We start from the raw sequence: 576,716 nt of genomic DNA, 5'->3' as shown, positions 1-576,716 counted from the left end.
TAACATAACATAACGTAGTACTAACATAACATAACATAACATAACATAACATAACGTAGTAGTAACATAACATAACATAACATAACATAACATAACATAACATAACATAACATAACATAACATAACATAACATAACATAACATAACATAACAACGTAGTACTAACATAACATAACATAACATAACATAACATAACATAACATATAACATAACATAACATAACGTAGTACTAACATAACATAACATAACATAACGTAGTAGTAACATAACATAACATACCATACCATAACATAACATAACATAACATAACATAACATAACGTAGTAGTAACATAACTTAACATAACATAACATAACATAACATAACATAACATATCGTAGTAGTAAGATAACATAACATAACATAACATAACATAGTAGTAACATAACATAACATAAGATAACATAACGTAGTTGTAACATAACATAACATAACATAACATAACATAACGTAGTAGTAACATAACATAACATAACATAACATAACAAAACATAACATAACATAACATAACGTAACATAACGTAGTAGTAACATAACATAACATAACATAACATAACGTAGTACTAACATAACATAACATAACATAATATAACATAACATAACATGACATAACGTAGTACTATCATAACGTAGTACTAACATAACATAACATAACATAACATAACATAGTAGTAACATAACATAACATAACATAACATATCATAACATAACATAACGTAGTAGTAACATAACATAACATAACATAACATAACGTAGTAGTAACATCACATAACATAACATAACGTAGTAGTAACATAACATAACATAACATAACGTAGTAGTAACATAACATAACATAACATAACGCAGTAGTAACATAACGTAACATAACATAACATAACATAACATAACGTAACGTAACATAACATAGATATCCTTTGACTTTTGCTGGTTTCCAAATTTTGTGGTGTAGTTCTCCAACCAAATAATCAATACAAAAATGCATATATTAGTGGTACGTATGCATAAAATTGCATATATTGCATTATGTTAGTGGAGGTTTCTTGCAAAAATGTGTATGTGGTTTAAAAAGTGCATACAAAAATGTGCATAAATTTGCAGTAAGATGCCCAAATAAAATTCATGAGGGCTTTTTAAAAAAGTCACAAACTGCTGCAGAAATGTGCTGTGCTGAACTTGAGACTGGAAAGATGAAAAACTGAGATAAACCAAAACTGATTGATTTGCCCACCTCTAGTGGCAGAGCATATGGTATGCATGCACAAGGTCCCAAGATTCATTCCTGAGCTGTCCAGGTACAGCTGAGAAAGACTTCTGTCTGAAACCCTGGAGAGCTGCTGCCAGTCAGCAGGGCTAGTGCCAGAGGGCAGCCAGGTTGGGTCCTGGCTGAGGGCCCCTGGCTCCCAAGGGGCCCCTGAAGGGCACCTCCTTAGGATGGGTGGTAGCGCTCTCTTCTGCAATCCATGGCAGCGTTGGCTCCTGACCCTGCCGTGGACTGCGAGAGGGAGATTCCAGATACCCCCACTGCTGCACAGGCCTGTGACTGCCACCTGCATGTCCCACCTACTTTTCCCTTGACGTAAATGCTGGTTGCACTGTGGGTGCAAGCCTGCCATCAACCAAGATGGTGGTGGCATCAGCCCCTTAGGGAAGCCTCGGCTGCCATCTTGGTTGATAGCAGCCATGTGCACATAGCGCGGGCAGCATTCACCAAGGGAAAGGTAGGTGGGGGGGCGTGCTTGTGGGTGCTGGGGCCCAGGGCAGGCTGGTGTCCAAGAGCCCCGGCATGCCTGGTGCCAGCCCTGCCAGTCAGCATTGGTCTTTGGTAAAAGGCACTTTTCAACCCTTCCTAGAACTAAAAATAAATACTCCTCGAAGAAGGTAAGCAGAAGACAGAAAATTAATATTTAATTGGGATAATAAAACAAACGGCTATGTTGCCCATTAACATCCTGGTATGCATGGATGCTAAGAGCTACAAGAAAAGCTAGCTGCTATCCTATATCTTCCTGTGGAGAATTCTTTTTTAAAATTCTACATGGATTTAAAAATAATTCTAAAATGGCTTTTCCTCCTAAAGGATTGTGACAGTTCAGTGCAATACTCTTCTTTTCCCACCCCCACCCCCATCTCCCTCCCCGTTGCGCTCTGTTTTGTAAGTGATAAGAATAGAACAATTAATGTGCTATTTGGTATAATTTTAACCTCCTACACGCAGATTGTTTGCCTCTTTTCACCTCGCATAAATTGTAGGTCTTGTTTCTAAAATTGTGAATCAATTGTTGAAGCACTCATGCTGGAGTCATTGACAACTTCCAACCTATATTCTGGTTTTATGTGGACTAGCGTGCCCTTCATGTGGGTCCACAGCCGCATGTCAGTCACTTTTCTGTAATGTGGGCTGCATACTGTACATTTAAAGCCCATTCCCCTGAAAGAATCCCAGGAACTTAGTTTACCCCTCATGGAACTACAGTTCCCAGAATTATTAACAAACTACAGTTCCCAGGATTTCGTGAGAGGGGGGGCAGAGGAAATACACTTTAAATTTATAGTGTGTATGCAGCTCTGGCACCATGCAGCCAGAGCCTGCATGAGAATTGCACAACCATGAGGATAGGATAAATCATGTAAGGCAGAGGTGGCCAATGTGGTGGCCTCCAGATGTTTTGGACTAAAATTCCCATCAGCCTAAGTAAAGCTAATTGTCAGGGATGATGGGAGTTTTAGTCTACAACATCTGCCGGGTGCCCGTTGGCTACCCGGGGTGTAAGTCTTTCTGCATCACTAGAAAGTGGATTGGCTGTAGCTGCATGGGAAGGGCTCCGGGGGTTTCAACTGATAGAAAGAGACATTGTGTGATTCACATCTCAAAAGTAATTTTGGAAGAAAAAATTGGTAGAAATTATTATTATTATTATTAAGACTTTTGTCTTTTGTTGATACATGGTTACTTAAGTATTACATTCCTGCCAATTATTCTCAATTGAGAAAATTTAGCTTTTCAAAGACATGAATGAAACAAGGAAGTCATTACCAGGGCTGTGTCTGTATGCTGCATGTCTGTAGAAGTTGCTCCACAATAGTAGAATCTGGTACTGTGTGCAAATGTGAAAACCTGATATTCATCTCAGGTTGTACATTTTAAAACCAGACAATGTTTCTAACCCTGATGAGAACACTTAGAACAAGTATTTCAAGTTTTCCAGTGGCTCAGTACAGGCTTTTAATGCTTCCTCTCTCTTTCCTATAGTTAACATTGTCTGTTTCTGTAAAATAAAGACTGCTTGCAGTCAGAAATACAGCATATTAGGGATATTATCCCTGATATGCTAGTTATCTACATGCAGTAAGTTGTGTTTTTTTTACACAGGGGAGCATTCAGTCATTCAGCTTTTCACCTGCAGCCTAAAGGCATGTAATCCAGTGAAAATGTTACTAGTTTTAAATAACAGACCTTCAGACATGACACTCTGAATCAGTCTGTGTGAGAACTGCTTGTCCTTCTCTCCTGACGCCTGTACTTCCTGCTGTGCGTCTTCAAGGTGTCCTACAAGCTGTGGGGAGAAATGGAAATGGAACACAATTAGAATGTCCAACCAATGAGGTATTGTAGTCAGAAGCAACTGATGATATGCATTATTTGGGTCAGGCCCAATAAATAGGCAGGTGCAATAGTTTTGCTTTGGCTGATGTCCTCTGGTCATGTTTTCACGTGTAATGCTGTGCACCCCACCACTTCTGGTTCATGTTGCTGCTGTACCCATGACAGAACCTAGTTAGTCCATTTGAGAGGTGTAATAACCCATCCTTCGAAAGACTATCCCCTCTCTGCACCAGCTTCTATTCTTCCTTCCTATACCCAATACTATTTAACACCTTCATCAATTCAAGATTATTTTGAAGCTCTAGGAACCAGAGAGACCAGCTTCTAATCCCAGCTCTTAGTAACGTAATTTCCACTTCCTAGACCTGAACTTAAAAGATCTGAACAGGGTGATTTATAACAGATGCTATTGGAGGTTGCTGATTCATAGGGTCACCATAAGTTGTAATCAACTCGAAGGCATATAACAACAACAAGCAAAGAGCTAAGATCAGAAAGTAAGAAATCAGTCTTGCTGACTAAGTAATTTGGCCCAGATGTGCGCCTAGGAAAGAGAAGGTTTATTTTATTTTGAAAGCATGATTGAGATGAAATTTATAGGCTAATCCTATGCCTGCTTACTCATAAGTACGTACCATTGTGTTCTGTGGGGGCCTGATCAGATGCCGGTATAATGTGGATCTGATGCTTTTTACAGATCCTTTTAATTTGGACCGTTTACATGACGTTTTTGCCAACGCGAGTACATTCAGCTGCTTTTGCCTTTAAATCCAGATTAAATGAATGAGACAAAACCCCGAAATTGCTTTTAAAATCCACATCTGCCTCGGTGCGCTTCTACCATGTATTACCTTTTAAGCGCCTTTTTTTGGCTGCGCAGTTTCTTCACCATTAGATCCTCCCTTTTCTCTGCCCCTTTAACTGTCTCTGGGCGTCATTTTGTTTCCTGCCATTGACGAACCAATTTCCAGTCGCTCTTGCCTTTCTTTCTCCCGCTTCCCCCAATACATTTCCTCCCCCGCTCCTTTAAACAAAATTACATTTATCCAAATTATTCACCTTAGAATATCTAATTCTGTGAAAGCTCTCTGCATGTGATGTGAGTGGTTTCCCCCCCACCCCTTCATTCTTTCTCTTCTGTAGCGATATCAGCAACTCCCAGAGGGTAGCAGGGAAGAGCTGGAGCTCGGGAAATTCCTTCCTGGGGAAAACCTGCTCACCCCGCCGCCAGAGAGGGAGACTCTGCTTCAGCCTTGGCTGGCTCTCTTGCTTGAGCTGCGCACCGCTTGCTGGAGCTACACCCAGGCTTGGAGCATGTGCAGCCACGGTGAGAGGAGGCTGGCGAAGGTGCCGTTGGGGTAATTTATAAGCGCCCAAAAGAGCAGGGGAAAGGGGAGCTGCCTTGGTGTCTCATCCCAGCATTTGCTTTGCTCATCCCACTCACAGAGAGCGATAATATTAAATGCTTCCTTTAGTAGCTGCTTTTAATGTCTCTCTAAAGATAATTGTTTGGGTTTTTTTTATGTTTCCCAGAATGCATGCTGAGGCTTGTCCCAGGGTGCCAAAGGCACACCGATCTCACATAGGGACAGCCTAACAGCCACTGGTGAGAGCAGGGGGGATGGGAGAAAGCCTGCACCACAGGGAAGGGGCAGCGGCTGTAGGCAATTCCCCTTCTTTCAAGCGCCCATTCCTCCCTTCATTTCGGGAAACATCACCCCTTCCCAGCCTCCGCAGTTAACATTCTAATGTGTGGGCGTGGCAACAAGGAAACACTGATAGTAACAAACGCACACACGTGTGAATGCTAAAAAGAAAAACAGCCAATTTATTTGTAGCGAGGGCGGAAGTATGTGAACTGTCAAAATCAATCGCGATGGAAAAAGCAGCATTTTTAATGTGGATCTTGGCTCATATGTGAACCAGCCCTGTTATTGCAGGCCAGTGTGCTTAACATTGTAGCCTTCGTTTAGTGGGTATTTAATAGTCAGAGCTTTTCCGTTTATTTGCATCCTCCATCCAAAGCCACTGTTTGGAAATCTGTTATTTTATTTATTTATTTATTTATTTAATGTAATAAATAATTATGCCATTGCTTAATAGGTATCACTGTGCCACCAATACCCATGAGAAGTGTAAGTGGGTGGGTATTTGGCAAACAACAAAATAGATTTAAGCATAGTTCACATTTTACCAAAAAAACCCCCTACCCTGTAGTTTCATTGAGAGTTGCCAAGTAGCTGAGGAAATAAATGGCATCACAAAGGATTGCTGCTGTGAGTGAGCCTGTAAGATATGATTGTATAGCTCACCAAGCTATACAGGGAACTAGGGAAATAACAGGCTGGTTTGCCGTGTTATATAAGCTTTTTGCACATAACACTAAGCCATTATTTGTTTTAAACCATGTCTTAATTGTCAATGTGACTCTGCTCCCTGCTCAGCTTCTCCCTGCCCCTATAGGAGCAACATGTACCATAAACAACCTATAGTGTGACTCGTGTTGTGTGAAATTGGATTGTGGTTGGTTTGTTTCAAAGAAACCACAAGCTGTACGCCAGGTTTGTTCTTGGCTTTCTTTCTTTCCAACCACAATCCAGGTTCACTTAACATCTCAAGCCCTACTAGGGCTTGTTGGTATCATGCACCGGGGGCAGGGGGAAGTTACATGAGGGGCGGGAGACACGATCACAATTAAGCCATAGTTTAAAACATACTATGGCTTAGTGAACCAGGGCACTGTGTGCTTTTAGTTTCATTGCCTCCCCAACTGAAATAGATAGCTTGTTAATTTTTATGATTGATTTTCTTTAACTTTGAAAATGGAAACGGACTGCCTTCAAGTCGATCCCAACTTATGGCGATCCTATGGATAGGGTGTTCATGGTAGGCCGGTATTCAGAGGGGGTTTACTATTGCCTCCCTCTGAGGCTAGTCCTCCCCAGCTGGCTAGGGCCTGCTCAGCTTGCCCCAGCTGCACAAGCCAGCCCCTTCCTTGTCCGCAACTGCCAGCTGGGGGGCAACAGGGATCCTTGGGACTATGCAGCTTGCCCACGGCTGCACAGGTGGCAGGGCACATAACCCCTGAGCCACTCACCGTGGGGTGATCTTTAGCTGGCCCTTGACACTCAGGAGACACAAGTGGGGATTTGAACTCACAGAGTTTGGACTCCCAGCCAGGCTCTCCTCCCCACTGTGCTATACCAGCTATTCCTCTTTAACTTTATTGAATTGATTTTATAGGACTGGTTTTATTTATTGTGAACCACCTTGGGAGCTGTTTGGTTGAAGGACAGTAAAAATAATTTTAAAATGGACAAAATAAATAAAACATTAAATAGTTGCTTGAAAAAGGAAGGGCCCATGCATGCATAGTCAACTCACAACACTATGTCATTGGCAAGTAGTACGTATGTCAGAAAACTGTAGGAACAACTTGGACCTATTTCTCACTGACTTGACAAACCTTTTTCCTAAACTGTACTCAGGACTGGCATCAACATCTGGATCTTTTGGCAGATGCCAAGGGCTCCAGCACTCTGGCAATACTTATGCCCTCCCCCCTCCTTTTTTTCCTGACCTGGCAGTGAGCTTTAATTTTTTAATTTCCCAGAATGCCACTGATGTAGCATTGCTCTGAGGCTTTGTTGTGAGAACTTAAAAGTGTGGCTAGAGCCAATCAGCCAGTGCTGCTTAGAGCACTGCCACTGTGGCCAGATAAACCCATCAAAGCCTACTGACAGAGGAGGGGGACCACCAGAGTATCCTTAAAGTTGGACCCTCCTGAAGCTGAGCCCCCCTGGTTGTACCACTACAGACTGCAGGTGAAAGTTCATATGATAAAATGTTTCTTCTATTAAAAAAAATCTGCCTGAACAAAAAATCTAAATGTGAAGGGAGAGGGTTCTAGCCTAGCCTTCACCCTGACATGCTAGATTCCTGTATGTGGATTGGGGGGGGGTGCAGGTGTTGTGAGGCAGCATTCCATCATATAGGATCTACCTGCAGATTGAATTGTTACTGTTGAGACACAGCTCTACCACTTCAATGAAAACAAGGTTGTGGAGCAGGGATGGGGATCCTGTGGCCTTCCAGGCTTCGATGAACTACAAATCCTATCATCCCTGACCATTGGACATGCTGGCTCGGGTTGATGGGAGTTGGGAGTCCAACAATGTTTCGAGGGCCATCCCTACCATAGAGAATCAATTGGAAGGGATCCCACAGGTAGTCTGTTATTCCAGAACTTTTGTTCTAGGGCAGGATCATTCCATCAGAGGTCTGACTGCCAAAAGCAGAGGGAGAAGAAGCATGCCACTCCAAAAGCCATCCTGCTGTGCCCCCTGGATTTTGCTGTCCTTCCGATATGCTCCACCTGGAATAGCTTCTGTTCTTACCTTTTATCCTTCATATCCCTTGAAAAGGTCAGGTTGAAGGCTGCTTGAGAAAGAACAGAGTGAGAAGACACTATAATATTCTTGTTTTTAAGAAGTGCAGTTGCAAATGACGATCTTTACGTTATTTATAAATTAAGCTTGCAATGGAGACAGTAAGGCCTAATCCAAATTCAGAATATTCTTTACTAAGCATTTTCCCCCTTTACTTACAGCTCTAGTGAATCCTGTCTCAGTTAACAGAGATTGGACTCAATGCCCTTTTGTTCCCATCTATTTTCTGTGATTCCAAAAACTGTGACAAGGAAACAATAACCTGTACAACTGGGTGGCAGTTAACTGTAGAGTATCCCTGCACTCTGGCTGACAGGGCACTTTGACTACAGTGTAATTTAAAATAATTATTGGCAGCTAAACGCTGTGAGAGGACAGAGGAGGGGCTGCCAAAAACCACAGCCCTGCCTTGCTCATTGCAAAGCTGGGTTAGATCCCCCCCCAACATCCTCTGTTTCTTCATATCAGAACTGTAATAATAAGGGATCAATTGAGACCTTTACTATGGAATCTGTCAGCAAATCTGTTCAATTCATTCTAAAGAGTAATGTTTGCCACTTAAACATAAAGGTATCTCTGAGATAATCTGTGACAAAATAAAAACACTCTGCTGTTCCTTTAAAAAAACCACCCAAAACATCAGTAAGAGAGAGAGAGACAGAGAGAGATGTACTATGCAGTACAGATATATTTCAGTGAATAATGATGCTGGGATATACCACCTATTTTGATTTAAACAGTTGCCTGCATGCTATTTCCTTGATAAATTTGATGTTCACTTTTTCTTCTCCCAAAGAAATAACAGGCCAAGATTTTCATTGAAGGTAGCATGTGCTGTGATAGGTCATAGCTGTTCTACAAGTATCTATGCAACACCTAGGCAGTACCCAAGGCATATTAGTCAGCCAGAAAGAAATGGTTATAGAGAGCTTGACTCTGTGAAAGGAGGCAAAAGTTGCTTGTTGGAATTCCAGTTTTGTCAGTCGTGAGCTGGCTGCCACTGCTGCAATTTTCTCTGTGCTTAATAAGCTGGAATTAGATGATAAGATACACACATAGCTGCCACCAAAAATGGTATCTCAGTGACATTCTCTCCCTTTTGTACAACTGACCCTGTATTCTGTCATGTTGGACATTTTCTGTCAATGGCAGGTCATGATGTGAAATGAGGGACAACAGAATGCACAGAGCTGAGGTGCTGGAACATGGGTAAGTTCTATTATATTATTATTGTTATTTTATTTATTAAATTTATATATTCCGCCCTGCCTCCCATATAAGCCTATTTTAGAAGTCACGAAAAATCATGGTTTATCATGATGGAAATAAACCTAGCCTGCCTTGAGGGTCACACACTCCCCCTTCCATCTCCTCCTCTGATGTGGCAGTGAGTTCAGAAGCTTTCATTTCTGCTTTTGATTAACCACTTGTTTTATTGTCCATACCCAAGAAACGATGGTTAATCTTAACTATGATTTATGGAATGTGATTGTTTCAACAGACCATAGAAAAGATTGACCACAGTTTAAGATTTGGACTGAACTCTGTTTTAACTGAATGGGAAGTGAAAGTTTCTGAACTCCTCCCTGCAGCTGTGCTAGAGGAGAAGGGAGACAGAGCATGCAATCTCAGAGGGAAGGTAGGTTTTTTCCTATAATGAACACAGCCTTTGGGAAGGATGGAAGAAGATTTACAACTGCTGTTTTTTGTTGACAAATCTATGCATATCATACCATTTCAGAATACAGAAAATCCCGAGAATTTGCAGCAGACGTTGCAATGGACACCTCATTGGGGACTACAGTAGATGTGTTTGGGGCATCAAGACTGCTACGGAGGCAAGCAACTTTATCCCCAAAGTGCCTTGCAAACAATTCACAGTGGGCCTCCAAAGGGTCTAAAACTCCATTTCCTGGAGTTGATGTCAACAGACCCCTGACAATACGGAAAAGCTCACTGGACAGCTACTAGAGGATGCAATGGTGGCGGGAAGTGGGCCTTCGCCACAGAGTAAGCACGGTTATGATGTTTTACTCATGCCTGATCAGCCTCACAGCATGTCTTTTGCCACTTGTACTCTAGCTGTTGTTCAGACTGTTTCATTGCCCTTAGCTCACTGGTGTACCAAGGTACAAACCGGGCTCCACAATGCCGGAGAGGGCGCTTGGGGGCAACCATGTCAACAGCGTGACACACCTCACTGTTCCACACCTTGACAAGGGCTTCAACAGTGACACACCTCACTGTTCCACACCTTGACAAGGGCTTCAACAGGGTCACCTGCTCTGTCTACTGGGAACTCCCGCAGGGCATTCAGGAATCCTGTGGATTCCATTAGGCTCCGGGGGCAGATCATCTTAACCTGTCCACCACTGCTGCAGGGGAGGATTGGAGCCACAGGTCTAAACTTATGACCATGACAATGGGGTGACATTACCCCCCTATCTCCAGACCACCCCTTCCTCCATCTGGAGCAAAAACCAAGCAGAAGGTGTGCCCTGCCCTATGTGTCAGGCCAGTGACAACTTGAGACAGCCCCATGGTCATCATGGAGGCCATGAAGTCCCGAGCTGGAACACTAGAGGCAGCCTCAGCATGGACATTGAAATCACCCAGGACTATTGTTCTGGGCTCCTCCAATACCACAGCCGAGGCGGCCTCCACCTTCTCAGTCAGAGAAGCTGCAGGGCAGCAGGGTGGATGGTACACCAGCAGCAACCCTAGTTTTCTTTCTCCTTGGCCCAACATCAGGTGCAAGCCCTCACAGCCAGCAGAGCTTGGAAGTAACTAGTTACAAGAAACAATTTACTTGTAATTCATTACATTTTTGAGTAACGAGTGGGTAATTCCTTTACATTTTGATTGTAATAGAACTAGGAGTAATTTTACTACTTTTGTGAAGTAATTGTAACGTTTCCAGAATTACTTTTGGGCATTACTTGGGGAGGGGAGCAGGGGAAGTCTTCTGCTCCTCTGATTTGTGGATGAAAATCATGTGCCTCAAACTGGGCTTCTGTACAGTGCCTCTCTTTCCTCATGCTCGGTGGATGGGTAGGAGGCGATGAGGGAGGAGACGCAGAGTGAGATGGGGTGGAGTGGAGAAAACAATTATTTTAAAAAATGGATAGTGGTGGTGAAGAATGGAGTGGAGGGGAAAAGGATCCGGAGGTCAAGAACATGGATAAAGGAGGAGAAGGAGGCAGCAGCAGAATGGAGATAAAGAACTGTGGAGGTGAAAGATGACAGTGTGTGTGTGTGTGTGTGTGTGTGTGTGTGTGTGTGTGTGTGTGTGTGTGAGAGAGAGAGAGAGAGAGAGAGAGAGAGAGAGAGAGAGAGAATACTGTGTTTGCACTTGGCACACAAACTGGCCTCCACCACCCTCTCTGGCTACTGTGCTGCATTTGCAGTATTTTAACTTTTTTGCATCTCAGGGGAAAATGTGTGCTTGGGTGTTCCTTAGTTGGTGGCAGGGCAGGGTCCGGGAGGTGGTTAAGTGAGAGATATTATGCTGGCTGGCTGAGTGGGGAGGTTGCACTTGGTTTGACGTGCAAAGATCTGAAGTGGCCTCAGCCTCCCTCCCCACCACCCTTACCAGTGGAGAGACCACCATTGTTATTCATTGTATTTTTATACTATTTTATGTTCACCGCCCAGAGAGCTATCGCTAGTCGGGCGGTATATAAATTTAATAAATAAAAAAAATAAATAATAATTGCTATCTTATGAATAAAAATATTTATTCTACTACCTCTGTATGTGTTTGTTTATTTTTAATGTTGTTTTAGGCTGCTTAGATGTGCAGCAGCCAAGGCCAGCACCTTGTAGGTGTTTTTTTCTAAGTAACTGAAATGTAATTGTAGTGATTACTTTGGAGGAAAAGTAAAGTAATCAGTTACTTTCAGAGCAATTGCCATTGTAACGGTAATTACTACTTTTGGGGCCATGTAACTGTAACTGTAATTTATTACTTTTTAAAAGTAATCTTCCAGAGATGGAAGTTCTGTAGACCACAGCAACTCCTCCCCCCCCCGCCCTGCAGCCTGTGCTGGTGTTGCACCGAGTATCCAGGTGGGCAAAGCTGGGTCAGATCAACTCCTCCCAGCTCACCCATCCAGGTCTTGGTAATGCACACCAAATCGGCATCTTCATCCACAGTCAGATCATGGATGACTGTGGTCTTATTATGTACTGATATTATTAAACAACAGCACACACAGGCCAGTGGACGCAGCAGGTAAGCAACGAGGAACCTGTCTATGAGAGGAGTGGGAGAGAGAAATAAGGCATAGATAGCCTTGCCCTCGTCTTCTATGGTAGTTCACCACCATAGTTTTATTTATTTATTTATATTTATATCCCACCCTTCCTCTCAAAGGACCCAAGCGTCGCTCTTCCCTCACATACACTCCTGGTACCATCACTGACTGTTTTACAGCACCAAGTAATAACATTTTTATTCCCCCCAGCCTTGGGAGTTTAATTTTCTGTTTGTTTTTAGGTATATGGGGCAGAGCTGGATCTTGTTTTTATGTATTTTGCAAGTATATTAGGATGTTTTTATTCTTGTTTTTAGATCTGTTTTTAATGTTGTAAGTCACTTTTGAGTTTCATTTTGGAAAAAAGTGATAATGATTACTACTACTACTACTACTACTACTACTACTACTACTATGCTTCCACTATTCATTAGGAATTTTTTAAAATTGTTTAAACCAGTTGTGGAGACCCTTGGGCCCTCCATATCTTGTTGAACTTCAATTCCCATCATTCTTGGCCATTGGCCATACTTGTTGGGTTGATGGGAGTTGTAGTTCAGCAACATCTGGAGAGCTAAAAGTTTCCCAAGCCTCGTTTAAAAGTACTCACATACAAACGCCTTGCACATGTACACCACTCACAATTTTTGTTTAAGTAATGGAGGGGGAAGTAATTCTTTTAAGAGAAAATACGTATAACTTCAGTCAGCACAAAGGTCAAATGTGTGTTCAGAGAGACAGGTTTAAAAAGCCATCAAAGAGAATCAGTCACAGGAAAGCCATCACACCAAGGGCAGCCACAAATCCTTTAAACCTATTTGCTGAAAAAAAGAATGCTGAGTATACAAATCAACTTTGGTATCCTATTTTCAAAGATGGCTGCAGTCATCACAGATATATACAAATATAGCTGTGAAGGTTTCAAGTGGTGACAGGCAAGAATTTGGCAAGGAGTCTTAACATTAATGTGCTCTGTCTGCATGACAATAGGCTTCCATTCTTTACATATGTCATTTATATGATACAAATGGAACCTATAATGAAATGTTGCAGTTTGGAGTGTTCCTGTTCAGTGTGCTCTTCCAGTATACTACATTCCATTTGCCCATCCAGTCGTTTTCTACTCCCATATCCATAGTCAAGTCAGCATTCTGTGACCACTGAGCATGCTCAGTCCCCACTGGGATGTTTTAGGCTTTGTTCCCCCTAAAGTTTTTGTTTTGTCCTTTCCAAAATGTGGGATCCTCCCAAACCGGCTGCAATCTCCCACTTGTGCTTTGGTGCACAATTTTGAGCAATGGCATATTCACATTTTACATGGCAAACGTGTACACTGGGGTTCTCTGCAGCAAACATAAGTGTGGATGATGTACAAGTAGGTATGGGAGAGAAATTTGATTCAGTTCACACTTAAAGGCCAACCTACCTAATTTGCACTTTCTGAAACAATATGCAAACCAAAGCACAGCCATCCTTCAAAATTCACACCTCTCTGAATTTTGCAATGCAGTTCTCTAACCAAGTAGTTTATACAATATACATATATTAGGATAAAATGTGCATAAACATGCTTATATTCTTGAAAATAACATACAAAAATGCATATTAGGGGAAACTGATTTGCAGAAATACGTATATTAGGCAAAATTGCATGCAGACATATGTATATTAGGAGAAATGCACATTAAAATGCTGGATGTATTTTCATGAGGACTTTTTTAAAAAATAAACTGATGTAGAAAACCAAAGACTGGAAAAATGAGAAACTGAGAAAAACCACAATTTATAGATTCAACCATCCTTACATACAAGGATCTTTCAATATCTGCTGTACGCATGACTGGAGACCAGCATGTCATCCAGATTTCATGGGCTTGCTCCATGAAACACCAGTGTACACGCAGCAAGAAAATTTGTCATATAAAGTGTGGAGCTGTCCAGATACCTTTTGCCCTGAATCTTAAGCTCATTTACACAAATTGGGGGGGGGGGCAGTGGCACAGACACATACATAAGGCTGTGTTTATCCTTATGATTCTGTACAAGCACAGGTAAATCAGGGATTTTTGTATTGTCTTCAGTATTCAGCACACTCAACCTCTCAGCTTTCATTTTTAAGAATCAAGCTTCTAGTTTCAAGCTTAAAGCTGCAAAGATGAGGGTTTAAGTGTGGGTAACACCTGCTCTGTCACAGACTCTGGGCTTGTACTTCATGAGGAGTCTGGGATTTAATCTGATTTGTTACCAGTGTCTGTTGTGTACTCAGAACTCTGTTCATGTACAGAAGAACATAGCAAAGTGCCGGTAGCAGGATGGGGCAAAGCCACCCACCTTACACCAGTGTCACTGCTGTTTGCCTGGGCAGGGGTAGGATGTGATGGCAGCAAGGTTGGGGCCATGTGGCCAGATTGGCAGCATCAGGCCCTCTGGTGCAACTGTGCAACATCACCCTTGCCACTACGCCACCGCAGCCACCTGTAGATAAGCAGCAGCAATGTTGGTGTCTAGGATGGTTCTGCCCCACCACACACATCACTAGTGAAAAGTGCAATGTTTATTTATTTGTTTGTTTGTTTGTTTACTATTTGATTTATATCCTGCCCTTCCTCCCAGCAGGACCCCAGGGTGGCCCTCTGATTGGCAGCCCTCTGATTGGCAGTCTGTCAGTATGAAGCCTATGGATTGGTCAGGACTGATATAAATACTAGGGGCCTGACCTTTAGCAGTTGATCTCAGGAACCTGGGCTGGAGAATATACACTCCTGGTTTGGATTCTGGTACAGTCCCAACCTGACCCTGACATATTTTGTGGAGGGGTTGACAGACAAAATTGACTGTTTTGGGGGTTAGCTACCTCATATGTTAAAAAGAAGCAGTGACACAAGATGGATGGGACTCTTACTCAATATTCAAAGTGACCTTTTGATGAGGGTGACTCCTTAAGGAAGTGCACCTCACACTTGGAGAACCATAGGCCTGTGGAATTATGCCGGTAGAGAAGAATACTTGCTACGCTGCTGGAAATACAGGTTCAAAGTTAAGCACAAGGACAGAAGCGAGAAAGTGCTTTCTAGAAAAGTAAAAAAAAAAGGAACAAAATGAGGCGGAGCTGATGTGAGTTGTCCAAGCGAAAAGAATGTTTGGATGATTAGTACTCAACTGGTGTTCATGACAATTTCATTTGTTCCAGCCACAGCTTACCCATAGCTTACCCTCAGCTGTTTTTTCACATTGCCCTGGGCACTTGGTTAAGTGGGAAGACAACTTAAAATTTTTGAAAATAAAGAAAAACCAATGCTCTGTTCTTGGGGTTAAATATAATCCCTAATTGCTGCCATTTTTCAATAGAACACAGAAAGCCTCAACTCTTTCTTCAGGGCTTTTGAACAGACACAATTTATTGTTCTTTGTTGTTCCAGAAAACAGGAGTGATCAAAATTCCCTTCTCCTGAGAGGCTAAACAAATAGAATTCATTGCTGTTTGGAATATGTCTGCAAACATATTTATAAAAACTGTTTTTCTTGGCAGAGTTGTTTAGCTGTGCCAGCCAATTGTGTGTGTGTGAGAGAGAGAGACCCATTAATATGCTCCAGACTGACTTCCAGGGAAACAAATAGTGTGTGTGTGAAGACATCCACTGACTTCCTGGGAAACAAATGGTAACCTGTTGCTTTTAAACTTGATCAATTCACCCTTTTGTTTTGGCAGAGTTGTTTAGCTTTACCAGCCAATTGTGTGTGTGTGAGAGAGAGAGACCCATTAATATGCTCCAGACTGACTTCCAGGGAAACAAATAGTAACCTGTTGCTTTTAAACTTGATCATTTTACCCTTTTCTTTTGAGAAACTTGGAACTTCTCAATGTGGTCAGTTATGTAGGTCTCTACATGAGGGGGGGAAATCATTATACAGCTACAAGAGTGGCTGTATACTATAGCCAGCATGGATTTTTCACATTCCACCATGCTAAATTAAAAATACCCCCCTTGCCATTCTGCTGCTTCCCATAAGCTCACTTCAATACAAAATCTTACAAAACTTATAGTTCTGAACTCAGAAATGCTTGCTTAACAACCCTTTAGGTTTTCATGGTGACACACAAAACAGTCAGAGAGAATCGAGAGTTCAAAGTCTAAAACAAGAGGGGGGAAATCCAGACCCCTTTTGGACTTTTTTCTGTCAGTGGTCTCATAATTTGTTGAAATTAATTAAAAATCAGCCATGTTCATAGAGTACCTGTAATTCTATCACTGACCTTGCCCCATACTCTGACCTTCATCTTCTACAGTTTAAAAGTTAACAGAATGCATGGCTGATTTTTAATTAATTTAAGAAATTTAATATTAAAGTCAATGATATGCCTGGGCATGCTCAGTAACAACCAAGTGTCAGTGTTTTAAAAGCCAGACTAACAGCTGCTTAGCTTGGCTGATTGGGGCCACACCCATGCCAGACATTGATTACACCAGCCTTTCCCAACCAGTGTGCCTCCAGATGTTGTTGGACCACAACTCCCATCAGCCTCAGCCAGCATTGCCAATGGTCAGGAAAGATGGGAATTGAGGTCTGTGACGCCCTTCCCTGGCTCTCCCTGTCAGGTTCCTACCTGCGCGTGGCTACTGCCTGTCACTAGGTACCACCAGGGACTCCACCAGTCCGGACTGTCCTTTATTTTATTTTTTCTCTCCCCGCTCTAGCACAGATCTCAACAGATCCCCCTGCTAGGCAACCACCAGTCACGTCCTAATACTAGTATTCCCAGAGACTCTGAATACTGGTATTGTTATTCTCTTCACCGCTGCCACCATTTGTTACAGTTCCCCTTCAGCCTTGGTCATTACCTTACCCTCCCTTCTGGTCTGTGAAACCCCAGCCAAGGATCAGGCCTTTGGTAAACCAAATTAAGTATTTATTAAAGATAACAAAGCTAACAAGATTAACAAGATTTCTTCTTAAGGCACATAAGCATATGGTTTTACTCAATACTAATCCGAACTCCACCCCTCTCCTTCTCCACGCTCTCGTGACAAACAACTCTCTCAAAAACCCACCAAAGCAACCCACTCACTTTCATCACCTCCCCAGATTCCACTCTCACTCTTCCTTTTATACATTCAGCCATTTTAAACACTCAGCCAATCATCTAGCATTCTACTGCCCATTCACTCCCCCTCCTCTTTCACTCCACTTACCATGTATCTTCTAAACAACCAACACTTACCATATATACATTAATATAGGAACATCACATTTCCCCCCCCTTAAAACAACAGCAGAGTATTATTCCTGTTCCAGGATTTATACGTCGCGTTAACAAATAAAAGTCTCTATGGGGAAAATGTCTTTCTTTGTTCCTCCGTCTGGTCACGTCACTGCAGTCCCAGCCACTTGCCTGGAAAGTCCATCGGCCAGTACATTGTCCTTGCCTTTTATGAACTGGAAGTCCACTTGATAGTCCTGTAGGGCCCAGGACCACCTCTGCAGTATAGTGTTATGGTTTTTCATAGTCTGCAACCATAACAAGTCCCGATGATCCGTAGTCACTGTGAATCTTCGTCCCTGCACGTATGGGCGCAACTTGTTCAGTCCCCACACGACCGCTAGGCACTCCTTCTGGACCGACGAATAGTTTTTCTCCCTCGGCGTCAGCTTGCGACTCAGGTATGCCACTGGATGTCTGGTGCCTTCTCTCTCCTGTAGCAAGATGACTCCCAGCGCCAGGTCCGACGCATCTGTAGCCACGATGAATGGTTTCTCATAGTCTAGTGCTATTAATATGGGTCCTTGACACAAGGCTTGCTTCAGTAGATCAAAAGCCTTCTGACATTCATCCGTCCATACCACACGCTCAGAACACTTCTTCTTTGTTAATGCAAGGGGGTTGCTATTTCCCCAAAATTTCTCACAAACTTCCTATAAAATCCAGCCACACCCAGAAATGCCCTTACTTGTTTTTTGGTTAAGGGGATCGGCCACGCTTGTATTGCCTCCACCTTGCTCCATAAGGGGGTGATTTTCCCACTCCCCACCTTATGTCCTAAATAGATTACTTCCTTTAGTCCAAACTGGCATTTCTTAGCTTTTATTGTGAGGCCTGCTTTTCTTAAGGCCTCCAATACTGTTGTCAGGTGTTGGACATGCTCAGGCACCGACTTGCTAAAAATGGCCACGTCATCGATATAGGCCACTGCAAAATCTGACATGCCTCGCAACACAGTATTGATTAGCCTCTGAAATGAACTTGGTGAGTTCCTTAGTCCCATGGGTAAGGTCACAAACTCATATAACCCATCTGGTGTACTGAAGGCAGTTTTGGCTCTGGATTGCTCATCTAGTTCCATTTGCCAAAATCCTTTACAGAGATCTAGTGTAGAGATAATGGTTGCTGCCCCCAATAACTCTAACATTGCGTCTACCCTAGGCATAGGATACGCATCTGGGACAGTAATTTTATTGATTAGCCGATAATCAATGCAAAACCTCGTCGTTCCATCTTTTTTTGGAACCAGGACAATACTTGAGGCCCAGGGACTGATGGATTCCCTGATCACTCCTAATTCCAGCATATCTTCCACCTCCTTTTTGATCTCATTCAAAACTTTCCCATTCACACGGTACGGAACAGATTTAATTGGGGCATGATCTCCAGTATCAATGGAATGTATAACTATACTGGTTCGGCCAGGTTTGTTGCTAAAGAGATTCCTATAGGTTTTCAAAATTCTCAGAATCTCTTCTTTTACTTCCTCCTTCACCTCCTCTGACCATTCCACTTGATCTACCCTCCTTTGTCTTTGCTTTCCTGTACCAAATCTGGAAGTTCAGGCCCACTTCCCTCAGGGAATAAGGTAACTTGCAACACCTGTATATCCCTGGTATGGTAAGGCTTCAACATATTTACATGAACCACTTTGCTTTTGTTTAATTGGTCTGTGGTGATTACATACGTCACTGTGTCAAGCCTTTCTCTTATGGTATATGGTCCTTCCCAGTTAGCCTGTAATTTGTCATGTTTCCTGGGTATGAACTCCATAACCATATCTCCCACATCATACACACGTTCCCTGGCTGTTCTGTCATACCAGTTGTCATGAACCTGTAATGGTCATGAGTTAGTAAAAATTTGATGACAACACTTTGGCTCCAGTAAGGGACTCTGGGAGATGGTTACAGTTAGAAAAGACAAGCCTTTGCCAATTTGTAAAGTTAAGTTTCATTTCCAGCTGAAGACGGTTAGAAGAAGCCTTAACAAGCTGCACCTGTTTATCTTTGCTGATTAGCAAGTGCCTGGCACCCAAGGTCATTCTTGGCCTATGCAGTTGGAAAACACCGTTGGGAGGGGGGCCTGAAGGCGCGAAAATGTGAGAAACATCGAGAAGAAAGTTACATCAGTCAATTCCTGATTGGTCAATTAATCTTGGACCGTTAGGATCCTTTTCCCTTAAGTATAGGGCTAAGGACCCATAGCCTTTGTTCTCTGTTCTCTGCCTATGCTGACTGGCACCAGAGTTCCAAACCTTTTCTGCCTTATGGTTCCTGGGGTTGCTTATGGGAAGGCAACCTGTCTGGTTCCATTGCTTTATGTTGAACATCCATCTCTCTTAGGAGAGGTGCCACGCAACCAACTACCTCGTATGTAAGTAGTTAGGTGAGTTAGTTTGTTATTTTCTTGTTGTGTGTATGAATTCTCTTGTAAGAACCTAAACCCCTGTTGGGTGAATGGTCTTAAAGGATTACTTGCTGCTATATGATATGTGCACTTATATATTTTAATAAAGCTACTTCTATTTAACCTGGTGTGTTCATTTGAGAGAAGGGGTGGTTCTGAATTCAGTGTTTTGACCCAATCTCAGTCACTCACTACCAAAGAGGGTTAAGAAGTTAAAAGCTTGGATTTTAAGTGTTAAACCAGAGGTGTCTGGCAAGGAGTGTAACTGTGACTCTTGCCTTTTAGGACCTTGGTTTTATATACCTTCTGGGCTCAGAGATCCCCTGGCTCTGAGTGGACCAGTATACAGGGGTGGTGGCAGCCTACCTTCTACCTTGCAGGGTTGTTGTGAGCGTACACAGCCTTGGCAAGGGTGAAGTAATAGTTTTTTGGTTCCAGTCTCATTTCCCTAAGGGTGGGGGTCTGAGCCTGATGCATGATCCCGGGACCCTGAGAGTCGGGCGGGCTTGACATGGCTGGCAGTGGTGAGGATCGAAACCATTCCTGCTCTTAAGTGAACACGCTGTGTGAGATAAGTGCATTGCAGCAAGTTGTAAATTTTAAAGAGACTTCTGACACAATTGTTTGTTACTTTGGGTAGTAAGGTTAGTGCAGAATGTCGCAAAAGATAAAAACTAGATCTCAAAAGAATGGAGCCGAGGATGTGCTCCTGGCAGACACTGCGTTGCCTAGTCAGCTTGTTCAGCTGGAAGAAGGCGCTGCTGCTCTGTCGTTTATACCTCAGCCTTCTGTGGATGACAAGGAGTTCGTGTCTAAGCAAACTGAGGATAGCGAAGATGAGGAGGAATCAGATTTGGATGAGGAAGAGCTGCCTAGGAGCATGCAGCGCTACCTGGCTAAGCAAATGAAGCTGTTGTCCCTGCAGTTCAAGGCTATGGAGGAAGATCGCCGGAGTAGGGAAAGCTTTGTTCGTGAGATGCAACAACCGCGAGGAGGAAGACCAGATCTCCATAAAAAATCTTTTCCGACCTTTCGTGAGACAGATGACATCTTTACCTTTTTCCAAGTTTTCACTCACTCTTGTAGAGATCAAGGTGTGCCTAAAAAGTACTGGATGAGTGCTTTACGCATTAATGCTGAAGGCGAGTTGAGAGAACTGTTGAACTCTTTGCTATTGGAGTATGCAGATGATTTTGACTACTTTTATGCTCTGGCCAAATCTCACTTTGCTTTAACATCAGAGGATTGTTTTCGGCGCTTAGAGGCAGATCAAAAGAAGCCTCGGGAAAGCTTCTCAGCTTTTTCTGCACGGATGGGCAGGAATGTGGAGCGCTGGGCAGACATGGCTGACGCCGTAACTCGAGAGGAGGTTTTAGACCTGTTTGCTAAAGAACTGTTTTACAGACGCCTCCCTCGAGATTTGATGGCTCTGGTTAGAGACCAGCAGCCCCGTTCGCTAGCTGAAGCAGGCGTGCTAGCAGACCGTATGTTTAAAAACAGAGCTGGAGAAAAGTTTACTTTGTTTAGGAAACCGGAGAATGTTCCTGGGAAACCGTCGGGGCGAGAGACTTCGGGTATGCAGAAACCATGGCAACCGGCGAGGGAAGAGAAAGGGGGGGCCTGCTGGCTACTTCAAAGTGCCTTCCGCCCGGCCCGAGGCTGCATTGCAAGAGAAGCCCCGTGGAGAAATAATTTGCTTTAAATGTGGGGGAATTGGTCATAAGGCTAATTCCTGTTCTAAAACCTTGCTTAAGTCCAATCACGCTGGAGGGAAGAATCCAAAAGTTGCTCCAGTTGCGCGTGTAAGAGACTTAGCGTCCCCTGGAGCGGAACCCCCTGAACTTTCTTCATGGTCGTCAGCCGAGGAGAATGAAGGAGCAGAATCGGATTTTGTATTTTCTGCCCCAAATTCACAAGACCGTCCTGAGACTCCTCATGGACCAGTTGTTAAAGCCCTGTCGGTGAGTGTTGCACAAAATATATCCGGGGGCAAAGAGGGAGAAGAAAAGGATGGTTTGCTGCCAGGGAGGGACTGTCCAGAACCTCTTTCATCGGAATGTAAGGAATGGGTTCAAACGCAGTTTTCAGAACCCATACATGTTAATTGTATTCAGGTCATGGGACGGGTAGATTCGGGCGCAGAGCTCTCCAGTGTTGCTGAACACTTGGTGAAGCCAGAGCAATATGTCCCTGACTTACAAGTGACTGTCACGGCGTATGGACCCAGGGCAGTGCAAGCTCGTGTGGCTGAGCTGGTGCTTTCATACAAGAATTGGACTGGGCGCCATAGAGTTCTAGTTCATTCAACCAATAGTTTGTGGGACGTTTTGATAGGAACAGACCTGCTTTTCCTGCACCATAAAGAGACTGAACGTAGGGCGGAGAGGGATGCTCTTGCTAAGTCTCAAGTTTTGTTAGACACCTGGAAATGTAGTGGGAGAGAAGCCAAGGCTTCAAAGGAACGGGCTGTGCGCTTGCCTGAGCCACAGGAAAAAAGTTCGCTTTTGCAGCCCAGAGGAAGGGGGCTGATGGAATGCAAAGTGCCGCCTGTTGGCTCTCAAGGAACTAAGACAGCTCTAATAAAGAAGGAAAGCCTTCAAAGTTGTAAAAGCAAAACAGAAGTTAACTCGGCTGTTTTATTACCAGCTGAGGAATCTGAGCCTCTTAATAGACATTTAATTATGGCTTGTACCAAGGCGTGTGAATTTGCAGAGGATTCTTTGGATTTGGTTACAGAGAGCCAACAAGCAGGGGGGATAACTGAAATTACCCTACCCGAAGGTTTGACTCAGGAGCAACGAAAGCAATTAGTTCAAATCCTGATGGACTTTAAACCTATGTTTTCCAGTAAGCCTGGAAGAACTGACTTGGCTATTCATTCCATTAACACCGGGAATCATCCCCCTATGCAAGCTTCTCCGTATCGAGTTACAGGGCGGAATGCAGAGGTGGTAGAGAGGGAAATCCAAGCTATGCTGGAAATGGGAGTTATTGAACCCTCTACCAGTCCCTGGTCCTCCCCTATTGTGCTAGTGGCTAAACGGGAAGCTAATGAAGTGCGTTTCTGTGTGGATTACAGGAAGCTGAACCAGATTTCCCAAGTGGATCCGTATCCTTTGCCTAGGATGGACCATTTAATAGAAAGGCTGGGAGCAGCAAAATACATCACTACACTGGATTTAACCAAGGGATATTGGCAAGTGCCTCTAGATGGGGACGCTGCTGTGAAATCTGCTTTTGTCACGCATATGGGCTTGTTTCAGTTCAAGGTTCTCCCATTTGGACTTCGAAATGCTCCAGCCACGTTCATGAGGCTTATTAATTCTGTGATTAATGGCCTAGGTGAATTTTCTTGTGCGTATCTGGACGATCTGGCCATCTTTAGCCCTGACTGGAAGTCGCATTTGAATCATTTGAGAATTGTTTTACAGCGACTGCAGGCCGCTGGACTAACCATCAAAGCGCAGAAATGTCAATTTGGACTGGGGGAAGTTGTGTATTTGGGCCACAGGGTGGGGCAGGATTGTGTCAAACCCCTGGAGGCTAAGATCGAAGCTATTCAAAATTGGCCTGTCCCTAAGACCAAGAAACAGGTTCAATCTTTTTTGGGGTTAGCCGGCTATTACAGAAAATTTGCCCCACATTTTAGCAGTGTTGCTACCCCCTAACTGAACTGTGCAAAAAGACTATGCCAATGCGTGTCATTTGGACTGATAAATGTCAAAGTGCTTTTGATGCTTTAAAGACGATGTTGGTAAACTATCCTGTTTTGAAAGCTCCTGATTTTTCAAGCCCTTTTGTAGTTCAGACGGATGCCTCTAACTTTGGGCTTGGAGCTGCCTTGCTCCAGGAAGATGCTGCTGGAGAATTGCACCCTATTGCATACATTAGTAAGAAATTGCTTCCAAGAGAGCGCAATTTGGCTACCATTGAAAAGGAGTGTCTTGCTTTGGTTTGGGCTCTTGATAAATTACGCCCGTACCTATGGGGACTGTCATGCCCGCCCGACCCTCAGGGTCCCGGGAACATGCATCAGGCTCAGACCCCACCCTTAGGGAAATGAGACTGGAACCGAAAAGCTATTACTTCACCCTTGCCAAGGCTGTGTACGCTCACAACAACCCTGCAAGGTAGAAGGTAGGCTGCCACCACCCCTGTATACTGGTCCACTCAGAGCCAGGGGATCTCTGAGCCCAGAAGGTATATAAAACCAAGGTCCTAAAAGGCAAGAGTCACAGTTACACTCCTTGCCAGGCACCTCTGGTTTAACACTTAAAATCCAAGCTTTTAACTTCTTAACCCTCTTTGGTAGTGAGTGACTGAGGTTGGGTCAAAACACTGAATTTAGAACCACCCCTTCTCTCAAATGAACACACCAGGTTAAATAGAAGTAGCTTTATTAAAATATATAAGTGCACATATCATATAGCAGCAAGTAATCCTTTAAGACCATTCACCCAACAGGGGTTTAGGTTCTTACAAGAGAATTCATACACACAACAAGAAAATAATAAACTAGCTCACCTAACTACTTACATACGAGGTAGTTGGTTGCGTGGCACCTCTCCTAAGAGAGATGGATGTTCAACATAAAGCAATGGAACCAGACATAGGTTGCCTTCCCATAAGCAACCCCAGGAACCATAAGGCAGAAAAGGTTTGGAACTCTGGTGCCAGTCAGCATAGGCAGAGAACAGAGAACAAAGGCTGTGGGTCCCTAGCCCTATACTTAAGGGAAAAAGATCCTAACGGTCCAAGATTAATTGACCAATCAGGAATTGACTGATGTAACTTTCTTCTCGATGTTTCTCACATTTTCGCGCCTTCAGGCCCCCCTCCCAACGGTGTTTTCCAACTGCATAGGCCAAGGATGACCTTGGGTGCCAGGCACTGGCTAATCAACAAAGATAAACAGGTGCAGCTCGTTAAGGCTTCTTCTAACCGTCTTCAGCTGGGAAAATGAAACTTAACTTTGCAAATTGGCAAGGCCTGTCCTTTCTGACTATAACCATCTCCCAGAGTCCCTTACTGGAACCAAAGTGTTGTCATCAGATTTCTAATAACTCATGACCATTACAGGTTCATGACACGCCCCTTTTTGGGAAGATGATGTCAGAACTCTGAATAGTTCTGCGTCATCGCCACAGCAACCAGGAATAAGGGAACAATCAGAAAAAAAAAAAGAAATTCCATCAACATTACAATACAGCATATAAAAAAAGAAAAGAAAAAACAATTTAATACATTTTAAGCAAGTGAGCTACTTCTTGTCTTATGCCTTCTAATTAAGTTCAAAGTTACAAAATAACAAACAATAAAGGAGAAAAAAAAAAGAAATAAGGGACCCCTAAAACACCCAAAAAAAAAAGAAAACTTTATTATCAAAAAAAAAAATAATAAAAAAAAATAGAATAAAAAATGGGGTGATCCAAAACTGGTCCAAGTTCAAAAAAAAAGGTCATAAGCCGTAAAATCTTTAAAAAGTCCATAAAACATGTTAAAAGCGTAAAAGAGTAAAACAAGGTCTAAAAACGGTCCAGAGGTCATCAGAGCCGGGAAATCAGTCAGTGGAATAGGCATGAATCAAATATTAATCAACTGGAACAGATAGGCGAGATAGAGCATCAGCTACTATATTATCACGCCCCTTTATGAACTGAATTGTAAAATCAAAATCTTGGAGGGCCAGACTCCAACGTAACAATTTTTGGTTGGAGTTTTTCATCCTGTGCAACCAACACAAAGGAGAATGGTCTGTCTGCAATTGAAAATGACGTCCCCATAGGTACGGGCGTAACTTATCAAGAGCCCAAACCAAAGCAAGACACTCCTTTTCAATGGTAGCCAAATTGCGCTCTCTTGGAAGCAATTTCTTACTAATGTATGCAATAGGGTGCAATTCTCCAGCAGCATCTTCCTGGAGCAAAGCAGCTCCAAGCCCAAAGTTAGAGGCATCCGTCTGAACTACAAAAGGGCTTGAAAAATCAGGAGCTTTCAAAACAGGATAGTTTATCAACATCGTCTTTAAAGCATCAAAAGCACTTTGACATTTATCAGTCCAAATGACACGCATTGGCATAGTCTTTTTGCACAGTTCAGTTAGAGGGGTAGCAACACTACTAAAATGTGGAGCAAATTTTCTGTAATAGCCGGCTAACCCCAAGAAAGATTGAACCTGTTTCTTGGTCTTAGGGACAGGCCAATTTTGAATAGCTTCGATCTTAGCCTCTAGGGGTTTGACGCAATCCTGCCCCACCCTGTGTCCCAAATACACAACTTCTCCCAGACCAAATTGACATTTCTGCGCTTTGATGGTTAGTCCAGCGGCCTGCAGTCGCTGTAAAACAATTCTCAAATGGTTCAAATGCGACTTCCAGTCAGGGCTAAAGATGGCCAGATCGTCCAGATACGCACAAGAAAATTCACCTAGGCCATTAATCACAGAATTAATAAGCCTCATGAACGTGGCTGGGGCATTTCGAAGTCCGAATGGGAGAACCTTGAACTGGAACAAGCCCATATGCGTGACAAAAGCAGATTTCACAGCAGCGTCCCCATCTAGAGGCACTTGCCAATATCCCTTAGTTAAATCCAGTGTAGTGATGTATTTTGCTGCTCCCAGTCTTTCTATTAAATGGTCCATCCTAGGCAAAGGATACGGATCCACTTGGGAAATCTGGTTCAGCTTCCTGTAATCCACACAGAAACGCACTTCATTAGCTTCCCGTTTAGCCACTAGCACAATAGGGGAGGACCAGGGACTAGTAGAGGGTTCAATAACTCCCATTTCCAGCATAGCTTGGATTTCCCTCTCTACCACTTCTGCATTTCGTCCTATAACTCTGTACGGAGAAGCTTGCATAGGGGGATGATCCCCGGTGTTAATGGAATGAATAGCCAAGTCAGTTCTTCCAGGCTTACTGGAAAACATAGGTTTAAAGTCCATCAGGATTTGAACTAATTGCCTTCGTTGCTCCTGAGTCAAACCTTCGGGCAGGGTAATTTCAGTTATCCCCCCTGCTTGTTGACTCTCTGTAATCAAATCCAAAGAATCCTCTGCAAATTCACACGCCTTGGTACAGGCCATAATTAAATGTCTATTAAGAGGCTCAGATTCCTCCGCTGGTAATAAACCAGCCGAGTTAACTTCTGTTTTGTTTTTACAACCTTGAAGGCTTTCCTTCCTTTTTAGAACGGTCTTAGTTCCTTGAGAGCCAACAGGCGGCACTTTACATTCCATCAGCCCCCCTCCCCTGGGCTGCAAAAGCGAACTTTCTTTCTGTGGCTTAGGCAAGCACACAGCCCGTTCCTTTAAAGCCTTAGCTTCTCTCCCACTACCTTTCCAGGTGTCTAACAAAACTTGAGACTTAGCAAGAGCATCCCTCTCCGCCCTACGTTCAGTCTCTTTATGGTGCAGGAAGAGCAGGTCTGTTCCTATCAAAACATCCCACAAACTGTTGGTTGAATGAACTAGAACTCTATGGCGCCCAGTCCAATTCTTGTATGAAAGCACTAGCTCGGCCACACGAGCTTGCACAGCCCTGGGTCCATAAGCCGTGACAGTCACTTGTAAGTCAGGGACATATTGCTCTGGTTTCACCAAGTGTTCAGCAACACTGGAGAGCTCTGCGCCCGAATCTACCCGTCCCATGACCTGAATACAGTTAACATATATGGGTTCTGAAAACTGCGTTTGAACCCATTCCTTGCATTCCGATGAAAGAGGTTCTGGACAGTCCCTCCCTTGCAGCAAACCATCCTTTTCTTCTCCCTCTTGGCCCCCGGATATATTTTGTACAACACTCACCGACAGGGCCTTAACAACTGGTCCACGAGGGGTCTCAGGACGGTCTTGTGAATTTGGGGCAGAAAATACAAAATCCGATTCTGCTCCTTCATTCTCCTCGGCTGACGACCATGAAGAAAGTTCAGGAGGTTCCGCTCCAGGGGACGTTAAGTCTCTCACGCGTGCAACTGGAGCAACCTTTGGGTTCTTCCTTCCAGCAGGATTGGGCTTAGACAAGGTTTTAGAACAGGAATTAGCTTTATGTCCAATTTGCCCACATTTAAAACAAATTATTTCTCCACGGGGCTTCTCTTGCAATGCAGCCTCGGGCCGGGCGGAAGGCACTTTAAAGTAGCCAGCAGGCCCCCCTTTCTCTTCCTTCGCCGGTTGCCCTGGTTTCTGCATACCTGCGGTCTCTCGCCTCAGCGGTTTCACAGGAACGTACTCCGGTCTCCGAAACAAAGTATACTTTTCTCCAGCTCTGTTTTTAAACATACGATCTGCTAGCATGCCTGCTTCAGTCAGAGAACGGGGCTGCTGGTCTCTGACCAGAGCCATCAAATCTCGAGGGAGGCGTCTGTAAAACAGTTCTTTTGCAAACAGATCTAAAACCTCCTCTCGGGTTACAGCCTCGGCTGTGTCAGCCCAACGTTCCACATTTCTGCCCATCCGTGCAGCAAAGGCTGAGAAGCTTTCCCGAGACTTCTTCTGGTCTGTTTCTAAATGCCGAAAACAATCCTCTGAAGTTAGCGCAAAATGAGACTTGGCTACAGCATAAAAGTAGTCAAAATCATCGGCATACTCCAGTGGCAAGGAGTTCAACAGTTCTCTCAACTCGCCTTCAGCATTAATGCGTAAAGCACTCATCCAGTACTTTTTAGGCACACCTTGATCCCTACAAGAGTGAGCAAAAACTTGGAAGAAGGTAAAAATGTCATCTGTCTCACGAAAAGTCGGAAAGGATTTTTTATGGAGGTCTGGTCTTCCTCCTCGCGGTTGTTGCATCTCACGAGCAAAGCTTTCCCTACTCCGGCGATCTTCCTCCATAGCCTTGAACTGCAGGGACAACAGCTTCATTTGCTTAGCCAGGTAGCGCTGCATGCTCCTAGGCAGCTCTTCCTCATCCAAATCTGATTCTTCCTCATCTTCGCTATCCTCAGTTTGCTTAGACACGAACTCCTTGTCATCCACAGAAGGCTGAGGTATAAACGACAGAGCAGCAGCGCCTTCTTCCAGCTGAACAAGCTGACTAGGCAACGCAGTGTCTGCCAGGAGCACATCCTCGGCTCCATTCTTTTGAGATCTGGTTTTTATCTTTTGCGACATTCTGCACTAACCTTACTACCCAAAGTAACAAACAATTGTGTCAGAAGTCTCTTTAAAATTTACAACTTGCTGCAATGCACTTATCTCACACAGCGTGTTCACTTAAGAGCAGGAATGGCTTCGATCCTCACCACTGCCAGCCATGTCATGCCCGCCCGACCCTCAGGGTCCCGGGAACATGCATCAGGCTCAGACCCCACCCTTAGGGAAATGAGACTGGAACCGAAAAGCTATTACTTCACCCTTGCCAAGGCTGTGTACGCTCACAACAACCCTGCAAGGTAGAAGGTAGGCTGCCACCACCCCTGTATACTGGTCCACTCAGAGCCAGGGGATCTCTGAGCCCAGAAGGTATATAAAACCAAGGTCCTAAAAGGCAAGAGTCACAGTTACACTCCTTGCCAGGCACCTCTGGTTTAACACTTAAAATCCAAGCTTTTAACTTCTTAACCCTCTTTGGTAGTGAGTGACTGAGGTTGGGTCAAAACACTGAATTTAGAACCACCCCTTCTCTCAAATGAACACACCAGGTTAAATAGAAGTAGCTTTATTAAAATATATAAGTGCACATATCATATAGCAGCAAGTAATCCTTTAAGACCATTCACCCAACAGGGGTTTAGGTTCTTACAAGAGAATTCATACACACAACAAGAAAATAATAAACTAGCTCACCTAACTACTTACATACGAGGTAGTTGGTTGCGTGGCACCTCTCCTAAGAGAGATGGATGTTCAACATAAAGCAATGGAACCAGACATAGGTTGCCTTCCCATAAGCAACCCCAGGAACCATAAGGCAGAAAAGGTTTGGAACTCTGGTGCCAGTCAGCATAGGCAGAGAACAGAGAACAAAGGCTGTGGGTCCCTAGCCCTATACTTAAGGGAAAAAGATCCTAACGGTCCAAGATTAATTGACCAATCAGGAATTGACTGATGTAACTTTCTTCTCGATGTTTCTCACATTTTCGCGCCTTCAGGCCCCCCTCCCAACGGTGTTTTCCAACTGCATAGGCCAAGGATGACCTTGGGTGCCAGGCACTGGCTAATCAACAAAGATAAACAGGTGCAGCTCGTTAAGGCTTCTTCTAACCGTCTTCAGCTGGGAAAATGAAACTTAACTTTGCAAATTGGCAAGGCCTGTCCTTTCTGACTATAACCATCTCCCAGAGTCCCTTACTGGAACCAAAGTGTTGTCATCAGATTTCTAATAACTCATGACCATTACAGGTTCATGACAGGGACGTCATTTTCAATTGCAGACAGACCATTCTCCTTTGTGTTGGTTGAACAGGATGAAAAACTCCAACCAAAAATTGTTACGTTGGAGTCTGGCCCTCCAAGATTTTGATTTTACAATCCAGTTCATAAAGGGGCGTGATAATATAGTAGCTGATGCTCTATCTCGCCTATCTGTTCCAGTTGATTGATATTTGATTCATGCCTATTTCACTGACTGATTTCCCGGCTCTGATGACCTCTGGACTGTTTTTAGACCTTGTTTTACTCTTTTACGCTTTTAACATGTTTTATGGACTTTTTAAAGATTTTATGGCTTATGACCTTTTTTGAACCCGGACCAGTTTTGGATCACCCCATTTTTTATTCTATTTCTTTATTTTTCTCTTTATATAATAAAGTCTTCTTTTCTTGGGTGTTTTAGGGGTCCCTTAATTTTTTTTTCTTTGTTATTTGATGTGTTGTTTTGTAACTTTGAACATAGTTAGAAGGCATAAGACAAGAAGTAGCTCACTTGCTTAAAATGTATCAATTTGTTTTTTTTTCTTTTTTTTATATATATATATGCTGTATATATAGTGATATGTTGATGGAATTTTTTGATTGTTCCCTTATCCCTGGTTGCTGTGGCGATGACGCAGAACTATCCAGAGTTCTGACATCATCTTCCCAAAAAGGGGCGTGTCATGAACCTGTAATCGTCATGAGTTAGTAAAAATTTGATGACAACACTTTGGCTCCAGTAAGGGACTCTGGGAGATGGTTACAGTTAGAAAAGACAACCCTTTGCCAATTTGTAAAGTTAAGTTTCATTTCCAGCTGAAGACGGTTAGAAGAAGCCTTAACAAGCTGCACCTGTTTATCTTTGCTGATTAGCAAGTGCCTGGCACCCAAGGTCATTCTTGGCCTATGCAGTTGGAAAACACCGTTGGGAGGGGGGCCTGAAGGCGCGAAAATGTGAGAAACATCGAGAAGAAAGTTACATCAGTCAATTCCTGATTGGTCAATTAATCTTGGACCGTTAGGATCCTTTTCCCTTAAGTATAGGGCTAGGGACCCATAGCCTTTGTTCTCTGTTCTCTGCCTATGCTGACTGGCACCAGAGTTCCAAACCTTTTCTGCCTTATGGTTCCTGGGGTTGCTTATGGGAAGGCAACCTATGTCTGGTTCCATTGCTTTATGTTGAACATCCATCTCTCTTAGGAGAGGTGCCACGCAACCAACTACCTCGTATGTAAGTAGTTAGGTGAGTTAGTTTGTTATTTTCTTGTTGTGTGTATGAATTCTCTTGTAAGAACCTAAACCCCTGTTGGGTGAATGGTCTTAAAGGATTACTTGCTGCTATATGATATGTGCACTTATATATTTTAATAAAGCTACTTCTATTTAACCTGGTGTGTTCATTTGAGAGAAGGGGTGGTTCTGAATTCAGTGTTTTGACCCAATCTCAGTCACTCACTACCAAAGAGGGTTAAGAAGTTAAAAGCTTGGATTTTAAGTGTTAAACCAGAGGTGTCTGGCAAGGAGTGTAACTGTGACTCTTGCCTTTTAGGACCTTGGTTTTATATACCTTCTGGGCTCAGAGATCCCCTGGCTCTGAGTGGACCAGTATACAGGGGTGGTGGCAGCCTACCTTCTACCTTGCAGGGTTGTTGTGAGCGTACACAGCCTTGGCAAGGGTGAAGTAATAGCTTTTTGGTTCCAGTCTCATTTCCCTAAGGGTGGGGGTCTGAGCCTGATGCATGATCCCGGGACCCTGAGAGTCGGGCGGGCTTGACACCAGTAACGTTGCTTCTCCTGTGCATGACTCAAATTCTTTTCCACCACCTCCATCATTGATGTTAATTTATTGCGGAATTCCAATACAAAATCTACTACAGATGTTTTGTACTCTCCCAGGGTTCCTTCCCATGAATTTTTTAATAGTTCCAAAGGTCCCCTCACTTTTCTAGTGAACATGAGTTCAAAGGGTGAGAAGCCTGTTGACTCCTGAGGGACTTCTCTGTATGCAAATAAGAAGCATCCCAACCGTTCATCCCAGTCTTGTGGGTGATCTTGAACATAGCTTCTGATCATGCCCTTCAAAACGCCATTGAATCTCTCTGTTAACCCATTAGTGGCGGGATGGTAAGTAGTGGTCTTTAGATGTTTTAGACCACAGCATTTCCACATACATTGCATCACTTCTCCCATGAATACACTGCCTTGATCCGTCAGCACTTCATGAGGGAAACCCAGCCTCATAAAGATTCCTAATAAAGCCTCTGCCACTACAGGGGCTTCTACAGATCTTAGTGCTTCTGTGTCTGGGTACCTGGTGGCAAAATCCACCACCACCAATAGATATTTCTTGCCATGCCTTGTGGGTTTGGAAAAAGGGCCCACCAAATCTATTCCCACTCTATAAAAGGGTTGTCCCATTATAGGAAGGGGCTTTAAGGGTGCCTTAGTCTTTACTCCACTTTTCCCCACCTTTTGGCATATTCCACAAGATGGACAATGTTGTTTTACATCTTTGGAGATGTTTGGCCAATAATAGTGTGTTGCCAATCTCCTCTTGGTCTTTTTTATTCCCAGATGTCCTGCACATGGGACATCGTGGACTACCTCTAGCAATCTGGTTCTGTATTTGCTAGGTACTATCAATTGCTTCACTGGTTCACATTCATACTTTCTCTCAGCGGGCATCCACAGTCTATATAAAATCCCATTCTCACACACAACTTGATTCCTCAGTTGGTCAGTGAAAGGAATCTGTTGGGTCAGAGCTTGTTCCTTTATCTGCTTCAAACTTATATCTTTATGCAGCTCTTCCCTGAATTGATCTGCTTCTTTATTATCAGAGACCACTTGATACAGTTTGTCTCCTTCAGCAGGCCTGCTAGTGGTTGTTATGGTGACCTGAGGCTGGTTAACAGATTCCACCCTGTTTGTTTCAGCCCCCCTTAATATGGCTTCTTTTTCTCTGCCAATTTGCTGTCTGGTCACTACATAGATCTTTCCTTGGGCTCCCATTACATCTCTTCCCAGTATTACTGGTTCTTGTTGCTGGGCATTAATGCCTACTTTATATCGGCCCTCTCGGCCTCTCCAAGTCATTTCCACCAGGGCCACAGGCAAACTTTCTGGTTGACCCCTCACTCCTTGGATAGTCACAGTTTCCTGAGGTAATATTACCTCAGATTTTATTAAATCTGGCCTCAGTAATGTCTGAGCGGCACCAGAATCAAGCAATGCCCAATAATTTGCCCCTTGTACACTCACTTCCTCTCTCAGACTTGAATCAAGGTCTGTTACTTCTGTCCAGTTTATCTGGCAGAACTGAACCTTTTTTGCTGTTTCTAAAGCCTTGGGCTCTATTTTCACTGCCCTTGTCTGAGCAGGATTACTAATGGGGTTGGCAACCTCACATTGAAAACATAGGTGCCCCGGTCTACCACATTTGTAGCATAATTTCTCCTCACTTTTAGGGTACACAGATCCACTCTGGGGTGTCCTGTGCCCTTCAGATTTTACTGGAGGACTCACTCGCTGTGGTCCCACATCCCTTCTGCCAGCATTATATGGTCTGGGTTTAAAATCTCTTGATGTTTTCCCCACCCAGCCAGTTCTGTTGGAGGCGAAGTGATCCGCCATCTCTGCGGCCTCCTGCACCGATGTAGGGGAACGGTCTTTGACCAGGAGCCTTATTTCTGGTGGTAACTGATGGTATAATTGATCCAATATCATGAGGTTTTTCACCTCCTCCACAGACTGAGCTTTTGCACTTGTCAGCTGTGATGTTCCTATATTAATGTATGTATGGTAAATGTTGGTTGTTTAGAAGATACATGGTAAGTGGAGTGAAAGAGGGGGAGTGAATGGGCAGTAGAATGCTAGATGATTGGCTGAGTGTTTAAAATGGCTGAATGTATAAAAGGAAGAGTGAGAGTGGAATCTGGGGGGGAGAAGAGAAAGAGTGGATTGCTTGGTGGGGTTTGAGAGAGTTGTTTGCCAGGAGAGAGTGGAGAAGGAGTGGGGTGGAGTTCGGATTAGTATTGAGTAAAACCATATGCTTATGTGCCTTAAGAAGAAATCTTGTTAATCTTGTTAGCTTTGTTATCTTTAATAAATACTTAATTTGGTTTACCAAAGGCCTGATCCTTGGCTGGGGTTTCACAGACCAGAAGGGAGGGTAAAGTAATGACCAAGGCTGAAGGGGAACTGTAACAAATGGTGGCAGCGGTGAAGAGAATAACAATACCAGTATTCAGAGTCTCTGGGAATACTAGTATTGGGACGTTACTGGTGGTTGCCTAGCAGGGGGATCTGTTGAGATCTGTGCTAGAGCGGGGAGAGAAACCATAAGAGAGAGCGGTCCGGACTGGTGGAGTCCCTGGTGGTGCCTAGTGACAGGCAGTAACCACGAGCAGGTAGGAACCTGACAGGGAGAGCCAGGGAAGGACGCCTCACATCAGCCATTTCCCAAATATGTCCATCAGTTTTGCCCCCAGCTCCACGAAAGACCTCCCTGTCTGTATCTGGCAGTTTCTGAAAAGCTTTCTAAAATAATCAGGCCCCAGTCTGAATCTTTTAAACACTGCTTCTTTGAATTCAGCATAGGTGACGGGCCTGTCTGAGGGGAAATATTGGTATACCTCAGCCAATTCCCCTTTAATCAGGTTTGATAAATACTGCATGTATTTATCTTCAGGTAGCCCCCACAACTGAGCTGCTTTTTCAAAGGTGCTGAGGTAAATTTGAGGATCTTGACCAGGCTCATAGACAGCAAAGTCCTTTGGAGTAATTTTTATTTTTGCTCTATCTCTGTCTTTCCTTGTCTCCTCAGAGTGAAATTTCTCTCTATCAGATTTTAACTTTTCTACTTGTAATTCAGCATCCAATGCTCGTTGCTTCTCCCTCTCCTCAAACCCCAATCTCATTCTCTCAATTTTCAACTCCCTCTGTTTTTCCTTCTCTGCACCTTCCATCCTCAATCTCTCAGTTTCCAACTCATGCTCCCATCTTAACTTCTCTCTCAAGTACTCTATATAAGCGGGATTGCTTGAGTATCCTTCTGGGGTCTCTTCTCTGACAGGTTGTTTTTGCTGGGCAGTAGCAAATCCTATAAGTGCTACCCTCAATTCATCTACCCCTTTACCCTCGTGAGGTAAATTGAATGTTATGCACTTCTCCACCAGCTCCTCTCTTTTTATTTTTATGTATTCAGCCATGGTGTTTGAGTTCACTCACTCTTTGCCACACACTCTTTGCCAGTCACTCTCACAAGAAATCTTGTTTTGTTATTTCTGTTTGCCACACCACTGTTCTGGATTCTCTAGTATTCGTATCTGGATTCTCTGTTGTTCGTATCCCACCGCTACTGACACCACCTGTGACGCCCTTCCCTGGCTCTCCCTGTCAGGTTCCTACCTGCGCGTGGCTACTGCCTGTCACTAGGCACCACCAGGGACTCCACCAGTCTGGACTGTCCTTTATTTTATTTTTTCTCTCCCCGCTCTAGCACAGATCTCAACAGATCCCCCTGCTAGGCAACCACCAGTCACGTCCTAATACTAGTATTCCCAGAGACTCTGAATACTGGTATTGTTATTCTCTTCACCGCTGCCACCATTTGTTACAGTTCCCCTTCAGCCTTGGTCATTACCTTACCCTCCCTTCTGGTCTGTGAAACCCCAGCCAAGGATCAGGCCTTTGGTAAACCAAATTAAGTATTTATTAAAGATAACAAAGCTAACAAGATTAACAAGATTTCTTCTTAAGGCACATAAGCATATGGTTTTACTCAATACTAATCCGAACTCCACCCCTCTCTTTCTCCACGCTCTCCTGACAAACAACTCTCTCAAAAACCCACCAAAGCAACCCACTCACTTTCATCACCTCCCAGATTCCACTCTCACTCTTCCTTTTATACGTTCAGCCATTTTAAACACTCAGCCAATCATCTAGCATTCTACTGCCCATTCACTCCCCCTCCTCTTTCACTCCACTTACCATGTATCTTCTAAACAACCAACACTTACCATATATACATTAATATAGGAACATCACAAGGTCCAACAACATCTGGAGGCACACTGGTTGGGAAAGGCTGGATTCCACTTTAAACAGTGATGGCTTCCCCCAAAGAATCCTGGGAAGTGTAGTTTGTGAAGGGTGCTGAGAGTTGTTAGGAGACTCCTATTCCCCTGACAGAGCTCCAGTGGCCAGAGGGGTTTAACAGTCAGCCCCTCTTCTGGGGACTGGGAAATTGGGCCCCACTGTTTAAAGCTCGGTGAGAGGAATATGGTGTCTCCTAGCAACTCTTAGAACTCTTCACAAACTACACTTCCCAGGACTGTTTGAGGGAAGCCATCACTGTTTAAAGTGGAATAAATGTCTGATGTGGATGTGGCCAGGGACAGCTTTGGTTTAAATTTGGGTGGGAGACTACATGTATCTTCTGTAGAATAAAAAGGTGGGGGAAACCCTGGGGGGGGAAGATACCTTTCACAATGTTTTCCTTTTGGAAAAGAAAGGGGCTTTCCCTCTGCCCAGTGCCCACCTCCCAATGTCTTTCCATCCCCTACACTTCCTGCCCTTCTCCTCCCCCTCCCGCACTTCTCCTCCTACCCTCATCCCCATTCCTGCCCCTCCTCCAGGCCAGTTTTACCTAAGCATGATTGCACAGGAGTAGGTCCCATTAATAAGCATGCAAATGATCAAATCTGCCCTCTTCCTCTTCCTCCTCCTGTCCGTTCCCTTCCTCCACCCTTCTCCACTCCAGCCTTCCTTTCCCTTCTCATCTTCCCTGGTGATTAGTTTCACCTATCCTATCCCCATTGAACTCAATAAGCATGCAAATGATCAAACGTGCCTCTCCCCTCCCCATATTTCCCCTCTCCTTACCCTCCCCCTCTCCTCTCCCCTCCCCCTCTTCATTTCTTCTCCCTTCCCCCTGTTCTGCCCATTCAGCCCTCCATCCCTCACCCGTGGTCAGTTTTGCCTATCATAAGCATGACTGCACTTGAGTAAATCCCATTGAATTCAACAAGCATGCAAATGTTCACACCTGCCTTTCACCTCCCCTCCTCTCTCCCCTCCCCAACCTTCCCCCTCCTTCCCCTTCCCCTCTGCTCTTCTCTCCTCCTCCTCCTCCCCTTTTCCCTCCCGCCTCAACCTTTCCCCACTCCAGTCCTCCCTTCTTCCTTCCTCCCTCCCTCCTCTTCCCCTGTGGTCAGTTTCACCTAACCTAAGCATGACTGCATGGGAGTAAATCCCACTGAATTCAGTACGCATGCAAATGATCAAACCTGCCCTCCCCCCTCTTTCCTGCTCCCATTCCCCCTCCACCCCTCTGCCCTCCCATCCTCCTCCTCCCCTATGATCAGTTTCACCTATCCTAAGTATGATTGCAGGAGAGTAAAACCCATTGAACGCAGTAAGTATGCAAATGATCAGTCCATTCTCAGCAAACTTGCACAGGATTCCATTTCTTACCTCCTGGATTAAAAAGCAGAGAAATTCACTAATAGGCAAAAGCCCTTGTGGTTTGAGAACGTACCTATAACCAACAGATATCTATCAAACTTTTAAAAGCAGGGAAATTGAGCAGCTACAGTGAATGCACCAGGGGAGCAGGAGCCCTGACCTCCTCTCTGAGATATTGTACTGCCCTACAGATTTGTAAAAATGCAAAGACAATTTGGGTTGGTGTTTCACAGTCCAATCCACTTTCTGTGTAGCTTGGAAGGATTTGGTAATTTGTGCCTCTGAGCATATGGTGAGTGGCGGCAACACCTCCAATCAGCCCAAATAACAGAAAGGCATATGCTGATCCTGTTTTAGCAGGGAGAAGGCAACAATATTAAGACAATTGATATTGTTCAGGTAGTCACTTTAAATATGTTTGATTTACTTTGCAATTTTAGTGAAGTTTTCTATGGTAAATTATTTTCTTTTGCTGCTTTTTCTGTGGATATGTGAAGTACATAATTTAGTGCATAATTTGAACTAAAAAAACTCAAAGAGCAATCTTTTTCCCCCCTTACCACTGCTATTGGTATTGGAATGACCTTTGAATTCTGGACATTTTCAATGTAGGTCAACCCTGAAAGGCACAGTTCCAAAAACTCATCTGTTTCTTTTGTGACTCTGTGCTACTCAGATACGATGTACTTGCTTTTCCATTATGGTACTCTTCTGTTATTGTTTTTCCTAGTTACTTCACTAGGATGCCATGTTTTTATTGCCTGGCTCTCATCGCAGTGCTGGTTTCAAAACAATTTTATTCCTCAGCTATTTCATAACAAGGTATTTAACAGATCTGTCCAATGCTATACCACAGTTGTTCACTCCCTGGCTTTACAAAGATAGTTATGGTTATATTCCAAATAAAATGGAAAATGTAGCATTTATTCTCTTTCTTTTGAATTTTTTTTAAATTTTGATTATTTTCCCTAGTTTTTTTCAGCTAGCTGTCCTTTACTTTTACCTTCCTTGCATTTTTTGAGAGCCTGGCAGGGCCTATTTTAATTTTTATACAGCACCTAGTAATAATTAATACATTCTTGAATAGACCTATCACGCTGAAGGCTGCAATCCTAACCCTGCTTGCCTGGGAGGAAGCCCTATTGAATTCAATAGGACAGATACAGAATCATAGAATAGTAGAACTGAAAGGGGCCTAACAAGGCCATTGAGTCCAACTCCCTGATCAATGCAGGAATCCAAGTTAAAGCACACCTGACATTTGGCTGTCCAGCTGCTTCATGAATGCTTCCAGTGTTGGAGAGCCCACCACGTCCCTACATAATTGGTTCCACTGCGTACCACTCTAACAGGAAGTTTTTCCTGATGCTCATTTGAAATCTGGCTTCCTGTAACTTGAGCCCATTATTCTGTGTCCTGCATTCTGGGATGATCAAGAAGAGATCCTGGCCCTCCTGTGTGTGACAACCTTACAAGTACTTGAAGAGTGCTATCATAACTCCCCTCAATCTTCTCTTCTCAAGGGTAAACATGCCCAGTTCTTTCAGTCTCTCCTCGTAGGTCTTTGATTCCACTCTCCTGATCATCCTTGTTGCCCTCTGAACTCATTCCAATTTGTTTGCATCCTTCTTCAAGGGCAGTGTCCAGCACTGGACACAGTACTCAAGATGAGGCCTGACCAGTGCTGAATAGAGGGGAACAAGTACTTCTCATGATTTGGAAACTATACTTCTCTTAATGCAGCCTAAAATAGCATTTGCCATTTTTCCAGCCACATCGCATTGTTGGCTCATATTCAGCTTGTGATCAACAACAATCCCAAGATCCTTCTTGCATGTAGTAGTGCTGAGCCAAATATCCCCCATCGTATAACTGGGCATTTGGTTTCTTTTTCTTAGATGTAGAACTTTTCACTTATCCCTGTTAAATTTAATTCTATTATTTTCAGCCCAGTGTTGCAGCCCATCAAGATCCCTTTGAATTTTGTTTCTGTCTTCCAGGGTATTAGCTATCCCTCCCAATTTTGCATCATCTGCAAATTTGATACGCATTCCATGTACCTCCTCATCCAAGTCATAAATACAAAGATTAAAGAGCACCACGCCCAGGGCTGAGCTCTGCAGTATCCTGCTCATTACCTTCTCCCAGTTTGAGAAGATAGGCTTGCACTGCAAAGCATGTTTTTCTTCTATTCATGCAAGGGTGACTTTTCTCTAGCCATGCACTGGAGCGCATGTATCAATAGATGACATTGTCTGCCAATATCACAGTGCCCCAAACCAATCTGTGGCAACGTTAGCACAGCACACGTTGATGTGTAAGGGCACACTTGACAGGGAATTAAGGGCAAAGGACACCCTCACAAAGAAATGCAGCATAGGCATGGTAAGCATATTCAGTATAAATTTTGAAATAGCAGTTTGGGGTGATCTAGAGAGAAACAGAAATTCCAGCTTCTTACTGATCTCAGCAATTACTAGTGTTTATATCCCATGATTCTGCATGCAGTTCTGGGTTTGTTCACACAGACCTGAACCTTCCCTGTGTGCATCTTTGCATGGAGAAAGTAATGTGTGAACTGCTTGACTGTGGTTATAAACAGCATCAATTCCTGTGATTGCTGCAGCTGGAAGAATTGCTGCCATATATATGCGAGTTACCAATGGATATAGCCTTTATCCGCTACTTCTTATATTACATATGCTTGCATGGGCAGAAAATATATTGTGTATGAATTAGTCCCAGCTCTCAGCTTCCTGGCAGATCTTTGGCCAAAAGAACAACATTTCAATCAATGCAAGTAGTTAAGATTTCCCTTTGTTTCTCCCACTGAAAATACTCCTGTCAAGTTTGAAAGAAGATGCCACAAAATGTTGGGTAGGCAGTGACAGACAACATGCAGAGGAGCTGTAGGAGATATCCTACATGTGGCAGCAGAAATGTGTCCAAAAATGATGGTGCACAACCGACTGAAATTAAACAAGTAACATCTGCAACAAAATAGGAAGGGGGAATGCTAAAGCAAAAATGGGCATGTCAATAGGTGGAACAACTGCTTATATTATTATTGTTGTTATTGTTGTTGTTATCATTATATTGGATTTATACCTTGCCCTTTGTCCCAGCAGGAGCCCAGGGTGGCAAATTAAAGCACTAAAAACATCATAAAAACAGACTTTAAAATATATTAAAACAGAACATCCTTAAAAGCATTTTAAAACAAAACATATTTAAAAACATCTTTAAAAAAAAAAGCTTTAAAAATGCATTAAAAAGCATTTCCAACACAGATGCAGATTGCTATAAGGTCTCTACTTAAAAGGCTTGTTGAAAGAGGAAGCCCTTCAGTAAGCACCGAAAAGATAAGAGATGGCACCTGTCTAATATTTAAGAGGAGGGAATTCCAAAGGGTTGGTGTCACTATGCTAAAGGTCTGCTTCCCATGTTGTGCAGAACAGACCTCCTGATAAGATGGTATCTGCAGGAGGCCCTCACCTGCAGAGCACAAAGATCCACTGGGTATATAAGGGTAAGACAGTCTTTCTGGTGTCTTGGTCCCAAGCTATATAGGGTTTTGTACCTTGAACTTAGCCCAGTAGCTGGTAGGCAGCCAGTGCAATTCATTCAGCAGTGGGTGACATGTTGGTGAATACCCTGCCCCAGTGAGGAATCTTGCAGGATACCTTTCTGGGCACTGACCAAATTTTATACTATATGCCTGAATAACCAAAATTGTTTACCATAAAATCCAACCCTTCATGCAGTCATTTCTCTGTTGCAAGTAGGAGTCGAAGGATCTGTCAGTTTTGGTTCTTACCATTTCTCATTTTTCCAGTCTGAAATTCAGTTCCGCAGCAATTCACTATTTTTTTTTAGTCCTCATAAAAATTCTTTAGCCTTTCAGTGTGAATTTCTCCTAAACTACATTTTTGTCTTCAGTTTTGTCTAATGCACATTTTCTCCCAATATCATGCATTTTGTGTTAGTTTCACTAATATATTCATTTTTATGCACACCTTCCCCTAATATATGCATTTTTGTAAACACTGGTTGGAGCATTGCATTGCAACATTCAGGTACGTATGGCCTTCAATGGATAGCTGTGTTTTGGTTCTTATATTGTTTTGGAAAGTGTGAATCTGATAGATTGAGCTTTATATGCAAACTGAATTGAATTTCTCTCCCATTCCTAGTTGCAAGAAATAAAACATATTGAGCTATAGCCAGTTAAAGCCTTAACTTGATACAAGAACAATGCAATGTGTTAAGCGTTCATAGATTGTACTAACGAGACATTAAATATGACAACTAATCAAAGACAAAAGCAGGAAAGTTGCAGATTTGGGTGGGGCAGAGAATGAATGAGAGAGATGAAGGTACCTAATCAGTGAGAACACTTATGGTGGCAGATGTAGAAATATGAACTGTAATACTGTTAATGTCCTGTGATCAATCCAGCTGATTCAGATATATGGTGCATGCAATGCCAGAAAATTACACCACATTAGTTTGGTAATCAGACAACATGCAAATAAAAGAAGCTTTATTATAACATCACACCCACAATATTCTGGGTGTTATTTATTAAATTTATATCCCACCCTTCCCCCCAGTAGGAGCCTAGGGTGGCTTTTCTTTAAGGGAAAGCACAGTTACAATATAGTAAATGAACTCAGTATTAGATTTTAAAAGTCTTGAAAATGAAGAGGCAGATGCTTTATTTTTATACACTCAAACAACAGCAGGAATTTGGCAGGTTTAAAATAAAAATATTATTTTATGATTCATATATGTCTTTATATCATGCTCATAATGGAGACCAGCCATCTAGTCCTGGGGCCACTTAGTACTTTTGGATACAGACAGAATAATTTCCAATGGCTTCTCTTGTAGTTTATATGGCAATCCTAAATTATCAGCAAATGCAACATCTAAAACCACCTGCAAAGATTTCCCCCTTCACATTTGCATCCCTTTGCATACACACAGCTACCCTCTTCATTGAGGTGAATGGGGTAGTCAACAAACCCAGGACTTCTGTACTGAAACTTAATACAGTAATACCTCAGTTAACAATAACAAAGTAGATGTGTTCTTGGACATTACTTCTTTAACAGAAACTTTAGTACCAGAGGTAGGAATAACATGGAAAGAATACGGATACGTCCCTACATCACAAAAAAGAAGAGTTCAATTTATTTCAGCAAACATATTTATTCAAAACTAACAATACACATTTCTGAAATGAAACAACCAGGTCAGGTGAGCTTTGCATACAGACCACTTGAAGGCTTCTTCCAAAATGCATTCAGGGATGCCTGCCTTGCCTTTTTTCTTTTATCATGTAGCATCTTGCTATAGCAATCTAAAGCTTTGAGTACAATTCTCAACTTAAAAGGCTTGTTGAAAGACAAAAGTCTTCAAAAGGTGCCGAAAAGCTAACAGAGATGGCGCCTGCCTAATATTTAAGGGGAGGGAAGTCCACAGGGTAGGTGCTGCCACACTAAAGGTCCGTTTCACTATGTTGTGCAGAACGGACCTCCTGATAAGATGTTATCTGCAGGAGGCCCTCACCTGCAAAGTGCAGTGATTGACTGGGTATATAAGGGGTAAGACGGTCTTTCAGGTATCCTGGTCCTGAGCTGTATAGGGCTTTGTACACCAAAACTAGAAGCTTGAACTTGGCCCGGTAGCAAATGCACAGCCAGTGCAATTCTTTCAGCAGCGGGGTGACATGTTGGCAATACCCTGCCCCAGTGAGCAGTCTTGCCACCGCATTTTGTACCAATTGCAGCTTCCTGACCAACCTCAAGGGCAGCACATTACAGTAATCTAGCCTGGAGGTTACCAGTGCATGGACAACAGTGGTCAGGCTATCCTGGTCCAGAAACAGCCACAGCTGTCTTACCAGTCAAACCAGGTAAAAGGCACTCCTAGCCATGGAGGTCACCTGGGCCTCTAGTGACAAAGATGGATCCAGGAGCACCCCCAGACTAAGGACCTGCTCTTTCAGAGGGAGTACAATCCCATCCAAAGCAGGCAACGGACCAATTATCCAACCTCGGGAACCACCAACCCACAGTGCCTCTGTCTTGCTAGGAGTCAGGCTCAGTTTATTAACCCTCATCCAGCCCACTGCCGAGTACAGGCAGCGGTCCAGGGCTTGCATGGCCTCTCCCGATTCAGATGTTACAGAGAAATAGAGCTGGGTATCATCAGTATACTGCTGACACCTCACCCCAAAGCTCCTGATGACCGCTCCCAAGGGCTTCATATAGATGTTAAACAGCATGGGGGACAAGATGGTACCCTGCAGCACCCCACAGCACAGGTTCCAGGGGGCTGAAAGACAGTCACCCTATGCTATTCTCTGAGAGCGACCCTGGAGATAGGATCGGAACCACTGTAAAACAGTGCCTCCAATACCCATCTCACCAAGTCGACCCAGAAGGATACCATGGTCAATGGTATCAAAAGCTGATGAGAGATCAAGTAAGAATAATAGGGTCGCACTCCCCCTGTCCTTCTCCTGTTAAAGGTCATCCATCAGGGCGACCAAGGCCAATTCAGTCCCATAACCAGGCCTGAACCCAGACTGGGATGGGTCAAGATAATCTGTTTCATCCAAGAGTACTTTCAACTGCTGCACCATAACCCTCTCAATCACCTTCCCTAAAAAAGGGGTATTTGCAACCAGTTGGTAGTTGTCACAAACCAATAGGTCCAGGCTGGGCTTTTTCAGGAGTGGTCAGATCACCGCCTCTTTCAAGGCAGCTGGAACCATTCCCTCCCGCAATGATGCATTGACCACACCCTGGATCCAATCAGTCAACCCCCCTCGGCAAGCTTTAATAAGCCAAGAAGGGCAAGGGTCAAGAGGACACAATGCTGGCTGCATCTTCACAAGCACCTTGTCTAAGTCATCAGGCCGCATCAACTGAAACCGTTCCCTAGAAGTTGTAGCAGACGTTGCAATGGACACCTCATTGGGGACTACAGTAGATGTGTTTGGGGCATCAAGACTGCTACGGAGGCAAGCAACTTTATCCCCAAAGTGCCTTGCAAACAATTCACAACGGGCCTCTGAAGGGTCTAAGACTCCATTTCCTGGAGTTGATGTCAACAGACCCCTGACAATACAGAAAAGCTCCACTGGAAGGCTACTTGAGGATGTGATGGAGGCAGAGAAGTGGGCCTTCACCGCCCTCACCACCACAGAGTAGGTACGGTTATGTTTTACTCATGCCCAATTAGCCTCATAGCATGTCTTTCGCCACTTGCGCTCTAGCCATCGTCCAGCCTGTTTCGTTGCCCTTAGCTCACTGGTGTACCAAGGTACAAACCGGGCTGCACAATGCCAGAGAGGGCGCTTGGGGGCAACTGTGTCAAGAGCCCGACGCACCTCGCTATTCCAAAGCGTGACAAGGGCTTCAACAGGGTCACCTGCTCTATCTACTGTGAACTCCCCCAGGGCATTCAGGAATCCTGTGGATTCCATTAGGCTCCGGGGGTGGACCATCTTAATCTGTCCACCACCCCTGCAGGGAAGGATCGGAGCCATAAGTCTAAACTTCACCAGGAAGTGATCTGCCCATGACAATGGGGTGACACCCACCCACCCCATCTCCAGACCACCCCTTCCTCCATCTGGAGCAAAAACCAAGACGAGGGTGTGCCCTGCCCTATGTGTCGGGCTGTTGACAACTTGAGACAGCCCCATGGTCATCATGGAGGCCATGAAGTCCTGAGCCAGACCACTAGAGGCAATGTCTGCATGGACATTGAAATCACCCAGCACTATCATTCTGGGCTCCTCCAACACCACAGCCGAGACGGCCTCTGCCAGTTCCATCAGAGAAGCTGCCTGGCAGCAGGGTGGACACCAGCAGCAACCCTAGTTTACTGTCTCCTCGGCCTGACACCAGGTACAGGCCTTCACAGCCAGCTCCAAGACAGAGTGGTTTCTTGGTGACAGAGATGCAAGTTCTGTAGACCACAGCAACTCCCCCTATTCCTGCACCCTGTGCTGGTGTTGCACCGAGTATCCAGATGGGCAAAGCTGGGTCAGATCAACTCCTCCCAGCTCACCCGCTGAGGTCTCAGTAACACACACCAAATCGGCACCTTCATCCACAATCAAATCATGGATGGCAGTGGTCTTACTGTGCACCAATCTGGCGTTAAACAACAGCACACACAGGCCAGTGGGCACAGCAGATGAGCAACGAGGAACCCATCCATGAGAGGAGTGGCAGCAAGGAACAAGGTGCAGATAGGCTTGCCCTCGTCTTCTGTGGTAATTCACCACATCCCCATGGCTATATTTTCCTCTACCCACGATCACTGAAATTGGGGTGGCATCACCCATGTTCCTTCCTACTAAGACTCCTCCTAAACATCTAATATGGACCCAACACGAGCCCACCAACAAAACCTGTTGGAGCCAATTATTCCAGTAGGCCTCTGCCAGAATTGGAAACAGTCATACCCATTCAAACTTTTTCACATAGGGCTCATCTACTTTTTGATAACATGATAGCTCCATAGAACACAATAGCCATACTATAATATTTTATGGAACTCAGAACATTGCCAGAGAAGAGAATTTTATGGTCAGTACATTCACTCACTTGGCCATTGATCCTCTTTGGTGGTGAAGGATCAGACATACAGATGGGTAAAATATACTGTCAAGGCTTTGTGCTTAGTGCAAACTGTGTTAATGTGCGCACATCACTACTCACAAAGCCCTCACGGTGCACAGAACAATTTACACAATCTCCCGTAACCCCCTTTTTACCAAAGGGGAGGAATTGCATCCATTAGGCATAAGACTTGCATATGCAAAGCCTCTGCATCATGTTTTTTTAGGTGCTTGGCAGAGAGAAGGATATTCATCTGCTCCTCCAAGATAGAAAGACAATAGGTGAGTGTATGATTTGGCCCATAAATTCAGTAGCATGATCTTATCTGTGTAGTTTTTGATCAAATGGGAACATCTCAAACCAGACTGAAGTTGATGGGAATTTTGGACATTCTGAGTATTTCTGAACTGAATGCTGAATCCACTGAAAATATAGCAATCTACTGTTTATATTAACCAAACCTAAATGTCAGCATACTTAAATTTATTAAGTTAATTGTAAAGGAAAGTTGAACTATAGACAGAGTAGCCTGAATCTGGCATTTCCATCTCTGGGATGATGTGTAAACAACCTAGCAAAAATACTTCATTACACTGGGGACCTATAGCCATGTAATATACTAGCAAAACAAAACCATCTAGAGAAAGAAAAGAAGGTTGTGGTTGCCATGTAGGCACAAGAATTAAAGAGATGTGACAAAGACATACATATTCTGGAGACCCAGATCTCCTTGGCTCTGCACGTCTCACCAGAATATAAGTGACATTTAACATTCAAAGTGAAACTTGCAGATGGCACAAAGTCCTTTGAGGATACATTTTTTAAAACCTAACTTATTCTGTCTTTAAAAAATAATATTTTAGAGACACGTCTTCTGCTCTTGTTGAACAATCCAGTGTTCTTCCTTCTCTTAACAGAACTAGATGCTTCTTGTCATGGTGAAAGAATAGTTGTCCTAAATATAAAGTAACAGCATTTTCTAGAAATTCAGCAGGCTTTCTATTAAAATACTGCTTTAAACACTGCAGGCTACAAACACTGTTTTAAAAAACATTCAAAATGCATTAAGAAAAGCTAATTTTTGAAACAGACCATTAGACTAAGATAAACACAGATTATTGAAAAAGTTACATAACGTGATGGTCTTCAAATGTTTTAACCTCAAGAATCCTTTAAATGACATAAAATTTGTAAAAAATTAAATCCTGCTAGATAGATGTATGGGAAAGAAAGCTCAACAGTGCCACCTTGTGAAATTTAGTTAACCAGTATTTATTCTTTCTTGTTCTCTAAAGAAACTGGTTATATTATTTTTGTGGAATGCATATCTTTAAACCGCTGACAATGAACATCTGGAAGAGGACAGCATCATTAATTAAGAACATGGCCCATCTAGTCCAGCACCCAGTTCTCACCGTGACCAACCGGTTGCCCATGGGAAACCCACCTGAATGCACTTTCCTCTCCTGTGGCTTCCAGTAACTGGTATTTGGAAGCATACTGCATATGGAACCAGAGCATGGCCACCATGGCTAGTAGCCATTGATAGTCTTTTACTCCGTGAATGTGTCTAATCCTCTTTTGAATCCTTCCAAGTTGGTGGTAATCACTGCCTCTTGTGAGAGCAAATTCCATAGTTTAACTATGTACTGTGTGAAGTACTTCCTTTTGTCTGTCCTGAAGCCTCCAATATTCAGCTTGCCTGGAAGTGCACGAGTTCTAGTGTGACAAGAGAGGGAGAAAGCTTTTCTCTCACCATTTCTCCATGCCATGCATAATTTTATACACTTCTATCCTGTCACCTCTTACTCTCCCTTACTCTAAACTAAAAAGCCCTGAATGCTGCAACTTTTCCTCGGGGGGGGGTCACTCCATCCTCTTGATCATTTTGGTTGGCCCTGTCTGAATCTTTTCCAGCTCTACAATATCCATTTTGAGGTGAGGCAACCAGAACTGTACACAGTATTCCAAAGACGACCGCCCCAGAGATTCATATAAAAGCACTCTGATATTGACAGTTTTATTTGCAATACTTTTCCTAATGATCCTTAGCATGGAATTTGCCTTTTTCACAGCTGCTGCACACTGGCATTTCATTTCATTTGTCAAGCATTTCATTTGTCAGCAGCCCTCAAAGGATCTAAAAATGTATGAGGTAAAGCAGCAAAAAGAAAAAGTCCAGCCCTTAGATATAGTGCCCACTCTTCTCATGGTGAACAATAAATGAAATGATTAGTTCTGAATAAAGATGTTTCCCCATTTTACAAAACAGACAAAACCTGAATACCTCAATTGATCCAGGGGAATTTCTTAACAAGGGGCTGTGCAATGGCAGTCCTAGCCCCAATTACTTTTGCATTAAATTTCCCTCATTTTGTGCTGTAATATTATTGCATCACACAAAGGTGGCAGTCCTTCATGCCAAAAGTGAGCAATGCTTTGTACTATTCTTATGTAGTCATGCCTACATTTCACAGTGCAATACAGTACAGCAGGGGCAGGACTGGCCACAAAAAGGAGACGGCAGTAGCCGGTGTGGCATAGCTTTTTGCCCAGTATCTTTGCCCAGAGTGCATGTTCGAGAGATGAGGCCCTGCTGGTTAAACCGCTGATTTGTGCCCATCTGCAGTTTGGCTTTGGACAAAAAAAGAAAAGAAAAGCAGACTTACATAGATGTGTTAGACATTATTCTAATCATTGTCCCCCAATCACATTTTCTAATTTAAAACTTATGTAAAGCAGCAGAGAACCTCATTGCAAAATGAATCTGTAGTTAGCATAAGATACTCCAACATGTCTTACTCTCTAACACGGCTCATTTGTATCTTCAGCAACTATATGTCAGGTAGAAAATCAATAGGTGCAGCTTTTAACTAGAATGCAGATGCAAGATGCAAAATGCTTCACCTCCTGGATATGTGCTTATCAAGCAGCTACTTAACAACACAGGAAGCTGCCCTAGACTATTATTTAGATTTGTATCCTATTTTCTTTTTAAGTCCAAAATAATAGTCCCAAAGTGACAAACACAATACTATCCATTCTGAATGGCAACAGCTCTCAAAGGTCTCTGATGGAAGTTCTTCCCCACCCTGCTACATGAGGACCCTTAACTGGAGGTGCCAGAGCATGAACCAGGAACTCCTTGCATGCAAAGCATGTGCTCTTGCACTGAGCTATGATCCTTTCCCAAAAACACATGATTTGCAATAGAAGGGAAAATGCCTCAATTCTCTAGGGTAGTTAGTGTTGTGCTAGACATTTTTAGATGAGTTCAACAGGATGTACTTTCCCAACCTTTGGGTCCTCAGATGTTGGACTACAACTCCCATCAGCCCCAGCCAGCATGACCAATGGTCAGGAATTATGGGAACTCAAAGGTTGGGAAATGTAGGCCTGGGAAAGGCCCCCTGCCTGAAATCCCAGAGAGTCGCTGCCGGTCAGTGTACGCATTACTGAGCTAGATGCACCAGCAGTCTGACTCAGCATAAGGCACCTTCCTGTGTTCCAATTTGGGGCAGGGCAGCTGCTTTTACTTGCAAAAGGCCCCAATTTCAATCCCTGGTATCTTCAGGTAGGGCTGAGGCATGTTAGCAGCAATACTTGAGGAACGATATGGTGTTGGAGGTAGGCACAGACGATCACTTCATATACATTCCTTTCAAGATCCTTCAAAATGAGTGAAATTGAAGTTGAGTCAGCGTGTGAAAGTTACCACACAGACAACTCTTGAAAGGGATTCCCCCAGGACCTGCAGCATCACCTCAGCGTTGCACTTCTGCAGTATGCAGAGATGCTCTGCACTAACACGGCATATTCCTGGTGGTGGTTGGAATGGGACTGAAGCGTCTCTGAGTGCTGCAGAAGAATAAATCAAAACTCCATAGAAACAGAAGTGGCAATTATACCAGCACACTGACAAACAGCACATTTAAAAGTTTCATGATAACGAGGAAGATGCCCATTTGGCGGTTTTTATAAGTTGCAAGTGTTGTTCAAGAATCCCTGTGAATTTCATTTATGATTAATAGAAATAATAAGCAGCACCAGCTATCACTACAATATTGCTTTTTGAGTTTCTGAACTCTTTTGTTTCCAAAAAGATCCTAATCAAATCCAGCAAGATTTCACAGACTCATCTCAAAAAGCAGATGAGTGCTATTAACCCTACCAAAAATCAGTAACAAACCGCTCATCGTTGTTTTGTTTGTTTCTCCAGTAGTCTTGATCAGGAAACTTCAACTGCATCTTCTTTTCGTTAAATCAGTAAACTGTGTGAAAGACACTCCTGTCTTTGTATTAATTCAAAATGTTCACACCTTGCATGGAAGAAAATGTTCATGTGAAAGCAACAAGGAAACTTTAGGTTGTATTTTGAAGCCCTGTACTCTGAACATTGGCTACTAAAGTTAATAGGATGTTTAAAATATATTTTTTAGTAATTTTAATTATGTAGTTCAATTCTGTATATTTAATTAGAAAGTTAATGGCATTGCATGGGAGTAGTCTGAAGATCAAACTCTTTCATTGCTAACATCTTTGTTTTTTCGCAAAAGTCTAAAGTACCTGCCTAGGGCCGATTTAACTATGACAAACAAGAATTCCATCCAAATGGCTTGGCAGACATATATACCCTGTTTTATCTTTAGGAGTGTGATGGGGAACCTGTGGTCCCCCAGATGTTTCCAGACTACAGCTCCCTTCATCCAAGACTATTGGCCATGCTGGCTAAGGCTGAAGGGAGTTGGAATCCAACATTTAGAGGACCACAGGTTTTCCACACCTGCTTTAGGGTCTTCCTGCCTTATGTTGGCTCTACTTTGCAGGAGCAGAACAGCACGAGTAATCAAACTGTGAACGTTAAGGCTTCCTTTCAGCCTGAAATACCAACATATCACAGGTACAAATAAGAGTGTACCAAAAGTAGGATATATTCTTACCTATAAGCCATTACCAGCAGTGGGGGAACTGCAGGAGAGAACCTTGTTACACTCAGGTTCTGCTTGCGGGCTTCCTATAGGCATCTGATTGGCCACTGTGAGAAAAGAGTGCTGGACCAGATGGGCCTTTGGCCTGATGCAGCAGGGCTCTTCTTACATTCTAAAACTGAAGTATTCACATCCCTGAACCAATCTGCTCATTGGAAACGGTAGGTGTTGGTCCAGAACCCAGTGGCCTCCCTAGTGTATGAGCAAAGATAGGCATGGGCCCTCCCTTGCTTCAGGAGGCAAGCCCTGCTGCACCCTTTTTCTTTCTTTTTTTTGGGGGGGTCAGACAGGAAAAGGGGCTGGGTACAGGGACTGTCTACTTTCTTTAAAAAAAAAAAAAGGAAAATGTGCTTCCAAGCTTCCTCAGACAAAGTAAAGATTTCCTTTAAAGCAGTGTAGGGGAAAGGGTAAGATGGAGAAATAAGAGCCAAAAAGAAGGACGTTGAGGCAGAGTCTAGTCTAAAGCACATCACTATCAGGCAGAGCAATCCAAATTCCAGGAAGCCAGCAGAGGGGGGGCTGGCGGAGGAGCTGATTGAAAGCTCCACGGGATCCTTCTCCAGCTCGGGAGCCATCAGCCCACCTGAACGCCAGCTCCATCAGGAGCCAGCCAGGAAGCACCGGCTCTGACACACAGGCCTCCCAGGGAATAAGCACTCCCTGTAGTCCATAATGGGTTCTGGGCTCCTGCTGGGAGGAAGGGCAGGATATAAATCTAATGATAATAATGGGGAATAATTAAAATTATTTTACTGCGCCAGCCTTTTGGCCGGCAGAGTTTGCGGGGGATCGGCACCCAGGAGAGGGCTCTGGATGCGAGGAGGATCTCGCATAAGTCCCCCTGTGAGTCCTCCCCCACCACGCCCCATTTTCAGGCTTCCACTGGGCTGACTATTCCTGGTGAATCCCTAGCAGCGCCAGCAGGCTCCTGGCAGCTCCATGGTTCAGCCACAGCGCAGGGCTGCTGCCAGCGGTGCCTGGGAGATGCATGCTACAAATGCACCCCAGTTGAACTCTCCTTCCACTCATCCTCTTTCTTAAATGTGAGAGATTCAGGCAGGGGGTAAACTTTTAAGTGGATGTACGGCTATTCCCTGAAGTCACCACATTTTCCACCTTTAAAAACAATCAAGGAATTGTTTTTAACACTTAGCACCAAAGCAAAACAAGAAAGAAAAAGGAAAGTATCCCAGCTTCCTGTTATATGAACTTCATGCAAAATAATTCCAGGTTGCCACTGAAACTTTTAAAAAGATTATACATACTGTAAGAAATAAGGGGGAAATCAGATCTTTTTCTTGGACTCACTATTCTACTCAGTGGCCTCGTTCAGATGTCACTTTAAAGCACTGTTAACTATGGTTTATAGGTCAATGCCCAGCATGCTCTTCCCCACTACTGGGAGCTAAGCTATGGTTTAGCTTAGCATTAGATCTGTGCCCAAGCTTGTGGATTGTCTCCCCTAGACATAACACAAATCTTAAGAACAAACCTTAGTTACAGATTGTGGTTTGTTTGGCAAGAGACAACCCACAGGCCTGACTTTGAACATAACGCTAAGCTGAACCATGGATCAACTAACTCCTGATAGCGCAGCAGGAGGAATAAAGTTGTGTGTTCACCTTTAAACCATGGTTATGCTTAACCATGGTTTAAAGTGATGTGTGAACTAAGCCAACACTAAAGACCCAGCTTTGGGACATAGAAAACATAATTTCCCAAAATACTGTCCTTTTTGATTTGGCATCAACTGTTGTAATGATGATATTAAGTTCTGTGTGAAAAAACTGCCCCTTTGTTTAACCAGTTGTATTATTCAGTAGATTTTTTAAATAATAGTTTTAAACTGTCATCCTCTAAAGTGAAGGTATATGGAAGCCATGTATGCTACACTAATTATATGTACATTATTTATAGTATTCCTGTGAAGCTTTTGTTGTCGGAATTCTGAGAATCTTAGGTTTTATTTAAGAAACCACACATTTTTAGCTGCCATAGTTAAGAAATGACACTGACAGCAAAAACGTTCACAGAAACAAAGAATATAATTCTACAACATTTGGGGAATTGGCATACATTGAAAATGAACAATGAATGTAGCCCTTAAATTCTTGGTTGTTCATTCTCAATCAATACGAATTCCCAAAATGTTGTAGAATACATGCAATGGATGCAATTGTGTGTATAATACATGCAGTGGATGCAATTGTGCAAATATTAGGCAAGGTATTGAAACAAGGCTTAATCACTCACTCTTAAAACTGTTTATGCTGGAACAATCCTACCGACTTCAATTGAACTTAATTTCTAATAAATATTCTTTGGAGTAAAGCCTTGCAGCACAATTTTATGCACACTTACTCAAATGTAAGACCCATTATGTTCAATGGGGCTTATTCTTAGGAATGTGCATAAAATGTAGCCTTAAATACTCAACTGTGTCTTAAATGTCATTGCTTTCAATGGAACTTCCTAACTTTCACTTAATGTCTTCAGTGTGCTAACCTGCTGTAGTCTGGCACCCAGCATGTTCTTTAGGTGTTGTGCAAATTAGGTTAATTGCATTTGACCATGATATGTGAACTAACTGCGGTCCTCCAGCTCACAATAGTGTTGCTCACTCTTGCTATTTCAACCTTGAGATCCCATTTTCAGGGTCATATTGATTGCAGTAAAATCATCATCATGTGACTTTCACTGGTTATTTTCCCCAAAGAGAGTTGTTCTTGCAAATGAGCCTTCATGTATTGATATCTGACACTTAACACATTTTGGAGAAGATATTCCTTCTAACAAGTAGTGAAATCTGGGGTCTTTATAGGTGCAGTAACAAGATATTCTCATCAAGCAAAAACTATGGGTAAGAGACATATTGCGGCAAACGGATCGTACCAAAAATTGCCTATTGGACCTAAGCTATATTACTGCTTTCAATCTCCTTCTTGCACACAACTAGGAACATATACAAATATACTGAAGATACCCCAGATTTATGACTCCTGCAACATAACTAGTATGATGTAAACAAATCCCTTCCTTCACATTAGTTTGGATATTGGGTAGAATTTCTTTGATCTTGTATTTATTAGTTCCCAGGATGCTAACCATATAAAAATGTCTGCTCAATATCTGCAAAAACGGTGCATCAGATTTCACATTCACTTCCAGTTACCAGTGTCCAGAATATTTAGTTTTCCTTGGTAGAGTTTCCAAATCTCCAGTCTCTTACTTGCTGCGGGAAAGGTCCTAGAATCTAGACTTCCTGGACGCTCAAAACTACCACATAAACCTCTGGATTTCCTCACTATTTTCCCACTGAAATGGTTTGTTCAAAAATAAATGGAATGTTACTGCATTCACCAAAATATAAAAAGTCAATTCCAGGAAGAGTTTCAAAAGTGATGGCATAGGAATATTCAGCCTATAAATGATATATGGCAAAATGAAGTAACGAAATTCTAGTAGCTTCTGGGAAACTGTAACTGTAAACAAACATAAAAAATATACCAAGTTCCAGAAAAGAGATTTTGACTTCAGTGCATCTGTGAAGCTCCAGCCGGCAAATATATAGACTGGAACTAATATGTACTTCACAAGCTCGTGTCTTTGAAATATTTTTCTCCACACATAAAATGTGTAATGTCTGTTATCTGCAAGCAAATACTTATGAGCAAATGTAAACTTCCAGACAAGGAACAAAGAGATGATGGTGAGGATGCTGTATTGCAACAAGTGCTTCCTCACAGAATGGAGAAAACTGATAATTTTGCTAGGGGTCACTAGATGAGGGAAGGAAAAAAAGAGAGTAAAAGAAAAAAAGTAGAAGAGCTGAGGGAAATGCAGACAGGCTTCGTGGCTGCTCCTGTCACCAACAACAATTCCACCATTGAGGACCACAAATATAAAGAACACCATCACCATACTGATGTATGACCATATCAGAAGAAAAAGAGTGGCTAAGTTTTTAAGGGACATGAGGTACTCAAGGAAAAATCTGAAGATTCTGATTAGTTCAGAAAAGGATCCCTTTGCAGGTGAGCTCTTCTGGTCTTTGTTTTTCAACAATTCTGCCTTCCAGGCTTCATTTAGCTTTTGTGCAACAACACTTCCACCACAGAACACAGTCCATACAATGTTTGTCTGACGAAACATGAAGCCACAAAATCCAAGCAGGGCTGAAGTTTTATGATTGCCATAAAGACACATTAAATATGCAAAGAGAGTAAAAAATACTGAACCGGTATCAGTATAGTAAAGGAATGTAAAAAAATGAAGAGTTGGAAATACTGCTAGCGTCAAGGTTGATAGGATTCTCTGGAATCCAGAGGCAGCCTAGAAAGGATGAGAAAAAAGAGGGTGGAATAATTAGGACAACTGCTTTCATAGAGAATGAAATGGGCAAACACCACCAGGAACTTCACCAATGCAAGGTGCACCGAAGTAGAGAGGAACTGAAGAGCAGGCATTTCCAGTGATTTGTAACAGACAGTTTTATTTTAAGGTAATCTTTAGAATTTCAACTACTAAAAAACTGAAATTCAATTAAAGAAAATTGTATTCAATTTAATAATATGCATTTCATCTAATTAAGCTATCAATTAAATGTATGCATTGGTAAAAACAGTATTTCTAAAGCAAGAAGCATAGGGCTTTGTTGTTGTTAGATGATGTACACGTATGTAACAGTAAGCATTGTCTTAAAAAGGCATTTTCCATTCTCTCACACGCAAGAAGAATGCTGCTTCTTGGGTGGTGCTTGTCATTTGCAGTTTTCATAAGTACTTCTGTTAAAAATCTAACACAGAGGCACGCTTAAGCCCATCAATTTAAATGGGCTTAAAATTCAGGAGATTTTTTCTTTTTTAAAAATATGTTGCCCAATTATTTTATTTTTAATTATTTATTACATTTATATCCCGCCTTTCTTTTCATGAAACCCAAGGCAGCTTACATATGGTTCCCAGGCGGTCTCCCATCCAGGCACTGACCAGACCTGACCCTGCTTAGCTTCAGCAGGGAGCTGGCCTTATGTGCCTTCAGACTTTTTTAGCTAATAAAAGGGTCTTTTTAATTGGCCTACCAAGTACTGCAGCCCTAGTAAAAACAACATTTCTGATCAAAAGAATAAAGCTGCAATCTTGTGTATACTTACCTGGGATTCAATGAGCTTACTTCTAAGGACTTGAATAGGATTGCACTACAAATGGATATTAGTCTTAAAATTTTCTTAGTACTATAGGAATGCTAAGATCATAAGCATAGAGTAGTGTAATCTCTCCAAGAATGCTAAAAAAACAAATCTCTTTATGACAGTAATACAAGTCTGTGAGCTTAATGTGACCAGTAGTCACAGATGTAATGTTAAGCACATCTATAAGTCTTTACTTGCCACATGTGCAAAAGGCTTCCCAGTAGTTTTAGCAAAAGAGGAAGGCAACATAATCTAGGGTGCTGGGAAGATTCAAATGTTATTGCAGAAACAATAAAACGCAACCACAACATAATCAAGAAGTTCCGAGTTTTGTCAAAACTTTGACACATTAGTGATTTGTAATGTACCTTTTTATGATGCATCCTGCAAAAAAGCAAATATAGTAAATAGAAGTTCCCAATGCTGAAAAGCAGATTAATGAATCTGAGCATTCCTGTAGAGCAGACTATGCTTCCAGACCATCCAAAGAGCCATGCTGCAGGTTTCACAATTCCAACTGACACCAAGTATAAACCAGGCAGTGTAGTGATCATAGGGTCCCACTACCAAAAAGAGAAAAGAAAGATAATAAAATTAAACAGCTAAGAAACATAGGTTTACAGTTAGAAAAATAGAATGCAAAATTAATGAATTTAATTAAGCTCCAACTTTCTCTTTTTAGGGTGCAATCCAACTTGCATTTACACCAGGCTGAGGGGAGTTGGATGCAATGGATTTCTAGCTGAGCTGGCTGCATCCCAGCTCAGCTGGGGCTATGCTGGCATAAGTGACTCAGTACGGCTGAGCCAGGACTCAGCCAGCTCAGCTGAGACTGGCACAAGTGGAGCCGGTGTAAGGCCCGAAAAAGGGGCATGTCGGGGTATGTCAGGGGAGGGGTCGAGGTGAGGGGACTTAGGCCACATCCAAGTTGTGTTTGAAGTGTTCCTGCAGGTCCCATTCCAGGCAAAAGTTACACCAGGGAAAAGGGCAGTCTAAAAAAACAACTGCAATAGAAGTCAATGGAGAGGGCTTACTCCAATGAAGGGGTATTTGGGAGAGCAGGCTTTTACTTTCTGATCCCTGCACACAGCTCCATGCAGAGCTGGCGTTCAGCCAACCCAGAGGCTCCTTAATGGCAACTGGATGTGGCAGGATTTAACGCCAGCTTTTTTTGCACCGGCACCATTTATACCGGCTTCCCAAGTTGGATTCCTCTGTTAGTTATTTCTGCGTATTATGAGAAATGGAGACTTGTACATCTCCTCTGTACAGAAATTAAAGTGTTCCAGGTATATGTAAAGCTTAATCATTTCAGAAGACATGTGAAGTCCCCGATTCACATGTTACATAGGCAGTTTCAAAAAGGAAGTACGCACCACTCACATTGCTTTTTTGCCAAAGACATGTTTTAACATTTTCACTTAGATAGAAGCAGCAGCTCAGTCTTATCGCCTTCATCACCATATACAGAATGAGGAAGGAAAACACATGTGCACATTACAAAGTTTCATGTCATGCTACTATTAATATACACCTTAAGATCAGGGCATAAAATCCCTAACTTTTGAGTGCTTCTTTATCAGTACAAATTAGGGATGGAATCCATGGGCTAGTGCCGCTTCAAAAGCATTCCGTCAACCTCACAGGCTGATATCAATTTGAGTTTGTTCTTTGAAAACCACTGCTTTCACTGATCCAGGTTTTTTCCCCCTCAAAAAAATATTGATATTAATATCTATATTTTAAGGAAATATCATTATTTTAAAAGAAACATCAATATTTTGAAAGGAAATGTCAATAAATTAAAGGAAATATTGATACAAATATCAATATTAATATCAGTATTTTAGATGTGGATTTTTTTTTTTAATCGGTTTCTGGAAATAGCTGTGGAAAATGTACAAATGTGATCCGCAATGATAGCAAATAAGCAAATTCCAGTACCAAATCCAAATTGGGTAGAATTCTACCACATCCCTAATCTTTTCTTTGGACATGGCTCGTATCAGTGAATCATCCTGAGGATCAATTTACTGTGTCTCTGGACTATTCATAGCAGTAAGCACACACCAATGTTTTCAAAACACTGGCCTACCTTAATTAGAGCAAAAGGTCACTACTGAGGCATTATTCAATATCGAGACAACTTCCTATTATAACAGAATTTTGTTTTATGACTAAAATTTACAAAAAAATTGCTGGGATCCAGAAATCCACTCTAGACCCACCCAAGAGCTTTGGCATGCCCAGTGGGACTTCTGGCTTTTCTCTTTTAAACAAATGGCCTTCTACCACCTTTTCTATACCACAAACTGTTTTGGAATTCCCTTTGGTTTCTAAAGATGACTGTCAGCTAGCAAACCATGATTATAATGATCTTCTGTCTGTTTCATTTTTGTGAATCTATTCTTGGTTTTAGCAACACTGATTTAAAAAAAAACTTAAAAGTTTTTAAGTGTTGTAGGCTACTTTGGACCTACTTTGCCCAGAAAAGAAGCATATAAATGGTTTAAAATGAGAATAAAAGAAGCTGGTATTTGAGACACACAAATCCAAAGCCTCTGTTAGCACACAAAGCTAAGTTGTGCAGTTCTTTGGAATCACACCAATGTTTTTAAATAATAGTTATTTTAAAAATTAGTAGCAGTAGTAGTAACTAAACCCTGCTACCTGCTCCTCTGACAATACTTACTTTCAGTTTCTAACAGCTATACCTGCAAATATCCTAACTCCTCTTCTGCGCATCAAGCTCTACTTACTTTTTTTAATGCTTACTTCCCCATGGTTTTGTTTAATGGCTCAATGTTATCTAAATCTGTTAGCCTACTCACACTATCTTAAACTCATATTTCAATTTGAATTGCCCATGACCCTTTTCATTCTGCTTTCCATCCTTTTCACTCTACTGGAAATACATCTTGCAAAAATCACCAACAGCCTGGGTGCTACATCAAAGGGTCTCTGTTTTATTCTGTTCTACTCGATCTTCCTCCCAGAAACTTTTGATACAACTGATTTAACTTCTACAACTGTTTAAGTATTTTGTTCTCAACTGGTTTTGTCCACATGTATCTCAACTTCCCTTTTTTCTTTCTGTTGGCCCTTGGCCACCTCCTTTATTTCCTGTTTGTATTGCAGCCAGGATCAGATCAGATTTTTCCGCGATCATCTTTCCTACCCGCTAGGCATACCCATCTTGTTACAAACATCCACACAAGGACATAGTGCTTGAATCAAATCTCAGCTAAACATTAGGAGAAATGTCCTAAGAGGCATTTGAGAGTGGAACAAAATGCCTCGAGAGATGGTGACATAACTAGAGACATTTAAGCAAGGGGTGGATGGCCATCTGTCAGGGATGTTGTAGTTGCATTCAATATTGCAGGTTCTGCACTGAGCAACGGGCTGGACTAGATGATCTCCAATGTATTATTTATTATTTATTTTATTACATTTTTAGACCGCCCTATAGCAACAAGCTCTCAGGGAGGTGTACAACAGGGTACCAATTATATGATACTATGAACAGAGCATGCTCATATCATACTAATGTGTTTAGTCCTGAACAGTGCCGTCAACATTCCACAGGAATCAATTGTGTGATTTGGCTTACATGCATTGGATTGTACATGTGTACCCTTTTAAAAACGTTATGAGTGAACCTCCAGAAGCCTCCAAGGCTGGACAGGCCAACTGGTGGGCAGGATGATGCAATCTTGCTCCCTAACTGTATGTAGTGAGAAGACATGAGACATTATTGACAAATCTGAGCCAGTCTCTAAGGGCAAAGTCACTGAATTCCATGGTTTTAGTTCTTACCTATATACTGACAATATTCAACTATGTGGGTCAGTTCACCCATAACACCAAATTGAGTTGGGTGCAAACCAGGAAATTAGAAATTAAGTGGACTGTGCAAGTGGAGGACAGAACATCCAAACGTAAGATTTGTTTCCAAACCATGATTTGGTGTTATGGGTGAACTGACCCATGCATCCTCTCCGCTGTTTCAAGGCCCATCTGCACTACCATACCATACCACTTTAAACAGTCATAGCTTTCCTGGGAACTGTAGTTAAGGGTGCTGAGAGCTGTTAGGAAATCCCTGATCCCTATTGTTGTTGTTGTTTTGATATTATTATTATTATTATTATTATTATTATTTAATTTGTATCCCGCCCTTCCTCCCAGCAGGAGCCCAGGGCAGCAAACAAAGCACTAAAAACACTTTAAAAATCATAAAAACAGATCTTAAAATACATTAAAACAAAACCGTTAAAAACAGTTAAAAAAAAACAACTTTACAAAAGGGTTAAAAACATTATTACAAAAACATATTAAACAATTCTAACACAGAGACAGACTGGGATAGGTCTCAACCTAAAAGGCTTGTTGAAAGAGGAAAGTCTTCAAAAGGCGCCGAAAAGATAGCAAAGATGGCACCTGCCTAATATTCAAAGGGAGGGAATTCCACAGGGTAGGTGCCACCACACTAAAGGTCCGTTTCCTATATTGTGCAGAACGGACCTCGTTATAAGATGGTATCTGCAGGAGGCCCTCACCTGCAGAGCACAGTGATCAACTGGGTATATAAGGGGTAAGACGGTCTTTCGGGTATCCTGGTCCAGAGCTGTATAGGGCTTTGTACACCAAAACTAGAAGCTTGAACTTGGCCTGCTAGCAGATGGGCAGCCAGTGCAATTCTTTCAACAGCGGGGTGACATGTTGGCGACACCCTGCCCCAGTGAGCAGTCTCAACCTCAAGGGCAGCCTCAAATAGAGCGCATTACAGTAATCTAGCCTGGAGGTTACCAGTGCATGGACAACAGTGATCATGCTATCCCGGTCCAGAAACAGCCGCAGCTGTCTCACGAGCCGAAGCTGGTAAAAGGCACTCCTAGCCACTGAGGTCACCTGGGCCTCTAGTGACAAAGATGGATCCAGGAGCACCCCCAGGCAACGGACCTGCTCTTTCAGAGGGAGTACGACCCCATCCAAAGCAGGCAACTAACCAATTATCCGAACTTGGGGACCACCAACCCACAGAGCCTCCGTCTTGCTAGGATTCAGACTCAGTTTATTGGCCCTCATCCAGCCCACCACCAAGTCCAGGCAGTGGTCCAGGGCTTGCATGGCCTCTCCCGATTCAGATGTTACAGAGAAATAGAGCTGGGTATCATCAGCATACTGCTGACACCTCACCCCAAAGCTCCTGATGACTGCTCCCAAGGGCTTCATATAGATGTTAAACAGCATGGGGGACAAGATGGTACCCTGCAGCACCCCACAGCACAGGTTCCAGGGGGCTGAAAGACAGTCACCCTATGCTATTCTCTGAGAGCGACCCTGGAGATAGGATCGGAACCACTGTAAAACAGTGCCTCCAATACCCATCTCACCAAGTCGACGCAGAAGGATACCATGGTCAATGGTATCAAAAGCCGCTGAGAGATCAAGTAAGAACAACAGGGTCGCACTCCCCCTGTCCTTCTCCTGATAAAGGTCATCCATCAGGGCGACCAAGACTGATTCAGTCCCATAACCAGGCCTGAACCCAGACTGGGATGGGTCAAGATAATCTGTTTCGTCCAAGAGTACTTGCAGTTGCTGCACCACAACCCTCTGTCTATCAGGGGGTATTTGCAACCGGTCAATAGTTGTCACAAACCGATGGGTCCAAGGTGGGCTTTTTCAGGAGTGGTCGGATCACCGCCTCTTTCAAGGTGGCTGGAACTACTTCCTCCCGCAATGATCCGTTGACCACACCTTGGATCCACTTGGTCAGACCCCCTCAGCAAGCTTTAATAAGCCAAGAAGGGCAAGGGTCCTATCACAGCTACAGTTCCCTGGGAAGAAAGATTGCTTATTAAACCATTTCTGGAAATTGTGGCTCTGTGAGGAAGCCACAACTGTTTACAGTGGTATCATATTGCTTTAAATGTATAGTGCAGACTGGGTCTTATATCGTCAACTGGGTTTCATCACTGATACTTCTCATACTGACACACTAGACAATAATCTTATTTACCCCAACATTATGAAAACTAGTCCCTTTCTAATTATCCCAACTGCTAAATCCATGCAACGCCAGCTTCTGCAACCCTGCATGCTTACCGCCAAACAGGTGGAAAGGGCTAGAATCCAAAACATTTCTTGCAAATGGACTTCAAGGGAGCTTACTGTAACCCCGATCAGTTGATTGGAGGTTACAGCAAGCCCCTTTGAAAGTACACTTCCAGTCCCAAACAACAGATTGGTTCACTTTCAGAGAAGGTCACTACAACTGCTGATCAGCTGATTGGTGGTTACAGCAAGCCCCTATGAACTAATCACACCTACGAAATCTATGAAAATGCCAGTACAAAGCTGTATATTGCAAAAATGGCTTTATAAGGGCTCAATATGGGACTATACGGTCCTGAAGTGAATGGCTTTTGTGCCATGGATGACAGATGTGAGTCTAAAAAAATGTGACTTTCCCATCTACCAGTAATAGAGCATTTCAGGGGGCACTTGCCTATTTCTACCCCCTCTTGTTCAGACTGCTCTTACTCTTTGTACCATCTTTTCTTTGATGGAAAGAGGTTTTACAGTCTGCCACTTTTTTGCCCAATTACAATTGCTACTTGTACCAAACAAGTGGCAAATTGTGTGGGAACAGTAACTGGATGTACACCGAGATTTGAATAAAATTACATATTTCTTTTAAAAGAAGTACATACCCACTTTCTTTTCAACCATTTGTGAGTGCATATACATCTTTACAAATTGTTACTGAAATTATGCAACTATTTCTTAATACTTGCAGATGGATCCTATGTGTAAGTTAAGTGGGATGTTTGAAGTGTAGACAGGATTTTTGCTTTAGACTACAATCTTATAACCACATACCTTGGAGTAAACCTGACTTAACTCATTGAGACTTACTTCTAAGTACACATAGGATTGTACTTTTAATGTGGTTTGCCTTGATGTGTGCCTATGAATGTAATAGCAGACTGCTGTATACCCACTGTGGTTAGTTTGGGTTGGGGGTAGGCAGGGAAGGATTTGGAGGGATTACTACAGTAATCCCTTGAGTTGCACTAATAAAAGCTCTATATTACAGGAAAAAGTGGAGTGTCTGAGGAACTGCAGTTGCAGCGCTGATACAGCTCCGCAATCTGTTTTCAGTGCCAGAGCTCAGACCTAGAACATGTAAGGCAAAAACAAAGGAAAGAAGAGTCTCTGGGCATGTGCAGATTGCATTGTATTCACCACAGATTAGCTGGAATTAGGGGTGGACTTTCCACATCACAGTTTTGGGGCAGTTTGAACCCCAGCATATGTCTTAGAAATCAAAACTCTGAAAACACAACTCAGTATGACTGCACATTATCAGGATCTACCTCACAGTGCCATCCAGACAGTGAAATGCATGAATAACTTTGCAGACTGAAAGCACTACCTTACACATAAGGTGTAGCTACACAGCTGTACGATTTAGCACAACTGCCCATATAACAAAAGTTCTCTCTTAGGGCTTATCCAAACGGAGCAGGATAATACACGGTTTCCATATTCGGTTTGTCATCTGATAGTCCTCACTTTGCCTTTTAGTTCACTCTTTCCCAATTTAAAAAAAAAATGTGCTTTTTTGCACCTGCACATGCAGCGGTAAGACCTACATTCTTTTTGCTTTTTCCAAGCTCCGCCTCTAAAACCTCCCCCTATCAACCAACTGGTCAGCAAAAAAATTACATATGCTCCTCTCCCCCTTTGCAACGAAGCACAATATGGCTGTAAAGGAGTTCTCACCTTGGAAGGAAAGGCTGCTGGTCGGTTCCACGCCTGCCTTGTTTGTATTTATTTATGATATTATGCTTAAACGAATGTATGCTTTTCCGCTGGCAATTGCACTTATTTCTCCAAAAAACCAAGAAACTGTCACACCCCTCCTTCTCCCTTTCCTTCCCACAGAGAATGAAATTGACAGAATTGACAAAGCTTTTGGAGCAGGCTTGAAACTGACCAGAAGCTTGTATTTGCCATATTACACTTAAACAATGTATGCTTTTCTGATTTGAAGCAAAAACCCCAGCAAGTAGAATGAAATTGACAAAGCTTTGGGAGGCAGGCTGAAACCGACCATCCCCCCTTTCTGCTTGCTGTGCATTGCAGATCTCACCCAGAGCGGCCGCCCAGTTTGCAGGCTGGCAAAAAATAAAATGCATCTGCGCAGTAGTTGCAGACCCCCTCCAACACCCCACCGTTGCGATGATTGGTTCAATTTTCCCGGGCTTATTCTCGCACATGCGCAAGAGTGCAGATACGTGATTAGCTGGAATGAGGAGAAGGGGCAAGGGGAAACGCCCAAGAACCACCCATCAGCTGTAAAGTCCCCGGTATTGCATCCTAACTCCTGAAGGCACAGCAGATGATTCCCGATTTTAAACAGCAAACCGGTATTGCAAGGAGCGGATTTAACCCGCAAAAATGCGTAACACCGCGCGCGAGACGTCGGTTGGACGACCGAAAAATAATGAACACACATAGCGGGCATGTCACGCATTTTGCAGTCGTCTGGATGAGCCCTTATAAAGACAGCGATGTTTCTATTCGGATTTACAGAGGCTGAATAGCAAAGATTACCAGTGTGTGTGGTAAACAAGTTTTAGACTGGGCTATAAGATCTATATGGGTAGGCGTGGAGGGGGGGCGATTACAATGAGGACGAGGCGAGCTGCTATTTGCTTTGGCTTTATGAATTTAAGATGGGTATCTTAAAGCACGGGAGGAGAACTTTTAGTCCATCAGATGTTGTTGGACTCCAACTCCCATCAGCCCCAGCCAGCATGGCCGATGGCGAGGAACGATGGGATTTGTAGTCCAGCTGCGTTTGGCAGGCCCCAGGCTACCTAGCCCTGCATAAACCCTTCTGCCCCTAAGGGGGGGGGGTTAAAAACGTAGGCGGAAGGTAATGACTGAGGAACTGCTGCGTTATCTCCTCAGACCAAGCGGACTCCTACAGCTTTGCGCCCGTCCGCCTGCCTACCTGCTTGAACCGGCTCTCACAATAGGCCTGCGCCTGAGGGACGTGGAAGGCCTCGTCCATGTACGGCGAGAGCTGCTGGCGGTTGAACGCCGAAAATAGCAGGCAGGAGATGAGGAAGGTGCAGCTGAGAGCTGCCGAGAAGTAGTAGGCTTCGGAGCGCTCCATACTCTCGCAGTGACGGCGCCGGCAAGGAACTCCTAACTGCTCTTGTCTTGCTCTGCGTAAACGCGGAACCACCCGCCGCGGCGGCGCAGCAGCAGGAGGACAGAGCGAGTTGGTAAGCGTAAGCCACTTTTTTGTTTCCGGGCGGGTGAGGAGAGGCTGTGGTCATTTAGCCGCAACATCGGAGGTATTTCGGGAGAGGAGGCTGTTCAGGGTGAAAGGTGAAGCCCTGGGGTGAGAGGAGGCGCCCTGAGCCCTCTTTCTCCCCCTCCCCTGTGAGAGTCACATACCGAATGTATTGCACGTATTCTTCAATAAGTTCATATTATAGTTTGCAATAGTTTGTGTGTGTATAGGCATGGAAATGGACTGTCTTCAAGTCGATCCCGACTTATGGCGATCCTATGAATCGGGTGTTCATGGTAGGCCTGTATTCAGAGGGGGTTTACCATTGCTTCCCTCTGAGGCTAGGCCTCCCCAGCTGGCTAGGGCCTGCTCAGCTTGCCACAGCTGCACAAGCCAGCTCCTTCCTTGTCCGCAACTGCCAGCTGGGGGGCAACTGGGCTCCTTGGGACTACGCAGCTTGTCCACGGCTGCACAGATGGCAGGGTAGTAACCCCTGAGCCACTCACTGTGGGGGTGATCTTTAGCTGGCCCTTGACACCCAGGAATGGACGCGAGCGGGGTTTGAACTCACAGACTGGACTCCCAGCCAGGCTCTCTTCCCCACTGTGCTATACCAGCTATTGTATAGGCATAGACAACATCAAATTGTACTTTTTGCCAAGCCCTAGGTTCTGTGTTGTACATGAATGGAACTCCCTGACCCAGATTACACCCTCACCCCAACAATAGAAAACAATAGGCTGAGCCTGCCATTATCCCTCACAACTGGGAAGGGACAGACAGAAGCCAGGTTGAGATTTAAGTGGGGGAGAGTGTTCCATTTAAAACCCTAAAAAGTTTCCTGTTACCATTGTAAGTTATGCATTTGGAACTCGGAGAAAGTAGTTATTTCAGGGCAACTAATTTAGAATACAGCAGGACAACCTCGGGGATGTGTTCCAACCGTTCTTGTATCACCAGCTGGCAAAGTTGCCAGTTGCTATAGACCCTGCATCTGGGCCTTTTACAGCAGCCTGAGGCAGACCCTTCATTTCCATGCCAGGAAAAGGGCAACCAAAATGATCAAGGGCATGGAGCACCTCCCCTGTGAGGAAAGGTTACAACATTGGGGGCTTTTTAGTTTACAGAAAGGCAAGTAGGGAACATGATAGAGGTTTATAAAACTATGCACAGTGTGGAGAAAGGTAACTAAGAAAAAAAATCTCTCATAATACTAGAACTCGGGGACATCCATAGCCATAATGTTGGAAGCAATATTTCTCTGAACACCAGTTTCTGGGAACTGCAGGTGAGGAGAGTGTTCTGCTCTGCTTGTAGGCTTCTCATGCACATCCGGTTGGCCACTGTGAGAACGGAGTACTGGACTAGGTGGGCCTTTGGCCTGATCCAAGAGGCTCTTCTTTGTGGTTGACACTGATACCCCGGCACATGGCAGACTCCATCAATCACACAGAGCTTTGCAGAAGGCAGCTCAAGTTTTACTGCTTTTTTCATTTCCAAGCCACAAATAATGGCTGGCTGCTAAACTAAGCCAGAATATGTGGAATACAACACTGAAATGCACCTTATTTTTAAAATTTGGTTTGTCCATCCTAGTCACATATGCATGCTCTTCTGAACAACAACAGGCCATGATACTTTTTTACCTTTTTGTTCGCAACAGGAATGTTCGGTGTAACCATAAGAATTGCTGTGAGAGATATTCCCAGAGTTGGTGCATGCTTTGCATGTTCACATTGTGTTTTGTCAAAAAAACTGCAGGTCGCATAAACCCTGTATAGTAATTCTTCAGTGAAGATCAGTCTGCTTAAACCAGAAATCTGGAGTATAAACCTATTAAGGCAGTTACGTTTTCTTTTTTCAGTGCTGACGTGGAGTACAATCACCAGGCCAAGTTCATACTCATCCAATGCACACTTGACCCCTTTTAAACTTCTCTAGGGAATGTAATCTTAAATTTTATAAAGTCTGCTACCCAAATAACAAAGATAAAGTATCTACAATACCCACTGGTAACTGTTTATAAATGTTCCAGGTTTGACTGATTCAAAAGCAGCTTACTGTTACTTTACAAGATGCAGTGTTTAACACATCAGCTGGAACTGTTTCCTGACTGTCGTGTTACTCTTATCCTGTTTAATGATGTGAAAAATGCTGCCATGCTAAGAAAAAAAGCAATGGAAGGAACTATTGATGGAGCATTAATTAATCCTGCAATGGTGAGTAACTCTATTTTTTGTGTATTCACTATTGTGGTAGCATAGGATTTGCAGTGCTGTTGTAACCTCACTTACCTAATATTCTGGATTTCAGGATCAGTATGACAAAAACATATGCCACAGTTAGTTTTATGCCTTTTGGAGGCAAGGGCAATAGCCTGCCGTTCAGATGGGAGCAGGACAATGAGTTTTTTAACTGTGCTCAGTTGAACAATGGTACATAATCCTCAGGAAAACTATGAAATGTCTGAAGGTTGTATGAAAGATATACCAGTGTAGGTGTGCATCTGTCTGGGACATCTTGGGGCTCTCATCCTTTTCTGTACCAATTTTCCTAGAGTCAAGAAACATTGAGTTTCCTTGAGTATCACTAAAAATTAAAGGGGACTTTAATGGGTGCATTCACTCTCTGCCCACCTTCGGTTCAAGTAGATCAGTGGATAGGAGCAGACCATGTTGGGTCTATGGAACATTTAAGGTCCTTTTTAAAAAAAAGGTATTTATTGAATTTTCAATAATAAGAATCAGTGGATAAGAAATAACCCTCCTCCTCTGCCCAACAAGGAAAATTTAAGGTCCTTGAAGATGAAAGGGATGGGGAAAGACAAGAGAAACAAAAACTAAAATAAAGACTTCATCTTTGGGATTGCAGCACTGTGTTAACGTAATATACTATGAGGACAGACGCTATGTCACATTGGTTGGGATATGTGGCACCTATAACCTAGCCCAGGGGTCACCAACCTTTTTGGACCAGAGGGCACATTTCAAATTTTGAGTGTGTGCTGGGTCACCAGTCACAAAATGGCTGCCATGGGGGATGTGACATACCATAAAATTAGAAAGTAGTCATGATGAAGCTTTTCCCATAATTGCATTTCCATACTGGAAAAGGCTTGACCTGTTGACCGTCTGTGTACTGTACAGCTCTTAAAGGCATAAGATCCCTATTTTCCCCAATGCCAACCCTAAATCAAAGCCTAGGCTACCAAACAACTCAGTTATCAATCACAGCTCTTACTTCACTCATTGGCTAATAACCCTGACAGGCAGAATCAGCCAGGCTGGCTCATTTCACAGAAATCATCTAAAAGGGAACATGCATATTTTGCTCCATAACTCTTTCTAGAAGGGCTAGAAACTTCCTTTAAAAAATGAAAGCTCAGATTCTGAGCAACCTGCTGGAAGCCTTTGTGTATGCTATAACAGTGACCCCTGTCTTGGCCCATTAAAGAGGTGTACGTAAACTAAACATCTTGGAGGAGCTTGCTTCGGTACAGAAATCCAGCTCCTTGAGAACCCTGGCCCTGGAAAATCTTTCCACTACATGTGCTGAGGATGGAAGCAGATAACTCTTGAGAGCTCTTCCAACTGTATGTGTGTATGTTTATATTTAAAATATTTTGTGTCACCATGCTGGACCTCTGTAGACAGCTTCAAAATTGCAACATGTAACACCATCTGCTTCATGTCCAGTTCGCATGTCATACTGCCTAACACCAAGCCATGATCTGGCCATCAGGAGCATCTCACAGACACCTCCTCCTTACTTCTGTCCATGCCCATGTGAATTTCTGATTCATCTGAAGTGATGAAATCATAGTTGGCACTAATCACAGTTGGCTTGTAAACTAAATTCAAATTTGAGTTTCAGACTCTAGTTTAGATCACTATGGCTAGTGGTAACATAGTTAGACCACAATATATATCGTGGAACCTCTGTGAACAGTAAAATGGAGGGGAAATGCATACTTAAGCTTGAGGAGGAGGAGGAAGGAAGAGCATGCAAGGCTACGAGGAGTAGTTTGGTAATCTTGCCATGGGACACCTGAAATGAACCATGGTTTCTGCTGAAGAAATTCTATTATAGGGGTTGTCAAACTTTCTACCCTGCACAGCTCACTTGAGGTGGCTGAAAATTCCTACCACTCATAAAATGGTGGTGCAGGGGAGCCAGTCACAAAATGGTGGCAAATGGAGGCACAATTTGGCATAATCAGGTGTCACTTTCTACTGATATCCCTAGATACTGCATTCTCATGGACTTTTCTTCTTTGTCTTTTCACCCTGCCCATGCTATACTTTGCAAAAGACATTTTACTACTGATTATTTAAAAGATAGTGAGAGCCATTTAAGGGTTGCTGTGGGGATTCCAGTGAACTGAATTTTAGTTTAAATATCTATTTGTACTGTATTACTGTTAGGTTTGTTTTATTAATAAAACCATATTATCTGCAATGTGCAGGATTTTTCTTCTCTTGCTCCTTGCTTCACCATCTAATAGATGGAAGCATTGGTTCATTTCCATTTCTAAAGTATACTTTTCTTTGTTGGGCTAAACAAAGCAGTGGGTATATTTTGAGGCCTCCCACTGGACACTAAACTTTCTTCTGTCCTTTCTGGCAGATTGTTGATCCATTTCAGTTACTTGTGGCAACAAATAAAGCTGTTCATCTCCACAAGACTCGTAAAATGAAGACAAGAACTCTTAATGCGGAAATAATATTCAACCTTTCTCCAAACAATAATGTAAGATGGCTGTATACAACATGCTCTAAATTTTTGCCATAAGAACACAAGAGCCAACCAAAGGCCCATCCAGTCCAGCATTCTGTTCGTAAAGTGGCCAACCAAATGCCTATGGGAAGGCCACAAGCAGGACCTGGGTCCAGCAGTGGAATAAGATGTGTATAAGATTTGCTTGCCCTTGAAGGAGATAACTAGTTGAAATATGTTGGATATATTATTTACCACAATAAATATTTTTTGAGCATCAATTTTAGGCTTTTCCTACACACTCCCTTACTAAGCTGCCCTCATCTCTTTAAGAGTAAAAATAGGTATTAACGGAACATTATCTTATGCCTAAGAGCTCCCACCCTTGCTCTGAGTACATGCTAATTTTTTAATTCTTGGGCTAGTACATTCATATATCCTGTGTGCCCATTCAGGAATTGGCTCTGATTGTCCAATTCACACTGTCCTACCCCAGAAAACAAGCATGGTAGGAAACACTATGCTGGATCCTCTGGCTGTTCTTTGGCTCCAAGATCATCACAGGAGTCTTGCCTGTGAGAAGTCATGCTTTCCTGTACAGGCGTGGACACTTTGTGATCCACCAACCATATACTATGCCCTGTTAGGTACTTGACAGCCCCTTTTCTAGTTCTTGCCGTCCCCAGCAGTTAACACAAAACACAGGAGAATTGAATCTTTGGTTGGTTGTTTTTGCTTGGTTACAAGCTGTGCAGGCCTGTTTTACAGACTACACATGCAATCTATCCCAGCCTTCCTCCAAAGCCCTCCTGTGATAATACTAGAACAAAAGCCAGGCAGAGGTTACTGTATGATACTGCCTTTCCTGTCTCCTTGCTTCATCTCCTGCACCAGTTAGAAAATGTACTCTGTTTATACCACCAGGATCTGCACGTGGTACATCTATGCTAAGGATCTTGGAAGTCTCATCTTTGTGCAGGAGACTTATATGTACCACTCAGTGAAACACCTGTCCATCCCTTGCTTTGGCACAGCTGTTTTTTAAAGATCAGTCTTTAAATCTGCATTAAAATCATCTGCTTATCCCTCATCTATTGACTTGAAAATACATAAATGAGTATTAAACTGCCTATGATAAAAGATGCCAATATTTATTTTGAGGGAGAAAATTTAATAATGTTTAGTTAATATTTTACATAGTTCAGTTCACTTATGTGAAAGTAATAGATCAATCCTCTGTTGTCAATTAGTTTAATTTTTTTCAGAGCATTGGAACAAATACATGGTAAAATATGTTTTGCAAAATGCTTCAGATTATTAGGATTTGACTGACACGATTTTGTATTCTTCTTGTATGTTAGATTTCAGATGCCTTCAGAAAGTTTGGCATTTCAGACAGTGACACTGCAATACTCATTGTTCTGGTTGAAGACCAAGAGAAAACAGTGAATCTGGAAGATATAGTATGTCAGGTGGAAGGCCGGCAAGTCTCCTTAGAAGATCTCCCCCAAATAACAGACATACAGAAAGTTAAAAAGGTTCGTACAAGGTTGCCAAGGATTAAGGGTGAGGTTTGTACAAGGTTGTCAGGGGTGGAGGTAAGACAAGATACAGTATTTTCTTTGCATTGTAACTACTTTTAATATAGAGCAGGGATGGGGAATTTGTAACCCTCTAGATTCAAACTCCCATCAGCCCCAACCAAAATGTCAAATGGTCATGAATGATGAGTTTGGAATCCAACTTCTAGAGGGCCACAGGTTCTTCATTCCTGATACAGATGGACTTACAGTGCAAACTTAAGCAAATTTACTCAGCAGTAAAGCCCACAAACAAGATGTGCTGATAATATTGGGGGATTGGAATGCAAAAGTAGGGAACAGAGAAGAATTAGGAATTGTGGGGAAATGGGGCCTAGGAGACAGAAATGAAGCAGGAGACTTATTGAATTCTGTGAAGCCAATAATTTGTTTCTTGCGAACACATTTTTTGAGCAACCGAAGAGACGACTGTACACATGGACATCACCAAAATATAGGAATCAAATTGATTATATAATTGGACGTAGAAGATGGAGAAGTTCCATACTTTCTGCGAGAACAAGACTAGGAGCAGACTGTGGTACAGATCATGAACTGGTCATATCGAAAATCAGAGTAAAGCTAAAGAAGAACAACAAAACAATCATAACGCCAAAATACAATTTAAATAACATCCCAGAAGCATATAAAGATCAAATAAGGAACCGGTTTGAGGCTTTAAACTTAGCTGACAGAGAACCAGAAGAACTATGGAATGAAGTCAGAGACGTTATCAGAGAAGAATGCAAAAAGACAATACCTCTAGTTCAAAAGAGGGAAAGACCCCAATGGATGACTGAAGAAACTCTTCAAATGGTTAAAGAGAGAAGGAAAGCAAAAGGAGATAGAAACACAGTCAGAACCCTAAATGCAACAATACAGCAACTAGTACGTAGGGACAAAGAGAACTATTACAATAGTTACTGTATAGAAATAGGACAACAAAAAGGGTAGAACGAGCCCTGTTCCAAAAGATTAGAGAAATGAAAGGGAAATTTAAACCAAGAGTAGGGATGTTGAATAATCAACAGGGGAACACACTGACTGACAGAGATAAAATAAAAGGAAGATGGAAGCAATACACTAAAGAACTCTGTAAAAGAGATGCCAGGATGGCAGATTCATTCACGGAGGAATCATATGATAAAGAATCAGAAATTTTAGAATACGAGGTGAAAGCTGCTCTTAAAATACTTGGAAGAAACAAATCACCAGGAATAGATGGCATACCAATAGAGTTGCTACAAGCTACTGAGACTGAATCTGTGCAGATTTTCACTTGAATCTGTGCAGATTTTCACTAAAATCTGTCAAGAAATATGGCAAATTAAACAATGGCCCACAGACTGGAAGCGTTCCATATACATCCCAATTGCAAAGAAGGGATCCCAGGGAATGCAGTAATTATCGAACTATTGCCTTAATATCCCATGCAAGTAAAGTAATGCTCAAGATTCTACAACAAAGGCTCTTACCATATATGGAGTGAGAAACGCCAGACGTCCAACCTGGATTTAGAAAGGGAAGAGGCAGCAGAGATCATATCGCAAACATACTTTGGATAATGGAACGGAGCAAGGAATTTCAGAAGAAAATCACCCTGTGCTTTATAGATTACAGCAAAGCCTTTGACTGTATAGATAATGAAAAACTATGGAATGCTTTAAAAGAAATGGGGGTGCCACAGCATCTGACTGTCCTGATGTGCAACCTATACTCTGGACAAGAGGCTACTGTAAGGACAGAATATGGAGAAACCGATTGGTTCCCCATTGGAAAAGGTGTGAGACGGGGTGTATTTTATCACCCTATTTAATTAAACTATACGCAGAACATATCATATGGAAAGCGGGATTGGACCAAGATGAAGGAGGTGTGAAAATTGGAGGGAGAAATATTGATAATTTAAGATATGCAGATGATACCATACTACTAGCGGAAACCAGTAATGATTTGAAACGAATGGTGATGAAAGTTAACAAGGAAAGCACAAAAGCAGGACTACAGCTGAACGTCAAAAAGACCAAAGTAATGACAACAGAAGATTTATGTAACTTTACAGTTGACAATGAGGACATTGAACTTGTCAAGGATTATCAATACCTTGGCACAGTCATTAACCAAAATGGAGACAATAGTCAAGAAATCAGAAGAAGGCTAGGACTGGGGAGGGCAGCTGTGAGAGAACTAGTAAAGGTCCTCAAATGCAAAGATGTATCACTGAACACTAAAGTCAGGATCATTCAGACCATAGTATTTCTGATTTCTATGTATGGATGTGAATGTTGGACAGTGAAAACGGATAAAACATCAACTCATTTGAAATGTGGTGTCGGAGGAGCGCTTTGCAGATACCATGGACTGCGAAAAAGACAAATAATTGGGTGTTAGAACAAATTAAACCAGAACTATCACTAGAAGCTAAAATGATGACACTGAGGTTATCATACTTTGGACACATCATGAGAAGACATGATTCATTAGAAAAGATAATAATGCTGGAAAAAAACAGAAGGAAGTAGAAAAAGAGGAAGGCCAAACAAGAGATGGATTGATTCCATAAAGGAAGCCACAGACCTGAACTTACAAGATATGAACAGGGTGGTTCATGACAGATGGTCTTGGAGGCACATAACAACAACAACAAAGCCCACTAAATTCACTGGAATTTACTCCCAGGTAAGTGTGCTTAACAATGCAACCATACCTCTACATGTTCTTAATCTTTTGTCATGTGCTTTTTCCAGTCTACGTTGAGTGTTTTAACTACCAAGTATATTAGGGTGCAATCTCATGGTCCCTGAGAGGGCATCCCAGGGGCCATAGGATTTTGCCCCTTTTTGTGAGTGGAGAGGGATGTCTGCAAGTGGAAGAGAGGGATCAGCCCTTGGAAGCCTCCTCAGTTCAGCCATGGAAACCTTTACAGGCATCCCTCTTCCATCATTGGTGCTCTGGCAGTGGAGGGAAGAAGTGGTATGCTGGGGCTGGATCAAGGGATCCAGAGTCATGTAATTCCCTTCACAAGAGGGGAAAATATGCCAACCTTAGAGGTGCCATACTTATTTTCCCTCCAGCTGCCCCTTCCCCACCTCTAGCTTTGGCCGAGCATAGGAGGTGGTAGTAGCTACGCTATGGATTCTCCTCTCTGCCTCCTATAGGATTGCTCTGCCCATGTTTCAACTCGACCTATAAAACTGGGCAATCTTTTGCTCTTCAGGAAAGTCACTGTTCCATTTTCTTTGCAGATGTTCAAGCTAACTCCACAGGAAGAAAAAATAGGCACACTGCTGGATGGCATCATTTGTAGAATGGCAACAAAAGATGTTTCATGAACAAATATAAGTACATTAGAAGAATTTTAGCCAGAAACACATCAGTTGAGCCAGTGTTATTCTGAATTCTGTATTTTGTTTTCTTTGGAAACAGAAGCTGACACAATTTTATTTTTCCATGGAAAAATGTTTGGATGTTGTGATTATTTTATAATTTAAGAAATACAGTTTTATTGTTTTGTATTTTGCATACTGCCTTGCTGGTAATGTGTTCACGGTGGTTTACAATTTAAATACTGAAAAATAAATAAAATATACAAAAAGTAAAACAATGAAACTACAGCATTTTCTCACACCATTGGGCTTTTCAGGTGCTGATGATATAGACTTCTGCTTCCCTCTTAGTTCACACAGGCCTTTCAAGTAACCCCTGGGAACATGGTAGAGCCAGTAGTACTATCAGGTAAGGACTTTGGGGAGATGTAAAAGGCCTACTCAACAAAAAGAGCAGGAGGGTTCCCAAATACAGCAAAGTTGGCTTACCACATTTTGAAGTAAGCACATTACCTTAAAAAAAGTTCTCCCACAATAAGACTTTTAAAAGTCTAAAATTATCTAACTGCACCACTAAATAGAAGGGCTGCCCTGGCTGTGCTCTCTCTTGAAACAGCTCCTGAATCTTCAGTAGAGAACCAGTATGAACCTGGAAATGAACTTGTAGGCATTGGGTGTTTTGAATATGTGCAATGTGATCTATATAGGTAGCCTCTGCTCTTGGCTGTAAAGTAGTCCATCTGTTGCCCTTCTGCCATATTAAGAGCATAAGAACTCTGCTAGATCAGGCCAAAGGCCATCTAGTTCAACATCCTTTCCTCCCAGCGGCCAACCAGATTCCTACAGTGCGCTTCCCACATATGATTCCCAGTATTCATGTTGCATCCTTAAAACATTTTCCCACCTACAATGTTTTGAGTCCCTGTGACCCTCCAGCTGGTAATGGCCTACATTTCCCATCGTCCCTGACTATTGGTCATACCAGCTGGGGCTCATGGGAGTTGTAGTCCAACATGGAGAGCCACAGGTTCCTCATCCCTATTTTAATGTATATTTTAAGGTTGAACTGAAAGCATTTAGCGCCTTTAACAAATACTCAGGATGAAGACTGTGGACTTGAACTTCCTTTACAATTGTATTCATGGCTATTATGAACAAAAAATCATCAATATTGCAAGAGAGGAGTTTGGTAAACTTTGTTACATTGTTTGCAGCTTCTAAATTCTAAAACTTGGACAGTGGGCTGATTTATTTTTTCGAGTGGTTATACAAGAAGCTGAGGACAAACAGGTTTACATATGCAACAGAATTTTGGTAGAGTGTCCTGCTTAACTGCTTCCTTGGCCTTATATCCAGTTTGCTTCTGAAACATAGTATTTGAACTGGATAGATTTGATGGACAGCTCTTTTACACTGACATCAACAAAACAGCCTAGAAATGACTTAACAATTGAATCTGACACTTTATGATGTATACAGTGCTTGTGTTTTGATTAACTAGGGAAAGTTAGATAACTTTTCTGTATTCCTGGGAAGTTTGGAAATCTGAAAAGCACCTGTATATGCAACAAAACCCACGTGCTCATACAAATCATAACTAAAACAAGGAGGTCTGCAGATGCTTTTTCTCAGAAACTGTTAGAAAGCTGGAAGGGACCAAAAGACTATGCTGCCAGTTAGGGCCCTGCTGTCTATCATCCACTGCCATACACACACACCCCAAATCAGATCTGTGCAAGGACACTGTGTCATAAGCAGCAAATAACTGCACTATACAACATTGCTTACAATGACTGCAGGAAAGGATAAAAAGCCCCAAGGACGCTGTCAGTCTGATCTTTTAAAAAATGCAATTTTGTTAGCCTGGAAGGGAATATTGGATTTTGAATGCAAGAAAACACTTCCACCAATCATCTCCTTTGCTTATTACAGTTTCTGATGCCCCATGAAAAATGGAGGGGAAGACATATTCTCATGGTGGTGTTTATTATTATTATTGGGATATTTTCCCATATAAGCCGTGGAGTAGGGGTCCAGCCTTGGTATGAGCACAGCAGCAGTTTGTGCATTTCCCTGTTGACGTGTGTGCGTTGTTGCGTGAAACAGCATACATTACGTTGGAGTTAAGTTGAGCAAGAAACTTCAGAGCATTAGAGCTTGTTAAGAGTCTTTATTAAGACATTACGGCCAAAGGCTTAAGAGTAAATACATGTAGAGTTTCTTCAGTCACCCCCCTTCTGGTACCTCTCTCTTCAAAGGTAAACACAGAAGACAACCTCTCAGTTCAGAGGCAATACACAGAAGACCAGCCTCACAGTTCAGAGGCAATATTCAGAAGACAACCTCTTAACACAGATAGCTGCTAGAACTTTTCCCAGTTTATCGCGATGGCTACCATAGCAACGGCCTTGGCAGTCTGTTTCCAGACTGGGCAAAGACATAACTCCCCCTAGTTACAGTTTTTCAGACTTGATGGAAAACAAACTCAGTGACAGTGCGGTTCAATGGTCAACAATCCCCCCTTTTTTCCCCATCATGTCTGTAACTCATTACAACAATAACAACAATACATTTCTCCAATACATCTTGCAATACAGTTCCAAATTACATCTCAGTACATTACAGTACATTTCAGAACATCTCTGTGCATTTAGCTAACACTTTATTCAATCAAACTTTGGCTGTACACATGTCAAATACAAAGTGTCAGAATCCATTTCCACCAGTTTATGCATTCCAGGACTGGATACTAACCCCACTGTGAATTTTTCAGGTGGTGTCCCTATGTTTGATCTTGTAGAACGTCTTAAAGGTACCAGAGTTTCTGCTCTCTCAACCCCCCCATCTGTGCTTGTGCTTGGCACAACCTGCGCAGGAGATTCCATTTCCTCAGCCTTACGTTTCTTCGATCTGCGTTTTGCACAAATGAGCTCATTCAAAGCATCTCTGAGAGGTATTTGTATGCCTTCCACTTTAATGTCAAGATCTGGCTTAAATGATTGTTCTTGTGTGTCATCTGACCCTGTAAGAACAACTGTTTCCCTTTGATCCCAAGGTTTTTCTGAGACTTTAATGCTTCTGCTCAGAATTAACTGCTGTGTTTCTGGACACCAAACTCTGAAATATGCATTCTGAAATCCCAAAACAAAACCTTGCTGTGCCCTCGGCACAAGCTTGCCCCTCCTTTTTCCCTGTGGAATGTGGATCCAGCACCTTGCCCCGAATGTGTTGTATTTTCGGTTTTCTGCCAGTGATTTTCTCATGAGACATTCCAAGTGCACTGTGTAACACCCTATTGTGAATGTAATTCGCATAAAGAATTGCTTCGGTCCAAAAAGAATTCCCTAAACTGCAATCCATCAGCATGGCTCTCATTGCTTCCTGAAGCACCCTATTTTTTCTCTCAGCAGACCCATTGGAAAACGGGCTAAAAGGAGCTGTGAAAGTCTGGTGTATTCCCTTACTCTCAAGGAAGTCACTTAACGCTTTGCTTGTGAATTCCCCCCCTTGATCTGAATGAATCGCTTTCACAGTGACGTCATGTTGAGTTTCGATTCTCTTAATGAACAGTTTCAGCTTCTGCTCAGCTTCACTTTTCTGCTTAAGCAAATAAACATGAGTGTATTTCGTAAAATCATCAACCAGTACCATAAAGAATTTCACACCTCCTCGTGAAGCATTTATTGGCCCTGATAAATCAACATGAACTAGCTGGTAGGGAGCTGTTGTGGTTCTTTCAGCCTCCCGGTTAATTGGTGCAATAGTCATTTTAGCTTTATGACAAGAATCACAATCCATTAACTGTCCACAATCCTTCAATTTCATGTTTTCACTATGCATGGGTGTTTTCTTAATCGTGTCAAGGTTTGCATGCCCCAGCCTTTGATGCCATTCATGGACGCAGCCCTGATGTACCTGTGTCTTAGCGTTTAACACAGCACACCCTGCTTGACTGCTCTTTATTACAAACTGTGAATCATTAAGGCTTCCCTGCAAACACACTTGATCTCCCCTCATTATATAACATTGGTCTTTGTGGAACAATATAGAAAAATCACAACTCACCAGTTTTCTGACTGACAATATGTTATGAGCCAATTCCGGAACAAACAAACATTCTGACATTATCCCAAGTTTATTAAATCTCACCAGTCCTCGGGCTTCCACCCTTTTGTGTGATCCATCTGCAAGTTGCACAAAATCTTGCACTTCTTCTGAAGCATAAAACAAACTTCTGTCTTTAATTAATATATGGCTTGCCCCGCTGTCAAGAAGCCAGTTAACAGGTCCTAAATCTTGAGACTTCTGTTTACAAACAAAGTTCACACTTCCCTGCTTCAAGCCTCCTTCCCTAGAGTTACGCTTGACTGCACAGTCTCTTTGAAGATGCCCACGAGCCCCACAGGCAAAACAAGACTTCAGCCGCTGCTGCTCCCGCTTGTTTTCCTGTCTGCAGCTGCTTTCTTCTTTCAGCTTGGTTCTTTGCTTTTCCTCAGCACTTTTCGCCTCTTGTCTCCGCTGCCATTCCTGGGTCAGATTTTCCTCAATAAACGCAACGTTCAGACCTCCGTCAGGCATGGCTTCGAAAGCCATGACCATATTATTCCAAGTCCCATCGAGCGAAGCCAGGATCAGATTGGTCTTCTGAAGTTCAGAGTGTTCAACGCCTCGGTCTGTCAGCTCAGCAAACAGGCATCTGAATTCCGTGAGATGCTCACTCATTTCGCACTCACCCGTGAAGCGCATCTGGTAAAGCTTCCATGCCAAACACAATCTAGATCCCGCAGTCTGTTGCACATGAAGAGCCTTCAACACGTCCCACATCTGTTTGGCGTTTGTAACATCTCTCATGTGTAGCAGTTGAGAGTCAGATAGAGCCAGAAGTATAAAAGCCTGCGCCTTCTGATCTCTACGCGTCCAGGCCGCAGTCAGTACCGCCGGAGTGGGTCCATCTATTGTGTCCCATAAATCCTCTTTTATCAGCAAAGCCCACATCCTCGGCTTCCAGCTGCCATAATTCTTTTCCGTCAATCTTTCCATTGGCAAGCCTCCCCCAGACAGGTTTACAGCCATGTTGCTCACCTCCATCTGGTACAATCAATCAAGCTGCCCTCTGGAACTCCATCTGCCGTTCAGACCAGCAACTTACTCCCGTGTAATGCGCTGTGGATCTGGGCCCATAACCCCTGTTGACGTGTGTGCATTGTTGCGTGAAACAGCAACAACATTACATTGGAGTTAAGTTGAGCAAGAAACTTCTTCAGAGCATTAGAGCATGTTAAGAGTCTTTATTAAGACATTACGGCCAAAGGCTTAAGAGTAAATACATGTAGAGTTTCTTCAGTCACCCCCCTTCTGGTACCTCTCTCTTCAAAGGTAAACACAGAAGACAACCTCTCAGTTCAGAGGCAATACACAGAAGACCAGCCTCACAGTTCAGAGGCAATATTCAGAAGACAACCTCTTAACACAGATAGCTGCTAGAACTTTTCCCAGTTTATCGCGATGGCTACCATAGCAACAGCCTTGGCAGTCCGTTCCCAGACTGGGCAAAGACATAACTCCCCCTAGTTACAGTTTTTCAGACTTGATGGAAAACAAACTCAGTGACAGTGCGGTTCAATGGCCAACAGTCCCCTGTTCCTAGTGCAGTTCAGCTGTTCCATTCAGGGGTACTTGTAAAACTCTGGTCAGAGAGAGGATAAGGTTTGCTGGTCTCTGTTTGGCATTCAGTGAGCCTTGGAATCATGAGGCATGTGATGACTGCCACAAACCAGCTGTGGTATTAGATGGAGAAGAAGAATTAGCTGACAAGTTGCAGCAGTGGTAGGAGTCACTATTTGAATGAATTCAGCAAAATCTTATAGCAGGGATGGAGCAGCTTAGATTTTTTCCCAAAATTAAAAGGTCTAGAAATTTTCTCAAATAAACCTCTGGTCCTCCCTATGTTTGGACTCTCAGCGTCCATCATCCCTGACCATTGGCCATACTGGCTGGGGCTGATGGGAGTGGATGTTGAACAAAATCTGGAAGACCATATGTTCCCCATCTCTGTCCTCTAAGATCCTGTACCCTCTTCTTTATTTGTAAAAGATTACTGGTTTAAACTTAGTACAATCATTTATTATATTGGGTCAATTTACGTTTAATGCTAAACCAGGATCTAATGCTCCATCTTCATGGGTGCGCAGCTTAATTAATTATTTCCTGGTTTGCAGCAAACTATAGTTTGCAGTTATGTCCAAACTAGCGGACTAAGGTTCATGAACTATAACTGCAAACCTGGGTTTAAGCATGGTATTCAAGGCAAATGCAATGTAACGGCAAACTAGATGTATCACTTTACATGTGAACTGACCCTAGTGTTTTGACTTTGTTTTGATCAAAAGAGTTGATGTGACTAACCTTTTCTTAAGTTCTGCTGAAAATTTGAGTTTGGATACTTTTCAAATGAAAAGCATATGCTTTGAAATAATATTTTGACCAGAAATGGGAATGCTATATATTTTGGTGCTCATGTTGCTCCTGTTCCAGATATAAGGCCACAACTTTGAAGAACAGAAGTGTAAATTTGACTTCAGAAGTGAGTGGCTCGGTACTTAAATGGAGACTTGATCTAGAAAAGACCTGCTTTTATAAGTCTTACTAATTAGGAATAATGTAATTAGTTCTTAAAATAAAACCTACTGACTTATTTGGCAAGTCTATTAGGCTTCCTCTAAGCTCATGTGTTTGCAAAACTTAGCCTTGGTAAGTAAGAAGAAAAATATGTAACATTAAGATAGAATTCTTGCAAATTAGGACTTTGCTAAAAATTATGTTAACTGCAAGATTTTCCTCTGAAAAAGATTAGAAGAAATGGTAGCACCAATAAGGGGGGGGGTTGCAGGTTGCTTTTCAAGACAATCTGTCTTTTCAAAAGCTGGGAGTGGAGTTGGGATACGTAGGATAAAATCTAGAGCTGGAAGAGGAAAGGATCTGAAGCTTCTGAAACAGAACACAGAACAACCTTAGCAGTATTATCATGGAAAATTAAAGGCTTGTTTTCATTGCCTGACAAAGCCAATGACACATGGAATATATCATCCAGCTTGTTGGCTGAAAAGTAGACACTATTTTTGGCAACTTGGACTTACGGTAAGCAGGTACATTTTAAGTCAGATCCTTTTTTGAACATATGTGAAAAATCACTCAAGTCCAGTTAACATAAACACAAGGGCTCTTAAAACCATCACCACCCAACAGCAATACGCACTGCTTGAACTTGCTGTGTTTTGTTTTCATCAACTGTGCCCCTAGAGGTAAAATGCATCAACAGTGCCTTTGGGTTTATGTGAATGTTTTTACTGCTGTTTAAATAATGCTCCAGCTATACTTTTTCATATCTCCTACATTAAAAATACACTGCCAAGAGAGTTGTGTGAAATGTTTTATTCTTTCTTTTTTTAAAGAGTTTTTATCGTTTTAAAGCTGAGATGCCATATCTAGGGCAGTGGTATCAAACTGTCCACTTGCAATGAATGCTTTCCGCATTGACGTATCTGCCGAGGAATGCTTGTGTTTTGGCAGGAAATCATGAAGCATGTTCTGGAGCGGCCTTCTAAACCTGGGGTCTTCCAGATGTTTTGGATACAGCTCCCATCTGCCTTAGCCAGCATGTCCACGTGGGCTGCAACTCCCAGTGATTATGGGAGTTGCAGCCCACAGCCTCTGGACTGTTTTTTAACACCAGTTTAGGAAAAGCTGTTCTCGAGCATAGTTTCTGGACATCATTTGGCCTATTAGTCCTCACCACTACCTCCTAATATGGAAAGGACCCAACACTCTCCTTTGGTTCTACATAGCAGAAGAAACCTAGTTGTAGACACGTTACTTGTCTCAAACGTTGGGCTGCCATTACTCATCTTTCCATCTATGTCAGGGGTGGAGAACCTCAGGCCAGAGAACCAAACATGACCCTCCAAGGCTTCCTATCCGGCCCTCAGGCCACACCCCTCACTGGCCCTGCTCTGCTTCAGGTTCTTTTCCTGGCTATAATTTGCCCTTGAACTCTGCTTCTTTCTTGCCTGGATAGAGGATAGAGAGGGCTGTGTGAGTGTGTGTGGAAACTAGCCTGCTGTACAAAGGTGAAATTTACATTTTCATTGCTCCTCCTGCTTTTACCTCTGGCTTGCCCACCATTGGCCCTGTGTTACCACTGTATGCTCCAGAAGGTTGCCCAGAAAGGAATATGGCCCTCGCGCTGAAAAACGTTTCCCACCCTAATCTACTTTATACTTGGGAGGGAGCAGAAGTACATATTCCTTTTTAGAGAGTCACAGGCTATCAGCACACTAGTAGCCTACAGCAAAGCGTTTCCATTGGCCACACTTGGAGGGATAACAGGTGGTTCTGCTGATCAGCTGCGAAATCTGTTTGAAGTTGAATTTTTTAAAAATGCACTCGAGCTGATCCCACCAGGTTCTACAGTAACTAGGGACGGGGTTTGATAAGCATCATGTGCCCCCCTTTTCAGAAGAGAGAGGTGGAGACACACTGGACCTGCAGAACAGTAAATGTGTCTCTACTAGGGTTGCCAGGTCAGAAGCATCCCAAACCCTGAGATTTCAGAGGCCGGCCCAGGTGATGTCACAGGAACTGGCCTGATTTCATGAAGCATGATACATTAAGCATCACCCACAGTTGCTTGGAGCATACAATTAAAATAAAAACATTTCTCTGATTGGAAATTAAAAAATCTTAGCTAAAAGATGGAGCCTGGGTAGGGAACATTTAATCTAGACTACTTGCTTCTGGCAAGAAGCGTTTAAGTGCCCTCAGGACAGGTGAGTCACCAGCAGGCCATTGTAGGAAGAAAGGAGGCTAGTGTCATGGAAATGTTATATGGGAGCACTCAAAGAGCAAAGATGGATGCCCCTGAAGGCTGCAATTCTAAATACACTTACTAAGCCCCATAGAACTCAATAGGACTTACTTCTGAGTAGATATGGTTTGGATTGTGCTGTTGGTAAAGCTTGACTAGGGATCCTTTGCAAAGATATCCATATCCAAGCAGGGTTGGCAACCCCCTGCCTGGAATGCCCTGCCCCTACCTTTTAATATGTCTGCTCCAAACTTCTTTACAGATTTGACCCTTCACTTCAGAGAGAGGTTTGAGAAATGAGTAAGAGTAAGAAAATTTTCTACCCTTTCCTGCCTACTCTGTGGGCTGCTATAAACTCACTTTGACAGCCAACCTAATTCCAGTGAGTAATAACTGACAGAGAGAAAACACAAATGGTTTGGTCTACCTTCACAGGCAGCAGCTTGGGAACAACAGTTACAGCCACACTTCCCAGTATGTGAATTCTTTTTATCACTGTTGAGCAAGAAACAAACCATCATGAAAACAACAAGGTGCATCTTCAGTGTGTTTAAGCTGACCACATGGAACCACTGTTGTTGCTTCTATGGATGTAAGGGAGTGAGGTTAAAGGTAAATGAAATGCAAATAGAAAAAGAAAAATCAGTGATGATATCCTAAATGCAATACCATAACAACCACAACAAAATTCCTATGAGTAAGGCAGAAAACTCAGCATCCCACAACCAGTCAGGATTCCTAACCAAAAACCAAAACTAAAAAAATCCTGGCAGCCAGTCAGCCAACGTCACAGAAATACCCATGCAGCACAACCTGACCCCGGGGCTGCAGTTTTTTCATCATCATCATCATCAAGTTTATTGTAGGGCCATAGGCCAACACAAGATACAATACCAAACATTTAATATATATTAATAATTTAAAACAGTATTAAAAGTATATGTATATATAAATCATATAAAATTTAAAAACGTTGAATTGTGCCAAATCTAGTAAGCTCTCACATGGTAACAATCCAATAAGAATTAAATATAGGCTGCTATCTTGTTTGTAATTCTAAAACAAATTTAGCTCTTAATTTTTGAACTGCTAGTGCAAAGAGAGATACGTCATGAGTAATCTCTGGATTTAAGTCAGAGAGTAAGAGGAATATTTTGTCTACTTCCGTGCTCGTCCCGCCAATGTCAAACCACTTCCATAGCAGTTTTGCTCTAGGGATCTGGTATATTGGGCAATTTAAAATTATGTGTGGAAGGTCCTCTGCCCCATTATAGCCGCAAATACATTTTCTTTGATCCTTAGGAATGTTTAATATTCTTCCCTCCCTTTCTGAGTTGGGGAGAGTAAAAAAACGGATTGCCGTAAATGCATGCCTAAGGTGCACAGGTAGTGTCTGAAGAAGATAAGAGGAGCATGTGTGGTCTTGCTTGAAACGCCAATACCAGGGGGCAGTTCTGCAATTGAGAAGGGACAAACGATCTAAGTATTCGGAGTGTTGAAACATCTTTGCTCTAAGGCTTTTCTGTGAATCTATTAAATTAAATTCTTGTATCGTTATATGGTATCTGTGTAATATGGCTTCAATTTTAACACCCCAAATAATTTGTGAATATGGGTGATTTAGGCATAAATTTAATAATTCCCTACCTTTCTGTAGCATAGAAGATCTTATAAATTTTAACAGCGTTAAATGAATACGAGCACCTAGTGATGGTAAACCTGTCTCCGCACGAAACATTGCCGCAGGAGTTCCTTGGGGCTGCGACAAAAGGCGCCTCAAGAAATTAGTTTGAATTGTCTCAAGGGCCAAAACTGCTTTATCATCCCATCCCCATATCGGTGCGCCATACAGAATCTGGGAAACTACTTTGGCCTCGAAGATTTTAAGAGCCGGAAGAATTAAATATCCACCGCTGGTGCGGAAAAATTTTAAAATTGCACCCACTGTTCTTATTGCTAGTTGCTTAGTCGATAGCCAGTGAGGTTTCCAGCAGAGGGTGTCCGAAAAAATCACCCCCAAATATTTAAAAGTATGGCACTGCTCTAGTTGGTGCTTACCCATCAGCCATCTATGGTTCACCGGTCTTTTCCCGAAGACTAAAACTGCAGTTAGTGTAGCATGCTCTGGCACGATTGCTGACAGGAGTGACACCTTGTCAACACATAATACCGCTGCTCTGAAATCAGCTCATTAGCAACCAGGCCAAGTTCAAGGTGTGCTTTCCTTGTTACAGGTGCCACACAGTACTAGCTCTGCTCTTACAAGAAATGTGTCCTTTAGTGTGGCAGCACCTACGCTTTGGAACTCCCTGCCTATTGACATTAGTCAGACACCTTCATTGTACCCTTTTCAGCACCTGCTAAAAACATTTTTGTTTAGGCAAGGCTACCAGGTATGTAGAAGCTATTGTGTTTTTTATCTATTTTTAACTCATTGTTGGTTTTACTATTTTGAATGTTTTTAAATACCTGTCTTTAACTGTTTTTGCCTATAATCTTATTTTTTTTATTCCTTCTTAAAACTGCTTTGAGATTTTTTACAATAAAGTGGTATATAAATGTTGTAAATAAAATACATAAATAAATTTTGGAGTCACTATGGCCGTTGGATCTCTTTCCACTTTTAGGGACAAGGAATCTGCCTTATATCGACTCAGGCCATTTGGCACCATCTAGTTCAGTACTGAGGACATGGACTAGCATTAGCTCTCCATGATTCCAGGCAATATTCTTTTCCAGAAATTGAATTTTGAACCTTTGCATGCAAGGCATATCCCCTACCACTGAGCTACAGCCCTTCCCCTGTTTTAAAAAAGTATCTTTTAAAATTGTTCTTTTCAATTCACTAATGAATGCACATCATACTTAGGGCAGATCCACACCATTCATGTAAAGCACATTCAACACACATTTGAAGCACATGAATTCCACCACAGATCCAGGGAACTGTAGTTTGTTAAGGGTGGTGGGAACTATAACTGTGAGGGGGAAACTACACTTGCCAGGATTCTTTAGGGGAAGTCATGTGCTTTAAATGAATAAATATTTATATAAGCATGACTGTCAAAGATGTTTACTATTTACACAACCTGTAAAGATATTTGTAGTGCAATCCTGTGTTTATTTACTCAGAAGCAAGTCCTAATGTCCTAATGGGGCTTACTCAAACAGGGAAGCATGCACAGAACTGCAATCTCAAGTGATAAGAAACTTCACTCACCCATCCCAAAATTCAGAATCATGCCACTGTACGTTGTTTTGCAACTGTTTATACTTGGTTTTTATGGTTATTGGATTTTAAATGGATTTATTTCTCATTGTGAGCTCCCTTGGTTTCCAATCACCAATTACCTCATAGGGTTGTTGGGAAGACTGAATACTACACACACACACACACACAAAATATGTGAAAATACATACACCCCATATAATAGTTTATTTTTAAAACCAGTTGGTGATTGCAGAACATTTTTAAAAAATAAAACCAGTATTAGTTTCCTACATAATAAAAGCAGTGATACCTATGTAAGCCCTGCCTAATTGCTTTAAAAATAGGATTGGAGAGGGAGAGACAGATTTACAACACAAAGACAATTTTTTGCTATGTTCATTCAAAAGTCCCATTAATTTACAGCACAATCCTAACCATGTCTACTCAAAAGTAAGTCCTATTGAATTCAATGGAGTTTACTTTGGGTATGTGGGATTAGCATTGCAACTTTATTCTCAGAAAAGCAAGTATTGGATTAAAACTTCATATTGGGAAGGTTTTCAAAACCCTGTCCTCTTCAACAGCCTAGGAAAATTTAAACTTGTTTGACTTCAGCACACAAGAGATAAAAAGTCTGAAAACCATATACTTATTCAATTTATGAAACAACAGTTTTCAGGCCTTGCAATGTGGTCTTGGTACTGCCTGGAGGTCAACACTTATTGGCTGCAAACCTGAATGGGTAGGGTTAGTGCAGCCTGCTACAAGCTCATTTAACAGACATTGCGGGGGCGGCAGCTGACACTTTGATGCATATCTCAAGAACCAGACCACCTAGAATTTTTTTTTTTTTAAATGAAAGCTGGGAGTCCGAAGGTTAAGGTGACTAACCTGGAGAGGTGGAGAGGACTCCAAAAATCCAGAGTCTCTTGGTGAAAACCAGACACCTGACAACCCTAGTCTCGACCCACATAGAATACATTCCCCACATTTGTGTCACAAGCAGCATGAGAAGCTAAAAAGCATTTTAAACATTTTGTGTGAAAAGGTAAACCTGCCAAACAACCCTTACAGGAGTAGTATCTTTGCCATTATTTGCCTTTGTTTATCGGAACAGCAGCCTTAACCAAACATTTACATATTTTCATGTTTAAAAATCTATTGAGTTTACAATTCCACAACATTTTTAAAAATCTCAATGTTACTCATAGTACTCATTGAAAATAAACACCCCCCTCCCCAGTATTTACATTTCAATTGAAACTAAGATTTTTGGAAGGACCCATCTCCCACACCTTGTAAAACAATTCTGAGAATATATTGTATAAATATAATTGGGTGTGGTGCTCTGGGGTGGAGCTTGCACTGCTACATTGGAAGCCTATTTTTTGTCATCATAAGGACATGGAATATGCAATTCCTTGTGGAAACAGCAGCCCAGGTGATATTTTTAACTGGTATATCCACAGGTTATATGCTAGTTCCTTCTGCTGTAAGGTTTTGTTTTCCTTCCGCAGTGAGCCATGCAGGATGAATGAACCATTATACTGAAAAATCCATGGGAATCATGAGAAGATACCCTGTTCCTGCCTGTTCATCTTTCATGCATTGTAGTATAATGTTTTAGGATGCTTTTGGATACAAACGTAGGGATGTGCCGCATGTTTTTAGACCGCTCCGGTGTCCTAAAAATAGCTGGTTTGGGGCACAGACACAGTTCAGGCTAGAGGTGGAATCTTGATTGACAGCCTGGTTTCAAAGCCCCACTCTTGGTTATATTCAGCATTAAATTTCACCCCTAAAATAATATTTCTTATAGTTACTGTTTGTATATTTGTTAAGTTCAAGAGGCATAGGTGCTTCTGACCAATAAATTGCATTTGGTCTGAAACATAGGAGGGGCAGGGTGGATACACCTTTCCCTAAATTATGCCCCTGAGATCATCAGAAATGTTGAATTTAGGAAAATAATTGCTTCTACAGGCCTAGTTCCACTGTCTCAAACTACATATATTTGTCTAAAGATTGCATGTGTTCTGAGATTATATTTTAAGACATTGGGGGGTGATTTACAGGATGCTCACGTATCCTAAAAGTTTAACATGAAAATTATTGCTAATTTGCATGGATGCAGGCATTTGAAATCCCACTTTATTTCACTGAGAGACCTGGTCTTCATCTTTCTGAAAATTAAATTATCTCAAACTGCACACAAAGAAGAAAGGTATCCTAAGTGACATCAAAAGTAGTATTTGCATTAATGTGACACTTTAGTATTAGCAGTAAAAAGTATTTATTTTTATTTCTAAGAAATTGGACATAGGAGGCTATTTTTTTATTGCCAAGAAATGTTAACACAGCAAGGAACATAACTCTAGTTATTGTGTGGCCCTACTGTGTATGTGGTATGTGCAGCAGGACACAGTAGCAAGCCTTGACCATGTGTATTGTCTTCCCACCACAGATGGAACCTTGAATGTGAACCATGCCCCCATGTATGTAAATGTCTACACAAGTAGGCCCAATTACATGATTTGTTTGCCACTTGTTTACCACAAGCAATCTGCAAGAACAACTCCTACTTCTTTAGGAATTTTTGCACATAGTTCAAAGTTCTAAGCATGCTGGAGGGGATGCTTGTGCATCCCCCATGTATATATATCCTATAAGTCAGCACAGGTCAGCTGGTCCATTTGCAGAAGTATATTATTGTTTCAGTGTTAGTGTCAGTGAAACTCACCCCCCATGCAATGTTTGACTATCACTGCTATCAGTTTGAAAATGAAACAGGACCACCTCAAAATACAGTGGTAGTGGCTTCTACATGCCCATGAGATTCCATAGGTACACCAAAACATATCACTTTGTTCATTAAAAGATAAATTACTTTTTACTCCTCAAAATGGTCTGATAAGGCCGTTTGAGGTTCTAGGATATACAGAATGTTGAGGTGTCACTTGAGAGTACTTTACTTTACTTTACTTTATTTGCAGTCAAAGACCCGTCCTATTACAGGCATTTCACTTGAGAGTAGAGATGGTGGAGAAATTCAGTCAGTTGGCATTTAAAGCTGAATTTATCAAATCCACATCTTTCAAACAATATGAGAATCAAAACACAGGCATCCTTTGAAATTCTCACTTATCCAGTTTTTTCAGTGCAGTTCTCCAACCAAGCAACATTTACAAAAAAAGCATGTATTAGGGAAAAGTGTACATAAAGTATAAGAGAAAATAACATACAAAGATGCATTATATTAGGAGACATTGCTTGCAAAAGTTAAAACCACATACAAAAATGTGTTTATTAGGAGACATTTTCACTAAAACGCTAAAGAATTTTCATGCTGCAGCAATGTGGAAAACCAAATTTAAGACTGGAAAAATGAGGACCTGAGAGAACCGAAACTGACAGATCCTTCCCTACTTGAGAGGAAAAAAACTGGAGGCAGAGATAGGAAGAGGAAGGAACTAGCTTGCTCAGGTTCCTAAAGGTTTATGGTAAGTATTAGAAGGAGGGAGATTGGATTTGGGGAAATGTGTGCCATTTAAAATAAAATAAAAACCTCCCCTTTCTGCATTGTTCAGATATACAGGGAGGTTTCAGGAGGAAGGAAAGAAAAAAAGAATCCCCACTCTCTAGACCCTCCTATTATATATAGCTATGAACTGCTCAGATTCAGGGCTGACAGCCCCTAACCTGAGCCCTGTAGCACTATAGGTGCATAGGCTTCTGCCTTATCTCAGGTCAGACAATTTGTCCATCTAGTCCAATATTGTCTACTCTGGCTGGCAGCAGCTTAATACCGCTGGAGAAATAAGCTACTTTCTCCTTCCCCACAACTGACACCCCCCCATTCCCCATCCACAAGGCTGGGGCAGCAGCTTAATACCGCTGGAGAAATAAGCTACTTTCTCCTTCCCCACAACTGACCCCCCCCCATTCCCCATCCACAAGGCTGGAGCAAAACTACAGGGCTCCTGTTCCAGGATGGCTGTATCTCTGAACAGCAACAACCCTCTTAGGAGCTGGTGATAAACCGCACTGTGTTGTTGTGGGTCCCAGGAACTAAGATTATCCTAAGGTTTATATTCCCTGAAATTGGTGACATAAGTCTATATGGTGCTGTCAACCCTCTCTAAATAAAACTATAGGCAATAAATGAAGCATGGACCGTCTAGGAAAAAAGTAACATTATAGTAATAGCATATTTAAACACAACCTTTACCACAGAAGCTCAGAGTGCTTTAATAATGTTAATTAATTCACCTTTCCCAAACCCCAACGATATGAGGCAGTATTACATTCGCATTAACAGATAAAACAGAGAGGTTAAGTTCTTTCTAAATGCCAGCTAGTGAGTCAAATGATATTTTGGAAGCATCTTTCCCTCTCCCACAATACCAGTCCAGACAGAAGACATTCATTGTAGAAGTTAGGGCATGGTCTGAATGCATATGGTGCAGCAACCTTGCTGGAGTGTCTTAACTTGAGCTTCTGTAAATTGATACCTGCTCATGTATCACTCACCTAAAATCTCTCATCACATGCTGACTCAGATTCTCCCCTTCACTGGTGTTCCTGCTCTCCCATATAACAGGAGCAACAATAATAGCAGTGATCTTCAGTAGCGGGGGTAGCCAACATGGTGCCCTCCAGATGTGATAGACTACATCAGCCCAAGCCAGCATTGCCAATAGTAAGGGAGGATGGGAGTTGTAGTTCACAACGGTGGAAGGGTACATTGTCGCCTACCCTTGTTCAATAGTGCTTGTGGAATTTGCTCACAGTTCTTTTGGAATGATGGGTGCTACACAGGGATATATTCTGTACTGTACCCCCCCCTACAGATGGGGCATATATAGTTGGGAGGGGCTGGGCATGATGTGCACCTGCTTGCACCATGCACTGTAGGCCTTGAACACGGTCGTTGCACTGGATATCTAATGAAATACCTTTTACCCAATACATGTGTGGTTGCTTGAGCATGATCAGTAAATTTCTGTGCAGTGATGGAAGGGTTCCACTAAGGCAGGGTCTCTCATGGTCTGTGTGATATGCCTAGTGAGCCTGTTTACGTCCACAACCTGCACCAAAAGCATCACACAATGAGTCAGAGGCCAGCAACATCAATTCCATTTCTCCATTACTATGTGTAGCAGGAAGATAGAAAGGTCACATTGCCATTTGCCTGTTTTGTGGATTGTTGTAAATGGTTCACTAGATATTACAGCAGTCTACTGAAATCCAACTGTATGATTAACTCCCACCATGTCCACTCTTTCTGACTGACTCTGTCCAAAACTTGGTACTATGAAACTGGGCAGCTGAAATACAAAGGTATTAAAGAAGAAATCAAGGGCAGCAAAAACACTGACACGGCCTTTTTTAAAAATATGTATATTTATTTTATCTTTATATTTTAAATACTTTACGTTTACAGTGCCGCATTATTATAACCTTTATCCAAAGTAGTATCAAAATAATCAATACTTCACATTCTTTTGTTGTTGCATTCTGTGCATCGCCAAAGAGAGAGAGAGATACTTTGCATCCATTGGCGAAAGTACTTCCATTCTTCAATTCAAGAGTTCCCGTATGTATACGCTGAGGGTTTTGTCCTTCTTGTTCTCAAAAGGTCTCTCTGAACTCTTGAGTTTTGATACTGAAAGTATTTCTTTTAGCATGCTTAGAAATCTTTCCTGGCCCATACCCCCCATATTGCAATTAGGATAACCATGGCAATAAGTGTATACAGCGTGTGGACCGTAGTTTGCTCATTTCCACACCATTGTTTGCATCCACAAGAATTCTGCATGTTGTCCCCAATGCTTACAGAAGGTTTCGGCCTGTGAGCACGAAGACAGTGTATTCTGCCAAAAGAAAAAAGGAAGACTGGGATTTATCCCTCCTAAGGTTTAAGGCATTGTTTTACAGGACTTGCCAAACTTTCTCAGCCCACATGGGCACATTTGCAAACCAGAGAAACTATAATGGGCACCATGCATAGACTGCAATTACATGCACGTGTGTGCACGCTCTCTCTCTCTTCTGCCAGCAATTAGGCTTGAAAAAAGTTTTAGCTTTTCTGTCAAGTTTAATTGGGGGAGGGGGTGATCTCCCTGCAGATTGTAGCTGGGGAAAGAACATTAACTCTTGCTTCTTTCAAGTCCAGTTTCAGTGGGGAATTGGGGGAAAGGAGAGAGGGACCCTTTAGGCTCCAGGGAAGGCTTGTGGGCACCATGCTGGTGATCCACCTTTTGGCAATCAGCTTCTCAAAGGGAACAGGGAAATCTCCATAACAAGAAATATGGAATGTTTGCCACATCCAATCAGGGAATGTACCTTTTTGGTTTGTTTCTAATTTGGCAAATGTTACTGATTTCTTTACATAGAAATCAACAGTCCTCATCCCCCACTCAACACTCCACTGTTATTTGAAGAAAGTGGCAAACAGGAAATGTGCCACCAAATCCTAAGCATGTCTGCTTGAAAGTCAACCCCACTGACTTCAATAGAACTTACAACTGAGATAAGTGTGCACAGGATTGTTGTTTAAGTCCTGTTTTCTATCCATAGGACAGAAAGAAAGAAAAAGACACTGGAAAAAGCTATAAATCTTAGTAAAGTATAACTACTATTTATCTAAGTTCATTACATGTTCCTGAAGGAATCTCATGACAGCATTATTTTATGTAAATACTCTTGCAAGTTATCCAGACATCTAATTAAACACATTTTGAATTCTCCCTCGCACCCTCCCAAGCTGCCAGTTCAAATAAATGCAGTTATATTGTCTCTTCAGTTGTGCTTTACTGTCTGTGATACAAATGAGCAATGCTGTAGTATATCACCTAAGTTCAAGGTGCTGGTGCTGGTGTACAAAGCCCTATACAGCTTGGGACCAGGATACCTGAGAGATCATCTTGCCCCTTATATACGCAGTCTATCGCTGCTCTCTGCAGGTGAAGGCCTCCTGCAGATACCACCTTATCAGCAGGTCTGTTCCGCACAACATGGAAAGCGGACCTTTAGGATTGTGGCACCTACCCTTTGGAACCTCCTCTAAAATATTAGACAGGCGCCGTGTCTGTTGTCTTTTTGGTGCCTATTGAAGACCTTCCTCTTTCAACAAGACTTTTATGTAGAAACCATATCCCAGTCTGCATCTGTGTTGGAATTGTTTTTAAGAAATATATGTATATATATCTGGGAGGAATGGCGGGATGTATATTTAATATATAAATAATAATAAATAACCTGTTGTGCCATATTAATACTTTTAAGTGGCATTCCACAACTCACTGGCCCAAATCCTGAGAAAGTTCTTCAAGAGCCACATTGAAAGCAAGATAATATTAGTTATGATTTATGTCCCATTAATGTCAATTGGACTTTAGTGTGATATAGACTGCCATTCTATCCCCATTTACCTGGGAGTAAGCCCCATTGCATTCAGTAGGATTTACCTCTGAGTAGACATGGTTAGGATTGCACTGTAACTTTCTTTGGATTTGGGCCATTGATTGAAGAACAGTTCTGTTTATTTGAATGGCTGTATTGGAGTCTTAGAAAGAGATTAATGGGCATTTACAACCCTGTCCTGGCAATGTTCATTTTGATCTCCAAATGTACTAGTTGGAAATCAGCTGGGTGAATGGTTAGTCACAACAATAGTTTTGCACATGCTCCCCACAGGCCTCTGTTTGCCATTGTGAGAAGCCAGATGCTGGACTAGATAGACCTTTGGTATGAACCAGCAAGGCTCTTCTGTTCTTAACTTCTCGGGTTCCCATTGGGGACTTGTAGTGCACAAACAGGACTGCAGGTAGTATCATAATGTCCACTGTATCACTGGAGGCTCAGGTGGCCTTGGTGGTTAGAAGTGCCTATTTCCAGCTACCAGCTACAGCTCCTTTTGGACAGAGATGGCTTGGCTGCTGCACTTCAAGCTCTGGTAACTTCCAGAATGAATTATAGCAACAGGCTGCATGTGGGGCTGTCTTTGCAGATGATTGGGAAACTTCAACTGGTCCAAATGCAGTAGCCCAGGTTCCACTTAGAACTCATATAACCAGTTTTCAAACAGCTGCATTGGTTGCCAGTTTGTTTCTGGGCTCAATTCAAGATGCTCACATTGGTGTTTAAAACCCTAAACAACTTAGGCCAAAAATATCTGAAAGCTCTATTTCTCTCGAGATCTTTTTGGGTGTTAAAATCAGTAGAGGGGGCTCTCTTGGTAGTTCCACCACCCTCAGAAGTTTGAGGAGTGGCAGCAGAGGACATTGTGTGGCAGCCCTGAAGCTGTGGAAGTCCCTCCCCATAGAGATGCAGCCAGCACCTTCATTATGTAGCATATGCTGGACTTTTTTATCCTGACCTTTGGCACCTGAGATAATGGTTTGGGGACTGCAATTGTTTTAACTGATTTTACTATTGTATTTTTAATATTCTAACCTGCCCTGGGACGTTATGGTGAAGCGCAGGCAAGAAATCAATAATAATAATAATAATAATAATAATAATAATAATAATAGTACCTTCTCTAACAACCTCACACTAATCACCTCACACTCAAGTGTGGCCTGTGCACAGCTTGTGCTTTGTGAACTGTCAGCAGATCTGTATGGGCTGAGTCCCTACTTATTTGGACTTACAGAAATTGGGAAATGATTGGATTGGAAAGGTATTCCCAAATTGCAATCCTAAACAGACTTCCCTGGGAGTAAGGCTCATTGGGCTCAATGAGACTTTCATCTGAGCAGACATTATATTGTCTCTGAAATAAGAGTCATCTGAATGGAATCCATATGGCATTTTCACAAGTGGTGATAAAATGGATTTGGGTATTTGTTTTATCAGTAATTTGAATACCTCAGTTGGCTAGAATGTACACTCAATTTTAAAATACTCTTTTTGACTTTGCATCCTGCATTATCAACATAGTGCAACAGAAGCTCAAGGCTGTTTACCTACATGTATGTTTCCACTAAAGAGACAAATACCAGCTTCGGGGCTGATTTCTTTCTGGAAAATGGTGCTGGGAGAAAGAGTTAACCCTCCTCCCCAGAGACATGCTTCTAATCTACCCTCCACAGTAATGCTACTTCCTAAAATTGAAAGAAAGAGAAGATCCAATTATGGAACTCGGAAACATAGGACACTACCTCATACTGAGTCAGACACTGGTACATCTAGTTTAATACTGTCGACACTGACTGGCAGTGGCTCGTGAGGATTTCAGGCAGGAAGTCTCCCCCAGTCATACCTGAAGATGCTGGGGATTTAACCTGGGACCTCCTGCATGCAAAGCAGATGCTCTGCCACAGTGAGCTACATCCCTTTCCTTAATTAATGCCCTTTTTAGTGTTGTGTGAAGACATTTTTAGTTTCTTCTGCTGCACTGTTCCAAAGCCCCCACTGTCAGCTAGGGATGGGCGAGAAATTTGATTCCGTTCACATTTCAAGCCAAATCAATCAAATCCACACTTTCCAAAACAAGTTGAGAACCAAAACATGGTCATCCTTTGAAATTCAGTTATTTGAACTTCGCAATGCAGTTTGCCAATCAAACAATGTTTACCAGAATGCATATGTTAGGGGAAAGCAAGCATATAAATAAATATATGAGTGAAAATAACATACAAAAATGCATTAGATGATATGAAATTGCTTGCAAAAATGTGTATATTAGTCAAATCTGCCTACAAAAATGTGTTTATTAGGAGAAATTCGCACTAAAATGCTGGAGAATTTTCATGAGGATTAAAAAACCCAAAAAATAATGAATTGCTGCAGAAATGTGGAGAACTGAAATTAAAATTGGAAAAATGAGAAACGGAGAGATCCGAAATGGACCGAACTTTCCATCTCTCTTGTCAGCAGCCTCATTATTTGGCCACCAATCCCCTAGTGGCTCTCTCTCAACACACTACTCCTGTAGTTGCAAATAAAATATAGCGCTATAATTCATAACATTTGTCCTTAAAGATGGCAAGCCCTGTATAACAACACACTCTCCTTCTGCTATCAGTTTTACCAACATGCTTCCCTTACCTTCTGGAGACATTCATTTTTTCTTGGTGGATTGCTCTTGCACCTCTTCCCTTAAAGCCAAAAGCCTGTCAGGAGCCCGTCAATCCGTGACCTGAAAGTCCTTGACTTGTGATGCTGAGATTGCACAGTGAAAGAGGAATAGACAACTGAGAACCCCAGGAAACGCTCCAGAGTTGCTGCAAGTAATATACTAAATCAATTGCATGTTCTCTCCTCTTGGTGACTGCTTGGACCTTTATAAACAGAAGCAGGGAAGCCTCTGCCAAGTGTGGAGCAGTAAAAGAAGCCCTCCCCATTTGCAGCTTGTGAGTGTACGGAAGGGAGGGGGGCAAAAAGTGGGAAATGCGCTCAGCTGAAGTGCAGCTGACAGAATACACCACTCTGTTTCAATCCAACCTTTAGGCAGAACATAAACATATTTGCATGACCCCTTTTTGCAATATGAGCATGGGAATTTCTTTATCTGGGATCTTCTTCTGAAGAATCAACCACTCATTCAGGTTTATCCCAAAGCTCACAATAATAACCACTGTGAGGAGATTACTGTAAGTCACTCCAAGTTAGCTTTCAAAGTTAACACCCAGTAGGAACACTAACACATTTTTCACCCACAGTTGGAGCCCCTTCACATTGTACATAATAGCTCATTTCTACTGGTGTTTTAAAGATCTGAAGAATGCAGGGCACATGTTGGCCCTAAATATAAACATCACAAAGCTGCCTCCTTACAAGGTATGGCCAAACAAAAATGTGTGTATACCACCATGTTCAGAATAGAAGGAGTGTGATTTCCTACATTACTTCTTCAGATCCTCAATAAATTGAGGTCTCTTAATTTAAATCAGGACTGTACATGTGACTTACCAAGCCGAATGATGCCCACCAATCATGTATGCCACCCTCCCTGATGCTTGATAATCTTGGAGGGAGAGGATGGAGGCTGAAGGTTTATTGAATTCCCATCCATGAGCCACCATAATGGCTGGTGGGTTGTGATACTAAGCATATTTATTTGGAAGTTTCATTCATTTCAGAGCAATTGTAATTGTAACAGTAATTACTACTTTTTTGGTCCATGTAATTGTAACTGCTTTTATTGCTTTTTAAAATTATTGCTTTTTAAAAGTAATGTTCCAAGCTCTGATTTTGGGTATAGCTAGGAGGCAGAGCATACAGAACCCAGCTGGTCAAGGAAGGGTCTGACCCTATTTGGTTGGAATATAAAAAATAAAAAGATGAGTCAAGAAAGGATTTTATGGGTTAGGAACAGAGTCAAGATAGGCTTTGATGTGTTATGTTTTAAGTCTATGAGAATCTGGCAGAAATTTCCTGGCTCTGGAATTTATGTGCTTTTCTGATCCCAATACTGAATACAGATTTACTTGCTGGAATAGTAATGTACTGGCTGGCAGACAATCCAGGAGAGTCTCAGATAACATTATGGGAATTTCTCCATGGAGATATTTAATGGGGATAAGATAAACATCTAATGCAGGACACATTTGCCCTTGTTTGTTTACATAAAAGCCATATAATCCCTGCGCAGGCCCTCAGTCCTTATCACAGACAGTGATAAATGCAGGATAAAGAACAACTGTGGCCCATACATGCTGCAGTCCTATACCCACATACCTGGGAGTACACCCCACTGAACGCAATGGGACCTTTGAACAGACATGTACAGCATTGTACTGGAAGACTTCGTGGAAGGAACTGCATGTTGAGCCTAGAAAGAGGTACATTTCTCGAGGCAGTGTTTCTGGTTGCATGTTTACTTTGCCCTGCTCCTATCACTTCCAGATTAGCACTCAATTACTGAAGTGGGAGCATGGAAAACAGGTGTATGGGCGCACCCTTTGTCAGCATGGGCTGCTATGGGTCTTTTCCTGAGTATGCTCTATCCCAGGATGGGGAACCTCAGACAGGTGAAATGCAGGCCCAAGCTTCTCTGTCTGGCCCATGGGGCTCTCCATAGGCCACATCCCTCAGCGGCCCTGTTTCATGCCCTCCTTGAATGTGTTTTGCCTGAGTGGTGTGAGTGAGTGTAGACACTAGCCTACTGTACAAAAGGTAAAATTCACATTGGTTGCCCTGCCTGCTGGCCCTGCCCACCACAGGCACGTGGTCCCAAAAGATCACTTAACAGGGAATATGGCCTTCAGGCTGAAAACGTTTCCCCATCCTTGCTCTGTTCTGCTTAGTTTTCCCCTGCCCCTACAAATCAACATGGTCTTTGCCAGTCAGCCTGGTCTTCCCCCACCCCTGTTGCTCTCCTTTCTCCTTCCTTCATCCTGTGCACAGGCCTGTTACCACCATTTTCTAAACTTTCAGTGTGAAATTTCAGCTCCAGGAGGATGAAAGAGAAAAGGAGAGCAACATCAGAGAAAGCACTTTCACTCAAATCTTCGGGAGGAAAAATGGACATCAAAAGCATTGCCTTTCCATAGTTAAAAGCCAAAATAGAAGTATGAATGTTCTTCCTCTCCAACAGAAGTTCAAAAGCCATTGTTATGCTCTTTGTCACAGATAGTTTTTCTTGGCTCGTACAAATGTGAACTGGCAGCTCTGACATATTTCAAAAAGCGCTGAGCAAAGTCAAATTACTGTTCACCCACATCTAATAATGTGAATAGGGAGCGGCCATCAGGGACTTTTTTAAAAAAGTAAACAAAAATACACTTTTCGTGCAAGGTATAAAAAGCATTATACTTTTAAACTCAAAGCGAGACTCGCCTGGAAAACTTTCATTAAAGCAGTTCATTATCTGCTGCTCTTTTCTGACGCTTGGGAGTGTAAAAGGCATCATTTTGATAGCAGCAAGAAACAGGAGAAAGTTACTGAAATGGAATCAAATTCCCAAGATGAAGGTGATATGGTACTTATGAAAGCATCTCTGTACACTTTATTCCTAATTGCAACATGCAAAACAGAACATAGTATGCAATGGCTTCAGTGACTCACGAGAAATGCTGTATTATTCTAGTCTATACTGAGAGCTGGAATAAGCATAGTGGCTGAAAATGGAGTTCAGCTCCAGCGTGAATGAGCCCTGAGTACTTGTTGTTTCTACATCGTCCACACCAATCTAGATCTACTGTATATGTTTGCCCCTGAAAAGTGCTTCTTGAGGAACTGGTGTCATTCTGAAAATAAAAACTCATTGCAGATTAATTGTCATAAGAACATAAGAAGAGCTCTGCTGGATAAGGCCATTGGCCCATCTAGTCCAGCATCCTGTTCTCACAGTAGTCAGCTAGATGCCTGTGGGAAACCTGCAAGCAGAACCTCGGCAAAGGAGCCCTCTCCCCTTCTGCAGTTTCCAGCAACTCGTATTCAGAAGCATACTACCTTCGACTGTACAGGCATTTGAAAACAGATTAAAATATTTCCAGCAATGGGGGGGGGGGTATGCATACCTGCCCAATGCTGTTGTGGGTGGGCATATACCAAGACTGCAATCTCCACTTCATTCATTTATCTGGGGCATGTGCAGGGGGGAAAAGGCATGGATAATCCTAATTAAGGGGAGGGTTTTCAAATGCGTATCAAGTAACCACACACACACCCCATTTGGACGGCAGGATCTAGAATCAATCTAGTTTTAAAGCAACATGCTGAAGATGAGCATAGACGATTCTGAACTGAGAAAAACTACATTTTTTGCCATAAATGGGTCAGTGTGTACACAGCCTAACACTTGGGAGACCAGTGTTCAAATCCCTACTCACCAGGAAGCTTACTGGGTTACCTTTGGCCAGTCAATGTCTCTCAGCTTAACCTACCACATAGGATTGTTGGGAGGATAAAACTGAGAGGAAGAGAACCACGTACAGTATGTCATTTTGTATTCCTTGGAGGAAAGGTAGGATATAAATGTAACAGATAAATAAGCAAAAAACATACAGTAGCGATATCCAAAATCAGATATTGAGGTGATAGAAACTGAAAGCTTTCTCCAATGGATTCCACACCGTTAAACCAACACTCCCGACTGTGAAATCATTATGTCGATTCTGGCATTAAATACATTTATCTGAAATCACTTCTCAGGATCTGTGAGTTGCTGAACAGTTCATCAAACTGCAGAGGAACTGTAGTCATTCTTTTTTGCTGAAGCTCTGTGTACAATTAAATTATTGTATATGATAATTTAATAAGAATTCTGGGTTTGATCAGACTCCTAGAGCCTGTGGGTCCTTGTGCACTGCACACCCTATATGTCCCCTACTGCTTTTTATGACTCATCTTTAAACTGGACTTGGAGCAAACAACCCTTGAAACAGAGGACTTCAAACACCTCTGATGTTCCTTCAAATGGAGGACTGTCCACTTTAAAATAGGGCCAATGGCCAGCCTACTAAAGCCGGGGTTTAATATTTCTATATGTCTGTGTGAATTGGATTTTCTGTTTTTATTTTTTTTAAATTACTTTTAACTGCCACTATCTGCTCTGTGCTCTTGGAAAGTAGTACACAGTAATCAAATGAAGGGTGCGATCTAAATCCTGGCTTAATGGAGTGTCAGAGCCACTGTGGCATTTGCAGCACTGCCTTGCACTGGCTGGAGCAGAAGGTGGGGGGCAGGCAAGTCGCTGCACTAGCATGGAACTAGCACAGCAATCAGGCCTGATGCCATCATATGAATGTGGTGGGGCTGGCTTGGGATCCAACATATCACAGGCGGCTCAGCACCTCCCCACCCACAGAATGCCCTGCTTCAGGGATTTCACTGGCTGCCGCCACCAGGGACCCTAGTAATGGCACTTCTGCCCACCTACCCATTCAGCAAGTGGAAGGGGGAGCTTCAGACCGGTGGAGTGATGCTGGCATAGATAGAGGCCGGCAGAGCTGGCTATAGGGACACTTCTGCCCAATCCATGCACATACACCTGCAGCCCCTCACAAAGGGGCTTTGGACTGTACTAGGGCCATTTTAAGGGGGGGCACAAAAGGCAATTGCTCCAGGCCTCACATATGAAGGGGGCGCATCAACACTGGCATTGCTGCATTGTTGCCAACTCTTTTCTTTCACAATCCCACTAACTTCAGCTCTATAAACCTAATGGGGAAAAAAACACAAAACCTTTTGTCATGACAACATGAGCATGATGGTTGTAGCCACAGCCAGTGCTAACAATAGCAGCCCAGCCATAGTGAGACTTTTTTATTATTATATTTACAGTAAGGACTTGGCTGAAGCTTTTCCAAATGCCACTATAGCTCTCCTTTATCTTACTCTGCCAATTTCGAATTGTGAAGGAGAAAGGGCATTTTCCAAATTAGCCTTTATTAAAAAAATAAAGTTACATTCCACAGTGCTGCATTCAAGAGTCGTCATTATCTGTTCTATCCATAGAATGGGATCTTCTGAGAGAAATATATTTTGATAATCTCATCTCTGAATTTGCTGACAAGAAAAGTAGGAGGGAAAAGATGATACAACTTTTAAAATACTCTGAATGTAGTTTGTCACTGTATGTAAATATTTTCTTTACTCATAAAATCTTCACATTCTGATATCAAATATAGCTTTTTAAAAAGTATCATATACATAGTTACTTTTTTTTCCAGCTGAGGGAAATGAGTGACACCAGCTGCTGTGAGGAGGAAGGAGAGGCCTCAAATGAACATTCTGTTTCCAGCCTTTCAATATCTCAAGGCTCTGGGTTGCACCCTTAGGCTCGCTGAAGTCCTATACACATTAATTACTAGGAGCAAGTCTCCCTGAATTCAACGGGACCGACTTCTTTTTTTCCCCCCAATTAATTTTTATTCAAATTTTCAAAACCAAAACAATACAAAAAGAAAAAATACAAATCAATAACTAATACAATAAAAAAATATAAAAAAAATAAAAATATTGACTTCCGATTTGTCGTAGTTCAGCTATAAATCTATAATATATAACAAGCCTGTCTCTTAATAGATTATAAAATCACCTTCCTCCAGCGGTTATCTTAATTGGTTTCAAATCTCATTAACATCATATCATTTTATTCTTCCACAAAAAGTCAAAGAGAAGTTTCCAATCCTTGAGATATATGTCCATCATTTTTTTTTCTAGATAAACATGTCAATTAATCCAACTCATCAAGTCTACTAAGTCCAGTAATTTCAAATTGCTCTTCTTCCATTATCCGTATTGGTTCCATCTTCCATCTTTACGCACCCAATAATCTTGCTGTCATAGTCATATAATAAGAGTCTGATAGGAATTTCCTTATCACAGATATTTTCTTGCCATCAATTCCGAACGTATCACTGAAGTATTGTTGCAAAGCCGCATCTCTGTTCCTCTTTTTTACATGATACACTAGCACATCTCTTGAAGATTTTTCCATTGACACAAAACAGGGATTAATTCTGTTAACTTTCTCCATTTCAAGTTCCATCAAATCCTTCCAGTCCAGGAATTTTTTTGAACCGATAATATCTTTATCTCCAATCTCTTCAATTCCTTCAGGGACAGCGCTGAGTTCCAAACCGTAATATTTATCTCCAGGATCCATCAGAGCCAGGAAATCCAAATCTTTTTCCATGTCCATATTTAATCCAATCTCCATAGTTTGAACCTTGCCTTTAATTTTTCTTTCATCCTTTTTTGGTTTTCCAGATCTATCTTTATTCTCCTTTCTCATAGAATCCTGAATTTCTTTCAGCTCCTGTCTCATTTCGTCAAATTCAATTCTCAACGCTTGACTATTATTTCTCAGTTCTTGTTTTATTGACTTAATCCCATTCATTATTTTCTGAAACATGTCTAAAGATAAAGTCCCTTCTTGTACATCCATGATCTTCTTAATTGTCATTCTTAAAGCCAAAGGAACAAAACTCCTTCAATTTTCAATGTCCCAAGCAAAGAGCAGTTTATTTCTTTATCCAGTTACAAAGGAGTTAATCTTTCAAACCAACTGGCGTCACACTCTAGACAGCCCTTATCTCTTATATGCCCAGAAGTGCAAAAACAGCTTTAGTTCACAGCATCCAATTAACTAGTAGCAGAAAGAATGAGCAGATTCGTCAAAAAAAAAGTAGATCAGAAAAAATAGTCCCAGACATATATTACACAAAAGTCTTATAAATCAAAAAGATTTTTCTTTTCTCTTCCAATCAGAAACCCCTCATCCGTTGTAATCTTTATAATGCTATTTTCCATGTCAGCTTTTTGCAATAAAAAAAAGATAGGCTATTTTTATTTTCTTCCCCCTTAGTTCCGTGAGTAAAAGAGAAGGAAAGTTTTGACTCACCCAGGTTTTCTTAATTGCTGGTTCTTTGACAAATCTCTTTAGCTGTATAGATAAGAAAGTAATAAGCGTAGACAGGAGAATGCTTGCCTGTTAGTCCGTTTTTCTTTAAAGAAAAAAAAACGGGTCACTTATTCAGCTGAGCTAGCTAGAAATCCTCGCTCCGTCCGAGCTGCTGGAAGACCTTCTTTCACAGACAATTCTGACAAATTCCAGTCTCCAACAATCACAACAAAGCTGTGTGGGAAATCTCACGTTTCTTCCTTATCCGGAAGAAATTATCCCCAGTCAAAAAAGACCCTTCTGACTGGATTTAAAACTGAAAAAGTTTCATCCAAGACGGGAGCCCGTCTCAGAGGCTGCACAGGCGGAGGGATCCTCCTGGGAAGTCAACGGGACCGACTTCTGAGTAAACATGCATAAGATTGAGCTGCAAGGCTGCAATCCAAAGCACCTTACTAGGAGTATGCCCCATTAAACACAATAGGACTTTCTCCCGAGTAAGCATGCATAGGCGCGTACATCTGTACTTTGATGCTAATCCAATTGATTTTAAAAAATCATTAAATACTAATCTAAAACCTTTCAAAAGAGTATGCAGTTATTTAAAAGGTTATTAAAATGCACAATTATTAAATTACGCATTGGCACCCATACTTCTTACAAAAGAAAAAATATTTCCCCCCGTATTTATTCTATTCGTTTTCTGGCAAAGTTTTGTAAAGGAAATTAATATTTTAAAATATCTATAGACAAAAAGGTGAGTTTCAGTTATTTGACCCACTGGGGAAGCATCCTGGTTACATTTCACAAGCAATTGGTTCAGAAGACCTAAATCGATTGCCCCTGGGTGACTAAGACGATCACGCGCTTTTGCTGAACTAAGGACAAAAGAGAACCTCTCGGGATTAGACAGCGAGTTTTCAACAGAACATTGGATAGGAAAGGGGGTAGAGTCGCTTTGTTCTTCCCAGAGCGGTCGGCAAGGCGCAATGGCTTTTTAAAAATCTCGATGGTTACCTCTATGGTGGCTTTCTTCTGAAAAGGAGAAGGACACGAGTCCCACAATGCCTCAGAATGGTATATATTTGGAATATTTGGACGGGGGGCTTTCTCTGTAGTTGGTTATAGAGTGTGAGCGTCGCTTAAATTCACCAATGAGAAGGAGATGTTTCGCTGAGGGGGCGGGGCTACTATTTCAAATGTGGTAGCGGGGAGAGGCATATTAAACTGGTATACTCTCCTATCTCTGGAGAACGCATTAGAAATGAGTGTTGATATTTGTGACGGCACTCGGGGAATACGGGAGACGGAGGCTTAACTGGCCACCGTTGGGGTGGGTATATGTCTGTGTTGTCAGGACTTAGAAGGGGAGAAACGGCCGCAGTTCGTCCTCCGCGGGGTGGCGATTTTTTTACCCGCTTGTGACTTATCCGCAAGGACTTCCCACGCTCAGAGGTACTTGGTCTGGCGATAAAATTTGGGTGTGAATATATTTAAATCCTAAAGGTGGTCTATGGGAGGTGACCGCACCGGGTGCAGGCAATAGGGGGGTGCATTGTCTGTTCTGCTACAGACCGTTGTCCTCTCGTCATTGCGCAGGGCCCGCCTGCGCTGCTGCCCCTCGCCTGGGTTTGTCTCCTGGCCGGAGACGGCTCATCTTCTGCGGGGGGCTCCCCACCGTCATCGCCAGGTAGTAGCGCTGCCTCCGCCGTGGCCAGACTCATCTTGCTTCTCGGCCCAGCGCTGCGCCCGCGGCTCCAGTGAGCTCAGCGGCCCGCTCCGCAAGGCCAACCGGAGCCCGATGGGCGTCTGGACAGGGCCGCGTGCCACCCCGGAACCCAGGTACAGCCGGAGCCCTAGCAGCGCCCGAGCCATGCCGAGCTTCCTCGGCTCCTGCGGAGGGAGGATGAGGAGGAAAGGGCCACTGCGAAGCCCCACATCCGGTTGTTGAAGGGTATGCAGTAGTGGGCCTCGAAGGAGGAAGCCGGCCCCGGGCGCGCAAGGCCGCATGACTCCCCACAGAGCGTATTACGGGGTGAGGCAAAGTGGAGTGGGCCGCTAACGGTGAGAGGGGCTCAGTTTTCTGCAACGCTACTCTATGCCAAGCACTGCGACTTCAGACTTGGAAGAGATCTGGGGGTGGGGGAGAAGTAATTTCCCCCTGCGAAGAACTCCATGAAGGTGGCATATGTATTGCAGGGGGGCAAAGGCCTTTGTTTTATTGCAAAGCAGAACAGGGCATAAAAATGTGGATTTGGGACTAAAAAGGGCAAAAGCAGTTCACCAATTCCATTGTTCTCTGGGATTGGGCTGCCTCTTGCAGCTTCTTTGTGACTTTGTTTAGACTCCCCTGGAGCAGGTCAGGGCAATCCTCTTGCCCCTGCCCAAGCCTGCACTCTCTTCTGCCTTCTCTGCTGCAGGTATTGTGCATGCCTTGTATATATGACAGGCACAAGCTTTAGGTCCAAGTAGTGTTGCTTTAAATTGTGCCCCTCCCAACATGCTTGATGTTTGGCTTGATCTGCAGGCAAAAGGAGTGAGAGAACTCAACCTGTAAACTTCTTAAGAATTCCCTTCCAGCCTGAGCAGCAACAGGCTGTCAGAAGCTGCACTTACAACTCCCATCCTGCTTTCTTTCCCTGAGGAACAGAGTTACCCTCATTTCTTCCTCAATTGGCATATGGCAACCTTACCCAGCCCATTCCTTAGGAGTCTGTGCTAGAACCAGGTGCTTCCTGGCAGCACCTTTCAAAGTTAATATGTTTTGTCTAGTAACTCCAGAAAATAACATAGCTGAAGCTGCACTAAAGTATTGCTCCACTGCTGGGGACTTCACTGTAGCTGCATCAGACTGGCAAGTACTCTGTGTAATTTTTTTGGGGGGGGCTTTGTGGGTAGGGGATTCTGACCAAAAGCAAAATCTTGCTCCTTTGCTGATGCAGCCAGTCTTCTGTCTTCCTAGCAGAGGAGAGGGGAGGGTCGTTTTAGTGCAAAGGTGACAAGTATGCAGGAATCTATAATCTTTGAGAGAGCATGCACATCTGACATGGTGCCATGAGTTGAAGTGGCTGCTATGCCCCGTGCCATGCTCATCTGGTCACTCTTGAAGCACAGTATTTTTAAATGGAAAGTATTACTTCAAATGTGGCCTCCTAGCAGAGGAGCAGAATTTGCCCAGATTCTTAAGCGCTGTGCTTGGGTGGCATTTGTTGGGCCAGGGAGCCACCTGGTGCTGCTTAGTAGCCTTCTCTCTCCAGGGCATATTAGAGGGCCATGTAAATGGAAATATGCTCCAAACACTGACTAGGTGGGCCCTGGTCTTTTTTCTCCCCCTGTTCCTCCCTCATCTGAAAACAAACCAACTCTGGAGATTGGGGTTTTTTGATTCTTAAAACTAAATTGCCAACATATTTGCATTTATTGCTGCAGCCTAGAGCAGTATGTTTTTTGTTGCTCTGGGGTTCCAAAGAGAATAAAACACTGAGGTGCTTGTGGCTGGCTTAGCCCCTGATGTGTGTGTCAAGTTTAGCCAATCTCTCAGAGCCAGGGGCAAAGCCAGATGTGAGATGCCTTTAGTGTGCTCTTTCCAGAGCGTACTGCACTTGCCAGAGATTGCCAGTGGGGGTGGGTAGGTCTTATTTGGCTTTTTAAAAAAATTATCCAGAATGAGACGGGAGCATCTTTAACTTCTTGCTTTTGTGTCTGTTGAGCTGGACAAGATCATGGACACAGGATACAAAAGCAGAAGTGCCAACAGCAGGCATCTCATTCTGATTTATTTTATTTTATTATTTTGACAAAGTCATTGACAGATTTGCGGAAGTTAAGGCTCAAAAACAGAAACGCTAATGTTATTATTCATTACTGCGACAGACCAATATGTAGGTATAAAAAGTATTAGTCCATTATGTTTTTCTTTTTTTGTACTGTAATTTTTATTTTTTTATTTTTTTTACTGGCATGATTATATATACGAAGCTCAATAAAAGAAAATTTTAACTGTCTGCGTTTCTTTTCTGGCCATTATTATTCGTTTCATTTCATGATTATTACTGAAAATAATTTTGTTGTGTAGAGGAGGGGTATGTTTTTTAATGATCCGCTCTGGGTGTCAAATACTCTAGGTACGCCACTGGGGTAGAGTTTACTTATTATAGTTTAATCAAGCTAAAATTTTAAGGGGATCTTTATGAGAAGAAAGGTCCTTGTCTAGAAGTTACGCTTTTGTGACCAGAGACGTTTGCCACCTTAAATCCCAGATACTTGAGAATAGGTTAAGTTTCCTTTAAAAGTGAGGGAAGTGCACTTTACGTATGTTCAGAGGGCCTTGTTATTTTTTTGACAGCTAAGTATTCACTGGTGAGGGATGGCTCAAACTCAAACTCTGAATGTTTCGTACAAAATTCTTGTTAGATCCTCACAGGATCCTGAGATGTATAATAACAGGAATCTGTGTAAGTTATTGGACAGAAAGAGAACTTTTCAGTTAAGATCTTTCCTTCAGATTTTAATTATGTTCCAAACTGTGATCTCTAAGGAGAAGCCAAGTTGCACAGTCTTGCATAATGTAATCACTATAAGACCACCTCAATTCAGAGACACTGAGTTTCATTTTGTTTGGTTACTCTATAAGAAGCTGAAGTCCCTGAAAAGGCCCATATTTGCTACAAAGGCTTGCTGAAGTGAGAAGATGCAGAGTGCCTCTCAATGTTTTAAACAGCAGAGACTGTTGAAGTATTAGTCTTAAAATAAATTCCAAGCTTCATGTATTTGCAGTGGAAGTGGGAGACCTTTTGGAGGCTGGGGGCCACATTGGCCTGGTGGAAAGTTCTGGAGGGCCACGTTCCAGTAGTGGGTAGAAGTAGATCATGCTTCTCTCACACACAGTTCTTATGGAAGCAGACATATATTTAATTCTCAGTATATGTTACTGTTTTATTATTTTTTGTTATTAGGCAATTGTTTTTGAGATGCATTTCTGTTCACCTTGTTGTAAGTTGCCGAGCCCATTTTTTTGTGGAAAGGTGGCATACAAATAAAATAATGAATGAATAACTCCACTTAAGTTTCACCTTTCATGTTTTCCTTATAGACTTTTAAAAACCTTGCTGTGTTGACTGGTCCATGTGTGTTTGAAGCTTACAATATATTGGCCAATTAGTTACCATTATGCTGGATAGAAAGATATACAATAATCTTGTATAGATGGTTATGGATGTGCAAGAATCATAACTGTAGTGGAGAATCTCTTTGAACTTGGGAAAATATAATTGGGTGCTGATTTTTTTGTAAAATGTTGGGCTGATTGCTTGAACTTAAAGCTGTCTTTACCAATTATGTGAGATGTGATATTGTTTTGCAGGCACATCATGGATGAAAAAACAACAACCTTGCATTCAGAATGTAAAATGATGGATGTCAAACCCAATGAATGTGTGAATAATGGTAGGTGATATGCATTGTTCAGAGAGATAAAGTTTCTTTGTAAAATACTCTGCATTGTTTGACATGGGATACATCTAAAATCAAGTTGAGTGAAGTAGTAGTCTCTGTAATACAAGCCAGGTCGGCGTGCTCATCCAGTATCAGATCCTGAATGGCTGTTGTTTTACCATTCACCGACCTGGCATCAGAATGGCATGGGGGTATTTGAATTTAACATTGCGGAATGCAAAAAATCCATGCTGACTCTAGTAGTGGCTGTATAATCAATTTGATTTAAATCAAATCAACCCTGCAATAATTAGAAAATCACAGTTTCAGATACAATACTTGTATCTATTGTATCTATCCTAGAATCCTAACAACTTGAAACTTTATAACTAGTGCATGTTGCACCCTTGGATAACTGAAATTTCTATCAAAAATTTGATTGTGTCATGTTTAAATAATAGTCAAAGACAGGGACACTACAGGAGTCTTAAACAATTACACAATCAATAGACTCAAATTTATCCTTTACCCTACAAATTTCCTCATTCTGGATTACTGATTCTATAATAATAGAAATAAAGGCTGCAGATTTTAACTCTGTAGTTATCATCTGTTGAAGATAGTGTCTTGGTATGAAGAGTTTGTCTTGAATTGTGTCTTGTGACCAATTCAGTAATGCATTAATTCAACTTAACTATAGATTAATATTGGGATTGGGCTCTGACCCAAAGGTTATTGAGGCAGTAGTAGGCTGCATATGTGCTGCTACTTGCAGCATCTGCCCAAGTGAAATTTGCCATACATACGATCATTGTGGTCAGCTTTGATAGTGCCATTTTTGGGAGAAGAAAGGAAAGCATGTGTTCAGTCCACCACCACCTTTTCCTTGATGTTGGATGTGGGATCTAGTATTTGTATACACACACCCATGAGTGCAAACAGCATCTGACTCAGAAGAATATCTATACACAAACTTTGACCCGTACATCAACCATCCGTTCTGGATTGGGGCATATGTTCTAGGTTATATTAGAAATGAATTCTCTTCTGTTTTGATATACTGGAATCATTCTTGATACAGAACATAGTAACAGAAGCTGACACTTCAACATGGCAAAGGGGAATATGGTAATATATTAACTATAAAAAGGTCAGCCATGATTATCATAATATTAAGTGATGTTCTGTTATAATTCCAGACTTTCACCTCCTGACTGATGAAAAATTTGACTTTGACCTTTCGCTTTCGCCTACAAGGTAAACTTGAGTATCTAAAACAGTGAATTATTGAAAGAGCATAGCACATGCAGGTGTCTGACTGATTTGTCTGTATTCTAGTGAAAATGAGGATGAAGTTTTTGTTGGTCCAGTGGGCCATAAAGAAAAATGTATTGCTGTGTCTCTTAAAGCCCAAGAAGGGACTGAAGATAAAATTCTCCCCCCACCACATGTGGATGAACTAACATGGAGCCCACTTGCTGGGGAAAAGTTTGTGGAGATTTTTAAAGAGGCTCACCTGGTTGCTCTCCAGCTACAAAGTGCCAGCAAAGCAAAAAGAAACAACAGTGGCGAACTGGAAGAACGAAAGACAGAGGTTGTAGAAAAATTCGTACAAGAATCAAAGTCAAAACTTAAAATTTTTGAGAAAGGAATAGAGATGGATAAAGACCCAAAGGCGATTAAGAGAGAGACTTACTGTGTGTGGGAAAGCCCAGTCTACCAACTGCCACCTTCATTTCAGAAGCATTCAAGGCAACCAATCACAGGAATGTACGACTCTCATTCTCTAGACTTGCCTCTAAACACATCTAGTCCTGGTAAAATGGGTAAATTGCCCCAAGCATCAGTTTTGCCTCTAGCACAAGAGAAGAGTGAAAAAACCAAGAAAAAACCAAGCGCATCCCAGACTATAAAAAATTCATCTGTGTTTGGAAATAGAAATCTCTTAGCAGCAGGAGAGGTAATAATTTTTCCTTCTCAATAGCTTAAAGTACTATATAAAGAGCAGTCATCTTATTACTCAAGAATTATAACTTTTTTTGCTTGTTGCCAATTGTTTGCAGATTTTCTTACAAAGAGAACAAACATCTATATGGTTTTGGTCTTATTTAAATTGATTGGCCTGAATTGCAGAACACTAACAATTCTGACTTTATAGCTGGAGAATTCATTTCATACTCTAATTAAAACTATTGTGGTGGTGGTGATGGTATATATATATAGGGTGTTCAGTATTAATTGGCTGGTATTGTTAAATATGACTTGAGGCTAATGTGAAATTTGGTGCTCACTTTAATGTCTATCAGTAGTACTGCAGAAATGTACCCAGCTAAAGGCACCTCATCAAATGGTGCGTCTCTTGCCTGGTCTGCATGTCACATTAAGCCATTAGCAGTAACCATGGCTAATTCTTGATTAAAGCCTCTTTGAAGCCCATTTGCAGGCATGGTATGGATTCAACCTATCCTTGCAAATGGACACTTCTCACTCTACAGACTGGGAGAGGAGAAACTAGTATTTGCAAGCATGGCTTAAATCCATACATGCCTGCAAACTGACTTCAGAGGAGGGATGCTCAGTGTCCACCAGCTCGTTGCTGCTGAGAGCAATTCCCATGGATTGCAACAGGGAGCTGCTCATCAGTGCAGTGCAGCCCATCCCAACCATGTATTTATCTGGCCCACACTCAATGTCACATATGATGTTGGGTGTTGGGCAGGTCAGTGTGGTTTGGGGAAAATGGCCTTGTAGGCTGTATTGGGACAAATTAGCCCTGTATATACTCTTGATAACCATCCTTGTCTGCCGACAAAATATTTTAGTTTAATGGACAAAGACAGGAATATTTTTATGTCTGACATCATTTGGTCTTACAAATGTTTCAAATCTGAATTGTACAGCCCAAACAAGGGAAACTGCCTAGTACTTCAAGCAGGAATAATTTGAACAGTATGGGGTCATCTGAAGATTTACTCTCTGATAAATCAAGTATTGCTTCAGATTCAGGAGACTTGTCATTCTCTAACAGTTCATCAGTGCAAGACAAGAGAGCTCTTCCAACTCCCAGCAAGGTGAGTGCATGACATAATTCTTGATGACATCTGATGCCAGCTGTTTTAGATTTATGATATTAGATCAGTGATCCTTGGGCCAGTGTGCTTTCTAAGAATCCAGTGGTGTACATAGTGATGTCTCAGAGTAACAGACTCTGATTTTATCCTTGCTGTTGAACTGAATAAAGAGGGTACTGTATGCTGCTTTGGAGTGGTATAGATGTGAAAGTATAAAGATTTTCATGAGTACACATAACGTAGTATTTTGGGTAAATATAGTTTGAAACCATTGATCTGCAGAGATACAGTACCTTAACCTGTACAGAAATATATCCAAAACATTATTGCATGAGCATTAGAGCTGGATATACTTCCCTGTAGTTAACATACTTGCAAACATAAGGAACATTAGTCTGTCAGAAGGGTGCAGGATGTCTGTCAGATGTTTTTAGGATACCTAAATAACCTCTACCACTGTTTTCACAGTTGGGGATCAAACCAACACAGCTGAAACCTCCTAGTAATATTCGTATGCGAAGGATCACATCATCATCATCATCATCATCCTCGCTTTCCAGCATGAACTCAAGTTTGAATTCAAGTCTGTCCATCTCTCCTAACAGAGGGAAAGGTAACAAATCAAATCTGGTGTGATCCTGGTTAGAACTGGGATGAACTACAGTTCCCCAATTTGTGGCTTAGTCAAAAGTGAAAGTGGAAATTTGCACTCCCCTCCTGTCATACATGGATAAGGAGGGATTGCCACAATTTATTTTCATGATGATCTAAACTATGGTTTAGATCATTTGAACAAGGCCTGTAAATGTCTTGAGTTGTTCATGAAGGGCAGAGCAGTATATGAAAGGAAGCACAACAATGACCCTGAAAAGGGAGGTAGGGAACAAAATATACATTCTGGAAAATGAAAGCACAATTGAAAAGAAACCATAGGATCATATTCAGTGTTGGACATACTCTGAGTAGATGCATGTAAATCAATGGATGTAAATAACTTAAGTCCATTGATTTCTACTGGGTCTGCTCAGAGTAAGACTTGGTTGGATACCACCCATGGTATCTAAGACCTTAGAATTCAAGTTTGGCCATTCCTGATATATGACTGTTATAGTGTAATTAGATCTCCGAATCAGAGTAGCTCTTCTAACTTGGTGATTTGTAGAAGCAAGTTGAGGGTGTTGTGCTACTTTAATTGACTAAAGTGCAAGCATGAGGAACCTCTGGCCCACAGATCTAATTAAGTCCGGCAGGGGTCCCAATTTCATCTGAGGTCATTCCCCCCTCAACCCACACCCACCTGAAGGATTAGGTGGAGATGCAGCTGTCAATATACAATCTAAAGCCTTAAACTGCACTTCCAATTATGCACTGGCAAGGAAGGCTTGCTGTAACTACCCATCAGCTGAATGGTGGTGAGAGGAAGCCAGCTGGAATCGGGGGAACTTGGTAGTACAATCAATCCCACAGAAAGAGCTTGAAGTCTGCACTGATCAGTGGTAACTTCAAGCCCTGCTTGGCTGGACTGATTGAGGTGGGCACCTGTCAGAATGGCTCACCAACAGAAGACGCTCATAATCCTCTTCTTTTCTCCTCCCTGCCCTGGGCTAAAGGCCTCTTGCATGTAAGAATATGTAATCCAAGCCCAAAATACTATCTGACACGACAGTGGCCAATATGCATAGTTGTGAGTTCTTTGGAAGTGTGAGTAACTGACTTAACAGAGTGGTCACTTATTTAAATAGACTTTTAATTATACAACTTGTCTATTGTCAATTGTTTTTTCATATAGAGTTCTAACTTAAGTAAAGACAGTTAATCTGAGATATCAAACATCTTAGCAATTATGTGCGCTCCTGGGTTTTCTAAATTGGTGGTAAGGTCGCCACTCTTCTGAATGTGGTCACCCTAGATCAAAATAAATAAATGACTTCACATTGTAATGGCTGTAACAGCACCTCTGAAATGGCTCAACCTCTTCCTTATTGGCCCTTGTGCTTCAAACCTGCCCCAAGAACCTGTGTGTCATTTCTCTGCCCTTCAAAATCCATATTTGTTTTAGTCCTTATCAAATAATAATATAATAATAAAATTTTATTCGTGAGTCGCCTATCTGCCCGACTGAACGGCCACTCTAGGCGACGTACATTGCCAGAATAAAATACAATATAAAATGAAACTAATATGTACATACATGTAACTGTCTCCACATTCATCCTGTTATCCTTGTGTATTTCTTCTCTTTCCCTTCCTGTCTGACAATATTTACATTATTGTAATGTAATTTACATTATTGTGCTTGAGTTCCTTGTCCTTGCTTTTCTGACACTGTAAAGTGTTAGGCACATTGATGGCATTTCTTTTATCAACAGATACAAGTTTCTTTTTTCTCTTCCAGGTAAAATAGGTGTAACTTCTGCAAATGGCTCTAGGCTCTCTGGTGCAAGTAAGATTTCTATAGCTAGACCTATGAAAGGGTTGTCTGTGCAGGCTTCCCATTCTGTTGCATCTGGAAAGCAACACAGATCTGCAAGCGCTACTAAAGGAAATCCTCCTGTGAATGTACCCAAATATAGAGCCATTATGTCTGAGACAGCCAGTGGGATTTGGAATATGGGTTCAGATTCTAGTCTTCAGAAGCTATTAAAGAAAAATACATTGGGAAACATAAGAGGAAGCTCAAGTCCCAAATCTAAAACAGTACCTCCAGTCTCAAAAGAAGGTAAGAACACTGATCTTACCAAATGGATAAATTACACTGGTATAACTAGTGTCTAGAGAGTGCCTACCCCTTATTTCTATTCTGAACACTACATTTGATGAGAAGTAAGGACTGGAATCATCTTACTATAAGATGATTAACTGCCAGAATTTTTCTTTTCTCCCTAGGTATATATTCTGAGAAAGTAGCTGCCAGAATATTGCAACCAGTTGGGTCACTATCTTGTGATAACGTTGGAGGGTAATATTCCATATTATATTCCATACTTGCTTTCCTCTGCAGTTCTCCATCTTCTCTTGAACTGCTTTGGAAGCACAGACAGTAGAAATATCAAGTGGTTTGGAAGTGGTTTGGGGGGCTGCAAATGAGGAGAAACCTGAAGATGCTTCATACTTCTATAAACTATAGTAAGGAAAGCCAATGGCAAGACTGTCCTGCAGGATTGACAGTCCCTGCTATATTCCCTGCCCCACCAATTGTAGCTGGTAGGAAATGGCTGAGCATCACTGCTGATTTAAATGCTTACTTGGCAATCCACTAGCTGCAATATAGTCTTACGTCGTAACAATGTCTGTGGAATTACGTATTTTGGTACTGCTTTGTACATCAACAGCAAACATGAGGTTGGGAATTTCATATTGCCAAATGAGTTCTACCCTTGTATCTCTTTGGTGAATGTATAACCCAAAATCTTGGTTCAGACAGCAAGCCAAACTATGGTTTAGGCTTCCAAACATACATGCAAACTATAGTTTAGAATTGCTAGCATTCATTTTTTCTCTGCTCGGCAATTCAGTCTTGAGGTACAGTGGCCTCTGGAGATGAAGCAACTGCCAGTTTGTCAGTTCAGACATCGCAGCAAACTATAGTTAGGCTTTCTTAACCATGGTTTGGTATAATGTCTGAATTAGACCAATGTGAATTTCAGCTGTTGGTGTTGGGTATTACATGTGGTACCTGAGCATTTCTGTAGCTTCTTTCTTAGAAGATGTTTTCTGTGCTGCTACAGCATTCCTCTTGGTTTGAAAGATCATAATCTGTTATCCCTAATATTGACTTGGGTTTCAGAAAAATCCTGAATTTGGGATAAAATTAAATGTTTCAGTAGACTACAAACAGCCTAGTAAAATAATAGAATAGGTTTAAAGTTTATCCCATTGCAGTTCTTTTGGATTTCTGGTTGCTCCTTGACTGCACTGCAGAAAAAATATTTGGGAACTCCTAAATTTTTGAAGATGCTTAAACTAAGAGGAATATTTCAGTTGTAATATATCATAAGCTTCTAACGCTTTATGCATGTATCCTTCTAGCAATGTTGCAGTCACCCCACCTGTCAAACAATCGGAAGATGGATTGGTATTAAATTCCTGTTCTACTGTCAAGTCTGCTTTACGGACTCCAGTCAATATAAAGTATTCCGGATTGCCTACACCCATTGGTCGGTGTATCTCAGGAATTCCAACAATGACCCCCAAAACTCTGCCCAAATTAATGTCTTCTCCCAATCTCTTGCCTCTTCGTCGAGTCTCCAGTGTATCGTCCAAAAAGACTTTAACAGCTAGGTAAATATAGACTTCATAGTACTGCTAGGCTAGATCTGGTGAGTATAGTCATTCCTCACTAGTGACGAGATCCATTCAAAACCATTTAGTCAACCTAATGGCCAGCATCGATTTGAGTTTGTTCTTTGTCCACTTTCAGCTGGTTTTACCAGTTCTGACTTTTCCCCTTTCCAAAAACATTGATATTAATATTGATCTTTTTTTTTTTGAAAGAGATCATTTTTTTGAAAGGAAATATTGATAAAGGAAAGGAAAGCAGTTACACTGTCTCCTCTGCTGTGACTGAGGCTGGTCAGTTTTCACATTAGCCAGCAAGCAGAGAGCAGCTGTCTTTTTATGGAAAAGAAAAGAGGAAAGCAACTTTCCGTGCCCCCCCCCACCTCCTAGAGTCAACATGGGTGAGATTTGGCCTTTTTCCTCCCACTTGGAGTTTGCCACCCCATACCACTCCAATAAACCAGAGAGAGAGAGAGAGCTGTACTGCTGTGCTCTGAGTAAAAACAGTGCAAGAACAATATATTCGAGGGGGGAGACATTGTCAGGGAACAGCCACTGAAGTTCGTAAAGCTCTGCAAAGATGGAGAATATGTGGACCACTGAAAAATCTGGTGCTAAATCTGAATTCAACAGAATTCTCGGCTATCTCCGTTCTTCACCCTCTATTCCTGCAGTCCCTACCTTAACATTCATATGCCAGTCTTCTTTGTGACTGGCCGATGTATGATTTAAAAAAAGGCCAATATACTGTTGATTGCTAAATGTATATCCTGCCCTTCCTCCCAAAGGAGCCAGGAGACTCAAGAGTGCCATTTGTTTAGCTGATGTAGAATAAAATAAGGACCTTTGTGATATAGGCAGACTTGGAAGACTTAAGACTATAATTCTGTGACTTGTGAGGTTTTTTTTTAAAAAAAATCAAACCCACAATGTGCATGAATGGTACCAATTCTTAAATGGCATCTTGCTGCTGTGTTTCTGAGTACGTCCAGAGCTGTTTAACGAAAGGGTGACTTTACATATTTCAGATGTACTCAAAACTAAAGGTGTGTAAGTCACACATGCCTGTGAGTCAGATTGGCTTGTCTCCCTGATCCATGTACAAGGGTTGGAAACACAGGGCTTCCACAAAATGTGTGAAGCCCCATGCTGGTCAGAAACGAGGGCAGCTTTTTACTGTACTTTTGACAGGGACGGGGTTTGCTGCCTAGTTCCGATCATCAGTTTGTATTCCAATAGTCTGTTTGATCCTGATCTGCCCTTTTTTTGTTCCTTGTTGCTTTGGCACTTGCCGATTCAATCCACTGTTTTTTGTTACAAAAAAATGTGTGTAATTTTTAATGTAAATGATCATGGTGTTCCATGTGGTTTATTTTTTCCTATTTATCACATCTACACACTTAAGAATGCATCAACTTAGAGGAAATTACAAAGATGAAAAATGAAAATTGGGGGGGAAATTAAAAAAAATCAGTGCAGATTATGGCCGCAGCCCACTGCAAGAAATCAATGCCAGTCCAAAAAGACAGCAGACTGTTCGATTCAGTCGAAATCCAGTACTAAGTCCGATTTAGCAGATATTCCCCCCATCTCTAACTTTTGTGCAGTAAATCTGTGTTTTCCTGCAGGGAGGAGGGGATCCTCAGTTGGGTTGTCCCACTCACTCCACTAGGCAGGACTATGCAAATTGTTGCTCTTAGCCCATGCGTGGAAGGGTGACCCCTCCAGTTCCTTCCTGCTTAGCTCCCTGTGCAAGTCGGTGCACATTCTATGATCTCATTGTTCTGGAGACCCTTGCATTGTTTCTTGTCAAAAGAGAAGGATGTCCCTTCACAGCAATGGCTCAGATTCCAAAGACTGGCCAGTCCTGCTTTTTTGGCCAGTTCCTGCAATGGGGAAGTTGGAGGAGAGTCTGCTTGAGGCGGTGGGCTTGTCTCCCTGGTAGTAGTCCATAGCCCTCATGTAGGGTACTGCCAGGCCCATTGGGGTATGGTCATTCAGGTCCCTGCACCCTGCAGAAAATGAACAGTCACAGTTGGTCTAATGTTACATTCTTCATTTTTATGGTCCAGCTTAATTACTTGAAGTTGAAGTGGCTAATGCTTGTGCAACCTCTGGCAGTACAGAGTACACATAGTACAAGTATGCTTACCTTGTGTTGAATTTTCAAGAAAATAAAACTGTTCATGTCTCTTCCTGTCTAGTTCTAAATGGGCAAAAGAGAGCAGGACATGGGGGACCTCCAGCTCATCTTCAACAGGAGATATATCTCCTCCACAGGTTGTTCCTGTTGCACTTAATTTTTCACCAGATGAGTCTTCTACAGAAATAGAAGACTTTTCTGCGCAAGAGAAACCAGCTGGAGAAACGCCAACTAAGGAGGTAGGTTGCAGCTTTACTCCTTTTTAGTGTCTAGATCAGCCTTAGGCAGCTTTAAAGTGTGAAGCATCTTCTACTGCAGAAATTACAGCTGCTGCAGACAGTACTTGTTTTCAAATGGAACTAAGAGATGCATGGTGCCCTCTAGTGTCCAGAATTTTCATGGTCATTCTTCCTCTACGCAGCTGCTTATTATAAAGTTTCTACTAAAGTAGGACTTTCTGGACTCATTTTAAGTTGGTGCTTTGCAGTAGACAATACCTACTGAAAACAACAAAGTAAATTAAAGTGCCAGTTGTTAATGTCTGCTTCCAAATAATATTGGAGATTTTAGGTTAGACAGCTTTGAGAAAGATATAGAGATTTCTGTACACATTTGAGCCATCCGGAGGCTAACCTGAATCTGCTCGGGTTGTGTGTATGTATTTTTAGGGTAAAAAAACAGTTTGGGATGTCATAATTAAAGAGCTTTGTTTTTATAGCAGTTCTTTTGTAATCGGCAAACTTTATTTTAGAAAGCATAATAAGCAAGCCAGCAATATTTTCAATATTATTGTTTCTAGAGCTTACTGATAGACATTGGAAAAGATAAAACACCCATTACCACCCAAGAATATGAAAACAAACCTCTTATTGACCTTTTTAACACTCCTGAAATTATTAAAGTTCCTCAATTGAAACCTACAGGACTGGTAAGAGACCCCCCACTTTATCTTTCCCTTTTTAATACTGTTATCTTGAAACCAATGTGTTTGTATGCTAAATGGTAGTCAAGCAGTATGCTTTCTATTACTTGTTATGTGACTTCAAGTCAATTACAACTTATGGCGACCCTGTGAATCAGCAACCTCCAATAGCATCTGTTATAAACTACCCTGTTCAGATTTTGTAAGCTCAGGTCTGTGGCCTCCTTTATGGAATCAGTGCATCTACAGATGCTAAAAAATGTTCAAAGCATGAACTGACAGTCATACCCCTATTCAGTAATAGGCAAGAAAACCCTTGCGGTTTAAGAACATACCTATAGCCAACAGATATTTCTATCAAATTTTAAAAAGAAGTGAAATTGTGCAGCTATAGTGAATGTACCAGGGGAGCAGGAGACATGACTTTCTCTCTGAGATACTGTACTGCCCTACAAATTTGTAAAAATGCAAACACAGTTTGGGTTGGTCTTTCACAGTCCAATCCACTTCCTGTGTAGCTTAGAATAATTTGGTAACACGTGCCTTTGAGCATATGGTGAGTTTTTAATCTGGGAGGTAAGAAATGGGATCCTGTGCAGGTTTGCTGAGAATGGATTGATCATTTGCATACTTATTGAGTTCAATGGGATTTAGTCTCCTGCAATCATGCTTAGGATAGGTGAAACTGACCACAGGGGATGGGAAGGGGGGGAGGAGGGGTAGGGGAGGAGGAGGGAGGGAAGGAAGGGCAGAGGGGAGGAGGGGGAGGGAAGAAGGGGGGCGGGGAAGGGGGGCAAGCTTGATAATTTGCATGCTTATTGAGTTCAGTGGGATTTACTCCCATGCAATCATGCTTAGCATATATAAAACTGACCATGGGGGGCAGAGGAGGAGAAGAGGGAAGGAAGGCTGGAATGGGGAGGGGAGGAGAGGAGGAAGGGAGGGGAAGGAAGAGAAAGGCAGGTCTGATCATTTGTATGCTTATTGAGTTTAATGGGATTTACTCCTGTAAAATCATGGTTAGTATAGGGGAAACTGATCATGGGGGAGGAGGAAAAGAGGGGAGGGGAAGGAGGGGATTGAAAGGGGAGTGGGCGAAGGAAGGGACAGGGAAGAGGCAAAAGGGAAGCCATGACCGTCAAAGTGAAATAAAGTTCTGGCATGAGTGTGGCCCCCTGATTAGCCTAGCCAAGCCAAGCAGCTGTGAGTCTGGCTTTTAGAACACTGACAGTTGGTTCTTACTGAGCATGCCCAGGCTTATCATTGATTGTAATGCTAAATTTCTTAAATTAATTAAAAATCAGCTAGGCATTTTTTTAAACTTTTAAACTGCAGAAGATGAAGGTCAGTATGGAGCAAGGTCAGTAATAGGATTACAGGTACTCTTTAGACATGGCTGATTTTTAATTAATTTCAACAAATTATACGACCACTGAAAGAAAAAAGTCCAAAAGGGGTCTTTTTTTTCCTGTTTATGCTTCGAACTCTCAATTCTCTGACGGTTTTGTGCATCATGTGATGATCCTGTATTAGTGTAAATAGGGTAAGTGCTGTTTGAATAGAAGATACATGGTAAGTGGAGTGAAAGAGGAGGGGGAGTGAATGGGCAGTAGAATGCTGGATGATTGGCTGAGTGGTTAAAATGGCTGAGCGTATAAAAGGAAGAGTGACAGTGGAATCTGGGTGGATGTGATGTGATGAAAGTGAGTGGGTTGTTTTGGTGGGTTTTAGAGAGTTGTTTGCCAGGAGAGCGTGGAGAAGGAGGGGGGTGGAGTTCGGATTAGTATTAAATAAAACCATATGCTTATGTGCCTTATGAAGAAATCTTGTTATCTTTGTTATATTTAATAAAAACTATATTTGGTTTACCGAAGGCCTTATCCTTGGCTGGGGTTTCACAGACCAGAAGGGAGGGTAAGGTAATGACCAAGGCTGAAGGGAAACTGTAACAAATGGTGGCAGCGGTGAAGAGAATAACAATACCAGTATTCAGAGTCTCTGGGAATACTGGTATTAGGACGTGACTGGTGGTGGCCTAGCAGGGGGATCTGTTGAGATCTGTGCTAGAGCGGGGAGAGAAACCATAAAAAAAGGACAGTCCGGACTGGTGGAGTCCCTGGTGGTGCCTAGTGACAGGCAGTAGCCACGAGCAGGTAGGAACCTGACAGGGAGAGCCAGGGAAGGGCGTCACACGTGCCAACTCATCAAGAAGCCCAGAGGACTGCTACTAGATCTAGGGCCTTTTCTGTTGTGGCCCCCAAATTGTGGAATAGCCTACCTGAAGAGATACACCTGGCGCCTACTGTACTTTCTTTTAGGCGCCAGGTTAAGACATGGTTATACTCCCAGGCATTCTAATTCTAATTTTAATTCTAATTCTAATCTTAATTTTAATTTTATTTAACTCTGTTTATATTTGTTGCATTTTGCTGATTGTGTTTATTCTGTTGTCTGATATTATTGTAATATTTGTATTTTAACTTTTTGTACACCGCCCAGAGAGCTGAATAGCTAAGGGCGGTTTATAAATGAAATAAATGAAATGAAATGAAATGAAATCACCATGAACATTTAGAGGGTTGTTAAGCAAGCATTTCTGAGTTCAGGACTATAGGTTTTGTAAGGTTTTGTTTTGAAATGAGCTTATGGGAAGCATCAGAATTCATGGGGGTATTTGCAATTTAACATTGCACAATGCAAAAGAGCATGCTGAGTATATATTGTGGCTATATAATATACATGCAACATGCTGCATGTGGCATTCAGGCACTTGTCAGATTCAAAACCCTCTTGCTTAGGGTCTGACATTAATTAGCTGTTGGAATGTTATACAGCCAATCAGCCATTTTCGCAGAGTACCTGTAATCCTATTACTGACCTTGCCCCAAACTCTGACCTTCATCTTCTGCACTTTAAAATTTTTAAAAATGCCTGGCTGATTTTTTAATTTAAGAAATTTAGCATTGAACTCAATGATAATGTCAGGAATGCTCAGTAAGAACCAACTGTCAGTGTTCTAAAAGCCAGACTCAAAGCTGCTGGGCTTGCCTAATCAGGGGGCCACACCTACAGCTGACCTTCATTTCACTTTAGACAGTCATGGCTTCCCCCCAAGAATCCTAGGAAGTGAAGTTTGTGAAGGATGCTGAGACTCCTATTCCCCTGACAGAGCTCCAGTGGCCAGAGGGATTTAACAGTCAGGTGGTCTGATGGAAGCTCTGTGAGGTGAACAGGACATCTCCTAGCAATTCTCAGCACCATTCATTAACTACACTTCCTAGGATTCTTTGGGGGAAACCATGACTGTCTGAAGTGGAGTAAAGGTTTGGTGTGGATGTGGCCAGGGACAGCTCTGGTTTAAATTTGGGTGGGAGGCTACATGTGCCTGCTGTAAAATAAAAAGTTGGGGGGAAATGCTGAAAACGCATGATACCGTTCACAGTGTTTTGCTTTGGAAAGGAAAGGGGCTTTCCCTCTGCCCAGTGCCTACCCACCCAATCTCCCCCTTCTCCCTCCCCTTTCTGGCCTCCCTCTCCCAGATCAGTTTCACCTATCCTAAGCATGATTGCACAGGAGTAAATATCACGGAATGCAAAAAGCATGCAAATGATCAAATCTGTCCTCTCGTCTTCCTCCTCCTTCCTCCAATCCCCTTCTTCTCCCTCCTCCTCCCCCATGGTTAGTTTTACCTATCTTAAGCATGGCTGAAAATGGAAATGGACTACCTTCATGTTGATTCTGAGTTATGGTGACCCTATGAGTAGGGTTTTCATGGTAAGCGGTATTTAGAAGGGGTTTACCATTGCCTTCCTCTGAGGCTGAGAGGCAGTAACTGGCCCAAGGTCACCCAGTGAGCTTCATGGCTGTGTGGGCTTGTATAAGCATACAAATGGTCAAACCTGCCTTCCCCTCCTCCTCCCTCCTGTCACCACCCTTTTACCCCTTCCCTCCCCCTTCCTTTGCTCCTCCTTCCCCACCCCGAAGGTCAGGTTTACCAAGGCATGATGGTAGGGGTATAAATCTCACTGAACTCAATAAGCATACAAATGATTAATTCATTCTCAGCAAACTTGCACAGGATCCCATTTCTTATCTCCTGGATTAAAAAGCAGAGAAATTCACTAATAGGCAAAAAACCCTTGTGGTTTAAAAACGTACATATAGCTAACAGATATTTCTATCAAACTTTAAAAAGCAGGGAAATCGGGCAACTATAGGGAATGCACCAGGGGAGTAGGAGACCTGACCTCCTCTGAGATATTGTACTGCCCTACAAATTTGTAAAAATGCAAAAACAATTTGGGTTGGTCTTTCATAGTACAATCCACTTCCCGTATAGCTTGGAAGAATTTGTTAACGTGTCTCTGAGCCAGCCTTTCCCAACCGGTGTGCCTCCAGATGTTGTTGGACCACAACCCCCACCAGCCTCAGCCACTGGCAATGCTGGCTGAGGCTGATGGGAGTTGTGGTCCAACAACATCTGGAGGCACACTGGTTGGGAAATGCTGCTCTGAGCATATGGTGAGTGGTGGCAACATCTGCAATCAGCCCAAATAACAGAAACAAGACATGTGCTGTGCTGATCTTGATATAGCAGGGAGGAAGAAACAATATTAAAACAGTTGATAGAGTTCAGATAGTCACTTTAAATATGTTTGATTTACTTTGCAATTTTGGTGAAGTCTCCTATAGTAAATCATTTTCTTTTGCTTCTGTTTCTGTGAATACGTGAAGTACAGCAACACTTGCAGCACTAGAAAAACTCCAGAAACAATTGTGGAATAATAGCGCAGACTATTCTACAGAATAGCTTCCAGTGGCCATGAGCAGTGTCTCAGTTTGCACAAGATAAAACAGGGGGAGGTGAAATATATTCTAGCAAAATTCTAGGTGCGCTCTGTTTTTAATTGACCGTGCCCACCTTTCCTTAAGTGGAGTGGTTTAAGCATAGCAGGCTGAAAACATGCATCTTGGGCAGGCCACGTTTGTTTTTTCCAACAGCTAGAGTCATTGCTTAAGTAGCAACATATTGTAATCAGTCTGATTTTACATCAGACTGCAGTTTCAGATTCAACTGCTAATGCATCCAAAATAGAAATAGAGCATAACCTCCCGTTTGAAACACAAAAGGCTGTCTTCACCATCATATGACATTGACCACTAAAAAGGCTTTGAAATTAATAAGAATAAACTTGACACAGATTTCTAGGATGAATAATGAGAGAAATATAACTGTCTAGGTTAGATTCTCTGCAGAAACAGTAGTAACCCAGGAAAGAAGCAAAGTAAAAAGAACACCAACAGACATACAAAAATGTAATTCTCCATCTTTGGAGTTGGCAGGTGTTGCCACCACTCCCCATATGCTCAGAGGCACGTTACCACATTCTTCCAAGCTATACAGTAAGTGGATTGGACTGTGAAAGACCAACCCAAATTGTGTTTGCATTTTTACATATGTGTAGGGCAGTACAATATCTCAGAGGAGTTCAGGTTTCCTGCTCCCCTGGTGCATTCACTATAGTTGCTCGATTTCCCTGCATTTTAAAGTTTGATAGAAATATCTGTTGGCTATAGGTACATTCTTAAACTGCAAGGTTTTTTGCCTATTAGTGAATAAATATTTAAGATTGTGCGGTGGTGTCCAAAAAAACAAGAATGCCATTATAAGACTTATTAGCAAATGAGGATCCTGCTTTTGTAAGGGTTCAAGGGTTGTTTTAGTCAATGTCTTAACAGTTTCTCTTTTCCCCCTTCTAGCCAATAGACCTGAGTTATCCTCTTATCATTCTTAGTCCAGAAGGAAATAAAGAGAACCTGGATTTTCCTCTTCTTTGAAGTTCTGATTCTTGAGCAATCTGTCAACCTGGAATAGTTTGTGTGCAACAATTGATGTTTCACTGAGCAGCAGTTGTTATAGACAAAAATAGACTTAAAATAATTGAATGAAACATTAAAACTCTGAACACTCGGCAGCTGAGATATTTATGTGCTGTTGCTAGTGACAATGGGGAAGATAGCCTTAAATATAGATTACTCAGTATTGATAACATACAGAGTGTGCTGTAAAAATATACCTATTACTAAATGAACTATGGAAGTAATTTGTTTTGCACATGTTAAGTCATAAACCTAAATAAAATGTATTTTACTTGATCAATATGTTGTTTTCATAAAAATATAGTGGAAGCTATTCTGAATGCTTCCACTGCCTCAAGCTTACAATTCAAACCACCTGCTACGATTTATGAGAACACAGTACACTTGCATATTTTGGACTGTAATTTATGGTGGGAAATCCTGGAGTAACTTGAACAATCTGGTAAATTATTAGTCTTTTACATTAAAAACTGCTTGAAGCACAACTCACTGGTTTATGATCTGCTTATCCTGTCCAATTTCCATAATGTGAATTTTATTTGTATTAAATCTTTATTACTCATAGTTCAGAAATCTGAACAAGCTGAAAGCTTTTAAAAAGAGCAAGGGCTTGCTGTTCCTGTGTACCATGCAATCAAATATAGAACTGGGAATGAAGCATCTGCCTCTGAAAACTATTTCAAACACTTGTATGAAAACTGAATTGCTCTGTTCTGGTAAATTCCTTAAGAGGAAGAAATGTGTGATTTCTGTAAATGGGGGGATTCATTTTTGTAGAATGCTTTTCTAAAGTAGGGTGTTTCTCACTGATATATTGGCTTATGAGGCTAATCCTCCCTTCCAACAAGATACACAGTTCAAAGAACAAGTGAGAGGTGGTAACTTGGAAAGTATATTAATAACTTCTGTTTTAGTAAGTAGGATGGCCACATCCAGCCACTGCATCCCTGGTTACTTTGGAAAGGGAGATCCTGTCCCAAGAGATCGTTTTCCACACTCCCTGTTGCTGATGTGAGCTTGCTGCCACCAAGTAAGAGATTAAACTCTTTAAGAAGGCTGTCGCTTATTAAATAGCTTCTAAATTTGCCTGGGGCCTCCCTGAAGCCTGTTAGATAGCACAATGTAACGTCTTCAGGTATGGGTGATGAAAAATAAAGATCACACCAGGTTTATGAAGACGTGAATACTAAGACAAAGAAAAATGTGGAGTTCAAGCTGAGCAAAGGCTTAGAGACAAAGAAATGCAATACCCCAAAATTATGAGGATCCAGAATAACCTTTTGGACCAAAAACAAAATAAAACTTGATAAATGCAGTCCAGTTCCCCTAGTGTAACAGTCCTTTGACTCAGCAGGCTCTCAGTAGGAATCTTTGCACATGAGTAGCTCCCTGTTCCTTGAGGCCTTCCTTCCAGGCTTAGCAAACGTCTGCTCATCTCTCAGGGACCTTATTACAATGAGAACCCGCCTTTTATTTTATGAAAAACCTCCAGAATGATAAAGGCCTTGATAAAGAGTCTCCTGTCAATCATATGTCCCAGCCCAGGAAGTCATGAATGGTCCAGATTGGGTGTGACTTTCCACACATAGGCAATGGCAGACAAACTGCCTTTACTTGTGCCACCAGGCCAGGTCATATGGTCAGCCAGACCAGGTGATTTGGGAAGATTAACCCAGTCCAGGAGAGCAAAGGCCAGTTCCTTAACAGTAAGTATAACAAAGCGCATATAGTTCTATTTCAGCCTTATCACTACATTCCCAAACATTACCAGCTTTTGTTTCTACAGCCAGTGGGGAAAAGAAGCCCCAGAGGACAGATGGAGGAAAGCTGTTCCTCATCTCCATGTTTCCATGGAATTCCTTGTTGCATTTGGCAGCCAGGATAGGCTAACTAAAACAAGTTTATTTCCTTCATCCCTACAGTCTAAGGGCACAATCCAACTGCTATTTACACTAGGCTGAGGGGAACTGGATATGACAGGATATGCTGGCAGAACCACTTAGCTGCGGTGGAGCCAGTGCCAGCAGGGTCCACTAGGAAAGCCCAGAGGAAGGGGAGCTGGTGGAAACTGGCAGAAGGCTTGAAAAAGGAGGAACATAGCCACATCCAACCTGTGTGGAGCGCTCCTGCAGATCCTGATGCTGTGAAAAGTTATGCTGACAAACAGGTTGTTTAAGAAAATAATTGCAATGGAAGTCAATGGAGAACACTTACTCCCCAGTAAGGGTAGTTTTGAGAGTGGGTGTTTTACTTTCTGGTTCTTGCATCTAGCTGAGCTGCCATTCAGCCGGCCCGCAGGCTTCCGAATGGCAAATGGATACCGTGAACCTTCCCGCCGGCTCTTGCACAGGCTTCCCGAGTTGGATTGCTCTGCCTGTTGATTTAAAATGGATGAAGTGTCTCATACACACTGAAACAAATATGTATTTTCCATAATTTAAGGAAGAATATACAATTTATTATGCTACATTTTTCCATTTTAAAGTAACTATTAGTTTTTTAATGCAAGTAATAATGCAAGTATTTTCATTTGGTTAAGCAAATGAAGAAAACACAGTTACAATGTCCAGCAGAATCCTATTACAGTAGGGCCCTGCTTTACAGCGCTTGCGTTACGGCGCTTTGCTAATGCAGTGGTCTCAATTAGATGCAATTAGACTAAAGCCTCACTCATACGGTGCTTGTTCCGCTTTTACAGCGGTTTTCCGGCGTCGCGTGCCATTCTATTCAATGAGTTCCGCTTTTCAGTGGGGGTCCGGAACGTACTCTACATGAGTGAAACTCAGAGGGCCTAGTCATTTCCCTATCCTGTTAGCCATACAGATGTTACTATTCTATAAAATGATTGACAGAAATTGCCACAAATATAAGCGGGGATCACTACAGAATGGTGCTCTCCCCTCTAGAAACAGTGAAAGCCTGCTCAAAGATACATATTTTAGAAACTGAGCAGGTTCATTTAATTCCTTGGAGTGGTTGCTGAAGGGAATTACGTGACACTTTGGTTCTGGGGCTTAGAAACAGAAAGATGTTTTTTGTTTCAAGACCAGTTCATATATTTACTTGCTCTATGGAAATTTTTGTGGTTTTAGAGCTGTTTGCTTGATTTTTCAGCTAGTTAAGCAATGAACATGCATGGGCAATCTAGCCTTCCCACCAGACTGACTAGGAGGAACACTCCATTTCCCCAGGGAAGGGGAGTCTTCCTTTTGAAAAACTTGCAGCTGGGAGAAAAACGACCCTTCTGAGTTGAAGGGAGAGTTCAGCCTTGGAATCTATTCTAGAGGTTAGAACAGCCATGCAAACTTGCCTGAGCATGTGCAGCGGGCACTTGCCTCAGGAAGGCACATGGGCTGGGCTGATTTGTAAGCAGTCTTTTCTACCAAGGCTGGGGAACCTGTGGCCCTCCAGCTGCTGTTGCACTCCAATCATCCTTGACTATTGTCCACTGGGGCTAACAGGAGAATCTGACAGCATCTGCAGGGCTACTTGTTTCTCAGGCCTGCTCTTTAGTCACTTTAGTCTTCTGCTCCCTCTCAAAAATTGAGCCCTGCACAAAATGATCCTCAGACTTCGGCTGTGTACACACCATACATTTAAACCACGTCTCCCTCCACCCCACCCCCAAGAATCCTGGGAACTGCACTTTGATAAGGGTGATGGAAATTGTAGGTCTGTCAGGGATAAATGACCTTTGCAAGAAAGTCTGCTGGAGGCTGGCAAAACATCGTGTCCGTCCACCCCCGCCGTTTGTGACCTCAGCTCCGCCCAGAGGCGGCCCCTGCCCCTCCCCTCGCCGCTCTCGGCAGTCTGAGGGCGGAAGGAAGTGTCGCCGGCTGGCTGAAAGAAAGGGAAGAAGGGAGATGTTGGGGGCTGTGCGCCGGCATGTGGTATGCGCTTTGTCAGGCGGGGTGGACAGCGCGGTGGCGGCTCTGCTGTTGCGGCGGAGAGGTGAGGTGCGATCTGTATAGCGCCGCCACAAGTCACCCCGCTCGCTTCCCTTCCCGAGCTCCTTTCCACACGAGCCGACAGGGCGCCCTTAGCACCTCGGCTCTATTTGCCCCCGTCCCGCCCTTTTCCTTCGCAGGAGCTCCGCTTCCTCACTGGCCCTTTCACTTGTATATCAAAAGGTGGCACGGCGGCCCCTATGGTGGCGCATGCGCAGCTCCGTATTACAAACGATTCCCCCGCCCCCTCCCGTTGTCATTTCAGGGCTGTCGTCTCCTTGTGCAATAGCAGCCCTTGTATACATTTGCTCCGCAGCCCGACTTTGTGCATATTTACTCAGAAGTAAGTGCCTCCGAGTTGCAAAGGGCATACTCCCAAGTATAAGTGCGTTTAAGTTTGCCGCCTTGATTCCGCCTTCCAACCGTAAATAGGGCTTTCCCCCGCGAAACCCTGGAAATCGTCGTTGTGTGAGATTTCTCACCTGATAAGGTCCTATGAGAAATTCGCTTATCTCACAGTGTGTCATCCTATGCATGCTTATTCAGAAGCGTGTCCTATTATCTTCAGTGAGGTTTACAGCCCAGACAGTGTGTGTGACGATTGCAGCCCCAGTTTCCCATTACAGTAATGGGCGACCCAGTAATTGGTGTTCATGCAGTAGATGTGTAGGTTAAATTGCACTCATGTTGAGCACTCTGTTGGGAGTCAGTTAACACAGTGGGAAGGAATTTATTTATTACATTTGTATCTCACCTTTCCTCCAAAGAGCCCAAGGTGGTGTACAAACATGGCTCCCTCCTTCCCTCCTGCGTTTATCCTCACAGCAAGCCTGTGAGGTAGTGACTGGCCCAAAGTCACCCAATGAGCTTCACGGCTGAGCAGGGATTTGAACCCTGGCCTTCCAGGTCCCAGTCTGATACTCGAAATTGCTACACCACACTGGGCTCTTGAGCTGGGCACAGATGGAAGTGGAATATGCCTGCCTGCTGCCCAAAAACTCAAAACAAAAGCAGAAGAAAAACATTTTTGGCTCTTAAAATTAGGGTCTTCAAAGTAGGCAAAAATGGTGACTCATAGTTCTGGGAGTCAGTCCCTTAAACTTTAATGGCAAGCAGTTTATTTTTTTTAATGGAGAACAAACAAGAAAGCCCTGTCGAAGAGCTGCTAAAGTGTGTACTTCACAAACAATTTTGTGGGTGTGATGGAAGAAACATGAACCCACTGTGTTGATTGTACCCTGATGTGAATCAACATATGGTGAACTGGGCATCGTGTGTAGTATAGGGCCCACACATGTATCTTCCACTCATGTGGTCTATTTGTGTGGTTTCACTGAAGATTGATTGTCTCGCTGGTGCAGCACAGACTCAACCACCCTCTTTCTGCATGAATTGTGTAAAGAGGGTATAGCACGGTTACCTGCCAGGAAGCACAGCAGCACTGCTGTCCCTGCTCTGAGACATCCATGTGTTGATGGGGACATCTGAAGTGAAGGCGACTTCATCTCCCCATCAACACATGGATATCCAGGCATGGGACCAGCAGCGTGCCTGGACTCCAGTAAATGTATGATGTGCCTTTCATGCATGAAGGGCACACATTATTCTGGAATGGAGAAAGAGACCTTAAAAGCCTTCCATAGCCTGCCCTCCCCCTTTGTCTTCCCACTCCTATTCTCCTAATACAGCCTTCACCAGCCTTTAGACTACAACTCCCGTAATCCCTGACTGTTGTTCATGCTGGCTAGGGCTGATGGAAGTTGTAGTCCAAAACAACTGGAGGGCGCCAGGTTGGGTTATCCTAATATATGGCTGCCTATGAGCTTCATTTGTCCAGCTCTATCATCCTTAGCCTTTAAAAGGTCTCCTGCTCTCCTAAACAACTCTGGCATTTCTCCCCCGGTTCCCTGTGTGCCTGGAACTGACTATTGGAACACCTGACTATTGGAACTTTCTTCTAATGCTTCCTCAGACCCCCCCTCCACCTGTAGCTGAAATAAATGCATATTCTTTCCCTCTTACCCCTGTCCCCATTTCCCTCTTTCTGGTGTCTCCTCTGTATGGAAGTTTAGACTGTAAGTTCCTCAGCTGTCTTAAACTTTGTAAAGTTTCATGTACATTGATAGTAGTATATTAATTAATTAATACAACAATGGGGCAAGATTACATGTCTTCGCTCTCACCCTGAGACCTGGAAGCCTATTGCTGCTTGTAAAGCTATCTTTTTCTGATGGGGACAGATTACATGGGTGGTGCCTATGTGTATATAGGCATGCATGTGTGGAGAACGCATCACACATTCTGGAATGGAGAAAGAAAGCACGAGCCTAAGTCCATTGCAGATTTTAACAATGGAGCTGAGTGTTTCAGCCTAGTGTTGCCCAGATAGTATTCTTTCTGTTAGTATCTGCATACTCTGAAATGCTGAACAGTGAAGGACTAAATAAAGATTGCTCCTAATTTGAGCATGTCTTTTTTTTAAAATTAGGCACAGCCTGTTTCTGTTAGGGATTGGGAATTCTCTAGAAAAAGGTACAGGTATGAAGATTTCTTGCTGAGGAAGACATGGCTATTTTCATAGTGAAAGATTAATAGCTCATTTAATTTGTAAAGTTAATCTAAATAGTTCTTCATGTAAAATAATTTATGCTTGTTTCTCTGCTTTCTTGTTCCCTCTAGGATACCAAGTGACTGGGGTGTTTATGAAGAACTGGGACAATGTGGATGAAAAAGGAATTTGTTCTGTAGACAGAGACTGTGAAGATGCTTATAGAGTTTGTCAGATACTAGACATTCCATTTCATCAGGTTTCCTACGTAAAAGAATACTGGAATGATGTGTTTAGGTAGGAGAGTTTTCATTAAAAATTTGCTAAGATAAAGCTTTCCATGACAGCAAACAGTAAGGAAGTAAGAGAGGCTGGTATCACCAAAATTAACTTGCGCTTGCAGAAGGCTTTCTGCATATGCACAGGGGCTCCAAGCGGTTGCCTGTTTCTTCCCCCATCTGTAGCTTCTAATTTTATGTTGAAATTGCAGCTCCCTCGTATTTTGGAAACAAGTTATTGAGTGGTGGTGCTGGGGAGAGTATCAACTTTAGAAGCCCTGCAAGACTATGGAAAGCACCCTTGCCATAGAGATAACTTACATTTGGACTTAGAAATACTGTATAGTACAGAGGTTCTTAGCCTTTTCCACTGCCAGCACCCCTTGGATTTCCAAAATATCCTCTCGCACTCCCTGAAAAAATACTGTTCATTTTTTATTTTATTTTAATTTAATTTTAATGTGTGTTTTAGCCTTACTTAGCTAAGATAAATGACAGTTTTCCAAAATCTTTGGTTGGGCCTCACAACCCTAGAAAAAGTGTCTCGCACTCCCAGGTTAAGAACCACTGTTCTGTGCAAGTGTCAGTGTTATTACATAGTAATAAAAGCTCATGTTTTTATTCTGTTTATCAGTTTATTACAACTGCATCTGACCTTACTTTCATCATGGAACTCAAGGTGACATACATTGGGTTCCCTGGTGGTTTTCTATCCAGATGCAGACCTGCTTAGCTTCAACCAGGCTGTTGCATCATGTGCCTTCAAGAGCATAGCTTGGAGCCTCTTTAGAGAAAAAGCTCACTAACATAATTTTAACCAATAATTCTAGAACAGAAAGTATCTGAGAGATTTTTTCTCCTTCTGATAGAGATTCCCCTTCTCACATTTCCAGTTTTCATATTTGACTTTGGGCAAAATAATCCCCCCCAATTTTCATTCCACCCCCCCCGAGTCTTTACATTTCTGCACTTTTGAAATTTTTATTGTTATAGCTCATTTTAACCCTACAGGATTCCCTTCTGCTGCTGTGGAAGATTCTGAGGCATTTTCCATTTCTTTCAGGGCAGTAGGGAGGTATAACAACTAGAGAATGCATGATTGATGCCATGATCTTACATCCTTGTAAAATTTCCTTCAGGGAGACTCTGTGAATGATTTTTTAATGTACTAAAGGGTCTGATGGATGAATGTGTCTGGGGTCAGAAAGGCAAATTGGCAGTCCTCACTAGATTGTTTGTGGGGAGGGGGGGCAAGGTTTCATTTTCTGTAGATGGCGGGCGCCCTCATTTGCTTAAGACATCTAGAGCCATATGTTACAGAGTACTGTATACTGCTAATGCTCTTTTTTCTTGTATAGAAATATGGTTTGTGATTGTGTTGGGTTCATTTTTTCATGGGGAGAGTGGGCTGATGTGTGCAGAATGCAAACAAGTGCCATTCTTCTCTATGTAAAAAGCTTGACTCAAGCTCTATTGAGGATTCACCCTTGTGGTATACATGTCTACATCCAGTATTCATAAGCTGTTGAGAAGATGTGGAATATTTTCTTGATGTTTTTAATGATTATTTGTAAACCACTTTGAGCAGCTCATTGATGGAATTGTGCTAAAAAATCTCCACTGATCCATATGTGTATTCATAAAACTAATTAACTTTAGAGATTGCATAGTTAATTATCTTACTGTATATGTGAGCATCTTTGAATTGTACAGTCATGGTGTACAAATCTACAGCTAGTATTGAAAAGTTGTTGAAAGCATGCTAGACATTTTAAGATTTTTGATCTTAAGAATATCTCTTAATCATGGTTGAATATAATAAGTACTGAACTTTGCAATGAGTGCTAAATACAAGAAGAACTGCTGTGTTATCCTCAGAGTTTTTGTAATGGGATGCCAGAGCATAAGCAGAAACAACTTTAGTAAAATCCAGCCAGCTTGGTCAGCTCTAATCACCTCACTATTGTTATTGTAAAAACTATTTGTTTTTACATAAAATATTTAGGATTGCTAGTAAACCCATGTGATTAGATCGGTTAAACTTCACCAAACATGGCCCTGAGTTTCCAAATGTTTGTTATCTTTCTAAACCTTTTTTGCAGCTACCTTTTAAATGAATATGAATTGGGAAGGACTCCTAATCCTGATATTATATGCAATAAATACATCAAATTCAATTGTTTCCTGCATTATGCTGTGAATAACCTTGGTAAGTTGTTTTCAAGTGTGTATTGTCTACAATCAAACCAAATGGCTATAGCTCAGTGGCAAAGCACATCCTTTGCATGCAGGTCTCAGGTTCAATTCCTGGCATCCTCACGGAGAGCTGGGAAAGACCCCTGTCTGAAACCCTGGAGAGCCAGTGCCAATAAGTATGGACAATTTTTATTTTATTTTACTTTACTATTTCCTTACATTTACATTCCACCTTTCTTCCATCATGGAACCCAAGGAGGCATAAATATAATTCCGAGAAGGATACCCATCCAGGCAGGCACTGACCTGGCTGCAGCTAGGTTGGGGTCTCACATGGCTTCAGACCAAAGGTCTGCCTCTGTATAAGATGACTTCTTGTGTTGCATTTCTAAAAACCAATAAATAAAGTGAAACTAAGATCAGGAGCAAATTCGTGAGAAAGTAATACAGATTTTCTATATACAGTATAGTCTCCCTTGAAGAACTTGCTCAGAATTTTAAGATTTTATTTTATTTATTTATTTATTATTTTATTTATATCCCACCCTTCCTCCCAGCAGGAGCCCAGGGCAGCAAACAGAAATGCTAAAAACACTTTTAAACATCATAAAAACAGGCCTTAAAATACATTAAAACAAAACAATGTTAAAAACATTAAAAAAGCTTTAAAAGCATCTTTAAAAAAAGTGTTAAAACATTATTTAAAAAAACACATTTACAAGCAATTCTAACACAGACACAGACTGGGATAGGTCTCTATCAATCTGTTGTCTTTCAGGAACTAGATGTGTCATAGAAACAAGCATTGTTTTGTAATATGTTGACTCTTGTTAAAATAATTCATTTTCTAAGTGTATCTCTGTAGAATCTGCTATAATGTGTGGATATTTTTAAAACATGCCAGGAGCAGATGCAATTGCAACTGGACATTATGCAAGGACCTCCCTGGAAGATAATGAAGTATTTCAGCAAAAATACATAAAGAGGTCACAAGGACTCTTCAGAAATAGATTTGAAGTAAGAAATAGTAAGTGATCCACTGCTTAAATCCAGATCTCATATTTAATATAATTCTGTATGCTGAGAACTGAGTCAGGTCTATGTAGCCTACACGTTTTCCCCCATAAAATGTACTTTGCAAAAGACCTCTTAGAATATATTAGAACTGGGAAGGAGAAGATGAACCGGGGTAGATAATTAATTAATTTAATGTTACTGCATTTGGTGAAGACATTTTGGGAAAGCTATTGTACTGTACTGCACATTGTAAACCCCATAATTGGGATGCTTGCTGATGAGTTTCACCTGAGCCAAAGTTGGATTACTTACTACTTTGGACTGTCTTGTATATACTTTAGGGCTGTTGACTGGCTGACTGGTTGTACATTATTGTTTCTGCTGTTTTGTAGAGGCCCATGGGCTGAAAGAGATGAACCAAACTTGACTTAATTGTGTATTGCATACAGAAAATATTACATTCTAAAGGAAAATCCATAATGAACTTTTAATTCAGGTGCACAATATCCACAATGTGTATTCCAAGCATCTTGAATGATTCACAGGAATTGCGTCTTGCTCGGATGGGCTAAAATCAAGTGAAATGTTTATTGCAGCTCTAGATGGAGTCTTCCTTTTGTTGGCTATGGAAGAGCTTGCGCACATGGAGCTCTGCCTTCTTAAACGTTGGACCAAATTGCACATATTTCCACAGTCTCTCATTGAGGAACTTATTCACTTCATTGAGGGAGAGCTGTGTAGAACTGCCCCTTCAACTGAAGTGTGTGGGAGGACTTCGTAGTTGGCAGAGCTCTGTATGTGCATCACAGCTTACTTGTCTGCAAACAATTGCTGTGTTGAGGGAAAACTGCTTTCTTAGGTTTGTTTTCTTAAAATACAAAACTCATTTTTTAAAAATGAGACTATTGGAAATTTTTTCTATAAAACCTCAGATTCTTAATCTTTAAAATTTAAACTTTAAGTAATAATCAGAAATACAGCAAAGTAATTGTGCAAGTAAGGCAAGCTGTATAGTGAGTGTAATATTATTTTATATCTCTTCCTTCACCTTTTTTGCAGGTATAAAACTTCTTCGGGGAGCAGATCACATGAAAGATCAGACATTCTTTCTCAGTCAGATTTCACAAGAAGCCTTGAGAAAAACTATTTTTCCTCTAGGAGAGTTAACAAAACACTTTGTAAAGAAGATTGCTGCGGAACATCACCTTCACCGTGTACTGCAGAGAAAAGAGGCATGGTAACCCTTACTGTCTTATTCTCAAAGCACATACAGGGCAATACTCACTGTGGTGATGGTGTTGTTGTGCCACTATCTTAACACTGAGTGACGCTGTAGAATTCTGTCATCCTTGAGCTGTATTTATCACTCCATTGTTCTCCTGAGAAGAGTTTGCTTGTGCCTTATGATTGTTAGCATAGACACCGTGTGTGGAGAAGGGAGCAGTGGGCCGGTACTGCTGAGACCACCTGCAATGTTGTGGCCTTGCCCCTGGGCATCCAGGCATTGATACTGATGTCTGTGCCAGGAAAGCCTACATCAAGGGAGTGGGGCCAGTGCCAGTCGTGATATTGGGGGCAGGACCAGCAGTTGTATTCTCCTTGTGTAGCTTCTCTGTGTAGACAACAGCTGAATAGGGATCTTCATTATCTCTAGAGAAACATTACTTATGAGAAGCATTTCATGGTCCAAACTTGTTTGTGTGAACCATTGATGGTAGTTACTGCTCAGTGAAAAGATCAGCTTCAGTAACATGTTTATGCTATAGTTAACCATGTATGTATTTACATGTCATAGTATCTAACCACACATGGTTCGCCCTCATTTAATCCTCACAACAGCCCTGTGGGGTAGGCTAGGCTGAGAGGCAGAGAGTGGCTCAAGGGCATCCAGTGAGCTCCATGGCTGTGTGGGGATCTGAACCCTGGTCTCTCAGGTCCTAGTCCAACACTCTAACCACTACACCACATTGGCTCTCTATGTAAGCAAGCCTTCCAAAACATTGATATGATTACTCTTCTCTGCTGCCGTTTTAATGCTACTAGGATGTGGCATTAATTCAGTAGTGTCTACAACCTGAAGATGAATCCAAAGGGGTTTTCCAAACAGTGCTTTCCCTTCTGGCTCATTTCCTACTCCTGGTCCAGTAGAACTATTGAGCCTGGGTAGTAGATAATATGCCACCAGAAGGTGTTGCGTGGATGACTCAAACATGAGATGACCATGGATGTATTATAGAGTTCTTGCCATAAGGTAAAATGGTGGCCAAAGAGTAATTCTTACCATGATGGCCTGTTGCCTGGAAGGATTGCTTGCAAGGAATGTGATTTTCCTCCCGTGGGGTGAGACCATAGTTTGTGGAGGAGGGAAGATGGTTTTGGGATCAATCTATTAATCTGGAGGAGATTGCCATGTGCAAGAGCTAGTTCATTTCTTTTCCATAGCAGGTATGGAGGGGAGTCTTCTGTTTAGTGGCTTGTTTTCACGTGAACCAGACAGCATTTCACTTTCATGTCCTTTTGAAACTAATTGTTAGTTTCTGAGCTTTTTTCTAAAAAAAACCTGGTATTCTTACAATATATGGAGCGAGAAATGCCAGATGTCCAAGCTGGATTAGAAAGGGAAGAGGCACCAGAGATCATATCGCAAACATATGTTGGATAGGAACAGACCAAGGCATTTCAGAAGGAAATCACCCTGTGCTTTATGGATTACAGCAAAGCCTTTGATTGAGATCATAAAAAATGATGGAATGCTTTAAAAGAAATGGGGGTGCCACAGCATCTGATTGTCCTGATGCGCAACTTATACTCTGGACAAGAGGCTACTGTAAGGACAGAATATGGAGAAACTGATTGGTTCCCAGTCGGAAAGGGTGTGAGACAGGGATGTATTTTATCACCCTATTTGTTTAATCTATATGCAGAACATATCATATGGAAAGCGGACCAAGATGAAGGAGATGTGAAAACTAGAGGGAGAAATATCAATAATTTAAGATATGCAGACAATACCATACTACTAGCAGAAACCAGTAATGATTTGAACCGAATGCTGATGAAAGTTAAAGAGGAAAGCACAAAAGCAGGACTACAGCTGAACGTCAAGAAGACTAAAGTAATGACAACAGAAGATTTATGTAACCTTAAAGTTGACAACGAGGACATTGAACTTGTCAATATTAATACCTCGGCACAGTCATTAACCAAAATGGAGACAATAGTAAAGAAACCAGAAGAAGGCTAGGACTGAGGAGGGCAGCTATGAGAGAACTGGAAAAGGTTCTCAAATGCAAAAATGTATCACAACACTAAAGTCAGGCTCATTCAGACCATGGTATTCCCGATCTCTATGTATGGATGTGAAAGTTGGACAGTGAAAAAAGGGGGTAAGAGAAAAATCAACTCATTTGAAATGTGATGTTGGAGGAGAGCTTTGCGCATACCATGGACTGCGAAAAAGACAAATAATTGGGTGTTAGAACAAATTAAACCAGAACTATCACTAGAAGCTACTACGATGAAATTGAGGTGATCATACTTTGGACACATCATGAAAAGACGTGATTCACTAGAAAAGGCCATAATGTTGGGAAAAACAGAAGGGAGTAGAAAAAGAGGAAGACCAAACATGAGATGGATTGATTCCATAAAGGAAGCCACAGACCTGAACTTACAAGAACTGAACAGGGTGGTTCATGACAGATGCTACTGGAGGTCGTTGATTCATAGGGTCGCCATAAGTCGTAATCAACTTAAAGGCACATAACAACAACAACAATGTATGTTTTAAGAAATAAATAGTAAACTTGTATTTTCAAACTTCTGGGAAGGATATTGTCTTTGATAGAAATGGACTTTTTCTCTTTTGCATGTTTCTGGATCAGGGGTTCCCAAACTGTGGTCCATGGACCACCAGTAGTCTGTGAGCTTTATTCAGGTGGTCCACGCTGTGTCTGTAAAAATGTAATTAAAAATCATACGGTACATTACAGTTGCTACAAAAGGAAGAAAATAATGAAGTGGTCCACGAAGACCACTAGCAATTTTCAAGTGATCCATGGAAAAAAAGGGTTTGGGAACCATTGTTCTAGATGTATGTGGGGAGAATAAGCATCTCTACTGTGCTGTTAACTGAGACTTTTAAAATATCCATACTCTTTTGTTTGTTGCTTTCCCGTGATGGTCAGAGTTTCCATTCACTTATTTTATTTTAGAGCATGGGAATCTGTTTCATTGGTGAAAGGAATTTTGAAAAGTTCATTCTTGAGGTGAGTAATTCCAGATTTACAACATTTTTAAGTGGCTTTTTTTTTAAAGCTTTTTATCTTTTGTTTGGGTTTCATTTTCAGATTGTAGCCAAGGAACATGTTTTTTACACACAGTTATTTTTCTTGTAGTATTTGGAGCCACATCCAGGCAACTTTGTTTCCATTGAAGATAACAAGGTCATTGGAATACACAAGGGTAAGCAGGTATATTGTTACTTGGCTGACATTAAATGTTCGTTGTGTCTGGAAAAATGGACATCTCTTTTGTTATTTGTTTACATTTCACAGCAAGATTTTTTTTAACGATGCATCTGTGTTTTCTGGCTCTCTGACCCCATATCTAATGAACAGGATGCAGGCATCATGAAATACAGCAGAATATTCTGCCTTTCTTGGGTTGTCCCACGTAACTGTGGATTAAACCCTGAGCCCCAGTGCTTGCAGAATGCCATCCCTGCCAAAAGCATCTAGCTGTAAAAGCTTCAGATTAGGTAGATAGCTATTATACTGCCGTATTCTGTTACTGTTTTATTCGCTGATAAGTTGTAGGGAAATGGGATTTTTTAAGGCTGACAAAATGTTGATCCTTTAATCCCTTTGAAGTAAATGATAAAGCAGTATAAGCGTAAACATGCTTATGGAAAGAATCTGTTAATGCTGGAAATTAGACAAGACATGTAAAGGGAGAATGATCATTTTCTGAAAGAAAGGGAATGTAATAATTGCTGGGCTTAGGCTTGGCCTTCATGAGTATGACGCTTTGCAGAGGCTTTTCAGCAGGATAGCTTTGCCATACAGTTCTCATTGATCCCAAGGAAGCGGTGGCCTTCATTCCCCATAGCTAAAGGTTTGGGAATGTGAGGGACCGTAACGCTCATTTGTGTGGAGGCGTCATGTCTGGAAATTTGTGTCTGGAGTCTTTTAGCTACAGAAGCTTCATTCCCTTAATGATGTGGTTCCTATGCTTCAGGCTGGTTCTCGGTAGATATCACGAAGGAATATATAGGTGCAAAAGATTTACAAGGAAACAGAGACCTCCTTGTTCAATGGCAAAATTATTAAGTATTTATATTCTTGTTTTAGTGTCTACCTAAAACTTAAAAAAAATTAAATTTGTAAGTTTAACATGAAACCATGGACTTTTATTGGTATTGCCACTATATATATATAGCTTTGTTTGTTTGTTTGAATGCAGTCCTGACCATGCATACATAGAAAAACTGGTGGGATACAACAGCTAAGAGTGTTAGTTATGAGTCAGAAATCTCACTTTCAGATCTCACCTCTGCCTTGAACTCACTAGGTGGCTTTAGGCAGGCCGTTAGACTTGATCCCTCCAATCTGTAACTCTGGGCTACAGGGCTGCTTGAGGATTGCTGAGTTAATAGTAAGTTAAATGCTTCAGACACTAGAAATGCACTATATAACCGTTTGCTAATACTATTTTTGACTTGGAAGTAGGTCCTCTTGAAAATCTATTTGATTTCTTGCTTTGGGAATGGGATATGACCTGCTTAAGAATGTAGATTCTAGAGTCTAGATTGTGTTTAACTTTGACCCCTCAGTGCAATTTTGTAAGCAAATGAAACAACAATTGCTGCTAAAATGCCGACAACTGGCTGGCTTAAATCTGTAATTTCTACAGGCCAGTGGTATTAATACTTGTATTGTAAGTCAAAATGTTGGTAGAATTCCTGTCTTGGTAAGTGTCAAATACTTGAAATTGCTTTTATAATAATAAGCACATTTTTCCGTTTCCTTGTTGAAGTATAGCAAAATCCTCAATTATAGCAGTTTCACAAAATATGCTTGGAGAATCCCTGACATCTCTTCTAATGTCTGGTTATTTACCAACTAATTATCTGCTCTTTTTTTAAAATACCGTACTATTCCAAAGGCCTGGGAAAGAGCTTCTGCCTTATCTTAGAAAATACAGTGTGTGAAAATGTAGCATTTTTGGTGTTTGAGGCTGGTGTGGCAGATAATTGTCAGCATACTCAGCATTGCTGAATTTTTAGAAAAGGGGTTTGACTTTATGGATACAGGCTAACTTTTCTTGTCAGTTTTTAAAAATGAAAATGCAGCAGTTGATGAGTGTCCCCTGAATTTTCATGAGTTATTCATGAAGAAATTTAGAACCTATTATTTGATCTGTAGGATTCTGTTCTCTGTTGAAAGCAAACAAATGGAAGATTGTGGTTTCTGGAGAAACAAAAGGCTTAAATGGTGTTAATGGTGTGACAATTTAAATTTAATTTTTAGGTTGGTTCTTGTATACGCTTGGCCAGAGAGCCAAGATAGGAGGCCTCAAAGATGCTTGGTTCGTGGTAGATAAAGATATTGCCTCTGGGGATCTCTTTGTGGTAAGTTTTCTTATGTTTGTGATTCCTGCCAAAAAGGATATAGTTATTACCAGCCTAAGATTCTTGATTTTTCAAAGAAAAGAAAAAGAAAAACTGTTAAGTGAGCTGATGTCAAGTTTTATTACATCCTATTAAGGCTAGCTTTTGATTAACAGTAGATTGAAAAGGAAGTTGGCATCAAGTACTGAATGGCAAGCACTGAAATAAATCAAATTGCAATTCAGTTTCATCTTAGAACAAATATTGATTAGTCTTACCTAAATATTTTATTATATCTTCGATTAACAACATTAGTCCAGTAAAGATAAAACACTTAGTTAGTGCTAATCATGATATGTTCCCTAAAACCTGCTTCAAACCCCAACGATGTAGTGAAGCCATGGTTTAGCTTGCAAAGCTAAGCCTTGCCTCCTCCCCCTGCCCCTAGCGCATGTATAGGGAGACACTTGATAGACTTTTTGTCATCTCACAAAATGAGGGGCTGGAAAGGTGAGGAAAACTGCCTGACAGAAGTTACATTAAACTATGGTAATTAACCATAACACAAACTACTTTAGATCATCATTCCGCATCCTTATATTTGCCTATGCTTTAGATCAAGGGTTACTAACCTGTGGCCTTCCAGATGTTGTTGGACCACAGCTCCCATCAACCCCAGCTGGGATGGTCAGTGGTCAGGAATTACGGGAGTTGCAGTCCAGCTACATCTGGAAGACTGCAGGTTAGCCATCCTTACTTGATATTCAGAGATAATGCTTAATTATAGTTAAGAAAAACAAACCATTTTTTATGTTGGTTGCCTTGTCTTTTATAGAAAATGCAACTAAAAATACTAAAAATTCCAAACAAGATAAAACCACTTTCTTCCTGATCCTGCAATATTCTGTATCGTTCTAAGGAAAACCCTGAATCTGTCAGGCCCAGGATGTGACTCAGGAACCAGACCAACGATTGTAGTTAATTCGTGTTTTATTAGGGTAATGTCCAAACAAAGACTGCGTTTTCTCATGAATCAATACAGGGATACAGGTCCTGCGGCATTGGGAGAAAGTTGACAGAGCAAGGGACTTCTTCCCGCCTGTTCTTTAAGAAGGGGCCAAACGGGCGCGCAATCTTTCGCTCCTCCTTAACTGCCCCTCAGGTACTGCCCGCCTTCCCCCCCTTCTCTCCTGTCTTTTCAGCTGTCTGCGTGTGCGCGGTGAGGGGGGAAGCATCACCCCCTCCTCTTCTGAAGTTTCCGATTCCAGGATGGGGGATAGGGGAGGGGCTGATGGTAAACTGCCTCCCCGCTTTTCGGCTGTGAGCAGCCCTCCCTCTTCCCCCTCTTGCTCTGAGCCTGAAAGAGGGGGAGGCGTGAGAATGTCCAGGGAGGGCTCAGGCTCCCCGTTGCTAAGCGACCTTATCACTGGCAGTTCCTCTGTTTCGTCTTCGCTCCAAAGGGGGGACGTTCCTCCCCCTTCCCTCTGCCATCCATCCGAATACTCTTCTCCCAACTCTCCAGGATCCAGCTCTCCGGGATTGGGACCCCAGGTCTGCCTTCCGACAGAATCCTGTAGAAAGTTTCATGGCTTCAGGGATATATTCTTCCTCCCCTGCCCCCCAGATGAGATGTCTTAAGCAGTGACATCATTAAACATTGAACATTTAAAACAAATTGAGATGTGATGATCCAAATCTAAAACAGCTTTGCAAATATGGATGTGAAGTTACTAATCCATAATAAAATATTTAGTAACCACAAAAACCTTTGTTATTCATTTGTGGTGGGTTTTTACCAGTCTGATGCTTTTTTTTAAAGCCAGAATGCATTAATAGGTAAAGGGAGTATTGGGGGCTTTAGACCTGTACTACTTAATCTCGGGTAAATCATGTTATCTCAAGGTTACACAGTCACCCATTTGTAAAATGGAAATAAGCATAAGCTACCTCACAAGTTGTAGATACTTAGCACATTATATAGATGTGATAGAATTATGTAAAGTAATATTGCCCTTCAGGGTTCGCTTCTGTATGTATCTGCCATTTTAAAACAGTTCTCCTTACCCAGTGCTGGTTTTATTAATTAACGATGTGCCGTACAGAGTTGTAATTTAAACCTTGTACCTACTTCAAGGCACCCTCCACAGATCACCCTGCACTTTACAGAGATCTCTTGCGAACAAACAGAGTGCACTGGATTGCAGAGGAACCTCCCACAGAGCTGGTTCGGGACAAAATGATGGAATGTAGTTTCCGTTTCCAACACCAGATGGCACTAGGTGACTAGACTTTATTCATTTAACAAATCTTTTACCTCACTGCTAAAGGCATTTCATGTTTATAGGAAAAGACCCAATATTATTGCATACTGACATTTATTCAGATTAAGATAAAGATAAGATAAATTTAATTTTTGTGTCGCCTATCTGGCCGATGGCCACTCTAGGTGACTTACAATTAAAATACAGTAAAATACAATAATCACAATAAAATCGTAATATAATAACAGCAGTCAACAAGACATTAACAGTACACTGTTTAACCCACCCCAGGGATCTCAAAGGCCTGTCTGAACAGCCAAGCTTTTAGGGCCTGGCGGAATATATCCAGGGAAGGGGCATTTCTACCAAGTTGGACCACTGGTCCGTCTGCCTCTGCCGTCTGCACTGCAATCCTTGCAGCTTTCCAGGGGTTTAGACAGGAGACTTTCCCTTACCTGGAGACTTCTGGGATTGAACCTAGGAGCTTAGGGATAGCATCCAAATTTGATGAGAATGCAAAAGCTAGCTGTTTAACTTCTGTTTTGTTTTATTTTTAGAGCCCTGCACATTAACTCTAAATCAGGATGGGACAGTATGGGTGACAATGGTCAAGCCAATAAGAGCTCTTACACCAGGGCAGGTATGTACTAAGGTTGCTTTGATTTTTTCCTCTGTGTTCAGTTTGCAATCTGTCAGCATACTGGGTCTTCCTTCCTGGTAAATACGCTTAAGATTGCAATTTTAAGCATATCACAATTTGAATACAATAGTCTTGAAGCAGGTAAAAAGCTGCAGGTGAGTTGTTTCTTTGTATTTGGAGCTAGTGGTGCCTGAGTCACCATCCTCCAAAACTGCAGGATGGCTTTCAAATCCTGCAAACTTTCAAAATACTTACAGATTTATGAAACCTGTTTAGCACATTAATTGAAGCTATGGACTGTGTATGTGGTCTATTGTGCTTCGAGTTGATGGGTTTGCTCGTTTACACTTAAGTCTCCTGTTGGAAGGTATATTTAAGAGCACCTTTTGAGTGATATCAAAGGAAATATTTAACATTCTTGCTGTGAAATACAACACTTGGCTTTGTATTTATTTAGAAGATTACTTTATTGTGTATTGTACATGTATATATCTATGTAATTTATTATTTTTATACTGAATTTCACATATAACAATCTTTGATTCATTCACCCATTTTTTAACACTGCCATGTTTGTACAGAGTTATCCAAACATGAATGCTTAGGTGTGACCTTGGTGTTGTATTCACTTGTCTGTTCCTTTCATACTCTCTATATGCTGTAAACATTGTTGCCATTTGTCTTTCAGTTTGCTGTTTTCTACAAGGGTGATGAATGTCTTGGCAGTGGAAAGATTTTGAGATTGGGTCCCTCGGTTTATACTTTGCAACAGGGCAAAAACAGAGAAAAGATGGAGAGGAATGTGCCTACTGATGAGGTCAAGGTAGAGCCAGTCACGTGACTGCTTGCTTTCTTAATCATGAAGACTTTTGTTAGTTAAAAGACATTGAATTAAAAAAGAAGATCAAATGGCCTTGAAGTTATGAGAAGACACATGGATGCATATATGGACATATTTGATTGGATATTTTTACAAGGTAAATTAAGAAATGCTTTGGAGTTTTTTTAAAAAGATAAACTGCTTTTGACATGGTTAGTGTCCTATGCTAGTGAGAAACAGGAAAAGGTTAACTGTTCCTTTACCTTAATTTCCTGAGCATAGACATTTTTGCAGTACTTTCATGTTTCAAAAGTGGGATTGGTTGAATACAAAACACATAATCTAAAAAAGCGATTTCTTCTAAAGATAGCTCCTTGAATCCAAAGAGCTGCTTATGCTCACACAAGGAGCTGTTAGTAGCCCAAAAGAGTTTTTTGTTTTTTTTCCCTTTGAACAGCTAATTCCCTCTGCCACATCACAAACTGCTTTTGAAATGCCCCTGGACTTCGAAAGCAGTGTGCCAGGAGACCATAACATAAATAGTTTCTTAGTTCTTTGGATCATGACCATAACAGAGTATGGCCTGTTATATATGCAGATGGGCTAGGGTGCACACAGCAGGTTTCTTCCCTCTTTTTCCCACATGCAGTTTGCTTTCTTTCCTATAGTATAACTTTATACTTTAGAGTGCTGTTAAAAGAAATCTGTGATCTGAGGAGTGGGGAAGGATAGAGAGCTACAGCTGAAAGAGGGGGGCATGAAGTATCTTCAGTTTTCTGTTTTGTTCTGTCAGTTTTTAAAAAATAACAGCATAGGGTTCCCCAAGAAATCAAAATGAAATTTCATACGCAGTATGATGGTAAATAATTGGTTGGAACTGTGTTTGGAAACGCCCCTAGGAAATGTAGAATAATGTTCCGGCTCTTTGCTGAATCTCCTTATAGATCTGTCTGACCTTGAAAGGGCTGCCTTTCCATACCCCCTTCGGTAGTAGTGTTCATTCCAATAAGAGAAAATACCATTATTGAATCATTTTGCATTATGACAATGTGGAACATAGAAAGTTGCCTTATACTGAAGTCAGACCATTGGTCTCTCTAGTTCAGTATTGTCCACATGGACTGGCAGTGGCTTTCCAGGGTTTCAGACCAGAATCTCTACCAGCCTGGTGATTGAACCTGATACCTTCTATATGCAAAGCAGATGCTCTGCCACTGTGCTACGTCCCTTTCACCAAATGTCCTGTGACTGATCTGTAACAACAACATAAAGAATTATAAGTAAAAGACAATGAATACAATCTACTGGTGACATCTTGGGAAAACCCATTTTTTTGTGCAACGTCTGTTTTAATAGGGCTTGCGCAGGTGAGATTCTGCATGGATTGCCCCCAAAGTCTGAAAGTCTAACTTTATAAAGCCTTTTCAGCAATACGCTGCTTCTATGAATTAAAATAGTTATCTCTGTGGAGAAAGGTGCTTTACCTCTTCAGGCTAATTCATAATTGTATATTACAGAATAATAATTTATTTTCTACATTTGTAAAATAAATTATTTGTGAGTTACTATACCAACACCGCCATGAACCTAAGAATGTGAGTAAATGATTAACTCATGTGTTCAAGTCTGGTTATTTGATACATTTAATATGTTGAAAACAAACCACCCCCCACCCCCTATGCAGTAAATATTCTTCAATCGTTTTCACTGCAGTTTTACACGTATCGCAGGTACAGATGTAAAATTTCCGGAAACTTTGAAGCCATGGAAAAAAAACTTTTTTTTTTTTTTGAAAAAATGGAAATGTTCAGAAAAATTGAAAAAATGCAATATTAGCACCTTTTACAGATTGAAAGTCACTTTGTTACTTCAGGAACATAAAATGCAATTATGTACAGGTTGGTTTGGCATAAAATTATCACATTTGGTATATTAAAAGTACATTTTATTCAAATAATTATTACAAATTGCGTTTACTTTTAAATTTTTTTACTTTTTTTGTAACAAATGGAGCTACAAGCTCCTGAACTCTAAGGAACACCTGAACTGTGTAAGGAACCTCTTTTGATTTGCCAGTTTATGAGGAGCAGGCAAAAAGCAATTTAAAAATAAACAGAAGAAACCATCAACTTTAATAACAAAGAAAATTATTTATGTCTCTGCTGGTCCTCCACAGTGTCAAGCAGACATAAAGCATCCATTCCCATAAAAAGAACTGAGAAAAAGGGGGGACCAAGATTCAATGAAACGTTGTATTCATGCTAAAATAAAACATTCCATAATCCATTTTTTCTTCATTTTTTTCAATTTTTCAGAAAAAAAACAAAAAAGGCTTCAGAAAAAAACAGGGAAAAACCAGGTTTTGTTGTTTTTAAAATCCCTCTTTTACTCTGGGCCTTCACGTCTCTAATCACAGGGCAGTTTTTTCTGAAGTGCTGAGCATCTTGTTATGGCTTACACAACAACATTTGAACAAGTATGTTTTGATCAATTTCTCACTGTATGGTACATACATATTTGGGGAGCGTTGGCTATCAGCAGTGTAGAGTATAGGAGTGTCAAGTTGGAACAAGCTGTCCTAAAAAGATCTAATATGAAGATTTTATAGACGCTGCTTCATAGCAACGGGTTTCTACATTAACAAAAGTTATTCAGTCAACATTTTCTGTATAAAGCACCTGTTATGAACATACAGATATGCCAGCACAAGATTTACCAGCAAATGCTTTTTTACTTTTCCTAGTTCAGAAGACATTTGAAAGCTTATAACAACAGTGGGTATATTCATGAATAAAGGCCTTAACTATGTATCTGGTGTGTGGTTGGGAACGGGCCTTGGGCATGCATTCTCTTTATCTTGGTCCCCAGGAGGGTGAGCAACTGAAATCGAAGGTTTCACATATATCTGGACATAGAATCTTGCTGACTGGGTGTGAGTAGCCCTAATAGAAAAAAGAGTATGTCAAGGCCAGAGAGTATGTCAAGGTCACTAGCCCCTCCCATGTGATAATCTAAAATAATACAGAGGCAAAGGAAATGGAAAATAAGCTGCTCCCATAACATAATAACCAGCCTGCAGTAACTTCGCCAAGGCTATCAGAGAGAGGGAGTTCAAATATTCAAAAGAAAAGGAAAAATAAAGAATTATGATTCCCCCTCCTACTTTTATGGTAATGACTGCTCTCATCTATGCTATTCTACTTCATATACTACAGGAGGAACAGGAAAAGCAAGCGATCTAGTCAACTTGCTCTTATACCTCCCCTGAGTGGTGGCTAATTGAGCAGCCTCACCAGCTGAACGGTTGTGGACTTAGGTCTTTGTGCTTCCAGTCTCAATGCTACCTCAGCCATGCTGAATTTTTGGAGTATAGTAAAGCCCTGCCTTGTCATAATCTGGAACTCTACAGAGCAGCGCTCTTCTGATGGCCTGGTTGACACTAGGGGCAATTAGCTGATTAAGAATCCCCTGTTGAAATATGCTTCAGAGGATTTCTCAAGTTTTAACTCTATTCATGGATTGTGTACCATTGCATTAAGGGTTTTGATGGCAAATATATTGTGGTTGATGTATTGCTTGTCACAATCAGCTTGGAGACTGAACTATTCTTATGGGCCACTTGGCCTCAGTTTAAGGCATTCCTTTTTGTTTGCTTCTCTGAGTCCATGTTCCCCCCCCTAAGCAAAACAACTCTGCTTTTAGTCACTTTTTGTATTTCATGGAGCTTTTGTCCCAGTTCAAAAATGAATACTTCAAAGCTTCACATAGGGTTTTAAGGTTTTACTTCACTTGTGAAGGTGGTTCTGACATGATATTCAGGGGACAGACAGCTGTGCTTATAACAAATTGCAATATGTTTACCTTTAGGAAGCCTGCGGCACTAACTATTATTTGGCTTTGCAATGTTGGTGTAAGGCTTAAGTGGAGTGGGTATATCAGTGTGTTTTAACATTTATTGTACGTCAGCCAAGTTTGTAGCCACCCACAGTTTTGGATTGTAATTCTACAGGAATTGACTTTTTAAACTAAGTCTACAAGAAAGCCTTTAAAAAAAGTGGATTTAAGCAGTGGTTTGAACCCTTGGGAAAATGTGAAATTGAAATAAAAATGTGAGTAAAGATAGCCTATGTGGCTACATGTGTTTACTGCTCAAATGGCAGTTTTATGGAATTTCCTCCCTCTTTCTCTGTAATAGTACAACTTGCCTCCTCTCCTGCTGCCATTTTGTTTGTCTTGCCCATCTCTTCCACATCATTGGCTATGCTTGAAGGAGTGGGGGGGGGGAATAATCAGTGCAGTGCTGTCCTAAGTTACAGAGCACTTTACCCACGGGGAGTGGGGAAAACTTAAGATGCAACTGCTGTGTTTGGTGGCAGCACATTGCTTTTTCAAACATTTGGCTCTATCCTAAGAGTAATCTGCATACAATCAATTAGAATGTTAGTACTCTGCTTGTTAAATTATTTGGATTTGTAAAAGACAATACTTGAAAATGTTTCCATAAGAGTGCATTCAAAGAGGTCAGCTGAAAAATGCTTTTCTATGCTTTGGAGCGCTGATACTGTGAATAACAAGGTTATTCAAGGCTGGTGGCCAAAGCACATTAAGATTTAACTAATGTATGTGAATTAAATGCGAGTTCATACAACGAGGTTTTCAATGTATATATATATATATTTTTGTTGTATAGCTAAATGGTGATTGTTCTGTCCAACAGCAAAATCAATTTTCTATGTATGGTATGAGGGCAGAACAAGTTATCCTTGGTTTTATATTTAAAATGACCTGTGAATTAACAAACGGAGAATGTTTATTGAATTAAATAAAATTGCAGATGTCAGAGCTACACTTACTTTGGTCATACAAGGCCTTTCACTTGCCCCCTATGTTGCACTGTTCATAGAAATTAATGTAATCCCCATGTTGAATGTAACAGTGTTATTTGCTGCTCCTGGTCTGAAGATCATCTTTTTTGTGTGAATAGAGCAGCTGTGACACCAGCATTGGCTTAATGATTTTTGGTTTCTCATTGAGCGCAGAACTTCTGTGAAGCTTATTATCCACCACGCTGGCCTCTTGGGTATACTTGAGTTGCCAACTGTTTTCATACCCTTCTTTTATTTTCTGCTGAGCCTTTATGTGCCTGCGGTTGAGAGTTAGTGTGGCTGTTGGCTACTTTTGTTTCATTCAGAAATGACCTGCTCGGATGTATTTCAATACCAATGTCCAAACAGCTTTTCTGGAATAATCACTTTCCCCCTGCCATGTGTTTACTAAACAAAGACGAAAAATGTTTTGTTTTATATTCAGTAGGACTAGTTGAATTTTACCAAAATTCTCAGGGCTGGATGGATTCTCATGCTGTGTTTTTTATTTTTGTTGAAATGCCCACTCTTGGTGATATAATATATTCTCAAAGCAGTAGGCAAATTTTATCTGGAAAATCATTTTTTATGTATTTAGGCTACTTGTGCCTCAAGTTCAGACACATTTAGTTCAAAGTCTTCTCTCAATCCTATTCTATTTCAAATATTTTAGAGTGTGCATTTGGGGGGAGTTGTTCCTTGCTGTGTCTTTTGGACTGATGTATAGCCAAAATTTATCTCAAATCTTTTACCCTCAGCAACTTTTGGAGGGAACGGTGGTAACTATAAACATTTATTCTGAAAACTGTGTTGCTGAACAGATAGATACATCCATGGGGATAATTTGGCCAAGACCACAACGTGGGTCCATGATTGAATAAGATTAAAATCTGTGTAGTTTTGTGGTCTGGAATAGACTTGTAGCAACTATCCTCAGCTATATTTGAGAACATAAAACTTTACTTCAGTGCTTTGAAAATAACTGTGTCTCCTTCCCCAGATGGCCTCCTGTTTGGCTCTACCCCTTAAACATTTCTGCTTATGTAGGTGTCAGGCTTATTGTGCAACTTCCACCTTCAGTTCGGAGCATCTTGTAGCTTCGACATAATGGTGTGGGTGCATGTGTTTACTTGTGCCAAGTATGAGTGCTATTGGCATATCTTGATTCTGAAAACCGTATACAAGAAGACACTTTATTTCTGGTTTGTTTATCATAGGGATGCAAAATTTGGCCAGGCAAATTGTGGACAGACCATCCATTTATCATCATCATTTATTTTATACCATTTTCCATGGTAAACCATGCTCAAAAGTGGCTCGGAACACGTGAAGTTTATATAAGATAATTCTTTGTTCTTATAATGGGTAAAGGGGGGGCATGGAGAGGTATCAGCCTCAGCTTGCTGTGCCCAACATCAAGGGACATATTTATTTAGTTATTTATTTAGTTATTTATTTATTAACTTTATTTATACCCCGCCATTTTTCCAAATTGGAACTCACGGCGGCTTCCAGATAAAAAACAGATACAATTAAAACCTACCAAAGTTAAAAGCGTATAATACATAATAAATATGGACAGATATAATTAAAAAATGAACTCTAATTTAAAATAGCATTAAACTTTCTGATATTAAAAACTATAATAAAATCAGAATAATTAAAAAATAAACAAGCAAGAGCAATATGACCTTTTGGGCCTATCCTTAGCCGCCTTCAGAATCAAAGGCTTGCTGAAATAAGAAAGTTTTTACCTGTCGACAAAAGGACTGCAGGGAAGAGGCCATTCTTATCTCCTTAGGGAGGGAATTCCAAAGCCTAGGGGCAGCCAGCGAGAAGGCCCTATCTCGTATCCTCACCAGTTGTACTTGTGCGGATGAAGGTATTGAAAGAAGGGCCTCTCCTGAAGATCTCAGGGCCCGGGCAGGCACATAGAGGGCGATGCGGTCTGACAAATAGCCTGGACCCAAGCCGTGTAGGGCTTTATAGGTCAACACCAGCACTTTGAATTGTGTCCGGAAACAAACTGGCATTTGTAACAATGTATAATCCTTGGTTATCTGGTAACATTTGTTTTAAGTATTAAAATAACAAAGTTGAAGAATGTCTCTAATATACAGTGGTCATTAATGTGCCTAATTATCCTGTTCAGCAACTTTGATTTCAGAGTTTAATGAGGTTTACTCCCCTGCAATCATGCTTAGGATAGGCGAAACTGACCTGGGGAAGGGATGGGGGGAGGGGAGGAATTGGGTGGGTGGGCACTGGGCAGAGGGAAAGCACCTTTCCAAAAGGAAAGCACTGTTAACAGTATCTTTACTGTATTTTGGGGGGTTTCCCCACCTTTTTATTCTACAGCAGACACATGTACTCTCCCACCCAAATTTAAACCAAAGCTGTCCCTGGCCACATCCACATAAGACATTTATTCCACTTGGCTTCCCCCAAAGAATCCTGGGAAATGTAGTTTGTGATGCATGCTGAGAGTTGTTAGGAGACTCCTATTCCCCTCACAGAGCTCCAGTTCCCAGAATTCTCTGGGAAGAGGAACTGACTGTTAAACCACTCTGGCCACTGGAGTTCTGTCAGAGGAATAGGAGTCTCCTAACAGCGCTCAGCACCCTTCACAAACTACACTGCCTATGATTCTTTGAGGAAAGCCATGACTGTTTAAAGTGGAATAAATGTCTGGTGTGGGTGTGGCCCCTAATTAACCAAGCCAAACAGCTATTAGTCTGGCTTTTAGAACACTGCTAGTTGGTTCTTACTGAGCGTGCCCGGCTTTATCATTGAGTTCAATGCTAATTTCTTAAATTAATTAAAAATCAGCCAGGCATTCTTTTAAACTTTTAAACTGCAGAAGATGAAGGTCAGAGTATGGGGCAAGGTCAGTAATAGGATTACATATACTCTGTGAACATGGCTGGTTTTTAATTAATTTCAACAAATTATGAAACCACTGACAGAAAAAAGTCCAACAGGGGTCTGGATTTTTTTACTCTTGTTTTGGACTTTACACTGAGCTGTCCCATGTCTGGTAAGACGGGAAACAAGCCTTTAAAATAGAGTTTGACTCACACCACCCTTTTTGTTGGTATATGTTCTTCTGGGTTGCCAGATCATGTGACTGAGCTGGAATAGGTTTGGAATAGGTATCTTCTTTTCCTATCCTGCCATACCCCCAGAATGCCCTTTTTTGAGGACTTACAGTGGCTTAAGTTAACACCAGTGGAGCCCTGGCTGTGGCCAGGATGAAGGATTTAGGCCAGCATATTGGCAAGCCCCAGGTGATCCAGGGGGGCCTGGATCAGGAGGTGGGGGACCCCCAGGGCCCCTTCCCAGCGCAGAGTGACTCTGGGGGGGCTCTTCGAGGGCGCACACCCAGCTCTGCAGATGGGAGAGTTGTCAGATGTGGAGGATGCTCCTCAAGATCTGGAGGGAGGAGACATGACCAAGCACTCTCTGATTCCTACGGAAATTTTCCTGCTCACGTGGAGACCTCCCCTTGCCAAGCAACCCAGGAGAGCCGTTGGAGCAAGACCTCGTGCGCGTGCTAACTCCACCCCAGGATTCCTTGTCTGGCCCTTCAAATGCCTCCCTGCCAGAAACATCTCCTCCCCCTTCAATGGAGCCGGCACCTGAGGAGTCTAGACTGTCCGATGAGTGGACATGTGCACGCCCTCTGTCACCTCGTGTGCGCCGCCGAAAAAAGAGGCTTGGCCAGAGGGAGGTCCCATGCAGGAGTCAGAGATTACGAGCGAAAACCTTTCCTACTTAAGCCCGCGCCCCCCTGATGAGGGTGCTGAGTCAATTCCCCTTACATGCTGCAGAGTAAGCCTGAGTAGTCTAGTTAGGGATTACAGTGAGCTAGTTAGCAAAATCTATGAGACGCCTTGCCTTCGATGGTACTCTAATAAAACAGGAATTAATTCCAGTCTCGCCTCCGTTTCATGATTCTCACTCTGGGCAGGACACATATGAACGTGAAGAAGACTAAAGTAATAACAGAAGATTTATGTAACTTTACAGTTGACAATGAGGGCACTGAACTTGTCAAGGATTATCAATACCTTGGCCTAGTCATTAATCAAAATGGAGACTAGTCAAGAAATCAGAAGAAGGCTAGGACTGGGGAGGGCAGCTGTGAGAGAACTAGAAAAGGTCCTCAAATGCAAAGATGTATCACTGAACACTAAAGTCAGGATCATTCAGACCATGTATTTCCAATCTCTATGTATGGATGTGAAAGTTGGACAGTGGAAAAAACGGATAAGAGAAAAATCAACTCCTTTGAAATGTGTTGGAGGAGAGGTTTGCGGATACCATGGACTGTGAAAAAGGCAAATAATTGGGTGTTAGAACAAATTAAACCAGAACTATCACTAGAAGCTAAAATTATGAAACTGAGGTTATCATACTTTGGACACATCATGAGAAGACATGATTCATTAGAAAAGATAATAATGCTGGGAAAAACAGAAGGGAGTAGAAAAAGAGGAAGGCCAAACAATGATTCCATAAAGGATGCCACAGACCTGAACAGGGTGGTTCATGACAGATGCTCTTGGAGGTCGCTGATTCATAGGGTCGCCATAAGTTGTAATCGACTTGGAGGCACATAACAACAATCTCTGGCTCAGCTGGGGTAGCCCCGGCTGTGGGGAAACCTATGATCCACCAAATCCAGACTCTCATTCTGGCGGGTCCTGGGTTTGGATCACACTGTTAGCCACTGATTTTTTTTAAAAAAAATTAAGAGCTGCTAAAAGGATTGGTATCAACACTTTGTATGTATCCCCCATGTTTGAGTGCCAAAGAAAGTTCTTGTACTGGAGCATAAAAAATAGTATTTAGGCAAAGTCTGCCTCATATTCAAGAAACGTTTTCTCTACAGAGTGTGAATTCTGTAAACACATTTTACATACACAACACACAACCACACACATACACAGTAGAGTGGTTGCTGTAACACAGAATACACTAGGAACTGAGGTGGGCAGGGGAGGAGCTGATATTGTTGGGTTAGAAATACAATCAAATCTTTTTGGCTTTTAACCTCACTGACTGAACAGTTGAAAAGCTCAGTTTCATTTGAACAGATGGATTTTGAAAGTCTTGGATGTACTTACAATTGGAACACTTTCACTGTAGGAGAAGGCAGAGAGAGCCAGGTCCCTGGCTGCTTAGCAAGTCTTCATTGGTTATTCAAAGAAGCTGAAATCTATTCCATACAGGAAGATTCAAGCTGTATGCATATAATTGAAATATACATTGGTAAGTCAATGGCTATTAGCCACAATGGCTATGCTCTGCCTCCCCTGTTAGAAGCGGTTTGTTTCTAAATACCAAATGCTGGGAATTGCAGGTGTGGTGAGCACTGTTGTGCTCAAGGTGCTGCTTCCCATGGGCATCTGCTTGGCCACTATGAGAACAGAGTGTTGGGCCAGTCCAGCCAGGCTCTTTTTTGTAAGTCCCGGGAGTGGAAATAAGCTTGGGAAGGAAAAAAAGCCAACTTCACTATGGTTGGTTTTGACCTATTAAAAGAAACCCAACTACCGTGTCCAGCATCAGATGTGAGCAGAGGGGATACTTTAGGAGGAAAAGGAGTGGTGCTTGTGGTTACTGTGAAAGGCTGTTTGGAAACTGCATCTAGTGGAAAATGAGGTACCCTGCCTTCTCTTGGCATGGGTTATCAAGAGCAGGAAAGGCCAATGAAAGATAAATTGTGATGGCTATCTGCTCTTTTCAAGAAGCCACTTAGGATTCCCAAAGTGCTATGAGATTAGTGTGCTGGAGGGAGCTCCTCCGTATGAGCTTCCTGCCCCATCACCCTTTGCAATTCATAGAAGATGATCTGCGCTACTAATCTAGTCATGACAGCAATGCTTTCTTGACATGGCACAAGAAAAATGGAACTTGCCCACTGGTTGCAAAGATGAAGGCACCAGAGTCCAGCAACCTCCTTTCAGAAGGTGGGCAAATTCTTCCTCCTTTAGACAGGCATTGCAACATATGTAATTACTGTTTTAATTTTACGGTGTCTGATTTGTTGTGGGTTTGTTATTTTGTCAGTATTATTTTAATCATACTTTAAAACTTGGAGTTTGGAGTTTTGGTTTCAGATAAGACAGGAAGGCAAGGTATCAATGTTAAAAATAAAAATATTAATGTTTGCCCCATACATCACCCTTTAATGGAAATAAATAGTTGAAGCATAAATACAAATTCAAAAAATTAATTTATTGTTAAGTTCTCCTCTCATCTGTGCTTCAATTCCAGTGTTCTGCACTTTAATAAATATACATTTGTTTTAAAAAATCCTCCAGTGTCTAGTCTGCAATAAATTGTAAAAAACAGGTTTTCATTTTTTCCCCCTGTGGTTAGCGCAGCTGACGCTCTTACTGTAACTGTTCTAATCAAAAATAACTAACTACATCTCATTGGGGCAAAATATACACATAGATGTGAAACAGCTGTAACATCATTTAGCACATACCCAAGTATGATAGGCAGATAGTTTCATATTCAAAAATTTTTACATCAAAGTTTCACACAGCATCAAAGCAATACTTTTTTTTACTCTTTCCAGACTCTTTCCCTATCTCTGAAAAGGTGTTGGTTAAAAAAAATTCAATTAAAGGATTTCTGATTTGTTCTTTTAAATCCAGTTATTAAGTATCCCTTAAATAAAGTAGTTTATAATATCTGAATGCCCTACAGACATTAAAAGGCTGCATTCATAATATCTGAAAACTCTATTTCTGACCTTAACAAAGTTCAGCACATATAAAACTCACTGATTTCAAAGAGAGAAAGATTTAAGCACATGCGTAACTCTTGCACTGAAATCAGCAGGGCTTCACCAGGCTGCATCAAGTCCAGTGACTTGTCTGCTTTTCCACGCAAATGAACAAAGGGCAACTATAGAAATTTTGAGATCAAGTATCATAAATATGACACGTGCATTTATTCTTGTACAAATTGGGGATATTTATAGTCTTATCGACACCGCCTCCCCCAAAAGGAGATATAAAAATGATTTCCTCATTATGGAAAAACACTTCAGCCCATAAATTATAAAGGCCTTTGCTTCTGGAAAGGCACTTCTGGGCATTCAGGTTAGCAATCCTACTTACAGTCCTTATCTGTGTGACACAAACATAGTTAATTTTACAACTTCTTCCCCAGGCAAGTATAAATTCTGTAGTGCAAATGGCATGGAGGCCTGCATGGCCAGAGGTTTTGAATGCTGCTGCTGCGTAATATAAAGGCTTCATTCAGTTAATTATTGCAGCACCCAATTAGTTTGTATTCTTTCCCAGTAATTATGTGAAATAGAAAATTGAACACTTGATTTAAGACAGTGATTTAAACTGGCTCTTTTTCTTAGTGAATTAAGTCATGATTTAAATCCCCTTGATTTAAATCTCTTTACCCTGCTTGAGAACATATTAAAACCTGTGTAAGCTTACTGTATATTTTATTTATTTGTTGTGCTTAGTAGTAGAATTCATGAATCATTAGGTCTGACTCTGCTTATTTTCTCACACTTATGCGCACAAACGAAGACAATGTTTCTGTAGCTAGGAGGACTAGCATTATGTACAAAATATATATCATTTAACTGACACTGGAAATGATTGATCATGAACAGAAAACACAATCTACTGGGAATTTCTCTTCGATACTGTAGTACTATAGGAAAAAGAAATCTGTCTGTCTGAATTGGATTTATTTAAACTTTAGTGTGCAAAGCTCCCTCACCCCAAAAGAACAGTAAACCCCTGTGGTTAGCACAGGAAAGGAAAATTCCCAAAAGGTTCTTTGGGCTTTCCAGCACCACCTCTGATAGAGACTCTCATCCTGGTAGGCTGAGAGACAGTGACTGGCCCAAGGTCACCCTGTGAACTTCTGTTCACCTTGTGGCCGCGCAGGGATTTGAACCCTGGTCTCCCAGGTCCCAGTCCAGCACTTTAACCACTACACCATGCTGGCTACCTCAGGAAGAACTCTGAAACCACATAACATGGTTCAGCTAGTGTGTCAAATCACTTTTATGCTTATTCTGAAAAGTTACTCCTTGCACTTAGTGGGAATGGAAAGAATGAAATGAGGGAAAGTTTCTCTGAAGCAAGTATTTCACATTCAATTAGCTCTTTTGATGAGTGTTGAAAGCACGTCACATATATTATCTGAAAAATCATTACAACAACATGGTAAGGTAGACCAGTATCATTCCCATATTTCAGCAATGAGAAGGGGCACTAGGATGAAGGGGGCACTCGTCTTGCCTGGTTTGCCTTACTTTTGCGCTCATTTAAGGGTGTGAGGCAACACCCTTTAGTGAGCTCATGATTAAGGCAAAATTTGGACGAGATACTGCCTAGCTTATATAATTCATGCTAGCCAGGTGTGCCCTAACATAATTTTGGTTAATTCCAGATACTTGTATAAGTGAAATTCCCAACGGATTGTGTCCAAAAGCTGAAAGGCTCATTTTGAGTCAAAGTCAAGGCATAAAGTATCCAATAGCAGAAGTATTCTCTAAGAGATTTACATTTCCCAAGTGTCCTCTGATGACACCAGAGAAGGCTGACACTGCCCCTTAAACCTTTTTGTTCACTTTACAATACTTGTTTCATGTTTTTTTTAAATAAGTGAATAGTTGTCAATTCACTGAGAATTTTCAACTGAAGCATCCTTTGGCTTTTTTTTTTTTTTTGGTTCTGATTTACCAAAGGGGTGGGGAGAGGAGGAGGACTGTCAATAGGAAATCCACGGCAGGAAAATAAATGTATAATTTTACTCATAAGAAAAATTTCAAACCCTAAGATGGAGACAGGATGTCAACTCCATAGGAAAGAAAATGTCCGTGTGTAGATGAATAGTGGGAAAAGGCCAAACTTCTTTAGAAATATTTTGTTATTGGATGGTTGGTTGGTGTCACTACTATAAAATACACACCGAGTCCTTTAAAATATTTCAGATTATTCTGACAAATTCTGTTCATGAATGTAAATGTCCAAAGATACATGACAACCTTTTTTAAAAAGACTGCATTACTCTTAGGCTTGATGTTGTCATTAGTTATACTTCTCCAACCTGAAATGCCAAATTCAAGTACACTTGTGCAATTCTTTTTAATATAAAAAATATCAAAGCTCTTCCACAATTACTCTCCTGCTATTAAATTTAAGAAAATCAGTATATATGTGAAATGTACAAAAGAATCTTTTAAAGAATCACCATACAAAATATAAAAAATATCTACAGCTATATATATATATATATTTATATCAAAATGATGGTATTTTAAGACAAAATGTCCATCACAAGCTGACATAGAAGCTGGCAAATGAACTGAAAGGGCACTTGGTGTGATAAGTTTTTGCTCCTGAGTTCAGAGATCCCATTGGAACAGAACAAAACCCCAACACGGATTAAGAGTAAGAGCAGGCAGGGCTTGGTTGACGGTATGTCTATTGTATTATTGACCATCTCAAGTCATTAATTAGTATGGACTGGCCTGCCTGGCAGCCCTTGCAGGATTTCTATGGCTCTGTTCACTTTTCCAAAAGGCATTGTTCTCCAGTAGTGAGTTCCGTTTATTGATCTCCACGTGTTTTGGCACATTTGATGCGGTTAGGCAGGCACTGAATGCACCATAAACAGCTTTACTGAGCACCTCTCAGGAAACTGGGAATGGTCACAAATGTGCCATAAAGGGGAATTTTTCCCAGATGCAACATCCTTGGCGAACACAGAATCAAAAGGTCCCGAGGAAGTGACATCACAGCAGAGTAGTCTCCCAAGTTGCAGCAGGTGTCACAATTTCCTGATGATTCAAATTGAAGTTTCATTACTGCCTCTGTTCATGAAAAGAAGTAACCATGCAACTTAGGGTTAAACAGAGAAAGGCTGACAATTCCAAGTGAAACTACCTAGGTCATTTTAGTATGTTATCGTGCAGGGGAACAGACATGCTTCAACAGCCAAAGCTTTCTATAGTAAGGCTCATCTATGATGCAGCACGAAAGACAAACATGGCTGAAAATTACTGACAGGTAATGAACAGAAAAGGACACTTTTGGACAAGGTAATTATTGGTAAAGAATAAGTATTTTGTTAGCTTGAGGAGGGAGGAAATTGTGATTAAGTTCCAGGATATGATTCCGGCTTAATATTCTATTAGTTACCTGAAATCAAACCAAAGTACCCCATTTCAAAAGCAACTTTGATTTCAAACAAACCAGGATTGAAGCACCAAAATCAGTGTATGAGAGGAGGAGGAGCAAACAGTCCTCATTTCATAAACCAAATTTTGTGAAACGGAGAATAACATCTGCAATATGGGGAAAGTATGAAGTGTTAAATCTATGGAAAAGAGCAAACATCAGAGATACAAGAGGGGGAGCACCATGAAGTAGGAAAAGCAATTCACAAATTGTCACTCACTCAGAATCGGAGGTTTCAGCAGTCACTGTTCCCACACAGACATTCATGGCTAAACCATTTATTTGTTCTGGAGGCTGATCTCTTCGTGGGTTTTTTATTGTTACTGCAGAATCTGAAGTGGTGCAAATACCATTGTTAGTCCCAATGGAAGTCATTTTGGATGAGATAGTCGTTTGATTATAATCTGACAGTTTTTCCCGTAGTCGATTCTTCATGTTTTTGTCCACTAATGGGGGTGGGTAGGTGACTTTATTCTTCAATATGCCTGCCATGGAAAGAAAAGGGAAGTGATGAGTGGCAGTAATTTGATATGATGACATGGAAACAAATTCAAAATCTGTAATTAGCAAGAGGCAATCTCCGTATATACCTATGTGTGAAATAAAGAAAAGTGCAACATATAATTTTTGTGGTTATGCTAATTGTGATGACAGATGCCCACCTGGACTTGGTTCATCTAGAAAAGCAGGCATAGTCTAAACAGGAACAGCAACAATATTAGTACCCAAGCCTGCACTTCAATTACTTTTTGGTACAAATTGTTGTGGTAGAGAATTAGGCTCAAGGCATGGAAGGAAAGCTCAGCAAGCCTCCCAATGCTTATAGGGATCTATCTCACAAAGTCTTTCAGCAAGGATCTCTGACAGCCATAGCACACACCAGTCATGTCAGGCAGATTATTCAGCCTACTCTTGCTGTCTAGGTATGTCACTTGACAGAGGGATGTAGTCATTCATGGCTTCCTGTCAATTATGATGCGTGCATGCTCATATGCATGTTTGCCACTTTCAAACTCTACATTTTTAAGACACGAAAACATCTTAAGTGTACACTCTAAAACTGTGTGACGTATCCTGAACTGTGTGTTTTCCTTATTTTTTTATCTTAAAACAATTTGTGTTAAGAACATATGAAGAGCCCTGTTAAATCAAACCAAAGACCTATTGAGTCCAGCATTCTTTTTCTGACAGTGGCTGACCAGTTGCCTATTGGAAGCCCACAAGCAGAACATGAGGGCAACAGCCTTCTCCCACTGCTGTTTCCCAATGACTTGCACTCAGAGGCATGCTGCCTATGATCCTGGAGGTAGTTTATAGCCAACATGACTAACAGCCATTGATAGCTTTATTCTTCATGCATTACTCTAATTTTTTGTAAATGGCTTAAAGGTCTTCATACAATCAAGCGGTATATAACTTTTGCTAAATAAATAAACAAACCCCCTTTTGAAAGCAGTCTCAGTTCACTTCCAGGAAGGGTTGCTTTGTCTGTGCTGCTTCTGAGTCAGCTCTCATCTCAGAAGAAGCTTTTTCAGCTTTAAAATCAGTCAGAACGCTCTTTTTGACTGATAAAGATCTTCTTCCGGTCAGGGAGAAACATAAGAGATTAACCACAAAGCCTGTTTTTGTGGGGAGGACTGGATTTCATTTATTTATGAGAGAAGGTTCAAACTGCAATGCCGGATGGACTTTCATCAAGCTCTAGCTGATTATAGCGACACGTTTTATCTTTTCTTCAAAGGAAAACGCACTTTAACAGGCAAATAAGCATCCTTCTTTCTATTTTCTTTTTTCATTTGGTTTTAATTGGTGCAGCTAAAAAGAGATTTGTCAATGAATCAGCTGTGAAGAACTCCTAGGAGAGGTATGGCTTTTCTCTTTCACTTACGAAATTAAGGTGGAAAGAAATCGAAAAAGCTTATCTTTGTTTTTATAGCAAAAAGCTGTCCTGGAGGTGCATTCTAAAGATATCAACGGAAGAGGGATTTCTATTTCGAGGAGGGGGGAAAAAAATTTTTTTTTTTTTTATTTCATTTTGACGAATCTGCTTGTTCACGACGCCACTAATTGTTTTGATGTTGGGAACTAAGTTTGTTTTGTATTCCTGAACTCATAGAGATAAGGCAGGCTGTACTGTCTACACTGATATTAGCAAGCCTCGAATATTAACCCAATTGTGGCTGAAATAATTTTTGTTTCTGTGGTTTTAAGAATGACAACCAGGAAAGTGATTGAGACCATGGAAGAAATTATGTTTCAGAAAATAATGGGTGAGATTGAGATAATGAAACAAACCCTGCGACAGGGAAGACAGGAGATGAAAATTGAATTTAACAAAATGACGCAGGAGCTTAAAGAAATAGGGGATTCTCTGAGAGAGGAGTTTGATGGGATTGGAGATGAGAAAAGAAAAATTAAAGGGAAGCTACAAGCCCTGGAGATTGGAACAAATGTGAAATTGGAAAAAGATTTGGAGTTTATGGATGTTAGAAATAAAGTTTACTGTTTGGAATTCAACGTTGTCTCTGAAGAAATTAATGAAGATTTTGGTGGTAAAGTTATCAATGTCTTGGATAACTTTCTGGACTGGAATGATGTGATAGAGTTTGATATAGAAAAAATCTATGGTGTTGGCTATAGATATGTGACAGTGGAGAAACTCTTAAGAGATGAGCCAGTGCATTTTGTAAAAAAGAAGAACAGAGATATGACTTTGCAGCAATATTTCAGCAACATATTCAGAATTCTTGACTGGAATGATGTGATGGAGCTTGACATAGAAAAAACTTATGGAATTAACTACAAATGTGTGATAGAGCAGAGATGCACCCAGAGCAGAGATGTGACTTTACAACAATATTTCAGCAACATATTCAGAAGTGATGGCAAGGACATATTTGTGATGGGGGAAATTCCCATCAGACTCTTGTTATATGACTATGGCTATGACAGCAAGATCATCATGGGATACGGATAATGGATGAATGGATACTGAAACCACTGGATTTAAAAGGACTATTGAAGATGGAAGATGGAATTAATATTGATAATGGAAGAATGGTTATAGAAATTATTGGACCTAACAGATTTGACGAGATGGATTAATCGATATGTTTATTTGGATTATGGCTATGACAATAAGATTATTATGGGATACTGATAATAGAAGAATGGCTACTGAAATTACTGGATTTAACAGGATTATTGAAGATGGAAGATGGAATTAATATAGATAATGGAAGAATGGCTATTGAAATTATTGGGCCTAACAGATTTGAATCAGATGGATTAAGCGACATGTCTATTTGGAGAAAAGTTGAAAGATATATCTCTCAAGGAATTGAAACCTCTCTTTGACTTTTTGTAGAAAGAATAAAGTAATGTTTATGAGATTTGATGATTAATTAAGATAACTTCTGGAGGAAAGTGATTTTATAATATAATTTTAGAGATAGGACTGTTATACATTGTAGACCTATAACTGATCTGCGACAAATCGGAAGTCAACATTTTATTTTATTGTTTAATTGTTTTTGTTTTGTTTTGTTTTTTGTCCTTGATTTTATTGTATAATTGTTTTTGTTTTGTTTTGTTTTTTGTCTTTGAAAATCTGAATAAATATTAATGAAAAAAAAGAAAAAGCAGTCTCAGTTGGTGGCCATCACAATATTTTATGGTATCAAATCCCATAGTTTAATGCAGGGGCTGCTAATGTTTTTGGATCAGTGGACACATCTGGATTTTTGAGAAAGTGCCATGGGCACCAGAAACAAAACAGCTGCTGTTGGGGCACAGCATAGCACAAAATGGCTGCCACATCTACTAAAGCAGAAAAAGAGACAGGACCACAAAATGGTACAGGCATGTTCTTCACCAATGGGAAAAGGCACCTACATCACCAACTGCTGTGTTTGTTCAAAAGCAAGCTCTTTGTACCTCTCCTGTGTTCAGAATAGAAGGAAAAGTGAATGTCCTGACATCCAATGAAACAATGGCATGTTTTGGAGGGGGAGGTGTTCCATGTAGGAGAGGCTGAACAAGTGCAAACAGGAACTGAGAGGGAAGAGCAAACATTCTCTCTCATGCATTGTGGATTGTTGAGGGGATATTTACTGAGACCTGTTGTGTGGGCAACCCCGGGTTTAACTGTTCTTCATTACCTTTCCTCTGTTCTGGCTGCTGGTGGTTCTGTTGCGTCAGTGGCTTGTTCTTTTGTTGCCATTCATTCTCTTTATCCTGAGGTACTTCGCTGCTGTAGTTTGCTTGATTTTCCTGGTGAAGTTCCACGTTCACCTTGGTTTCCACCTTCAGCTTTTGCTTTGCACTTGGCTCCTCACCATCACTTGCTGTTATGCCCTCAGAAGGCCAATAGGGTTTTACGTGATTGGGAACAGAATCCACTGCAGGGCACAACAAAATAAACCAAATACAATAAAAACCAATAGCAAAGTATACATTTAGTCAGTACAACTTGAAAGAGCCTCTCTCAGCAGCTTATGCTGTTCTTGAAAGCAGTTTTGGCAACTAAATTAATCGTCTCCAAATTTAGGGAAATGTCGTGGTTCCGGTGTAGCGTACAGGCTTTGCATGGAGAAGGTCCCAGGTTCAATCCCTGCCATCTCCTGGTAGGTGGGAAGGATTCCTGTCTGAAATCCTGCACAGCTGTTGCCAGTCACCGTTGACTGGCAACGAGACGGACCAATGGTCTGACTCGGTATAAGGCAGCTTCCTATCTTCCTAAGTAATCTTTTGGCTAAAACCTAGTTTGAACCTAAGTTCAGGCTTAGGCTCATGGTTGCGCCTTTTCTCCTGTTTGTAGCCACCTTTGCAGCAACCGCCACTCCACAAAGGAGCTGGAAGCCCAGCAGTGCAATTTGGGGTGGGGGGAGCATCTTTTCCTCACCACTGCAGATTTATTGTGCCACCACACTCTTTAGAAAAAAATACCCAAGATTCATTCTTCTACAGCAGAAGGTTTAGAAATTTCAGCACTGACAACATTCTCACTCGCAAATAAAACTAGCTGTGCAGCACAAGAGATTATGCAAATTCTTGATCACAGACAAAGGGCCAAGAGGTAACTGCCGAAGACCGGATTCTGAGTCCCCTTTACAGAAAAAGGCTTGGTGATATTTTGAGGTTTTAATTGCAATTGTGAATATGTTTTTATTATTGTTGTTATTTTTATTGTATTGTATGACATGTTGAGACCCCATTTTTGGCTGGATAAAGTGACATAGACATTTTGTAATTTTCTTTTAATAAATTAAATCGGTGGTTCTCCAACTTTTCCCCCTATGGACCACTTGTAAAGAGCTGAGGGTCTTGATGGGTCATTTAATGATTTTTTCCCGTTACAGCAATTGTACTGCAGTGTGCTAGATGCTTTGCGATTGTTACATTGTCTTTTTACATGCTGAGGACCACCTAAATGAAGCTTGTGGACCATAGTTTAGGAAAAACCTGAATCAAATCAAACCTCATTATATGATGCAGGGGGAGATCTCCTTGTTTATATTGCCTGCTTATCACTGCCTCTCTATCTCCTTTCCTGTTATTCAAAGGGCCACTACCAGCAACAGCAGCCTTGCACTTTAAAAAAAGGTAAAGGTGTCCCCGCACTTGTAGTGCAGACCGTATATATGGGGTGGGATTGCCAGTTCCTTCCCCGGTCTTTCTTTACCCCCCACCATATGCCGGGTACTCATTTTACCGACTACAGATGGATGGAAGGCCAAGTGGACCTCGACCCCTTTTACCGGAGATTCGACTTCCTCCTTTTGTTGGAATCGAACTCCGGCCGTGAGCAGAGCTTCGGCTGCGTTACTGCCGCTTACCACTCTGCTTGCACTTTAGTGCATTGCAAATGTTCCTTGCTCACTGCTACATTAGCAAACATCGCATTCTTGCACTTGTTCAGATATCACAGAAGACATAAGTCTGGAGAAAAGCCCTGCATTCCTGAGGAGAACAAACAGCTGTTTTCAGGTGGCTTAATGTGCCTTGTGATGCTCCTGACCTTTGCTTGAAATATACCTGTTGCCTGGATTGTGTCAGCTGATCGGTGGTGCACTATTGTGTGAATGAATCTGACTGCTAACTGGGAATTGTACTCTTTCTCGTCTTTCAGACCGTAACCTCTTCTGGATAACACCAACAAAGTACAGCCAGAGGTATTTTTTGCTCTCTCTGCAACTGCTGATGCTACAGCTTTGCAACCAACGAAGCAAGCAGTTTTTCAGCTCAACAGCAGAGCAGCAGAAGGAACTGTGGCAGCAAGAAAATCAATCCTTTTATGTGGAAATGCTCAGTTTGACTATGGCTCATTTTTGCAGCCTTTTAAACATTTACAATGCTGAACTGTCCTGTCCTCGTTTATCCTTAGGAGCAGCATGTGATGCAGCTTCTTACTATTCCGATAGTGACTGTGAAGTAACAAGTAAATTTGTATAGACCGGGGTGGTCAACGTGTGGCCTGAGATTCTTGGTCTCATTTCATGTGTGGGCGGGAACAGCAGGAAGGGAGTGAGTGGTAGAAAGACAAGAGAAAAGGGGATGGCAGAGAGCAAGAGAAGGGGTGGGAGAGAGAAAAAGGGGTGCCCCACCCACTTTGGACTGGTTCTGCTTATATCTAGCTGTAGCCCCATCCACTGTCAGTGTGTGGCCTTTGCCAGAGAAAAGATTTGCCAGCCCTGTCCTAAGCCAATCCCTGTTGGGCTGGCTGTGCAGCAATTTAGACCTCCACTTTCCAAGGCAAGATGATCATGATATCCTCTGAAGCACATCGGCACTTTCAAACTTATTTTTAAGCCTGCTCATATAGCAGCAGCCACAGCCCTGGCTGTTTCTCCTTTACCTTTGGGAGTGCTGTGGAGTGGACCCCGGTCATTGTTTTTCGAGGTTGCTGTGTTCCATTTTTTTTCTGCTTCCATCCCATCTTCCTCACTATCTGAAGAGTGAGAAGAGGCATACGAACTGCTGTGTTCATCAAGCGATAACTCACTGTCAGAGTCAGAATCGTTCTCTGTAGAAGTATGAATGAAATAGTTGAAACAATATGGCATAACTGTGATGAACAAAAACATAGCTGCACTGTATAATTTTAGACACTATACTGGGACATCCCATTATATACAACAATGGAAGCAAGTGAGTTTACTACAGGAAAATTGCAATATCAAAACTAACACTGATCTATAACTTCTTTCACACGCTCAAACATCCTTTGTTCACGGAAAGGTGTTTCATCTACCCAGCTGCCATCATTCCTCTCTCTTTGTGTAGACAAATGCATGGAGGCTAAGGCTATCAATGGCTACTAGTCACAATGGCTCTGTTCTGTCTCTGTTGTTAGAGGCTGTATGTCTCTGAATGCCCGTTGCTGGGAATCCCAAGTGGAGAGAGTGACGTTATGCTCAGGACCTGCTTTTGGGTTGGCCGTTGTAAGAACAGGATGTTGGACTAGATAGGCCACTGGCCTGATCCAGCAGACTCTTAATAATAATAATAATAATAAAATTTTATTTTTGAGTCTCCTATCTGGCCAAATTAACGGCCACTCTAGGCAACGTACAATTACAAGATAAAATACAATAAAACCAATAAAACCACAAACAAAATTTAATGTACCGGTATTAAAAACAACCCCCCCCCCCCAGAGAACCCATAGGCCTGCCTGAACAGCCAGGTCTTCAAGGCCCGGCGGAAACCTGTCAAGGAAGGGGCATGGCGAAGGTCAAAAGGAAGGGAGTTCCAGAGGGTGGGGGCCACAATCGAAAATGCCCTCTCTCTGGTCCGCACCAGCCTCGCTATCTTAACTGGTGGGACCGAGAGAAGGTCTTGTGTGGCTGATCTCGTCAGGCGGCATAATTGGTGATGCTGGAGGCGCTCCTTCAGATAAACTGGGCCAAAACCGTATAGGGCTTTGAAGGTCAACACCAACACCTTGAATTGGGCCCGGTAAACAACTGGTAGCCAGTGTAGATCTTCTAACACCGGAGTGATATGATCACGGCGACGGCTGTTCTTAATCAAGCGTGCCGCCGCGTTCCGTACCAGTTGCAATTTCCGGACCGTTTTCAAGGGTAACCCCACGTAGAGCGCATTACAGTAGTCTAAGCGGGAGGAGACCAGGGCATGTATCACCCGTGGGAGCAGATGGGCAGGAAGGTAGGGTTGCAGTCTCCTTATCAGATGTAATTGATACCAAGCTGCCCGGCTCACTGCCGAAACCTGAGCCTCCATGGACAGCTGGGAGTCAAGAATGACCCCGAGGCTGCGGACCTGGTCTTTTAGGGGCAATTTTACCCCATTGAACACCAGGTCTATATCCCCCAACCTGCCCCTGTCTCCCACGAGCAACACCTCGGTCTTGTCGGGATTTAGTTTCAGCCTATTCCTTCCCATCCATCCACTTATGGATTCCAGGCACTTGGAAATGGTGTCTACAGCCAACTCTGGTGAGGACTTAAACGAGAGATAGAGCTGAGTGTCATCCGCATATTGGTGGCACTGCAGCCCAAATCTCCTGATGATGGCTCCCAGCGGCTTTACATAGATGTTGAATAGCATGGGGGAGAGGATAGAACCCTGTGGCACTCCACAATTGAGAGGCCAAGGGTCTGAAACCTCATCCCCCAATGCCACCCTTTGGTGCCTGTCTGAGAGATAGGAACGGAGCCACCGTAAAACAGTGCCCCCTATTCCTAATCCCTCCAGGCGATCTAAAAGAATACCGTGGTCAACGGTATCGAAAGCCGCTGAGAGATCCAGGAGGACGAGGAAGGTGAATTCTCCCCTATCCAGCGCCCTCCTCATATCATCTACCAGGGCGACCAAGGCTGTTTCAGTTCCATGTCCAGTCCTGAATATGTTCTATTTGTAGTGGGGGAGTGAGTGTTCACATCAGGTGATGTGTGACACAAGAGCTCTTGTGTGCATAGGCCCAATCTGTATGACTTCACCTCCTTAATTGGTGGTGGTGATACATGAATGTGTGAATAAGCCTATGCATGATTAACTGTACAAGCAGGGCCTTTGTGATGTGCTACATTATGTGTTGGGGAGGGTCCTTTGTGTGCCCTTTTATATGTTTCCTTTGCAACACAGTGGTATATTTATGCCTCCTTCCCTTTCCCATCACTATGAACACTGATTTGATGTCATAGCTAAAATAGGCCCTGAAGCAAAACAGGCTCTGAGCTGCAGTGTAGACCTGCCCTCATCAATGGTACTTGACAATTAGAAAAATGTCCTATAATTTTCTATGTGCATGAGGCTGTTAAAACTGAGCTGAAAAAAACACTTACTGTATTTTCTTAGAAGAAAGACCTCTTACCATTGGATTTTGATGGCTTTCTGTGGAAGATGGAGGAATCACCTTCTGTCTGACCAGCTCTTGCTTGGCTTGATGACATGCTAAGCTTCTGGGTGGCTTCATCTCTAAAAACAAAGCAAAAAAGGCTAAGCAACACCACAGGAACGCCTAGTTTGTTCTTTCAAGTGCAACGGTTGCCTGGTGGCATTAGTCAGAGCCACTGCAATTAGCATTCAACCTACATTTTCTTTAAATGCCCCAATCAGATTGTATGGACAGAAGAAGTGCACAGATAAGATGCAGAGGCATGAGGAAAAGGCAATTTATGCAAAGTGGCAATGCATTTTTATTTTATTTTTTGCAAAAGCAAGACGAGAAAAGGAAAGGCCTGAAAGCCATGCGCCTCCACCAGATTACCTGAGAATATAAGCAAGGTAGCTATTGTGACTCTTGGCTGACCTGACGGTGCTTTCTAAGGAGACAGTTGATTCCCCAATAGTTGTGCGATACATATTTGATTCTTCTATATATGTGTCATTACAGTTCAGAGACCGCTGAGAGGAGAAACATGAGAGATGTTAACCAGTAAACAAAGTTCTTTCTTTTAGAAAGCATTCATTCAAACAATCTAAAAGCTCATTATTATTAAAGCTGAGTTATATGTACAGCCAGATCCTGTGCTGAACCTCTTGCTGGGCTATGCCATTTCATTCTGATAGTAGGGGGCAGCATATTTAACTGCTCCTCCAGTGTCCTTGAACACAGAAAAACTACATCTCATGGAGAACAATTTTTACTACCTTTCTCCCTGACATTTAACAGATGGTCCCCCACCTACATTCTGAAATGGTATATGCCATCAACAGCCATATCATGTGATTATCCTGATCAGGAGCTTTGGTAATCAAATGAGCCCTAAATAGTACATTTGATGGAACCTAAACTTTTCCGTTTTTTGTCCAAAGGATTGGCTTCATTAATCTTTTGCTTGGCCATTCATAAGAATATAAGAACGTAAGAAGAACCTGCTGGATCAAGCAGTGGCTCATCTAGTCCAGCATTCTGTTCACACAGTGGCCAACCAGATGGCCGAGGGAAGCCTGCAAGCATGATGCAAGAGCACTCTCCCCTCTTGTACTTTCCAGCAATTGGTATTCAGAAGCACACTGCTTTCGAATATGGAGGCAGAGCATAGCCACTGATAGCCTTGTCCTCCAAGAATTTGTCTAATCCCTTCAAAGCCATCCAAGTTAGCGGCCATCACTGCTCCTTGTGGGAGTGAATTCCATAGTTTTAACTATGCACTGTGTGACGAATTCAAAGTTTGACTTTTAGGAAACAGCTTCTAGCAGTAAAGAGAAACACTCTTCTCCTGAAAGTCAGAGTGACCAAAGGAAAAAGGTTAGGAATAATCCCTCATTTAATTCCTATTTCTAATGAAATCTCAGATAAGAAATTTGAGTCCCAGTATTTTTCCCCTGAACATTCCGTCCATACTGTAAAGGTAATAAAATGTTATAGACCACATTACACATTATGTTTTTAGCTGAACCCCTAAGATGTTTCAAGTATATACCCCAAACTGTAAAACTTGAATGAAATAAACACGCTTGTAAATCAGTGTTCAATATAGGCACACTCAAGAGCCGTGACTAGCAACAGCTCCCTGTTGAGTGTGTACTTGTTGGCAAGCATGACTTTGGCCATAATATTCAGAAGCTCCCTCTATGGGCCAGACAAAGGCAATTATAAGCAATACAAAACATCTGGGAAATCTCATTTTCCACAGGTAGCCTGCCATCAGATTGGGTAGTACTGCCATTTAGCGTCCGAAGGCAAGAATGCACTAGAGTTAAAACCTGGGGCTCGAGCCCCTCCCACTCCAGTCTTCATTCTTGCCTCCGTCCAAGGCAGATCGGAATTTAGACAGAGCGTAGCTAAGTCTTTATTTTCAACTCTTCTCCTTATCGCTTTACCTCTTTATTTCTTCGGGGTTTCCCCTGAGGCTCCACCAGCAGCAGCTGCTGCTTTCCTGTTTAGCGGGGGCTCCGTGGCTGCGGTCCCCCCCCTCCCTTTTTTCCGTTTGTTATTCAACCTTCTGAGCCTCCAACAGCAGCGGCTGCTGCTCTCTCTTTTTTGCGGGGGCTCCGCGGCTGCGGTCTCCCCCCTCCTTATTTCCGTCTGTAATTCAGCCTCTACATAGGGAAGCTTGCGGCGGTAGCTCCCTCGTAGACACCCCGCCCGTTTCCTCCCTCAGGGATTACTGAAGCCTCTTGTGGCGCTCCCGTTTTCCCGCCAACCCCGATATCGCGGCCACCATTGTTAATTATTTATTCAATTCTTTTACAGAGGCCCCTCAGCCCGGCTGTTCATTCAGCCCGGCTTGGGCTTAATTAGGCTTACTGATATCGCCTCTCTCGCCTGTTTTTTGGCACCCTCCGGTGGCATATCCTTCCAGCTGGCTCCTGGCCGTTTTCAAACCCTTCTAGGGCCTTAATGAGAGGCTCCGATATCGCGGCCGCCATTTTGTTTCATTTTTTGCCGCTTTTTTCTTTTCTAATACTTTTCTCACTTGTGGGACTTGTGTAGTCTCCTGTTAACAAACATATACTCACCTAATATATTCACCAAATCAGTATTTCCTTCAGATACTTCAAGTAGCCCTGTTATACCACACCTTCCCCATTGTGTGTGTGTATATTTGCAGGTGCACCTCCAGTAGACCCGTTATACCACACCTTCCCCATTGTGTGTGTGTATATTTGTAGGTGCACATCCAATTGACTTATGCTCCACCTTCGGCGGCGCATTATTAGTCTGTGCACCTTGGCGGTACCGCACCTTCCCCATTGAGTGTGTGTATCTAGCCCTGGCCACACTGCGATTGTTAAATAAGGCTTATCTTTTCTGGCAGTGTAACTAGCGGTCTCGCACCTTCCCCATTGTGTGCGTGTACTTAGCTCATGGCCAAGTTGGCAGTGTAACTAGCGGTCTCGCACCTTCCCCATTGTGTGTGTGGACTTTGCTCGTGGCCAAAGTGGCAGCGTAACTAGCAGTCTCGCACCTTCCCCATTGTGTGCGTGTACTTAGCTTGGTGCCAACCTTACCCGTGTCGTTATTTTCCTCGTACTGGGCGTACTTACTCCTGTCATACTGTCTCTAGTCTGTCCTATACTATTTCTACCTTAGCTCTGTTACCGCTCCTTCCCCATTGTGGGCGTTCATTCAGAGATTGACATGGCGGATTTGAACCCTGAGGTGACAATATCCCCTGAAGCAGGCCGTCCATCACCACGCCAGCCAGCTAAACAAAAACACGCCAAGGCAAAAGCAAAGACTAAACACCTGTCTGGTCGCCGGGCGCCCAAGAAGGCACGCTACGTATCACCCTCGCTTCCGGAGAAACCTCGCCATGCAGCCATTCCTGCACTTTTCCAGTCTCCTTCTGAGTCATCAGAGGAAGAGTTTGAAGGATTCCCCAGTCAAGCTCCTCAAACTCCGCCTGGGCAGCCTCAAATTCCTCCTCAGGAACAGGCGCTACCGTCTTCCACTCTCCCAGGGATACAGTTGACCCCTGTCTTCCTGCAACAACTACGAGAGCTGCTGGGGTGCCTATCCCAACCCCAGCCTTCTCTACATTTGTCTTCTCAGCCCGGAACCTCGCGACAGCCCAGCTCTGCGAGACACCCTGGTGACAATACTGATGCTCCGCTACCCTCCCCTAACCCATATGAGGCGGTCAGGGGTAGACTGGACATAGAGCAATCTCAGACTGATGACTACATGAACGTTTTTCAGACTGACCTGGATGAATGGAGTGGGGAATCTGACCAGGAGGAGGAGATCTCCTATCACCTATTTGACCCGGCGGATTTCTCTCATCTGTCACGTAGAGTCATGGACACTCTTGGCATTCAACCAGAACTTGTACAACCGGTTGTCCCTCCTGTCAAGGGTGCCAGAGTTCTCAAGTCCCCCAGATCAGTGCAGCACTTCATTCCCGTACCAGATCCCATTAAAAAACTGACCAGAGAAGAATGGGCCCGTCCCCTTCGTTCCTCATCCTTAGCCAACAAGCTCTATACCCTTGACCCGGAATTCATGTCCTTTCTGAACGTCCCGGGGGTGGACCAACCTATTTCCAATCTTGTATCCCGGTCTCTCCTCCCAAAGGAAGGCGAATCACTGTTCAAGGACCCCTATGAGAGGAGGCTTGACTTTGTCTTCCGTAAGATCCATGAGGCTTCCGCTCACTCCATCCGGGCCTCTTCTACCGCCTCTATCTTCTCACAGGCTTCCATGATGTGGTTAGAGGATCTCCTTGACTACCCCAACCCGGATCCCGCCAAACTAAGGAAATGTATCCTCAAGATACACAAGGCTGCTGCCTTTGTGGCCGACGCCACGTTAGACACTTCCCATCACGGTGCACGCGCCCTTGCGGCCGAAATTGTAGCTCGTCGTACCCTATGGCTCCAACATTGGGATGCCGATTCGACTGCCAGAACCAACTTATCCTTAGCTCCATACTCGGGATCTATGCTCTTCGGCGAGGACGCACTCAAAGCAGTCCTTGTCGACCCCAAGGACAATCGTAAACCTGCACTAGCTACGGCCAAAAGAGACGACTGCAGACCCATGCGACGGTTTACTTCTTACCGTTCCTTCCAACCCTTTCGGAGAGGACGACCTGGTGGACAAGGACGGGATACCAGGCCTACAAATTTCCGTCCCTCCAAGGCACCCTGGCCCAGACAACGCTCACAATACAGGGGCCAATACCAGAGCAGGCAGGCATATGGCAGAGGAACCCGTCAGCGCAGGCAGTTCTGACTCCATCCCCATTGGAGGCAGACTCTCCTTCTTCTCCAGCATCTGGCTAAACTTGACAAACATCTCCTGGGTCAGACTTCTCTTCACCCAGGGCTACAATATAGAATTTTGGTGGACACCACTGGACAAATTTTGCATCTCCCCCGTCTCCAGGGCACGCAAAAAGGTCATGCAGGACGCCCTATGACATCTACTAGAGATAGCCGCTATAGATCCTGTTCCTCCATCCGAACGGCTACAAGGCGTGTACTCTGTGCTCTTTACGGTTCCCAAGCAAGACTCCTCATGGAGGGCGGTCTTAGACCTCAAGGGCCTCAACCGCTTCGTCAAATACCACCACTTCAAGATGGAATCTCTGGCGTCTATTGTAGAGGCTCTACAACAAGGGGACTTTATCGCATCCATCGACCTGAAGGACGCTTACTTACACATCCCAATTTGCCTGGAACACAGACGGTTCCTGAGATTTGCACTAGGCCACCTCCATTTTCAATACCGGGCCTTTCCATTCGGCCTCTCCTCGGCCCCCCGAGTCTTCACCAAAGTGATGGCCACCATGCTGGCGTATCTCCGCCTCCAGGGGGTCCATATTTATGCTTATCTCGACGGCCTCCTCCTCCGAGCAGGCTCCCGGGACTTGGCCAACAGGCAGATCCAGTTCACCCTAGAGGCACTACATTCTCACGGCTGGCTGATCAATGCCGAAAAAAGTCATCTACAACCAACTCAGCGCCTCCAGCACTTAGGAGCAATACTGGACACATCCCTAGCCATGTTCTTTCTGTCCCCAGACCGTATTGCTTCCATCACAGCCATGGCAACCTTACTTCTACATCGCCCCACAGCAGATGTCATGTTTCTGGTCCAGTTTCTCGGGGCAATGATCTCCTCCATCCACATCGTTCCGTGGGCCCGACATCATTCCAGACCTTTACAATGGGCTCTCCTACCTTTTCAAGCGGACATTTCCAGGTCCAACCATCGCGTAATTCTGCTGGGCCAATCTCTGAAGCAATCATTCTGCTGGTGGGTATCCACAACTTCCCTCACCAAGGGGACACCGTTTCGGGACCCAACCAGAGTCCTAATCACCACGGATGCCAGTCTGTCCGGCTGGGGAGCCCATTGCAACTCCACCTTTGTCCAAGGCATGTGGTCAACCCAGGACCTAAGTCACAACATCAACTGGCTGGAGCTCAGAGCTGCTCATCTGGCTCTGAGATACTTCCAGCCACTATTCGCTCTACAACATGTCCTCATTCGGACGGACAATGTTTGCGTGAAATCTCACATCAACAGACGGGGGGCACAAGGTCCAGGGCTCTGCAGGAGGAAACGACACGAATCTTTGACTGGGCCGAGTTCCACCTCCTGTCATTACGAGCAGAACACCTCAGCGGAACTCTAAACGTTACGGCCGATTGGCTCAGCAGGCAAAAGGTCCATCCGGGAGAATGGAAGCTTCATCCGGCTGTGTTCTCCCTTCTCCAGCGGCGGTTCAGCCCCCTCTCGCTGGATCTCTTCACCTCCAGCCACAACTGCCAACTGCCTCGTTACTTCTCAAGGTACCTAGAGCCAACGGCGGAAGCAGTGGATGCTCTGACGACACCATGGCCAGATGGGCTCCTGTATGCCTTCCCGCCTATATCCCTTATAGGCAGGACATTGACAAAACTCCGACTCGAACGGACACGGATTTTACTCATAGCACCTTATTGGCCTCGCAGACCCTGGTTCTCGGACCTCCTCTCGATGTCAATGGCGGATCCTTGGACCCTCCCAATCAGGCCGGATCTTCTCTCCCAAGGTCCAGTCTGGCATCCGGACCCGAACTGGCTCAGCCTGACAGCCTGGCTTTTGAGCGGACACAGTTGAATACTGCTGGTCTTTCTCAAGGGGTCATAAACACTATTTTAGCGTCAAGGCGACCGTCAACTACTCAAATCTATCAGAGTACTTGGCGTGCTTTTTCCAGCTGGTGCACTTCCAAAGGTTTTTCAGCACCCCAAGCCACTGTACAGCACGTTCTACAGTTCCTATACAGAGGCATGACATTGGGACTCAGACCGAACACCCTGCGTAGACAGGCCTCCACCATCTCGTCAATTCTGTCTGTCTCTTCATCGGCAGCACCCCTAGGCACTCACCCGCTCATCAAACGCTTCTTAAGAGGAGCTACCCACCTCTCTCCAGCTGTACGTCACCATTTTCCATCCTGGAACCTCTCCAAAGTTTTGCAGGCATTACAGCGACCTCCATTTGAGCCTCTTGCCTCAGTGCCTCTAAGACTGTTGTCTTTTAAAGTCCTTTTCCTCGTGGCTATCACTTCCGCGAGGCGGATTTCGGAGTTACAGGCCTTGTCATCGGCCCGTCATCTCTGCGTATTCCATAAGGACTCTGTAGTCCTGAGGCTGGATCTATCGTTCTGTCCTAAGGTCAACTCAATCTTCCACAGTAGCCAGGACATTGTACTTCCATCCTTTTGTCCAAAGCCGGTCCATCCCCTCGAAAAGGCCTGGCATTCGCTGGATGTTAGGAGAGCGCTCAAAGTTTACCTCTCTCGCACCCAGGACATTCGACAGACAGACGCATTATTTGTATCCTTCCATCCGAGATCTTTGGGAAAAAAGGTGTCCAAATCCACTTTGTCCTGTTGGCTTCGAGCCTGTATTTCTCTTGCATATCAGTCACTTAATTTGCCAGTGCCGTCTAATATCACGGCTCATTCGACCAGGTCTGCTGCCACTACGGCGGCTTTCCTAACTAATGCTCCTCTTACAGACATATGCAGGGCGGCGGTATGGGCTACCCCTAACTCCTTTGTGAAGCATTATAAGATCAATCGCTATGCTTCAGCTGACGCCTCTTTCGGGAGACGTGTCCTGCAACACGTTATTTCTGATTTGTAACTCTCTAGGAATCCCTCCCTATTAGGGGGCTACGTTGGTACATCCCAATCTGATGGCAGGCTACCTGTGGAAAATGGTCCCTTGGACCCACCTGAAGGGTGATTTTCACAGGTACGCCTGCCATCACGTCCCTCCCTTGTGGAGGATTTCTGGGGAAATTTGTTCAGTATTTTGTATATAGTTCAACCTATATGTCTCGTGCTCTGTCTGATTTTCTTTAGTTAAAACCTATTCTCATGTTGCAAGTTCTATGATATTTGCTATGTATATTTTCTTTGCTGCTGGGGCTTTTGCCCTTTGGTTACTTTCAGATTTACCACTTCGGACTCATCATCATGAAGACTGGAGTGGGAGGGGCTCGAGCCCCAGGTTTTAACTCTAGTGCATTCTTGCCTTCGGACGCTAGATGGCAGTACTACCCAATCTGATGGCAGGCGTACCTGTGAAAATCACCCTTCAGGTGGGTCCAAGGGACCAATCTATGTGTTCTTTTTTAGAGGTCTTTGAAATGCAACCTGAAACTTATTCAGTTATTGGGGGAAAATGTTTGACTGATTCTGGAATAGGTGCATCTTTTCTATATAGCATTTACTGTCTTTATTCCTCCCTGTTTTCTTTTCTTGCTGTTGTTCTTCCCTGTTTTAGATATGGTTGGGTTGCTGGGAGAGGGTATGTATGGGGCAGATGGGGACAGAGGTTGTTGAGGTGTTGCTCTCTCTGTTGTAAAGCTATAAGCAACATTCAATAAAATCTAAGTAATGAAAAAGAAGAGTTAATTACAGAACAGGCCTGCTAAGTATGATCTGCATAGAAACTAATTTGGGATCCACAACTATCACAAACAGGATTACATAACTGTAAATGTTTCCTTTAAGAAGTGTTTCTACTGTAAAACACTAACAAGAACACTACTGAGATTCAGGGTTATATCCAACTCAGACATATTCAGAGGAGATCCATCTGAATCAATGGATTCAAGTTAATCAGGTCCATTGATTTCAAAAAGGCTACTCTGATTCAGTTACATAAAATTCATTGGTAATAATTCCAAATTATGTTTAAGAGTCACAAAGTGAATGGGTCTCTATTTTAAATAAGAGAGGATATATCCTAAAATCAACAATGTTTTGAGCTAATTGCTGATGGCAGAGAAACCAGACAAAATTTGGCATTTGCAAGTATGTCAAAATACAGAAGTATTGTAGGTATGCACCAGGAAATACTTTTGCAAAATAGCTCCTTACGGTTAATAGTGTAGCTCTCGTTGTTGTGGAATCATCTGGGAGTGGCTTCTTTCCAGTGAAAGTATTCTTCAAATGTTTCCTCACTTCCTTATTGAATATACAGTGGAAGAAAAAGATGAACAGGCCCTAGATGTGTTTTTAGAAGGATCAAGCCGGGGGGGGGGGAGAAGAATATGTGTTAAAATTTTATCAGGAAAAAACTTTTTTGGGGCGGGGTATTCTTCATTGAATAAAGAAAAATGAAAGCCACTAAGTTTGTCATTTTCAACTATGAACCCCACTCTTTAAAAAGGCAGGAACCCTGTCTCAGCATTATATCATCAAACCATTACACCATAAATCAGCAAGGAGCACAAGGTGGATGACATAAAGACAAAATGTTTTACAAAACTTACCTGTAAGCAGCTGAAGATAGCAAAGAGGTAGTGAAATGTCATTACATCACTGTTCACTGCCAACAGACCTAGCAACCAGGTAGCGCTGATCAAGAGCAGTAGTAGAAAGGCGGTCCGCAATACAGAGCTACATGAAAACAATGAAATCATTTGTACTGAGGCATGAAATATGGCAATCCCTGGCACGCGCACTCCCGTTCCCAATTCCACCCCAGGAAAGAAATAAAGAGTAGTATTCAATACTATTCCAACTCAGTAGATCTACTGAAGTTAATAGACATGACTAACTTAGCGTTCATTCATTTCAAAGTAGGACATAGTTGAATACAACCCAAATTCTAGAAGATCTGTGGTTAAAGTGTAGATGTTCAATACAAAGCACAATTAAGACCAAACACTAGTTTTGTCTTTTGTTTATTATGCGGCCTTATAAAAAAACCAAACACTTTTTATGATTCAGAGTTTACCCATCAATACACTGAAGGTAGAGATACCAACTACTGATTTGTGACTTCCAATTCAAGCCTCCTAAGCATTTACACCAGAAATGCTTAGTTTATGGCAGACGTCATGTAGTAATTGCTGATGAAGCAGGTGACAGGCAAAGATATTTACCCTCACCGTGTGCTAGCAGGTGTTTTCCTCACCAGCCTGTATAACTCCATGGCCACAAACACACAAGCTGTGTGTATTATATTGTGCACACTAGCACTGCTTCTCTCAAGAGATAAATTCAGGAAGCCACAACAATCTCCAGAAATGAAATGCTACGTCTCCTTTGTCTTACTCTTGCCTTCCCCTTCCTGCATCACCAGTATTTGTCTGTTAGCATACAGTTAGCGAATGGTCGGATAGCTAGTGACACCATATCACTTAACTACTACACCACCCATTGCAACAAACAGATATTATATATTTTTCCTCATTTCCTCACGCCGTTTCTGGCCTCTCAAATGGACTGCCATCTACATCTGCTCTTACATCAGCTGCAAGAAGATCTACATCAAGAGCTCCAACCTGAAGTCGCACCTCTGGACCCACACCAGTGGGGCTGCCCGCTGGGTTGCCCCATGGCCTTCCTGCATCCGTGGAGACCTCCTGCTTGGCACGTGGAGGCGCCCTGCCTCCATCTCCAATGCAGTAGAGTCCTGTTTGTTTCCGAGGTGGCTTCTGCCACCACACATACCTGAAGTGGGGCTTCCTGTAGCCTAAGCCGGGGGGGGGGGTTCTTGGCTACGATGGCTGAACTAGTAGGTTCTGAGTTTTGGGGACAGGAGGGGGTAGTAGAAAACCTGTATTTGAGTTGTATTGTGTATTGTGATTTTTATCGTATTGTTCTACTTATTGCACTGAGTTTTGCTTGGTATGCTTTTGTACTGTTATCTGTATATGTTTTTGAGATTTTTTTTTTGTAAGTCGCTTTGAGTTTCATTTTGGAAAAAAAGCGACTAATAAATATCACTAATAAATAAAATAAAATAAATAAATAAATTCATACATGTTTGAGATGGGGTTTTAACTGCCCTAACAAGACAGTGAGACAAACTCTTGGAATGGACAAGAACGGGAGATGGTGTTATCTGTGCCTTTCAACTGCCAAGCACTAGAGGAGCCTGCAGAGCAACAGAAGAGCTGCTTCTGGGCACTGACAACTTCATCATCAGCCAGGCCCTGATCCACCTGAAGTTCTTTCAAGGGAACCCCCCCCTCCAAGGGAATAGCCTGGAACCTGGACTGTGTCATCAATTACCAAGGACCTAAAGAGAATGCCATAGACCAGGAGCAGCCAACATGGCACCTTCCAGATGTTGCTGCACTACAATTCCCATCATCTCTGGCCATTGGTCACACTAACTGGGACTGATGGGAGTTGCAGTTTAACAACATCTGGAGGGCACCACACTGGCTACCCATGCCATAGATGTATCCATGTATACTTAATATATTGTACAAATGTGTTGGATTTTAATATGTTGTAAGCAGATTCGTGGGTCTATTTTGGCAATGTCTGATCTGGCCATGGTGACACATGCCTTAGTTACATCCCGCTTAGACTACTGTAACACGCTCTACGTGGGGCTGCCTCTGAAGACTGTTTGGAAACTTCAGTTGGTGCAACGAGCTGCAGCCAGAATGTTAACTGGGGCTGGTTACAGGGATCATACAACTCCCCTACTGCAACAGCTCCACTGGCTGCCAGTCTGTTTCCGGACACAATTCAAAGTGCTGGTTATGACCTATAAAGCCCTATACGGCTTAGGTCCAGGCTATTTGTCAGACCGTATCTCCCTATATGAACCTGCCCGGGCCCTGAGATCTTTAGGAGAGTCCCTTCTCACGATCCCAATACCTTCACAAGTGCAACTGGTGGGGACATGAGACAGGGCCTTTTTGGTGGTTGCCCCTAGGTTCTGGAACTCCCTCCCTAGGGAGGCAAGAATGGCCTCCTCTGTGCAGTCCTTCCGCTGACAGCTAAAGACTTTTTTTTCCCGGCAGGCCTTTGGAACTGAAAGCTTTAAGGGTAGTGATTGAAGATTGTTTTAATTGTATGCTCCTAAATTGGGTTGCAGTATTTTAATTGTATATCTGTTTGGTTTTAACATCATAGTAGTTTAATCCTGTTTTAATGCTGATTTTATATGTTTATATGTTCTTAATGATGTGTACTTATTTTTATCTGGAAGCCGCCTTGAGTTCCAGTTTGGAAAAAGGGCGGGGTATAAATAAAGATGATGATGATGATGATGATAATAATAATAATAATAATGTATAGATTTTTTAAAAGTAAACTTTTATTCTGCTTGCTTATATCTCAGAGGAATTATGCCGTCACAGGGAGTAGGCAACCCATGGCCTGAAGCAATTCTTATACATTTAAGTTGCTGCTTTGAGGGAGTACATCACTCTACGCTATGGGAGAAATTGTTTTATGATGGGGATCACAAGCCACAGTTAGGGGACAGGTGAGGGAGTGGCACGTACTAGACTGCATATGAGGTGACAAAAGGTTCAACAAATGGTGACACAGAAAAACATTTTGATCAAAATTGTGCCCCAGTTTCAGTTTTAGGGTAAAAACAACATGCTCTCCCTGTTTAACCATCCCTCAGGATTATTTTCTTTCAGCCATGGAGACAAACTTACATGACTCCAGTTTTTTCCAGTGAACGCTGCCTTCGTCTGCATGATGCTTTCACTGCTAGTATGAAGATTACGATGTTGATCTTGAGGAGAAAGTATGGATCAGAATAGTAATTTACATACGTTGTTCTTCCATGAATTCATCAAAACTTGTATGATTTTCTACCCAGCTATTTATTTATTATTTATTTATTAATTCAATTTATATACCGCCCCATAGCCGAAGCTCTCTGGGCAGTTCACAACAAGTAAAACATCTGATATACAATTAAAACCACATATCAAGCAATTTAAACATACATTAATAATATCAAAAAATTAAAACATATGTATACACATACAAATGCATATTAAATATTAAAAACACAACCATATGTTGCTGGACTCCCTGTCAGCCCTAGCCAATGGCCATATAATCAGGGATGAGAGTTGTAGCCTTCCATCAAGAGGGTCACAAGTTGCCCATCCCTTGTGGAGTGCATCCAGAGCCAACATGGGGGGTTCCTCTCTTTATATTATGCTTTGCTTTCCTAATTCAAGAAATTTTGGCTCAGTGACAACTATAAGTTGTCTTGAGATTCTGTTTTATGAAGTTTGCAGCAAATCAAAGCTTAGTAAAAACAAGAAACTTTGGACTTTGCAAGCAGTACCTAAAACAAGAAGTTACTGGGAATGCACAGTACCATCATCATGGACAATAATGCTTGAAAATGATGTAAAAACAGGAGGCTGAATAAACTAGTCTACGTTTATTCTACATATGAGGCAGCTTGGAGGCCAGGAAGGAATGGCATGGTACATGGGGGGAATAAACAGTCAGAAAACCCTCTGCAGCACAATAGTGTGAGACTGGTTACCTCTGGGGCTTAGTTAATATGTTACTGCATGCCTCGCACTAAACAGTTCAGTGCTGTAGTGCAATTGCCTTATAGCACTGACTACTGAGATTTTGGGGCCAGGTGAGCAGGAGACTGCTCATCTAGCCCTGAACATGATCAGTATTGTGCAAAAGGACGGTGTTTTTTCCTCCTATTCTGCAGGACTGGGTAGGATAGGGAGATGGTGGCCGAGGGCTGCACACATCATGATATACATCCTCCAACCCTACTTCTATCCTCCCAGTCCACGATACTTCAGGCCAGTGGTGCTTTGCCCACTTTGAAGCTGAAAGAGTCCCCAGGGGAGTAATTAGGATAAGAGGAAATGTTTTTTCTTTCCCTGTGTCTTTTTTTAAATTTTTAGTCTTCAAAGAGATCAGAGACCTTAACAGCTTATAGTAGTCCAGACTGAGAAAAGAAGGAAAGGAAATTCATGCACATCCCTGAACCCTATTCCCCTCTGCAGATGTTAGGAGCTGAAACAAGCTAATTCCTCCAAATCACAAATGGGTGCAAGCCATAGGCTTCATGATACTTAGAAGCACAATTGTCTAGATTTGACTACCGTCCAGTATGATACACAAAAATGTCCTAACTTTTTAGTAATGAATGAATGAATTGGACTGCCTTCAAGTTGATTCCGACTATTGGCGACCCTATGAATAGGGTTTTCATAGTAAGCGGTATCCAGAGGGGGTTTACCATTGCCTTCCTCTGAAGCTGGGAGGCAGTGACTGGCCCAAAGTCACCCAGTGAGCTTCATGGCTGTGTGGGGATTCGATCCCTGTTCTCCCAGGTTGTAAACAATGTCAAAAATGTTACCAAAGAGTTGCCTTGCTCGCAGTAAGGGATGCCAAGTTATGATTGAGATGTGTAACTACTGATGTCGCTATCAAGGCATTTTGATTTTAGGATTCGTTATCAGAGCTATGTTGTTGCATTTCTTTTGTACATTTGATTTGAATGTAGGGATGTATACTACATATGAACTTGAAGAGGGGCTTGTCAATAATACATTCACTTCAGCACATGTTATGCTGTTGGCAGGTTCTGTAATACTTACAACCACAACAATCACAATGGGCCCTGCAAAGCTCCAAATCAGGGTGTCATGAACAGAGAGCCAGCAGAAATCTGGGTTCCCATAGCCCTGTGGATCCAGACCTACTGCAAGTCCTGTATCACAACACAAAAGAGGAAAGAATCTCTGGTGTGGAGAGTCCATCAAAATAGTTAAGATTCACATTCAGAATCCATATAAAGAGTACTAGATAAACATTGCATGAGGGACATGGCATTTCCCCCTTAAAGTAGTCACCATCCAGAGATAATTAGCCATCAGGTAGTGTGGAGAAGTCCATTAAAGCATATCTGATACTAATTAATTTGGCAGATAGTCTACTTCTTAAGACTGAATATCCATTTGTGGCCAAACATCTGATTCCAATATTAGCTGGCAGAAAATGACCTTTTTTTGCTTACTACATATTGCATTGTTAATGTTTTACTAAATTAAAATGGACCCAATTTCTGCCCTTAGGAATGTAGTTCAACTACTATGAAAATTAACAGGTATTTCTCTGTGTTTTGGGATTGTTTTAGGGCTGCTCAGGCCCCCAGTGGGCTTTATCCACAGGAGGATTGCGTCTTTTTTGTAGTATCTGAAGACTGCTGGAGAGCAATCCTAAATTGTTTAGAACTCAGTGATGACACATGGTAAAACTGCTTGTTTAAAATAAAGACAAATTAAAAATAACATATGACCACAGTTAGGCATAGGTCCTGGGTACACTTTTGCCACGCGTTTTCTGACCCATGGGTGACTCTTTAAACCAGAATACACATGGTTGACTCACAATGGGAATATGGGTGTCTATCTTTTGCTGCAATAAGACTGATGGAATTGGGCAGAAATCTAGAACTCGTAGGCCTAGAAAAGAGTATTTTATATGATTTTTTTTTATACATGTTAGTAACCCACCTACCCAAATAGATGAGTCTGAGTGGCTTATAACAGTTCTTTTTTATCAAGGGGTGCAAGCTAACTATTACCTAACTATCAGGTAATGAGAACAAATATAGCAAATATAATTAGGAAAACGTGCAAGCATCTGAAAGATTTCCACAAGAGTTTTTGTGGCTATTCAAAATGGCTCCAGATCTGTAGACTGTAACTCATAACTCCAGGGTTATCTATTATGTTAGGCTTCAGTGATGATACTTTACACTATATGTTTCAACTTTAGCCACTGAGAAACACCAAGAGCTCTTGAATTCAGATTAAAGACCTCTCTAAACAAAGGGGAGAAGTAAAGAGATACAGAACATTTTGTTTTCTTTTTTTCGGTACATAGTATTCATTTTGGAGAATAAGGCACGGTGTAGGCAGCTGGATAGCTCACAAATAACTTGCTTTTTCTAGCATTTAGCTACTTATCTCAAGGAATGCATCTGCAGAGAAACAAGCTTGGTTGAAAATGTAGCTTTTCAGCATCTAAACAATTTAGGGATAGGCTAGGATCAGTAATTTATGCAAGCATTCCCACTTTTTGAAGCAGAAGGAAAACTCAAACACATTCTGGAGAATATATCAAAGAAAAGATTTGGAGTTTTCATGCTGTGAAAGTGAAGGTTTTCAAATATTTTCTCCTGTCATATATCTTTTTCTATAAGAACTAATAAATATTTTCTGAATATTTGTGGGGATATAATCCTCTTTATCTTTCAGCATCTTAATTTTTGCCAAGAGCCTCCATTTTCCTGAAAACCTCAAACTCGGATACAGAATATTAGAATACATAATTGCCAATAATTTAATTTGACTGCAGATTTTGAGGTTGTTTTTGATATATGCTTTTTTGTGTGCAAAAGTTCATAATTTTACTTGCATGTCAGCTACAAAAAGAAAACAATGGGTTGTTTTCTACGAAGCATACTTCTGAATTTTCCACTTCTGACTTCCTGGGAAATCATGCATGACTCACAATAAGCGGTCAGCACACCTTATCTTCTGTTTTGTTCTATTATTGCTGATTATTTGCAGCAAACATTCAGCTTTCCATTATTACTTATTGTACAAATATACATATAGAGTGAGACTGGAGACTAGTCAAGCTCTAATTTCAGCATGTGTTAGGAAAGCAGACAATTACATTTTTAACATGTAAAATAACACTGAAAAGTTGATTATCTTAGAAGTTATGTTAAACACATAATATACACTTTCTTTATGGCTGCTAGCAGTAAGATTTTAGTGACGAGTATCAATGGATATAACAAGCATAGTGAATGAAGGGACATGCCCCCACCCTCAACTTGGGCTTTGAATAGAGGTGGGTGAGAATTCTGCCCACTTCAGATTTTTAGCCAAATTTTATATACTTTGCATGCTTGCTACGAATGTAGTGGCTTTTTCGTGACATCCTTTCACAAAACTTCCAAAAAATAGCAACTAGCAGGCTGCAGCTTCTCTCTCTTTCTCTCTCACACACAACCCACCCCCTTGTATGTACATTCAATGCAGCTCTTTTTTTTCAAGAGCATGTAAACAGTTCCTCTCCCCCTCCATGAATAAGAGTTCACTTCACAGAATCACTCACATTGTTTTTATTCAAACAGCAAGGTCTCCACAGTAAGCTTTTTAAACACACACACACACAAAACAGTCTCCAAGTCTTCCGTTTCCCAAGCTGTTGGCAGGGAGGGTTTTTGGGTTCTGTCTGGGTGTGTTTTGCATGGGGGGGGAATCAAAGGAGGAAGAGGAGGAGGAGGAGGAGGAGACAGCGATTAGGTGGGTTAGAGGGAGAAAGGAGGAAGACAGAGGAAAAAAGAGAGAGAGTACAAATTGACAGCCGGAGCATTCAACAGTGCCATCCTATATGTGCCTACTCAGAAGTAAGCCCCACTGAGTTCAATGGGACTTAGTTCCAAGCAGGTATGTGTTCCTGGGGGATGCTGCCCTGTTACCTTTTTTGCAGCTGGCCCCCTTAATGAATGCTATTCCAAAGCAGAAAAAATATAAAACAAGTAGAGTCCCACATTTTTCATTTAAATGATTTTTATCTTCACACACTGTCTATTTAGTCTCACACACGCTGCTCTTCCCCCACACCCTGAAAAAAATCCCTACTAGGAACACATCTCACTGAGACATGGAAGCAAATTGATTTAATTTCTAACAAGGCCCCAGAGGCACAAGGGAATAGGTAGCTTTCATTCAGCTCAAAGCACCAGAAATCTCTGGAGGGTGAACATAAAGAAAAAGTAAGAGCCCTGCTAGGTCATGACAAAGGCCCATCCAATCTGGTACCCTGCTCACAGTGGCCAACCAGATGCTTTTGGGAAGCCTGCAAAGTTCATTTGGATTGTTGAGAAGCCCGCCACTAAAATATTTTAGGCTGGTGAGCACAAGAGACAGGCCTTTTTCTGCCATGCCCCCATCTCACCTATGGAACACAATTTTGGCAGAGGTTAGGCAGACTCTGTCATTCCTTCCTTTTAAATGAGCTTTAAAGACACTTCTCTTTTTTTTTAGAATGGCATTTGGAGACAGAAACGTGATGCTGGATGTTGGGCTTTCCATAATCGGGCTATTTGTCCAATGCTGGTTTTTGTTTTCTTTATTTGTTGAAAGTTAAGGGATTTTATTATTCTATGATATTTTACTGACTGTTTCATTTACTTATTCAACAGCTTTGTAAGGTAATTATTCTAAAAAGCAGTATATAAGCCTTCTAAATAAATAAATAATTTAAAATATGCATAATTAAAAAAAATACAAGGCAGGTGACTACCAAGCAGAGGACTTTGGGGAAAGTGACGCCTCAGGGAGGGATCAGCCTCACTGGAGCGGCTTGCTTGGTGCCTCTTCTGTGGCCTTTTTGGGTCCAGGCAGAGACCTTTTTAGTCATCCAGGCTCTTACATTGCGGTTTAAATTGGGGTTGTAAATGGTTTCTTGCTGTATCTATTGTACAGAAGTTAGTTTACATTATTATATATAGTATTTCTAATATAGTTTGGTTCTAAGACACCCAGGGAATATTTATTAATGGATGGCCATGCACATTTAATAAATAATAAATAAAATAATAAATTAATCTTCTGCCTGCTCACATTTTCTGTGTGCCTGAGATAGTACTTCTACATGTGCAAGTGAAACCTAGAGCATGTCTGCCTCTTCTGCTCAGAATATAAAAAACATGGCAAGCTACAAAGTAATTATAATAAAGTGAGTGAAGTTATTCCTGTGGCATGTGTACAATTCTTGTTCCAACTTGAATACAGTTAAGTCCTTTTATCTGCACAGAAGTTACTTTAAGTAGGGCAAGAGGCATCCAGTACAAAAGTCATATCTGCATTCATTTTGTTTAACTCGTGTGCCTTGAAGTGAGCCTAACATCTAAATGCATCGTTGGATTAATATAATCCTGAAGATGTAACTGCTTCTAGAACTAGGCCCAGCAAGTAGAAGGGGGAGGAATCATAGAGCATATATTTACATTACAGATTTAAACTGATTTAATAATCATTTTCTCTCCACAGGGAACTGAAAGTCCATAAGGAGTGCTAGGTATCTCTAGCAGAGACCTTTCAGCACCCTCACCAAATTCCCAGGATTCTTTGAGAGGAAGCCATGATGGTCATACTGATATAAAAGAACTCTAAGTTTGTAGTGTAGATATGCCTCCAATATTTTAGCTTTTTCTCCTTTATTGTGAATTTTTCCTTACCTGTTATAATGGCAGGAATCCCCCAGCCCATGACGTAGTAGAACCTCATGTGTCCAAAATTGATGTTTCTCACTTCAGTCAGCATCCGGTAGATATGAAGCTGTTCAACGAACATCCAAGCGAAGGTGCTCATGTAGAAGTAGTGCAAAAGAATGGCTATCACAGTGCACACAAACTAAAAAAGAGAGAGCCCGATTCAGTTAAAATTGCTTTTGCTGAACCACAAAATAATCTAGCACAACAGCTAGACTTTGGTTGTATTTAAGCAAATATAGGAGCTACTACCAAAAAGCCTAAGGCCGTGCCTCTTCTTCTGTTACATAAGGATATGTAACATAAGAATATGGCCTTGCTAGACCAGACCAAAGGTCTATATAGTCCAGCATCCTGTTTCCAACTATAGCCAACTAGATGTTTCCTGCCCACAAGCAGGACATAAGAGCAATAGCCCTCTCCCATCAGGGTTCTTTAATAACTGGATTTCACAAGCATACTGCCTCTAAACCTAGAGGTAGTATACAGCCATCACAACTTCCCCAAGTATAGAAAGTTTATCCTAACTTGGTGGTGCTTCCTTGAGCATACTTGCACAACTTGTGACTCACCAAGTTGAATGCAGCCTTCTAGCTATGTATGTAGCCAACCAAGAACTCAGTAAAATAAGTATTGTACTTTTGTTGCTTATCTGAAAAAATGAAGGCTGCAGGGGAGGGCAGGCTATGTCAAACATAAGAACATCCTGTTGGATCCTAGTAAAGACTCCACCTTGTCCTGTAACCTATCTCCAACAATGACTAGCCAGATGCTTCCAGAAAGCCTACAAGAAGGGCATGAAAACAACTGCCCTCTCCCACTGATTCTTCCTCCCTGCCCCCAACTGATATTCTGAGGCATGCTGCACTTGCCAGGCCACAGTACATGGCTGGTTCACCTTGGTGGGTCACACACTGCAAATCCCTACCCTTTTATCACAAATAGTAAAAGGCTGTGCCAGTGTGTTCTAGCTTTGATATACAATGGAAAGAAAACATGCTGCATTTGGATGTAGTAATAAACCATGGTTTACCATTATAGGAAAGAGACTAGGCGAGGCTCAGGCTTCTGTGCTCCCTCTCCCCTCTCTTCCTCCAGCATGGTTGCAAAGAAGAAGTGAGAAATGTTTACTTCTATTTTTGACTAACCACAGTTTAGCTTTTTGTCCGTGTCTTAGCTATGGTTTACTACAACAATGGGGAACTGCGACACTTCATATGCTGTTGGGCAACAACTTTTATCACCCCTGACCATTTGCCATGCTGGCTGGGGGTTTGATGGGTTGAACTCCAACTTCAGACCTTGGTTTATGAAACTGGCTTGTTTTAATAAATGATAGCCAAGTTCAGAGACAGAGAAGCTGCTGGACTCCAACTCCCACCAGCCTCACCTAGCATAGTTAGTGATGATGGGTCAAGGGAGTTGTAGTCCATCAACATCTGAAGGACCACAGGTCTCCCCCACCCCCAGTTAAGATCAATGACAGTTTAGGGTTTGGATATAGCACAAAACTGGTTAATTGAAAATGGAAGCTAAAGTTTCTGATCTTCTCCTTACAGCCATGCTAGAGGAGAAGAGGGGTGTATTCAAGATGAAGCCTCACCTAGGTTTGTTCTTGTAACAATACACCATAGTTTATAATTACATCTGAATGCAGCCATAGGCTCCTACACTTGACTACTCAGGAAGGGTGAGTAGAATGATACTTGGCCACCTCATATACAAAGAAGTCAAGGAGGCACTAAACGTCCCCTGACCACCATATAGGCCACACTTGCACTTTGAGTTGCTCTGGCTAGTTCTTTCAGCAAAACAAATACATACTCCTGAAAATAATAAAAGCTTTTACCACTCTAATGCAACTCAGTGTGTGTGTGATGGGCGTAGGGTTGGGCTTCTAAAAATATATATATATTGTACAGGTCACGATGAAAACTGCTTATTTCAGGTATGCAACAAAGAAAATACATCATTTTTATTTTCAATCAATCATCCATGGATGATTGAAAGTGAAACCTCTCTCTGCCATGTGACTGTTGCTTTACAGAGACTTGTAAAAGCTAGACTAAATGACAAGCAATGCCATGTCATATGTGCACCCACATTCTTTTGACTTTTCATGCTCATTAGTGTGTGACTCCTTGGACAATTCTCATTCCATAAGGAAAGATTAATAATTGCTTGAACACAGTCATCTTTACAGTTTCAAGGAGTGGCCCTTTACTGGGTAATATTCAGCTTGCTAAAGAAAATACCTTCACAAATTGTTTAAGGAACAGAACTGGGCAGTATATTGTTAACTGAGCAACTGAGGGGTGGAGATGAGGGAAGGCTGCTGTCGTCATGCTAATATAAAAAGAATTCATTTCTGAAAATCCTATCAAATGCAACTGTGGGTATTATAAAACATAAACAGGTCTTCTGACTTGTTGAAAATGAAGGAATGATGTAATTTTTTGAAAGAGCCATCCACTGAAGAGGATGCATTACCTACAGTATTCTATGGTGAATCTTGAAACCCTAAACACAAACTGATTTTCCTGAGTAAGACAGCGTTGAATTATTCAATAAATTCTAGAACTAAAAAAAAATTACTTTGAAAAACCCCTCACATCAAACTCTTCTTTACCGTTAAAGACATCAGAAAAAGCAGACTAACAGCCTTCTCGTTGATGTGCTACATTATGAATTACCCAAATACATTCTGAGGGGGATACACATAGTCCAATCTTGTAGCTGTTTATTCAGAAGTAATCCCCATGTGGCTGACACCAGGATCATTATTATTATTTATAAATTTAAAGACCCAGCATTGGAAGAAGCACAACCACCATCTTCCCCTCTCCAAATACCTCTGACTCTTGCTGCTGACAACATAGCAATGCTATGTCAGGGGTAGAGATGCGAAGGCCTAGGGAAAATAAACAGAAAAAATGGGAGGAGGGGATTGGGTCCCCCCCTATTTTTTTCAGTTTTTTCCCTGGAAAAACTGGGAAAAAACAGGGGAGAAACCCAGGGAGGAGGTTTTTTTCCTCCTGAAATGTTCTGCTTTTTTGGAGGGGAACCTTCACATCTCTTGTCAGGGGCCAGAGACATTGTGGAATAAGATGGCAGCTTCTGTAGTCATGGAGTCTGGCACTTCCTTCTTCAGTGCTGGGCCCTTACGAGAAGAAAAAAAATTATGCCAGCACCACTACCTCCCTATAGGGCAAGCATGGCTCCCCACCCCCTCTTTTCTTTTAAGGGCCTAGTGTTGCTGGCTTGCCACAGGCACCTGGTTGGCCACTCTGAGAACAGGATGATGGCCATTGGCCTGATCCAGCAGGGCCCTTATGTTTTTATGAGAGAAGCACCAAACTGGGCAGCTATAACAGCCTCTCATTGCTGCTTATTCTGGCAGTGCACAGACAGTCCCACACCCAGGTAAACTCACGGGGATCCTGTCAGGATGATTTGGGGGGGGGGGCTGGTGGGCACTTTGCCCAGAGGCCTCTCAAACCTGGCACTGGGCCTGGTAATTATCACTTTGAACAATGGGGCTTTCTTCCCAATAAGTGTGCATAGGACAGTAGCCACAATCAATGCAGTCTTCTTGCACCCTATTAAATGTGTGCATCAGTTCCGTGACTGTGATAAACAGTGTCTACATTGTCACAGGAACTGTGTCAATGTGGGGTTTCTGCTTAAAGCATGTTATGGGAAAGTCACTGAAATGAACTCTTACCGGATTTTCTGTCTGGTTGATTCCCATCAGGAAGACTAACTCTGAGAAGAAGAGGGCAGCCACCAGGTTTTTGTGGATGCTGTGCAGGTTGGAGCGCAGTGTTCGGATCAGGACAAGGAGGATAAAGGTGAGCAGCAAAGCCACCAGTGAGATGGAGACAGTTGTGTAAGTGATAATCTTGAGAGGAAGGGCCTCGCCATTCTGTGGAGTAAAAAAAAATACTTTTTTTTTGTACATGATCTTCCCAAGTAGACTTTTTAAAAAAAATAATTTCTTAGTCACTGAGTTTATTTGGCAAAAAAAGTAGAAGAAGAATTACATAATGTAAGGAAGTGGGAACTGTAGTGACTCACCTTCCAAAATGTGATAAAAATGCCTCAGAAATAAGCCTTTTTAAAATGTCAGGCACCATCATCTGATTTGGTGGATTAAAAAAAAGTAATAAAAAGAAAACCACAATTAAATGGATTTCAAACTGCCTAACTATTTTTCATTTTTCTCCAGATTTATAGCTTTCTGAAGCATATCCATACCAATAGAAAAGACCATTCTGTGCCAAGAGGACAACCCTCAAGGTTAGTAAACTCTAGTAATCCTTTTCTGAGCCTTTATGTAAGGATTGCACTACAGCCTTTTAAAAGAGAAAGGGTAAGATTACACTACTGACAAGTACACTCCACAGACTCACTCATCTAGCCTATAATCAGAATTCTATGCGGAATCTGGTGCCTGGCCCAGAAAAGGTACCCAGAGCAGATTTAAGAGACTTTTAGGTTTGTTTTAAATGTTTCTAGCCCTCATAGTTCTGGGAATAAAAGCACAATCTTGCTTTGCCAGAACATGATCAGCAATTGGCTCTAGGAGACATATTCACTTACTGAGATCTACAGAGTGGTGTGTGTGTGCATGCACACATGAGTGTATATAAACTGGCCTGCAGAGACCACAGTAACCATCATACCTACAATGGCAATAATGAGCAGGGCTCATTGCTAGGAATCCTGGGGACTGGCCTACATTCCCACCACCCTGCAGCTTCTGGTAAAACAGTGAAAAAGACTTTCCTGGCTTCTCTGTGGTTATGGTCAGTGACAGGGAAATGTTATTCTTCTCTGCATTTAGAAACATCTGGGTAACCTATAAAGCAGCTCTCAGTCCTGACAGAAGTTCATTATTTCACATAGGACTGAATCGGGCACAAGGTCTGTGACTTCCCTCTACCAAGCTATCTACCGATGCAAGGACTTAAAATGGCAAGTATGGACTGAAGTGTAGAATAATGGTTGCAAAGCCACAATTCCATTTATATTTTGGAAGACCAACCTGGCTTCATGTCCTGTTTTTATGCCTCAGTTTATTCACAAGACCATGTTTGTCCAGTGAGGAAGACATCACATCAGCTGCTGGAGGATTTACTGTGGACCTTGGATAACTCACCTTCTCTCACCCTATTCTCCCCATCTGTAAAATGGGAGCCAAGGTAATCCACCTTGCAGGTTTATGGTGAACCCAAACACAATTAAAACTGTAGAGCAACTTGCAAATTGTAAGGGTTACATAAATGATAAAGGATGCTCATCCCACTCTGGGTGCTCTTTCTCTATGTGTTTAATGTGGGATGTCAGGGAATACAATGGTGATAAACACTTCATAAGAATGTGGTGGTGATGAACTCGTTTCGCAGAGATTTCCAATGTAAGATGGTAGCAAGCAAAATAAGTAAAAACAAAATTCACTTTGTAGCTGAAGCAGGTATTGGTGTCACCCCCCCCTGATAAACTGATAGTTTGCCTTTCAAGGTAAATGCAAAACCCTGATGGCAGAGGTAGTCCTATTCACAAACTGCTTCCATTAAATCCTCTTAATTTCATTACTTTAGTAGGCAAAAAAAGAAAGTTTTAAAAAATCACCTACTTCACGTTTTGAAATATCCATTAGGACAGCAAAACTGGTCATATGGTTGCACTGGCAGACAATACGGCTCTGGCTTCTAGAAAACAGCTCACATCCCTTTGAGGACCAGCCTCCTGTTTGTCCAATTCTAGTCAATGAGAGAAGCAAAGAAATGAGATCCAATGGCATCTGTTGACTGGTCTGGCTGACAGACTGAACTGTTTCAACAATCAATTGCTATTTTCCTTAAATTGCAATCTCCTTCATTCTTCCCTTAATAAGTAGCAATGCAGTGGTTCTCCAATTCCAAACACAGAATTTTGTGAGGAAATATAAAAAGGAACAACATTCACAAAGCTTTTTTTTAAAGATGTTTTTAAAGATGTTTTGTCTTAATATATTTTAAAGTCTATTTTCAAGATGTTTTAGAATGTTTGTAGTGTAGCCCTGGGCTCCATTTGGGAGGAAGGGCGGGATATAAGTTTAATAAATAAATAAATAAAATCTGATGCTTTCCATATCTTCCCAAGAAGGGCAGCCATGTATTCTACCAGGCAGCTCCTTAAGGTGGTAATAGGTAGATTAGAATAGCAAGAGGTTGTTGCTTCTTAAACTTTGCCTCAACATGACAAATGACCAGATTATATGCAAGTAACTTGAGTAACCTAAGTAACCCATTCTTATTACTTTATTAGACTTAGCTGTCTCTTTGATCTTCAAAGCAGTATTGAATCTTCTGTTGATTAGAAAGCTGCAGTAAAACACTATTATTATGTCTTTCTCATTATTTGGTTTCATATATGTCATTTTGATGTACTGCATATTTTTCAGAGGTGGCAATAGCTGTAATTTTTGCATACAGAATTATAGGACAACATCCAGACAAAATTAAGCATTTTAGGCCTCATTGATTCAAATGGAGAACTAAGTATGTGCTCAAATTTCTCCCATTGAAATCATTAAGTTCCCACTCTACTTAATAGTTCTTGTTTGGATGTTCTCTTATCAAATGCGGTTGCTGTTGCTCTTGCATTTGCTCCCAGGCTGGTAAGAGCCCCAGGCGGAATATCATTGGCCCCCAAGTTGTCAATCAAATGACAAAGGAGGGCTGTGTGGGGAATTGTGTAACAGACTTGCCAGCAGACAACTGAGAGAGATGGGAGTTGATGCCTTATTTCCCATCCCTTATTTCATACTGACAGTGGCCTTTGGAGAAAACGAGTTGCTTACCAGGAGTCTAAAGTTTACCACCCATGTGAGCTGCTGTTACACGTAGGGGAAAAGGCTTAGTACATTCCCCAGCATCTCCAGGTAGGAGTGGAAATGTCCTGTCTGAAACCCTGAAGAGTTGCTGCCAGTCAGTGTAGACAATACTGAGCTAGATGGACCAACAGTCTGACTCAGTATAAGGCAGCTTCCTATGTTCCTATCAGTTTCCAAAGATGAAGCTGACATTGACACACACACACCTGATAAGTATAATGTAAAAACACATAGGCAGAAAACCTGAGGTATTCTCTTAGGGCAACATCACACATTACTTCTATTACCTAGCTTGTAGCCATATTAGGATATTGGGGAAAAACTGGGGTCACAGCACACAAGGAAGGAAGGTCCCTCTTTAGCTGTGATCTCAATGGAATTCACCCCCCAACTGCAATTATAAAGCAAAAAAAAAGGTTCCCATTGGTATCAATTGTATCACTAACTGGAGAGAGAGAGAGAGAGAGAGAGAGAGAGAGAGAGATTTTATTACCAGTTGTAGTGAGATGGGGGAATTTCCATCAGGATGGTGACTGGGGAGGGAAAGGTTAAATTTCTTCTCCCTGCATGTTGCAGTCCCCAAGAAAATCACACACACACACACACACACCAGGATTTTTTTTAAAAAAAAACACCCTCGTGAGGCCACAAGTCATGCAAATAAAATTACATGTGGGTAGGCCCTTATTGATATGGAAGTAACTATGGAAGGATCAGCTAGCTAAGCCTGTGCTGACCTGTATGAGCACAAGGCAGGAATTACAGCAGTCATCTGTACTTTATGCAAGCTCCCTTTTTTCTCGTAAACAAATCCTTAGATAAACTACAATTCTTCCCCCCCCCCAATATGGGTCTGGAAGATGAAATGAACAGAGGTCAGAGGTTTCACAGAAACCACTTCCTTTCCACCCACAGGCATGTACTTTCTGCTTTTCATTACAGCCAATGAAGATAACTAATGAGAGCGACAGCAAGTCACTGATAACGAACAGAACTGCCTTTGGGCCAACTTGCTGTTTCTTCAAAATGATAGCTTGACAGTGTGCATGTCTCTCTGTGTGTGCTCTTTAAACTCAGATGATCTCAGTAGATGAAGATATATACACTTATTTCTGCTAAACAGTCTAGCTTTGTTTTTGCTATGTGTTCTAGAACCTGAGCAGATATATAGTGTGTAGTGGGCATAAATAACCATTTCTCTTTTTTAGCACCAAGGACTTGTACTGGTCTACACTCAGGTTAAATATTTATTCTTCCTGATAGACAATGACAGCACATAAGATGTCACTGACTTCCTGTATGAAGAAGGCCAAATGGTTACCATTAACATTCAAATGCAATAGGTCCCTTCCAACATAGTACAGATTGTGAAACATACGCAATTGAGTGGTTCCAGAACACACAAACTGGCTTTGTTCTCTCCTCTGTTTCCAGCATTACATGCTCAAATGTAATGGGGCTCTCCAGAAGATTTGGTAAAGACTCCCCATCTCTATAAACTATTGCACTGATTATTGGGCTGTTAATGATGGGCCGATTGGGTAATCTGGCAAAACAAAACAAAATTACCATTGCAGATGCACAACCAAAGCTATCATATTAGTGGTTGCATACAACAGTCAGCATGGATTTTTCGCATTCCACAATGTTAAATTGAAAATACCCCCCATGCCATTCTGATCCTTCCCATAAGCACATTTCAAAACAAAACCTTACAACACTTATAGTCCTGAACTCAGAAATGCTTGCTTAACAACTCTCTAAATTTTCATGGCAATACACAAAACAGTCAGAGAGAATCGAGAGTTCAAAGTGTAAAGAGAGAGAGAGAGAGAAACTAGACCACGTTTGGACTTTTTTCTGTCAGAGTTCTCTTAATTTGTTGAAATTAATTAAAAATCAGCCATTTCCACAGAGTACCTGTAATCCTATTATTGAACTTGCCCCATACTCTGACCCTCATCTTCTGCAGTTTAAAAGTTTAAAAAATGCCTGGCTGATTTTTAATTAAGAAATTTAGCATTGAACTCAATGCTCAGTAAGAACTGTCAGTGTTCTAAAAGCCAGACTCATAGCTGCTGGGCTTGGCTAATCAGGGGGCCACACCCACACCAGACCTTTATTTCACTTTAGAGAGTCATGGCTTCCCCCAAAGGATTCTGGGAAATGTAGTTTGTGAAGGGTGCTGAGAGGAGACTCCTATTCCCCTGACAGAGTGTCAGTGGCCAGAGGGGTTTAACAGTCAGGTGCTCTGATTGAAGCTCTGTGAGGGGAACAGGGCATCTCCTAGCAACTCTCAGCACCCTTCACTAGCTACAATTTCCCAGGATTCTTTGGGAGACGCCAAGACTATCTAAAGTGAAATAAAGGTCTGGTGTGGATGTGGCCAGGGACAGCTTTGGTTTAAATTTGGGTGGGAGGCTACATATGCCTGCTGTAGAATAAAAAGGTGGGGGAAACCCTGAAAAAGAATGTTCACAATGTTCTCCTTTTGGAAAGGAAAGGGGCTTCCCCTCTGCCCAGTGTCCACTCATCTAATCTCCTCCCCTCCCCCTTCCTCCCTCTCCCTCCCATTCCTGCCCTCCTCCTCCCCCTCCCATTCCTGCTCTCCTCCTCCCCCTGTCAGGTCAGTTTTACCTATTCTAAGCATGATTGCACAGGAGTAAATCCCATGAACTCAAAAAGCATGCAAATGATCCAACCTCCCCTCCTCCTCCCTCCTACCCTTACCTCTTACACCTTCCCTCCCCCTTCCTTCCCCCCTCCCTTCTCCTCCCCCATCCCCTTCCAATCCCCTCCTTCCCCCTCCGCCTCCTTCCCCTCCCCTCTGCCCTCCCCCTCCCCCATGGTCAGTTTTACCTATCCTAAGCATGATTGCACAGGAGTAAATCCCATTGAACTCAATAAGCATGCAAATGATCAAACCTGCCCTCCTATCCTCCTCCCTCCAATCACCTCACTTTTGCCCCTTCCCTCCCCCTTCCTTCACCCCTCCCAATCCCATCCTTCCCCCTCCTTCTGCTCCCCTCTCCCCCCTTCCTCCTTCCCTCTACTCTCCCCTCCCCCTCAGAGGCACATGTTATCAAATTCAAGCTACACAGGAAGTGGACTGGATTGTGAAAGACCAACTCAAATTGTGTTTGCATTTTTACAAACTTGTAGAGCAGTCCAATATCTCAGAGTGGTCAGGTCTCCTACTCCCCTGCTGCATTCACTATAGCTGCCCAATTTCCCTGCTTTTTAAAGTTTGGTAGAAATATCTGTTGGTTATAGGTATGTTCTTAAACCGCAAAGTTTTTTGCCTATTATTGAATTTTGTCTAGTTTCACATGAGCACTCTCCATGGTGCTTAGGTGGGAATCAATGGTGGGCCCAGTGTAAAAATAAAAGGTTGAAGGGGCAGTTCAAATGTTCATTATGTAACGACTGCAAGACTCATGAGATGGCTTATGTGTACTACTGAGCCATCATAAATCAAAAACCACAGACAGAACAACCATAATAGCGTCACATAACTTTATACACAAAACATTTAAATGAGTTCATACATTCAACTGCGAGCCAACGAGTTATAAAAAATCAAGTGATGTACAGACGTGTATGAACTTGCCCTAAGAAATCTAACACTTCTTGCCAAACTGAACTCTCTTTCACCATAGATTAGATTCTAGTATATAATCTGGAACAACAGAGACAGCCTTGTGAAGAAATAATTTTTGAATACACCTAGTATTAAATTTGCAATATAATTTTGCTCTTAGGTAGCACAACCTTCCCATCTCAGAATACAATAAACAAGCATTACTCAAAACAAATTAAAGAAGGTCAGAGAGTTAAGTTTTACCTTAAGCTCCTTCGGTCTGGATCATAGCTCTCAGGTAGAAACTGCCCCAGGGTTCGGTATATAATCACTATAGCAACAGCATGTCGGTTAGACTCCTCTGGATGCCGACGCTTTCTTTTTGAAAGTACATTTTTACTCTTTAAAATCTCATCTTCCATCTTAGAAGACAATCTAAAGTTTGAAGGCTTCATTGTAGGAATTGCTAAAGACAAAATCAATGCCAAATTTTACTCGGTCGTCCAATGTTTGAACTACCATTTAAAGACATACTTTTGAGGTAGTTTTAAAAGGATACATTCATCTTTGCCTTGTGAACATTGTAACTTATCTAACAACAAAAGATGACTGGAAATATTTTTTTCTCTTCAATTGTGCATATCAAAAAAACAACCTTGTTCTGAGCTAAACAGTTCAACAACTGGGCAAACTTTGCTGCTTAACTTCCTGGATTGAACATTACCCGTTCTCTGCCAGATTGTCATTTTGTGCATGTATAACAATAACAACAACAAATTATATGATTTGTTTCACACTGTGAGGATCTACTTCTGCAAAATGTGAAAATATCCTTGCAATCCATACTCTCACCACCTGGCAGTGTAAGCCTACACAATTTGTATCCCCATTACTCTTAACTCTTAATTATCAATTTATTTTAGGTATCTCCCAAGGACATTTGGAAAAAGGTTGTAATGCAGATTTTTGCACCCCCCCAAACGGCTCCAGAGGGTCTTCCAGTCTCCCAAAGCTGATTTTAAAGGTGCACAGGAGGCTGGGAGGAGAAAGGAGAGGAAGTGCGTCATGTGCACAGATGTCCCTTGCACCAACAGACCTGCAGTGATCGATATGGCCGAAAATCTCCTTCCTGCCCGATATTCCCAGACATCACACTTGCCCCTATCTGCATATGACTATCCTGGGTTCTGTCTTTTTGTCACCCTGAAGTGTGAAAGCATATCTGTTGAGTGAGACAGTATGCTGGGAACAGTGTTTTATATAGATAATTAAGTGCAAGAGTATTACCCCTCTAAGGCTTACCTTCTCACTCCCTGGACAACATGCACTGGGTTGGATCTAGACTTTGTCATGCTTGAAGTAGATCCAATGACTAGCTTAAATCCAATTAATTTAAGTAGGTCTGCTCTATGTATGACTAAGTCTAGATCCAACTCCTTTTGTCTCATAGTTGATCTGAGAATTCCTCTTAGAAATTTCCAAAAGGCTGTAAATTAAGCATTCTACCTTTTCTATCAGAAGCTCTGAACAAAGTGTCAGGAAACAAAACAGATGATTCCAAATCTCTAGGATAATCTCCTTTAATCACACCAAACTGCGGTACTTTAGCTCCCGTAAAATTAGACTTTTCAAAGATGTCAACAGCAATAACTAAAAAGAAAAAAAGTTTGCCGTAATATATATGAGTTTATTTTTGCCACATACAATTCAAACATAAAGTGATGTTTTAATATATTTAAGGCTTTATTAGTTTTGTTACCTACGTGGATGTTGAAAAGAAATCTGGCTCTATGGTTGTAAAGCGTTCACTCAATATTAAGAATGTAAGTCATTCCATTAACATAAATGAAAAAGGCTGCAATCCTGTACCCACTTATCTGGGAGTAAGTAAGTCCCAATGAATTAAATGGGACTCAATTCTGAATAGCTATAGTAAAGTGCTGTAAATGTCTTGTCCCTACCTGGATGAATCTCTCTGACAATACAATTTCTATACTCATGTTTTGATGAGAATACAAAATTGGGAGGAAATTTACTGAAATGTCCCATCTGAAAAATTAGTCATATTGCATGGAGGCTCTAGAAGCAATGCTGAAAAATATTTGAGTCAGATACATATCTGAATATTGCACCTCAGTTTCTTATGTAATTTGTTACTTGTGCCTTAACACCCAAGTACAAATGACTGAAGACATTTTGGTGCTTAAGGTGGCAAATCTAAATGGTGCAAACCGCATATTGCAAGCTTGGTCCTCTCCAGAATGGATAAAGTGATAAAGTGCACTATTAAAGTAATTTCTTTTATGTTGTGGTCCTTCTCTACCACCTTAACACACCCAGAAAATGTTATGATGTATGTGATGTAGTTGTTGACTGCCTTCAAGTCGATTCTGACTTATGGAGACCCTATGAATAGGGTTTTCATGGTAAGTGGTATTCAGAGGTGGTTTTACCATTGCCTTCCTCTGAGGCTGAGAGGCAGTGACTGGCCCAAGGTCACCCAGTGAGCTTCATGGCTGTGTGGGGATTCGAACCCTGGTCTCCCAGGTCGTAGTCCAGCACTCTAGCCACTGGGGAGACCAGTCACTATCTTTTAGCCTAACCTAACCTGAATATAAAATGGGAGAGAGGAAGAATGATGTATGCTTTTAGATGATGCATCCAGGTGTTGTAGCAGGCATAATCTTAGGATAGAAATCCTCTCTTATGCAAGAGAAAAGAGGAAATGCCTCTTTTAACATGGTGCCTGCCATCTGCAATTTTTTAAATACTTGTATTTAAAGTTATGATGATGATGGTCAGTATCCAGCTAAGATATACTCAAGGAGACCCAATGAAATAAACAGACTAAAATTAGACATGACAAACTTACATCGAGTGATTTCAATAGGTCCCCTCTGAAAATTACTAAGCCTGATAACACCTAATAAGCTACCTAATTAATTGTATGCACATTCTAAGTTGTTTAAGGCTTTTAAAATCAATCTAACCAATGAATCAATGAAACATTGCAGGCCTAAGTCTGAGGTATTAGGAAGTGAAATCTGATTGCAAAATGACAGCTACTTACTCATATTTGTGGTAACAATTATGAATGGTTTCATGTACGTTTTTTTCATGTTCTTTGCCATATTATGGAAATATTCCTCGTAATGTTTCAGCAAGTGCACTGTGCCCCCCTCTGTCCTTTGGATGTGTTCCCAATGCTCTTTGGTACTAGGGTCCAGTAGAGCACTACCTGCTTTTATGATATTCTGGAAAAGAAAGGAAATTATGTTATGCACAAAATAGCAGAACAATATTCCCTGTCAAAAGAAAGTAATATTGTTGCTACAGTTAAACATGCAAATGAAACACTGCAGACACATCCTGCTATAATCTTACATAAAAGGTCATGCTGAGCTAAGTTTTATTTTCAGTATTTCACATGATTCAAGATAAGAACGGTAAGCCTACTGTAGGATCCCCATGGAAAGCTTGTAGGATTAAACTTGGTTGAGCATGAAACTTGGCTGAGCATTGGAAAACTTGGAATGGGAAGGGACTATCCCAACTTCCATCTCCTCACACTGCCACTGCTGCTGATGCCCTTACTCAGAATGAGAGAAGGGGGCTCTTCATGAAGCAAAAAGAAGCAAGGCTACAAGAAAAGGCTGCTTTCCCCTTCCTTCCTGGCAGCCTGCCTTTCTTGACTCCTGCTTTGCTGCCACCTCCTTTTAAAAATTATTCTTATTTGCGTGACCACCCAGATCTCACCTTTGGCCCAGACGGAGCCAAGGAGCAGTGAGGACGCTCAGGACTTGCTTGCCCCCCATCTCTGAGGCTGTGTGTGTGCCAGTCTCCCCCCTTTCTTCCACCTACATTCTGCTCCCCAACCTCTGTCTCCAAGATGCTGCAGCAGTTGAGGGTTTAACCCCCCCTCCCACATGCCTGAATGCATGCATGCCTGCAGATGCTTGTGGGGGGGCAGATGTGTTTGTGTGTGTCTGCATGCACTGATCTGGTTCGCTTTCATTCCCCAAGTGTACGCTAACCAAGTCATCAGTTCTGATAATCATCCCAACAGCTAAAACCACTAACCCCCCTCCTCAATCTATCCCCCCTTTTGTCTTCACAATCTAGCATCCCCACCACTATCACATTGCTGCTTCTTGATGATGATTTTTAAAAAGCTCAGCAGGTTGGCTAAGGTGGGGTCCACACACTGCAGCTGAAATGTATTTATTTATTTAATTATTATTGCATTTATATCCCACCTTTCCTCCAAGTTGCTCAACGCTCCCCCCCTTCCATTTTATCCTTACACAGACCCTGTGAGATAGGTCAGGCTGAGAGACTGTGCTGGGTCCAAGGTCACCCACTGGGCTTCATGGCTGGGTTGGGATCTGAACCTGTTTCTTAGTCCAGCACTGTAACCCACTGGAGTTGGGAGACAGGACTGTGCATCTTCAGACTATGGGCTGGTTCATATAGAAGTTGAACTCCATTTTAAAGGCAAAGCTCATCGTGATGGAGTTTAAAGGTTCACACTTCTTACCTTATATGAGCCAATCTGTTTTGCATTAATACTGAAGGGGAAGGGTTAATCTTGCAGCTTCCTAATGACTACGCCCTCTTAAGGTCAAACTATCTCTTCCTCTGGTTACCTTGGCAACCTAGCATGCTCAGTTTGTTCCAGAGTAAAAAAAAAAAACAAAGGAGGAGGAGGGAGTGGGTGTGGACTCACCAAAGCATCGGAGCTAGCCCCTAGAGATTCGAAGCACAGACAGTTTTTCCTTCCCTTTTTGGATTAAAATTGGATTGATTTGCTTCGGATTTAAGGGAGAAAGCAGCGACTTGCCTTCCCATGGGCTGAAACATCATGTAAACTCAGCAAATTTAACAGGCATGTGAGTAGCACCGATCTTGGAGTATGTCCCAATGTGAATGAGCCCTATGTGTGTGGGGGCAGGGATAGTTCTAAAGGACGGCCAGGTGGGGCACTGGCCCGAGGGCCCCTGGAGCTACAGGAGGCCCACTGCCCTCCTTCCACGATTCGCAGAAGCATCCGCGGACCACCATCCCCCTGCTATACCTACCTTTCCGTTGTTTTTTGCGGCGCGCAGATTTGCCATCAATTAAGATGGTGTCTGAAGTTTCCTTAAGGGGCTGAAGCCTTTGCCACCATCTTTGCTGATCCATGGATGCTTAAGTACCACGGATCGTGGAGGGGGAGCAGAGGGGCCCAGGGCAGGCGGGTACCCAAGGGCCCTGGCATGCCTGGGGCCGGCCCTGTGTGGGGGTGAGGGGGATACCAATTTGATGAACCTTTGCATTAAGAAAAGAAAGCAACACCTCCCTGCCTGCAGGGAGCTTTTAATGGAAAGGGATATTTGGAGATGTGATTTTGCCACGTACCATTTTTTCAATTAACACGAGACTAAAATTACAATTAGCATGGGGGGGGGTCATGAAATTTTTTGAGCTTACAAAGGGGGTCCCATATTCATAAAGGTTGGGAACCACTGCTCTAGAAAAAATGGGTAGAGCAATCAATACAGGCCACAGCCAACCAGTACAGCTACACAATAGGCCATTCACATCTGGGGAAATTGTGTGACTATTTTGTGTTTGTTTTTTAAAGCTGCACTTTCTGGGCTTTGGGGAGAAAAAGACATTGAACAGAGAAAAGATGAGATGCGGATGTTTGATTATGACATCATGGAGATGTCCCGTAAAATGTGAATAAACAAAATGTGGCTATTCCACAGTAAATGCCAGCATAGAAGCAGTCTTAGAAAGTGGCTATGGGTATTCAGAACTTGGCCATTTGGGGGAGGGGATCAATGAATTTAGCTCCTAGTGAGTCTGAATGGAACTTTATACATGTGTTGGCCATCTGCAATAGTGACTAAATCATTTAAATAGTCAGCTCTTCTCCGCCCAAACATGCAGAGCCTTATTTAATATTCTTTTATTCCACTCTTTCTGTGACAGAACTCTTACAATACTTTGTTATGCACTTTAACAAGAAGTCATGCATTCCAGGGTTTATCAAAAATTTCATTTTCTTTTTTGGTAATAACATATACTTTATCTTGTGCCACCACCATACATTCACAACTTTTAAAAAATGTATTTCACTGCTTCACATTTACACCTAAAGTCTATTCTTGCTGCTTTCTACTACTTTCCTGTCTATGAAACTATAACAAGGAATTATTTTTAGAAGCAATAAGAGAAAAAAATAAAATTAAAATCCAGTCTCTGTAAGATACAGAAACTGCTGTCTGTATTTGTTTTCAAGTGAACTAAATTCCAAGAGGTTTTTCTGTTCTGTGACTTTTGTACATGGCGGTTATTTTTTGGGATCAGACAATACATGCATTCAGCATATCCTGCCCCTACACTGCAAACACATCAAGGCCTGAGCACTGTCTCTCTCTTAAGGAACAGTTTCAGGATCAGCATATGCTATGCAGACTTCATGGCCAGCTCTGTGATGTCTTCCTGCAGGGAGGGGACAGGATCATGGGACAGAATACACGTGCATTCTTTCTGGAGCTGTCCTTGCACAAGTGGCACAAGCCAAATTTTCTTCATCTCAGTTCAACATTTCTTACCTCATTGAACTCCACATCTCTTGTTGCAGCCAGATCAAACCCTTGTTGTTCACTTTCATACTGCAGCACCCTGATCATCATCTGGTAGGCTGTCCGTATGTCATTGCCGTAGAAGGAACTTGTGTGGTTCGTGGCATTCTGAAGCACTTTGGCTATCTGCACTGACTTGTCACCATCCATATTGGTCTCATTACGGAGAAGCTTTTCATTCTGATGCAGACCCAAAACAACAAAGGCCCAAACTGAGCAAACAAACTCCACCTCTCTTCTAGGTCAAAGAGCTTAATAGAATGCTGGTTCCTGTCTTTGGATTCAAGTATGTCTTAGACTTGCTTCACATGATTCCCCAAGTGTATAGTTCTATATGCAGTGGGATGGGAACTGATGCCTGAATTTGGGCATATGCAAACACACTCTACTCACAGTGTATGAAGACTGCCATGTGATCGGGGGGGGTGCGCCCGCAAGAGAGAGAGCACATCTGTATATCTATAAAATTCTATACATGGGGGGAAGAGGACAATTATGAGCCCAGTCCTTATTCCTGCATTCCACCACGTGTAGTGCCTGCCTAAACAGTGAATGACAATGTGAACCAGCTCTCAGTGGTCTCTGCACAATCTCACATATGGAAACCGCCACCAATCAGGAACTCAAACGCCAAAAGGGGAAGAACTGGTGTCCCTTCCCAACCGGCCCAATTCATTCTCTGAGCATGTTCTGTGTGGCTCATTTCTGCTCAGTTCCAATTCGTACAAGAGCGTTAAAGGTCCCACAGCAGTGACAGTGGATGGGATATGTGAATACTTACAGCACCACTAAGGAGTAACAATTATAGGTAAGGAATTGTAGGGTGTGTGTTTTTCTTTGTGACGTGTGCAACCCCACATATGGGAGGTGAATGAGCAATTCCCACCCAGTGGGCACAGGATTGCAAGGCAATGACTTAATATCACTGCAACTTTTCCAGTAACATTAAATAATGACTGTGACACAATGCATGAGTTAGTAAACATTCTACTCTTCCCAAGCACCCTGTTCTTACCATGAGTTTAAGATCGACAAAGCTGTAGGTTGTACAGTTAAAAAGTTCTGCAGGAAGCCAGCCTTTCTCACTGTTACAGTGCCGAACAGCATTTCCTTAAAAAGAAATCAAGTGGTGAGAGACAATAGCTGACTGCCATATTTAATTGGTAAGAAAATTACAAATATATAGCTTTCTGTCATCTTAAATAAAAGTATTCCTTATGACTTAGAAAGGAATCTTAACTGCGATGGGGAGGGGGGGTGCAGATTGGCAGATTCCCTGCCACATCTGCAGCCCTGCCAGGCAGCCAAGGCAGAATTATTATTATTATATATCATTATTACCTGCCCTTCACCCAAAGGTCCCAGGGTGTGTTACAATAATTTTAAAGTACAGCATTAAACACATTTTTTTTAAAAAAACCCTAAAATCACAAAACTTGGGTGGGTCCTAAAATTATACATCTCAGTTGTCAAAGGCCAGGGTAAACAGGTACAGTAAAAGGTGTGGGGTAAGGCAGTTTTCTTACCTATTTTGCTCTGCCAGCACCCAGCTAGCATTGCACAGGGGCCCAAATTGGGCCCCTTACCAGGCACTATGCCAGCTTTGGATCTAGCAGATCCACTACCAACTCTGCCCTGTCCCCAAACACCTTCTTATAGAGCCTTACACTGGTTACTGCTGGTGGGAACTCCACCATCAGTAGCATGTGCTCCGTTGCACTTTTGGAGAGTGCAGTGGGTGGGTTTGTGGCATCCATCACCAACAGAGCCTAATGGAAGGAACACCACTGAATCAGAACCCCTGACAACAGTGCAGATTGAAGATGATGTATCAGGAACATTTTAAAATATTACAGGTGTTTTAAGACTGTATTAGCAGTCAGAGGTTTGTCAGTCTTTCACCACTTAATGTATATCACATATAGCTCTATATATCACATGGAAAACATGCAACAATATTGCAGAATAAAAAATAATATTGCAGCTATGTTTTCAGACAGGATTCTTTCTTTTCCCACATTACAACCATTTCATTATGTGGTGTATTTTTAACATTCTGCCTTTTGCTGTGTTATTTTTTTTAACTGTATTCTTAATCATTTAATCTAGATTGGGGTTCCCAAACTGTGGTCCGTGGACCACCAGTGGTCTGTGAGCGTCATTCAAGTGGTCTGCAGCATGTCTGCATTACATATTCATTTTAACTTTAACTGTATTTGTATTGCTTCTTTTTTTCTATGGAATGCAAATTGTAGTACAACAAAATACAATGTCAGAAATAAAAGCAGCAATAAAAATACAATTTAAAATCATACCACATCAAGCACATTACAATTGCTACAACAGGAAGAAAAATCATTAAGTGGTCTGTGAAGATCATCAGTAATTTTCAGGTGGTCCATGGGAAAATAAGTTTGGGAAACACTGATCTGGATTAAACTTTTTGTCCGTGGTATCCAGGATCTTGTCTTCTGGCTCTGGTAACACATTCCTTTCTGAGTATAAGCCAAACTTTCTGAATTTCACTTTTTTCATACTTAAGCTACGATAACACTTCTAACAGGTTATTACTATTACTTACCCATTGATCCCTTGGGACAGGGCACTGCAGCAGGTTGTCCAAATTTGGTCTGTGGCCACCAAATGCCAGCTTCAAATGCTTTGGGGCATCCATTGTAAACCACTATGTGAGGTGGCAGGGAAAGAAAACATTTTTTCTACCAATGTTGAAGTTATTAACAGAAGCAATACTGCTTTGCTTAGGACAACCGTTAATATATTATTATGCTAGAGAATGTGACAGAATAATCCTGTTTTAGATTTGTAAAGTAGCAAGAGACGGAATTCATATAAAGTATCAATAATCAGATTTCATTTTCAATAGAAACAAAGGATTAAAGCAGCTTCTCATAAGACGTTATAATGTTTGTATATTCTTAAATTAGTAAGCTCATCTAACAATTCAGAAGTTTCAAAAACGGATGTAACAAAGAGATGGAACAAAAAAGAGATGGAACAAAGGAGCAGTTTGTTCTGCAGAAAAGGGTTGCATTGGAAAGGTACCATAAATTGTAGCTAATCTTAATATTCTGTTTATAGTAAATTTGCCGAGTGCCACGATAGACAGGTTCTTTTTATTCTGAAATGCAATGTAACTATTTATTTTATTTATTACAGAAATGTTTCTTCTGCCCTTCAACAGAACTTTTTAGGGCACTTTACATAAAAGGAAAACATAGAAACACTTAAAATGCAAGTAAAACAAATCAGAATAATAAGATACAACGACAAAAAAGGCAGCAAGATTTTAAAAACCCAGATAAAACAATAGGCAGAGCTAAAATAAAGTCTAAACGTCATGGGAACATAAAATGGTCTGGTGCTGATTTTAGTATCTAAAACTAGAATCAAAGATGTATCTATAGGTACCTTCACAGCCATGAACAGTAACTTCAGCAAAGGGATTGTCGCAGCGATTGCATTGTCGCCCAATCACTCCTGGTTTACAGGGACACTGCCCTGTTTCCATGTCACAGGTGCGAGTATGGGAACCAGAAGGGAAACAGTCACATGGGTAACAGCTGTCACTGCTTTGTGGTCTGTAATGGTTTGCCTGGAAAAAGAGAGATTCAGAGACCTTTACAAATCAGGGACATAACCAGTGGATAGCACCTTTTGACAGATTTTGCTTTTGAATGATTAAAAAGTTCCCTCAGGGAAAGGAACACTCATCAGTAAAAGGATGCTTAAAGTAGAGTTGAAAACATTGGCCAAAGGATTTGGTCCTGAGAAGACTGGCTTTAAAATGTATCCTAATACAGAGAAGTACTATTCAGCCTCAGTTTTACTTCAAGCATGAATTACTATAGCTTACCTTATAGCTTTGAATAAATTAAGGACTGTCAAGTACTTTTGCACATTTCAGCCTATTTAAATGTACAAGATTTTCTTTCTCTCTTTCTGTGAATCATGTTTGAAGTGGACAACATTTCTGAGGTAGCTACACTTTTTTATTTCAACTTTTTTATTTCAACACATTATGTACACATGGCAGGAAGCTGTGACTGGTCCAAGAACATATGCATCAGAGCTTGATTATGGACACAACTGGAGATAATATTCAAAGACGACGGTTTAATTCATAAAATTTTAATGTATATCCCACCCTTCCTCCCAGGAGCCCAGGAGAGCAAACAAAACACTAAGAACACTCTTAACCACAGACATATCTTAACCACAGACTTTAAAATATATTAAAACAAAACAGCTTTAAAAACACCTTAAAAAGCAATTCCAACACAGATGCAGACTGGGATAAGGTCTCAACATAAAAGGCTTGTTGAAAGAGGAAGGTCTTCAGTAGGCACTGAAAAGATAAGAGGGGTGGCACCTATCTAATATTTAAGGGAAGGGAATTCCACAGGGTAGGTGCTGCCACACTAAAGGTCCGTTTCCTATGTTGTGCAAAATAGACCTCCTGATAAGATGGTATCTGCGGGAGGCCCTCACCTGCACACTGCAGTGATCGACTGGGTATATAAGGGATAAGACAAATTTTCAGGTATCCTGCTCCCAAGCTGTATAGAGTTTTGTACACCAAAACCAGAACCTTGAACTTGGCCTGGTAGCTAATGGGCAGCCAGTGCAATTCTTTCAACAGCAGGGTAACATGTTGGCGATACCTGCCCCAGTAAGCAATCATGCCGCTGCATTTTGCACCAGCTGCAGCTTCCAGACCAACCTCAAGGGCAGCCCCACATAAAGCACATTACCGTAATCCAACCTGGAGGTTACCAGTGCATGGACAACAGTGGTCAGGCTATCCTGGTCCAGAAACGCTGTCTTACCACCCAAAGCTGAGAAAAGGCACTCCCAGCCACTGAGGTCACCTGGGCCTCTAGCGACAAAAATGGATCCAGGAGCACCCCCAGGCTACAAACCTGCTCTTTCAGAGGGAGTACAGCCCCATCCAAAGCAAGCAACTGACCAATTCTAACTTGGGAACCACCAACCAACAGCATCTCCATCTTTAGGCTTCTAGGATTCAGGCTCAGTTTATTGGCTCTCATCCAGCCCACCATTGAGTCCAGGTACTGGTACAGGGCTTGCACGGCCTCTCCCGATTCACATGTTACAGAGAAATACAGCTGGGTATCATCAGCATACTGCTGACACCTTGCCCCAAATCTCCTGATGACCACTCCTAAGGGCTTCAAAGAGATGTTAAACAGCATGGAGGACAAGATGGTACCCTGTGGCACCCCACCCCACAACTGCCAGGTGGGCAAAAGACATTCACCCAATGCTATTCTCTGAAAACGAGCCTGGGGGAAGGATCGGAACCACTGTAAAACAGTGCCTCTGATATCCATCTCACTAAGTCAGATCAGAAGGATACCATAATCAATAGCATCAAAAGCTGCTGTGAGCAAGTAAGAATAATAGGGTCTCACTCCTCCTGTCCTTCTCCCGATAAAGGTCATCCATCAGGGCGACCAAAGCTGATTCATTTCCATAATCAGGCCTGAACCCAGATTCGAATGGGTCAAAGTAGTCTGTTTAATCCAAGAGTACTTGCAATTAATGTGCCACAACCCTCTCAATCACCTTCCCTAAAAGGGGGACATTTGCAATGGGTCCAAGGTGGCTTTTTGAGGAGTGGTCGGATCACTTTTTTTTTCAGGGTGGCTGGGAGCACTCCCTCCTGCAAAGACGCATTGACCACAGCCTGGTTCCATTAGATCATACCCCCTCGGCAAGCTTTAACATGCCAGAAGGACAAGAGTCGAGAAGACATGTTGCTGGTCACAATAGTCACAAACACCTTGTCTACGTCATCATACCATATCAACTGAAACTGATCCCAAGAAGCTGCAGCAGAGATTGCATTGGACACCTCACTGGGGACTAGAGTAAATGTGGATGGGGCATCAAGATTGCTAGGGAGGCAAACAACTTTACCCTCAAAGTGCCTTGCAAACAATTCACAGTGGGCCTCTGAAGGGTCTAAAACTCAATTTCCTGGAGTTGATGTCAACAGACCCCTGACAATATGGAACAACTCCACTGGATGGCTACTTGAGAATGCGATGGAGGCAGAGAAGTGGACCTTCTTCACCGCCCTCATCGCCACACAGTAGGCACGGTTATGTTTCACTTGTGCCTGATCAGCCTCACACCATGTCTTTTGCCACTTGTGCTCTAGCCGTCATCCAGCCTGTTTCATTGCCCTTAGTTCACTAGTGTACCAAGATGTAAACCAGGCTCCACAATGCCGAAGTGGGCACACAGGGGCAACTGTGTTAAGAGCCTGACACGTCTTGTTGTTCCACAGCATGGCAAGGGCTTTCAACAGAGTCACCTGTTCTACCTGAGATTCCCCCAGGGCATTCAGGAATCCAGTGGATTCCATTAGTCTCCAGGGGCAGACCATCTTAATCTGCCCACCACTTCCCCGCAGGCTTCAATTGGCCCAATTCTCAGGTTGGCCCAATGTTTTTTGTTTTTGGAATTTAACTGTTGATGCCAGGTTTATAGAAAGCAATACAGGATCTGAGGCTTGCAGAAATAATGATAGATACTGTAGTATCAACATTACTACTTTATTTTGAATTGTAGTTATTTGTTGTGCTTTAGTTTGAACTTTGGTACCACAAAAATTGAACAATCCTTTCCTTACCTTACACTGACATTCTCCATTAGTCTTATTGCAGTCAGGATCAAATCCCTTATTAATGTCACAATTACAGGGCCCGCAAATGGGATTTCCCCACCAACCTCTAGGACAAGGCAAATCAATTCTACAAAGAACAGGAAAAATATTTTTAAAGTTCAGTTCTGGGATTTTGAAAAAAATGTTTATTATTTTCCTACACTGAAATCACTGACTCATAGCTTCCCCAGTTATGGAAACAAGGATTGGGGTGAGGGAGAAAGGCTGTGGAAAAAAAATCAGAACTACTCAGACAATCCTGTCTTCCTCTTTTAGATTTTTTTCCTTTTTAGAGGGACATATTGACTGTGTATAAATGAGGGTTATTCATCTAGATTTATCAAAGATAAGTGGCACTTATACATGTTATTACACATGGGGTAGAATTTGTGTTACACATACACACCATTTGCCCATTTTTCTACATGATAAAAAAGAATTAAAAAAGAAAAGTTAGTTTTGGGCTATATGGACCATTGGTTTGAGTATAAGGGAGTTTCTTCTTATTTTCCTATACCAATGAAGGGGGTGGGCAGAGCTTGGAAAAGTTACTTTTTTGAACTACAACTCCCATCAGCCCCAGCCAGCATGGTGCTGGCTGGGGCTGATGGGAGATGTAGTTCAAAAAAGTAACTTTACCAAGCTCTGGGGGTGGGGTGGGGCTGCGGGAAGGGACCCAGGAAAGGCATAGCCTGCATCACTTGCTTACTTGCTCTCACAGTACTGTCCATAATAGCTTTGCCCACATTCACAGGTGTATCCATGAGAAGAGCTGGGCTTATGGACACAAGCAGAGACATGTTCACATGGGTTCAGGCTACACACATCAACACACTCTGTCCCAAAGTATCCTGAGGAGACAAGATTATAGACATATAGTGATAACTATATAATTTGTGATTTGTACATCTCAGGAAAGCAATCTATTTTAACCTTATACACTAATAACACCTCTTTGGTTATCAGTAAATTTTCCTCCTCCCACAAGACACTGTCTAGAAAAGTTACAGTTAACCATACTAAAAGGTTTTACTTTTCAATTTCAATTTGGGAGCTAATAAAACTGGTTGGTGTTTTTTTTTGCTTAAGGCACTAATTAAAAATCTATTTCTTTCCTTTTGCATTTTAAGGAGGTGATTGAAAACTATGACCAGTGAAATACACCCCCCCACACACAAAAACTGAATAACCAGTTCAAAGGCTGTAATCTTATGCACAGCTATTTCAGAGTAAATACCCAGACTACATTAATTGCACTTAGCTCCCATTGAAATTAATGGGAACTAAGTAAGCCATGGCTAACGTTTTCCACTGATTTCAGTGGGACCTAAATCCAACTTAGGCTGCAACCCAAACCCCTGTTCCATTGGGTGGTGGGTGGGAACAGGTTGATTGGGTAGAAGTGTTCCACCACTGAGACCTACCGGTCCTTGCAAAGTTTCTCACTCTGCCAAGTACTGCTTGTGGGATCCCTACTGGTGGTGGCCTACAGAAACTCTGAAAATGGGGCATTTTGGGTTGAGAAGAGACTAAGCAGGTTGAGCCAGACTGAATAACAAGGATGCAGATACAGCAGTGGCTCTGCCGTTCCATCACACCCTACCACTGTCCCAGAGGGTAAAACAGGGAGCTCTGCACTGACTGAGTGACACTGGCATTCCTTTGGAGAAAGAGGCCAGCAGGGCTAGGCAGAGGAGCACCCAGTGCAAAGAGGGTTTGGATTATAGTCTTATTCTGAAGTAAGCACATGTTAGCCCAGTGTTACTCTGTGGGTGGAGGACAAAGGAGCACTCTGTTCCATCTGTTCACTCCCACCCCAGTCCAGAACAAACAGGGCATGAATTTCATTCTTAGTTCTGAAGTCAATACACATTGATTCAGGTTCAAAGTGTCAGTTAAGTAGTTTGAATTTCAAAGCAAAAACCCAGTTTGAAAGAATCTGAAACCCTTTGGTAATAGAAACAAATACAAATTCTGTTTTGTGTTTCAATCATGTATTTAATTCTGTGATTATTTTCAAGCCCATGTAAATCTTTCATTCTTCTCCCTAAAATTTAGTTACGCAGCAAGAAGAAACTTCAAAATTCCACAAACTGAAAGACAAGAAAATTTAAGGGAATTAAATTTAATTAAAAATATATAAAAAAAACTATTTCAAAAAATAATTTTGCAGAAGAATTTGCCTTTCCTGTAAGCTTCTCTTTCCAAGAAAAGGCATTCAAAGTGAGGTCATGGGGATAATGCATAGCAACAGGGTACTATTCACAAAAATGATGGACGCTTGTTGTTCTTGATTTTTATGTGATTATGGGCAGGAATTTCTGCAACTGTTGCCAAGTTCTGTAAGAACTTTCATAACCATAGAATTCTATAATCCCTCAGGCCCTCATTATTGTGAATAGCTTGCTTGAAGCCATTATTACCTGGATCACAGACACATGTATAGCTGTCCCAGTCATCACTACAATAGCTGTGCTGGGGACAAGGGTTTGAATCACATGGATTGTCCACTTCACAGCCTTCCTTGACATTAATCTTGATTGCCTGCTTCATGTTCAAAGCAGCTACATTTGTAGACGTCTCTCCCATTCTCACTCCCTGAAAAAGGAGGGAAGGAGTATAAACAATGGTAACATCAAACAATGGTAACATCAAACAGTGGTAACATCAAACCAGCTTTAACACGTAGTGATAATACTGCAGAATAGTATATCTCATCCCCCCCTTAAAAAATCAGCCTTGGGAAGCTAATGGTCTGAAAGCCAAACTTCTTATGAGCTAGTGGTAAAAGTCCCCAAGCAATCAAAACAAAACAAAACAAACAAAAAATTGGATACAATCCTGACACAGTACATCAAATCAAAGGGATTTGGGCACACAGTTATGTGCTTAACATCTCATTAATTTAAATGTGGGTATGCCCACTGCCCATTGCTAGAATTACTAGTCAGTATTTCAAAAACAATTTAAAAGAAATGCAGAAAACAAACTAATACCACTGCTTTTGTGCCCTCTGCCCTAAATCAGCCCGTTCTCAGAAGAGACAAGAATGCTTCTTGTGGATAACATCCCACGGTTACTTAATTTCAGTTTTCACCTGGAGACAGCCATAGAAGCCCTGCTGCACAGAGACTTGATCTCCAGAGACACCTCCCACAATAATGTTTTTCATTTTTAATCCAGGCAACTGATTTCCAATCTGTACTGTACCCTGAAAAGAAGAACAGATTAAAGGAGATTGCCACTTTTTAAATACATCCTTTGTTACAATATTTCACTGATTAGAAAAAACACAATCAAGAATAAACCTAAAAAGGTAATGGAAGTTATTCATGTTCTGCGCCTTTTCTCTGCAATTCAATCCAACTACAGGACAGACAGATTCTCTCTCTCTCTCTCTCTGTCTCTGAATGATTACTTCTGTAGTCACGGAGGGATGGAAATCAAGTGGAGCTAAGATTTCCTATGGGATCTGACGTGTAATGTGTAGGCTTTTAAAAAGTTGTGAGTTCTAGCTTATCAGACCTACAAAAACCATGTCATTCATCATGCACTGTTAGAAAAAAACCAGATTCCTGAATCCATCCTAGAAGTAAGCCAGAAATAACTTGGCCTTGGTACAGTTCATAGTTTTGCTGCCATGTAGTGTTGCTCACAGTTGCTCATTCTGGTCTCATTTTTATGCTGAAAGATTATGGATGTCACCTCACCTGATACATCCCATAGTCCAAGGACACAACAGCCAGATACTTGATATCTTTGCCATCTTTCGCACTCTTCAGCTCTATTAGCAAGTGATGCCACTCACCATCACTGATTCGGGACTGAGTCATCCACAAACTAGCCACCTGATTCAGTCCATCATAGACTTCAAATACCACATATTTGTTCAGTATCTGTTGAAAACATAACTTTGGTTCATTGCTGAAAAAAATGAGTTATATTTCAATCCCTTGTCACATACTAATAACTATACTTATATCCTGTATAATTTGTACATACTCTTGGAATGTAAAACCTGCACAGAACCAAAAATGATACCTTCTGGACTATCCTACTATTTGTTCTTGAATATATACCGAAACCTATTTGTATCAATATCATGCTTCCATTTGAATTCATTCTGTTCTTTTCTATCAGAAACATTTTGTTGGCAAATTTATTGATTCAATTACCATTATTCTAACATGTATTTCTCCTGCCTTTTTGCCCTAGACTTATTTTTTTAAAAACTACTGTCTGGAGTAAACATACTAGGGAATAAGCTTCATTGGACACAGTTGGTGCTACTTCTGAGCAAACATGTATAGGATTGCGCTTTATGAATAAGCATACATATTTAGTACTGTGTTGAAACAATTTACCTGAATGTTGATCTTAGATGATACCCCTGCATTTGCTTGCATCAACATGCCATTAACCTTCCGCGTTCTAAACATGAGACCAATGTACCACGGCACAGAAATAGTGATATCGAGATCACTCCAGATGATGATGCTCTCCCCAGTGAAACGCTGAGGGAAAGGCATTACTGCAACATCGGATAAAGAGGAAACAAAACAAAAATGGCCTGTTTACCAAAAGCTTCAAAATAGAAAAAAACCCATAGAATTATTTTTCATGACATTCTCAGTTGCACTGGCATAAATCAAAGGCCACAAAAATAAATTCCTGTGAGCAGCATGGTACTCCTAAGTGTGGCAGTCTAAGAATGTGCTTAGGACATCTCACCCATATAAAATTGGATTTTGGGAGGCTTGTTAGTGGATTGCAGAAAATGCACAAAACCAGGCAGGGTTACAATATGCAACTAGGTTCTGACAACATTACTGAATCTCCAAAGAACCAGAAGCTACACTTTACAATGATACTAGATAGCCACAGAATGGCCTTCCCCTGTTGGCTTATTCCTTCCAAGAAATCAGTGGCTTATTATGGGGTTTTAATTATATGTGCCATGTTATACAACACTTTCTCCTGGTTGAGGAAGCGCACAGAAACAGAAACAGAAGATACAGCAGGCACTCTGGGCACTAAAGGCTTACTAGAGTATGGCCCTATATAGATTACAGCCCTTTCTGGTCAGGGACCATGATCTGTGTATCACCCATAAACTACTGATGCTATATACCTGTAAATGTTAAAAAGTAGCACTGGAAGTTTATACACCTGTTTGTTTTGAAGGTAATCCTCATAATGTGAAGTAAGTACCGATGACAAATCTCTCAGGCTTTTGCCAGTCTGAAGCAAAAAATCCTAGCTTGCCATGGAATAGATTTGTATACTGGATAACAGGCATGCTGGTCCCAGCTATAGGTGCAAAAATGCATTGTTTCTAATACTAAACCCTGTTAGAATTTTATGTTTAAGATTTTCAATAGCAGTATAGGCATTTCAAGCTCTAATATTTAGGCTGCAGTAGACATTCCGTGTAATTATTAAGACCTACCAGATACTTGATAAATGTCATTTTCATAGGCCCAGGTGAGCTGCAAAAAGAGGGGAGTTATAAAAGACCTAGTAGACCAAACCACATGGTTGGTGTGCCACGAACATCCAAGGGCTTATACATTTGACAGCCCTCTTATAAATTATAAATGTGCAAAGTTCTCCAAAGTGCTTGGCATTCAGCAGTTCCGACTTCAACATTTGGTTCACCGTTGTCATAAAGTGCTAAGAGTTCTCTTTTATTGACATTACTTATTTCCCTTTATGCATATTTTGTCCAACAGATGCTACGGGAAGTAAGTAATTTTTGGGGGGCCTCCTGACAATAAAAAGAATTTTAAAAAATTAATGAGAATTTTTGGCAGGAAAAGCTGTTACACTCTGCAGGAGTACAGAACTATGTGTCTGCTCCAAGTGAATTTATGGGAACAGACCACAAAAGGAGACGAATAACTTGCTACTTAACATGAGTTAAATAGATTCTGACTCAAATCATGATTAGATATTAACATGCCATTAAAAGATATGTTTGCGTTCATTAGTTTTACAAGAAGAAACCTATGGTTTAATGTTTTTTTTTAAAAAAATAACTCTAACAAAGCTCATGATCATTCTTCCTAAGCTTGAAAGAAAAGTGTGAAAAAGAATCAGTTTTCTAATGGCTGTACACAATATTTATGCTAGTAAGGACAGAACTATACACTGGTATTTCAAAAGAAATCCTGTCCTACACATTTCCAAGAATTTTAGTCAGTGCCAATATGTGTGGTGGAGTTGAAGCCACCTTCCTGACACTGGCCACTGCTGCTTACCTGGATGGAGCTGGGGCAGTGCATTGGCAAAGCTGTGTAGGAACATTGAACTGGCATTGGCAGCCTTGCGGGTGCACCAGCATGGGCCCAACCTTGCCACCGCCCTGCCCCTGGAGGGCAGCCCCACCACATCACACCACAGGTGCCGCTACTGAGTCTAGACTTATTTGGAGACCTTATCAGGACTTCCTCAGCAAATTAATAGTAGTGGCATACAAATTTCTTTGAAAGGCAGCTTGACATAATTGATCTTTTTTCTTGTAGGCAGGTGCCTTGCTATTTTTAAACATATATGCTACAGCACCTAGTGAGTTTGGCATTTAAGAAATGAGAACAACAGCACCAACAATAATCTCAATTTATTACCAGTCCTTCACTCTAAGATCCCAGAGAGTAACAACAATTTAAAATAAAACATTTAAAACAATTTGAAATAAATTACAATCACAAGGATAGAGTGGGTCCTAAAATATAGGGCGGTTTACAGCAATTAAAAACATTAAAAACAAATATACAAATTTTAAACACAAAAAACAATTTAAAAACACAATTTAAAAAGATTTAAAAACAATGTTAAAACACATGCTAAAATGCCTGGGAGAAGAGGAAAGTCTTGACCTGGCGCCAAAAAGATAACAGCAAAATATCTCTCTCTCAAGTGTCAAAGGTCAAGGTAAAGAGGTGCATCTTCAGCATATGACAAAAACTGTATAATGAAGGTGCCAGACACACCTCTGTGGGGAGAGAATTCCACAACTTAGGGGCTGCCACAGAGAATGTCTTCTCTTGGGCTGCCACCACCTTGAGCTTCTGAGAGTGGTGAAACCACCAAGAAGGCTCCCTCTGCTGGGTCTGTCGGGAAGGAGGCAATCTTATGAGTGTTGTTTTAATTCAGTGATCTTTTCCTGCAGCACCAGAGTGTTGGGTGTGTTATCTAGGAAACACTCTCACTTCAAGTGTGGCAATACTGAGGCCTAACAAGCTTAGACAGAGCTTCACATGAATTGAGAGTGCATGCTTTAGAATAGTAGTTTCCAAACTTTTGTTCCCCACTGACCACTTGAAAACTACTGAGGTTCTTAGCAGACTACTTAATTACTTTCCTGCCTGTTGTAGCAGTTGTAACGCGCAAGATGCTGTATGATTTTTAATTATACTTTATTCTTTCTTTTATTTCTTATATATTGTATTTTATTGTATTACAATTTGAATTCCATAGAATTCGGTCAAAAATCAATATGAATATTTAATGCGATGAATAGACCATCCCCTGTCTTTGACCACAAATCCACAGACATACCATGGACCCCCTGAATGAAGCTCATGAACCACTGATACCCCATGGCCTTTGGGAACCCCTGGTCTAGAACAAGGGTGGAGAACATGTTTCGGCCTGAGGGCCACATTCCCTTCTGGGGTGCCTACTGGAGGTTGCATTCCAGTGGTGGGCAGGGCCAAAAGCAAAAGTGGTGGGACAATGGATGTGACTCCTACCTTTTATCATTATGAATCCAAAATTAATTTACACAAAAGCCAGAGACAAACTCACTCACATACACACACAGTTTATCACAGTTTGCACGTTCCAGTCGGGCAAAAATACTTAAGGAGGACAGGGAGCAGGGCTAGTGAAGTATGTGGTCTTGAGAGATGAGATGGGCTAGGGAGAGTCCCAAGAGCCAGACTGTTGAGCCTCCGCTTCCCCACGAGGGCCAGGGAGGGGGGAGGCACAAGTTCCAAGTTTCCCAGCTGTCAGAGGGCGCAGAAGACCAAGGAATTGTTGAGTCTGAGCAAGACCTTGGGAGGGGAGGGGAGTGACTCTGGACCAGTTCCCACGGATGACGTGGCCTCGGAAGCGGAGAGCGCGCCGCCCCGACAGGTTGGAGGAGCCATTGGAAGATGTTCCAGAGGGGGCGGTGACTCCCCCTTTGCCAAGCGGTTCCCGGGATGCCTCGAGCGCGTCACTGCTCCCTGACCCCGGGCCGGTTGCTAAGAAGACGGTTCTTTTGGACGAGCCATTGGAGGCACACACCCTGTCACCCCGCTCTTGACGCCGCGAGAAGCGGACAGGACAGAGGCAGGACTTGCAGAGGAGCCAGAGATTACGATCTAAAACTTTCCCTACTTAAGATTGTCACGCTCTGGGTTAAGTTGCTGAGTCAACTTTCTTCACACGTTGCAGAGCATGTCTAGAGTGCAGTTAGGGATTTCTAGTGAGCTAGCTTAGAGGTTTCTATGAAGTGTACTGCTTTTGATGTATCCATTACTATAATAAAACAAGATTTGATTGCACCTGCGTCTCAGCCTCGTGAATCCCGCTCTGAACAGGACACAGAGGCCTGGAGAGCTATATTTGGCCCCTGGATCTGTGGTTCCCACTTCTGCTCCAGAATTCTCCACACTGTGTGAGGGATCCATGGACACTGCATAGGCATGGGATTCCTCAGCAAATGAGTCGGTAGAATGGGATCCCAAATGGCATACATTTTAAAGCTACTGGTCTACAAGATGGCATAAAAAAAGGCCACTGGATGGCAGACGTAACCTGTCATCAAGTAGGATAACTAATGAATCCCTTCAATTTGCCTCCTGCAAAGAACTGTATTTAAGAGCACTTAATGCATGGTCGTTACTTAATAGCACACTTTTACGACCTGTATGGGCACACAATTATTGATATGTGTGCAGTATTAATGACTATAAGCAGGGGTGAAAGGGGTAAGTTTAAAGGGGGCAAACTGCCCCAGGCCTCAACAAAGCTGAGGATCCTCACCATGTTTTATGTTATGTTATGTTTGTTTACACCCTGCCTTTCGGCCAAACAGCCCTCAAGGTGGCTTACAGAAAAAGTAAACACAAATATAACAATATATCAACAAGGCAATACATCAATAAAGCAATACATCAACATACCAGTTCAACCATCTGATATAGATAAAGAAACAATTGTGACCTGCGCTCAGTTGTTCAGTGGAAAATATCTAACAGACCCAGAGTACAGAGTATTGTGTGAAGAATATTAGGTTTGTGATAAAAGTAAAAAGGGCTCAGGACTATGTGATAACCATGGAAAAAGTGCACAATGCTTGCCTTGCACCAAATTCTTGATAAAGCTTGGAAAATATATTTCCACAAATATGTTTCCACAAACTGTGTTTAAGTATGATCCCAGTCTATGTCTCGTGTTGGAATTGCTTTTTAAGATGTTTTTAAAACTGTTTTTTAAAAGATGTTTTAAAGATCTTTTGTTTTAATATGTTATAAAGTCTTTTGTTTTTAAGATGCTTTAATGTGCTTTTAATGTTTTTGTTTTCTGTCCTTGGCTCCTTCTCGGAAGAAGGGCAGGACATAAATTTAATAATAAATGAATATTAGATGATTCATTAGTTATTGTAATAATAGAATATTGAATTATCTGAATGTTTGATAATTTCTGTTCTTAATTTTAGTAACTGTAAATAATATTTATGGATATTATGATTGATTGTAATTTCTGAAATTGTAAAACATGTTTTTTGAACTCCAGAAAAGTAGGTTAGATAAACTAAATACATTTATTACTATCCATGAATGCTAATTCACTAAACAAACAAACGGTTTCCCTATCTAGTGAATCCATAGTCAGTAGATGGCTGTTAATGAATTTATGTAATACATTACTATGCCAATATTCTATGTTCTTAAATAAACTATATTAGCTGCTGACAGCATTGCCGGGGGGGGCTGCAAAAGGAGGATCCAAAGGGTATGTGTTGCCCTAGGTTCTGGAGGGGTGTAGTTGTGCAGGGTCTTGTGGGGACTTGGGCCCTTTACTTTTTTGGCAGCAGGGTCCCAGTAGGGTCTCTATGTTTCCAGCATCCCACACGCCAATCAGCATGAAAGAGGTGTATATTAGCCACTGAGAAGAGTCTTCTAACGTGCTTCCTTGTCCTTTCCTGCTGATTAGAACCAATCAGAGTGAAAGGTGGTGAGTCAGCCACTGCGAAGACTCTTCTCAGTGCTAACACTCTCCTCTTTCATGCTTATTGGTTCCTAGGCATTAACAAGGATCTCATTCTCAACTGCGGGGAAGGGGCATGGCTGTGATTAACATGAAGAGACCCTGTACTTCTGAATTTGCCACTACACTACTGCCTCTCTGAGGCCCTGATTATGAATACAGAAGAAAAGACTGAACACTACTGACAATAAATTAATCCAGAGTAAGATAGCATGATATTGTGCACACACCATAATATTCCCTCTTTCAGTATGATTCCCATGTCAGTTGAACTAGTATTAGATTTTGGTTCAAATATTATCTATAGAAGTAAAAGGGAACAGGTCGACTTAAATTGGAGTGCGCTTGCACAATTTGATTTGAGGGTGTGAGGGGACAGCAGTGATTGTGTTGTGCCTCCATGCAGTGGCGTAGCTAGGGGAGGCAGGGGGGGGTCCGCCCCGGGCGGCACTTTTTTTGGGGTGGCACTTTTCACATGCACCTCCCCACCTGTATGTACCGGGTGCGGAAGATACACCAAAACCCTCAGGGCGGCTCCTCCTCTTCGCCACCTCACCAGGTAGGAATGAGGCGGCCAGGTTCGGGGCGGCTGGGTCGGGCACTCCTTCCCCGGCTGAAGTGGGAGGAGAGCAGCCTCCCTTATAACCACGCGGTTTGGCTCTAAGCCCAACTTGGCCGGGCCAAGGCGAGGCACTCTCATTTTAAGTGCTTTCGCTTTCCTATCGGCAGGGCGGTTTTCAGGCAGATTTTTCCTTCAAGCCCGGGCATAGCCTTACTGTTTGCTTTCGGGCTTTGAAGTTGGCAGACGTGGCGGCTGCAATACCCCTTTGTGTGAAGGTTCACATCCATGCTACACATGTAAAGCACATTTAAACTACATGGCTTCCCCTAAGGAATCCTGGGAACTGTAGTTTTTTTAGGGTGCTGGGAATGGTAGCTCTGTGAAGGGTAAACTACAGTTTGCAGGATTCTCTGGTCTTCAGTTTGCTTCCTGCTTTGAGTGGGGGGGGAGAGTTGAGGGGCTGGGCAAAACTAGCCTACCTAATCTGTTCTAAAGTAGGTGGTAGCCTCCATTCAGACTGGCTCCCCACCCTTTTTTGGTGGGTGTATTCTGCATCATGCTGTTGACACAGTAATAGTAAGTTTGTGGTGGATTTATACTGGACTAGCCTCGCAATGTTCTACTTTATTAGTTGTTTTGTGATGCTTCCCCAGTGTGACCTCGTTATTGCCTTTTGGTGCAACAAAAGTAGGACCTCTCCCCAATGTTATGAACGCCCAACATTATGAATGTATCAAAGGTTACAGGATTTTAATGGGAAATTGTGGGATATGCACCAATGGAAAATAAAGCATTATGTCTGTCCTGAAACTTTTGTAGGTGCAAACGGTATTGAAAGTGAGGTTGCTTATAATTGCCCCTATGCCATCATGAGAACAAATCATCATGAATGCACAATAAAAAAAGGATACCTGGAGAGGCCTCATTGTTAAAATTTAGGTGGAATGTAAAAAAAAATCTGTTCACCCAGGTATTTGAGTCTTGAAAGATATTGTTCCTGACAACTTTAAAATTATTTAGCTGAGAGAATATTTGATTGTTTAAAAAAAAAATTAAAATATTTGCATCACTTTGTTTACAACCTTGAGCTTCTTTGGGATGAAGGGCAGGATAAAAATCATAACAATAATAACTCCTCCTCTGTAGGAATTATTAACTGCCGTTTGAGAGGTTACAATGCTTGGGGCTTTTTAGTTTAGGAAGAAAGGTGAATAAATTATACACAATGTGGAGAAAGCGGCTACTGTGAAGTTGTTGTTATTAATTAAATCTATATCCCACCCTTCCTCCCAGTAGGAGCCTGGGGTGGCAAACTAAAACACTATAAAACAAAATATATTAAAATATATTGAAACAAAATATATTTAAAAACAAGCTTTAAAAACATCTTAAAAAGCAATTCCAACACAGACTGGGATAAGGTCTCTTTTTAAAAGGCTTGTTGAAAGAGGAAGGTTTTTCTCCCTCTTTCGTAATACCACAACCTGGGGGCATACAATTAAGCTGGGGGAGATTCAAGACAGACAAAAGGAAGGATTTGTAAACACAGTGCACAGTTAAACTGTGGAATTGACTACCACAAGTCATGGTCACCAAGTTAGACTGCTTTAGAATCATGGAAAAGTAGAGTTAGAAGAGTCCTGTAAGGCCATTAAGTTTAACCCGCTGCTCAATGCAGGAATCCAAGTTAAAACATATCCTACAGGTCACTGCCCAACTGGCTCTTGAATGCCTCCAGTGTTGGAGAGCTCTGTGTCGAGTCTGTTCTGGGCTCATGCGAGGGACGGGTGAGGGGTGGCAAACTCAGGGACCGCCCCGGGCGGCAAAAGCTCTAGCTACCCCACTGCCTCCATGAGTCCTTGCTGGCAGTCCACCAGCGGTGAACAAGGGCAGGCTGGTGGTGGGTATGCATGGTGATGAAACAAGGCTACAAGGTATGCTACTTGCCAGAGTGTGCAGGGATAAATCAGAAATACTGAGAGGCAGGCATGGGCTTGATCTGGAATCAGAAAGGGGAAAGCAGAAGAAATAGGAGAGAAGGAAGACGAAAGGAACTGCTGGGGTGCATTCCATCAAGCTTACAGAGTGAACAGCTTAGGTGAACAGAGATAAAAAGGTGGTGTCCTCTAAAGGCATTTGATAGCTGAAAAATTCTTGGCAGCCTTGAAATTATTAGTTGTGGGGGTATGTGATTGTTTTACAATGCTTTAGATGTTTTTAAATGTTTTTATTTAATTTTAGTTGCATTTTAAAAATGTTTTTGTATTTGTCATCCTGGGCTCCTTTGGAAAGAAGTACAAGATATAAATTTAATAAATAAATAAACAAATAAATAAACAAAACAGCATCCAAAGACTGGTGAGAGGAGAAAAGGGATTTGAAAGGTGGAGCCCTCACACTTAGAGGAAATAACAAGGGAACAAGAAGTAGATGTTTTTAAATGAAATAACAGTTGGGAGTCAGGGTCTGGGACAAACAGTCTCACTGGCTAGCTTGTAGCAAGAGATTGGAGAAACGTAAGGAAAGCAGAAGCAGGAAGCAGGATAAAGGACAAGCCCAGGGGAGGAGTCCAATGATGAGAAAGGTGCCCGAGCTCTTTTAGCAACAAACCCACAGAATATACTCTCAAATAAGAGTATGTTGGTGCTCTGAGGATCCTCTGGGGCAGCCTTTCCCAACCAGTGTGCCTCCAGATGTTGTTGGACCACAACTCCCATCTTTCCTGACCATTGGCAATGCTGGCTGAGGCTGATGGGAGTTGTGGTCCAACAACATCTGGAGGCACACTGGTTGAAAAAGGCTGCTCTGGGGAGTGAGAGCTGGTGGATAAACATAGTGTAAATATAACAGAGGATTTAATTGCCATGTTTGGAATGGATTACTCAATTACAGCAAAAGGTAGACAACTTGGTCCAGGTTATTAGACATGCCATCCATGATAAAGCCTGTTTTTCAGGCATCAAGAGAGCTGCAAAAAAGGTGCATATATGCAGGCCAAAATAAAAGGTTAGTGGCCCAGAAGCTGCCCTATAACAATTCATATTCCATTATGGAATGTTTTACATGCTAAATGGAAAATAGATCATTTGCTTACCTTGCTCGCAGTTTTTCCCACCGTACCGCAGGGGACACTCACAAGTATAGGTATTCCATTTGTTCACACAGGTGCCTCCATTCTGACACCAGTTGGTGGTGCAATAATTCTTCTGAGCTAAACAGCCTGGGATTTCAAAAGAATTAGTAAACAACCTCAGGTTGTTTAGTATTTTGCCTAATATCCACCTGCATCCCCATACTAAAAACAAGCTGTGGATTATAGCACTGTTAACATTCTGAATAGCTGCAACTATACTTTTTCAGATAGTAATCCAGGGGACTGCTCAGTGAGTTCTGCAGATTTAGTGGGATTTCTGCATCCCTAACAGTAACATTGCTGGACCATTTCAAAACTCTAAAGGTTTTTTAAAAAGCAGTTACTTGTACAGAACAAGGAAATGTAGTAAGAAGCTCCGGTGCATATACAACTGTCCTTGCATATGCCAAAAAGCCTGTTTGGACTGTGACTCTTAGAGTTAAGGCACTCACAGATGCAATATTCCTGTTAGAGTACATTAAATATTTCACAGCAGGACATGACAACCAGCACTGTGAATGTCTCTTTAGTACTCTGGGTCTGCACAGGATATAGACACTTCATATCAGATTACTGAAACGGCATAGCAACAAATGTTGCAGCCTTTGAAACCCAGTTGCTGTCACCCCTTAGATCAGGGATGGGATACCTGTCACCCTTCAGGTGTAGTTAGATGCCAACTCCCATGAGTACCAGCCAGCATGGTTAATGGTTAGGGATGATAGGAGTTATCATCCAACAACATCTGGAAAGCCACAGGTTCATCATTGTCTTAGATCAGCGTTTCCCAACTTGTGGGCCACCAGATGTTGTTGGACCACAATTCCCATCTTTTCTGACCATTGGCAATGCTGGCTGAGGCTGATGGGAGTTGTGGTCCAACAACATCTGGTGGCCCACTAGTTGGGAAAGGCTGTCTTAGATGAAGAAGGTCTTTGAAATTATGTGGTCAATGTATCCACCACTGGCTTAGCCTGCCAACTATTACTACCACAGAAACTCATCTAATTTTGGTAGAGCTTGTATAGGGCTCCCATGCAAATGAATTGAACTGAAAATGAAAGGAATCTATTTTTAAAAAATCTTGGAGAAGTTCACACTCTATATGCTTAGATGCAGTAAGCAAATATGTAAAAAAATGCATAAGAATATAGGTTCAGTTTGCATACCAACAAATGTTTTATACATAGATCTTGCAGCCATTTCATTTTTTTATTTACCTAGGAAAATAATATTTTTAGTTTGTATAATTCTCAATGAAACAAAACTACTTTTTGCTCTGTTTTCCTCCCTGTGATGTGGGGCTCATACCTGCAAGAGTGCCATTGTTGGCTATAAAACTGGCCATGTCGATTGGCTTGCTGTCAATGGAGAGGTTCCTCATACAGCCAACAAACTGTCTGTTGTGCACAGGAAAATCTTCAGGCAGGTTTGGAACTCCTCCAAGAAGCAAAGGACCAGTTAGATCCAAAGACCTAAAGAAATCAGAAATCAGGGATAATTGCCTCTAATATTTAGCTTATGTGATTCTTGCAGCACTAGCCATATAGTAGAAGTAGCATAAAGGAGATTAACTCTCTACTATGCATTCAGTCATCAATATATATCAAAAGAAATAGCAATGAATGTAACTATGTTCTATCCTAAAATCCTCTGTTATAATTTGCATTTTTTTGCAAAGACTTTTGCCAATGAACATTTCCATCACAAATGATAAAAACTCTTTCTCTCTTGGGGTATTTCTAACAGTCGAAGTTACTATTTATCTTGCTTATAATTAAAAGAGTAAGATACCATTTAGGCAACATAGTAATTCACTCTAACATTGGTATTCAGAGAGATAATATGGCTAGTTATCCAGAGCACTCTCACAATTGTATAGGTATATTATCTCCAATGTTTTGGGCCCATTTCACCATATATTCCTTTACTTCCTCAAATGTGCAGTTATCGACTAACAAAAGTTTATAAATTGTCAAAAAGACGTCTTTATCATTTCTTATAATGACTTTCTGAAAGGTTATGATTCTTCAGTGTACATTTGCTGCCCTGGCTCCTACTTGGGAGGAAGGACAGGATATATATTTAATAAATAAATAAGTTTATCCTAAGAAAGGTATTTAAAGAAGATACAACCTGAAAATACTGCAACTAAGGTGGATTAAAGCCATTTACTTTACACTTCACGTCATTAAAACCACCTCAAGATTACCTATTTGTATATGTGCTTTTTAATTAATGGAGTATTTTAATTGGATCTAGTATATTTCTTCCTCCATTGTCTTCCCTTAGTCCTTACACTTTCCTTTTCCTCATACAGATTGTCATTGATTGTCTCAATTCATTGAGATTGTCTGGACCAATGGAGGGATAGCTCAGTGGAAATAAGCATCTAAAATTATTATACTCTCCAATTCCAAATTAGCAAGTTATTTAGAAGAAAATCCCCAGTCAGTTCAACGTGTTTAGCGTTAACCCACAAACATAAACTCTTTAACAGTCACATTTTAAAGTGCATTGAAATGACAGTGACCTATGTTAAGCACAACGAAGACAGCAGGGGTGGGCCTCTCAGGGTAGGAGGTTCATATCATTGCTGAGCTCCTTGTACAGACTTTTTTTCTTTTTAAAAAAATGTGCCTCACTTTTTTGAGCCAGTCTGTGTTCCCTGAGCAGCGCATGAGTAGTTTCCAATGAGACTTCCAAAACGCACAGCCACTGCAGTATCACAGTCATCCACTGTTACGACTGCCACCTTCTCTCCTGAAGGTCCATGAGGAATGCCTAATCTTCCTATGTTGGGCTTCCAAATCAAACAAATAATAGTAACAATAATGTTAATAATAAAAATAAAAACCCTCAGCAAACCCATAAATATTTCATGCAGACAATATATTAATAACACATTTTCCGGAATACTTCCAAGAATGATAAAATCAACCTGCATAAGCAATTGGATACTTTTTCCAAAATAACTCTGCCAAGTCAAAAACAACCTTTAAGCCACTTAAAACCAACATGGATTTTTTTTTCTAATGAACATAATTCACAGCAAACTCCTAGTCAATGACCTAAAATTGTGTTTGGGAAAAGAGGCGGAGGATTGCCAAATAAACTCTTAATTATTGTTTTCTTGATTGTGGGCAGCATCCCAAACCAAAAAGCACAACTGGGTCTACAAACAAGTCATCGCTTGAGCTCTCCAAGGTTGTTATAAAACTGCTGAAGTCAGCACTACTGAGAAGTCAACTGGCGGCAAGGAGGGGCAGTTCAACAGAAAGAAAGTATCACCTCAGTGACCAGCTCTCCCATCCCAACACTGCTTAGTTGGGAGAAAAAGGTCAATGGGGCTCTAGGAAATAATAGGAACTGCAGAAAATATATTATTGCACCTTTATCAGAAATTATCAATTCCCTGTTAATAACAGGGAATCCTACACCTGGCCAACTTCCAGATCAGCAGAATATCTGGTGGTAGAACTGGGGAGAAGCGGACAGGTACAGGGTCCTGGGAAAGTATTCTGGATAAAAGTGCCAAAATATTTCACCCACATTTATCACAGAGATAATAATGTTAGAAAAGCCCTATGACAGTTCTAGCAAAACAGGGAGTTCACTCTCATTGCTTAGAATGCAAGAGAATCTTAAGTCTTCTAACACTGCAATCATATCCACATGTATCCAGAAGTAAGTTCCAATATATTAAGTGGGATATAGCACGTGTGTCAGAAATGCAGACTAAATATTGTTCATAATCTATCATGTAAATTCCTGCCTTAGTCTGCATACAAAGTAATAAATAACTATTCTCATATTCTTGGTATCTAATGTATTTAATCTAATTTTAATCCTGATAATCAGTAAACATATTCCACATATATGCCGTATATGATTTTGACAAAAGACTTAACTATCATATTTAGGTGTAAGGCACATGAACAGAGTTTCCATCACATTAAACTAAAACTGTACTTTTCAGAAATTTCTGAAAAGCTGTTTCCTGGTATTAGACCATCCCAGTGGGCCATGTTTTCCATTTCCTCCTAGCTGTGTTTACTGTGACCACATCATTTGGCAGCTGCTTCACATAAAGGGTTTGACATCTATCAGCTGATATTAAGGCCTGGTTCTCACAAACAGGAGATGAGGAGATAAATCTGTGACTGTGCAGTAGCAATTCATACTGCAGATGAGGGCCTCAAATGCTGGAATTTTCCTCCACACACAGAAAAACTGCTCACAGAAACTAGATGTCTGAGAGAAAATAATAATTCTCACTGAAATCTGTGTGCAGTGCTGGATATTAGATGGGGGGTATGACAGACCATTCAATCATGTGAGCCTCATGAGCTGTCTGAAGTGGTATAGGCAAGAAACAGGTTTACATCCTTATCTGCAGTTTATGACAACATTTTTCAGATTCCATGAACGGGATATTTAGTAATACGTACAACTACATCTCTAAAAATGTGAGGAAACTGATGTTTCACCTTAACATTTTTAAACAAATGCCAAACTAGCATCAAGTTCTACCTGATATTTAAAACATTTCTTTTGTCACAAGCATTGGGATTTACACATAAAGTTATGTCTTCGATGCTATTAATCCTAATGCACAGTTTTCAGTTTAGGAACACTTCAGAATAATCAATATGAGGGTGTCTTTTCAGTGAAAGATCTGGAACTCAATCCTGATAAGACAGAGGTGCTGTGCGTGGATGGTTCCCTAGTACAGGAGGTTGGGATTCAAGCTGTTTTGGATGGGGTTACCCTCTGACAGATTAGGTTCATGGTTTGGGAGTATTCCTTGATTTTGCAACGTCACTTGAGCTGCAGATGTCCCCAATAGCAATGGGAGCTCTCTACCAACTTAAGCTGTAATGGAAGGCAGCTGCTATCTTTCCTGGAAATAGACAGTCTGACAACAGTGATCCATGCTCTGGCAGTAACCTGTTTAAACTGCTGTAATGTGTTGTACACCGTGTGGCCCTTGAAGGCAATTTGAAAACTGAAACTGGTTCAAAATACAGAATCCAGGATTTTGACTGAGACAGCTCACTAGAAACATATTTCACTAATTTTGAGAGATTTACACAAGTTACCAGTTCGCTTCCGAGCTCAATTCAAAGTGCTTGTTTCAAACTTTTAAGCCCTTTCACAGCTTCAGACTCGGGTTCCTTAAGGACTGCTATATTCCATATTAACCTGCCTCAACATTGATTTCTCCCACTGAGGCCAGTGCCAACACTGCTGCTGCTCACCCACCCATGTTTGTACATCTAGCCCAGTGTCCCTCCCACTGGGCTCACCGGTTCTTATTGCTATGCTATATCTCTTGCTGTTTTCTGGCTCTTACTTGCCTTCTTTAGAGGACTGGAATGCCATATTTCTTCTGGCCGACCTTACCCCCAGAGTAGCAGCACAAAAACCTATGAAGTGTTGCTTTTGGTAGCTACCTATGGTAGATCCAACCCTGATTCAAACTGACAGCATATTACTTCTTATTTGGCTGACCCAACCTGGGAGACACTGCAGAATAAGAGAATTATGTTCCTATTGGGTATCCTACAATAGGCTTCTCCAGCACATTTCTTCTCATTTGTGCACTAATTTATAGAACCATTGGTCTGTCCCTGTGCTTACTAATTAATACCCTGAAAGTGAGTTCTCACACGCACTTGGCTACATATTCCTGAGTGGAGGGTTTGATCATCTCACTGCCCCACCCACATGCTACAGAGAATTACATGAGCTAAAAGCTTCCTGGACCTAAAGAGAAGAGAGGATGACCATCACTCCCTCTTCAGCCTCAATGTTCAGCTGAATCACAGGATTTGTCTTGGCTCTTCCGGCTGCACTTGTCAAGCACAAGTGCAGACACATAACAAACAGCACTGTAGCAATCCTTCCTTGTTAGGTAGACCAGCCACATTTCTAGGTGGGACTTTTTTATGCATTGGGGGGGGGGAGACGCATAGCTCCCAGCCAATCCCCACCACTTCTCACTGGTGGAGATGATGTGAGAACCTGGGGAAGGGGATGGCAGTGTCCCTCCCCCTCACTCCTCCTCCATGCAGAGCGTGCCAATTTACACAATGGGTTACATAAGGGTCAAGTTAATAAAAAATTTGAGTATGAACACCAGGAATGAAATGACCGGCATATTTTTGTTTCATAAGAAAAAAGGATGTTAAGGATACAATGAATAAGGGGATACCAAAAGATGTAAAGCAAGCAGAATAGTTTATGCTATAACTAAGAAGTTAAAAACTAGTGTGGAGCTTGTTTTCTCAAAAATTCAGTTTTAACCTCGTATCACCACAACACCAATACAAAACCAGCACATTATAATGCAACCATAGTCAAGCAGTTAGGAAGAGTGGTGCTAAGAACAATATGCATAACTTTCTCATTGAAGTCAGTGAGATGGAGTCCTTAACTTTATAAAATATTTACTGAATAATAGACTTCCTTTTGTAAACTTATAAATATGCTTGATAAACATGCACGAAAGCTTTCTGAATGGCAAGTTCATGATAGACCTTTTCAGACAGAGAAAGAGAAAATGCATAGCACTTAGAAGAGTTGCAGCTTTTACTTTTTCCTAGAATTAAAATAATGTACATTTTTAAAATCAAAATTAAGGTTAGCTGCCGTTTCTTTTTCCAAATGCAAGAAAAATCAAATTTGTTAAATGCTTTTGAGTAATTGAATTCTGAAAAGGCCTCATTTTGAGCTGCACACAAGGGGAAAAACAGAATTTTGGCCTGAATTATCAGGGCCGGCGCCAGACATGCCGGGGCCCTTGGGCACCAGCTTGCCCTGGGCCCTGGCATGCATGTGCGTGCCCAGGGCCAGCCCCAGACACACTGAAGCCCTTGAGCAAAAGCGTGCCCCAGGCCCCAGCACTCCCCTTCCACGATTCGCACACGTCGAGAGCTTCGGGACTCCGCCATTCCCTTGCTTAACTTACCTTGTTCTGCAGTTGTGCACACAGCGGTGCCCTTAAGAAAGATGATGGTTGAGGTTTCCCTAAGGAGCTGAAGCCTCTGCCGCCATCTTGGTTCATGGCAGGGATGCGAGCGTGCAGCACGCATGCGTGCCATCAGCCAAGATGGCAGCAGAGGCTTCAGCCCCTTAGGAAAACCTCAGCCGCCATCTTTCTTAAGGGCACCATTGCAAGAAACTGCAGAAAAAGGTAAGTTAAGCAACTGCAGAAAAAGGTAAGTTAAGCAAGGGAATGTCGGAGCCCCGAAGCTCTCGCCGTGTGATCTGCGGCAGCAACCCTGCCGCAAATCGCGGAAGGGGAGCAGAGAGGCCCCTCAGGGGCTCCTGTAGCCTCAGGGGCCCTCGGGCCAGTGCCCCACCTGGCTGCCCCTTGGAACTGGCCCTGTGAATTATACACCCTAGGTGGCCAGCCAGCCAGCTAACTGTAGTATGCACAGCAGTGTTTCTATTCCTCTAGGGCTGTTTTCATCCTTTACCAAGTACTCATGAAAAAGAAAAAAAATACCCACTACGATTTTGAGTACAGTGAGTGCTTTAAAAAAATAAAGGGCAACTTAGGATAGATGGTTCTTTCACATCACTTTAAAGTTATCTCTTTATTTCACCCTTTAGCAATAAGCAACCAATCCTGCAGTATTCATCATAATAACTGCAGAATAAATCAACCCTTACTTTTTAATGCAGGCAAACAAACATGTTTCTTTATTGCTGCCTGGGTAGAGAACACAACTGAAACTGAGAAGCAGAGCAAAGGAAAGTTCAAGGAATGGAGTCTAACTCTAGCCCATAATTCAAAGTTTTAATATTTAACTCTTCAAGGGTCATGTTACTATACCGGCTTTTTTTTTTTTTAGGATCGTTTAAGTAATTATAGAGGGATTGTGATCATGAAAAATCCACCCTCAGTCAGGAAAAATCTTGAGTGAGCAGGCTTTTGGGGGGGCTCTTCCAAATGAGGCTTTTGTTGTACATTTGCCCTGCCCGATTCACTGAATTTTTCAAAGGGTCCTATTCTTAAATTGCTCCTGTTCTTAAAACAAGCTGTCATTCTTTAAATGGAGATTGTCATTGTCTATCATGTCACAAATTAAAAAGACAATTTCCCCAAAACCTCCTGGGAGTGAGTGGACAAGGAACAGCTCTAGGGGTGGTGATGCCCCAATTTGCCCCCCCCCAAGCTACAGCGCTGGTAACAAGCCTATTCTTCCTTTCTGCAGCTCTGAGCTGGAAGATGGAAGTGGAATTGTTTTGGCTTGCTGTGCCCCCTTCCAGCTTGAGATGGCTGGAGATGGGAGGCAGAAGTTCCAGCTTTGGAGGAAGCCTTGGTCCCATCTTGCTTGCCAGTGTATGGCTCCCCTGTCACCCATCAGGTAGAGGCAGAGCGAACTACTGCTCCCCCGTCCAGCTCTGACCTGTTGGGGATGAGAGCTTGTTTTCCACCCCCAGCCTCACCCTCAGCACTATGTACAGAGCAGGACAGAAGAGCAGGACATTTTCCTCTGGATAGATGTTGCATTTCAGAGATGTTTTTTGGTTAGCCAGGAAAATAATGTTGACAGCTACCTGAGTGCAAAATATATGGATACTCTATCTGGTGAATGAATAGCTAAATTGTCACTTTTCCTTTTTTTAAAATAAATGGAGGTAGCAACTAGGAATGGATCATCTCCCCTTGGTTCCATGTATTTTAAAGTGGGAAACCAAACATCTATAAGAAGTTATCCTTAACTTTGAAGTGAGAGCGGTTTTAGTGAAAGGAACTTATATAGTTGCATGACATGGCCAGCAGCGGAAGTGAGGTACATCAACTGTATAATTTTACACTCACCCCCATTTCCAAGAGCCTGGATCTGATGGCTTTCAAATTCTTTTGCAAAAATGTGTGCACTCTACCAGGCTTATCCTATTAAGCCCCATGCTACCTGAAAGCCACCTTTCATTAGCTGGAAATTATGCAGTCCCTTTGCATTCCCTAGTAAACGTTCAGTTTTGTACAGCTGAATTTACCAGCATGACTACTATTATTGTTAATGGAAGCTATTTAACAAAGTCTGTGCTTGTGGCCCTGAAAATGTGCTTCTTGCTGCTTTCCTGCATACTGTTCCTATGAAAATAGATTGTGATTCTGTCTTCAAAGACCACATACTGCTGATGTAAAAGGAGAAAGAGGTGGGTAGGAATAACAAAAGGTTTAATTACTAATAATTGCCTTGAGATGGCTCGTTTTCATTTTTTATTTATTTCGTCCCATAACTTACAGCCACAGTAGCCAGCTGGCAGCCTGTGGACAGCATCTGGAGGAAGCAGACAAGGCTGTCTATAGTTTCTGTGAGTCCAGAGGTGCTTCAGCTGCTGTTGCTGCTGCTCTGCTAACCCCACTCTCCACTCCTCTCCATATCCAGTGGCTCATTTGTGTGCTCAATAATGCTCTCCTTCTATGGACGGTCTGCCTTCAAGTCGATCCGACTTATGGCGACCCTATGAATAGGGTTTTCATGGTAAGTGGTATTCAGAGGGGGTTTACCATTGTCTTTCTCTGAGGCTGAGAGGCAGTGACTGGCCCAAGGTCACCCAGTGAGCTTCATGGCTGTGTGGGGATTCAAACCCTGGTCTCCCAGGTCGTAGTCCAACCATATCTGAATACACATTATCAGCATCACCTGGCTCAGAGTAGAGTGAAGGATGATGGCAACTATCAGGGACAGTATGTCTCTGAATATCAGTTACTGGGAAATGCTCTTATTTGTTTGTTTGTTTAATATCCCACCCTTTTGCCCAGAAGGGGCCCAGGTTCAGTTTGCAGGCTTCTCATGGGCATTTAGTTGGCTATTTTGAAAACAGACTACTAGACTTGATGGACCTTTGGCAACAGCATTCTCAGGAATATTTCAGGGGGGAGAAGCCTATGAATTGTTACTACAGGTCACTGGCAACCCACTCCACCGGCCATTACAATTAATAAAATTATGTGCTGTACTTTTAACTATTTTATTTAAGTGAAATGGTATTCATATGATTTTATATGTACATTACTTCAGTTCACCTTGAGTGTGGGACAATATATACATATTTTAAATAAAATGCCGCCCTGGGCTCCTACTGGGAGGAAGGGCGGGATATAAATCTAATAAACAAGCAAACAAATAAAACACAGAGAGGGCTACAGGTTACCAGCCACTGTTCTGATCACTACACGTTGGCTCTCTGGATGACCACAATCGTACTTGCCCTGGCTACAGTAATAGCTATGATACTGACACAAGGATAGGAATGCTAGAATCCCAAATGCTCAAACCTACAGTTACGTGTAGGTTTCCACTCCAAGCAAACTGGGAGATGTTTTACTCACTCTCAGAATGACAAGGAATGTAATCTGGATATGCTGTCATTCTAAACCATGAGAAGTTACATATTATCTGATGACTTCTATGGCAGGTTTTTTTGGATGTGATCACCAACCTGTGCGGTGCCACAAGACTTAAATCGAGGGTCTTGTAGCTCTGACACAGGTTTCCTACTTCCTATGCTACCTGTATGGCTGATAAGAGGAAAGAATAGACTGTATGGATTCAAATACTAACCACATTCCCCCTGCTCCTTGGAACCAGGAGATTCCTTGACAGCAAATCCACACAGGGCCAGCCCTAAGATAAATAGTGCCCTGGGTGATGATTGTCTTTGGTGCTCCTCCCTCATAGTCAGCTTTGCAGGGCCACCCAGAGAGTTTATGGCCCTGGTGCAGGTGTGATGTTGGGGGACCTGCTGCTGCTCCCTACAAGGACTCATGCATGTGTGTACAAAGAAGGGGGCCACATGTGAGAATTATCGCATCCACGCACTACAAGTGAGAATTCTCACCTGCAGCTCCTCCTTGCCCTGGGATCAAGGTGAATTATAGATGTGCTTCATTTTTTCTCATATGGGGATAAGGGAATAGGGATCAGGTTGTGCTTCTCCTGAGTACCTCCTCCAAATTCCAAACCCCTTCCAGCAGAGCTTCTTTCTGCTTCTTGGGGCTCAATTTCACAGGTTTTCTGGTTCTGGCCTGCTACTGGCCTTCTCCACTAATCACTCAGGAAGAATTCCTCCCTTAAGGCCTGACCTCACACCACTCCTATGCCTTTCTCTGTGGTAACTGCCACAGAATATTATTCTCCAGTAGCACCTTGCCTGGAAATCTTAGGTGGCATTCACTCACTCACTACTTAATTTTTTCCTGCAGTAGGCCTGGAGTTCTTTCTGTGACAAGAAGAGGCCATCTACTCTGTCACAGAAAAGCCTTCCCTGTTCCTTCTCTTCTCACAACAGACTCTGTAACTGGGGCTACTTAGCCTGGGCCAATCATAAGCCTACCTGACCAATCTTATCTCTATTGCCCAGACATAAAGAAGGATTTCACCTTACTGTGATTGGTTTAAACTCTCTTACAGTTGGGCTGCAGGCCTAGCTAAGAAGCAGGCCCCTCCCTTCCAGCTTCCCAAGGATACATTTTACAGCCCACTTAAGCCTCAAATTAGCATTTATTGTTTTATACACAACTATGTAAAATGTTTACTTCATTGTGGCCAGGGAGAGGTCCCACTATGTCACAATTACATCTTGAGATTCAGTGTCATCTTACACCCAGATATACAATTTCCTCTTTTTATGAAAACTTTAAACACAAAATATTAAGAATTCTGGTGTACAATGTGGCGGGGGGGGGGCTTGCTTTCTTGAAGCCTGGGGCAAATGACCCCAGTTGTCCCCCTCTCGGCAGCCCTGCAGCTTTGCAGTTTTACCAAGTTGTATGGCTTGTGCAGAATTGCAAAACACCACAGTGGAACAGGCCCTGCTACTCCCAGGCTTTTCCTCAGGAATGTCTTTGAAAAGGACCCAGAGCGAGCTACCTCTTACTTGATGCTCTGCTTTCAGTGCACTCCTACTCCAGTTCTAGTATCCCAAAGAAGTCTCTGCCATGTGATGTGGATGGCTCTCAAAGGATGACTCTCACGGAGTTGCAGGCCCCATTGAACTGTAGGGCTATATTCTTTATTATGTTCAGCACACACACAAAATGGGTCCTGCTGCAAGCTCTCCCCCTTGAGCTCCAACACTCCCTCCTCAGCTATTACAGGCTTTACTTTTAATTTTTTTAAATCTTTTGGTAAGCATTATTTTAGAATATCCATTATTTTTATGTTTAAAAATGATAAAGAAAAGCTATAAATAAAAACAGTATCCAGATTACCTGTTACAGCTTATGGCTTTATTTTATCATTAGTTATATAGTGTTTATAGTATTTCAAGTGCTAAGTGCTTGGTAATTTTGCCTCAGAGTAAAGTTGTGTTCCACTAATTTTAGCCTAGCGCAAATTTATTTATTTATAAGCCACATTATTCATAAAAGTCTATCAAGGCAGCATTACAAAATACAAAAACATGATAGAATTAACAACCAATAATAACATAATTAAAAACAATAATAAAAACATCCATAACTACTGCATTGGGTAGAAAATAAAATTCATATTAAAAGGCCTGTTTTAAAAGTTCAGTTTTCAGGAGACGCCTGAAAAAAGGAGGGATGGTTCCTGCTGAACCTCTATTGGTAGGGAGTTCCACAGGCCTTCCACAGTAAATGCTGGGTCCCTGGTGGAGGCCAATCAAACCTCAGGGATGTGAGGAGCCACTAAGACTGCCCCATCAGAAGATCTCAGTGATCGAGACGGAACATAGCAGTCCTTTAGGTGCTTTGGGCCCAAGTTGTTTAGGTCTTTGTGAACCTTGAACCTGGCCCAGTAGCAAACTGATAACCAGTGCAGCTCTTCCAGCAGTGGGGTAACATGTTGCCAGTAATCTGTTCCTGTGAGCAGTCTGGCTACTGCATTCTGCGCTAGTTGCAGCTTCTGGACCAGAAACAATGGTAGCCCCACATAAAGAACGTTACAGTAATCAAGTTTTGAGGTTACAATGCGTGGACCACTGTGGTCTGGTTATCACAGTCCTAGGAACGATCTCCGTTGGTGTATCAGCTGAAGCTGGCAGAAAACACTCCTGACCACAGAGCTCATTTGAACCCAGAGCTTGGAAAATTTACTTTTTTGAACTATAACTCCCATCAGCCCAATCCAGTGGCCATGCTGCCTGCGGCTGTTGGGAGTTGTAGTTTAAAAAAGTAACTTTTCCAAGCTCTGTTCGAACCACTAGTGACAATGATGGATCAAGGAGTACCACCAAACACAATACCTGCTCCTTCAGAGGGAGTGCAACAACACTGAGGACAGGCAATTGACCTATCTCCCGGACATGGGAACCACCCACCCACAAAGGCCTCCGTCTTTCCAAGATTCAAACTCAGGTAATTGACATTAAAGTGGAAATTGAAAAAAGGAACATACTTTAAGGCTAATTGAAGGAAGATCATTTTTGTAGTTAGTACCCAAATTTTAGAACCTCGAAAAAAAGGTTACAGACACTTGCTTTGTGCCACCCTAGCTCACTGCAGACAGTACATTAAAAAACAGCCACTGAGCTCAACTTGGCGCCCCAACTCAGCCCAGTTCTGGCACCCCGCTCAGCTCGATGTCCCAAGCGATTGCCCAGCTCGCCCACCCCTAAGGCTGGCCCTGAATCCACATCATTCCCTGCTGTGTAGTTCTGCTGCAAACCCCCTCCCCCGATCAGTATCTTATTGTGGAGGGAAGCCACATTACCCCCTCTACTCAAAATACTGGTGGCTTTTCAGATGTTGGGGACGGATCTTGCCATTCACTGCTTCAGTGCACAGCAATCTCGGGTGACTTCTCTTATGAGCTAAGAGGGTAATGTGCCTGCCCATGGATCAGCTTTTCACACACCACCAGGAATGCTCAAAAAGCATACTCTTGTCAACCTGCACTGAATTGAGCATAAAGCATCAGCTTGTTCTTGTTACATTTATTTATTTATTAAATTTGTATCCCACCCTTCTTCCCAAAGGAGCCCAAGGCAGCAAACATTAAAATGTTAAAATAGTACAATTTAAAATCAAATAAAATGGGAACGTTTTTACATTTCTCCTGAAAATCAATAATGAAAGAGACAGGCACATTTCACCAATGGGGGCATTCCACAAATGGGGAACCACAACTGAGAAGGCCTTGTCATGGGTCACCACAACCAGGCAGCAGTCAAAGGCGGTACCACCAAGAGGGCCTCCCTGCCAATCGTAGGGCCCAAGTTGGTTGATACTGTGGGAGGACTTGAGTCCCAAGTAGGGTTGCCAGGACGGAACCATTCAAAAAACTGAGAAAATGGGGGCGGGCCCTAGTGACATCACGGGGCGGGCCCTAGTGACATCACGGGGCGGGCCCTAGTGACATCACGGGGCGGGCCCTAGTGACATCACGGGGCGGGCCCTAGTGACATCACGGGGCGGGCCCTAGTGACATCACGGGGCGGGCCCTAGTGACATCACGGGGCGGGCCCTAGTGACATCACGGGGCGGGCCCTAGTGACATCACGGGGCGGGCCCTAGTGACATCACGGGGCGGGCCCTAGTGACATCATTAAATGTGATACATTGTATCAACCACAGTTGCTTGGAGCATACCATTCAAAAAAAAATTCCCTGATTGGAGATTAAAATAGAAATCTTACGTAAAACAGGGTGTTCCTAGGTCCATCTGAAGTGACAAGGTCATTCTTTCTCACAAGCTTAGGGTGATGCAAAATGGAAATGGACTGCCTTCAAGTTGATCCCAGATAGGGTCTTCATGGTAAGCAGTATTCAGACAGAGATGGTTTACTATTGCCTTCCTCTGAGTCTGAGAGGCAGTGACTGGCCCAAGGTCACCCAGTGAGCTTCATGGATGTGTGGAGATTCGAACCCTGGTCTGCCAGGTCACAGTTCAATGCCTTTAGGGAACATTTAATCTCGCTTACTTGCTTCTGGCAAGAAGGGTTTACGTGCCCTCAGGCCAGGCCATTATTGGAAGAAAGGAGCCTAGTGTTGCAGAGATGTTAGATGGGAGCACAGATGGATGCCCCATAGAACTCAATAGGACTTACTTCTGAGTAGATATGGTTGCAGCCATGTTAAATTAAACCAGAACTATCACTAGAAGCTAAAATGATGAAACTGAGGTTATCGTACTTTGGACACATCATGAGAAGACGTGATTCACTAGAAAAGACAACAATGCTGGGAAAAACAGAAAGGAGTAGAAAAAGAGGAAGACCAAACAAGAGACGGATTGATTCCATAAAGGAAGCCATAGACCTGAACTTACAAGATCTGAACAGGGCGGTTCATGACAGATTCTTTTGGAGGTCGCTGATTCATAGGGTCACCATAAGTCATAATCAACTTGAAGGCACATAACAACAACAACTCCTCATCACATTTTGTATGAGGGGAAAAAAACAGTCCCAACTGCTTGCATGCTGAGCATGCAAAAGGGAGTTTATGAAAACTTTTCATGCTTTAGGCTGTAAGGCTGCTTTTGAAAACATGATCGCAGTGCACAGTTATGGACATTTAAGATTTCAGTTTCATTGAGATCCTGTGTGGTGTAGTGAGGATAGAGTGTTGAATTTGGAACAGAGAAACTCTGATTCAAAGCCCACTCAGCAATGAAGCTCACTGGGTTGGGTAAACTTGGGCCAATCACTCTGGCAGCCAAACCTACCACACAGGTTGTTGTGAGAATAAAAGGGGACAGGCAAAGAATCTTGTATGTCACCTTCAGCTCCTTGAAAGAAGACTGGAATAAACATTTAATAAATAAATAAAATGAATCAGCAATGTTTAAGTGTTCAAAATTCTATGGATTGTGTCAGCTCTCTTCCTTGTGTTATTTTCTGCATCCTGAAGTCAAAACAATTCCAAAATCCCCAATCTGTACTGCTTTTGAAGAATGCAGTTAATACTAATTGCTCACTTCTGAGTTGAAACTGCTTGTTGTATTAACACTAGATGTTATAGCAAGTCAGTTGTTTCACCACATTTCTTGGGGTGGATCAGTTGACATCCTTTCTCACTAGGCTACATATAGTTTTAGCAAGGGTACTTGTTCAATCACTTGTTCAATGTAGCAGATTTGGAAAATCTTGGATGGCAACATCCTTTATGTTAATCATGTTTTAATTTCTACAGTTAAAAAGCTGATCCATTTGCTAAAACATGGTTGTCGAAACTGGAATGAATAGGTGTTTCCAGTTTGTTTGTCATCAGTATAAATGCCTCCAGGTATTACAGAATATGTGAGCACAGTAAACAACCCCTTGGGTGCAGTAATTTCATAGCAGTATACTCAATACTTGCATGAACATATTTTTTCATTAGTGGGTTCTATTAAATACTTATACAGTCACTATGAGAGTTTAAAAAATTCTACTAGGTGGCTCAGATTTTTTAGAAAATTAAGGTGCCAGGATATTTCAAAGGCTTTGTCATACAATTCTCTTATGAACTTGTTGATACTGGCAACTAAAATTAAAGGTTACACATGGTAATGTCCATCATGTGTGTGATAATGCAGATAGGTTTTTTTTAATATCAGATTTATATTGAGATTTTTAAGAAATGGCGTGGTATAGCCTAAAAGAAGCTTTGAACCCTGAATAAAAACATAATAGAAAAATGTAATAGAACAGCAATGTGTCTGCCCATTTTATTTATCTCTGCAAAAGAAGCCACAATTTCAGTCTCCTCAGAAATACTTAAGACACAGTCCAGTTCCATTAAACTTAAGAACAGGCAATGCCATCCTCTTTATTGCAGTAATGAGAGGTGGTGAATGGCCTAGTGCCAATAATTTGATTATTTTATTCAGGGCCAACAGGTAAAAGTGGGATTGTGGCTGATGATGCCACGGAGAAGGTTTAGAGAAAAACGTGTTGCTGTCTCATTCCATACCAATGTGGTTCCAGTGGTTGCCCTACCTAATTGGTCACCCAGGACATAGTCCAACACTCTAACCACTGCACCACACTGACTCTCTGTGCACATGTACATTAGTATACTGGAATTTTATGCAAAACTCTTGTTGCCCAAGGGCAAGACAGCGCTCACTCCCATTCCATGTACTGAAACTGGCAGACTGGCAACTGAGTCTTACTTCAACATGGCTAAGAGGACAGCATCCTCCACTGCACCTCTCTCTCTCCAGCCTCTCTCTTTCTCTCTCTCTCCAGCCTCTCTCTTTCTCTCTCTCTCTCTCTCTCCAGCCTCTCTTTTTCTCTCTCTCCAGCCTCTCTTTCTCTCTCTCTCTCCAGCCTCTCTCTTTCTCTCTCTCTCTCCAGCCTCGCTCTCTTTCTCTCTCTCTCTCCAGCCTCGCTCTCTTTCTCTCTCCAGCCTCTCTCTTTCTCTCTCTCCAGCCTCTCTTTCTCTCTCTCTCTCCAGCCTCTCTCTCTTTCTCTCTCTCTCTCCAGCCTCTCTCTCTCTCTCTCTCCAGCCTCTCTCTCTCTCTCTCTCTCTCCAGCCTCTCTCTCTCTCTCTCTCTCTCTCCAGGCTCTCTCTCTTTCTCTCTCTCTCTCCAGCCTCTCTCTCTTTCTCTCTCTCTCTCCAGCCTCTCTCTCTTTCTCTCTCTCTCCAGCCTCTCTCTCTTTCTCTCTCTCCAGCCTGCCACCCACAGCAGCAGTGGACGCCGGACGGGGCCAGCTCCTTCTTAGCCCCGAGGACGCCCGGCCGCTTCACCCCTCCTGCTGTGGGCGCTGCTGGGTGGCAGCGGCCGCGATGGCCCCCCCCAGCCAGAGACTGCTGAGCCCAATCGCGGCCGCTCCCACCCAGCGGTGCCCACAGCATGAGGGGTGAAGCAGCCGGCCGTCCTTTCTGGAGCAGCGGAACTGGCTCCGGGCCGGGGCTAAGAAGGAGCCGGCCCAGCCTGGCCTCCACTGCCACCGCCTCTTCACGCCTCCTGCTCAGGCTGCCAGGCCGCGTGGGCCCCGTCTCGGCAGCGGTTGCTAAGAGATGGCGTCCGAGCAGCCTGCCAGCCTCAGCAGGAGTGGAGGCCGGCCACGGCCGCCTCCTTCTTAGGCCCGGAGCCGGTTCCCCTGCTCTGGAAAGGATGGCCGGCTGCTTCACCCCTCATGCTGTGGGCGCCGCTGGGCGGCAGTGGCTGCGATGGGTCCCCCCAGCCAGAGACTGCTGAGCCCAATCGCGGCCGCTCCCGCCCAGCGGTGCCCACAGCATGAGGGGTGAAGCAGCCGGCCATCCTTTCCGGAGCAGGGGAACTGGCTCCGGGCCTAAGAAGGAGCCGGTCCAGCCTCGCTGCCACCGCCTCTTCACAGCTCCTGCTGACGCTGCCAGGCCGAGGCCGCTCAGATGCCGTCTTCTAGCAACCGCTCCCGCGGGGGCTGCTGCTGGGGGGGTCCCTGAAGGGGCGGCGGCTGGACGGAGCCCACGTCGTGGCAGACGTGGACCAGGAGGCTGCCCTCACTCAGCCAGGCAGCTGCGGGCTCCACGTCCAGCACCCTCACCTGCAGTTGTGTGTGGGCACTGGGCGGTGGCTGCTGCTGCAGCTGCGGCTGTGTGCCGCTCGCTAGCGGGCAGGGGCTGCTGCTGGGGGGTCCCTGCAGGGGCGGCAGCTGCTCAAGTCCTCCTGTCTCTGCAGTCCCTGCGGCCTGCCTGACTGACAAAGGGCGGGAAGGCGGCCAGCCACAGCCCAACGTATGCGTGTGTCAATCACGCATGCGTGGCTGAGGAGGCCAATTAAAAGCCGGAGATCCACCTGTTTAATGAAACTACTGCCGGAGGCCGGAGACGGCCCCCTTTTGCCGGAGACCTGGCAACCCTAGTCCCAAGCCATTTAGAGCTATGTATGCTAGAACTAACACCTTGAATTGGGCTTGATAGCTCACTGGCAGTAAGTGCAAAGCTTTCAGGACCGGTGACACATGATCCCAGTTTCCAACCTGCACTAGCTGCAGCCTCTGGATCATCTTCAAGGGCAAAGTGCATTACAGTAGTCCAAGCAGGAGGTCAGTAGAGCATGAACAACTGAGGCCAGGCTATCCTGGTCCAGGAAGAGCTGTACCTGGTGAACCAGTCTAAGCTGGGCATAAGCAGTGCTAGCCACAGAAGCCAATTTTGACAAGTTGGAATCAAACAGTACCCCCAGACTACAAACCTGTTCCTTCAGGGGGAGTGCAACCCCTCCCAGGATAGGTTGTGCACCTAATTCCCAGACATGGGAACCAACCAACCACAGCACCTCCATCTTATTGAGATTCAGCCTCAGTTTATTAACCCCCATCCAGACCTTCACCACTTCCAGACACCAACACCTTCACAGCCTCTCCTGATTCAGATGGAATGGAGAAAGAGAGTTGTGTGTCATTATCATAGTGATGGCACTGTGCTCCAAATCCCCAGATGACAGCTCCTAATGATTTCATATAGACAGAATGGGTGCCTGTGTGACCCCATAGCTCAAAAGCCACTGGGCCAAGCAACAGTCTCCTAGTACTACTTCCTGGTGGCAGCCATGCAGCTTGGAGCAGAACCACTCTAATACAGTGCCTCTAACTCCAATCCCTCCATGTAATTCCAGAAAGACACCATGATCAATGGTGTCAAAAGCTAGTGAGAGAACAAGGAGAACCAATAGGATCACACTCTCCTTTGTCTTTCTTTCTCTCTTGATAGAGAGTCAGGGCCACCAAGGCTGTTTCATGCCAAAACAGGGCCTGAAACCAGATTGAAACATGGTGGCACAGGAGGAAGTAATTCAAAGTTGTGGCTGCCATGAGCTCAGAGGACCATGAGAATGGGGCCCGAATCACTTGCATCCCAAACTTTATTATATGGACTAGATCTAAAAAGGAAAGCACAGACTACCATGAGCCAAAGCCCTGGTGTTAATTAAAAGGAAAATACATGTATGCCCTGATAAACACAGACACTCATCTTATGTTGTGACCATTTTACAAATGTGAATATTTAACATCTGGGAAACACAACCACTGTGTACATTGTATTATCCTTTAACCTCCAGATCTCATCTATATGGTGTTTACCGCAATGCCATCTGTATCGTTCACAGTTACTTAACTGGATATTTGATTGGATCAGGTATCTGCTATAAGTGAATTGAGTATGTTATCCAGACTGGCATTGCTTGTTTTTTCATCTTGAACTGAAAACAGAAAAGGCAGGGAGCTTTCTTTTTATCTTTTTCAGGACGTTTTCGGTCACACACGTGTATTTATAAATCCTGCCTTTCACACTTGGGACATTTGCACATCATAAAATTCAACCCAGCACTGGCTCATGAAAAGGTTTAAGCAGCCAGTTTCTTGATGCTTGTAATATAGGGCAAGCTTGTGATTGAAGAACATATACAGTTGTCTAGCACCCTACCTAGATTTTTGCTGTTCTATCTATTCAGTTCCATAATGACTGTTGCTGCCACTATATGCCCATCAAGACTGGGCAGTCAATCACACTAGCATTTATTTATTTAGCATCTATTTATTGATTCATTCATTCATTATATTGGTATACCATCCATCAACTAAATCCTGTGGACAGTTTACAAATCTATAAAAAATACAATTTATAATTATCAAAAAATTAAAGCAATCAACTACATAAAACTCAGTGCAAAAACCCAACAACCTAAAGGCCAATATAAATACAAGCAGCATAAAATCAGTATTAAGCCAGCGTTAAAAACAGCGAGGGGGGAAATAGTGCAAGAATTTTAAAAAGCACAAAAAATATTAAGTTATGGATTAAAAGGCCCAGGAAAATAAAAAGGTTTTCACCTATAATATCTACAGCATAATATGCCTCAATCCAGCAGGAAGACCTGCCTTCAGCACATGTAGCCAATATGGATGCAGGTGAGCACTGCCATCCACATAGCAATACTAATTTGAGCCTCAATGAAGTGGCTAGCTGTGTTTTTATGCATATCAAAATGCACATCTGGAACCATCAGCTGATATGCACAACTAGTTGCCTATGACTAGTCCTGGGTCAGGACTATACCAAATAATTTAATTTTTTCTTCATAAATAAACATTTTAGCCTGCCCTTCATCACAGCTTACAACATAACTAAAAGCAATTCAAAACAGCTAACAGCAGATAAAAAACATGACTAAGTACACTGAAGTGTACATACACAAAAAGATAACAATCTATGCCCTGCTTAAATGTTGTGAGATCAGACACCCACTTTGCAATTTTATTTTAATTTAAATAAATGTCAGAGGACATGAAATCATGTCCGTAATAAAAATAAAATGAAAACTTAGCTATTATATTATTTACTCATTCATTACATCTTATATCTTACATTCATTGACTAAAGTCCAGAAGCTGCTGAAATGCTTGGAAATCATGGATTTCATGAGACAGCCAAGCAGGCAGACATCTTCAGGATTCTTCCTGTAACCAGCCTGGTTCTCTTTTTTGCGTGTATGTGTGTGTTTTTAACACAAAGATTACACCAAAAGTAGGTTACCTCCAAAAGTATACAAAAACAAAGATGTGAAAACCCAAGTGAATAACCTTGAAAATAAGACAAAACAAATGTCATATTTGGCAGAAGCCAGCCCAGCCTTCCAAGGAGATAGCTTATTATGAACATTTTATTATTTCACTGCACACAAATGCACACAGGCCTAGACATTCAGGCATAATAAACACATCTTGTGTAATATGAAGTTGCCAAGTTTGGCTGCTATCTTGTACACTATAAACGCTACTTAATTCTCATTGAGGTCAGTGTGATTAAGCAGCCAGCGGTCATGATTACAGTCTTTGGTCTAGTCCAGAGGAGCCAGCACAAGCCTCAGACTTGAATGGGTTTAAGACAAAGAAGGCCTGGGGTCTTTAAATCTCCTTCAATTGAGCACAAAGATGGAGGGGAGGAGTGGGAGACCCTGAATTCTGTGGCATCTCATGATCATGGTTTGGTGTTACATCTGAACTGGGATTTTTGTTGTTATTGTTATTTATATACCAAACATCCCTCAGTCAACCAGATACAATAGATAACGACAAACAACAAACATAACTTTTTTTAAAGTCTCACATTTTTGTAAGTCATGCCAAATTTTGGGGGTTCATTAATCAGTAGTAAATCATTCATTCACTGTTTTAATGGTTAAAGGTTAAAGGAAACCTGTTTCCTCCTGACTTTTAAAAAGCCAAATAAGTATTTTCTTTTCATACAGTTGTTCAGCTAGGGGAAAAAATATCAACAGTAGAAGTTGTGATTAAAAACCATCATGTTCACAGCAGTCCAGATTTTTTTCCTCCTTGCAGCAGTTAGGAGAAAACGGAGCAACTAGTACAGTAGTATAGTCTACAGGAGAGACTCTGGAAGCCGAAGGTGCAGTTTCAGTTCAAACATGTTCAGTCTCATTAGGCAGAGAGCCAGATTCAGAAAACCCTTTCATTAACCTATCAGTCTGAGCCTGAAAGACTAATGTATGAAATAGGGGGAAGGCTTCAGATTCCCAGGCAATGCTTCACTGGTTCAGTGGTCAGAAATCTCATTATCTGCGTTCCTACAGACACATTCTCAAGTGACTACAGCTATCAGAGTTAAGCCTGGGTGAAAATTAAACAAACTGGAAACAACAAATGAAACTGCAGAAACCGGAAAAGGTGTGACATTCGTAACCTAAGGGGAAGAAAGGGTGAATATCAGACAGGCTTTAATGCCTTTAAGTGTGGGTTGTAGGCCTTGCACATTGCAGGAGTCAATTAGAGGCAACTGAAAATTAGGGGTCATCAAGGGAACGTCAGTATGTTAAAATTCTTGGATTTGATAAGATGCCCTTGGTAAGATGTCAGGTGGGTGGAAAGAAGGGGAAAGACCTTAAGCATATTTAAGAGCAGACAGCCAAATGAATAGCGAACCCTTCACATATTTTGACATAAGGGCACATTCCAGCTAATCACCAAAGGTAAAAATGAATATTGAGTGCAAACACTTTGTTCCTTTGATCTGTCTCATTCACTCCCCTCCCCCTCCACACTCATTAAAGACACTGGTTTTTACACGTGCTTGTTTCCAAGTAGAAAGAATGCACACCCATAATGGCACTTTTCACTGAATGAGCCATGGTCTTCACAGGCCTAGAAAAGTACTTCACTATTTCCTTTTCCTAAGAAAACTCAGGGCTTTGATTTTCTAGATTCTTCAGTAAAACTAGCCCCGAGGTTAGTTCAAGGGAATTATGGCAAATTCTGAATAGCAAATTCTACACAATTTTGTGTATAGATGTGCACTCACATGCACACAAATACATTTCTGAAGATGCACCCTTTTACCCTGGTCTATGACTCTTGAGATTTAAACTCTTTTAGGACACACCCCATTCTTGTGATTTTAATTTGCTTTAAGCTGTTGTTAATATTGTATTTTAAATTTTTGTGACTCACCCTGGGCCCTTATGGTAAAGGGCAGGTTAATAATAATAATAATAATAATAATAATAATAATAATAATAATATAGTTGCTGCTGCTTTGATTTCATTCTCATCCTACTCAAAGGCTCAAGTAGGGTTGCCAATGTCTCATTTTATTTTAGCCTCACTACAACTCTGTGATATGTCTAAGGCCAATCATTAAGGTTTTTAGCTGAGCAGGGGGGTTACCTGGACCTCCCACATTCAAACACAATGTACGCTTCACACTGCAGCAGAATTGCTCGCTGAGGTTCATTCATCCTGACCCACTGGTACCTTATAAACTATTGCTGCTCATCAAGAAAAAAGTCAACATGATACCCATTTTAACTGGAGCTAATTTCTTCTAAACATTATTTTAAAAGTGGAATTTGAAGGCAGAAACTGCCGCCTGAAGTAATTGCTTCTCAATGCTTCATGGGGGAGGTGGGAGAACAGTCCTGGGCTTTTTCTACAAATTCAGTATTTTATCCAAACATTTCTAGACCAACATCATGCTTTACATATTGTGCAGTATAATCCTGTGTATGTATCCTGAGAAGTATGTCCTACCGTGTTCAATGAGACTTACTCCCAAGTAAGTATGTATAGGATTACAACCTTGGAAAGGTATCTACAAAGCAAAAGGCTAGTTGCCACAACCCCCTTAATATTAAAATTGATGATGGCCCACTTCACATTACTGATATTGATCCTGGTTCATTGTACTTTACAAGGAGAAATCCCTAATGACCCTGGCAGTGATGGGTTAAAAGTGTACAGTACAGCTCTCTAAGCAACTGGGTGGGGTGGATGGCATCTGATCACTCTATACATGATCAGATTTCAGCTCTGGATAAAGGATATGGAAAAAGTTACCTCAGCATCGCTAAAAGCCAACTGGTCATGTGACATGGCAATGACATGGCTGCTTGGGCATACAGCCCACTGAACTCACAGCTTGGCTAGGGTTGATTCTCAAGTCACCTCAGCTTCAGAGACGTTTTTGTCCCTGATCTTTAAAACCTTACAAGAGTCTTCTCTCTCATTAGAGATCCCTCCATACATCCAGGCATACTGTTGGGGTAAATAAAAATTAAATAGTAAGAAAGCGTTATTTTTCAGTTCTCTTTTTCTTTGTCCTCCACAGACAGATGTGAAATTCTTTAAGGAGCTTCTGAGTTCCTGAAGCTTACAATGTGATTAAATGCAGATAAGGCTGCACTTCAAAGTCCTTACAGTGAATTCCTAAGGTGCCAGCTGAATGACTATTTGTAACAGCATGCCATGCTAAATCCTTGCTTCCATTAAATGGATTATAGAAAAATGCCCATCATTACACAAAAAAAAAGTTTTGAAGTAAAAGAGATAGAAAACTAATGCTAAAAATCTGCAGCCAATGAATTGGTTGGCTTATTCAATGTGAAAATATGAAATTCACAGACATACACCTGTACCCCTTCTTATGGGTTCTCACTGCTCACTCAGGGTTGCCAGGTCACAATGCTGAAGTAAAAGTAGAAGCTGCATGTTGGCAGAATTTCCCTTCTATTCATCTCCTAAAGGTACAGCAGTTCTGGCAGGTAATACCCGGGACCGCTATACTTAACAATCCAATTATCCTTTGGCTTATTTGCTCACTTTCCCCACCCTTCCAAACTTCCCTTACTTGTCCACTTCCTGTCTTCTGGCAGCACGCACACAACCCTTCCTGTCCTTGGTCCTAAGTAATGTTTTGCTCAATCCTCTTTCATGCTTCGTTTCTTCAGCTTCTTGTCTTCACCATCTACTGTTTCAACTGGTCTCTGCTTTGCAGTGAACTGACTTCCTTGACTCACTCATTTCCCAATCTCCTGTCACCTTTTTCCAGTCCTCAGCCTGCCCACAAAGCAACTTTTGTCATTAGAACCTATGTGAGATTTTTAATCCCACCCAAACTGACCACTTTCTTTTCCCTCACAAAAGCTGTAGTATAAAAGATACCAGAATTTCCAAAGTACAGTCGGTCATGTTCTGCTTCTATGCTTTGACTAATAATTACCAGACTAGTAGGTAAAAAGGAATTAGCAAGGAAAGAAAATAATTGGATGTGTGTAATTTAGAGCCCTCTGCAGGAATTCAAAGTGTATGTTTCAGGAGTGGAGGCATACACTGTGACTACACCAGCTGGTCTTCACTTGTTAACATACCTAATTGGAGGTCATATGTGCCCTATGTGCGTAGGCCCCAACCATGCAATCTGTATATCCCTTTTTTCTAGAGAGCAGATCACATGACTGAAGTGATTGACACAGGCATTAAATATAAGTGCTAGTGTGTGGAACTCCAGTGTGTGAAGCTTGACTGAAGGACTGAGGCAGCCAGTACTCTCACAGGCTGCTTTCATGCTGCACTTTATTCCATTATTCTGACGATTTCTTACCTTGTAATCTACTCAGAAAGATCCTCCATGGTGCAGAGGGGTAAGCGGTGGTAATGCAGCCAAAGCTCTGCTCACGGCCGGAGTTCGATTCCGACAGAAGGAGGAAGTCGAATCTCCGGTAAAAGGGGCCGAGGTCCACTCAGCCTTCCATCCATCCGTGGTCGGTAAAATGAGTACCCAGCATATGCTGGGGGGTAAAGAAAGGCTGGGGAAGGAACTGGCAATCCCACCTCATATAGATGGTCTGCCTAGTAAACGTTGCAAGACATCACCCTAAGAGTCGGAAACGACTCGCACTATAAGTGCGGGGATACCTTTAAGTAAATCCTATTGCGTTCTATGGGGCTTAGTAAGTGTGTTTAGGGCTGCAGCCTTCTGGAGCATCCTTCTTTACTCCTGAGTGCTCCCATCGAACATCTCCACAGCACTAGGCCCCTTTCTTCCTACAGTGGCCTTCTGGTGACTGGGCTGCCCTGAGGGCACTTAAACCCTTCTTGCCAGAAGCAAGAAGGCTAGATTAAATGTTCCCAGGCTCCATCTTTTAGCTAAGATTTTTATCTTAATTTCCAATCAGAGAAATGTTTTTGTTTGAACAATATGCTCCAAGCAACTGTGGTTGATGCTTAATGTATCATGCTTAATGACATCACTAAGGCCCGCCCCATGGCATCACTAAGGCCCACCCCAGGACATCACTAGGGCCTGCCCCATGACATCACTACCGCCCACCCTGTGACATCATTACAGCCTCCCCCTGTGACATCACTAGGGCCCACCCCTGAAATCTCAGGGTTTGGGATGCTTCTGACCTGGCAACCCTAGCCACTACTAAGAAGTTTGTCAAATTCTTTAAAAGTTTATGTCTTGTAAACCATCCCTGTTTGAAAGCCATGGAAATATGGGGGGGGGGGAGAAGAGAATAATGTATGTTTCACAGAAAGCTGATTTTTCCTCCACTGCCAGCTGGCCTGCTAGATTGTAGATCACTTGACCAGTGGGAGATAAAGAGAGAGAGAGAGATTCTGCCATATACACCAACAAGGAAAAGTTCTCAAGTAAGATTTCTCCCTGATGGGAGAATGTTACCTTTTTTCTTTTTCTTTTTTGCATTTCTGTGCTTTGATAAAGTTTGTGATCAAATGATTCTGTTCAGATTACTTGTTAATATTCATAGACTCCTCCCATCCCACACAGTTCTCAGAACCCACAACGTCAAGTATCTTATGATCATCCTGAGCACCTACAAGCCCCTCCTCCTACAAGCCCTACATGAGCAGCCTAGAACAGAGGGAATGTACTTACTGGCTTGCAAATAAGGACCAAGGATGAAGGCCGCTTGTTAAGAATTTACGATTAAGATTAGCAGGATTATCAGACTCCCATGCCCTTTCACAGACTCTGGTTGCACTGATCCCATTTGTCACTTCTGGCACCTATTTTGAAACTCTGCACATTTCTAGAATCTTGCAAGCCTAAAGCGACATCTAGCAGTTCCAGTGCTAAAATGACTATATGAGTAAGCTTACAAATTAATCACTCCCTGTATATATAGGTGGCATTCACCAAGATTCATATATGTACATATTCATGTAGAATCTTAGCATTTTATTAGGAAAAAACTTTAGGTTATTGAGCAACCCATTGAGAGGCACCCAGACCCACCATGTGCAAATTGCTCGTCACAGTTCTAATACCTTTCCCAGATGAAGATGGAGTAGGCTGAGATGGTGGCAGAAAGGGAGGGAATGGATTATACAACATTCATTTTTTTATGCTTGTCTGTAAGTTAATTTATTTAGTGGTTGGAATGTTAGACCGGGACCTGGGGAGACCAGCGTTCAAATCCTCACTCGGACATGAAGCACACTGGGTGACCTTGGGCCAGTCACTGTCTCTCAGCCTAACCTACCTCACAGGGTTGTTGTGAGGAGAAAATCAGGAGGGGGAGAACCATGTTTGTAAGCCACCTTGAGGTGCTTGGCAGAAAAGCAGGATATAAATGTAAGAATAAAATAATTACAGTAGGGCCCCACTTTTCGGCGCCCTGCTTTTCAGCGTTCTGCTAATATGGCGCCAGCAGGGCGATCAGCTGGAGCGCGGGGAGCTTCAGGGACCAAGTGCTCCAAGTGGCTGGAGCTCCCTGCACTCCAGCTGATCGCTGTCAGCTGGAGTGCGGCAGCTGGAGCTCCCCGTGCTACAGCTGAAGCGCAGGGAGCTCCAGTCGCCGCACTCCAGCTGACAGTGATCAGCTGTACTGTATAGCTGATCACACCACAGCAGCAGGAGGCTTCAGGCTATGTCCCACTTTCTGACAATTTACGCTTTTCGGCAGGGGTCTGGAATGTATGAGTGGGGCCCTACTGTACAAATGTGAAGATGAGCATCTGAAGAATGTGCTGTGAGCACCCTCTGTAGTGAGCAACATTTAGAATATCTATGTTTGTCTTTTTACATAATATTATTTATAGGAATTTATATATAGCCCTATTGCAAAAAGATCATTTAGCTATACAAATACTGGTATGTGTATCCACAGGTCACAATTAAATGCCAGGCAAAAATATTTTTTGCCCTTTCTGCTAATGGTGGCAAATGCAGTGTTGAGCCAGCCTTCCAGACATATAAGGTGTAGGGTTGCCAGGTCTCTGGTTTTCACCCAGAGACTCTGGATTTTTGGGGTCTTCTCCAGGTCTCCGGGTGAATCACCTCAATCTCCAGACTCTCAGCTTTCATTTAAAAAAAATTAAGTTTCTAGGTGGTCTGGTTCACAAGATATACACCAAAACGTCAGCCACCCCCCCCTGCAAATTCTGTTAAATGAGCTTGTAGCTACCTTCTCTAACCCCACTGTTTCAGGTTTGTAGCCAATAACTGCAGTCAGGGTTGTCGTTGACAAGGGATTTGTTGACCTCCAGGCAATAGTTAAAACCCATTGCAAGGCCAGAAAACTGTTGTTTTTTCCTACTTGTCTGAAGTTCTCATAAACTGACTAAGCTAAAGTTTATTTCTCTCTTGTGTGCAGGAGATCTAAATGCCATTACAATGTGTTATGCGTTTCTAATTATGAGGGGTCAAACAAGTTTAAATTTTCCTGGGCTGTTGAAGACGGCGCTTTATTTGTCTAACTCATAGCCTATTTTGAAAACCTTCCCCATATGAAGCTTTAATCCTATACTCACTTTTCTGACAGTAAAGCTGCAATGCTAATCCCACATAGTGGGAGTAAACCCCATTGCAAAGAATTGTGTCTCTGTTGTAAATCTTTCTCTTCCTCTCCAATCCTATTTTTAAAGCAATTCGGGCAGGCTTACCTTGGTGTCACTATTTTTATTTGTTAGGAAACTAATACTGATTTTTAAAAAAAATATATTCTGCAACGACCAACTGGTTTTGACAATAAACTATTATATGGGGTTTATGTATTTTACATCTCCAGTATGTGTATATATGGAGTCTTTCCAACATCCCTATGTGGTAGGGTTGCTGATTGGAAACCAAGGCAGCTCACAACAAGAAATAAATCCCTTTAAAATCCAATAACCATAAAAATAAGTTGCAAAACAGCTTAAAGTGGCATGGTTCTGAATTTTGGGTTGGGTGAGTGAAATTCCTTTTCACCTGCGGTTGCAGCTCTGTGCACACTTCCCTGTTTGAGTAAGCCCCATTGAATACATTGGGACGTGCTTCTGAGTAAACATGCATAGGATTGCACTATACATATACATTAGGACCCCACTCATACATCGGGTTACGTTCCAGACCTCCGCCTACAAGCAAAACCCGCCAAAAAGCAGAACTCATTCAACAGAATGGCACCCGACGCCCAAAAAATGCCATAAAAGCGGAACAAGTGCCATATGAGTGAGGCCTTACTCTAATTGAAAGCTGCTATATTAGCAGAACGCCGCAAAGCGGGCCGCCGAAAAGCAGGGCCCTACTATATTTTGAGGTTGTATAAATAACCTCTCTTGTTTTCATCCTGAGGGACAGATTAGGCTGAGAGATGGTGAATAGCCCATGGTCTGCCAGTAAACTTTGTAGCTGATTTTCATTTTAAAAAATTAACATGATTTACATGCAGGCAAAGTTTATGAAGTAGATCCACATAATTATACAGCCACGAGAGTGGCTGTATACTATAGCCAGCGGGGATTTTTTACATTCTGCAATGTTAAATTGAAAATACCCCCCATGCCATTCTGATGCTTCCCATAAGCTCATTTCAAAACAAAACCTTACAAAACATATAGTCCTGAACTCAGAAATGCTTGCTTAACAACCCTCTCAATTTTCAAGGGGATGCACAAAACAGTGAGAGAAGATAGAGAGTTTAAAGTGTAAAAAGAGAGAGAGAAAACCCAGAGCCCTTTTGGACTTTTTTCTGTCAAGGTTCTCATAATCTGTTGAAATCCATTACATATCACCCATGTTCACAGAGTACCTGTAATTCTAATACTGACCTTGCCCCATACTCTGACCTTCATCTTCTGCAGTTTAAAAGTTTAAAAAATGCCTGGCTGATTTTTAATTAATTTAATAAATTTTGGCTGGAACCCAATGATAAGCTCGGGCATACTCAGTAAGACCCAACTGTCCAAGTTCTAAAAGCCAGACTCACAGCTGCTGGGCTTGGCTAATTAGAGGGCCACACCCACACCAGACTTTGATTTCATGTGAGACAGTCATGGCTTCCCTCAGAGAATCCTGGGATGTGTAGTTTGTGAAGGGGGCTGAGAGGAGACTCCTGTTCCACTGAGAGAGTCCAGTAGCCAGACTGGTTTAATAGTCAGCCACCCTGATTGAAGGTCTGAGGGGAACAGGGCGTCTCCTAGCAACTCTCAGCACCTTTCACTAGCTACACTTCCCAGGATTCTTTGAGAGAAGCTATGACTGTCCAAAGTGAAATGAAGGCCTGGTGCGGATGTGGTAAGGAACAGCTTTGGTTCAAATTTGGGTGGGAGGCTATATGTGCCTGCTGTAGAATAAAAAGTTGGGGGAAACACTGAAAAGCAATGATACTGTTCACAATGTTTTCCTTTTGGAAAGGGGCTTCCCTTCTGCTCAGTGCCCACCCACCCAATCTCCTTCCCCTCCCCTCCCTGCCCCTCCCCCAGGTCAGTGTTGGACTATGACCTGGGAGACAAGGGTTTGAATCCATGCACAGCCATGAAGCACACTGGGTGACCTTGGGCCAGTTACTGCCTCTCAGCTTCAGAGGAAGGCAATGGTAAAACTACCTCTGAATACCGTTTACCATGAAAACCCTATTCATAGGGTCGCCATAAGTCAGGATTGACTTGAAGGCAGTCCATTTCCATTTTCAAACATGATTGCACAGAAATAAATCCCATTGAACTCAAACAGTATGCAAATAAACCCACCCTCCCTTCTGCTCCCTCCTATTCCCTCCTTCTTGCCCCTTCCCTCCCCATTCCTTTGCCCCTCCCTCCATATCCCCATCCCCTTCCAATCCCCTCCTTCCTCTTCCCCATCCTCCCCCTCCCCTTCCTCCTTCCCATGGTCAGTTTTACCTATCTTAAGCATGATTGCACGGAAGTAAATAACATTGAACTCAATAAGCATTCAAATGATCAAACCTGCCCTCCCCTGCCCCTTCCTATGCCCCCCTCCAATATGCTCCTTCCCCCTCCCCCCTCCCCCTCCTCCATGATCATTTTTTCCTATCCTAAACATGATTGCATAGGAGTAAATCCTATTGAAATGATCAGTCCTGCTTTTCCCCTCCCTCTCCTCTCCCTTCTTCCTCCCCTCTTCCTCCTTCCTCCTCCCCTGCCCACTCCAGCCCTACCTCCCCCCCAGTCACTTTTACCTATCCTAAGCATGATTGCATGGGAGTAAATCACACTGAATTCAATAAACATGCAAATGATCAAACCTGTTCTTCTCCTCCCCTCCCCCTCCTGCCTACTCCTATCCCAGTCCTCCCCTCTGCATTTCCTCCCTTCCCTCCTCCTCCTCCCGCCCTCCCCATCCCGTGGTCAGTTTCACCTATCATAAGCATGATTGCAGGGGAGTAAATCCCACTGAATTCAATAAACATGCAAATGATCAAACCTGTTCTTCTCCTCCCCTCCCCCTCCTGCCTACTCCTATCCCAATCCTCCCCTCTGCATTTCCTCCCTTCCCTCCTCCTCCTCCCGCCCTCCCCATCCCGTGGTCAGTTTCACCTATCATAAGCATGATTGCAGGGGAGTAAATCCCACTGAATTCAATAAGCATGCAAATGATCAATCCATTCTCAGCAAACTTGTGCAGGATCCCATTTCTTACCTCCCAGATTAAAAAGCAGGGAAATTCACTAGTAGGCAAAAAACCTTGATGTTTAAGAACATACCTATAGCCCACAGATATTTCTATTGAACTTTAAAAAGCAGGGAAACTGGGCAGCTATAGTGAATGCACCAGGGGAGCAGGACACCTGACCTCCTCTCTGAGATATTGGACTGCCCTACAAATTTGTCAGAATGCAAAAACAATTTGGGTTGGTCTTTCACAGTCCAATCCACTTCCTGTGTAGCTTGCAAGAATTTGGTAACATGTGCCTCTGAGCATATGGTGAGTGGTGGCAACACCTGCAATCAGCCCAAATAATAGAAAGAAGACATGTGCTGTGCTGATCTTGTTTTAGCAGGGAGGAAGCAACATTATTAAGACAGTTGATATAGGTCAGATAGTCACTTTAAATATGTTTGATTTACTTTGCAATTTTAGTGAAATTTCCTATAGGAAATCATTTCCTTTTGTTTCTATTTCTGTGAGTATGTGAAGTGCAAAATTTACACTAAAAAAACTCCAAAAATAATTGTGGAATAATGACTCTGACTTCTGCAGAATAGTCTCCAGTGGACCTCAGGAGTGTCTCAATTTGCACAAGATAAAACAGTGGGAGGTGAAATATATTCTAGCAAAATTCTAGGTGCGGTCTACGTTTTTAATTGACTGTGCCCACCTTGCCTTAAATAAAGTGGTTTATACATAGCAGGCTCAAAACATGCATCCTCTTTTTTCCAACAGCTAGAGTCATTGCTGAAGTAGCAACATATTGGAATCAGTCTGATTTTACATCAAACTGCAGTTTCAGATTCAACTTTTAATGCACCCAAGATAAAAATAGAACATAACCTCCAATTTGAAACACAAAAGGCTGTCTTCACCATCATATAACATTGACCAATAAAAGGCTTTGAAATTAATAAAAATGAAATTGACACAGATTTCTAGGATGAATAATGAGGGAAATAAAATTTTCTAGTTTAGATTCTCTGTAGGAACATTAGTAGCACAGGAAAGAAGCAAAGTAAGAACACCAACAAACATACAAAAATATAATTCTCTATCTTTGGAGATGGCAGGTGTTGCCACCACTCACCATATGCTCAGAGCCACATGTTACCAAATTCTTCCAAGCTACACAGCAAGTGGATTGGACTGTGAAAGACCAACCCAAATTGTGTTTGCATTTTGACAAATTTGTAGGGCAATACAATATCTCAGAGAGGTCAGGTCTCCTGGTCCCCTGGTGCATTCACTATAGCTGCGCAAGTTCCCTGCTTTTTAAGGTTCTTTGGACACATCATGAGAAGACATGATTCACTAGAAAAGGCAATAATGCTGGGAAAAACAGAAGGAAGTAGAAAAAGAGGAAGACCAAAGAAGAGATGGATTTATTCCATAAAGGAAGCCTCAGACCTGAACTTACAAGATGTGAACAGGGTGGTTTATAACAGTTGCTATTGGAGGTCGCTGATTCACAGGTCACCATAAGTGGTAATCGACTTGAAGGCATATAACAACAACATCTTCCTGTGATTATCACTATGCCTCATAGTCTCGATGATCAGCAAATAAAATGAAGGCAGAATAGCTATATTACAGCTGTATCATTTATTGAAGATCCACTCACTGTGCAACTAGATTAGGGGTTCCTGAATTGAGTTTCATTCAGGTGGTCTGCAGTATGTCTATGAATTTGTGGTTGAAGATGGGAGACAACACATCCACAGCATTAAATATACATATTGATTTTTAATTGTGTTTTTATTGCTTCTTTCATTTCTTATATATTGTAAAAAACAAAAGAAGCAACAAAAACAATTGAAATTCATGCGGCACCTAGCAGAGTACTTTACAATTGCTACAACAGCCAGAAAAGTCATTAAGTGGTCCGCCAAGACCCTCCGCAATTTTCAAATGGGGAAAAATGTTGGGAACCATTGAAGTAGATGAAAAGATAGAGGTGTTCTGAATAGTTATAATGTTATAATGACATGACATAAATAGTTACGACATTTGATTAGGTGTGCAAATGATCAGAAAACAGCAGCCCAGGCTATTGCTAGAGAGGAAGAAAGCTCCTTACCACACGCACACATTCCAATTATACAACTAATTTACTTGCTTTTAAAAAACATGTATTTCCTATTTTTGTATTGCACATATGCTAGGTATGGGGAAAGGCCTTTACAAAAAATGTCACAGGATATGGTTTGCAGACAAAGGAGGTCATTACTTTCCTGAAGCTAAACAGGTCTGGGTCTGGTCAGTGCCTGGATGGGTAACTGACTAAGGAACCACACCCTGGGAAACCAAGGTGCGAAATAAATGTAATAAAATAATAAATGCTGTTTTTTGTGTGTACTAGTGCTACAAAATTTAAAATGGCAACTTCTCACCACCTCTTGGTCACTGCAGAAGACTTAAGGTGGTGGTGCAGGTGGCTATGCAGGCAAAGAAGAGACCCCTCCACTTCCATACTGGCTAGCTGGTTCATGCCCATGTTAAGTGGCAAGGAGGAAGAAGAGGCCTGACTCAGGGAAAGGCAGGCAATGGACAGCCAGCAAACTGAGCAGTGGATGAAAGGCAGATAGCAACATCAACAAAGCAGATTCCCAGAAATTATTCATGAGGTAAGTCAGCTGCCAATCCAACACCTTTTTCCTGCTTTCCTATTGGAGATCAGAAAAGTATGGGCAGTGGCACAGGAGAAGTAACCAGCAGGAGCCGCCTGGCCCTCTGTGTGTCTGTGTGTGTACATGTATTTGTGCATGCATGCAGAAGAGACATCCTAAATTATGTTTAATACCAATATAATACACATGTACGATTTTATCTGTATTCCGTGGCTTAGCTCACTTTCTTGAATTATCTGTTCTGCAGCATATTTACTGAATTATTTGTGATGGACTTAATGTAACATAGGTAAATGTTTTCTAGAATTGTTTTCCATGCTTTATTCCTTGACCACATAATGCATACATATGATTTGAGCTGTAGTCTGTAACTTGACTCACTTGAGAAAGTGAGAGTTGAGAGATTTTTGTCGGTGCATATTTGTAGTCATTCAGATTGTGTTGATACTGCATAATGTCTGGATGATACTGCATAATGGCAGGAGTCGAAAGCACATGCAATAGGTGTATGCATACCTTAGAAGAACCGAATGCTTTCTATAAGCTCCACCCAGATATCAGCACTTTTATTTCAAGACTTGGCACTTATCAATTAATAGAGGATTAGGCTTATATGCCTTTAACACTTGTGTAGAAGGGAAATTTCTAGAAGTAGCTGCAGCCTGCCTTAGGGCTGTGGTGGTGGCTGAAATTCTTCCTATGTAGGTACTACAGATACAGTATCATTGTAACGGTTTCAGTCTGGCAATCCGTAAGGCACATCGACAGCCAGCATTCATGCATGGACACATGTTCCCTCTAGCCTTCACAGGGATTCATCATTTGGGCTATTTTTTAGCCTTTGCAAACAGGCCTAAGTCCTCATTCCAACTATCCCTCTCTACCTTGGCAGCTGTCGCCATCACATTTCAGGTTTTGATTATTCATTCTCTAAGTTTACAGGGTTTTGGAAGGGAGAATATCAAAGTCCTTGCTATTGTTTTGCTGCAGTAGAACATGCTCCTCCTAACCACTTCTGGGAAAAGCAGTTGGATTGCATGTATATGCGCTTATTGCTCCTAAGAAATGCTTCCCATATAAATGGCATGGCTATATTAATTCTTCTTACAGTTGGCTTTGGCTTCCCTGTAACCTGGGCATATTGCTACTCCTTCTCTATGATGCAATCAGAACACAGTATCTCTTCTTATGTAGTGAAGGTGTCGCTGGCCATAGATCTGTGTTCAATTATACTCTTACGTACGGATCCTACTATATTGTGCCCATCCACTAAACAAACTGATATTCTAATCTATCTGGAAAAAAGGTGTTTAAGTACTAGGCCGGTCAATCACTTTTAAATTGAATTAAATTAAAAGGCACTTTAATCCTGAAACACACAGATCACTACTATTAATAACTCAGGAATCAAATCTAATTTGCACATTCTCAGATTACAATCTAAATGATTACACTGGTATTTACTTATGACATTGGATAGTTTTGCTTTCCACAGGATAACAGTGAGAGAGCTAGGGACTGTCATACAGAGGAGCAAATGATAATTTCAGAGCCTGATATAATAGTGGTCACATAACAGGTGACTGCTATCATCATAAAAAACCTGTTTTCCAGAAGGAAATGAGATAATCTATTTTCCAGCTGCAGAGGCTGCAGGATATGTTATGCCACCACAAATGGAACTTGCATTTGCTTATTGAAGATGGCAGAAGTACAACTATACTTCTTTATGTTTTGCTCAAAACAAATGCCCAATCAGCCTGCTTGACAGCCCTACCAACTCAACAACAAGCTGCAGAATTATGCTGACCCTACACAGCATGTTAGCATTAAAAAGCCCACACTCTAATTTTCTTTAAGAGTATGCAATTGTTTGTATTTGTTTAAACTGTGTAATTTGATTGGGCATTCTCATGAAAAAGACATGCTCAATTTAATTTTGGATAAAGCTTCACTTTGTATTAAAGAAAAGATAATTTAGTTGGTAGATTAAAGATAACATATTTCACAGCAAGGGGATTTGGAAACACATCAAAGATTTTAATTTCAAAAACTCCTGCTGTAAAAATCAGTCAAAGTCTTGTTTTCCTTTCAAGACTCTTTCCAGGTGGTGTAATAAGTTAAAGATACCTGTGCAGCCTTGAAACTTTACAACATAACTCATCCAAAGTGGAAACACTGGAATTTAGAAACACGTTGTCAGGAAATGAAATTCTTCCTAGTTTTAAAAAGATTATTTTAAAAGCTTGTCTTCATAAAATTGCATTTGTGATTAAGGGGTCTCTATAACAATTGTGTCTTATTTGCCTTAAATGTTATGGAAAACATTTCTATTTCTATCACCGTAAAGGTAAGAAGCTTTAAGTGACAAATTGACTTAAATTGTATTAGGAGCTGCATAAGCATGACAGGGCTAGGGTAAATGAGCACTACCCACCTAATTGTCTCCTGTTCAACTCTATTGAAATGAATTATGTACTCTTCTGGAAGACTCTTTCATTTCATATTCAGGACAGATTCCCAGAAAATTGCATCCAATATTTTAAAGAATTTAAACCAGTTCCAGTTTACTTGTTATGTACACATAGATTGAGAAGCGGCTTGCTGGGTGGGACAGATCCACTGTGCTGGCTTCCTGGCAGGTGGGTCACTATTGCTTACTGGGAGGGGGATGCAAAGTGGCAGAGAGTTCAGTGCCATGTAAATGCACCTGCAGAGCCAATCCAGAGCTCTTGCTGGTGTGTTTGCATTACAACAACTTCCCCATCTTCTCTCCCCTCTTCCTCTTCCTCTCCCTCCCAGCCAGCCCCCTGCCAGCTTAGTGGCTCTGCTGCACCTGGTGGGCCATGACACATGTATGAGAGAGGGGGGGTTAATGTAGGGCCCACTCATAAGGCAGGTTACCTTCCAGGCCCCCGCCGAAAAGCGAAAACCGCCAGAAAGTGAGGCCCTACTGTATTCCAGCCACTGTGCTCCAGCTGACAGCGATCAGCTAAAGCACGTGATCAGCTGTAGCATGGGGAGCTCCAGCCGCCATGCTCCTGCTGACAGCGATCAGCTGAAGCGCTCAATCAGCTGTAGCGTGGGGAGCTCCAGCCACCACACTCCAGCTGAAGCGCAGGGAGCTCTCGCGCTACAGCTGATCATTGTCAGCTGGAGCTCCCCACATTACAGCTGATCGCCCTACTGGCACCACTGTATTAGCGGAATGCCAAAAAGTGGGGCCCTACTGTAGTGGCAACTATGAAGCTGGTCACCAGATCTAACCATGCCTCCATCATGAACTCACTAGGCAATCTTAGACAAGCCTCTTCTTCTCAGCAACTCATCAGCAGTATGGGTAAATCAACACTGAGCCAACTTACAGGATTTTTGGAGGGACAGATAATGTATGTGTGGCACTTTGAACATTTGAAAGCATATAGATGTTATGTATTTTAACTAATATGATGCCGATTCCAGCAGAAGTTTCCCAATGGATAAATCAGAACCAAAATACTTACTTATAAAGCTGTGATGAACATTTGTTGGTTCATTCACATATATAGATCCGAATATATAGAAAGCAAGTATGAAGAAGTCCTTACCTTCCATCTGAAAATAAGTTACTAAAGGTATAAGAAACTAACCATGGAGTTTGCCAAAGAAGTATGGTAAGAATATGTCCACAATTTCTTTCTGAACTATGTAGAAGTTCAGAGATCTTACAGCTGGTCCACTATGTGGTAAAACAATTTCAAGCCTAATCACAGCTGAGCAATTTGGAATTTAGTAATAGACAGGCAAGCCAGAAGATATATAGTCCATGCAAACCTACAAGATTCACAGCATGCACTAACTAAGAAGTAAATTTTAAAGAGCACTTTAAAATGAAGAGGACACAGGCCTTGCAAATAAGTTTTAAAAGGTCAAGTGATACATAAGAGGTATATAGAAGAAGGCAGCAAGTTGGGTATTTGAAGATTATCTCTTCTGAGAAATATTAGCAGAATAGAAGGTTTGAGCTGGGGGAAACTCAGCAATGAAAGAGAAAGGGCAAATTTCGACCAAAATTGTGGAAAAGTAGCTTTTAAAATACTTATACATAGTATAGTAAAAACATAAAATCTATATTGAAGGTTTCCTGATAGTCATCTGTGTATACGGCAACTATTCAAAGGGGGCTGTTTTGAATGCATCTCTCTGTGTGTATGTATGTAGGTATAGTTTTGTGTTTATACACACACAAACAATGTGTAGAGATGCCAGCTGTTTAGAGAGAAAGAGCATTTGTCTTGTCATGGTTGGTAACATTGGCTAAACAAAATAGTAATGAACCATTCCGGTAGAACTAAGAGAAGATATATGTGGAAAGATAAAGTTCAAACAGAATTTCAGAATGGCAAGATATCAGATTTGCTGAGAGAAACAAAATTGTTTGTTGTGAACTGGAATTAGAAAGGGGAGTGGGGCAGGGAGAGAGTGAGTTCTGGAAATAATGAAGAAATTAATAGAAATATTACCGTACTTTCGAACCTGTTCTCCACATGCAATTTAAGTGAAGCAATACATCTAAGCTATTCTGACATGCCTGAGTTGTATCAAGTTTAGACATAACATTAATTTACCTTGGCACAGCCCATAATCCCTAAATTATCTGTATCTTAGCAAACCCCTCATAGTGCCTTTTTCATATCTTTAGACCTTGTTAAAACAAGAGTCCGCCTAAGAACTGCCTCCAGATACGTACCGCTAGAGGTAAAAACGTTGGATCTCTGCTTCAATCACACCGGGGAAGGAAGCCTTATGAGAAAAGGGAAACAGAAGGCAGACTTGTGCCTTAGCCATGTTTATATCACCCAGCACAGTCTACTGCACAATGCATGGCTTCCCACTATACACCAAAAAAACCCACTGTCCTCTGTTGCCTCACATAGGACAAGAAGCTTCCTCTCTTGTTTCCAGCAAGGTTCAGAAAGAAGTTGCTTCAAAACACTTCTTGTGTAGCATCAGGCTGCCAAGCCTTCTTCAGGTGCCACCATCTGAGATGTGGGCAGTAGCTACAGGGGAAAGAGCTTACTTGCTTGTGGGACTCCAGCTGGGAAATGCCCTCAAGGAAGCTCACGTGGCATCTTTCCCCACCCACCCCCAGGCTTTTTCATCCTCTGTAAGTTGCCTATGCTGATTTGTATTTCTTTTTATTTTGGTTACTGCTTTTATATTGCATTGTTTGATTTTGCTTTATTATAATTTTAACTTTTTGTAAGCCACCTTGGGAACCTGTGGAAAGGTGGGGCATTTAATAAATAAAACCCAGATAGCTGTTTAGCGTATGATTGTGAATGGGTCACTGATCCTGAGACTGTTCACAATGACTTCATTCCTAAACCAGTAGATTAATTCACTTGCACTCTGAAAAATGGAATCTGGGTTCTTTAGAAGTGATGCAAGAGATCATTTGCCTATATACAAAATTTGCAAGATATTTTTCTTGTCCATTTTCAAACACGAATAATTATATTGCCAGAATACATCTATCACTGGAAAAGACCAGCAGAGAATCATGAAATCAAGACAAAGGTTTATTTTTAATCAGAGTGTGGGATCACTTTCCCCTTTTAAAGAATACCCTGGAGCTGTCTCAAATTCTTATCTTTTTGGCAGCTGCTTAGAATTCTAGGCCAACAACCATACTATGAAATCCAGACTTCAGCTGATATATGTTCCTTTTCCCAGGCTTCTTGACCAATGAGGAGGAATGACTCCATCAAAAGTACTCTATCTTCTGTCATTTTATCAGTCTTTTATTAAAGCTACTTTCTGAAATAACACCCAAATGCAGAGTTCTTCTTACAGATTGTAGGGACATTTATCACAGGGTCCAAGCACACAGATGAAACAAGCTACAAATATTTGGTTCCCTGTTGTACAGTTACAAACTAATCAAAATAAGACTGAAAATAAAAGTACATACAGGAATGGGTTGGTTTCCTTTATAAAAGAACTTAAAGCAGGATGACACAGTGGCATCGTTCACATGTAATGTTAAACCATGGTTAAGCATGTAGTGACCTTATGAAAATCCTGAATATTTTTATTCAAGCTATAACATGATTTGCAATGACACAGCATCCTTACTGTTATAAATATTTCATTTTCTATTTGTCATGCCTTTAGGCCCCTAAACAGTAAATAGTTTTCCTGAAAGGGTGATTTGAGAATAGAGTTGGGGTCAGAAGACTAAGATCCTAATACACATGCTCAAAAGAGGGCTTTTGACTTGAAGGCAGTCTGTCCATCGGTATGTCACGCAATTTGGAAACTATGCGCCTGTTAGTGCAGCCTAAAATAGTATTTGCTCTTTTTGCAGCTACATCACACTGTTGGCTCATATTCAGCTTGTGATCAACAACAATCCCAAGATCCTTCTCAGATGTAGTATTGTTGAGCCAAGCATCCCCCATCCTATAATCAATCATCAATTGTATGAATATATCCTCTTTCTAATTGAGAAGCAACTATATTCCTCATAACGTTAGCAAGCGGAAATTTCTCGGGGGGAAATGGAAATGGACTGCCTTCAAGTCGATTCCGAATTATGGCGACCCTATGAATAGGGTTTTCATGGTAAGTGGTATTCAGAGGTGGTTTACCATTGCCTTCCTCTGAGGCTGAGAGGTAGTGACTGGCCCAAGGTCACCCAGTGAGCTTCATGGTTGTGTGGGGATTCAAACTCTGGTCTTCCAGGTCGTAGTCCAGCACTCTAACCACACTTAAGCATGCTAATTATTTCCACTTCGAGTGTTGAAAAAAATGAAATATTTCCAGGTCATTTTTTATAACATAGATTAAAATTACTAAGTAAAGTCTGCCATAGTTTCTGAGAAAATACTAGACTGTTATTACCTAATATGATATGATCCAGTCAAGCTTAAATATCTTTAAGCCCCATTAATTTCAATAGAAGAATTAACTATGTGCTTAAATCTTTCCCATTGAAATTAACAGGACTTAGAAGTGCTTACGTTTGACTGGATCATGCTCCAAATATTTACTGTAAACTCTATTACTACAACAAGAAATTCTAGACAGTGGAACTAGCCAAAATATGTGTGACAATATCAGGGATTTAGTGCCATATAGCCACATCCGTTTTCCATACAAAAAAGCTATAATCAAGGCCCATAAATGAACACACATATCACTATTTATAACACTAAACAAAATGGGAAAATGTAATAGAAAACACCCACTGACCTTCTCAGAATACGCAATATGTAACATTTCTACTTGAAATACAAGCCCAAGATTATATATTTCATAAAGCCTGTGTGACAACGTGGTAGTTCTTTTAGAAATGACAAATATTTGCTAATATCTTTATTTTAAATGCTTAAATGAAAAATGGCATTTGGCCAATAAACTGAGAGCTATTTCTTTGCTCATGTTGTTTTTTTGGATATGCACTGAGAGCTTCTAACTTAATTACACTACAAGAAGAGCAACCCCCCCTGCTCAAAAAACCAGCAACCCTCAAAAGAATGTTAACATTTGTGATTGTATTCTTCCTGGGAAGAAATGGTCATTTGACAGTTTTTCCAAGGAAGTTCAGTTTCAGTAACAAGGAATTAAATGCATAAAGAATTCCCCTGATTCACCAGTTTCTTATGACAGCAAGAGTTCAGATGCACAGAATGGAGTTCTTCCACCCATAAGGTGGAACCCACATTGTTCATTTCAATGGTGGATGCAGTTCTGTGTACACATTGCTTTGAAATGAAGATGGCAATCCGCTAGTATTCTTTCCAGGGACTGAGATTATAGGTCATTATTTTCAAAGGCTTTACATAGAACTGAATGCACCACTGCCTAGCACAGAGCAGCCATGACAGCCTCACTGATAGAGATATGGAATCTCATACCAACAGAGCTATGGAACATAGTCAACCACTCTATTGCTCTTTTAAAAAAACATTGTACATTATGTCCCAAATAAAGATTTCCATGCCAGCAACATGCTTTTGCTAAAAGTAGGCCTACTGTACAAGTCTGAAGACTGGTTTGCTTTAGCAAATATGCTAGTGAATCTGAATGAAAAATAATTCAGCTTACAAAGGATATCCCTAAAACATCTCATCTTACCTTGTTATAGTACTGCACTTGAACAGAGTGCCACTGCCCATCACTAACCCCTCCAGGAACAAATGGGGCAACGGTTGTTGTGGTTTCTCCTGAAAATATGCATGACAGAGAAAGAAAAAGAGTCACCTTAAGAAGTTCCACTACGTTTTCATTTTTGTAGTTCACAAAAACATTAGTTAACATATGAGGGTAAAACACAAAATGAAACAAGCAGATTAACATCCTCCTCCTCCCAAACTTGACTGCACTGAGGTCAGGGTTGACAAGAGGGTTGCCTTCTTCCAGCCTAAACATAACCAGAAACAGAATGAAAATACATTTAGGCAGATGGCAGAAGGTCAAATTCACACTTGGCAGAGAAGTCCATTTCTGCAGGTGCTTGATGATGAAATGAACCACCCTTGACACAGAAGGCCCTCTTCTGCATCCCTACCAACTGTACCTCTGTCATTGTCAGGATCCAGATCCCTTCCAGATCTTAAAGAACAAAAAGACTCACATGATGTCCTGCCTGAAATCAAAGAACTCAGACTCAGATGCCACTCTAGCATCTTGTTGATAAGGGGGAGGGGATAGCTGTTGGGGATAGTGGTTTTATTCAGCTCCCGGTAGTCATGACAAGGGTGAAGTTCCCCACTTTTCTTTTTGACAAATAGTAAAGGAGCCCCAGCAGGGGACTTGGAGGATCAAACGAACCCTCGCTGCAGAATGACATCCAGGAAGTCTCTCAGAGCAGCAACTCTGGTTCAGACAATGAGTATATGTGCCCACAGGGAACTCAGGCCCTCAGCAGCAAGTCTATGGTACAGTCGTAGGGCCTATGGGGTGGCAGCTGGTCAGCCTCCTTCTTGTCAAAGACGTCCTGATAACCTTGGTACTTCGCTGGTAGGGGAGCCTCTTCGGGCAGAAGAGGGGCAGCACCATTTGCAATAATCCAACTGGAACATCACAGTTGCTTCCCCCCAAGAGATTGTAGGATCATGTTAGATCAACCAAGTCATCCCCAACCCACTGGGAATCATGGCAGGGTGGCTACGTAGCTCTACATGTCCAGGTAGCTCCACCTGCAACCCAGCAGTTGCCTGGGTGACTGCTCCTGACATCAGGGGCCACCCGTCTATGGTTTATATGGACAGGGGAGTCTTAAGTGTGGTAATTTGGATGCCATGTCATTTGGCAAAGTCCAAGTCAATAAAATTGCTGGATGCCCCCAAATCAACCATGGCAAACACTTGAACGCTTTGGCATGAGGGCAAGCCTAGACGGATTGGCAGGTGTAAAGCGGACTTTGGCAGGATGGGTCCGACTTGAGGTCCGTGGCTTACAGTCGATCCCAGCTCATGGACCTCTATGAGAGCTGGGATTTGGAGTTTTCCTGCACTAGGGTCTTCTCCAACTTGGGAGGGGCATGCCTTTGCAAGGTATCCTGACTTCCTGCAGTAGAGACACAACCCCTCTCTGTAACGCTTCTCCTTCTCCGCCTCTGTCAAGCGCAGCTGTGCTCCCCTATCTGCATGGGCTCCACCCCCGACTAGGTGGAGGTTCCCATGCTGGGTAAGAAGTGCATGGAGGGAGTGGTGTGGGAGGCAACGCTTGGACCGCCGCAGGCTTGCATTCTAGGCGATGACCTTCAAGTCTGCTGTCTATCTGCAGACACAGCTGGATGAGCTCCGATAAGGTGTCTGGTGGTGGGGTTCATGCCAATTCATCGAAGATCTTGTGCTGAGGCCATTATGGTATTGGTACATCACAGCAGACTCATTCCAGTCCATCCCTTGGGCCAGGATATGAAAAGTGTTGGTATAAGTCCCGACAAAGTTCTTGCCCTGACACAGGGTTCCCAATTGGCGGGCCATGGTGGCCTTCTGCTGGGGGTCCCGAAAGATTTCTGCCATGGCCTCAACAAAGATACCATACTGGGCTAGCACAGGGTCATTCTGAAGCAACAGAGGTGTTGTCCATTGGGCAGCCACCCATTCCAGGAGGCTGATGACAAAGGCCACTTTCAAAGAGTTGCTGGGAAAATCTGACTGCCACACGCAGCTGTAAAGCTCACACTGAGCAATAAACATGGCAAACTGCTCCTTCTTCCCATTGTAATGGAGGGGCAGTCCCACGGGCATCTTGACATGAGGCGCAAGTACTGGCGGGGCTGGGGCAGCCCTCTGCTGTAAGGCTGACACTTTATTTATTTATTTATTTATACCCCGCCTTTCTTTTCATGCTAGAAACCCGGCGGCTTACATATGGTTCCCAGGCAGTCTCCCATCCAGGCACTGACCAGACCTGACCCTGCTAAGCTTCAGCAGGGTGCTGGCCTCGTGTGCCTTCAGAGCATAGCCTGGGACCAGCTGAGTCACTTCCAGGTGCAAGGTCTGATTCTCCGTTCAGAGGGTTTGGGTCTCGTTTCGGAGTTTAGCTAGCAAGGTTTCTAAGGCTCTGTGATAGTCCTCCCGTCCTGCCTCTTGCTTTCATCTCAGTCATGGGGTTGTCGGGTGGAGGAGGTGGTGCCTCAGTCAAACTGTCCTGCCCAAACTCGAAGAACTAAGACTCTGACACGGCTGTGGTTTTTTCTTTTATTGAAGTAAGAGAAAGTTTCAATTCAGTGTGCTTCATGAATCTACATACGGCTTACTCAGAACTCAGCATCTTTCTAGGTCTAACTAGGCACAACTTCACTGCACTAAGACATTGACTCAGCAACTGCTCCCCCTCTCACTTGACTTAAGTAAGTAAGGCTGGGCAGGCACCCTACTTATGTGTTATAACTGTCATTGTTGGGAGCACGCATGCAGGAAAAGACTTCGCCTCAACTGTGCCTGTTGAATTTTCTGCAGCATTTGCCTCCTGACACGAGGTGAAGGCGCAGGCCCCATCACCATCCCATCTTCCCCTCAGAGGGAGGAGGGCTGCCTGCGGGTGACACGGGCGCAGGGAGAGGGGAAGCATCAGGCTGGGAAACAACCGGCTGGTCAGGTTGACTCTCCACAGGGGTATCTGGAGCTGCAGGGATTGAGCTGTCCAAGTCCAGAGCTGGGGCGCCTTTTGAGTCCAACTCCCTGCTCAGCCCCTCGCCAGCTCAACCATCCCACTCTAAGGCCACCGCCGCCACATTCTCGTCAGTCCACCTCCCCTCCAGCAGGGCGCACGACACATGGGAGGGAACAATGGGCCAAAGCCATTTAAAACTTTAAAGGTAACCACCAGCACTTTGGATTGAAACTTGAACAAACTGAAGTGCAGCTATTGTAGTCGGGGTATCACATGCTCCCAGGAACAAACATACACTAATACCTTTCTTCCGCCATATTCTTAAAAGGCAGCTGCATTTTGAGTGCATTGCAATAGTCCAATCTCAATGTAACTAAGGTTGTATCAATTTAGCCAGGTGCAACCTCTTGAGGAATGGGTACAGCTAAGCTGGGCAAAAGCCCTCCTGGCTAAAGCTGCTACTTCGGCATCCAGGAGCAAAGCCAGGGCCGGCTACACTCCCGAAGTGTGAAACTGGATTAGCAAGGGAAGTGCTACCCCTTCCGACACAACTGGAGGAAGGTGAGTGAGCTAAGCTGACGTGACATTAGTGGACACCGGCATCATTCTCACATCTGTAAAAGACATGCAGAACCTATGGCCACCTACATTCCTTCACATACATTACAAGACTAGTTAATGCAAACAATATGCAAATTATGTGAATTACATTCATACAAATATACATCCCATATTTCTAGTATGTTTTAGTGCTGAAGGTGGTAGCCCTCAGACTTTAGCAAAAGAGTGAAAACACTTTTCCTGAGAAAAAGTAAATATTTAGGCAAATACAGATTGTGCAAACAGTTGTTACCCACAGAAATAATGTGCATTCTTGTGGCTTTCTTTTTTCCCCTCCAGGCTGAGATCTTACAGGACTGTCGGATAAGGTGTTAAGGAACAAAGAAAACATTTTTCATCCTAGAAAACTGCAGAAGCTCTAACTTTGCAATGAATGACATTCTTCCTTTCTTTCCCATTAAATGTATTTTAAAGATTGGATTTGATAAAGCAGAGAATGTCAGATTAGTTGGGCAGACCAGCATAACCAGCTTGGTGACTATTCACTGCTGTACTGAGGTAACAACAAAACAAACATCTACAGCAAAAGTACACAAGGTTCTGTCAAATGGATCAGGCTGTGTTTGTCATGAATGATTACTTGAACAAAAGTTCCCATTACAGAAGAATACGAGAAGCAAAAACGTTAAGAAGAACTATGTGTATGATAAAACACTATATATTTCTTGCTGTATTCATGAAACATTTGTTTCAGTTTAACACACACACTTGCTCAGTTTACACAGACAGGAGTTAAACTGAAAGAGGAACTCAAATGTGGTCTCTTTAGAGATGAGGCAGAGCCTAATTTCTGCAACATTCACAAAAGCACACAATGCAGGAGTAAGACCTACCATTCCCCTGACCTAAGTACCTCAGTCCACCACAAAAGGAATAGCTGCTTGCAGTGTAGGAAGCCTTAATGTTTCATTTCATAAAAGTCACAAAGTGTATGTGTGTTTTTCTTAAATCTGTGACAACTTCCTACCTTTTGTTTATTTTACAACATTGGTTATTCAGAGAAAATGGGTTGTATCTAATCATGGCTTTGTGCTAGCTGAAGGCGCTTCCTTTTGTGCAAGGAGGGACATCTGATTTTAGCCGACTCCCCCCACTATTCACTGCAGCCCCCTGTGCCTCATCCAGAAGCTGCTCCTGAGGGTTGAGCAACCTTTTAGAACGGCATGGCATATGGAGCAGAATGCATAGGGTGAACTGGTAAAAACTGAATGCCTTCGCCTCGAATAACCGTAAAGACTTTCCACTCGTGTAAAGCCACCATTTTGCCCACGTTGACCCTCAACTGTATGGTTGCCGAAATTTCAATTAACCCCAAGTGCTTTCACTTCATTCCATACTCAGAATCAAGGGAATTTCCACATTCAGCTCTGGGTTGTTGAGATGTTTTGTGATCTATACTTTACAAAATGATGATGTGAATCAGATATAAGGTTGTGTGCCACATATTTTGTCAAAAGGTAGTTAAGAATTACCCAGCGGGTTGTATCCAAGAAGTCATTCTATCGGCGCAAACATTTCCGCCTGTGCAACAGGACTTCCTCTCCCTCTCTTCTTCCCGCACATCCCTGAGCTCACCAATTCTGCTTCATAGGGGTGAGGGAACCCCCAGAACAGATTGAAGGGGGGAAGCAAGAGGTGAGCAGGGAGATGAGTGGAAGAGGAAGTCCCACTGCACAGGTGGAAGTCCCTGCACTAATAGGATGACTTTGTTGGATATTACTTTTAGGTCAAGCCACCTCAAAGTAGTTGCACATAACAACTGGTGGCCAAATGGGGATGTATATTGACATTAAAAAAAAAAAGTCAGTTAAATGGCGCCCAGAATAGCAATGCAGATGGGGATACCCTCTACATCCATACTGGCTACATGTATGGAAATACTACTATTATATATGGATTTCATTTGCTGAATCAGAGCAGTTAATCCTCATCTGGCCTACGAATTGTCAGTTTTAAAGAGGGAATGTTTTAATGGATATGATTTTTCATAAAGCAAACATACGTAAAAACATGCAGTTATGCTAACAAAATTTAATATCTCAAATATCTTGTGTAATATACAAGAATGTATACACAAGTGTGGTGGTGCTCTTTTTCTCTTTTTTTCCCTCCTCCATCATAATTTAGCACAAATAGTTTGCAAATAGCATCTGGTTATACAGACACAAAACAAGACAAACAACCTTCCTCTTGCATTATCTTTCTTAATATGTCTTCTTGTCTAGATAAAAAAAATGCTTGGGGATTAACAGACACCACCAAATATCTGATACCATCTAGACAGAAATCTTATCTGGCTACTATATACTATAGATTGATTTCCAATTAGACTTAGCAAATATAGAAAGCATTGCTTTGGGCAAAATGTTTTACATCTAATTATATATTTTGCATAGGTGTGCATTTAAGGTCCAGAATCCTCACTTTCTAACGTTCCTATGACTCACAGAATTGATGTACAGCTCAGTTAAGCCAAACATATTTGGCCTTGAGCCTTTTTAGTTTCACTGAACACAATAGCCAGGACCCAGCAACTCTCTTAGTATGTGCATTTGTGTAGTTCCTGCCCTGTTCCTATGACTGCCTGAACAGCATATCCCCTCCTCCACCTAACATCCCAACAAACTATTGCCTTTAACTATTAGAACTGGATGATCTTAAAGACAAGGTATATTGTTGTGGAATGAGTTTAAAGAAAACACAACTTTGTTTCAATCAACTAAGGTTTCATCAAAAATACATATATGGAGTGGAAAAGATATTGTTAATTTGTACATTTCAGCAGTTAACATAATCTGCATATCACTTTCATAAACCTGACACAATTTTAAGTGCTGTTTCTACAATACTTATATTGTAAATGGAGACAGTCAAACTTTAAAAAAAATGCCCATGATTACTGGGGAAAGAATTGACGTATGCTTTTGTTTACTTAAAATTCGTCGTTAATATTTTGCACCCATGAACACGAAAGCTAAATGAATTTAAATTAATAAGAATCACAGTTTACTTTATACTGGGGGTATTTAACCTTTTTCGACCTGAGGGCCACATTCAAGGTTGGCCAGCCCTCCTCCAAAGGCTGCATGCCACCTGTGATGGTGGCCAAAGTCATTCTGGCTAGCAAACATGCACTCCTTCTTACTCACGCATACATGTACACACAGACCACACATCCACCACACCTACAGCACACACACTTACCATACATATAGACCACCCCCAAACATATACAAAAACACATACAAACAGACGATTATAATGCACTGTATGCAGAGCTACCCTTGAAGATGGTCTGAAGGCTGCAGCTAGTGTAGAATGCGACTGTTAGGCTGGTAAGTCGGGCAGCAAGATGGCAGAAAGTGCTGCACTGGCTGCCAGTGAGCTACCAGGCCCAATTCAAGGAGTTAGTACCAGCATATAAAGCCCTAAATGGTTGGGGACCAATGTATCTAAAAGAGTGCCTTCCCCAGTATCAACCATATCAGACACTATGATCAGCAGGAAAAGCCTTGTTTGCAGTGCCGCCACAGAGTGCTGCCTGGTTGGCACTAACCAACGATAGGGCTTTTTCAGTGGTGGCTCCCTGTTTGTGGAATGCTCTCCCCAGTGAGGTGCATGTGTCTCCATCATTATTGACTTTCAGGAATAATTTGAAAACATTCCAGTTTAGCCAGGCATTTGACGGCTGAAGGGGATTGTTCCAGAAGATTGCAACCAGAAGATCACTGATGGAAAAATGTTTTTAACTGTACTTTAGAATATTTTAAATGTATTTTAGAATATTTTAACTGCATTTTAAAATGTTTCCAATTGTAATTGCATTTTGTAATGTTTGTTTTGTAACTGCTTTTATGCTTTTCTTTTTCTTGTTAAATTGTTTTGTTTATGTTTGTTGCCCTGGGCTCCTTTGTGGGAAGTGCGGGATATTAAGTAAATAAATATACATGCCATATATAGCAACCACAGCTCTCTCTCTCTCTCTCTCTCTCTCATCCACACACACACACATACACACACCCTACATGACATGACATCACATCCACACACATATGCAGGCACATACATACGTTCTCATGCAGACACTCACCAAACTCACAGACCCAAAGAAAGATCAGCAGTGGCTGCAATAAGGAGATTAAGTGTTCTCAAAAGCACACATAGATTTTATCTCCCCACTGCAGTGAAGAGCTGGGAGAAGAACCTCTTCTCCCAGAACCATGCAATGATGGGGAGATAAAGCACTCTCTCTGCTCTTCAGAAAGCGAACTCTGAAGAGCAGAGACAGTGACTTTTGTCCCCAACGCATAGTGGAGGGAGAGGTTCCTTTCCCCCCACCCCAGTGCTGCGATGAAGAGGAACACACCCCGGCATTCTTCCACTTCCTTGGAAAACCTGGAATCTGGAAACATTTTTTTTTAATCTAGTTATATTAGCTTGGGAAGTAAGCTCTTCAAAACTATGTGTAAAATGGGAAGGGAGGCCATTTTTTGGCAATTCCTGCTCCCTGCTGAAGCCCTTCCTTGTGTCTGCTCCAGAGGATCCCCCAACCCTCTGGAGCAGATTTTGGCCCTATGTCACCCATATCAAAATATTTAAACAACCAAAAAAAATTGTTTCTACAATTTTACAGTTGCTATACTTCCAAAATACTGCATGGTTGCATTATGTGTGTCAAGAATCAATCTATCATTCAGTATTACTGGCAGTTTTTGGATCCCTTCTTTAGATCAGTTATTTACAGTGCCTGTTGCAGTGCCTAAAGCCTTGTTAACTTGGAAGCAGGTCTCACTGTGTTCATTCAGGCTCACTCAGAAAAATGTGAATAGGATCACAACCTCAGGCACAGTATTGTCCTGTTATGCATTTTAATTCACTTAAACCCCAAGTAGGCCTAATTTTTTGTCACATTTACTATTTTCATATACTGAGTTAATGGTCTGATGCAAAATACTTGGCTGTATGCTTCAGTTTAATTTCATCAATGGTCCTATCGACTCTTAAAGAAACTTGAGAGCATTCAGAACTTTATAGAATACTGCTTAATATTGTAACAATGGGCTCTTCAATATAGCAAATCTTTGAAAATGGATAACATGTAGATATGCATGTTGATAAAGTGGACAGTAACTGCAATGTGAGAGATTCATCCAGTTGTGTCTGAATTTTAAAAAAATGTAACAGTGACTGAGAAGTATGATTTGGTATAATATGAAAATAATCTGAAGAATGAACTGTTAAGAAGAAAAGTAGTAAATGCAGAAGCTTAACAAATAGGTTGAAACTTGTGATTTCCAAACAATTTAATGCAAAAGGGTAAATTTCCTCCTCGTGGGCATTTCCAAAATGTTGTTGACTGGAAAAAACACTGGATTTACAGCTACAGAGCAATAAAAATTATTGACATAAGTAACAAAAGAAATGAGATCTAGACAAATGGATTTTAGAGGTATGTTCAAAAGAGAAATAAATAACATTATAAGCCTATGTATGCTTGCTCAGAAATTCCAGTGATTTCATGTAAAGTACCCTCTTATGTGTGTACAGGATTACAGCCTTAGTTAGGGAAGAGAATTGCATAAAATCAAAGATGGGTTTTCAAAATATAATGAGAAGTTCTATTCAATAAAGAGCTACTGCTAGTTTTAGCAAGCTAAACAAACAGAAACGGTTTACCTGCAGAGAATGTCAGTTGGATTTGTTCTTCAATTATTTCAAGTGCAATAAAATCATGTTTTTCATTAAAACGCCCATTGTAGAGCAGCAGAGCATTCCTTTCCCTGGTTGCAAACCTAAAACAGATCAGGAAGCACAAATTTCACACACAAAATTATCTACAGCCAAGTTGCTCTGTAAACAAATCACTTAAGAATTTCCAGCCACTGCGTTAACAAAAAATGGATGCTTAGGTATATTCCAAGCTGTAAAATGGGCCATTTTTTCCTTTCTAATTTACTATATAAAGGAACAATCAGGTGTGCACTTTAAGGCTCCCAATTGTTTCTTTGGAGTTGCATCTTTATCTGTCCCACATATCTGAGGTCTTGTAGGATGTAAGGTATGGTATAGGTGGCTGTGGTTTGGGGAAAATGGCTTAGGAGTAAATTAGAACCCCTGGTGGGCCTAATTTGGTCTGTGGGGAAGATGTTCCCACTGGTGACTTATTATTATAGTGTTTCAGGCAGACACCAGCGAATTGCTTGAAGAGGAAGTAGATAGCAAGATAAATATAAAGCTTTTCTGCAGCACTAATAGAACAGACGTGGAAGGTTGCAAAAGATCATGAGTCACCATCAGCCCACTATCACTTTCATAATTATTAGAAGCCCAGTCCTAGCTGTCTACTCAGAAGTAAGTCCCACTTATGTAAGTTGGACTTCCAAGAAAGTGGTCTTAGGATGGAAGTTTAAAGATTTCAAAACCCGGAGACCCTGCATCTACATATCAGCAAATGCAGCAAAGGCCTGCCTAGCAGATCTACCCTATTGGTTATGCAATAACCCATCCCCATCATGGACAGGTTATTGGGATATGTTAAAGAAATTCAAAGCTATTTCTTTAAGGAAGTATATAGTGACTGGTAGGTGGAAGGGAGGAAGGAAGAGAGAGAAGCTACTCAGCCTGAGAGTAGGTGGCACATAGCTGATAAGTAATACAGAAATGTGACAAGAAGGTTAAGAGAAAAGAAACAGATTGTGATGAATAAGCAGATGTTTCCGAGGTGCCTCCATTTTTTCTTTAGCTCTTTTTATAGCATCTGCTTTTTTAGCTATGGCATATGGCATGTATAACCTTGCAGCCCCCACACAATTTATGAACTAGAAATTTTTAGTTAACTAGCAACACAGTTTGTGGGCATGTGGATTAGTTTAAAAATGCAAATTGCAATTAAGTGGATGAACTTTATTAGATAAGCCTTCAGCTCTTTCCCTCTCAAGGGAGTTTGGGGCTAATATCCTAGGATTATAGGATGTGAGTGCTTCCTAGACACAAAATATGTTGTGGAAAATCCTTTGTTGAACTCAATCTCTAATTCTTGATCATTCTCAAATAAACAATCACTGTGCAGAGTAAGTACAAGCAAGGAAATCCTCAGTATCAAGTAAATGCATTTCAAAAACACAATGAATCCCTTTGTAAGAGATATTGCAAAAATGTAAGTAGGACAAGCCAGGTTCTACCATTGACTTGCACTCTGTTTTATGACCAATGCAAACAGTGGCCTGGTTCACAAGTCATTATAAACCAAACCTTGGCTTAGCACAAATGTGCAGGCTACTGTGTCACGCTGAGATATGTCATGGTTTGTCATGTTGTCATCCAAACGTGGGCTTGTGGTTTAGCTCTTCCAAAAGCCATAAAGCATGGGATAACCTTGGTTACAGCTTGTGGTTAGTCTGGAGGGAGCTAACCACAAGTCTGGGTTTGGACAACACGCTAAAACAAACCATAGCTCAGCCCAGTGTGGTGCAACACGAAAGCAAAAGAGGAGGAATAACCCAGCCACAATCTTCTCTTTAGGAGTCTGCATATTTGCATGTCCTCTCTAAGCCATGGTTTGGCTTAGTGTGGGGTGTGAACCAGTCCAGTGACTGGAAATTTTTCATATAATATTGGAAAGGAAGCAAACTTACATGAGAGAGACAGTGAAATGGAAGCGTTGCCTTAATCCCTTGAAGGTGACAAATGATTCTGGAGGAAAGCTTCTTGTGGTCATCTCACAGTAAGGTCTCTCGTATTCGCCAGCAGGGCATTCACATTTGAAACCTCCTATGAGCAGATTAACACACGTCCCTCCATTCTTGCACACTCCTGGAGCGCAGCGCCCAGAGCGAGCATTCATTTCACAATATTCTCCTAAAAGACACAAGAAAAAATATCCATCCAGTATGAGGAGATAATAACATGCTTCCAAAACCTTTAGCAGTTCAAAAGCTTTTCAAGCAGTGATGGATAAATTTCCTTAAAATAAACCATCATTTGACATTGGCTGGGCATTTACGTCCAACTCCATAAAACAAAGTTGGCCATCCTAGCCTCATGAGATAGATGTTAAGTGCTTGGGCTCCAGGTCTTAGTCAGCCCTTGCTCCTTCACCAGCAGACCCCTTCATGCTCTCCCACTACACCAGGACAGATGTTTCATTCTTATGAAAGTAGCTGACACAGTTACTGAGAAAAGAGCTTCTGACAGATGCTCTTGGAGGTCACTGATTCATAGGGTCTCCATAAGTCGTAATCGACTTGAAGGCACATAACAACAACAACAATAATGGCAAGGTGGTGGTGGTGGGAATAAAACAGCCAAAAAGATGATTAAAATGTCATTTAAAACACACTAATGTCAAAACGGTTTCCACTCATGTTACAAGGAGTGCACCATATCTTGCTGTTTAATCAGAGTCAATCCTTCGGTTACCTAGTAGCCACAGTAAGCTCTCTCAGGCTACCGTGTTTTAGCATGTTTGAACTGTTAAGAACAGCACAGACCTAAATAAAGGGCTAAGTATGGGCTTGCCCTAGTGAAACTGAAAGGGTTTATTTACTGATAAAACCCTGACTTCTATTAGGAGTGACACCTTACAGGCCTGATGAAAGGACAACTGACAACAAACTAGCAGGACGTTGACATGAATATATGAAGTGCAGAAACACAACATGGTCAAGTAAGCAAGAGAAATGATAGCTGTTGGTATAGTCTGTAATCTTTAAATCACTGTCATTCTTCCAACTAGAAATAACAACCCTGAAATCATTAAATAATAGCAAGTTCTTGAGTGTTAATTCTTAATAACCACTTGGGTAAGCCCTGCAAATTTCACCAAGGTCAAGAGTGTCTCTTGGCAAGTCAACAAACCAGTGTGCTCATTCTACTGTTTGTCCTCTCCCCTTGTGCCCTGTTTGAAACAGGGCTTGCCTCCATATTTGAAAGATTCTCTTACTCGTTCACCCACATCTGAAATCAAGGCTGCAAACTGAAAATGTTAGCAACAGAGGAAGTCATGCATGGGAATTCAAGATGGGTACGGGTGATATTTGTCTTCAATAAAAGGAAGTGGGACATAAGGAGGGGGGCTATAATGAAAGAGTGAGAAATAACAAAGGAGTGCCAGACTTTATTTACTCAAGGTCTGTTTACACAATCATTTATCCTGGGACACTAACTCCTGGACTTGACTGAACCTCCAGTTTGTTTACACCTTCAAGTTGTTAATGTGATTCTGAAGAAATCTGAATGAGCAAACAATCCCTAGCTATCTTGAGAGCTCTTGACCCTTCTCTTTTTCATGAAAAGCCAAGTGATCTTGTAAACATCTCTGTATCAATGGGATGCAGAGGTTAGTAGAGTACTGAGTTTGCTAGAGATGCACAGTGAACTGTGAAAGACCCACAGATTCAGCAATAATATGCCTGAGAATCCATGGCATTCTTCAACTGTATAGGCTAGGGTGGTTGATTCAGGATAACAGCCCTGCGAGAACCCCCAAATCCATAATCATGAAAAGAAGTATCTTCTCATATATGTTATCCCCATAGGAATGGTAAGGAATAAGATTACATTTTTCTCTGGATTGATTTGCACATGTATGTGCCCAGCATGTAAGTGGGTCACTCCTTCCCCCACTCACACAGAACCTTTAGTGTGAACTGAACTGGGGCTCACATGGCTACATCTTTCATGTGACATCTCTCATATGACCTTTCAACTCCTTGAAAGTTCAAGGAGGATGTATTCATATATGAATGTACATACACAAGATCTGGTTTACATAAGGTTCTGAGTTTCGAAGGTGCACGCCTATCCTATGCTGGGCCCATGTGTGAACCAGCTCTGTCTCACACACAGTCATATCGTGTTTGCTTTCTGTACTTTAATATTTTCACAGTGTCTATACAACTATGACAGCAGTGACTTAAGTCTAAAAGCCAGTGTAGCTGTAGTGCTTAGAGTGCTGGGCTAAGATTTGGGAGTTCAAATCCCCACTCATCCTTGAAGCTGACTGTGTAACTTTGGGCCAGTCTCACAGGGTTGTTGTCAGGATAAAATGGGGAGGGGAAGAACCACATGTGCTACCATGAGCTCCTTGGAGGAAACACCAGATATAATCATACATTTTAAAAATAAATAGAAAGGCTGCTGTCTTAAGCATATATACCAGGAAGCAACTTTTACTGATTCAAAGGAACTGCTTCTCCATAAACAGGTTTAAAATCAGACTGTACAGCTTGCAAATAAATGCTTTGGAAAGTATGTGTCACCTTGATGGTATGTCACTGTTGCAGAGGTGCTATTCTGATGCTGTATAGATATAAGCCAGTGAAAATGTTAAGGACCGGGATGTTAAAGATTACACTGTGCAAATATTTAAAAGTGTGAGCCACCAGTAAACTAGAGAAGAGGACAGTTCATGTCACTTTGTCTCATCAAAGATGAGACTGTCAGAATTGGCAACTCTGCATTTCTCACCAAAAAAATTAACTAATTTTAGGATAAGACCAAAAGAAAAATGGGGCAAAATAACAGTGACAAACAATAGCAATGGAGTAGTCAGGCCAGGAACATGTGAATGTGGTATTTCATGGATATTGTTCCAGTGAACATAGAGATCGGACTCCTGCCTTAGAATTTCTGGAGGAGCCCTCCCAGCCTGAGGCATTTCACTTCTAGAAGCTACTGCTGCTAGTAAGTGCAGCAAGCGTTTGAATTCTACAGAACTCTTCATCAGGCAAGATGTTACAGAGGATCATCTAGCCACCTCCTACCTTGTGTAACATCTTGCTTAATGAAGAGTTCAAGAGAACTCAAAAGCTTGTGATTTTTTGGTTGGTCCTATTAACCAACTGTGGACTTTGGAGGGTTTTTTCTTCTGGATCAACACAGCTTCCCTCATTTTTGTGAGCGTAGTATACCCTTGTTATACAACCTGAGAATTAAAGCAAAGAGAGAGATGGAATCCCTGTTTTCTCCCCCTCCTCAATCCCCTACAGTCCTACAAAAAAAAAAATTAAACAATGAAATAAATAAACACTCCCAGGGGCAGACAATTTGGGATTAATTTCCTTTCCTTTTTAAAATTTGGATTAGAAGAAATAATTTAAAGAAGAAAGAAACAATGTATTAGGGATTAGGGGTTATTTGGGGCACAAAAAATCATTCACGGTCAGCAGAAATTACAAACACATTCTCAAGATTATATACTTACTTTCCATTGTTTACAAATGGCTGCCTAGGGTCCTTAATCCATGATGTAAACAGAAGCTGTACAAGCGGCATAAGAACTGACTTTTTTATTTATCAACTTACTTAATTATGGGTTCTTGCACCATTTGTGGAAATAGGTACATCACTTTTATCTGACTGGTGGTTAAATTTTCCCACAAAAGTCTAGATAAATAAAAATGCAACTTATGCGTAGTTATACAATAAGACAGGGAACATGCAGTGGATCTGAGTTGTTAGGAAGAGGGGAGTAACAGTTTACCCAGAAGCCATAACAGACAATTTAAGTGTTGTGGAATATACTGTAATCCAGAGTTCAATTATTTGCACACACCCCTCCGTGCCCCTCACAACTACAGAATTAGCTTGCCTCAAGCAGGAATTTGATATGATGATATCCTTTGTTAACTTAGCATCTGCCTGTAAGGAGCAATCCATGTGGGTTCCCTTAGGAACGGCTGCTGCATATAAGATCCTATCTTCTCCAGTTGCTTAGCAATGTGCAAACTGAGGACTGTCTCCTCCAGTTATTCACCTAACAATACAATCCTGTGCATGTCTACTCGGAAGAAAGTGACACTGAATTCAATGCGACCTCCTCCCAGGTAATTTTGTATAAGATTGTAACCCAAAAGTGTAAATAAACACTTCATGTCATAAACAATAATGACAGTAACTAATTAATAATGACAGTAATTAATTAAGTCATCGGACATTGTGTAGTCTATTTGAATTTAGTATCTGCTAACAATAACATGCTGATCTGAGCTATGGTCAGAAACCCTGATTATTAGCTGATCACCAGTTTGAATTATACAGTATTGAGATTTAAACTGTAATCCTGAAGTCCCAGGTAAGTAACTTGGAGGGACTTATTTCACACACACACACACACAAAATCAAAACATTATTTTCAACCCTGTGGGCAACATCCAATGTTGGTTATACTCTTTGTAAACCCACTGAAATAAGTGGGTCTGTTCTGACTAGTTTGGGGGAAGGACCAGGTTCAGGGGCAGAGCACCTGCTTTGCATGAAGAAGGTCCCATCTTCGGTCTCCAGCATCTCCAGCTAGGGCTGGGAGAGACCACTGTCTGATACCTTGTAGAGCGCTGCTGGTCAATGTAGACAACACTAAACTAGATGGGCCAATGGTCTGATTCAGTATAAGGCAGCTTCTGAAGTTCCTGTGACGTCACCCAGAGGCGTAGCTATACTGAGGCTAGCAACAGTGTGATTTTTTAGGATTGACGATAGTTAAGGCCATTATAATTTATCAACCTGTTGTAAAAACCAGCTGAAAGCACTATGGGAAAATATTCAATCTGTCCATCAGAGCAGGCAACTGGTGAGAACAGAGAGGAGCAGCCACTGTCCAGGAGGATATGCAACTGCTGCGGTTGGTCCTAGCTGCCCTTGCAAGTTGCCCACTCACTTGCCCTCCCTCTCCAGAGTGGCTTGGTGGGCAACTGGCAAGAATTAGGAGAATCATATTTTGCATCAATATTAAGCCAAAGTGACTCAAGAAAGATAAATATACACTTCATTTTATATCACCTGGAAAAGCACCTTTATGTGGGTGCTCTTAACACAATCTCCATACCCCTAGTATTGTATTCGATAATAAATAACAGAGAAAGTAAAGCTCAGTACACTTTCCCAATGTGCTGCTGCTGCTGCTGCTGCTGCAGTTGTTGTTGCTGCTGCTGCTAATAACATTCTAAATATCAATTGTTGCAATGGAAGGGTAGGGTAGCTCTGTTGGTGTAAGTAATCTAGTATTTTGTTTCAATGTTTAAATATGTATAAGATAAATGTTTTTTATTTATCATAAATTATATACACACACACACAAAGTAGGGATTCTTATAATATATAAATATGAATATATAAGAATGCCTACTTTTATATGCATGTATATAATTTATTATAAATAAAAATATTTTTTTAAGAACGGAAATAACATTTTTAGTTAAAAAGGAAAGTATCTCAGACCCAACAGAACAGATGGTCTACAGTATTAGCAATTTGATTAATTACTTAGTATCTTCTTATCATGCTAGTTCAGTACAACTGAGAAGTCTTATTGCAAAAAGGGAGCAAATGACAAGGCTGCCAGCTGGAATTCATCACCATGCTGATCAAGCAACCTAAAGGCAAGAATTCATAATACTTACATTTGTGAGCAATTCGTCACAAGTAGCTCTACTGAATTCAGATCTGGAAAGACCTGCACAATACCTTCCTTTAATATATCTGCAATCTGCACACAGCCCTAAAGCCTGTTACGAATAATAATAGGAAGTGCTGCTCAGCGGCTTACGCATCATTTAAAAGGGAGACCGAGTACTGGGAAACTTGTGCAAGTCATATAAAACTTCCCCTGTAAAGACAAAGACCCAGTTTGTACATCCCTGGGAACATAAGAACAAAGGAAGTTGCCTTATACTGAATCAGACCATTGGCCCATCCAGCTCAGTATTGTCTACACTGACTGGTAGCAGCTATCGACAGCCAGTGGTCTCTCCCAGCACTACCTAGGGATGCCGGGGATTGAATCTAAGACCTTCTCCATGCAAAGCAGCTTTCTACCACTAAGATATGATCCTTCCCCTTCCCTGTAGCTGACTGATAGAGGCAATTTCAAAGAGCTGTAAGACAAGGCTGCTGCTTCTGGGTAATCCTGTCCATGTCACTCTCAGTAACAAATGAAACAGCGAGACCAAGTGGGAGGGAAATATGATGTTGCTTCCCAACCAATGCTATTCTTCCCTGAAAGCTAGTAATGGAGAAAATACTGCTAATAAATATGCCTAGAGGTTCGGGAAAAGAAAAACCAATATCCATGTTAGCATAGACAAGGAGCAATGATTGCCATGTAGCAGACATCAGAACAAATGGTCAAGAATAAATAAGGACATACAGTAGGGCCCCACTCATACGGTGGGTTAAGTTCCAGACCCCCGCCGAAAAGAGAAAACCACCAAACCCCCAGGGCATTCAGGAATCCACTGAACTCTGTTAGTCTCCAGGGATGGACCATCTTAATCTCTCCACCACCCCTGCAGGGGAGAATTAGAGTCCTAAGTCTAAATTTCACCAGAAAGTGGTCTGACCATGACAATGGGGTGACATCTACCCCCACATCTCCAGACCAACCCTTCCTCCATCTGGAGCAAAACCCAAGTCGAGGATGTGCCCTGCCCTATGGGTCAGGCCAGTGACAACTTGAGACAGCCCCATGGTCATCATGGAGGCCATGATGTTCCGAGCTGGAACACTAGAGGCAACCTCAGCATGGATATTGAAATCATCCACCACTATCATTCTGGGCTCCTCCAATACCACAGCTGAGATGGCCTCCACCAGCTAGATCAGAGAAGCTGCCAGGCAGCAGGGTGGATGGTACACCAGCAGCAACCCTGGTTTACTATCTCCTTGGCCCGACACCAGGTGCAGGCCCTCACAGCCAGCTCCAAGACAGAGTGGTTTTCTGCAGACAGAGATGGAAGTTCTGTAGACCACAGCAACTCCTCCCCCCCCCCATCCCTGCAGCCTGTGCTGGTGTTGCACCGAGTCATCATTCATTCATTCATTGGCGATCACTCGTGGCCGAGTAAGATTGTCTTCCAAGATGAGGTTTTTGACAGTGGGTCCATAAGTGACTGTGGAGGCCAATCCTAGATCCACACAGCCTCCTACAGTGAGGACATAGGTTTCCAGATGGAAGATGGTCATGATGAAGATTTGTTTGACGTGCCTTCCACTTAGCTTGTTTGTCCCGTTCACCTTGTATTCATGCTCCTTCAAAGTCCATAGCACCTTTGATAATAGCTGACCTCCATTTGGGACGCTCATGGGCCAAGACTTCCCAATTCTCAATGCTCATGTTACATTTTTTTTTAATTCGCTTTAAGAGCATGTTTAAACCTCTTTTGCTGTCCATCAATATTACATTTTCCATCCTTAAGCTGGGAGTAAAGTAGCTGCTTTGGAAGATGGTGATCAGGCATTTGAACAACGTGGCTGGTCCAGTGAAGTTGATGTTGAAGGATCATTGTTTCAACACTGGTAGTCTTTGCTTCTTCCAAAACACTAAAATTAGTCCATCTGTCTTCCCAAGTAATTTGCAGGATTTTCCGGAGGCAGCGTTGGTGGAATCTTTCAAGAAGTTGGGAGTGGTGTTTATAAATGGTCCATGTTTCACAGGAGTACAGTAAGGTCGGTAGTACAATGGCTTTGCAAATAAGCATTTTGGTCTCCTGCGAATATCCCGATCCTCAAACACTCTATGCTTCATTCGGGAGAATGCGGCACTCGCAGAGCTCAGACGAGGTTGAATTTCAGCACTGATGTCAGCTTTTACAGAGAGATGGCTGCCAAGGTAGGGGAAGTGATCAGTGTTCTCCAGCATCACACCATTAAGCTGGATTGATGGTGCTACAGAGGGACTAGTTTGCACCTGTTGATGAAGCACTTTGTTTTATTTAACATTAAATGAGAGCCCAAGCTTTCCATATGCTTCTGCAAAGACATTTAGGATAGTTTGAAGATCTTTCTCTGAATGTGCGGAGACTACATTATCATTGGCATATTGAAGTTCTACAACAGAGGTTGACATTACCTTACTTTTTGCTTTCAGCCTACTGAGATTAAAAAGCTTTCCATCTGTTTGATATATGATTTCCACACCAGTAGGAAGTTTCCCCTCAATAAGGTGTAGAATCATAGCAATGAAGATAGCAAATAAGGTAGGAGCAATGACACATCCCTGTTTTACGCCTGATCCGACTCTGAATGGATTGCTCTGAAAGCCATTGTTATCCAAAATTGTCACTGTCACGTTGTCATGAAGGAGTCACAAAATATTCACAAATTTATCAGGACATCCAGTTTTCAGAAGGATGGTTCAGAGAGCAGTTCGATTCACAGTGTCAAAGGCCTTAGCCAGATCAATAAATGCCATATATAAAGGTTGATTCTGCTCCTGGCATTTTTCTTGAAGCTGTCGTGCAGTGAAGATCATGTCCACTGTTCCCCTGGAAGGGTGGAAACCATTCTGAGTTTTGGGGAGGACATCCGCTGAGATCGGTAGGAGGCGATTTGTGAGGATCCTTGCAAGGATTTTACCTGCGGTAGCTTAGAAGAGAGATACCTCGATAGTTCCCGCAATCTGTTCCATCACCCTACTTAAAAATGGTGATAATTATGACATCCCTGAAGTCTTCCGGGATCTCCTCTCTCATCCAGTTTTTTCCTGATGAGCTTATGAAGTTGTTGTGTAAGTTCAGGCCCACTTTCTTTAAAGACTTCAGCAGGAATCCCATCAGGTCCACTAGCTTCATCCAAATTAGAGGATACTGCGAGCTCATCTCTAGTTTGTTGTTGTGGAATTTGTGAGAAGCCCTCACCAGCCACAACAGAATTACGATTAAGGAGGTTGTGGTAATGCTCTTTCCAGAGCAGTGCAATAGACTCTTTATCCTTAAGAAGTTTGGTACCATCCATTGAACGTAAGGGATTTGTACCGTAATTTGTTGGTCCATAAACGGCCTTTGTGGCATTAAAAAAGCCCTGTGCATTGTTAGCATTTACAAAGCGCTGGATTTCTTGAGCTTTCTTTATCCACCAGGCGTTCTTAAGTTCTCTAGTTCTTGTTTGGATCTCAGCCTTTGCACTGGCATAGATTTTTTTCTTAGCAGCACAGTTAATGTCTTTCTGCCATATCTGGAAGGCTTTCCTTTTCTTGTCAATGATATGTTCAATCTCACTATCTCACCGAGTATCCACATGGGCAAGGCTGGGTCAAATTAACTCCTTCCAGCTCACCCACCAAGATCTCGGTAATGCACACCAAATTGGCACCTTCATCCATGAGCAAATCATGGATGAGTGTGGTCTTACTGTGTACCAATCTGGCATTAAACAACAACACACACATGCCAGTGGGCACAGCAGATGAGCACTGAGGAACCCATCTGCTAACTAAAATATGTAACTTGTCCCTCAGGTCCTCCTCTGTGCCTGAGGACTGGAAAGTAGCAAATGTAACGCCAATCTTCAAAAAGGGATCCCGGAAATTACAGGCCAGTTAGCTTACCTTCTGTCACTGGAAAACTGGTAGAAAGTATTATTAAAGCTAGATTAACTAAGCACATAGAAGAACAAGCCTTGCTGAAGCAGAGCCAGCATGGTTTCTGCAAGGGAAAGTCCTGTCTCAGTAACCTATTAGAATTCTTTGAGAGTGTCAACAAGCATATAGATAGAGGTGATCCAGTGGACATAGTGTACTTAGACTTTCAAAAAGCGTTTGACAAGGTACCTCACCAAAGGCTTCTGAGGAAGCTTAGCAGTCATGGAATAAGAGGAGAGGTCCTCTTGTGGATAAGGAATTGGTTAAGAAGCAGAAAGCAGAGAGTAGGAATGAACAGACAGTTCTCCCAATGGAGGGCTGTAGAAAGTGGAGTCCCTCAAGGATCGGTATTGGGACCTGTACTTTTCAACTTGTTCATTAACGACCTAGAATTAGGAGTGCACAGTGAAGTGGCCAAGTTTGCTGACGATACTAAATTGTTCAGGGTTGTTAAAATGAAAAGGGATTGCGAACAGCTCCAAAAAGACCTCTCCAAACTGAGTGAATGGGTGGAAAAATGGCAAATGCAATTCAATATAAACAAGTGTAAAATTATGCATATTGGAGCAAAAGATCTTAATTTCACATATAAGCTCATGGGGTCTGAACTGGCAGTGACCGACCAGGAGAGAGACCTCGGGGTTGTAGTGGACAGCACGATGAAAATGTCGACCCAGTGTGTGGCAGCTGTGAAAAAGGCAAATTCCATGCTAGCGATAATTAGGAAAGGTATTGAAAATAAAACAGCCGATATCATAATGCCGTTGTATAAATCTATGGTGCGGCTGCATTTGGAATACTGTGTACAGTTCTGGTCGCCTCTTCTCAAAAAGGATATTATAGAGTTGGAAAAGGTTCAGAAGAGGGCAACCAGAATGACCAAGGGGATGGAGCGACTCCCTTATGAGGAAAGGTTGTAGCATTTGGGGCTTTTTAGTTTAGAGAAAAGGCGGTCAGAGGAGAAATGACAGAAGTGTATAAAATTATGTATGGCATTGAGAAAGTGGATAGAGGACTTCCAGGAAGGGTAACTTCGCTTGTGCCTGCTTTTGAGACGGGCTCCCACCTCAGAAGAAGCTTTTTCAGATATAAATCAGTCAGAACATTTTTTTTTTTTGACTGATGAAATTTCTCCCGGTGTCAGGCCCAGGATGCGACTCAGGAACCAGACCAGAGGTTGTAGTTAATTCGTGTTTTATTAGAGTAATGTCCAACAAAGACTGCGCTTTCTCATGAAGCAATACAGGGATACAGGTCCTGCGACATTGGGAGAAAGTTGACAGAGCAAGGGGCTGCTTCCCGCCTGTTCTTTAAGAAGGGGCTAAACGGGCGCGCAACCTTTCGCTCCTCCTTAACTCCCCCTCAGGTACTGCCCGCCTTCCCCCCCTTCTCTCCTGTCTTTTCAACCGTCTGCGTGTGCGTGGTGAGGGGGGAGGCATCACCTCCTCCTCTTCTGAAGTGTCCGATTCCCTTATGGGTGATAAAGAAGGGGCTGAGGGTAAACCATCTCTCCGCCTTTCTGCTGTGATCAGCCCTCCCTCTTGCTCTGAGCTGCGGAGAAGGGAGGGCCTGGGAATGTCTGGGGGGGATTCTAAAACTTCAAGGCTCTCAGGCTCCCCGTTGCTAGGCGACCCTATCTCTGGCATGTCCTCTGTTTCGGCTTCGCTCCACAGAGGGTAAGTTCCTCCCTCCTCTCTCTGTCAGCCATTTGAATCCTCTTCTGACAACCCCCCAGGAGCCCAGCTCATCCTCCCGACACCATCCCCCTTCTCAAGCTGTGCCCCCCTCCCCCTGTCTGGCTTGGGGTGGTGAGGAAAATGTTGATGGAAAAGTTTTACTAACTCTGGAGCATGCCCATCATCTGCATTTTCCCATGATCTGTCAGCCACTCCATAGCCCTTCCAGTGAATCAAGTACTGCAGCTTGTGGCGTCTGATCCTGGAATCCAAGATTTCCTCAACTTCAAACTCAAGCTGCTCATTTATCAGGAGCGGGGACCCAGGAGGCTCCTCCGGCCGCAGCTCACTGGGAGGGGCAGCTTTCGTCAAGAGGGATCGATGAAACACAGGATGTATTTTAAACGTGTCAGGTAGCTTCAGCCGGTACGCCACGGGATTAATTTGAGTTTCTATTTCGAAAGGACCCACCCTTTTGTCTTGTAATTTTCTACATTTGCCCGGCATCTGGAGGAAACGGGTGGACAGCCATACCTGGTCTCCTGGTTGAAGGGGGGGCCCTCCTTCCTGTGCAGGTCAGCAACTCGCTTGTACTCTGTTTCGGCTTCGTTTAACTGCTGTTTCAGTGTTTGTTGCGCCGCTTGCAATTCTTTTAGGAAGCCCTCAGCTGCCGGTACCAGCATTCCTTCTGAGCTGCTTGGAAAGACTTTAGGATGGAATCCATAATTCGCGAAGAATGGGGTTTGTTGAGTGCTGGAGTGTAGAGAATCGTTGTAGGAGAACTCTGCAAAATGCAAATATGATACCCAGTCAGTCTGTTGATAGGACACATAACTTCGTAAATATCTTTCCAAAACGGCGTTCAAGCATTCCATTTGCCCATCTGTCTGGGGGTGATGGGCGGAGGAGAGTTTTAATTCCGTCTGCAACTGTTTCCACATTGCTCTCCAAAATTTGGCTGTGAACTGAGTTCCTCGGTCTGAGACTACACTGTTTGGCAACCCATGCAGTCGGTAGACTTCTTTGATGAATAACTTGGCCATTTCCTTAGCCTCTAAGGCCCCTGCACAAGGGAGGAAATGCGCCATTTTGGTGAGTAGATCTACCACGACTAAAAAGGCTGTCATTCCTTGGGATTTGGGTAGATCAGTTATAAAATCCATGGAGAGATCCTTCCAGGGTGCATGTGGGACAGGTAGCGGTTGTAACAGTCCTGCTGGTTTTCCTGTTTGTGTTTTTGTCCGCAGACAGACAGAACAGGACTTTACATAGCTTTCAATATCCCTACGCATTTTAGGCCACCAGAAGTCCTTGGCCACGTTCTGAATGGTCTTGTAAATCCCAAAGTGTCCCGCTGTGATGGAATCATGGCACTGGCGTAGGATTCTGAGCCTTAATTCCCCTTCTGGCACATATCTGGCTGTTTTGAACCATAATAGTCCATTCCTCCAGTGAAAGGTTACTTCTGAGTCTTGACTTTGTCCCGTCTCCTGCCCATATTTTAGTACGTCTGCATCTTCTTGTTGTGCCTTTTTGAGTTCCTCTTCCCACGAAGACTGGCATGATCCCAACATTAATTTCTCTGGCGGGATCACGTACTGAGGCTGGTCCTCGGATTCACTTTCTTTGTACTGTGGCTGTCTGGATAAGGCATCCGCTCTCTGGGTTTTGGCTTGGGTTTGGTAAGTGATCTTGAAGTTAAACCTGGTGAAGAACTGGGACCATCTTATTTGTCTCTGGTTCAGCTTTCTGGCAGTTTGGAGGCTTTCCAGGTTCTTGTGGTCGGAGCGCACTTCAATCTGATGAGGGGCCCCCTCTAGGTATTGTCTCCAGTTTTCAAAAGAGTCCTTGATGGCCAGCAGCTCCTTCTCCCAAACTGTGTAATTCTTCTCTGCAGGCTTTAACTTCCGAGAGAAGTACACACAGGGGTGCAGCTCCTTTCCTTCTTGGTCTAATTGCAGAAGGACCCCCCCGATAGCAAAATCTGAAGCATCTGCTTCCACGATGAAAGGGCGGGTCGGGTCAGCAAAGTGCAGAATGGGCTCGGAAGCGAACCTTCTCTTCAGCTCCTCAAAGGCCTCGGTGGCATTCTCTGTCCATTGAAACTTCTTCTTTCCCCTTAAACAGTCAGTCAGAGGAGCTGTTAATTTGGAAAACCCTGGAATGAACTTTCTGTAATAATTGGCAAACCCCAAAAACCGTTGTACATCCTTTTTGGTGACAGGTTGGCCCCAGTCCAATATACAGCTTACTTTCCCTGGGTCCATCTCCACGCCTTCCGCTGAGATTCGATATCCAAGGAAGTCTAGAGACTTGAGGTCAAATCCACATTTCTCTAATTTAGCATACAGGTGATTTTCTCTCAGTCTCTGCAACACCGTCTTCACATGCTGGTCGTGGTCTTCCTGGTTCTTTGAGAACACCAGGATATCATCTAAGTAACAGATTACATATGTGTCCAACAAGTCTCTAAACACGTCGTTCATGAATTTTTGAAAAATTCCTGGTCTTCCACAAAGTCCGAACGGCATGACCAGGTATTCATACTGTCCATAAGCGGTCAAGAACCCTGTTTTCCATTCATCTCCCTGCTTCATCCTGATCAGATTGTACGCTCCTCTCAAATCCAACTTCGTGAAGATTTTTGCAGAGTGCAGTCGGTCCAGCAACTCTGAGATCAGGGGCAGCGGGTAGCTGTTGGGGATGGTGATCTGGTTCAATGCGCGATAGTCGTTACAGGGTCTGAGTTCCCCCGCCTTCTTTTTCACAAACAATAGTGGCGCTCCAGCAGGGGATTGTGAGGGGCGTATGAATCCTCGCCTCAGGTTTTTATCCAGGAATTCCTTCAGGGCCTCCCTCTCAATCTCTGTGAGAGAGTAGATTCTCCCTGATGGAATGCTGGCTCCTGGCACTAGATCAATCGCACAGTCGTAAGGGCGGTGGGGGGTAAAGTCTCTGCCTCCTTTTCATCAAACACATCTTTGAATTCTTCATACTTTGGCGGCAGGGTCACTTGCTCGATCTCTTGCACTGCCCCCGCTAAGGTGTTCTTGATTCCTTCAGGTTGACAGTTCTCCTGGCAATACTGTGAGGTGAACCACACCACCGCCTCCTTCCAACTTATTGTGGGTTCATGCTTTGCTAGCCAGGGCATTCCCAGAATCACCTCAAAGTTCGAGAGATCTGACACGTATAGCGAAATGAACTCTTCGTGCCCGGGGATTTGAAGTTTCACTTCCTCCGTGGCTTGCGTCACCCCTCCTGACTTCAGGGGTCTCCCATCGATAGTCTCCACAGCTAGGGGAGCGTTCAGTTTCCACCGGGAAATTCCATGACGCTTGACTAACTTTACATCAATAAAATTTGTGGAGGCTCCACTGTCAATTAAGGCAGTGGAATTAAACACCACTCCTCTGGAAGTTGTAATCCGAATAGGCAAGACCAACACCCCCTTTGAGGGAGGTTGGATCGTTGGGGGGCCTTTATACAACGCTGCCCCCAGTCCACCGGCCTGCACGTGGACTGGGTGTTCTAGTTTCCCGACGGCTCAGCTTTCCCCCCTTTTAGTCCACAGTCTCTGGCCACGTGGCCCGGCTTTGAACAATAAAAGCACAAACGTTCTCGGCGGCGTCTTTCCTTTTCTTCTTCCGACAGTCTTGGCCTAGCCCCTCCCTGTCCCTCAGCTGCATTACCTGCCATCCCTGCAGAGGGAAGGGTCTTGCTGCGAGATGCCGAGGCTGAGTATCTCGGGACCTCCTGCTTCCTTTCCAGGTGCCTTCCTTCCATCCGGTGATCTATCTGTAGGCATAGCCGGATGAGCCCTGGTAGGTCAGCGGGGGGGGAGGTCCTGGCCAACTCATCCAGGATTTCAGCATTTAATCCACTCCGGTACATAAACATCAGGGCGGCGTCATTGTAACCAGTTTCCTGGGACAGAATTTTAAAAGCGTTAGTGTACTCGGAAACAGTCCCTTTAGCTTGCTTCAGAGCGCCTAGTTGCCGCGCTACTGTTTCAGCTCTTTGCGGGTCTTGGAACATCTCGGTCATCTCCTGTATAAATCCTCTGTACCTTCTTAAGACAGTATCTTTTCTCACGAGATACGGAGTCACCCATTTTGCAGCTTCTCCCTCCAGGAGGCTAATCACGAAGGCCACTTTAGCCCCATCGTCTGGAAATTCCATGTGCCTGACATCCAGATATAACTCACATTGAGCCACGAAAGTTGCCAACTGATCACTGTGTCCCGCGTATTTTGGGGGCAATCCAATGGGAACCTTTACTGCAGCAGCTGGAGGGGCTGTTTGCATCTGGTCTATCGTGGCCTTCAAGGTTTGATTATCCGTCTTCAGCGCCTTGACTGCTGCTAGCAGGGCTTGGACATCCGTCTGCAATTCAGCTACCTTAGTCCTCAAGAGTTTCACTTCTTCCGTCTCAGAAGTGCGGTTCGTCCCCCCCACTGCTCCCTTTGACATCTTGTCCCAGTCAAGTGAAGAGAGCGTTGAGGGTGATTTAGGTGGCTCTGTCAAGCTGTCAGGCCCAGGATGCGACTCAGGAACCAGACCAGAGGTTGTAGTTAATTCGTGTTTTATTAGAGTAAGGTCCAACAAAGACTGCGCTTTCTCATGAAGCAATACAGGGATACAGGTCCTGCGACATTGGGAGAAAGTTGACAGAGCAAGGGGCTGCTTCCTGCCTGTTCTTTAAGAAGGGGCTAAACGGGCGCGCAACCTTTCGCTCCTCCTTAACTCCCCCTCAGGTACTGCCCGCCTTCCCCCCCTTCTCTCCTGTCTTTTCAACCGTCTGCGTGTGCGTGGTGAGGGGGGAGGCATCACCTCCTCCTCTTCTGAAGTGTCCGATTCCCCTATGGGTGATAAAGAAGGGGCTGAGGGTAAACCATCTCTCCGCCTTTCTGCTGTGATCAGCCCTCCCTCTTGCTCTGAGCTGCGGAGAAGGGAGGGCCTGGGAATGTCTGGGGGGGATTCTAAAACTTCAAGGCTCTCAGGCTCCCCGTTGCTAGGCGACCCTATCTCTGGCATGTCCTCTGTTTCGGCTTCACTCCACAGAGGGTAAGTTCCTCCCTCCTCTCTCTGTCAGCCATTTGAATCCTCTTCTGACAACCCCCCAGGAGCCCAGCTCATCCTCCCGACACCCAGGCAGGGAGAAACGTAGAGATCAACCTCAAAAGCCTGTTTTTGTTGGGAGGACTAGATTTCATTAATTTATGAGAAAAGGCCCAGCCAGCAATGCTGGACGGACTTCCGAACAAGCTCTATCTGATTAATGCGACACGTTTATCTTTTCTTCAAAGAGAAAACGGACTAACAGGCAAGCACCCTTCTTTCTATCTTTTTTTTTTACTTGGTTTAAATTGTTGCAGCAAAAAGAGATTTGTCAAATGAATCAGCTTTAAAGAACTTCTGGGTGAGCTATAACTCTTCTCTGTTATTCACGAAATTAACAGCTTATCTCTGCTTCTATTGCAAAAAGCTGTCCTGGAAGTGCATTCTAAAGATATAAACAGAAGAGGGATTTCTATTCCGAGGAGAAAAAAAATAAAAAATATGAACTTTGGAACATTATATTGTCTGGGACTATTCTCTTTTTGGTCTATTTTATTTTGACGAATCTGCTTCTTCACGACGCCACTAACTGTTTTGATGCTGGGAACTAAATTTGTTTTGTATTCTTGAACATAGAGAGATAAGGCAGGCTGCTCTGTTTATACTGTGATGTCATCAAGCCTGGAATATTAACCCAATTGTTGCTGAACTAAGAAGTGGTTCTTCTTTATTTTTGTTTTGTTTTGTTTTCGTGGTTTTAAAAATGGCAATCAAGAAAGTGGCTGAGAATCTGGAAGTAATTATGTTTCAGAAAATAATGGATGAGATTGAGATAACGAAACAAACCCTGCGACACGGCAGTAAGGAGCTGAAAATTGAACTGAGCAAAATGACGCAGGAGCTTAAAGAAATAGGGGATCCTGTGAGAGAGGAGAATGAGATCAGAGATGAGAAAAGAAAAAATAAAGGGAAGATACAAGCCCTGGAGATTGGAACAAATGTGGAATTGGAAAAAGATCTGGAGTTTATGGATATTAGAAATAAAATCTACTGTTTGGAATTTAACGTTATCTCTGAAGAAATTAATGAAGATATTAGAGATAAAGTTATCAATGGCTTGGATAATTTTCTGGACTGGAATGACGTGATGGAGCTTGATATAGAGAAAATCTATGGAATTAACTGCAGCCATGTGACAATGGAAAAACTCTCAAGAGATGAGCCAGTGCATTTTGTAAAAAAGAAGAACACAGATATGACTTTACAACAATATTTCAGCAACTTATTCAGAATCGATGGCAAGAAAATATTTGGGATAGAGGAAATTCCCATCAGACTCTTATTATATGACTATGGCTATGACAGCAAGATTATTATGGAATACTGATAATGGAAGATTGGACACTGAAATTACTGGACTTAACAGGACTATTGAAGATGGAAGATGTAATTAATAGGGATAATGGAATAATGGCTATTGAAATTATTGGACCTAACAGATTTTGATGAGATGGATTAATCGATATGTTTATTTGGACTATGGTTATGACAATAAGATTATTATTATTATTAACGAGATGGTTTAATCGACATGTTTATTTGGAGAAAAATTGATAGATATATTTCTTAAAGAATTGAAACCTCTCTTTGACTTTTTGTGGAAAGAATAAAGTAATGTTTATGAGATTTGATGATTAATTAAGATAACTACTGGAGGAAAGTGATTTTATAATATAATTTAAGAGACAGGATTGTTATATATTATAGACCTATAACTGATCTGCGACAAATGGGAAGTCAACATTTTATTTTTTTGTTTAATCATTTTTGTTTTGTTTTGTTTTTTGTCTTTGAATGTTTTATGATTTTGTTTTGTTTGTTTTATGAAAATTTGAATAAAAATTATTGTAAAAAAAAAAGAGAAAGTGGATAGAGAAAAGTTTTTCTCCCTCTCTCATAATACTAGAACTCGAGGACATTCAAAGAAGCTGAATGTTGGAAGATTCAGGACAGACAGAAGGAAGTACTTCTTTACTCAGCACATAGTTAAACTATGGAATTTGCTCCCACAAGATGCAGTAATGGCCACCAGCTTGGATGGCTTTAAAAGAAGATTAGACAAATTCATGGAGGACAGAGCTATCAATGGCTACTAGCCATGATGGCTGTGCTCTGCCACCCTAGTCAGAGACAGTATGTTTCTGAAAACCAGTTGCCGGAAGCCTCAGGAGGGGAGAGTGTTCTTGCACTCAGGTCCTGCTTGCGGGCTTCCCCCAGGCACCTGGTTGGCCACTGTGAGAACAGGATGCTGGACTAGATGGGCCACTGGCCTGATTCAGCAGGCTCTTCTTATGTTCTTATGTTTATGTTCTTATCCATGAGAGAAGTGGAAGCGAGGAACAAGGTGTAGATAGCCTTGTCCTTGTCTTCTATGGTAGTTCACCACCTCCCTATCGCTATACCCCCTCTACCCATGATCACTGAAATTGGGGTGGCATCACCCATGTCCCTCCTTACTCCTCCTAAACACCTGATATGGACCCAACAAGAGTCCACCAACAAAATCTACCTGAACAAGTTACCCCAATAGGCCTCTGAGAGAATTGGGAACAGTCAGACCCACTCAATATCTTTTCCATAGGGTACATCTACTTCCCCCCCCCATTTCACACCCAGGGAGGGCCAGCCTTCTGCCAGTTACAGACTCTCACTGTAAAGGCATCTGGTGACTTTCTCCTATTGTTCAGTTCAGTGCTCAGGCTCTCAACCTGCGCCGGAACTACACATGCGCCATACACCCTCCCCACTACCAATCTCTTCTAGATTGGTTAAAAAAAAATAGCAGGTGGTAGCACCCTCACCCTCAGGATTCCCCAAGGGGAGACCCTGATGTCAGCAGACCCGCTGCCCAAGAGTTAGTTGGGCTTTTATGCCCCCGGACCCATCCAGGAGCTGATGCAAGAGGCTGCTTTGCCTTTCTAAAACACAACATGTCATTCACAGAAGTAATTTCAAAGAGTGACAATACTGAAATTTTGTTGATTTCAGTTTTAAGAAAACATAGCAAAATATAGAGTGAAATGACTGCTCTAAATTAAACCAGATCCAGTAACATAGTGCATTATACTTCTGGGGAATAAAATGTGCCCAGATAAGTAGGGCAGGATTTTAGAAGCAGTCACTGAACCATGCTAGCCTAAACAAAAGAACCTTTGCAAAAACAATGAAAGTATAGTTCCCACAATGCTTTGCTGTATTCCAGAATCCTAATAACGTGCTTTACATTCTGTTAACTGTCGAAACTTTCAACCATTGTTAAATCTGTGCACATGAATACATGTATATATATGCAAAACTACTTTAAGCAATATCCCTTTTAACAAACTTCTGCATCATATTTAAAGGACAATATCTGAACCTTGCTCCCACACAACCTGGAATGATTTTAGCAGTGTAGTTAGGACCAAAAGAGGTTGTGGAGAATTTCTCTACTGTATTTGAAAATGTCTTTGTTCCGACTTTTTAGAAATACCTAAAGAGAGGGCCAACAGTTCTAATTTAACACTGACCCTTTAAAAAGGCACATTCTGCTACTTCAATTATTCCTAGCTCACAGAAGTGGACAAAGAGGAATTTGATAACAGCTGTATCATACCTTGTTGTTAATTTATTTATCAACTCCTAGCAACTATTTGAAGGGAAGTTAATTTATTTTCTGCTTCTTCAGCAAAACAATGGAAAGGTATTCTACATCTATGTCTGTGAAACAGACAAAACGATGTAGGAAACCTATCATTGATGCTATGACCAGTATTTCCAGTGTGATGCTGCTGATAGCCAAGAATGATGAACATGAATGTAGGAAGTGGCCCTCAGGCCTTTTGGCTCTTTTTTTATCAGTATCATTGTAGCAGGGGTGGGTTTTTTTTATCAATCTCCACCCAGGTGAACAGGCATCTTATGAGGTCAGAGCTAAAACCCTTCACATCCTCAAAATACTGTAGTTCCCACCCTACATCTATGTCTTTGTCCTTCCTATCTGTGTTCAAAGGTGCTACGGAAAACCAAATCAGTCTTATGCTCTACCAACAATTTACTGAAGGGCAAAATCATGGACATGCTCATAGTTATTTCTTTAGTCTATCATGATCAAGGTGACACATTGGGCTTCTGGGTTGAGGGCTGGGTGTAGAAAGGAGGATTTAGTGATTACACTGATGTTATGCATATCACTTTCAGTTACAAAGCTTCCTTAATACTAGTACTTTAAAATGCTTTTGTAACATCAGAAATCCTGTCAAACCATTTTAAACCTAATTAAAAAAGAACAAACAAGAATGCTGAATCTCCAGACTGGGTTTCAAAAGAAGACAGGCCAGTACTTTGATCTGTGGAAACATTTCCACAGGCAAAAAGCTCCAGATGCAAAGAGGGGCGGGAGAATACTCAAGGTTTTGGGTGATGAGCCTGCACTGTACCTGAGGCTATTTGAATAGGTCAACTGCTGCTGAATTCTGAAGATCAGAACAGAGACATCTCTGTAATCAGTAACTGAGACAGAAGGGAAGATCTGATGATCTTATGACCAGTGCTCCATTGATAGTGGAGGTAAGTCAGAACTGACTTTTACAAACGTGTATCGTGGCACGTAACAACAGAGATATTTACAAAATTTTGACTTAGGAAAACCCCTCAACTAATACCCCACTGTAAATCAACAAGGACAAAACCAAGGCATGATTACAGTCTAAAAAAGCAGGTACTCAATACTACAATTAATTTAACAGCTTTGCCTCCAGCTAACAAGAAGCCTTCTCTCACCAAATTACAGAATTGAGCAAGTACCTAAATTGGTGGTTTTGACTTATAAAGTGCTAAACTTCACAACTGAATGAAACTGATTATCTGGATCCATTTCAATCTGGATTCCGACCCAAATTTGGAACTGCTTGGTCATCCTGATGCATGACCTGTAATGGGAGACAGATGGAGGGATGCTAATTTATTGGACACCTAATCACAACTAACCATGGTATCCTTCTGGATAGGGTCTCTGGGTTGGGGATCAAGGGTGCCATATTTTAGTGGTTCTGCTCCTACCTACAGGACTGATTTTAGAAGGTGGTATTATGTTATGGGGTCCCAAGGGGTGGATTTTGACCCTCATGTTGTTCAAAACTTACATGAAGCTACTGAAGGAGAAAATTGGGAGATATGGAGTTGGATGTCCATCAATATGCCAAAATGACATCCAGCTCTATTTGTCTTTCTGAGCTGACATAGGTGAGGCAGGAGAAGTGCTGATCCAGTGTCTGGGAACATAGTGGATTGGATGAGGGTCAATAAATTGAAACACAATTCTGACAAAACAGGGGTGTTGTGTTTCGAGAGTTCATCTGCGGAAGTAGGTGGTGTTCGAGCAGCTCTGGATGGAACTGCATTCTCCTTAAAACATCAGGTCTGCAGTCTCTGAGTGCTATTAGATTTGTTTATCACTTGGGCCTCAAGTAGCCAAGTTGGAATGAAGGACCATCTATCTGTTGAGGCTGATATGCCAAACAGTCTAGCCACAGTTATCTAAGATCTGGTAGCTTCTCAGTTGAATTATTCCAATGCAGTTTATGCGGCGATGCCTTTGAAGTCAGTTCAGGAACTGCAGCTAGTCCAGAGCAGTTTTGATTTTGCTGTCTGTTTGAATGGACTGTTGCTGTTTTAGTTTGTTGTGTATGTTTATGTCTTTTTTATTATTTTCTAATATTTATTAAACTTTTGTTGTTTGTTACTTTGTTAACCGTCCTGGGAATGTAAATGCATCTTAAAGGTACAGGATACAAATTGGGTAAAAATAATATTAATAAGCACCCCACCCACTCCCCCAAAAACTTGGGTTCTAAATATCTGAGGGCCAAATTATGTTACACTCAAATTATTGTTTTACAATCCAACAGCTGCTTCTTGCAGGGAAAAGCAGCTTTTGTGAGGGATGATTTAGAGCAGAGAACCAAGAGGGCAGAGGGTATATTGAATCCTATTTTTGCTGACCATTCTCCCACTGCAACTCCCCTCTTCAAACCACTCTCTCCCCCACTCCCCCACCTCGGGTAATTTCAAAGCTGTGTATCTAGAACCTACATGTTGTATGTACACACTTTGGGGGAAAGTTGGGGAGAAAAAAGTAGCCGGTAAAGAAGGGTTAAGCATCCAGCACCATTTTATTGCTCCAAGGCGCCCCTCATAAAACTGTTTTTCCACAAGAAGCCACCAATTTTTTTTTTTAAAAAAGAGATATGATTTCATTTGTGTGAACACCACAAAATAGGCACACAGACATATGTGGGAATGCCACAGCACAGGTTCACAGGCTACCCCACCCAGTTACTGTGGAACTTTCCTTGAGGAAATTTACCAAAATCCATACCTGGACATTTTACATAAGCTTCAAAAGACCTTGTGCCTTGATTTAAATACGTATGGGGTAGTTTTACTTCATTTTAGTCTACAGCAGATATATTTTTTAAATTCTGGGCTATATTTAAATAGTTGGGTTTTTTAAAGTATTGTTGCTCTCTGAAGCCCTTGGATGGGAGTGTGTTAAAAATAGAGATAAATGAATACAATTTACCCTTACTCTATTTGCTATATTGTAGCAAAAAATAAAGATTAATTTAGAAAAGATTTTTCAGAAAAAACGATTCCTAGACACAATGCGTCTGACCTGAATATCAAATGCACAGAAACTGAAAAGAAACTATAATACAAGAAGTATTTTAACTTACAGCAATTGGGTGAAAGTGACTGGAAAAATAAGTTAATGATGTACACTGCACAAGAATAATTAATTTTTGCATTACTGTGTTTTGCAACAGAGCAACAGCACATCATTCTGCTGAATGTAGCCCATTGTGCAGTTAGCAAAATTAATTTCTCAGCCTTGAGGACTCCAGAGTGCTACTTCTCACACGATCTCAGAAAGAGACCAAGCAAAGCCTTCTAATTATGCCAAGCTTAAATAAAAGGACACTGTTATACAGCCACAAATAAGTTCACATGACCATTGTATGGGATGCTGGCTGGGTTTTCATTCCTTGCTTTGGGCACAAGCTGCACCACAATTTCTACCCCACTGATGAAAGATTTGCAATAGCAGCATGCACAACTGCCATTTTTGTATGCACAAACAATTCAAAATTCACAGTACCCATCTGATCCTTTGCCCACGCTTCTCACTTCACCCCCAAGCTTGTCTAATATTGTTTTTGCAAGTGGCACCCATTCACTATTACTAATGAACTTATTTATTTAATATTTTATTTATTAGATTTATATCCTGCCCTTTGTCCCTGTAAAACACCATAAAAACATTTTAAACATTATATTAAACAAGATATATTAAACATAACATCTTTAAAAAAAAAAGCTTTAAAAACATTTTTTTTTAAGTTTTAAAAGCATATTAGAAAGCAATTCCAACAGATGCATATTGGGATAAGGTCTCTACTTAAAAGGCTTCTTGAAAGTCTTCAGTAGGCACAGAAAAGATAACAGAGATGGTGCCTGTGTAATATTTAAGGGGAGGGAATTCCAAATGGTAGGTGCCACTACACTAACGGTCCGCTTCCTATGTTGTGTTCCTATGTTCTACTATTTTTGTCTAGATATTTTTATAATTGTTATATTTTGTTTTTTAAGATATGTATATTGCTAGCAATTTATTGTTCAGTTATGTTTATTTAAAATGTGATATATTCATTTTTTTACTATCAATTGTACCAAATGTAATGGTAGATTGTTTTTATGTTGTAAACTGCCCAGAGAGCTTTGGCTATGGGGCGGTATAAAAGTGTAATTAATAAATAAATAAATAAATAAATAAATAAATAAATAAATAAATAAATAAATTGTGAGGAACGAACCTCCAGATAAGATGTTATCTGCAGGAGGCCCTCACCTGCAGAGCACAGTGATTGACCGGGTATATAAGGAGTAAGACAGTCTTTCACATATCCTAGTCCCAAGCTGTATAGAGCTTTGTACAGCAAAACCAGCAATTTGAACTTAACCTGGTAGCTAATAGGTAGCCAGTGCAATTCATTCAGCAGCACGGTGACATGTTGGCGATTCCCTGCTCCAGTGAGCAGTCTCACTGCCACATTTTGCACCAGCTGCAGCTTCTGGAACAACCTCAAGGGTAACCTCAAATAGATTGCATTATAGTGATCCAGTGTGGAGTTTACCACTGCATGGACAACAGTAGTCAGGCTATTCCGGTCCAGAAACGGCCGCAGTTGTCTTATCAGCTGAAGCTGGTAAAAGGTACTCTCAGCAACTGAGGTCACCTGGGCCTCTAGTGACAAAGATAGATCCAAGAGCATCCCCAGACTTCGGACTTGCTCTTTCAGAGGGAGTACAACCTCATCCAAAGCAGGCATTATTCAAACTTGAGAACCACAAACCCAAAGCATCTCCATCTTGCTAGCATTCAGACTCAGTTTATTGGCCCTCATCCAGCCCACCACTGAGTCCAGGCAGAGGTCCAGGGCTTGCACGGCCTTTCCTGATTCTGATGTTACACAGAAATAGAGCTGGGTATCGTCAGTGTACTGCTGACACCTCACCCCAAATCTCCTGATGACTGCTCCCAACGGCTTCGTATAGATGTTAAACAGCATGGGGGACAAGGTGGTACCCTGAGGTACCACAGCACAACTGCCAGGAGGCTGAAAGTCAATCACTCAATGCTATTCTCTAAAAACAACCCTGGAGATTGGATCAGAACCACTGTAAAACAATGCCTCCGATACCCATCTCACCAAGTCAGCCCAGAAGGATACCATGATCAATGGTATCAAAAGCCGCCAAGAGATCAAGTAAGAATAATAGGGTCCCTCTCCCCCATCCTTCCCTAATGGAGGTCATCCATCAGGGCGACCAACGCCAATTCAGTCCCATAACCAGGCCTGAACCCAGATTGGAATGGGTCAAGATAATCTGTTTCATCCAAGAGTACTTACCATTGCTGCACCACAATCCTCTTGATCACCTTCCCTAAAAAGGAGGTATTTGCAGCCTGGCAGTAGTTGTCGCAGACCAATGGGTCCAGGGAGGCTTTTTCAGGAATGGTTGGATCACCACTTCTTTTAGGGTGGCTGGAACCATTCCCTCCTGCAACAACGCATTGACCATGTCCTAGATCCACTTGGTCAAACCCCCTCGGCAAGCTTTAATAAGCCAAGAAGAGCAAGGGTCAAGAGGACACATTGCTGGCTGCATCAGTGCAAGCACCTTGTCTACGTCATCAGGCCGCATCAACTGAAACCGTACCCAAGAAGTTGCAGCAGACATTGCACTGGACACCTCACTGGGGACTACAGTAGATGTAGATGGGGCATCAAGATTGTAACAGAGGCAAGTAACTTTATCCTCAACATGCCTTGCAAACAATTCACAGTGGGCCTCCAAAGGGTCTAAAACTCTATTTTCTGAAGTTGATGTCAACTTATGAAATGGAAAAATTACCATGGAAAAATAAAGCACTGAAAAATGTTCTGCCCCATATGTTCTGCTGCCAACCCTAATATTTGGTCAGATAAGCTGACACTGGATTCTAATTTTACAAAATATGTGAACATATAGCCCATTCTCTTGTTGCTGTATGTCCAAGGAACATATACCGTACATGACACAGAAATACAGCCCTTGCATCCTACCCTACAAGAAAGAGAAGAAGACCTGCTTAGGAATCTTTATACTCTTTAAGTCATGTGTGTTTCTTCCTTTCCACAAGCATCTTCTCTGCCTGGTGAAATGAGATAGCAGCAGGCAGGTATTCAAACAAGTGCATGTACATGTTGGTTAGGCCAAATGAAATTATGTCGTTCCAGATCTGATTTAAACCCACAAATATTATGTCTCCTTATCACTCACCTCCTTACATCACAGGAAGTGCAGTCTGTTCCACGTAATCATAATTAGTGGGTATTTCCATTTCAAAAATTGCTCATAAAAGCTCTGTGTACCTGACTACTTGAAACAGAAGACTCCTGAAGACAGATAAACTTTCATCATGTATAAATTACATCCAAACAATTTAAGAGCTTCAAAGTATTGGGGGGGAGGATGAGAACAAGGGGGAAAATAAGCCTCTTTATTAGGATGCAGTTGCCTTCTGGAGGAAATCTAGGTGTTTTGGGACAGAAGTATATCTGTATTATAATCTAACCATTAAACTCAGTGTACCTTAGCAAACAGATTAAAGATTTTCTCCTATTGTCTTGTAATTATTTCTAAGTATGTTTCTTAATAGGGTTACGTGAAATTTTAGAGCTTCCAGAAGAGACTGCATTCCTCTGAGCATTACCTTTTAAGTATGACAAGATAAAAAAATACATCAGAAGGTTCCAGTGTGCATCAACACTACAAATTTCCAACTTTTAATTGATGCTCAACAAAGGTGAGCCTGTATATGCCAGAACCAGACTTTCTTAAATACAGCCACCATTTGGGGGGAACTTTTGTTTTAGCTATAAAGATCCCAGTTGGTTCATTTTTTATTTGTGTGGTCAATAATTGTGCATATTTCTAGCCACTATGCACATTCTGTGGCCTCACTGCAGCCATAGCTGATAATAAGTTTGAGAACTATGATCAAGGTAGTCGTGGTAGATAAAGCACCTAAGAAGTGAGGGAGGGCTTGTAGTTAAAAGAGGAAATATCAATCTTTTGTTTTAGAGAAGAGATGTTGTTGCACTACAACATCTATAAAGCCTAACTATTTTCTGTGCTGGCTGGAGCTATGGGAGTTGGAGTCCATTAATATCTGGAGGGTCATAGGTTCCTTATCCCTGTTTTAGAGGTAATAACAGTTCACTGGGGACCTAACGCTTCTCTCCTTTCTCTTTCATTAAGTTGAACCAGTGCTGGGTTGGACCAAAGAATGAACAGAAATATGATTTTACCTCAGGGGCAGGCGGGAAATTGGGATGGGAAAATTGAATATGCCTCATGCCTAAATCAATTTTATCCTCTATTTGCCACAACTGAGGGCAAACTCATGACTTACACAGTTAGAGCATCTGAAATGCATATACTGGTGTTTGCTATGGTAAAGCACTGAAAAATGTAGTGGACGCACACCCAGAAGCTATGGTCACTTTGGCACATCAGTTTCTGTAAGGATTACAATTCCATGGTTCCTAGGAGAGCATCAAAGGAGTCAAAAATAAAGTGGATCTAGCCCTCTGATGTAGGAGACAGATCCAGAGCCTACTTCTGTCATGCTGCCAGCTTCTCTAAAGTCCTGACCCAACCAATGTTGCAGCGTTAATATTGCAAGGACAAAAAAGGATTAAAACAAGAAGTGGATGGGAGCCAAAGGATCCTAACCTCTCCTGGTCCTCATCATCCTCCAAGTCAGGGAGACTTTAGACATGCTTCTAAGTGTGTCTATGGCTGTCCTCTCCTTTCCATCCCATAGTATATATCTCAGAGGAACTCAAGATCATTCCTCTACCTTTACTTCTACCCTGCTGGCCCAGGAGGGGATAGGATAAGTCAGTTAAACTGTTTAACTTTATATATGGCTTTATATTTCAGCTTATTTTTGATCGTTTGATTCACTGAGAAGGTAAAAGATTGGCCTTTCTTAATACATCATGAATAATACAATACTTATTACACAAAGGTAAGAACATACCAGTGTAGTCTTCATAACATTCACAAATGTAGCCTCCCTCTCGGCTTCGACAAAGGCCATTGTTTCCACAGGGATTGGAGTAGCACAGGTCAATCTCTGTTTCACAGTAGTCACCTGTAAACCCAGGAGGACACCGACACCTCAGCCCATTGATGGGGTGTATGGGTCGAAACAGGACAGTGTTTGAGCTGATAAATGGAGCAGAGCTGTCAAACTTGAGCACAGACACACACTTCATGTAGTTTTCACAAGGTTCCCGCAGACAAATGTTGTCATCAAAAGGCAGCACTCGCTGGGTAGATATCAATGTAAGGAGTGTCCTGTTGAGGTATATCTGCTCCTGAAGATCCTCAGAGGGGAAGAACTTGTTTCGAATGCCGCCAGGAAGCAAAGCAGAAAACGTCACATTCAGAATATTGGAGCTGACGTCTGTGTCATTTTGAATGTTGAAGACAAAAATGCCCTCTTTGGTGGTCGACAATACAGTAGCCACACCTTCCACAAAAAGAGCAAGCAGCGGAGAGAGAAACTTCTCTTGAGACATGTTTTCTAGTCGTACTGTGATACTGTTGGTCAGCATATCATCAGTGATTATTGTCACCCGTAAGGTGCAAAGTGCTGTAACGCTGTGAATGCCATCTACAGGAGGAAAGAGAGAAGAATCAGAGACCTTTCCAAAAACATTCTCCCAAGTGCTTACACATGCAGGCATAATCAAACATGGGAGGGCTGAACCATCTCATACACAAGGCCAATGAACAGTGTGCCAACCAACATCTCATATAGTCATTGGTAATTCAGTGCTAAAAAAGAGCCCACAAACTGCAGCAGCCAGGATCTGGTTCACTGAGAATAACATAGCTGCTGTTCTATGGTATTCTTCTCAAAGAACTCATAACTGTGAGCAGGTCAAAATGAGGCCATGACAGCTCTGAGATGGGCAGTAAGTTATTTAGAAACGAACATGCTGCATTTCAAATCAGTAGCTGGAGCTCACAACACAAGCCATGGAACGGTCACTTTCCGCTGCACAACACCCAAATTATCTGCTCAAGCAAGGGACTCTAACTCAAGGAGCTAAAACTAAAACTATGCTTAGCCAGGAGGGAATTTCAGAAGCTTCATAAGCAAAAACATAATCTAACTTCCATTCCACAGACTAAGAAGACTTCACCAATTCCCCCACAATTTTCATACATAGAGATCTAGAGTACAGTTGTGTAGCTACACTCTCAAAACACAGGAAATAAACAAAACAATAATTTTAAATCCTTTAATTTTGGAAATCGAATCTTGTTATCTTATACCTCACCAGTGATGTGGGGTTTCCAGAAATCTCAGAACCAGAAACATTTCCAGTGCCCCAAATCTAACAGGATCTGATTTAGCTTATTTGAATTATATGTACTTACCCCATCCTACTTACAAGTAAATAGACATACTTTGAAATTGCCAATCTGGTATTGTATCCATTCATTATTTTTATGAAACAATGCATTTTTAGAAACAGAAAATTTCCATTAAACATATAGTATTGGAAAATTTTCTAACCCACATCACTGCAGCTAATTTTCTAGGATTTACTATTTTATCTTGAGCAAGCTATATGACCAATAAATGAAGTAGGAAACCAAAATATACCAAGTAAATGGGAATTTTATTTCCAATGGCCATAGAAGACTTTTTTGGTTGGTTCTCCATCTGTTATCTCTTTCCGCATCAGCAACCTGAGAAGGATGGTCTGTTTAATTTTAAGTCCTGAAGTTTTCAATTTACTTACTTCTAAGTATTATTTTAATAGCTTATGTTTTATTGTATTTTCTGTTAATGTTCTTAACCACCTTGAGCTATTTGTATAGGGTAAATGTGTGATATGAGTTATCCTCATTAATAAAATAAATAGTGTACTTTTTATCATAGTAAATTCTTTGCTCGTTTGTCTAAAATCTCTACATTTTGAATGTGGAATAAGCAATAGGTGAAGTCTACTATTGAAAATGGTGATGAAAGTTTCATAGATCAGTCAATGAACAAAGCAATCTTACGCATGTTTACTCAGTAGTAAGTCCCACTGAATTCAGTGGGGCTTCCTCTCAGGTAAATGGGTTGAGGCTTGCAGCCTGAATGATGCACTGTAACCTGTCAGCTCTGTACTGTTCACATAAAAATACAAGTGCTCAGTAACTATATGAAAATTACCTACAAACCTGAATAAAATAATCTACTTCCCTGTAATGCAGTTATAGTGCATATATGGCAGTTTTTCAGCAAAATATTTTAAAACTTTTAAAGCTGGACTGCTTTAGCTAAGAAGGGCTACAAATCTGAATAAATACATTAAAATACCAGCATTAAACATTTATCACTCACTCCTAATGACCCGTCCAGACAGAAGTTCCTAGAACTTGCTTGTCAGGTTACCCAGTAGCATCTTTTGTATCTTTTAACATCAATCATTCTGAAACCTGATTATCAAGCAGATGCATAGCTGGAATACTTAAACGTATTCAACAGCAGTGGTATATTGCAATGAGCAATGGCATCAAAGGGTTGGTGCCTTTCATCGAGTTTTCCACATGCTTTTACTCATAGTCTGAACACCCCCATCCCAACTGTATTTAAAAAGTAAAGGTCTTATTACAATTAGCATTGTATTTATCCTGATGCCAAAAGAAATCCGTGAGTGTTTTAGAGAAAAACACATACAAGTCAAGTTTCTGCTCCTGAAGAGCTTGTTAGTGGAACCAAATTCCTACCCGGTACCTCATCATATCTTTCTCATATCTTGTTCAGCTAAACTGCACTGAGAACACACCATAATTTAGGTTTATTAGTTGATTAACCTATGGGAAATTTCAAGCAAATGACAAATCGTACCACTATAACTGATTCTGTAGATTGGTCATTCTTTAATGAAGAAAGAAACCTTGGTTAATTTACACTAGATACATCCTGTGTTCAATTCTGCTGAGTGCCGTAAACTCCAAAACCAGAATCTGAACACGAGAGTGGATCAATAGAAAAACTATGGATACATATTGAACCATTTTAAGTCCCACTCAGCCCTGTAGCCAGCCTTCCTTGTTAGGCAGGGCAGCCACATTTTGAGGTGGGGCATTTGAGAAGGGGAGAGGTGCATAGTGCCAGCCAATCCCCCCTCCCCGCTGGTGGAGAGGACGTGAGGGAAAGGCAGAGGGAGGGAAAGGCGGTGACCTTCCCTCTTACTCCTCCTCCATCCACAGAGTGTGTTAATTTACATAAATGAAGTTTAACTGGTTGACTCAAAAGCTTGCTTTTGCCTATAGCTACAGTCATCTTTAATCTGTGGTCTGTCCATGTGTTCTTATTCTTCATGCACTGAACTAGTTTGTTAATTAATGACAGAATGAGCTCCTGAGATTGGCTGTGTTGCTACATTAAGTATCTCAGCTTTAGATTCCACCTGAAAACAAACTTGTCCATACTACAAGTTTAGAGAAGGGCAGAGAAAACAAATACTTTAGGGTTTGTTTGCTAAATGTTCCTTAAGAGTTCCTCCTTTTCGTCTTGTTCATTCATTCATTCATTCATTCATCCATATACTGCCCCATAGCCAAAGATCTCTTGGTGGTTTACAGCAATTAAAAACATTAAAAACAAATATACAAATTTTAAAACACAAACAACAATTTAAAAACACAATTTAAACAATTTAAAAACGATTTAAAAACACATGCTAAAATGCCTGGTTGAAGAGGAAAGTCTTAATTAATTAATTAATTAATTAAACTTATATACCGCCCCATAGCCGAAGCTCTCTGGGTGGTTCACAAGACCAACATCAAAATACAATAAACACATATTAGCAATTTAAAACACATTAAAAATTAAAAAAAAATTAAAAGGTAAAAACAGTTCCAACACATGCGAAAACATATTAAAATGCCTGGGCGAAGAGGAAGGTTTTAACCTGGCGCCGGAAAGATAGCAGTGTTGGCGCCAAGCGTATCTCCTCAGGGAGATTGTTCCATAAATCGGGGGCCACCACTGAAAAAGCCCTTTTTCTTGTTGCCACCCTCCGAGCTTCCCTATGAGTAGGCACTCGGAGGAGGGTCTTTGATGTTGAGCGTAGTGTACGGGTAGGTTCATATTGGGGGAGGCGTTCCATCAGGTATTGTGGTCCTGTGCCGTGTAAGGCACTTTGAACCGGGCCTGGAAACATATAGGCAGCCAATGCAAGCGGACCAGAACTGGTGTTATATGTTCGGACCGTCTGGATAACAGAGTTGGCACCAGGTGCACCTCGTCAAAATAATCATTCCATAATTTGGGGGCCACCACTGAGAAGGCCCTCTCCCTTGTTGCCAGACTCCCAGCTTCCCTCAGAGAAGGCACCCAAAGGAAGGCCTTGGATACTGAGCGTAGTGTACAGGTGGTTCATGTTGGGAGAGGCGGTCCATCAAGTATTGTGGTCCTAAGCTGTGTAAGGCTTTATAGGTTAAAACCAGCACCTTGAATCAACCTTGGAAACATACAGGCAGCCAATGCAAGCGGGCCAGAATCAGTTTTATAGGTTTGAACCATCTGGTCCCTGTTACCAAGCTAGCCGCTGCATTCTGCACAAGCTGCAGTTTCCGAACCGTCTTCAAAGGCAGCCCCACGTAGAGCGCATTGCAGTAATCTAACTTGGAGGTTACCAGAGCATGGACAACTGAAGCCAGGTTATCCCTGTCCAGATAGGGGCGTAGCTGGGCCACCAAAGTTGGTAGAAGGCACTCCGTGCCACCAAGGCTACCTGATCCTGAAGTGACAGAGATGGTTCTAGGAGAACCCCCAAGCTATGAACTTGCTCCTTCAGGGGGAGTGTGACCCCATCTAGGACAGGTTGATCATCCACCATCCGGTCAGAAGAACCACCCACTAGCAGCATCTCAGTCTTATTTGATTGAGCCTCAGTTTATTAGCCCTCATCCAGTCCATTGTCACAGCCAGGCACTTTAGATTTTCCTTCATGTTGGACAATAAAGGGAAAGCTTTTTAACTGGCTGCTATAGAAAGGACTAATTAAGCAACTAGAAACTAATTGTGGAAAGAAACTGGATTTTTTAAAAAACTGATTGCTGGGTTGATTTTTCTGTCCACAAACCCTGAAAAGGCCCATGCTGAGCTGCACATATTGGGAAAATCAGAAATTAGGCCTGAGTTACAGCCTAGGTGGCCAGCCAACTAGCTAGCTAGCTAACTGTAGTGTACATATCAATATTTCCATTTCTCTAGGGCTGTTTTCATCCTTTGACATCAAGTACTCAAGAAAATGAAGAAAAAATTGCCACTATGATTGTGAGCATACTGAGTGCTTTGAAAGAGTATAGGGTAGCCATTTTTTTCCAGATCACTTTAAGTTATCTCTATTTCACCCTCTAGCAATAAGCACCCAATCCTGCTCTATTCATTATAATACCTGCAGAATAAACAAACTCTTAAAGAAGCAAACAAACATGTTTCTTTATTGTTAGCTGGGTAGAGAACACTTGTGTGATTTTGCTATTTGCAGCACAATGTTTTATTACAGCTCCTCTCTCATAACTATGGCTAAGAAAAGGTACTAAACAAAGAGGTGTTTTTTCTTTTTAAGGAAAGCACAATGATGTATATCACATGGTATGTATACCAAGGAGACCAAAATATAATCTTCTTTGTGAGAAACCACTGGAGTTCAGGAACTGTTATAATCAATATCAACAGTTACAATATACAAGACAACTTGCCCAGCATTCCCAGCATATATTCTGACACAGTTAATAAATCACCATAAAAGGCACAGTGTCAAGACACCATACAGCTTTGTCATCCAGAAGAGAGCACAAAAGGAAATCGGACATGAATGCAAACAGCTATGGCGGTGTTGAAATATACAATATAAATCAGTTTAAAATAACTTCATTTAATCCTGCAACAAGGATAGTGCAGCATTTTTTATCTTAAAGGAAACCACTTTTTTTAAAAATAAAAGGATTGCATTTAAAATTGGTAGTACAATAAGCACAACCATGCTTTTGCCAGATGATTGGGCTTTGACTAATCGCTATAGACCACAGCATGCGAGAAACCAGTTTACTATAAAGAAACTGTTCATTAAAAAAATAGGAAGGGACTTGTGTCTAGTACTTATGAAAGAACAAGATACCCTATTCTGAAGACCTCAGCTATAATGAAAATGTAATGAGCTAATACAACCCAATCCCAACATTTGTGTGCCACCAAGCTTGCTTAGAAGGGGGCCATCAACCTCTGCTCCAGCTTGAGGCTGGATATCATGAAGGCACCGCAGTGATGTTATGACAGTGCTGCAAAAACTGAACACTGACACAAATGCCAATAGTTAAAGAGTACACATCAAGTTTTAAGAAACTAATTTAAACTGGAGGAAATTAACTATAACTCTATATTGAATCTGAGCTAAAGGAGAAATGACATTTATGTGTCCTAAAAGACAGAACCTTTTAATGTTTAATACTGCACTCCTATAGACACTTACCTGGGAATAAGTTCCTCTGAATTCAAAATGAGTTACTTCTGAATAGACATGCATAGGATTGCACTGTAAACTCAGATAACATCTACTACTGAGATATGAAAAAGCTGTAATTTCAGGGCAATCAGATGTGCAAATCACCTCAACAGAAGTACTTGAATTTTAACACACTTAATACCATTGTGGATATACATGCAAAGGAACCAGCTGAATATGTGAATGTGATAAATCCCACTGGGAAATTCTCTAGCACAACCTCTACTGAAATGAATGAGGTCTGCAGGGAAGCTTCCATTACTTGTGATGGGGCTTGAAAATGATAGAACAGAATTTACTGGAGGACTGTGCCCTTATTCTTCTGACTTTCAAACACTGGCGCAACTGCACATTATTACCAAAGGTTGGATTCAGACTTAGGCATATTTATTTATTTATTTAAAGTCTCTTTATATTCAAAAGTATCTCAAAGCAATGTACAAAATAGAAAATCAAATACAATATATAATCAAATATATTAAAAGAGCATTATACTATTCAATCAGTAACACTCACGAACACAGAGACGCACATATCCCTGAATACAAAATCCCAGTCAGTCATGTTGCACAACAAAGACAACTGATGATAAAAATTCAAACAGCCTTGGAATTAAAAATAAAAATAAATCTCCTACCCCATCTCCCACATAGGGCAGCACACTCCCTCCCTCCTTACCACACATGGAGGGTGGCTCTCTGCCAATAACTCTGAACAGCACAGTAGACCCACTGAAATCAATGGGATTTCAGTTAATCATGGTCTCAATGGTTAACAGTGTTCATGATTTCAGTAGGTCTACTCTAAGTATTACTAAGCCTGCAATCCTAACCCTACTTTCCTTGCAACAAGTCACTTTGAATTCAATGGGACTTACTTCTCAATACACATGGTTAGGATTACAATCTAAGTCTGGATCCAACCCCAAAGTATTTCTAAATCTATAGAGGAGGAAAATATAAACAACTGAGGAAATATTGTTAAAGAAAAGTTAAGAAACGTTATTCCAATGTTCTGTTCAATTTCTATAAGTCACAGGGCACTGTTTCATTTTAACACTCTTACAAGTGCTCATCATGAATCTTTCACCGATATCTTTTTAAAGGATGAGTCATCTTTATCTTTGGTGATTATGGCCAGATAGCTCGAAATCCTTCATAAAAGGGAGGCAAATATTTTGGATTTCTTGCAGCTCCCACTTATATCACCTTTGTGGAAGCCTAAGTCATGTGACTAAATTAAGAATACGATCTCAATAAGGAAATAGAAACTGGAAACGAAACTGTATTTTCTTTGTTATAAAAGGCAAGAGTCAATTCCTTTGCCACAAGCAGGAAATGCCAGCTAAATGCAGAACCACTGTCCCTTTCATCACCAGAATTGTACATAACTTTTTTAATTTGTTGCAGCTCTGCATTTCACTCTTAACAGTCAAACCGGTTTACTAATGGGATATAGAGATACTGTGTTCTCAGGACAATCCAATCAGCCAGGAGATCTTCAACCTTATAACACTGTATGCTGGCACCTAAGAATGTGGATTCCACCATGTTTTATGTAAACATGTAAATCTATAGTTCGTGCAAACTAGGAAATGACAGAAGGAATCGGAATACGTAGAAGGAGGGAATATGCATGCAAGAAGCCCATTCACAATGGCCAGACTATGGTTTAGCTGTTACCTCTGAATCAGCTATATAATTTGAGATACAAGCATGAGTTGTAGCAGTACTGTTGTCTAAAAGTGACTCTTAAAGCCCTTGTTTGTCTAAATAAGGCCATTCCATAGGTTTGGCAGCAAACATAACTACCATATATGTTGCTGTGTGTTTGCTAAATTTGTTTAAAGCTGTACAGCAGCAGAGAGTAACAGCAGTTAGAAATCGAAGTGTGCCAGCGTGTGTGAGCATTTACCTAAGAAAGCAGGCTTTTACCCTGCATCAGGATCACTGAGACTTGAGACTTAGTAAAATAAGAAAAGCTATTTATAGAAATGGAGAAGAAAGGAATGGAAAGGGCAGAAGGAGGAGGAGCAGGTAAGCTTCCCTAAAGACATAACAGTCTAATGGCCGGAAGGAAGTCAGTCAGAGCATCACAGGTAAAGGTAAACACAGAGCTTGGAAGTTATTTTTAACGAGTTACTTGTAATTCACTACAGTTTTGCGTAACGAGAGGGTAATTTCGTTACATTTGCTTGTAACAGAACGAGTGGTAACTTAATTACTTTTCAGCTGTAACTGTAACGTTTCCAACGTTCCATTTACTGTTACTTGGGGGGAGGGGAAGTCTGCTCCTGTGATTGGTGGCCAAAAGAATGTGCCTCACACATGGCGAGCCAGACTACAGAAGCAGAATGGAGGTGAAGAACTGAGGTGAGTGGCGATGGTGTGTGTGCGTGCGCGTGTGTGCGCCTCCACCGCTTGTCCTGCCACCCCTTCCTGCCTGCCTCCTCCTCTCCTCTCGTGCCTATCGCTGGCTGCCTCTCCCCTCCCTGCTTGTTGCTGCCTCTCCCCCGCGCCTGTCGTTGCCTCTCCCCTCCCTGGGTGTCGTTGCCTCTCCCCACGTGCGTGTCGTTGCCTCTCCCCACGTGCGTGTCGTTGCTTCTTCCTTCCCTGCATGTCGTTGCCTCTCTTCTCCCTGCATGTCGTTGCCTCTTCCTCGCGCCTGTTGTTGCCTCTCTCCTCCCTGCGCGTCGTTGCCTCTTCCCCGTGCCTGTTGTTGCCTCTCTCCCTGGGTGTCGTTGCCTCTCTCCTCCCTGGGTGTCGTTGCCTCTCTCCTCCCTGGGTGTCGTTGCCTCTTCCTTCCCTGCGTGTCGTTGCCTCTTCCCCGTGCCTGTCGTTGCTTCTCTCCTCCCTGCGTGTCGTTGCCTCTTCCTTCCCTGCGTGTCGTTGCCTCTCTCCTCCCTGCGTGTCGTTGCCTCTCTCCTCCCTGCGTGTCGTTGCCTCTCCTCCCTGCGTGTCGTTGCCTCTCCCCACGTGCGTGTCGTTGCCTCTCCCCACGTGCGTGTCGTTGCCTCTCTCCCCACGTGCGTGTCGTTGCCTCTCCCCACCTGCGTGTCGTTGCCTCTCCCCACCTGCGTGTCGTTGCCTCTCCCCACCTGCGTGTCGTTGCCTCTCTCCTCCCTGCGTGTCGTTGCCTCTCTCCTCCCTGGGTGTCGTTGCCTCTCTCCTCCCTGGGTGCCGTTGCCTCTCTCCTCCCTGGGTGCCGTTGCCTCTCTCCTCCCTGGGTGCCGTTGCCTCTCTCCTCCCTGGGTGCCGTTGCCTCTTCCCCGTGCCTGTTGCCTCTCTCCTCCCTGGGTGTCGTTGTTGCCTCTCCCCTCCCTGCGTCTTGTTGCCTCTCCCCTCAGCACAGAGGAAAGGGCCCCCAAATTATGTAAGAACAGACAAAGTCAATACTACAAGAGTAAGTAATTGTATTGGTAGAAATTATGATAGTACATAAGAAACAAAAGGTATATATATATATATATATATATATATGAAATAGAGCAATATTAACAAAATATGTGCAAAAAAGACTCAGGGAATTTCCAGAAGATTTGTTTATTGAACATTCAACCTGATTTGTTTGCAGGGAGATTTGATCACATTGCATCAAAACAAGCCTTGTCCCTTTCCAGTGTATTTTCCTGTTACTTTTCTCATTGCAAAAAAACCTGATATTCAGTGGAAGGTTTGTGGCACAAGACCCCCTCATCAACTACAATTGTATAACCTGAGTTTGCTGGTATGTGACTGAGTCCCACCCAAAACTAGTGGCAGTCTGAAAGTGCCTTCATGCAGTAGCCAAAAAATATATTGGAAATGCAAATATTCTTTTCAAGCTGAAGCTAAGAAGAATGTATTACAGAGTTGTTGGACGGGATCTCCAGATTACATTCTGGTCCTTTGCTTCATCAAAACCAATTCAGAAACGAGTGTGTAAATGTAACTCACATATAATAAATGAGTTCTTCTACATATCTTAGAGCACTATCACTTCTGCAAATATATCTCGATGTCTACTATGCAGGAAGTGAGGGGAAGGCAGAAGTGAAGAAGCCTAGGCCAGGGAGCTTGTGCCATCAGCTCCTGGGGTTGGCCTGGAAAATATTCTGTATTTGTTGCTTATTCAAAATATTTTAAATGCCTCCCCCCCATCTGTATATTGATTTTTAAATAGTAGCAAAAGACAATTGGGTTGCATGATGAGGATCAAAAGTTCACAACGCTCTTCACCCCTCCATAACCCCAAGAAATTGGTCCTAAATTTAAACTATAAAAAAGAACAAATGACACATTGGCTGTACATATGCATGCATGCATGTCCTCACACACAGAGTTAATTTTCATTTAGGCTGCCTATCTAATGCAGAAACATCATACATTTTGACTGTTATGTCCTTGAATATAAGAATCAAAACTGGTTATAGAAACAGCTAGCAGCCCTTGTTTGTGATCAGGGTGGTGGTGGGGAAAAGTCAGTGCAGTTATGAAGCCAAAATTCCACAGTGCAGTCCATAAAGGTGGCAACAACAGTGGGTCTAGACATCAAGCAACTTTCTTCTGATGACAAGTACAGATAGGCAGAAACAAGAGCCGTCCAAGAAGTATGATCTGCACTGGCTGAGCTACATTCCAGTATTACCATGTACAACTGAATGTTTACTCCTGTTGCAAACCATTGTTGTTATGTGCCTTCAAGTCGATTACGACTTATGGCGACCCTATGAATCAGAGCCCTCCAATAGCATCTTTCATGAACCACCCAGTTCAGATCTTGTAAGTTCAGGTCTGTGGCTTCCTTTGGAATCAATCCATCTCTTGTTTGGCCTTCCTCTTTTTCTACTCCCTTCTGTTTTTCCCAGCATTATTGTCTTTTCTAGTGAATCATGTCTTCTCTGTTGCGCTGTGTGTGTTTGTGTGCTTAATTAAGTTTAAAACAACACAGCAGCAGCAGCAGAGTAACAGCAGATGATGAAATGCAAGTGTGCCAGCGTGTGTGTGCATTTACCTAAGAAAGCAGGCTTTTACCCTGCATCAGCATCACTGAGACTTGAGACTTAGTAAAATAAGAAAAGCTAGTTTATTTATAGAAATCCATAGTAGATAGAAAGGCATACCTAGTTCTAACTAACTAGCTAAGTTGGAGGCGTAACACCCAGGTGCGGGAGTTAGCCCCATGCTAGGAGAGAGAGCAGAGACAGAGAAGGAAGGAAGTGGAAAGGGCAGAAGGAGGAGGGGCAGGTAAGCTTCCCTAAAGACTTAACAGTCTAGCGACAGAAGGAAGTCAGTCAGAGCATCACAGGTAAAGATAAACAAGCCTATCCATCTGAGGGACCCTAGCTCTATCTCCCTTCTGGAACACAAAGAAAGAACAAAACAGGAGTTGCCCACTTCCAACATTCTCATGATGTCTCCAAAGTATGATAACCTCAGTTTCATCATTTTAGCTTCTAGTGACAGTTCTGGTTTAATTTGTTCTGACACCCAATTATTTGTCTTTTTCACAGTCCATGGTATGCACAAAGTTCTCCTCCAACACCACATTTCAAATGAGTTGATTTTTCTCTTATCCACTTTTTTCACTGTCCAACTTTTACATCCATACATAGAGATTGGGAATATCATGGTCTGAATGATCCTGACTTTAGTGTTCAGTGATACATCTTTGCACTTGAGGACCTTTTCTAGTTCTCTCATAGCTGCGCTCCCCAGTCCCAGACTTCTAATTCCTTGACTATTGTCTCCATTTTGGTTAATGGCTGTGCCGAGGTATTGATAATCCTTGACAAGTTCAAAGTCCTCATTGTCAACTTTAAAGTTACATAAATCTTTTGTTGTCATTATTTTAGTCTTCTTGACGTTCAACTGTCATCCTGCTTTTGTGCTTTCCTCTTTAATTTTCATTATTGTCATGATCTGTGGGTGGGTAGGAGGCGACAAGGGAGGAGGTGCAGAGTGAGACGGGGTGGAGTGGAGAAAACAATTTTAAAAAATGGAGTGGAGGGGAAAATGAGCCAGAGGGCAAGAATATGGATAAAGGAGGAGAAGGAGGCGGAAGCAGAATGGAGATAAAGAACTGTGGAGGTGAAAGATGACAACGTGTCTGTGTGTGTGTTTGCACTTGGCACATAAAGTGGCCTCCACCACCCTCTCTGGCTACTGTGCTGCATTTGCAGTATTTTAACTTTTTTGCATCTCAAGGGAAAATGTTTGCTTGGGTGAGTGTCCCTTAGTTGGTGGCAGGGCAGGGTCCGGGAGGTGGTTGAGTGAGAGAGATTATGCTGGCTGGCTGAGTGGGGGGGAGGGGGGTTGCACTTGGATTGACATGCAAAGATCTGAGTAGTGGCCTCTGCCTCCCTCCCCACCTCCCTTACCAGTGGAGAGACCACCATTGCTATCTTATGGATAAAAAGTATTATTCTACTACCTCTGTATGTGTGTGTTTATTTTTAATGTTGTTTTAGGCTACTTAGATGTGCAGCAGCCAAGGCCAGCACCTTGTAGATGTTTTTTTAAAAAAGTAACTGAAATGTAACTGTAGTGATTACTTTTGAGAAAAAGTAAAGTAATCAGTTACTTTCAGAGCCATTGTAACTGTAATTACTACTTTTTGGGCCATGTAACTGTAACTGTAATTTATTACTTTTTAAAAGTAATCTTCCAAGCTCTGGGTAAACAAGCCTATCCATCTGGAGGACCCTAACTCTATCTCCTTTCTGGAACATAAACAAAAGAACAAAACAGGAGTTGCTCTTGCCCCACTTCCAACAATATACATATCAGTTTTGCAACAATGCTTGTTGCAGAAAATGCATAACGTGTAGACAACATACATGTACATATGCAAGACCTATGCGTATGCATCTGGGAGCCCTGACTGAGCCATGCAGGTAAACCTTTAAAACTTTTTTTCTTATTCTTATTAAGACAATGGTTTTCATCCTCTATTCCTTTTGTGAACTCTTTCTCACATATATTTGCCTGTCTAGAAATCCTTGCAGATCAGTCATGGAGATCTTGCCCATTGCAAATGATTCTCAGACAGACAGGATAGGGAACAAGATCAGTTCACAGCCAATGTTGAACATTTGGGCCTCACTGTTGCCTTGCACATATACTATGTAATGCACTCCAAACTTCCCTGTGCAGGAGAAGACTGGTAGCTGTTGTAAGTTATCTCTCAGAGAAGCCTTATCTCCCATTGTTTATCTTCTCACTTAGGATCAGCTTCTGATGAATCCCAGGATTTGCCAGAACACCATTTGAGAACTGCTTTAAGTAATTATTTTCCATATAAAGAGTTTGCTTTATCTGAGCTAATGAAAGCAAGTGCCTGTATTAAACCATCTTCTGAAGTTTGCAATGTCCTCCTTACAAGCAGTAAGATCCTCCCTGCTCAATATAAGAAATATACATGATCACTCTAAAAGAATCAAGCATCACTAATTATGTACAAAAATATAGTAGATAAGTATAATCTTTAACTGGGTATCTCTACACACAAAAAAGCACCAGCAAATAACACTATTTTAACAATCAATTGATTTTAAAGTCACCATGCTTTACTTGATTGTTGTCGCCCAAAAATTATGGGTAAAGCAAATGCTTGTTGCTAACACACACATAACTGAATTCTTGGTCACTTTATCTCCCCTCCCCCACACAAACAAAATTGTGCAAGATAAACACACACAAAAATAAACTTAATTTGTACCAATAACCTATATCAGTAAACTTAACGTATTAAAATAAGTAATATAAACGTATCACATCTGTGCAACCAAGTGTTCACTTTCCCTCGCTACAAACTAATTAACACACAAAAACAATAACAAAAGAATGTGTAATGGCTATCTGTCTAGTACAAATGACCCTGGGGCCACAACAACTCGGTTTATCAAGGCAATACTGCATTCATTGCAACCCCAGCTACCCCTAAAGTATGTGCTGATAAGGACAGAAACATCCCATCAATGGGACCATATCTCAACAGTTTTCTCTTCGTCTGCCCCCCCCCATTCCTTTTCTTATGCTCAAATACAAGTTGCTTGTAAGGAGCTGCATTCCAGGGCTCTCTTTGCTTATGTGCTATTGCAGCTGCGGAGGCATGACAACAGTTTCTTTGCATTACCCCCTTTAACCACTGTCAGTCTTGGTTTACAGCTTTTCCCTCCTGCTGACCTGTCACAAAGCAGCCTCTTCTCTCAGTCAAATGGGTTTTCTTACTGGAGTGTTAAACAAGATGCAGGCTTTAAAACCTCTTCTCATTGTCAGAGCCCTTGGCTCTATTTCATCAGCTGACCTTTGATCTGCAATTACTTCAGAGATGCCTGAGGTCTTCTGCTCCAGACCTGCCTACTGAGCCCATGGTGTGAAGACAGAGAAGGTATGAGATTATCACTTAAGATGGCAGTTTATCTGAGATAAGACTCCACAGATCCCTTCCTTTCTCAAAGGTGTATTTATAACTACTAATGTCAAGCAAACACCCTGTGTCAGATTGTGGAACTGGTTGCAAATCCCAGACTGCTTCATCTCTCATCAGCTACTCACTCAACAATTGGTTTTGGAATATGTAAATTGTTTTCCATGAAAAGTATTTTAGTTGACATTGTTCATATGAAATATCTTTCTATGCCTCGTTTACATACACCAATATGTAACTTGATGAAACAAGCAACAACTGATGGAACACTGCATGTGTAAACCAGCTCAATGTTTTTTGATCCTCTCATACAATATGTAAGTGGCTTTGGGATCATATGCATGCTTATTTTATTTATTTTATCACATTTATATCCCAGCTTTCCTCCCAGGAGCTTAAGGTGGTGTGCACAAGCTTTGTAGGTAGGCATCTAGGCACTCATAAGAACATAAGAAGAGCCTGCTGGATCAGGCCAGTGGCCCATCTAGGCCAGCATCCTGTTCTCACAGTGGCCAACCAGGTGCCTGGGGGAAGCCCGCAAGCAGGACCCGAGTGCAAGAACACTCTCCCCTCCTGAGGCTTCCGCCAGCTGGTTTTCAGAAGCATGCTGCCTCTGACTAGGGTGGCACAGCACAGCCATCACAGCTAGTAGCCATTGATAGCCCTGTCCTCCATGAATTTGTCTAATCTTCTTTTAAAGCCATCCGAGCTGGTGGCCATTACTGCATCTTGTGGGAGCAAATTCCATAGTTTAACTATGCGCTGAGTAAAGAAGTACTTCCTTTTGTCTGTCCTGAATCTTCCAACATTCAGCTTCTTTGAATGTCCACGAGTTCTAGTATTATGAGAGAGGGAGAAGAACTTTTCTCTATCCACTTTCTCAATGCCATGCATAATTTTATACACTTCTATCACGTCTCCTCTGACCCGCCTTTTCTCTAAACTAAAAAGCCCCAAATGCTGCAACCTTTCCTCGTAAGGGAGTCGCTCCATCCCCTTGATCATTCTGGTTGCCCTCTTCTGAACCTTTTCCAACTCTATAATATCCTTTTTGAGATGAGGCGACCAGAACTGTACACAGTATTCCAAATGCGGCTGCACCATAGATTTATACAACGGCATTATGATATTGGCTGTTTTATTTTCAATACCTTTCCTCATTATCCCTAGCATGGAATTTGCCTTTTTCACAGCTGCCGCACACTGGGTCAACATTTTCATCGTGCTGTCCACTACAACCCCAAGGTCTCTCTCCTGGTCGGTCACCGCCAGTTCAGACCCCATGAGCGTATATGTGAAATTCAGATTTTTTGCTCCAATATGCATAATTTTACACTTGTTTATATTGAATTGCATTTGCCATTTTTCCGCCCATTCACTCAGTTTGGAGAGGTCTTCTTGGAGCTCTTTGCAATCCCTTTTTGTTTTAACAACCCTGAACAATTTAGTGTCATCAGCAAACTTGCCCACTTCACTGCTCACTCCTAATTCTAGGTCATTAATGAACAAGTTGAAAAGTACAGGTCCCAATACCGATCCTTGAGGGACTCCACTTTCTACAGCCCTCCATTGGGAGGACCTAGACCACTCACAAGACCTAGACCAGCCTTTCCCAACTAGTGGGCCACCAGATGTTGTTGGACCACAATTCCCATCTTTCCTGACCATTGGCAATGCTGGCTGAGGTTGATAGGAGTTGTGGTCCAACAACATCTGGTGGCCCACTAGTTGGGAAAGGCTGACCTAGACCTACAAGGCTTCAGCAAGGTTGCTGCATCATGAGGCATCAGATCCTCTCCCTGGGTAGAAGAGATCTCTGTTCTCTATTTGGAGATACCACAAACTGCATGATATGCGGTTGTTCCTGTTAGGGACTGAAGGAGCAAAGGATGCTGGTGGCATATTAAGGACTAGGCAACTCCTTTATAGGTCCAGCTCTATAATGCTATAATTCAATTGGCCATGTTCAGATTATTTCTATGTACTGTGTCAGCTATGAGTTATGACATGTTCTTTTAAAGGGATGAGCCTGAAATAACTGTAATGTTCATGATGGACTTCAAAACAAGTTACCTTGAGCTATTCCAAACAAAGAACAGAGATTTGATATTCACATAATGATACCTGAATGAATCTTCTTACTTGGAAGACTTTTAAGTGGTTTGAGGATGCTTGTGGGAAGGTGATGGAAACAGGACATGGATAGTTTGAAATTGCTCCTGTGTCTGTTATGTTAGGAGAGTACAGAGTAGGCAAGAGAAATTAAGCAAGTGAGGTGGTCAGATGTGATAACACGATAAACCTACATTTACCCTGTACAAAGCTTCACAATCAATTGTGAGACTATCAGTGTGTCCAGATAACATTGATTAAATGAGTGCAGCTTACTCTTACTTCAGCTTCTAATGCTCAAAGAAAGAGTATTTATTTGCCACCTAAAAATCCTGAGTGGACCATGGCCCTCATCACAGGGACTCAAATCCTTTGGTCTGCACTGGCTATGAAGTCCCATGATTGCACTCACATACCCAGCCACATGCACACACAACTATGTGCAGTGCAGAGAGTTAGAAAAGAAGCATGAGTTGATGGCTTAGGTCATTGTGGATGAGGATTGGATGGGCACCTGATGCACGTCTAATTCTTAGAAAGAAAATCCTCTGCAGATATGTCTTGGTAGTATGCCACACTTCAAAAGTCTGCAGCAGAGTATATATAACCCGCTTGCTGCTTTGCTCACTTATTCAAAACAAAAAAGCTAGTATTGTTACTTAGAGGCAGTGGAGGACATTGTAGTGCAGATTAGTTCTCCTTGACTGAATGTTGAATAATGAGGCTAGAAAGATAATGAATAGTCTTATTTGTGAAACAAGGAATCATTCCCATCACTGATGTTTGCAAGAAGAAAGCAAAACTCCTAATTTCATTCTATCCTTAATATGTTTAAGGGACTCCTCTACTCCAGTAGATTTTTTTAAAAGCTGAAACCCCCTCCCCACAAGGCAGGATGCTATCCCCTCAGTAGTACAATGCCACATATTCTGATGAGTGATCTGAACTGAAGGATGCAATTTGCCTTCTTTTTCAAGAATGATTGCCTATTTTGTATCTCTGAGTTAAACCCTTTTGAATTTTGCTTGGAAATCCAAATCCCTCTAAGGCATGCGACTCTCACAAAACAAGCAAAAACAACTTGCACTCCCGAAAAGCTATCCACTCCATACACAGTTACAAAAATGACTCCTCTGCTTTCCCTTTCCTGCAAACATCTGCTGGGTTCTTTTGTTTCTCTGTGGATGCAAGCTTAATCTGTAAAAACTTTGTTAATGGGACTTAGTCTCTGCAAAAGTGCACACACTGCCAACAGACTAGAACAGTCCATTTTCCTTTTTTTTCCCCCTATGAAAAGCTAGAGCAGACATCTGGAATTGAGCCAAAGCTCATTAATATTATATACAGTTACCTGGGATTTAGCCCTACTGAGCAAAGTGAATCCTTTGAGTTAACTTTCTGCCAGTTCAATGCACTCACTGAACACTGATATATTAGACTGAAATTTGGTATGCAAACTCAGGGCATAATTCTACATTTCAGGTTTGAAAATTTGCTTAATCATCACACCTGTTTTTAAAGAGGAGAGGAAAGTTTAGGCATAACACCAAGCAGTATCTCCCTTGAAGACTGAGTCACTGAAATCAAACTAGCTGTGCACATTCAGAACAATGTGCTGTGCTTCAAGTACAAACCTCAGCTTGACCTCCACATTCTTGATGTGACCAGGGGAAAAGGAAAGTTCTAAAATACAAAACAATATTTGCCTTGAACACTATATCAAAAATAAAGTTGGTGTGCACATTTCAGGCCAATTATGCATTTCAAGTTCAAATTCCACCTCTGCACCCATTTCCAAGGAGAATAGCAAATACATAAACATTGTGCAACGCAATATATTCCCGAAATACTGAGACATCAGAGTGAACGTTGATGTTCACATTCAGAAAGACATCATCTATATCCATTGTTAACAAAATAGGAGTGAGTGAGGCTTTTCAAACACTGAGCTTTACTGGTTTAACTCTAATCAGCCATTTTATAGTCGCAATTTAATTTCTTGGAAACCTTTGGAAATCAGGCTACAAGTTTAGATAGATACATATAAAAATAGTGTTGAATTCAGTCCTAGAAGGCTAATGCACTGTTCTCCCTAGCTGCAGTAAATGTTAGAAAGTTATCCCTGTTGGCTAGAAAAGACCAAAAGGAAGAAACAAAAGGGATGATCTAGCCATGAATGTTAATACTGATTGACAAAGCTAATTGTTCCCTACTTAAGAACTGTCACAGCCTGGAGAGGACTAGTAAGTCCACTACAAACACACCACAGATAAGTAGCAAATACCAAACAAACAAACAAGACTCTCTGAAGCATTAAGACAATGAGCACGCTCATGTCACAAGTTCTTAATTTTATTATTTATTTATTTAATTAAGCTTATATACCGCCCGACTAGCAACAGCTCTCTGGGCGGTAAACATTAAAAATACAATAAAAATAACACAAAACTGTACAGTCTAAAATCAAAATATAATAATTTAGAATTAACAGGAATTAAAATGCCTCAGAGAAGAGAAAGGTTTTAACCTGGCGCCGAAAATATGATAGTGTTGGCGCCAGGCGCACCTCCTCGGGAAGACCATTCCATAGTTCGGGGGCCACCACTGAGAAGGCCCTAGATCTTGTCACCACCCTCCGGGCCTCCCTATGAGTCGGAACCCGGAGGAGGGCCTTCGTAGTAGACCGTAGTGTACGGGCCGGTTCATATCGGGAGAGGCGTTCCGACAGATATCGTGGTCCCGTGCCGTATAAGGCTTTATAGGTAAATACCAACACTTTGAATCGGGCCCGGAAGCATATTGGAAGCCAGTGCAAACGGGCTAGCACAGGTGTTATATGCTCAGACCGCTTAGTTCTTGTTAGCAGTCTGGCCGCCGCATTTTGCACTAGCTGTAGCTTCCGAATCATCTTCAAAGGTAGCCCTACGTAAAGCGCATTGCAGTAGTCCAGACACGAGGTTACCATAGCATGTACCACTGATGAGAGGTCCTCCTTACTCAGATAGGGACGTAGCTGGGCTACCAACCGAAGCTGGTAGAACGCATTCCGGGCCACCGAGGCTACATGAGCCTCAAGTGTGAGGGAAGAGTCTAAGATGACTCCCAGACTACGCACCTGCTCCTTTAGGGGGAGTGTAACCCCATCCAGGACATATATCCACCATCCGATCAGAGAAACCATCCACCAACAGCATCTCAGTCTTGTCAGGATTGAGTCTCAGTTTGTTAGTTCTCATCCAGTCCATTGTCGCAGCCAGGCAACGGTTCAGCAGCACGTCGACTGCCTCACCTGAAGAAGATGTAAAGGAGAAGTAGAGCTGCGTGTCATCAGCATACTGATGACAACGCACTCCAAAACTCCTGATGACCGCCCCCAGCGGCTTCATATAAATGTTAAAAAGCATGGGAGACAGAACCGAACCCTGCGGGACCCCACATTGGAGAACCCACAGTGTCGAGCAATGTTCCTCAAGCACTATCTTCTGGAGACGACCCGCTAAGTAGGAGCGGAACCACTGCCAAGCAGTGCCACCAACTCCCAATTCCGCAAGCCTCTCCAGAAGGATACCATGGTCGATGGTATCAAAAGCCGCTGAGAGGTCAAGGAGAATCAACAGAGTTACACTCCCTCTGTCTCTCTCCCGACATAGGTCATCAAACAGGGCGACCAAGGCAGTCTCAGTGCCAAAACCAGGCCTGAACCCCGATTGAAATGGATCTAGATAATCGGTTTCATCCAATAGTGCCTGGAGCTGGTCAGCAACCACACGTTCCAGGATCTTGCCCAGGAACGAAACATTGGCTACTGGTCTGTAGCTGCTGACATCCTCTGGGTCCAAGGAAGGTTTTTTCAGGAGTGGTCTCACTGCCACCTCTTTCAGACAGCCAGGGACCACTCCCTCTCGTAAAGAGGCATTAATCACTTCCTTGGCCCAGCCAACTGTTCCTTCCTTGCTAGTTTTAATTAGCCAAGAGGGGCAAGGATCCAGTACCGAAGTGGTCGCATGAACCTGTCCAAGCACCTTGTCCACGTCCTCGAACTGAACCAACTGAAACTCATCCAACAAAACATGACAAGACTGTGCTCCGGACACCTCAGTAGGATTAACTGCTATTAAATAGGAGTCTAAGTCCCGGCGAATGCATGAGATCTTATGCTGGAAGTGTTCAGCAAATTTATTACATTGAGCTACCGATGTATCTGCCGTATCTTGTAGGCCTGGATGAAGTAGGCCACGAACCACTTTAAACAGCTCCCGTGGGCGTGAGAGAGATGACTGAATAGTGGCGGCGAAATGTTGTTTTTTTGCCGCCCTCACCGCTCCTACATAGAGCTTAGTAGAAGCACGAACCAGCTCATAATTGCATTCATCGGGAGTTCGTCTCCATCTCCGCTCAAGCCGCCTCCTGTCTTGTTTCATCGCTCTCAGCTCCGGAGTATACCAAGGAGCTGTATGAGCTCTACATAGGAGAGGGCGCGCAGGAGCGATCGTGTCAACAGCCCGGGTCATCTCTGTATTCCACAGATCGACCAGGGCTTCGACAGGAGCGCCAGTCTTATCAGCCGGAAAACCCCCCAGAGCCTTTTGAAAACCTTCAGAATTCATTAGTCTCCGGGGGCGGACCAATTTAATAGGTCCCCCACCCTTCCAGAGGGAAAAGGTCGCTGAAAGTCTAAACTTCAGCAAGCAATGATCTGTCCATGACAACGGGCCACTAACATATTGAGACAGCCCCATGGTTGTCATGGCCGCCATGAAGTCCTGAGCTGCCCCAGACAAAGTAGCCTCAGCATGAATGTTGAGATCTCCCAGTACTAATAGTCTGGGGGATCTCAACAGTATCTCCGAGACCACTTCCGTCAGCTCAGTTAGGGAAGCCATTGGGCAGCAAGGTGGGCGGTACACCAAAAGGATTCCCAGTCTGTCCCTCTGGCCCAGCACAAGGTGCAAACACTCCAGACCAGTGATTGCATGGACATGGTGCTTGGTGAGTGAGATGGAGCTCTTATAGATCACAGCAACCCCACCTCCCCGACCCTCAGATCTACCATGATGCTGAACCAGATACCCCGATGCGCAGAGCTGGGAGAGACTAACTCCTCCCTGTTCGCCCACCCAGGTCTCGGTTATACATGCCAGATCGGCCACCTCGTCCACAATCAAATCATGGACGAGGGAGGTTTTATTATGTACCGATCTGGCATTTAATAGCAGCAACTGGAGATCTGAGAGTTGGCTGATAGGACAACCAACAACCCTGCGGGTATGAGAAGGACCAGAACGCGGCACAGCCACTACATGTCTGGGCCGCGTTCTCCTTACCTGGCACATCCCTCTCATATCACCATACCTCCCTCTACCCGTTAAATTAAGAATATGTTCATTAAGAAAAGATGAAAAACTGAAAGCATTTCAGAAACTTAATTATATATTTTCCTATACCTGAAATTATATTCCAGATGGTAGAAAATAGATCAGAAAGTGTAAATTCAGAGTAAGCTCTTGTGTTCTATGAACCTATGTATTTACACTTATACAGTAAAGATCAGAATGCATCCCATTAGGGTTTACAAGCCTGAATGCATGAGACACTAAAGAGTGGAAAGATCTCTTCTTAAAACTCCATTACTCTAATTTCTCTTCTTAAAGCCTTTGCGTGAGTAATCAGAGGTGCCCGAGCAAACCCCACACAGTACCTTTAATTAAAAAGTCTGTTTCTGCAAAGCTGTGTCTCATGCTAAACCCTCTGTGTTTAGTTGCTAGCTTTTCAAACAGGGCAAAGCTACAGATGCATGTTTTGGGAGGAAAATCAAGAAGCCCTTGTTTGGTATTCTAGACTGACAAAACACCAAAAACTGAAGCAGATAGGTGACAATGTTTAAACTAAATAAAATGGAGCAACTATTTGGTTGGGTGCATTCTGCTAGTTTACAGCTGGGTTCTGACACATGAAGGCAGACTGTGTCATGGGCCCACAGTTCATGAACCAAGGAGAAAACATCTATCAATTCAGGAGCATCATTAGGGGCTAACCTGGCTTGTGGCTTGAGACATTTCACCTGGCCCTGGGTCTGCCAGCAGGTGCAGGAATGGGAGGGGGGAGAAGCCAATGAGTGCCACTGATCAGCAGTGCTTGGTTTGGGGGGTGGGGAGCAGGAGCCTCTTTTTAAAAAATGTAAGCAAAGACAGATGGGCAGCTGAGATGAGCTGCCCCTATCAGCTTGGTTGAAACCTCAAAGATCCCCACTGGGCAGGAAAGCAATATATTTTCCATTTCCTTTTGAATGGACATTCAGGGAGAGGAGGGAAGGATGATTGCCCCACCTGCTGGCAATTTTGTCTCACAATAAGAGTCACTCCAACCCCCCCCAACTCAAATGGGGGAGGTCAGGGGGATGGAATGGGTACCCTTTTTATTTTGAATTTCCTTTAATTTAGGGAGGAGGTAATGATGTGATAATGAATGAATGGTTAAAGGAAGAAAAACTGATTTTGGAGCAGGATCTGGATCATCTTAGTGAGGAAATAATTGGGGTAATTAGTAAATTAATGGAAGAACTGATTTGAGTGATCTCGGGTGGGGTGAAAAATTAAGTTGGGGTGCTTTGGATCAAGAAATTAGTTTACTTGCCATCTGTAAAATGTGAAACAATAATTATTTCTAAATTTGCATATATGCATTCAAATTAGCATATGCATGTTTTATTTTTCCTCTGTTTCAAATGGGACTGTGCCTTAAATGTTTAAAGTGCCGCTATAACACTTCCCCCTTGTTTTGTATCATCTGCATAATAACTATAAGAACATAATTATCTTTAAAACATTAAGAACTTCCCAACATTCTTTTGGTAAAAAAGTACATCTGTGGAGTATCTTTGAAATATTCTCCAAGGATATATTTATAGAAAAATGAGACTTTTTCTATTTTCCAACCCATCCTCAAAAATTATTGGAAAAACAGCACTTTCCTTGACAAAATTCACTTATTTTTAAAAACTTCTCTACCATTATTCAGTATGAAATTTTCCAAAATGACTGACAAAAGGAGTGAAAACATCAGTTCAAAATATAACAATAAAACCACAATAAAAGCAGCAATAAAAACAGAAACAGAATAAAGGATAAAAACCATCCAAAAATCAGAACAGCAATAAAAGCACCTCAAAAAACCAAATAAAAATACATCAATCAAAGCAGCAAATAAATCTCATGAATGCACTTTCCTAAGACCACTATTTCTGCTCTTTAACTGGAAAAAGTCAACTTGAAGCTACCAAAATGATTGTGTGCACTTGATCTAGTGGAATATATTAGTTCACTCCATACAGTGGCTGCATTCTGCCTTATTTCTCCCCCAATCTTGTGTTCTTCAACCCAGCCTAGTTTAAGGATGCCAGCCCAAGAAAGTCCTTTGCAAACTTTGTTCATAAGGCCTTCTATATGATAGCATTCATTATTAGACATTGTATAGAGTGTGTGTGTGTGTTTACCATGGTAAAACTTAAACTGGCAGTACATACTTTACAGAGGCCATTGAAATAATCAATCAAGATTAATTATCAATCAAGCTTGATCTATCAAGTGATCTAACTGCAAGAACTTTTCTTGAGATATCCACAATGTATAAAGTAGCCAGCAGGACTGTGCACTGCTTTCTGAGGTGACCAAACAATGACAACAAGCATGACATATTACTTTGTAAAAGGGACATATAACTCATTGTTGTCAACATACAGAGACTATTGATCTCAGCAGAAAGAATTCTTAAGTTCCTTACAGACTTAAGAAAATAAATTGAAATAGGGTTCCCTTATACAACCTTTCCTGAGGTCCTTTTGGTGGCAAATGCACAGAAGATTTCTTGAGATTTTATGTCAGGAAATACCATAATGAAAGAATTGTGGTTTTATATTCAAGACGAACAATGCCTCTTGTTTTGACAACCTCCCAAAATATATTATTTACCAGGGAACACATCAGTATCTCAATTCAGGACCCACTTGTTAACCAAATCAAGATTCAACAATTATCTTACAGTTAATAATAATGAGCAAAATTCCACAATGTTATATCCACATCCCTTTGTTATCCAAGGGGTTCCATTCCAAATGCTCTCTGATCAGTGCACTGTTTCCAACTTAAGACAGTCACCTGGATTGCGTAGGGCAGCCTTCATCAACCTGGAGTCCTCCAGATGTTTTGGTCTACAACTCCCTTCAGCCCCAGCCAACACCAGTTTAGACCAGCCTTTCCCAACCTTTGGATCACAGCAGGTAACGCTTGTGTAAAATATTAAGCTGGCAACTAAAACTAGACACAGAGGACACCTGCCTAATGTTGGAAGTGTGGCAAAAACAACTCCTGTCTGGTTCTCTTTGCATTCCTAAGGGGAGATAGAGACAGGGTCCTCCTGCTGACTAGACTGCCTGTCTTTACCTGTGTTCCTCTACCTATCTTCCTTCCATTGTAAACTGATACACTCAGGGAGCTGATCTCCCTTGATCATCTCCTTCCTTCTTCCCGGACCAGCCAAGGGATAGCAAACATCTTCCTTTTGTCTCTCCTCCTTGAAGCATGAGGACAATGACCAAGCGTGGTCATTGTGCCTCCAACTTGGTTAGCTAGAACTTGAGCCTTTCCTGTCAAGTATGTATTTTTATTAATAAAGCAGTCTTTTCTTACTTTACTAAGTCTAAAGTCTCAGTGATTCAAAGCAAGGTAACAGCTTGCTTTCTCTCAGGTAAACCACACACACTCACTCATTAGCACAGAATGCTTACAAGCTACACTCAGCTAAACTCTGCTAATTTCACCAATACCTGAACATCTTCACCTAATATACGAATGCAGTGAATTCTACAATATAGGTGCTGCTATGCAAAATGCCCCTTTCCTTGTGGTCACCAGAGAGATGCCATAAGGGACAACTAGCATTGCTTCCCCAGCAGATCTCAAAGAACAGGCAAGAATGTACACTGCGTGGAAGTTATATACAAGTTAGCCATGTATATATATTTCAAAAACAAATAAAATTCAAACAATAAACATTGCAATCCTAACTAGGGTTACCAACCGTACTCTTTTTAAGAGTACATGTACTCTTTTTGAGATGGTGCAACAGCATACTCTTACTTTTCACTTATCGAAGCCAAATGTACTCTTTTTGAAATGACAAAATGATGGTAACCCTAATTTCCTAACCCCACCCCAATATTGATGGCTGAGAGGTGGGGAGGGGAGCCTCTTTTCCATTGGCTTCAACCAGGAGAGATGTGCATCATGTGGCAGAGGCCCCAGCTGTGTCCAGTTGAACTGGAAGGTACTGCCAGAAGTTTCCCCACCAGGAGTAAGCCAGCAGAAAACTCTAAAACAGGGCAGGGTGAGGCACTGGCAACTTTGGACCCACAGGATCCGAAGCCCAGTGGATTTCCCAAAGGTCTTTGTCTTTGGGCCCCTCAGTTATGCCAGCCTGCAGCTTCCACGCTGATCAGTGAGAGCTGACAGGGCTTGGGATGCAGCAGTCAATCCGCCACTCCAATCTGCTCTGCTGCTCCTCAGCTGGGGTTTGGATTGCTCTGAAAATTACTTTCAATTCCTGGGCCCTGCCTTACAAAGCAATAACTGTTTGAGCTGGAAAGCGGTGCTGCTGAAAACATAACTGAGAGTACCACACCTTCTTAACTGTCACTTTGCCTAGCTTAATTTATAGCTCATTGTACCAAGTTGCACTGCATTGTGTGGATTTGACTTATGGTACTTAATGCTGTCATTCAGACAAACACACTAAAAATCCAAATCATAAGCATGCGACAGGACAAATCAGTACTGGTGCCAGCACCTGGCATTTTAGGGCAGCTGCCAAGATCCCAATGCCCCAGCAAGGCCCACCTCTGACAATGGCCTTGAGTTCTCTGCACCAGGAGCAACTGCAAGCTGTCCATCATTTTAGCTTCACTCAATGCTGTGGAGTGAGACTATGCAGAGTACATTGTATATAAAAGTGCAGGTGGCTCAAGACTGCACAGAACAGAGTATGGGGCCATAGTTCAGTAACAGAACATCTGTTTTGCATGCAGAAGGTCCCGGGTTCTATCCCTGGCATTTCCAGGTAGGGTTGAAATGTCCCCTGTCAGAAACCCATAGACAGTACTGAGTTAGATGGACCAATGGTCTAATTCAATATAAGGCAGTTTCCTACGTTCATCCTATGTTCGATTGTACTGACTTTCCCCTTCTAGAGAGAATGGGGCTTTATCTAGACTACTCTGCCATCGGGTTAGCAATAGATCTAGTTCCATTCACTGCCTATCATATAGGCTGCTGTCATTGTCAATGAATTATTATAGATACTATTTTCCTATGCAGACATAACAGAAACTCCCATAATGGCCCATCCATGCTTAGAGAGGCTTATCTTCCCTGTCTTCCACTGATAAGAGGCTTGCCACATATTATCTGTATGTACTCTTCCTCACCTGTAAGAGTAATTTCTAGAGATGTGAAGGCCCAGGGGCAGATGAAAAAATTAGAGAGAAACCCAGGTTTTTCCCCCTTCCACCCCACAAGCTATTGTCCCCCTCCCATTGGAAAAAATGGTCCCCCCATTTTTCTGATTTCCTCCCCAAGCCTTCACATCTCTAGTTATTTCTAATTACTGAAAAGTGTCTACCTGTAATTTTCCCAGTAGACATACTGAAATTTGATTTCTTCCTTTAAAAAATACTCTTTGAATTGTTGACATTATTTACTGTCACCACCCTATTTATTTACATAAACATTCAGCTATCAACAGGAACTCACTGATCCAAGACACTGTTTTACTGACACATTTCTCAAGGTCAGCGTCTCAACGATCCTACTGGAATTAGCCAACTGGAAACTACCAAAAGGCCCAGTCTGTATGGGTGTGTGTGTAAGCAAGAGGCATACAATTGGCACTAATTTATTTTTCTTCACTCACAGTACAAATTTGTTCTAAACCGGTGGATTACCAAATCATCAGAAATGGAGTTTACACAATAATCCAGAGGTTGGAAAAGTTACTTTTTTAACTACAGCTCTCATCAGCCCCAGCCAGCATGGCCACTGGATTGGACTGATGGGAATTGTAGTTCAAAAAAGTAACTTTTCCAAGCTCTGCAATAATCACAGAGAAAGCTCTAAATGTAAGCAGTTGAACAAATGGGACCTGATTGAATTGCTGCTGTCACAAACCTTTAGAAACTGTAACAATTTATACTGGATCAACACTTCATTTATAGAAATTCTTCATACACTAAATCATTTGTTGTTCTGGGGAAAATGTAATCAAGTTCAGAACAGTATAGTTTAGGATATTTTAAAGGAACCAATCACCACCCCTACCTCAAACAAAACCCAGCTCGGAATAGTTAGGCTAGGCCCTGGATCCATGTTTCATCCCAATCCCAGGTCCATTTTTTTAAGGTGAAACAATTCCCTTGGGCTAAATATAGGAGAAAAGAGAAGATGGCACTTAGGAATTAACGGGCCCAGATTGGCATTCCATAAATTCAGCAAAATGGAATACATTTTGAAAATTTACAAAAATATACTTGCCCCATTGACACATAACAGTAAGCCAAAGTTAGAAACAAGAGACAGCTTACTGCAAGTGAGCAGTGATCTGGGGCACGCTACTCAAATTGTGCCCGCCTGGCTTCTCTCTTTGCCAAGCTGAGGGAAAGCAATTCAGACTGCTGGCTTAGCACTAGATGCAAACCAGCGCTCGTGGCTTATTTCTCTCCAAATAAGCCACTCTTGTGGTTTGTTTGGAGAGCAACAAAGTAGGAGTTCTGGTTCACACATAACATTAGCCCAGCGCTGCGGTGTGCTTCCTCAAGGCTTGGCCAAAGGAAGAGTGAAGTGAGCACGATTTGAGCAGAACGTAGTGAAACACTTGTTTATTCATGGTAAGCCAAGGTTTGATTTTGACTATGGCTTAGCATAGTTTGATTTTTTCAGAATATGGCTTATGTCAACCAGGCCACTGTGTTTAATTTGCTTAACAAACAATTTGTGTTGCTTGTTTCTGCAGAATTCGTTATTTTTCTTCTTTCTAACTCTAAATATAAAGAGGTAAGTATCTTAGTAAAATAGAGAGACCATGAAGGCTGCACAGAAAGATGGAAACTGAGAGCTGAGTTGACGGAAGAATGCATACTCCTAGTCTGAAATCTACCTAGTCACCTCTTAAATTTTTCATGCCTTAGGCAGAAACAGCCTACATGTTTTCAGGATTTTCCTGAGCAACCCTGAGGGCTAGAAACTTGCACAGTTTAGAATGAAAGCTGAGATTCTCCACATTCTGTGCGTGCCAAGGGATGCTAGAAGAGGTCACATCTTGCACAATGTGATTCAGATTCATAGACACCTTACCCAGAAGCAAGAAAACTTTTACAACTAATTTACAAGTCCACATAATGGATTATACTTTGACCATATATTTTACAAAGCAAGTACAGTAGTCATGACTACTGCTCTACAGTATGGCTTCTATTACTATACTGAGATACAATAGTGTTTTTTCTTAAACTGGTTTGGGTGGTTATACAGTAGTTAAAATCCTAATGATTGACTAATCCAGTAAAACATTTGAAAAGTAAACGGAGCACATCTGTAGAAAAGCAGAAGTCAACCAAATCCAGTTCCATACAAAGAGCATTGGAAGTAAAAGTAAAAGCTACTGTATTTTATTTAAATATTTAAAAGTTCACATGTACGTACATGCAATCGCTAAACTGACATTTCAAAAGTTATTTCATGGCAGGGGGAGCTAGGAAGGTATTCTGCACATAAAGGAAGCCTACGGCAGGCTGTGTCTCAACATCACTTTCAATTACCTCTCATAAGCAGCTACTTTTTTAAAAAAAACCTCTGACTCAAGTATGTGTCAAGAATTTTATCACCAGTGAAAGATTTAGGAGCTTGGCTTTGATTTTCATATGCAATACCAGATATATGGTGTGTGTTTTTTAAACTGAGGAATGACCCAATGATCTCACAGCTTTCTCCTCTCCCTACATCAAGCTGCTCACTCATCCAGCAACCTGCATGAACATATCATGAACTAACATATTTATCTGACTCACAGATTAAGACATAAAGAAATAATTGCTTTTATGGCTTTAAAGTGGGGGTGGGGTGGGCAACTGTTTTCTTCTAGAATCTTATGAGGAAATAACTGACAATAACACAATCCACAATTAACCCCTGAATTTGCTAAATTAAAGACTGCCATGTTTCTCTTTTCTTCTGCCCATCTGTCAATGTCAGGTGACTTTTTTGCTCTCCACCTGCAGAGCCTTTTCAAATTATTCCATAAGATAGCACTTTGCAAGGAGCTCACAAGACCCAACAATCAGCAGCTGATCAGCAATGCCAGCAACTGAACTGGGTATTTATCTGTCCCACATGGTGTAGGGCAGGTGGGCGTAGCTTGGCCAAAATGGCATAGTTAGGCTCACAGGCAAAAGGTTGCCCACTCTTGCTTTATTATACAGCCACAAGAGTGGCTGTATACTATAGCCAGCATCGATTTTTCGCATTCCACAATGTTAAATTGAAAATATCCCCCATGACATTTTGATGCTTCCCATAAGCTCATTTCAAAACAAAACCTTACAAAACGTATAGTCCTGAACCCAGAAATGCTTGGTTAACAACCCTCTAAGTTTTAATGGCGATACACAAAACAGTCAGAGAGAATCAAGAGTTCAAAGTGTAAAAACAAAGGGGGGGAACAGACCCCTGTTGGACTTTTTTCTGTCAGTGTTCTCGTAATTTGTTAAATTTAATTAAAAATCAGCCATGTTCACAGAGTACCTGTAATCCTAATATTGACCTTGCCCCATACTGACTTTCATCTTCTGCAGTTTAAAAGTTAAAAAAAATGCCTGGCCGATTTTTAATTAATTTTATGAAATTTAGCATTGGAGTCCATTATAAACCCAGGCATGCTCAGTAAGAATCAACTGTCAGTGTTCTAAAAGCCAGACTTACAGCTGCTGGGTTTGCCTAATCAGGGGGTCACACCCACACCAGACCTTTATTTTATTTTAGACAGTCATGGCTTCCCCCAAAGAATCCTGGGAAGTGTCATTTGTGAAGGGTGCTGAGAGGTAACTCCTATTCCCCTGACAGAGCTCCAGTGACCAGAGTGGTTTAACAGTCAGTCGGTCTGACTGAAGCTCTGTGAGGGGAAGAGGGCATCTCCTAGCAACTCTCAGCACCCTTCACAACCTACACTTTCCAGGATTCTTTGGGGGAAGCTATGACTGTCTAAGGCAGCATTTCCCAACTAGTGGGCCACCAGATGCTGTTGGACCACAATTCCCATCTTTCCTGACCATTGACAATGCTGGCTGAGGCTGATGAGAGTTGTGGTCCAACAACATCTGGTGGCCCACTAGTTGGGAAAGGCTGGTCTAAGGAGAAATAAAGGTCTGGTGTTGGTGTGACAGCTTTGGTTTAAATTTGGGTGGGAGACTACATGTGCCTGCTGTAGAATAAAAAGGTGGGGGAAACACTGAAAAATGGATACTGTTCATAATGTTTTCCTTTTGGAAAGGAAAGGGGCTTCCCCTCTGCCCAGTGCCCGCCCACCCAATATGCTCAGAGGCACATGTTACCAAATTCTTCCAAGCTACACAGCAAGTGGATTGGACTGTGAAAGACCAACCTAAATTGTGTTTGCATTTTGACACATTTGTAGGGCAGTACAATATCTTAGTGAGGAGGTCAGGTTTCCTGCTCCCCTGGTGCATTCACTATAGCTGCCCAATGTTCCTGCTTTTCCAAGTTTGACAGAAATATCTGTTGGCTATAGGTACGTTCTTAAACTGCAAGGGTTTATTAGTGAATAATATATAACAGTGGTGGGCAAAAGGTAGATTGGGACCTACTGGCGTATCTCAGGGTGATCTGCAATACAGCAAGAAGGATTCTGACTTCCAATTTAATAACAGAGACACCAAAATGGTTTTTTTCCCTTCTGAGATTAATAAAACCTGGTGGGGGGAAATCCAGAACTTTATTTCTATGTGCCAAGACTATGTGTATACTGAAAAACAAATTCCTGGACTGATCATGTAATCAAAGGCAACCTGCGTGATATGCAGCTAAAATCATATTCATTTACTGAACTCTGCTGATTTCAGTGGGTCTACTCTGAGTATGACTGACATTGGATATCACCTCATTCATTAGTTCTCAGGGTATTCTGCCCCCCCCCCCGCTACTGTTTGCATCTTGCTGTGGTTGGTTTTAGTAAAAAACCAAGGCAGTTCCAATAAACCTGAAGTTTGACCTGATTTGTAATTCTACTTTTATGGGAGCCAACACACCAATTGCTGTTTAGAAATGGCCTTAAATAAATACCATATATTCCGGCGTATAAGACGACTTTTTAACCCCGGAAAATCTTCTCCAAAGTCGGGGGTTGTCTTATACGCCGGGTGTCGTCTTATACGCCGGAATATACGGGTACTTCGCCAACTGAGGCATTGCTGTCTTCTACAAGAAACAAAAGTGGGCGGGCCGAGGAAGGGCTCCCAAACTGACCCCGGAGACGCTTGGCGGGCACGTGAGTCTAAAACATTAAGTCTATGGCCGCAAACGCCGCCGGAGTATCGCCGCGCCTTACAACCTACGGGTGGCGCAGTGGTCCAAACACAACTAAGGGAGGAAGAAGCCAGCCAAGGAAGGAAGGAAAGGAAGGAGCGGAAGTGGTTCACGCGCCTGCGCGTAGGAGGCAGGGGGGCAGCTTGCGGATGCCTGTGGTAGGGAGTTAAAAAAAAAAAACAACCACAAACCGGCTCGCCGCTGTGAGGGAAAAAAGCACCGGGTGCCTTGGGCAGCGGTGGCGGAGCCTTCTCCTCCTCCCCGCTTTGGCCATGAGCGTCGCAGCGCTGGTTTCTCCCGAGCTGCCGCCGCCGGGGTCTCCGCCCCCGCCGCTGCGCTGCCCGCCGGCACGGGCCCCACCGCTGCCGCTGCAAGCTTCGAGGAGGAGGAGGAGGAGCTGGACAGCCCCGCCGACGAAGAGGATGGAGAGCGCAGCGGCCGCGCACGGGATTCCGACGAAGGTGAGGCTTTCTCCTTGTCTCTTTCCCGCCGATGACCGGTGGCCCCGATCCGGTGTCGCGCTGGCCTTCTCGGGCCGAGTTCTACCGGGCTTGCTGCCCGAGTCAGTGTGCCTGCGGGGGTGCCGTTCAGCCCTGCTTCGTCCTGACTCGAGAGTAGCCCCATGGAAACCAACGGGAGGGACCTGGCTAACTGAGCGCTTACTCAGAGTAGACCCGTTGGGTTGTATCCAACTGCTGCTTACCTTGAGCAGTAGGCCTGTTGAAATGAATGAGCCGCGTTAACCGTGTCCATTGATTTCAGTAGGTTTGCGGTGAGTAGGGTTAACACTGGATACAACCCTATTGAAACTAGTAGAGGTAGCTGGCTTAGTTGCACCAATTTCAGTAGGTCTCTTCTGAGTAACGTCAGCGTCGGATGCAGCCCTAAGCACCGCCCGGTACCATTGGGTTTACTCTTGAGTCAGTGCGCACATAGGATTTTATCCAGTGTTAGTTCTACCCAGAGTAGACCCACTGAAACCAATGGGGCCTGTCTAACTGAGGCCCTTCAGTTGGTTTATGCCAAGTAAGGGCCGAACCCAGGAAAATCTTCTCCAAAGTTGGGGGTTGTCTTATACGCCCAGTCGTCTTATACACCGGAATATACGGTAAGTAAATAATCTAAGTAAGAATTACAAACAGGGATGAAGTTGTCCAGGGTCTCAGGCCTTAAATAAATAAATAATCTAAGTAACAATTACAAACAGGGATGTAGTTTGCTTACTTTTTTGAGAGCAGGGTCCCAGCAGGGTCCCTATGTCTCCAGCATCCTACGAGTCAATCAAAGGAGATGAGTCAACCACTGAGAAGTTGCTAACAGTAACTAACAGTCTCCCCTTTCATGCTTATTGGCTCCTAGGGGCATCTGTTGATATGGGAGAAGGCATTAACAAGGAACTTATTCTCAACCCAGCAGCAAAACAAAGGGGGGGGGGAAGGGAGCATGGCTGTAACTAATAGAAAGAGACCTTGCACTTCTGAATTTGCCATTACACTACTGATTACAAAACTGTTAGGCAAACTAAAAGCACTAAACAGAAACCAGCATAATGTAATTCAGCTCAGAGCCAAGTTGTTTGATTGGTAGTTTTTGCTACTCCTTTGCCACACAAACTTCTTAATCAATATATATATTACTTGTTAACTATTCACAACAACCTAATACTTTATCTCTGTTTACTTAACACTAAATAAAAATCTGAAGAGTGGAAACATTCTAGCTGACAAGACCACTAAGTTTTTTGAGGTGCAGCTTACTTTTCCTCTCTTAACTTTATACAGCCACTGACTTCCCTCACACAGAGGTAATGATCAAGAGTTCTTATATGGTGGAGAACTCCTGTATTAGAGAGAGGGTACTTTCAACTATCAATCTGGAAGGGACATTAATATTTACCTGGAAAAGTTCTAAGAAGGTAAAAAGCTGGCCCGCCCCCCAAAAGGAAATTCTGAAAGAGTAGCTGATGTGACAGGGTGCAACTGAGATCTCCTTCTGCAGAGGGCACGATACAGTGTTTCCATCATGTTAGTCGTTCTGCAATGTGCCATTGGAGTGACAGCCTAAGGCCTTCCTCTCATCCCATTTGGACACAAAATAATTTGAGGTTCCATACACATTTGCTACACGTGTCAGAAGTAGGAATACATACCACACATGTTGGGGGCTGTGCTGCTCAGTGCCTTGATAGTGAAGTGATGAAGATGGGACACCCAACAAGCTAGATGAGGAGGAAGAGGAGGGAGGATGCTAAGTTGATCTTCTGCCATCACTGGATGGCAAGTGAACAGGGAGGGAGAATTGGGCAGAGAAGGAATGATATTGCTTCCTCCCAATCCACACTCATTCACCCACCCCAGCAAGGACCCCAGTCTGGTGCCTCTTTAGATTATGTTGAGCCCCAAATCCTAGCAGCCCCAACCAGCATGGTCAATGATCAGGGATGGTGGGAGTTGGTGTCCAGCATCAACTGGAGGGTGCCAGGATGGGGAAAGCTGTTTTACACTGTGCCCTCCATAAATGGCCTTAATTCTTTTGCAGTAATCACAACAAAGACCCCTTCCTGTGGTGCCTTCTTAAAGACTTAGCAATTAGTTGTTTTTAGACAAGCTTTTATAGAAAAAATCCTACTTTGCCCAGTGTATGATAAAATGAAAGCAGGAAAATGGGAGATATACTATGGTAAGAAGAATGAGGTTTACCTTGCTTATTTATTTAATTCTGCATATTCCTCATTCCAGTTCATCAAGGACCCTCAACAACAATACAAACAAAAACAATAAAATCAAATCACAATAGCGACAACCAATAAGCCATAAAGACGTAGAAAAGGAAGACACCACAGCCAGTAGGATGAAGCATATATATCCTCTGAAAAATCCCAATATACTCTGAAAAAGGAGTGTTTTTATGAGGCATCTTAAGACCAAACTGAGAAGGAAATATCGGAGCCTGGGTACCACTATAGAAAAGGCCTTCTCTCATATGGAGAGCTGCCTTTCTGAGACATCAGGGGGATATGAGGCAGGGCCTCAGATGACAAGCTGAATAAGAGGAAACAATGATTAATGCAATCCAAACTGCTAGCTGCCACCGCCTAGGTTCTGTGGAGCTACCGCCACATCCACAGCCTAGCCACTCACAGAGGCAGCAACAGAAGGGGGGCAGGCAAATTGGGCCCAAGCCTTCAGACTGGCACATTGATCAGGCCCAGATCAGCCCTCATGCTGGCTGGCACTGACTGGGAGAGCAGCTAAGGATGCAGCAGATCCAAGGCTGGCTCAGCCCCACTCAGAATGCCCCATTGAAGGGCTCTCTACCAGGCCTGCCAGCAGGGATACCGCCGACAGGTCGTCCACATTCAGCAGGCAGAAGGAGGAGGTTTGGAGTGACACATTGCTGGCAGCTGGAAAGAGGCCAGCTGAGCTACCAGAAGTGAGGGGAGGGATGCCTCCACTCAACTCAACTCCTGTGCCTCAGCTTGGCAGAAGGGAGTGTTGGATTGCAGCCTGTTATCCCAGCCCTAGGTCATTAAGGGTTAGGGTGAGATGTCAGTATTACCACTTTAAATTGTGCTTAGAAGCCAATGGAGACAACATAACATCCAAGTTATATGTTCCATGCCACAGGTCTAAATTAGCACTCTTAACAGCAGGTTGCCTTAAATTTCTGAACACTGTTCAAGGGCAGCTCCACATAGAGTACATTATTGCGATCTAATCTGGATGTTTATCAAGGCATGCATGATAGTGGATCTGTATCTGACCTGTGCAGGAAAAGTTGCAACTATCCTATCAGCCAAATCTGGAAAAAGGCACTCCAGGCAGCCCTCACCAATACTGCTTGTCATTCAGGACCAGCTCCTAAGCTGGGTATCTGACTCTTAAGAGGAAGTACAACCACTTCCAAAATAGATTGTACACTAACCCTAGATCTGTTCCACCAACCAAGAGCGTTCCTTCTTGTCTGGATTAAGGTTCCGTTTGTTTCCCGACATTCAGCCCATCACTGATTTCTCTTACTTACCGGACAATAACAATTCTTCAGAAATTCACTGATGGATTGTTCAGGCCAGGATGGGGAAGCTGTGGCCCTCCAAATGTTATTGGACTTCAGCTCCAGCCAGCATGGCCAATGGTCTGCGAAGATGGGAGCTGAAAGTCAACACCATCTGAAGGGTCACAGCTTCCCCATCCCTGGTTTAGGTGATCATGACATAAGCCCAGTTTTGCATATAGATCTGCAAAAGTTAGTATTCCACAAAAGTTACTAGCCTACATTTCCACACATACATAAAATAAGTTACTTGTGGCCTAAAATTTTAACAAGGGAAAAAAAACTTTTGTAAAGGTTTCCTATACTAGTCATCTGGAGAATATTTCTATTCACCAAAGGCAATTAGGCAAGATTTTTACAAGCTAGGATAGATTAACTGAATGGTTTATTAAAAAGCCTCCCAAATACCTAAGAAATTTCCTTGGTTGCAACTCAAGGTGGCTAACAGGGCAGTCCAATGGATGCCTCCTTAGAAGTCCCACTGAGTTCAAGAGGGCTTGCTCCCTGGTAAGTGGTCTAGAACTGAAGCGTTAGAGTGCAATCCTTACCAGAACAGGATGTCCCATTGAACTCAGTGACTTACTTCTGAGTAGACATGAATAGGATTGTGATGTGAATGTATATGGCTGTGTGTGTACTTGTATGCCACATTATGAGAAAATCCTATCTCCCTTCTGGCTGCCACCTGTCCAGTTCAAGATGTGGCTGGACATACAAATTGCTCTATGGGAAACAGAAATGGGTTGCTTCAGTCTTTGCCAAACTGGTGTCCTGCAGATGTTTTGGACTATAACTCCCACCAGCCACGGGCAGCACAGCTAGGTTGGCAAAGGGTGGGATACTTAATTATTTTTCCAGGTCAGCACTATAATCTAACTGAAAATTTGGAGTGTAGCTATTTCAGTGTTGGTCTCTCTTTTGTGTGTGTGTATCGGACTGTTGCCCACAAAAATATATTAGTCTTTAAGGTGCCACAATGCTCTTTCTTGTTTTTGCTGCAAAGGACTGACACAGCTGTCTGGAAGTTTTTCTTTCTTTAGTTTTATTTTGTAGAAACTGCCAGTATTTTAAAAATATATTTATACACACACACCATTTATTTTGAAAGTAGTATAGTATAGTACTATTTACTGCCAAAATTGCATTTCATGATTAGCCAACTGTGCTGGAGAACAAAGGAAGGTGAACTTAGTAAGTTTGGTAATTAAGATTTCTGGGCATCAGTGAAGGAATTTACAAAATAATTAACAGACCTCTGAATAAGTCAGTTTGCATAATTACAGTGTAGATAATTAAGACTATGTCATTATACATGAAGGGCTAAATATGCATTGCCATCCACAACTCTGTGCCCTCCACTGCCAAACAATAAGGCTCCAGAGGAAATATATATCAGTCAATGACATTATTTTGTGGCTTAGCCAACCTGTCAGCATCGTTAGTAGAAAATATCCCACATGGAAGACCATGGCATGCCTTTTCCCGAGGAGGAGATAATGCAATTTTTGGTGTAAGAGTGGGTGGGAAGAATTTATAAGCCAATCATCTCCCAAACTGTCTTCCACTTTCACCTGCAACAGCTGATATATATTTTAAAAGTCTACAAAAAGAACTACAGGACGACAAATAGTGTGGCTGCACCCTGACTGTGGTTACAATCCAACAAAGACCTGGTACAATCATAATACTGCCAATCTCTGAACTAGGGTTAAAAGGCTAGAAATCACAGAATTATACACTGTCAGTGGGCTTACAGGCTTCCTCCCCTTTCCTTTTCTCTTATTTAGCACAAATTTCCCACCTGACTTCTCCGGTTTACTTTTATCATGATTTAGCGTTTCATCTTCACCAGCACCAAACATAGTTAACAACAGAGTAAAAGCTTTCCTTCTTAAATCCAATTCAAACCTTGATATCAACTATAGCTAACATGTTTTCAAGATAAAAACCATAGCAAATCTATGGAGGACAGGTAGGATACAGATGTAATAAAGAATGACACAGCCTCACAAAAGCCTCACCTAACCCCCTCCCCATCCTGCATAATTTACTAGCTCCTTTGCATACCTGTGATAGTAATTTATGACCTAAAGGGGGAAACTTTTCATACAGGTTCCTTGCCTGGTCATCTGGGGGCAATTTTTTCTCACCAGGGGAGTGGTTGCTTACAAGCCTGTTGTTGTGACTATTGAAATAATGACTTGCTTATAAGATTTTTTAAAAACAACAACACAAACATAATTAATACAGAAAAAAACAGTTTAAAGACAACAGCAGATGAAAACCAACCAGCGATTCTCCACCTAAGCTACCTTTGACGATGTTCAAGCTTAGTCAGTTGAAAAACCCACTGACTTGCTGTAACACTGACTTCATGATAAGGACCAATGCTGAGATGAACAACTTGACAAGACCCACTCCTACCCTTCTTACCTAATAAATGTTTCAAACTGTAATAAATGTTTTAAACGGTAATACCTAAAAGGCCCCATTCAGCTTCAATCAATTTTCCCACAGCATCCAAGAGAAATCCTCTTCATTTTCATCTAACAACTTTACTGTGAAAACTGAAATGACTGTTGTTAGCACATACACTTGGCTGCTTGACCCAATGGCTTTCTCACAAGTCCGTTCAAAAAGAACATCTCCATTTCCTAGACATAACACAGTCACAAGGAGAAAAGCTCAATGCAATGCATCAGGGCCCCCTTTGGATAACACAAGGGCTTCTGCTGTTTGCTGCCAACAGACTTCCCTCCCTCTAAGTCAATGCAGACAGAATCTTACCCTCCAGTTAAACAGGTGCACATGTCACAAAAGTACAGCAACAGCCTGCAAGATTTGTTGCCAGTCAACCCCAAGGAATGTCACTTTACTTAAGCCTCAATTGAAAGAGATTTTTGCATATTCAGAAAAGGAGAGAAGCTATTTTTAGAACCTTGTGTGTGAAGGAATTGTACAGCATGCCAAGGATTGAATAAAAAATCTGGGGTGGTGTCCGTTGAAAAAGAAAAGCAGCAAAATCTGGTAACATTTCTTGCAGTGATTGATCACAGTAAAGTAGAAGCTGCACTTAAAGGTATTTTGCAGTTGAAATGGTTACATCCAGCTGATGCTAATGAAATTAGGATGGTTTACATTGCTGGTGAATTACCCTTTGTCATAAGGAAGGAGACAATGAATGAAACCACACATCACGCAGTCCCATCCTCTTCTCAACATCTTTCATGAGCGAGAAGGCCCAGAACATGAACACTATTCATACAAGTTCAACATGAGTCAAGAAAATAATGTACTACCATCCTATACTGGGCTAACAATACTTTCAAATTTCTAGGTGCCAGCAGCAAAATTTTAGCTGCTCAGATTCCGAGGATTTCCCCCCCCCCCAGACAAGATTCTTTAAATTCATATAGGATAGTTTTCTCTAGCAAACAAAGGTCCGGTTCACATGTACTGAGAGCTACGAAAATGAGCCTGGAAGGAGCCTCAGGATCACATGCTGCCTCCTCCCCTTGCATGCTTAAAATAATTAGCGATTCCCTGACTTTCATCAAATCACTGTTTGTTGTTACATCCACATTGGAAAGTAATGGTTTGTGTGTGCCTGTAAACCGTTATTTGCCCATTTTGATGGCAATATAAGCTACTGCTTGCCAAAACCCATGAAGAAACTCAACACTCTACACATGTGAGTGGAGGAGGAGGCCACATGCACTGGATAACTGTAATGGGGCTACCTTTAAACATGGTTTAGAAACTTCCACTGGTGCAGAATATGGCAGCAAGAATGCCAGTAAAGGCCATGTGTTCAGAACCAGTTCTATACTGGCTGCCTGTTTGTTTCTGTGTCCAACATAAAGTGCTGACTTTGGCCTCTAAAGCCCAAAACAGTTTGGGACCAGGCTATCTGAAGGATGCACTGTACCTGGGGCTCTGTAATCAATCACTGCTCTCTGGCCCATCAGTAAAATACATTAGGCTGACTGATACCAGGCTCGGGGCCATTTCGGTTGTGGCCCCATGATTATGGAACAATCCTCCAGCAAATATGCCTAGCCTATCATAGGACATTTTAAAGAAAAAAACTTAAGACATTTTTGTTTCAGTCTGTCTTTAATTAATTATTTTTACCTATATTAAGTGCTTTTATTATTTTATTTCTAGTGTATTAATGACTGCTGCTCAATTTGTGTGAGGTGTAATGTGGTTTTAACTGGATACTTTTATATTTTATGTGTAATAATAATAATAATAATAATAATACATTAAACACACACTATCTTGAGAGGGCAAATGTGTCCTAAAAGGCAGTATATTAACTAATTAATAAACACACACACACACATATATATGGTTGGCCTTGTTCTCAAAGCTCCAAACCATGGTTTTGTTACATATGAACTGGGCCAAAGAGACCTTCAAATGCTTTTGTCAATACCTAGTCCTCAAGGATGCTTCACAGTTGTTATTCTAAAAGATGCATGTTGAAGATTGTATGACTCTAAACATTAAAACTGTAAAGTGCGAATGATACAACATGCATGTATTATTTAGGGAACCAAGATCAATTGCAACTCTGCTCAGTGTATGCACTACAGTAAATTTGAGTTTGCTGCAGCATAATGCATACAATGGATATCAATAGAATGGCCAGGTTCACATGTCACAGTAAGCCAACTATGACTTACCAGGACCGTGCAAATGTGCAGGCTTCCAGACAGAAACTCACAGCCACTTTGTTCCTCGCCAGTCTTTTTTATTCCCACAATGCAATGAACTAAGCCAATGTCTGAACCTGGGTTTGGGGTTAAGCTCTCTTTGCTAATCACAAGGTGTTGCTCTAGCCAAGACAGCCATAGTTTGGCTTACCGTGATATGTGAACCAGATCCCTGTCATCATAATATAATAATGTGCTAAGAATCAGCTGATTCAGTCCATATTTAGGTATCTCTCTGAGTCAGTTGGTAATTGAAGAAATTTTGTTATATCACATGCAGTTTTTCATTTTAAACTTATTTCAGGTTTTTGTTTCTCTTTTTTTTTTTTACTATTGGCTTGAATATCGCCAGTTTATTAAAATTCAGCAAAGATTCTGTTTACTAAAATGCCTTCAAAAATTTGGTTGGAAAATTACCATCAGTGTCAGAACGGTGCTTAATTGTCTGTAACACTAGTGATTTCTGTATTAAGCAGAAAAAGCAATAGAACGATCTCCCTATATCAACCTAGAGGGAAGTAAGCCTGACTTCACATGGGCTTATAGCCAAGAAAAATAGAAAATGTTTTGATTTTCCACCATGCACATTTCAGACACAATCCATCAGCTCCCTTCAATGTTAATGCACAAATTGGTTAACATGATATTGACATAAGCACTGTTCATGTATCTACTAAAAATAATAATTAAAAATCAGATTAGAACGAAGTTGAAATATTTATTAAAAGAACTAACCTCAAGAAATAACAGGAAATTATTTTAAGTTTTAATTTCCTTGAAATGGGACTGTCTCCAAGTTGAGTATCGAGAAGGATAAAAATCTAGATTTTCTCAACATTAACGTTCCCTAAGCATTTCTAGTTCAATCTACCTTACCCTTACCTTGCCATTGAAGAAGCATATCCTGAATTGCTAGGCATAGCAGATAAGACAGAGAAAATGGGGCATGTTTCAAATGACTCCGGGGTGAGTTTACGCTTCTGGAAATCAATGTCTTTGACCAGTGCTGCAGTGGAGCAAGAACCTGAACAGAGGGGGCAGTGCCAGGACTTCTTCCCCCCGAGCAGGAGCAATAAGGTCATCTGCCGAAGCACCAGATTAATGGACCCTGCTTACTCTGGCTACTGAGTGAGATGATAATGAAACTTTTGGGTTTTACTATTGTTTATCACTGATACACATAGAGAAAGTCAGAGAATGAAGGAAAAAAGCAGAGGTTAGAAACTTCTTTCCTTTCCTTTGGCAGGAGTGCAGCTTTCTGCTAGCAATTTAAATGGTAACACATCACTGCAAGATGGTTTGCATTTCTAATTAAAAGCTTAATGCTGCATTGCAACTGGTTGAATTTTTTTGGTTAAAACTCAATGTGTTTTGTAAGTCAGAAGTAAGTACCAGTGAGTCCAACAGAGCTTATTCCCAGGTAACTATACACAGGATTGCACTAGTGCTAAATGATTGATGAAGAATTTGAGCCCAGGCCTCCCCAACCAAATTCCAACATCCTAACCGCTACTCCACTGTTTGCCAGCTCACTGTTCTATGACTGTCAGCTGACCCTAATAAATTGGGATATTATGCTATGTACTGTTGCTCTTTGGGAAGGGAGATTAGACAGACAGACAGATAGGAGTGCCTTGCAAAAGTAATCAGACCCCTGACCAATGCTCTCATATTACTGAATTACAAATGGTACATTGTAATTTCATTCTGTATGATATTTTATTTTGAAACACTGAAACTCAAAATCAATTATTGTAAAGTGACATTGGTCTTATATTGGGAAATGTGTGTAAGAAACATAAAAAACTAAAACATGTTGCTTGCATAAGTATTTAACTCCTGTGCTGTGGAGGCTCCCAGTATACACAGATGAAAGAAATTGCCCTATCGAGGACACAGTTACTTTACTATTGGTCTCCACCTGTGAAACATTAAAGGTGCTGTCACATTGCCAGAATAAAACCCCCATTGTTGAAGGATGATTGGTCAGGCTGTGGATCTGAAGGAAAATGGAGACCAAAGAACATTCTACAGAAGTGAGAGATAATGTAACACAAATGCATAGATTAGGAAAAGAGTACAAAATAATATCCAAGTGTTTGGATATCCCAGTGAGCACAGTTGGATCAATAATCAGGAAGCGAAAGCTGCATCACACCACCCAGGCACTGCCAAGAAAAGGCCATCCCTCAAAACTCTGCGCTCAAACAAGGTGACTTGTGAGAGAAGCCACAGACAGGCCAACAATCACTTTCAGGGAGCTACAGAGTTCAGTGGCTGGGAGTGGAGCAATGGTGCACCAGTCAACCGTATCAAGAGCTCTGCATAACACTGGCCTGTATGGGAGGGGGGAAGAAAGAAGCAGTTACTAAAAAAGTACCATCTGAAAGCACATCTGGAGTTTTCCAGAAAGCATGAGAGTGCCCCAGCTGCGATGTGGGAAAAGGTTTTGTGGTCAGATGCGATTGGTCTGTCTGGTCAAAACTCAAAGTGCTATGTGTGGCACAAACCTAACACTGCCCAAGCCTCAAGACACACCATCCCTATAGTGAAGTATGGTGGTGGCAGCACTGTGCTGTGGGGATGCTTCTCATCAGCAGGGACTGGGCATCTTGTTACAATTGAAGGAAGAATGGATGGAGCAAAATAAAAGGAAATACTGCAAGAGAACCAGCTTTGAACTGGAATTGAACTGCCTTCAAGTCGATTCCGACTTATGGTGACCATATGAATAGGGTTTTCATGGTAAGCAGTATTCAGAGGGGGTTTACCATTGACCGAAGCTTGGGAGGAAATTCACTTTTCAGCAGGACAATGATCCCAAGGACAAAGCAACATTGGAGTGGCTCAAGAACAAAAAGGCAAATGTCCTACAGTGGCCCAGTCAAAGTCCTGATCTCAATCCCATTGAGAATCTGTGGCGCTCTTTCAAAATTGCGGTCCACAAGTGACGTCCAACCAACCTGAATGACCTGGAGTGAATCTGCCAAGAAGAATGGGCCAAAATCCCTCCGACACTGTGTGCAAAGCTGGTACATAGCTATCCCAAAAGACTTAAAGCTCTTATTGCAGCGAAAGGTGGCTCTACCAAATATTAATGTGTGTGTGGGGGTTGAATATCTATGCAAGCAACATGTTTCAATTTTTTATGTTTCTTACAAACATTTCCCAACATAAAACCAATGTCACCTTACAATAATTGATTTTGAGTTTCAGTGCTTCAAAATAAAATATCACAGATAACGAAATTACAATGTACCATTTGCAATTAAGTAATATGACAGTATTGGTCTGGGGTCTGATTACTTTTGCAAGGCACTGTAGATTAGATAGACAGACAGACAGACAGGCAGGCAGATAATGGATCAATAAAGATACCTGCATTTGGGGACTTTCCTTGGGGGTGTGGCTATGGGGCTATCATGATAAGCTCCCGCATTTCAAAATTTACCATGACACCACTGGGTTTGACACAGCGGATGCTCCAGTGTGCACCACATTCTCCAATAGGCATGTGATTCAAACATTTCAATTCTGGGGAAATATTTGTCCTTTCAGTGCTTTCTTTAAAATTGTTTGCGCTGAGTTGGTACAAATAATTGACCTGTCTGAGCTCTGGACCTGACTGTCAGCTACACCCCAGAGGGGGATGATGATGATGATGATGATGATGATAATGATAATAATAATAATAATTATTATTATTATTATTATTATTATTTACATCCCAACGTTCCTCCCAAAGGAGATAATAGGACATTAGCAAATGCTTTACTACGTTTTTGAAATACAATGCCAATTAACCAAATATCCTGCAAAAATATCTTATGGGTGACTATTATACAGGGAATTTTACCAAATGAATGCAGTGATTCCCCCTTGACTACTGTGTACAGGAAGGCTGGTACATTCTGTAGACTTGCTTGTAAGGCTGATACATGAGCTATGACATACAAGCGGTCACCTAAACACAGTATTCCAAAAATTCAATTATATCTAATTGGCCCATGACAGTTGCCCAGAGAAACATATTTAGGCAGCATTTTGCCAGACAGCAGATTCTCTTTCCTTAACGGTCAAAAATCAGTTTTGCTCTCAAAGCATGAAGGCTTCTGAATAATGAAGAAAAACCATTGACAGCAATGGGATTTAAACATGAACATGACAGAGGCTTTAGGCAACCACTATATACCCTATCAGGCTAAAATATGTCTTGCAAGTCTCATCCTGAGTTGTTTGAAATTTTTAAAAATGTAAATTAGATATTGAATTGTCTGAATTCTGTAATTTTATACCAGCTAATAACAAATGTGGGGGTGTGGTGCTATTAAGGTCTATAAGATTACTCAGCGGGGTAAGCAAATATGTACCATGCCAATATTATTTATTTATTCAGTGCCATCACCATGCATGTATAACATACTCTCAGTAATCACTAAATAAAGCATATTTCTTGACTCTTCAGTAGCCTTTCTACCATGCATCCTTCTCTGAGTACAAATGGGGCCACACAAATCATTTCCTATCTACTAATCTTCAACAAAGAACTATATACTGAAAATATTAAAAGCAATCATACTATGTTTGGATTCAGATTCTTTAGACTCACATCATCATCAAAGGATACAAACCCTGGTCAGTAACACCATAATGGCTCACAGGGTATAAAGGCAGATTTTATTCATTTGTCCGCATTTTGGTCCAGCCTGGTTTTGGCACCAAGATGACCCATATCAGCCAGTCCAGATTCTGAGATCAAGCGGGGTGGGGGTGGCTTGCAATGCTGCTGGCACTTATTGTTCACCCTGCTAGGACGCAAGACAGGGCCTTCTTGTTTATTGCACCCTAACACTTGAACCTTCTCCCCCTACAGGCATGGATGGCAATGTTGCTGTTGGCCTTCCATCACTGAGCCAATATGTATCTGTTCTCCCAGGCTTTTTGAGAAATGGCTTTGTCTGCCCTGCGTTTTTAAGTTGCCCTATTCTATATTCTTCACACTGTATGATTTAATTTTAAAATGTATCTGGTTTGTATTGTTCAAAGCTGCTTTGGAATCTTTGGTGAAAAGTGGTCTAAAAATTGTATAGATAAAACAATAAAAATGAAAATGTAAGGGTGAGTAACTCAGATCTTTTAAATCCCTGCCAGAATTCTTTCTGTAAAACGCCCTGGGAATATAGTTGAAGAGCGATATAACATTACTAACAATTCTGTAATATTGGATTCTTCGCTTTCCTGCCCCCTCCTGCTATAGGAAGCACAGCTCCACTTCTGTTAAGGAGGTGGAAGGTCGAGAATAAAATACTTGAGCACAAAACATGGATGGATCCACTGCAGGAACAATGTCTCCTGTAGCACTGCCAGAATGCCATATTCCAGTCTCCCAGCCCCTTCAAGATCAGCCATCAGTTACTCTGGGTGAACAACACCCTGTAGTTGGCCTTTGGTGTCTCCTTTTGATTATAGTTGTCTGACAGCTTGTGTATACATAATTATACTTGTCTTAGATTACAAGTCCTAAGTGGTGGTGTTTGGTTAAATTATAGGCATGTGTGTTTCCTCAGAACGTAAGACACGTATGCTGTCTCAAGACACGTATGCTATGTGCCAAAAGCAGCATCAGGACATGGCCACAACCTGATGGAATATATAAGGGCAGACAAGCAAAGAGGCAGGGACACAAATTTCTTCAAGGATCAATAAAAGTATCTAAAAGTAAGCCGTGTAACTCAATGGAAGGTGTTTTTTTTCTGCATCACTGTACTGGACTCCGCCATTAACCCTTCAGAAAGCTTAGACTGCAATCTTATGTACACTTTCTTGGGAACAAGTCTGATGGAACTTATTTGAAACTTACTCCTTAGTAAACATCCATATTTTAGTAAATATCCATATGGGCTTCATGTGTATCACACAAATGTGGTTTTTCCCCTCTTCTTGTTAAATTAGAAATAGTTTTGATGAGATTATGGGACATTTGCCAAAATCAGACTCCACTGAAGACTCACCTTTTCAGCCAGCATGCTTGCTGGAGCTGATGGGTATTGTAATCCAGAGTATCTGGAGGCCACCAGGTTGGTGAAGGCTGACATAAGGCAATGTATATCTCAGCAGCCAACACTCACAAAAACAGTCCAATAAGAACTTCATGGGTAACTGTACTCAGATGGCATGAAGTCATTGTCTGTGGGGAAATAATATCTTTTCTGAAAGATCCCCTCAAGAACCAGTGATATGAAATACACATAAAGTCTCATTGTTCCTTTCAAATGAAACTGTAAGCAAGATTTAATCAATTAATCAGGCACCAGATCACCACCACCACCACTTAACAATTACCTCTCCATTCTCAGTAGTCCTTCTTATGATGTAAACCAGAAAAGGGACTATTCAGCTGTTCACTGCTATCAGTGCATTACGAATCTCCATAAGTATGCCAGGGCAGGTTATGCTTGCATCATCAAATGGGCAAAAGAGAAGAACTACATATTGGCTTGGGCAAAAAAAAAAAAAAAGCAATGTGGCAAAGGCAGCATCAGGATATGGGCACAACTTGATGGAATAAATAAGGGCAGACAAGCAAGTGGTGGACAAAGCTGCTGCCAACCTGTTCATGTGTTATGGCAGCCTCTGATGAAAGTGATTTTGAGTGCATGTTTTATATTGGCCAGATTGTATGTGTGGCAAACATTTTGTGCATGTACAATGTACAAGTGACAAACGCCTATGAGCTGGAGGGATTCCTACAGTACTGTGCATGTTTTTGTTCCTTACCCCTGTGGATGCAGCACAATGTAGGAACAACTTTATTGTAAACTAATCTGGTGAATTTGACAGTCTTAATTCAGTTCTTGCGGGTGGTGGGTTGCATTTCACAAACAAGCTGCACATCTTTCACACTGAATCTGCCTAAGCTATGCACAATCCATGGTGGGAAATGTGTCAGCACAAACTTGCCAAAGGCTCTAAAATGAGTGAATCATTCATTATTATTCGAATCTTATGCATGAGAGAGAGAAAAAAGAGATGAAAGCTTAACCCTCCTAAGTACTAAATATCATTCACTACAGTGGGCTTTGATGAGACTTCTAAGTGCTGAAGACCTTTCATAGTCAGGTCTCTAAATAGCAGCTTTGTTATCACTGTGTTACTGTTCACACTGATGTATCAATATGCCAATCATAAGAACTGTGTATGCTCCACACTATAAATTTTAACTTTGCACCAAGATAATAACTGAATTCAACCTACCACAATTATGCAAATTGGACACATTTTAATATAGTTGTTGTTTTTTTGCATAATATATTCTTCTTTTGACCAAATAGCAAAGGGGAGCACTGGAAATTTTAGCAACATGCCCCCCCTTTCTCAGATTTCACCAGCTATTGTCCACCCAATATGATGTCTGTAATCTTTGAGGACTAGAAAAATGTTTTTTAATGAAAACTAAAATTCTCAAGACATTCAACTCTGTATTCGAGACCAACTTCTGCAATGGTGCAATAGTTTTCTGGTATGCTTAATGGGGTGAAAGAAGTAAATAGTATTATTGACCAGTAGGAGACCATACTTGAAGAAGGAAATGATGGCAATAGTAACCTAAGACCACCAATAAATCAGGTACAGCAACTTAAAAATCATTTTGCAACTGAGCTTGGCATTTTATAACAGAAGCTTATCCTCCAACAGATGTTTCCATGCTTTATGGTCATTTCTCACTTTGAACTACTGATAAAGATGGACATATACACTGCAGATGAGGCCTACAAACCGTAAGTTGTTGGCAAGGTCTGTTTTCTTTTATTGTACAGTACTTAGCACAACTTTGGCCACTTTATAAATAAAAATCCAAAGCAAAAGACTGAGCTGTTTTTGGCTTAGAGACTGAAGCAGAAAAGGACAGAAGCGACAGACTAAAGCTATGATTGTTTTCTGATTACTGATTACTCCTGCCCATCAGTTCTTATCATCCTATACACACATCCAACCCATGGAAATAGGAAAGGGAATTAAGCTTGACTTCCCTGCCTCTCTCTCCATCACCCACTCCCAATGTCTAGGTTGGATATCAAATTTATGTAGAGGCCTACTAATTGTGTGTGTGTGTGTGTGTGTGAGTGAGAGAGAGAGAGAGAGAGAGAGAAAGAGAGAGAGAGAGTTTTCAAATGCAGGGCATTTGATATGTTAATTACACTGGGGCCTAGATAGTTCATATCAGTGCAGCAGATCATTCTGCTGGCACCAATAGGAACATATGTATTATGTTTCTGACTAACGTACTGGATGGAGATGGAGAATTTAACATCTCTATGCTCTCATGTTTGAGCCATGATTCAAAAAGTATTCTCGTCGTAAGCAAATATGCCAGAAAGCAACTTAAAATTGTAACTGCAGTTACAAATGCAAAACCGCACTGAAATTTCAAGCAGATTTTAAAGTGAGAGAAGAGAGACTTTACGCGAGCGCTCTCTCTCACTCATTGCAGAGGAAGGATGTATTTTACTCCACAGAACGAGCCTCTGTTTCAACCGGCTTGTATCAGATAACCTTCTACATCTCTCAGCTATTAGACTTATTGGTTTTTTCTTCCTAGAGCTGCAAAAATCTCTGCATACCCATCCAGAATGGTCAAAGATCACATTTACAAATGTAGCACAGTTCTCTGGTTACCACAGCAACGAGGGGAGTCCTCTGAAAGACTTGGGTCTTTTTGAGCTTAGCAGTTCTGCCAGTCAGCCTGTTTATGAGTAACTAAGGGGAACAATGATATTCACTGAACACTTGTTCAAATTACCACATGCCAGACAAGCTAAGGGGGGAAAGGAGAGGTCTAAAAGACAGAAAAGGCTGAAATGACTGCATGGTGACTGGGAAAGGTGTACGGCAAGCAGCCAATTTAAATGGCATATGAACGGGCACTTGTAGCTTGTGATAATTAAAACAAACGTTATATTAAGATTGGTTTCCATGCCTCTGTCCATGACCTCTTCAGTAAGATATATTTTATTTCTAAACACGTCTCACGTGACTGATGGAAGTTGTGAAATAGTAATGTAGTAGCACTGCTCTCTGTGTTGCAGTGATGAATCCTCCCACAGCACAAAGCATCAACACTGCGAGATAAGTACTTTTAACGTTTTGATGCTGTGGTAGCTGTTGCACCCCCAAACTAAATGCAGTGGCTTGCAGGATAAAGGCTTTCACTGCATTTTACTGCAAATTTGAAAATATCTGATGAGCAGTTTTTCTTTAGCAGTATCTGTAGAATGCCAGTTCTAAAGAGACAAATCTCTATTAGGCAATGTTATACGCTATAAAAATTCTTAATAAAGAAATCCCTTGAAATGTTAATCCAGCCAAACACAGCTCTATATTCATTTTACATTAACATTTTCCAAATAAGATGCTGGGTAGTGATATGTTTTAAATGCCCATTTTAGGAAGAGTTCAAGCAATAGTAAGCATTCCCAGACATATGGTATTTAGCACACTAGTAAAATAATAGTAAAAAGGGCCATCTGACTCTGGCTCACAGAAGTTCAGGGTAGTAGTCTAAATGGGTCACTTCATGTGAAAACAACAGGATATGCAATGAAACAAACTAGCTAATCAAAGGATTCATCCTCTGATACAGAACAGTTCTGTCTTAATGCTTACAGTGGACCATGTCTAATCAAGTAATTGTCTAATTATGTATCAATAGAGCATGTTCCACATTCGATGGAATTTACTAATCAATGCATGTTCTTATAGCTTATGTATATCGTCTACATTTAGCAACTGTCTAAATGCAACACATTTTACTCTGCAATTTACATATGAGCAGGTGTCCGTGGGTGAGGCTATGGCTCCCAGTTTATATCCCTATATTAAACATATTAGCAAATATATTTGCCTGTTATGTTGGTGCTGGTATTGCTACAATATCTTCATTTGATGTAAAATGCACCAGTCTTAATGCTGGATTGCTAGTCATTGCAACCAGGACAAAATCAGAACAGGTAACTCATACTGAAAACAAAACTACAATTCATGATGGCTGTATGTGGTTTTAAGGGCATCCTGAAGATCACTGTAGTCTTGAACTTTCACGAGACGGATCCAACACAACAACTTATGATCTACCAAAGCTAAGCACAGCCCATTAACCAAGTATTTTAATCTGCCAGTTCTTTGGTGATGTCACCATTTAACAATCTCAAGCAGGCAGGAAAAAACAGTTAAGTTCATAAAGCCTCTTGCGAGGTTGGTGAGCTACATTAATTTTGGTGGATCACACTAAATTTTGTGAGGTTGGTGAGCTACGTTAATTTTGGTGGATCACACTAAACTTCAGTGCAGGCTCGCACTAAAGTTTATTTCAAAAAAACGTGCCTTGCATATTACAGTAGGAGCAAGTACACATTTAAAAACAAAATTAGAACACATTCACTTCTACCCCATAGCATGTGATGCAATTATTTGTCTTTTATCCAGTGTGTGCGCTCATTAGAAACATTTGACAGCAAGCTGGAGCCAAGGCCAACACTTCATAGTGTTTTTTTTCAGTGTACATGTGCTAGAAAAAGAAATGCAGTTGCCTCACATGTTGCAGGGTAAAAGAAGACATGCGTTAAACCTTTAACATTCACCACTACTACTATAAATTGAAAAGAATATCTCTGAAGGAAGAATTCCCAAGCTGTGCTTTTCAAGTCTCACCACAGCTATTCAAGCCTCCATATTAGAGTCTATGTTCTTTCTCTGTAATTCTAGGGAACCAAGCTGAGATCCATGCTTGGACCCAAAAATCGGAGCCTTGGTGGACCACAGAAAAGGAACCTTCATTCTCATTAAGACATTTCTGGTTGAAAAGCGATTAAAATAAGCATTGATATACAAACCATACTCCAGAGACCCATTCTCTTGCAAGTGACAGAAATCTGCATTTAGACAATAAAATGGCCTCTTCAATTTAAAGGGTCCCTTGCTTTCCAAAGGCCACTACAAAGGTGCATCTTGCAGTCTACTTTTCTTGAGGGATGACTAAGTGTAGGTTTCAGTCACCATGACAACTCTTTTTCTTGCGCCAACGCTTTTTCTAGCCCAGACAATTCTTTCTTGAGAAAGGGCACGTTGCAAGACTGCACCAAAATTGTGTTCAAACATTTACTGACAAGAAGACAATCTATGAGGTTGCCAATCTGGCCAAACCCAAATGCTGAATTTTATGCTAATGTTGGCACAGTAACGGCTGCTTTATGAACAATAAATACAGAATACTTTTTAAAAAAAGGATGTGAACTCAGCAACCATTTACAAATGAAACATTGTTTCCAGTGATTAAAATTAGAAAATAAATCAAAAAGTGTAGTAGTGTAAGTCCTTGATGAATCAGGAGGCAATAAAATAAATGCCAAAAGGTGATCTTTATCTTGATAAGAAGTTCTAACATAATCTCCTTATTGGTGTCTGCCAAACTAAACATTTATTGCTTAGCACTCCGCACATGTATGTAGAAGTGAGTGCTACTGATTGTAATGGAACTTATTTTCAATGATGCTTAAATCACCTAAGATATTGATTTGTACAACATTAAAAACAAATTCCATTGCCAACATCTTTGTTTACAAATCATATCTTCTCTTACAATCATATACTGGTCATGCTGCCATTTCTCAGTTAATCTCCTTTCTTTATCTCTAAAGAAATGATAAACATTTGGGCCCAATTGGAATGTTCAGTGTTCATATCCAAATCTAAGGCCAAGGTTCTGGAACATTCATACATTAATTTATTCATTCATTCAGTATAGTATACTAAGAAAAGCTTTGGAAATCTCTGAATTCCTGTATGCAAAATTGATGTGAAAAAAATTATGATGGAAAGGCTTTTGTCCTACTATTAATCTCTCATGTAATTTCTGCATACACAAATTCAGAGATTTGCAATTTAAATGTTTTAATAGCGAGGTTATATCTATTTGGCCCTCTGACTATAACTGTGTGGTAGGCTGGCCTCCTGATGGCCAGCTAAAACAAAAATAGGGAGATTTTTTTTAAAAAAGTGTCACAAAAGAAGCTGCCGTATAGAGGACATTTGTCAGTAAGCAAAGCAGAACATTTGCTGGATCATATCTGACAAGCAAAACATAGCAGATGGTTTGGGAGGTAAATAAAAATGTACATTTACTTAGAAACCAGTAATTCCTTCCTGGTATAATATTATAACATAGCAAGGAACAAGTGCCCTTCTAGTAGTAAGTCACAGAGGCAAGGGGACCTCAGACTTGTGCTTCCAGCAGTCAGACCCTGGTGTCCTACCTCCTGCCCCACTAGAACTCTGGTCTCACTGCAAACCAGCAGACTGAGCCTTGTGATTCAAAGGCACCATCAAGACTGCAGTTCCAGCCTGCCCAAACATAGTCAACTGATCTCAATAGCAAATCCTGATCCACCAAACCCTGTAAAGCCCAAGCCTCAAAGCTTGCTCCACAATCCCTAGTGTGAGAACTATGCCTAGCTTTCCTTTTTTCTTGTTTGTTTATTTATTAACTTTATTAGTTGCTTTTCTTCATTAAAATGAACCCAAAGCAACATGCAATAAAAAGATGAGAAGCCAGTATACAATTAACATGAAGTTTTTTAAAAAACACAATACATAGATAAGATGGTGGAACAACCCACCCCCTAAAAGAGGCCACAACGTCAAAAGCCCTCCAAAAACCCTCCAAAAAATTAAGACCCAAATGCCTGGTAGAAGAGGAATGTTTTTGCCTGGTGCCTAAAGATAGATAAGCATGGTGCCAGGTGAGCCTCTCTGGTGAGAGCATTCCATAAGCGGGGGGCCACCAGTGAGAAGGCCCGTTCTTGTGTTACCATCCTCCACACCTCCCTCGGAGGAGGCACACAAAGAAGGGACTCAGATGCTGGGTCCAGGGTGGTTTATATGGGGAGAGACGGTCCTTGAGGTATTGGGGCCCTGAGCCATTAAAGGCTTTATAGGCCAAAACCATTACTTTTAATTGAGCCTGGAAACTAATTTGAAGCCAGTGCAGTTGTACCAGAGTTGGTGTTATGTGCTCAGATCATCTTGCCCCAATCAGGCTGCTGAATTTCGCACCAGCTGCAGTTTCCAAACTGTCTTCCACTTTGTATAATAACCTTGATCTGTCTTTAACTATGTAGCTACTTCTGGCCCTCTTGATCATCTACTAATGCTCCAGGCCTTGACTTCTGACTGACCCTCCAATCTTTGTCTGACTGCTTTGGTACCCAACCCCTATCTGTTCTATAGCATGCTCCTCTCTCTGAACCACTTGGACTGACAATCAACTGTAGCCCCAGGTCTGATGGTCTACAGCAGGGGTGGGGAACTTCAGGAGAGGTGGTGGTGAATGCAGCCCTCCAGGCCTCTCTATCCAGCCCTCCGGGCTCTCCTTTGGCCACATCCCCTCTACCCAGGCCACGTTCTCACCAGCTTGGCTCAGCACCTTCAAGTGCTTTTGCTTGGCTTGAATGTGTCTTGAATGTGATAATGCATCTTCCTTGCCTAATTAGAGAGATGTATCTCTCTATATAAATGTGTGGGCATGTGTAGAAATCTTCCGCTTTTGCGTGACTGGAATGTAGTCTACTGTAAAAAGGCAAGAGTCCCATTCATTGCTCTGCCCACTTTTTGTCTCTGGCCCCAGCCACCACTGACATGTAGCCTGCAGATGTTTACCTGCAAGGGAATGCAGCCTTCAGGCTCAAAAAAGGGTCTCCTACACCTGCCCTATTGCAGCCTCACTCCTATTGCAACCTGTCACTAGTCTAGACTCCTACTATGAGACAAGAGTGCTTAATTTAGGGGGGAGGGGGAGGTGCCTGTCGTCAGATATGTCAAAGAACAAGCCCCATTGACCTGGAAGTCTTTGCCTAAGTTCTTGAACTCTGAATATGTTCTATAGTTATTCTGTGGTTAAGAAAATGCTTCTGCACAGGACTACGTTTAAATAATATATCCCTAAATTGATGGATTCCAGGGTTGAGACAAGGCATGTAAGAGAGATGCCATACTCTGGGGAGTCCTAGAATTTATTAGAACTTTCTATCCACCATCTCATCCATGGATGACCATAAAGTTTAAAAAGCAACAGAATATACCTTACAGCAATATTTAATGAGCTATGTTCATTCAACACTGGTGTATGAAGACCATATTTCAGGGCAAAACTAACGTGCGGCCAGTTTTTATAGCCTGCTTATCCTTGTCATACACTTATACAAACACAGAGATAGTAGGCGCTATAAATGTCAGATAAACAGTCAATTCATCTTGTTAAAAAGGAGGCAAAATTATTTTTTGCAATTTTGCCCTGAAAGCCTAATCATCAAATTATTCCTTCAAACACCAACTGCAGAAGTAATTAATGATAAGCAAGACTCTGTAGGCGGAATACTTCAGGAATGCTATTCATCTTGTAAGGTCTATCAGCTGTTCTAGAATCAGAAGCCTGGAAAATGTCATCAGCCTATTATAATGGGAAGGGGAGAGACTACACGTATATAAGGGGCCTTATAAAGAGAATATTTCCAGTCTTTAATGAGAAAGGATGGCCTCATGACTAAGACACAGTTCTCAGTTATGACTGTACTTGCAGAACCACACATCAATTAGAAAAGGAATTTAACAGAGTTAATTAAAGACAGGAAAGGGGAAAAAACAAAATTTTGATGTGCAAGGTACGCTTATCAGAAGAGTAGCAAGAAAGGTAGTGCTACGAAACATAATACACTCTACTGTCAGATGTACACTGTAAATGCACAAAAATATTAATTGATGTTCATTTGATGACATAAGGCTAGAGATAGCAACATTTTTATTGCTCAGAGAGTAAACATGTAATTTATTTATTCACTCATTTTAAATATTATAACCTTCCTAACCAGCCCTATGCTCTCAAAGCAGCTTTACAGCAATTAATCATCACTGCAATCAAACAGAATAAAACAATTCAAAATCAACAGATTCTAACGGTACTATATTAAGTAGGTTTATTTATAAGGGAGTGCTAGTGTATTTAATGGAATTTATTTCCCAATAATTTTAGGACTGCATGTTAAAACCAACAGATCAGATCAAACACCATTGCAATAAAAAACATTCCAACAATCCCATAAGAGAACCAGAGGTCCTCCTACTCAGGAATGTTTTGTAGGCATCTATAAACCTTGGCTAGACTTAGTAGCCAAGCCAGAATTGTTGTGTTGGAGGACCCTGTCCCTCTCCTTCAATGCAATCATAAGCATGCTTTTTCAGTAGTCAGTCAATTGTGTTCATGGGGCGGAGGGGGAACTCGACACTGTACTGACCTAGGGAGGGAGGTGGGGGTGCTATTTCAAGGGGTATTATAATGCATTTCAATTTAAGCAAATTATTATGTTCATTATGGGATCTATGTATATAGCATGGTTCAGATGGAACCATTACTTGCCATGCCTTTCATTCAAACACTTCCCTTCCTTCACCTTACATGGCCTGTTTTGCATTGCATTTCCATCCTGTTCACTATGGCCACCATGAGAGTTTGGAAAAGATGGCAGAGTATTTTAGCCCCAGGGAAATCCCCTCTGATCCCTTTCTTGGAACATGAAGCTTTCTTCCACTCAGACAAGACAGCCCAGTTTCAAGGCTGGAAGGCTACAGGGCTGTATTGGATGGGAGATCTTTTTGACAGGGCTCTCCCATTCCCGAGGCCTCGCTTCAGCTCAAATTCAAAGGTCTCAAGCATTCTTGGTTTCAAAGGCTAGAGGTTCAGGCTTTGGCATAGTGGCTACACAGACGTGGTAGACTCCCGTTCTTACCGACCTCCTTTGAATACCTTTGAGCTCTGAAATATATGCAGATGAAAGGGGTGGTATCAGCCCTCTATGGGTTATTGATCAATCAGTCTAAGGGAGGAAGTGATGGTCTGAGGCTGGCTTGGGTGGAGGACTTGGGAGTTAAGTTGAATGAAGAAGGCTGGGGTAAGATCTGGTCTTGGCCTCCTCTAAGATCGATTTGTGCCAGGATTCAGGAAGCTTCCTTAAAATTACTGCTACACTGGCACTAGACCCCTGTCAGGCTGTCACAGATGCTTGGGACAGTGTCACCACAATGCTGGCAAGACTAGGGGTATAGGGACACACATATCCATATGTGGTGGAGCTGCCCTAAGGTCTGTGGCTTTTGGATCTGGGTTTTCGGCCTGGTTTCAGATATCCCTTCACAACTTCTGCAGCCGATCCTGTTCTGGCTCTCCTATTGCTGGAAAGCAATATGAACTATTCACTTCATCACAGAGAACTGGCCTTGCTGCTTCTAGCAGCCGCACAAAGGAAAGCTGCTGAGTGCTTGAAAGCAGCGGCAGTGGCAGGAAAGCAAGAAAGGGTGGTGGGCTAGAGTGTCGGACATTGCTGTTGTAGAGCATTTAACTTGCCACCACAGGGTTGTCCTCAGTTGGGCAAAACACAACAAATTCGACACAGTATGGTATCCAATGCTATATTTTATTAATAGCAATTGGCAGCTGTACAGCCCCTCTCAAACACATGAAGGTCTTTGGCTTGGCTATTTTCTGTAACAAATACTAGGAGCTGGCGGGGGTACGTGCCTTATCCTCCTCTATAATTCAAAGGCAAATTTGCTCTTCTTGTTGTTGCCATCTGCAATGGCTTGTTCTATTCTTTTCACATTTTTCAAAATTCAATAAAAATATTTTTCAAAAAACATTGTGTTCTCTGGGCTGACTTCCCATTCCTCCCTAGGTAAGTGTGAATAGGACTGCAGTCATAGTCCCTGACATCACATCACCTCTGCAGGAGATCAAGACAATCCCTTGCTCCCCTCTACAGCTTTAAACTTTTGGATTCAGGAAAGGGAAGCAGGAACTCATCTGGATGATGGAGTAATGAGGTGCTCCCAAGTTGTTTAGCAGTTCAAACAGGCAGTCTCAACATCCCCTTCTGGAGCCAGAGGGAAAGGCAGGAGCTCCTTTTGGTGGCAGTTGTTTCAGGTGTTCCAAATACTTCAGCCACTCACCACAAAAATGGTCAGTCCTAATTCCAAACCTTCCTCTCTAGCCTATAGATGAAGCGATGAGTGTGGATTTTCCCTGTCATTGCACGGAGCTCACTAAAGTACAGCACAAGAACAGGAACAGTTCTAGAGTGGAAGGTTAAAATCTTGATAACAAAGGCTTCTGTGAACAACATGGGTTGCCAACCTGGCACCCACAAGCACCATGGCACCAATGAGGGCCTCCAGTGGTGCCCTCAGGAAGGGCCCCCAGATTATGAACTTCCATTTTTTTAAAAAAGTGAGTCTTGAGCCCTCCCATGAAGAAAGTTATAAAGCAAAATGTGCAGGTACCCTTTTAAATGATTTCTGTGAAATGAGCCAGCCTAGCTGCTGCCACCTGTCAGTGTTTTTAGCCAATGAGTGAAGCCAGAGCTCTTACTTATAAGTGAGTTGTTTAGATACCAGACAATAGGAACCCCTTATCATGAGCCCTGTGGAAAGGTTCTGGGGTGCTGAAAACAACATTGAAGATACAGAATGGGACCCGGGTGAGGGTCCTAGTAACTTGCAATCAGGAAGTGCTGAGACAGGAGGCTTCAGTACTTTTGACAATGACAGCTTCTCCCCCTTAGCTCCATTTACAACAGGCAGAACACTGGCTGATCAGGAGCCCATCCCTTCTCCTCCCAGGGCACTGCTGCCACGCATACCTCCTCTAGAGGAGGAGAAGGATCTCAGTGATGTGCCATTGCCTCATCACCTCAGATACGCAGACAACTGAGATGGCACCTCAGAGTGCTCACATGCACACACGCTCCTGTTCTGTGACACCTTTCTCATGCATAGAAGGAGCCTGCCCAAACCTGCTTAAGGGCTGTAAGGGGGGTGTCTAATTGCTGCAACAACTTCTTAGCTTTGAGTAGTCATGCCTAGTTATACTGTGTAAAGATGTAGAATCTTGTGTAATCTGTAAACCGATTCATGAAGTGCACTAAACTGGAGTTTTTCATTAAACACACTGGAGAAAGATACATCAGCAGGTCTGAGTGCTTCCAGTGGGTTGGACGAGGATACCCATAGGATCCTAAAGAGCTCAAGTTTCCCTTCCCCTTTAGTGCATTTTTCCTGCTTCTGTCCCACTTTCTAGTAGCCCTGTGAACCTCTGTTGTTTGCCCTTCCTTTTTACCTAACAAACAGGATGCATCTTTCCTGTGATAGGTTCATTTGAGATCAGGTATTCCTCAGAAATTATTTTCTGCAAATACTGCTACAGAATAACTGAGTTTGGATGTGAAAGAATCCCCTTCCCAAATGAAAAATGCAAAGTGTGAAAACTTTGCAAAGAGCGTTAGATATGTCTCCTGACATGCAGGAGGTTATGTCCAGATACCCCAGATATTCGTTCACTGTATAGTTAACTTACAGTACAGGTCTACTTCAGAAGTAAGTCTCTTTGTGTTTAATGGGGCTTACTCCCAGGTAAGTGAGTACTGGACAGCAGCCTAGGTTTTAGTTTAGGATTGACATTGGGGAAAGCCTTTAACAGCTGTATCTCCACAACCAGGACCAACAAGACATATCTGACTTTCCATGGAAAACATGGGGGGGGGGGAAAGAGAGGTAGAAGCAGCAATGACTGTACTCTCTCTTTGTGTTATGATATGCCCCCTGTGGCAGTCACATTGTATTATGCCATGCCCCCCAAGGCAGCCATTTTGTGATGTCAAACCTTCATGGCAGCCATTTTGGTCTATACCAATAGTATTTGCGGACTCAGTGTGCTGCGTCTGCTTCAAAAATATTTCTTCGGAGTCCCTGAAACGAATCTAAATGCAGCCCATATAGTCTTATAACAACCACAAAATCAAACAAACACTTCTAAAAAACATCAGCCTGAAAGAACTACCAAAAAAAAGTGTAAGAGGAATCAGAATTGCTACATCTTATATACGTTTCCATACCATACTTGCTAAAACCAGTTACTGTATTTTTATTGGTTCTTAACTGCTACTATTTCCTTGTCAGAATTTGTATCCCAAGAAACAATTCAAACCAAGTAGTCTGGGCTGAAACAAAAATACTAATTCTTATTACAGTACATGTAGCAAACCAAGTACTTTGTTCTAACAGGTTGCCAGCAGCTGGCTCTGAAATATGCCCTTGCACCTCTAATAGTAGCATCATTGGGACCATCTTGTCAGTCTCAGTTTTGGTCTCCTCAAAAGCTATGAGAGAAGACGTTCTGCAGAATTTAGGTTGTTTTCATGAACCATTTTTTACAGAAAAAAGTTACAGTATGAGGTCACACTTCCTTTTAATTTTTCTGTGATTATTCATTCTTATAAATGTACCTCCACACTGTGTAATTAAGATATAACCAGAATCACTGCAATCACTGAAAATTAATGTTGCAAGAATCTCACTGCAGAAAAAAACATGGGAGGGGGGAGATACTTTTATAAGAGCCAATTGAAAATGGTTGGTGTAATGAATTGGTTAAGGGCCTGAACGATAAGTTGGGAGCTCAAGTTTTAAACATCGTCTTGCTTGTGGATCTGATGAGTAACTTTAGGGAAGCCACTATCTTTTAGCCTCCCAATACCCCATCTCACCCACCAACAACCCCTCCTCTGAAATATGGTGATAATAATGCTGGCCAACCTTATTGATTTTTTTAGCTTGTCAAGATAATGTACATAAAATGATTTGAACACCTAAGGAAAGTGCTACATTATACTACTACTGTTATTATATTATTATCATTATCAACATGGTAATTATAAGAAACCTGTCATGAACACCCCTTAGAACTAGAAATGTTCCAAAGGGTCTTCTAATACAATATATACTTAAGAGTATCCTAAACAAATACAGGTCCAACATTTTATTGAAAACCTGCAAAGAGGAATTTTTAAAAAATTGGGATTTCACTAGCCACTTGCTCCAGTGCTGATCTGATCTGAGCTGCTGAAGTCCTCAGCTTCTTGCTGACCTTCGGCTATTATAGGCACAGAAACCCTCTGTGGGCCTTGATAAACAAGGGCTTGTTTCTCATTTCAGCAGGAGTAGCTGCAAATCTTCTGTGAGGTTTCTATTAGGGGAGGAAGGGAAATATATATATTGTCTAAGATACTGAGAGGAATCCTGTACTTATGGAATTTATATGGTGTACAGCTTTAGTTATTCACAATACTGACCTAGAACGAGTGCTATTGAGATACAACCACACTAATACAGAATTAGTATAGTTTAACTAAAATAGACTTTCCTTGGGAGCTCTGTGTAAAAGTACCCCTTGTTCATCAAGGAACAAAGCTGACAGCCCTTTGGCAAAGCCTTAAGCAATCTGAGCTGTCCACATCTTTTGCAGTAGCACATTTCACTCGATGCTGACAACAGTCAAGAATTCTCTTGTAATCTTCCATGTCAGTTTTTAAATGGTGGCTGAATAATTCACCACTTCATCCCAAGGAAGGAAACTGCACTGGCAAGACTGTCTCCGGTAGACAGAATGAAGCATGCCAGCAAACACATTCTTGGAACCTATTATGTGAATAAATGCCTTTCAAATTTGACAGGCAGAAGGGGGCAATAGCAAACAAGCCCAGCCCTGCCTTACATCCCAGCACTGGTAGCAGAAATGTGGATAAAGTCAACAGGGCTGGAAGAGAACAGTTTCCTCTTCCCCAGCCACAGCTGCCTGTGTAGCAGCATCCCAGAGCTGACTTGGACACCTCAGGCTGGGCTGGGGGTGGGAAAGACAACTCCCTCCAACCTGGCTGCACTTTCTTCATGACACTTGTCTGAGTTCTGGGTGCACCTCAGCTCCAAGCAGGTGGTAGTAGTAGCTACAGGGTACAGTTCCTTGTAATTATCTGTCCTCACCAGTAGTGGCCATCCCAGAGAATATTGTGGGCCCCATCCTTCAAGCAGTCCATGCATAAGGAAGCTTCCATTCGGGGGCTCAAAGTATTGACTGATCCCCACAGTGAGCTCTCTAGCGTGCCTGTTTTGGATTTCTGTTCTGTTTGCCCTATGCCCTCTGTGACCCTTTGTTCTGAGGTTGCTGCTTGTCCTAAATTCTCAGTCCCTACCTTGGCTACATCTTTGCAGAACCCTATTATTCCTGTCTACAATAGGAACACCTGCCATTGATTTGTTTCCATCCTAATTGTTCTCCATTTCCTGGCCCTGATCCTGCAGTTGTCCACTAACGTCCCAGCTAGGCTGAAAAGCCCCCCAAAATGTTTGAAGGATATGAGAAAGCCTGATTACACAAATACTAAACGAACTAGTGAATGAGCAAGTCTTTCTCATGGTTGTATAACTTAGGCTAAAGGTTTTGGTTCTATCACAGAATTCTAATATGTTTGTGCATCCGCAAGTGCAAGTGCTTGGAGGTTAATCACTTAACAATTAATCAGCTAGCCTTTATTTACACACACACCCTCTTCAGGAATTATTACAGTTTACTTTCCCTATAGTCTCTGCTCTTTTGTTCCAATTTTTTTTAATCTTCTGGTCACAATTGATGAAATCATCACTGCAGTTTCTTTTGGCCTAAAAGTCACACTTGTGTAGACTTTCCAGTCAGACACACACTGTGTTTAATCAGAAATACAACATAAATCTGCTGTAGTCTGTTGCAACAAAAGCAAATGATTCCCTAGTCAGGAAATGTGCCAAGAAAGGCTCTTTCACTATTTACCTGCTAGCGCTGCACACCCATTTCTTTTGAAAGTAAAAGAAGGAAGTTTACTCACAGGCTAATATCAATACCACCAAGTCACAAACCAGGAATTCGTAGCGCACCTGAAAACTCCTTTGAGGAAAAAAAATGACTTCTTTCAAAAGTCTGCCACAATCTCTTTTGTATTTCATGATTGTTTTTTTTCTGCCCTTCTCTTTCTTTCACTGTAACTACAGGACTCTGACTGCCTCTTCCAAGAGACAACTGGAGCACAACAACTCCAACAGTTTTCTCATATTCAAGTGAAAGTGAGTAAAAGCACCCTGCAGACCTTTGCTGCTCAATATCGGAAAGGGTCAGGAACTGGAGGCAGAGACAACAAGTGTAAGGATATTAGGGACAGGGCTTGCCTGCCCCCCCTGCCCCCAACCACACTTTGAGCATTCATAAGTTCAAGCATTCTGTAAGTTCTTCCTAGGGGTGTTGTTTGGGAGGAAGGAAGACAAGGAGCTACACTATAAGCTGTCTTTTCATTCCACTTACTTAGCTGTAGATATCCATTCAAATTCCAGTCATACGAATGGATTCCACATATCTGGCAGCTCCAGGATGTGGGAGCCAATCTTCACTAATCAGGCTTGAAATCATTTCAGTTGAATGACGAAGAACTATGTGGATCTTCACAAAGATTTCACGAAGTAGTCACAGAGCCAACAAAGTGCTTATTTAATCCACTTTTAGAACATTTATTCCTAAAAGGCAGCTCAAGATCCCTAGCTATTTTGATATGGCTGTCTATGCTGACTGAGGCTGATGGAGTTGTAATAAAAAACACATGAAGTCACCAGGCTGGCAAAGGCTGGCATAAGCTTTCACGGGCTACAGTCCATTTCTGTTTTCATCTGTTTGAGATCTGCTTGACTAGGCTTTTATCAGTCTGTCATATAATTTTTTACGACACTGTTAAGTAATGGTTTTAAATTTAATTGTAAATTTTAAATTAAGCAAAGGTCACATACCCAATCCTCCTCAAGCCTACAAATTATGCCCAATCCTCCTCAAACCTACAGATTAACAAAGGGATTGTCTATGTTTTTACAGTGTGAATGGTTTCCCCCCCCTTCCAGATAACAATCTTGATATAAATCCTAGCAATGAAAAGGATTAGGAATTATTTAACCTTATGCAGGTAGTCAGACACAGTGACTATGCTGACCTCACATGGCTATGGTATAAGTAAATGTATCTCTGTTGCCCAGAGTTCATTAGAATTCCCATCCCAGATAGGAATCTTGATGAAAGAACTTCCCCACCCCCAGAATAACAGACAAGCTTGATGAATGTTAGCTCTCCCCAACATTTCTGTGTGATCAAGAAAAATGTTAAATTCTTCAGGATATAGTTAATCTGTGTGGATATCTTCCCCCTTTTAAGATTAAAAGAAAATGTACAAACTTAATTAATTTGAATTAACTATTATCATTCCTAAAGTTGCTTTTTGTGTAGAAACAGAGCTTTGTTGTAGGGACTGAGGCAGCAAAAAAGAAGGTCAATTGACTTATGGAAGTAGGGAGAGAGCTATGTGGACTAACTAACAAAATTGCCGGTTTATGTCAATTTTTTTGTCCATCATTATTCTCTCTCATAGAGACAGATGTATTAATCCACAGAGGGGGAGCCTCAGGCCTAGAGACCAAATGTGGCCTTCAAAGCCTCTCTATCTGCTGCTTGGGACTCTCCCTCTTCTACACCTCTTCTTTCTAAGCCACACCTCTCATCACACCTGCTTTGCACCCTCCTTGAGTGTTCTCACCTGTCTAGAATGTGTCTTTGTACTCCAATAATGCTTCTTGCTTGCCAAGATGGAGGATAGAGAGGGAAGTGTGAACAAATTAACATTTGTTGCTCCACCCACTTTTACTCCTGGCCCTGCCCACCACTGATATGCAACCCTCAGAGAGTGTCCAGAAGGGAATGTGGCCCTAGAGGTGAAAAGGTTCTCTACTCCAGTATTAGACCTATACAGACAGCAGGAGGACAGTGATGGCAGGTGATAAAAGATCTATTTCTGAACAAGAGAATGAACAGACACAAATGACATAAAAATGGCAACACTGAGAGATCAGCGGGAGTACAATATCTCTAGGACACTGTAGTGCTGACTTCAAAGTGACCACAGTTCTAACAAAGAGACTTTGAAAGCAGAGACTCCAGAGTGAAAACTGCTGAAGTCTCATTAAAAAAACTACAGTTCACTCAGTTAACAGTTCACCCAGTAACTCGTTCAGAAGAACCCATGCAAATGAGAGAAGGCAATGAGCTCCAAGCATACACAAGGGAGCAATGGGGGGGGGGAGAGCACCCTGACAATCCAACAAACCACCCACGTCTGAAATAATTTGTCCCAGGGGCAACAAGGCCAGTGCCGGTGCTTAGCAGGATAAGCTGGTGCTCAGTAAGCAGGAGAATTGGAAAGTAATGTAATTCATTTTTATGTTTAAGGCCTGATTTGCCTCCATTTATTTATTGTTTATGCAGCAACACATGCAATTGGGTGGGAGATCCACAAAAATTCTCACTGAGGGTAGCAAAATTTATTTGACCAACCCTCTCAGGAGACCTTTTTCCTACCCTTACTATCAGAATTCATTAGCCTGCAGACATTGGGGACTGAATCTTGGATTTATACATGCAAAGCATATGCTGTGCCTCTGAGCTATGGCTATTCCCCCAGTAATAATTTTATATCTTACATACTTCATGCTCCCTTCACCCTCCTTTTTTCAAAAGGGTTTAAAGAAGAGGGAAAGGCAAAGACAATCCGACAAAACTACCCACCTCTGAAATAATTTGTCCCAAGGGCAGCAAGGTCAGTGGCGGTGCTTAGTAGGATATGCTCTACTTGATGACAAGGGGTATTTTGAAGATAGTGATAACATAATCAAGAATATTTCCAAAATATAATTTATTAGCTATTAAAATATGATAAAGAGCTAATTAAAAATAATTTTAAAGTGTTAAGATATGCAAGAAAGAACACAAAGAATATTGCTTTGTTACTGTTCATCAATTATTAACTTATCTTGCTATCCCAAATTATCAAATTACCCTACAGCTTTAATGAAGCAACGTTCCAAAAGCAGCTATCTGGTTTTATTCTCAAGGAGTGGAATAATCTCCAATAGTCACGCTGTGGCACATGTTGGCCATGAGAATATAGGACCAGGGCAAGGAAAGTACATTCCCATTCTCTCTCAGTGGACCTGCATTCTTGTCATATCAGCGATTAATAACTGCTCAGTGCCCAATACCATGCTCAAGGACATGGACACGCAGTTCTTTCCAAGACTACCACTACAGCAAAATGGATATGGACTTATGGTGACCCTATAAATAGGGTTTTCATGATAAGCGGTATTCAGAGGGGGTTTACCATTGCCTCCTTTTGTGGGTGAGAGGCAATGACAGGCCCAAGGTCACCCAGTGAGCTTCATGGCTATGTGGAGATTTGAAACCTGGTCTCCCAGGTCGTAGTCCAAAACCTTAACCACTGCACCACACTGGCTCCCCCACTATAGCAAAGGTAGTTCATATACTTATGTGGAGTACGGGTCCATTTTGAATTTCCCGTTGCTTTGCACTGAGATAAAAGAAATAACTCCAGGGGCAGGACATATGGTTCGCTGGACAAGACAACCAGGAAAGCCAAACACAAACAACTGTGCATTATTATAGAGCAAGGGTGGGAACCTTTTCCAGCCAGAGGGCCCCATTCCTGCCTGCCATATGTCAGCGGTGGGCAGGGCCAGAGAGAAAAGGGGGCAGTACAAATCTAAATTTAACCTTTGTACACTAGGCTATAGGGGTTCTATACACAACCCGCTCTGTCCTCCATACAGACAAGCAAGAGAGTTCAAGAAAACATTCTAGCTAAGCAAAAACACTCAAGGAGGGTATGAAACAGGACCAGTAAGGGTTGTGGTCTAGGGGAGAGGGGGGTTAGCTGGGGAGAGTTCCAAGAGCCAGACTGAGAGGGTTGGAGGGTGTCAGGTCCCAGCCAGGAGACTTCTCATCAGAGGAACACCAGGAGGTTCTTTCTTGGACCCAGCTCTGGCTCAGGCTCCATCTGAGGGTGAAGGGCCAGATCCTATGGCGAGGGCCAGGATGGGCCCTCTGCACTGGGGCAGGTTTGGCCTGTGATATCAAGGGTGAACAGCCCCCGATGCCAGAAGGAGACCCAGCCCATCTGGAGGCATGCCCGACTACAGGCCCAGGCTCCTCAGGAGTAAAGGACTCCTTGGGAGTAAAGGTCTGGCTGCAGGTGATCGATGAGAGTCAGCTGAGGTTTGGGGTATGGTTCAGCAGCTCCAGCATAAAAACCCTGGTCCTAGGCTGGAAGGGCTGCTGGAACAGCATCTATACTCCAGCTCTGTACCTGGCCTGGCTCTTGCCTTGCCCCTTACTCAAGTTGCTTACAGACTGCTTGGTTTGTGACCCCGGAATGCTCTGACCCTGATTCTTGCCTGAGCTCCTTGGTTTTGAAGTAGCCTCTGGACTCTGACTTTGGACTGATCCTGAATATGACCCATGTGCTGTCCTCGCTTGTGTTTCTGCTGGGGAGTCGTTCGCTTCCTTAAGGAGCCCAGTGAGAACAGGCTAGATGTTCTGCACTCCTGTTATACACTATGGCCATAATGCAATAATAGACTTTTGGTGGACTTAAATCAATGTGGTTAAGCATATTTATTCTTCACTGGATTATGGCATGTGTCCAACTTTGCATTAGATTAGATATTTAGTTTTGTCACTCAGGAAGCAATGAGTCTTCTCTGGTGTCTGCTTCTCCTACAGCAAGAAGCTAGGCTGATATTTATTCACACAGCAATAATGCAAGGAACAGTATGTGATTCGTATATACAACGAGAATTAAAAAGCAAAACAGATTTATGCTTCTGTTAAGAACTGCCATCAACTTGAATGAGAGTTGTTTTAGCTACGTTCCATGGTATTTCTGTATTTCAGTGAATATAATTACATACCCTTTGGACAAGCTTTCTAGAATGCCAAGGGAAGCACCAAATACCGAGCAAAACATATTCTTACAATATCTACATAAGTCACACTATCTTGTGAGGAAGCTTGTTTTCAGAAGTTTACAGAAATTCTGGCTATACCTCACAGGTTTATTGTAAGGATAAAATGGGAGGAGGAAAACCATGTATTCCACCTTGAGCTCCTTGGAGGAAAGGTGGGATATAAATAAATAAATGTGATAATTAGCCTTGGGCAGGACTCTAAACTCAAGCATAACCAGAGAGCCATCACTTAATTTTCCCTTCTAGGCCCTGAATTGCATCTTTTGACAGTTACCATTGGGTCTGACAAGACATACAGGACAGAAAGAACAAGGAAATCATTCACACCACATCAGAGGCAAATGGCACTTTCAGTACTGAAAGAATAATCACAGCAACCTGCAGCTAAACCATTACTAGTAATAAAGCACTTGGATAATTATACAGCCACAAGAGTGGCTGCATACTGTAGCCAGCATGGATTTTTCACATTCTGCCATATTAAATTGAAAATACCCCCGATGCCATTCTGCTGCTTCCATAGGCTCATTTCAAAACAAAATCTTACAAAATTTAATAGTCCTGAACTCAGAAACGCTTCCTTAACAATGCTCTAAGTTTCCATGGCAATATACAAAACACCCAGAGAGAATCCAGAGTTCAAAATCTCAAACAAGAGGGGAAAACTCCAGACGCCTGTTGCACTTTTTTCAGTAAGTGGTCACATAATTTGTTGAAATTAATTAAAAATCAGCCATGTTCTCCCCCTCCCTACCCTTCCTCCCTCTCCCCTTGTACCACCTGCCCCTCCCCAAGGTCACTTTCAACTATCCTAAGCATGATTGCACAGGAGTAAATCCCACTGAACTCAATCAGCATGCAAATAATCAAACCTGCCCTCCCCTCCTCCTCCCTCCTATACCCTCCCTCCTGCTCCTCCCCTATCTCCCCTCCTCCCTTCCCTTCCCCTCCCCACCACACCACACCCCTCTCCCCTCCTCCTCCTCCCCCCTCACCTGTGGTAAGTTTCACCTATCTTAAGCATGATTGCACGGGAGTAAATTCTATTGAACTCAATAAGCATGAAAATGGTCAAACCAAACCTGTCTTCCTCCCCTCACCCTCCCACCTGCTCCCATCCCCCCTCCTGCCCTCTGCCCTCCATCCTCCTTCCCCTGCCCTCCCTCCCTCCTCCTCCTCCCCTCCTTCTCCTCCCCCATGCTCAATTTCACCTATCCAAAGAATATTTGCAGGGGAGTAAATCCCATTGAACTCAATAATCATGCAAATAATCTATTCTCAGCAAACTTGCACAGGATCCCATTTCTTACCTCCTGGATTAAAAACAGAGAAATTCACTTAGTCCAAAAAAACCCAAAAAACCTTGTGGTAAGAACATACCTATAGCCAACAGATATTTCTATCAAACTTTAAAAAGCAAAGAAATTGGGCAGCTATAGTGAAGGCACCACGGAAGCAGACCTAACCTCCACTCTAAGATATTGTACTACCCTCCAAATTTGTAAAAATGCAAACACAGTTTGGGTTGGTCTTTCACAGTCCAATCCACTTCCTGTGTTGTTGTTGTTCTGTGCCTTCAAGTCAATTACGACTTTTCAGCACTGTGTGGGGAAGCATGATTGGTTTCATAACCATCTGAGTAGCAATTGAGTGGCTGTGTGTGCCCAAAATACTTCAGCAGTAGAAATAGGTGAACCCATAAATAACCAAGATCTACTGTGTACTTTATTATGCCGATTGTTGTTGTTGTTATGTGCCTCCAAGTTGACTACGACTTATGGCGACCCTATGAATCAGTGGCGTCCAAGAGCATATATCATGAACCACCCTGTTCAGATCTTGTAAGTTCAGGTCTGTGGTTTCCTTTATGGAATCAATCCATCTCTTGTTTGCCCTTCTCCTTTTTCTACTTCCTTCTGTTTTTCCCAGTATTGTTGTATTTTCTAGCGAATATTACTTCCTGTGTAGCTTGGAAGAACTTGGTAACATGTGCCTCTGAGCATATGATGAGTGGTGGCAACACCTGCAATCAAAACTGCATCTTTGGAGAATGACATTTTTGTATGTTTGTTGGTGTTCTTTATACTTTGCTTCTTTCCTGTGTTACTACTGTTTCTACAGAGAATCTAACCTAGAAAATTATATTTCTCTCATTATTCATTCTAAAAATATGTGTCAAATTTATTTTTATTAATTGCAAAGCTTTTTTATTGGTCAGTGTCATATGATGGCAAAGACAGCCTTTCATGTTTCAAACTGGATGTTATATTCTATTTCTATTATGGGTGCATTAACAGTTGACTCTGAAACTGCAGCTTGGATGTAAAATTAGATTGGAAACTATACATCTTGCAAAAGAGAATCGCAGGGGCTGAATTTACACAATTAACTCAAGCTCACTGATACCCAAATAAGATATTCTGATTAGCATATTCTATCAAGAGAACAAGATGGGAATCACTCTGAAAGACATCCAATGGATGCATTGTATTGGAACTGGTCCTTATACACTGTTATGACATCAAGTCCTCCCATAACTACCTGTTTTAACTAATATTGCTGGTTAAGTAATCTGAAGCACAATAATAAATGTTCACACTTTTGAGATTACCAATGACACGACAGCTTTCTTTACCTTAAATACTTCTACAAAAAGATGAACTGACTAAAATAAGTACAAAAATATTACTGCCTTATTTGAAAGATATATTTGTTATCACAGAGAAAGAGGTATTATGTGGACAATTATACATTAAGAGTCAGATGCAACTCATAAAAGATGAAACAACTAAGCAAATAGTAGTAGCTTCTATTCAGGTGTAAGGGAGGATTTAAGTTAGCAAACAAATTATCTGCCAGATGGTCAGGACGCTGCATGCTATTAAATTATACTATCAATAGCTTAAGAGAGACATCAATTTATTTTATATGCTCCACTTATAGCAGACACCTTCCTAAAAGCTTAGGATAAGCTTGGGCTCACCTTTAGAATGAGGATGCCATGCATTTAAGCCCCAATTTCAAATGCTTATTGTGCCTACACATTAGTCATTTCCCCCCCAGGATGGCTCCACTTAGTCACTGTTTACAAAAATCTGCAGTCCTTACTAAATGTATCAAGGCATCACCAAAGGAATTGCTGGAAAATGTATATTCCAAGAAACAAGCAGTGGCAAGCAGGCAAATTACTAGTGGGCCAACCAGTAATAAGAAGGATGAGTAGTAGGTAGAAAAAGTCCCTCATTTCTTATTTTTTCAGCAGTTCACTAAACTGAACTCACAACTGTGTATCAAAGCCAACAGTGACTTAAAAAAGCTCTGAGACTTAGTCTTAAAAAGAGGGTATCTTATTGACAGTTGATACAAAATCTCCCGCAGTGTATTAAAGTAGGCACAAAATTAATTCTGACAAGAAACAGACAAGTCTCTGGATAACCATCCTGGAACATGGTGCTGAGTGCCTAGTGCCTATGATGAGGTATTTGACAGCAATTCAAGCTGAGTACAGTAATGAAGTTTATTATGAGATATGTATTTTGATGCAACATGCTCTCACAGTGATTTTTGCCAGCTTGCAACAAAACACTATGCAAACATACTCAAAAAGACTAGCAAATTAAATTAGGATAAGAGGCAGATGTCCTTTTGCAACACAGTAAAATGCTATTGAAAAGAATGCAAGCACATTCAGGTATAACCAGTTGGTATAACAAACTAATCCAATAACAAAATTAATACGCTAGCAATATTACATAAAGTAGCTTACATTAGAACTAGCCACTGTGAAACCGTGGTAGTAAAATTAAACCACTAGTGGAATGGGCTTACAGCCTGCCAGTTCCTGTCTCCAGGACATTTTCTAACCAGCCTTAGGCCCCTTCCAGGAGATGGAGGCAAAGCCACAAAAACTGGTAGCACTAAAACAGCAGTACAACCAAGAAAAAGTGCTGGGGAGAGAGGGAATCTCATGCAGGAGGAGTTGCCTATGTAAGCTCATACTGCAACAAAACCGATTAGTATTTTAAACAGGATAGAGAGTCAGTTGTAGAATAGTGGATAGAGTGGAGCAAGTGCTGACCCTCTCCAGGACTGAAATGCACATACAATCAAAGATATTAAGGAAAGCCCTGCTAGATCAAACCAACTCTAGTCCAGCAACCTGTTCTTACATTGCTGAACCCTTAGGAAGCTTTGCAATTCTGAGTATTACAACTGTTTTTAAATCCCACATAATAGCTGCTATATTTTAGCCTGCTGTAGCCAAACCAATGAAAAATACCGGGGCTTTTGATGTGACTGTATTTTATTCATCACTTTTGTATTCCACCCTTCCTCCAAAAGATCCCAGAACTGCTTATATGATTTTGAAGAAATGCCACCAGGAATCCAGTGGCACACAACCATAATATTACACCAGTAATGGGGCTGAAAATGGGCAGCATGGTAGGAGTTAGGCTTAGTCTAAACCATAAATGGTCTCAGACTTTGAACCCAGACTCTATGCCTGTGTAATGTTATTCCAGCAAAAGAAATGGTGTAAGTTAACATTCCCACTGAACTCAAATGAGAGGCAAAATATCATTCCACCACCCGTTCCCACTGTGCTGTGATAAAGAACAAAATCTGACCAATCTATGGTGATGTTATGCTGCAGCAAACTGGCCACAGGTACGATGGGGCCACAAGACTTGCCAGTCCATTACAAAAGAAAAAGTGAAATAGGAAAAGGAGCTCTGCTTTTTTCATCTTTTGAAAGGTTAGATGAGTGCCTTCATAGGGGAACTGCTGCCAGGAGAAGAACTGTGAGAGGAGATAGACTCTGTGTTTGTAATGGGAGGGGGGGCTACTTTCAGGAGCAGATAGAGGAAATTGCTAGCTATTAATATTATAAGCTTTGGGGTTAATTTTGGATATGAAGTTACTGGACGTTTTTACTTGAGCTTTATTTGTCAGCTTTATGCTTATTTATACTTTGATGATTACTAAGTTAAGGTGTTGTTGTTAGTGTTGTAATGCAATTGTACTTTTTACTATTTACTATTATTGTACTACTGTATTTAGACTGTCTGCTGTTTATGTGAACTGCTTTGAGCACAGATGTATTTGTGGGAAATGTGGTATACGAATAAACTGACTATGGCTATTCCCACTGCAGTAATTAAATGTAATCGCTCTGTTTCTGAAATGAAAAAAGAAAAGAAAAATGAAGAATAAAGCTTTCACAAATGGTTTAAAAAAGGCCCAGACTCAGGGGGAGAGAATGTGCCACTTGTAGTGGCCAGTGCAATTATACACTCAAACCAACTGATTACCCATGACCCAAGTGCAGTCTCAGTACATAAAGCCTGTTAATACTGAAGTATATACTTAACGAATGATATCCAATGTAAAGGCAGTTTTCTTTTTTGGCCCAACTCTGACTCCAAAACATATTATTTTTAAAGCTTAGAAAGCCTCTACAAATATTGCTTCTTGGTTATCATAAGTGTCTGAAGTAATGGTCTGTGAACAGATGTATTACAGCAGGGGTGGCCATCTTTTTATGTTAAGGGCCACATTTCCTCTGTCAAGAGCTGTATACCTTCAGTGAGTGGGGCTGGAACAAAAACTGGGTGGGACCAAACCCAACAGTGAGTGAGGTCACCCTCTTTTCTCTCTCCCCTTCTGCCACCCCTTTATTCTCTCTCTTTTCTCCAGCCCCCTTTCCTTTTCTGGCTACTGCTGTATTATATAAATGTGACACGAGTGATATATTTTTTGAGATATGATCTTTTATCAGTCATAATTATCTCAGTGTAGATTGAAGCAGTTTTGTATCAATCCTTTTTTAAAAAAAAAACAGTCCATATAACTCTCAGGATTGCAACGAATTGCTACCAAGAGGCAGGGAGAGAGAGACCATTTCCCTAGTGACATGCATTGTAATTTGAGTGATCAGAAAATTTGATTTTGTGACTACCAGAATGTAAGCCAGCAGGAGGAGACATCTGGACCACCCCCACGATAAACATGCAAGCTGGAATGCAAAGACACTTCCATCCCACACAACAACTCAATTATTCATGTGTATTCTGTACATGTGAAACAATTGTTGGGAAAATCTCTTTGAAAGTTTCATGCCAGTGGTAACTTCTCCCATGATTTTTCACTAATCTCTTGAAATTAACTGAAATTAAGTGGAGAGTCGACACTATCAAGGAAAATTTACCTACCATCATCCATGACAGTGCATGTATTTATATGCCCACTTGGAAAGCTCTTCTAAACCTGCCATTTAGGCCTGCACTACACGCTCAGACTGGAACCAGGTTTCAAATGTCTCAAGCTGAGGTCTTTTTCAGCCCTCCTGCCTAGAGATGTGAAGGCCCAGGAAAAAACGGAAAAATTTAGGGGGGGGGAATGTTTTTTTCCCCGAAGCCTTTTTTGCTTTTTTTCTGAAAAATTGAAAATAAATGAAGAAAAAATGGATTATGGAATGTCTTATTTTAGCATGATGAATAAAATGTTTCACTGAATCTTGGCCCTGCCCCCTTTCTCAGTTCTTTTTATGGGAATGGATGCTTTATGTCTGCTTGACACTGTGGAGGACTAGCAGAGACATAATTTTCTTTGATATAAATGTTGATGGTTTCTTCTCTTTTTTTTTTTTTAAATTTGCCTGCTCCTCATAAGCTGGCAAAATGAAAGAGGTTCCTTACAGTTCAGGTGTTCCTTAGAGTTCTTGTAGGTCCATTTGTTACAAAATAATATATTTTTTTAAAGTAAATTCAATTTGTAATCATTGTTTGAATAAAACGTACTTTTAATATACCAAATGTGATAATTTTATGCTAAACCAACTTGTACATAATTACATTTGATGTTCCTGAAGTAACAAAGTGACTTTCAATCTGTAAAAAGTTTTTCTGAAAAAAACACTTTTTCCCCATGGCTTCAAAATTTCCAGAAATTTTACATCTCTACTCCTACCTGAGATCCTTTTAACTGGATATGCAAATGGTTAAACCTGTGCTCTGTTCACAAAAGTTGTGCTCTGCCACTCAAGCAATAAGCTGATAAATTTCTGCCCTTTCACTCTAGTTTCTTCCAGTCTCTTTTATTTGGGTTAGTTCCTATCTACCAATGCAAACAGATAGGAAATTTTCCCATCATAAATACAGGGTTTGATGGCTTCAGTAGCCCTGTGACTAATGAAGCAGCTGGGTCAATGCCGAAAGGAAGCCCAGAGGCTGATGCGCACAGATGCAAAAGGAGAGTCCGGAGTTGTACGACGCACACAATAGGAACACGGAATGTAAGAAGCATGAACCAGGGAAAGTTAGAAATTGTCAAGCAAGAAATGGAATGGATCAACATTACAATACTTAGTGTAAGCGAACTAAAATGGACGGGAATGGGACATTTCCAATCAGGCAACTACAAAATATTTTATTCAGGAAATGAGAAATTAAGAAGAAATGGGGTTGCTTTAATAGTGAGAAGTGATGTAGCAAGAGCAATTAGGAGCTACAATGGAAGGTCTGAGCGGGTTATATCAATGAGATTAAATGGGAAACCTATCAACATAACCATCATCCAAGTCTATGCTCCGACGGCACACACAGAAGAAGAGGAATTGGAGAGATTTTATGCAGAAGTACAGGAAGAAATTGATCACACACCAAAACAAGATGTGCTGATAATCATGGGGGATTGGAATGCAAAAGCAGGGAACAGAGAAGAATTAGGAATTGTGGGGAAATGGGGCCTAGGAGACAGAAATGAAGCAGGAGAAAGACTTATTGAATTCTGCGAAGCCAATAATTTGTTTCTTGCGAACACATTTTTTGAACAACCGAAAAGACGACTATACACGCGGACATCACCAAATGGTCAATATAGGAATCAAATTGATTATATAATTGGTAGCAGAAGGTGGAGAAGCTCCATATTTTCTGCAAAAACAAGACCAGGAGCAGACTGCGGTACAGATCATGAACTGGTCGTATTGAAAATCAGAGTAAAGCTAAAGAAGACCAACAAAGCAATCATAATGCCAAAATACAATTTAAATAACATCCCAGAAGCATATAAGGATCAAATAAGGAACTGGTTTGAGGCTTTAAACTTAGTTGACAGAGAACCAGAAGAACTATGGAATGAAGTCAGAGACGTTATCAGAGAAGAATGCAAAAAGACAATACCTCTAGTTCAAAAGATTGAAAGACCCCAATGGATGACTGAAGAAACTCTTCAAATGGTTAAAGAGAGAAGGAAAGCAAAAGGAGATAGAAACACAGTCAGAACCCTAAATGCAACAATACAGCGACTAGTACGTAGGGACAAAGAGAACTATTACAATAGTTACTGTATAGAAATAGAAGAGGACAACAAAAAGGGTAGAACAAGAGCCCTATTCCAAAAGATTAGAGAAATGAAAGGGAAATTTAAACCAAGAGTAGAGATGTTGAATAATCAACAGGGGAACACACTGACTGACCAAGATGAAATAAAAGGAAGATGGAAGCAATACACTAAAGAACTCTATAAAAGAGATGCCAGGATGACAGATTCATTCACGGAGGAACCATATGATGAAGAACCAGAAATTTTAGAATGTGAGGTGAAAGCTGCTCTTAAAATTCTTGGAAGAAACAAATCACCAGGAATAGACGGCATACCGATAGAGTTGCTACAAGCTACTGAGACTGAATCAGTCCAAATTTTGACTAAAATCTGTCAAGAAATATGGAAAACTAAACAATGGCCCACAGACTGGAAGCATTCCATATACATCCCAATTCCAAAGAAAGGAGATCCCAGGGAATGCAGTAATTATCGAACTATTGCCTTAATATACCATGCAAGTAAAGTAATGCTCAAGTTTCTACAACAAAGGCTCTTACCATATATGGAGCGAGAAATGCCAGACGTCCAAGCTGGATTTAGAAAGGGAAGACATACCAGAGATCATATCGCAAACATACATTGAATAATCGAACGGACCAAGGAATTTCGAAAGAAAATCACCCTGTGCTTTATAGATTACAGAAAAGCCTTTGACTGTGTAGATCACGAAAAACTATGGAATGCTTTAAAAGAAATGGGGGTGCCACAGCATCTGATTGTTCTGATGTGCAACCTATACTCTGCACAAGAGGCTACTGTAAGGACCAAATATGGAGAAACCGATTGGTTCCCCATCGGAAAGGGTGTAAGACGGGGTGTATTTTATTACCCTATTTATTTAATCTATACACAGAACATATCATACGGAAAGCAGGATTGGACCAAGAAGAAGGAGGTGTGAAAATTGGAGGGAGAAATATCAATAATTTAAGATATGCAGACGATACCATACTACTAGCAGAAACCAGTAATGATTTGAAACGAATGGTGATGAAAGTTAAAGAGGAAAGCACAAAAGCAGGACTACAGCTGAACGTCAAAAAGATTAAAGCAATGACAACAGAAGATTTATGTAACTTTAAAGTTGACAATAAGGACATTGAACTTGTCAAGGGTTATCAATACCTCGGCACAGTTGTTAACCAAAATGGAGACAATAGTGAAGAAATCAGAAGAAGGCTAGGACTGGGGAGGGCAGCTGTGAGAGAACTAGAAAAGGTCCTCAAATGTAAAGATGTATCACTGAACACTAAAGTCAGGATCATTCAGACCATGGTATTTCCGATCTCTATGTATGGATGTGAAAGTTGGACAGTGAAAAAAGCGGATAAGAAAAAAATCAACGCATTTGAAATGTGGTGTTGGAGAAGAGCTTTGCGTATACCATGGACTGCAAAAAAGACCAATAATTGGGTGTTAGAACAAATCAAGCCAGAACTATCTCTAGAAGCTAAAATGATGAAACTGAAGTTATCATACTTTGGACACATAATGAGAAGTCATGATTCATTAGAAAAGATAATAATGCTTGGAAAAACAGAAGGAAATAGAAAAAGAGGAAGGCCAAACAAGAGATTGATTGATTCCATAAAGGAAGCCACAGACCTGAACTTACAAGATCTGAACAGGGTGTTTCATGACAGATGCTCTTGGAGGTCACTGATTCATAGGGTCGCCATAAGTCGTAGTCAACTTGGAGGCACATAACAACAACAACAATCGGCATAATAAAGTACACAGTAGATCTTGGTTATTTATGGGTTCACCTATTTCTACTGCTGAAGTATTTTGGGCACACACAGCCACTCAATTGCTACTCAGATGGTTATGAAACCAATCATGCTTCCCCACACAGTGCTGAAAAGAGTTCGGCTCTACATCACTTGCTTTGTACATGATAAGGATTATATGTTTACGATTACATGTGTTGGCAGTGAGAGATCTATCGGGTCTTTCACTTTTCATGTCACTGCTATTTAGTGCTTGTCTCACATAAGTGACAAAGTACATCACTATGACTCTACAAGGTTCATTGTCAACAAAGTCAACACCTGTTCGTTTTCCTAGAATCTACAAGTGGATTGTTAGTTCTTCTCAGAGCATTATTAAAACTTTTACTTTTTTTTTGCAGTGCTGCCAAGCAAAGATTTGGGCAAGAAATTACCATATCTAAACTGCACAAGTGCCTTCTTTTTCAAGCAGCTTTGGATTATTAAGGAAGCTGAGAAAGAAGTAAAAATAAAATATAACATTCCAACCTGAACACATTTCTGTTAGGGTTGCCACCCAATTAAAGAAATCTTAATTGATATATTATTTAAAATACTTACACAGCAATCCAAGCTGGGGCTGTGGAGGATTGGAGCAGCAGAGCCACCGCACCGAATCCTGGCAGCGTAGAGGGTGGTCTACTTTGATTTTTGCTACACCAGCTCAGGGGATCAACAGGGCTTTGGATCCCATGGATGGAAAGCCTCTGGTACCTCAACCCCATCCTTGGGTCTTTGTGCTACCTAACAGCAGCTGGAGAACTAGCAGTGGTAACTCCTTGCCTGGTCCAACTCAAATCCCCACTAAGCCATTAAGCTCACTGTGTGATCTTGGTCCAATCATTATCTCTTAGTCTAACCTACCTCACAGGAAAGTTGTGAGGATAAAGGGAAGGCACCATGAAAACCTTCTTGAGCTTTTGGAGGAAGGGTAGGAGATAAATGCAAATATAACAAACATACAAATGCTGCACATGATAAGTTTTAACAAAATTTACACTGCTAGTAAAAAAGGAAAAAACTGTTTAGTTTTAAAGTTAATAACTCAACCATAACAGACACGACTTAGTGGTGTTATGTTATCCATATTCCCCACACCTTCCCACTGTTGTCTCATGTAAGTAATATTCTCATTTATCTAGACTACATATGCTTTGAGAAGAAAACTCCAAATATAATTTATACCTATATGCATTCAGAGTAACTAGTCAGCACTCTGAGATATACGCTTATGTTCTTCGTACAACAGGATTATGCTAAATAAACATGAAGTACTTATATAATATAAAAACCAGTTCCTGGGTTCTTTCTCTTCGTCTGCAGTTGTACACACACTTATTTGGAAACAAATGCCATTGAATTCAGTGGGGCATACTGCTGTAATGAATTTACAAATCACTGTTTTGCAGAAGGCACTATAGCGTTAGCCATGTCTGTATTAACCCTGTTGAGTTCTAGCAATCACACAGAAATTGAAGTAACAAATAACAGTTGACTTAATGGGGAAGAGAAACGTGGAAACTTGCAGCCACCTTGGTGGTAGTGGTGTGGGGCACCAAAAATGGATTCAAAATGCAACAACCTAGGCTTCGATGCTTGCAAGTTCAATGACCTGCACAGTTTCAGCACTATGTGAGGCTTTCCTTTTTTCAGGAAAAAAAGGGACACTTTGTCTAGGAACAATTGCAGGGCCTCCTTTCTTTCCAAATTGCTAGCATTAAACTTCTTCTCCACCTCTCCTCACCACTGGTGCCTCATCAGCCCTCCCAGGCTATCATCCTTTTTGTGTCTCTCTCTCCCGGTTTTCCCTTCTTTTCCCAGCAAGACAACCATTCTCCCTAGGCCAGAGACACAGACTACAGCAGGGGCTGTTGGGAAATGTAGTCCCAATACTCCACAGTCCCATTATATTACATTACACTTCCAACTAAACAATCATTCGATTGGGCTGTAGCATGACCAAGCAACAGAACTAAAGAAGGGATCATGCAGATAAGGTAAGCTCAATTCTCAATGACACCTACTTAAGTTTGTGCAACTGTGTGGGAGTGTTCATTGCTTATTTAAGTTGACTGAATGACCTGCAATTTATATTAAAATATCAATTATTTGCATCCCCACTTATGATAAATATCTACTCTGGGAGCCTTATACTTCCAGCTCTGAAAACAAGAAACTGAAAATAGCCTGTTAGGTCTTGCTGGTGTTAAGATTAGAAACATACTATTATAAAAACAAATAAAATCATTGCAATTATAAAACACATCAAAACATTCCAATGGAACAAAAAATTCCAGAGAATCACATTGCCAACAATGATAGCTGAGTTGCCCCATAATACAAATTCAGTTTAAGAGCTGCTAGCCTATCTAGATTTGTAAGGTGGTCTGCACAGTATATGCAATAAAAATGACTACATTCTGTAACCAATTTTTATTATTCTCTCTACCTTTAGTAACAGATTACAGGGAGCTGAAAAGTTGGCAAAAACTAATTGATAACTATCTGAGTAGACAAGCAGCCAGAAAATATGCCATATTGGGAGGCAAAATCTATCCCTGCCAAGTTACCTCAGCAATATACAGGCCCTCTTTCTGTCTACTCCTGGTCATAAGTAAAGGCATTTTGATAATATGCTAGACTTCTATAGGTAGTTTTTAAAACTACATGTTAGTTTAAAAAAAATAAAAATAAAAACACACCAGCATAGAACTTTCAATTACAGAAAAATGGTTGTGTTCAGATATCAGAACCAAACCATGATATGGCTCCAAACCAAAACTAGAAATTGGATTTCCACTTCTGCTTTGGAAACAATCTATTATTTGCAGAAGCCATAGTATGCCTGGTTAGCATGTCAAAGCAAACTATTTGTTCTCAAACCAGGACATGAGTGAATGAATCAGAGGCCACTTTCACACACAACACTAACCCAACCATGACTTAGTGCAAAAGCATAAATGTGATGGCTCCTGGGAAGGAGATCGCACCCGCTTTGCTCCTCCCTGACCTTTTAGCTCAGTTCAGCACAGAAGCTAAGATCTGGCTTAGCATGTTGTCCGAACTCAGGATCGTGATTAAGCTTTCTTCTCCTTAAACATGATCTGTAACCAAAGTTTGCTCTTGGATACAAGATTGTGGTTAAGGAGGCTTATCCATAATCCTGGATTCAGGCAACATGTGATTTTGTCCCCAGGAGCCAGCACATGTGCATGGTCCCAGTAAGCCATAGTTTGTGACCACAAACTTCATTCACAATGGCCAAACCATGGTTTTGCAATTATGTCTGAACCAGGCCATAGCCTCTGAACAAGGAAGCACAGGAGAGGCAATTCTAAAAGATCTTAGGAATTTTAATCTTAAAATTGTTTCATGGCTTCTCTTACCACGTATAACTCAGACTATCAGATAGGTCAGACTATCTATTTATTACTATTCTCTCTAATTGCTTAAGAATTATTTAAAGATAAGAAATATTACAAATGCAAACACTATAGATTAATTATATTCTACAATTATTTACACAAGGAGGGGTTTATTGCCATCCATAAAATTATTACTGTGGATCTAAGAGGCTGAACCTTTTGTTGACTTATATTTGTTAAGTCTAACTGCAGGGCTGTCTTCAACACGAGGGCTAAGCAGAAATAAAATCCCATTAATCAGTTTTCTTGATAAAAATGAAAGCTGGACTTACTCCACCTACCTAGAGCATTTTATTCCCAAGAAGAATTGGGCAACATTGCCAATATCACCATATATGCCACAGGAAGGCAACCAGTGTGTGGCACTGATGACCATATCTTAAATGTTTGTCATCATATGTTTTATTTATAAAAACATTTGTATACCACTATAATCATAAAAATATTGATGTTCAAACTTATCTCTGTGAGAAATTTGCATTAAAAATGAAATCCAAGAGTCTCAAAGATCAGAAGCTACCGGCCTATGTAAAAAGCCAATGGAAAACTGAAAGCAAACAATCTGCTTTGGGGTATTCTTTTTTTGCCCCAAAACATCAAATTTCACACTCTGCTAGGTTTCATTTATTCCAGTGCATCTTTAAAGAGTGCTCCATATTTTCAAAGCAATGCACAGGAAGTTGGTGTCCCTAACATTTAATGAGAGTTGGGTGCCTTTGCTTTTTGTGCATTCAGTTTACAGTTGGCCAAGAATAAACAAAGGCGGAGTAGTTCTAATAACCACATATTTTAAAAATTGCTCTCATGTTTACTAACCTTGCTCTCACCAAAATAAACTTTTTACAGTTTAATGTAACCATGACTAGGAGACAAAGAATGTTTCACAAGCTTGTGAAGTCTCCCCACAGCCTTGTTCACTCTCATGTATAAATTCCTCATCCTTTCTCTTATGAGAAGCTCGGTGCATCATTAGGTCTGCCTCAATGTTACTGACCACCTGCTCATTAGATCCTTGTCCATCCTGCCTTATTAAAGCTAGCCGGAATGGGCTGACTTAATGGGTCACAGGGGTAGTAAATACATCTTTGCATGATGATGTGATGCCCACTGCCCTTAAAGAGGTGGTCATGCGTCTACTTCTTAAAAAGCCCACACTAGACCCAATGGAGTGTAACAACTATAGTCCAGTCACCAACACCCCCTTTTTGGCAGAGGTGGTTGTAGAGCGATTGCAAGTATTCCTAGATGACACTGATTATCTAGAACCATCACAATCTGGATTCAGACCTGGTTTTGAAACAGAATTAGCCTTAGTCACCCTGATGGATGACCTTTATCATGAGAGCAACAATGGGAGTGCAACCCTGTTACTTCAGATCGATCTTTCAGCAGCATTTGATACCACTGACCATGGTATCCTCTTGGACCAATTCAGTGGGATGGGTATTGGAAGCACTGTATTACAGTGGTTCCACTCTTACCTTCAAGGTCGCATCCAGACAGTAACACTGGGTGAGTGTTCCTCAGACCCCTGGCACTTGTGCTTTGGCATTCCACAGGGTACTATTCTCTCCCCAATGCTATTCAACATCTATATGAAGCAGCTGGGAGTGGTAATTGGGAGTTTTGGAGCAAGGTGTCAGCAATATGCTGATGACACTCTGCTCTATTTCTCCATAACATCTGAATCAGGAGAAGCTGTGAACACTCTGAATTGGTATCTGAATACTGTAGTAGACTGGATGAGGGTCAATAAACTGTGCTTGGATCCTGAGAAGACAAAGGCCCTTTGGGTACGTGGTTCCCATGTCTGGGAGACAGGCAGGTTACTTGTTCTGGATGAGGTCGCGCTCCCTCTGAAGGACCAGGTTCATAGCCTGGGGTACTCTTGGACTCATCTTTTTCACTAGAGGTCCAAGTATCCTCTGTGGCTGGAGTGCCTTTTACCAGCTTTGTCTGGTTCATTAGCTATGACCATTTCTGGACAGAGATAGCCTGGTCTCTGCAGTCCCTGCATTGGTAACATCAAAGCTGGATTATTGCAATGCGTTCTATGTGGGGCTGCCCTTGGCCCTGGTTTGGAGGCTACAGCTGGTGCAAAATGTGGTGGCTATAATGCTGATGGGACCACATGGCCGACAACATGCAACACCACTTTTAAAACATCTGCACTGGCTGTCCATCTGCTACCAAGCCAGGTTCAAGGTCCTTGTATTAATTTGCAAAGCAACTTAGGTCCATGTATCTTAGGAACCACCTGAACCATTATATCCCAGCTCAATGATTGAGATCATCTACAGGAGCAGCTTTGATCATCCCCCGAGTTGGCAATGCTCATTCAACATCAACACGAAATCGAGTCTTCAGTGTCATTGGGCCAGTTCTCATGCATATTCTCCCAACAGAGATTCAACAGACAAGTTCTATTTTAACTTTTAAGTACCTGCTGAAAACCTGTTCTACCAGGCTTATACAGGCAATTAAGAAAATGCTTTTTTTCACAACAGTTGATCTTTGCTTTTATATTTTTAATTAGTTATTTAATTCTATGGTTGTTGTTTTTAACATGTTGTAAACTGCGTTGACATTTTTAATGAAATTGCATTATACAAATATTTTTCTAAATAAATAAACAAACTGTAAACACAGTTAACTCTAAATAGGCTTTGCAAGCAAAGTTCTAACCCTGGTTTCAAAGCTTGATTTAAAGCCAAGAATGGTTACTGGTAACACTGTATCCACCTCTTATTTCACTTGCAACTCCAGAAAGCCTTCTTGAGTTGGGGACCTGTGCAGTACAGTGGGCTGCAACCAAAGGGGAGAAATCAAAGGGTTCCCCCCCTGCAGAAACAAGTGGCTTCCACTTACACTATGCTCTGTTGGATTCAAGCCAATATGTGTAAACCTGCACTTAAACCACAACATTCACAATCCTCCAAATTACAGCTCTATTTTAGTCTTTTTATCAGTTTTAAGTCTCACATTATTCTTAAACAAATAATTGTACAGCCATATAAGTTTATAATGTTCTGGAATTAATTCAATATTCATTTCATATCATATTTACTACATAGCAGATGATGGATCAGCGTCTCTTCCTGTATGGGGACCATCACTATCTATCTCATCAAATATCAGAGTAAAGTGTATCATGCATTCAGAAGGGTAGGATAATCCAATAATTGTATGACCTGCAGGGATATAATAGTAACAGTGTTCCACATTTATGGAATTTACTTCCCAGCGGCGGAAAGGAGGCTACTAAAACAGTTTATGTCTTAATCCCTCCTTAGTTGACACCTGAAGCCAGCCCTTTCTTTCCCAAGCAACAAGGCAACAGCGAAATATAAAAACAAGTCCTTGCAAAATTAGCCTGAAATGTCAATCATAGAAGAACTTGTTGCTCTGCATAATTCTATCAAAACAAGCCTTCAGCACCTCCATAGACTGGAGCCCATAATTTTAATAACTTAAACAGAAGCAAGGTCGCTTACATAACACTGAAGTTTGTTGCAGTTAAACAGTACCTGCTTACTTCTGACATCTACGTATACCAAACACAACCAAATGATAAATAGTTCCTAAAGATGTTAGTAACAAAAGCCACTGCTTAGGCTTTAAGGAGCTGCTTTTTAACGATAACATATCAATGGTCTGTCATATCCCCTGCTGCTGACACAATGTCTGTGCTTACACTGGCCCTCCGGGGTTTTAGGCAGATGAGTCTCTCCATCAGGCTACCTAACATCCTTTAACTGAGAATTCCACAGATTGAATTGGCTTCCTTAACATTAAACAGGTGCCACACATGTTCTGCTTCTTCTCTTATGGTGGATATGGAGGATTGTACATGGCTGAAAATACACTACAGGCACAGGTATCTCAGGGTAAGGCACAGGATAAATAATTATGTGTCAATCCAGCTTATTGGCTGGGAGGAAAAGCCATCAGATCAAAAGTACTCTTTCAGGGAAGGGAAAGACTGCAAGAAGAAAAGGATAGAAGAAAAGGCAAAAGAAGCTCAAGTAAATGGAAAGAACTGGGAGGAAGGAGCAAGGAATGAGAACATTAATAGTTCTGATATTTGGAGGATTGCATTGAGACACAGTGTTCCATGGACCAGAGCATTTTTATAATGAATTTGCTCCTGTAAATCAGATTAAGATACTAGGTTGGATCCGGACAAAGTTAGTTATACATAGTTTCCACTTCATGGGGCTTAAGTTAGCTATGCCTAATCATCCCTAGTCATGATTTCCATGGGATCCTGCCATTGCTCGTGCTAACTATCTTTTTATTTATTTATTTATTTTATTTTGTTGCATTTATATACCGCCCATAGCAAGTAGCTCTCAGGGCGGTAAACAGAATAGGATAAAATACATACATCATAATAATAAAATCACAAAACATATAAGACACAATGAAAACAAAATATAATTAAACAAAATATAAGATGATAAAAGGATTAGTATTACAAGATTAAAAAGATAAAAAGATTAAAATGATTAAAATGCCTGGGAGCATAAGAAGGTCTTTACCTGGCGTCGGAAAGATAATAATGTAGGCGCCAGGCGTACCTCTTCTTTCATTTCTCACTCAGCAGCATTTGAGCTACAGCTACTTTCACAGCAACAAAATAATATTTCAGTCTCTCAAATTAGGAAAGTGTTTAATTTGTCCTATCAATATTAGGATGAGATTTCAATTGGAGTAGAAAGAAAGTGTAAAACTAATTTAATTGGGGGTGCCAGAGGGACAGCTCAGAAGTCATTCCAGTTAACATATAATCTACCTCTATGAAGGGTCTAAAACAGTTAGCTTGGCTTTATTTGACAACGCAATAGCATTCAAAGAACAATCTCCACCAGACATTACTCCAAATTAACCCCATTAAACAGGGTTTAGGTAGAAGGAGGTATTTTTAGTACAGAGCTAAGAACATGTTTTCTGTGCTCTACCCAAATAATGAAAACAGCAGTAATTGCAGAAAAGTTGTGCAATGCCAAAAAAAAAGATGGAAAATGCTCAACCTATTATGATCTTAGCTGGCTTCTATATCACATACATACATACAGCAAGCCACTGGATTCAGTCCTTCTCTCAGAATAGTGTTTTTACAGAGCATATGTGATAAAATATCCATTTAACTAACTACATTTATTCCCAGTTCATGCATAAACATTTATTCTTCTGTGATGCAATTTGAATTTTCCAGGGCCTAAATCAGCCTTGCAGCAACCAGTAGATTTAAAATTAGGTAATGCAGAATAATTTAAAAGACATCACATGGTAACTAGATATTTTAACATTTCATTTATCATTTCTAGTATCATTTTTGAAATCAGCTGTCTCTTAGAGAATTGTACTACAATTCTAGTTCACAGTTAGTTGGTCTTTCTCTTCTCACAAAGACTTACTCACTTAAAATCAAGGAATGAATAAATAAGCAAAATATTTCAGGAAAATAATAGTCCAATTACATGCCAAATGTTTCGGATGCATTTTGGCTTCAGCAATATGTTATTTCAGTAACATCTGCATAAATTAACTACATTTTTAATTACTGTAATAATATGAGTTCTGTGTAGCTCTTCTGTGAAGAAACATTACTTTACCTTTTAGTACTCAGCAAGTTTCAGTGTGACAAAGCTTCAGATCCAGTATCCTATGAAAGTCTGTTAGTTTATTAAGGTTATTCATTTCAAAATGATCTCATGTCCCTGATGCTTTTGACAAAAACAAGAATTATCTAATTTTGTTACCTTTACAACTCATTTAATAAGCCTTTTAAGTTGAGACCTTGTTGCAGTCTACGTCTAGGTTGGAATTGCTTTTTAATATGTTTTTAAAACTTTTTTTTTAATGTTTTTAAACTTTTTTTAAAGATGTCTTGAAAACTTTTTTAAAAAGTTTTTAAAGATGTTTTGTTTTGATGTATGTTAAAGTCTGTTTTTATGATGTTTTAAAGTGTTTGTCCTGCTGCCCTGAGCTCCTGTTGGGAGGAAGGGCGGGATATAAATAAAATAATAAATAAAATAAATAATAAATAAATTTATTGAACTTAAATGCCATCCGTATGCTGATAGTTAATATTTCCTGGTAATATTCACTTTGCTTTTAAAGTTTATGTTGGAGACATAATAAATGTCCAATGGCCCAAGAATATTATTTTCTTGTGGTATTTTGCCTATTTTACAGTATTATGTTGTAGATAGATGTTTGTAGACAGATATATGCTTAGAGAATCAGGGTGATAGGATCTTATCTAATCATCGTAGAGGGCTGATGTGGTGCTTACACATTTCTGTACTCCACTTTACTTATGTGCACTGCAATGTCTGAAGTGGACACAGATTTCACCACATGACGAGAATCAGTTTGTGCACTTGTCACACTTAAGGAAGGAATGCACACCACCCTCCCTACAATGAACGTTTTCCATGCAAAAAAAAATAGTGTCATATCTGAAAATGAAAATGGGCTGCCTTCAAGTCGATCCCAACTTATGGCTACCCTATGAATAGGGCTTTCATAGTAAGCAGTATTCAGAGGTGGTTTACCATTGCCTCCCTCTGAGGCTAGTCCTCCCCAGCTGGCTAGGACCTGCTCAGCTTGCCACAGCTGCACAAGCCAGTCCCTTCCTTGTCCATAACTGCCAGCTGGGGGTCAACTGAGCTCTTTGGGACTGTGCAGCTTGCCCACGGCTGCACAGGTGGCAGGGTAGTAACCCCTGAGCCACTCACCGTGGGGGTGATCTTTAGCTGGCCCTTGACACCCAGGAGACACAAGCAGGGATTTGAACTCACAGACTCTGGACTCCCAGCCAGGCTCTCCTCCCCACTGTGAAGCAGCCCTTATTTGAGCTTACATGAAGGGGTTGTTTTGACTGTTTTATTATTGTTGTTGTTGTTGTCAATAGGAAAAGCCTATGGATACAATCTAGAGAAAATCAAATACGTTGAAATCAATAGACCTGAGTACAAAAGTTAAGTGATAATGCCCCACTAATTTATTTGTGACTTTAGCATGTTTGGCTCTCTTTGGATGAGGATATACATCAAGATGATATACTTCCTATCCATCTATTGGAATCTGCAGAATGATTATAATGAGAACACTTACTATAAACAGCTCTTTCCTTATATGCTGTGTCTTATCACCCCATGTAGTACTGTTTTAGGTTTGTTTCATGACATGCTTTTTATCTTCTGACATTAGATAAGAAGCTACGATTCTCTATCAGTTGATTCCACTTGTTGATGGCTGTGTCACCCAAATGCAAGCCACTGCAAGCCCAGAGAATCAAGTAGCTAATGTATTATCTCTGGAAATCTTTAACTGGCAGGGAAGTAACAATTACATGCTAACCACAATTAGTCGCTTCTAAAGTTGTGCATGAAATCTAAGTCAGTTGTCAAGTGGAATACATAGCAATAATTTCAGTCATGGGTGTTAAGCACCACTTTCACTAGTCATGCAACTACAACAGAGTATGCGGCTTTTGTCTGTGACTTGTGCCATTGATCTCAGTGTGGCCATTCACTTTGCAGTACATTCTAATTAGGAGTTGATAGAATCAGACTAATTTGAGTAACATTTCAGCACAAAGCAGCCGGAGAGGACACCTCCCAAAATGTTATTACACATGCTGAAGCCATTCCTCACAAAAGTGAAAAGACTATCTGGAGTGAAAAGCATTACTAACACGATACTGTTCACAATGGATCTCAAAGGGTCAACAAGAGTTGCAACTGCTCAGGAGACCTGCAAGAAAGAGAGCAGAGACAGACTGCAAAAGGCTAGACACTGTATTATTGATGCACAGTATGGGCTTTCATTGTAAAGAATAAGTCCACACTTTAAAATAAAAGCCCAGCATAAGGACCAGATTTTCCCCCAGTAGATTTCTTTTAGAAGTTATTCAAAATACTGAATTATGGAATGAGCCATCAAATACAAATTTACAACTTATAAACATATCATCAAAATCACTGAATCATTTAAAAGCACAGTAAAAAAGGTAAAGGTGTCCCCACACTTATAGTGCGAGTCGTTTCCGACTCTTAGGGTGATGTCTTGCCACGTTTACTAGGCAAACCGTTTATATGGGGTGGGATTGCCAGTTCCTTTCCCAGCCTTTCTTTACCCCCCAGCATATGCCGGGTACTCATTTTACCAACCACGGATGGATGGAAGGCTGAGTAGACCTCGGCCCCTTTTACCGGAGATTCAACTTCCTCCTTCCATTGGAATTGAACTCCGGCTGTGAGCAGAGCTTCGGCTGTGTTACCACCGCTTACCTCTCTGTACTTGAACACAATAAATGCTCACTAGCCACAAATATAGAATACACACATACATATGAAGGCCAATTTTTCCAACACTAACCAGCCATGGGAAACTCATAAACAGAGCAAGATGGAGGTAACCATCTCCTGACATTTGTCCTCAGCAACCAGTAATCACATGTGTTTTTACTGAGAATGGTTCTACCAATTCTTACCAACTCTTAACTTTGGATCATTCTTTAGTGTGCAGACTGTAACCACATTCAAAGCCAGTTTGGTTATAACCATGACAAACAATTTAATCTTATGTCCTCAAACTGATCTACTGATAATAAGTCTAAGAAACAAATACAACTGATGAAGCAGGTCTTGCCTATGAAACCTTATGCCAAAATAAATGTATCAAGATACAATCCAGCCTAGATTAAGCACTTTTAAATCCATTTTTTTTCCAAATAGGAGTGTATTATCTGCACATGAAAACAGTGAGATAAAACTGTGCTTATACTTGGCACAAGTATGATTGACTTTTGATGCCCTTAGATTTTAAGTGCCACTCCACTTTATTATTGTATTTTGCTACAACATATGCGCAAGACTACTCTTCCCTCAGGATCAAATATTGCCTCTGGGTATTTCTGGAGACCCATTTAATTGTGAATGTGAACAATCTTCTTCTCTCTACTTTAGACCTAGTGGGGAATTGTTCTCGCAACAGCAACATCAGTCTAATCCTCATTAATATAGCAAATGCATTTAGATTCACTTTGGCTAAGCAGACTGTGCTGTGTTAATCAACAAACGGGATGCTACGGAATTTGGCCTTGAAGTATTATCCTCTTACTAAGATGTGTCTGGAAAGTGTGGGAACAGATGTACAAATGGTATTGATTCTGCCTTGTCTTCTGCTTTGTTTTGCTATTATAACTAGTAATGATATGCATACCTGTTAATATTTATACATTTGATTCCTAAAATACTAATACAAAAGAAACTCATTAAAAATGTACACATTTTGCATATCTATATATTACACACCACTGTGATTCTGCAATGTACCATATATTTCTGATACAGCATATACCCAAGTAGATACATTTATCTACATGTTTTTATTTTTAAAAAATGTCCCAACACAGGGACACATCTATTGCTGGAAAAGTCAGAGAACCTTCCTCTTACACCTAATTTAACTGTTCTTTTGACTAAGACCTTGAACATACGTATGTCAATTAAAATTGTGGGTAGGTTTGAAAAATCCACCCACTATTTAATTACCAGTGTATTATGCTCAGCATTCAAATATTTTAAACCTATCCAGCTACCCAGCAGCAAGAATATAAACACGCATGTAAGTTCTCTTCCACAGGTTTCCACAGATCACAATATGATTGGCTAAATTCCACTACAAGTTAATGTCAGGGCAAGGCACACAGCTTTGCAAGTTTCCATGGCAGCTCTCCACAGCTGTATCCCTCACAAAAATACGCCCTCTCAGGAAATAAAAAATCGAAGTGCACAAGTTCACATTTGCCTATGCCAACATATTAGGCCAATAAACAGTTCTCAGCCACCATTATCTGTAGTAACCAGCATTAAAAACAAAAGCAAAAATATGCTTGCTTACCTGAAACGGAAACTCTCATGATGGCCTCCAAGGGTCTGTTGTTGTCCAGATCCCGACTGAGCTTAAGTTCTCCAGTAGCAGAGTCCAAAAGCAGCAGATTTAACTCATTGCCCTGGACAAAGGTGTAATCAAGTTGGTCAGATATATCGGGATCATGGGCAGGGATCTTGCCAATCACTCCAGAAGGGAAACTATTAGACTTATTGGTGACATAATTGTTGAAGAGGATCTGGAAGTCTTGCAGCACAGGAGGGTTGTCGTTCTGATCTAGCAGGCGTATGTGTACAGTGGCTCGGCTCACAAGTGGGGCTGAGGTAGCTTGCACCACAATTACATACTCTGTCTGGGTCTCATAATCTAGATCCATCAGGGCTGTGAGATCACCATTAAGAAGGTCAAGCTGAAAGACCTCAGGAATGTTCCCTTCCACAATTTGATACATGATCTGTGCATTAGTTCCCTCATCAGGGTCTACAGCACTGATCCGGGCCACAATGGAACCAACAGGGCTATTCTCCTCCACAAAAATATCAAATTCATCTTGTTCAAAGACAGGTGGATTATCATTGATATCCAGCACAGTGACCTGAATATCCACATAGGCTTTGAGGGGTGGACTGCCCCTGTCCACAGCAAAAGCTCTCAGGCTGTAGACAGCCACATTCTCACGATCCAGTTTGCGCAGTGTCCTTATCACCCCTGATGTGGCCTCTATGTAAAAATCTCCATCACCATCATCACCACCCTGGAATGTATAAAGGAGGCGGCCATTAGGGCCTGAATCACGGTCAGTAGCAGACACCTGCAAGACGCTGGTGGAAAGAGGCACATCTTCAAAGACAGCACCCTGATAGCGGTCACGAAGGAAACGGGGTGCATTGTCATTGGCATCCAGAATGAGGATCTCCACATAGGTGGTGTCAGACTTTTGAGGGATCCCATTGTCCTGGGCTGTGATGGCCAAAGTGTAAGAGGCTTGGTCTTCATAGTCTAACTCCATCAAAGTGGTGATTGTGCCTGTGTCAGCGTCAATGCGGAACTGAGGGATGCTATCCTCCAGTATGTAAGTGATCCTAGCATTCTCCCCAGTATCCTCGTCAGTGGCACTGATTGTTACAATGGGTGTTCCAATGGGCTTGTCTTCACTGATGCTCACTGTGTAGTGGGAACTCTGGAAAACTGGCCGGTGTGTGTTGGCATCTGTGACATTGATGAAGACTTGAACAGTGTCAAACAGAGTTCCATCTGAAGCAGTGATCGTTAGCACATACTGCCTTTCCTGCTTGTAATCCAGGGGTAAGGCCAGAGTGATCAGCCCACCTGCACTCTGACTAGTGATAGCGAAACGGTTCCTTGTGTTGCCACTAGTGATCTGGTAGGTAACCACACTGTTCACATCCTTGTCCACTGCTGTCAGTGTCAAGACACTGCTGCCTACTGCGGCATCCTCGTTAAGCCTGAGCTGATAAACTTTTTCAGTGAAAGTAGGGCTGTTATCATTGACATCAAAGACAGTGATAGATACACTGGCTGAGGAAGTCATGACAGGCACTCCGTGGTCCCTGGCCTCCACCCCAAAATGGTAGTTCTCGACAGTCTCTCGGTCAAGCTCAGCTGACACTATAATCCACCCAGTACTATTGTTGATCTGGAATGGAAAGCCTGTGTCCCCACCTGGGGGCGCTAGAGCAGAAGGCTGAGACAGCTCAACGAGTTTGTATTCCAAGCGGGCATTATTCCCAGAGTCAGCATCTACTGCCTGAATGTGTAACACTGAATAGCCTAGGGGGACGTTCTCTAGTACTGTGGCTTGAAAGGGGGTGCTTACAAAAATGGGGGCATTATCATTTACATCCAACACTTGAATGGACACCATCCCACTAGAATTTATCTGTGGAGGCCTTCCCCCATCCTGGGCCTTGATCCTTAGCGTGTATTCTCGAATAGTCTCATAGTCAAGGGGGTTGATCAAGTCAATAGAGCCAGAAAATGAATGGATGTAAAACTGCCCCTTGAGGTTCCCACTCACAATGCTGTAGTGTACCTGGGCATTGTTGCCACGGTCACGGTCAGTAGCTTGCACCTGCAGCACTTGGCTGTTTACAAGGGTATTCTCTGGGATTTGTACCAAGTAGCGTTTCTCACTGAACTGAGGGGAATTGTCATTCTCATCTTCAACTGTGATATGCACTGTGACGGTGGCACTTCGAGGACCTGGGTCTTTGCCCTGGTCATTGGCTTCTACCACAAGATGGTATTCAGAGACCTCCTCTCGGTCTACAGGAGCACAAGTCCTCACAACACCAGAGTGTGGGTCAATCTCAAAGACCCCTTCCCCAGCACCTGGTTCCAGGATACGATACAGCAAGTTAGCATTGTCTGGGGCATCCTCATCTGTGGCACGAATAGTCAGCACCTCATAACCCACCTCTAGATTCTCTCGAATGTTCTCTCTGTACTCAGGCTGCTCAAACACTGGCCCGTGGTCATTGGTGTCACTCACAGTTACCGTCAAGAAGGTGATGGCTGATCGATGCCGTGGCAAGCCATGGTCCGCTGCAGTCACTTGAAGCACGTGGGTATCCTTAGTCTCCCGGTCCAGGCTACGGGTGGTAACCACTACTCCTGTCTCAGAGTCGATGGAGAAGTAATCATCCGAGCGCTTGTCAAAGAATGCCTCCATGGAATATGTCAGCCGGCCGGCCTCCCCATCATCTGGGTCATGGGCTTCTAGGGTGATGACCGCAGTGCCTGCAGGCTGGTTCTCCGCAATCGACACCTGGTAATTGGGCAGCTTGAACTGTGGTGAGGTGTTCACGCTCCTCATTCTCCGGGGCCCTCGAGGCCAAGAATCCCAGCTGCTTTCCCTCCCTGTCCAAAACTCTGGGGAGACTGCCTGCCTGTTTCTACCCACCTCCAACCTACTCTGACCTTCTTCTCCACCCACCACCTGCTTCATTCCCCCAACATAGGGGCTCCCCAACCCTACCAGGACATCCCCCGGAGCCCTCCTCACCTTACAAAGCAGCCACAGGCGGCTGGTCTCTGAGGGCTGCTGGCAGCCAACTCCTTTCCCTCCCTCTGCTACCTGGCTCCTGCAGCCCAAGGGGCTGCCCTGGGGACACCGACACTGTGGGAAACTGGTCAAGGTCATGAGGGCAGAGAGCAGTAGCCTTCCCTCCGCCTCCCCCTCCTTTGGGGGCATCTGCTGTTTAGGGGCAGAGGGGAAGCAGAGCAGGGAGGGCAGCTGCCTCAAGGGGAGGCCTGGGAGGACGCAAAGGTGCGGCTGAGCCCTGCCCTTGCCGCCGGTCCGTTGGCTGGGGCAGCCGGGGCCGTGCAAGTAAGCCGCCAGGCGTAGAGAGAGGACGCCGCCGCGGGAAACCAGGCGCAAGCGGAGAGGCAGCGGGTTGCGCGCCAAGCCGGCGCACTCCACGGGCTTCTTCGTCCTCCTCAGCAGCCCGTCGGTCGTCACCTCGACGGCGTCCCTCAACTGGCGGGGCGTCAGAGTCTCGTCCAGCGCATAGAGCCACTCAGGTCCCAGCGAGAGGTCCAGCAACAAGGCGCCCTCCGGGCCGCCGGCGAGGTGTAACTCCCAGCCCGCCGCCGGCACCAGGAGCGCGAGCCACGACAGCCAGACGGCCACCGGGAAGCGGAGCAGCATCTCCAAGGCTGACGAGGCAGGGATGGCGGCCAAAGGGCGACAAAACCCATCCACCCCCCTGAGCTGCTCATCCGGCCTCGTCCATGAGCAGCTGGGGGGAGCAAGGAAAAGAGCTTTTGGCTTCCCCTCAGGGGTCTCCAAGGGGCACGGGCCGCTCCCAAGAAGGAAACAAGATGGCTTGGGGATAAACTTTTGCCAACCTTCAAGTGTTTTTTTCCCCTGTTCTTTTCAAAAGAGTTCAAAATGGCTCCTCTCTCCGCCACCAAATCCTGCTCCAAAGTGAACCTGCCACTCGCCTTGTAACGCGTCTCACCCTGGGTGGCGTCTTCCCCGCGCGCAGTTCCCAAAAGCAGATCCCCTCCTCACCATCGCGTCCCTTCATTCACGGCCGCTTCCTCCCGTCGCGGCACCAGCTGCTCATCCAGACGCCCAAGGAGCAGCGAAAAAGAGGTGGTCCGTCGGTGGCACAGCCAGTCCCATGAATCGCCTCCTTTCTCCCACCGGGAATAGCTCTTTTCATATATCCGTCGCTGCTCTTCTTCCTTCCCCCGTCAGTTTGGTTCTTGGCCGCTGCTAAATCCCATCGCTTCCCCGGCGATGGAGCCGAAAGCCTCGACCGATCAGCTTTCCGAACCGCCCCGTCCCCCTACTTGCATGCGCGGCGGCAGAAAAGTTTGCTTCTCTGTTTCTGTCCAACCCTGGGCGACATGTGCACGCTCCGCTTGGGACGCGACAACAGCGAAAGTTTGCTCAACAAGGACTCGCGGCAATTTCCTGCGGCTGCTTCTCTTCGGCTTTCCCCCCCCTCTTTCCCCCCCTCTCTTTCATGTATTGTTATTCCACAGTGATTGAAAGGTGCTGATTGTTAAAATCTCTATGGAGACCACAGATGGGTCGCAAAAGCGATCCCGAAGAGCCCAGGCGGCTGCAGCCAGTGCCTGAGGCGGAGTTTCCTGCCTTACGCACGCTGAAGAGCGGCAACCTGCAAGCAAAGCGAGGGGTGGGTGAGAGAGGGAGAGGCGTGTCTGGGGAGGGGGGGGGAACCACCGCCGCAAACAAACTCCGAGTGAGAGAAAGAGGCGGGCTTGGGATGGCTCAGCCCATTCTGCCGCTCCTGGTCTGCAGCGCTCTCTAGTGGTCTCAGGGCAGAAGCGTCAGGCAGCTTTGAATGGAAAGTGTGGGAAGCGCCTTGATCGATGTTTGTTGATTCTGGCCTTAGTTCCCTAAAGATTACTTCCAAGGCCCATAGACGATAGTGCGGTTTGATAATTTTAGACTCTGTATTTAATGATCTTATTGGGTTAAAGGGAACTCTCTTTCGATGGCAATGTATATAAAGTTACTTCAGAAAGTGGTAAGCGGGGATGTAGTTGTCTGTGGTGGGGGGGGTGTCTTAGATCCCTATGCCTCCATCATCCTGTGAGCCAATCAGCATGAAAGGGGAATGTGGTGTGGTGGCCACTGATAAGAGTCTTCTAACATGCTTCCTTGTCCTTTCCTGCAAATTGGAGCCAGTCAGAGTGAAAGGAGGTGAGTTAGCAGCTGAGAGGACTCTTCTCAATAGCTAACACTTTGCTTTTTTTATATATACTTATTGACTCCTAAGGATGTCTTTTATTGTAGGAGAAGACATTAACAAGGATCTCATTGTCAACCACACAGCAAAAAAATGCGGGGGGGGGAGGGGTGGCTGTTACTAACATGAAGGAACCTGGCACTTCTGAATTTGCCAGTACACTACTGGTGGTAAGCCAGCCTTGCTGTGTATTGCGTCCCTTCTGCTCATTTTTCTGAGTGGAGTCTTGGACTTCCACCCCAAAATCCTGCCCTGCTGGCACCACTGGAGTAGAGACATCCAAGAGCAATCTGGTAATGGAACACCACTGTATTGTTTAGTCAGGCTTATCTTCTCATTTTTACTAATGGCAATGCCTACAATGCCAGCATGGTGTAGTGATTAGAGTATTGGACTGGGACCTAGGAGACCACAGTTCAAATCCCTGCTTGGCCATGACGGTCTCTGGGTGACCATGGGCAAGTCACTACTCTCTCAGCCTAACCCACCTCACAGGGCTGTTGTGAGGATAAAATCTGGAGAGGAAAGAATCTTGTTTGTATACTACCCTGAGCTCCTTGGAGGAAAGGTGGGATATAAATGTAATAATAAATAAAATACAATCAAGTGATGGTTTATCTTCCATGCAACTAGGGATAATGTATAATATGGATTTATTATATATTACAGGGGTGGGGAACCTGTGGTCCTTGAGGTATTGTTGATCTACAACTCCCTTCGTCCCTGACCATTGCTCCTGGCGGCTGAGCCTGATGGGAGTTGTAGTTGATCAATATTTGGAGGGTCACAGGCTCTCCACCTTTAATATAATATTTATAATAATTAAACCTTGTGCACATGTATGTGAGAATAAATACCGTAGGTTGTATTCAGTGCTAGTCCTACCCAGAACAGACCCATTGAAATTAATGGACATGGCTAACTTAAGCCCAGTAATTTCAGCTGATCTACTCTGAGTAGGACTTAATTACATACAACCTCATGTAATTCAGTGGGACATATATCTGAGTAAACAGGGATTGGATTAGGTTGGGGGGGATTTATTTCAGAAGACCAGCAGTGCCATTCACAGCAAAAACACAAATGACAAAAGGAAGGAAGGAAATAAAGACTTAATTAGTTTATGGTAAGCCTTCAAAGCAGCAGCTTGCTATACTCTCCTCACACTCTCTGCTGCAGACTTTAGGGTCACAATACCAAAGATGTTTGCTTTGCATCAAATGGTTGGCTGAGGGTCAGCTGTATTGTGGGTATGGGTGGTGCAAGTATTTGAGAATGAGGCTTATATGTGGAAAATTGCTAAATATGTAGTTGGAGATGTTACTTTGCTGCAGGCAGGGGAAGTATTATACACTTTCTAGTTCAGTTATTTTGTTGCTAATGGTGCTTATATATAGATTTTTATTGCATTTTTGTATTTGATTTTTATTTGTAATGCTTTTTATGTTTAAGTGAATATTTTGTTCACTTCTGTTAATTATAACGATCTTTAATGTAGATCTTTATTGTATTTTGTACTTGATTTTCATTTGTAATGCTTTATTTTGATATTGTAGTTGATGTTGCAAGGTAAGTTATAAACCTAAAAAAAAGCAAACAGCTTAGAGATTTTATTATAGTATAAAAATGTTATAAACAAAGCCAGAAACATTTCCAAAAGCAATTGGAGTAAATGCTTTAAGAATGTTAAGAACTAGAATTCAGTGAATGATACGTTATTGAGGCTAAGTCAAATCAATTAGCAACTCTGATTGACTGTCTCAAGGTTTGAACAAGTATTATAGTGGTTATTATACAGCCATGAGAGTGGCTTTATACTATAACCAGCGTGAATTTTTCACATTCCGCAATGTTAAATTAAAAATACCCCCATGCCATTCTGATACTTCCCATAAGCTAATTTCAAAACAAAACCTTACAAAACTTATAGTCCTGAACTCAGAAAAGCTTGCTTAATAACCATCCCAATTTTCATAGCGATACACACAACACTCAGAGAGAATAGAGAGTTAAAAGTATAAAAAGAGAGAGAAAAACCCAGAGCCCTTTTGGACTTTTTTCTGTCAGAGTTCTCATAATCTGTTGAAATTCATTACAAATCAGCCATGTTCACAGAGTACCTGTAATCCTATTACTGAACTTGCCCTATACTCTGACCTTCATCTTCTGCAGTTAAAAAAAGTTAAAAAAATACCTGGCTGATTTCTAATTAATTTAAGAAATTTTGCCTTGAACTCAATGATAGTGTCAGGCATGCTCAGTAAGAACCAACTGTCAGTGTTCTAAAAGCCAGACTCACAGCTGCTTGGCTTGGCTAATCAGGGGTCCATACCCACACCAGACTTTGATTTCACATTAGACAGTCATGGCTTCCCTGAAAGAATCCTGGGAAGTGCAGTTTGTGAAGAGTGCTCAGAGGAGATTCCTATTCCACTGACAGAGCTCCAGTGGCCAGATTGGTTTAACAGTTAGTCCCTCTGATTGAAGGTCTGTGAGGGGAACAGGGAGTCTCCCAGCAACTCTCAGTACCCTTCACTAACTACACTTCCCAGGATTCTTTGAGAGAAGCCATGACTGTCCCAAGTGAAATAAAGGCCTGGTGTGGATGTGGCCAGGGACAGCTTTGGTTTAAATTTGGGTGGGAGGCTACATGTGCCTGCTGTAGAATATAAAGGTAGGGGAAATGCTGACAAGCAATGATACTGTTCACAATGTTTTCCTTTTGGAAAGAAAAGGAGCTTCCCCTCTGCCCAGTGCCCACCCAGCCAATTGCCTCCCCTCCCTGCCCCTCCCCCGGGTCAGTGTTGGACTACGACCTGAAAGACCAGGGTTCCAATCCCCACACAGCCATGAAGCTCACTGGGTGACCTTCGGCCACTTGCTGCCTCTCAGCCTCAGAAGAAGGCAATGGTAAAACCACCTCTGAATACCATTTACCATGAAAACCCTATTCATAGGGTCGCCATAAGTCGGGATCGACTTGAAGGCAGTCCATTTCCATTTTCAAACATGATCGCACAAAAATAAATCCCACTGAACTCAAAAAGTATGCAAATGATCAAACCCACCCTCCCTTCTCCCTCCTATCCCTTCCCTCTTGCCCTTTCCCTCCCTCTTCCTTTGCCTCACCCTCCCCTTCCCCTTCCAATCCCCTCCTCCTCCTCCCCCCTCCTTCTCCTCCTCCCCCTTCCCTTCTTCCTCCCCATGGTCAGTTTTACCTATCTTAAGCATGATTGCATGGGAGTAAATACCACTGAACTCAATAAGCATGCAAATGATCAGACCTGCCCTCCTCTCCCCTTTCCTTTGCCCCCCTCCAATAATCTCCTTCCCCTTCCCCCTCCTCCTCCTCCTCCCCCATGGTCAGTTTTACCTATCCTAACCATGAATGCATAGGAGTAAATCCCATTGAAGTCAATAAGCATGAAAATGATCAGACCTGCCTTTCCCTTCCTTCCCCTCTCCTCTCCGTTTCTCCTCCCCTCCCCTCTTCCTTCTTCTTCCTTCCCTCCCCACTCCAGCCCTCCCTCGCTCCCCCTCAGTCAATTTTACCTATCGTAAGCATGATTGCAGGGGAATAAATCCCACTGAACTCAGTAAGCATGCAAATGATCAATCCATTCTCAGCAAATTTGAACAGAAACCCATTTCTTATCTCCTGGATTAAAAAGCAGAGAAATTCACTAATAGGCAAAAAAATCTTGCGGTTTAAGAACGTACCTATAGCCCACAGATATTTCTATCAAACTTTAAAAAGCAGGGAAATTGGGCAGCTATAGTGAATGCACCAGGGGAGTAGGAGACCTGTATTGTATATTGTACTATTCTACAAATTTGTCAAAATGCAAACACAATTTGAGTTGGTCTTTCACAGTCCAATCCACTTCCTGTGTAGCTTGAAAGAATTTGGTTACATGTGCCTCTGAGCATATAGTGAGTGGTGGCAACACCTGCAATCAGCCCAAATAATAGAAAGAAGACATGTGCTGTGCTGATCTTGTTTTAGCAGGGAGGAAGTAACATTATTAAGACTATTGATATAGTTCAGATGGTCACTTTAAATATGTCTGATTTACTTTGCAATTTTAGTGACATTTCCTATGACGTTTCCTATAGGAAATCATTTTCTTTTGTTTCTGTTTCTATTAATATGTGAAGTACAGCAACAGTGCAAAATGTACACTAAAAAACTCCAAAAATAATAGTGGAATAATGGCACTGACTATTCTGCAGAATAGTCTCCAGTGGACCTCAGGAGTGTCTCAATTTGCACAAGATAAAACAGTGGGAGGTGAAATATATTCTAGCAAAATTTTAGGTGTGCTCTATGTTTTTAATTGACCGTGCCCACCTTGCCTTAAATGAAGTGGTTTAAACATAGCAGATTGAAAACATGCATCCTCTTTTTTCCAACAGCTAGAGTCATTGCTGGAGTAGCAACATATTGTAATCAGTCTGATTTTACATCAAACTGCAGTTTCAGATTCCGCTGTTAATGCACCCAAAATAGAAATAAAAACTCCAGTTTAAAACACAAAAGGCTATCTTCACCATCATATAACATTGACCAATAAAAAAGCTTTGAAATTAATAAAAATAAATTTGATACAGACGTCTAGGATGAATAATGAGGGAAATAAAATTTTCTAGATTAGATTCCCTGCAGAAACATTAGTAACACAGGAGAGAAGCAAAGTAAGAACACTAACAAACATACAAAAATATAATTCTCCATCTTTGGAGATGGCAGGTGTTGGTTGCCACCATTCACCAGATGCTCAGAGGCACATGTTACCAAATTCTTCCAAGCTTCACAGGAAGTGGATTGGACTGTGAAAGACCAACCCAAATTGTGTTTGCATTTTGACAAATTTGTAGGGCAGTCCAATATCTCAGAGAGGAGGTCAGATCTCCTGCTCACCTGGTGCATTCACTATACCTGCCCAATTTCCCTGCTTTTTAAAGTTTGATAGAAATATCTGTTAGCTATAGGTACGTTCTTAAACCGCAAGGTTTTTTGCCTATTAGTGAATCACATTATAAGAGATGTATGTTATCTAGGACCTTACATTTACTCTCTGTTTGTAGATCTCCTCCCATTTATGAATTAAGAATGTACCCAAGATGCATTTACAAACTATGTATGCCCTTGACCAGCACCTATGTTTCCTGGAGAATTGAGGCACCAGTTCCCCATCCATCTGCCTGAAACTGTTGTTGCCACAGACACTTTCCCCACATTTCCTTTGCCTCTAGGTTGGCAATTGGCGTTGACGGCAGCACTATATAGCAGTGGGGATGCTCATCAATTCCTCACTCACTTCTGATCTGATGAAAAACACTTTTGCTTTCAGAAATGGTTACCCAAATAAATCTATTAAAGAAGGTAGCTTTATCAAGATTATATTCTTTCATGTTTTTCTCCTATCATTATTATATTACTTCATATTTATCATGATAATATTTTTCCACCACCCACTGCCTGACGGAAAAAGCAAATATTGGCTTTCAAGTTATGGCGTTAGATGCTCCTCCTTAAGTCTCTGTTTAGCAAATTTGCAGCAAATTTGGCATGAGCAAGCCTGTTCAGTCAGTTAGAGTCAAAGATATTTAACTGGATGGCAAGAAATACGACTGTTGCCAAAGATACTGGGAGAAGAAATTCCACAAAGAGTAATAAAGAGGAGAAGGGCTCACCCACTAAAGAGATGCCCAGTGATATTGCTGGGCACTGCTCTTCCTCCTTCATACAGCATATCATAGCCTACCACTGTCAGATGAGCAGTGCTTATATACTGTAATGCCAGCTCTCTCAGCTCCTTCTAATAATCTTAACTGTAATTTCACAACCGTAGAATTTGCTACTAAAACAGTACAGTAATAATTTTCTCCATATGTTCAAAATCTGATCTCTGTGATATTGTGATGCAACAGCACAATGCAACTTACTCATCTGTTCTGTCTGGAATGTGGAAATTATACTGTCTGTAGAACTTGGAGGTATTTTAAGTACATCAGAATTCAACTTGCTTGTGAGTTTGCTTTTTTTTTTTAATGCACCTGTTCTCTGCTACTACAGTGGCCTCTAGTGGTACATGAGATAATTACTACTGTATAGACTTCAAACTGAATTCATATTACAGCTATACTCTTTATTGTCTCAGACCATAGTTGTTAGACAAAGCTTCATTACAGGATGTTTGAGAGCTATAATGATCAAATAAACTGTTTGAATGTTTCTTGGACTACTTAGAATATAAGATAAGCATACTTAGGTGAAATTAAATTTCATTTAGATCAATGGAAGCTAAGTTCAGTTAAGTCTTGTTGAAATCAAATGCAGTCAGCTGAGCACAAGGCTACAGTCTGATGTATACTTATGTATTCTTGCTGAGAAGTAAGTCCCATTGAACTTAGCAGGATTTGCCTCTGAGTAAATCTGCCTAGTTACAGGCCATACGTCCCCCCCGATTTCAACAGAATGTACATGTCTACTCAATAGAGGACAGTATGGTACAACAGCACTCTGGGTGTCCTTGCCACCACCTTGCCCCTCCACCTCTACCTCCTGGTAAGCAGCAGTGATACAACCAATCAGAGGTCAGGTGAGCGCCACCTTGCCACCATGTTGTCCCCTACTGCGTGTACTTAGGTTTATCTAGAATCTAGATTGTATCCCAATACTGCTGTTGGTAGTTAGTTAGGATGCAAAAATTACAATGTGTTTAATTTTTTTTTAATGAAACTGTGTCTATGACGAATTAGGTTGATACTATCAATATTAGAGTCTTAGTTTCGTAGGAAGGTAGGCGATGTTGGAGTTAGGTCTAAAGAAGCTGTAATCAAAATTTGGCATGGAAAACAGTTCTTTAGGTTTTTGTCTATGAAAGAACATAGGAAGCTGCCTTACACCTAGGCAGAACTCTGGTCCATCTAGCTTGCTATTGTCTACACCGTCTGGCAGGAGCTCTCCAAGGTTTCAGATAGGGGCATTTCCCAGATCTATCTGGAGATGATGGGGATTGAAACTGGGATGTTCTGTATGCAAAGCGCATGCTCTGACCCTGAGCTATTACATTGCTCTTTCCCATTTTATCCTGGCAAGAACCTTGTGAGGTAGGTTAGGCTGATAGATAGTGACTCGCCTAAGATCACCCAGTGAGCTTCATGGCTGAGCAGGGATTGAGAGTGAGGGACATTAGCCAGGTTGCAAGAACTATTCTTGCTCTGCTGTTTGTTTCTGAGACACAATAACACAATGCTTCATCTACATGAAGAACCGAGCACTAATCTAATATTTGGTTTCAAAATGGCTCAGAAAAATCCTCCCACTGGTTTATATTGTTTGAAAGCCAAGAGGAGTTTTTTCAACGGTTGGCAGGCCTTATGCCAAAGCTTTCTTGTATGAGATGTCTTGGCAGCGTACCAACCAGCCTTGTAGCTACAAAGAAACAAGTTATGACTAACCTGCTGCAAATTTGATTTACCCAATAGCATTGCTGCTGTTTTTAAAAATAGGACAGGCAAAGACTATATCATTGGCTGTAATTAAGTTATTTTTGTCTTTAAACCTGATGACATGCTTCGAGACTGAATTTACCCTCAGGAGGCCCTCTCTACCCTGAATTAACTTTACCTGTGAATTTTCCACATTCTAAACATGAAGGTCAAACCCCTTCCCCCGTATATTATGGGGAAATAACACAAGTTAAAACATGCATTGAAACAAAAACATTCATTAAACACAGACAGTATGCATCTCTGAAGCACAGTCTCATTCCCTGCTACTGGGGAAGCATGATTTATTCATTCTTGTGATAGATTCGGATAAGGCACACATATATATATAAACATGCTGATGACATTTAAAACTTAAGAGAGAGTGCTTGGCAAGCTCAATTCAGCTGCGAGCTCTATTGGAGTCTGGCTTATATCTATGCTCATACTATAGCCTTGCAATTCATGTTTGTTTAATTGTCTGGATCTCTTCGAAGGTTGATTCAAATTAATAGAGCCATGATCCCTTATCAGAATTGCCTCTCATCTAGCGACCCATGTCAACAAGACAAAATACTCTGCTGCCCAGGAGTTGTATTTTGGGAAGAGTAAGCCCCTGAATCAGTTTTCTTATGCTGGGGTCTTAGCTCTTTAATGTATGAACAAATATTATAAACAAATTGTGAGATAAATTGTGAGACAGTCATATTCCTATACACAAGTATGTATACCTTAGGATGCTTCTTCAGCCCCTCATTGGCAGAAGAAAGTGATTTTATTTTGTTTCTGTGGTTCATTGTATAGAATCTTGTTCCTTTCCTTTTCTGTTGAGTTGTCAAGGGCTGCCATAATTATTTATTCATCACATTTGTGTCCCACCCTTCCTACAACAAGCTTAGGGTTAACAACATGGAGTTTTTAATTTTATCATCAACATCCCCATGAGCCAGGCTGAGAGATAGATAGCGATTGACCTAAGATCACTCAGAGAGAGGAGACAAGCCCGCATCTCCCTTTTCACAATCAATCCCTCTATCTAGTATCATGCTATCTTTCTCAGGGGGCTTCCAGACTGCTGCTATTTTTGGATGGGATTCAATCACATAACAGACAAATTCAGGGTGTACAATTACAGCTGATTTTGAAGTCTTGTGTAACCAACCCACTTCCCCAAATATTGGACTTTTTGCTATAAGGGAATGGGGAAATGTTCTGGAAAGTGTGGGATAATGCTTGCTTGACACAACATCATCTAACCTCCCCTCAAACAAATCAGAATGAATGCTCAATAAACAGGTCATTTGGAAGTGATCTCGGTCAGAGGAAGACCCTTGGGTGGAATGAAGCTGTGCCCAATAATACTTGCCTTGGATTACTTTTTTGGTGGCTTTCCTCTTGCCAGGGACTTTTCTTATGACTAATGTCCTTATTTAGGACATTTTTTCCTGTGGTTGATAAGAGCTCCTAGGAGTTTGCTGCTTTCTCCTTCAGCATATGATCTGGCTCATTCATATGATCATTGAGATCCCGGACCGCTTTCAAATACACAGAAACATAGGAGGCAGCCTTATACCAGGATCAGGCTATTTGTCTAACTAGCCCAGTATTGTCTACTCTGGCTGGCAGCAGCTCCTCAGGGTCTCAGACTGATCATTCCCATCACCTGCTGCTACATGATTTAACCAGAGGTGCCAGAGGTTGAACATGGGACCTTCTGTATGCAAAGCAGATGCTTTGCCACTAAGCTGTGGCCCCCGTCCTCTGCTTGGGGCGTGCTGTGATCTGGATAGGACTGTCACTTATCCCTTCTCTATATGCAACAGCCACTGGAAATGTGATTGTTAAGTATGTGAAGCATTTTCCTGGCATGGAGATAAGGGGGCAGGAAAAGTTTGCTTAAGGCTGCTGTTTTTAAAAAGTCACAATCTTAAACCAAGATTGCAAAGGGGCTGGAGAGCTGATTGCTAGATGAATGGAGAATAGACTAGATACATAATTCTTTAGGATTATTTTAAAAAGAGACAAATGCTAATATCACTGTATCCCAACCGGTACCCTTCCGATGTTGCTGGAATACAACCGTCATCCCTGACAATTGGCCACACTGGCTGGGGCTGATGGGAGATGAAGTCCAACAACATCTAGAGGGTACCAGGCTGGGGAAGATAATCTTCTGAGAACCTTCTGTGGATCCCCATGTCCAAAGATGGTTACGAGAGTGGCAGCTAGAGAAACGCCCTTTTCAGTAGAAGCATGTTGTCCTAGGAACTCTCTCCCCAAGGAGGATTGCCTGTTGCCAGCCCTTATGCCTTTCCGGGTGAATGTATTTTTCTTTGCCCAGATCTTTTAAATATGTTTGAATAGTGCTGAAATTGTGTGCTATTCTGCTATTTTCATCCATTTGTATTGTTTTATATATGCTAATTGTTTTCATCTTGTATGTCTATTTTAGGTGTTTAATACACCCCACCTTAAAAAAAATAATCCAGGGCAGCTCATAAATACAAGTGTCCAGTTGTCTTTGTAGTGTGTCTTATACCATTTGAGATCCAGCTGTCATCCAAGCTACTTCATGATCGATAGCTTCCCAGAATATCAAGGAGCAATACAGGCTCCACACCACCAGAGAAGACACTCAGGTGCAATCAGGCCATTGCCCAGCACATCTCTAGATGAGGAGAATATGACCATTAATCTGCTCCCAACCAGATCTCCATAAACTCCATTAAAAGAAGGGAAGGTGGTAAAAGACACCCCTAGTCACTATGTTCACTCAGGCCACCAGTGACAATGATGGATCAAGGAGCATCCTCACACTATGCACTTGCTTCTTCAGTGAGAGTGCAGCCCATCCAGAACAGGCAAACTGTTGAATTCCTGGATTCAGGAACCACCTACCCACAAGGTCTCCATCACCTTATAGACACATTATAATAGTAGTAATGATGTGATCATGCTTATTGTGTGATGGTGAGGGCAGTGAAGAAAGCTTGCTTCGCCACCTCCGCTCCATCCTCTAGTAGCCATCCAGCACAGTTTTTCCAAGCGGTGTGGAGCTTATTAACAGCAAGTCCCAGGAAATGCAGTGTTGGAGCTCTCAGAAGCCTGCTGTGACAAGTTTGCAAGGCATTTCAAGGATAAAGCCCCTTGCCTCCATGATGATTTGGAGAGGCCCAGATGAAATGTCCAACGCACTATCTAGCCTGGTTTTGTGAGGTCAGTTTCAGGCCTGAGACCTGAGGATTTGGACCAAGAGCTTATAGTTGTTCAGCCAACCGTGTGCCTTCTTTACACTTGCCCATCATGACTGATTCAAGCAAGCTGCGGGGATGGTCGTTGACTGAGTGGATCCAGTGTGCAGTAAAGTGTCTTTGTGTGAGAAAGAGGTGCTTGTTGCCCTTAAGAGGTGGCAATGCAGACATTCCTGAAAAAGATATTGTACCCAGAAGTAACTACTCCCCCTCTTTTCAGAAGGTGCTCAGGAGGGTTGTGGAGGCTCACCTCTAGGGTTTCTTGGAGGAACCTGTTATTTGGACCCATTCCAGTCTTGGTTCAGACCTTGTTTCATGACTGAATCAGCCTTGGTTGTCCTGATGGTTGACCTTTATCAGGAGAAGAAGGGAAGGAGTGCAACTCTGCCTCTTCTGTTCAATCTCTCAACAATGTTTGATACCATCAGCCATGATGATATCTTACTAGACCATTTTGAGGGGTTCAGAGTGGGAGTTACTGTGTTGCAGTAGCTCCACTCCTACCTGCAGGGCTGGTTTCAGAGGGCAGCACTGGGTGTCTGCACCTAAGTCCCCTGGCAGTTAGGCTGTGAAATACTGCAGGATGATATCATGCTTCTAATGCTATTTAACACCTATATGAAGTTGATCTGCCAATCAGTTGCAAAATCTCTTGGAACCTGAATTTTTAAAAAATGCACTCAAGCTGCTCCCACCAGATTTTACAGTAAAAAGGGGCAGGGTTTGACTAGCATCATGTGTCCCCATTTTCGGAAGAGAGAGGTGGAGACGTAGTGGAACTGGCAGAACAGTGAGTGTGCTGCTACCCTAAGCTAGATGGACCAGTGGTCTGACTTTCCTATATTCCTAAGTCACCACTTCATCAATGGTCCTCTGTGTTTGCCTTCTGTTTTGGTGAAGCTGAAGAAGTGGGAAAGTGCAGGGCATTCTTGGGACAGGGACAGAGTGTTGGTGTCTCAACCAAACTGTGCAGCAGAATTTGCCAGCAGCCCAGAAGCCCACCTACACACAAGCAAACAGTTTCATCAAATTGATTGGGTGCATTCCCTCTCTCGTTGATATATGTGTCTGAGGCCAAACCTGCACTTGCTATCCAAATTGCTCAGACACCTGTATAATGTCATTAAAAGGGATCACTCAATAGAGTTTCATAAACAGAGAAGGAAACAATCCTCCCACTGTTCATAAATTGAACTGTTATTGCTGTGTTGCTTGTCAACTATGTGCTTTGAGGTATAGGCTTGTTAGTATAGCTCTAATTAGTCATTATAGGCAATTATAAACTGGGAAATTTTCCAGCTTCCTTTTTAAAAAATAAATCAAACTGGTCAGCCCTAGCCATAGAAAGGATGTCTTGAATCAGTTGTGCCAGAAAGTCTCAATGTGTATGTGTGTTAGGCTGAGGGCAAGCTGCCCTCTTCCAGCATTTTGTGTGCGTTTGCCAAAAAGGGTGTTTTCGAAAGTGGGTGGACCACCTCCCTCTTCCTGCTTCCTGGCCTGGCCATGGGGTCTATGTCCTATATATAACATTCTCTCTTGTAGTCCTGGGAATAAAAGACAATGCGGTTTGCAGATCATGTCAACCAGATTAATTTTTTTCCCCTTCATGGCATCACCAAAGATAACAGGAGCCAATCCCTGGGACATCCTGTTATTTATTTATTTTATTAGATTTATATCCCGCCCTTTCTCCCAGTAGGAGCCCAGAGCCTGTGATTCTTTTGCAGGATGGTCTGTATTTTAGTGAAATGCAGCCAGCCACTAAGGCTGCAATTTGAAGAGAGGAAGAGTGTTCTGAGGAGAAAAGGGCTCAAGCTCCAGTTGTTGCTTTTTGTACAGATGCACACATTGCTTCCCCCAAAAAATCCTGGGAATTGTAGTTTATTAAGGGTGCTGGGAACTATAGCTCTATGAGGGGTAATCTTCAGTTCCCAGGAGTCCTTGGGAGAGAAATGTGTTTTAAATGTATGTGTTTTAAATGAATGATGTAGTTACATCATTCCTAGCTAAGAAGTGGGAAAAGGTGTGTCCCCTGGCCCCTTCTCTGATCACCTCCGCCCCGTTAGAGCATCCCAGAGAAGTCCAAAAAAGTTCCAGAGCCACAACCAAGGGTCAGAGGGGCCAAAGGCATTGCATGTTGTCATAAATAAGCCTCCTCACTTTTCACTTTCAAGTGTCTCTGAAATATTTTTTTATGCCGGCTGGCCTATGCAGCTATAGAAAACGTCTCTTGAGTAACCAGTCATTTTCATTATTATTTTGTATTGGTTTTAAAGGGTTTTATATTGCTGTGCACTGCCCTGAACTTTTGCAAGAGAGCAGGATATAAGATTTTTTTTTTATCAATAAACAAATTAAATAGGCTTCCTTAGATCCAAGATCCAAGGCAGCAACCAGGAAAAGCAGGGGGGTTTAGGAGGTGTCCCCACATCAGAGAAAAGCTGTTCACTCAAACAGAGGCTAGGGCATCCTTGGGCCTGGTGGACAGGAATTGCTCTCCCTGCCGATCATCTGACAATTCTTGAGCAAACTGGCACTGGGGCCTGAGTGGCTCTGGTGAATCCCAGAGCCACAGCGCTGGCATTGACATGGTGCTTTAGAGCAGGGGTGGCAAAGCCCGGATCCGGGAGCTTGAGACACTCCCCCCTCCAGAAAATGTTATTTTTCGTGGCTCTCCAAGACCCCATTGAGTTTGGCAGCAGTGGCAAACATAAAAGAATTTAAAATAGGCGTGGCACTGAAGTTGGCAAAGAGGGTTTCAGCCTCTCCTCCCAGCCCAGCACCCTAATGAGGATGCAAATTGTCCTCACCCCCCTAGTCATCAGATCAATCATTTGATGAGTAAGGAGGGAGCAATAACCCCACCTCCTCAGCTGATCTGCATGGAGGAGGGGGGCTGCGTGCCTGTGTGTGCATCCTCTGTGGGTGTGTGCATGTGTGCATCCTTACACGGTGCGGGACCAAAATACCTTGCGGAATGCCTCTCCTGCTGTGAACCTACCCGCTCACTACGTTCAACATCTAAGGCCCTCCTCCAAGTCCCGTCCCATAGGGAAGCTCGGAGGGCTGTTACTAGATCCAGGGCCTTTTCAGTGGTGGCCCCCGAATTATGGAACAGTCTACCTGATGAGGTGCGCCTGGCGCCTACTCTTCTATCTTTTCGGCGCCAGGTTAAAACCTTTTTATTCTCCCAGGCATTTTAATGTTCATTTTAATGTTTATTCTTAATTTCTTCTATATTAGTTGTTAAATGCTCTAGTTGTATGTTTTTAATGATTTTATCTGATTTTTTACTGCATTGTATTTTATTCCTTGCTGTGAACCGCCCAGAGAGCCATAGGCTAAGGGCGGTATAGAAATGGAATGAAATAAATGAAATAAATAAAAATCCTGTGATTGTGGGAGTGTGGGGCGTTTTGGCCACCATTGGTTTTGGCATGCAGTCCCCAGAGGGTTGGCCAAGGGTGCATCATGCGTCCCTCAAGTCCAAAAGGTTAGCCGCCTCTGCTTGAGAGAGAGAGGGAGGGTATTCACTTATGCAAAAAAAAAACCCCGCACCATGTTGGCTACCTCTGAGTTTTCCCCCTTTTTCCTTACAGTAACCCTCTAAGGTAGCCTAGGCTGAGATGGCTGACTCATGGTGACCCCATGTGCTATCTATCTGCCTGTGTTTTTTTTAATGAACGTCTCCCCAGTTCCAGTGCAACACTCTGTCTGCGTGTATCACAGTGGGTGTAGGAGCCAATGGGGGGGGGGGAGGAAGCAGGCAGCTTTGGTCAGTTAGGACAGAACCTACAACCTAGATTCTCCAGTCAGAGAGATTCTGTATTTCAAATCAGTTTTGCAAAGAAGTTGTCAAACGTTGCTAGCCCACAAAAACCTGCGCTGCTCTCTCTCTCTCTCTTTCTCTCTTTGTTAAAAAAGCCAAGTTTTGTACGTTTTCCAGTCTCATTGCATGAAGGCAATTCTTCCTTGCCACAGATGCCAGGAAAATGGCTATTTATGTGCTGTGATTGTGTGTGTGTTATGTTCCTTCAAGTAGATTATGCCTTATAGTGACTGTATGAATCAGCGACCTCCAATAGCATCTGTCATTAACCACCATGTTCAGATCTTGTAAGTTCAGGTCTGTGGCTTTTCTTTGGTCTTCCTCTTTTTCTACTCCCTTCTGTTTTTCCCAGCATTATTGTCTTTTCTAGTGAATCATGTCTTCTAATTATATGTCCAAAGTATGATAACCTCAGTTTCATCATTTTAGCTTCTAGTGATAATTCTGGTTTAATTTGTTCTAACACCCAATTATTTGTCTTTTTTGCGGTCCATGGTATGCGCAAAGCTCTCCTCCAACACCACATTTCAAATGAGTTGATGCTTCTCTTATCCACTTTTTTCACTGTCCAACTTTCACATACGCTCATCGAGATCAGGAATCCTGACTTTGTCTGAATTATCCTGACTTTGTCAGAATGATCCTGACTTTAGTGTTCAGTGATACATCTTTACATTTGCGGACCTTTTCTATTTCTCTCATAGCTGCCCTTGCGAGTCCTAGCCTTCTTCTGATTTCTTGACTATTGTCTCCATTTTGGTTAATGACTGTGCTGAGGTATTGATAATCCTTGATAAGTTCAGTGTCCTCATTGTCAACTTTAAAGTTACTTAAATCTTCTGTTGTCATTACTTTAGTCTTCTTGATGTTCAGCTGTAGTCCTGCTTTTGTGCTTTCCTCTTCCGCCATGATTAAGAGAGCATAAACCTTTTTCAGGGCTTGGTAGCCAAAGCATGTATTCATACTTTCTGTGATCTCATATTGGCAGAGTTCACAATGCATTGGTGCCAAACAAATGGGGGAGGCAGACAACCTTTCACACTATCCACATTTCTGCCACTAGGTAGAAGCAAAGCCTCTTAGAAGATTGCTCCACTAACTCAAACATTTGATGAAATCACTATGGATATTTAAGTTTAAGTTGATGCAGACACTTCCTCTGCAAGACAAGGTGCAGATATCTCTTGGATTCTCAGAAGAAAGTCCCATTGAAGCTTACTGTCAGGTAAGTAGGTATAGGATTGCAGCCAAAATCTCATTATTTCATCAATTTGTTAATAAGAAAGCATTGGCAGGGCCTATAAATCATGTTCCACTTGTCTAGTTCTGCATCCAGGGTATTTAAAAAGCTGTATTGATTTAGTATACATGCAGATGTATACCAGTATTCTGCTGCTAAAGAAAATAAGCAAAGCAATTAACTGGAAATCAAAATTCCCCTGGAGTAGTCTATACTGTACAATGAAATATTATAGCATTCCCTGACCATAACAGTCAGGCACTCAGACTAGCTATTGCTATATGATCCCCAGTTCTCTGAACATGTGAGAGAAGCCAGGGACAGTGGTAAGATGTCATGAATGGTGAGAAGCACTGAAGGGTATTGCTTTCTTTGAATGTAACCACAGTTGGGGCTGATGGTGTCATTTTGTGTGTGTGTGTGTTATTTATTTAGAACAGGGAAGAGGAAGCTGTAGCCCTCCAGATGTTCTGTTCTAAAACTTCCATCAGCCCTGATCATTGATCATGCTGGCTGGGGTGGATGAAAGCTGGAGTCCATCAACATCTATAGGGCCACAGGTCCCACATCCCTGATTTAGAAGAGGATGTTATGGGCTTGTTTTTTTATGGTATAATAATTAATTGTGTTTTAATAATAATAATAATAATAATAATATACTGCCTTTTGATCAAAAGATCATGAAGGCAGCTTACAACCAGTGGTGCAGCTAAATAATGTGGGATATTTTTCAGAACGGGCGATTATGAAGATGACAATAAGAAAGACAGTCTGCTGGAGTAATTGATGGACTCTCCTTGCTCTGCGTAGTGAATTAATTGATAATGAAGTTTTCATATTTTTCTATTGTTTGCGACAGATTAGCATAGAAGTCAGAGAATGAGGGGGGAAATCAAACACTGGATACTTCTTACCTTTTCTTTGATGGAGTTTCTACTTCCCGCTACACACACTTCTTCGCAATATTGTTTGCACTTCTAATTAAAAGCTCAGTGGCATATTTCCGCTGGCTTAAGATCTTTTGTTAAAGTTCACTATGTAAGCTGAACCTATGCAGGCAGAAGTAAGCACCACTGAGTTCAAAGGAGCTTACTCCTATGTCAGAAAGCTATTTAAAAGACTGTAGTCTTACAATACTAGCCAATTATGCATAGGATTACATAATAAATTGGGGCACTATGCTATGTATTGCTGCTAGTATATACATGTGTATATATGTGTATGCGCGCATGTGCACAAATGCACTTAAAGGCCCTCTTTGGGGTTGTGGATTCTCCCAGAAGAAAAAAGGCCCAGGATGGAAGCCACTTAATTAGCTGCTAAGTGGGTTAAATGCCCTGTAGAGCCTGGAATTATTATGCAGACCTCATGTTCTCTGGAACAGATACTGAGCGCTCTCTCTCTCTCCCCCCCCTTTTTTTTTGAATGGCATACACCACCACCGAGATATTAAGTGATCTGGTTACAGTCTTCTTGGCTACATTCTACTCAGTAACATATTCAAAACTGCAAAGCTGTCCTGGTCTTAAACGCCTCTGCCCTTCCCTTCCCCCCAGATTGTTTGTTATGGAAAGGAGAGGTTCATTTCTTGGTGAGCCTTCTCGGTTTCCCAGGAGTACAGACTGAAAGGCACTGTAACTCCACTAAAGGAGCTAGAGCGGGAAAGCACCACATCATGGAAGAATCGTGGTGCCAAAATTAATATTGATTCAGTGTTGCAAAAGATCCCCCAGGGAGGCAACATAGGGACAATGGATTCTCCGACTCTTTCCACTCGCTTGTGCATACCCATGTCCAGTTTCCACCTGGACTTCAGCCACAGTCTGAAGACCATTACTGAAGAGGCAGAAATTATCCACAAACCTGCCTCCTTCAACTCACTCCCTGCCTAAGCATGATTTTAGTTCCAAAACTAGGTTTTTGACTAATTCATGGAGGAGTGGTTAAATTTAATCCTTAGCTATTAGTCATGATGTCTAAATAGAACATCCATGTAGAGAAGCACTATACCTCTCAATGTCAGAAGCCAGAGACTGGCGCGGGGAATTTTTTTGCCCTACTGGGGGCCACAGGCCAATTTTGACAGAAGGCTGGGCCAGCCCAACTGTCAATCATTTGACATCATTGTGACATCAGATGACTGACAGGTGAGTTTTTCAGCCTATCTGTAAAAGTCCATTGTGGAGCACTTCCCATGCAGTACCAGACAACAGGCTCTTGGAACTGCAATGTAGGGGCTTTGCTGCTCCAATAGCACAAAGCAGTTCCATTGCAACCGCTGCTAATGTGGAGCTTTTCCACTTTGTTTTATCTGTGGTTTCAATGGAAACTGAAACAAGGCACACTCTCGCTGTCCACCAACTGATGTTGAAGGGATGTTCCTTGCTCCAGCATGGAAACAATCCCTTTCTCCCAGTTGTAAGCCACACCATACTGCTCCATACCTGACTTCACACATGATGTCATATGAGAGCAGTGTGGTGTAGTGGTTAGAGTGTTGGACTGGAACCTGGGAGATCAGGGTTCAAATTTCCACTTAGCCATGAAGCTCACTGGGTCAGTCACTGTCTCTCAGCCCAACCTACCTCATAGGGTTGATGTAAGGATAAAATCATGTTTGTGCTCTTTGGAGGAAAGGTGGGATAAAAATGTAATAATAATAAATAAAATGTAATAATAATAGTAATAATAAATACATAAAATAGAATAAAATAAAATAAATGTCAGATGTGAGGCAGATGGGCATGGTTTAGGGAAAACAGCCTCTGGGCCCAATGGGGAGGCCAGGGAGGCCAGCTCTGGCACACTGGCCTGCAGATATCTAGTTGGCCACTGCGGAAAAGAGGATGTTGGATTACATGGGCTTTTGTTCTGTTTGGTGTGGTACTTATGTTTTGTAATTTATATTCATTGACTCTCATGACAAGTTTGTGAAGTTAAGTGACTCTTCTTCCCATTGCACAGGCGGGAACCTGAGAGTTAGTATAAGGATTTCTATTGCTGCAGAGGATTTCTAGCTACCAGATCTGACTGGTGCGTTACTTTAGTATACAGTCTGGTATCTCAGTCTTGGCCTGCCGAGGTCAGGAATGATTTTTATCCCAAATATTTTTGGTTTCTAATTTTCCCTTCCTTTGAAACACTAGAAATGTCAAGAATTGGACATAGGATATATTGAAAGAATCATTTCGTGTTTGCCAGCTATGAAAAATTCTCTAATGGACATGTTTTGCTTTTTTCAATAGTCATCTAACTCTGGATATAACTCTACATCACGAATGTATATTGTCTTTATTCCAATTTAACTGTCATGGCTCACCCACCCATCCCAAGAATCCTGGGAACTGTAGTTTGGTGAGGGTGCAGAGAATTTTATTAGAGTCTTCCTCACAAAACTGTTATTTCCAGGATTTCCTGGGAAGAGGAAATAACTGTTAAATCCATTTAATTCAATAGTATAGACATGCTTTGTGCTTGCTATTTGGGCAAGGTGGAGGGGAGTACAAAATCTAGTGAGGATGCCATAGTATGAGGACAGCTGAGTAAGCAAACTAAAAGATTAATCCAGGGAGACGATAGACTGGAACTCCAGAGTTAAATAGCTGCAAGTATGGTAACAGGTTCAGCTGATCATATCAGCTATCATTAGCAGTTCCCAAGGAGTTTCTTTTGGAATTGGCCAGTGTTCCTCACATCCAACTTGGATGGCTTTAAGAAAGAATTAGACAATTTAATGGAGAATAAAGCTATCAGCAGGTACTAACCCTGATGGCTATGTTCTGCTTCCATTATCAGAGGCAGTATGCTTCTGAATTCCAGTTGTTGGAAACCGCAGGAGGGAAGAGTGCTCTTGCACTCAGGTCCTGCTTGTGCGCTTCCCATGGGCATCTGGTTGGCCACTGTGAAAACAGGATCCTGGGCCACTGGCCTGATTCAGCAGGACTCTGCTTAAGTTTGTTCACAATGGTGAGCTCAGAAGCCAGCCTTTGTGGTGAGTGCAGAAGCAGAAACATTGTACTTATCAACTCCAAAGCTTTTGCAATGTACTTTATTGTGCTTCTCCTTGGGCTAAGTATTTGGTAGTTCATATGAATGCAAGAAGAGCCCTGCTGGGTCAGGCCAAAGGCCCATCTAGTCCAACACCTTGTTCTTACAGTGCTCAACCAAATGCCTATGGGAAGCTGGGAAGCAGAACCTCGATAGCACTCTCCCCACTTGTGATTCTCAGCAACTGGTATTCAGAGTCATACTGCCTTTGACAGCAGAGGCAGAACATAGCCATCATTGCTAGAAGCCATTGATAGCCTTTGATAGTTGGTGGCTTTCTAACTTTCAGTCTTCCGGGAACTCTTTCCACAATAACTCATCTTGCAACCCGGCCACAGAACACCGGAGCACTGCAGGTTCTAGGAACGCAATCAGGTCATGTGGGGCATTATTGGCCAGCTCTGTAGGTCTCCATCATTGCCCTACTTTAATCGATAATGCAACATGAAATACACACATAAGGCTCTCCTGCACATTGTGGGGGAAAATTATTAATATAGAGTATTGGTCAAGTTGCCTTTCAGAGCAATTTGCCCTTCAGCAGTAGTGTAGTGGCAAATCCAGAAGTTCAGGGTCCCTTCATGATAGTCACAGCCACACACCCCTTTCTGCTGCTGGATTAAGAATGAGATCCTTGTTAATACCTTCTCACACAACAACAGAAGTCCCTAGGAGCTAATCAGCATGAAAGCGGAGAATGGTAGCTACTGAAAAGAGTCTTCTTAGTGGCTGAGTCACCTCCTTTCATTCTGATTGGCTCCAAGTAAAGGACACTCCATTTTCATGCTGATTGGCTTGTAGGATGCTGGAGACATAGGGACCTGATGAGACCTGGCTTCCCAAAACATGAGGAGTCTAAGACACACACCCCAAAAAACCTCAGACAACTATACTTCTGCCCATCAGTACTGATCTCCTAGTTGTGGAATCCCTAATAAGCTAGAATAAACCCGATTTACCCCCAAAGCACATTTTAAAAACCACTGTGATGATTTATGGACCTCATCATTGATCCAAAACTTACTCCTACTGTCCATAAATGTTTATGACCTCCATGCATCTCCCAAGAAGCCGTTGCCACATCTGAATAAAGCTGATATAGTTTTTTATAGTGGCGTTTAACAAACGATGGAACTACATTTGATCTTTCCAAACTGAGCAGTTCTTCTGGCCCTCTTTCTGTTTTGTAATAGCTGTTCAAGCATGCTCCATTTCCTTCAAATATTTGCTCTTAATGTATCCAAATCTGGATTAAGTTTCAGACTGCAGGGTCTCCATCAGCAGTTTTCACTTTCTGTTGTGTCAATAAAAGTGGTGTTACCAACAGTTTTATGTTTTAATTCTCTTTGCCTCTCGGATTTGCAATAAATCTTTCAATGTTCTTTGAAGCTTAGCTGGACTGTTTGGCAAGCTGTTTCCCCCCACCATTGCTATTTTTGCAAACAGATTCTGTCTTCCTGCCTTGGAAGATAATTGAATGGTCTCCCAGTATTCATGCTTGCACAGTAGTATTCATATTTGGTAGCATCCATACCGTTTATTTTATATGGACACAGACGTTTTAGCCTGGTAGCCCCTGTTTTCCCCCCCACACATTTATAGCATCACATTGCCTATAATCGCCAGTATTTATCAGTAGTGCAGACTCCATTCATTATAGTAACACTATGCCTCTGTTATAGCCCCCCTACGTCTCCACTTTCCCTCCTTTCACTCTGATTGGCTCCAATCAGCACAAAAGGACAAGGACTCTTCTCCATGGCTAACACACTTCCTTTTCAAAAAAGTAACGGGTCTATGACCCCCTGCGACCCTGGACAACTACACCACTGGTATTTATGTAATGTTTTTCCTGAGCACTTTGCATGCATTATCTTTCATCCCTACAACAACCCTATAACGAAGATAGTAGTATTATCCCTATATTACAGATGAGAGCTGAGTGTGAGAAAGAGAGCAGCCTAAGGCCCTTGAGGTTGATCCAGGACCTGCAGCTTGTGCAAAATGTGGCAGTGCAACTGCTTACTGGGGCAGGGTATTGGCCAACATATTACCCAGCTGCTGAAGGAATTGCACTGGCTTCCAATTAGCTACTGGGCTAAATTCAAGGTACTGGTGTTGGTGTACAAAGCGCTGTACAGCTTGGGACCAGGATACCTGAAAGATCATCTTACCCTTATATACCCAGTTGACCACTGCACTCTGCAGGTGAGGGCCTCTGCTGATGCCATGTTATCAGGAGGCCTGTTCTGCACAACACAGGAAACAGACCTTTAGTACTGTGGCACCACAGTATTCCCTCCTCTTGGAATTCCCTCCCCTTAAATATTAGATAGGTGCCGTCTCTGTTGTCTTTTCAGCGCCTGCTGAAGATCTTCCTCTTTCAACAAGCCATTTCAGTACAGACCATCCAGTTTGCATCTGTATTGTTTTTTAAAGATGTTTTAGAGATTTTTTTTTTTAAAGATGTTTTTAAGATATTTTATGTTTGAAATGGAAATGGACTGCCTTCAAGTTGATTCTGACTTATGGCAACCCTATGAATAGAGTTTTCATGGTAAGAGGTATTCAGAGGGGGTTTACCATTGCCTTCCCCTGAGTTTGAGAGGCAGTGACTAGCCCAAGGTCACCCAGTGAGCTTCATGGCTGTGTGGGGATTCGAACCCTGGTCTCCCAGGTCGTAGTCCAACACCTTAACCACTACACCACACTTAGGGTGTTTTAAATATGCTTTTAGTGTTTTATTACTTATTTGCCACCCTTTGCTCCTTCTGGGAGGAAGAGTGGGATATAAAATAAATAAATAAGGCTTGTTTCACACATGGCTTTTGTTTCACAAGTGTATGTATACTGGAGAAGGGGAAAACTGCCCACACCATTTGATGTGTGAATATCACTTGACTGTTTTGTGAGGTACAATTGATAAGAAGCCAGTGATAATACTGGCTTTCCAACAGGCATAATAAGCTTGGCATACTTGGTTTATTTTATTTTCATTCTAGATCTTCTGTATGTTATGCAGAGGCACGGTACCATGCTTTGAACATGCCAATCCCCATCATGCAGGAGTAGATTTGGTTGCAACTCTGATGCACGAGAAGGTCATAAACATTTGTATTATTAGTAACAAGGGAGCTGACTCATCAAGGGATGCTTCACACATGCATTCAGGATATGACAGATGCTCTTTTTTATCTTTACTGTGATGATCCCTATTACGCTGGAGTGCATAAGAGTAACTACCACATTTTGAGTGCATATCTGAAGCCTCCCTGAGTTTGGACAATCACATCTTGGCTTCAAAAGTCTTGTGTCCTCACACAGTGGCACCTCACTCCTCCATTTGCACAAGCTGGGAAACAAGCTAGGAAGCCTTCAGTTAACTATGGCCCTCATTTACAATTGCATCCAAACTGGAAACTATGGTTAACGGCTTCCAAACAAGCCAGGATGAAGCTAACTTTAAACTTTTTCTGCCAAGATATGCTTGTCCAATGAGTCAATTCCCTCATCTCCAGTAACAGAAATAGTAATGACCTTTTCCCACAGTATAGTAATGAGACTGGTTAAGGACTGTAACATATGCCATGAGGGGAAGGCAAGAGAGAAGAAGCCCAGGCCTTTAAGTTCTTGCCATCAGCTCCAAACAAGGCCACCAACAGCCTGATAGAATTCTGCTTTTAAACAGGGTTTGTTCTTTTGTATCTTTATATTTCATTTAGTAGTTTTAATTGCAAACAGCCTTGAGCCGATTGGCAGAAAGACAAATATAAATGCTGTAAATAGAATTGGGGATAGCCAAGATGGTGTCCTCCAGATATTGTTGGACTCCAGCTCCCATCAACCCCAGCCAGCATGGCCAATGGTCAGGGATGAAGGGAACTGTAATCTAGGAACATCTAAAAGGCACCATTTTGGCTACCTCTGCAACAGATTATTGGCTGTGGTGCCCTCAGACAATTTGCCTGTTCTGAGCTGCAAAGTGTCGGATCAGCATCTGACATTAATAGTACTACAAACCTATTCTTCCTTTGAACCATACATCTAATCAAAGTGTGCTAACAAATAACTACTAAAGAAAGGAGGTACAGAAATGACTGTGCTCATTGAACTGTATTGTGACGTTTATAATCATTCTGAGAACTGACCTTGACTGAAGAAGTTGGTCTAGTGTAAAGCTACAACAGTGTTCCGGTCACAATTGCAGTACTTTTGACAAAAGTAATTTAATACCATTACGGCCTTTTTATTATTACTGGAGATCTACACAAAGGGAATAGTGTTTCTTCCCTTTCATTCTGCTTCCATAGATGGGACCGGTGTGTGTGTGTGCAAACAATGTGAATGACAACTAGTGATGAGTCAGCAGTTGCCACAAGCTACTGCCCGGTCAATGAGGAATTGAAGCAGATTGAGTTGCAGCTGGGAATGTAGGTGACAAGAGTGATCACCTTGGAATGTGCAGGCCTGTCTACACAGTGCATGCTTTCTACCCACCTAAGTGTCATGTTAGCTTCCATTTAGAAGCTGCAAACATCCCCTGCAACAAAGCATCTAACCAGAAACTAATCCTTTGCACACTGACTTGGCAGTAAAACTCATTCAACTCAGTGGGACTTATTTCAGAATAAAAATCCATAGGATCATGTACAGTCAAACATTTTAGGCTGAAATCCTATACCCATCTACATGGGAGCAAGTTCCATTTAACTCAATGGGATGTATTTCTGAGGAGAGATGTATAACGCCATGCTGTTTGAGATTAAGAAGTGGGATTGGCATTTGATTGTTCAAAAAGGAAAACTGACCAGTCAAATATTATTAATTAATTAATTTTCTTTCCAGTATTTATAGACTACTTCTCACCATAGATGGTCACAAAGAGGTTTACAGAACATTCAATTTAAAAAAATTATCAATAAAATAACATGGTATTTAACACAAACAAAAACCACAGGTAAAAACATAAATTCCATAAATAGGAATTAGAAGCTGCAACCAGCCTCCTGCTTTGAAACAAAGCATCTAGGAATTCCATAAACATTGTCAAACAATAGTCAAGCGTTTAAATTAAAGCAGAAGTTCCCAAACTGTGATCCACGAGCTTCATTCAGGTGGTTCGTGATGTGTCCACATTAAATATTCATGTTGCTTTTTAATTGTATTTTATTGCTTCTTTTATTCCTTATATTGTATTTTATCGTATTACAGTTTGAATTCTATGGGATGCAAATATAAGAAATAAAAGAAGCAATTACAATGCAAAATCATCTAGCACCTGGCACAGCACATTACAATGGCTACAAAAGGTAGAAAAATCATTAAGTGACCCTCCAAGTGTCGTGCTGCGGAATGTAGCATTGCCCAGTACCAGCCTAAAGGTAATAGCCCAGGTTGCCAGAGACAAGACAGGCCAAGACAGTCAAAAGGTTTAAGAGTCTTTATTGACAATAGATTCAGCTCCACATGGATTTCCAGCTTCTTCTGCTCCTATCACAACCCCCACACCGCTTTCTGCTATCTTGCCCTTGGCACTTCTCTTCTGCTGGAATAACCCCATAATAGCTGGTTCTTCACAGTCTTTCTGGAAACTTACAAATCACATTCTCCTGAGTGGTCCAACACCAAGACCATCAGCAATTTTCAAGTGGACCATGGGGGGGGGGAAACCTGGGAACCACTGAATTTAAAGCATTTCTCCAGAGAGTAACATATAATGCTAAAACTGTAAATTTTTAAACCAACAACAAAAAAAACACACTTTCTGGAAAATTCAAATCCTGCTTTTTGCTCCCCATAGCAAATGCAGTGGACTCGGTGACAGACCTGACTCCTACGATGACAGCTTGTGTACATTTGCTCTATATGTTCTCGTTCAAAAACACCCACAACTACAGTACATGGCCAATAGGAGAAGCTAGGCAATGGGGCTCCACTGAGAGGGAAGAGAACAAAATGTCACTGGAAAGAGTTGCAGGGTTGTTAAGGCTGACTGAAGAGAGCTGGCAGAGGTGAGCTGGGAGCCAGGAATGGAGCCAGAGTGTCATGGTTGAAGGACACATAAAGGGAAGGTAGCTGTGATGGCCCATAAGAAAATTCCCAAAATCCATATTAGGGGAGCACCATTATTAGACCAACCAAAATACCATAAAATAGCGTGCAAGCTCTCGCATTCTCCAGTACTGTTCATCAGGCTAGATCACAGATAGGGATCAGTCCAAGGGCCACATTCCCTTCTAGGGGGCACATGCAAGTCATGTGTGGGGCCAGAGGCAAAAGTGGGTGGATCAATTAATGTGACTTTTACCTTTGTAGCATTGGCTAGTTTGTGCACACACTCCCATACTCCTCTCTGCAGTGCCGGTGCCAGGCTATTTTGCGCCCTAGGCCAGGGTAACTACTTGCACACACATCCAAAAAAATTGCTAACTGTTTTAGACCCTTCATAGAGGTAGATTATATGTTAACTGGAATGACTTCTGAGCTGTCCCTCTGGCACCCCCAATTAAATTAGTTTTACACTTTCTTTCTACTCCAATTGAAATCTCATCCTAATATTGATAGGACAAATTAAACACTTTCCTAATTTGAAAGACTGAAATATTATTTTGTTGCTGTGAAAGTAGCTGTAGCTCAAATGCTGCTGAGTGAGAAATGAAAGAAGAGGTACGCCTGGCGCCTACATTATTATCTTTCCGACGCCAGGTAAAGACCTTCTTATGCTCCCAGGCATTTTAATCATTTTAATCATTTTATCTTTTTAATCTTGTAATACTAATCCTTTTATCATCTTATATTTTGTTTAATTATATTTTGTTTTCATTGTGTCTTATATGTTTTGTGATTTTATTATTATGATGTATGTATTTTATCCTATTCTGTTTACCGCCCTGAGAGCTACTTGCTATGGGCGGTATATAAATGCAACAAAATAAAATAAATAAATAAATAAATAAATGCCTTGTAGAAAAAATGAAAAGCACAAAACTTGAAATTGCTAAATTTATTTTAAATTGCAAGAATAAGTAATACAACAATCTTTGATTATCTTTCTCAAATACAAAATAAAATGTTTTAGCACACAAATCATTTTGAATAATCTTGTGAATTGTGATGTTAAAATTTAAGTCTCTTAAAAGTTTCAATTTCAGGCACATCAAAATATCGCTTTGCGTGCCGTTTCCTTTGCAAATTTTGTCACCAATTCCTTCAGGTCAAGTTCTGATGCTTGGGCATGTTCAATTGATATAGTTGCCAAGCCAATTAGTCTGTTTTGCAACATTGTTGAGCGTATGTAAGTTTTTATAAGTTTGACCTTTGAGAAACTGCGTCCACCACTTGCCACTGACACTGGAAGTGTGAGAAGGATCCTTAGAGCAACAGAAACATTAGGCACATTATCCAGGAGTTTTGTTGTATGAAGAGAAGTACTCCTTGTGGCGGCATAGACTTTGGAAGTCTTTGAGCTATTGCTATAAGTTTACAGCACAGATCTTCAGCATCAATATCTTTGTTTCCATTGTGCATCAATGATTTTTCCAAATTCTTGCAGGCCTTAAGTACATCTTCAGTAGATATTTTGTTGATACTGTATATATCATACAGGAAGCCAAATAGGGAATTATATTGTAGCTGTTGGTATCTCTCTTCAACAGATTGTATGGCCATGTCTAAGACAGCATAGTAGAAATCTACTTTGAATTTCTGCTTTGGAACTTGCGGTGTCTCTTCTTGGGCCTCATACTCAAACTGCCGTTTCTTTCTCCTTTTTCTAACCTGTTCTGTCTCAAAGTTTGGTGGTATTCCTAGCTCCTTTGCAATCTAGTAGCATCTATCAAAACTTGTTGAAAACCCTCATCACACCTGCACCCCACAAGGTAATTTCACTTTTTATGTGTGAAAATAATTCTGATGTATGAATTACTTCAAAAATGATAAAATTATTCAAAATATAAAATAAAAGTAAAATATTATCAGAAATTTATAAGATATAACAAAAATTACGCAAAAATTGCACAAACACACCGTTACTCACTTGATGACGATTGACGGCATGAGTCACATGACGTAACATATCCAGCTATAAACAGCACACATTGCCAACTAAGAAGAAGATTTTTTTCTTAGCCAAAAATATCACTATATTTCAGAAATAAAAATAAAAATACATATAAAAAAGATAAATAAAAAACAGAATATATAAATTTTTCATAAGACTTTATAATTAATTATATTCCATAGCACTGTTGTGGTATTTATCTTAAAATAAAAAATATAAATTGTCAGTTGCATTTTTTACAAGTGTTAAAAAAACTAATCTGTATAGAATAGTGCACCTCAAAGGTCAGTACTGCACCCCTCTGAGGTCTGCGCCCTAGGCATCCTAGTTGGCCTAATGATAGCACCGGCCCTGCCTCTCTGTTCTCCATCCAGGTTAGCAGGAAGTATTCTCAGCGTTCAAGGACATATTCCAGTCAAGTGATTCTGAAAAAAACAGACTGTATAGTAACATGATTCTTGAAGAGTTAATATTAGAACTTTGTATTATGGACTAGAGTTAGACTCCATCCCTTGGACTTTCCTTTGCTCTGCTTTTCAGTTTCAGTTTCTGTTGTGTCCTCTACCAGCAATAAAGAAGCATGTCTGTTGGCCTGCAGTAAGAAGTACTTGTTTGTTCTGCAGTTATTATGATGAGTAGAGCAGGATTGGGTGCTTATTGCTAAATGGTGAAATAAAGTGATAAAGTGATCTGAAAAAAATATCTACACTAAGTTACCCTTTACTTCTTTAAAGCACTCACTATACTTATAATCATAGTGACTTTTTTCCTTATTTTTCTTGAATACTTAATGGCAAAGGATGAAAACATCCCTAGAGGAATAGAAACACTGCTGTGCACGCTACAGTTAGCTGCCCGGCTGCCCACCTAGGCTGTAATTCAGGCCTAATTTCTTATTTTCACAACTCAGCATGCGGCCTTGTCAGGATTTCTAGTCAGAAAAATCAGCTCAGAAACCAGTAAAATAAGTTGAAAAAAAGAAAGGACAGCTAACCTTAATGTTGATAATTTTTACATTACTTTAATTCTAGGAAAAAACAAACACTGCAACTGCTCTAAAGTATGATTTTTAGGTGCTATGCATTTTTTCTGTCTGAAAAGATGTATTGTGAACCTACCATTCGGAAAGCTCTCTTGCATGTTTATCAAGCATTTTTATATGTTTACAAAAGGAAGTCTATTATGCAGAAAATATGTAAGAAAGTTAAGGACTCTATCTCATTGACTTCAACAAGAAAGCTATGCATATTGTTCTCAGCACCACTCACCCTAAATGTTTGATTATGGTTGCATTTCTAAATCTGTTTTTTTTTAATTGGTGCTATCATGATAAGAGATTAAAAGTGATTTTTTGAGAAAACAAACTCCACACTTAGTTATAGCATAAAACTATTTCATTTGTTTTACACCTTTTGGTATTTCCTTGTTCACTGTATCCTTAACATTCTTTTTTCTTACAAAACAAAAAGTATACCAGTCATTTAACTCTAGTATTAATTCTAATTTTTTTGTTAACTTGACAGTGTGTAAGTTAACACACTGTCTGCATGGCAGAGGAATGAAGGGGAATGTCACAGCTTTTCCCTTCCCCTGGCCTAGCTCTCGCATCCTCTCCACCAATAAGTTGGGGAGGGGATTGGGTAGTGCTATGCACCTTCCTCCCAAATGCCCCATCTAGAAATCTGGCTGCCCCATATAATAAGGAAGGCTGGCTACAGGGCTGCTCAGTTGTTCTTGTACTGTTTGAAAAATTATTGTAGCTGTTTTTAGAATATGTCTGTAAATCACCTTAGAACAGATATATGGAGTGCGATTCACAAATTAATTAATTAATTAAAATAATAATAAGGCAGACAACCACATATTATGCAAGGTCATTGTCTTCTTGGAACGTTTACCAATATTTGACACAGTCAAATCGTACATGGTCAATTATTTGTGACAGATGCCCCAATGCTATTCAGAAATACGAATGTCTGTTCATTTAAGAAAATACTCAAGAGTAATAACACAATGCTGCGTATGTTTACTCAAGCCCCATTGTATTTGGTGGGCATAAGATTGCAGGAGAAACTAAAGCTGGGGAAAATACTGAATGTATCTTATTTTTTTACATGTGGAACAAAGAACTTTTGTGGAATTCTCTCCCTTTAAATATTAGACAGGCTATATTATTTATATAATATAATATATATTATAATATATATATAATATATGTTATATTTTCGGTGCCAATTGAAGACCTTCCTCTTTCAACAAGCCTTTTATCCCAGTCTGTGTTGGAATTGCTTTTTAATATGTTTTTAACATTTTTTTAAAGATGTCTTGAACACTTAAAAAATGTTTTTAAAGATGTTTTGTTTTAATGTATTTTAAAGTCTGTTTTTATGATGTTTTCAAGTGTTTTTAGTGCTTTTGTTTGTCGCCCTGGGCTCCTGCTGGGAGGAAGGGTGGGATATAAAGCAAATAATAAATAAATAAACTTTAGTAAGGGACTAGCAGAGACCCTCCTCCATTTCCATCTCTATATTATTGCTCTGTATGGAGGATCTGGGAAGATGACCTGCAGCTCTGTTAATCTGAATAGCACAGACATCTGAAACTTTATTTATAGCGGCACGAGTACAACTAGAACCTTCAGAGGTCACAAGCAGAGATGATTAATAGTCAGCATCTACTGATCTGTTAGAATGTAGAAGTACACAGCCCATTTCAATCTTTTCCAGCAAACACCCACCAGTTGTTTCAGACTTCTTTTGCTTGGCTGAGTTTGGCAGCTGGCATCCTAGCTAAGCCACCCATCATGCCTTTGGGATAAATGAGTAACAAGTGTTCAGAAGATGATGAGCCTTAATTCCTGGCTAAAATGCTTCACTGACATAGGTTGCCAGATGAACGATCAAACACAATAATACAAAGCACCACTGAGTTCATGGCATCTCATCACAGGGATTCTACAGAGATATATAGTGTTGAGCTGTCAGTGGGTTGCATAAGAGATCACATATAAAGCTGTCAATATCATAATGCCTTTTTACAAATCTGTGGTGCAACCATACTTGGAATACTGCGCAGAGCGTCAGTCACCATACATCAGAAAGGATATTGTAGAAAATAACCAGGTGCAGAAAGGGGCAACCCAAATTATCAGTGGGCTAGAACAACTCCTCTATGAGGAAAAGTTGCAATATTTGAAGGGTTTTAGTTTAGAAAAAAGGCAAGTAAGGGAGGACATGATCAAGGATTATGAAACTGTTCATGGTGTGGAAAAAGTGCATCAAGAGAAGTCTTTCTTCTTCTTTCACAGCACTAGATCAGGGATGGAGAACTGGATCCAGCTGGTGGGATGGACTCTTAATTTGCCCATCTCTCGTGGGCCAACTTTGACAGGTGAGCAGAGTCATCCAATGAAGCTGAACGATGGGAGGTTCAGGGCACACAAAAGAAGGTACTTCTTCACATAGCACAGAAAGTGTGAAGTTTGCAAAATGTACAAAATGCTCTTAAAGCCAATTAAGGTGGCTATAAGGTGGTCCCAGCCTATGGTCTGAACGCACATAAGGTCAGCACCCTGCTGAAACTAAGCAGGGTCAGGTCTGGTCAGTGCCTGGATGGGAGACCGCCTGGGAACCATATGTAAGCTTCCTTGGGTTTCTATCATGAAAAGAAAGGCAGGGTGGAAATGTAATAAATAAATAAATATAAGAAGGGATTGGACACATTCATGGAGGAGAAGGTGATCAGTGGCCACTAGTCAGGATGCCATTTCCACTATCAGAGGCAGCATGCCTCTGAATCCCAATTGTTGGGAAACAGTAGCAGGTGGCTATTGCTTGGGCAAAGAGGATGTGGGACTAGATAGACCTTTTGTCTAATACAGAAGGCCTCTTCTTAAGTTCAGACAAGAACTGATGCCATCCACCAGGGATGAAGTTCAATGTCAGCTGACTCCAGTAAAATGTTTGTATATCCTCTATTTTTCCATCTCCAAATGCAGACTGTAACAGTCCAGTCCAAAGTGTCCAAATTTTTTTCTGACCTTCCTGCTGTCGAGGGTGGCACCTTCCAGGGAAGAAAGATTTCCACCTCTCAAAGGATTTATTCCCTGTAGTTAGGAATTATTAACATTATTTTCTCAAGACCCTGACTACATCATTTTAATAAATTTGGTCAACCAGCATCCGTACAGGGTTATATATAAAAATAAAAGAGTAACATTAGTTCTACATAGATCACACTGCATTAAAATACTGTTCAACAAAGTGCATAGAACTCTTGCACATTAACTCTGCCAGTCAAAGGGCTCCTGCAGACAACCTGTTTATTCAGCATTAATCCTGATTTGCTTGCATAAAGTTTACACAGTGGTTAGACTCAGGCTGTGAACACACTACTCACGTACAGCAACACCTGGAGGGGAGCAACTTAATATGCCAATCAGTTGCAAAATCTCTTTGAAGCTGAATTTTTTTTTTTAAAGGATTCAAGCTGATCCCACCAGGTTTTACAGTAAAAATGGGTGAGGTTTGACTAGCATTGTGTGTCCTTGTTTTCAGAAAAGAGAGGTGGAGACATACTGGAATTGGTAGAACAGTGAGTGTATGTCTACCCTAAGTCCAGTCTTTATTGAGCATTTGTTCTGATTTGTTTATAAGGTGGTTATATGAGACTGAGCATTCATCCTGTAGTCATCCTGATTTGCTTGTGGGGTATTTAATCATTTGTTCATCCCACACTTTTCAGTGCATTTCCTTGTCACTTTCCAAACTGGAAAAAGTCTGGATTTTTTAAAAAGTGGATTTGTTGCACTAAGGCAAGAGATCACTTTACTTATAACTTTTAATAGTGAAAGCCTAAATTTCCATATATGCTTGAATCCTTCCTTCAGTGCTAAATAGTGACCGTCTGGGGGCACCCATAATGCATTCAGCTGCATGCCACACTCTGTGCTGTTCTCAAACAACAAGTGTACTGCCCTTTGAAAAGATCTCAGCAGATATTTCCCTCCTTAATCCTATTCATCTGCATGTTCTATGGCTATGTCCTTTTCACAATAAGAACCTTTTCATTGCTCAATAAAACAAAGTGACTATACTTATTTTAAACAGTCTTAGAGAGAACAAATTAAATTTTACTTGATCATATTCTCTAGATTTTGAAGGGACAAAATAAAAAGTAAATGAGCTCTTATGTGTTTGCATCTTGAATTTCTTAGATCATCAAAAGAAGACAGAGATTTTATAAATTTGAAATAATGTTAGGGTTCTTTGGCTGCAATCCTATTTGTGGTTTGAAACCAAACAATCCAACTCCCTAACAGTGGCATAATTACAATACAAATTAGTAGATCAACTATTTCCCAGAATATTCTTATTATTATTACATTTATATCCCAACTTTCTTCTAAGGAGCTCAAGGTGGCATACAAACATGTTTCTCCTCCTCCCCATTTTATCCTCACAACAACCCCGTGAAGTAGATTAGGCTGAAAGACAGTGACTGGCCTAAGGTTACCCAGTGAGCTTCATGGATGAGCGGGATATGAACCCTGATCTCACAGGGCCATTCTAACTATCTAACCACTATACTACACTGGCTGTCAATAGTGATAGTGAAAGGAAAAGCTCACCTTCTTCTACTGGCCAGTTGTGCAGCTGTTACAAACAAAGTGTCCCTGCCCCTAAGAATGATGGCAACATGAAAAGTACATCATAAAAGGATGACTTAGGCTGCATACAGGCTAACCCATGTGTAGCAGATAAATGTCGTTTTTCCCAATTCAGAATTGGTCATGTTTGTCCTCAACATGTTGCTTTCAATCTAGATTGAGTCTACATCCTGCAGTCCATAAGGGTGGATGTGGTTACTTGATATGTGTTTGAAAATCCTCCCCTTTATTAGATCATCCCTGCACATGGCCCAGGTGACTAAAGGAGGAAGTGGTATATGTCCGCCCACAATGTCAATGAAGAGGTGTGGATACCCCCCCCCAATTGCTGGGACCTCCTACGTCTGTTTTCAAATGGACAATCTGCAATGAGCTTACTTCTGACATGCAGGAAAGAAAAGGTGTGGATAATCTAATCAAGGGGAGGGTTTTCAAATGTGCATCATGTAACCACAGGACAGCAGGACATAGAATCAATCTAGACTGAAAGCAGCATGTTGAGGACAATTCCAGACTGAGAAGAACTGCATTTGGTGCTACAGACAGGCTGGTGGATACACAGCCTATGTTAGGTTCTTTGCAGGTTTCAGGCTACACCTAGGATGGGGATGGGGAACTTGTTGTTGGACTCCAACTCTCATCAAGTCAAGCCAGCATGGCCAATAGTTGGGGAGGATGGGAGTTGTAGTCCAAGCAACATCTGGAGGGTCACTAGTTCCCCATCTCTGACCTAGGGCACCTGGCAAGATGGAACACACCATGGTAGATGCCCCATATTTGAAAATATAAAATCCAGCTGTTCTCCAGGTGTGTGGGCTGGGGAGCGTCCTGAGGCCAGATAGAGTGATCTGGAGGGCTGCATTTGCACCACAGCACTCCCTGCCTGAGGTTCCTCACCCTTGATCTAGCAGTTAGATGGAATGTTCCCTCAGAGAATAAACTTCCATCATCACATGAAATAAGAACCACCATCAATATCATCAGATCAACCTTTGCTTTGCCCTTTCTGGGATTAATTTAAATAAGTTTTCTTTTCTTTTACTGGGCTATCAAAAGAAAAAAGAACAATGTTGCTGCAGAATATGGGGATGAATAGATTTAAGAAGGGAACAACTGATTAAATATTTTTTCAAAAGGCAGTTATGTTTGCTACCTGAAAAGAGAGTGTCATCATTCTTGCTCAACATTCAGTAGTGCTTACAATGTAAAATACATACAGAGAATCTCATAATTGAAAGGTGAAGCTAATGCAAGATGTTTGCTGTTACTGGCATGAGGCATCACAAGGATGAAACATGCATTTGTAGAAATTCATCCTAAAACATCTGCACCACTGAAAATACATTCAGCTCAAGCTGATAGTGCATTTGACTTTCCAGTCTGTAAAGAAGTGTACAAGGGTTAGAGTCTGCAGGGCCTGGTGAGGGAAGCTTCCAGTGGAAAAAAGGAGTGTCATATTGTTCTGTACAGTTGGCTAGGAGGTAAGGATACAATTGCTCTGGACTCTAATGTTGAACGCCATGGGAGATAGATACCTCCCCACCATCAGCTGCCTGGTGATTGACCAAAACAGATGACTGTGGTGAATGACTGACCTGTCATAATAGGGAATATGATACTTCTGCCTCCACTAAATTCATCATAGGATAAAACGGTAGCTGCTGCAAGGAGGCTGGTGGCTCCAATGTCAGTGGGGCAGTGATTCCTCCCTGGGTTTTAGTCTGAAGTTTCAAAGAGCTGTCCAAGGTGCTGAAACCTAGGCCCAAAATCAGTTCAGCACCTTGGACAGCCCATTGAAAGTTTGGACTAAAACCTGGCAAGATTGTACTGTCCCACTGACATCAGAGCCTCCACTGCCTGCAGGATTGGCATGACAAGCTACAGTTGCAAAAATAATTTATTTATTACACTTACTCCAAGGATCTCTGGATGGCATGCATGATTTTCTCCCCCTCTTCTGTGTTTTCTCCTTACAACAACCCTATGAGGAAGGTGAGGGGACAAGAAGTTCTAGGTCACTCAGTGAGTTTCATGGCTGAGTCAGGATTTGAACGTGGCTCCCTATAGCCCTAGTCTGACACTCTAATCCAGACTTGCCCAACCTGGTCCCCTCCAGGTGTTTTGGACTCCATCTTCCCTCACCCTAGGACATACTGGCTGGGGCTGATGGGAGTTGAAGCCCCAAACATCTGGAGGGGACCAGGTGAGGGAAGGCTGATCCAACCACTGTCTCCTTAAATCTTTTTTTCCTATACAACTATGAAAGGTGAAGAAACCCCACCCTAAAGCTGATCATCCTGCAGTCCAGGGTTGGGGAAACTTTTTCAGCCCAGGAGCTGCATTCCGAGGACCACATGCCAGTGGAGGGTGGGGCCAGAGTCGTCAATCCAGATAAGCAAGGGGTATTATCAGTCAGGCAAAAAGCCCCACTAAGGGTGCAAAGTGGGGCCTGTGGGGTATGTGGCCTGGGGAGAGTTCCAAGGGCCAGATAGTGAGGCCTGAAGGGCCACATTTGGCCCCTGGGTCTGAGGTTCCCCACCCCTACTGTAGGTGGACACTTACCAGATTTTTCTGTTGATAGACCATGGGTATGTTTAGTTGAGTAGATATTGTGGGGAAATGAAATGCCTGTACTGGCCTGTAAATCTGCATTTTTCTCCAGGGCAGGCATGCTAGCTCACTCTCCCTGTCACCTCAGGCCTTCACATCCACAGCTGGAGCTCTTTGAGTCTGGCTTCAAGATGTAGTGGATTGGACACAGCGGTGCGCCTCTCAAGTCCTGGAAAAATGTATGTATCATTCACTTTCACATGAGTGAAGTCTCATAGCTGAGAGAGAAGGAGGAAGTTAATATTTGCCCAAGGTATCTCAGTGCACTGGGAGCCTGCCATTGTTCCTGCGAGGAAGGCCATTGACAAAGCTCCAAAGGATAAACAGCCAATTAAGGAGCTCCAATCAGTTCTTTGGGGTATCTCTTGCGCTCATGCATGTAACAATGAGTCCTACTGCAAAGCTTATTGTCAAACATCTGAGGAGGAAGTCTCAAGGATTCATGAAGGGTGCTCCCTGACCAAGCACAAATAGCCATCAGGATAAATTCCCACTTGCCCTCATTTTACTTTTTACTACTTGCTTCTAATTGTGAATTTACGTGGTGCTTGCAGTCTGAAATGGACCCAAAACTGAGAAATGTGTAGGAGGTCTTCTCATGCTCAGGAGAACTACCAGGTTCTACCCAGCATGGCCAATAGACAGGGATGATGGAAGTTGGAGTCCAACAACATGTGGAGGGACACAAGTTCCCCATCCCTTGTTTATGAGTTTGATGTATCACTTCTCAAAACAAAAAGTACTGAAGTGATTTATAAGAATGAAATAAATGTTAAAAACAAAGTGAAAACATCTAGTAATTAGTGCTGCTGAAATGCCCTGGAAAACAAAAGCATCTTTGCCCCTGGTACCAAAATGATGGCAAAAGTGGCACTAGGCAAACATCCCTGGGGAAAGCATTCCATAAATGGGGAGCCACTACAGAAAAGGTAGTATTTGCTGTCCAGTACAGGCCAAAGGAGCACAAGACAGATGCGTTTCTAAAAGTGAAACAGCATTTCCCATTCACTGATGAAACCTTCCTAACACTGTTCAGAGATGGACATACTGGAGCGTCCATTTGATTCAGGAATGAACTCTAATGCTTTGGTAAACTTTTAAATGCTTTCAGCTTCAGAATCAGAGGAGTGTGTGTGTGTGTGTGCGCGCACACACGTGCGCATACATTTAAATGTTTCTGTGTCTGAAAGAAAGCTGTTTTAGGGATTGGTGAAAGAGAAAAAAACTGTGCAATTAATGGAAAGGTCAGGAATAAGTGCCTGTTGTCAGTGTAAAGTACTGCTGCTACAAATGTTAAAAAAAAAAACCCTTAATCTGGAGACAACATGGGGTGAATTAGAAAAGTAGTAAACAGGCACAAAATGAACAAAAGATTGCATTATGTGCAGCGGGAAACAAAAAAGAATAGGAGAACATGTGATTTACTCAGCCTAAGTGTGTTCTCGCGTGTGCGCATAAAGACTTCTTCATGCAGTAGGGAATTCAGTAAAGACAGGGTTCCTGACAGCACAGAGAGCCTCCTATGCAGGTACAAGAGCAGGCACACAGGCTCTACACATGTTTAAATTAATGCGTGTTGAGCAGGGTGGTTGGGAGCCTGCTGCTACTATTTATTTATTTATTCACCTGTATGTCCCCGCCTTTCCTCCAGGAGCTCAAGGTGGTGTCTATTATTCTCCTCCTTTTCGTTTTATCCTCCCAACAGCCCTGTTGGTTTCTTGTCTTTATATACAAACTGGGTTGCCAGGCTCAGGGCCTGAGAATGATTCTGTATCTTTAAGAGAAGAGAAAATTCAGCCAAGTGCAGGTTTTCTTGCAACACTGTAATGGGAAAACCAGAAGGTGAAATTGTCCCTTCCCCCTGCACAACTTTTAAAGATACAGAACACCTCTTGGAGGCTGGGCAGGAAGCAGGAAGTCTAGAGAAGGAGGTAGAGTCTTCATAGACAATGGCAGAAAACAAACAAAAAACTCTCTTCCCGTTGAGTCTCTGCTGGTGTTGTACTATGTCAGTTGGCTTCTAAAGTGAGATGTTTTAGGGGTCATGACAGATCATGCTTCCAGTCTTCGAAGTACTCCAGAGGTACTGGATGTATTTACAAAATGGGAAGGAGAATTATTGGAGAACCCTGAAGACTGACTGTTACATCTTTCATTACTATGGTGGTTTATCAGTACATAAATGGACAAAGTTATATAACCAGAGACATTAAGCAGTGTTATAAGCAGATGGAATGTTTCTCAGATTTTTAAATTGTTATTATTTTACAAATATGGTGCAGATAAAAGACGAATATGAATCCCTGACATATGTTATCACGGATAGCACTGGGCATTGCAAGGATGATGATTAACATTTATCATAAGGCAAAATGCTGAGCATCTGCAGGAGGATTAGAAATTTCCCCGTCTCTCTTGGTGACTCAGGTGGGCCAGAAAGTGGAGGTGGAATTTGTTTACTCCATCGAAATCACAGTGTTTGTCTTAAAAAAAAAAAAAAGTAATCATAATGGTGATTCCCAATGGGAATGAATTAATTTCTCTCTACTGTCTCTACATTTCAAGAAATTATCAATTTAGTTATTCAATTAACAAACTGTTCATTTAAATAAAGTAGTGACAAGACATACAAGTCAGGGCTTTATTGACAAATAAACAACAAAAACAAATCACTGGCTCCAGATGCTAGTATCCACCCAAGAGTTGTGAAAGAACTAAAATGTGAAATTGCTGATCTTCTAAAGAAGATATGTAACTTGTCTCTAAGATCATCCTCCATACCAGGGCACTGGGAAGCACACCAATTTTTAAGAAGGAATGGGGTCCAGGCAATTTCAAGCCAGCCATAATGTCTGTTCCGAGTAAATTTTTGGAAAGATTGTTAAAGATAAAATTATGAAGTATATAGAAGAACAAGCTTTCCTGAAGAAGTAGTAATATGGCTTCTATGAAGATAAGTCCTACTTCACTAACCTTTCCAAGTTCTTTGAGAATAACAGTGGTGACATGGTATGGAGATAATGTATCCTTGGACTTTCAAAAGGATTTTGACAAAGTTTCTCACCAAAGGTTCCTCAGTAAACTTAGCAGTCATTGGGTAACAAAAGAGGGTTTGGTTTTTGGTTTTTTTTAGCTTGGTAACTGGTTAAAGAAGCAGAGAGTAGAATAAATGGCCAGTTCTCAGAATGTAAGAAGCGGGGATCAATGCTTGTTTGACTTGTTCATAAATGGTCTGAAGTTAGGGATGAGCAGTGAGGTGTTTATGGATGACACCAGTTTATTCAGGGTGGTGAAAACAAAACTGAATTGCAAAGCATTCCAAAAGGATCTTGCCAAACCACAAAATGGCAATTATGGCTCATTGTAGTTAAATGTAAAATGACACACTTCGGGACCAAAAACATCCCAACTTCACATATGTCCTGAGTTGTTGGTGACTGACCAAAAAAGGGTTATTGGGTTCATGGTGAACAGTTATATGAAAATGTTGACCCAATGCAGGGCAAATGTGAAAACAGCAAATTCTGTGCCAGAGATCATTAGGAAATGAACCTCAAACAAAACCCTGCCAATATAATGTGTTTATACAAATCTATGGGACAACTACACTTGGTAGACTGAGAGAAGTGTTGCAGCAAATCAGGGAGAGTGTTGCATGTGCCATCTTGCCCTTTTGGCCCATCTTTCCCCCTGGAAACCTATGTGACCCCTTCAAACCACCACCTCATGCAGGTTTGCTTGACTGTCCAGGCCTGCTGATTTTATAGCCCGCTAGGCCTCATTGTCATCTTCCTCTCCACTTCTCCTCCTACTGCCCTGTGAGGTCTGTTCCTTTATACTGCCTGAGTGGGCAAAGAATGATAACTAATCCTGAGCTTTGGTAGCAACAGTGTCACTACCATCTTCACAGTCATTGTCACATCATGAGGTTAGATGTAGTGAGAATGGACTAGGGCTGGCACCCATGGCCACCACAGCACCCTTAAACACCCACCTTAATGCCTGCCAAGGCTCCTTCCCCTTCCATTTTTTTTTGTGTTTTTGTGTGTGAGCTGTTTGTTTGGCTAGGGGGAAGTTGCTTTTGGGAGTGTTATCTACTTTTTTGGCCTGCGTTTCATTTTGTTTTTAATTTGGGGGGGACGTAGGTGTTTTGCATGTTTATGAGAGGGGGATTCTGAGCCTCACCAGTTTTTCTTCTATGAAAGGAGTGTTATGGTGCCCATGACAGTTCCTTAGATTTCTAGAAGTGCATCTAGGCCCAGAAAGGTTGGGGACTTCTGAACTAGGCTGAATGGATCTCTGTTAACTCGTATTAACAAAGACATAATAGCTGTGACAGAGTGAAAAACATTTATTGCACGGCAGCGACAGGGATAGAGGTGGTTCAGAAAGAAAAGAAACATTTACGGGGTGACCAGTTGGCAGCCCATGCAAGGCTACTGTGCAATTGATGTGTGTATGACAAATAGCAGAGTAGCAGTTGTAGTGCTCCCTATAGCTCCATCTTAATTTTATTTATTTATTGAATTTATATGGCCGTCTCTCAATAACTATTCTCAATAACCGGGAGGCTTACAAAATAAAATGATACAGTAATTAAAATCAATAATAAGCAATAATAAAAGTACAACATGCCTTCACCTGTTACACAACTTGTTATGGAGTTTCCAAAGGGACAGAAACCTGTCTGGAACAAATACTTTGTTTCATAGAGAAATAGCTGGAATTGCTCCAGACTGGTCACTGCTGATAATCATGTTGTGGACCTCTCTTGAGGCCTGGATGGAACTGTGCATGTGTTTGGTCCTGTATTCATGGAGTTCTGCCTGTGGAGAGGCTGAAAAGAGAGACCCACACAGAATAATGAGCAGCTGGAACATATGCCCCTCTGAACCTAGATGCACAGTAAGGCCACGTTGCACATCATGCTAAACAAAACCATGGCTTAGTGCAAATGTGATGGCTCCTGTGGAGATCGGAATGGCTTTGCTCCTCCCAGCTTTTTTAGGGTCACTGTGGTGTGGCAGCTAAGCCAGTGTTTGGCTTAGTGTGCCATCTGAACCTGGGAGTCATGGTTAAGGTCTCTCTTCCTTAACCATGATCTGTAGTCAAGGTTTGTCCTATGGTAAAAGGTAATGGTCAAAGAGGAGAGACCATAACTGTAATCCCAGGTCTGGATGACAAGCTAAGCCAAACCTTGGCCTAGTTCTTGTCCCAAGCTGACCTAAAAAGTCCAGGGAGGGGCCAAGTGGGTATGAGCTCCTTACCAGAGGCCAACACGTTTGTGTGGTCATGGTAAGCCATGTTCTGGTTGATCGTGATGTATGAACCAGGCCTCAGTGTTTATGAGGAAGTGAGAGAGAAGAGTGAGCGGAGCCACCTGAGTGCTAAAGGGTATCCTTTGTGGAAAGGTTCCCTAATAAAGCATTTATTAGTTAAAATCGGTTCAAACCCAGATGATATATTTGCAAATAATTATTTCTCAGTGATTCAGAATATTTGAACGAATCTTAATCAATGGAATAAATATAGCATTTCATGAATGTGGAGAACAGTGGAAGCAAAAATGATGACTATGCAAAAGCTGATCTCAAAATATATTCCACCAAATGTGTTGAGATAATGGCATAGCATGATATCAAAATTTATTACAGAAGAATTTTTTCTATAATTACATAGGATAGGTTATTCAGAAAGAAAAATATGGGATAGGTTTTCTGAACATAATACTATATTATTATGGATTTTTATTAATATCTTTAATATTGATTCAGCTAAGAGTTGAGATTGGTATAGTCTTGAACAATATATTACGTTAGAAGTACTAACATGGTTGAGTTAAAAAAAAAGACCTCTAACTCTAAGACAGATGTTTAACTCCATATGTTGTTGGACTCCAACTCCCATCAGCCCCAGCCAGCATAGGGGATGATGGGAGTCTGGAGGGCCACAGGTTCCCTACTTCTGTTTAAGGGGAAAATATCTTATTCCATCTCCCCAGATTTAGGATACATATGGATTAATTCCTAGTGTGTCACCATTGGCTTTAACAGATCTTTCAATTGGTTAGCAAGCTAGGTACATTTCAGGAATGCAAACAGTATTGTCTTCCAAAGATTCACGGTTTTAGAAAGCAGCTTATGTTTTATCTAGATGCTAATCAGATAATGCAAAAAAATACATCCTGCTATGTATCAATTTCTTCAGATAAAGCATTTCTCATAACATTGTACATTTTAATATTTTTTATCAGTTGCCTAAATTTGAGATAGTGCTAAAAGATTTTGTGTCTACAAATGACTTTAAAAAGCACAGGATATAACACTTTACTCAAATCTGGTAGTACACATTAGGATTTTTAAAAAATTATGTCTGGAAACAAGATAAAGGAAATTTGGTATCGGGGAAGCTTTGGTCCTATACCTTTAAAATTGGACTGAATACTCTGTTGTACCAAATAATAATAATAATAAAATTTTATTTTATTTTTATTTTTAGGCCGCCTATCTGGCCGAATGAACGGCCACTCTAGGCGGCGTACATAATTAAAAATACAACATATAATACCGTTTTAACATATAAAACAATTATAATCCACCAACCTACATCTATACACTGTAAACTAAAATTATCTAGGAGACTTGTATGCCCGCTGAAACAACCAAGTATCCTTGGCGGAAAAAAAGTCAGTACAAAATGACGTATAAGTGGTAACTAACACCACTGAACATAAGGAAGAGATATAAAATTGCAGAAAACTGTTGGAAGTGTGGCCAGGAGGCAATGGACTTCAGACACTGTTAATGGCAATGTGAAATCATTTATAAGTTCTGAAGACTAATCATTTTGTTAATAAAGAGAAAATGTTGTTCACTGTCTGTGGTTCCATTAGTGATAACTCTTGTTTTTTTTAAAACTTTTTTAGGAACTTAAATGTGGGCTTGGCTGCAGATCTAAGAACTACAGCAAAAAATTTGGAGATTTCTAAACTTTGGAAATACTTTGAATTGGTAATTGGTTAGTAGAAAACTGGGGAATAATCAAAGTGGTTAAATGAACAGTGAGTAATAGAAAAGGATGATGAACTTATTGGGTTGGATCCACTCTTAGTCATACTTAGGCTATGTGCACACCATACATTTAAAGCACATGACCTGTCCCAAAGAATCCTGGGAACTGTAGCCTACCTCTCACAGAGCTACAATTCCCAGCACCCGTAACAAATTATAGTCCCCAGGATTCTTTGGGGAAAGCCATGACTGTTAAAGTGGTATAAGAGTGCTATACATTTGTGGTGTGGATGTTACCACACAACACACAGCCTTAGAGTAAGCCCACACTCAAATAAATTAAGTTAGTCATTACTGACTTAAATCCCATTGATTTCAATGGTTCTGTTCTTAATTATGACCAACAGTGCAACCCCATCTATGCAGAACTATATAATTCAGTGGGGGTCACTCCCAGATAAATGGGTTTAGGATTGGAGTCTTAGTCTGGATCCAACCAATTATTTTCAGATTTGATGAAATAAGTGTATTTCCAGAATGTGACATATGGATGTAGCGATGGTGTAGATTTGTTACTTTTCTGGACTGTGAAGATACTTTTTCTTTTGCACAGTTGAACCAGGACTGTGCCCCTTGGGAATATTCCAGATTCCCTTTCCTGTGAATGATCAGCTTCCATTTTCAAAAAAGGAAACTTTGAGCCCCTTTACTTGTGGAGATCTAGGGGAAAGCAAAAGCATGCAGACAGTATTCTAACTATCCAATTGCTTACTTACTAACAAGTAGTATGCTATACCATTTACCTAGGAGTAAGCATCATAAAACTCAATGAAACTTACTTCTATGTATACATAAAGACTTGCTCTGGGTTGTATCCAGCTAAGTTATACTCAAAGTAGACCCATTAAAATGAGTTGACCTAAGTGAATGCCCATTATTTTCAGTGGGTTTACTCTGAGTAGGACTGACAATGGAGACAGCCCTTGGTAAATACCATTATACATATTAGGCTACCTGTATTTATGACCTGGCCATTTTGCAGCAGTTCCATTAGGTCCCTTAGGCTTAGAGATTTTCTGATTGTGGGATTTGCCTTGAATGCATATATTGCTTCTTGGTTACATTTTTTGTATTGACTGGCCTGCTACAGAAACGATATACTGTATTTTGTGGTTTGATTGATGGAATTATTAGAAAGTGATAAAATCCAGATAAATTCATTTAGTGCAAGAGTCAGTGCACACAGACACCATGCTCCCTGCCCCCGCGACACATCAGCCAAGAAATGTGGTAAGTCCCATTTACATTGCATCTCTCTCTCATTGCTAAAGAACAATTTTTGTGATTTTAAAAAACTATATATGTTCGTATTCTGTTCTTTGACATTTTTGAGAGCCACTCCCGGGAGCAGACGTTACTGGGTGGTCATAAAAATACAGCTAAATAAATAAAAAAGAAAGCTCCATTATTTAAAAATAGATGCAATGCGCTGTTAGGCAAACAAGCTGTCATTTCTCCGCATGTCAGACCATGAGAACAAAAGAAAAGGGTGTGGGAAGTGTGCATTGATGTTAATAAGCTCTTACTGTAATAGGGACAGCTCTCTGACATCCGAGAAGCAAATCAGATGGAGAAGGGAGGCGAACAGCAGCTGAGAAATGGGAGTAAAAACCCAGACAGTTTGAATGAGCTTCTTAGGACATCGCCAGTTTAAGGAATGCCAGCTTTACTAACAGCATATGGAGAATGAATGAAACATATTTGTAAATGAGTTGCGGCGGTCTCGCCGTTTCCCCCTCTGTGATTGTTCTTCCCCAGTTAGCTCAAACCCTGCAAGAATTTGTGCTTGCCCTCCCTCCCTTCCTGTCTCTTGATTCATAACTTTCTGATGAAGTAAAAGTATGACACTATGCAAAGACTTTATGTGAGTAAAGGGCACAATATGACATGGAGCCCAGTAGTGTTTCCAGGACCAGGAACATTCCGAGTCAGCATCACGTGGAGGTTAAAAAAAGAAAAAGAATCCCCACCGTCACTAGAAGGCAAAAATATAAGAATGCCAGGATCACTTACTGCATAGGGACAGAAGGATACAACACTTCAAATAACAAGCAGTACCAGAGGCTACACATCCTAGAGCTGGTCAAACCAAATGATGAGGTATGGCTTATTGTTTACCAATGTACCCAAACGAAGGCTGCAGTCTTGTACCAAGTTACCTGGCAGTAAGCCCTGTTGAGCTCATTACTTCTGAGTAGGCATGCATAGGATTGCACCGTTAGTTGAAGATTTTGGATGGAAAAAATACAGCTAAGCAGCATGTGCCAGAGAGAACTGAAGAAATGGAACATATTTTGCTAGGGAGCAAATATTGCATGACAAATAAATACACTGCTGGGAATGATATGGAATCAAGCTTGTCTATAAGTGATTCAATGAATAAATTATAATGAATACATTATAATAATGAAATATATGCAATATAGAACATTGGGGGGGGACAGATCCAGTTACAGGGCAATCCTATTCATGCCTACTCAGAAGTACATGGGTATATCATTATGGAATGCCCTCCCAGATGAGATACGCCTGGCGCCTTCTCTGTCATCTTTTCGGTGCCAGGTAAAAACCCACCTCTTCACCCAGGCATTTTAAGTTTTTTTAAATTTAATCTTATGTTTATTTTCTTTTACTCTGTTTTTAAATATGTTTTATAATTGTATGCGCAATACACACTTGCTTGTATTTTAAATATTGTGGTTTTATCGTGTTGTACACCGCCCTGGGAGCTGTTAGCTATAGGGCGGTTTAGAAATGCAATTAAATAAATAAATAAATAATTCAGCCTTAGTCACTCCCTGGTTGGCAGCGAATTTTGAGTGTGGCTATATTTTGAAACGAGTGGGGAACCTGTGGCCCTCCAGATGTTGCTGAGCTATAGCTTCCATAAACCTCAGTCAGCATGTCCAATTATGATGGGAGCTGTAGTCCAGCAGCGTCTAGGGGGCCACAGATTACCTATTCCTATTTTGAAATGAGCAAGAACTGATGGGGTCAGCAACATTGCCTCCACCCCTCAACTAATTCCCATTTATTTATTTAGTATGTTTTAAGCCATTTTTCACATAATCATTCTCTCTCCAAATGGCTTATCCACACACACAGAAAGAGGCCTTGCCATTAATACAGGCATTTATATCCAGCCCAGGGTGATCTTCACTTGCTGGTGTTCTGACAGCTCTTCTTCCTTTGGCTGATGGGTGGAGCCAGAGGACCTCTCACTCTCTCTCTTGCTTCTGCAGCCTCAGGGCAACTGACAGTTGGAGCTGAGTGTTCTTTCTGGCAGGGAGGGGAAAGTAGTTGCTCCTTGCCTGGCTGATGGGTGGGACAAGGTTGGTTTCTCCTTACCATGATGTCATTTCTGGGAGGTAGGGGGTGCAATCGCCTGGTGGCCTCTGGTCCTCAGGTCACTGGCAGAGACAGGAGTGTCCTTCCCTTCAACTCTGCAGTTGTAGGACACTTCCCCTAGGAGCCAAGATGCAGCACAGGGCTCTTCCCCCGAGTGGACAGCAAAAGGTGCTCTGCCAAAATTCTCTTTTTTGCATATATGACCTCCTCATTCCATTTTTCTGTGCATCTTGATTGGTGTACAGGAGGTGCTTAACAAAGGGAAAATTCTGACTGAGTAGGCAATAGTTTGGGGAAAGGGGTGGGTTCAGGGGCTATGTTGGGAAGTAGATAGGGAGTCTTGAGAGGTTGGTTTTTTTGCAACCAGGTTTCCAGTTTCCCATCGCTAGCATGAACAGAACGCTCTTTGTCAGTGGGACAACCAATATGGTTAGATATTTTTATATACCTATAGGCATCCTCAAGATAAAAGATAAAGCACAATTGATTTTGAATATTCATAAAAGCATAGTGCTATCTATCTATCTGTCTGTCTGTCTGTTCTAAAAACATGAGTAAATAAGGCGCTTGAGGGAACATCATTATTCCTAATAGATAGATGATGGTTGCTTTTGGTGCTAGTTAGGAAGAAGGACCACCCCTATTAGTACTTCTAACGGTACTCTTAAAACCAATACTCCTATTACAGCACTGTTACTACTTCTGCTAAACAAAGAAAATCAATATGAAATTTGACATTCTCAGGGTGCCGAAGTCTGTACTTTGTACTGTGTTCAATAGCCATTCCTGTGGTCATATTTCCAACTTTTTATTTTATTTTGTGGGAGAGCTGTTGGCACTTCGGCATCTCTTCTTGGCAAACTGAAAATGTTGTGAGTCCAACTCATACACCCGGAACACTTCAAGATCACATCCACACAATACATTTAAAGCACTTGGCTTTTCCCAAAGAATCCCGGGAACTGTAGTTTACTCCTCACAAAGTTACAATCCCAATGCCCTTAATAAACCACAGTTCCCAGGATTCTTTGGGGGAAGCCATGTGCTTTAACTTTTGTTTTGTTTTCTACACTGAGGAAAAGAAAATGATCATGCCTGTGCTACTCTTTTCAGTAAGAAGAAATTGCAGGGAGAGAATCCAATGTCCCATCAGGAGCACTATATGACTCTCTGGGCTATTATAAGGCAGAGGTAAGAGAATATGATAACTAGATTTTTGGAGCCTCTTTATCACTGTTGGGGAATCCTCCTACTCACAGGCCTGATTAGTCCCACCAGGCCTTGACAGTTGGCCCGCCAAGCCATTTTTGGTGAGCCATGCCCGCATTTACTTGCCTGACCATCATATATGATGTCCATCACCTTATGACATTAGGTGATTGACACTTGTCAAAGTGGCCTGTGGAGGGATTCCCCATCCCTGCCATACATGATACAATATATACAGAGCTGGTGTAGGGTAATGACTTGGCAACTATGCTATGAACCAGGAAGTCCATGGTTTGAATCTTGCCTCTGCCATTAACTCTCTAGGTTGCCTTAAGGCGGCAAGCCACTCTCTCATTCTCAGTCCTCCCATCTGCAATATAGAGGAACTTTTCTTTTTTCAGTGGAGGGCTTCAATCCGGTGGTGGCTGGTGCCCACTGAGACTAGTGGGGCAGAAGGCAGAGAACCCAAATAGGAGGTGGAGCCAGGGCCAATGACAGGTAGGACCAACCCCATCCATCTCCCTGTCAAGTTCTATAAAGGACAGCACTGAGACTAAGGAGGAATCTGATAGCCAGGGCCTTAGAACCGGACTAGTTGTAAGTAGGCACATGGGGGGGGAGGGTCTGGCTGAGGGCAAACTAAAGTTGCTGTGGTAGTGCCCCATTAACTCCAGTGGACCAACCTTCACTGCTTCAGTCCCTTGGGTAGAATCTCTCTCTCTCTCTCTCTCTCTCTCTCTCTCTCTCTCTCTCTCTGTGTGTGTGTGCATGTTTGTGTATGTGTGCATGAGTCCTGGTGGTGGGCGGGACTGAAACTAGTGGGCAGGGTCAGAGCAAATAAAATGGGCAAGGCTACCCTTTTTCTTTTCCACTCCCCCTTTTCCCCCTCTTTCCTGCCACACCCACTGGGTTGCTTGGAGAGGGACAGATGCACTTGCCAGAGTTATGAAGTGATGACTTGCAGAAGGCTTTTGAAATCAGGCTGAGGAGCAGTAAGACCGAGAGCCACCCGCTGTCCACCACAGCTCTAGACAACATATATGAAGTGCTTTAAACACTTGAAAATCTAATAGACATGTTAAGTGTTGTTTTGCCACCACTCCCCTACCCATATCTAGCTTCATGCTCCATAATAAGGAAAAGAAAACAATTTACTATGTGCTTATTCTATAATTAAGGCCAGGCAGAAAGTGGAGTGGATCTTGATCATAGACCTGGAGTTTACCTACTTGGCCAGGCCAGGCATAGAAAACTAGTGGGGATAAGATCCCATCAGTTCCATTTTCCTAGTCATCCATGGGTTGGACGTGCTTGTTTCACTTTGCCTGCCTACTGATTGTTTTGAAGCTGTAACTCTGTGGTTTTTTAAACTTTCCCCACCACAGACCACTTGAACATTGCCAATGGTCTTGGTCGACCACTTCAATCATTTTTCTTCCTGTTTTAGCCATTTGCAATGACCTGTGCTAGATGCTGTATGGTTTTTAATTGTATTTGTAGTGCTTCTTTTATTTCTTAAATTGTATTACAACTTACATTCCATAGAATTCAAACTGTAATACCATAAATATAAGAAATAAAAGAAACAATACAAATACTGTTTCAAATCAATATGAATATTCAATGCAGACATGCTGCAGACCACCTGAATGAAGCTCGCGGACTGCTGGTGGTCCACAGACCAGAGTTTGTGAACCCTTGCGCTAAATGACAGACCCCTTGCCTGTAATGTCATGTCATTCTCTATCTAGGGAAATGAAAACAATGTAGTATCATGTGTTTCTGCCACTCTTGTGCGTAAGTAGACACTGAAGTGCAGCCAGATTATATACTTGGACTGCTACCTGTCTCTCTGGCCCTGACATAAGTTTAAAAAGAAAAAAAAGGCAAACTGGCTTTTTCAAAGCCTAACATGTCAATAAAATGACAACTCCTTTCCGTGGTGAGTTATTGGTTTAGATGTTGCTAGACTACAGTCCATCAGTCCTGACAACAGACCATGCTGGCTAGGGCTGATGGGAATTATAGTCCACCAGCTTCTGGAGGGCCACAGATTCCTTACATCCCTGCATTATTTATTTATTTATTTATTTATTAAACTTGTATACCGCCCTATAGCCGAAGCTCTCTGGGCGGTTTACAATAACTAAAAACAAATACAATTTAAAATACATCTTTTAAAAACAATTTAAAACACAATTAAAAAAATTAAAACAATATAGAACACATGCTAAAATGCTTGGGAGAAGAGGAAGGTCTTGACCTGGTGCCGAAAAGATAACAGTGTTCTTCATATTAAGGACAATAAACACACAGATTGATCCTTGAGTCACTGTGAGTAAACAGAAATCAAGGTTAATCAAGATTGCTGGCACATTACCTTCTTTAAACCAGGCATGGGAAAATAGGATAGCTAGCCTTCTCAAAGCATGCCTGCCCTACCCACGTCATTTTGTTTTTCACATCAAGAAAAAGCAAATTATGTATCATGTACTACTCTTCTATGCATAAGCAAAAAACCCCCTGTATTTAGAGATCACATTCCTAGAACACTTTATGCCTCTCCAGTATAGGCACAGGAAAATATCAGCTGGTTTCCACAAAACCCTACATGCCAGCACCCCCTACCTGTAAATAACTTTCATTCTCCACACTAGGAATAATACAATGATTCATTGTATGCCTGTTGGTACACTCTTTCTGGTAAGCAGAAATTGCTCCTTGTCTAGTGTAGTACCTGGAACACCATCTGTCTGTCGGGGGTGGGGAGACTTTGAAACAAATAGAAAGCTAGGAACTGCTAATGGAAGCACCTAAATCAGTCTAATTAAAAAAAATCCCTATCAATCATGTTTTATATAAAGAACCACACAAAAGAATCCTGGGAACTGTAGTTTACTCCTCGCAGAACTACAATTCCAAGCACGCTTAACAAACTACAGTTCCCAGGATTCCTGGGGAGGGGGCTGGGCTTTAAATGTATGGCGCGTACAATTAATCGCTTTAATTTATTAAAGCCCTTTTGTTGATTTCACAAGGATGTACTTCCACTTAATCGGACAGCAGACATTTAAGCAGGTAATTACTTTGGGCACCTGTTCTTACAAAAACAGTGGTGGCATGTGCCACCTTTGAGACATTTCTACTCCCCCAAAACTTCCATCCCCCCCTTTACAATTGTGGTTTATTCGTATACTGATATAGTTTAATCAAACGATTACAACATCAAGCAATTAACAGACTGAGATTCCTTTTAATCGGCTGACAACCCTCGATTTTTGGCAGTACGTGTGAGAACTAGGCGTTCACCACCACACGCCTTAGAGAGCGCCTGAGATCCCCAGGCGGCTCCAGAGCTAAGCTTTGCCAATCAGCCGCCAGGAGGTGGAGCGGCGCCCTCGGAGGCCGGCCTCTTTGCGCGCCGGAGATGCTGCTGCTGCTGGCGCTGGAAGGAAGGAGTCGAGCGGTGACGGCAGCGGCGGCTGCGCAGGGCCCTCGTCACGGCCTTGGCAGGGCTACTGAGGGGGCCTGGCGGCCGGAGAAACAGGCAGGCGGACACCTGCTGTCATCCCCGCCTCGGGGTCGTGGTGTAGCGTTAGCCAAAACACTTCGGAGGCTGCGGCGGGCGCTTGGGAAGCGGCGGGCGCTTGGGAAGCGGCGGGTGGGCTCCACGGCAATCCAGCTTCGCTGGCTCCAGAGTCAGCCGTCTTTGGGCGCACGGCAGCGGAGGAGAGCAGGGAGCCCGCCGGATTGACAGCGTGAATGAAAGTTTGGTCCGAATTCCGCGCCGGGTAAGGAACAAAGTGCCCCGCCATCCCCTCCTTTCATCTCCCAGCCTCGCCTACAGCCCTCCGGAAAGCGCGGGAGCCCCTTCCCTCCAGTTCCTTCCTGCGTGTGTCAGGTTTTGTCCCTTCACCTCCGATGGGCCTCTTTCATCCTGATGTGGGGACGACCGTGCAGCCCCCTCCTCATCTATTCCCTAACCATTCCCCTTGGGGTGGCCCTGAAACGCCCCGAAGAACCGCCCTTCTTTGCCCCAAACCTTTTGCCGACCCCCCTTTTGTTCGCTCAGCTGGAATGAGTACGATGGCAGTTTTCGAGCGGCCCACATAGCTTAATGCCCCTCCCAGCTCAACCTTTTGGGGTGAGCCCCCTCCGTTTCTCCCAAACTGGCTGTTCTTCCCACATCTGTCTTGAGATTGCCCCGCTTTCTCTTTGGGTCTCCCGAAGTTCATCAGGTAGTCTCAAGGGACCAATCCCCACCCCATGTTTTACACACAGCTCTAGGATAAGCCTGTCTAATCCGCTGCTACGTTCCCTTTTCTCCCTTTTCCTCCATTATGGGTGTTAGTGGCAGAAAGACCCACTCCTGACTTTCTTTGCAAGCTTAAACCCTGAATTTTCTAGAGGAATCCCGTTTCTGTCTGTTGTAAGCAACGAGTTTCATCGGTTTCTTGGGAACCGCTTTTCTCTTAGCCTTCTTTGACCTCTTTCTTCACAACCACAGCCCTCCACCCCCTTGTTACTGTTGTCATTCATGCCGTGCCCATGACAAAGATTCAGCCTTTTATTTTCCTCCCTTCAAAAAGAATGACATTCCTGACCCCCTGCAGGAATGATGGACAAAATCTTGGCTGGAGAAATGGTACAGTTTTCAGAAGGTAATGCCATTTCCTTTTAACAAGGTTTTTATACCTTTTGTCCATGTCTTGTGCCTCAGCTCTCTCTCCTCCCCTCCCCAATTAGAGGAGGTGAATCCTTCCTTGCTTTGCCATTAGCTCATTAGGTGGTGCTCTTCTGGAATACAAAGGGTTAAGTGGCTAGATGTCTGTGCAAAGGGCTGGTGGTGGCTGCTGGGTGGTTTTTTTTTAAAAAAAATCTGCTCTTGTGAGTTGAATGGGAATTGTTTGCTTGTTTGAGAGAGTCAAACTGTGTTGTGGGAGGCGGGTGGTGGTTTGGTTTATTTTGGTTTGGCTGCTGGTGAAAGTGGTCTGATCCCTGTCTATTTTCACTTGCTCCACACACAATCCTCATGGAAGGCCAGCATGCCCTTTAGTTAAAAGTTGTATTTTACTTTGCTTTGTTTCACCATGGGGTGTGACTCTCTCTGTATTAGTAGCAAAGGGAGGGGTTGCTATGTCTTGTTATGTATTGGCAAAATCTTGCCTTATGGAGCCAGTGGCTGGCCTACTGATGCTTCAGAAAGCAGTGCCATGAAAATAAGTGCACTGTTATGAGCAAAGGACTCATGAGAACATCCTGTGAGCTAGACATCGAAGACATTAGTTGTGGATGTCTGGTTCTGAGAAGTGATTCTCTATCTCTGCCATTTCCTTGTGTGTCCTTTGATATCTGAATCTTTCTGAATGCATGTTTGAATCTCGGCTCAGACATGGAGGCTGCTGGGTGGCCTTGGGCAGATCCACTGTCAGTCTGCCTAACCTACATCACACGGTTGTGATGTTTCAGCCTTTTTGGAGGAAGGGTGGAATATAAATGTGACAGAGATAATTATAGTTATTACCAGATTCAAACTAGTTTATTTCTCTTGCCAAATGTATTCACACAATTATAGACAGAGCAATTCATTTTCTTTGTATTGCTGGGGAGAATTTTGCTTTAACTTTTAGAGAAGTGGCGGATGGCATCATTTGTAACGTCTTTTTGCTGGAGTAGTTAATGGGTTGTTAAAAAGTGCTTATGGTATAGTAGGGTACTCTAACAGACCTCCATTACAATTGCACAGTGGAGATAATTTCCATCACAAACATTGTCAAGGTAATCTAGTCTTATCCTCTGCCTTAATTTTTTTATTAAAAGTAATTTAGAGCAATGAGTGGATTGCTGATGGTGTTCCTAGAATACATGTTAGGTTGAAATCAGGTCCCTAGTTCCTTCATTCTTCAGCCTCATAGTTGACATGTCATTGTTACACATTTAGAGGTTTGTTCTGATACGTATAGGTGAACTATCCATTAAAGACAGACTCCTTTGTATTCTCATAGTAAATTTTAAATGGAGAAGCCTCTGTTCTTGGCTGGTACGCAAGCAAAGAACCACAGCAAGGAATAGTGGGACATAGGATCTGACAGCTAGACTAATCCAGAAGCTCTGAGAACTGACCTGTTTGTTTTTTATTTATTATTAGATTTATATCCCACCCTTCCTCCCAGTAGGAGCCCAGGGTGGCATTGTTAGGGTACGTTTCCTTTTATTTATCCAGTCAGCTCCCAGAACATGGGGCAGCTATGCTCCTTGTAGCAGTGGGATCACATAGTTAATACTGTTTGCTGAACATCCAAGCCTTATGCAGTTGGTCAGGCTTCAGGGATGGAACAGTTCTCTTTGTGCATTATTGATAATTATGGGACCTGTGGCCCTGTAGTAAGGGCAGGGATGGGGAATCTGTGGCCCTTTGGATGTTATTGGACTATAAATATGATCCCTGACCATTTGCTGTGCTGCCTAGGGCTCATGGGAGTTGGAATCTGACAGCTTTCGGAGGGCTGCAGGTTCCCCAACCCTGTGTTAGGGAATGCCAGTGGTTACTTTCTCCTTCAGGATTCCTTATTGCTGCTATATTGATAGGAGAGGAGTCTATCAATGCCATAAGGGTAGAGATATGAAGGCCTGGGGGGAAAAGCAGAAATATGGGGAGGGCACGTCTCTCTGTTTTTCCCCGGGGGGGGGGGGAAGCAGAAAAAATGGAAAGGGGAAATAAATCCCCAGGAAACAAAAGACACCGCACCCCGAATTTTTCTGCTCTTTTTCTAGGCCTTCACATCTCTGCATAAGGGGCTGCCACATTTTGAAAGACAATGAGTGGTGGGTGCATCTATGTTGATGGGTTTAATTTTTCAAGGCATGCTTCAGTCCCATTAGCAGTTCCTACACATTTTCGTGACACACAGCTAGGAATTAAAGGACTAGATTGACCAACAGCCTGATTCAGTACATAGGAAGATCCCTGATGTATCAGGCGGAAGGACATCTCCTCCAGCATACTCCAGTATCCTGTTCTCACGGTGACCAACCAGATGCCTGAGGGAAGCTGGCAAGCAGGACCTGAGTGCAATGGCACTTGCCCCACCTCTGATTCCCAGCAACAAAGTCATACTGTCTCCAGCAATGGAAGTAGAATATAGCTGTCTTGGCTAGTAGTCATTGATAGCGCTATCCTCTGTGAATTTGTCCAATTTGTTTAGAGCCATCTAAATTTGTCTTTTACTACATCTTGAAAGCAGATTCTGTAGTTTAACTGTGCACTCGGTGAAGACATATCTCAGTTTGTCTGCCCTGAACCTCCCACAATTCAGCTTCTTTGGATGACTCCAGGTTCTAGTACTATAAGAGAGGGAGAAAGGCTTCTCTCTATCCCCTTCCTCCACAGTGTGTATAGTTTTATACACCCCTATTATGTTCTCCCCATTTCTCTTTTCTAAGCAAAAAAAGTCCCAAATTTTGTAACCTTTTCTCATAGGGGAGTTCTTCCACCCCTTTGTTCAATTTGGTTGCCCTTTTCCTGCTTAGAATAATTTTATTTCAGTCAACCGACCACAGTACAGTATAAAAATATTAAAATGAGACTGCTTGTTGACAGAGCTATGGCAGACATCAAAACAACATGATAAAATTAATTACAATTCACAGTCTTACAGGGTCTGGTCACAATGGCCAAGTTCAGAAATTTGGCCACTTGAATGGTAATTGCCTTGTCAGAGCCCTCTAGTAAAACAGGCAGAAGAGACTCAGGGGAGCGGCCTGGAAGGGACTGCATAATAGGGTATAAAAGATCTTTTCTGGCCCCTTCATAATACCTACAATTAAACAGAACATGTAAAACAGACACCACTTCAGCATTATCACAGGGACAGCATCTATTATTCCTTGGAGTTTTATCGTATCTACCCTTTTCTGAACTTTTCCTTTGCTTATAACTCACTTCTCACCCCTGACCCTAGATCATTTAAGAACCAGTTAAAAAGTACAGCTCCCGGTACTGATTCTTGGGAGGGATTCTGCTTTCTACATCATTCTACTGGGAGAATGGCCTGTTTATTCCTACTCTCCACTTCCTTTTCCTTAACCAGCTGCTGATCCGTAAGAGGGCCCATCCTCTTATTCCAAGACTGCTAAGCTTATTTGGGAGTCTTTGGTGAGGGCTTTTATTGAAAGCTTTTTGAAAGTCTAAGTACACAGTATTGATGGGATCACTTCTCTTGCTACGTTTTTTGACATTCTCAAAGAAACTAGTGAGACAGTATAGGACAGCTTTACATGTTCTTTAGTATCAATCTCTCAAGATGTATCAACTGTTTGTATTTCTAGGTGAATTTTTGTTATGAACAATTAATGAAACATGAGGAGAATATTGCTGGATCAGTTCAAACATTCATCAATTTTAGCATCCTGTCTCCCATAGTGGCCAGCCAATTGTCTCTGGGAAGCCCATAAGCAGGACATGAGGGAATAGCCATCTTCCACTGTTACCTACCAGCAACTGGCATTCAGTGCCATTCTGCCATAAACAGAGATTCTGAATAGCCTTCATGACTAATAGCCATTGACAGACAAATTGCCCACCAAACTGAACTGGGGCCAGAGGTGGTTGTGAAGTGTGTGTGTGTTTGTGTTATGCTCCAGCCCCTCTACAGTGTGTCCTTTTTCACTGACAAGGGGAATAGGACTGTTAAGTCCCAGCATCCCTGGAGGGAAAGTGATGCTATTTGTGAGCTGGGACTTACAGCTTCGTTTCCCCGAATGACAGGAAATAATGCTCTGCAGGTAAGATGGAGAGCTCACTTTGCTACCTCCCCCTTCTCCTACCCCCAGTAAGTTTGCCGGAGTGGGAATGGGTATGGGAAGGTGGCAGCAGATGTTCAACCTGCATCTACTTGTGAGAAATTGAATAGTACTTGCTTTTAGGAGTGCCCCTATATGATTTCTCATGGCATCTCTCCTTATCACTAGTGTTGTCTGTAGGTGAGGGTAAAGTCATCTTAGGTTTGACTTTTTATAGCAATTAAAAGTATTCCTAGAAATGTAATAACCAGTGGACTGGTTCACAGTGTGTTGATGTCTGGCCTTGGAGATTTCTTTCGTAGTTGTGGAGCAGATATAACTTTCTTAATTTCATAATAAATAAATGACTGGAATTTTTTGTAGGCTCTTGTTGATATTGCCGCCCAGGGCTCCTGCTGGAAGGAAGGGCAGGATATAAAATAAATAAATAAATAAATAATATTGGGGTGTGCTTGTGCAGATAGGACGATGAGCTTTTAATTAGTACCAATAAACTAAAATAAATGAATCTCTGTACTGTACTCAAACGCATGTACCTGACTCCTATTCTGTACTGCCTTAAGTGGTATAGCTGATTTTGCAAGCTGTATAACCTGGTTCTTACCTGTCCTGTAGTAATGCTAATGATCTAGTTCAGAAATGGGAAACCTGTGGTCCACCAGATGTGGCTGGGCTACAACTTCCATTGTCCCTGACCACTGGCCATGCTGGTTGGGGCTGATGGTAGTAGGGATCCAATAACATTTGGAAGGCCACAAATTCTTTACCTATCTAGTGTTATGCTAAAATTGTGGTTCTGTACAAAAAGCTGGGACCAAACTGTTACTGATGGAAAAGCAGGTTTGGAAGTTGTGTATTACATCTTGCTGCTTTGTTTTTCCTAATTCTGCATTTCACACATTGTTATCATGTAAGTCCCTTACTGCTGTTGGAATTCCTTTGGGCTCTTTCTTTGGAGCTTGTGGTCTTTTAAGGAATCAAGGAGAAATGAACACTTAAGTAATAGCTTGGAAAATATAAATGTTGGCTTCAGCAAACGAGATATAAAATGCAGCTTGGTTCAGTAAAATATGTCAACTTGTAGAAGAAGCATTTAACATGTAAAATTGTCTTTGGATAATTGGAGGGAGAGTTGCATCCTGCAAGTGCTCTTAGTCAATATCCCCATAGGTTATTGTTCCAAAGGGTCAAAGTAAGTGTTACAATCAAGTGTAGTTAATTGTAATTTAGTGTAGTAGTAGGTCTGTTGCTCTACTGTAAACTACCATTATACACACTTTCAGACTAAAGTAGGTGGTGTAGATTCCATATATCATGCCATAACTGCTGCCGTGCTTATACATCAAGGATGGGGAACTGGATCTGTCCAGAGGGTTATTTTGACTCATGGGCCACCCAGCTGACATTATGTCAGGTGATTTAAAGTTCTTCCTTTGCATCCCCATCATGAATTCAAGAAGAATATTTTGTGCGTGTGTGGAAATACTGCAGCATTTCTTTTATCTCTGTACTTAGCACTGTGGAACCACATGTAAGGTCTTCAAGAAAAAAGGCAACAGAAATTGTTAATGCATTGTCTTGTATATTCTACCACGCTATTTCCATCCTGATGTAATCGGAGTTTGGCAGCCTCAAAGAACCTCCAGGTTGATGTTGAATCTCTCTTGCTGTAAATATGCTTGTGCCCAAGTCTGCATGATTTGTGACCAGTCAATCCAAATACAGCCCACTAGCCATGTTTTCATGTCTTCCAAGTTTTTGGCAGTCCCCCCCCCCCAGGCATGCAATGGGATAGAAGAATAAGAGCTGCATTCACTCTGATAGGTGACAAATTTTGCATGCCTGTGGGATATGCAGCTGTGTTGATTATAATGTAGGAGTTTTTGTTCTTTCATAGATGCTGTACATTCAACTCCTTGGTTGAATCTCCTATAGTAGCCTTCCCTCAAGTCGGAGTCCTCCAGATGTTTTTTTACCATAACTCCCATCACTCCCAGCCAGCATGGCCATAGTCAGGGATGGTGAAATTATAATCCAAAATATCTGGAGGGTGTCATGTTGGGGGAGGCTGTCCTGTAGAATATACACACTACTTCACTTGTGATGTTTTCCTTCCCTAATGAAGTAGCAATATTCTGATGAACTATTTTGCAACTGCTAATAGATACCAAAGGCTCTTTTTATTTGCATGTAAATCACTTGATATGCCACTATTACTCAATGCTTGATGACTGGCAGCTGAATGCTACTCCACTGAAAAGTGTTGTTTGAGGTGAGATCGGGTGACACAATGTTGGATCAGTGATAGGTCATTCATACAGATTATCACTAAATACTGTAGTCACTAAATGATGAATATATACATGCTAGAACAGGAGAACCAATATTTAATAATAAAACATTCAAGTCATTGTCAAATAATGCCATTGCCAACAACTGGAAAATAAGCAACGTGAGGATTCTTAGGATTGATACCACTCTTGGTTCAGTCCACTGGTTCTCTGTCAGGATCAATAAGAATGTGGATTTTTCAGAAGCAGAGGGCTGGTGGAGGGAAATAGTGTCAATACATTTTGTGCCAGAAATGTTCCATAGATGAATAAAGCCATGTGGGAATATGATATGGCTCAGTAGATCCAGTCAGCAGATCCAGAAGAGGGCAGAAAAGGCATAGGTCCATGACTACGTAAGGGGCCATTGTAGAAAGCAAGAACTAGGCATAACATGACACTTTTAAGCCACCTCTGTTGAGCTGTAATAGAACAGATGCAACAGTAACTCTTCTTCACTGTACTTGCTGTATCCAGTTCATTCTCAGAGTTTTCCAACCCTTTTTTCACATGCTTTCACTCATATTAGTTGAGAGCCATGAAGACGGAGAACCTAAACCCTAAGGCCTTTGATTTGGGATTCAGGATGGTTCTGGGGGGAACATTTGGATGCTGATCAAATTTTCCATAAAATTAACAGCACCTCTGTAAAAATGGCTGCCTTCTTAAACTGTATAATGAAGTCATCATAGCAATAGCAGGAACTAGTCCTGAATGGGTTCAGGGTCTTTCTCTCTCCCTCCCCCATCTATTTCTTCTGCTTCTCCTAGCTGTTGCTTAACAGCTAGCACCTCTTGAACATACATACCCCCGCAATGGCACAACTCATCACAACTTTACATGAAATCAGGTTGCATTTGCATAGCTGTGCTGCCACCTGTATCTCTGCTCCTCAATAAGAGGATCACAGAGGTAACTTGCACTGTTTTGTAGGGTGCATGAGGCAAGACTGAAAGCATGTGTGTTTGGTCTCCCTTATACTGTGCAGCCCAGTCTGCCAGGTCAACAGAGCTTCTGCTCACCCTGCAGGCAATGTTGTAGCTGTCTAGCTACTGACATTCTAGCTAAGCAGCAGGCAGAGGGGAGATGTAGACTTGTCAGTTGACCAAGTCTTCTGGTTTTTTTAAATTGGAACTGATTAAATGCCAGCCCATTGAACATTTTTCTGGTGATAGCAGGGTAAGCAATGGAAAGATCTGTACTGCAGGACTTGCTAGTAATTTTTTCTTGCAATTGTTGCCCTTTAATCTATTCTTTATATGGCACTATCACTGCACATGGTTCATTGCACATTTATCTGATTCCTGTCACAAGGAGCTTTATAATTTACAGTTCAACTGTGAGGAAGGTAAGGGAGGGAGAGCTCTTGGGGGTGGGGGAGCAAGGTTAATTAGGAATGAAGGCGAGTAAGTTTTGTTTCCATCGGGATGAAGATTAAGGGCCGCCATTAAGGTGGGATGTTGTGGAGGAATTTTGAAGGAAGAGACCAGCATGCATTACATACTCTCCATCTCTCAAATTCTGTGTCAGTTGATGATGCTAATGTGCCATCATGTCCGATTTGTTTAAAAGACATAGTACAATGGTCTTTAGCAGTTAGGTTGGGGCCCACTTGTGGGTCTCAGACTAACCTAAGATGGGTCACAACAGCAGCATTACCACCATATAAAATGCATAGTAAAAAATGAAGAAGTAAAAAATGAAGAAGGCTCAATATGCGTTCTGGGTCTGAAAATGTTGGAGATAACTGGCATATTAGTGTTGGTTTTGCACTGGAAAGAACTGTGTCCAAACCCCACTCAGCCGTGAATCTTCATGGGGTGATCTCAATTTAGGTTAAGAGTGAATTACAGTGCAATCCTGATCTACTCAGAAGTATGTCCCATTGAGTAAGGGAGTATAGTGACCCACCTCACATAAATTCTGTGAGGGTAAAAATAAATGATGTGGGTTGGGAGAGGGAAGCTCTGTGCATTTCTAAAGTTCTTAAGGCTGAATGCAAGCTAAAAATGAGTGTTCAGTTACATTAAGTGGTCTTTAAAAAATACAATAACTAAATTGCTCTGCTGTATTTTTGTTTTGCTTTAAAAGCTATGATAGACTGTTGTCTTATCAGTTATGTGATTTTTTTCCTTTCCAAATAGTTTTGATTGTCGCATTCATTTTCATTTCCTTCATCTTTTCATGTCCAAGACTAATAATGGTGAGAAACCAGCAGTAATGGAACCTCCCAAAGGAGTGGTTTTAACATTGAGGATCTATTTGTACATGCAAGAAGAGTATGCTGTTCTTATTGGGGGAATTTTGAAGGATAGCCTTCAGCACCGAAGCAGCAGACTGAAAGAGGAGTAGGATTGTTTTGTGCCTTCCTTGTCTCCTTCCTGTGTAAACTCATCAGTTGCTCACTTCTTTTTTTGTAACCACAAGGTCTGAAACGCTGCTATGTGTAGAAGAACGCATAGCGCAGCTTGTAAAACTGAGCTTCATAGTTCATAGCAACAACAGCATCCTTTTCACTTTCTTGTTAGGCCTTTTGTTTGGTTTTTTCCATTGACTGATGATGGGAACGTTTCAATAGTTTAGAAGTGTGCTTCTGGTGCAGTTATCTACTGCCTGCAAATCAATGCTGTTAGATAAATTCTTCTGGAAATGTTTCTGAATGGCACCAGTGAATAAAGCAACTTGGAATTCCTGTGTGTTAATGCTGCAAGTAAGAGAGCGCATACCAGAATTCTGTGCACTAGGGTAGAGTGATGCTTGGATGTACAGATTTTTCCTTGCCCTCCCTCCATTATGAAGCTTCAGAAAAGATGACATGTTTTTAAATCTTTCCCAGGTAAAGCTCAGTAGACTAGGAAAGGGATAAATGTAAACCAAAATGATTTATAAAATAAATCATTGTACAAATATTGTACAATATTGTACAATATTGTACAAATGGGTAGTGCAATCCTAAGAATATTTACTCATTGGTTTCAATGGTACTTTACTCCCAGTTATGCATGTTTAGAACTGAAGTCAAGGCTGCTGTCTTATGATCACATAATCAGAATACTGTGGGATATCTGATTAAACATACATTGGATTGGGCTTCATGGCTGTGATCTGATGCATATGGATTTGTAATAAGTCCTTTTGGGAGGAGTTCTGAATCAGCATGCATTGACATGCTGTAAATGTGGTTGGGTGTTTTTTCTTTTTCTCTCCAGGAACTAATGATGATAGTCATGCATCATGTAATGTGTCAGGGTTTGTGCTGTACTTTCCTTAATTTTTCCCTGTGCAAAATTGATTTTGCATAATTGTTCTGGGCAAAATTATTTAGTTATCCCTCTTCCTGACCCCATAGTCCTGCCCTTACATGATATGAACCTCTTTCTTTTCATTTTCTAACCTCTTCTAAGTAGTGGATTTGCACCCTTTTACTTCATTCGGTGATTAATTTCCTTACACTGGAGGATAAATCGGCTGTCCTACCATTCCAGAGCTTGGCTGCCTTATGATCTATGACGTTAATATTCCCCCTCTGTTTTGGGGTGGGGCCTGTATTGAATTCTTCAGTGCGATACGTTTCTCCCTTGGTTATATAAGAACATTTGAGTATATCTAGTACATCGGTATCCTGGAATCAGGCATGCCCTGTCCCCCTCCTCCTTTCAGTTCTAGGAGAAAGCGTATATGAACACATAACATGGAGGAGGAAGTGTGGGCCCCTGTCCATTTATTTATTTATTGCATTTGTATACCGCAGCATAGCCGAAGCTCTCTGGGCGGTTTACAACAATTAAAAAACATTAAAAACAAATATACAAATTTAAAAACACATTTTTAAAAAGCAATTTAAAAACACATGCTGAAATGCCTGGGAGAAGAGGAAAGTCTTGACCTGGCGCCAAAAAGATAACAGAGTTGGCACCAGGCGCACCTCGTCAGGACGATCATTCCATAATATGGGGGCCACCACTGAGAAGGCCCTCTCCCTTGTTGCCAGACTCCCAGTTTTCCTCTGAGGAGGGCCTTCGAGTTGGGTGTCGTGTACGGGTGGGTTTGTGTCAGGAGAGGCGTTCCATCAGGTATTGTGGTCCTAAGCCATGTAAGGCTTTATAGGTTAAAACCAGCACCTTGAATCAAGCTCGGAAACATACAGGCAGCCAATGCAAGTGGGCCAGAGTCGGTTTTATAGGTTTGAACCATCTGGTCCCTGTTACCAATCTGGCCGCTGCATTTTGCACAAGCTGCAGCTTCCGAACCATCTTCAAAGGCAGTCCCACATAGAGCGGATTGCAGTAATTTAACTTGGAGGTTACTAGAGACAACTGAAGCCAGGCTATCCCTGTCCAGATAGGGGTGTAGCTGGGCCACCAACTGCAGTTGGTAGAAGGCACTCCATGCCACCGAGGCTACCTGAGCCTCAAGTGACAGAGATTGTTGTAGGAGAACCCCCAAGCTTCAAACCTGCTCCTTCAGGGGGAGTGCAACCCCATTCAAGACAGGCTAGACATCCACCATCCGGTCAGAAGAACCACCCACTAGCAGCATCTCAGTCTTGTCTGGATTGAGCCTCAGTTTATTAGCCCTCATCCAGTGTGACCTTCTCAGGAATTAGGGTGGCCTAGAAAATGCCTGGTGAGTATTGAGGCTTGGTATGGTTTTTGGCTCCTGATAACCCAGCTGTGAAGAGGATTTAGTTTAATATCTTCAAGTAAGTTTGTGTTTTGACAAGTACTGTGGTGCGTAGGAGGGAAAAATTCATGTTTCGGAAGCTCTGTGCCTGCTGAAGAGGGGCAGACTGGCAATCACTTTGGAGTCAACTATATATAAAATGTAGCGCAAGATAAAATATTTCTTTATCTTTTGGAATTTAAGTAACAATATTAATTAAACAACAAACATAACAGTTTGTACTAAATTCAAATAATTCACATCCTAAAACCATAGTTAATTAAGAAAGCACAGCTTTACTGCTGTTGGGACCAGTCATAGTTGTTTCCACAGTTACTCAGTCTGTTATTTGTGGCCTGTGTTGCCGGTTTTCCCTTTTCCTCACTGTCTGATGCTTGGCATCTCCTTCTCTGTGGCTGTCCCTTGTCTTTCTCTCTCCAGCTACTCTTTTTTCATTCCTAGTTCTTCCTCTGCCTTTTCACCAACTGTCCCCAACAGACTTTTCCTCCCGGTCAATGTTCCATACCCCTCCGTTCACCAATGCAATGTTCTATGCCATTGAAGGGGCTGGCATGACACCTTCATGCAACTTCCAAAGGAGAGCATTGCCTTCTCTTTCACGGCATTCCTGAAGTTATGAAGGAGAAGCAGTCAAGGCTGTTACTAATCCATCTTTCCTTGCTGTACTGTTCTCATTAATTAGCAGGTCCTTCTGCCATCACTTTTACCAATTGTTGCAAAGGGCAGTGGAAAAAGATCTCCTTATTGTGTTAGGTTCATAGCCTTAATGGAGAATGTGCAGGAAAATGAAGGGAGGTTATCTAAGATCTCCTGACAATGTGGATTTCAAAAAGGAAGCGTGTGTGAGAGAGAGATTCTTAAAATTCCTCCCAAGTTTTAGGATAGTAGAAGCGATTATATATGTGTGAGCAGTGTGGCTATGAAGACTTGTGATGTGGTATAGACTCTGAGCAGGTAAGTAATAGGAAGTCAGTTTAAAAAGGTAAAGAATGGGGCTGCTTTTTCACCAAGATTTTGTTTAGCCTATAAGGAAAACGCCAAAATCCACATTAGGACAATACCTTTGTAGGCCAACCAAAATGTTACAAAACAGTGTGCAATGTGTAGGCTTTCAGTTTTCCTGAACTCTTTCAGCTACTTGGTGAGCAAAATGAGTACGTGTGTGTGCGTTTGTGTGTAAAGTGTGATGATGGAGCTATGAATGAAGTCTGCATTTAGATTATACAATAGGTCACAGGCAAAGGCAAAGCCACTTTTTCTTACATCGGAATAAAACTTTTACATTAAAATGCTGTCTTCTATATATGTCATAAGATACATTTGATTGCATGCAAAAAAGCAGGAAAATGTTCCAGGCTAATCTTAATTAAGAAGAACAAAACTGTACACTCAGGCAAATACAACTGGAATACAATTGCATACAATTGGAAACAAATTGCACTTTGTCACTAACTCGTCTCTTATTAGTATTTACATGCAGGGCTCTAAACACTATTATTTTCTATATGCTATCAACCTCAAGTTAAGTTCAATAAGTGATATCCACCATTAGTCATACTTGGAGTAGGCTCATTGAAATTAATAAACCCAAGTAACTTAGATCCCTTGAAATAAATGAACCACATCTATGATGTAGTTGGACATCGCCTAATATTAACTGTATTTGCATTAATTAAAGGAGGAAAACCCCTTTTCTTGCAACCTGGTTGTAGGCACTTGAGCTTAGTTAAGAGCTAGTCTAATCGTATGTGATTTGTCTTTGGGCCAAACTTGATGTAAGATCTGTAATTAATATCTTTGCCTAAAAGTAGCCGTGAAGGGCTAGGTGTTTGTGTTGGGGCTAAGGTGTTCGGTGTTGTTGGCTTAAAAATCCCCCTACCACAACTCTGCTATTTCGCCTTTGAGGGCAAAAAGAAGTACTATATGTATCTTCCCCTTTCACATGAGTAGAGAGGCTCAAGTGTAGGGGCTGAAGTAATTTAAGTCGAGGAAAGCATTAAAAAAAACCCTCTCCAGCCCCAATCCATCCACCATCCCCTGCACTTTTTTAAGCAAGGAAAAAGTCATTTGAGCCTTACCGACATACACCATGCTGTTAACAGAGGACTGGGACAGATGTCAGACCTTTTAGTGCTGGTTTTGTTAATAATTACCTAGGGATAACTAGAGTCAGTGTTTATTTATAAAAACAAATTCACAGTAAGCTGAAACCTGGGATGAATGTGAAGAGAACTAGTAATTTCCAAAATCCATTCCCAGTGCTAGGGTTGCCAGGCTCAGGGCCTGAGAATGATTCTGCATCTTTAAGAGAAGAGAAAATTCAGCCAAGTGCAGGTTTTCTTGTAACACTGTAATGGGAAAAAACACAAGGTGAAATTGTCCCTTCCCCTTGCACAACTTTTAAAGATACAGAAGACATCCTTTGCCCACTTAACCTTAACATTCCATATTCTACATGATCTCATTCCCACTTCCCTCCAAACATGGTTCACGTGATCAGAGAGCACAAGAGAAACAAAGTCAAGCATAATTAACAGGACTTCTGGCATATGATAGGTGGAAACATTACTGTGAAGTATTTATTTATTTATTTATTCAATTTATATACCGCCCCATAGCTGAAGCTCTCTGGGCGGTTCACAACAAGTAAAACATCTGATATACAATTAAAACCACATATCAAGCAATTTAAACATACATTAATGATATCAAAAATTAAAGCATATGTATACACATACAAATGCATATTAAATATTAAAAGCTAAAATACTAAAATGCTAAAAAGTTAAAAACTAAAACTAAAACTGAAATGCCTGGGAGAAGAGGAAGGTTTTTACCTGGCGCCGAAAAGATAGTAATGTTGGTGCCAGGCGTACCTCATCAGGAAGACTATTCCATCGTTCGGGGGCCACCACTGAGAAGGCCCTTTTTCTTGTTGTCATCTTCCGGGCTTCTCTCTGAGTAGGCACCCGGAGGAGGGCCTTCGATGTTGAGCGGAGTGTACGGGTAGGTTCGTATCGGGAGAGACGTTCTATCAGGTATTGTGGCCCCATGCCGTGCAAGGCTTTATAGGTTAAAACCAGCACCTTGAATCGAGCCCGGAAACATATAGGCAACCAGTGCAAGCGGGCCAGAATCGGTGTTATATGTTCGGACCGCCTGGTCCCAGTTATCATTCTGGCTGCTGCATTCTGCACGAGCTGTAGTTTCCGAATCGTCTTCAAGGGCAGCCCCACGTAGAGTGCATTGTAGTAGTCTAATTTAGAGGTTACCAGAGCATGAACAACTGAAGCAAGGTTTTCCCTGTCCAGACAGGGGCGTAGCTGGGCCACCAACCGAAGTTGGTAGAAAGCACTCCGTGCCACCGAGGCTACCTGGGCCTCCAGTGACAAGGATGGTTCTAAAAAAACTCCCAAGCTACGAACCTGCTCCTTCAGGGGGAGTGCAACCCCATCCAGAACAGGTTGAACATCCACCATCTGGTCAGAAGAACCACCTATTAACAGTGTCTCAGTCTTGTCTGGATTGAGCTTCAATTTATTCACTCTCATCCAGTCCATTATCGCAGCCAGACATCGGTTCAGCACCTGGATAGCCTCACCTGAACAAGATGAAAAGGAGAAGTAGAGCTGCGTGTCATCAGCATACTGGTGGCAACGCACTCCAAAACTCCTGATGACGGCACCCAGCGGCTTCATATAGATGTTAAAGAGCATGGGGGACAGAACTGATCCCTGCGGAACTCCATATTGGAGAGCCCAGGGTGCCGAGCGATGCTCCCCAAGCACTACCTTCTGGAGACAACTCGCCAGGTAGGAGCAGAACCACTGCCAAGCAGTACCTCCAACTCCCAAATCTGCAAGTCTCCCCAGAAGAATACCATGGTCGATGGTATCAAAAGCCGCTGAGAGGTCAAGGAGAACCAACAGAGTTACACTCCCCCTGTCTTTCTCCCGACAAAGGTCATCATACAGGGCGACCAAGGCCGTCTCCGTGCCAAAACCGGGCCTGAAACCCGATTGAAATGGATCCAGATAATTGGTCTTATCCAAGAGTGTGTGGAGCTGGTCCGCAACCACTCTTTCGAGGACCTTGCCCAAGAATGGAACGTTTGCTACTGGCCTGTAATTGTTAAGGTTTTCTGGGTCCAGGGAAGATTTCTTCAAAAGTGGTCTCACTACTGCCGCCTTCAGGCAGCCAGGGACCACTCCCTCACGCAGTGAGGCATTAATCACTTCCCTGGCCCAACTGGCCAAAATTCTAATGCTGTCATTTATTATTGGCTCTCCTAGAGTGCATTGCTTGCCTTCCCAAACAGTTCCTGATGAACAAACATAAAATAAAATATGAAATAGGATCTTGTGTCAAAGTGGGTACATTGTTTAAAATAAACGAGGTTCTGTGAAGCTGTTATGGGCTCAAATAATGGATAGTCAGAGGACAGGTTTCAAACACGGCCACTGTGGCATGACTGCCTCTGGAAATGCATCCTGCACCATTGGGGATCCACCTGCCTAGCTAGGTTTGGCATGGATACTTATCACATTATCTTGGTGACTTACATGAGAAGCATATTCAGATGTTACTGTAACTCTGTAGGTGCAGATGAAATGGTAGTGGTTTTTGGCAGTAGCCATACCTGTTAAGTAACATTTGCATTGACACTTCTTTCCAAAAGACTGACATGCTCATCAGGTGAAGTCTCATATGCATCATGCTGTATGTTGGCTCCTACATCTTTCAGATTTTTCTGTCTCATTAACTCTTTTGATTGTTTCTCCAGTGTGTTTTCATAGAAATTTGACTAGAGCAAGGCCTAGAATATTAGTGCTTCTAGCAAGGCAGAAAAAGTGATAGGTATGACTTTATGGACACACTCCCCCTGTATTCCTTAAAAAAGAAAAGAAAAAGAGCTATGGGTTTTTGTGTGGAAGAAACTAGCCAGCTAGTCTTTCTAAGAAAAAAAGTTCTCACATTCCCCCACCCCCATCCAAGAGGAAGAACATTTTCATATAGTAAGTTGTGGAAAAAGTGGCCTAATTAGAAGTTGGTATCTGCAAACCTTATAGTGCAGTCTGTGCATGCCTACTCACAAGTAAGCCTCACTGAGTTCAATAGGACTTATTTCCAGGTAACTGAGTCATAGCTCATGGGTGGTATTTAACTATGTCATATTTAGAATAGGAGCCCATTAAAATCAATGGACTTAAGTCATGACTAACTTTGATTTCAGTGCTCTGCTCTTGAGTATGACTTGATTGTATATCACCCTTAGAGTGTGAGTGGCATACTGGCTCTCTTGTTTTAAAAAGCTTGTTTTTTTTAAAAAAAAAACTGAACTGGCACACATTCATTTGTCCTGTTCCCTAGTATAGTGAACAATTTATGCCATGCATTGTGCATAAAGCCCAACCTTAAATAAGTTAGTGAGATTCTTATATGGAGGAAAAGGCAAAATGCCATGTTTATTGATGAACTTCAAATTGGCATGAGTGCTCTCTCTCCTACCCCACACCCCTCTCTACCTTATGGTACACTCTGCAGGGGGCATAGTTACCAGGGGTAGGTGCTCTAGACTAGCCATGTAGCAGTCAGAAGTTCAGAGTAACCAGGAGGAGTAAGGGGTGGGATCAGACATTTTGTGCAGCTCTGGGTGAATGCAGAGTTCTTGTCTCCTCCTTGCAAGAAGATGCTCTCTTCTGCCCAGGTGCTTGTAGCCCCCCCCAACTATTTGGTGGATCAATCTCTCCCTCTTTTCACATTCTTTGTTATCTTGACCACAGGCTCTTGGCATGCAAATCAGAGATGTTAATCCTGTAACATCGGTGATTGGGTGTGTGCTGATCTTGGGATGTGCTTCTGGACTGACGTCACAAATATAGGGATCTGACTGGGTGCTGTTCCTAGTAGTTCTGAGGAGAGTAGACTTTTCAGGCTTTGATTTGCATCTTTGGCCATTTTTGTTTTGCTGTACCAACTTTGTGGTGGAGCTAACATCACTTGTTGCTTCTTTCTTGGGAGCAGAGTGTTAGTTTCTAAGCCAAAACATTCATTCCTCACTCATACCATTCACATTACATTGAGCATAGTAAAGACTAGTGAACTAAAGACATAATTTTGTAGAAATGTAAAGGTGATTTATAAAGAAAAAAATAATAAAGTTTACCCTAGAAACTTGACTGGAGATCAGGGCTGTGGAGTCGGAGTCGGAAGCAATTTTGGGTGGAGTCGGAGTCGGTAGAAATGTACTGACTCCGACTCCGGCTTTAAAATAAATTTTGATTGACAATTTTTTTTAAATATAAATTCACAGTGTCAAAGAAGCTTCCCATGAAGTCAGCTGTATTTGAGCATTTCACCATAACTCAAGATGGAAAACATTTTGTGTGTCAGTGTATGACACAGGACCCAGATGAAGACAAATGCTGTGATGCCAAGATCAGCACATATTCAGGCAGTGATAAAAATGCTCCTATGAGAGCTTCCAATTTAAAAAGACATTTGCAGCCCTTTCCAGGGCTGTGGAGTTGGAAGCAATTTTGGGTGGAGTCGGAGTCGGACAGTAGAAAAATAGAGGAGTTGGAGTTGAAGTCGAAGGTTTGGCGTACGACTCCACAGCCCTGCTGGAGATATTAAAGGCCTCTTACAAAAGAAGACCTTACGTGATGACTTGACATAGGAAGAACATAAGATGAATACATATATCAAAAACCTCATTGGGTGACCATGGGCAATCAGTGTCTCGTAGCCTATCTTGCCTCACAGGGTTGTTGTGAGAATAAAATGGGGAGGGGGAGAACCTTGCATGCCACCTTGAATTCTTTGGAGGAAAGGTAGGACATAAATGTTGTAATTAATAAATAAAATAAACATGCCCAGCTTATTGAAGTGTAATGCATGAGTAAAGTAACTCATGACATGCATGTAACTGTGAGCAAAGGTTCAATTAAATGCATTTGTGATCCAGCCCTTCCAATACTTCACTGGTCTTGTATGTTTAATCTTTTGACTCTTTTGAAAACATCTGCCAATAATGTGACGCTGGTATGTCTTGAGTCATATGAAGTATTGTGCCACCCATTGTTTGTGGTGCACAATCTCTGTGTAGTTCTTGGTTGACATATCTGAGTATTGGCATGCCTCAGTCCTGCACAGCAGTGGCAAAGAGGGGCACAGGCATGTGATTCAAAGATTCAAAGTTAGAAGTTTGTGGTTCCCATTGTTAAGGAAGTGCCATAGTAGAGCGTGCTACTGTCTGTAAAATGTAAGTAAGTGATTTGCCTTGGCATGAATCAGCCAGCAGAATAGCTTTGGCAGCTGTTGCTGAAATCCAAGAGCTGAGCCGCACCAGTGCCCTTCTAATTATGCAGCGTCAGCCAAGCATAGACTTCCACAGATTGTATGGCAAGGACCTTGGGGGAGGAATAAGAACAAATAGAAATCCTTCAGTCTTCAGTATTTGATTTAAATATGATCAAAGTTCTTTTTTTTTTCAATTAATTTTTATTCAAATTTTCAAAACCAAAACAATACAAAAAGAAAAAACACAAATCCATAACTAATACAATAAAAAGAAAATATATATATAAAAAAATTGACTTCCGATTTGTCGTAGTTCAGCTATAAGTCTATAATATATAACAAGCCTGTATCTTAATAGATTATAAAATCACCTTCCTCCAGCGGTTATCTTAATTGGTTACAAATCTCATTAACATCATATCATTTTATTCTTCCACAAAAAGTCAAAGAGAAGTTTCCAATCCTTGAGATATATGTCCATCAATTTTTTTTCTAGATAAACATGTCAATTAATCCAACTCATCAAGTCTACTAAGTCCAGTAATTTCAAATCGCTCTTCTTCCATTATCCGTATTGGTTCCATCTTCCATCTTTACGCGCCCAATAATCTTGCTGTCATAGTCATATAATAAGAGTCTGATAGGAATTTCCTTTTTCACAGATATTTTCTTGCCATCAATTCCGAACGTATCACTAAAGTATTGTTGCAAAGCCGCATCTCTGTTCCTCTTTTTTACATGATACACTAGCACATCTCTTGAAGATTTTTCCATTGACACAAAACAGGGATTAATTCTGTTAGCTTTCTCCATTTCAAGTTCCATCAAGTCCTTCCAGTCCAGGAATTTTTTTGAACCGATAATATCTTTATCTCCAATCTCTTCAATTCCTTCAGGGACAGCGCTGAGTTCCAAACCGTAATATTTGTCTCCAGGATCCATCACAGCCAGGAAATCCAAATCTTTTTCCATATCCATATTTAATCCAATCTCCATAGTTTGAACCTTGCCTTTAATTTCTCTTTCATCCTTTTTTGGTTTTCCAGATCCATCTTTATTCTCTTTTCTCATAGAATCCTGAATTTCTTTCAGCTCCTGTCTCATTTCGTCAAATTCAATTCTCAACGCTTGACTATTATTTCTCAGTTCTTGTTTTATTGAGTTAATCCCATTCATTATTTTCTGAAACATGTCTAAAGATAAAGTCCCTTCTTGTACATCCATGATCTTCTTAATTGTCATTCTTAAAGCCAAAGGAACAAAACTCCTTCAATTTTCAATGTCCCAAGCAAAGAGCAGTTTATTTCTTTATCCAGTTACAAAGGAGTTAATCTTTCAAACCAACTGGCGTCACACTCTAGACAGCCCTTATCTCTTATATGCCCAGAAGTGCAAAAACAGCTTTAGTTCACAGCGTCCAAATAACTAGTAGCAGAAAAAATGAGCAGATTCATCAAAAAAAAAGTAGATCAGAAAAAATAGTCCCAGACATATATTACACAAAAGTCTTATAAATCAAAAAGAAAACCCTCATCCGTTGTAATCTTTATAATGCTATTTTCCATGTCAGCTTTTTGCAATAAAAAAATATAGGCTATTTTTATTTTCTTCCCCCTTAGTTCCGTGAGTAAAAAAGAAGGAAAGTTTTGACTCACCCAGGTTTTCTTAATTGCTGGTTCTTTGGCAAATCTCTTTAGCTGTATAGATAAGAAAGTAATAAGCATAGACAGGAGAATGCTGCCTGTTAGACCGTTTAAAAAAAAACGGGTCACTTTTTCAGCTGAGCTAGCTAGAAATCCTCGCTCCGTCCGAGCTGCTGGAAGACCTTCTTTCACAGACAATTCTGACGAATTCCAGTCTCCAACAATCACAACAAAGCTGTGTGGGAAATCTCACGTTTCTTCCTTGTCCGGAAGAAATTATCCCCAGTCAAAAAAACCCCCTTCTGACTGGATTTAAAACTGAAAAAGTTTCATCCAAGACGGGAGCCGTCTCAGAGGCTGCACAGGCGGAGGGATCCTCCTGGGAAGTCCTTTTTTTTTTTTTATATGCACCGATCCAAAGCGGGGCCCCGTATAACAGTTGGGGGATTATTTTTGAACTGAAAACCTTCAGAGCTGCTGGGATGAATTGGCCCCCTTTAGTGTAAAAAAATCTTAAGATGCCTCTAACAGAGTTTTTTGCTGTTACAATGGCCGCTTGGATATGAGATGTCCACGATAGTGATGCGTGAAATAGGATACCAAGATATTTAAATTTATTTACCTGTGCGATTTTCTGACCATTTATAGTCCACATTGAGGGTCAAAAGTGGTTGGCAAATACTAAGATTTTAGTTTTGGTGAAATTTATAGCCAATTTATTTTCCTGGCAATAATGCATGAAAGCTCTAAATAGCCGTTTTAGACCTACTTTGGATAGAGATAGCAGTACGGCGTCGTCTGCATATAAAAGCAGCGGGCAGCGTTTATCTGCTAATTTAGGGGAATGGAAGGACAGTGACTGACATTTAGATGACAAATCATTTAGGAAAAGATTAAATAGGAGAGGGGATAATATACAACCTTGCCTAACTCCAGTATTTGTTTTAATTGAATTTGTAAGGCCCCCCTCACGGCCACATTTAACTCGAAAGGAAGTCTGTTGGTACAGTTGAGTTATTAAGAAAAGGAGTCTTTTATCAATCGTAGAGTTTTCAAGTTTTGCCCGAAGTAATTCCCTAGGTACAGAATCAAATGCTGATCTTAGGTCAACAAAAGCGGCAAAAAGGCCGTTCCCACAGCGTTTTTTGTATTTTTCCGCCAGGTGGTTTAGGATAACGCAATGGTCAAGCACAGACCTATCCTTTCTAAAGCTAGCCTGTTCCCATCCAAGAATATTTTCTTCCTCTATCCACTCTGAGAGTCTCCGATTCAGATAGCTGGCATATAATTTGCCAATAACAGGAAGGAGACTTATAGGTCTGTAATTAGCTGGCTCCTCTCTGTTCCCTTTCTTAAAGATAGGGACAACTATGGCTTCACGCCAAGATTCAGGTATACATCCGGAAGTATTTATTAGTGTAAAAAGGTTTGCTAACATCGGTGACCACCAAGTTGGGTGTTCTTTCAGCATTTTGGGCGTGATATTATCAAATCCAGGGGCTTTCCCTATTTTCAGCTTAGCGATCAAGTCAATTATTTCTGATTTAGAAACCGGCAGCCAGTCCTGAATATTCATAATACATTTGGAGAAGGGGCGCGGGTTTGTATTAATCTGATTGTCAGTGAAATATTGTTCCCATATATGAGCATGAATACAACATGGTATAACATTTAAGGGGCCAATAGATCCGGTAACAATCTCCCAGAATTTTTTAGAATTCTTAGATCTTGAAGCATGTATCAGCGAATCCCAACTCTTATGTATCGCATGCCTTTTTTTGTTAGCTATCAATTGTTTATAGTTCTTTTTGGCGTTGTAATATTCAGGTGGAAGTATATTTGTGTTCGATTGGCGATATTGGAGATATATTAGCCTAAGTTGTTTCTTGGCATCTAGACAATCTTTATCAAACCATCTTGGGCAACTCACATAGGTGGTTGTCTTACAGGTGGTATGAGGGGTAACTAATATTTTTAGGTTTGAAATCAAAGAAGCATAGGTATTTAGAGCCAGAGAGGGGTTTGTAGCGTTCATAATTTTTCCCCTTATTGCCAGAGCCAGCTCAGAAGAGAGGAATGTGGTCACATTTAGAGCTATTTGTGGAGACCAAATGATTCGTTTATGTGTAAGATGTAGTGGATATAACATTTGGGTATGCGCATGTAGCAGACGTCCCTTCTCTGGTAGACAGATTGAGAAGGTTAATGGTAGGTGGTCACTATCCTGTCTATCACCGATGTTAAAGTTTAAAATATATCTCAATAGATATTGGTGAATTAGGGCATAATCGATAACACTACTTCCCAATCCAGAGATATGCGTATATTCCGCACATCTATCAAGCCCGCTTAAACCATTTAACATAGTGAGATTTCGACTACCAATAAATCTTGTTAAACATATGCCACCATAATTAATCTTGGTATCCTTAGAAGACCTATCTGAAATAAAGTTCTTATAGTCAATAGATTCTCCTCCCCATAGTTTTGAAGCAAACAGTTTATCATTATCTGAGCCAATCCTGGTGTTGGCATCACCCATAATAATAGGGAAAGCTTTAGGGAATAATGCCTCCTGTGTAGTAATATATCTATCTAAATCATCCCAAAATTGATCTGTTTGAGCTCTTGTAAGATTAGGGGGGATATATACATTTATCAGGAGGAAGGCACATTTATTATAATTCAGAAGGACTCCCATGGCCATATTTTTACAAGGTTCCAGGTTCGTGATACATGCTGATGTTGACGTAGATAAAAGTATTGCCAAACCTCCCTTCGGGCGACCTTTCATTTTTGGTAAGGGTGGAGTCGCAGGTAGACATGTGATTGAAAATCCATCTGCTATTAAGTTTTGTACAGCCCAAGTCTCCTGGAGGAAGATTATATCGAATTCACTCAAATATGTGATAAAGTCCGGAGAAGATTGTTTTGCATACCAACCGGCAATATTCCAGGAGAGGAAGTGTATTGCATAATTTGAAGTAAGGTGTTCTTCATCAGTTGTTTCTGGATAAAATTTCTGAAAGGTTGGCGGAGATTCAGGACAAGAAGAATTTGGTTGTTGAGAGTATCAATTTATTTCCGTGATCTGATCTAGGACTCCCATGGAGTCTATAAAAACGGCACCTGATTTAGCTATACATTTCGGGGGGGTTGGAGTATGAGTATCTGTTAGATAACATGTTAAAGAGTTCTTTTCTCCATGGTCCAGAGGGCTTACATTTGAGCTCGTTACTCCACCCAGTGACGGAACATTAGCCCAGTTTCGATTAGACATAGAAGGTGCCATATGAGCCATATAAGGATCTGGCAAGCTTGAGAACTCAGAGTCAGTTCCATTGAGGACATTGTTTGAGAAGGGTTCCTGCTGAATCATATTTGGTACTACAGTTTCCAGTCGATGGATGAGATGGTATAATTTGTCAACAATTAATAGTCTTTCTGGTCCAGATAGTTGAGAATAGATCTCGGTGAGTTGTAGTTCCTCCGGTTCTAATTCCTTTCTTAAAGTCGTAAACATAGGGCTTTCCGCAAGAAGTGGATAGGTTGATTTCGTTGGATATATCGGAGCTGAGATCTGTTGTTTTGCAGCCAGAGTAAGTGTCCTGCTACATCTCCCCGTTGTTTGTAGACTTTTTGGATATTGCTTAATCAAAGAGAGCGGAGATGAGGTATTGACATAATATCGTTGTATTGACAAGCCTCGATTCCTTAGTCTCTCCCTGGCATGAAAAATTCTGTTTGCAATAGTCGGGGAGTGAAAGGTGACAATCAATTTCCATGTCAATTTAAATATGATCAAAGTTCTTGAGACACAAGCTCATGCATTGTTTAGCTAGTGCTTCATATAGTATTTTAGTGACAATGGATGTTTCTGAGGACCATATACTGGTTTTCAGACTAACCTGTTTTGTTGTATATGTTAGGAATTTGTGTTGTGCTTTTGGGAGAAAAACACTTTAGGGTAAGAACAGTAGTCCATACCCAAAGCATGGAGATACTGTTCTTTCACTGGTGGGTATCAGTGTCTTTCGAAAGTGGGAGAGGTCATTGTAAATATAAGAAAATCTCCCCCCTGCCCCCTTTGAAGCTGATAATAGCTGAGTTGGCTTAAGCTTTATTGGCTGGCAAGCTTACCGTTTGGATAAAAATGTCAAAAATTGTTTTGTTTGTTCAACTTCTCAACCACCTACCATCACATGTGATCCTAGGGCAGTTTTAATGTTAAGAGGCCAATACCATACAACTTTTAAAAAACTATTTTAGAAGGTAAAGAGTGGGGGGGGGAGTGAGCAAATATTGCCACAGCTACAATAATAATGAAAGGATGTGTCTTTTTAAAGTACAGATACTCTTCACTAGACAGTGAATAATTTGCATGGACAACTCTGCATTCTAGACGAGACGAATGGTGTTGAGCTCAAATGTTTGAAATGGCCTCCAGTGAATGTTTTATATAAGCTAGTATGACTGTCAATAATCTGTATAGGAAACAGGTCTGGATTTTGAATACCAAAATAGACTCTTGTGTAGGATGCTAGTGGGATGAGATTTTTTTAAAAAGCACTGAAATGCCACTGCTTCTACTGTTCTCCCACTGTGTTGAGTTGAGTCACATCCTCTTGTAGCTTTCCTGAAGGGCTTTCTCTTAATTGTTGGGATCTCTCTGCACCCTAAAAATAGAACAGGGAACACTTTTACAGGCGTGTTAGTATGGCACTCCTAATCTTGACCCTATTGCTTGAATAAGGCTCCTTCACACAGGATGGTTTCCTATGTGGATGCTAGGACTGGAAGAAACATGCACTATTTTATTCATATGCACACATGATTTCTACCCTGCCTCTTCTTCCAGATGGCTCTCCAAAGCAGCTTACGTAAAATAATTACATTTGGGGCTGCTTCTATTCTTAACAGAGTATAACAGTGCTATATGGTAGCCACTTCCTTTCAAGTCCCCAGTATTAAGGGTGTTTCTTTTTCTATCCCATATGACTCCCCTGAGTACTGGCAGTTGGAACGTCAGTTGCCTGGCTATATACATTCTACAGTCCCTTTCTCTTCCCTCCTACAGTTTTCACTGCCTCAGAGCTGAAAGGGGAGAGCCATGTGCAACAGCTATGCCTCAGATGAGATGCTATGATGGCAGCTCAATGGTTAGTTGCCTGGCTTCCTCCTCCCTTCTACAGAAATTAATCTCTATATAAATAATAATACTGAGAGACACACAAGTCTATTTCAGGATTTGCACATATGGTGGCAAACTGCTGCCATTAGAGGCTCCCTGCCTGCTTTGCATAGACATGTGGTGTTGACATAGTTTTCCTATCCTGAAGTAATACCCATGTAGCCTTCTACTAAGCCGCCTTCATGATCCATTCCTGGATACAGTTTGTCTAATAAAATTCTGTGGCTTTGTTTCTGCTGTGCTCCTAGGATCACTTAGGTAGGCACACAAAACAAACTATGTAAGGAGTGGCACTTGTCACAGCAGTAGGTGGGGTGGGTGTAGGAACCTCTTTCTCTTCCTGATATGCTGCACACATGCTACTCACAAATAGTGTGGATTGCAAAGAAGAGGCGGCTTGTGGAATGAAGAAGCTTGGAGGAGTTGAAAAAGGAGCCAGAGGACTATTTAACTAGAAGTAACCATTCTAGAATGAGACATCTCGGAGGGTGAGAGGAGCTTTGTGATACTGTTTTGGAAATCTTAGTTATTGTGAATGCACCTTTCTGGGCTGATTGGTTCTTCTTCACTAACAGTATGGTGTTTTTGGGGGGGGAGGGAGTGAAAAAACTCCCACAATCCTTGGTTTGGATGTAATGCTAAGCCAGGTCTTGTGGTTTGTTTCTTCCCATCATGAATAGGGAGGAGTGAAATGGGTGCAATTCACTTGTGCATGGACAGCCATGGTTTATGGCTTACCATGACCTGTTAATGAATACATGAATGTCACACTGGCGGATGCAAATAATATGACTCACAGTTCTTTAGTTTCTTTTAATTTGAAGAATTAACCAATCACGCAAGTACAAACCAGCATTTCATATGCAGTTTTGTTTCTTTAACTTCATGTTGGATGATATTAGTAGCACATCACTCTTCTCGTGTACAGAAAACATCACCTTATCTGTTTGCTCAGGGCTGATTCAGACGTGTGTGTGTGTGTGTGTGTGTATACACACAGACAGAGATAGATAGATATCTCATTACTGGGCTCCTGCTGGGAGGAAGGGTGGGATATAAATCAAATAATAACAATAATAACATGCTGCCATATCACTTGATGGCTCTTAGCCTAATGCATTCAAAAAGCATAGTATGAGGTGATGTGAGATGGATATTTACGTGCTTTTGCCCTTTAAGTAAGTAGATGTTATAGTCACCGGGTGGTGTGAATTCTCCAGGAGTAGTCAACTCCCAAAGTCTCCAGCCCAAAGTAGTCAACATGGTGGCAAGGATTGCATGAAGCAGCTGATGGGGTGAAGTCTGTTGTTGTTTTTTCCTGGAAAATGGGCATGTGGTTGAGGATCAGTCTGTGGGTATGGGGCAGGAGGAAAGATTTATCTCCCCATAGTATATCCCCTCAGATGTTTCTCTCCACAGTTCTGCCTTGATAAATAGGAGTAAACTCCACTAGGAGAAAAGTGCTTTTGGGGGTGAGTTATGTGGAGGTGAGTAGGGGGTCCTAAGAGTGTGTACCTAATCTTACCTGTGTACCTAATTTGCTAGTTGAAATATTGGACCCTGCCCTGCTTTAAACATTTTGTGGCAGACCTGAGTTTAAGCAGATGTGTTAGTCCCCATAGCATGTCGTTTCAGCCAGTCTTAAGGTTTCTCTTTCTTCATTTTCCTCTCAGATTAATTTTATAGGCTGCAGCAGCTGTGTCTTAGTGTTGTCTATCTCAGTCCTCATCCTGCATTCTGTTCTGTTAGCTGTTTTTGTGATCTTTGCATAGCATCGACTTCTGGTATACAAGAAGTGTTGTAATCTTGGTGTGTTTCCAATTCTAGAAAGAAAAAATACAAACTAGCTTGGCAAAATTTGCTTGCATCATAACCATGGCAAGGCTTGCAAGACAAGCTTTTCTGTGACTTACATGTTTCATCATATTAAATCTTTAAGGTTTGGCTTGTGCAGAAGCTTTATAGGCTTTGCCCTTCAAGAGTCTGTTAATGCAGTTGGTAAACAGAATCAGGTCATAGTTTAGATGGTGGAGTTCCTTTGGCATTTATTGCTGTATTTTTGAACTGTCAGTTTATGATACATGCATGCTGTTATAGTTAACTTGGGGAAATGTTTGAAGGCTGTAATTCAGTTGGAATATGCTTGGGGAACAGACATACTAGGGCGCTTTTCTTCAGCACTTGTTCGCCTTTTGTCAGATTTGTAGTTTCAAAAGTACAAAAATTTAGGTAGGCAGTAACCACTGATGTGTACAAAATTGGGTCTGGAAATTGGGTTGTTAAAGAGGATGGAAAGCATGTTTCTTCTTTCTCATTCTTGCCCCATCTGATTGCTCTCATATAGGATACAGCCTTTGCCACCTCTTCACTCATTTCCTTCCCAGGTTTGTGAACTTCCTCACTTTCACACACTTTTCGCGCAGCTGAGCTTCCAGTGCTGCCAACGCCCAGCTGGAGGTAGGCTAGCAGCACCAGTAGGGTCCTGACCTTCCCCTTCTCCTTGGTTTCTTTTAATTCTCCTAACCCAGTGGTCGCCAATCTTTTCTGGCCTGTAGGCTCAAGCCAGAGACACTATCTTGGACATCAACACACACATCAACCATATATACAGCACAACCTGTTTTATTTGCTAGAGTAGAAGGCTTCTTTCAAGTCCAATTTCAGCAAGGGGAGGAGACCCTGAGGGCACAAATGAAGACATTTGCAGGCACATGTGTACCTTCAGATGTTGTGTTAGTGAGTTACGCTCTTAAGCCAATTGGATCCCATATATTTGATTAATAACTGCAAGCAGGCAGTTACTCACTTAAGGGAGCACACCCATCAGAGGCTATGATTTCCAGGTAGTCATGAGCCCTAGCTCCTCTTGTGCCCAAGTCCAGCATTAGCCGTAGTAATTTTTTTCCTGCATGGGTCTCAGGATGTACATGTACTCATAAAACTGAGTGGGTCTCAGAATACACATGTCCCTACAAAACTAACCCTATCTGGTGTTCAGTTCAGTGATTAGAATTGGTGAGCGAGAGTGGCAATGCACCCCTTAGTCCTCTTCCCCCTTTTCTTGTCCCTGTGCTAGACCCTACTGCTCTCCACACATTGGAGGGTGAATCACTGGAGAGCCTCGCATACTCATGGAGGCTTTCTACAGGATCTGGGTTCTAAATTGTGTGTGGAGCCCCATGAGTCCTGTGCGCTCTCCACCTCAGGTATTTACTCTCCAACATGCAGAAGGTGGTGAGCTGGGCATAGGGATGCAATGGAGAGGATGGGCCAGCCAGCACATCCCCACTCTTGCAATTCTTATGACATTCATTTAGAACTGATGGAACATTCTTATTTTTAAACATACAGATTAATATAGGCAGTCCATATGATCACTGGGTGACTTTGGGCCAGTCACCAACTCTCAGCCTAACCTACCTCACAGGATGGTTGTTGAGGAAGGGGAGAACTATATATGCCACCTTAATCTCCTTGGAGGAAGAGTGGGATATAAATATAATAACAGTAATAACTGTCCAAATAGGTATCTAAATGTGATTGATGATTATAAGCCACACTAAGAAAGGGCAGTGAGATCTTCTGACCACTGGGTAGTAGATGATGGAGTTGTCCTTCCATCCTTGTAATATAAGTCCCCTAGCCACTATGTCCTCTTTTATTCTCACACCACAGGAATATAATTTAAAAGTGTGTGAACATCCGTAAAAATAAATGATTTTTCCAAAACAAAGTTCATGCAATAATTTCTGACCAGAAAGAAGACACCACTTCACATTTTCAGCATTGCATCACCAGCATCTGTTTGAAACAGGCAATATTCTTTTATAATATTGTATGAAATGAAACACTATTTGAGCAACTGAATTTGACTAAACCTGCATTGCATATGGAACTTAATAATTGAAAACAACATATAACACTTGATTCTGTTGAATGATCCAACTTTTTTAAATGCAAATGTTTGTGTGCTTGTTACCTTAGCTGTCCTTAAAACACTCTTAAACAAAGTAGATCACATTTCTAGTTCTTATATATTGGCGGGCAAAAGGAATGTTTGTTTAGAGAATAATAGATTTATTACAGAAGGGTAGTTTGTTGCTGCCAAAGCAGCAAATTGTATTTTAGCATTTAAAAAGACATGCAGGTTTATTGTGACATAAGCTTCTGTGACGAAGAGCATGCTTTGCAAGATGCATGGATTTGCTGTGTACCTGCACATGTGCAAGGAAAGAACAAGGTCAAGTCAATTTGACTGAAGTGGCGAAAGCTGTCCTCAGCTGGTGGCTGATCTTTTTTTCTGTGACCTGACATTTCTAAGTATTTTCCTGGTTTGGACACTCTGTCACACACTCATGTGACCAAGAAAATAGAAGCCAGGGTTGAGGCTAGACACAGAGGTTGTTTAGGTTCTTTATGGGACCAAGTAAATAGACTGTAATCAGACATAATTGAGGATTAAATTGTCATTTTGACCCAGACAATAAGTTTAGCTCCCACCCTAATGGCGTCACTGTGTTTACTCTTTACAGTGTCATATATAAGGGAATAGTTATTGAGTTCATGGTTGTGGTGAGATTTGAACTACGGGTTTCCTGCCTCATATGCATAATAGTGATCACCAAGCTTCCTGAGAGCACATTTTGATATATGATATATTTTGATATAAATATAACAGCATATTTTGATATTCTGTCAACCTCTCTGAAATTTAGTATTGGTAAAGGGTACAGTTTTCTGGGAGCAAGACACAAAACGTCATGGTGGTCATTCCGTGATCACTTTCTTATTATCTGTCTGGTGGAAAAGATTGTTTCCATGGACAAAAAATGGTCTCCTTTCTATGAATACTCACTTTTTATTTTACAAAGGATTTTAAAATGTAAGCTTGAATATTCTTTTCTTTCTGAAATGAGATTACTGTTTCCACAGCAAGCATTCAATATGTGATTATAAGAATACTCTGTTTAATTAGAATATCTGTCATATCATGAATGTCCTGAAAATAATCTTCCACTTGTCTCTTCTGCTCTCCTTTGTGTTTTGCAGGGACTCCAACCGTCATGTTAAGATAAAACAGAAAGGCGCAGTGCTGAACATGCTAAAGAGGTTAGACAAAATAAGGTTCAGAGGTCACAAGAGAGATGAGTTCCTTGATTTAGCAGAGTCTCCCAATGCTTCAGACACTGAATGTGGAGATGAAATTCCTATGAAAATACCTCGTACGGCAGGCAAAGACAATGATGAATTGAGAGACCCTGTAAGTATCTGAGCTAATGATGTGTATATTACTGCCATTTTTTATTTTGAAAAATCCTTTAAGTAATCATTAAGTGAAGATTATGCTTCACTTGGTTTTTCTAATTAGACCCATGTGCACTTAATGGTTTAGCTATGGTTTGTTTTCATACATTATCATATCTGAATATGTAATCCACTGATGAAAAAACTGTAGTTTCCAAATGTTGTTATACCCCAGCTCCAGCCAGCATGGCCAGTGGTCAGGGAAAATGAGATTTGTAGTTCAACAACATCTGGGGGAGGCACAGATGTCCCATCCCTGATTTAACCCATACTTAAAGAATTAGCCACAAGCCAGGATGTGAAACATTGGAAATGTTATTTGAGTGTGTGTTAACACCATAGTTGAGTATTTCATCTGTACCAAGCAAACCATGATTAAGGCAGTTTTCTTCACTCTCCAGCCTCTCTGCAGGGTGAGAAACAGTGATTTCTCCCTGTATATATCCTCTGAGCTAAACTAGTGTTTCATGGTACATGTGAGATCTTAACCAGAGAAGGGTACGAATCTCAGCTAGAGTTAACCATGACTAAGGATTATGCCTAAAACAGGCCACTGGGAAGTGGAGGTAAATCTGATGCAATATTTTGGATGTATCTAAACCTTGAGGCTGGAGTGTAACATGTGACTTGTGTGTTCATGATATAATCCAATTTATACAAATAGCCTACTAGTTATGTGTATTATGAGACCTAACCCAATATTTTAAATTGGGTTGGATGGTATTTTAATTCGGGCAGCGATTGGCATTGAAGACAGAATGACAGATTGAGAATAAAATGTTAATTCAGGTGCTGTTTTTCAGAGCATGCTGTCTGATGCAGAGTAGTTACATTTGGCCTTCAAGTCGTAGTTTGCTACCGACAAATATGTCATGACTTTATTTAAGGTGGCTTACACTAGTGGTGCTATAATCCTCTTGTGGGAGCAGGATGGAAAAGAGAGAGGGAAAGACTGAGATAAAGGGGGAGAGAAAATGCAGCTGCTTTTTACTGTCACACCTTTGAATGATCTAGCTGTGTTTACTCTGACTGCCACAGCCCTTCAAGATCTTTGGCAGGGTTCTCTTTCCCAACAGCGGCTGGTGTACAAAGCCCTGTACAGTTTAGGACCAGAATACCGGAAATATTGTCTCCTCCCCTATATCAGATGTGGGGAATCTTTGGCCATCCAGATGTTGCTGAACTGCAACTCCCATCATACCTAGCCATTAGTCATGCTTACTGAGGCTGATGGGAGCTGTAGTTCAGCATCCTCTGGAAGGCCAAAGTACCCCACATCTGCCCTATATACTCAGTGGATCACTGCACTCTGGAGGAGAGAGCATCCTGCAGGTCCCATCTTATCAGAAAGTTCATTCTGCATGATGCCGGAACTGGGTATTTAGTGTGGTGGCACCTACCCTTTGGAACTCCCTCCCATTACATATCAAGCAGATGCTGGCTTTCTGGCACCTGTTGAAGACTTTCAACAAGCCTTCTCAGTGGAGATCCTTATCCCAGTCAATATCTATTATTGGAGTTGAAAACATGCACTGTTTAAAATATGCACTTGTTTTATATGTTTTTGTTGTATTGTGAAATCACTTTGAGATGCTTTATAGGAAGCAATTCATAAACGAAATAATTCATAATAATACTATTATTTTATCACTGATTGACTGCAAAGTGCATTTTCCTCACTGAGCGCCAAAATATATGAGATCTGGGGAATCTATAATTGGATCTCCTAAAGTTTACATTTTTACTTAAAAGGAACTACAAGGGTCTTTTGAATTAGATCATAGTAGATGCAATGGGGATTGACTGATTTAACTGTCATCCTGCACCATTTTTCTGATATGAACCTTCCCTTCTGTGTTTTCTATAATGGGGGCCAATAGCTGGTGTTGGGGAGGCAACTGAGATCAGGGAAGCATTAACACCCCACCCCACTCAGCACCTTTGCCCTGATCAAATGTGAAGATTTCTAGGACAGCTTTTATATGAAATTGAAAATGGCAAAGGATCTGATCATGTATCTTCCACATCTCAATTTTTTTCACCTCAAGTTAATACAGAGAGGCTCCAGGCATCTGAGTTTAGACATACACTGTTGGATTGACCTGCTGTAACTGACAGCTTCTATACATTCAGCCCTAGAGAAGGACAGATCTCAACAAACAGATGTAGTAAAGCTGAAAACATATTATATGGCAAATTAAAAGTCTTCCCTCTGTTGAAGGTGGGCCTTAAGTCTGGAAGGGCTGAAGGCTGCTATTGTACACTAATACAATAAAGTTAGGTATTGCTGGAAACACGGTGAATGTAACCAGAAGATATCTGTGGTGATTGGTGCCCGGTTCTAAAGTATTGTAGATTTGCCTGTTCTAACCTCTTCAGTTTAAAAATAACTTGCTCTGTGCCATGCCACAAAGGAAGTGGATAGTTCAGCTCTTAGATTGACTCCACAGCATGACCTTGCTGTGTGAGTTAGAATACTGGTCAAGATAGCTGAGTTAGAAACATTTCAGTTCACCCATGGTGCAGAGAAGCTCTTGAGGGTTTTAAACAAAATTTACTTTCCATAGACCATTTGTCAGATTTACTTAGAAATATGTCTTACAACATAGGTTTGATAACTTTATTTTTTCTTCCCAGTATAATGTCTTAGTTTGGGCTCACATCTAATATTTTATGGGTTAGCTTTGGGTGCAATAAATGTGTATGTTTAGAGAGTTTTATTTCCATAAGACATCACTTCATAGATTTTGAATAATTGTACACTGAGCGTTACAGTGTTTCTTAGAGTGTTTGTAGAACACTCATGGAGTTGGAATATTTAAGGTATAGAAAACACAGGGTTCCTTATTTTTATTTTATTTGTAGTACAGTCATGCCTCCGTACGGGTCTAACAGAGTGAAATGTAAGGCCACAGTCCTAACTTACTTGGGAGTAATTTCCATGGAATTCAACAGGACTTATTTCTGAGTAGACATGGTTAGAGTTGTGCTGTCAGTTGGTACTTCATAGACTGGGAACATTTGCCTTCTTTTCTATAAATTATATAGTCTTGTTGTAATGTTAGGACTTTAACTGTCCTAACACTGGAGGGGTTGAGAACGTGTGGCCCTCTAGATATTATTGAAGTCCAATTTCCACCTGCCATAGTCAGCATAGCCAATGGTCTGGGATGATGGGAGTTATAGTCCAACAACATCTTGAGGGGCAAAGGTCCCCTTCCCTTGATTTAGGATCTTCAAGTATACCTATGTGGTGATCTTCATGGGGTAATAAATTCTCATTTGTTGACTTGGTGCTTGGTTACATTCTGGTTCAATGGGCCCCAAACAAGATGGATGTGCCTTGGACTCAGTGTGCTGCTATAGCTGCTGAATGGCAGGTGTTACTGGGTTTGAAATCCTGTTCTCTGCCTCACATTACTGATTTGGTAATGGAATACCTAGAGTCCTTGGAGTGTGTGACACACACATGACAGATCAGGATGCACTTTTGGAGTGCTTTGAGGAGAGTGGCTAGCCCTTCTGTGGACATGGGCTCCATTCACCCCTGGTCAGCCCTCCAGGAGCCGTATGCCAGTGGTAGGAGGTGACCACCTCACACTCATGTATATGTACATGAAGACACAGCAGACTCACACATACACTGACACATAGCCTTTCCCCCTCTCCCCACTGATCAGCTGAGATGAGGTTCTATGATGAAAGAAAAGCAGGCTATAAATAAACAAATAAATAAATGGCATATTGCTCCTGAAAATTTTATTTATTTATTACATTTATATCCCACCTTTCCTCCAAGTAGCTCAGGATGGTGTACACAGTTCTCCTCCTCTTCATTTTATCCTCACAACAACCCAGTGAGGTAGGCTAAGCCAAGAGATAATGACTGGCCCATGGTCACCCAGTGAGCTTCATGGCTGAGTGGAGATTTGAAAATGGGGGTCATTTAGCCACCATGAATAATAGCTTCAAATTGGCCTGTTTTAAAAAGGAGTTTTGTAATCCTTTTAAAAAAGTTACCTGAGGTGTCACTTAGGTTGTCTCCACTCGCATGGTTGGTTGCTGCTGTCCTGTGGCTGCTCCCACCTCGCTCCTGGTTATGCGTACAATCTTCCACCTGTGTGGAAACTGTGGTTACATATCAAATGACATCCTATATCTACTTGCCTGGGAGTAAATCCCATTGAATTCAATGGGACAGACTTCTGAGTAGGCATGGATAGGATTGCACTGTTTGTGTACTTTTCCCAAGCTATTATATGGAATCATTTATAATTCAAAGCTATTTCTGATTAATCAGTTGAGAGCTCTGTGTTGCTGTGTCTAAAACGCAGTACAAATACATCAGTGTGTCTTGGAAAAGAGTAGGGTCATGTTTGTATTACATATAAAATGAAGTATTTTGGGAACATAGATATATGGTACACAGACAGAAATAAAGACTTAAATACAAACTTCAAGTTGGCACATCTCACTTACTGTGAAAGCATTGCTTCTCATAGTAGTTAATACATGGTGGAATCTGAGCAGGCTACCTGCGTTGTATCCAGTTTCAGAAGACTAGATCAGACTATACTGTTCTTTGTAGAGAACATACACTTTTCTACAGGTGACACTTCAGTCCTTGCTACTTTTAATATTAATTCCAGGAGAATTTGTGTTTCCAGTTTTCTGGCTGCTCTTGAAATATGTAGTTATGGTACAGTTTCACACAAGAACACAGTGCAGCGTAATAATGGAATGCTAATACAGCCTTGATTTTTAAAAAAGTGATTAGGCCAGCTGCCTATTCATTACTTATGTCAACAGTGTATGACATTGACATTATTCATCACAGGTGAACAGATGACTGGGTATTTTTTAAGTGCTGTACTATCTCTTAATGTAGCGAACAGTTACTATATGCCTAGCTAGTCCTGTAGAAAAGGCAATAAATAGAAAAGTGTGTGTGTGGTCTGTTGTACTGTTTTGTGTACCAAGAGAAAATAATATAACTGCACTGTATGTTACAAATTCAGATTCTAATACTGGAAAATTGAGTGCAATTTTTTGTGAAGATTAAATACTAGAGATAGGCACAACTCGTTTAGTGTATTGACAAAATGTTTCCGGATTAAGGAAAAGCCAACGAGGGCTGAAGTCTTGACAGTTAGTTCTGCATTAGCTTTGCTATATTTAAGTGTCATATGACTTTCCTAGAAAAGTGAGCACATTATCATTATAAGTAAATATTTAGCAATATAAAGCCTGCATTTTTGTGCTGTGTTACAAAGGAAAAAATACACAGGGAAATTTTGATTTCATTGGATCATTTGCTTTTTTGAAACCTTGTGGTTGTATTGAAACATGGATTTTTTTTGAGATGTTGGAAAGGTGGGGTACAACCTTTGTCTCAAAAAGATTGATAAAGTTCACAACCTCTCTCCCCCCCCCAATTTTCATGACAACTCTAATGGGTGCTTCTGAAACCTTTTTTCATGGAAAGTGTCATCATGCTGACAGAAAAACATTTTAAACTGTGTAATAGGCACTGAGAAATGGGTGAGAAAGAAGTGCTTGTAGTAATACCAGATGGGCGAGTATTTTAGTAATGCCTGGCATCCTATTTAATTCACTGATAAGCAAAAACTCTTGCAATTTCAGAATGTACCTATAGCCAACAGATATTTGTATCAAAATTTAAAAAACAGGGAAATTGGGCAGCTATAGTGAATGCACCAGGAGAGCAGGAGACCTGACCTCCTCTCTGAGATATTGTACTGCCCTACAAATTGGTCAAAATGCAAACATAATTTGGGTTGGTCTTTCACAGTCCAATCCAATTCCTGTGTAGCTTGAAAGAATTTGGTAACATGTACAAAAAAAGAAAAGCAGTTCAACATATTTCAGCAAACTTATTTATTCAAAACTAACAATACACATATCTGAAATGAAGCAACCAGGTTAGATAAGCCTTGCACAGAAATCACTTGAAGGCTTCTTCCAGGAAATGCATTTTTCTTTTATCATGTACCACCAATTATGCCGCCTGACAAGATCGGCCACACAAGGCCTTCTCTCAGTCCCGCCAACCAAATTAGCTAGATTGGTGGGAACTAGAGAGAGGGCCTTTTCAGTGGCGGCCCCCACCCTCTGGAACTCCCTCCCACAAGATCTTCGGCATGCCTCTTCCCTGAATATGTTCCGCAAGGCCTTAAAGACCTGGCTTTTTCAACAGGCTTTTGGGACTATTGGGGAAGCTTAATGTTCTTCTGATTGAAATGCCTCCTACCCTGTATTGTTGTTATCTTAATTTATATTGTTATATTGTATTTTATTGTATTGTATTTTGCTGCATTTTACTATATGTACATCGCCTAGAGTGGCCATCGGCCAGATAGGCGACACATAAATTAAATTTTATTTTTATTTATTTTTATTTATATGTAGCATCTTGCTATAGCAATCTACAGCTTTGAGCACAATTCTCCTCTCATACACTCGAGCAGGCAGGCAAGGGGCAGCCGCCACCATCGCCCTGTGTGCTCTGTCTTTCTGTCTGTCTGTGCCATCCTCCCCTACACTCAAGTAGATGTGTCTGCAGTAAACAGTGCTTCCCGGGTACCTGAAGCACTTACTGCAGACACCACGTGGCAAGGAGTGCCATTCCAGTTACGCATAAGAGAGCTGCCTACAGCAGCCGCAATCCAGTAGACAAGGAACCACATTCTGATTATGTCAGAGTGTACATCCCCCCACGCCCCCGCACCCGAAGAAGACTTTGTTAAAAGGTGCTTCTTATCCAGAGGATTTGTTAACTGAGGTATTACTGTATCTAGTTTGACCCTCTGACAAGGATCTAAGTGAATGAGCACTCTGTAGGTGTGTAGAAAAATAAGCATTCTGACAAAATCTGCCCCTGTGGTCCACAAAATGTCAAAAAATTCCCACTTAACAAATATGGCCACAACTGTGGCTCTAGTCTGTTGAAAAGAGCTCTTATACATTTGAAGCATGTGAGGTTGACCAAGGCCTAGACATTTTGATGGAAGCTTGCATCATGTAGATGGAATATTTCCAAAGTAGATGGAGTATTACCAGTCCATTGATAAACTGTGTTTGATGTTATTCTGAGCGATGCTTAATGATCCTGGTCAAAAAGTACAGCCTAATCCTGTAGATCAGCCTGCCATTAAGTAAAAACAAACAACTCACCCCATGCAAATTGTTGTGTGCCACCTTGCACATGTTATCTATGCTGGTCACAATGATGGATATTTATATTTCAATCCTGAGTAAATTATGTATTTTTAAACTATTGCTATATACTTGTTTAATAAATGTGTGCTGCCTTGTGAAAAAGTTGCTTTTTAAAAGGCAGGATATAAGTTAATTGAAAATGGAAATGGACTGCCTTCAAGTTGATCCTGACTTATGGCGACCCTATGAATAGGGTTTTCATGGTAAGCGGTATTCAGAGGTGGTTTTCTATTGCCTTCCTCTGAGGCTGAGAGGCAGTGACTGGCCCAAGGTCACCCAGTGAGCTTCATGGCTATGTGGGGATTTGAACCCTGGTCTCCGAGGTCATAGTTCAACACTCTAACCACTAAATTCGTGAATAATTATGAAAAGACTGAGGAAAGCCCCTGAAAAAGAGGTTTCTGTATACCCTAGGTTGATGGTGGAAAGGACAACACATTCTGTGGATCAATTTGGTGTGGGCATCAGCTGGTCCTATTAAATAATTTGAAATTGTCCTTCCTTAGATGTTCAGAGGAAGCGAAGGTGACCCTTTCTTAGATGTTCAAGTATATAGGAAACTGTCTGGCACCACTTGCTGGGGAAGTTTATGAATTCCTCTGGGGGTGCCCATTCAGAAACTAGAAGGCTTCAGCAACTTCAGCACGAACCTGGCAGCTTGTGGATTATGGTGATGCATTTCTCCAGCTTCTGCCTCCTTTCCCACAAAACAAGTTCTTCTGCTCTTTCTTTTAATGGTGATGACAAATTGAAATTTACCAGTTTACGTGGCATAATTAATCTTCCTGTAGTGTAGTGATTGAATGGAAGACTGGATCAAATCTCAATTTAGCCATGAGTGCAGGTCTATCCTCTCTTTCAGACTTGCATGCAAACTATACATTATTGTGGGAGATCTGTGGTTGTCTTTCCCAACCTTAACCAGGGGTGTATACTTCCAAGCAATACGTATTGACTGAACACATACAGAAATGCCATTTGTTGTAGTGCAAACTTCAGTATCTCCAGTATAACCAAGGTGCCACTTCAAAAGCAGTCTTTAGTGGCACTCTGCAGTCCTACATCGTTTGATCATTGTGGCGGCATGATGCATTTATTTGCCCCCTGCTGATCCATGTCATGCAGTTTAGCAATCTGTCCAAAGACATACCTCTTCTTTTGCATGTATATCTCTTTGTTGCACTTTATGTAGCTGCTCGCTTGCTTGAAAACAGCTCTGTTTTCTTGATAGCTAATGTATCAGTTCTGATCTTTGCAACACTACATTTTTTCCATTGTTTATTTTTACAGAGAAGGAAATTAGTTATATCTAGCAGGTGCTTGGCATTTCCAAGATTTTTCTCAATCTGTTCTGAACATGAGTGCTCCTCTCTATTGTCTGTGTTGCATGAGGACTGCGGTCTCTTTCTCTTCTTTGTTATGCTGTGCTCCATACTATATTAGCATATACATGAGAGAGGATTATGCAGGGTCAGCCAGTGTTCAGCAAGTCTGCATGCTGCTGACAATTGCTTAAATGTATGGGTGGGGGGGAGGTCTTTATTGACTTGGAATACCCATTATTTAAAAAGTGTTTTCCACCCAATAAAAAAGAATTTTGATGATGATATTTGCTGCAGGACTCAAAATGCTTTCCCTTATGGCTCTTGGAAGTGTGAACATGCGCAGTGTTCTAAAATGCCTAATAGAGATACGGTTAGCTCCTATTGATTCATTTCAGCAAGCCAATGCTGAGTAAGAGGTTTGTTGATTTGCTCTGTGCTTCGCTTTGTTTAAAAAATGCATCCATGTCTTATGAACTGCTTTTGGATTTTCTTCTGGAGTGTGTAAATTGCCCCCTTTAGAGAGGGTGCTTTCTGAGCTACCAATGTTTTGTTCTCTCTCCCCTTCCCCTATATAGGCTGGTCCTGGGACCATCATCATGGCTTCAGGAGCCCAGGATTATAACAGAACAGAGTCTGACAGATTAAATGAGATCAAAGGCCATCTGGAAATTGCCTTACTGGAAAAACACTTTCTGCGTAAGTACAAAGGAATGTTTTTATGGTGTGATAGTGGCCCATGTAGCAACGATCGAGTGCATGGCCAGGGAGTGGGGGCTGTTGGAAATGTAGATGTTTAAGTACTGGCTAATCTTGTAATAAAGTGTTTTAATGTAAAAGAAACAATTTCAATTCTCTTAAATGTTTTCACATTTATACATCTGAAGTAATGGTTGTAATGTTTTTAGAAAGATGTTTTGTTTTGCCAAATGAATATGGCAAACCTAGAAAGTTGCTTATTTTCAATATATCAGGTGCCATGCAACTTAGAAGCTTTTTACTATTGTTATGATATGGAATATGTACCTTTGGGTGGGGGTGTTCTTTTTGGGGTTGTAAGGTTTTTTGCCTAATAGTACAAACACTATGACTAAGCCATATAGACCTGTTTTTGATTTATTTTGTGTGTGTGCATGTGCAAACTGAATTTCTTCTCTGTTGAGGTTCTTAGACTCAGGGCACACAAGTTCATGTATTGTATATTTTTAAAATATAGTGGATTGTATCCAGTGCCTCTGTTTTATGAGCAGAACAGACTTCTGCTCATGTAAAAGGACTTCTCTTTCCTTCCCCCCCCCATAGCACCCTGCCAATCCTTTGTATCTGATCCAAAGGTTCAGGAGACTTTCCAGAACAGATCTTGAGGACCTGAAGGGTGGAGGAACGGATGGAAACTCCCGATGCGTGAGTGGAAGTCCACTCACGCAGTCTTGGGATACAACCACTGTTTTAAATATGCATGATGTATGACTAAAATACAAAACTTCTAAAAAGTGGGCAAACTACTTAAGTGGTTAACTACTTAAGTTCTGAAGCTTGCTTATCATGTGTGTGTGTGTTATGATAAGCAAGCTGCAGGACTTTAGCATATACAAGTGTATTTAGTTAAACACATTTCACAGCAGACGACCCGAGGCTACCGAGGCCTCAACTGCATGTCCTCACATGCCTGCCACTGAGGGCCTTGCCCTTCCTGTCTGACCACAGCAGACGACCAGTGGCTATTGTGGCCTCAACTGCATGTCCTCACATGTCTTGCCCTTCAGTAACCAAGGTAATTCCCACCCAGGGGAATGACCACCACCTGCAGAACCTTCCGCCCTGAACCCTGCTGGAACGACATGGGTAGGAGACCATTCCAGCGCATACTCTGTCGGCCCAGCCACCAAACCGTGGTCCACCATCAGAGGCCCAGCTGTGAACCAATGTGCGTTTGTGGCCCCAAGGCCAGCCTATGAGATCATGCCATGGCTGCAGAGTAGGCTGCGCATCTGCTCCATCCCCGTCCAGCAACCTGCCAAAACAGAAACAATTGTGAACAGTTGGGTGCCGGACCTTCAGACTCGCCCCCGGGATGAATGTATTCCATGCGCCCCCTTCTTCCACCTCCCGACGGCCTGCACCTGCATATACCAAAACAAAATAGACCGTCCCAGGTAGGCAATTCCGCTGCCGGGTAGGCAACCCCAATTCCGGAGGAGCATGACCCTCAAACCCCCATGGGTCCGCTCCCAGGCACTGCAACACTAGACCGAAACTTTATGAGGGAAGATCCCTCCCCCTGAATATCAGGCAACCAGGCCTATAGCTTCAGGTCAAAAACACTATGACGCCGTCATGGGGAAGTGTCCAGTCCAGGGGAGGGTAAAATAATGTGGAGTGACTCTTGTACTCCTCGTCTGCCTGGAAACAAACCTTGGACCCCAGGATGGCTCGAAGGGAAGTCTGACCTGGCCCCAAAAGATCCCCACCCCCCATCCGGAAGGCTCCAAAATTAAGTGTGAGGGCCGCTACATGCAACTGCTGAGCTTTGAAGCATGATGGTCACAGAGCACCTCCCTGATCAACAATCCCTGGCGGGTCAGGTGAACATGGAGGATGAGGATAAGGGGTATGGGGGTGTGCATGGGCCAGCTGGCCAGCACATGACATATCCCAAGACATCTGAATGGTCCTAAAGGCCCCCTGCCAGCCTACCTTGCGACACACTGACAGACAAGCTTTACTCCTACCATCCGTGATGAATTCCAGGACGTGATTCATAGGAATAGGCCACACTTTGCATAGCCCCTGCCATCCTCTAACTCCCAGGAATCCCCTCCTGCCCTGGCCATCTCTGACTCCTCTCCCCCATCTCCCAGTATGCGGTATGGGACTAGCAGAGTTGGTCCTTCCTCTAACTGAAACACCATTGACGCACTGCAGGAAAGGAGGGGGCCACACCACACTGCATAAGGCAGCCAAAACCCTGAACCTGTGGTAAGGCTGTGAAATCCCTGTTATGGCACCATAAACCCCACCGCAGAAGGCCCCCAATACCTGAAGGGCAGAAAGCAAACACTTTCCCAGCCCCTGAAAACTCCAGGATCTTGATCTGCAACAGTTCAAGCTTTTCCCAGGCAGCCTGCAGCCCTGGGTCCAAAAGTCAGTTTTAATACCCTGGAAGGTGAACACTGGGGCAGGATCCTCCATTTTCCCAGCTGCCTAAAGAACCCCCCAGTTCATAGCTATGCTATAAACTGTGCCATCAAGTGCTAACATGCACCCAAAGTCTGCCCTACCCGAGAACTGTAAATCATGAAAATAGTGCCCCACCGCTTCTGGGGCCTCTCGTCTCCTGGCTGTCCCTTCCAAGAAGGGGCTGAAGTGCTCCATGCAAGAATACAGCAGCCCATAGGTAATGCTCTGCTGCATAGTTGACCTAAAAGGCAAAACTCAGCAGCTCAAAATCCACCGTGTGTAACAGCTGGCAATGCTGGCAGATTAGCTGCCACACTTGCCCATAAGGCATTTCTGCCACAGGTGCGCACTATATTGAATGAAGTGCAGTGCACTGTGCATAGCCTATCTGGTATGAAGCCATCACTGACTGACCCCACTTGTATGACGGATGGTGAATCAGGTAGACTTTGCCCACTGCCACTTTGGGCACTATACGGGGGGGGGCATTGTGAGAGCAGAGGTAGGGGATGATGGGAAGGGGCCAATAACCCTGCCCAACTGTATGTCTTTATCAATTCTCCTCTGGACCAGTGCGTCCATACCTAAGACTGATTTAAGTTTGCTGGCCATAAGGGCAAGCCGGGGGCCACTGTATAGGATCCGGAAAAACCGCATAATAAAGAAAAACCTGCCTAATAAAACGAGTCTCCCCATAACTGGGCAGTCTGCAAGCAAGGTCCATAGCACCTCGAGCTTAGCTGGGAAGGGACACTTTTCTTGAGCAGCCTCTGCTGGGGGCTGCTTCCCACTCCTTTGAGGGGCCCTGGCCCCACATATCCTTCTAGCCTGTTGTTGTGCCTTTAATTGCAGGTTCGTATTCATCAGTTATTAGATGGCATGGAGTTGAGCAATGTCATCTTCTAATGTCTGCAGATCAAATGACTCTTAAAAGCACAGGACTAGTGCTTATCCACAGACCAGTTTGTAAACTAGCTAAAGAGAAGATGCAAGCAAATGTGCAGCCTGCACATGATTGCTGAAAAGAATTCCATTATGTTTAAATAATTTACTCAGAAAAATATGAATTGGACCAATTCTATGCATACTTACTTATGAGAAAATCCCCCTGAGTATATCGTTACCTCTTCCCACGGGAGGGTGCATGTGATTGCACACATACAGCAGAATCCTATGTATGGTTACTCAGAATATCGCAGATTAAATGGGTTTTGGGACTGAGGTGTATGGGACTTAACTGATGGAAAGGTTTGTATATTTTTACTTGGGTTTTGAAGAACGTATTTGGGGAGGAGAAGCTTAACAGTGAAAAAGAGGGGATGAGTTCCCTTTGCATTTTTGGAGTTGAGGTAGTTTTGGAGGTGAGGTTGCAGCACTAACTGGGATCCTTACTGGCTCCTGCAGCCTCCTTTCTATCTCTGGCTGCCACCCGCCCCCCTCAAAAAGCCTCTGCTCTTTGTAATTACATAGCATTGCTCCCATCCAAATGGCCGCTATGTTATGACAGAGCATCTTTAGGGTATTCTGCACAAACAAGTAGCGGCCACGGGCAGCAGGAGGGTGCGGGAGTGCAGGCAAATTTTGCCCCTCTCTGAACTTTCCTGGTTTGCAAAAACAGTGTGGAAGAGGAATGGCCTTCTCAGTACATCCCTTAATAAAAGCATCCCCACAGATGGCTGTCCGATAGCCCATTACCTCTCTGGGTAATTGGTAAATGAAAAGTAACATTTAATTTAAACTAAAAATATACTTCAGTATCAAGAAAAGGAGTCTATTCCTATTTCACTTTCTGTAATGGGAAAGGGGACCCCAATAGAAGTATCTCCTGGCCCTAACTGGAGGCACTGAGGGCTGAACCTGGGAACCCTCTGCATGCAAAGCAAGTGATCTGTTACTGAGCTACAATCCTCCCTCTCCAGGGTCCGAGATCCCTGTAAATGGTAAAAAAATCCTAGCAATAACAGCACATGAAGTGCATTGGCTCTGTTCCATTGTTGAGGCCTCTGCAAGCAGGTACAAGGTACATCCTTGTACAGGTACATCCTTGAGACATACACATGGGACATTTAGGTAGGATAAAATTCCCCTTCATGTAGCTGCCCCACTCAGTGCACCAAACACACACACACCGCCCAGGCTCTACCCGCGCAGCCACCGCCCAGGCTCTACCCGCGCAGCCACCGCCCAGGCTCTACCCGCGCAGCCACCGCCCAGGCTCTACCCGCGCAGCCACCGCCCAGGCTCTACCCGCGCAGCCACCGCCCAGGCTCTACCCGCGCAGCCACCGCCCAGGCTCTACCCGCGCAGCCACCGCCCAGGCTCTACCCGCGCAGCCACCGCCCAGGCTCTACCCGCGCAGCCACCGCCCAGGCTCTACCCGCGCAGCCACCGCCCAGGCTCTACCCGCGCAGCCACCGCCCAGGCTCTACCCGCGCAGCCACCGCCCAGGCTCTACCCGCGCAGCCACCGCCCAGGCTCTACCCGCGCAGCCACCGCCCAGGCTCTACCCGCGCAGCCACCGCCCAGGCTCTACCCGCGCAGCCACCGCCCAGGCTCTACCCGCGCAGCCACCGCCCAGGCTCTACCCGCGCAGCCACCGCCCAGGCTCTACCCGCGCAGCCACCGCCCAGGCTCTACCCGCGCAGCCACCGCCCAGGCTCTACCCGCGCAGCCACCGCCCAGGCTCTACCCGCGCAGCCACCGCCCAGGCTCTACCCGCGCAGCCACCGCCCAGGCTCTACCCGCGCAGCCACCGCCCAGGCTCTACCCGCGCAGCCACCGCCCAGGCTCTACCCGCGCAGCCACCGCCCAGGCTCTACCCGCGCAGCCACCGCCCAGGCTCTACCCGCGCAGCCACCGCCCAGGCTCTACCCGCGCAGCCACCGCCCAGGCTCTACCCGCGCAGCCACCGCCCAGGCTCTACCCGCGCAGCCACCGCCCAGGCTCTACCCGCGCAGCCACCGCCCAGGCTCTACCCGCGCAGCCACCGCCCAGGCTCTACCCGCGCAGCCACCGCCCAGGCTCTACCGGCGCAGCCACCGCCCAGGCTCTACCGGCGCAGCCACCGCCCAGGCTCTACCGGCGCAGCCACCGCCCAGGCTCTACCGGCGCAGCCACCGCCCAGGCTCTACCGGCGCAGCCACCGCCCAGGCTCTACCGGCGCAGCCACCGCCCAGGCTCTACCGGCGCAGCCACCGCCCCGGCTCTACCGGCGCAGCCACCGCCCCGGCTCTACCGGCGCAGCCACCGCCCCGGCTCTACCGGCGCAGCCACCGCCCCGGCTCTACCGGCGCAGCCACCGCCCCGGCTCTACCGGCGCAGCCACCGCCCCGGCTCTACCGGCGCAGCCACCGCCCCGGCTTTACCTATGCTACTATTCTGCTAAAGTCGGCGGTGGGGGCCTGAGGCCAGCTTGACCGTCCCTTAGCGCTAGCCTCCCCCCCCCCAGCAAGAGCTCACAAAAACAAATTTAAATGTCCTGGCCTGAGTGCCTGCTGTGCCACTCCCAGGGTCGCTGCTGTGCTTCGCCGCCGCGCCTCGCCGCCGCGCCTCGCCGCCGCCGCTGCACGCAAAGGCCTGGCCTAAGGAAAGGCCAGGGAAAGCTCCACATGTGCTGAAGGCGCCACGCACGCTCTCTGAAGGCTTCGCCGCCGCCGCCGCCGCCGTTAGGCCTCCCGCGGTCAGATGGCCTCACCACTGCCGTTGTGAGGCCTCAAGGCTGCCGAGCTGGGAGCCTCGCAGCAGTTGCCGGCGCTGGAAGGCCTCACAGCGCTGCGGGCCTTGCCGCGCCAAAAAGCCTCGCCGCCACCAAAATTCAAAGGAGGGCGGGAGGCTGGTGGAGTGGCCTTAAATGGCCTTCAGCCGCCCTGCCTCCTTCCTGTGTGTCACGCTGGCGCGCCAGCGCGCCGCGTGCACACCCCCCCCCGATAGCGGCCTGGGCTTCGGATTCGGCCGCAAACTCGCCCCTTTGCCCGGAAGGTACCGGGCATGGAACGGGATTCAAGGAAAGTGAAAGTAGACTCTGGCAGAGTCCTTCTCCTGGCTTCCAGGGAGGAGGGGGAGAATGCATGAAATCTAGGTTCATGGTGGGTCCTTCCTTCTCATGCATGTAGTGGTAAACCATGGTTTGGTGTTATGTGTAAATATGACCATTGTTGAGCTAATTTTGAGCAAAACACAACTGATTTGCAAAGGAGCAACTGCACATAAAAATAGTTCCTGTGAGGGCTTGATTACATGATTAGGTGTACTAGGCAGGTTTTCTTTTTTTAACTACCTCACTGTGGGCCAAAGAAACAACCCACAGGCTCAGCAGATCAACACAAATTTGAGGAAGCCTATCCAATTTCTGGTGGCAGAAAGCCAGCATCTTCTTACATTTGCCTGCTCTGAATAGTTGCAATACTGAGTGAATAGGAGGAGTACTCCTCTTTTGCTTGTCAGTCATTCGGGAGACCTTAGCTGGAGGTAGGGTCCTTCTTCAGGAGCACCGAGTGCCTCTTGACAGCAAGACAAGATTTTAAAAAGTATAATTTATTTTCTGGTGACCCCAAGTGTGTGGTGCTCTGCTCCCTACTTATAAACATGATCCCCACCATACTGTTAGGGTAGTGAGAATCGCTGATCAGGTGTGGGAACACACCAGGGATTGAAAAGACAAGGCACTTCCTCTCCCTGTTGTGCATATACTGCATGGCAGTGTTTACATGGAGACCAAGTCTGACGTGACGAGCAGCAAGAAGAGTGAAGTTCTGATTTAATCCTGACAGGCTCTTTTGTTCAGCCTTTTTATAATACTGGAGAATGAGCATTTTTATTAAATCATGTTGGCTTTTTTATGTTTGTTTTAAACTCCTGTGTGTTTTATAAGTCGCTTTGAGGCATTTATGTAGCAAGCAACTAATAAATGTAATTAATAATAATAGTAATCAACCTCTGGCTTGTCCTTTTGGTACTGAGACTTACATGAATGAAAACTATGCTTCTTTCAAATCCAACAGAGTGCATGGAGCACAGCAGGAATAGTGCACATGGAGCCCTTCATAGAAAGCTCAAATCCTACCAGTCATTGGTTTGGCAGTGGAGGAGCAGCAGCAGGGGGATTGAATATATCTCCCTCCCCTTCTATTTCCTGATTGCCACCACTGCCAAGACTAGGACTACTTGTGTTGATTTTGGGCTGATTTTGACTGTGTGGATGTGTGGATGTGTGGATGTGTGGTTGTGGGGGAATTGTAATGATTTTTAATTTTAATTTAAATTTAATTTAGCAGTATCAGAGTGTTAGAGGCGGGTCTCCGGCTCATTATTGTTTTAGGGTGGGTGGCCTGTCTGATTGGCGAACAGGGACAGGGGCATGTGCAAGTCAGGGGGGGATGTGACAGGGAGGGTGAGGGGCCAAACTATAGAAAGAGTGGGCGGCAGACGCTGGAATGGTACTGTTGGCAGACCATGCCAGATGAGGGGAACACGGGATAGATGTGTAATACCCATCCCATGTTCCGGGTCTGTTCAGAACCAGACGACAACTGGGGGATGCAGGATTCCTACCGACCTTCGATTGTTGTTGTGTAATGCCAGGTCTGTAGTACAAAAAACATTGCATATCCATGATATAATATTGGATGGGCAAGCAGACCTGGCATGTATTACGGAGACCTGGCTAGATGAGGCCTCAGCTCCCATTCTTGAGGCCATGTGTCCGCCGGGTTTCCGTTATGCACAACAACCGAGGGTGGGAAGGCGGGGAGGGGGTGTGGCAGTCATCTATCGGGAGTCTCTAGTTTTTACCAGACCTCCTCTTCATAGGACTAAGTTTGTTGACTGCATGTACTGGAGGTTGGGCCCGAAGGGCAGTTTGGGGATCCTGCTTGTGTACCGCCCACCCCGCTGCACAGCAGAATCCCTGGCCGAGGTGCTAGAGATGGTCTCGGCTGTACGTGCGTTGTCCCCAGAGCTGTTAATTCTCGGGGACTTCAATGTACATGCTGAGGCCACTCTCGTAGGAGCCCCTCGGGATTTCCTGGAAACCATGGCTTCCTGGGAACTGCACCTTAGTAATATTGGGCCCACCCATGTAGCCGGTCATGCTCTCGACCTTATATTTGTCCTGGGAGGGGAGGGAAGTGTTTTGAAGTTGGGGGTGGCTTCTTCCACCCCTGTGTCATGGTCAGACCACTATCTGGTAAATATAGACTTCTCGATACCACACACCCTCCGTAGGAGAAAAGGACCTATTAGAATGGTCCGCCCCAGACGCCTAATGGATCCAGAAGGATTCCTGACTGCACTTGGGGAATTGGAACCTGCTGAAGGCCGCACGGTCGATACCCTGGTGATGGAGTGGAATGAGGGGATCACCAGGGCTCTGGACCGCGTGGCGCCAAAACGTCCTCTCCCCCTGAACAGAACTCAGTTAGCACCTTGGTATACTCCACGGTTGTGAAATCTGAGACAGGAGGTGAGACGACTAGAACGCCGGTGGCGGAAATCCCGTTCCGAAGATGTCCGGACACAGGTTAGAGCAGCAGTAACTGCCTACCAAGTGGCAATAAAGGCAGAAAAGAAGAGGTTCTTTGCTGCCTCTATTGCATCCGCAGAGTGCTGTCCCAGGAGGTTGTTCCAAGTGGTCCGAATCCTGGTCGGTCCAGTTGCTCAGGAACCCTTGGAACAGTCTAAGGCCTCCTGTGACAAATTAGCAAAGCACTTTGCCGACAAAATCGAACATTTACGGAGCTCAATTCCGTACGCCGTGGACACAGTAAATGAAACAGAGTTGGCCAGTTGCAATCCGGTCAAATGGGATCGGTTTCAACCTCTTCCTTCTGAGGATGTGGACAAGGTGCTCTCGACTGTGAAGCCTACCACCTGTCTAACTGATCCTTGCCCATCGTGGCTCCTTGTGAGCTGCAAAGAGAAATTGGGCGAGGGGATTAAGGCGGTGGTCAATGCATCCTTGGAGGAAGGTGTAATGCCATTAGCACTCAAGGAGGCAATTGTAAAGCCCATCTTAAAGAAGTCCTCCTTGGATCCCCAAGTTTTGAATAACTTTTGCCCAATTTCGAATCTACCATTCCTGGGCAAGATCATTGAGCGAGTGGTGGCTAATCAGTTGTCGACACACTTGGATGAAACGGATTATTTGGATCCATACCAATCGGGTTTCAGGACTGGACATGGAACTGAAACAGCATTGGTCGCTCTGGTTGATGATATGAGGAGGGCATTAGATAGGGGAGAATTCACCTTTCTTGTCCTCCTCGATCTCTCAGCGGCTTTTGATACTGTCGACCACAGTATCCTTTTACATCGCCTGGAGGAATCGGGAATAGGAGGCACTGTACTATGGTGGTTCCATTCCTTTCTTTCCGACAGGCATCAACAGGTAGCATTGGGGGAGGAGGTTTCAGACCCTTGGCCTCTCAATTGTGGTGTGCCACAGGGCTCTATCCTCTCTCCCATGCTATTTAATATCTATATGAAGCCGCTGGGGACAATCATCAGGAGATTTGGGCTGCAGTGTCACCAATATGCGGATGACACTCAGCTCTATCTCTCGTTTAAATCTTCACCAGAGTCTGCTGTGGAGACCATGTCCAAGTGCCTGGAATCCGTGAGTGGATGGATGGGAAGGAACAGGCTGAAGTTGAATCCTGATAAGACTGAGGTGCTACTCGTGGGAGACAAGGGAAGGTTGGGAGATGTTGACCTGGTGTTCGATGGGGTGAAATTGCCCCTGAAGGACCAGGTCCTTAGCCTTGGGGTTGTTCTTGATTCCAAGCTGTCCATGGAGGCTCAGATTTCGGCAGTGAGCCGGGCAGCTTGGTATCAATTGCACCTCATTCGTAGACTGCAGCCCTACCTTCCTGCTCATCAGCTCCCACTGGTGGTACATGCCCTGGTCACCTCTTGGTTGGATTACTGTAATGCGCTCTACGTGGGGTTACCCTTGAAAACGGTCCGGAAATTACAACTTATACAGAATGCTGCGGCTCGACTGCTTACAAACTGTTGCCGCCGGGAACACATCACCCCAGTGTTGTTCGACCTACACTGGCTTCCAGTTATTTTCCAGGCCCAATTCAAGGTGTTGGTATTAACCTTAAAATCCCTATATGGTCTCGGCCCAGTTTATCTGATGGAGCGCCTCCAGCGCCACCAACCATGCCGCCCAACAAGATCAGCCACACAGGACCTTCTCTCAATCCCGCCAACTAAAACAGCTAGGTTGGCGGGGACAAGAGAGAGGGCATTTTCAGTGGCGGCCCCCACTCTCTGGAACTCCCTCCCGTATGACCTTCGACTTGCCCCTTCCCTGAATGTATTCCGCCAAGCTTTGAAGACCTGGCTCTTCAGACAGGCCTTTGGGACTTACGGGGAGGGTTAATTTTTTACGACGAATAGCCTACTACTCTGTACTGGAACTGTTTTATTGTTTTATTGTTATATTGTATTTTATGATGTATTTTATTATGATGTAATGTATTGTTGTTAAATTGTACGTCGCCTAGAGTGGCCATTGGCCAGATAGGCGACCCACAAATTAAATTATTATTATTATTATTATTTCAGGTTTAAATGAAGTGCTAAAGGAACATAGGGACCTGCCTTATATGGAGCCAGACCATAGTCCATCTAGTTCAGTATTGTCTGCATCAGCATTACCCAACCTTTTTTGACCCAACGCCCCTTTGCAAAATCTTCTTGTGCCCAACGCCCCCCTCAGATTAAGTATATGCCAATGCTTCCTATTCTTCCCTTAAAATATGAGTAATGCATAAAAGGTATTTTCAATGATTATTACTGATCGTTTTATTAATCATGCCTTTTATTGCACTTAGATTACACATTGAATTCTTAGTATGGTTTATTAATATACATACATAGTTATAGAAAAGTAAACATCACAGAAACAACGGGTAGCGAGTGTGTCCCATTCCTGAAGAAGACCAGCGAATAACTGAATGTCTGCGTCACCCGTTTGCACACGGCACTCATCCGTTGGAAGAATGCGCCCTCCACCAATACGCCCAGCTTATCAAACACTCTCTTGTGATTGGTTCCAACATCCCTCAAGACAGCATCGGAACGTAACCTAGTGCCGGGGTGTGGCTAATATCCCCATTCCTTGATATGACACTGGCCGCTATTCAGAATTTATTTACTAAAGAGTGCACACTATAGTGTTATTTCCATGAATTGAGACTATTAAATACATTCTAACTGGGGACAAAACAGTTTAAAAATTAATGATTTGTGTATTAAATAGAATTAAACTTAAATGCTTCAACTGTCGCATCAGTCCGCCAAATGTCAGTGCCCCCCTCATGAACCCAAACGCCCGCCTAAAGTTTGTAGTCATCCCAATGCCCCCTGAAAGGCTGTAACGCCCCCCATGGGGGCGCTACCGCCCACGTTGGGAATAGCTGGTCTACACTGACTGGCAACAGCTCCCTAGGGTTTCAGACAGGGTCTCTCCCAGCCTTACCTCAAAATGTTGGGGATTGAATCCTGGGGTCTTCTGCATGCAGATCAGATGCTCTACCACTGAGCTATGGGCCTTCACTGAGCTGAGGCTTTGCATGTTTTGGTCTGGCAGTTGAATCATGTAAACTTTGCATAGAAGCTGGCTTTCGTATGCATATTGCCTCTAATTGGACTGGAGTGCTTTACCTATATCACATGGGATTACTTGAAATAATCTGTGTATTGTACCTTCTGTATGCTGCTGCTGTAACATGGCCCCAAGTTGAAGGCCTGTTTTTTTTTTAATGGATAAACAAACCAAAATGTATTATTACAATATTAATTTAAAAGTGTGTGTGTGTTTTTAAGTTAGTTGCTTCAGTGCATGTGATTCACTTGGTCTTGATTTAAAGTCCTTGTAATTAATATGTTGTGGGAGGAGAGTTTCTTATGCCATGATGAGCAGAGGCTCTTGCCAGCTGCTGGCAGGTGGATTTGTAGAGGCTTTTTGTGAACACTGAAGGCCTCCCCCATGCCGCCTCAGAGTATGGCTTGGTTAAGAAGCCTGTAATGATGTGGTTTGGGAGCTATGCCAGCTGAATTTGTCCCATTCCATTTTGAGCCAATAGATACATGCTTGTGTGTGTACCGTTGGCTGCCTCTTGGTCTTCCCTGGACCTTCAGTGCTAAACTAAGGCCTCATTCATACCACATATTTATTCCACTGTTATTTCATTTTCAACACTCATGGCTTCCCCCAAAGAATCCTGGGAACTATAGTTTGGGAAAGGTGCTGAGAGGAGACTCGTATTCTCATCACAGAGGTACAATTTCCAGAGTGGTTTAACAGTCAGTCCCTCTTCTGGGAATTGTAGCTCTGGGAACTGTAGCCCTATGAGAGGAATAGGGGGCTCTTAACAACTCTCAGCACCATTCACAAACTACACTTCACAGGATTCTTTAGGGGAAGAAGCCATGACTGTTTAAAGTGAGATAACAGTGGAATAAATGTATGGTGTTAGTGTGGTCTAATGTTGTGACAAATGCCTGGTAGATACCATCTGAGCATCTGTGGGTCTAATTGCCTGATCCAGGCATGTCCTAGTAATGTATGCAATTACTGAATGCACCTGGAGATGACATTTTATTTGCCACCAACACTGTTAAATAGCAGTCTCAGAAAAACTGTAGACATCATAGGGCTCCCTGCCTAAAACCGTCTTAAGGAGAGGAGAAAAAGAGAGACAATTTGCTTGCCACAGTTATATTTATTTTCCTTCCATTACAACTTCAGTTGTGTGCCACAATAGCCCTTTTGCTTCTGGTTGTCACTTTTCATTAGCATCTGTCACTTAATCATCTGCCTCCCCTTTTGTGCCCAAGTTATGAGATTTGGCATCAGACACTTGTAGCTGTTCAGATTAATTACTTCAGTTGTGGAACCAAAAGTAAAGTGAGCCAGAAAACTGAAGTAATTAAGATATTAATGAAGCACTACTCTTGAGACTGCAGCACATAGATTTTTTTGTGTGTTTTGTGGCAAGAAAAGAATGTATGAATGCTCTGGTTAAGGAGTCATGCGTATTAAAATTAAAATAAACTAAGACAATGGTAGTGTATTATTGGGAGAAAAGTGATTGTATCGCTGGTCTGTCTTTTGAATATTTTCTTGATAAAGAGAAAGCAACTAGCATTTTCCTAAGGCATGACTTCAGTATACTACTTTGAAGAGTTATGAACTTCTTTTTCGAATTGGAAACTTTTTTGCCACATAATAATGAGGGTGCATTTTTTTAAATACAACCTAACACAGAAGATGGAAAATTCACTTATTTCTCTGCCGAAGAAATTTACTGAAAAGAGAGATCAATTAAGGGCATGCATGCAGCATAAAAGCAATATAGGATTTTGTTTCTTTTATTATTATTATAGAACTAGAAGTCTTTAATGTTCAAATAGAAAGCCTGAGAGTTATAACATAGGTCAAAGAACATGCCAGTAGACCTGGAATGGGTCCAAATTTTGATATGTTGTAGAAACAGGACTTCCACTGGAGCTGGGGTGAGGAACTTTTTTTCTAGGCAACCTTTCAAGGACCATGTGTCAGTGGTGGGCGAGATCAGAGGCAAAAGTGGGTGGAGCAATGGATATAACTGTTACCTTGGTACGGTAGCCTTGCTTCTGCACATACTTGCACCCCCTCTCCCTCTCCGCCATCCAGACAAGCAAGATGCATAATTGGAGTTCAAGGACACAATGCAGGCAGGTTAAAACATTTGAGGTGAGAAGCAGGGCCAGTGAGGGGTGTAATCTGGGGAGAGTTCCAGTGGCTAGATAGAGAGGCCTGAAGGGCTGCATTTGGCCCCTGGGCCAGAGGATCCCTACCCCCACAGTGTGGCAAAGGAAAATGTGTCTTGCCTTGTGTTAGAATACTCAGCTCACTGTGTCTGCCAGCTGTATGAGCAAACGGAAAGCTTTTGCTATCAGCTCCACTCCTGCTAGAATCTGTTTGGCTCCAACAAGGTGCTAGAAAGTCACAAGGTCAATCCCCTACTGGGGGTTGCCTTGCAAAAGTCCAATTAGTGGCTGGGGGTGTCATGCAAAAAGCAAGTTTTTAGGACTGGGGGGCCATAATATGGATCCCTTTATGGGAAACGTGCCACATGCTGCTAACTTAAGTCACTATGTAGTGGGAAAAGGTCTCCTGATTCTCCCTTGGACTCTCTAATAAATTTTTGAAACCCACAAAGGTTGAAAAGAGACATTTTACTGGGATGTCACATGGTGCTGTTAGATTCCCCTATTGCTCAAAATGTTAACTGAGTTATGGTACTTTGTACACTTTTGAATAGTGCTCTGTTAAAATAAAATCTGTTACTGAATTCAGAACAGTGCAATTTGCTGCTTGTTGAAACATCCAGTGCCAAACAAGCTCGTGTGGATTTCTGAGTATTACAGGCATGATAGTCTCCCTTCATTCTACACAAAAGAAAGTCAGAAATGCTAACAAGGGTTTGTTTTTGTATTTTTCAACCACATTTCTCAGTTATTGTGAACTTCTCTGACGACTGAACTAAAAACTGGTCGCATCCCCTCACAAAAGTTTCCTTAACTGCTCAGCTTATATTAATACATTTTTCACATTGTCTTTGGGAACTGCACGACAAGTCTTTGCAGAGGTTAGCTGATCATTACAAACTCTCTTAACAGATGGGAGATTTGTATAATATCTTAAAACATGGACTTTATCTCTCGTGTATAAAATGATGCCAAACCTGCTGAAGTTCCTGAAAAGCTCTTTCATCATTCTTGTAATAGCCCATGAGTGAAATCGTGAGAGGAAAACACTCTTGAGTTGAATAGTGGTGTGATGGTTTATAATCATGATAATTCAAATACAGTAGTTTCTATTAAAACCATCTGAATTCTTCATAACACCTTATTTGTGATGCGACTGTCTGGTTTATATGACTGAACGCTAAGACTAAACAGAGGGCTTGCAATTCTGCACTCTGAATTTGGCTAATTAGTACAGCATGCATGAGCTTAGTTTGTGTATTTTATTGTACAGATGAGCATTTCTTCTGCTTTAGTATGTTTGTTCTTATTTTCTTGGGCAGGGAAAACACAGTTGAACTACACAAAGAACTGGGTGATAATAAGTATCTAAAGGCAGAGCTGGGCAAAGTATCTGCAACCTGTTGTATCATTTCACATTTTCTTATCTGTTTGAACTTTCCTGTGAAAGAGGAAGCTTGGCAGTTCATCTTAGACTTTGGGGACAGGGGCAAAGGCTATGTAAGTAATACAAAACATCACACAGAAAACCCCTTCCCCCAACCCTCACCAGTACTACAAAATCTGTTTCAAACTGCATTTCAGATCTGGGCTTAAAGGAAACTGTGGTCAGCACTGGTGTGATGCAGTGGCTGCGGGGAGGGATCTGATTTTAGATTTGTTAACCATAGCTAGCTGGGAGTCTGTCCTTATAAGCATTTAAATTCTTAACTCTGTTTCACCTGTCAGCTTGCAGACAGACAGAATGACATACGAAGAAGACTGCTTAGGGAGTCTTTTTATCTTTTTCCTTTGCAGTGCTACTTTTTTGTGGTTATGCTGCTATTTTAGGGTGTTCTTTAATATTGCTGTATTAAGCAGTTTTATTATTGGAGTGTGAAAAGGCAGATGCCCATAATTGCCACTGTGTTAAATTGACTGGCCATTGTATGCAGCGACAGGACAGGTTGCTGAAAAAAATTGTACTCTGGCCTCCTGTGCAGAGATTGTAGGACTGAGGCATGGGTTTGTGTTGAATAACATGGAAAAGCCTGTATCTTTCTAGTTCAGTCTGTTAGGGATGTTCAGTTAAGTTTGATTTCAGCTTCTTGGTTAAATGGTCCTGTGCTGAAAATGCCCTTCTTGTTGCCATCTTTCTAGCCTCTGAAGAAGGACCTTTTTAGTGCCAGCACCCTTGTGGAGCTTTCTGTTGAAGAAGGCCTCTATTTTTTTTTTATCATTAATTTTTATTCAAAGTTTCAAAAAACAAAACAGAACAAAACAAAACAAAACAAAAACAAATTAATAACTAATACAATAAAATAAAATGTTGACTTCCGATTTGTCGCAGATCAGTTATAGATCTATAATATATAACAAACCTGTCTCTTAATATATTACAAAATCACTTTCCTCCAGTAGTTATCTTAATTGATCATCAAATCTCATTAACATTACTTTATTCTTTCCGCAAAATGTCAAAGAGAGGCTTCCACTCCTTGAGAAATATATCCATCGATTTTTCTCCAAATAAACATGTCAATTAATCCATCTCATCAAGTCTGCTAGGTCCAGTAGTTTCAATAGCCATTCTCAGTGTTAATTCCATCTTCCATCTCCATCCTTGCACCCATAATAATCTTGCTGTCATAGTCATAGTAGTCATATAATAAAAGTCTGATAGGAATTTCTTTCATCACAAATATTTCCTTGTCATCAATTCCGAATGTACCACTGAAATGTTGTTGTAAAGCTGCATCTCTGCTCCTCCTTTCCACAGAATGCACCATCACATCTCCCGAGAATTTTTCCATTGTCACACATCTGGAATTAATTCTGTAAACTTTCTCCATTTCAAGTTCCATCAAATCCTTCCAATCCAGGAATTTTTTTGAACCGTTGATATCTTTATCTCTAATCTCTTCACCAATTCCTTCAAGGACAGCGCTGAATTCCAAACAGTGATATTTGTCTCCAGGATCCATCACAGCCATAAAATCCAAATCTTTTTCCAAGTCCATGTTTGATATATCTATTCCAATCTCCAGGGCTTGAACCTTTCCTTTAATTTTTCTTTCATCTTCTTTTATTTGTCCAGCCGTATCTTTGGTCTCATCCACCTCCCCTCTCACAGAATCCTGAATTTCCATCAGCTCCTGTCTCATTTTACCAAATTCACTTTTCATCTCTTGTCTGCTCTGTCTCAGCTCCTGTCTCACCAGCTTAATCTCATTCATTATTTTCTGAAACATATCTAAATAGAGAACCCCTTCCTGTACATCCAGGGTCTCAGCCACCTTCTTGATTGTCATTCTTAACTATTCCCAAGCAAAGAACAGATTATTTCTTTTTCCAGTCACAAAGGAGTTAATCCTCCAAGCCTGCTGACATCACCCTCTAGACAGCACAAACCGCCTTATCTCTTATGTGTCCAAAAGTGCAAAACAAATTTAGTTCACAGCATCCAAAAAATTAATGGCATAAAAAGTAAGCAGATTCGTCAAAAAAAAAAGTAGACCAGAAAAAATAGTCTCAAATGTCATAAAATCAGATTTCCTCTTTAGATTAGTTGCCCCTCATCCGTTTATATCTTTAAAATGCTCAATTCCATGCCAGCTTTTTGCAATAAAAAACAAAGATAGGCTATTTCGATTTTCTTCCTCCTTAATTCCGTGTATATGAGAGAAAGTTGTAACTCACCCAGGGATTCTTTGTTGCCGACACTTTAACAAATATCTTTTACTGTAACGATAACAAAATGATAAGAGTAGATAGAAGAATGCTTGCCTGTTAGAATACGTTTTTCTTTAAAGAAAAAAAAAACGTCTTGCTTAATCAGTTTGAGCTTGCTTGAAATTCCTGGCTCCGTCCGACGTTGCTGGCAGGTCCTTCGTTCCTATTGAATTCAAGTCCCCCAACAAACACAACAAAGCTTGTGGATAATCTCTTCGTTTCTCCCTTGCCTGGGAGAAAGTTTTTACCAGTCAAAAAAAACCTTTTGGCTGGTTTTAAAACTCAAAAAGCTTCCTCTGAGACGAGAGCTCGCCTCAGAGGCAGGCACAAGCTCAGCAATCCTTCCCGGAAGTCCCTGTTGAAGAAGGCCTCTAGTAGGGTTTTTTTTTCAGATGGCTAACTAAAACTCAAGGCCACTTTGTTAACATATAAAGCCCACCACCTGCTCCTGTATGAACCTATAAGATCACATAGATCATCTTGGGAAATTCTACTTGCGGCGCTGTGCCCTACAGACTTGAAAATGGGCACCTTTGTGCTGTTGCTTCTGTTCTGTTGAATGCCCTACCCTTTGCCATATGCGAAGCCACAACCATTTGTTGCTTCTGATGTCTTGTGAAGATTTCTCTTTTTGCCCAGGCTTTCCCTGACCCATAAAATTGGACCATGTTTTATGTGTTTGTATCCTCTGCATTTCTGTGTTTTTTGCTTTTATATAGCTTTTATATTGCTGTTTTATTGGTGTTGGGGTTTTTAATTATATAGCTTTAGATTGTACACTGCTTAGAGATTTTTGAAATATTAAGTAGTTTATAGATGTTTTTAAATAAACGTTTTTGTCACAGAAAGCACCTAAAAGTCTTAGCTGAATGTTTTTAGTATACCTGTTGAACTGTTTTTATTCGCTTCATTTCTGTTCATTCATAAGGGTTTATGCTGATTTTTTACTGTAGTTTATATAATATGTGAACTGCCATGAAAATCCCCTTTAAATCAAAAGGAGAGGGTGTGTCATACAGACAACATAACATTTAGAAATTTTCAACCCTCCAGTGGGATACAAATCTGATTTTTCCTTGGTGAGCAAGCTTTTTCAGCCCTACCCCATTGTGGCTTTTTTTGTGTGGCAGTTATCTTTGTTTAAGACAAATCCTGCATGGCTTTGCTAATTTCTGCTGTGCTACTCTCCAATGGATGAGTTAACAGCTAAGTGTTCCAAATAGACTAATCATAATGTTACAGGCTATGCTGACCTACGTTACCCTTTTGGTTCTCTAATGCTTGGCATCTCACCAAATGGAGTCCTGCCAGACAGTTAGGTGACACTTCAGTGGTTGTTTCAATGGTATTTTCACTTAAGGATCCTAGAAAAATGGATAGCAATCAAGTTTATTGAATACAGGATGTAGCCTTCCTCAAATCTAATGCAAAATGCACCCACCCACACATCCTGACTGAAATAGACGCAGTAGAAACGCTAAATAAAAACTGTTTACTGAGCAGTGGTAGGCTTATTGGGTTTCTCTCTGGGTAAGCTCCAGGACATTTCAAAGCACCACAGTAGCAAACACTTTCTGCCCCATCCTTGCTTATCTTTTTGGTTGCCATGGTGCTGTACAGAGTGGCTGGCCAACCTGCCCACTCTCCCAATTCTCCCTGCAAGGTTAAGAGCCAAAGCGAAAGTGAAAGTTAGATGCACGTCACCAAGGATGGGTTGACTGCATTAGCAGCTCTTAACGGTGCAAGAGTTCCATCAAGTCTAATTCTCTACATTTAAAATTGTGCATTTCTCAGCAGTAGCATAGTGACAAATTTAGAAGTGCAGGATCCCTTCATGATAGGCACATCATGCCCCCTCCCACCCCTCACAGCCATGTCCCCTTCCAAGATTATGCAACCTTCTAAGATTATTTTATTTATTGAATTTATTTCCTGCCCTTCCTCCCAAAGGAGCCCAGGTGACAATACAACAAAATTGTATTTTATTCAATAAAAATAAGTTTTCAGTCTCTGCGATTGATAAGTGAGTTGTTCAGACACCAGGAATCCCTGGGGTCCGGAAGAGCTGCTGTTTCCTCCTCCCTTGCACTTAGCTAGCGGCTTCTGACGCCTTGTAATATCCATTTGAGATCAGGTACTCATAGGTTATTTTCTGCACATTCCACTACATAGTAGGTGTGGGTGGATATTAAAAAAATCCCATAGTATTCATGTCTACTTAGAGAAGCAAGTCTCTTTAATGGGACTTACTCCCAGGTAAGTGGGTACAATAGTGTAGCCTAGGATTTCTTGTGAGGAAGGGGCAGAAGAGGGTTCATGGTGAGAGGGTCTTTGTACATCTCAATCTGGGAATAAGCATACTTGAATACAATTGGGACTTATGCATGCATCTATACACACAATCATGCCAGATTGGTTGAAGCCTGGAGGTGTACTAAGGGTGGTAGGGGTGGAGAGAAAAAATGTCCCTTCCTTTATGAAGATGCATCACTTTGATTAAAGGAAACAAAATTTGATGCCTTATGATACAAGCACTAAATCTCCCTTTGCAGCCATTTTACATCTTCTGTTTCTTCACAACAAGCCTGTGAGGTAGGTTGGGCCCAAAGGCATAAAATGAACTCATGGCTAAGTGGGGATTTCAAATCCTTTTTGCTCAAAAATGAAAAAGAAAAAAGTGTGGTAGTTATTATGAAGTATTAATAAATAACCACAACAAATGAATCAGTGTTTGATTTCTAACTATTTAAATCTTGAACTTATCCTAGCCTCAGCATCTGAATTACTATAAATCTTAAATTACTTTCAACCCCCTCCACCTGAAATACAATGCCTGATTGTGCACTGAATGTAGCATTACTAGCCTAAGATCCGCAGGTGAAAGACCAACAGTAACATAACTCCACCTTCCCAACAGAAACATCCGGACTCACACCCAGCTGTACGGATCTGCAGACACACACACACACACACACACACACACACACTTCCCCCTGTCCTGACTTATTTTTTCTCTCTCTTTCCCTCTCTACCTCCTAGCTTTGGGCTGGAGCAAAACCACACATCCCCCCCTTTGGCTTTTTTTTAAAAAAACAAGGGGGGGAGGGAAGAGAGGGAGGGGGAGAGACAGACTTCCTCTTTGCTCCAAAAGGTTAAGGTACCAGTCCGAGAAGGTTACTGCTATAGAGTGGAACACGAACGAACACACACACACCTTGAACAAAGGAAAGGAAGCACTCGCTGGCAGACAACAGCATTTTCAGCATGCAGGACCTATCCACTGCTCCATACTTCCCTTCACAACTTTTTTTAAAAGCAAGCCCCAATCACTCCCCAAAGTTCACTGCTGGCTGGCAGCCTGAGCTTACAGTGATCATAGGAGAGTAAGTATCTAGCCTTGGCTGTCCACCCTCCTCTCTAAGTAAACTTCTACCTCTCAGGTCCTCCTGACTCTCTTTCCCACAACAACAAATGGTAGGAGCCAATCAGCATGCAAGGGGGATCTGTACTTACTGCTTATTGGCTGTAGTGACTGCTCATCCTGCTGGATTCAAGGCCTGTCTTTCCCAAGGCAACCAGGAAATGCTTGTGCTCCTCTGTGCAACTTGATTGGCTGTAGAGACTGAGGGACTCTAGGGGCCTGGAGAGGGCTATCTACAAAAAAAGTAACAGGATTATGTCCCGAGGTGTCCCGCTGCAAATAAATACCTGTTTCTCAGTAATAGAGGCAGATTATGTGTCTTCTGATTTCTGTTTTCTTAAAAGGGCCTAATAATTGCCTGTGTTATATAGCATAATGATGATTTTTAACTTAGGGGAGAATTATGTTTAGGAAAAGCGGGGGGAAAACAAGGTCATCAATTCTTTTTTTATATAATGAGAAACCAGACCTATTTGCAATGTCATTAATGAGTAGAAAGTAAGTCTGGTGCAGGAAGTTGTTGAGATTAATGGGGAAATCGATGCTGAACACATCTGAACAATGTTTAGAGATAGAATAGGAGAAAGGAGGGGATAGAATGGGTTTGCAGATGAGCAACAGACTGCTGCCATGGCTGAACTGCTAATTAGTATGATGAGTAACTAGCTACACACAACTATTCCCAAATCACTCACCCAGGTATACTGGGGAAATAGCAGAGATCCATGCCACTGTGTATGTTTGTTGTGTCTTGTTCCTGCATTGATCTGATTTAAAAAAAAATGTCTGCATTAAAATTCGCATTAAATTACTCTTGTTTGGACAAATTTTCTGTCAAAATATGCATTTGATATTTGATATTTTTAAAGCCAAGAACTTTATTATAGCTTTTGGAGAAGTGCAAAACCTGATGTATAGCTGCATTCCTATCTACACATAAGTATAGGACATTTGGATCTGATCAGTTTGTATTGGAACTAGAGAAGATCAGATTCTTCAAGCATCCCTAAGCTTTGCTAAATCACGCCAGTGGGCCAGCAATCCAGCATTCTGTTTCCAGTGATAGCCAGCCAGATGCCCTCAGTCAGCTCACGAGCAGGACATGATGGTAATGGTCCTGTTTGTCTCCAACATCTGCTATTTAGAGCATCCTTCTCCAACTTGGTACCCTCCAGATGCTGTTGGTTTGCTACTCCCATCAGCCCCAACCAGCTTGGCCAATGGACTGGGATGAGGGGAGTTGTAGTCCAACAGCATCCAGAACGTACCAGTTTGGGAAAAGGCCGTTGTAGAGATATGTTGTCTCTGGATATAATTTAGAAGTTAATATTTAACCGGAAATCAAATATATGTTGATCCTTTTCATAATGCTCAGTTCCATATGGATGTTGCTTGAAAAAATGGTCAAGTGAAGTGTTCCTGATTACCTCTCCTATTTAAATATGATGCACTTCAGCGATACTATTTGGCTCCTTTAAGTCATATTTGTGCAGTGAATATGCCTTTATGTCTCAGGCTAAATAGACAGCTTGGATGCATTCGATGAAGAAGTCTATTGGGAAAGGGAAGCTCATTCTACAGTAAATGCATTAGCCATTTTAAAGCCATGAACAGGATTTTTGTTTAAAGAAATTGAAATGGTTCTGACAATTTTGTAATCTCACTCTGCTTACTAATAGTGCAGATTATTGTTGTGTTATAGGTGTTGTGAACTCTAGGTCATTGGATTAACATAGCACAGTGCTCATGCTTGGTTAATTAAAGGCTTCTTTGTCCTTTTACCTTCATTTTATTTTCATGACATTTTAAGAACTGTTTATACAGTCATTCAAACTATGGAGGTGGGTGGGAAATGAAATGGCAGAAAGAAATGCAGGATAACTTTGAATCATCTTAGCATTTGTATACTCTGGTTTTAAGGTAATTATTCTGATGCCATGCTGGCATCAGAAGGTTTCTTCACTGTTCGGTGGAGGAAGGCCCCCCCCGTTTTAATATAAGGAAGAAGGAATGCCATGTCATTTTTATGCTCCTGCACTACAACTGTGTACTTGTTTAATCTGTTCCAGTTGCTGATGTATACTTGATAACACTGGAGCGTATCCTACAAATATGGTTAAATGCCAGTTCTTATCACATCGGTATCAGATTTTCCTTTAAATGTTTGTGTCATCCCTTCTGAAATTCAGAATATCATATATTAAAGCTAGATTTGTACGACATCTAATGTACTGGAATATAATAGTCTTATGTATTCTAGGTGATAAAATGTACAGGCTGAAGGTAAAGAGTGTCGACAAGCTCTTCTCTCAAAACACATTATCGCTTCCTTTCTCCCCTTTATGATTAGTTGTGCTGTTCCATAGCGTACTTGTAAGTGTGATGGAGGATGCTCTTGCCTACACATTCTGTTACTGGTGGAGGGGTGTCAGGGCCAATGGGTCCTGAGTGACACTTGAAACTGAAAATAGAATGCAGTGATCCTGTTAGCAACCCATTCGGAGAATTGAGAATGCTGGGTCTTCCTTATACCATAGCTGCATGCTCAGGAAGACCCAGCGGGTGGAGACCGAAGTTCTGTGAGACTTGTAAGCTGTCATAATAACGCTTACATGCCTGTGCTATAGCTGGCAGGCATGTTTAAGAAGTCATAGTCCTGTTCAGGTTAGGCTTTGTAATGCTATAGTATTCCACTATGTTCCTCCAGTACTACTGGCACCATCCTGCTCAGGGTCATCCCTGACTTGCTTACGCAGATTACTTTCTCCTCTACTAGTGAAAATTTGGCAGTTTGGTGCTGGTACATGTTCAGCATTCATGGCGACTTTTTCAATGTAGTTGCAGCTGCTCTTAGGAAAACTGCATCTTCCATATGACCCCCCAGGGCTCCTTTGTCCTGGTGTTCAGCTAATCAATGCACCGGTGCATTGGGGGGGGGAGGAAGTCCTTTTCCCTTGCAACATTCACTTCTGCTGATACTTGCAGCACTGTGCCTATAAAAGGGAAGGAGGAGTGTTTTGGGGCTGGAGGGCTGGCAGAGAGCGCTTTGGGGGGAGGGCATGGCAGAGCAGTGGAAATATGTAGGAGGATTCTTCTCCAGCTTAGATCTGATCTGAGTCAGAGCAGAGTTGTACCTGATTTGCACTTATGTGTTGGCAGGAAGAAAAAAGTGGTTAGAACAACTCTTCTTCAGTAATTAAAATAAATTTTGCTCTATAGCTTCAGAAATCAGATTACTAAAGGTGCCTAGGAAGAGAAGTGTAATGGCAAAAAACTTGATGGTTAGTAAGACCTCTGTGTGTGTGTATGTGTGTTTTTTATATTATGCTGCTGTTCCAGTATTTTCTGCTCCTTGGGCATACCAAGTGTTCCTTACCCGATGTGGTTCATTTTGGCTTCTAATGGTCATAATTGTATTAGCACTGAATGTTTAAAATAGGGATGGCTAACCTCTTTCAGCCTGAGGGCCACATTGACTGTCAGCCACCTTGCCAGCTTTAGGTATACTCAATGAGTACTTGCATGTGCATACAAATCTTCTCTCGCTCGCCTTCCTCACACATGCAGACCACATGTCACTCACCACACACAAGCCCAAACACACAGCATGCCCACTCACTACGCTTCTTCGAAGGTGCCCCTTTTCTATCTTGCACTCTGGAAGGTCGGAGGTGTTCAGCAAACAGGAAGAAACACTCCTTCCTTGTTTTTGAAACACCTCTGACGTGCTCGAGGAGTATTGGGGGCCATAACCTGAGCCTGAGCCTTTCCTTGAGTACAGCTCCCCGGAAAACGAATAACCCATTTAGCCTTTTCAGCTCCCAACTGGGTTTGGGGATTAGTTTGGCTGTCAAGATAAACTCCCTATTTTTCTTTTCTCACATTTTAACAGAGGAGGAGCTCAGGAAGCTGAGAGAAGAAACGAATGCTGAAACATTGAAACAAGAGCTAGAAAAAGAACGTCTGAGGAGGATAGAACTGGAACAAAAAGTCAATGAAATACTTAAAACAAGGTAAGGGAACTCAACAAAGTGCAGTACAGCTGATTTTTTTAAAAAAGAGGATCTGCTCTTTAGATAATGGCATCCCATGAATTATGGATAATAAAACCTGATGTTCCTTCAATCTGGCATTGGTAGAATGAAGTGAAAAATCAGTGATTACAAGTGATTTTGAAGTATTGAAGTTTCTAGAGTCCAGGTAAACAAGGATGTATAAAACCTAATCTGATCTCTTTTGTTTAGAAATGTTTTTCATGGGCATACTTGGAAACTGAAGTGCATCGTGTCATTTATTTCCTGGTTGTTTCTCAAAGTGCTGTCCTTCTGTCCCAACTAAATGGATTCCTGCCTTTATTTTTGACTAGTTACACTTGGATGACTTCAGCCATCTTCTCTGTGCTGCATCACAGTGTCAGAAGTCACAAAAATGGTTAACCGACCAAATCCATCCTTATTAAAAGCCCCTTTATAGCAGTAAATTAAGCAGTAACATTTGGCCTCAAATCAAAGACTTGGTCGGGAAACCCTTTCTTCTTCAGTGTTTGGTGTTGTGTGGTGGTTGCGTATGCAGGTAGGGAAAGCTGAGGCTAACAAACAGGTATGATGTCTCGCAGGCAGACCAATGTTGTCATCCAAACTTGCAAAGCTGCTACAGAAAAGGCAGTTTCCCATGGCCAAATCATTGCATCACGTGATATCTCTGATTGTTACATAGGCTGATGCAAAGAAGTGCTTCAGAGCAGATGGTTGATTGATTGATTGATGAATATCCCACCCTTCCTCCCATTGGGAGTCCAGGGCGGCAAACAAAAGCACTAAAAACACTTTAAAACATCATAAAAACAGACTTTAAAATACATTAAAACAAAACATCATTAAAAACATGTTTAAAAGGTTTGAAAACATATTTTTAAATGTTTTAAAACTTTTTTTTTTTAAAAAGAAGGCTTAAAAACACATTAAAAAGACATTCCAATACAGATGCAGGCTGGGATAAGGTCTCAACTTAAAAGGCTTGTTGAAAGAGGAAGGTCTTCAATAGGCGCCGAAAAGATAACAGAGATGGCGCCTGTCTAATATTTAAGGGGAGGGAATTCCACAGGGTAGGTGCCGCCACACTAAAGGTCTGCATCCTATGTTGTGCGGAACGGACCTCCTGATAAGATGGCATCTGCAGGGGTCCCTCACCTGCAGAGCACAATGAATGACTGGGTATATAAGGGGTAAGACCGTATTTCAGGTATCCTGGTCCCAAGCTGTATATGGCTTTGTATACCAAAACTAGAACCTTGAACTTGGCACAGTAGCAAATGGCCAGCCAGTGCAATTCTTTCAGCAGTGGGGTGACATGTTGGTGATACCCTGCCCCAGTGAGCAGTCTCGCTGCCGCATTTTGCACCAGCTGCAGCTTCTGAACCAACCTCAAGGGCAGCCCCACATAGAGAACATTACAGTAATCCAGACTGAAGGTTACCAGTGCATGAACAACTGTGGTCAGGCTATCCTGGTCCAGAAATGGCCACAGCTGTCTTACCAGCTGATGCTGGTAAAAGGCACTTCTTGCCACTGAGGTCACCTGGGCCTCTAGCGACAAAGATGGATCCAGGAGCACTCCCAGACTACCGACCTGCTCTTCCAAGGGAGTACGACCACATCCAAAACAGGCAATGTTAAACAGCATGGGGGACAGCACCCCACAGCACAACAGCCAGGGGGCCGAAAGACATTCACCCAATGCTATTCTATGAAAACAACCCTGGAGATAGAATCGGAACCACTCTAAAATAGTGCCTCCAATACCCATCTCACCAAGTCAGCCCCAAAGGATACCATGGTCAGTGGTATCGAAAGCTGCTGAGGGATCAAGTAAGAGTAACAGGGTCTCACTCCCCCTGTCCTTCTCCCGATAAAGGTCATGCATCAGGGCGACCAAGGCCGATTCAGTCCCATAACCAGGCCTGAACCCAGACTCGATATGCTACATTAAACGTTGTTGAGCTATATTTTATGTGACAAGGAGAAAATATTGCTCCAGTGACAAGAAATTAAGGTTGGAAGTATTTCTTTTCTTTGTATTTCTCAAACTCTCCTGTCATGCCCATGTAAAGAAGAAATACTAAACATCCATTTTATAGGTTTTTCTATGACGATACTCAAAGATTGTCTAGTACTTAGTATAGCATCTGCTGCAGGAAGAGCTGAGCCAGGGTACAAATGTCTAAATGATTCCAACTTGTTGAATCGGCCATTTGTCTGGTGTAAATTGCATTCTGTCACTTCTGTGTTTTACATAGGCTGTGAGCTAGTTTTATCGCATAACAAAACAATTAGCAGTGCCTTAGTGGCAAACAGGAAGTTATAGTTGAATGTTGCTAGTTCAACTATAGACTGTTTTCTGGATTGATTATTCTGCTGGTACGTAGAAGTTTTCTTATTTTCTTTTTAAAATGTTGTTTTTAACCTTTTATTTATTTATTTTATCACCGTTTCTTACCTGCTCTTCATTGCACATCAATTTCAGAGTGGGTTACAATGAATTTTCTTTTGTAATTGTATTATAATTTGAAAAACAAGGCAGGTAAATCACAGCAGGCCAATTTAAAAACATCAATACTGTCACCAGGTTCCACTCAAATCTTGGATGAATAATCAGGTAGATGTCCTGCACATTGCTTGTATTGGTTCTGACAATGATAGTTGCTTTTGTTACCTGTATGTAATGAATCTAGGTCAGGCTTTCCCAGCCTAGTACCCTTATTTATTTATTTATTTATTTATTTATTTATTTATTTATTTATTTTATTCAATTTTTATACCGCCCATAGCAAAGCTCTCTGGGCGGTGTACAACCAATGAAGATATATAATTACATTTCAATATTTAAAAACACCAAATCCTCGAAACAACAGTTAGACAAACAGGCTGGACATATAACTAACATAAACAACATTAAATACAAATACTAAAATACTAAAATGCTAAGATATTAAAAATAAAATGCCTGGGCAAAGAGGAAGGTTTTCACCTGGCGCCGAAAAGATAGTAAAGTAGGCGCCAGGTGTACCTCGTCAGGAAGGGTGTTCCATAGTTCGGGGGCCACTACCGAGAAGGCCCTCTTTCTTGTAGTCGCCTTCCGGGCGTTTTTCTGAGTAGGCACCCGGAGGAGGGCCTTCGATGTTGAGCGTAGTGCCTGGGTAGGTTCATATCGGGAGAGACGTTCCACCAGGTATTGTGGGCCTGTGCTGTGTAAGGCTTTATAGGTCAAAACCAGCACCTTGAATTGGGCCCGGAAACGTATAGGCAGCCAGTGCAAGCCGGCCAGAATTGGTGTCACATGTTCCGACCGCTTGGTCCCGGTTATTAATCTGGCCGCTGCATTCTGCACAAGCTGCAGTTTCCGAACCGTCTTCAAGGGCAGCCCCACGTATAGTGCATTGCAGTAGTCCAACCTTGAGGTTACCAGAGCATGGACAACTGTAGCAAGATGTTCCCTGTCCAGATATGGGCGTAGCTGGGCCACCAGTCTAAGTTGGTAAAAAGCACTCCGTGCCACCGAGGCCACCTGCGCCTCAAGTGACAAGGACGGGTCCAAAAGGACTCCCAAGCTACGCACCTGCTCCTTCAGGGGGAGTGTAACCTCATCCAGAACAGGTCGAACATCCAACTGGTCAGGGGATCCATTTACTAACAGCATCTCAGTCTTGTCTGGATTGAGCTTCAATTTGTTCGCTCTCATCCAGTCCATTATCGCAGCCAAGCACCGGTTTAGGACCTTGACAGCCTCACCTGAAGAAGATGAAAAGGAGAAGTAGAGCTGCGTATCATCAGCATACTGATGAGAACGCACTCCAAAACTCCTGATGACCGTCCCCAGCGGCTTCATATAGATGTTAAAGAGCATGGGGGGCAGAACTGATCCCTGCGGAACTCCATATTGGAGCGCCCAGGGTATCGAGTAGTGCTCCCCAAGCACTACTTTCTGGAGACGACCTGCCAGATAGGAGCGGAACCACTGCCAAGCAGTACCTCCGACTCCCAAATCTGCCAGCCTCTCCAGAAGGATACCATGGTCGATGGTATCGAAAGCTGCTGAGAGATCAAGGAGAATCAACAGAGTTACACTCCCTCTGTCTTTCTCTCGACACAGGTCATCACAGGGCGACCAAGGCTGTCTCCATACCAAAACCGGGCCTGAAATCCGATTGAAATGGATCCAGATAATCGGTCTCATCCAAGAGTGCCTGGAGCTGGGATGCAACCACCCTCTCCAGAACCTTGCCCAGGAATGGCACATTTGCTACCGGCCTATAGTTATTCAGATTATCTGGGTCCAGGGAAGATTTTTTCAAAAGCGGTATCACCACTGCCACCTTAAGGCAGTGCGGGACCACTCCCTCACCTAGTGAGGCATTAATCACTTCCCTGGCCCAGCCGGCAGTGCCATCCCTGCTAGCTTTTATTAGCCAAGAGGGGCAAGGATCTAATACAGAAGTGGTTGCACGCACCTGTCCAAGCACCTTGTCAACGTCCTCAAGCTGTACCAATTGAAACTCATCCAACAAAATATGACCAGACTGTGCTCCGGAGACCTCAGTTGATTCCACTGCTATAACTTTGGAGTCTAAGTCCTGACGAATGCAAGAGATTTTATTCTGGAAGTGCTTCGCAAATTTGTCACATTGAGCCTTAGAAGATTCCGTCACGTCCTTAGGGGCAGAGTGTAAAAGCCCTCTGACAGTTTGAAACAGCTCCGCCGGACGAGAGATAGAAGCTTGAATAGAGGCAGTGATATGTTGTTTCTTTGCTGCCCGCACCGCCCCAAAGTACGTCTTACTATAAGCACTCACCAGTGCAAAGTTGCATTCGTCAGGAGTCCGTCTCCATCTGCACTCAAGCCGTCTCCTACATTGTTTCATCGCCCTCAGCTCCGAAGTATACCATGGAGCTGTATGAGCTCTACAAAGGAGAGGGCGCACAGGTGCGATCATGTCAGCTGCCCAGGTCATCTCCGCATTCCACAGATCGACCAGGGTGTCGACGTGAGTGCCAGCCTTATCAGCCGGAAAACTCCCCAGGGCTTTTTGAAAACCATCTGGATCCAGCAGCCTCTGGGGGCGGACCATCTTAATAGGTCCCCCACCCTTGCAGAGGGGGAAAGTCGTTGTGAGTCTAAACCTCAACAAACAGTGATCTGTCCATGACAAAGGTATTGATGTAAGGTTCCCTATACATAGATCACTATCATCATGTCCCGTAACAAAAATCAGGTCCAGAGTGTGACCTGCCACATGAGTTGGGCCGAAGGTATGTTGGGACAGCCCCATGGTTGTCATGGAAACCATTAAGTCCTGAGCTGCCCCAGATAATATGGCCTCGGCATGAATGTTGACATCACCCAGAACCAGTAGTCTAGGGGACCTCAACAAAACCTCCGAGACCACCTCCATCAGCTCAGTCAGGGAGTCTGTTAGGCGGCGGGGTGGGCGGTACACTAACAGAATCCCCAATCTGTCCCTCTGGCCCAACTCGAGGTGCGAACACTCAAGGCCCGTAGTTACGTGGACATGGTGTTTGAAGAGAGGGATAGAACTCCTATAGACCACAGCAACCCCCCCTCCCCGGCCCTCAGATCTACCGTGATGCTGCACTGAGTATCCAGGTGGGCATAGCTGAGAGAGACCAACACCTCCTTGCTCTCCCACCCAGGTCTCAGTTATGCATGCCAGATCGGCTGCCTCATCCACAATTAAATCATGGATGAGGGCGGTCTTATTACGTACCGATCTGGCATTAAAAAGCAGTATCCGGAGATCAGAGAGCTGGCTGATAGGACATCCCACATACCTGTGGGTGTGTGGAGGACCGGAACACGGGACAGCCGTCAATTGTCTGGGCTGCGTTCCCCTCACCTGGCCTGTCTTCCACACAGCGTGATATCTCCCTTTACCCATCACTACGCCTATTGGGGCCCCCGCACATTCCTCCTGATCATAATTCCTCTCTCCCAGGCACATAATAAAACGTCCACACACACTTACTGCATACACCAAACATCACACAAACACTCACCACATACACGCTCACAATCAACCAACAAGACAACCAAAAGCCAGTCCACGGCTAAAAGCCCTTGGTGATGGGAGGTAAATCAAGCAGCGTCATCTCAGCTATCCCTCTTTCCATCCAGAGTAGCCCCAACCGGTCGACGTCGAAAAAAAACAAGCGCCAAGCCGAAACTCCTGCTCACAGACCACAACAGCGGGCATAAATCTTTCAAAATGTGATTCCTGGGATACTGTTCCTCTTCCTTTCTCTTGCTCCACCTCTGCGGCCAGTGGAGGCCGCACCGCACCGCCACCGATGAAAACGCCGAAAACGAAACGGGCAGCATAGAACTCCGACTCGGCTCCACCACACCCCGTCCGCCGCCAGTTGCCCCCCCGCCAAACAGAAGGCGCCAAGGGGCAATCCAACAACGGCGGGGAAGCACAGCCACAGCGGCGGCGGCGAAAGCACAAGGTACGGCGGGAATCCCGAGCCGTGGCGGCGGCGACAAGGAGGCGCAAGCCTCAGCCAAACCACGGCCGCAGCTGTAGCAACAGCAATCGATGAGAAGGAACAGGCCGTGACGGAAGCACAGAAACCGCCGAGGGAGCCGAAAAAGCACCAACCACGGTCGAAAACACAGGCCGCGACGAGAGTCTGGGCCTCAACACCGGCAGGAAGCGCAAGCCACAGCAGGGGACAGCCCAGAGCGGCGGCAACAAAGGCCCAAAAAAGGAGCCGAAGGGGAGCCACAGCCGACGGCAGATGTTGTTGGACTACACCCCCCATAATCTCTGACCATTGGTCATGCTGCCTATGGCTGGAGTCCAACAGCATCAGGTTGGGGAAGGCTGGTCCAGGTTTTTGAAGGGTAGATGCTGAGGTTAGAAAAGGATATTTCTGAAACAAATGTTTAATAAAGCAAATTACTGTGCATCGAAGCACTATCCCTGCCTGGGGCTCTTGTTGGAATACTGTGTTGCACTTCGAAGGATGCCTGAGTAAATAACAAGTGCATCTTGAGTCAAGTTTACTTTTCAGCTGTCACATCATAGGTGCCAGCTGTAAAAATAAAAAAAGCTTGCTAATTCCTTGGCATTGATTCTTGGGTGTTTTCTGTGGGTTGGAGCTGAATGAGCGTATGTAAACCTGCGCTTTGCTGCTGTGAAAAATTATATGTCATTAGCCATTCATGGCCACCTCTAAATGACATTTCATGCTACTCTAATTGCAGTGTGACTAAATACAAATGAGCTTGAGCTGGCATTACACCACAATTGATAGAAACAGCATTTTATCAATTAAGAAAATTAAGATGTTAAACAGATGCAGTGTAATGGATTTGAGTCTTTCCTCTTAAAATGCAGGGCAACGGGAAGGTATGAAAGATTTGGTTGCATTCAAGGTGTCTTGGCATTAGCACTTTTATTCCTGCATTAGGTCCCATTTTAAACTATTAACAAACGGCTTGAGTATGTCCCTGATATGAAGGCTCTGATTTCAGGGAAGGCAGCACCTCATTAGAGACACTGTGTCTGCATCCTCACCCAACAGTCTGGATGGTCATTGCAAGGAATATTGTGGTTGGCCAGCTTGCTGCTTGACTTGACCCAGCTGGAGTGCTCATTCTCACAAGTAGGTCCTTTGCAGTCCACATATACATAAAGCAGCACAGAAAAGTACGGTAAGAATGAATGGTGAGACCTACTGATACATGGAACTCTAGTATGGCCAGACACAGGAACACCTTTTTCTTTTCCAATGAATTGTGTTTCACTTTTCCTGTGTTTTGGAAAGCTTGTGAAACTTAGATCCTTTTACAAACAGCTGTCTCTGTAAGCCAGATCACATTGAGTTGAGGTAGCTTCCTGTTGGTTGAAGAACAAAGTTTTTATTTCCATTTTTAGTTCTGTGTGTACTTCTAAGAACATATTTAACAACTCTTGAGTGTGCAATAAATGCAAATTTGGCCTGTTCCTTTTAAATGTGTGTGACAATTGCTAATTAACAGCACGATGGATGCTGCCCAACCAAAGCTAACATTTGGAGAAGTAGAAGCCTGGCTCGCCAATAAGAATTCCTTTTATTTTGTTTATATTAGTAGTTTTAGGCCATCGTTTAAGGCTTAGTCTGCAAAGGCAGCATATATTTAAAAAAATCAATATTAAAAACAGTCCCATTGAAAGAGTTTGTAGCTCAACTAATTGTCTCAAGAAACTGAGCAATGCAAGCAATTTTTTTTCTTTGCCTGAAATCTGTTGGCCTTTACTTTGCAACTGGAGGAGGGGGATGTGGCAGAACTGCTCACTGCTTTTACCTCTTTCCCCTTCCTGTGTTTTCCTATTGCTGTGCCCCATGGGAAGACCCTAGCTGCCTCTAGGAGGGAACTGGGAACTGAAAGTGCTACCCATAACTCCACTTTCCCCTTCCTATTGTGGCTTTTTCCTCTTTCCTTGCCCCCCCTTCCCCCAGTTGGGCAGCAATCAAAATTGTTTGTTCCTTTTCAGGTAGTCAAATCTGAGTATCTCTGTGTTCACAGAATATACAATTGCCCTTTAGTGATTTTTTTGGAATGAAATAAGGCAACAAAACAGTGTTCTAGCTCTGTTAGAGCCAAACCAGGGACTTTGTGACAAACAAATTCTTACTGTAGAGCCTTGAGCATTCAGTAGAGAAGTGAATAAGAGGACTGCCATTTGCCTAGAAGCTACTGTTACATCAGGCAGACTGCATGTATACAACACTGAAAATTGGAGGGGGAAAATACAGGGCTAATGCAAATTTGTCCACCTACCTTGGATATCAGATATATACATGCTTTTATATGCTTATGTTATGAAAAAAGATGTGCTCCTAGTTTTTTGTGTCTAGTTTTTTGATGGGTGATACTTAAGAGTAATCAAGAATTTTAGATGGGTGATACCAATCAATCATCATAATCCCATCCTTCCTCCCAAAGGGAGCCCATACTCATATGAAAATGTAGTCATTTTGTTTTTGTTAAATTGACATACTATGCTAATCTTACTGCTTTTTGTTTGTTTGTTGTAGAACAGAAGAACCACCTCCTGCTCAGCAACCCCCAAAAGCACAGACACAAGCCAATGGAACAGGTATCGTTGACTAGTTCTCTATGACAGCCTTTCTCAACCTTTGGGTCCCCAGATGTTGCCAAACTCCAACTCCCATCAGCCCCAGCCAGCATGACCAATATCAGGGATGATAACTGTAGTCCAGCAACATCTGGGGACCCAAAGGTTGAGAAAGGTTCCTCTCTAGAATTTCAGCCAGGCTTCTCCTGAGGAGCGTGTGAGAGAGCCCTAGACTTTTAATAATTAGTGGGACTTAGGAGACTGAAATATCTAGTGCAGGGGTGGGGAACCTTTTTGGCCTGGTGGACCAGAGCTTTATCTCCCTCCACCCCACAAGCCAACTTTGACAGGTGGGCGAGGGCCACCCACCCTGTCAATCATCTAACATCACAATGACATCTGATGACTGATAAGTGGATGGCCCACCTGTCAAAGCTTACCCATGGGGTGGGTTGGGAGGGGTCAACGAGCTGGCAAAGCAGCACTAAGCAGGATCAGAACCCCACCCATCAACGGATGTCACCCAGTGATGTCAGCTGATCAATAGGTGGGTGTGATTTGGGGAAATTGGCCTTGCAGACCAAATTGGTGGTCCAAGATTGGCAGCCCATAACTACAAGGCTATATTCCATGCTAGTAGGGCTTCTCCTCTCCCCCAAAACTCCAGTGAGACAAAACAGATTTTACTTGACCAGTAAGTTTCCCTTGTTTGGAGATGGCACAAGAAAAGGACACTTTATTTTCTGATAAAATGTTCTCATCAGACTCTTTCTCATGTCCACAGATGTTGTGTGTTGTCTACTGCTCTAAAAAGATGTCTAACCAGTGGATTCTGGGATGGCCTCAAGGATGAGATGGCACTCTTTGTTGGCTGACAATACACAGTTTAAAAATCATATTTGTGTGAATTTGTTTCCCTTTACATCATGCTGCCCTAGGTTTTTCCCTAATATTGCAAAGCTATTTAAATTCCTATCTTGTGATCTTTCCTGTGATTCCCTTTTTACATCTGCCTTCTTATTTTGTTTTTCATTTCTTTCATAGTGTTGTTCTCTCTAGAACTTGCTTGCTCTGTAAACACTGGTTATGTAAGCATTAAGAAATATGTTCCCATTGCTTTTGGATCAAAACCCCTGTTCCTGCCCACTGTGCTCACTAACATAAAATTTAAAAGTATAAAAAAAGATAGATTGAGTCTGAAACTTTTATGAGGTGGTTTATGATGGTGGAAATATATAATTACACAGAGGTACAATTGAGATATCGCACCAAACCACAGTTAAGGAAATCTAGCCATTTTTGCCATGAAGGTTAAATTGACAAACTATGCTTTGTGATTCAGTGGCAAGCCAAATGGTTTGCAAGCTGTAGTTTGTGCTAACAATCAACAAATTGTTTTAAAAATCATAGTTCTGCCTTCAGACTGCTGCACCATGGAGATGAAAGTGAATTTATGAAGCTCAGTGCTGAAAAGAAAATTAAAGCAGGCATGCCATTCTAAACCATTGTACATTTGGGTTTAGGTTCTAAAGGCTAGTGCAAACCATGGTATGGCACAATGTCTGAGTTGAACCTGATAGGCATGTATGCAAAGCAAGATTGTCTCTTGCAGTACACAAACAAGCTTTCATATAATATGCTAACAGTCTTCTGGCTTTTTTGCGCTTGTGATGTAAATGGAATTGTATTAGAGAAATTCCCATGGTATCCTGCTTTACATTAGCACCTTTCTGCAGTGTGAGGAACATAAATTATTGATTGGTTTAGAGAAGGGGCCTTTGTATTTTTATGCCAGCCTTCAAGATTATAGAGGGGTCAAGCCTTGGAACTCTTGCAAGATTCCAGGATCCAAGGCTAGTGTGGCACAATTGTATAAACTATTAGGTTCTCACTGTGGTATACAGTACTGGTTCCTCAGTGAATGCCCACAACCTAATACAACTGATGAGTCACTGGAATTCAGATGACTAGATAAATAGACTGTGTGTGTTAATACATTCAAGCATGGATGGGACCACTTTCCCATGAGAGATCATGTGACCAGGTCATATCTATGGAAGAGTTCAGTTTCTAGAGCAGGGATGGGGAATCTGTGGCCCTCTATCTAGAATATACCTCCCATCATTCCTGACCACTGGCTGTGCTTTTTGAAGCTGATGGGAGTTGTCATCCAACAACATCTGGAGGGTACCACATTGGATACCTCTGCTGTAGAGTGTTGTATCATGATAAGTCCTATTTTTATTTGTTATGTTGCTTGCTGAGGACTTCTGCCTCTGTTTTGGAATAATTGTGTGCACGTGCAGTTTTTAACTGACCTTTTAGAAGTAACTAAAATGTAGTGTTCTTATCATTAGATAAACGTAGCAACATGATGTGTTCACGAGTTCAGAAGTGGGTTTATGACAAATTTGGGGAATATATTGAAGACTTCAGATTTCAACCAGAAGAAAATACAGTGGAAGCAGAAGAACCACTTAGTGCTAGAAGGTAAATCATACCCGAAATCCATTTTGTTATTATGTAAGTAATACTATGTGCTAAAAAGCATTGTAATCACTATAAGCAGTTAAAATGGCTAAAGAGCTAGGCTTCTTCCACATTGGGCATTAACTGTGTAGTAGCCATGCTTTGTTCAATCACTCTTTATGTGGCATCTGCACAAAATTGTGAACAAAACATTCCCCTCTCATGTTTCCCTCTTCAGCTTCTTTTTTTAAGAGCTCAGAAAATCCAACTTAAAACAAACTACACTCACTGGAATAGCTGTGAAACTTTGCCTGGTACAGATGGCTTATTTTCTTGCTGTTCTAGCCTGTATAGATTGCTTTGGCCATTTCCTTCTCTGTGATCTGTCTTTCCTCTAGGAATCAACTCTCTTACTTTTAACTATTCCTCCAATTGCAGTGGGGAGGGGGAAGACATGAATGGGAGCACAGTTGTGGAGAAGCAAAATTTTATCTTTTCCCTTCACACAATGGTCCCAATGAAAATCATCTTCATCCTACTTTTGGGATTGGGAAAAGGGAAACTACCCACTTGGCTACAGAGCGTGACAGGTCTAAAAGCAGAGTTGCAATTCCATTTCCAGTTTAAAGCAAATAGCAATGATTGGATGCTGCTACATCATCCACATCTGGAAGCACCCTTAATAAGGCTTCTCAACACCTTCCCAATTATTCAACTTCTCTATATGGGCATAACTGTGAAATCTAAGAGACAGCTTGAGAGAAATGTATAAATTGTACATGGTGTGCAGAAAGTGGAGAAAGAAATTTTTCTCCCTCTCATAACACTAGAACTCTGGGACATCCAATGAAGCATAAATGTTGGCAGATTCAGGTCAGACAAAAAAGTACTACTTTACACAGTGCATAGTTATAATCCGTGGAATTCATTCCCACAAGAGGCAGTGATTGTCATCAACTTCAATGGCTTTAAAAGAGGATTGAACAAATTCATGGAGAATAAGGCTATCAATGGCTATTAACCCTGATGTTTGTAATCTATATCCATTGTTGGAGGCAGTTTGCTTCTGAATACTAGTTGCTGGAAATTACAGGAGGAGAGAGTGCTGTTGTGCTCAGGTCCTGCTTGTGGGCTTCCCATGGATATCTGGCTGCCGCTGTAAAAACAGGATGCTGGACTAGATGGGCCACCAGCCTGATCCAGCATCTCTTCTTCTTCTTCTTTTAATTAAGTTTTATTAAGCTTCCTCCACAAATAATATCATATCTTAAACATTCAAAACTTCCCCCACCGATGAAATTACATTTTTCATCAAGTGCAGCAGTCAAAAAATACAGATATAGATCCAAGATCACAAAAATGAAAATTGGGTCTCAAAACCCTGAAATAATATTTGAAATTTCCAATAAAGATCTTATATGCCACATACAACTAAGGATTCAAAAGGGGGGGAAAGGAAAAATTAATTCAGCCAGAGATGGGCTAGGGCTGTTGGTGGAGTTTGGCCATGATCCATTATATTAACAAATTCTATAAACTACCACTGTGCAAGAAACAAAATTATCTTTTATTTTTACTCTATGAACCATTTTAATTTTTGAGTTAATTTTTCCAAAAGGGCTAATTGCCAATTTCTTTGATACCATTCCTCTATATTAATCCCCCTGAAATATTTCCAGTATGATGCAACCACTGCTGTTGCTCCCAACAAGCAAATCTGCATCCAAACCTAAAAAAAAGTTCAAATGTGCCAATGGGTGCACATACTGCCCTGTTACGAAGCAAATCTCTTCTGTAACCTGCTTTCAGAATTCTAATACTTGAGGGCACCACCACCACATACTTACTTATTTATTAAATTTATATCCTGCCCTTCCTCCCAGTAGGAGCCCATAGGTACTGATCATATGGCACCCCCTCCAACATACTGGTGACTTTCTTGTATCCATTAAAGATAATTTCTAAGAGTAAGATACCATTTTTGAAATAATTTGTATGACATTTCTTTTATTCCTGCAGAGGTTGGTTTGTATGGTTGTTTACCCCACAATGCCTTGGCAATTCTCCTCAGTTGCTATATCTAATTCCTTTTCTCATTACACTTGAAGAGATTCGAACTGTCCTGTAGCTGATACCAACATCCATACATATATATTTGAAACCAACCTCTTCATCACCCCAGAAAACCCCATTATCTCTCACTCAAAAGGAGTCAACTGATGGACAGCTGTCTCCTTAATCACCATTTTAGATAAACAGAATTTTACTTGTGCCAGTAACAACCATGCTGACTTGTGTGGACATAATTTCTCTTGGTATACCTTTTTGGAAATTGCTTGTTTATTTGGACGAAAGTCACACAATCTATACAACCCTTACAGTGCCAAGACTCTTGATCTCTTCGAGTAAAATGACCTAAAAAGGAGGGATGGCAAGCCACTGATATTAAGGGTGACATAACAGGTGTTAGCAATCCTATTCATTCCTTAAAACACTTAAACATTGTTAAAGTGAAGAGATTTGTTATCCAATCTAAAGAGCACATTTTATGTTTCCAAAAAGGGTACATGTTAATTGGGACCCCATCCTTTAAAACTGATTCAAGTCTCTTCTTATGCTCTTGTCTGTGGAATAAAAGGAAACATAATACAGGTTCGTAGTAGGGTGGCATGCTATCATTAAGAAGAAAAATTACTAGCCTGAAATTTTAGGCTACAACTGCACACATGTAGTTCAGTCTTATTCTCTTTAAAATTTATTTTTGACAGCATACAGTCTAGCATTTTTCCTCAGAAGTAAGTCTGCAATGGGAATTATCCTCAAGTAATGGCATAGGATTGCAACCTTGGAATAGTTTCATATCACAGCTTTATTTGGTATTTGTGCAGAAAGGCTGACATAATTCACACCATTTTAGAATTGTCTGTCAGATATATGGTAGTAAACAGAAATGTGGTTGCCCTTCATAGTTTCTACTATTTATTTTCCAGGCTTACAGAAAATATGAGAAGATTAAGTAAGTATCTAATATTGCCCTTATGTTTATATAATGCTAGTGGCATTTATGTAGTTTATATATAATATGCAAATAAGGTTGAGTCACATTTAAGTGAATCTTTTAGCAATAAAATTGGAACAATTTTGTTACCTCAGTATAACATACAGTATGGAATGAGTCCACCATGGAAGTTTAAATATACTAATAACAGAACAGTTACAGAATCCTAATATGCAAAAAGGATAAGGTAGCAACACTGAGGATATTTTTTACACTATATCAACAGGATCAATTAATTTAGTGCCAAGCTTAAAATACTCTTCAGCTGATCCCCCAAATGCAACATTTTCCCACTAGTAGCTTATTGTTATGCTGTGTTGAACAGAGATAGAAGCTTGAATTCTCCTGAACGTATTCATCTGAAAACTAGAATCATAATTATAGACCGAGTTCAGACATCATACTTTTAGACCAGTAAACCATGGTTTATCCTGGCTTGTAAGATGTGATTAAAGCACAGTTTCACGGTTTGGATGTCATGGGAAACCGTGACTTGACAAGTGAGGATAGAAGCACCAAGCCCAGTCATGCAACAGGAGAGGCAAGGTGAAAAGGGAGCAGGGATCTTGTCCTGATTTGTTTTCCACAACGAGTCTTAATTGCTCACCAAACAATAACAGAATTCTCTAATTATGGAAAAGGAGAGGCTCGAAGTAGGCTGTTGGATTCCCACATTTATTCAGAATGTTTACACTGAGTTGATTTCTGTGCCGTTTTCAGTGTCGTTTTGTAATGTTCCTTATCGGGGAAATGGAGCTGGACCAGATGTGCAGTCAAATATTTATTTTTTCAGTATAAATCAGCTACAAGAATTGGAGTTGCTTAAGACTTTGCTTCTATTTGCTATCTCCCTTTCGAATATGAGCATGGGGTTGAGGGTAATCTGAAGGTGTATGCCACAGTCCTGTCCATCTCTTGAGCTGCTTTGGCCTCTTGAAAACCATATTTTGCTACTGTGCTACAACAGATCAAGGGCACCACAGACAAAGCTCTTGTATTGTCTTGTTTCACCTCCACTGTAAGACTTTCCGTGGAGGTTGTTTACGCATTCAGCTGCTGCTCGCTGAGGGGTAACTCAAGTGATGTAGATGTATGCACAAATCAGCTCTTGGTTTCCTGAATTCCTAGAAGTCCTGAGATGCCATGCCTAAATAAGAATTGCCGGAGAGTATGTGTGATAACACGATTCAGTGCTTATCAGTGGAAACATTCTAAATTATTTTCATACATCATTTATGTGCGTAAGCCAAAGGGAAGGGGTTTTGAAAGCTCAGGCATTGCTAAATACTTAGCATATGTTCATTTTCTGTTTTGCCTAGAGAGAGGTGCCAAACCTGTCACAAATTTTGTGAAGAATCTTTCTGCCTTATCAGACTGGTATTCTGTCTACACTTCTGCTATTGCCTTTATTGTAAGTTGTCCTTTCTCAATCAAGTGAAGTAACACACAGTATGATTTTTGCCCAATGAAGAAAAAAGGTTTACTGAAACCATTCACAATTCTAAATACTAAAGATTGCTGTTAGACTTGCTGCGGGGTTGCTAAATACAAGTCCTGGAATTAGACTTACTCTCACAGAATTCCAGAGCTGGGAGGAATGACACCATGAGCACTGCAGGGTCAAAGGATGACACCAAGAATGATTGTTGCTTCAGTTGTTGTGCAGTGTTTCACTCTTTGAAAACGCTTACCATCTTTTAAAAGATATGTTGCTTTTAAAGATACGTTGTCTTTGCTGTTTACATGCAATGTCTAGTCTGCCAGATTGCTTTTAACAAGCTCTTAACATTAGTAAAAGTAATATGGTAGGATTTAGTGGAGAGTGAGGAGATTGTCTTCCACATTAACAAAAGAGTTTTTATTAAGAATACAATCTTGGGTGGTTTACTCTTGTGCGATCCTGTTTTACATGTACTTTAAATGTGAATTTAGGATATGGGTTGGCATCTTGAATGGAGTTATGAATTTACAGAATCATACTGGATCTCTTGCCAAGTTGTACCTGTTTATAGAATAATGGATCTCCTTCCACCCCCTAACTTCCCTGCTTATAGAAACCAAACGTGTCTGGAAGAGAGTTTTGAGGGCAGCTGCTAGTTTTATGTTGGCAGGTAGGGTTTTTCTGTGGGGGAGCATTCAAATCTGCAGTCCCACATCCAATTAGTAGTTCAGGAAAAGCTGAATTGCTTGGTTTTGCTGCAGAATCCTGTAGGTAATCAATCAGACTTGGAAATACACTGAAAATAATAATTGAATGAAAAAATGAAGATTTTCTTTTTAGGGTTGGGTTGATAAATTGTTATTATGACATTTGACAATATAAACAATGGTTCTGTGGCTGCCACAGAGTTGAGCTTGTGGTGCTAAATTTGGAAGAATGAAGAAAATAACTTTCTTTTCAAGATGTGTTGACTGCAGAATAGGAAAAACCTGAATATTGCTTCTCCCACTTCCCCTTTTGTAGAGCCAGTATAATATCCGTGGGGATCTTCAAAGTTCAGTACAGTAGCCTTTGAATATCAGTTGCTGCTAGGCAGTAAAGTACAGGGGAAAGCTTTTGCCTTCATGTCCTGCCTGTGGACTTCGGCATCTGATTTGCCACAGTGGAAAACAAGATGCTAGATGGGTCTTTAGTCTGATCCAGCAGGGGTCTTCTCACTCCTTGTTAATTTTATAACCAAATGCTTACCATGAATTTAATCTTGCTGGAAGAGTAAGCCCATAGTGCCATTCCATATATATCTCTGTCTGTCTGTGTATCCTTGAGGACTGGTTTTCGCGTGAAATTGTTTTGATCGTCTCCATGATTTCACAGTGTGGATGTCAGCCAAGGGGTATTTGGGGGTGGCGGTGGAGACAATAAAAAGTAGCCCAAAATATATTTCCCTATATTGGTTTGATTCATTTTTTGCTGTCATTTCGGGGGTGGGCTATATCGTTGAAACTACATATTAGAACATGGTACAATTCCTCCCATTTACCCACTGGCATTCCTGTTTGTTGCATCTGTCCTCCTACCCGGGCTCGTAACATTATTACCATAGGAGGGCCTTTGTTCCTGCTTGTGGCAGGCAATGATGTGGTCTGTGGTGTGGAAATATTTATTAGGACATCAAGACATGAGGTAAGTGTAATATCTAGTTAACAAGATGGAAAGTACTGCCATTATTGGCTTTAGACTCACATTGTCCATCACCCTGGTAGCCTCAGGTTGCCATAGCTGGGCACTTCATTGGCAGCCTTGAAGCTCTTTCCTGGCTTGCCATTGTCTCAGCTTCTGTAGCCCTGTGGGTGACAAGGGAGGGAGGAGATCTGAGAGTCACCCACGAAATTGGTGGGTAGACCTATGATCCTGGGTGGTAGTGTCTGAATATGACAGCTTCTCAGGATTGCTGGCAATATGGAGATCTGTGGAGGCTGGGCGGGGAGGAGAGAGGTCTGTCTGCTTTCCCCATTTGTCTTCAGAGGATATGGTTTGTGGGGGGAGGATCCTTTGTCTCTCTCAGGTCTCAACAGCCACTGTCACTGCTGGTGTAACTTGTTTTTTTCCCGTTTGAAAGACTTTGATTAACACTGTTTACTCTTTTCTAGGCAATATGACATTTCCATTGGTTCTCCATTTTACTGAATAAAATACATAACATGGGAGTTTATAATTCATCAAGAAAATGTTGATGGCAGTGTGTGTATCTTTTGTGTATATTCGGGATGGTTTGCTTATGAAGGCTGCTGTCCTGTACATCAGAGATGGAGAATCTATAGCCCTCCAGACTCCAGCTCCCAACATGGCCAAGGAACAGGGATGATTGGAATTGTAGCCCTCCTGATGTTGTTGGTCTTCAGGTTTCCTGCCTCTGCTGTACAGTGTTTATCTGGGGATGAGTCCCCTTGAACATAGTGGGCCTTATTTCTAAGTAAATATGCATGTGCAGTGCAAGTGAGGCTGATTCTTATTTATTTATTTATTAAATTTATTAGTCGCCCATCTGGCTGGCAATCCAGCCACTCTGGGTGACATACAAAATTAAAACATATAGTTACATTAAAATATTAAAATCTCAACCAATAATAATACAACCTAACCCACAAAAGCCTGTTTTGAAGAGCCAGGTCTTCAAGGCCCGGCGAAAGCTCATCATAGAGGGGGCATGACGGAGATCATCTGGGAGGGAATTCCACAGAGTGGGGGCCACAATTGAAAAAGCCCTCTCCCTAGTCCTCACCAGTCTAGCTGTTTTAACTGGTGGGATGGAGAGAAGGTCTTTCGAGGCTGATCTAGTTGAGCGGCATCACTGATAATGCTGGAGGCGCTCCTTCAGATAGACTGGGCCAAAACCCTGCAGTGTTTTAAAGGTCAAAACCAACACCTTGAATTGGGCTCGGAAAACAACTGGTAACCAGTGCAACTCCTTCAGCACTGGAGTGATGTGATCTCACCAGCGGCTGCCTTTAATCAGTTGAGCCGCGGCATTCTGTACCAGTTGCAGTTTCCGGACCGTTTTCAAGGGTAACCCCACGTAGAGCGCATTACAGTAGTTTAGGCGAGAGGAGACCAGGGCATGTACCACCGATGGGAGCAGATGGTTGGGAAGGCAGCCTCTGTATCAGATGGAGTTGATACATTAATATTCATCAATATTAATGTCCTGGGAAATTATTTTTAACATGAAAACGTTATTATTTCACTTGTGATGTTTTATTTCTTCCTGTATAGATCTACATGAATGCTGTATGGCATGGCTGGGCCATTCCTATGTTCTTATTTTTAGCAATTTTGAGGTTATCCCTAAATTACCTCATAGCCAGGTAATCACTGTGCTTTATTCTGCATTGAGATTTCAGTTTGTAGCTTATATTCTAAAGTTTTGTATTTAAAATATAGTAACCCTTATATTTGTCATCCCTTAAATAGGGATTTCATTTTCCTCTCTCCCCATTTCAAAAGGTTAATTATTTAATTGGTAAAAAATAATTCCAGTAATAGCTCTTTTGAATACATGTGTATCAAATTAGGGTTGTATAGAAGATAATTTGCTATCCATTTAATTTATTAAGAATATTTATGACCCATCTTTCACCTAATAGCAGGCATTCAAAGTTGCTGACAATAAGCAAAATAAGATTCATTTTTTAAAGGCAATGGAGTCTGATAAGGGCTCATGGTGGATTTTAATTTTATTACATTTGTATCCTACCTTTATTTCAGGGAGCTCAAGGTGGTGTATACATTTCCTCCTTGCTCCCCATTTTTTTCCTCGCAACAACAATCCTGTGAGGTAAATTAGACTGAGACTGTGACTGGGGCACGGGTATCCAGTGAGCTTCATGGCTGAGTGGAGATTTAAATCCTGGCCTCCAGGGTCCTAGTGCAACACTCTGAACACTACACTGGACTGGTTTTTCTACACTTCCATCACTTGAAGATAGGAAATGTTTGCTTATCAGGCCTTAAATCAGGAACGGGTAATCTGTGGCCTTCCCAATGATGTTGGACTCTGACTTGCCATCAGGCCCAGTTAGCATGGCTAATGGTAAGGGATGATGGGAGTTGTAGTCCAACAACCCCCGGACATCCCTGCCTTTGATGTTACTACTGCTGCTGTGGCTATTCAAACTCTGTCCTACAAAGGGCAGAATACCTCCCCTGAAAGCAACCATGGCCAGGCGGGGTTGGGACAAACTAGATGGCTCTTCTCCTGGCTCTTCTCAGTGGCTTTCTGGGGATGTGTGTGGGGGAATGGAAGACAATGATGTGAAATGCCCACTCCTCATGCCTTCGATGTTGCTGCTGCCACTTTGAATGGTTTGCACAACACCAAGGACTATAAAATTTGGTTTTAGTACTGGCTTTTGTCCAGTTTCTCTGCTTTTATGTCTAGTTTAATCAAGGATGCTATGTAACTGCAATGCACTGTACATTCATAATCTCAGTAAGCATTTTGCAAGCATTATTGCAAAGACAAAGGCATTTCAGTTCTGATCATCTGTATGGTGCTTCAACTATCACACCTGTCTTTCTGCACTGAGAATGGCACAGCTCCATTCAAGCCATCTTCCAGACATACTAGTAAGATGAAATTTGTCACAGTTGTAGCTTCTCCACAGGTTGTCGTGGAGGGAAAGAGGAAACAAACTCTCATTGTTGATCTTGGAACTAAGTAAATACCCCCACCCAGAGGATTGTTCTTAAGTGGATTTTTAGTGTCACTTTTCCTAGTTTATTTCAAAGTTCTATTAACCATGCTGATTGAATATTAAAGCCTGCCTGATGTGTCATAATTTTTTTGTGTCAGCACAGCTATACCTCTGTTGGAACTGAGAGTTTAAACTTGTTCAGCAAATACGTTCATACAGTTCACTGAGTCCCCTAAACCCTTGCCACATGTTCATCATGAGAAGAAAGCTCCACAAGTACATTTGGGGCAGGGAGACTGTGTTGCTGGTTCCACCTCCATTGTTGCATGACTCCCCTGCCTTTAATGTCCATGCACTGAAGGTGGACATCTGCAGAAGAGAATCTCTTTAGGATGTCCAGTCCCATGTGGACATTTGCAAAAAGAAAGCCTCATGACCTCAGCGGCCAACAGCATGGCCCTGATGCCCCTTGTACTTGTGAAGGCCACTTCACATGAAGAGTGCAAGAAGGGGCTAGTTTTATACGCATGTAGGAAGGCTAAAATGTTAAGTATCATTTCCCTCCCTTATAACCAGGAGAATGATGATTCCTAATTAGAAGGTCAAATGCAGTAATCTACACAGAATGGATATTATTTGTATAGAAATGTTATTTCACTGCCATAATTACTGTTCATTGTCAAAGGATTGATTGTGTTTTTAAAAAATGTTCTTAATTATGCCTTTGTATAGTTGATATAATGTTTGCTTGGTTAAGAACAAACATAAGTGTTATTTGGTTGTAATCTACTGCAGTCTTTTGAGTATTCAAGACTATAGTTCTGTAAAGCTGGATGACACAAACTGTGTGGTTGGGTTTTGGGGGGGATAATTAAAATAGATCTGACAAGATGTTGTCTACTACCCACACAAGTTCCTTTTTTAAGTATAACTTTTATACTGTTATGGAGCTTATGGAAAAGCCACTCTTTCTGTTTAAATTAAAGTATTATTTATTTTTAGAGGTTGGAGAATACAGTGGAGTATTGTGCCTGAAGTTTCTGAGCCCATTGTAAGTCTGAATAATTTTGAGATAACTTGATATCTTTTTTGCTCATTATAATAGTCAACTCAACCAGCTTTTAATGACTGATATTATAGGATTTTGTTATTACAAGTCCAAAAATCCACATGAAGAGAATCCACATTTTCTTATAATGGCTTTTACATAATTTTTCATATCTTCTTTATTCCAAAAGTCTATAACAGGAGTGACTAACCTGCCTGATGCAGCCCTCCAAGCAAAGTTTTCTGTCCCCTCCCCAAGGAATTTGCTGGCAACATTGTTTAAAAAAGTAGACACAGATCAATCATGCAATGAGCAGCTGGTCTGCATGGGCATTTTATGTGTGCAGGTGACACTGTGGGGTGGCCTACACCCATTTACTGATATGCGGCCCCCGGAGGGTTGGTGAAGAGTGAATGTGGCCCTCAGGTCAAAAAAGGTTAGCTACCCCTGGTCTATACATTATGACTTAGTGGCTTTATTTAGATGTAACTAGTTCAGCATTATTTACAAGGCCCTCACACTTGAGTGTTTCATCTCTCCTACTTTGAAGTGACCATGAGGAGGAGATTGGAAGGTTTTGTTTCTGTTTTTGATAAACCATAGTTTAGCATTACTTCCAAACAAAAACTAATTAATCTTAACTAGGGTTTATTAAACAAGTTGGAATCAATCACAGTTTGAAGTTGGCTTATTTCAGTTAACCATAGGTAAGACAAACCACAGCTTGTCTGAGTTTGGACATAACACTAAACTGTGGTTAATTGAAAATGGAGCAAAAGCTTTCAGTCTCCTCACAACCATGCTAGAGGAGGGAGGAAGCTGATGAATCTGACATTCATTCATGTAACTCAAAGCAGTTTACCTACAATAAATTTCCTTGGGTTCCTCTCTTGAAGCTTAACACCCAAATTCTTTGTAATTGCTCTGCACTAGAAGGGTGTCTTTCCTTCTCCATCCCCCTCTAGTATCTCCAGTATCAAGATTTTTTGTTTCGGATCCTGGCTAAGATAGGACAAATTCTCACTTGTGTCTAGACCAGTGATGTGGAACATTAATAGTCTAGTTTTTGTCAGACTATAACTTTCATCATTCCTAATCATTGGCCATGCTGGCTGGGGCTGATGGGAGTTGTAGTCCAACCACATTTGGAGAGCTACAGGTTCTTTATCCCTGGGCTAAGATGAAGAGTCATGTAATGCAATGCTGTTCCATCCAAAAAAAGAATTCCTTCTTTCATAGAAAACTAGACATCTGGTTCCATACGTGAAAAGAATGCTTGCATGGAGGAATATTTGATCATGTGGGCTCTGACGTCATTTGAAGTGGTATAGCCATACCACAGGTTTATCATCTTACTGACAATTATATTGTTGTGTTAGCATGAATCTGATATTGAGGTATGACAGCCCCATCTCCTTCACAGGTGTATGTACACACACACACCTCTCTTCCTTTCTCTTTCTGTGTTACTGTGATACTCTATGATCAGTCAGCAGAAAGCAAGAGTTGGATTGCTGAGCAGCCTCGTAATCACATATGGAAGAGAAAAAAGAAGTCATGATATTAGTGCTGAGGGACGAACTCTCTTAAATGAGTGGGAGTGGGGACTGCAATGTGCTAAATAATTCTGAGGCCTATATTTGGGGCAGATTTTTAGTATCTGGTCTGTCAATAATAGTATTTGCTGAGTGAAGTTTTTTTAAGAAAAATCCAATCCCTGCCACATTGCCTAAGACAAGGGTGGGGAACCTCCCCTTGGCCTGCCAGGCTTCCCCATTTGGCCTGTGAAGCCATTTTGGGCAAGCCATGCCCCTCCGCCCTGCACATGATGTCATGCATGAGATAGGTAAGGATGGGGCTTGGCCAAAAGGGACTTTGCAAGTGCTGCTGATTGGCAGCGCCTGCAAAGCTGCCTTGCACAGCTTCTGTCTGCAGCTTTTGAAGTGTTACACAAAGCAGGATTGGACTCCTGTGCATCAGCCAATATGAGGACAAGTCAATCCTGCTAGGCTCATGTGCACAAGAGAACTCGCTTCAGGGAACTCTCTTATGCACCTGAACTCAGTGCTGAGCAGGATGGAACCCCCATGCTAAAACTTAGGGGTTTTTCCTTTCTTTTAGTAGCCGTTTCAGTGCAAAGCCCTTCCTGAATAAGGAATGGGTTTGCATTGAGTCCTGCCAAGCTGACCTGGCTTTAATCCCCCAGGGGGTTAAGTCATGCTCAGTTGGGCTGTGCTGTGAAGTCCCAAAATTGGGTCTTCAAAGCACCTTGTAGGCAGCAAGTCACTGCTAAAATGAAGGGCACCCTCCCTTCATTTAAAATAAAGGAAAGAAAATCTTCATTTTAGCAGTGACAATGCTACCTGCAAGGCCCTTTGAAATCCTGACTTTGGAACTTCAGAGCACCACACCACCTGACATCATTTGTAATGTCAGGTGATTGACAAGTGAACAGCCTTACAACCTGATAAAGGATCTGGCCATGGAGCCAAAAAGGTTCCCCATCCCTGTTCTAAGATAATAGCAATTTTCTTTGCGTAGGTGGTCCAGTTTGCACGTAACACTATGGCAAAGAATAGTTTAGCATGAATGAGCAAAAATGCTGGTTCCCAGACAGGAGATCATGGCTGCATTGCTCCTCCACGGTCATTTTTTGCTGTGCTACGTTTATTTTTCCAGAGCAACAAAAATCTGTTCTGAAAATGTGAAGGAAATGTAAAGTCTTACCACCTAATTTCTGCTCTTGTTTCAGGAACCTCCAAAGGAAGACCTAACAGTGTCAGAAAAGTTCCAGCTTGTTCTGGATGTGGCACAAAAAGCACAGGTACAGTAATCCCTGGCATCTCCAGTTAAAGGATTTGTAGGTAAGACGTCTAAGAGAGATCTCTGCTGGAGAGCTCCTGCCAATCAGAGTATATAATACTAAGCTAAGTGGACAAATGGTTTGACTTAGTGTAAGGAAGTTTCAAGTCTCTTATTTTGGATATTTTCCCCATCAGGTAATGTAACATGACAAATGCAGGAATAGAATTATTATCATTATTATTATTAAAAACCAAGTCATAGTATCATAGAATTGGAAGGGTCTATAAGGCCATTGAGTTCAACTCCCTGCTCAATGCAGGAATCCAACTGAAAGCATACCCAGGAGGTGGCTGTCCAGCTGCCTCTGCCTCTTGAATGCCTCCAGTATTGGAGAGTCCACCTCCTCCCTAGGTAATTGGTTCCATTGTCATACCACTCTAACAGTTAGGAAGTTTTTCCTCATGTTCAGTTGAGCCCATTATTCAGTGTCCTGCACTGGGATGACTGAAAAGAAATCCTGGCTCTCCTCTACATGACAACCTTTCAAGCACTTGAAGAGTGCTATCATATCTCCCCTCAGTCTTCTCAAGGCTAAACATGCCCAGTTTCAGTCTTTCCTCATAGGGCTTTGTTTCCAGTCCCCTGATCATCCTCGTTGCCCTTCTCTGAACCCGTTCCACTTCGTCTGCATCTTAAAGTGTGGTGTCCAGAACTGGACGCAGTATTCAAGATGAGGCCTAACCAGTGCCGAGTTGTAGGGAGCCAGTACTTCACGTGATTTGGAAACTATACTTCTGTTAATGCAGCCTAAAATAGCATTTACCTTTTTTGCAGCCACATCACCCTGTTGGCTCATATTCAGCTTGTGATCAACAACAATTCCAAGATCCTTCTCGCGTGTAGTATTGCTGAGCCAAGTATCCCCCATTTTATAACTATGCACTTGGTTTCTTTTTCCTAGGTGTAGAACTTTGCACTTATCCCTATGAAATTTATTTCTGTTTTCAGCCCAGTGCTCCAGTCTATCAAGATCACTTAAATTTTGTTTCTGTCCTCCAGAGTATTTTCTATCCCAATTTTGATAAGTATTCCTTGTACCTCCTTATCCAAGTCATGGGGCACTTTGTCAAAAGCTTTGTTGAAGTCAAGATATATTAAGTCCACAGCATTCCTACAGTCTACCCAGGGAGATTACCCAATCAAAAAATGAAATAAGATTAGTCTGACAGGATTTGTTCTTGACAAATCCATGTTGGCTTCTAGTAATTACCACATGGTTTTCAAGGTACTTACAGACTAATTGCTTTATAAACTGCTGCAGAATTTTCCCAGTGAAATTTTCATTTTTTTTAATAGTCATATTTTATTTATTTTATTTCACTTACACTCCATTTTCCAATGAGCCAAAGGAAGTGTGCATAGTTTTCCCCATTCCATTTGAACTTCATAAACTCTCTGTGGGAGACTTTTGCCTGGGAGACATTTGCCTGGGAGAGGTGACTGACCCAAAGTCATCCAGTGAACCTCATGGCTAAATATGGATTTGAACTTCAGTTTCCCCAGGCCTAGTCAAAAACTCTAACCACACAGCACATTAGGTCCCTGTTAGTAAAGTAAGATTCATAACAGTAAAGTAAGATTCCTACCAAATTTCATTTCATCGTTGACTTGCAGAGGCTCAGCACAGATGTAAACGTTCCAGATTTTCTAGAGCTCTTGCACTCTTTTCCCTTCCCCTCTCCTAGATGAATTCTTCCTCCCTTTCATGGCTTGCTTTTAATCATGGAGTAGCACAGAAGATGGGGAACCTGTGGATGTGCAGATGTTGTTAGAATAACTCCCATCAGCCTGAGCCAGCATGGCTAATAGTCAGGGATGATGCGAGTTGTAATCCATTAACATCGGGAGGGCTTACAGAGTCCTCTTTCCTGATGCAGCACTATGGTCATGTAATGCTAAGCCACACCATGGGTTATTGGAAATGTACTGGCTGCTGGGGAAGAGATTGCAGCAACTTAGCTGCCACAGTACACTGAGCTTAAAGGACAGGGAAGAGCAAAGTGTGTGTGTGCTCCTCTCTGGAAGCCAGCAGATTTGCACAGTCCACAGTAAGCCAGTGGTGGGGAACCTCCAGTCTGCAGGCCTAATTAGGCCCGGCAGGGGTCCTAATTAAGGTCAGGGAGCCAAGTTCCCCAAGCCCTGTCTGAAGTGGATTTGCAAGCCCTGGTTGTGAGGAAATCCTGATCAGCTTTAGCCATGGTTAGTGCTAAGGCGGAGTATGGAATTCTTGTGGGAGACTGTGACCTTGAAAAGTACTCTCAGGCTCAACAACCTAGTACAGACATAACCGTGCATGATTGGGAATATTAACTGCGAAGTGGGTGTTTCTTAAAATATATAGATTACTAGAGTTTCTCCATACACTCAGCCAAATCTTGTGTGTGTGGTTTAATTGGGTGTCTACTCCACTAGCACTACTTGCATTATTTATTTATTTCAAGTTATATCCCATATTTCCTCCCCTACAGGTGCCCAGGGAGGCTAATAATATAAAATACGATTAAAACCATATCTAGTATTTTTGTTATGTGCCTTCAAGTCACTTAAACCTATGGCGACCCTATGAAGCAGTGACCTCCAAGAGCATCTGTCATGCACCACCCTGTTCAGATCTTGTATCATTGAATCATTTGTCTTATTCAGTGAAAAAAGCGGATAAGAGAAAAATCAACTCATTTGAAATGTGGTATTGGAGGAGAGCTTTGAGCATACCATGGACTGCGAAAAAGACAAATAATTGGGTCTTAAACCAGAACTGTCACTTGAAGCTAAAATTATGAAACTGAGGTTATCATACTTTCGGACACATAATGAGAAGACATGATTCACTAGAAAAGACAATAATGCTAGGAAAAACAGTAGAAAAGAGATGGATTGATTCCATAAAGGAAGCCACAGACCTGAACCTACAAGATCTGAACAGGGTGGTTCATGACAGATGCTCTTGGGGGTCCCTGATTCATAGGGTCGCCATAAGTTGTAATCGACTTGAAGGCACATAACAACAACAAAATGCCTGGATGAAAAGATCAAGAGTTAGTGAAGGTCATGTTATGTGAGGTTAGCTTCTTCATGTATGGAGAGTTGGCTGGCCTTTCTCATTTTGTTTTGCATAAAACATGAAGCTGCAGAACTGCTTTTGTAAATGCAGAATGCCTAGCTTATTGATAGCAACAGTTTGTTTACTAACCTACCTTTGCATTTGCCTGCCCTGTACAAATAATGGGAGATACCCTGGTTGTTGAGACTCGCAGCTCTTGTTCCCTCACTAATAATCATTTAAGGTGTATTATTTATTAAATATATCTATTACACTTTAATCCCACTCTTTCTTCAAATAGGTTGGAGCTTCTTATATATGGTTCTCAGGGGGTCTCCTATCCAGGCACCTTAGTGAGCCAAACCTGTTTCAGCAGTGGACTTGTGCCTTCAGTGAATTCTCTGGCCCCTTCTCTGAAGGATACCACCCTACCTCCAAACATCTCTTATAGCTGCTCAATTAGAGAGTGTAGCTCTAGAGTCAAGATTGGGGGGGGGAGATAATGGCGGTATCTAGGCAGATGATAAACCCAGACCCTGTTGCCCTGTACTCTCTGACACAACTCTAGGATTGAACTGGGAAAAATAGCAAGACAAGTTTTCTTTTAAGCTGCCAGATCTGTTCTTTGCAGTCCATGTTTTTATGCACCAAAGCCTGTGTGTAATCCATGAAATACCTCTGAGGACCATTCTTTTCAGCAGGCTTTTTAGTCAGAATTTTGGCTTTTGACATGTATGTGGATTTTTCAGTTGCTGATGTCTGTTGCCCAATAACTTTCTTTCTGAACTGAAAATTAAATTCAAACCGTCAGGTCTGACCTGTGCACCCTCACTGAAGAGAGTTAATTTGGTCCTTGTGAAAAGCCAATTTCAAATGAGTCTTGTTGACTTGCATGCTTCAGTATTGTCTCTTGTAACATGAAGAGATGCATCATTTAAAGGTTCATTCTCCAATATAGTGTATATATAATCATTTTCCCTGGCATGATGCTGACCCCTTATGTGTTGAAGGGAATTTTTCTACATTCTTTTTCAAAATAGCAATCCTTTTGAGAAGGGTTAGCAGTTCTGTCTATCATTAGTTAATATTCATAAATTGCAAGGCATAGGGAAAAAATAACATCCTGAATGTTACAATTTTTTGAGTGTCATATTTATGATACTGTCCTCTTCTGCCATGGATGAGCTAGAGATGGAACTGAAAAATTGTGTTGATTTAAAAGGACGACTTAATACAGAAAATAGGAACCTATCAGGGATTTAGCTTAAATTACACTAAACGTGTAAACTACATGAAAACCCTATTCATAGGGTTGCCATAAGTCGGGATCAACTTGAAGGCAGTTCATTTCATTTTTCATTTCACACTAAAGCAACATATCCAAACTTACTTTTCCCTTTCTATCTTGATTACAGAATTTATTTGGTAAAATGTCAGACATACTGGAAAAAATTAAAAAGTAAGTTTTATATATACTTATATACTTCCTGACATAGCATCATTTCAGCAGATTTGAATTGCGAGAGAATGCGGTAGTAATATCTAATTTCTTTCTGTTCTTTTTCTTTCACAGCTTGTTTATGTGGGTCCAGCCTGAAGTAACGCAAAAGCTGTATATCGCTTTGTGGGCAGCATTTATAGCATCCTGCTGTATTCCATACAGGATAATTGGCCTTTCAATGGGTAATGCTTTTTGGATTTCATGCAACACAATGTAATCACATCTTAAATTTTAGAATTCCATATCTTGCTTGATGAGGAACTGCATTTTTATTATGAGCAATTGAGCTTGTTTCAAAAAATACTTGCACAGTGGCAGGCTCTGTGTGGAGATGGATTTACCTTTTTATGAGGATGATTTATTCAAAATGCTTCTAGCCATCTTTTAAGGGTAAAATAAACCTCCTGAAGATGGCTTACAAATAAAATATAATAAAAATAAACTACAACGATAAAGTCATTAATAACAGCCAGTTATATAAACAGCAACCATCCAGGACACACAAAATATTGGAATACAGTACATAACTACAAGCAAGCCCATCAACAGAAGAATAAAAGAATGCAGGACATAGCAGACAAAACAATGGAGTCTGTAGGACTTCCCTAAACAGCTGAAATAATGGGGGCCATTAGAGTATAGCTGGTAATTTTATTTTATTAATTTATGGGATTTCTTGCCTGACATTCACCATAAGGTCACAGAGTGAGTTATAGCAACATAAGTAATACAATTTAAAAACCAAATAAAACCACCAGTTATACTATTAATTAACAATTTCCAGAGAAGTCATACAAACTTGTGCTGAACCTGTCACCTGCCTCCTGCTTTGTCCTGCAATCCCTCCCAGCTCTTTTCTCAGCTGGGATTCCAAAATGTTTGCCTCATCATGGGAAAGAATGGCATGGTGGGAGATTGTGTGGAAGAAAGCAGTCTGCGGAGAGGGGTTAAGCGCGTCCACCTTCGCACTGCTGCTTTGCTGTACATCACCCTAACCCTGCTGCTCTTGCAGCTGTTTGGCAACTTGAATGTCCAGGCTCACATCTCTTATAGTTCTGGCCTTTGTGCAAGGGTCAGTCTGGTTAGAGATCCTCCGTGGCGCAGAGTGGTAAGCGGCGGTAACGCAGCTGAAAGCTCTGCCCACGGCCGGAGTTCGATTCCAACAGAAGGAGGAAGTCGAATCTCCGGTAAAAGGGGTTGAGGTCCACTCAGCCTTCCATCCATCCATGGTCGGTAAAATGAGTACCCGGCATATGCTGGGGGGTAAAGAAAGGCTGGGGAAGGAACTGGCAATCCCACCCCATATAAAAGGTCTGCCTAGTAAACGTCGCAAGACGTCACCCTAAGAGTCGGAAACGACTCGCGCTACAAGTGCGGGGACACCTTTACCTTTTTACAGTCTGGTTGGAGTGGTAAAGTACCTTAATTTTAGAAGCATGATGAATGTATTGGTAGCACAATTCTGGTTAAATTGGCACTCTACTCACACTAATTTTTTGTCTTTCCAATTATGTAGGACTTTATGCAGGAATCAAATTTTTTCTTATCGATTTTGTCTTCAAACGATGTCCAAGGCTACGAGCAAAGTATGACACTCCTTATATCATTTGGTTAAACTTACCCACTGATCCTCAACTCAAAGAGAGGGCTAATGCTACAGTATCAAGACGGGTAAATAGTGTTTGCTTTTTGTTTTAACACAACTGAACAGTATCCATTCGATTTCAGTGACTAGAGCACATTGAGGGAGGGCTAATTAAGGCTTTGGATCCAGTATACACATTCCAGTAGGATGGGATGGTTTCACTCCCCCACCGAAGAAATGAAGCCCCACAAATATAGATGTCAGATGCTCCTAAACTAATTGCTTACACTCTAAACTAGGAGATAGTTCAGTGTTTCTGGAATTTGTAATGCATGAGTAATTTTTAGAAGTGGTTAAATATCAAAGTGCTTTGCTTTTGAAGAAGTTAAGAAGCAGATTAAGCACAGTAATATGTCCTTTAGCAAATCATAAAACAAGAAATAGTCATTACAGGCAGAAAGCAGTGCCCAGTCAAGATGCTGGCCAGTCTGAATCTGTAGCCGCTGCATGTGCTACTGCTTACACCACTGTAAATTAGTCACTATCCGATGCTCACTCAGTCATAACTAAAGAACACAATAAATAGTACTCCTCTATCAGGTCCTTAACAATCATACACATCCTCAGTAATTTTAATTTTGCCCACAGCAAGTCCCGTACCAACTATTAGTGACAGCCACTAATCAACAGATTAACCATATCAGAACTTCCGAGGCTGCCAAAACTTAATCCAGATACTAAGAGAAAGGAACAGGGAAGTTACAGGGACAAAAAAAGACTGCCTTCAAACTGCTTTTAACGTCAGCTCTAAGACTCTAGTCCAATTGCTAAGAGTGTTCATTGATTTCTTTAGCTATATAACTTGCCCTTTCACTGTGAGGTCTCAGGGTGGGTTAAACACAATTTCAAAATACAGTTCGAAGGGGTTACAGCTGAAATATGAGGTCCATTGTTGCTTCTGGATGATGGTGGCATTTCCCATGTACCAGTGACACCTGTCTGAGGAGAGACGTGAGACTCAGATGTGATTATTGGAGTTGGAAGTTAATGAAAATGAAAATTAGTAGCCCAAATAAAGAATCCTAAAACACTCTGTTCAGGCTGTATCTTGGATGGATTTTTCCAGAGAAACTTCTATGTATTTAGTTGTACGTGTTGACTGTCTTAAATTCACAGCTTCTCTTAGAGTGGAAAGCAATCCATTCTGCAGTTCAATGGAGGGCTGATTCAAAACATTCAGATAAAAAGTTGGAGATACGGCAGCCCTAACAAAATTCTATCAATCAGAATGCATGTATTGGATTGCCTATTTTGAACACATTATAGCGGTTGTGGGGAACTTCCAGCCTGTGGATCTAATTAGGCCTGCTAGGGCTCTGAATATGGCCCATGAAGCCATTTTAGGGCAAACCATTCCCATCTGTGAATCACCTGATGTCATACGATGTCAGGCATGGAGAGCTATTATTTCCAATTTAAGCACTAAGATCTGAGATAAAGGATATCTTCTCTCCTGTATTAGCACTAAGCACCACAACAGTAAGGGACAATTAGAATTCTGAACTTACCACTGTGGTGCTTGGTGTTAAGATTGGAGACAAGCTTCTGCCTACTGCCTTGTACTGTCGAAGGCTTATCTCCGATTGTAGCACTCTGGTCCCACAGCGCTAAGATCAGACACAAGAGAAATGCTACCTGCTCTTTCACAGTAAAAGGCAGCATTTCCACCCCTTCACCCCCACCCCCAAGTTTCTTCATTTGCATCCCCGGTGTGAATTCAAGCTGAGGGTGCAAAGGAAGAGTTGGGGATGACATGGAAGAATCTTCTTTTGAAGCTGTGGTTTGAACTTTGAATCACCTGGCCTCATATGATGTCAGGTGTATTTTGACAGGTGGACGGTCCCACCCACCTGTCACAATGGCCCGTGGAGTGTGGGCTAGTTCTGGCTCTGTCCAGTTCCATTCACTCTGTCCAGTTCCCTGTGCCCTGCATTACAGATTCAAAAGCATCTTATAGTTGGAATGCATAACACCTCATGCATAGCCTTCTCTCTGAACCCCTCTCAAAGATGCAAGCGTTCTACATTGTAGAGATCCTTTTGATTTTATAGAGCACTAAAATGTTATTTTCCCGCCATTTAATTTTAAGTGGTACAGCCCTGGGAGGGCTTTGCCTTACTCTTTTTCTGAGTATTTGACTTTGCTTCAGCCCTCTTAAACGTTGAGCTACTGTGTAGATGTACATAAATCCTTTTGTGTTGTCTATAAAAAGAATCTATAAAGTACTTTTTATCTGTGCTCTCCAGATTAACCTTTGGCAATATTTTCTCAGCTGATAGCAAATTATAAACAAAACAAGTGGTATCCACTGTAAGTGATCCTTTTTGCTTTGCAAGTCAATTTTATTTTAGCCGTTTTGCTATAACTAGAGAAGTTACTAAAGCTCATTAATGGGAAATCTAGTCAGGGCAAATGCAATTTTAATGGACAGAAGAGATGTGCTCTAACCACTGATATGTTGGGTTTTTCTAAAGAAAAGTTTGCAATCATAGTGTGTAGTCTCTTGGTATGTAAGATCTTGCAACTTCATTCAGTTCGTGTTTTTATTCTGTATTTATACAGTTAAATAGATTTTACTTTTTTCTTTTGTCACTGTCACATTTGTGTTTGTTTGTTTTTTCCTTTTCCTGCTAGCTATCAGGGCATGAAAAGGTACGAATCTTAGTGTGGAACATTTGCTTTCTTTCAATTGGATCATTTGTGTTCACAATGAGCGAATGCGTTTTTCTCTGTGTGTATGTGTGCACGTGTGTAAGCTTGTACATTTAGTTAACACTTACTTTATATGTGTGTGTGTGTGTGTCATATATTAAATGGCTTGGTTTGAAATAAGTGCAGTTTTTGTCGGCCCTCCTGCTAGCTGACTGATCTTGAATTAATTGTGTGCAATAACATTTCCACATCTAGTAAAAGGAATTATTTGGATGTGCTTGGGGAAAAAATAATATAGTATAGTTCCTGTTTCAGCTGTTCTAATTCCCTGCACAGTTATAATTATCCTCACCCCCTTCCATGAGGTACTATCTGCAGCGGAGAGTCTGTTCTATGCACATAGGCTTCCTGTGTGATTCAGAACCCTGGAAGATCAGGGTTCTAAATTGCACGGAGAGCTTACATGTCCCTGCTTCAGAAAGTATCCCTCCAATTTGTGGAGGGCAGTGGAGGTAGCTCATTTGTCCCCACTCATCCTCATTTTGTGAGGCAGTGGTCACCAAGCTTTTTGGGCCTGGGGGCACATCTGGAATTTTGAAAGTTCCTTGGATGCAGAGGTTGGGGGCAGGAAGCATACAGAGTTGGGAATCAGTATTTAAAACAGCAATAGTGTAGTTTAGCAGTCAATAAATCCAAGCGACAGAATTCGCAGCAGTAAGTGGCAAGGTTTCTTGCCAGGCAACTCTTAACAATTAATATCTCTCTCACACGTCTTCCTTTCACCTCTCCCCTCTAAATTTTCCATCTACCCGGAAGTTTCTTCAGCTCCAGTGACAGTCACAAAAAAAGAGAGAAGAATTTTCACGTGAGCCATTTGGATTTTGGGGCTTGCTGCGACAACTGCCTCTTTGCCAGTGAGCAAGGATGGAGCCCCAGTTTTCCGCACCCCAAAGGAAAAAGAGGTGGTGCTCCAGCATGGCCCCCTTGCAGCACCTGCTGCGGTCTTCCTCAGTGTATGGGTGGTTAGGAAGTGCCCTTCATTTCTCCCTTCCCTGGGAGGAAAAAAACTGGCCCAGCAGCCCTACTGCTCCTGCTGCCCTCTCTGACAACATGCTGGTGGGCGCACAGGTGATGCTTTCCATGTCTATCCCACCCCCAAAGGCAAACAAGCCAGTTGGTCTTTGGCGTTCTCTTCTGCCCCTGCTGTTTAAGCAGGCATTGGAGGGGTGGGGGATGCTGCTCATTCTCCCTCACCCCAAAATGGAAAGAGAGACAAGCTAGTATTCCGGGCTTGCTGCTGCATGCTGCCTCTACACAGGCTGACGAGTATGGGATGGGACCCCTGTTCTTCCCACCTTTAGAAGAAAACAGAGGCTAGTTGCCCTTCGGAGTTTGCTGCCGCCGCTCCTGTATAGCCAGGGCGAGGGATGGGGCTCTGGTTCTCCCATAAGGAAAAAAGAGGGACTCTTCTGGTGCGCTTGATGCCCCTGGTTGTTTCAGCGGGTGGGTAAGTAGGGAATACCCTTTATGCCTCTCCCCCATGTGGGGAAAAGACAGCCTGAAGCCCTTGCTGCCTCCTTTGGCATGTGGGTAGGTGCATGGTGAAGGCCTTGGTTTTTCTTCTTCCCCCTCCCCAAGAAAAAGGTTTTGCTGCTCCCACACTTACTCATAGGCCCAAGGAACTTGCAGCGCCCACTGCTTCCTGCTGCATGGGAGCAGGTGAGCAAGGCTTTGTCTTCCTAGCATTCCAAAACAGCTTGAAGGTGTAGCTATCTTCCTGAATTGCCACTTTCTTGAAACCCTCCATACCTCTCAAGAATCAAAGCAAAGGACACCACTTTTGCATCCTTGTTTGCTCCCCTCTCTTCTCCTCTGGCTGGCATGCAGAGGGTAAGGAAGAGTATCCAATCAGAGGGGAAAGAGTCTTCAAAGACAAACCACCATGGGAGGAATGCTTTGGGCAGGGAACCAATTGGGGGAAAAGCCTTGTGCAGGCACATTTTGGACTGAGGAGCTTGGGTTATCTTGGTGGGCACATGTTGGCAACCTGTCGGAAGGCAGAGCTGGGGTCCCAATCCCGGGGAGCTGGATCCCGGAGAGTTGGGAGAAGAGTATTCGGATGGATGGCAGAGGGAAGGGGGAGGAACTTCCCCCCTTTGGAGCGAAGATGAAACAGAGGAACTGCCAGTGATAAGGTCGCTTAGCAACGGGGAGCCTGAGCCCTCCCTGGACATTCTCACGCCTCCCCCTCTTTCAGGCTCAGAGCAAGAGGGGAAAGAGGGAGGGCTGCTCACAGCCGAAAAGCGGGGAGGCAGTTTGCCATCAGCCCCTCCCCTATCCCCCATCCTGGAATCGGAAACTTCAGAAGAGGAGGGGGTGATGCTTCCCCCCTCACCACGCACACGCAGACAGCTGAAAAGACAGGAGAGAAGGGGGGGAAGGCGGGCAGTACCTGAGGGGCAGTTAAGGAGGAGCGAAAGATTGCGCGCCCGTTTGGCCCCTTCTTAAAGAACAGGCGGGAAGAAGTCCCTTGCTCTGTCAACTTTCTCCCAATGCCGCAGGACCTGTATCCCTGTATTGCTTCATGAGAAAAACGCAGTCTTTGTTTGGACATTACCCTAATAAAACACGAATTAACTACAGCCGTTGGTCTGGTTCCTGAGTCACATCCTGGGCCTGACACAACCCCAGAGTGAGGGATTGGAATCCCTGAATAGAAGCTAGGGGCTACTGGAAAATCGTTATTTTTGCAGATGTGTTAGGAGTCTTTGTTTAAAGCCTCGCATTTTAGTAGACTGTTGGTATGTCTGGGTGTTCCTGCTGTCGATGCTGGTGAATGTATTGGACATATCCTAATTCTGATAGAAATCAGTTGTAATTTTATTGGAACATGTAAAAGAAATGACTGGGCATTAAAGAGTGCAATCCAGGCAAGATGAGCATTGACATCAGTAAGGTTTAAAATGCCCAATTAAACCTTCAGGTAGACTTTACTTAATTGGGAGTTATTGCACCACTTTTTTTTTCTGAAGATGTTAAATAGTTAAGAAAACATTGGAATACAGTTGACATTCCTTAGAGTTTGTGTGGGTAATGTGCAAATGAACATCCAGATAGTGGTCTAAGGGTACGTGATGCTTATTATGTTGTTAAAAGCTGAGCAGATCTCCTCCTGGACAGTGCCTGATAGCAGACTGCTTGGAAACTCCACGTGTATATATTTATTTTATTATTTATGATGATGATTTATATCTTGCTGTTTAATCCAGTTTATCAGGGTGGTTTGCAATGAAAGGTACTCTGCACTCTTGCAATGGGCTTGGGCTTGCTAATTAACTGTTCCCAGAAAAACTGCATAGCTTATTTTCTGTATTCCTGTTTGTTTCTGGGTCCTTTTGGAGTGTGTATGCAAGAAATGCTTTAGGGCATAGATGGACAGGTTGCTGATTTCCCTTTCTGGTAGCAGCCCATTCACACCTTCTTGAGGTGCTGATCCAGAAAGCTCCCAAATTTGAGAGAGAAGGCTGAGGGGGGGCACAGGGTTGCCATTGGTAGAGCAATTTGAAAAGACCCCAAGTGCATGTGTTGCTTTGGAGTACAGTCAGCATTTACAAAATACAGACTAGTTACATGGTATAGCCCAGCTGAAACCATACCGCTCCCCACTGTTGGAAGGGGACTGCATGTTTCCATGTACCCCTTCATAAAAACTTTTTACATTATGAAAAATCATTATATTCAGAAGAGAGCTACACTTGAACTTCTCTTCCTGATGTGTTACATCTCTTAACAGAGTTATGATCCCCACAGACAATGCAGGAGCTTTCTAACATGCAGCTCGTTTGTCTGCAATAATTCTGAATGTGTGGATTTTCTCTAATTCCTAGTCACGTGTGGAGATTCCACTCGCAAACATGGTAACAGTGGACATAGTGTGGGCAAGACCTGCAGCTGTATTGGGCCTTGATTTTTCCTGCAGTAAATGCACGTTCTGAAGAATAAAGGCAGGATGTTTTTCCAAAGAGTGCATAAAATTGCTAAGCCCTTGTGTGATTTATGCATTTCTTTTGTATTAACAGTAATCCGATGTTATTTCTTTACAGCTTCAAACAGCAACCTCGCGAAGTTGTGTAGGCTCAAGTGCCCCAATGGGAGTAAGCAGAGATGAAGACAGCAGCCGTTTTCATACCACTAAGAGAGGCAACTTCCATGAAGTATTTAATTTATTAGAAACGGAGCGTCCTTTGGCAGGTAGTGATGCTTACATTAAACTTGTTGTTGGTCATAAACAGAAATGTGTTTAAAAAGAATTGTGCACAGAGCAGCAATATTCAGAATGAACTGTCTTGTAGTGTTACCTGCTGCTGGGTTCTGCGGGCAAGAGGCCAAGTTAATCTTTTATCTGACATCCGTAAGATTCTTTGAGCGAACTTGATGCCTGCAGCCTGGTTTGCCTTTTGTGGTAGCATGAATTTGAGAGGGGAGAAAATGTGCATAATCCTGTGAGAGAAGTAACTTAATCCAGGACTTGAAACAATTACTTCAGTTGCTTAGAAAAGTTTGGTATGTATTCTGAAATTTTGTGTGTGGTGTTGCTTTGAAAGAGAGGTTTCTCACCATAATGAGCAAAATACATCTCTGTTTCCATTTCCTTTTTGGGGGGGAAAGCCTTATTTCTTGGGAGGGTTGCCTGCCACCATGAAGGATGTGCACCTTGATTTCTTAAGCTTGCGTGAAATATATAATGTGATTGTATTATTTTATAGTGTGTGAAAATGGCTGGCGCTGCTGCTTAATTAACAGAGACAGGAAGATGCCCACAGACTACATTAGAAATGGAGTGCTTTATGTCACAGAAAAGTAAGTCTTTCCACTATTTACAACAGAGCGTTAAGCCCAGACAAAGAGACTAACACATGTGCTGCTTTTGTAAATTACAAGAGGAAAAAATACAATGCAACTCTATTGCAAATGCTGATGAACCAAATGCCAGGTGACTAAAGGGGAAGGTTAAATGTATTTTCCCCAAGTCAATGCAAACAAATGTAAGAAAAATATATAGGGTACATCCGGAAGGCTCCACATAAATGCGAACTCTAGTTTTCAGTGGCTTTTCCTCATGAGAATGCCAGAACTTGTTGCAAGAGGACAAATTCAGTTAGTAGTAGTAGGCATCACCTCAAAAATGTAATATGAGACTTAGTGGGTCAGAAAAGAGTCATCAAAGCTCTCCTGTAACATCCTAGCCATGTGTGAGATAATGCTCTCTCTCAAAAGCAGACGCATGGAGGTTCAATTAAAGAAGGAAGAACTGAAGGTTGCAGAGAAATCTAGCCACTTCAAAGTGATGAACAATGCTTCAGAATTCAAATTTGGTGAATCCCTATGTGTCTCTAGAATAACTTGCCTTGGTGCCTTTCTGTGCACATATCAGTTCAGAGTTTTATATACTTGAAAATCAAGAGACTTAAGGCAGATAAGAATACATCTGGCTCAGCCTTAAGTCTCTTAATCTTTAAGACTATCAAACTGTAAAACTGTAAAAGAATATATTTTTTATGTGGAAAGGGGCTTTCAGGAAAGCTAAAAAGGTTTCTTAAGAGACTTCTTTTTTTACACCTCTGTGCCGGTATTAGCTTCTGCTTAACCATCTTGTATGTGTGTGTGGCTCCTTTTCAAAGCATTCTTCCTAGTAACTTCCTTACAAAACCAATCCAAATTGGCAGCATTACCACATCACTCAAAACAAACAAAGCTCTTCAGGAAATATTGCCCTCATTCTGAATTATTACTAAAGTGATTTATATGTCCAGCTCCACCCCAAGGGCTCTGCACAAATTACACATACTGAAAATGTTTATATTACAGAAGATATATTAGAGAAGCTACCCCCTCTCTCCTCCCCTGGCTGATGCCTGGGGGAGGGCAGGGTGTCTTCCTGGCTTCCTCTGCAGCCGCTCTGGAGAGATGCATATATGTACGAGTGTGTATATGCATGCATACACACCCTAACCCCTCCCCCTTTAGGCTCCATGGAACCCCCACAATGCCCTCCCCATATATCTTGTATATGGTATAGGAGCAGGCACGGGAACCGCATATACCTCATAGAACCTGAACCAGGTCACTTCTAATTCAGAATGGAAAGGAGGAGTTTTGTTTGCTCTCAATGTTGTCACCACTTAACCAGAACTGATTTACAATGCCACTCTTGCTAGGAAAAAGAACAGTGTGAAGGAAGAAAGCAGTGCCAGTTGAGGTTACAAAGAGGCATGTGTGTCAGGGGGGTCCCTCTTCTCTGTAGAAAAAAAGCCCAGTATCGCCAAAGGGGGGTGTTATTTTGCAAGTGATGTCCTCCATCTCAGCTCTAATTTTTAATATCCCACAAAAAAGACAGCTTCAAGTTTTAGAGCGATATCCAACTAAGCCACACTCAGAGTAGGCCCACTGAACTCACTGTGAGGATATGCCTGAGACTTGAGTTTTTCCTGGTGAATGAAAGTTATATATCCATGTGGAATTCTTTATGGAAAGGGTTTTAAGATGTCCTGTTTCTGGTGTGCATATGTTTTTATTGTAATATCGGTGTATGATGTGTCTAAAATTGTATTCAGCTTAGTGGAGCAGCTTTTAAAAATTTCTCTAGCAGCTTTAATTTCTCTGCATTAATTTGTAAAACTATTCATGCTTCTGAGAAATTCAGATTTGAAGTTAATGGCAGGGCTTTAAATCACTTTTGTTCTCAGACAACTATATCATCTAACTTTTTTCTTTCCTTGTCTTCAGTTACTTGTGCTTTGAAAGTTCCAAATCTGGTTCATCTAAAAGAAATAAAGTTATAAAATTAACAGATATAACGGATATTCAAAAGGTATGTCAGCGATGTCTGTTTACCACCACACATATTTTTAGATGATGATGAGTGTATTCTTGTGTACTGAATTAGAACATTGATTATCATATTGGCATGTAGATCCGTTCTCTGGACAGAAGTGCAAACCACTTCTGGTCATTGTGTTGTGTTGTCAGCCTATTAATAGGCTGACATCGTGATCTGTAGAACATTCTAGAGCTCTAACTGAGGAGCAGGCACTTCTCTACTTCCCCTTGACTGTAACTCTTTATACAAGCCTTAAGGAGCAAGATGAGCACGTTTCTGTCCAGTTCCTCCAGCTCTGCTGTGAAACAACAGCTCTGCCCTCCTCAGCCTCTTCCTGGGCTATTGTAGATCCTAGTATAGCAGGGGGAACCTTGAGTCTGTGCGCTAAATGTGGCCTCTGTATCTGGCCCTTGGGATTTTCCCAGGCCTCCCAAACCTCCCCAGCCTTGTTCTGGACTTCCCTTGAATGTTTTTTGTCTGGCTGGCTGGAATATGTCCTTGAACTCTGATAGTGCTTCTTGCTTGCCTGGATGGAGGATACAGAGGAATGTGTGAGTGTGAAGAAAGTAGCCTACTATATAAAAGATAAAGTTCACAAGCATTCCTCTGCCTGCTTTGGCTTCTGACCGTGGCCCAGGGATGGTTGCCCAGAAGGGAGTGTAGGCATCTGGCTGAAAAGATTCCTCACCTCTGTGCTAGTACAGTGTTTTGTGTGTGTTTTAAGTGTCATCCCTTCAGTGCTCTGGATAGCTATCCTGAGAGGACTTCAGCATTGGCTCGATCTGAACGTCCCCATGTTACTGTCACTAGTATAATGGTTCCGTATTTAAACATAGCTTTTCCTTTTTTCCCTTTTAGTACAAAGTGCTCTCTGTTCTTCCAGGATCTGGCATGGGTATTGCAGTATCCACACCATCCACACAAAAAGTAAGTAGGCAAGCAAATAAAAGGCTCTTACATGTATTGCTAACTGCCACGCCGTCAATTATGCCAGTTGAAATATTCATGATACGATGACCTTGTCAGTTTTTGGAGCACTTCCTTTAACTTGAGCCATGTGGATTGTTTTACTAAACTATTTATTGAGTTGTGAAAGCATCTGAGCTGTAATTTGCAACAAAAGGGAATTTAGTCATCATTTTAAATTAAAGGGAAAATGTTTAATTTTTGCTTCTATGTATTTGTCAGTAGTAATGGAAAAAGGTTTGGTAATTTGGAAAATGTTAGTAATGAAGCTTGTATATTGAAGGCATGTGTTAAGAATGACTTGAGCTGCATCCTGTATCCACTTAGCTGGAAGTAAGCCTCATTGAACTCAATGGGACTTGCTTCTGAGTAGACAAGTACAGGATCACACAGTTAATTCTTACCAATGCACTCAGAACCTCCATATTTTAATCCTTCTTGTTACTGACTTTTCTGTTTTCGCCTTTTCCCCCCACAAGCCTTTGGTGTTTGGTGCCATGGTACACAGAGATGAAGCTTTTGAGACTATTTTCAACCAGTACATGAAGATAACTTCTGCAGCATCCACCAGTGAAAGCTAGTATATCACCATTGATTCTCCTGGGGAGACTTTATTAATTTTACTTGGTAGTGAATAAAAGGTGGAACACCCTTCATCAGTTCTGCAATAATTTTCTTTATTGCATATGTCTTAAGTTACATAAGTGTATTTTATATATGCCTTCCATGTTTTTGTTTTTTAAAGCTTTTGTAAAAAAGAAAAAAGAAAAAGACAGTGAAAGTGCTATCATCACTATTAGCCTTGCACATTAAGCACTTTTAATGTTTATTTTACGGACTTTAAAAAGCTTAGGAAGATACTTGGCAAAACTGGCTTGAGGACAGACTGAGGAAGTTGGCTTGTCCTACTCTGAAATCACAGGATGTGACGGTACTTTTTCTGCTCTGGGTTCTGCACACAATCCTATTGCACAGGTCCTATTGATTTCAGTGGCATTTCTGTACATGTAATTGAGTGCAGGGTTGCAGCCTGACTTTGCGAAACATGTCAACAACATGCTTATGAGAGCCATTTAACAATCAGTATATAGATAATAATAATTAAAGGTATGACTACCAGAAGTTATACTGCAAGTAAATTTTCTTACTAACACCCGTACCTTTTCAAAGAATATCTGTCTTTGGGAGACTGTTGTACTGAGGAATAATCATTTCTTGCAATGAAAGTTGGCTGGCTTCTTCATTTTCTCTCTCCCTTGTGTATCCTTCTAAGAAAATAAAGCCACTGTTTTCAACAGAAAGTACAGTTTAGTATAATTTACAATTTTAGCAGTGAACGTCCATTTTAAGGAACTTTATTTTTTCAAATTGTTCAGTGGCATCATGCGGCCTTTGCAGTTTCACCGAGATTATTTTATTTTTTCTTCCTTTAAAATTTTTGTTCAAATTATGCTTTTTTAAGTTGTGAAAATTCACTCTATGAGTGCAAGTTTGTCCATCAGATTCACACACTAGAATGTTCATAATCATCTCTCCTTATGTTCTTATTTCAGTTGTATATTTGGGGTTTGTTTGGGGGTTGTTTTGCTCAAATATGCCAATTCATTTTCTGTTGCTGATCATTTTTGCCTCATGCAGTCTTTATCTCTGCTTTCTCATTCAATAAGCTTTGTGTGTGGAAAGCTTTAATCAAGAAAACTATAAATGGACTCCCAATACTTCAAGTGCTGTCTTCCATGTTATGTGCAAATGCATGTAATGGATTACCAGTGGACCAATTTTACTAATTTTAAAAGAGTGATAGCAGCTTCAGGAGTGGGAAGTTCTGAGCAGAGGAGTAGTTTGGGATCTTTAACTGTTTCCATGCTCCCATTTTCTGCTTCAAGAGCAACTCCGCAGCTGATTGTCCAGTCCTTTGCTAGCAAGGGCAAAAATGTGGCTGGAACCACAGAGAGGGAAAGAGAGAAGCTGGAGGGGGGGATTTGGGAGTGGGACAAGAGCACCATCTCAAGGGATGTTCCGCTGCCAGTTGCTCCATCCTGAAGCATGTCCTATTTTTAAAAAATGTCTGTAGGGGCTCTGACTATTAACAGTACAGCTGACATAGGAAGATAGGCTTCTGTGGATTGTGTTAGGGTGGAAAACTACTTTCCCCACATTGTTTATGTTTTAGAATGAATTGTAAATAAAAGTTGGGAAAATAGTCTTGGAGGGATTTTAGAAAACAGGTTTTCTTTAACTGTGAAAATCCTACTCTTCTCAAAGCGACTTAAGCAGACTTGAAGTTCAGTTTCAGTCCAGAGTCTGAATCTGAAAGGACTCATAACGTAATAGAAAAAAATCACCAATAGCTGTGTATAAGCTGCTTCTATCCAATGCAACTCCATTAAAAAAAAATACATTTCTCAGCAAGTAATTATATAAACTTTTAGACTGGTTGAAGGAACATGGGGGCTCATAATAGCAACTGGATTTTTATATAAAGATCTTGTCAAGCTTCAGCCCACCAGATAATCAAGTAGAGTAACAGATGTATAAATAAGCATTAAATTAGCTTAATGTTTTTATTAACCTAAACCCGAATCATAGTATATTGAGATGCCTTTTTAAAAAAATCTGTTGCGTGTTCATGAGGTTCTCGTTTTTTGAAAAACAGATTATATTTTATACAGAGTGAGCTGGTTTTCTTATTTTTGTATCATTTTCAAATGTAATTTTTACCTTCACTCTGATCACGAAAGTACTGGTTCTGGTGAAGATCAGGTAACACCAATTATTACCTCCTCCCCCTAGTGGCCGACTGATGTATTGTTCTAGAATGTGGTTCCTTGAAGTCCCGACTAACTGAGATGTGATGACAATGCCACGACTAACAACTTGCATTTTCAGAACAGAACAATAAAGATAATATTCCAGTACATGTGATAGTTTTTTATTCCCCCCTCTACTTTGATATCACAAATACAGGTTTGTTCAAAATCATCTGCGCTTCTAACAATCCCAGGCTTCTAGTCTCAGGCTATGGTCTGAAGGCACATGAGGCCACCACCTTGCTGAAGCTAAGCAGGTTTGCGTTTGGTCAGTGCCTGGATGGGAGACTGCCTAGGAACATGTATGCCGCCTTGGGTTCGTGGTGAAAGAAAGGCGGGGTATAAATGTAATAAATAAATAAATAAACAATGCAAACTTTAAATGTTAAGGTAGCAATGTATTGCAAATTACAATGCAAAGATGATGTATTCCATTATCAAGTAAATGAAATGGATGTTTAGAGAGCAAATCTGTAATAAGGTAGGCGGACATGCACATACTTTTGCAAAATCTAACTTTACATTACACAAAGAACTACTGCAAATTTAACTGCTTTGTTGTGTGATATATGCCATTAGTTACAATGCCCTAAGAATAACTTTGGTGTGCTTGAATACTTTTAACTACTTTTTATTTCGTATATCCTGAAATGTTTAGTATTTGTCAGCTTATTCTATATACATGTAACCACTCATTGGTTTGGTCTGAATCAATCTCCTTCCATAGGATTTGCAGTATATTCCTACTGAATTTAGATTCAGTAGTACTACTTAATGTGAAGTATTATTTTTCAACAGTATTTTTTAAACCATTGTTCATATATTTGCTGTGTCAGTATGTTCTGATTCTACCTGTGGCTTATTGGTGAAATCTCTGTATTTAATTAGATAACTTCTTTTGTAGAAGTGATCAAGTTAGAGAACCTTTATTGGGATAAAGGGAGATGAAAACTGATCACATTTTATGTTCCCTTTTTAAATTGCCAGAAACAGAAGTTTTATTACATGTAAGTATGCTGTTTGTTTTTCAAGACAAGATTTGACTATGGATGAATTATGTAGCAACATTGCACAAAAATCCAGCAAAACCAATTCATCAGTTCTAATGACTGAGTAAGGAAGCTGTGGAGAGAGAGAGAGAGAATGAATATTGTGAACCCAACAAACAAACAAACCTGGTAGTTTATAATGAATGATGTACATTTTGGGCAGATAGTTTATTTCTGCTACTAATCATTAACTAGACTGGATGTGAAATAATTTTTATGTCTGAAGTTTGAGTCTATATTTTGAAGTTGTAAATAACTCCTTAGCAGTGTAACTTTTGTTCAACAGGAGACTTGTACTGTATGAGAAACTGAACTTAAACAATTTGCCCTGTACATTTTTTAAGACACTTGTTTAAAGAAAAAGGGGGGTCTTGGTATAAATTATAATTTTTATTTAAATAAAATAAACCCTCAAAATGCTTTATGCTGTAAGATGTGCCTGTTTTCCTTCACTAAACATGAACAGTTCGCTTTTTCTGCAACTCCTTGAGCTGGTGTTTCTCAACCTTTTTGAGACACAGGGAAGTGGAGGGGGGAGGCTTCTGAAATTACCCTCAAATACATAATCAGTAATTGTTTTCTTTCACAGGTGGATATTCTGAGATTCTCAGGGTATAGTCTAAGGGTACACTAGGCAGCCACTTCGTTGAAGCTAAACAGGTTGGGGTCTGCTCAATGCCTGGATGGAAGACTGCCTAGAAACCCATGTATGAGTTCCATGATAGAAGAACAGTTGAGTTATATGTAATAAACAAACAAAATGTGTATATCCAAGCATTGTTTTCATGTGTGTATCTGCGGGTGCTAGTGGCATTAGAAAAGGAACATCTGACTCCTCTCCTAAAACTAAACTCAAGAGACTCTCAAGAACAATAGCTGGTCTTCCTAAGCTTTCTTGTGTCTGGATGGGAGTGGGAATGCAGTTACCCAAATGAGTCCTCTTCAAAGTTAGCCTTAGATTTTAGCTGGTGGAAGGATAAAGGCCACCTTCAGGATCCTTCCATCTTGCTATGAAAATTGCACCTTCACTCTCTTCAAGTGCCCAAGGGAGGCCTGCCCCATTGTTTTAGAACTAGTGGTCCACTTAGCATATGCCTAACTTGTATGCTAACCCCTGTTGTAGTAGATGTGCAATTCACCAAGAAGGTGAAGTGCTTTGAGCACCTCACTGCTCACATCTTTCATATGAAAAGCAATCTCAACTGATTCCTATCCCCTCTGTCCCTGTTGCCATCCTGTCTGGGGCAGCGGTCTACCCCATCACCTGCTGTCTGATCCAAGGACTCATCCTGGGACTTTCAGCATGCAAAGCTGGTGCTTTACCGCTATGCTGTGATTTCTCCCCATGGATAAGGAAATGTGGCCACCTATCTTGCAACTGCTGTATTGCTGTCTTTAACAGACGATTAAAAGCTGTTTGGAAGTCCAAGCATAGTTATGTTGTTGGGTTGGTTTGAAGGACAGGAAGGTGTTCTAGGAGTTTATTCTTGGCCATGTTTGGAACCTTTTGGATCAGGGTAAAAAGCAAAATGAATAAATTTGATGTATCTCATTCAGATATCATTATCACCCCTTCATATGAGAACATTTGCATCCTATTCAAATTGTTCACTCGAACTTAAAATGTAACGCAAGATCCCTCTGGTACTTTCATGAGCAATGCCATAGGGTGCTGTGGATACATTGGACTGACTGAATAAGCTGTACTTCCTAGAGCAAATTTATGCTTTTTCATTGTTTCATAATCTTTATGTAGAAGGCCTGTCAAAGTGACAATTTACATGTGAGACAGTGACTGCAAGCCAAATAACTTTTTTAAAAAAGTATAAGGCCTGATATAATCTCAAAAATGAACCTTTGTGTGTAGTTGGTGGCATACATTCCATTTTTTAAATGGTGTTCCACTTGTCTTTTCCTCATACATCTTGTTTGCCTATACTTTTACAGCTAGGACCCACACAATGCCAGAATAAGCAGACACCAGATAGTTCCCTATGACACAAATGGACATGCCTGTGCATCACATTTATGGGAGGTCTATGTTTCTTAAAATCATGTGTTTCTAGTCCTCAGAGTTACAAATAAATATGCCACAGCAAAAAATAGTAGAAGACCTGGAGCAAGGTGGTAATTGAAAAATAAGCCCACACTCCTCATTAAGTTCTCCTTAAATTTCTAAGGCTAAATATTAAGATTCTTTTCCTAATCCCAAAAGTTTACTTGCATTTCCACATTGTATACACTGTAAAATAAATGTAATATCTGCCAACTGCTTTAAGTTGATTACTTGCTGAATAATCTATTTATGGGTGCATTCCACCCATAGTCCTTTCTGTGATGCAGGCCCAAGTGAAAGTTACGGAGGATGAACAGGAGGAAAGCTTGTTCTGATGCAACCCTCAAGCAATGTTTCATGCTGTAATCTCACCACATTGTTCATAAACAGCTCTGGGAAAGAGGTATAGGCCCTTTAGCACGAGTTGAAATAGCTTAATTTGTGTGAGTAATTCTCTAGCATTTTGAAATCTGAAAATCCTTGGTTGCTTTTGCTGATTCAGATTCCAATTTAATCTGTTTAATTCAGTCAAAAACAGGTTGTATCTGGACTCCAGGTTATTGAAATCTGTCTTTGACATGTGCTATCTCAACCATACCTACAGCTACATGCATTTATGTTCAATAGTCTTACTGAAATATAGTGGGATTATTCAAGCATCAAATGAAGCAGAGTTGTAACAAACCAGAATATAAAATCCTGCCAGTTTTTCCTATGCGAGGCTGATGCACCGTTCCCAGAGACCTTGCACAGGTAATGTTCTGCCGGATTATGCTCTATGTGTATTTTGTTTTGTTGCTGCTACAGTTTTCCTCCTCCAATGCCAAATAGAAAAATACTGTCATTTTGACACTTTATAAGTCAAATAAAACCAGGTTTTGGCTTTATGGCATCTGCCAGAAGTTGGACTCTAGTCAAAGCTGTTTTGTAGCTGTCTTGCTTCTACACATTTTAATTAGAGCAGGGCAGCTTTTGTTCTATGGTTTGTCACCAGAACCAGCTACTTGGTTGCAAATAGACAACCTTGTAGGGAATATTGCACATTTCATTTTATAAGACAGAGCAGATGATGGTAGACAGGACTATGAAAGCCTTCTCAACATACCGCCTCTAAGCCAACATATACAGGATGGGTAGTTGTGACTTTATTTCCACAAGTGGAATTTTTATATAAAATCTTCCATAGAATGGGCATACTGTATAATGCATAGGGAATAGGCTCTGTCAAACCATTTATAGTATTGTGTATGTTTGTATAAAGCCTACAAAAAAAGTGGATGACTGCAGTAAGCTGGTGGGAATTGAGTGTTTTACACTTGTGATATATATTGATGGTTAACCAGTATTTCACGTACACCAGGCCTGGGGAAACTGTGGCTCTCTAGATGTTGTTGGACTACAGCTTCCATCAACCTCAGCCAGCATGTGTGATGGTCAGGAATGATGGGAGTTGTAGCGCAGCAATATCTGGAGGACCTGGATAGGGAAATGGCAAAACTACATTTTTTAAAAAACCCAACTAAATTCTACTTGGAGTAAGGCCATTGAAATCAATGGACCTAAGTTAGCAATGTCTATCAATTTCAATGGATTTACTATGAGTATAGTTAACAGTGGATACAACGAGCTTCCTCCTTCAACTCTATGTACTTCTTAAGGGCAAAAATTGTAGGCACCCTTGCTACCGCATGATGAAGGGGAACAATGAGCAGACGGGGGTGCAAAGGTTTTGCAGTTGCCAAGTCCCCCAAGGGCACTGCTGCATCCTCATGGGTGCCACATTGACAACCTGAATGTTATGACTTTAAGAGCTCCAGTGTTTTCCTCCCCACCTAGCTTGAAACAGTACTGGCTTCTTCGGTGGAAGGACTGAATTTATGATCCAGATGTTGTAATCTAGATCAGATCTTCTGCTGAAACAATTGGGGACCGCCCTACATGAATCAGAATATTTCTTTAACACATTTCTACTCTGTCTTTCCTAGGGTGAGGTCAAGGCAGATAAAATCAATGATAAAACCATAAATGACTTGATTAAAACAAAACTTGCAATATAACAATAAAGCACTACTGCATAAAATAATACAGCACTAATAATCACCTCCACAAAAAACCCCAAGCATTTAAAAGCAATTCATTAAGGTGGCTACCAGTCCAAATGCCTTCAGAAAAAGGAAGATTTTTACCGAGTTACACAGAGAGAAAGCAAGGTTAGCTTCCATCAGGAGTTCCAAAGCTAGGCTCAGCCACCAAAACCAACCCTCTTCCTTGTCTCAGCTAAGCATAGTTAGGAGGATGTTGGGATGTGGAAGATCTTCCAAACATCTCAATAGGCAAACAGGCTTGTACAAGAGGAAGCAGTCCTTTAAATGTATTTATTTATTAGTTATTAATTTATTAAATTTACATCCCACCAAGGGCTGGTGCCAGGTGTGACTGGACCTTTGGGCATCAGCCTGCCCTGGGGCCCCTGCTCCCAGCCCCCCTTACAGACCATGTGGGACTGCTCCACCTACCTCTTCTCTCTTTCTGTGAATGCCCTGCACACTGCACGTGTGGGTCGCTGCCATCAACCAAGATAGCAGTGGATGCTTCTCTAAGGGGCTGATACCCCTGCTGCCATCTTTGTTGATGGCATGCATGTGCACTACGCTGCATGCACACACATGCCTGCCATCAATGAAGGTGGTGGTGGGGCATCAGCCCCTTAGAGAAGCCTCTGCTGCCATCTTGGTTGATGGCAGCTGCACACACAGCACTTACAGAAAGGGAGGAGAGATAGGTGGAGCAGATGGGCACTGTAGGGGGGGCTGGGAGCTCCGTCTCTGTGATCTGCAGCAGGGTCGGGAGTCAACCCTGCCGAGGATCGCGGAAGGGGAGTGCTACCCTCACACCCTAAGGAGGGTCCCCTCTGGGCCTCAGGGTCCCTCAGCCAGGGCCTGACCTAGCTGCCCTTTGGCACTAGCCCTGATCCCACCCTTCCTCCCAGAAGGAACCCAGAGTGGCAAACACACTAAAAGCACTTTAAAACATCTTAAAAACAAGACTTTAAAACATTAAAACAAAACATCTTTAAACACCTTAAAAAGCAATTCCAACACAGAAGCAGACTGGGATAAGGTCTCTACTTAAAAGGCTTGTTGAAAGAGGAAGGTCTTCAGTAGGCGTTAAAATAACAGAGTTGGTATCTGTAAGGAGTTCCAAAGAGTCAGTGCCATAACACTAAAGATCTGCTTCCTATGTTGTGTGGAATGGACCTAATAAGATGGCATCTGCAGGAGGTCCTCACCTGCAGAGCTCAGTGATCAGCTGGGTATATAAAGGGTAAGACAATCTTTCAGGTATCCTGGTCCCAAGCTGTATAGGGCTTTGTACACCAAAACTAGAACCTTAAACTTGGCCCAGTAGCTAATGGGCAACCAGTGCAATTCTTTCAGCAGTGGGGGAACTTGTTGACAATACTTTGCCCCAGTGAGCAGTCTCGCCATCACATTTTGCATCAGCTGCAGCTTCTGGACCAATCTCAAGGGCAGCACCACATAGAGCACATTACAGTAATACAGCCTGGAAGTTACCAGTGCATGGACAACAGCGGTCAGGCTATCATGGTCCAGGAGCAGCCTCAGCTGTCTTACTAGATGAAACTGGTAAAAGGCACTCCAAGCCACTGAGGTCACCTGGGCCTCCAGCAACAAAGATGGGTCCAGGAACACCCCCAGACTATGAACCTGCCCTTTCAGAGGGAGTATGACTTCATCCAAAGCAGGCAATTGACCAATTATCCAATCTTGGGAACCGCCATCCCTCAGCACCTCTGTTTTGCTAGGATTCAGACTCAGTTCACTGGCCCTCATCCAGCCCACCACTTAGTCCAGGCAGTGGTCCAGGGCTTGCACGGTCTCTCGCAATTCAGATGTTACATAGAAATAGAGCTGGGTATCGTCAGCGTATTGCTGACACCTTGTCCCAGATCTCCTGATGACCACTCCCAAGGGCTTCATATAGATGTTAAACAACATTGGCGAGAAGATGAT

At 42.0% G+C, this 576,716-nt stretch overlaps 6 protein-coding genes and 1 long non-coding RNA gene across 26 annotated transcripts; 4 read left to right on the top strand and 3 right to left on the bottom strand.

Moving 5' to 3' along the window:
* Positions 1–54,540: 54,540 nt before the first annotated feature.
* On the bottom strand, positions 54,541–66,061 carry ALG10 (ALG10 alpha-1,2-glucosyltransferase). 2 transcript variants are annotated; one of them, XM_061640306.1, is made up of 3 exons: positions 65,701–66,061; positions 57,035–57,229; positions 54,541–55,807 (listed from the first exon to the last, which is right to left on the bottom strand). In XM_061640306.1, the coding sequence occupies exons 1-3, from the start codon at positions 65,863–65,865 to the stop codon at positions 54,752–54,754; spliced, it is 1,416 nt and encodes a 471-aa protein (XP_061496290.1). In that variant the 5' UTR covers positions 65,866–66,061; the 3' UTR covers positions 54,541–54,751. The 2 variants fall into 2 exon arrangements, with proteins under 2 accessions (XP_061496290.1, XP_061496291.1); XM_061640307.1 differs by lacking the exon at positions 65,701–66,061 and adding an exon at positions 64,464–64,535.
* On the top strand, positions 65,573–75,872 carry TPRKB (TP53RK binding protein). Of its 3 annotated transcripts, none has more exons than XM_061640308.1 (5): positions 65,573–65,977; positions 68,024–68,207; positions 70,615–70,737; positions 72,066–72,242; positions 75,530–75,872. In XM_061640308.1, the coding sequence occupies exons 2-5, from the start codon at positions 68,064–68,066 to the stop codon at positions 75,614–75,616; spliced, it is 531 nt and encodes a 176-aa protein (XP_061496292.1). In that variant the 5' UTR covers positions 65,573–65,977; positions 68,024–68,063; the 3' UTR covers positions 75,617–75,872. The 3 variants fall into 3 exon arrangements, with proteins under 3 accessions (XP_061496292.1, XP_061496294.1, XP_061496293.1); XM_061640310.1 differs by lacking the exon at positions 65,573–65,977 and adding an exon at positions 65,982–66,049; XM_061640309.1 differs by lacking the exon at positions 65,573–65,977 and adding an exon at positions 66,004–66,083.
* Positions 75,873–93,136: 17,264 nt separating this feature from the next.
* LOC133390865 (uncharacterized) lies at positions 93,137–105,034 on the bottom strand. The gene is made up of 3 exons (XR_009764479.1): positions 104,987–105,034; positions 97,741–97,854; positions 93,137–93,557 (listed from the first exon to the last, which is right to left on the bottom strand). It is a non-coding gene; the product is annotated as an uncharacterized LOC133390865 (long non-coding RNA).
* Positions 105,035–105,983: 949 nt separating this feature from the next.
* Positions 105,984–127,198, top strand: GTSE1 (G2 and S-phase expressed 1). Of its 7 annotated transcripts, none has more exons than XM_061640292.1 (13): positions 106,103–106,441; positions 107,759–107,840; positions 110,349–110,431; positions 111,619–111,676; positions 111,758–112,379; positions 113,320–113,490; positions 113,959–114,103; positions 115,886–116,209; positions 116,377–116,449; positions 117,520–117,771; positions 119,973–120,150; positions 120,711–120,839; positions 126,594–127,198. In XM_061640292.1, exons 3-13 carry the CDS (start codon positions 110,356–110,358, stop codon positions 126,669–126,671), a joined length of 2,106 nt encoding a protein of 701 aa, XP_061496276.1. In that variant the 5' UTR covers positions 106,103–106,441; positions 107,759–107,840; positions 110,349–110,355; the 3' UTR covers positions 126,672–127,198. The 7 variants fall into 7 exon arrangements, with proteins under 7 accessions (XP_061496278.1, XP_061496276.1, XP_061496275.1 ...); XM_061640299.1 differs by lacking the exon at positions 106,103–106,441 and adding an exon at positions 106,706–106,828; XM_061640294.1 differs by lacking the exons at positions 106,103–106,441; positions 107,759–107,840 and adding an exon at positions 105,984–106,063.
* A 3,285-nt stretch (positions 127,199–130,483) lies between these two features.
* Positions 130,484–151,877, top strand: TRMU (tRNA mitochondrial 2-thiouridylase). Of its 4 annotated transcripts, none has more exons than XM_061640300.1 (12): positions 130,484–130,664; positions 133,340–133,505; positions 135,589–135,695; positions 136,587–136,709; positions 137,759–137,931; positions 140,914–140,967; positions 141,097–141,163; positions 143,230–143,330; positions 144,352–144,471; positions 145,444–145,588; positions 146,128–146,210; positions 146,899–151,877. In XM_061640300.1, exons 1-12 carry the CDS (start codon positions 130,577–130,579, stop codon positions 147,049–147,051), a joined length of 1,380 nt encoding a protein of 459 aa, XP_061496284.1. In that variant the 5' UTR covers positions 130,484–130,576; the 3' UTR covers positions 147,052–151,877. The 4 variants fall into 4 exon arrangements, with proteins under 4 accessions (XP_061496284.1, XP_061496287.1, XP_061496285.1 ...); XM_061640301.1 differs by having other exon boundaries at positions 130,588–130,669; XM_061640302.1 differs by lacking the exon at positions 130,484–130,664 and adding an exon at positions 130,932–131,003.
* Positions 151,878–158,152: 6,275 nt separating this feature from the next.
* Positions 158,153–406,860, bottom strand: CELSR1 (cadherin EGF LAG seven-pass G-type receptor 1). 4 transcript variants are annotated; one of them, XM_061640290.1, is made up of 36 exons: positions 406,442–406,860; positions 402,415–405,193; positions 310,615–311,253; positions 282,467–282,689; positions 280,509–280,624; positions 271,221–271,309; positions 231,014–231,171; positions 229,680–229,843; positions 228,330–228,455; positions 218,778–218,944; positions 218,124–218,309; positions 217,511–217,624; positions 216,837–217,011; positions 215,123–215,264; positions 214,381–214,501; positions 211,131–211,314; positions 210,283–210,384; positions 208,717–208,811; positions 207,672–207,881; positions 204,140–204,323; positions 202,576–202,719; positions 201,334–201,535; positions 198,868–199,035; positions 196,248–196,374; positions 194,334–194,534; positions 190,577–190,751; positions 185,910–186,022; positions 183,972–184,051; positions 180,828–180,954; positions 180,433–180,558; positions 171,864–172,000; positions 171,468–171,571; positions 168,987–169,154; positions 166,291–166,530; positions 162,351–162,615; positions 158,153–161,763 (listed from the first exon to the last, which is right to left on the bottom strand). In XM_061640290.1, the coding sequence occupies exons 1-36, from the start codon at positions 406,442–406,444 to the stop codon at positions 161,739–161,741; spliced, it is 8,379 nt and encodes a 2,792-aa protein (XP_061496274.1). In that variant the 5' UTR covers positions 406,445–406,860; the 3' UTR covers positions 158,153–161,738. The 4 variants fall into 4 exon arrangements, with proteins under 4 accessions (XP_061496274.1, XP_061496270.1, XP_061496272.1 ...); XM_061640286.1 differs by having other exon boundaries at positions 402,415–406,860; XM_061640288.1 differs by having other exon boundaries at positions 158,153–161,730; positions 402,415–406,860.
* Positions 406,861–452,916: 46,056 nt separating this feature from the next.
* GRAMD4 (GRAM domain containing 4) lies at positions 452,917–568,068 on the top strand. 5 transcript variants are annotated; one of them, XM_061640280.1, is made up of 21 exons: positions 452,917–453,022; positions 455,384–455,461; positions 490,480–490,690; positions 499,874–499,994; positions 525,263–525,383; positions 534,468–534,529; positions 536,866–536,998; positions 539,968–539,993; positions 541,355–541,446; positions 544,750–544,841; positions 547,173–547,221; positions 549,971–550,042; positions 554,539–554,582; positions 554,697–554,806; positions 556,141–556,295; positions 558,904–558,921; positions 563,025–563,172; positions 563,688–563,781; positions 565,708–565,792; positions 566,660–566,728; positions 567,247–568,068. In XM_061640280.1, exons 1-21 carry the CDS (start codon positions 453,015–453,017, stop codon positions 567,346–567,348), a joined length of 1,890 nt encoding a protein of 629 aa, XP_061496264.1. In that variant the 5' UTR covers positions 452,917–453,014; the 3' UTR covers positions 567,349–568,068. The 5 variants fall into 5 exon arrangements, with proteins under 5 accessions (XP_061496264.1, XP_061496267.1, XP_061496265.1 ...); XM_061640283.1 differs by lacking the exon at positions 455,384–455,461; XM_061640281.1 differs by lacking the exon at positions 558,904–558,921 and having other exon boundaries at positions 452,919–453,022.
* Positions 568,069–576,716: the final 8,648 nt, after the last annotated feature.

The sequence above is a fragment of the Rhineura floridana genome, chromosome 8 (genome assembly GCF_030035675.1).
Source record: "Rhineura floridana isolate rRhiFlo1 chromosome 8, rRhiFlo1.hap2, whole genome shotgun sequence".
Lineage (NCBI taxonomy): Eukaryota > Metazoa > Chordata > Lepidosauria > Squamata > Rhineuridae > Rhineura > Rhineura floridana.
The sequence above is the reverse complement of the archived record's forward strand: the minus strand, read 5'-3'. Positions and strand labels throughout refer to the sequence as shown.

Bases quoted from the DNA above. Each gene is read 5' to 3' on its own strand.
- GRAMD4 (XM_061640280.1), top strand. The intron at 525,384-534,467 runs GTAAGGGAACTC...TGTTTGTTGTAG, and splicing joins AATGAAATACTTAAAACAAG to AACAGAAGAACCACCTCCTG. The intron at 534,530-536,865 runs GTATCGTTGACT...TCTTATCATTAG, and splicing joins GACACAAGCCAATGGAACAG to ATAAACGTAGCAACATGATG.
- CELSR1 (XM_061640286.1), bottom strand. From the start codon at position 406,075: ATGCTGCTCCGCTTCCCGGTGGCCGTCTGGCTGTCGTGGCTCGCGCTC. The intron at 166,531-168,986 runs GTAAAGGAGAAA...TGTGCCCTGCAG, and splicing joins ACTCCACAGCACTCCCAAAG to TGGATTCTGTTCCCAATCAC. The intron at 161,764-162,350 runs GTGAGTGACAAT...TTTCATGAACAG, and splicing joins GCTGAAACCTCCGATTCTGA to AGGCAGTAATGAAACTTCAA.
- TPRKB (XM_061640308.1), top strand. From the start codon at position 68,064: ATGCAGTGTTTAACACATCAGCTGGAACTGTTTCCTGACTGTCGTGTT. The intron at 68,208-70,614 runs GTGAGTAACTCT...CCTTTCTGGCAG, and splicing joins CATTAATTAATCCTGCAATG to ATTGTTGATCCATTTCAGTT. The intron at 72,243-75,529 runs GTTCGTACAAGG...TTTTCTTTGCAG, and splicing joins ACATACAGAAAGTTAAAAAG to ATGTTCAAGCTAACTCCACA.
- GTSE1 (XM_061640294.1), top strand. From the start codon at position 110,356: ATGGATGAAAAAACAACAACCTTGCATTCAGAATGTAAAATGATGGAT. The intron at 113,491-113,958 runs GTGAGTGCATGA...CTGTTTTCACAG, and splicing joins CTCTTCCAACTCCCAGCAAG to TTGGGGATCAAACCAACACA. The intron at 117,772-119,972 runs GTAAATATAGAC...CTTCCTGTCTAG, and splicing joins AAAAAGACTTTAACAGCTAG to TTCTAAATGGGCAAAAGAGA.
- ALG10 (XM_061640306.1), bottom strand. From the start codon at position 65,865: ATGGAGCGCTCCGAAGCCTACTACTTCTCGGCAGCTCTCAGCTGCACC. The intron at 57,230-65,700 runs GTAGGCAGGCGG...TCTTTTTGGTAG, and splicing joins GTGAGAGCCGGTTCAAGCAG to TGGGACCCTATGATCACTAC. The intron at 55,808-57,034 runs GTACATTACAAA...CATCCTTTCTAG, and splicing joins GCAGGATGCATCATAAAAAG to GCTGCCTCTGGATTCCAGAG.
- TRMU (XM_061640300.1), top strand. From the start codon at position 130,577: ATGTTGGGGGCTGTGCGCCGGCATGTGGTATGCGCTTTGTCAGGCGGG. The intron at 135,696-136,586 runs GTAAGTTGTTTT...AAAACATGCCAG, and splicing joins TTATGCTGTGAATAACCTTG to GAGCAGATGCAATTGCAACT. The intron at 136,710-137,758 runs GTAAGTGATCCA...CCTTTTTTGCAG, and splicing joins TAGATTTGAAGTAAGAAATA to GTATAAAACTTCTTCGGGGA.